A 412,766-nucleotide genomic window follows, 5' to 3' on the forward strand; every position below is an offset into this window, starting at 1 on the left:
TCCAAAAATAATACTTCTATCAACTGCTGTTTTCATACAGTAATGACTGACTGCATTTCAAAAACATTTCATTTGCTGTGCAGTGGTTTGGAATGCCTCATGGTTATGAAAAATGTAAATAAAGGTTAACCTTAGAGACCTACGGGCGCAACACACTCAAATCAGCAAGGAAATGGGGAAACTATGCCAAACGAGACAGCACAACCCACAAATAACACAACTTCCTACATCAATGCCTCAGGAACCAGGTACCGTGCGGTGTGAAGTACGAACCACCCACCAACAACCTTAGACAGAAATAAAGGTATTACATTTATTTACCATAATCCCCTAGATGAATTGATCACCTCTGCTTCTGGAACTAACTTGATTTGAATAAAAGCTGTGAGCTTATTAACATTGCAAACAATCATACACAGAGTTCAAACCCTCAACACTTTTCCCTCAGACAGTTCGGCTCAGACGTTCTGATGTAACTTCCTATTTTGGATATTTGATTCTACCGAATATTCACTCAAACCCTGTGTCAGGCATCCAGAGGCTAGATTGTAAGTTTTTAAACAGTGGTGTCTGTCTGAATTATCAAATGGATGATTCAGTGGTGGGTTATCATAAAGTTGTGTCTGAACTCAAAGAAATCAATGAAATTATGAACTCTACTTGTCTTGCTAGTGCACTGGTAAACTGCACTGTCCCTCGACTCTGCATTGCACGTTACATAACTTACCAGCACATTATTTTTAATGCTTGAATAAAATGTAACCTGTAGAAGTGAATGACAATAGACTTATGCTGGGGAAACTGTCATTTGAAATATGTCCTCCATTAAGGTCAGAACACAATAGGCAATCTGTCAGAATCTACAGCTGCCGTCCTGTTCCTTCATTCATGAAGCAGTCTAATTTCACTGTAGAAACTGTTAAGTTTGAATTACAGTGAGATGGAAGAGAAAGAAAACTGCAGACAGAAGAGGTAGAAAACAGCAACAAAATGTTTTAATGAGTAAATTATGCTCACTCTAAATGTTGCACTTCAATATCAAGACATACAATTCGACCACTGCGCAAAGTGCGTACCTTGCTGAGACTAAGATAGAAAATCGTGATATGGGGGGATTTCAATGGGTTAATATGTTTCGCTTTAATTTACAATATAAAACAAATGGAAATTCATGTGAACAGTTCCAGCATATCTTAATGGATTAACTAGTTTCAGTAGAGTTGAGTTGTTCAGTCAGTCTTCAATTTAGTTGAACGACAAAGACCTTCAGTCTTGTACTGGGTGAATTCAAGCTTGTCACACACTGTGGAATTCATTGCCTCAAAACAAGGCCCATATATGGTCTCACTGATACAGAATATCCCTCAGGCTCCTTTCCAGCCATTCTTTCCAAGTCTTATTTCCCCTCAATCAACTGTTTATCCGCATGTTGTTCTGGTTTTAATCTGCAAATTGTCTAAACAACTTATTCTGACCAAAGGATCCTGTTGCAGAGTTAATAATTGCTTATTATAGATACTTAGAAAATCTCTTTCAAACTTGATGTTTTGGTCCTTGTATTTTTATAGCTGTACAATTCAATTCCACTATTGAGAAATCCTAGAATTTTTTTTTCCCCAAAGAATAACTTTTTAATTTTCAAAATGAGTCTGCAGGTCAGAAGTGACCTTGGAGGCAACTGGCCAGACTACTTTTGATCCATTGCCCCTCACTGAAAAATAAATGACAGTAGGGCATCAGCAAGAGGAAAGGTTAGTTAAAATGCAAAATACAGTTAAAATATGGTCAGTCAGAGTCAGTCGTAAGGGGGGTGTGGAAGGAACAGTGTATGTAGTAAAGCATTCAATAGTGCTTCACAGGAATGTTGTTGAACAAGCTTTGACACAGACACTTAAGGAGATTTTAGGACAGGTGAAGAAAAGCTTAGTCATGAAGTAAAGTTTTAAGGGTTGTGATAAAGGAGAAATGAAACGCTGAGATTTACAGAACAATTCCAAAGCTTAAGACCAGGACAGTGTAGACGCAGCTGTCTATGACAGACTAATCAAAATCAGGAATACTCAAGAATCCAGAATTATAAAAATGCACACATCATCATCAGCATCTCTGGTGTCAATGGATCCAGTCCCAACCCTTCTTGCTCTCCATCCCTATTTATAAAGCCTAGAATACTGTATGATTAATAAACAGCTCCACCTGTCCTCCCACTTCTAACCACCTTTGCACAGGGACTCTGATTTATGAACGCTCATACTTATGAGCTCAATGCCATACAGTGGTCAATTTTAAATATACAAACATCACCTACACTTACAAACAGATCCTTTACATTGTCCTGCAATGTGTTCCAACTTGCATAGAAATCAACTTGCGAATGGACTCTAGAAATGAGCCTGTTCATAATCCAGAGACTGCCTGTACACATACAGCTGGTTCTTTCTGCTCCTGCACACCATTTAGAATTGTACCATTTAGACTAGCTTGTCATACTCCATGTTAACATTTGAGGTCCATGATTTTTCAAACTTAACTTGGTTAATGTTTGTATCATAACCAGTGACATTTTTGGGGTCATTTCATAAAGAAACATTTGATGTATAAAAGTACAAATTTTGTGGCATGGAGAATTTAGTAACTGCTGTTAATGCTTAACAAAGTTGCCACCAACCAGTGCCTTCTTTAATGTCATTCACTTTCAACAATTTGGTTTCCCTGTGAAGCTGTGTGTGTGTGAAGCACCGCGTCAGGGTGTGACCAATTGCTGATCAACACAGACTATGTATAAAGCGTGTACCCATAGACTTTCTTACCCCTTGGTACGCATGAGCTATTTTTCATGTTAATGATTGAAAAAGGCATGAAATATATTAAAGAAATAAAATTTGCAAATAACATGGCTTTATTATTGATGTTACAATAAAAGTGATTTCTACATAATATACATTATATACAATGGTTTAGGTAATAGCAATAGGCCACACATGCAAAATATATTGCGCAAATTATATACAGACACCGGAAGATCTTTTGGCCATACAACAAAGAATTGGGTGCTCTAAAATCTGATGACTTGATAGAAACTGCAATTTTACAAAATATTAAAAGATAGAACAATACTCTTTTTCATATAATACATGCTGAAAGCCAGCTGTGAACAATGAAAACCTGATCCATTACACAATATGCCATTCCAACAGCAAATATTCAAAATCTATCAATAGAAAAAGCACTATGGTCATCTATATACATTTAAATACATCACCTTCTGTAAATTGCATTTTCACAGCACTTGTCACCTCTAAGATGCAAGAGTCAGGATTTCTCCCTTTCTACCCATTGTGCTTCCATTAGGCTTTGTATTACCATAGTATAAAACGTTGTGTAGTTTAAACAAGGTTCTCCTACCATCTTCTATTCTATCAGATAATAAATACCCAATAAGTGCATAGTCCCACTGCAGTGCTCTGCTTTATTGTTTCATTTAAACACATCAAAATCAATGGTAAACAATTCTTGCTCATGGCTGCCCTTGAAACTGGAAATTTTATTTTATGAATACAAAAAGCATCTCATTAGAAAGTAATTCGAATGACTCTCATTCTGGCTTGTGCACTCGTTTTAGAAATACAATACTTTATGCATATTTTTTAAGCTCATCATGATAATAATGAACTCACAAACTGTTAAGCTTGACAACATTGTTTCCTCAGATTTCAGTGACACAACTACATCTTAAATGTTCCTTAAGCTGTTAATCTTTACGTTAAAGAATTTGTACATTGAATCTTGATTTATCTGGGATCAGGGAGCTGCTTTCAGATTTCATGCTTCGGCATAATTCAAAAACAGACTCCACTGTATTTGCAGCATGTCCATTCTCATTTCCCCCCTCCCAGTTAACCATTCTTATGCATTCCCAAAACAATATCTATTATTTTGCACAGCTGAAATATTTGATTTGTTCCACCCCTATGTAATGGACGAAATCATATCCTATCTTGAAGGGACTTTTATGTCTCAAGACCCACAATCTAACTGAGTTCGAGGGCATTGTGAAGCAGAACTGCAATTATTGTTTCAACGCTCAACAGACAGGTAACACATTAATGAACTCAAGTGAATGAGTTTACTGAAAAAAAATCCTTTCATTACTGTTGTGACTGTTACTCTGATTTGTTTAATTAGATACCCAGATATTAAACACTGTTTTGGTCCTCTTGCATGGTTCCATTCAGTTTATAGAAAGGATTCTAAGAAAAAAAAAACTAACTCACTAAGAACAACAAATAGAACCTTAATCCACAGTGATTGGCTACATCTGTTTAAGATTGTCAGACAAAAATTGAATTCATCAAGTCCAGATTCTTATTACCATAGAGCACTCTGTGGCCCTGCCCACACTCATACCTTCCTCCAGCCCCAGTCAACTCCCCAGTTACCTCCAGCCTCACCTTGCCCCCACAGTCCTTAAAGACTCATCCTTCATCTTACAGCATCACCTTGCTCCCGATAGACCTGTCGCTCTGCCCTGCTCCCTACTGCCACACCCCGTCATAGAACATTACAGCACAGTACAGGCCCTTCGGCCCTCGATGTTGTGCCGTCATTGTTCCTCTGCTCTGCCTTGCTCCCCACTGCCTTTCTCACCAAAGCTTTTCACTGCAAACAAAACTGAACCTGCCGCGATTCAATACTATTTCCAGAAACAATCTTTAAAATAAAAGAGCTAACGGCAGTGAAACCCACAGGTTTCTCTTGCTTTCAAGTTGCCTCATTCCATTACTTTTCTGACAGCAGGTGCTTTGGTCAAAACCATAATTTGATTGATTTCATGAGGCTGGACATGATAGCTGAAAGTCAATAATGTTTTTCCTTTGTAATAGTGCATTAATACTTTGAACACCTCCCCAGACCCCACCCCACTGCCCTTTATAATGCTTTGTTCTGGCATGGACTGACTGCACCATTCTCGTCCTACATGTCTCTGCTGATAGAAACATCAAAAAGGTGACAGTAAAACAATCATAATAACTGCAGATATTGGATAATAATTTAATTAATCTCTCAAAACATTATATATGCAAGATGTCCTTAGGTATATCTGGCTGCATGTGTTTCTCTCCTAAGTCTTTATTAGAACGGCGTGTTAAATATTTACCTCTATGCATTTCTCAGAAATATCTAGATGGGGAAGGAAATATTTTAAGGAGAGTAAAACGTGTTTGTTCAGACACGGTGTTCATTTCTTCATACCTAGCATTATCAAACTCTTTTATTCATTCAGGATTGTGGGTGTCCCTGGCTGGGCCTGAATTTATTGCCCACCCTTAGTAGCCCATGAGGAGGTGGTGGTGAGCTGCCTCCTAGAACCACTATAGACCATGTGCTGTTAGGAGAACCGGGGAAGCACTGAAGATCAGAGAGACCTTGGTGCGTACATCCACCGGTCCCTTAAGCTATCAGGGCAGATGAGTAAAGTGATTAAAAAAGCATATGGTACACTTTATTAGCTGAGACACAGAGTTTAAGAGCAGGGAGATGAAGCTGTTTAAAATGTTGGTTAGGCCATAGCTAGAGTACAGTGTGCAAGTTTGGAATTCACATTGTAGGAGGATAATGATAGCACTGGAGAGGGTGCAGAGGAGATTTACTAGCATGTTGCCTAGGCTGGAGAGTTTCAGATGAAGAGAGCTTGGACAGACTGAAGTTGTTTTCCTTACAGCAAATGAGATTGAGTGGGAACATGAATGAAATGTATAAATTTATGAGGGGCATAGATGAACTAAATTAGAAATCTTTCCACTAGATGGAGAGATAAATATCACAGCCACAGGTTTAAGGTAAGGGGCCAAAGGTTAACAGGAAACTTGAGGAAAATCTTTTTACCGTTAAATTGCTGTAAATCTGGAAATCATGTCTCTATGGGCAGCAGAGGCAGAAGCCCTCATAACATTTAAGAAGTATTTAGATGCGCACTTTTGAACCGAGGAGTGCAAGATCAAGGGCCAAGTGCTGAAAAATGAGTTAGAATAAGTAGCTAAGTAGCTATTTCTGGCCAGCACTGACGTGATGGGTCAAAGTACATTTTCCAATCCTGTAAATCTCTGTGACCCACAATATCATTCTGGAAGGAGTTCCAGCATTTTTACCTAGTGACATTGAAGGAACAGCAATATATTTTCAAGTGGCTTGGTCGGTCTCTTGGAGGGGAACTTGCAGGGAATCATGTCCCACATGTCAGCTGCCCCTGCTCTTCTAGATTTTGGGCATTTGGAAGGTGATGAGGATATCTGGTGAATTTTTGCAGTGTATCTTGTTGAAAGTACACGCTGCTGCTACTGAACATCAGTGGTGGAGGGCGTGAATGCTGGTGATGTGGTGCTAGTCAAGTGGGCAGTATTGTCCTGGATGGTGTCAGTTTTCCTCCAGCTACTCTCATCCAGGCAAGTGGGGAATATTCCATCACACTTCTGATTTGTGCCTTGTAGATGGTGAACTGGACTTTGGAGAGTGAGGGAGATGAATTACTCACTGCAGGATTCCCAACCTCTGACCTGCTCTTATAGCCACTGTATTTACATGGTTGGTCCAATTATATTTCTGGCCAATGGTAAACCCAGGATGTTAATAGTGGGGATTCTGAGATAGTAATGCTATTGAAGGTTAAGGATCAATAGTGAAATTCTCTCTTGGAGATTGTTACTGCCTTGAATTTGTGTGGCGTGAATGTTATTTGCCACTTGTCAGCCCAAACCTGGATATTGTCCAGGTCTTGCTGCATTTGGGCATGAATTTTTTTGTTTACTTTGCAATGGGAGGAAAGAAATTGATGAAACACTGAAGATGGCTGGATCTACAACAACATCCTGAGGAACTCCTGCAGCGATAGCCTGGAGCTGAGATGACTGATCGCCAAAAACCACAATAATCTTCCTTTGTGCCAGGTATGACTCCGACTAATGGGAAGTTTTCCCTGATTCCCACTGATTGGTTTCGCTAGAGTTCCTTGATTCCACACTCAGTCAAATGTGGCCTTGAATTCAAGCCAAGTTACTCTGAGCTCATCAGCACAGAAAGACCATTCAGTCAGCTGGTTCTCTGCAAGAGGAACTCAGGTTGCTCCATGCCCCTGGCTTCTCTTCAGAGTTCTGCATATTTATTTCTCTTCAGGATCAGGTGGAAAGTATGCAACTACAAGTTCCCTGCTCCTGTTCCTTAACCTGTATCTTCACAATTGTCCAATATCTAGTTCCTTTCCATTTACATAGCAATGCAAATTAGTGACTAGTTCATTTTAACCAAGAAACTTTTCTCTCTTTGAAAAAGTTTAATGTTGAAACAGTGTTCATTTAGCCAGCTCTTTTTACCAACTATTTTCTTTTATATTGAAATGTAATCCACTTTTGGGGGTTAGCAAATCTAATTAACTTGGCTGCCAATGACACAAAGTTTCATTCACTTTACCTACAAGCAGTAAGAGAGTTTGACAAATGTTATTTGTAGTGTATTCTGCAGTCCATAAAACAATTTTAAATCAATTTAAAAAGACTGGCAGACAAAGTGCTCACAACTTGACATCTTTTGAAGGCAATATGACTTAGGCATGACTCCCTGGGCACTAGCATAGCTTGTAGTGGTCCCTATTTTGGCAACAGGGCATCAAGGTAATTTAATTATGAACATTAAGGTTTGGCTAATAAATCACTTGTTGACACTTGCTAGATTGACAGCATTAACTGAACGTGCATTTACATACTCCACTGACCAGCAAGTACACTGGGAATGGGAGAATTGCATTGAACTGTGCAGCATGATGTAGGGAACTAAATCTTACATACCCATAACAGACCATGGTCTTTTAATAGCACTTCTAATTTAGGCTGTGGTTTTGGTATCATATCAATATTTAATACTCTAGTATTAATCTTTCAATAGTGTAATCTAACTTCTTTGTGTGAAACATCTTAAGCAAGTTAATTACTAAATCATGCCAGGTCAATCACAAATATGGCAGCAACAGGGTCATTGACCATAAAACCCTTCATTCAATCTGAGCACATGGGAACTTGTTATTTGATAACAACTCTTTTCTAATCAATGCTACTCATCTGAATGAGGATTACTCTTCATTTTGCATATCCCTTTGGAAAATTTAAATCAAATTAGCTTCAGCTCAAATCAATTATCTAGTCTAAACAGTCAAAGATTATATAATCTGGAATGTACTAATGGAATAAAGCACACAGAAGATGTCAATTATCAACTGAGAGAGACAGTGTCAGTTTTTTTTTGTAAACTGTACTGAACTATCCACTGGCAATTCTACTGTGTAGCAGTGACCAACCTGAGACACAATCCAGATTAGCTTTTCATATATTGATTCAGATAAGTGACCATTCAGCCCCTGTCAGTAAATCATTTTACATAAATAAAGATCACCAGCACATTTCGGGAAGGGATCACATAACAGGTGAAACTAAGTTTCAACTAAAATGCACTGATTGTTGCCATACAATAAAATTGTTCCTATTATCTTTTCTAAAAAAAAGCAGTTTTAGCTGTAAGTCTGTCAAATTTACAACTTCATCCAAATGGATAGGTAAAATACCTCCTGAATAAATAATATAAATAACTTAAGAAAATGTTCTAAACTTTCTCACAATGTGTCTTAAAAGCCATTGGAATATCATAGCAACTAAACAAATTAGCACACCAAAAAGGAAGTTTTTTTAATATATTAAAGCATACTTAAAATGTTGGCTTTGCCTCACTGCTGCAAAGCTGTAAATATCTGCAAAGTTAACATACTGATTAAATACTCTAACATATGTAGCTTCCCATTATATTTTCAAAACAAATGATGCTAGTGTCTTAATGGACGTAAGTTGGATCCACCTGTCAAGTGATGAAAAGTATCCTTTTCTTGTACATCTTGTCCCCACTCTGGGCCTTCAGCTTATGGCACTCGTTGGGTGTTCTGGGGCCAGCGGCAATGCAACTCTGAATTCACGAAAATAACGGGGATCTGGTTATGGCCCAGTCTAGCAGTGCTTGAACGGTCATACTTACTTTCATCAACCCTTTTCCTTCTAGTATGTGATGAGGCAGACATAATTTTTCCTAAGGAAAGGTAGCATAAAAAGGCAAAGAAGGTTACTAAAGATTCATTTAGAAAGACTAAAAGCCACAAATGTCTAAACAGAGCTCCGTGAATGCATGTGACACTTATTGTTGCACCCTCAGACATCGGAGCTGAGGTGAGTGGGTCGACATATAAAGTTGCGGTGGACTAATTATTTTTGGTTGGTGCTCTGTGAACATCAAGAAGAGTAACTGAGTCTGAAGAATTCAGAGGGTCATTTAATTCTCCCACCTTCACATCACACAAACACCTTGAGGTGGAATGTTTCACTACTGCAATGTCCAGAAAACTACTTGAGTAAGTAAACTGCTACCCAGTGGCAGGCAGACAAAATTGAGAGGCAGCCTGAATTCTGAAGCCAGCAGAATGCAATCAACATCACAGACTGACCTGTAACCAGGACAAAAGCCTCATGAAGGGCCACACCGACCCCAGCATTGGTAAGACAATATTTATTGGTCTTCCTTATAAGTGCTTGAGATGATGGCAGTGAGCATCTCAAACACCAGACACAAAGCATTTCATAACAGCCCCATCTTCTACCCCAGCCACACAAACACCTTCATAAACACTTGTGCTGCTCAGCAAGCCCAGATTGTTTTTGTTATCAAGGTGTTCAATATTACACATGTGCTGAGCAGAAACACTTACCTCTGCTCAGATTCAGATCATGCGCTGCGTGATATTAATTAACCAGCTCAAAGCAAATATCCAGCTAATTGCTGCACAAAGGACAGAAAATGGGGAATCTGCAGGGAGCGTTTTGATCAGCTAAGCAGTTTACAGTTGTACTGTGGATTTCATTTGGCATTGTTTGTTATTCAATATCAAAGGCACTTTGGTGAAAACAGGGCTTTTGTTACTTATGGGGAAATAGTTAATATTTTACTCAGTTTTACAGAACAAATCTCCTCTGTGTACTTTAAGTGAAACACCTTCTTCCTGGATTAAGATCCTTTTGAGTCCACTTCCAACTGGAAGGTAGGCACAGACCTACAGGCCAGTAGGGATCATTATCAGGACTGGCCCTGCCATCAAAGATCTCTTGGAGTGTACTTTTTTAAAAGAGATGAAATTGTTATACGATCAGGCTCTCAACCACTAGGGGTCACTACAAGTCAACAATTCAATTTCATCGAAGCGGACCATGCCCTTTTAAACAGCAATCGCGAAAATAAAATTCTTGAATCCTATTTCCGATGCAAACTCATCCCAACGCTATAGCTTGTGACAGAATCATTAAGAATTTAAGTGACCATTTAGATTTTAAGTTGACATAACGTGCGGAATAGCTCACAGCGAGAAGTGCATAGATTTCTTAAACATATTATGTTCAGAATTGCTTTGCATAAGCCCTCAGTATCGAAGTAGCTGTTGGTAAGAGCAATGTAGGTTTGTAAATCCTGACACCATTTAACTGATCTTAGGAGAGCCAGCAGCAAACTGTCAGAGATATAGGAAACTACAAAGCTAGTTTTTCAGGGCCACTATGCTGATCGGCAAAAAGAGTTAGTATGATAGTAGCACAGAGTGGGTATTAATAAGAATACAAATACCTGTAATCGTATTAAACACACAGTGCAAGGAAATCTGCACATGCAATGTTCTATATCAATGAACTCCAGTTGTATGTAATATATAGCAACACTAAAAAGCAAGCGTGGAAAAGGCAAAAGCCAAATAGATCCCAAGTAAGAAAGGCTGGTGTGGGCTGTTGAACCTTCTCCCAGTGAGCCAGCAGAGCGCCAACTGTCTTTTGAATGTTCTGGACGTCCGACTGCAGGATGTCATACGGAGAGCAGACGTCAGCCTATCCGAGGGGCAGCGGCCAGGACAGAAGAACAGTGCACGATATTACAAATACAAAACTTAGCAAAGAGTCTGTATAAATAAGAACTAAACAAGCTGGGTTAAAGAGCATGCATGCGAAAACCGTGCTGCCTTACATTGCCTTCTATCTACGAAAACAGCCAGAGGAACCAAATCATTAGTGCTTCGGCGGGAGGGGAGGGAGTGGGTGTGTCGGATAGAATTGTTAAGCAGGTTTCTGGGAACAAAACAGTAAGACAGACGCTTTTCTCAGTGCGTTAATGCATGTTGTGGAGAGAAGCGGACTTAGGAACATTTCAAAAGCAGCTCTGCCAGAGTTAACGCCAGTTCATAAATGGCAGCTGAAAGAGAGAAGCAGGGAAGATGCGATTATCCACAAGCTCGTCTATCTACTTGCTACAGGAATGCAGCTACTCAAAGAACTGAAACTGCAGAATTGTGTCAGCCTTTGTGGTGATCAGTCAAACCTCTTGATTCTCACAGAAACAATGCAGAGGAAAGTAACTGCCTGATCCCTCACCCACCATCCTGAGATAAGATTTGATCAGCTACAAAATGGCAAGCAAAACTTTGTTCAAGAGTTAAAGGTTAAACATTGATTAAAATTGGCTGAGAGATCAAAATACCTACATTTTCTCTCACTGCAGTGGAGAACTACATTGTTCAGATTTTTGAATGGAAAGGGCATGCTAAGAACAGTTCACCCCAAAATGGTTCATTCCAGTGACACTGCTGACCATGAGCCATGTTGTGCTAATTAGTCAATTACTATTAGGCTATCAGCAAAACGGTAAGGTTTTGTGGGGCAGTGGGAGGGTCCCCATCTCAGGGCCAGGCTGCCAAAGTTCAAGTGCCACTAATCTCAAAGGTAGGTCACAAACACTTGTGCTCTGAGGAAGGATCACTGGACCCGAAACGTTAATTTGATTTCTCTCCACAGATGTTCCAGCAATTTCTGTTTTGGTGTATGTCATAACAAGGATGAACAGGTTGGTTAAAAGCAACTATGGTGACGGTGTTGGGACATGCTGAAGATAGGGCTGCAGAGTCAGCAAACAATGTGGCCACCCTTATTTAAATATAAATAAAGGGAGGCACTTGTGCCACAGCGGTAGTGCCCCTACCTCTGGTCCAAAAAGCCCAGATTCAAACTCCCACCTGCTGTGGAGCTATGTCATAACTTGTCTGACCAGACTGGGTAAAAATATCAGGGAAATGGAAGCAGGCTGCAGCAAGTCTGAACTGTACAGCAACCATATCCCTGAAATTGTAGCACCATCAATACACTGAGCAATGATGATACCCACAGTTCCACAATGGGTCCAAGGCCTGTGGCTCCCCAGCTTAATAGTTCCCAATCACCACTGCATCTGTGAGTGAGGCGATAGGAAGGATGGGACAACCATAAGTGAACATCAATTACCATCTTACAGAGACAGCTCTTATCCATCAACTAGGAGACAGAGTAGCTCTGGCTAAGGTCTGGAATAAAGTAGTAATTAAGCCAAAAAACATGATATTTTGAAGCAGTAAGATCTAAATTAATTTGAGATTTTGTTAGGTCAATGTGTTCTTTCTGCAGACAACATGAAACACATATACTGAAAGTGCAGAATTCTGGTTGTCTTGATCTGAGCTGCTTTACACTTGAATCCAAAGGTAATCACTCTGCACAAAATTTGTAATTGAAAACTGGTCAACATTGTTTTAATATGACACATAGAAGGAAAACCAAGAGGTCTGTTGGGATAAATTTGTTTTTGTTCTAACCAAGCATGAAGCTGCTGCATAGTTCTTAGAAAGATGTGAAGCCAGAGACATTGAGGTATTTATAGTACATCTGGCTGCTAACATCTTCAATCATCTGCTGGTTCAGCCTTATGATGCTAAAAGGCACATCCAACTTATGCTGATGTGGGCGTCCCAGCAGAAGCAACTATGGATGAAAGTGGCTAATGTAAAAACTACTTGTCTAATGGAGTCTCAGCCAAACACTATTTTGAGACACTCCTTATTTCATGCATATTAGGTTTCATTCAGTTGGCTGTGCAAACATGGACCCAAACTAAAACATGGAGTTTTAATTCAGTATTCACAGAATTGTGAATGTTCGGCATTGAATTTAAGACCACATTTTTATTCAAATCTAGGAATACAGAATATCAACTGATCAAACCTTCCCTGTGCTGGCACTGCACTGTTGGTGCTACAGAAAAGAATTTGTCCAGTAGCAACAAAAGACTGTCTTATGCATTCACTTTTTGTTTTTAAATGAAAGATTAATCTAAGCTACTGTAAATGAAACAGAAATGGAAATGCTTTTCCAGGTTCCATGTGAACTACAGAAGCTATTGCTGAGAACAGGGAGTAGCTTCATAACGATATTCAAACTAAGTACACAATAGTAAAGGGTATTCATTCCCTCAAACCCATTAAACCCTTCAATTAGATCAGGGCTGGTCTGTACCTCAACTCCATTTATTCAGTTTGGCTCCAAATGCATGATATCCATATCTAACAAAAATCTGGAGATCACAGGCCTGAACACTTAAATTCACTCAGCATCTAGTTTCAGATTCCATACATATGAAAAGGTGCTTCCTGAATTTATTCATAAATGGTTCAGTTTTAATTTTAAGATTATGTCCTTTGCACTGGGCTCCCATAGTAGCGAAAGACATTTCTTTCTATCTACCCTAATTAATCCCCTTATTAATTTGAAATACTTAAGTCATTTCACTCCTTAATCTATTAAACACAAAAGAATACAAAGCAAGGTTCTGTAACCTGTGCTGACTGTCTTTTTGAATGTTCCAGATGTCCAACTGCAGAATGTCATACAGAGAGTAGATGTTAGCCTTTGTAAATGTAACCATTTAAACTGTGACATCACTTTGGTTACCAAGTGCTGTGGCCCCTCCAAAGGCAATAATCCATCCTGAGGTCCAGTGCCAAAAATAAAAGCACTTATACCAAATGGGGTCTGAATGTAACTCTATACACCTGAAGCATAACTGCCTCACTGAAGTATTCCAATGCCCACGAGAAAATGGTGCAGATTTGGCACTGTGACTCCTCTGATAACTTGCTCTGGCTTTTAGGCTAGCAGGTCACAAATGCAGGCCCATTGGCAGATTAGACAGCGGAGGCCTGTAACTATTATTCAGAAGCACTCCAATAGATATCATGCCATGTTTTCTGAGTTGCTGCGTGAAAGAAATTGTGCATGGATGAATGCTAGCCACAGACGTGACCAGCCAGGCTTGCAATGTATCAATCATTATCTGCAGACACTGCTGCTCCAATTGGCAACAACTGAGGGGAGCTGTCTCAGCTTGGATGTGGTTTATCACAGAATCAAGTACCAGGATGCATCATCTGCTCGCAGGTATCACAGGGCTGGCCAACTACAGAACCATTCAGCCTCCCTCTATTCTCCTTTGGGCATGTTAATAATAATCACGTACAAACGCCAACCACAGTTACACAGCTCAAAATTCACCACAGCTCCACTTGCAAAAATCACACAGGAATGGCTCCACCAAGGCTATTCTATCCTTAGGTCCAGATCTGCATCTACTCCCTGGGTTTCGGCTCGTTACATGTCTGTATCACTACAGCGTTCAGCCCTAGCAATCCTCTCACCCTTTCAAAAGGCTAGAAATTCCCACTTTGGTTCTGATTCTCTCTGCTCATTGCTTACGCTTCAAGGTGACCACCTTTAGTGCACTGAACAATTCCTTTCGACAGCTGAGTCCATCTGAATCAAACATAGAGAAGTTTGGATGAACTGCACCTAAACAGCCTCTGAAGTCACATTAGCAAATCAGCCAGATCAGAGATTCCCAACTAAAACAGTCATCTGACAACTTGGATTTATATGGAGGAATCTACAATAAGGTTACCAGAGAGCTGCCCTAATCTGAGACCCCCATTGCCCAAGGTGGAAGTGCTGTTAGATTTAGTGACAAATTGATTTGAGCTATCTCTTGAAATCATAAGATGTACAGCAGGGAACAGAATAAATTACCTGCTGCCATTACATCAACGTTTGTTTCAGAGGAGAAAATAGAAAATTTAAAAACACCAGTTGCCTTGAAGTTCTATTTAAGGTTCAACAAAACATGCCTTTAAATCCTATCAATTATTGCATCTCTTAAAATACAGTAACATGTGGCTTTGTAGAGAGTTACAGGGTAGCAATGTAGCATCACAAATTGTGACAATTAGCTCATCAAAAAAAACAGATGATATAGATGTCAACTGGCAAACTTATAATACACAAGACCAAAAAAACTTGAATCAATAACTGTCTCACTGGTTGAAAACAACCCTTTCTAAAATGAAACGGTGTGCTTTCCTTCAACAAGCAGATGGAGGTCAAAAATTTTCTGTCAACTCCAAATCTGCAATGAGCTAAGGATGTTAGAATGGCCAGAACCAGTTTTGGTCTCAACCTTCAAAAGAAAGACTTATAAAGTTAAACATATAGTCTTGTGTGTGGAATATTTACAGAAGTAGTGTTGTGGTGCACACTGTCAGTAAGCTGACTTATTGTTCCTTGACACATTGCACAACCATAGACCTCTGTCTATTCACTCAGGCACATCTAGATCAATTTACCTCACCAGCAGGCATGGAATCCACCTAGCATGCCGTGTGGATGCATCACCTCCAACGGATGCTGTAAGTACTAGAGATAGTTTACACAGTTTAACAGTTGCTGCTACTAACATATCAGAGGACATTATAAATAAAAAAAACCCCAGCAGGAAGTTCAGCCATGATCTTATAACATAATGGTGGGGTTGAATGGGCTACTCCTGCTCCAGTTTCTTACATTCTTGTTTTTAAATCCCCTTCCTTCCCCAGGAGAATAAGTAGCGGAACACAGCAGCAATCTCTGAAACTTCAATTAAACTGCAGCTTCATCACAGTCATTTCTCAATCACAAGGATCATACTATTTTACCCAGAGAGAAACCAGCATGGGAAAGCCTTTCCGATATAATGTGAGCTAAATAACGTGTGGCACGGCTCCTCTTCCCCTATTATGAATGTATTTAATTCTTTCTCATTCTCCTCAGTTTTCTCATTTGTTATGACCCAAGACAGAACGCTCTGCCTGTGATTGAACTTTAGTGGAAAGTACAGTCAATCATGCTGGCTGAAGGCACCTTTTATTTTTGTCATCTTTTCTGTTAATCACAAGTGTCTGAGTTAAGTGAGGGGGATTTTGCTCCTTCTGCTTACTGCTTCTCATATGATCAATGATATTTTAAAGCTTCTGTTTGTTGCCCTTATTAAACTTGAAAAGCTTACATTTATTCAGCAACTTTCCTACTTTCAGGAAGTTCCACTGGCTTTACAGTGAATTAAGCACTTTTGAAATGTCGTCACTGTTGTTATGTAGGCAAAACCAAATTGTACAGTGCACACATGAAATAGCAGTTGAAGCCTGGGGCAGATCAGCCGTGATTTTATTGAATAGAAGGGCAGGCTTGAAGAGTCATGTGTCCTATTCCTGCTCTTATTTATTATGTTATGACAGGAAATACAGCCTCTGTTTCTAATCCATTGAACTGTTTGTAACATTTTAAGCAATTCAATCAGAGCACCTCTTTGAAGTAGTAAAGTGAAAACACTGGATTTTCTCAGATACGTTTGGGAGGAAGTGCTCACAAAACCTCACTCACCATAAAAGCAGCTTTCTGTAATGTCCTCAAACTTCCTAAGACTCCTTAAAGCTTTACGTTGCATGTGTTGCAAAAGTCCTGGAAAGTTAAAATCTACAATACATCCCTTCACCAATTAATCATACTGCAACCAACAAGATTTGTCTACTGTATATTTTTGACCCCTCTGGCAGGTAGAAACATTTTCTAACAGACCATGTTTTATCATGGTTATATAACAAATTTGCCTCATTCCAAGACATAAAATTACACAAAAGCCAAAAAAAGCATTAAAATAGCAAAATTGCATTTAATTTGGTGAACCTGATACTTCAAATGTTTTACAAGACAAAAATAGCAAGTCTTTCAAAAGGCTTACAAATCTATAAGATGGATTTCCTTCCTATTGGTGTGATGTTTAACTAAGTGGAATAGATATGCACTGAAGAAAACAGATTTGAGACAGCTTCTTGTGCTTCCCAGCCAAGGTACCTATTCTTTATTTAGCTTGATTCTTTTAAGAAATACCAAGTACTTCTCAAAAGATAGGATTCCAATATTAATTATTTCTATCGTAGTGAATAAGAAATAGAAACAATTCCACTAGCTGTCCAATGACAAGATTAAGGCAAGACCCCCTGGAAGTTTACATTCAGATATCTTCAGCTCACTTCGTGAGCTCAATCCACACTTTTAATGAACAAACTATCAAAATATCCTGTTATGATCTCAGAACAGAATACCAAATTCATGTTACTGTCTGGCAAGGGGCAATTATGTTTTTTTTAACAAGGCAAAGTGTGACACTCCAAGCACTTGCAAAGAGAGTAACCCACAAGATTTCATGGTTTTGAACAAACAAGAAACAACTTTGTTATACAAAATTAGAACAGCAATATAGTCCACAAAATTTATAACAGTATATTGTGGCATCAATTAGAACTAACCAAAGGTAAATGCGTGTAACAGACCCAACACCTGAAGAGCAGATCAAATAACAAATGTGGTCAAGACAGATCACATGGATTTCTTAGCAACTCACAGATGTCATCAAACTTCACTAAAATCTTATAAAGATTCTGATTTCTCTTCTCTTGAAGACCTAGTTTCATAACATCTTTGAAAGCCACTCCATCACAGCAGCTGCTCAAATTTTGCTAAAGTTGCTTGGGACTGCAGTCCCTGAATTGAGGCACAGCTTCAGCTTTCTCAGATAGCTAGCTTTACGAAGCTGGAGCTACCCCTGTGTTTCATCAAGTTCACACAGCTGTACAAAGAAAATACTGCTTCTTTCTCTTTCTCACTAAGCTTCCCTGAGCTTTTAATGGTACATAGCTTCTCCCAATATGCCATATCTCCCAGGGTTTTTCCCTAAGACCCATCACCAACATTCAGCTGTACCTCCTAGCTCCAGAGACTTCTCCTAATGACTTGGTACCCACTACAGCTACATTTTTTTGGGATGGGGCCTCTCCTTCCTGCCCCAAGTACCTGACTGACTAACATCTCCAAGGTAAAACCCTTCTCCTCTGACTGCCTCCGTGCGACTAATTCGGTGGAACCTATTGAAAATCTTGCAACAAGCTCTTCCCTTGTTCCTTGGCATTACTGAATGCAACTAATTTTTTGAAACAGTGAAACTTAGTAACCTTTAGAACTCTCTTTTTCTTAACACTACCATTTCTATCACTGCAGAAAATTGGAAATATTCTTTTCTGATATCAGAACATACTCAGATGACTTAAAGGCTCACAAAATACAAGTACTTGTATTGTGTCTTTTAATAAAAGAATAAAAGGATAAAAATAAACAATATTTGAATGGATCTTAATGATAGTAAGAGGCATGTCGAGGCAAAATGACAAGTCAGCTACAGGTTCTGTCACTAAATGTGAGAAGGGAGGGCAACTATATACCAAGAAGACCCATAACATTGTGGGGATAATTGGTATTGAGGGGTCTGAAGAGCCGATGAGGATTTTACATTTTGTGCATTCAAGACTTGAGGCCAATGTAAACAAATGAGAATGGGGACAGAACAGAATCACTGGACAGAATATGAGTGGCTGCAATTTGAGTTATTTGGAATTTCTGCCAGGTCAAAAATGAGGAGTTGCACTGAAAATGAATGAAGACTCAAGATCCATTAAAAGCAAAGGGAAGCAGTTCAGTGGCATGGAGAAGGGTGAGCAACATTACAACCGTGGAAGGAAGTCTTGGTGGTGCTGTAGGGTGACTGTCGTTGTTCCTCAATATTCTTGGATTAGCGAAAGTTTTTTGTATTTGGATCGGCTATAGATCCCTCCTCATTCATCGGCATTAAACACTTCCTCTAGCATCTTCATTAACGGAACTTGGCTGACCTTTATCAACTTGTAGGTTGGCAGAACCTGAGAAGTGCACACGTACCAACCTTCCTTGTTCACTGCTGAATATCTATTTATCCAATTTATCCAATTTATCCAAATGTGGATAAACATCCGCTCATTAACTTAGTGCATCATGACTGCAGTGTACACTTAGCTGCGAGATGCAGGCAGAAGTTTACTAAGCTTCTATGGCCACCCCTCCCACACCATGCAATGCTATCACCTAGAAGTACATGGCTCGGGAAAACATCAGTGTCTTGGGACTGTCGGCAAAGTAACTTCACTGTGTGACTGTCTTCCCCAACTGTTCAAGGAAGTAGTTCATCACCATCTTCTCAAGGATTACTGAAGATGGATAAGAGATGTAGGCTTGTGAGACAGTTACGTTCCAGTTTTCTTTTTTGTTGAAGTTAACACTAGGTGAGACATGGCAGAGGGAAGTTAAGACAGTGTTGCAGCTTCTGCGTGTTATCCTTGTTAAAAATTATCGTCAATCTGAGTAGGACCAGCCTCAGTTTAGCTTTGTTGCTAAATAAGCTGCTATCAGCTTATGAAGCCTCACGTCTGAATATTGGTCATTTTGATGAAGGGAGTAATGGTGGCCAACACTGAGCGCTTTCAAGAAAGATGAACAGAGGAAAAAACTGGTAAGGAAGATGGAGAAACAAAAAGTTTCCAATGCTTCAAAATCTCTGAAAAGGACCAGTGTTCCCAATACAATCAGAAATAGCTTTGCAGTCATCAAGGATTACAGGGAATATTCAGGAAAGCAGGTTTAAGGCCACAATCTGAATGATGGAACAAGCTCAATTAATCAAATAGCCTGCTCCTTATGATCTTCCTTGGATCACCGTTGTTAGAATGTTGAAACTACTGAATGGGTTTCACAACTCCCATGATTCATGCTCATGCTGATGCTTATGAAGCAATAGTTTAACTGATGACGAATATTCCACAGAGTCCTTAGGAAGACTCAGAAGCCCAACATGACAAATTTCTTAGCTGTAAAGACAACTCTGCCACAACCTACTGTTTCAATGGAAAACCCTGATCAGAAGAACTCAGTAAGTATAACACATATCAGGAAAACATTAATACGGCAACTAGGTTTAAGAACACCATCTCCCTCTAGCAACCCCAGTTTAACATTTCTTTATTCATTTTCCTTTTGGGAGGTTATACTAACATAACAAGCAGGTTGTGCCTGCCCTGCTATTCAGTAATATTATGGCTGATCATCTACTTCTCTCCATCATCCCCACTCTCTTGAACTCCTTCACAAAAAAAAGTACAAGAACAAAACTGAAATTTTGTGAACATGTAATTGCAAATGCTAAATTGGGGCATACGAGCAGCTTAATTCACTACTGTTTGTACTACGGAACATGTTTGCACAGCGCTTTTCTTTCACAAATCTGTGAACTCTAAGTCTCACAGATTAGTAGTTAACATGTGCCAGTGACAGCAATGTCATGACTTGTGAAATGAAACCACTGAAGAACTACGGCTCTCTCTTCAGAGTTATGTACAGGAATAACGCAGCTTGGGCTGGAATGAGACAGCATTTATTCTGATTGATTCAAGAGTTTTCTTTCCGACAATACAAATCATTGCCAGGTTAATTTTCTCATTTAACTTGGTGAAAACATGAAGAGTCCCAGCGATCCCATGCTTCCACTGTTTTTTGTCATAAATCAAGTTTATTTTTCTAAAGTGATCCATACTTGCCTGTTTTCATTCCAACCCTAAATCCAAGGAAAGACTTTGAATTGAAAATAATTCATCAAATTACCTCAGCCACTCCCATTTTCCTGCAGGCTTCTAGAAAGTTTTCCACATTTCTCCTACATTTTGCCATGCTCAGTTTAGGCTGTAAGATAAGTACACACTTTTAAAAAATTATGCATTCTTCAAAATGGTACAATGTATTGACTGATACAGAAACATAGGGCCTGGAACTATTTACACTTATAAAACATGGACAATATTTCATTAAGGTGGAACCTTGGGTTTTGCACTATGCTCCTCTGCTGTTGGTAGCTCTGTGAAATACTTTTTCTGTCACACAACATGTTGAACACGTGCATGCATGGACGCACTCTATCTCAGAATCTTCTCCTTGTTGGGATATACCTTACCTGGTTTTGGTTATCTTCCCCTCATCCATTTAGATGAGCAGCAGCAGTCTTACCTACTCATCAGAAGATTGTGGGATCAAGCCCCAGTGCAGGACTTGAACACATAGTCCAGGCTGAAACCTCAGTACTGAAGGGGTTGCTGCTAATTAAGACTTTACATAGAAGTCCCCTGTCCTGGTTCAGGTAAAAGCCTGAACTCGCAGGCCATTTTTTATTTCCTATGTTTGTGTGCAATAGCATTTAAAATCAATGCAGATATTTAATCTAAAACCTCTCGATCAACAGCAAAGCAAATTAACTGGTCAGTCATTCCACTGTTACTTGGCATAGCATGTGAATTAGTCCCAGAAATTACCAGTATATGTAACCCTGGCACATCATAGCCTGGCCTGAGGCTGGTAAGAAAACTATCTAAAATGAAGGTTCTTTCTCCTCAGCTAACATCAGCAATATTTTGCTTCAGAATTCAAGGAGAGAAGTGCAAACAGTTTCAAATGAGGTGAGCTCCCAATATTAGCTACTTTATCTAGATTGGTATAAGTAATGATCCATGAAGATGATGACCCAAACTGAACAGTTCTATGCGAGATAGTAGGAACTGCCGATGCCTGAGAATCTGAGATAACAAGGTGTGGAGCTGGATGAAAACAGCAGGCCAAGCAGCATCAGAGAAGCAGAAAAACTGACGTTTCAGGTCAGGACCCTAGGTCATCTCTATCATTGCTTTTGAGTCAAATCCAGCAAAGTCTGTGGGGACACAGCAGTTTGAAATGGTGAGAGTGACATTATTGAAAGGAACAAGCAAATTTGGACCAATGCTTCCCAAAATTTACACCAACCAGAGTTTTATTTGTGTCTAGATGTGTCATAAACTAATTAACAAGCAGGTGATTGGGATTAACTGACTGTGTAGGTAGAACAGGCGAACAGTTGGGTCTGGTGTGTGGAAGGAGATTTATGACTGAGTAATTAACAAACTATGCATAAAGGTAGATATCTTTGTTTCTGACTTACAACTGGCTTCGATCCAGATTGATAATGAAATTCAGTGTTATGATTTGTCATCAACTGTACTGTACTGTGTGACTAATACAATGGAAAAAGGCAATACAATGGGACTTTTAGATAGCACTTGCTATATTCTGGACACATCGATTCTTTATTTTGACAAGGAATGCTGCCTGGCACAATACATGAAGAAATTTAATGGAACCCAGGATCTGGACTCCGATTATTCCATACTTTTTGATTTTTCACAAAGCAGGTAAGGGTCATCAATAAGAAATAGCAAATTGGTTCACCAGCTGTTGCTGACCAGGACCTAACAGCATTGCGTGCAACTAAGATTTCAACCTGAAAATATGTGACTGTTCCTTTCTTAAAGCAAAATTCTTACCACTGCCGGTGATGGTACATGTATACTGAGCACAGAACGTGGACGGATGTGATTGACTAAATGACAGAGGACTACTCCATCCATCAGAGCTGTTCCAATCTCTTCTGGCAAAGTAACCTTGAGTCTTGTTTCAATATTCTGTTGAGCAAAATTCAGTTAGATTTATGAGTAACTTCTGACCATAATTTAATGTAAGCATAGACATGGGTTCAGAAGGTTCCTATTCCACTATTTGAAGACACTACATCTTGCACTTCACCACAAGCAAATAATATTTAAGCAGCAATGAATTGTAGTGCAGCCTTGCCATGGGTTGGCCAGCTTAGCTAAAGCTGTTGAGCAATCATAACTAAAGAGCTTAACTTCCTTCCTGCTTAGGGACAAACCTTATGAAAAGCAATAGCAAGCATTTTTGATCGGACAGGGTTACGGAAGTCAGTCAGGGTGAACGCTGGGATGGGGAAGGATCTGGCTTAGCTACAAAACCCCCACACTTTACTTATTATTTAGCTTTCTGCTCACAGTGAAGGGGGAAGAAAAGTTAGAAAAAGGATACTTTGCCCGTGCCTAGAATAACCTTAACAGATACTTAAACAATATTTCTACTCTTGTCAACTTTTCAGGTCTGATCCAAGGTACAAATGTTTGCCCTCTAGCTCGACATTATAGTGTACAATACATTCATGACTTTTTTCCTGTACAAGTGATGGCATGATAAATTGTCAAATGTAAATAACATGGGTTTATGTAAAGTTTCAAGCAATGTTTTTTCAAACTATTAATCCATACTTTTCATTTCAAAGCCATCATGCAACTTTGATATCCATATAAATCAAGGGTAAGATAATCAGAACCAACATCAACCATGCATGCATACTGTGAACTGAACTTCTATTGCTTGTGCAGCGATGTCAACACCTCACCTCCCGGAGCTGTTCAATATGCTCTTTCTCCTCTCTCATTTGTTCCATTTTCCTACGGATTGTAAATTGAGGATCCATGGATTCAAAATTCCGTACAGACCGAAAGAAAACTGTTGAAAACAGGTGAGATAAAAAGTTATAAGTTACAAAATGACCTGCCATAATCTCCTTTCCTCATTATTCCTCTATTTCACTTTGGTTACTCTCAGCCAATTAAGATTTACCATGAAGCATCCCACAAAAGTGTGTTCCTGATTCAACAGCTAGAAGGCATTCTGTACAGGACAGCAGGGAGTACATAATCAGCTTTTTAAAAAAAAAAGACCCTTTGATGTTAAAAGATTGAATATATTTCTGTCATATCAATCAAAGCTCAGTGGTAGCAGCCCTGCCTTTGAGTAAGAGGATTTTGGGCTTAAACCCCACTCTAGAAACAAGAGCACAAAGTCCAGGGTTGTGTTTTCACTGAGATGTTAAGCCAAGGCACTGTTTGCTCCCTCCAGTGGATCCCATGGTAATACATTAAAAAGGAAGCAGGTGGATGGACTGACTTGGTCAACATTCATGTCTCACCAAACATCAATGAAACAAATCATATGGTTACAATTGCATTTATGTTTGTGAGTTTGCTGTGTACAAATTGGTTGCTGTTTTCCCACATTACATCAGATACCAAACTTCAAATATTTGGGACATCCTGCGGCAATTACAGGTGTTCTATGAATAGCTATTTTTGGTTTATTCCTCAATAATGCAGCTCAAGCAACCAATAATAAAGTGTTAGTTCTTCATATAAACCATTCCACAATTTGTATGATTAATGCAAATTCCTTTATTTCAAAGTCAGGAGGGAAATAAAAACACCTTGCCACTTACAGGACACTCCATGACTCAATCCTGAGTATAGCCATGTGTAGCAAGTTATGTGGTATTGGGATCAGTGGATTACGGCCAGTCATGACTCAGTGTGGCAATGGAGAAAGGACAACTTGCAAACTAAAGACCTTGAATGGTTTTAAAACATGGTAATGTGGTCTTAGCGAAAATTTGTAGCTCAGGTTATGGATGCAGTTGCTTGTTTGCTTGTTAAACCAGCTGTTCCATGGTGTGCAAACATTTTATTACCATTCATTACCATTCTAGGCAACATCATCAATGCCACCTCTAATCTGCACTGTTCTGAATTTATGAGACCCTCTGTGTGGTGGGTCTTGGCACTTCTAGTTCTGTTTTCTAGCAGCAGTCCGTATATGGGGTCTATTTCTGTTGGTTTGTTAAGGGAGTCCCATGTTGAGAAACAGGCCCCCAGGAATTCCCTTGCATGTCTGTTGTTCGGTTGTCCCTATAGTCACTTTGTCCCAGTTGAACTGATGGCCTTCATTGCCTGTGTGTATCGAGACAAGTGAATATTGGTCATGTCTTTCTACTGCCAGCTAGTGTTTGTGTATCCTGGTCATCAGTTTCCTACCCGCTTTTCCAATGTAATGTATCTTGCACTCGCTGCATGGGATTCTGTATATCACGTTAGTCCTGTTCACTGTCGGTATAGGGTCTTTAGTCTTTGATATCATTTGATGCAATATTGATGTAGGTTTGTATGCAATCATGATCCTATGCTGTCTAAGGAGTCTGGTTGTCATTTCCGATATATTTTTGATGTAGAGTGGTGTTACTTGTGTGTTCTGTTGTACCGAGTCCTCTGACTGTCGTTTGTTTTGTAGGCATCAGTGGACAAAACTTCTTGGATATCATTGTCGGTAAATACTTTGTGCAAGTGTTCCTCTTCCCTTCTCTGGAGTTCTGGTATGTTGCAGTGTGATATGGCTCACTTAAACAGTGTCTTAATGCAACCCTGTTTGTGTATGGGAGGATGGTTACTATTGAAGTTCAGGATTTGGTTCATGTATGTGTGGCCTTCCTGTACACTCGGGTCTGGAATTTGCCGCTAGTTAGTCTCTCTACCATTACGTCTAACTATGGGAGCTGTTTGCTGTTTTCCTCCTCTCTAGTGAATTTTATGCTTGCGAAGGCGCTGTTAACAAACCGGTAGGTTTCTTCTACTTTTGTGCGTTCGATTATTACGAATGTGTCGTCCATGTATCTTAACCACAGTTTTGGTTATAGGAAGGTCTGTGTGTTCCAGACTCTGCACCACTGCTTCCACGATGAGTGATCCCATCACTGTGTCGTTCATCTGTTTGTATATTTGGCTGTTCAACGTGAAGTGCGCTGTGAGGCATAAATCTAATAGTTTCGGAAAGCTGTCCCTGTTGCTGGAGTTCAGGGTCAGTAGTCCTGGTGTGTCTCGTAGCGTGGCTAATGTCTCTCTGGATAACGGTACATCAATGGATGTAAATAGTTCTGTAACATCAAAGGAGATTGTTATTTCATCCTTGTCAATTTTTCTGTCCCTGAGCTGTGAAAGAAATTCTTGTGCCAAATGTTTTTAGTGTGGGGATCTGCTAATTAGGTGTCTAAGTCTCTATTATGCTTCTCTCACTAGCTTGTGTGTAGGTGTGCGTGATAAGGAGACCATTAATCTGAGTGGGGTTTCAGGTTTGGGTACCTTGGGGACTGTGGAAGAGGGGAGTTTTTGAGCCATCTGGTTTCATTCTGAAGTAGTCAGTGTGAGAGATCTCTCCTGCACATTTAAGTTTCTTAAGTGTCTATGTTATCCTGTTCTCTAGCTGTGGTATGGGGTCTGACGCCACCTGTTGGTATGTGGCTATATCCATGAGTAGTGCCTGTGCTTTCTCGGTGTAGTCTATTCCATTCAGAAGCATGGTCATTTGTCCTTTGTCCGCTAGCAGGAACGTGATGTTTTATTCTTCTTCAGTCCTGCTGGGGCCTTTCTCTCTGCTGTGCTCAAAGCATCTGATTTGTGTTTATGGTTAAGTGCTGGGAATACTGTTTGTCTGATGGCCTGTTGAGTTTTGTCAGTGACTCCATTGGTTTTCACTTTTGACTCTAGCGCTGCTAAGAATTCTGTTTTATTTGCGCCCTTGTGGTTGTAGTTAAGTCGGGAGGGCTTTTTCTGTGTCTGAGAGTTGTTTGTTGGATAGGTTCTTTACCCACATGTCTGCTTTGTTCATGTCATCCCAGTGGATTAGTCCTGTTAATTTCCCTTGGAGGCTGGGTCTTTTCTTCGTTTGAGTTCTCTGTTGTTTAGTGTTAGTGATGTGGTCGACTCTTAGCTGGTCGAATTCTGGTGCAAAGATTTTTGCTGTGCTATTTCCCGCTCTTATCTGTGGAGTTGGTTGTGGGCATGTGACCACTGCCTGTAGCATTCTGCAGCCGTTTTGCTCTGCTATTCTTCTTGCTTGTGGGTCATTTAGTGGTGGTTTGTATTTTACAGTGTGAGGCAGTACCTGGTTCCTGAGGCAGTTCCTGAGCTGTTTGTGAGTAGCATTTTGTCAAATGGCATAGGCGTCCCACTGTCGGGCCTGTTTTAGCGTGCTGTGCCCATAAGCTTTAAAGGCCTTAGCAAAAATTTGTAGCTTGGGTTGTGGATGCAATCTTTTGTTTGCTCACCGAGTCGGCTGTTCCATTGCGTGCTGACATTTCATTACCATTCTCAGCATCATCATCGGTGCGATCTCTGATCGAACAACTGGTGTTCTGCTTCATTCCAAATTTATATGATGCTTTGGCGTGGTGGGTCTTGTCGCTTCCGGTTCTGTTTTTGAAAAACGGTCTGCATATGGAATCTATTTCAGTTTGTTAATGGAGTCCCGTGTTGAGGACCGGGTTTCCAAAAATTCCCTTGCGTGTCTGTTCTTTTCTTGTCTCAGTATAGTCACTTAGCAATGCTATCAAAGACTAAAGACTCCATACCAACAGTAAACACGACTAACATGATAAACAAAATCCCATGCAGCAAGTACAATAAACATTACATTGGACAAACGGGGAGGAAATTAACAGCCATTACACAAACACCAGCTGGCAGTTAAAGATTTGACCAATATTCACTTGTCTTGATAACACACAGACAATGAAGGCTATCTGTTCAACTGGGACAAAGCGTTTATAGGAACAAAATGAACAAAAGACCTGCACGGGAATTTCTGGAGGCCTGCTTCTCAACACGCGACTCCATTAACAAACAGGTAGGAATATATCCCTTACACAGACCTCTGCTGAAAAACAGAAGCGGAAGTGACAAGTCCCACCGCACCAGAGGATCATATAAACACAGAATGGTGCAAAACACCAATGATTCAGTTAGAGGTTACACTGATACATTGCCTAGAATGGTAATGAAGTGTCTGCACAATATGGAACAATTGGCTTAGTGAGCCATCAAACCTGCATGATAATGATGGGGTCATACAATCTCTCCCCTTTCAGCCACAAATTCAATATTAAACGTGAGGAATGATAATAATTGAGGTGGTTGTGAATTAACTTCTGTCTGGTGCTTTTGTAACAGACCAGCATCAACGAAAGCCCAACAAATCACCAAATCAGATAATAAAGATTACAATTCTGTCTTTTGGTTCTGTGTCAGCTTTTCAAGTATGGTCCCCCTATTCTCATTCTCCATGTCCTGGCTAATTTTTGTCCCCCAAATATTCATCCACTTATCCTGCAACAGAAGACCTGGGAACAGGTTACAAATGTAGAGCTGTTAGCTCCATTGAGACTGTGGCAACCATTTGTACTCTTCACAGTTGCATGTATACCCTTGGTCCAGTTCACAATGTCCTTCCTGGGTTCCTGATGCTGCACTTTCTGAGCCCACATCTCTGCATTTGATCCTAATTAGTCACTCTCCACAATCCTGCTTCTCTGTTTGATCATTTTAATAATTTTTCATCATTTCAAACTGCAGCAATTACAGTAATGGAACGCGACACACCAGAATGCAAACTTGTTTGAAGGTGTGAGACAGTCAGCCTTCTCCCACGCTCAATAAAGCATCATTCTTGTGGGGAAACACGGGGCAATGAGGATTATCCAAATTCATCTTATAAGAGAGCCACGAGGAGGGCCCTCTGACGTTTTAGCTCATGTAGAGGTCAGGAGGAATGGGACATGGAACAAATGAGTCAAGTGCAACAGAAAAGGAAACAAATAAGTCAATTCGAATGATAAATGATAAAAGTTTGGTGATGATCCAAAAGAAGAAACTTCCAATTCTCTAACCTACCTAAACAGTTTTTAAAAAGTCTGCTGTAAAGAATTCCCCTGTATCTTTTTTATTTAACTACATAAATTTGAAAGCATTCTTTCAGGATGTCACAAGGTTACTGGGATGATGGAAATCCAGGAGACACTGCCTATTTGGGCATTCAAAAGCCTTTGAGAAAGTACTTTGAGCTCGGTTACATCACATGATAGACTTTACTGGTTTCAGCAGGTATTTGAAAATCTGCATTAGGAACTAGCTCCAGTTGGAGGACTGGAAAGATTGGGTTGGTGGGTGTGGTTTAATCTAGAGGAATGCCATGAGTGGTGTTCCCCAGGGATCAGTCCATGGCCTGACACTGGCGTTAACAGAATGGTAAGTTAGTTGGCACATGATTTTAGTTTCCTTGCATAACTTAAGACAGCAGAGGATCAATTCAAAGATGATTTAGTTGCGCCAGGGTATTGGTTAAAACATTTGAAAGTACCATTCAATTGAAATTAGTGTCATTCCTATTGATAGGGCCAACACAATATACACACGTCACTTCCAAGCAACACTGAAAGGTTAGGAAATAAAAAGGCCTAGTCATTGTTGTGCACAAATCAATGAAGGTCAATTACTGATGTCAGAAGAGGTTTTGGAGCTCTTTCTCCTTTACTGACCCTGTGCATTGTCTCTCACAGGAGAGTGCATGCAGATGAAGGGAGTTGTAGAGAAAGACATGTTCAGACATAATGATTAGGACATCAATGATGTTAGGCATGCTGAGTACACCAGTTAGTCTTTTGTTACCTGTCAATATATTCATGCATATTTAAAACAGCAAAGCGAAATCATAGCAAGAAACACTTCAAGCCGAGAAGTTTGAAAATAGCCTAGGCATTTTTCGGTATAAAAGGTGGTACATTAGCAACACAAGAGTACTACACAAGAACAAGGATCAACACCTGAAGCAGCTCGTCTAGAACTAAATAAAATAAAAATTTTTCATGGTTTCTGATTGGAAAAAACGTAGCAGTAGATAACAGTATAAAGGAAAGTAAATTCAGCAGTGACAAGTATAAAGGTTCAATTCCACTGCCAGGACCCTAACTACTCAATAGCTGTCCCCTTGATCTTAAGCGTTAATTCTGTTTTTCTCTGTAATGAAATGGTACAAGATTTGCTGAGTTCCTCCAACACTTAGTTTTTATTTCAGATCTCCAGCATCTGTAGTATTTTTGTTTTGATTTAACTTCCTACTCCATATCTTTTCCACAGCTAATGATTTTATTTGTCACCTTTTCTGCCTGCAATTCTTCCCTGGATAGAGTTACTGACAGAGGAATATCATAGAGTATAACAGAATGGAAACAGGCTCTTCAGCCCATTGTGTCCATGCTAGTCATTAAGTATGAATCCACTCTAATCCCATTTCCCAGCATTTGAGTGCTACTTAGTGAGAAATAGAAATTCTCCACCACTCCATGCTTCGTGTGAAGCTAACTTTGGACCGAACCATTCAGTATTAAGTACTGTAAAAATCCTAAACTAATCCCATTGGCCTAGTAACCTCCCTAACTTCATGTATTAATTTGCATTTCCAGTCAAAGATGAACCAAAAATCATACCATTTCCAACTACACTATTTGCTGGGCATAAAGGCCTTTATTTATCATGCAAACCAGTCTCACATATTCCACATACAAATGTTATCTGTTAATTTTTGACGTACTAGTGATTACTTTCAAGTTGTGTCAGCAAACAAATGGAAATACAGAGTGCAAGGAAAGGCCAGTGTAACATAACAAATTCAAACCATGGAACAGAGCAGAAAGGAGCAGCACACTGGCTGAGCTCCAAAAGCATTCATCAAACTTCATAAACAGACATCTTTTAATCACACATTCCCATCCAACAAAAAGGGAAAAGCCAAAATCGCTTCTGCAATATATTAAACCATGTGGTAGGAACACTAACTCTGACACCAAAGAAAATGTGAAAAAACAGCAAAAGTTGGAAAAAGTTCAGGGACCATCTGTGCAGAACAAATCAGAGTTAACGTTTCAGATGATGACCTTTCATCAGAGCTGGGAAAAGTTGGAAATGTAATAAGAATTGCTCCTTTCACAGTACTTACTAAAAGCTCTAACATTCCTAACTTTTTCCAACACTAATGAAATGTCAACCCAACCTGAAATGTTTTATCTCTTCACAGATCCTGGTTGACTTGCTGAGAATTTCCAGCATTTCTGTTTTTATTTCAGATTGTCATCTTCTGCAACATTTTGCTTTCCATAGAAAAATATTCTATTTGATATTCCTACGTGACTTATAAACAGCCAGACGTAGGCTTTTCTAGATTCCCTAATCAAGGAGGCTAAATGGTTCCATAGATTGGAGTGAAAGATCCCTGGCAGACAGCCCTGTCCTTAAAAGAATCCTGTCAATGATAATCCTATCCAAGTGAATGTCCAATTTCTTCCTTGGCATCAATTACAATCAAACAAAATGATGTCTTCTAATGTAACCCACAATAACTGAACTAATTACAGACTGAAAGTTAAAATTACCTGGCAACCACCCAATTTTAGGATTCGGAATCGAATGTGAAGAGGGGTCACAATGGACTCAAAGTATTAACTGCTTCTCTCTCCACAGATACAGACAGGTCTGCTGAGTTTCTCCAGCATTTTCAGTTTTTAGTTCAGATTCTCCAGCATCCACAAAACTTTTTATTCAACTTTAGGAAGAGTTTCACTGTGCTCAGTTTATCAGCTATCCTTTAACCCTAGTCCCAATTCAGCTACCAAATCATAATCATGCTGTGAGCCTAACAAAGAAAATTCTCAACAACTTGCTGCTTTATTGATAACTTTAAACTGTTGTAAGAATTTTGAATAGGAGATTGGTTAATAGCTTCATTCTGTCTATTTTAATCTGTCATTTAATCGACTGGTCACATCATTTGAAATCATTTGAATTCCTTACAAGAAGTCCAATAAATAGGAGCGAATTCAAGCCTAAATTATTTGGAACCATTCTAGAACATTTGAAGATTACGTCTGTGCTCAAAAGTGGCCTAATATATTAAAGTGGAGTTAGTTCATTAAGTGCACCAACACATAAACTAAGGCAACACACATACCATGACTTCTGTCTTCTTCCTGAGGGGTAGTGACGGTACTGCGTTCCTCTATGTGTGTCTGTGTCAACTCTCTGAAGGAGGGAGGAAGGGAGTCCAAAGAAGGAGAGTTGGCTTGGACTGAAGGTGGCAAGGACATAAAGTAGATACAAAGCAAGTCCAAGAGGCATTGGACAAATACCAAGTGGACCAGAAAAGTCAAAGATCAGAATGTATGCACCAGTAGCAGCCAATGCAAGTTTAATGTGAATCGACACAAGGTTGAACCGGGAAATTCAAGATTAAAAAGGACAAAAATAAAGTGTGAAGAAACACACAACACAAAACAAATGAAGAAAAAAAACTGTTAGCTATCAGATACAAATCAAATCATGCAATTAACTTTCTGCCATGACTAATCTCTATATTGTCATACAATGAAAACATGAGAACAATTACACAAAAGCTACAGTAAAAACTCATCAATGCTCATGATCACTTAGTTTAAATATTACACATTACAGCTGATCAAACAATGATACAATAAAAGAACTAAAGTTAGTGTGGGTTAATTATAGCGAACAACTACAAACTACCACAGCAGAAATTTAATTCCTCCTTGGTTTAAGATCAAAACGTGTGACCCCACCAAGCAAAACCTAACTTAACCAACAGGTCAAGAACCACCAAAGAATTTTGGCAAGAGTCAAAGCAAGGGCACTATACTGCTCTAGAACCTACAGGATACTTTTTCCAACAATCTCTGATTATTTGCAATTGACCCTGTCCTCTCCTCATCACTTCAAATATCTATCCAATGTTTCTTTAAAAAATCTCTGCCTCAGTCACTTCAAAGTCCTAACATTTTCTGTTAACATTTAATTGCAAATACAACAATAAAATTGGTTATGGTTTCATAAGACTCTTGCCTTATATGTTTAACATCTAGCTACAGTCTCCATAGTCCTAAAGGGCCATTGGGCTGCTCTCTCATTAGAAACAGATGACTGGTGCTGAGTTTAATCAGTGGCAAGGGGCAAGGTTGAGGAACTGGGGCCTTCATGGTAACCTCAGCAATGAAGGGAATTGATTCCTTGCTGTTACTGTCACCCTGCATCAAAAAGTAGTCATCTACCAATTGTGCTAACCTAGTCTCTAGCTTGTAGTTAGTTAATAAAAGCACAGGTACTTCCAGCAACTTTCTTATATGAGGCAACCTTTGAGTTAGGTCCCACATTCACATTTCAAATATACACAAACAAAATTAAAAGTCAATGGCATATTTCTAAACTATTCTTTCACCTCTGGAAAATTATCTGAATAGTTTCAACTGGGAGAATGAGAGTTTGAACCTTCACTTACTCCATTTGGTCCATCTAAACCAAGTTCCCAGTGGGCAAGGGCCCACAGCACAAAATTAGCCAGTTCCCTTCACAAAGACTTTCCAAATAACTGGTGCGGGAAACAGTTATGGCACACTGATGCAGGTGAAGGCTCTTTTCTGAGATTGGCTAGAACAAACCTGGGGTAGATTAGAGGGGGTCGTTACTGCCAATAGATATGGTTTATGCCGAAACAGCATTATCAGCAAAATATTCTATCCCTAGCTCATGAATTCACAAATTGAAAAGGACAAAAGCAAAACAAAGCCACTTAAACTTCAAACACAAGCTGATACAGAGGATATAATTTGCTTACTTGCAACTATCTCCTCCCTTGGTATTCATTAATCATTATTCATCTATGAACACTTTTCTTTTACGTAAGTGGCAGCTCTCATTCTTTTACCTGTTTCAGTCAATTCAAGTAAAAGCAGCAGAAATTATGGATAATTGTGAACAATAAGTTCCACAAAATCCTAGGCTGAAGAATTTAACTGGGAAAAAGGCTGCAGTTATAATTTAATTTTTTAATGAAGCTCTGAATTCAGAGATAAATTGATAACAATTATACTTCTTTGTTAAAATGTGGATTCTACAGCTTTACGCACCATCAGTGAGCCACTGTGACACGTGGAAATCTGTAATTGAAAATGATCCAACAGTGGAAATAACTGGATATTTTACAGTTCAAAATGCAACCTCCCACTGATCAGTCAATGGGCTCTTTGATGTAGGAAACAAGGTCAAGCAAGCATTCTTGCCAGTCTTTACTGCTTTTTGAAGGACAATGACAAACATTTTTTAATGAAATTACATGGCTATTGTGAAAGCAAAATAAATGATATCTTACTCCTACATCTTCCTCAGATGTTTCCAATTAAGTCACTAGTTACTGGAATGATATTATCAGATGTAACTACCACAAACTGAAACACATTGCGCAACTATAATGCTTAATTGGGGAGATAAGCAAAACTCGAATTAATGTAAGATGCGCAAATCATCACTCTTAGAACACGAACAAAATCTAAAACAACATAATATTGGTCTACGCAATGTTAGCAGGCAACTCCAGACTTTATTGTGTCCCCCAGGTGACTGAATAACTCAAAACAGATACCACACACCCATTCCTCTTTAACTTCAAATAAAACAGCTCCAGAAACAGAAAAATTTGCCCATGATAAAATCTAACAAACTCTGGCTTTAATAATGATTCTAATATGAAAATTATTGCAAACTATGATGCAAATAAGGGAACTAGAAATTGTCACCAGTGACCTATGTTTGAGATCAATCAATTTATTGACAGAAAAGATACTAACAATGAAAGAGGAAGCTGAACAGTCAGTGCCAGTTTACAATAACTGTTGGGTATGGATTAGTCAGAAGGTGAACAAGATTTTAGAAACTAATGGCCACATTAGCAACCAGACCAAAATTTGAAAATACAACTTTGAAAACCTCTGCATAAACCCCAAGTAGTCCCAAAGTATTTTAAAACGTGCCACAATTCACCAGAGTTACAAAGTTAATAGCTACGTAAATATTTTACGTCAATGGATTCCATGCTTAAAAGTCACTGTTTACATTCCAAAGAGCAGTGGTCTCTTTACCTCACTTCCACTGAAAGGAACAGCCAAGGCTTTCATCTTTAATAGAGATCTTCCACATTTCCTCCCACCACCTTAATGGTTTAGTTTTGAAAGTTTGGTCTAAATAATAGATGGCATTCTTGGAGGAATCCTTTCAAACTCACTGTGTACTACATGAATAAGATGACCGCTACCTCTTATTGTGAGCCAGTTAAAAGGTTTCCTTACCAGACCGTGGTTTCAGTCCAAAGGGAGCAGTGGGAGATGCTACAGGAGACATTGTGGGAGTTACTGTAGGAGTCTTGTCTTCATCCTATAAATAAAATTACTTTTTAAAAACACTCAGCTTAATGTATCAGTTTGACGGTGGTAGCTTAAGTTTTCTATATAGCAAAGGTTTAACATGTAGTTGGACATTTTGTTTTAATTCTATATTAAGTTGGAACAGCATCTAACTGCAAACGTGTTCAGTGATTCATTGCCATCACTGTGATAATGAACAGATTGCTGCACTTTATAAACATTTTGAAGCCACTTCCCTGCCAAGAATACTTTCTTTGAAAATTGTTTTTTTTTCCCAAGTTTTGAGATGCAGCAGGGCTGATATGTGTTAAGATTTAATATTCCTCTTAGTAATGTATGAAGCTGTTAAATGAAATAAAATCAGCTATATTATTGAAGTTAATTCATGACTTTACATCATTTGTTTCAACAAAAATACAGAAAAGCCAATTTCAGCAACCTGTCTTAACTCTGATCTCATTAGAGCTGGACAGTCGTACCATTTCTCAGCAGAACATTCTGATGTGAGCTGAGACTTTTAATTATCTGGTGCAGTTTTTGTATGCATCTTTTTGAAAGCAACTAATCTATTTCTCATCAGGCTGCACTTGGGAGTTCAAGTGTATTCTTCAGGTAAACAAGGTGATAGACAGGGATATTAATTGTACCAGGAGATACCTGCATATTTCAGATCCTTTTTAAAAGCCTCTGCTCTTTTCATATTTCCATTGTAAATGTTTACGTCCTCACTTATAACAGAAAATGTTGATATCCCATCACACTGCAATCTCAGAATCCATCTGAAGTCACAGGTTTTTGTGTTTATAACATCGGAAAAGGGTTGACAAAAAATTTAATTACACGTTAAGATTTCTAACAAATTATACACACAACTTCAGAAGAGGTCCAAATGCTGTGGGAATCTAAATTCAACTGTACTGCAGTGTTGAATGCTCTTCTGAAGCCTAGCAATGACCAGAGACTTAACTAGGCCCACCATAACCCTGTAGCTACAAGAGGAGGCCAGAGGTTGGGAATTCTGTGGCCTAATAAAGGACAAAAATGATCTATGCTTTCCCAGGGAAGAGCTATCTTCTCTTCCCTGGCTCACTGTCTACGCATAATGTCGCTAGGAGTGGCTGCACGGCATTCACCAGTCATGGTCACCTCAACATACTTTCCTCCAGGGTCTATCATTCAAGCAATAATTGAAAAGTGTTACAGATGCTGATGGGTTTTCTATTTTGAAAAGGGTTTCATATTGGGCAAGACTAGTTACTGCACTTTTAGTATTTCATTGTGCCCTTTGATGCTTTTAAAAGCAGCTGACCAATTAGCCTTGGGATACACGAATTGAGCCGGACTGAACACAACTCTCCATTGGAACAAATAAAGATTGCTGGCAGCCCTTTATGTGCAGTCAGCCACAATAACATACTAATAATTAAGCCTAGACTTATTGATTGGTACCAAGGAATGAAAGGAATGAACACCATACAGGTTTGTGTTCAGTGAAGACTCAGTTTGTTTATAATAGCACTGCTTCTCAGCCAGAAGGTAAAGAAACACTGCTGGGAGACAACCAGCTACAACAGCAACTGTAACTCAACCAAATAGATGCAGTCTGGGTTTTCAACCCATCAACAGAGCTCACTAATATTGAGACTTGCTTTTCTTCTGGGAAGGTTTGGTGGAGAGAAAGAAAATGTTCATTAACTCATTAACCCATTACGGCTACTGCCTTGCTCCCAGATTTATATCTGAGCCTCCCCAGTACACGTGGGATGCACAGTTCAGACAGGAGGGAATTTAGTTTCGACACAGGCTTTCCCTTGTGTTACTTACCTCATTTTGAGAATCACTCCTCTCCAGATTCTCATTAGTAGTCTGAAACATTTTGACGCATGTTTGAAAAAAAATGCAAAAAAAAGTTAGAACATTCAATCACAAAATTATAAATCATCCTAAACTTGCACTGGGGGACTAAAACACAAAACTAACTCTCATGAAGTACCGTTTACTTAGAAATGAATAAAAACAAAGAAAACATCTGTCTTCAGTAGTTTTCTCTTTCACGGTAAACAGAATGTCTCTGTAATGATGCGGGGGGGGGGGGGAAGGTGGTCACAGCCTCAGGATTAGAACTGATCATTTCGGATGAAATTTCTTCAACCCTGTGAATCCTTGTGAAACCCAGGGGATTGTGGGTGCTCCATTACTGAATCAATTTTAGACCAAGTGAGGCAGACTTCTGAACTGTCAGGGAATCTGGGACATATGGACCCAAAGGAAAAGTGAATTTGAGGCACAAGATCAGCCGCAATCATACTGAAGATAATATTGAATAATATTAGCTGTATGGTTTACTCTTTTCTTGCTCTGATTTATGTCTTCTTCTCAATTACAACAAATATTGCTGGACTTGAAAACCAGGATTCACTTCTCAGTAATTGCATTCAGACTCATGGACATGACAGTTTTTATGTGGTGCCTAACCAAAACCAGCTCTATCAGGATCGTGTTTTGACATCTATAGGCTGTTCTGTTTTGTGTTCAAGATTGTATCAGATGAGGAAGAGCGAAACTAAGGAATTGGAGCAACCACGTAGGCTCAGCAGAAACTTTTTATTTTTGCAAGGATACATCTTTAGGTTGATGGACGAGAAATAATTTGTGTTTTAAGTTTCAATTTCACATTCTATGAGTAGCTCTCATGCCACTCATGAATCTCAGCTTTCATTGTTGGGGGGAGGGTCACTAGGGCATCAGAAAATGGCACACCATTGCTTCCAAATTCCCCTCTTTATCACACATTATCCGGACTTGGAAGTACATCATCATTTCTTCATTGCCTCTAAGCCCAAAGTCCTCAAATTCCCTTCCTGGACTGAAATGACTCAAGATGGGTCACAACCGCCTTCTCAAGGGCATTCAGGAGCCAGCAACAAATGCTGACCTTAATAATGACAGCCACAACCCATAAGTAGTTCTTTTAAACAGACTGGGTTTTAGTTCTCTAGTCAAGCAATTTGTGGCTCAAGTTCTAAGGCTTTTGCATAGAAACAGTCAAGAAAGTGGGTTTTTTCAAACCATTTAATTGTTCCCTACCTCACAGCTGCCCAATACTAATCGTGTTAAGAATATGATCACTTACAAAGATTCTTAGACTAATCTGCAGGTAGGCTGAGATAAAACAGAGCAACCTAAATACAGTTATATAAAAATAAGATTTTATATATCAGATTAAGTAAAGACAAGTGAACAACAGGGTGTTTACCTTTAAGAGGTGAGAAGAAAGGAGAAACATTTGGGAGAAACCACTGGTTGTGCAGAGTAGTTTACCAAGCATAGAATCATTGAATACAATCACAGAATTCCTACAGTGTGGAAGCAGGCCATTTGACGCATCAAGTCCACACCAACCCTCTGAACAGCATCCCTTCCAGACCCACACCCCTTATCTTTTCCCTGTAACCCTGCATTTCCCATGGCTAATCCACCTAGCCTACGCATCCCTGGACACTATGGGCACTTTCTCATGGCCAATCCTCCTAACCTGCACATTTTTACATCGTGCGAGGAAACTGGAGCACCTACAAGAAACCCGCACTGCCGACACAGGGAGAAAGTGCAAACTCCACACAGCCAGTTGCCTGAGGCTGGAACTGTACACTGCTGTGAGGCAGCAGTGCTAATCACTGAGCCACCTTGTCACCCTAATGTTAACAACTGAGAATATGATCACTTACAAAGACTTTTGAGACCAACTCTGCAGGTGGGCTGTTAACTCATCTTTTATCATGTTAAGTGGATTCTGGGATTGCAATGGATTGAAAGAAAGGTTTTATGAATATTTTACAGCTCAGCTGTGACACCGAGCCTCAAATTTATCACGCATTTTTGATCACCTTAGTTCATAAAAAACAATGCTTTGTGAGATGATATGATAAGCCTTTAGCTTGCAACTTAAAAGAAAAAGGCTTAATTGGCTAAATTTTTCTCTGATGGGAAGGTGGTGATATGATACCAATCACTAAAATAGTACATGTTAGATACAACCGCAGCAGGCAAGTTATTCAATCTGGACAATAAACATAAGCCTTATGAATGAAATGTCTCAAACAAAGACAGAATAGTCTTCATGTGGATCAGCTAACCTAGCAAAGGTGGCTGGTGTAGCGGTAACTAAGAAGCCAAATTTGATTTATGTTCAAGGTGGACACTACGGGCACAGCTTCATTATTTTGGAAAGGAATAATGGGAAACAGAGCATCAGCACAGGAAGTTGATAGGTTAGCCTGGGATTAATCATACATTGACATTAGATCAATCAGGCCTGATAGGTTGAACGGCCTTTTCTCAAAATCTTATATTTCAATCATATACCAACGTCAAGTGACTTTAGCACCTGCTTCGACTTATGCCATTCCAATCGCTGCGATGATGCCACCTGAGCTTCATGTCTTGCTCTCTCCAGCATAACTTCTCGCTTCCTCTGAAACTCTAGCTCCAATGCAGAACTTTCAGTCTACAATTAGAGACAGCAGTCACCATTAAAATAGGTTTCAATGTAACAAATACATGGTTCAATTTCAAAGAATCAAATGGAATTGAGGACCTTTGAAGCTCCAGAATTCCTCACAAAAATGGGATGTAAGCCCCCTCTCCCAGTTGGCTACACTGACCTTGAGCGTTTTCCAGCCAGTCTGTGATTCCTCAACCACAATCTGGCCAGTAAACTAAACTGTGATTAGGTGGTACCATCTGCAACTTCTCAGATACTGAAGCAGTCCATGTCCAAACGCAGCAAGATGGAGCAGTGAATAACTCACCTCCTGAATCCCCAAGGCCTGCCCACCACCTATAAGGCCAAATCAAGAGCTTGATGGACTATTTCTCACTTGCCTAGATGAGTGTGGTTCCAACGGAACTGAAGGAGTTCAACACCATCCAGAACAAAGCAGCCACTTAACTGGCACCACATTCGATTACATTTGCTTGCTCCATCACTAACAGTCAGTGGCAGCAACGTACACCATGTACAATATGTACTGCAGAAATTCAGCAAGATTCCTTTGATAGCACCTTCCCTTAACCCAAACCCACAACCACTTCCATCCAGAAGAACAAGTGTAGCAGATACACAGGAACACTACCATCTGCAAGTTCCTCTCCAAGCCACTCACCATCCTGACTTAGACTTTTACCGTTGTTCCTTCAGTGTCACTGGGTCAAAATCCTGGAACACCCTCCTCAAGAACATTGCGCATGTAACTACACCAAATAGACTGCAGCAGTTCAAGGTGGAAACTCACTATCACCTTCTGCAGGGCAATAAATGCTGGCTAGCGAAGGAAACCCACATCCCATGAAGGAATTTTAAAAAATCTCACTTGAGGACTGCATTGCCTAAGGAAAGCTAATTGCTGTTTTGAGAAATAGCTGAAGAGATATCACCTATATGCAACTGACAAATGTCAATTCAGTGAATGTCAACATTCAATAGAAGTCTTTTATAACTGCCTACCACCAATGAACATAAAAATTCACAAATAAATTTCAATTTAAATAACTTACACATCAATACCTGTATAGTTATGCTGAGAAAATCTTATCCCTGCATAGAAGCAACTAAATTGTCCTTAGGATCATGGTGAACTGATTATCTAATCATCTGAAGAATTTAATGATACCATCTGTTACCTGTTGCATAAATCTGGAGAAATTCAGTATGTAATATTTTACAATACAACTTCTCAGACAGTCAAGAAAAAGTGCAACCTTCAGCTAAGTGGGAAATTGTAGGTGAGAGGAATTACTGGCTGAGGATGTGATCATGCAATGTGATTACAACTTTAATGTTATACATTCTATCTTTATTTTTAAACCATATATATAAATTATAAATTCTACCACACATAGGTGTGGCCTTGTGGTATTATCGTTGGACTGTTAATCTAGAGACGAGATATTGCTCTGGAGTCGAATCCTCCCATGGCAAGTAACATAGAATAGTTCAGCATCAGAACAACCCCATTGGCCCACCATGGCAATGTAACCATGATGCCATCCTAAACTAAGCCCATTTGGTCCATTTCCTCCAAGCCCTGCCTGTTCATGTGGCTAATTGGTTCTTAAATATTGCTATTGCATCTGCTTTTGCAACCTCCTCTGGCAATGTGCTTCAGGCACCTACTATCCACTGTGCAAAAAACTTGACTCACACATCTCCTCTAAACGTCACCCCTCTCACCTTAAACCAATGCCCCCTAATATTTGGCATTTCCACCCTGGGATAAGATCACTCCACATTCTTCCAAACTTATCTTGTGTTCATCTGGCAGTTACTATCAAAATGGCTGGTCGAGTTCAGTTTCTGGTCAATGGTAATTCCCAGGATGTTGAAAGTGCAGGATTCAGAGAGAACATCATCATGGAGACTATCAACAAGAGACAGCTCCACTCTCTCTAGTTGGAGATAGCCATTGTCCGGCACTGGGTGGTATGAATGATGGCAAAATTTAAATTCAATAAAAATCTGGAATTAAAAGACTATTGATGACTATGAAACCATTATCGATTTTTGGAAAAACCCATCTGGTTCAGTCATGTCTTTTAGGGAAGGGAACCACCATCCTCACCTGGTCTGATCTACATGTGACTCCAGACTCACAGCAAGGTGGTTGTCTTTGGGCAATTAGGGATGGATAATAAATGCTGGCCCAGCCTGCGTCACCCACATCCCGTGAATGAAAGAATTAATAAACAAAATAAATATTAATAACAGAAATTGCACAGGTCATCTCATCGCAATGTAGTTAAATCTGCTCCACTGCAGGCTGAATGTTGCTAGGATGTGTACACAGACACATGACTTTAAAAATATTAAGGGTTGAGAGCAGTAATATTCTTTATCCTGAGGTAACTTGTGGTCCAACAGCTGATGCGTTCCACAATTTCACATCATACAGTATGACCAGCTATGGCGTGCAGTTCACCTACCACAAATCACACCACATAAGCATTTTCAACTGAGAACAAATTATACTGGCAAATTAGTTCATTATTGAGTCTCATTTTGCCACATTCATCATGTGTATGCTAGCACCTTTACCAATATGTGAACGCATCCCACCCTGCTGTTCACTCCCTCGTGTTTAATACTCCCATTATCATGCAATTAATTTCCTTTTAAAACAATTTATATACTCTACTTTAGCAAGAGCTTGTGGCAGAAAATTCCACATACTGTTTATGCAAAGTAATCTCTGTTAATTCTTTGTCATAAAATTTGCATTCAGGTGTTACTGTAACGCAAACAGCCTTCCACCATAGTAAGTTAGTTCCTTTTAACTACATAATTGTGCAGCTACCTAACACACTTGCATCAAACGGAGGGAAAGTGGTCGGATCGTGCTAATGTCACTGGCCGTTATTCTTCCAGGGACAGGGTTCGAATTCCACCATAACAAAGGGAAATCTGTATTCAGGAATAAAAAATGAAATCAACCTAGCCCCATATAACCACTATTGATTGTCATGAAAGCCCATCCGGTTAACCTGAAGTCTGCTGTCCTTACCTGGTCTGATATCAGGCCCACAGCAATGTGACTGACTCTTAACTGCACTCTGGACAATTAGGGATGGGCAATTCACGCTGTCCAGCCAGCGCCACTCACAACCCATGAACAAATATAAAAACAAAAATTCCCTCATCCTGTTAATCAAATTAAATATGCAGTGTTAATAAATGACAGACATATTAAATGATAATTTATCACTATCGGCAATTTTTAACCTTTGGTCTTCTGAAGCTCACAAGTGATGTTTTAGAAAGAAAGGTTTGCACTGTAGCATTTTGCGTCGACTTTTGTACAATGCTAGTATTTCCATGCAACAAGTGTTAGTAATGTACAGAAACAGATGAATCAAAGTTAATGAGGTTAGGAATTGTTACGGAATAGAATGAATGACCTCAGATGAAGAATCCTCATCTACACAAAATGGAGCAAGAGCCTAAAAACAAGAACAAAAGAAAGCCGCTTTAGCAAAGTAAAACCCACAATACAGTGCACTTAATTACAATGAAGATAAATCTGATTACTGCAGTGATAATAATTGTACTTCAATTTTGCAATATGCACTTTGAACGTAAATACAATGAACTGTTTGAACATTATTTACCATGTCAGCAGGAAACCCAGAAAATCCACTGAAGTTGACATCATTTTAATGACCAACTGCTATGTACACCCTTTATCACTGCCATCCCTTGCTAATTTTATCATTTTCTGGAGACATTTGTTCCTTGTCAACTACAGTTCCACAGAAACATTTTAAAAAACTACACCACTCGACCTCCTCAGCCTCTTCTATCATCATGACTGATCCCTTGATGTGCTTTCATTTCGTGACCTTTTATAGTCTTAACAAACAAAAACATATCCAGTTGAAATTTAAACTGAAGTCCCAAGGCAAGCGAGTTGGAGGAATCCCCTGTAATGCATGTGACAAAAAGCTTGATGATATCACCTTGAACAACGTAATTCCTATTATAAGTGTATGCCCTCTTTTCTTCTTAACAAATCCTTTAGTCATGTTGAAATCCCTTAATGTTTTGTATAAGGGAATACAAGCCTATTCTAAGTCAACTTTCCTCTTAACCTTTTTAGTCTAACACCTTTCAGATTACCAACCATTTTGACAGCAACTGCCAATGAACTATCCTACCGTACAGAGCATCACACAGATTCTGTCCTCTCCGCCAGAACACAAGTCAGAGTTGGTTCTGAAGGAGGTTCGCTGGACTCAAAATGTTAACTCTGTTTTGTCTTCACTGATGTTACCAGAGCTGCTGAGTTTCTCCAGCAATCTTTATTTGAGGCACAGCAGGTGTTTTCCATCCAGTAACACCAACAGTCACAGCTTCCATAGCCACCTATACTGAGATTCATGAACTCAGCCCTGACCTGGCACCTTCCTGACAATTACAGCTAAGCTTCTGACTGGGAAACCTGGACAAGCTAGTAGAACATTACGGAAGTTTTGATTACCACATGTACTGTTAAATTATTTCAGATTTTTTTCCTTATTCGTTCTGAATCTTAAAAACTAATGAACTCCTCTGATGTGTCAACAGATATCATCTATTATTTTTCCTCACCTGGTAACTGGAGAACTTTGATGAGGAATGGATTTTTGGTGTCTGCCCACTGGAACAAATAAAAGCATCATATTCAGTTATAACATTAGTTATGGCTTGCAAATTACTACAAACAGACAATACAGAGAAGCAAAGTAAGAGATACTATCTTGTAAGAATCCGACAACAGTGAAAAGCATTAAACTCCAGAGTTAATAATGACGAAAGAAAACAGACAGTGCATGATCACTTATATTTCATCTAGTCTAAGTTTAAAATGAATTCTGGCAAATAAAATTTAAAACAAGCCCTTTGTCTTAACTATTTTGACACCCTGCTCATGTTCAACAGGCTGCATCCAAAGTGATATGCTGAGACATCACTACTGCACACACAATCACACTCAGCTAAATCTCAATAGCTAAATGCTCACTTCCAGAATAAAAACTGGGGGAACTCAAAGGAATAATTCAACAGTTGAAAGTAGATATTTAAAATTGTAAATCTGGACATTGGACATTGCACAAACACAACAGCATGTGAATGAAAAATTAGTGCTAAAATTTTATGATGCTGTGGAACAAACTGAAATATTAAATCCACATACGTGACTGAACTGAAAACAAAAGCATTCTGGAATGTGCAAATGTGTTTTACTAAATCATTCCCAAAAACACGGTTTTGGGTTGGAGCAGAGCTCAACATGCATACAAATCCTGTTGGAATATTGTAATGTTAATTACAGGTAACAAGATTTCCTGGACTAGTTTCAAACTGCTAAAGAAGTCAGAATTTTGTGCTCCTAAGATGCTGCTTGGCCTGCTGTGTTCATCCAGCTCCACACTTTGTTATCTCGGATTCTCCAGCATCTGCAGTTCCCATTATCTCTAAAGAACTTTCAAGTTTGGTTTTGCAAAAGGCCTAGGTTTTTTGTCTGCTTATCAGCTTCTCTCTGGGCATGCTGGGGAGTTGCTGTATCGTGATAAACAAAGCATCATACCTGCGAGACACAGGTCTGCAATTATTCAGCACGCAAAAGATTTGGGCTGTTCTTTTCAGTTGGTGAGTTTATTTTCTTACCTTCCCATAATTTCAAGCATTCAACATGATTTCATTTGCTTTGCAATGCATCTCTTTGTTTTATTATTACACTTTTTTGGCAATAAATGTCTGATCCACACAGACATGGTTCCATTGCTACCCTGTGCTGATTTCAGCCACTGGTGGTAGCACTAGTCACAAATGGCCTCAATGTTCCTGGGTTAGGAAAGGAAAATTGCTATTAGTGTTTCCAAATATTCGACACCGATTATCCAGTAAATGTTTGCATATGCATACCAGCTGAGGATAAGATCAGGTCCAACTGCAGTGTCATGGAAGAATAGACTCCATAAAATCACTTGGGCATAAAGGATAGTAACATAGTAAGATATGTGCAAAATTTTCACTGCGGAGGAAAAGCAAGCAACTCCAGGTGAGGTAGGGGACGGACATATACCAAATAAAATAAAAAATGGAAAATAACAACTTACTTTACTGCAGATGTTTTAAGTTCTGGAAGGACTATTGTTTCCGTATGTAAAGGATACAGATGCACTTCACTACTATCCACAGAGTTCAGATTGAACCTGTGTGGCAAAGAAATTGAGGAACATTTTAACTAAACAAGAAATTGCTTTAGTTCATGACAACAATTTTTGGTAGCAGCTCAGATTTTTTTCAATCAATTTATTTTTAGATATTCAATAATTTGACAAAATCATATCAAGCCTCTTCAACAACACAAATGCAGGTGCTCCTCAGAGTGTGAAGCAACTCATTTAGCTAAATTTTTCATGTATCTTATTCACACTTACTTATAGATATTCCACAGTATTGGATGAAACGTTATAATTTCTGACAAATTCACAACTCAAAACTGCAAAGGAAAGTATAGTACCAATTGAATATGAGGAGAATGTAAGCCTTCAATGAACATCCAAGCTTTTTTTAAAATAGATTCAAGGAATGTGGGTGTTGGTGCCTGGGATAGCATTTAGTGGCTCAGTGATTAGCACCGCTACCTCACAGTACCAGGGACACGGGTTCAATTCCAGCCTCGTGAGACAGCCTGTGTGTAGTCTGCACACCCTTCCTGTGTCTATGGGCATTTCATCCAGGTGATCCAGTTTCCTGCACAGATGTGCAGGTTAAGAGGACTGGCCATGCAAAATTACCCATGGTGTCCATAGTGGATGGGGAGGTGGATCTGGGTGGGATGCTCTTTGGAGGGGTGATGTGGACTCAGTGGGCCAAATGGCCTGCTTCCACATTGTAGGGATTCTATGACTCTATGTTTCTAATTGTCTTTGAGAAAGTAGCACGAAGCTATCTTCTGGAACTGTGGCACTCAATTTTTTTTTATGACAACGGAGGAATGTGATGGTGGTGTCTGGCACATTGTCCATGAAGAGCGATTCCTTGATCATGACTGTGTCAGGCTGTTGCATGATTGGCCTGTGAGATAGCTCTTCTTGTTTTGGCACTAACCAAAAGATAACCTTGCAAGTACATACAAACGCTTCCTTAAAAAAAACAAGAATGAGTACTTAAAAACTGTTAAATTTTAAATTTAAAATAAAGGAAAAATTGAACGCAATATTATTTATAAAAACCAAAAGAACTGAGGACGCTGTGAATCAGGAACAAAAACAAAGTTGCTGGAAAAGCTCAGCAGGTCTGACAGCATCTGTGAAAGAGAAAACAGAGTTAACATTTCGGGTCTGGTGCGTGTCCAGCAGAGATTCACACGGATGATCCCTGGAATGGTAGGTTTAACATATGATGAACGGCTAAGGATCCTGGGATTGTATTCATTAGAGTTCAGAAGGTTGAGGGGAGATCTAATAGAAACTTACAAGATGATGTATGGTTTAGAAGGGGTGGACACTGGGAAGTTGTTTCCGTTAGGCGGGGAGACTAGGACCCGTGGGCACAGCCTTAGAATTAGAGGGGGTAAATTTAAAACTGAAATGAGACGACATTTCTTCAGCCAGAGAGTGGTGGGCTTGTGGAATTCATTGCCACAGACTGCAGTGGAGGACGGGACGTTGGATACCTCCAAGGCAGAGATCGACAAATTCTTGATCTCAAAAGGAATCGAGGACTACGGGGAGAGTGCAGGGAAGTGGTGTTGAAATGCCCATCAGCCATGATTTAAATGGCGGAGTGGACTAGATGGGCCGAATGGCCTTCCTTCCACCATATGTCTTATGGACCCTTCCTCAGAACTGATCGGTGGTTGGGAAAGTGTCAGTTTATATGCAGAAAATAGGGAGGTGGGTGGGGCAGGGAGTAAACGATAGGATGGAGGCCAGAGAGAGAAAGACAGTTGGTCAGACAAAGGATTTGCTAACGATCAGATTGGGAGGGTGAATAGTTATTAATGGGGACTGTTAGTGACTAAAATTATTCACCGTCCCAGCCTGATCCCGGCCTCTATCCTATTGTTTACTCCCTACCCCATCCACCTCCCTAATTTCTGCATATAAACTGATGTTTTCCCAGCCACCATCAGTTCCAAGGAAGGGTCACCGGACTTGAAACCTGTTTTCTCCTTCACAGATGCTGCCAGACCTGCTGAGCTTTTCCAGCAACTTTGTTTTTGTTCATTATTAAGCTTTAATTTCTTGTAAGGCTATTTAGAGGATAAGGAAAGCTGCTTCAACAGTTCCCAGGATTTAAAAAGGATACTTTAAGCTGCCAAAAGGATACAGTAAGTATTTTTGTGATGTAAATTGTTTGAAAATATTTGCTTAGTTAAATCAAACGTAATTTAGGGCCAGAAGTAGTTTGTAATTAGAGTGAAGATCAAGCATCACTTGTGGAAAGAAATGGACTGCAGTGGATTTGTATGCTCTTTTGCATACACTATTATAATAACTGGAGGAACTGAGACTGCTGGTGAGCAAGTCTGATAATTAAAAAGGTTAAAAGGTAGAATATTAAGGTTTAGTAGCAATACAGGCTATAAACCTGATAGCTGGTTGATATTGCAAATGCTGGAGGAGCTTCAGAAGAGATTTACCAGAATGTTGCCAGGTATGGAAACTTTGAGTAATAAAGGCTGGATAAGCCAGAACATTCTTTACAGGGCCACAGAAGGTTGAGAGGTGATCTGGAAGAAGATAATATAATAACGAGGGGATTACAAAATTATAAAATAATGGTAGGTGTCTTTTCCCTAGGATGGGGGATTTCAAGACAAGGGGGCACATTTTTAAGGTGAGAGGAGAGAAATTATAAAAGACATGGAGGGGCAAACGTTTTACACAAAGTGTGGTTCACGTGTGATGAACTTCCAGAGGACGTGGTGGATGTGGGTACAGTTACAATATTTAAAAGTCATTTGGAAAAGTACATGAATAGTAAATGTTTGAAGGGATATGGGCCAGGAGCAGGCAGGCAGGGCTAGTTCAGTTTGGGATTATGTTCGGTACAGGCTGTTTGGACTGAAGGGTCTGTTTCCGTGCTGTATAATGGTAATGACCCTATGACTCTATGTGAGAGAACCAGTAAATCAGAGATACATTGAACACAGTAAACTGGGGAAAACAAGCACAGAAAATAACTGCCAAATTGTATTATTCAATACTGGAAACTCAAGAATCCTACAGAAAAACAAAACAATAAAGTTCAGAGAACCGTAGACACATAAGACACAGAGAGCGAGGAGAAAATGGAAGGTTGGAGGTAAGAAATTTGAGCATAAAACGTGAGAACATTTTGTGGCTACGATAACTTTGAAAGTAACAGTTTGTCTACCACGAATTAAGATTAAATCTTAGTTGAGCATTAAATAGTTGACTGTAGGTTAAGATTATAGATATAGAAGGGTAATGATTAATCTCCTGGGAGTCAGATTTACAGAAAGGTGATAATAGTCTCTCAGGTGGATAAGATTACAGATACAAAGGCAAGCAGCATTCAGTGAGAACAGGGAATGGGAATGAGAGACTGAGGAAATAAAAATAAAGCAACACTAGAAATTAATGATAGGAATTGTAAATGCAGTGTTTTCAAATTAACATAAAAATTTTATAACTGAAGCTATGGGTGAAGCAGGAGTAGTAAAACAGAATTGGCTTTAGAGATAACTGCACGAGTTTAGGGGTAAACTTGATAAGCAGAAGACAAAGAGATTGCATTTAACACGGCAGGATCATAAAAGATGAGTTACGAAATTAGTGGAGGCAGGAGATATTCTTTGAATAAGTCACTTAGGTGGAAGGAACAGACTAACGTGGAAAAGCAGAAATTGGAAGGAATATCAAGAAGCACAAAGCAAATGGAGATAAAACTGTAAGAGATATGCAAAGCAATACCTCTGCTGCTCCTGGAGTGTGCTTTCTGGCCAACTAGTGTTTTCTGCCGCTTCTGATTCTGTGCCCAGATGCTGATTGGTGTTTTGTCTGCAACAAAATTGCAATATAAAAATGGAGAAAGACATTTAATGCCAATAAACAATAACTGAAGCCTGCATTTCTTCACAAAGGGGTCATGTCATTTCTTAATTCCATTGAAAAGAATTTACAGATTCACCCTCTGAGCCACACCAAGGATTAATGCAAAATTATAGTCCAGGTTCTACCTTTTGCAGTAAGTAGCAGCCTACATTGTATTACTTCGCAGAATGAATTAATCACACTCATTTCCACCAGTGTCTTCAGTGATTAGCTTCAAATACATACAAAATATACACATAGAAGAACAATAGACAACTTGCACAAATTACACGAGTAACAACATGCATATGAAGCCATATATTAACAAATTAATTATTTGTAGAAAGCGAATATGGTGGGTATTTATCTAGTTGGCGAAGAAACTGGTTATGAAAATTAAGGCAAGCAGCATTAATAAGTCGCATTAGAAGCTAAACGTAGTCTGTAAAGTGATCATTTTTGATTGGTGGGATATGAGCTTTGGAGAGTCTCAAAAAATCAGGCATAATTTCAAAAAAAATTCTTGCTAAACCCTTCTGAGGCCCTCATTTGATTGAGTTTTTTTGAAAAGCTGACCAAGAAGATAGAGAAGGCACAGCAGCAGAAAGGTCTCGAAACGGTTTTGCATAGTAGGCTTCTTAGTAAAGTTAAATCACATGGGATCCGGGAGAGCCGGTCAATTGGATACATGTCCAATTCCTAGAATCAGGAAAAATGACCCAAAATTAAGTGCAATTCTGGAAAACCTGACACAGGAATCGCATGCACTGACCAGTGAGTTGTTGCTGAATATAAAAATTACTAACATATGCTCTAACGTCCAAGTTGCATCTTCCTCAATTCGCAGTGGTTCTTCAGGTTCCATCACCCTTTCCTGTGTAAAAGTAACAAGTATCACCAAAACAAAATCTTCTGCATTCCAAAAGGCACAGCTATAATCACTGATCATTTAATACAGTTACATGCATCAAGCTGAATTGCACATAAAACCCTTTAATTTTGGCTATCGCTTATGAATACAGATGAAACAAAGCATCTAATCAGTGGGAGACCCCCTCCACGTAATTACAAACAGCAATTTTTGGAAGAGATCTCTGTAGAACAAATTAGTATAATTAAAATAATTCACATAAAATATAAAAGAGCGACTGCTTCTCTCATTATGTTATAACAGTGCTCTTTAAATGTGCGGAGCCAATTTTAGTAAATATCATTAGGGAACTGTTTCCACTGGCTGTGACATTCATATAATGACCTAGGTTGCTGTTGAGAGTGTTTGTGGGATACAACTGGGAGATACCACTTTGTCTTCTTCAAAACCAACGTGGATAGGTGTAGAGAGACACCAGTGGAGGAGAATACAAGGAGACAAAAGAATGAGTTAATGTCACAACCACTACATGATGTGGGAGGCAGAGACACTTCTGGACCATCCTGCAGAGATGTACAAAATACAGAAAGCACCAACATGCTAAATGATCAGTCTACAATTTGGCATTTTGCAGAGGGAAACTTGACATCTCAGTTGATATTTAAAAGCTACTATTCAATTCATAAAAAGTCAATAATTTTAAAAATGACACCTTTAAGTAAAATACGGACTTCTGAGAATAAGAAGTGGTCAACCTTGCGGTTCAGCCATTATGGAGTGGATTCCTATTAAGCTGATTTGTGGACGTCTTGCCTGAAGTTTCCCTTGAAATCCAAAACTGTTACAGAACAAAGACTATAATGTAAAGGATGCGCATTAATTCCGCACTCGAGGTGGACAGCTGTGTATGGACTTGACGATTGGAAGCTCTGTGACAGGCAAAGCATTGTTTCCAGAATGAGCCATCAAGTTAGTATTAGCTTCAATAGCTGCCAGTTTAAAAATATCAATGGGAAATGCAAGGTGTCCTTGTACATCAGTTGCCGAATATTAGCATACAGGTTCAGTGGGTGGTGAAGGTGCTGGGTCCTTGGCACTGTGAAGCAGCAGTGCTAATCCACTGAGCCACCATGCTGCCCTAACAGGACCAGACAGGGTATATGCAGGAAGGATGTTCTCGTTGACCAGGGAGTCCAGAGCCAGGAGACACATTCTAAGGATATAGAGTAGGCCATTTCAGACTGGAGGTAAGGAGAAATTTCTTCACCTAGAGGATGACAAACCCATGGAATTCTCTACCACACGAAGCGGTTGAGGCTAAAACATCAAATAGTTTTAAGGAATTAGATACAATCCTTAGGGCTAAAGCGACCAAAGGTTGTGGGGAGAAATCTGTAACAGGGCACAGAATAATAGAACAAACTTGAAGGGCCGAATGGCCTACTCTTGCTTCCATTTTCCATACTTCTAAGTTACAACAGTATCATTTGTGACGGAGATTCTAATTTTTTCATTTGTTCTTTCAGGTCTTACTCTGCTGCTGTTTGTTCACTCTTCATCAAAGTGTGAAAGTGCACATTTTTCTCACTAGCCTGATAATAACATTTGTTTGCATGAAAACAATGCAGCAATACATTGTATAGTGATACATGAATACAGTGCTAATTTCAAATAGCTTCTTCCTTCACTTTTACTTGCACTGTAGCGGTTCATAATGGACATATATGCAAAAACATACAATTTTTCTTCAGAATGCAGAGCTGACCAGATATCCATGCAAGTATCTGCACTTTAATCTCTAACTGTAAGTCAGTGAACATGTGAAGACTGAATTTTAGATATTCTTTTGTCTCAAACATGCCTCAAAATGATCCAACTGTGTTATTCAATAGGACTTGAACATAAAAAGAATTTGGAGGTCAAGAGTTTAAATTTCAAGACGATAAATTCTCAGATGGTTACTGGGAGGCAATCAAAACTAGAATATGGCTGGAGATCTCAGATTCTCCCAAAAGGTGCATATTGATGTAGCATGTGCCTCCTTGACTGAGCAAGAGAACAGTGTGTAGATACAGAGCTACCATCTAATGAATATAGTTGGGCATTAGCAAATACTATATAATTCAAGGGCACTCACATCATGTACCTTCAGGAAACATTTTGCATTTATCACTTGCCTTTATGTAAGTCCTAAACTCAGAACTCAAGCCATCATCCCTGTCAGACAACCTGTCTTTCACTTCTAAATTATTTTGCAGCAGCTCCTTCGACTCCTGATCTGGTTCCACTGAGGAAAAAGAATGAAACAAATACAAATATAAAAATAAAGCTACCCTACTTCATGAAATAAAGCATTTGAAAGAAAAGTATTGCTTCCCAAATGAGCTATCAATTTAGGATTCACTTCAACAACTGATACATAATAAATCAGTGGAAGTCCTGAGTGTCCTTGTACCAGTTGCTAGAAGCAAGCATACAGGTTCAGTTTGTGGTGAAGAAGGCAAATGGCATGTTGGCCAGTTACTGAAGAGGTGATTTGGATAAACTAAGTATGCTTTGCACCAAAATACAATACTTGATGCTGAATAAATGTCCCTTTAATTGTTTCAACACTGATAAAATGGTCAGAATTCATGCAACCAGCAGAATTCCTAAGGTGCTGCACATCATAAAGTCAGAAATTTTGACATTTTAAGTGAAACAAGAAAGTATGAAGCGTACATTAAGTGCAAGCTATGTGCAATTAATTTAATGCATCATAATTATACTGGAATCTATTTTGCGGCTGGAATGGGGAAGAGTAGACACTTGACATTGCCATAATTCTTCTATCGGTTTTAAGAATTGCACCTTCAAATTCCCATTTGCACAACAGTGTCTCTTGTTTCAAATGTACCACTGCCACCGTTATGAAAACATGCCTCGTTCAGATGGTTCCATAATTATGGCCCACCTTAAAGGCAGTATGTGACATCTTGGTTACGGATGTAGTCAACCCTGCTATTAACAGCTCAACTTCATTCACTGCTGTGGTATCAAAGTCCTGGAACTCTCTTTCTAGTAATAGTGTGTACCTGCAGCAGTTCAAGCTGACGGCTCATCATCACCATCTGAAGGGCAACACTACAGGCCTTGCTAGTGAAACCCACATATCAATGAACCATCCACCCCTCATTTCATTGCTACCATTCAATAAGGTCATGACGGATTTGTTTTCAACCTGAACACTCCTTTCATTTTTCCCTCCAACACCATTTGTTAATCAACTGCCTTAAAAATATTCAGCAAACCTACAACCACCACACTCTCAGGTAGAGAAATCTACAGATTAGTGATACCCTCAGGTGAAAAAAAACTCATCTCCCTCCATAATAGGTGATCTCTTATCTTTAAATTGGATGCTCTAGTCCTAGGCTTTCCCACAAGGGGAAACATCCTTGCACTACCCATTTGACAAGTCCTGTCAGGATTCAGGGTGTTTTAATAAGATCACCTCTCACTCTTTGAACTTTGATGGACACAGGCCCAACCTTTCCTCATTAGATAACAATCCTGATCCCAGGAATCGGCTAAATGAACCTACTCTGCACTACTTCTAATGTATAATAACGCCCTTTCTTAAAGAAGAAAACCCAAACTGTACATTTGAGATCAACACCCTGTGCAAGTGCAGGAAACCTTTGCTACTTTTCTATTCCAATCACTTTGCAATAAGCAACAGAATTTCATTTACCTTTCTGACCATTAACTGCACATCTTATGAAAGAATTTTTTAAAAGAAATCATGAACAAATGAAAAAATTTAATTCTGCACAATCCAAGAGAGTCCACTGTGAATTTGGGCATAAACTATGGATCAGAGCCACAGAGTCCATGTATTATAGTAATGATGTCTACAGTACAAGTGCCTCAAATAGATTAATTTCTTTGAAGCAGTGTGCTATGTGTGTGGATAAAAGAAAGCCTTTTATAGGCTGTAATTAGATTTCCAGAAGGCTTGTGATAAGATGCCACTTCAAAGGCTCCTGCTGGAAAAGAAGCTCATGGTTTCGGGCAGGGCCTCCCAAAGTGGGCTCAGGAGCACAAGTGACATTGTGAGTAGAAAGTTTGGGTTCACAAGCTCTGAGGCAGCAAAGACCACGGAGCTCTGCCTGAGATATAACTGCTTGCTCCAGCTCTCTCAGCCATTGCCATCTCTCTCATTGGGGGTCACCACATTTAGCCTTGAAATGGGGTCACAGTGGGAAAAGTTTAGGAAAACACATGTGTGGGGGAAGGGAGGTAACATATTACAATGGTTAGAAAATATATAATCTCTGTTTTATGTCGATAATTAGGTTGTTTTGTCTAAATGACAGTGTGATGAGTAGAATCGCATTGGGATCTGTGCTCATGCGTCAATTTTTTGTTACAATTTACAACAAATAACTCGGACGAGGGGAGTGGGGCACAGTAGGCAATTCTGCAGACAACATAAAGACAGATAAGAGATTATGTTATAAAAAGACGTGAGTCTGCAGAAAATCATAGATAACGTGAGTGGGCAAATATCTGACAGATGGATTATAATATGGAAAAATGTGAAGTTGCTCATCTTCTCAGGGAGAGTAAAACAAGCTGTGGATTACCGTAACAGAGAATGACAAAACAAGTCCACACAGAAAGATTTAAGTATTTCAGGGAATAGTTACAAAATATTTATTATGCAGGTACAGCACTAATAAAAAGGTTAATGGGGCAATATCCTTTATTGCAACATAGGATTAACGATACTATGCATCAGTTATACAGGGCATTGATGATGAATATGCTACATGGTTCAGAGGAAGTTTACCGGATTGATTCCTGAAATGAGTGAGTTGTTTAATAAGCCTATGTTGGACAGACTGAGCTTGTTTCCACTGGAGTTTAGAAGCAGAGTGATTTGACTGAAGCAAATAAGATTCTTGACAAGGTGAACATAAAAAGGTTATTTCCTCTTGTGGGTGAGTCCAGAAATGGGGGGTAATGTACTAAAACTTGGGGTTTCCCCGATAGATAAGCACAAGGAGAATTATTTTCCCTCAAAGAATTCAGAGACTTTGGAATGCTCTGCCAAAGGTGGCGAAAGTAATGATTTCAATGTTTTTAAGGCAGAGTAAGGTAGCCTTAATTTCCTAGAGAAACAAGAATCTATCAGAGATTGCTGGGAATGTAAAACTTGAAAAACAAACAGATCAGCCAGGCAGAGTGGGTTCCGTTTTTGTGTCCCTTCTTCTCTTTCCCACTGTAGTAATTCTAGCCATCCCCACCCCTTTCAACTACCTTCTTAAGGAGTTGGGTCGCAACCGGAAACCACACGACTGCAAATCGAGCGATGGCCGGAGTGACAGTGGCAGATCAAGAATGGGCCGGTGAGGCAGCCCAGAGCAGGACTCTAGCAGAGGCATGGAGAGGGTTGCAAAGCTCGGAGCGGGCCTGTGGCAGTGAAAAGGGAAGTTGGACTCTCTTAAGATATCTCTTTTCTTTTATCTTATTCTAAGTTAATGTGAATGGCGTTATTCATGTACAGCAAAGGTGCACACTTTTCACTGTATTTTTACATTGACTACACGTGACAATAAATGATTCAATTCAGGTTTCAAGGTCTGCTTCTGTTACTTTGTCATATGGTCATGATGTAATCCAGGTGAAATGAGGGAAGCACATTCTTCAAGTTGAAGTGATGGACTCCTATTAGTTCCATTTAAATTTGGATGAACCTGGCTATTAGTGCTTAATTTCATAAATTAAGAGGTCCCACAGATGCATGCAGTTAAATCGCACCCTTTATATCACATCCAAATCTTCTGACCAGTTTCATATACCACAAAATTTACTTCTCATTGTCATGGTACCAATGATCATTAGTGAGAAGGGGCAAGAAACTAAGGTCAACCCTCATCCCACTCCAGCCTCATCGATAGTAATAGTCCATCCTTGGTGCTACATTAGAAACCGAGAGATCTCAAGTTGAAATCCAACTAACCAATTATACTAAACACAACTAATCTGTGGCATCAGAAAAGCTAGCATAAACACTGCCAGGTTCTTGCAAGAAACACAATGGTTTCATTACTGCAATTGGCATGTTGATCTTGTTTCTTGTGCATCTTCTTTGCAATGGTAACTTTGCATTCCCCACTCTGTTCTACCACTCTATGATCTTTCTATTTTATGATCTGCCTGTACTGCACACAAAACCTCCCATGATACTTAGATGCATGAGACAATAATAAATTAAATCAAATCAAATGCATAGATTCAGTTTTTATTTATGTCCAAAAGCAAGTTCGAAAATAATTTGGTCGGGAAAAAACATAGCCTTTGCCACTACCTCTGCCTTTACTCTGTATCCCTTTCCTCCTCTCTGGAATCAGAGCCTCCTGCACACTATCATGTCAATTTGTTACTTGCAATCTAGGAGCTGACAAAGGGAGTTGAGGAAAATCCCAACATGGATATTTTATTTTAACGTGTCCCTAATCACCATTCATATTTACATACTTCCCAACCATCAGCAAGGTAAACTTAGGATCAAACATTGGTATTAAAATTTAAACCAAAACATATATCTCTGAAAGAGGGAGTGGCGGCTTTCTGGTAAACACTTAGGTTCTAAAGTAGTGCCTACGTGATCTCAGGTTGTTGTGGAGACAGAAAGTTGACGAGAAACCCATTGAAGCGTTGAGTAACAGTTCTGGTGCATTCCACAGGAGCCTACAGAGGAAAGCTGCTGCTGTTGTGAAGGAGCCTGGAAAACTAGAAATCAGGACGCTGTTGAGGCTTCAGTTTCTATTCAATAAAACTACAGATTGGGAATTTTACTGGGTGTGTATTGCTGGTCACTACTGAATTTGGAAAATTTGGGTAGAGTTGACTGATTGTGAAAGGACAGTGAATGTTTTGACCTAGCATTGAGATGTGAACCTTTGCTGCAGAGGTTGGACTGTGTTTTTCTCTTAAAACATTTTCAGTCTCTACAGAAATCACATCTCCTGGAGTGGCTGCTTAGATTAATTAAATATCATTTTAGAACGAAGGCTTGTCTGTAAACAATTGTAATAATGTTACTGTCAAGATAATGTTACTAAACTAGGCATCTGCTTTAAATAGTTTAGGTACAATCAAATTAATCTCAAAATTTTTGAAATATCATCGTTATGAGATACTTTAACCCATCAGGCTTATGCTAAAACTAATTTCACTCTAGAATTATCTAACAAAACCCCATCCTCTTTCATATTCCACAATATTTTACTTCAAGTGTCCATCTAATTCTCTCCTAAAAGCAACATTTCAACGACTGGTATGACAATATATTCCATATAATGTTGGCCTTCTGCAACAAAAACACCAAATTTATGTCCCTTTGCTCTGGATGATTTTACACCAATTACATTCTCAAACATCTTCAAAACTTTAAAGACTTTCAATCTTCCCTTAACATTCCCTGTGCCAGTGAATACATTCAAATATTCAATCTGTTTCATGACAACATTGGTCCTTCCAGTATTATCCCAGTGAACTTGACATTGAACCTTTCCCACATTCTACTATCTCTTCTACAATACTTCATACACAGATCCATCACTGCTTCTTGTATAATTGGTGATCCATGAATTAAAGATTTGAAAATCTGTCCTCTAAAGTCTCAAAATCTTACCATTTACTGTATATTTATGGCCATGCATGTATCATAAATCACTTACCTTTCATTGATCTAACATTCAAATACTCCTCCTGCTTATTCAAATGATTTTCTTCAGAGATATGTGCCATTTGAAGGGTCAGACTGCCTGTATCTTCATCTGAGGGCTGAAGATAAAAATCGTCTACTGAATGCAGCAAAAAGTAAATACATCATCGCAGAGCAGAAGGCTTTACAAACACAAAAGCATCCTTTAGCCCCAATCTAAAAGTTGTATAATTACTTCCGACAAAGAGCATTAACTTTAACATAAAAATTGGATCTTTTTTCCAAAATGTTTTGTTATTCTAGTAGCTGCTGCATCATCCCAGCTGGAACCTTCAAGTGTAAGTGAAGATCTGATTGGATTGAATCAAAATAAAAATCACAAAATAAAACCTGCAAGAAGTGCTAAACAATCCAGGTCACCTTGCTTGGCAAGTTTTACTCCTACAAAGAAAGGAATGGACTATAAACTGCGTTTGAACACATTTTGCTGATGCTACAATCACCCTACCAGATGACAATTATAACACATTTATTTTTAGCAACATAAATTCATTAGCAATGACAATAAAGAACAGTACATAGATTTTAACAAACAACAGAAAGATATGAAACAAAGATCAGGAAAAGAATACTATACAAGCTATACATAGATGAATTCTAGGAAGTGAAAAAATAGTCAATAATGAATAGCTGTTTCTCAGGCTAAGTAAACAATGGATGGAATCATATAGCTTCTACAGCATAGAAACAGCCCTGGAGGGGGTCAGAATGCCTGATTTCCTGCCCTACTTTGATGTTACACCTACTCAGGTATCCATCGTGAGGGAGCATACAGTATCCAAGGGCACAATACAGGCCTTTACAAACTGTTGGGGCATCAAAGGGGATTGGGTGCATTATCACCCAGACAATGTTATTTTGATTTAACAAAGTTTCCATCCATCTTTTCAAGTGTGTTAAATGTTTGATTGTGTTTCTGTTACAGTACCCTGCCTGTGGCTTTTTTTTAAAAAACTTCATTTTAGTTTTGGTTTAAAAGAGTGAAAGCAGCCATTCAACCTAACAAGTCCATGACAGTGCTTATGGCCCTCACGAGTCTGCACGTTTAGTTAATTTCAGTATGTTTGCATATCCATCTATTCTCTTCTTGCCGTGCTAATCCAGCTTTCCTTAAATCCTATGTGCTTGATTGTAGTCTTGTGCTTTTACATGTTAGCACCTAAGTTTTAATTATTTTTGGTCATACTCTTGCATACCTAACTGAAACCTGCATGATGGTCATAGGTCATTGGGAGTAGTTCAATTTTGCTGCTGCTTGATGGCCCACCGTACCTCACGGAAACCCAATGACTCTGCTTCAAATTCAACCAAATTAGCTTGGTGCGTAGTATCACATCAACATGGGACCTCATCGCCATGTGAACTATATGGCGATCACACCTATCAACAATAGCAGGGATAGATCCAGCTGCAAGAGGCACACTGGTAAAGGCAAAGTCAGGTAGGGTCTTCATGTTGGAGACAGCAAGGACAGCAGATGCTGGAACCCAGAGCCAATAGATGTGAAGCTGGAAAAGCACAGCAGATCAGACAGCATCTGAGAAGCAGGCAAGTCAATGTTTCAGGCTGAAAACCTTCGGCAGGACTGAGGAGGTGAGAGGAGCCCTGAAGTAAATAGAGGGAGTGGGTGGGGCTGAAGGAGGAGTAGGTGGGATGGTGGTAGGTGGATTCAGGTTGGGGGTTATTGTGATTGGTCAGTGGGAAGGGTGGTGCGGACAGTTGAGCAGGAAAATGAACAGGTTAGGTTCAGTCAGGGAGGTGAGGTGGAGGGGGAGGGCTGGACATGGGAAAAGGTTGGGGTGGTGGATTTTGAAGCTGATAAAGTCAATGTTGAGGCCATTGGGCTATAAGCTCCGAAGGCACAATATCAGGTGCTATTTCACTAGGTTATGTTTAGCCTCACACTGACAGTGGAGGAGGCCAAGGATGGACATTGTTGCCAGGGGAGTGGGAGGAGGGAATTAAAGTGGATGGCAACTGGAAGGTCGGGTTGGTTGGTGCATGTAGAGTGCAGATGCTCTACGAACCAGTCTCCCAGTCTGTGTTTGGTCTCCCCAATATTGAGATGACCACATCAGGAGCAATGGATACACTAGATCAGGTTGGATGAAGGGCAGGTGAATCTCTGCTGGATCTGGAAGTATTGTTTGGAACTTTGGACAGAGGTAAGAGGGGAGGTGTGGGTCAGGTCTTGCATCTCTTGCAGTTGCAAGAGAAGGAACAGAGTGTGGAGGAGAAATTGGGGAGTTTAGAGGTGACGAGGGAGCCATGGAATGAATAGCCCCTGTGGAAAAGGGACAGCGGTGAGGAAGGAAATATCTTTTTGTTTGGGGGATGGGGTCTGATAAGTTTTTCACGTTGGCTCTTTCAGCACCTGCTAAAAGTCTTACGTGCTCAATCAGTCATGGTGTGAGCAAGCCATTCTTGTTGATGGATATACAAAGTACTCTACTCAGACAATAATCAGCAGGGGGTTTCCTTGCCCATGTCTGTCTTAATGCCTTGAACTATTACAAGGTCGAGAGTCAATTTTGACAACTCTCAGAACCAATCCTTCTCAACTATATACCACTGTTCCATTACATTGCTGCTTTGTCCAGTAAGTAGGACAGAACACAGTTGTTAAGTGAAGACTCTGGGAAGCTAGCCACAAGCAAGGATTCTGACAGTATGACTCTGTCAGGCCATAGTTTATCACTTATGTGGGACAGCTGTCCCAATTTTGGCACAAGTCCCCAGATGTTAATGGGAAGGACATTTTAAGGATCAACTGAACAGGGTGGGTCTTCATCATGTGTGGGTAAGGAGGGCAAATTTCCTTCATCAAAGAACATTACTAAGTCAGGTAAATTTTACAACAATCCAGTAGTTTCACAATCACCATTACGGAGACTAGCTGTTTATTCCAATTTACATCATACTTACAAATTTAGATCCTCTGTTAAGTAAGTTGAGATTTAAACTCAGTTCTTTGGTCCTGCTATGCTGTCACTATTCTACAATACTTGCTGTATCCAACTTTATGCAGTTTACCTTCAGCAGCTACTTGATGCTCTGAAAGCAATTTAGGGAACAGCAATAATGATAATTATAAGGCACAGACAGCTGTGATTCACAGTTGAACTTATTTTCCCTTCAAAGATGGCAGGGTGAGATAGTGAAGCTTAAATGCTAAAAAGCATAAATAACATATCAGAAGTGTTACCATATAGAAACAGGCACAACACAGAGCCATATACACCAAATTAACAGCCTTACAAAAAATATTGCACATTACAAAATTTCTATCTTCCCTGCAGAGTCATGGATAAATGTAGGCATCCAAAGATTGCAACAATTTAATTCTATGTAAAGGAGCTGGTTAAATAACTGTTAAGGAGGATAACCACCTCTGGTGCATTCTTTCCCCTTTTAATATATGGTAAATAAGAAATATCATTCTTCTGAATGGTCTTGTTAAGCGTATCTTGTCAAATGTTGGAAAATCGAGTACCAAACTAACAGCTTTGTGAAAGTATACAGATTGAAAGAGATCATCACATTTTGCCAAAAAATATTGCATCCTTGAACTTTTGAGTTCTTGTTTTGTCACCCATTTTTGTCCCTCGTATTAGTGTTAAATGATAAATCCATCAGCAGTAAAAGAAACTATTTTGTTCCTATTTTCTGGTTGGTATTATTTTGCACGAACAAGTGTAAGTTAAAAGCAACAGTTCTACACATACTCTTCAACATCACAGATTCCAGAAAGCAAAAACACAAAGCTACAAAAACTTCACTCTTATTTTAATAACAGAGAATTAAGATTTGACATGGCCCCAGCACTCAAGATTAGGATGGAATATTTGAACTGAGCTCTTCTTCCTGGCCACGAGCGGCTTATTTAATTGGTGCATAAAAAAGGAACACCACAAGTAAATAAATAGATAAAATCCAGGAGCAGTTATATGCTCAATTAGATTTGTATTGGTATTTCCTGTGCATCTTAGCTGCTACATTTATGGTCAAAATGCAAAACGATAGCAGTAGAAAATGAATCAAACTAAATAGCACCATGCAACCCCAATATTCCTTGGCTTGGCCAGTGCATTACAAAGTCACAAAAAATAAATTAAAATCCTGTAATTTACATGATACATGTTTTCTAAGTTGGCAATATTTTCTACAAACAGCAATTTTACTTTTTCAAAAAGCTTATTTCCACTCACTCAAGATAATTGTACCTTAGCCTGATCAAACTTGACCAACTACCGACAGTTTTCAGTCATTAGAAAACTGTTAATGATTGGATTTTCATTCCTGATTTCAGATAGAATTTCAATGTACTTTACAACAGCAAGCTTAAAGTTTATACTGTCAAATTTGGATTCAATTAACAAGTCCATTTATGGCAACGCTTAGCATGCCAGACTGGCCAATTACACAGCTTTCCGTTTATTCCTTGAAGAGCTGCTGAATCTCAAAGGTAGGCAAAAAAAAGCACAATCTTGTGAACAGATGTGATAATATGCTGACTACTGAGAAATTTACAGGCCTTTTGAATCAAGATCACGTTGTCTATTATTGTTCAGATGGTAAAGTGCCTAAATATAGAAAAATCATAGAATCACAGAATCCCATTCGCCCCATCGAGCCTTCATTGACCCTCCAAAGAGCATTTCAATCCCCACCCTAATTCCTGCAACCCGTCATTTTACCAGAGCTAACCCACCAAACCTACACATCCCTGGACAATTTAGCTGGGGCAATACACCTAACCTTTGGACTGTGGGAGGAAACCCAGAGTACCCAGAGGAAACTCACATAGGCACAAAAAGAATGTGCAAGCTCCACACAGACAGAATTAGAGTCGTCCAGGGCTGAAATCAAACCTGGCTCCCTGGAGCTGTAAGGCAGCAGTGCTAGCCACTGTGCCACCGTTACAACTTGTTATAAAAATAAAATGCAGGCTTATGTCAAATGCATGCTTTTTATTGCGAAAAGCATCTGTAAAACCGATAACATAGAAAGAGAGTTGTGAGCTATGCTAAACAGACTGTGCCTTCTTTGAATTGCCTTCGTGCTCAGTTAGGGCAATGAGACTGGAGAATCTGTTATTTTAGCAGCATTACCTGCCATAAGATGGAAAAATACTTACTTCAGTCGCTGACAGGCGTTTGTCACCATTGTCACTCCCAATTCCGGAGTCAAAATCTTGCTTTTTGTCAGGATAAACGTCTTCAATGCTTAAAAAAGGAACGAGAATTCAAAGTGAAATACTGAAGCTGCCTTCATCGAAACATCACACTGTCTAAACCACTACCCTGCTGAAAATGAGCAAAGTCGCGAATCACTTAAAATCATTAGTATAAAAGTGTGTGTGGAATTAGCAATTCCCAGTGAACAGTATGATTTATCCAAATAATCCCCAATTGGCACAGATTCAGTAAGAATTGAACATTAATTTCACTAATGTACAACACTTATAACTCTGGGAATTGCTGATTATGCATTTGACATTTAAAAAAAGAACGACTCATTTTCTTTTTGATTTCCTAGCAATTAACGATCGTTAATGCTTCTTTCAGCCAATTACTTTTCTTTAATTGCATATAATCTGGGTCAAGGTGAATAATGACGACACTGGAGAGCAGACAATTCCATTTTGAACCCCACATACCGCAAGCTAGTGGATAGTCACTGATTAAAGACCGAGGAGTGATCTTTCTGCCGGAACAGTGTGACTCAAATCTACCCTGAGAAGACCACTAGCTGCAGCACCCGTAACATTCTCATCTTCCCACTGTTAGCACTGTAATCGAGCAGGTCTGCAAAATGAGTGCAGGAGATATCTGGGTTATAACTTCATGCATCAGCTGCTTATTCCCAGTGAAGATTAACTCCTTCTTCTTGGAGTCTTCACCGAGAGCAGGATCTCATGTCGAGGAGACAGGCTGGAACAGAGGCAGCCAAACATTCAATTATAAATGTAATGAAATGCTCACACCTCACACAGCTGGGCAAGTAACAGTGGGGGCTGTTCCAGACCTACTCCCTACGCCATGGTGTGCCTTGATGCAGTCAGCCACCAATTATCTAAGATTACCATGAAGGTGTGGCATGGTGACCCTTAGGTCATATTCATCACTAGTTTCCCCTACCTAATGAGAGAACTGTCCTGTAGTCATGTCGCACCCTGGCACCTTTACCTTGCTCAGTATGAGAAAATTAGAAATGAAGAAAATGGGGAAATGTCCACCAGGGGGAGCCAAGGTTCCACAATAAGGGACTTAAAATGTACTTGATGTACAAAGAATCCTGATTTACTGAATTATGGAAGGGGAGCAAGTAGCCATGTGGCTCTGGCATCAGACCAGTAGCTGTAGGTATTAAGAGTTCAAATCCCACAATTCAGAGAAAAATTAAACTGCTGAAATTGGTTACAGTTTGGCTATAAAACAAGTTCATTATAAAAACCCCAACTGGTCTAGTCATGTCATTCGAGGAAGGAAGCCTGATCCCCTAATGAGTCTGGGAGAGATTGTTTCAAATCCCTTTGAACTCAATATCACCCTCTTAAGAATTCATTTAACCAAGCCACTCAGAGATATCAACAGCACATTAGAGAAAACCCGCTCACTTCAATGACTTTTTTGAAAGAAAATTATTTGTGATTATTTTCTCATTTTGAATGGTAACGTGAAGGCAAATTAAATGAGCGCCACTATAAAAAAATGATAAATTTATCTGTACAAAGAAGATTCTATTACATATGTTTTTATTTAATATTAATGTATCATGTATTGTCATATTATTCATATTTCACATGAACATTGAGTACATTAAAATACATAAACTATTCAGTAATTGTAATGATGTGATTGTTTGCACAGTAAGTGTACAGCTACCATTTAACAATAGCAAGCTACTTACTTCCTGAGAAGTGATTAGTGCTGTTTGTCAGAGGAAGTCAGGGTTTAATGAGGGTACAATACATAAAATGTATTAGCTAGAGCTGCTCTCTGTAATACACAGCTAGATTTCACCTGGTATAATGACCTCTGTCCACCCACCGAAGTCCTCGTTCATAGCCTGGCTACAATGGAATGGCTGCCATGCTATCATAACATGCCAGAGGTGGGATTTCCACTGCTCAGAGACAGAAAGCCTCTTCCCAAAAGCTGCCTCCCTGGAGCCCCAACAGCTTCTGGTGGGAGACATGGCCACTGCTCGGACTATTCCAGTTGCCCAGTGGAGTCTGTCACTGGAACCAGATACCAAGGCAGGTATACGGGATTCTGCCCAGCTTAGCTACTTCTAATCAAAATGTTTATATATGTTATGACACACATCTGGAGCAGGTGAGACTAGATTCTGCACCTCCTGGCTCAGCGGTAGGGACGCTACCACTGTGCCAGAAGAGCCCCTTCTACCAAGGTTAATTTGGCAGGTGAGGGGACAGGTTTGAGAGATCAGTGATGGAAGTGTGGTAAGAGGGCATACCCTCAAGATTAGAGGGAGCAGGTTTAGGACTGAATTGAGAAGGAACTTCTTCACCCAGAGGGCTGTTAATCTGTGGAATTCCTTGCCCAGTGAAGTAGTTGACGCTACATCAGTAAGCATTTTTAAGGCTAAGGTAAATTTTATTTTGAACAATAAAGGAATTAAGGGATATGGTGAGAGTGCGGTAGTGGATCTGAGTCCACGAAAAGATCAGCCACGATCTTATCAAATGGCATTGCTGGCTCGAAGGGCCGGCGGCCTACACCTGCTCCTAGTTCTTATGTTCTAAAGGGGGAAACACGATCCTGAGTAGGCAGTAATGCCTCAAGCGAGGAAAGGGTCTCACAATGAAGGCTTCCCCACCTTGCCTGATACCTGCTCATGAAACTAGAATTGCTGAGGTAATTATTTGGGTGGGCCTCCACTTGCTGCAGATAAAATACCAGCAGAGGTAGGCTGAGGTCTTAAAGTGGCCATTACTGACATACCTGAGGGCTTCAATACACCCAAGGGCCCACAGGTTAGCCAGCAACTCTACTGCAGGCCCCACAAACTTCCAAAAAAGTTGGGGATGGATGAAAGAGTTAGCCCCTGAATTTAAGGAAACTCTCACCCTCCCAGCTGTTTAAGCCGACAAGTACATCTGTAAAAGTCAAGCCTGCAGTCACTGGCCAGCTAGAGGTCTGCAACATGGTCCAGGCCCAGGCTTGTCAAGCAGCAATCAAAAGAAATAAGGCAAGCAACGACGACACAATGTTTTCATTTCCATTCTAACTTAGCAGAAAGGAGCGCAGACTGAGCTGCAGTCAGCCAAACAGATCAAGAATTTAACAACTGGTAACAGCTTGCATGTGTTCTCTGGATTTTCAATTTAAATAGATGCCTCCAGAAGTTACGTAAATATTTTATAAAAAGCCTCTGGCCTGAAAACAATTATTCATTTTTGCAAAGGGAGAAATGTGTTTCCTGACAAAACTGTGGGACATTTGCACTCTCTCAGCAAATTAAGAGGGGTTTAATATAACCAAGAACTCCTGTCTCTTGTGATCAAATTAAGTGTGTTGGCGGGCCTGGAAATATCTAGTGACTCATTATTGATTTCATATCAAAGCATAGGTCACAAATTACAAAGAATGCTGTTGGAACTTACCTCCCTCCGACAGGCTGTGGCACACGAACCTTCTCTATGGGTTGCTGATAAAGGGATTCTGCATTCTTGTCAATTCTGCACGCCTCTATATTCAAGTATTTGAATATGTGTACTTTGCCTTTCATGCAGATCTAATCATAAAAAAGGAGAGATCTGTAGGCCATATCCCCAAAAAGTGCACATCCGATACTCGTAACTGCAACATGAGCTTCATGTTTTCAAATGCGACATTATGCACAATACTCTTTAAAATACAATAGCATAGCAGAGACAATTTGGTGGCGTTACTCAGAGACCTGAGTTCAGAACGAGGTGCTGCAATTTCACTCACTGACGCAGTGCTGCGCGCACTGAATGTGATTTTAGCAAACGCACTGCACTGCTTCATTGATGTCACCCCATCCATCAACAGGAGAACTGCAATTGTCATATTTTGTTACCCTGTCAGTCTTGCATACTTTCGTCTGCATTTTCAACATAGTAAAACAGACCCATTCAGCTATTCTCCAGCAAAATCAATATAAGTGCAAGATAGGAGTTCAAAACCAAATAGAACACTTCCTTTCTGAACAGAACAGAAATTCTGAATAAAAAACTAACACCACTGATTTTTTGCAACAGCCAAGACGTGCTTCTTTGACAGCAACTTGTTTTTAAGGCTGACTTTACACTGGCGATTATTAATTATTCCAGAAAAACAATTTAAATATATTCCAAAATTCTAACAAAATAGAGAGGCATAAATTCTGCGAGTCCAGGACAGATGTACAAGCTCATCAAGTCAACTTCATACACAATCCAAGCACTCACTACACAGCAACAATGCCAGAGTGAGAGTATTCCCAGCAATGTTTCCCATGAAATTCCCACAAAGGAACATTTAATAGATGGAACATGAACAAGCCCAAAATAAAGCACCTAATTTGGCAAATGTGTCAGATCAAAGCAGAAAAATAAAGACATGCTGTCAAGCAGGATGTTTTCCTATAGTCCTCAACTTTTGTTGGGTGCCAATAAGCATAAAACAGAAACCCTGGACAGTAGGGTGGACATTCTGCTGTTAAATATAGCTTGTAGAATGCATAGCCACATTTGATCTTCCAAACAACTCTCCACAATGGGACAATCAGCAATTAGTTAAAGAAGGGTTAAGGAACAGAGTACTAGAGTCCAATACTTACCAGGTATGATCATTATAGTGAACAGCTAAGCGCTGAATAGATCACTGGCTCCCAATCTTTGGGATATAGCAAAGTTACACAAGTTGAGAATGAAATTATCTTAGAGGAACACGGCATATGCTTGGTAAACAGTCTTCTGAACTCCTTGGACCAAACATTCCATGGAAAATACACGCAAAAATTCTGAGAAAATAAGTCCTCTCAATTTTGGGATCAACCCATGAAATAGTAAGAGTTCTGTGTGCCTGTGCAAGACAAGATCTCTCAGGGCTTTACTTCTTTTAGCAAGCTCCCTGTCTATGACCAATTTGATTCTTGCCAGACAATTTCCCACAATCTCATTACAGCTTAGAGCAAAAACTAACCTAAACTTATTTTCAAAGCATATGTCTGAAGTGGAATTAGCCTACACCATGTCCAAGGCATGGCTCTTTAGTTGGTATGTTTGATTTACAAGGACTCTGAGGCTAAGACTCATGGGCAACTTGTAGGAACCAAATGGTGTCCTATGCTCTGAATTAGAGAACACTGTATCGTTTATATATTTGTCTTTGGGATGCTGGTCAAAGTTATTACTTATCTGAAGTTGACCCGAGTGATGGTAATGGAACAAATTCTCGTCAAGCACAGTTTATTATAGAGTCAAAGATACACAGCATGGAAACAGGCCCTTCACTCCAACTTGTCCAGGCCGACTAGGCATTCTGTATAAATCTAGTCCTATCTGCCAGCATTTGGCCCATCTCCCGCTAAATCCTTGCTATTCATATACCCATCAGATGCCTTTTAAATGCTGTAATTTACCAGCCTCCACCACTTCCTCTCAGAGCTCATTTCATACACACACCACGCTCTGCATGAAAAATCTTCCCCTTTGGTCCCTTTTAAATCTTTCCCTCCCATCTTAAACCTATGCCGTCTAGTTTTGGACTCCCTCACCCCAGGGAAAAGACCTTCCCTATTTGCCCTGCATGATTTTATAAAAACTCTGCAAGGTCACCCCTCAGCCTCCCACACTCCAAGGAAAATAACCTCAGTCTATTCAGTGTCTCCCTACAGCTCAAACCTTCCAACCTTGGCAACATCCTCATAAACCTTTTCTGAACCCTTTCAAGTTTCACAATATCCTTCCTATAGAGGTAGATCAGAATCGCACACAATATCCCAAAAGTGATTGAACCAATGTCCTGTACAGCTGCAACAATGACCTCCCAACTATTATACTCAATGCACTGACCAATAAGGACAAGCATACCAAACACCTTTTTCACTATCCTATCTACCTGCAACTGCACTTCTAAGGAATTAGGAACCTGCACTTCAAGATGTCTTTGGTCAGCAAGCCTCCCCAGGACCACACCATTAAGTCCTGCCCTGAAATGCCTCTCCAAAATGCAGCACCTCACATTTATCTAAATTAAACTCCATCTGCCATTCCTCGGTCCATCTGATCAAGGTCCCACGGTACGCTAAGGTAACCTTCTTTGCTACCCACCACACCTCTAATCTGCAAACTTACTAACCATACCTCTTATGTTCTCATCCAATTAATTTATATAAATAACAAAAAGCAGTGGACCCAGCACCGATTCTTGTGGCACACTTCTGGTCACAGGCCTGAAAAGCAACCCTCCACCACCACCCTCTGCCTTCTACATTCAAGCCAATTCTGTATCCAAACGGCTAGTTCTCCCTGTATTCCGTGTGATCTAAACTTGCTAACCAGCCTACCATTAGGAACCTTGTCAAATGCCTTAGTGAAGTCCATATAATCACATCCGTTGCTCTGCCCTCATCAATCCTCTTCGTTACTTCTACAAAAAAACGCATCAAAGTTCATGAGACAAAATTTCCACGCACAAAGCCATGTTCATTATTCATGATCAATCCTTGCCTTTCCAAATATATGTAAATCCTGTCCATTAGGATTCCCTCCAACAATTTGCCCACCACTGATGTCAGGCTCACTGGTCTACAGTAAGGCTTTTCCTTACCACCCTTAAATATTGGCACCACATTAGCCAACCTTCAGTCTTCCACCTCCTCACCTATGGCTATCAATGTTACTAATATCTCAGCAAGGGACCCAGCAATCACTTCCCTAGCTTCTCGCAGAGTTCTAGGGTACAGCTGACCAGGTCCCGGGGATTTATCCATCTTTATGCGTTTTAAAACATCCAGCACCACCTACCCTGTAACAGACATTTTTTAAGACGTCGCTATTTATTTCCCCACATTCTACATCTTCTACGTCCTTCTCCACAGTGAACACTGATGCAAAATATTCATTTACTATCTCCCCAATCTCCTGCAGTTCCACACATAGCGGCCTTGCTCATCTTTAAGGAGCCCTATTCTCTCCCTAGTTATCCTTGTATCCCTTTGGATTCTCCTTAACCTTATTTGCCAAAGCTATTTCATGTCTGCTTTTTGGGCTCCTGATTTCCCTCCTAAATATACTCCTACTGCATTCATACTTGTCTATGGATTCACTTAATCTCTGCTGTCTATACCTGACATTTCCCCCTTTTCCTTGGCCAACACCTCAATTTCTCTCTTCACCCAGTATTCCCTACAACTACCAGCCTTGCCCTTCACCCTGACAGGAAATTACTGTCTCTACATTCTCTATCTCATTTTTGAAGACTTCTATTTTCCAGCCATCCTGTTACCTGTGATCTGGTCTGCCCCCAATCAATTTTTGAAAGTTCTAGCTGATACTGTCAAAATTGGTCTTCCTCCAATTTAGAACTTTAACTTTAGATCCAGTCTATCTTTTTTTTCATTACTATTTTAAAACTAATAGAATTATGGTCACTGGCCCCAAAATGATCCCCCATTGACACCTCAGTCACCTGCCCTGCCTTATTTCCCAAGCGTAGGTCAAGTTTTTCACCTTCTGTAATAGGTACGTCCACATGCTGAATCAGAAAATTTTCTTACACACCTATATTCCTCTCTATCCAAGCCCTTAACACCATGGTAGTCCCAGTTTATGTTGGGAAAATTAAAATTCCCTACCATAACCACGCTATCGTTCTTACAGATAAACGAGGTCTCCTTATGAATTTGTTTCTCAATTTCCTGGGGGTCTATAATAGAATGCTAGTAAGGTGATCGTCGCTTTCTTATTTCTCAGTTCCACCCAATGAATTCCCTGGACATATTCCCAGCAATGTCCTGCCCAAGTACAGCAGTAATGTTATCCTTAATCAAAAATGCCTCCCTCTCCAACATTTCCTGGAGGTAACCTATCCAGCTAACTGAATCTTCAGTTTATCTCCCTCCCCGCAACTGCCATCCATCACACTCCCAGCTCCTGTAAATTTCTCATTGTCTCTAACTGCTGCTCTAACTGATCCATGCAATCCAATAGGATTTGCAACCAAGCACACTTCCTGCAGACAAAATCATCGGTAACATGGAAACTTTGCCTAATCTCCCACATCTGACAGAGAGAGTTCATCACTGTACTAAAGACCCTGAAAATTGCACAGTCTTACTGCTCTAGAAACACTGCTCCACGCTAATTTAGTACCTGTGTTGTATATTTTTAAAGTTTAACCAAGAGATATATCTCTATAAAAACACAATCAAAAAGAACCCACTCTACTCACTCTCATTAACTTACAAAAAACACTGGACACTTAGCTGCTCCCCTGCTGTGATCTCCCCATGCGGGTTTCTCTAAGGTCAGCTGTGAATTTCACTGCTTGTTTATTTTTCTTAGATGAGCTCCAGTGTCCAGAGGTATTTGAAATCAAACAGCAGATGCTAAACCTGACCAATGCAGGGATATGGTCATCTTTACATGTTGGGTTATGTGTTGGAACAACACTGAATATTTGAGAGAACATAAACGAGAGTACTGCAACCTCCAATATTTTGTGACCCTTACTTCAACAGATTTAGTACATGCAGGTCATTACACTTATTTGCGCTAATGTCCGCACATACATACATTACCGTGGCACTTACATGAGCGCCATTAAGGCTTATGGTTCTGGCATACAATTGCTACTCCATTAGAACTAAAACAGCTGAAGGCAACTCTCCTCAAATTGACTTGTCAGTTCCAATCACCTGTTCCATTCGAGCACTAATTGGCCTCAGGGATATGTTACACGGCTCGCATCCAAAATCATTTTAAAGCAAATTCAGACCTTTTTCAGTACTTTGGAAGTTAAAAACAACTAACCTGTGCTGGTGGAGACTGCAGTGGATTATTATCCATTTCTATTATTTGCAAGTGTCTCATATTCCTGTAACAGATTGGTATTGACACAACCTTATTGCAGGAAAAGTTTAACTTCACAAGTGGGAGGTTTGCTAACTCTGCAAAAATAAAAATCAAATAATTTTAGTTTTTCTATTATTTCACTGTCTGTTCTGGAATAAGTAAGATACTGAGAAATTCAAAGACAGCTTCACCTTCTGGCAAAATCTGCAGGTAATTTCGCCTTACGTTCAACTCTCTGAGTGACTGAAGTTGTCCGATCTGCTGTGGCAAACTTGTAATTTCATTGCAGCTCACATCCTGAACATTAAAAGGGAACAAAAAGAAAGTAATCATGAGAATTCTTTCTGGAAATTATAATCTAGTTCCCGTACAGAATACACACTACTAACCTGTACAGAAATTACAATCAATTTAACTTAAAGGGAACACGGTGCTTATCTCTCTATTACAGTAAGAATGAATCTAAGAGAGACCAAAGAGAACACAAGAGAGATGAAGAGGCTTGAGAATGCATGATGAAAAGCAGAACAGGAAAGAATGTATGAGAATATGCAAAAGAGTAAATATTGTTTTAATTTTATTAACACCTTTCAAGGTTCATGAGCTCAGATCCTTCCTAAGTACATGACACACAATAAATGTTTTTAAAGCATAGTCACTGTTATAATGCAAGAAATTAGCCACCTAATTTGCATGTGCAAATACCTACAAACAGCAATGCAATTATGAAAATATCGCAGTTAGTGATGCTGGGTGCAGAATTCCGTTCTTTCAAATACTGTCACGGGGTCTTCAAGGCCCTTGAAGACAAGGACCCAAGACAACAGCAGAGGCATCTTATTCAAATGACCATGTCTCACAACATAGCAGCAGACCTTCAGTGCTGCACTACAGTGATCAAGTTTCCAGACTTGGGCTGAACAAGGACCTTCAAACTCAGAGACATGAGTCATAGTCATAGAGGTCCACAGCACAGTAAAAGGTCTTTTGGCTCATCAAACCTTTACTGGTCAAAAACAAATATCCAACCCCACTTTCCCACTGATTCTAATGCCACTTTCCAGCAACTGGTCCAATGTCTTGTGTGCCTTGGCATTCACATGTCCATGTGTGAATACTTCTCAAATATTATGAAAGTTTCTGTCTCTGTCAACCTGACAGATGATTCCCACCACCCTTTGGTTGAAAAAAAGAGTTTCCTCACATATCTCCTCTAAACCTCCTGCACTTATCTTAAATCGATGCCCCCTGGTCATTGAGCCCTCCACCAAGGGAAAAAGTTCCTTCTGATCTACCCTATTTTTGCAACACATAATTTCATTCAACTCAATTATACAGCGTCCCTCTGACTCATCGACTTCAAGGAAAACAAACAGTCGATCTGATTTTTCTTCGTAACCCCAACTCTCCAGCCCTGCAACATCCTGGTACAACTCCTCTGCTCCTCTCAAGTACAATCACATCCATTGTACAATGTGGATTCCAGAGCTGCACACAATATTCCAGCTGTGGTCTAACCAACATTTTATGCTGTTCTGGCATGTCCTGTCTGCTTTTAAACATTATAAATAAAGGCTAGTATCCTATATGCATTCTTAACTACTTCATCTATATGTCCCACTATCTTAAGAGGCTGGTGAACATGCGTGCGAAAATATTCTGATCCTCCTTCCCAGTGCTACTGTTCATCATGTAGTCCCTTGCCTTGTTGTCCTGCCTAAGTACGTCATCTCACTTAACCAAATTCTGTTCCCAAAAAAGCCACATTCAGCTACAGACAGCAAGGGAGGGAAAGCAAGAAAGAAGTATGACACTGAGGAGAGAGTTTAAGCAATGGAGATAGAGAGGATTAAAATACAAATCAGATGTTTGGACACTGGGGTTGTACTGCAATTTTGGAAAGCATTAGTCAGTTCTCAGTTGCAAAAGAGTACATTTCTAGTCACCTCATCTCAGAAACAGATATCCTGGCTTTTTGAAAGACAGCAACAATAAAAGCAATCCCAGGAGATAAAATGTCGATGCATTACGAGACGATACTTGAGAATCTTAACGATTGCATTCGAAAGAGATTGGTCGTTGGTGAAGAACATGTGTAAAACCAATCTTAGGGAACATTTATTTACTCAAAAGGGTTCAGAATAATTAACCAGGTAAAGTAGTGGAATTAAATTTGACATGTGCCTTTTTGCAGTACAAAAGGAGGTCAATCAGTACTTCATGTTTCTGGCAGCTTTTAAAGAACTGTTTAAACAATCTCAATGCCTCGACCTTTTCACATCCCTTTAAAATGCTTCTTTTTTTTCTAATATTTAGTCACTTCCATTTTACAAGTAATTCTGCTTTCGTTAGCCTTTGATAATCCCATCATCATGACCGTACTAAAGAAAAGTCACATTTCCCTTAAATATTTTAGTGAAGATTTAAAACATATGCCTTTAAATTTCCAACTCTGTGCCTTTGGAAATAATTTACCTCACTTACCTTCTCAAGACCTCTAATTTTTAACATTAGGTCCCTTCAGAATTTCTCTTTACATACAAAAATCTCAATTTCTCTAGAGCCTCCAAATATTTATAGCACGTCTTTTTTATTTCCTTTGCAAATCCCATATGTTTGGGCTTTGACATAAAAGCAGAGTTAACAAAACAGGACACAAGTGCACTCCAGCTAATGATATGCATGGGTTTCCCAAATGTTCAGGTCTGTCTCCCAGGTCTGATTTATCCTTTTCCACTTGGGTAGAGATTGGTTGAAATTTTGAGCTTAAAGCCTCTTCCAGTCCCTCACAACCTTCCCTAGCAACACACACTGATCCAGTTTGTAAAGCTTAGCAATGCATTTGGTCATAAATTTAAGTTCTTTTGTTCCTCCATTGCCACATCTACTGATTCTTCTCAGTTTATCTGGGTTTTTTTTAATCAGCTGAGTATCTTCAACTGACTGATACCATACCTTTTCCATTTCATATCAAATCTACCTGTGGCTGCATCCTGAACTTTTCCTTACACATTTATTATCTACTTGCTGCATTTTACTTCTCAGAACTAAATCCAGCTACCTTCCTTTTTGATTAAAGTCAGAAAGCAGTCCTGTACATAGTGCTGAGAAACTCTGCATTCTCATCCCCTCCTTTCGTAATCTCCATCTCCCACAATTCTTTACAGCCTCCCAGCATCATACTAAAGTCAAAATTTTATCATATGAAGAAGTAGGTGTACAGGTATCTCTCATGGTTATGATTATGCTGTCCCACCAAATCTCATATTCTTTCCTTGAATGATGCTGCTTATGACATCCTGTTGTATAGCACTGCTTAATACAAGTGTTACATCAAGCTCATTACAATTAATTAGTGGAATGGAATATAAATGACATGAATGTAAATTTCTTGAACTGCAAAAATTCAACAGACAATGGTGATCATTTTGCACTGTAGATAGTGAGTAAAGAACAGAACTAATGTATGGTATGATTGTGGCACACTATCGTCCCAGAGTTACTCAACCACCATGTGACCAGACAAAAAAGGAACAGAAGTAGGCCATACGACCCCTCAAGATTGCTTCCTCATTCAACAGGATCACAGCTGATCTGACATTCCTCATGTCCTGCTTCCTGACCTTTCCCCATAATCTTTGATTCCCCGACTGATGAAGAATCTATCTACCTCAGCCTTAAATATACAATAGGACTCTGCCCCCACAGCTGTCTGTGGCCAGCAGTCCCAAAGGCTCTCAACTCTCTGACCGAAGAAATTTCTCCTCATCTCAATTTTAAATTGGTGCCACTTTATTCTGAGACTATGTTCTCTGATCCTAAATATCCTCTCAGCATTTACACTGTCAAGCCCCTCAAGAATTCTGTATATTTTAATGTGATCATCTTTAAATTGAAGGGACAGAGTCCCAGCCTGTTTAGCCTTTGCCTATAAGACAATCTCTCCATACCAGGGATCATCCTTGTTCTCTGAACTGCCTCTTTTTCTAAATAAGGGGACCAAAACTGTCCGCAGTATGACAAATATGGTCTTACCACCACCTTGTACAGTTACAGGAAGACTTCCCTGCTCTTATACTCCAACTCGCTTGAAATAAGGGTGAATATTCCATAAGTCTTCCTGATTACCTGCTACTCCTGGGTACTAGCTTTGAGTGTTTCATGCAGAAATACCCGAGGTCACTTTAGCCTGCAGCTTTCTACTGCTTTTCTCCACTTTAATAATACTCTGCTCGTTGTTCTTCCTTCCAAGGTGAGCAACTTCACTTTCCCCACACTATAAGTAATTTGCCAATTTCTTTTGCCAACTTACTTAACCTTTTAATATCTCTCTGTAAACTGTTTACATCCTTCTTATAACTTGCCTTTCCACCTATTTTTGTGTTCTCTGCAAGTTTGGTTATAGTACATTTCACTTCATCCTCCAAGTCATTAACATATATCTTCCCCTATGATTGCACTATACTGTCCCGTTTAGTTCAAACGTCAACCTTGCTTCAGTCAGTAGCACCTTCACCTTTATCTCACTCCAAAGATTTCAGCACAGCATCAAGGTTGAAATTTTAGCTGTAACTGAGAGCATGCTGCAGTATTGAGAGTGCTGCTGTTTAGAAAGGATATTAAACTGAAGTTCTGCCTGCACTATCATGGACACGAAAGATCCCATACTCCCAAAGTAGAACTAAGAGATTTGGCAAGTTAGCAGGCAGCATTTATCCTTCAAGGCTCACTCAAAAATAAACTGACCATTGATTGAAGATTGCAGGACCTTGCCATACACAGACTGACTGTCTTAACTCCCTATTTTCTTTTGATTTATTTATGTCTGGGACATTCGCCTTGTTGGTTAGCCAGCATTTAGTGCCCGTCCCTGGTTGCCCGTGAGGTGTTGGTTGTGAGCTGTCTGCTTGAACCATTGTAGCCCATGTGGTGTAGTTGGATCCATAATGTTCTGAGGGAGGGAACTCCAAGATTTTGGCCCAACAACACTAAAGGAATGACGAAATATTTCCAAGTTAGCATGGTCAGTGGTTTGGATAGGAGCTCACAGGATCTGCTGACCTTGTCCTTCCAAATGGTTGTGGGTTTGGAAAATGCTGTCTGAGGAACCGAGGCAAATTTCTGCAGTGTTATCTTGTAAATAATACAGACGTGGTACAGGGAGTGGATGCTTGTGGATATGGTGCCAATCAAGCGGACTGCTTTGCCCTGGGTGATGTCAAGCTTCTTGAGTGTTGTTGGAGCTGCACCTGCCCATGCTGTTGGGGAGTATCCCATCACTCTCTTGACTTGGGCCTTGAAGATGGTGGACAGGCTTTGGGGAGTTAGGAGGTGAGTTAGACTCTACAGTATTCCAAGCCTCTGACGTGCTCTTGTAGAACCGTGTTCTTGTGTTACTTGAGTTCCTAAGAACTTGCATTCTGAAGAAGAGTCAAACTGGACTTGAACTAGTAACCGTTCTTTTCTCTCTCTCCTCAGATGCTGCCAGACATGCTGGGTTTCTTCAGCATTTTACATTTGTTTCAGATTTCCAGCATCAGCCGTATTTTGCTTTTATTCAAATTTACATAAATAGCTGCAAGACATCTGGGATTTTAAGATTGCAGAACTGTGGCTATGATGCAAGCTCTTTCCCCTTTACTTTCTCTTTTTCATTTCTAAGGCTGACTCCAAGAAGTTCACTTTTCTCTTTCATGTCAGATACGTTCTATCCTCCAACAACTCTAAATTTGCTGTGAAATCCACGTTTGTGTCAGGATCAGTATTGGGGATCATGTTCTCTAACATAGCTCTGTAATCCTGGACATAAAAGAAAGCACGTTTCTCATCTCCAACCTCTTCTCTCTCCACTATGATGTTTTATGTCTTTATTTTCTTAATCTTACAAAGGTCAGGATCCTTCTAAGGTTTCCTCTCGAGGTTCTTCTGACGCCTTGTGTTGAAATCCAGAAGCCAGTTTGCTATGTCAACATATCTTTCGTAATCAAAACTACAGACCCTCACCTTCTTCGTTCTGTCTTTTTCACTACAATCTTATTGCTTTTAAGTACAAATCTTAGAAGTCACCTCATTATTGGTTCCTGATCTGTTCCATCTTCCTAGATTTTTTTTAAACCACAGTGATGTCACAAACATGAGTTGTAGTCTTTTGCTTTGGATCCTCTATTAATATAATTCAGTGAAATCGAAGAAGCTTAACATCAAGCTTTAAGAAAACATAAGCATGCAGGTATTTCAAAACAATCATGCTGCACAAAGCCTTTGGAATACTGGAAATATTTTAGATCGGTTGACTCTGTATTTGTACTTTTGTATGCATGTTACTTACAACAAGAATATGGATCTCTGTAGAGAGTTAAAGTGTGACAATTGCTGCCTACTGATCAACACTGTTAAAATATACTTCAATAAAGTGCAAAAGAGTTGAATGCTGACAAGGCGCAAGTGAATTTGCAGCCATAAGGATCAGGCTTATTAAATGCAGGGCTTAAAAAAATACATACCAGTTCCATTAAATATTTCAACTGTCCAATGTCTTCTGGAAGCGACACTAATTTATTGTTACTGGCTATCAAGACTTTAAGAGGAAGAGCACAGAGGCACAATGGTAATGTCGAGAGTTGATTTCGACTGGAACAAAAGAAAAAAGCCACAAGCTTAGGCTGTTACACAATGACTACATCTTAAAATAACCTTCACTCATTGTTTTTTGCAAAACTTGGTTTATATCATATTAAAAATCTGATCACTTACCTCAACTTCGTTAAATCTATTTTAGATGGAATGGTCTCTTTCTGAGAATGGGCACAAATAAATGAAAAGATTGGCTCCAAAAATAAATCCACAGATGCACGTTCAATGTCTAGACAATTTCTTGGATTTGTTTTACAGCTATTTTACCATATCTATTTGGACAATGTCTCAAAATTTAGCCACAGACATAAACATGTTGCAAAATATAGAATTACTTGTACTTTGAAATTTTTCACACTTTCATGTGGTGTATCCATTTCATGCTGCATGGCATTTTCCCAAATCTTGAGTAAAAAAAAAGCTACTGCAATTTGAAACCATAACAAATTTATTCCTCCCTCACTTTACTATAACACCTTTGGTTAACCCTCATGCAGTCTTAGCCCACAACTGATTCTCACCACAGAGGGTAACTCACATGTTATGCCATCATCTAACTGCTACTGAACCACTGATTTATCAACATCCACAATGAGCCTCTTCTGGCTTCAGGCAGTAATACTTTTTCATATCATGCCCCTTATTCCCTGCCCCTAATCTGTCATAAATACCTATAGTACTACTTGGCACCACATAACTAGTGAAGCAGGGTAGGCTTTAAACTGAACAATGGGGGTAATGAGTAAGCGTTAAGGTTGGGTAGGTCTGGCAAATGAAGGGGTAGAGTCAAGGCAAGCAAACACAAACTAGTAATGTGTGGAAATGAACCGCAGAGAATGACAGGAAAGAACAGAGAGCAGAAGTTTAAGACACCAACAGCAACACGAGCTGTTATGTGGATGAAAAAAGGCAAAGCTAATGGCTCTGCATCAGAATGTACAAAGCATTTATTACCAAGTAATCTCATTGATAACGCACAATGAAGTAAATAAACATGATCTGACTGCTATTACAGAGACAAGACCGCATAATGATAAGGTTTGGATCGTGAATATTGACAGTCAAGACGAGAAGGAAACTAGATATAGGTGCATTGTGGCACTGTTTATCAAGTTGGATAACCTTAGTTGGAGATAACCTTGGTTCTGGAGATCAGGATGTAGAATTGATTTGAGTGGAAATGAGGAATAGTAGGGGCAGAGTAAAGCTACTAAGAGTAACCACAATGAAGGACAAAGCATATCAAAACAAATATGGAGTGTGGGAGATTTTAGTCTATGTATGAACTGCTAAAAAAATCAGAAAGGTAACCTGGATGAAGAGTTCAGAGATGCTTGTGAGATAGTTTCTTAGATCAGGACACTCTGGAACTGATCCAACAGAAGCTTATACCAGACTATTGCATAATGTGACAGGATTAACGATCTTAGATTAAAGACTGCCATAGGCAGCAGTGACTACATTATGACTGAATTTTAAATTTAGTTTGCTAAGAGAAGATGAGCCTGACAATAATATGTTAAACTTAGATGGGCAATTACATGAGCTGAAAGCAGAGCTAGCTGAAGTGAAATGGCACATTAGGCAAGGGGTAGATTAATACAGAGGCAGTGATATTTCAGAACATTGTTCCTACTATGAAGAAAAATTCTCAAGGGAAGATCCATCATCCATGGTTAACTAAAGAAGTTAAACAAACCATCAAACTGAAGGAAGACACCACCGAAAAACAAATGACAGATCAGGCGAATAGACAGAATACTAAAAATTGCCACAAGATTAATCAGGAGGAAAAAATGTGAGTGGAAGAGTGTTAAAAACTTAAAACAAAAAAGGATAGTGAATGTTTCTCAGGATAACTTGATTTGAGTAAAAGATCCTGAACAGTCTTGACAAAGTGGACATGGCAATGATGCTTCCTCTTCTGGGTAAATCCAGAATTAGAGAGATGCTGTTTAAAAATTAGGGCTTATCCTTTTAAGACCGAGATGAGGAGAAATTTCTTCTTTGTGAGTCGAGCAACCTTGGGACTCTGTGATCAGGAAGCGGTGGAAGTGAGGCCATTGAATATTTTTAAAGTACAAGAAGATTGATTCTCTTCTCTAACAAGGCAATAAGGCTACTCGGGAAGTAGATGGAAATGTAAAATTCCAAAGCCAAACAGGTCAGCCATTATTTTATCGAATGGTAGTTCAGACTCAAGGAGCCGAACAGCCGACATCTGCTCTTAATTTTTGTGTGTACAGAGAAAGAGGAATCCTCTCACCCTTCATAACATGTATTCCATTTCTGAAATAAAAGAAAAAGTTAGAACTTAAACTGTACTGTTATTTTCTTTCACTTTTCCATCATCAATCTGACGTTGCTCAACAGTTGCAGGGCAAGGTCACCAATCAAAGGTCCTGGAGCACTCTAAATACATCCACGTACATTTCTGGCTGAGCCAAAAATATCCAAAACTGGCTCAGCTACATTCATCTGGTAGATGTTGGCAGCATATATAAAGAATTCTCTGTGATGAAATGGACACTGAATCACAAGTTCCTGGATGTCGATACCTCTGCAAGCAAAATATGAAAATGGTAAACAATGATATTGACAACTGGGGGGCAGTCACTGACGGCTGTGATTCTTGGAGTCTGACTGCATTGGAAGTGGTGAAGAGAAGCAAATACTTGAGGCGGCTGAGAAGAGGACCAGAAAAAACAGAAGCCAAAGAATCCTAAGCTTTTCATCCCACTGTCTTTCTCTGCAACTAATGCAGCAGACACTGCCATGTTAATGTGGACTCCTCAGCCACAGCAGCTGATGCTTATGGCAGACTTAACCATCACGACTCAAACCACCGTCATACAAAATAGAAAGCTGCTATCACCACAGATAATACCTTTGTTAGTAATACTATCTGGTCTTGCTTTGGAGTTAATTCTCCCCAATGCCTGTGTTGTACTTCTAAACTAAAACCAAATATTGCTGGACATTCAATCAGAATGTTGGTGTCTGAAAGGTAAAATGCAGCCAAAGAAGACCAGTCTTTGCTGGTCTCAACCCAAAATACAAATCGGTCTTTTTCTGTTTTAGAGACGGTTGGGCCTCCCTCACAATTGCAGCATATTTTTGTTTCAGATTTCCAGGACATGTGCTATTATGCTGCTCAGCAGCAGTTTGTCAGGGCATTGATCAGGAAGTAAGTAGTTTTGGCTCTGATTTGTAAATTTGTCATTGTTAGTTGTATTTAAATCAACGGAATTTAACACATGACTAATGATACATCAGCATTCTTCTGAATGGTGTACAAGGTGACTCACTATAACTGGTTTACACTTCATAATATTAATCCAAATGAATACATTTGGCATGCAATGCTAGTAAACTTGGCTAAATATATATTTTGCTGCCTAAAACAGCTTCATAAATTCCAAGAAACAATTAATTTAGTTTCACTATTTTGTGAATCTATGTTTAGCAAATTACACTCTATTCGGCATAATGGACAGAATGAAAATACATTCAATTAGGTGACGGTCCTTCTAAAGATGGGAAAAAAATTTAAACAAATCATTAGGTAGATTCCAAAACTCTAAGCTATGAATCCCAAAAGTCCCTTGTCCCAAAAAAAACGCAAGCAGAAAACTTCAGAAATAAACTCATTGCATTTGTCTCTTTCATGAGAGAAATCCAAATCAATCCCTTTGCTCTTGTCCCCTAAGTTATCCGATCTTCTGCTTCATGTGTTTACACTCTGATGTCTTATCTAAGTTATTATTTATGGCACAGTATTCTAAAATCTTGGAACTTTCTGTGTAAAGAAACTTCACCTTAAGCAAAATCATTAAATTAAAATCCCCTCAATTTGTTGGAGCATTTCTTGCTCCTCCATTACCTGTCATGCTGGAACAGTTTAAGTTATTAGAGTGTTACCGTAGCTGTTTTGGTAGCATTCTAGTGTTTGAAAGTATGTCTGGATCATTCGATACCACTTCAACACGTGGCCAACTTGAAATAACGCATACTTTTAGAATACCAAACCAAAGTTCACAAAATAGTAAAACTAAATTGATTCACAGGAAAACTTTTACATCAAATTCGCTTCGATTCACTCCAGGGGGAATCAGGGGTGGAGAGATTAAGTGTCTACTGCCCTTTCTGTCACCTGTTCCCCTTTCAGGAGGGAAGCAGCCAAGGACAAGACCATAACAGAAGGAGTCTTTAGAATTTTAAATCTCTCTGGCAAATGCAACAACTGCTTAAATTCCAGTTTTTAAACATTATAGGGTTACCTATAGTAATATGATTTTTGTTAAAATCTTATCTGGCTTGCTCTTTTTGTTTACTGAAGCAACTAAATTGAGATTCATCGAGGCAACAGCATATTTTGAAATCAGCTTATCAAATTTATTGGAAATGGTGTGTTCCCTGCCATCAATATAACTTAGCTGAAGTTGAGAAAACATGACTCAGAGGGACTCCTGGCTCAGAAAAGCTATGTAAATACCATAAGTGGCTTTGCAATTCTTGACAACTTCATCTACAATGTCAAAAGTATAAGTATTGGCAGAAACCACGTATGCACCAGTGAGCAGTACTAATTAGTTAAAAGCATACAACCTCTGAAGCTATTAAATTCTACTTACTAGTAGATTGGCAGATTTAACAAAGAAGTATTGTTGTAAAAAATTGGCATATTAGAAGTTTAGACAGAGGTGTGAAATGCAGCAACAGAGGACAGGGCAGACACAGCCGGCAATTAAGAAATGGGAGCAGGCACATGCCATTTAGCTGTCAAGCCGGCTCTGCCACTGAATATGAACACGGATGATCTCCGACCCCATTTTCCACTATATCCTCATAACCATTATAATGCAAACACTAAAGATTGAAGAGTCATAAAACACCATCATCACCACAAGTCCAGATGGCTTGGATATGCATGTAACAATAAAACTATTCCAAGGAAGTAATAAAATGATGGTTGCTATCACACCACAATTTATGAAAAGTGCTATATGAATCGCTCATAATGTAAATATTATTCCATGTCACTTCTCCAATACAAACAAGGCATATTGACCTTTCTAATCTGATCATTGTACTCACCTCAAGTTTAAGTTGGTCAGTGTTTGCAGATTGATGACTGAGTCTGGAATGACTTTGATGCAATTGTGATACAAGTTTAACATCTCCAAGGAGACAAAGTGGCATATTTCCAGTGGAATTTCACTCAGTCTGTTCTTTGACAGATCTGTCAAGAAAACAAAATGTACATGTTGGATGAAAGTTTTAAGTGACATACCAAAATAATGGTCATGATGCCTACAGCAACAGACAAATAGCGGAAACTTCAGGAGCACACTTGTGTGTGAATTGTTTTAAGGTTTATCTCCAGCATTTGTATAAAGAACTCTCAGCAACTGGCAGATACTTCTCCAGAAACCTAAACTTCCAAGATATGTCCCTCAAAATCAATCTTTCGTTCCCCGAGAACTTCAAAATAAATTCTTAGCACAATGGTTTGTTTGTGGGACTGTACACTGACCACAAACTATAATGGATTAACAAAGAAGCTTTAGTGGATCTGATGTGTACAATGAGGAAATTAGGCTTTTTGGAGACAAGTAACTGGAAAATTCTATGGGAGACACTTTGAGTGGACACTTTGATGTGAATGTTACAGAATTGACAAAATTTTTAATGTATTTTTCAGGAAGCAGTCAACACCTTTAAACAATTGATTAGAGCTTCCTAAAGATTCCACATTCATCGTTTGGTTACCAGACGTCATGCAATAGAGAGGAAATTAGCCTAAAGTAGGGAATCAGGAAACAACATATATTTTATATAGTATCTTATTCATTTTCAAGTTATCCTAAAATACTCAAATTACTTGGAGCACAGGTATTGCTGTCAAAGTGAGAAAAACAGTATCCAATATAAATTGAGATAGAGTGTCATGGTATCAAGTGAAAGAAAGCAGACAGTGCTTATAAAAATTTCAGTTACATGCTACTAAAATAATGATTCATATTTTGACAATTTTTTAAACCCCTTTCCACCCAAAGCAGATCTCCTTAATACTGAGATAACAAGGTGTAGAGCTGGATGAACACAGCAGGCCAAGCAGCATCAGAGGAGCAGGAAGGCTGACGCTTCCGGCCTTATTCAGAAATGGGGGAGGGGAAGGGGGTTCTGAAATAAATAGGGAGTGAGGGGGTGGCGGATGGAAGATGGATAGTGGAGAAGATAGGTCGAGAGGGGACAGACCGGCCAAAGAGGCGGAGATGGAGCCAGTAGAGGTGAGTGTAGGTGGGGAGGTAGGGAGGAGATAGGTCAGTCCAGGGAGGAAGGACAGGTCAAGAGGGCGGGATGTGGTTAATAGGTCGGAAATGGGGGTGAGGCTTGGGGTCGGAAGTGGGGATAGGTGGGAGGAAGGACAGGGTTAATGAGGCAGGGGCGAGCTGGGCTAGTTTTGAGAAGTGGTAGTGGGAGGGGAGATTTTGAAGCTTGTGAAGTCCACATTGATACCATTGGGCTGCAGGGTTTCCAAATGGAATATGAGGTGCTGTTCCTGCAACCTTCGGGTAGCATTGTTGTGGCACTGCAGGAGGCCCAGGATCAACATGTTGTCTGAGGAACGGGAGGGGAGGTGAAATGGTTTGTGACTGGAGGTGCAGTTGTTTAGTGCAAACCGAGCGTAGGTGCTCTGCAAAGCAGTCCCCATGCCCGAAACATCAGCCTTCCTGCTCCTCTGACGCTGCCTGGCCTGCTGTGTTCCTCCAGCTCTACACTTTGTTATCTCAGATTCTCCAGCATCTGCAGTTCCTACCATCTCCTTAATAGTGGTTCATTCCACAAAGATGCAAATTAGAATCAAATTCTATTCAAAATATCAGTTATTATGTATTTCTCAAAGCACAATTACTTTGAAGGAAAACAGTAACCAAGCGACCCTTCATATCTGTGCCAGGCTTTGCCCTGATGCTGCAGCCCTCCCTGCTATATTTGAAAATCTTTGCTAAGTGTCAAACCTCTCCATCTGCAGTACCGTGATTCACAATAAAAGCAATAATTTCAACAAGTGTGCACCACCTCTCTCCATTCAGGTTGTGATATTATAAACTTCAGAACTTTCATGACTGTTCACGGATGGGAAGCAGCAGCTATAAATCTGTCTGGAATAAACTATTAAAAGACAAAGACAAACATATACAGGAATTGAAAGCAAATAGCCAGGCCTGGGAAAAGGAGGAATCAAGACTACATAAACAAAGCTGATTATATTTGTACTCCTCAGTAACAGAAAAAGCTCAGAAGGGTGACTTTTTTTGGCCTCTGCCTGTCTCTGATGAAGCCATGTGATAAAGACAAATGGAACCAACGTTCCTCCTTCCACTTGGCCGCCACATCCCAACTCCATTAGGGTCAACTCCCAACCGAGTGCCTCAATTTTCACGGCAGGATTTGCAGAACCTTCAACTTGTGAGAGTGAAACGTACTGCATATATATCGTGTCATGTCGGTATTAAGTGTCATGGGATGAAGTTGAAATCAAGGGTAGAAAGAGATGTTCATTTTTCTTAACCGCATCACGAGTAAACAAGCAACATGAGATTCTTGAGGAGATTCATTTGCAGCATTTGGCATCTGCACCAAGCACAAGAAGTTCAACTTGTGACTCAACATACAGCAACTTTGCATGACCTATATTCTTATCAGCTTCTTGCACTTTATTCCAATAACTAACTGCACTTGTAATGATACTAAAGATCATTATTTTCCCACTTAATTTCAGTCAAAAACTTTGCTTGGAGCAAAAACCAATCTAATGAAATAATTTAAAAGCTTAATCCCAATGGTACTGAACAGTTTCAGAATCCTACATATAGCATATCCAATGTTGTCTTCTCCTGGAAAACAGAGGTATGTTTCTTTAACATCTGGGTAAGGGGGATGAGAATTTTAAATTGCAAACACAGGGTACTGGGAATCAATGTAGGTCACCAAAGGTTAATGTGATAATCACCGTTTTATATGGAATGGCACATAATCAGCAAAGTTTCACTTAAGTCACTGCTTATCGCGCACACAAGTTGACAGGCCAGTCAAAAATGCATTGGAATAGTTGGAGATACAAAAGGCAAGGATGAGGACAGGTTAAGGAAGAATGATACAGGAAGGTGTTGCCCTGGAGCTACAAGTTGACAATCTCTCTGGTGAAGAGGACATGGGATTCGAGTCTCAGGTCAGGGTTAGTAGAAAGCTAAAATTGCCAAGTCTGATTCAAAGGAGATAGTGACCAGCGGGGCAGGGTTTGAATTAGTTGCAACATTGGAGTTTGTGACAAAGGCTGAAAGACTACAGTTTTGGTCTTCTCAATGGCCCACAGGAGGAAACTACAGCCTATCCAAGACCAAACATCACACAAGCAATCTGACAAAATGACAGCAATGGTGGGATCAAGAACAAGTGGAGAAACAGATCTGGGTGTCATCAGTCTATGGGTGTAAGTTAATTCTCTGGCTTTGGTAACATCTCTGAGGAGTGCCTTGTAAATAAGGAAGGGGAGTGAAACATGGTCAGACCCCCAAACAACTTTGAACGTATTTGTGGTAATGGGAAGGTATCAAGAAAGGGAGGGCATAAAGATTAAACTGGAGGTTGTGCTTTGGCTAAATTGGATAGAACAAGTGATATCAGCTAGGCTTATGTTAAACACCCATAACTGAGTCAGAGAGAGAGAGAGAGAGTTTTTGTTAAAGTTTTATTTTGAGTTTTGAACAATCCTGTGAAATTCTTGGATGAAGATGACTGTATATACCAGCTGCTTTGAGAGGGGACAGATATAGCGAAATTATATTACTTCAGTGTGAAAAATTAGCGTTAGTATCAGACCAGACATGGGAGAAAACATTGGCGAAGTTACTCAAAGCTGAATACATTTAAGATTGGATGCATGAGTAGCTCCATAAAGAAGTTATAGGCAGTTCAATTAAATCACAATTACAAGCAAGTTACTACCAAGGTATCAGAGACAGGGGCTATGGAGTGGTTATTCTATCAGTGGTGTTTTTTGAGTACAAGTTGTGGTTTGGGTCCAGTACAAAATTTGTTGTGTTTTTCAATTTATAAAGGAGTGCTTTGCAATTAATGGGTTTATAGTTTTACTGTGTTTAAAAATCTCTCAATTTGTGGACAGTTTGGTTTATTTGTTTAGCTTCATTTGTTTTGTTAACAAACTTCTGTTTTATTGTCAAAGCAAAATCTGTAGCATTGAATGCTTATACTTCATCAAGAGATCATTTCATGAATACTAAAACAAATCAAGATATGATCTATTAAGGCAGCTTTCAGCCTGGAATCTGGCTTGTTCAGTGATGGCATCAGCTGGGATCACAGCATTATTTCTTCACATCAGGGAACATCAGAGGAGCATCATGTCGATGCAGAAGAAGGGCTGATTTAGCTTGATTTGTCTGTCAAGCCCCAATATCCTTCCCTATGGTATGGAGCTCACTAAGATAAATTTTAACCAAGTATTATGATTATATATCTGCCTGTTATTCACTCTTAAAGCATACTTTCAAATATAATCTAGCTTTTATCATTTCAATTTTACAGCCTTAACCCTGAGAAGTGCAGTAACCATATAACCTCATCCATTCGATCACAAAATGTAGGCCAATTCGCCCATCAAGTTTGCTCTGCCATTCAATGAGATGATGGCCAATCTGATCGGTGTCGACTCCAGTTTTCTGCCTTTTCCCCATAATTCTTAATTTCTTGCTGGTTAAAAACCTGTCTAACTCAGCCTTGAACATACTTAACAACCCCACCCTCTCAGTAAAGAATTCCACTGCACCTTCCTGATTCACCATTTCTGTTAAGTCTTCAAATAATTCTGAGGTCCGTTGTTTTTTTTTAATTTGTTCTTCCAATGGATTGTGGGTGTCACTGGCACTTTTGTCCTTGAACTGAATGACTTGCTGAGCTATTGCAAAGGACAGTTGTACATAGGCCAGAATAAGTAAGAAACAGAAATTTCTTTCTATTGTGAACATTAGTGAACCAGATGAGTTTTTTTATGACAATTAATGATAGTTTCACGGTCACCATTATATATTTATACAAAAGACTTATTAATTGAAATTCCATCAGTTGCCATGGTAGGATGTGAATCTGGCTCCCCAGAATATCAATCTGTCCAGTGTCATTACCACAATGGGACTATCCCCCCTACTGTAAACATAATTCTTTTTGAAATGGATGCTGGTCATTTTAAAATATTTTTGGATTGCATTCCACAAAGGAAACAAAAATTAGCCTCTCGAGCAAATTTAGCCAACATCTGTTATTCATACAAAATTTCTCTTACTATTTTTTGATGCATTTCCCCTTTTTACTCTTCCTCCTTCAAGACACAGTGCCCATCTCTCTGCTCTATTTCAAACTGTCTTCCTCATTGGTCTCCTTTGTTTCTCTGTCCTTCACTTCTATCTGGCTTTTCCATTTACATTTCTTCCCACAAGACTTGGCCTTTTATACACCTGCCTTACTCCCTCTGCACCATTTTCACTCTGCCTTGTGATTTTTTTTCTGCCGACATCACATATCAGCTGTAGTCTTGTTAACCATTTCAGTCTGCTTCCCCTCAGGACTGGCATTTGCTGTTGCTGACCAGTTTGAGATTGATAGCCCAAACAAAAATTCAGCAATTTGATAGCTCAGTTCTGTGCTGAATACTTAGCTTTTAATATTTTAGGTACTAACACAGTCATAGTTATCAACTAGGATCCAAATCTTTGACACACAATGATAAGAAAATAAAAAGGGAAAACAACAGAAGGAACAAGCCATCACCTAATAACAGATGACTAGACACCTCACATGACAACAAATGTTCTAAATGCCCATCCTCAATGTCCATCTCCAGATGCCTGAACACCAACATCTTCAATACGCAGAACAGCTAGTAATAATATTCATCAACTGGACACTCCTTAGATTTTTCAAAGACAAGTCTCTACTTTACTTGACCTGTAACTTTTGTGTAAGAGCCGCATATTTTAAAGCAATACAACAAATTCAAGGCTTTTGAATAAATCGATATATCATAAGCAAAACATCTGAATTGTATCTATTTTGCATCACCCTCAAAAACATTCTCAAAATCCTTGAACGTTTTATATGGCTGTCTGGAAATCGACTTAAATCAGTCCACCTTCCACCCCAAAAACCAGTCAAATTATGCTAACCACTTATTCTAAGTAGAAGTGATCCTTCATTCTCTTTCCCAAACAAATCCTTTCATACTTCCTTACTATCAGCACTAAATTCAAACTTCCCTTCTGAATCTTTTAATGCACATTTGGTGGGCTCCAAACAATGCAAAGCTAAGGCCTCGGGTGGTGAATGGGCAATGTCTGAATCATCAATTCAATACACGGCAAGAAATTCCACGATTTGCCAAAGAAAACTGTCTGTATGTTTTTGGTTCTGCTCGCTCAAACAATTGCAAGATGGTCTTCCAAATCCCACATCACTGTTCAAAGAGTTTATTGTGTCTTGAAAAGACTGCTCACAATGTTATTCCTAACCTCTTGTTAGAGTGACATACTCCAAACTAAGCATACAAACTTGCTTACGTAACGACAAAACTCTGAATTCTTTTTGCACTGAGCACTGTATTCATTTGTGGGAGAAAGCAAAGACAACGTTTCCAAACAGCATGAGATATTCAAAATTTGCCTCAGCTTATCCATACATAGTCAGATGTCACGTTTAACAGCTTCCAGGTGAATAGGTAAGATTCTCTTTGACAACAATAACTGGTTTATAAGTTTCATCCCAGCCTAAAAAGAAACAGTCTGTGTTTCTAGGTCAAACCGACATTTGTTGAGAGATAAAATTTTGATTGAATATTCTGTAAAATCTTAGGTGCTCTTCAAAGTGTAAACCTCTTCACCTAGTTAACACAAAAGTGGAGGTGGAAAGAACTCATGTTGGTTACAAAAGCATTGCTGACACCTGAAAAAGAAACAGCCATGCTGTTAATTAACAGTTCTATTTCACCTTCCATTTCCTGGCCAGGCAACTTTTGCCATACTTGGGAAAAGTCCAAAAAGCAAGCTATGCAAATCTACTTGTTTTACTTCAGTGTCACAGCTGGGCATTCGGCCTTTTCCCCCGTTTAAAAAACAAATAGCAGCTGGACAGCTCACAATGGGTACTTATGTTTGCCAATGAAGGCAAACTATCCCACCGTGTTTAGAATTCCTGAGGCAATCGCCAAGTTGGTGAGTGATGGGAGATATAGTACACTGTGATTTGCAAATGGACTTTTAACGATATTCCACATGGAAGGCTGTTTAATCAAGAAGAATCCTTAGCTATGAATTCTTCGGCATTAGCTGAAGTGAATGGCTTGTATGGGTGGCTGATTATTATTGGAAAAAACTTTGGATGGAGTCTGGTCACTAGGGGAGTCCTACAACGATCCATGTTAGGTCCAGTGGTCTTCACAGTGATTGGCAGGGAGGCAACAGAAGAATAATTCTCTAGTTTGCTGATAAATGTGGGAGTTAAGACTTGAGTTTCACTAATAAACTTCAATGCTGATCTGAACAAACCTGGTGAGATGGAGATGATGGGATAATCTGCCCCTTCTTAACATATATTCTTCAATGTGAATAAATTTAGCCTCATTTATTTAGAGCATATTAAAATCCGTCAGGGCTGATGCTGTGGGTGTGTAGTAAAAACACTCAAGTTCCTTGAGAGATGTTAGAACATGGAACATGGACCATGGAACATGGAACATTACAGTGCAGTACAGGCCCTTCGGCTGTTGATGTTGCGCCGACCTGAGATACCAATCTGAAGCCTGTTTAACTTACATTATTCCACTATCATCCATATGTTTATCCAATGACCATTTAAATGCCCTTAAAGTTGGTGCGTCTACTACTGTTGCAGGCAGGGCATTCCACACCCTTACCAGTCTCTGAGTAAAGAACCTACCTCTGACATCTGTCCTATATCTATCACCCCTCAATTTATAGCTATGTCCCCTCGTGCCAGCCACCACCATCCGAGGAAAAATGCTCTCACTGTCCACCCTATCCAATCCTCTGACCATCTCGTATGTCTCTACTGAGTTGCCTCTTAACCTTTTTTGCTCGAACAAAAACAGCCTCAAGTCCCTCAGCCTTTCTTCATAAGACCTTCCCTCCATACCAGATAACATCCTGGTAAATCTTCTCTGCGCCTTTTCAATGCTTCCACATCCTTCCCACATTGTGGCGACCAGAACTGTACGCAATACTCCAAGTGAGGTGGTGTTTTGTACAGCTGCAACATGAACTCATGACTTCAAAACTCAATCCTTCCACCAATAAAACCTAACACACCATACACCTTCTTAACAACCCTATCAACCTGGGTGTCAACTTTCAAGGATCTATGCACATGGACACCGAGATCTCTCTGCTCATCCACACTACCAAGAATCTTACCATTAGCCCAGTGCTCTTTATTTCTGTTCCTCCTTCCAAAGTGAATCAATTCACACTTTTCCGCATTAAATTCTATTTGCCACCTCTCATCCCAGCTCTGCAGTTTATCTATGTCCCTCTGTAACCTGCAACATCATTCCGCATTATCCACAACTCTACGGACTTTAGTGACATCTGCAAATTTACTAACCCATCCTCTACACCCTCATCCAGGTTATTTATAAAAATGACAAACAGCAGTGGCCCCAAAACAGATTCTTGCGATACATCACTAGTAACTCAACTCCAGGATGAACATTTCCCATCAACCATCACCCTCTGTATTCTTACAGCTAGCCAACTTCTGATCCAAACCACTAAATCACCCTCAATCCCAGGCCTCCATATTTTCTGCAATAGCCTACTGTGGGGAACCTTATCAAACACTTTACTGAAATCCACAGACACCACATTAACCACTTTACCCTCATCCACCTGTTTGGTCACCTTCTCAAAGAACTCAATAAGGTTTGTGAGGCACGACCTACCCTTCACAAAATTGTGTTGACTACCCCAAATCAAATTATTCCTTTCTAGGTGATAATAAATCCTATCCTTTATAATCCTCTCCAACACTTTACCCACAACTGATGGAAGGCTCACTGGTTAATAATTACCAGGGTTGTCTCTACTCCCCTTCTTGAAGAAGTGAACAACATTTGGTACGGTCCAGTCTTCTGGCACTACTCCCATCGACAATGACGACAAAGATCAAAACCAAAGGCTCTGCAATCTCCTTCGTAGCTTAAAGGGAACAGGGTGTACAGCTGGCATTGAGTAACACAAAATTACAAATATGATATTCACCTCATAAAAGGCTTTTGTCTAAGTATTCTAAAATACAGTGCCCAGTGTCGTTTGTCTCTCATCATGCGGGATAGTGAGCCTTGGCTAGGTTCCAGAGCAGAGTCACCATACCAGTCTTTAGGCTTTATAGTTGCTCCTGAACTTGGGATTTCTTCGTTGTTGAAATGAAGACTTTGTGCAGAAATGGGTTTGTTTTTAAAGTAATGAGGGGAACACTTTTTATCCAAGTGGAAAGATTATTTAAACTGGGTAGGAAGGCCAAGAGAACATCCATGTAAAACACTGAAGCATAAAATTTGAACCAACAGTGGGAAGTACTCCCCATTATGTGTGTGCACACAAATATGCCAGAAGCTTTCAAAACAAAGCTGGATGAACCACAAGTGGAAGTCTTTGAGTTTTAGGGACTTGGTGCTGGCTACCATCAGTGATATCAGTCAGTTTTTGTTGCCTCACCCAGAGCATTGTGACACTGGGAAAAGATGATAGACTTAATCTCTGGTGTCTGGTCTCTGTTGCATATCCAACTTCTTTTGCCCCGTCACTAGCAATTTTGCCTCAAGTTATCTATTTCCAAAGTTCGAGAATTCCTTCCCAAAATCTCACATAAGAACATTGAAAATAGGAGCAAGAGCAGACCATCCAGCCACTCAAGCCTGCTTTGACATTCAACTCGATCTTGTCTTCATCTTCTACCCCAGCATGATGTTCCTACACTACCTCCACGAGCCCTAATATCCTTAATTTCTGAAAATCAACCAACCCCTGTCTGGAATACACTCAATCACTGAGCCTCTACATCCTTGGGGCAGATAATGCCAGAGTCACCACTCTCCGAGTTTAGAAATTCCTGAGTTCTAATTGGCTTACACCTCATTCTGAGACCATGCCTCCTGCTTCTAGTCAGCCCTGTCCAGGGAAACGTCCCTTCTACATCTGCTCTTCTGACCTCTGTAAGTAATCTGCATGTGTAAAATGAGATCACCTCTCCTAAATGATAGAAAATATCGACCCTGTTTCTCAATCTCTCGTTATAGAGCAATCCTGCCATTCTGAAGATCAAAATAGTAAACCTTTGATGCCTATCATCTATGGCAAGTATATCTGCTATTAGGTTAGGAATAAACCACACACAATATTTCAGATACCGTCTCATGAAGACTCTATATAATTGCAGCAAGACATACATATTCCTGTCCACAATTCCTCTTGCAATAAAGACCAAGATACCATTTATCTTCTGAACTGCTTGCTGCACCTGCACACGTACTTTCGGTGACTTACAACCATGGGCAATCAAGCCTCTGTGGACTTCACAATCTCTCACCATTTAAAAAAATATTCTACACTTTTGTCTTCCCTATCAAAGAGGATAACTTCACATTTTTCAAGATTACATTCCGTCTGCCATGCTCATACCGATTAAATTAGCTTGCTGAAGTACCCTTGAACACTCTTTGCATCCTCAAAACTCACTTGCCAACTTAGTTTCACTGTCATCGACAAATTGGAAATATCACAATGGTTCCCACCTCCAGACATTTTCTCATCAACCTGGTCAGAATTATTAGACCTAAAACAGAAATTGCCAGAGAAATTCAGCATGCTTCCAAATAGCAAGTGAAATTCTGACATATTATCTATTGAGTACTGTCCCAGGGTTCACAACATCTAGTCTATTTTGTACCATCACAGGGTTCACCATATCTAATCAATCTTGTACCATTACAAGATTCACTATATCTAATTTATTTTGTACCATTACAGGGTTTTCCAAATGCAGTCAGCAAATTAATATTTTAAAAGCACGACATCTAATTATTGGACAAATCAGGCATAATAGTAACTTACAACTGACAAAGAAATTTAAGCCAAGGCTAGTAAATAGGTGCAAATTGATATGAAATCTTACTAAGTGTTGCTTCAAGGTGAGACATGAGGAAGTGAAGCACATTTTATATTGCCTCCTAGGAATTATTGGACTTAATGAAGTTGCACAACAGGACATTCAATCTAAAAATGATTCTGCTTGTAAACAGAAATGGCTGACAAGGTACAGCCAAGGAAATGTCGCCAAAGTGATACAAAAGTATTGCTGAAACAGAAAACAAATATAACTTTACTTAGGTAACCTGGGATTAGGAACACAACACCCATTGCTATTACTCCACTAAACATTAGTGAAATTATGATCATTATCTTAAGTATTCCAGTGAACACTCACAGTTAACTGTTGCAAGAACAGATGGGAGAAGGATAAGACTGCAAATCCATACTGTACACAACGCATGTTTAAGAGAAACAACACACTTTTTTTAAAACAGTGCTTTTCACATCACAAGAACAAGGCAAAACATTTAGAATCACTGAAATTTTCAGAAGGAGGCCATTCAGCCCATCCTGTCAGGCAAATAACTCATGCCTGTACGAATGTTAGAAGCAGAGACCCTTACCGCATTTTTAAATAAATCTTGGCTATGCCCTTGAAGCGTTATAACCTGCAGGCATACAGTTCTAAAGTAGGGATTAGGCTGGATAGCTTTATGCAGCTGGCACAGAGCCATCCAGTCTAATCTCACTGTCCGACTCTAGGCCCATAATCCTGTATGTTACAGCACTTCAGTAGCACACACAAGCTTTTACTTAAATGCAGGGTCTCTGTCACTTCTATCTTTTCAAGCATGAGTTAGAGATCGCACAAAACTCTAGGTGAAAAAGAAAATTCTCAAATCCTCTCTAATCATTCCACCTAACATTTTAAAATCAATAACTCTGGTGTTGACCACTCCACTGAAGGAAACAATATTTTCCGCCCTAAAAGATCCCAGACCTTTATATATACCTCAATTAAAAATCCAATCTTGCCTCTTGGCAAAATATTTCCATTCCTGAAAACATCCTTGCAAATCTCCAGTGTACCCTCTTTCACATACTCACTTCTTTCCTACAACGCGTTGACCAAAACTACATATGGAGTTGTTAATAGATAACACGATGTGCAGCTGGTTGAACACAGCAGGCCAGGCAGCATCAAAAGAGCGGGAAAACTGACGTTTTGGGTCTGGACCCTTCTGCTCTATACTAATCAGTAATTACCATTTCTTCCCTTGCTTTGCTTGTCCTTCCCAAATGCACTACCTCACTTTGGACTAAATTCCATTTGTCACTTTACTACTCACATGACCATTCCACAAACATCTCTCCATAATCTACAGCTTTCTTCCTCATTATCAACCACACAATTTTTGCATCAAGTGCAAACTTCGTAATCATGCCTGCGATATTTAAATCTAAAACCACTGATTTGTACTATAAAAAGTCAATAACCCTTTCTTGAAGCACAGTGACTTTGTAAAATGAGTAAATTTGAAAATCTGTGCTTGAGTTTTTAAACAGTAGACTTTAAATCAAGTGTCACATAGTGGATAGGATGATTTACCAGCTTAGGTTGTGTTTATATGAAAGCAATGTTGACCTAATGACCTAAATATGACGATTCAGGAAGAGGTGGAGGAGGAAACAACATTAGATACTGTGAAAGGAAAATAATGTGATGTTAAAATGTACACTGTATAAGCAGAGCAACCAGGAACGAGCTCTCTGAAGAATATGGGCAGTCAAGTTACATTATCTTCTTACTGGCTTTTTTTGATTTCTCCTTACAAGAGGCCCTTGCAAGTAACTTTGACCAAAAAAAAATGAAAAACATAGAGCACATTGTTAGGTTCAGTAGCTTGACTGTTGGCAAGAATTCAAAACAACAATGACTTTTTTTGTATCAGAAACTTGAAATGTGCCAAAGACACCAAATGTTAAAGTGTTCCCTTCACTTAAGTCAACTTCAGAACTGATATCCTGTTGGAAACCTGAAAGGTATATTTTGGAGTCATCATGAATGATTGTCCTGCTGAGAATGGCTGAAATGCTCAAGTGATCACTTGAAATACTCATTCCTCAGCAAAATGTTGCAACTGAGTGCAGTTGGCAAGACAGGTACTTATCTTGTAAAGCTGAGACCTCATGTTTCTAATTATACCAACACAGTTTAAATGATTACAGGTTGGTGCAGAAGATTAGCAATAGTTATTCTACTCTGAGACAATGGGGGCAGAGTAATTTAAATGGGACTTACACTTGGTCACTTGGATCATCCTAGCACAGGATTCTACAAAGGTTTAGGACTGATGTTAAAAGAGTCTTAGCTTTCCATAAATTCCAAAAATGGTACAAATTTCAGAATTTTATCCCTTAATTCCAATTACTTCCTGTGAGAAGCATACAGAAATAGACAAATATTTGTTCTCAAGTCAGGCTTGGTAAAATTTTTGATGGTAGTAAACCAGGAGGGGTAATGGAATAGGAAAAACATGTTCAGAATCTAGAGAATGAGATGGACTAAAAAAAGCAGAGAAAAGACTGAACGTGGACAATGAGTGAACTGGGATGTAACAGTAATGTTACTAGATATGTGATCCAGAAGCCCAAACTAACTTTCTAGGAACAAATTCAAATCCCACATGGCAGAAGGTTAAGTTTAAATTATATTAATCAACAAATGTCAAGTTGAATCCTAATGCCATTAACAATTATTGCAAAACTCTACGGATTTCCTTATACTCTTCGGGAGAGGAATTAGATAAGCTTATCGCTCCAGACTATGAGAGACTTCAGGCCCACAGCCATGAGATTCTCAACCACTTCTAAAATGGTGCAGCAAGCCAGTATAAAAGAAACATTACAGACAAATTGAAAAAGAACAAAAATAGATGACCTCTGGCACTGGCTTAAAGAGAATAGCGAAAGGTACACAGTGCCCAGTCAATCTTGCAAACTTTTCCTCACTAACACAGGGTCATAATGATGTACAGCACAGAAACTGACCCTTTGATCCAACATGTCCATGCCAAACAGATATTCTAAATTCATCTAGTCCCATTTGCCAGGGTTTGCTCCACAACACTTTAAACTCTCCTTATTCACATACCCACCCAGATGCCTTTTAAATGCTGTAATTGTACCAGGCTCCGCCACTTCCTCTGGCAGTTCATTCCATACACGTACCACCCTCTGCATAAAAATGCAAAGTTAAAAAACTGGTCCACGTACTAGTCAGACAGCAGACCGGCCCTGTCATACGTACCAAATCTTACCTTGAAAACGCTGCGACAGAAACCACCACTATCATCCCTGGGGATGTCTGTGGATGTGGTGCCAATCAAGCGGCTGCTTTACCCTGGATGGTGTAAAGCTTCTCAAGTGTTGTTGGAGCTGCCCCCATCCAGGCAAGTGGGGAATATTCCATCACACTCCTGACTTGTGCCTTGTAGATGGTGGACAGGTTTGGGAGTCGGGAGGTGGGTTCCGCGCTGCAGTATTCCTAGCCTCGGACCTGCTCATGTAGCCACTGCATTTATGTAGTGAGTTCAGTTTAGTTTCTGGTAAATGTTAACACCAAGGATGTTGATGGTGGGGGATTCAGTGATAGTAACAGTGCTGAATGTCAAGGGCTTGTAGCTAAATTGTGCCTTATTGGAGATGGTCAGAGATTGGCATTTGTGTGGTGTGAGTGTCACTTGCCACCTGTCAACCCAAGCCTGAATATTACCCAGATCTTGTTGCATTTGGGCATCAACTGCTTCAGTCTGAGAAGTTGTGAATGGTACTGAACGCTATGCAATCGTCAGCGAACATCCCTCATTGCTGACCTTATGATGGAGGGAAGGTCATTGATGAAGATGGTTGGGCCTAGGTTACTCCCCTGAGGAAATCCTGCAGAGATATCCTGGGACTGAGATGACAGAATGACAGACCTCCAACAACCACAACCATCTTCGTGGGAGTCAGGTATAGCTTTAACCAGTAGACAGTTTGCTGTATGACATCGATTGGTTCCAGTTTTGCTCGGGCTCCTTGATGCCACGCTCAGTTGAAAGCATCCTTGATGTCACAGGCTGTCACTGCCACCTTAACTCTAGAATTCAGCTCTCTTGTCCAAGTTGGAACCAAGGCTGTTTGAGGTGTGACCCTGGCAGAACCCAAACTGGGCATCACTGGGCAGGTTATTGCTGAGCATTTGCACTGTTGATGACACCTTCCATCGCTGCTGATTGAGCATCTGTCGAAGGAAGAGATTCTCATACGTGGTGATCAGCAGGTGGTTTCCTTGCCCATATTTAATCTGATGCCATGAGGCTTCACCAGGTCTGGAGTGAATGTTGTGTCCCTTCCGACTGTATATGTAATGTTACCACCTCTGCTGTGTTTGTCCTGCCGGTGGGACAGGACATATCCTGGGATGTTGACAGTGGAGTCTCAGACATAGTCATACTTACAGAATCATACCTGACAAACAATGTCAGGTTTGACGAGACTGAGATTACTCTCCCAATTTTGGCACCAGCCCCCCAGATGTTAGTAAGGGGGACTGTGCAATGGTTGTTTCCGCCGTTGACTTTGGTGATATAGCTTGATCCCAGGTGGTCCATCTGCTTTCATTCCTTTGTTGAGATTTCCCTAGTAACTGATACAAATGTTTGGCTTATTAGGCCATTTCAGAGGGCAGTTGCAAGTCAACCATATTGCTGTGGGTCTGGAGTCACATGTAGAACAGACCAGGTGAGAATGGCAGATTTCCCTGCTTGACAGACATTGGTGAGCCAGATGGGTTTTTCTGACAATTGACAATTGTTTCACGGTTGTCAGTAGAGGCAGGATTCAAACTTTGTTCTCTGGTACATTAGTTGAATTTCTGGATTAAAAGTGTAGTGATAACATCACTAGGCCCTGAAGAGCTGAAGTAGTACACAACATAATTCAGCGAACCCACAACCACTGGATCAGATCAGAGCCCTGTAGTCCTATTACATTTCAGTTGTGAATTAAACAATTGATAGGAAAAGGCAGCTTCAAAAAGATCCTCTTCATCAATTGTCCACAACAATTCATGACTTGATCTGGCAGGACTGCAAAGTTTAAACCTGACCAACTGGTTGTCAGATCACTTAGCTCTGTCTGCCACATGCTGGTTCTGTTGTTTCACATACAGATACTGCAGCTTCTTTATCTTATTCACAGGCATGCCTGGTGCTGCCCTTGGCATACCCGAATGCACTCTCCACTAAACTAACTTTGACACAAATCAGTGTCGTGTAAGGTCACTGGAGTGTGCAGTGGAGCAGAAGTCATATGTGGCAGACCAAGTAAGAATGAGAGGTTTAATTCAGGATGGAATTACCAGTGGGTTTTTAAGATTATTCAATAGCTTTAAGAACATAAGAAGTAGGAGCAGGAGTAGGCCAACTGGCCCCTCAATCCTGCTCCACCATTCAATAAGATCATGACTGATCTTTTCATGGGCTCAGGTCCACTTACCTGCCCGCTCACCATAACCCTTAATTCCTTTACTGTTCAAAAATCTGCCTATCTTTGCCTTAAAAGCATTCAACAAGGTAGCCTCAACTGCTTAATTGGGCAGGGGATTCTGCAGATTCATAATCCATTGGGTGAAGTTCCTCTTCAACTCAGTCCTAAATGTGCTCCCTGCTTATTTTGAGGCTATGCCCCTAGTTCTAGTTTCACCTGCCAGTAGAAACACCCTCCCTGTTCTATCCTATCTATTCCCTTCATAATTTGATATGTTTCCGTAAGATCTTCATTCTTCTAAATTCCAAAGAGTATAGTCCCAATTTACTCAATTTCTCCTCATAAGCCAACACTCTCAGCTCTGGAATCAACCTAGCGAGCCTCCTCTGAAACCCCTCCAGTGCAGGTAAACTCTTTCTCAAGTAAGGAGACCAAAACGGTGCACAGTACTCCAGGTGTGACCTCATCAGCACCCTATACAGCTGGAGCATAACCTTCCAGTTTTTAAAACTCTTTGTTTTTATTATTTTTAACAAAATCAACTGTCCACTTCCAAACTGTTTTTAAAGTGAATTTAAATTCGCTTACAATCAGAGGGAGATCTGAACTTAAGTTCTCAGATTTGTTTGTCCAGCAATAAAAACACAGAAAAATAATAATGTACCAATATTACAGCATTAAACTGGGAGCACGGTAGAGGATATTAAGGAGAACACCACATTGAAGCCTCTTGTGTTTCTGACCTACACAAGCCAAGATCATGGCTTCAGCTAACTAAGTAAACATGACAGCCAACCCTATTAGATTGGTATTAAATCTTTTATCACGTCATTCACGGTATAAACAATCCTTTCCACTGTGCAATAGCAATATAAAGAAAATTAAATGAACAAACAGAGGGATGCGGGTAGGGTGGGGGTGGGTTGATGAAGGTTTCATGTTGGTGCCACCTTATCTTCATGGGACATCATGACAGTTTGGCTTTGTTTCAGCATAGCTCCATAATAATAACTGTGATGATGCAATGTCTTGGGGCTCTTTTCAGCATGAATGAGACCAACAACAAAACAGAGTGTTTTATTTTCCCTCTAAATAATACTCTTCTGGTGGTGTCATCCAGTGGTTAACAACGGTTATGATGACCTGTGGTGGAATTGCTTCCCACTGGAAAGTGGGCACAAGGCCATTAGATACAGGACAGAATTAGGCCATTAGGCCCATGAGGTCTGCTCCATCATACGAGCATGGCTGTTATGGTTTCAAAACCCCATTCTCCTGCCTTCTCCCTGGAACCTTTGATCCCCTGGCTGTGATTGTCTGGAGTTTGCACATTCTCCTCTTGTCTGCATGGGTTTCTGCCAGGTGCTCCAGTTTCCTCCCACGGTGCCACAGTTAGGTGGATTGGCCTTGGGAAATTGTCAGTAGTGTTCAGGGATGTGCAGGTTAGATACATTAGCTGTGGTAAATGTAGGGTTACAGTGACAGGGTAGAGGCCTGGCTCTGGGTGGGATGCTCTTTGGAGGGTGAGTGAGACTTAATGGGTTAAATGGCCTCTTTCCACAATGTGGGGATTATATGATTCTATGAAAAAGCAAAAGAACTGAGGATGCTGTAAATCAAGAACAAAAACAAAGTTTCTGGAAAGCTCAGCAGGTCTGGCAGCATCTGTAAAGGGAGTGGAGTCAAAGTTTTGGGTCCAGTTCCAAGGAAGGGTCACTGGGCCTGAAATGTTAACTCTGTCTTTTCCTTCACAGATGTTACCAGAACTGCTGAGCTTTTCCAGCAATTTTGTTTTTGTATACGATTCTATGACTTGGCCTCTACAGCCTTGTGTGTCAACGAGCTCCCCAGAGTAAACACTCCCTAGCTGAAGAAATTGCCCCTCATCTCAGTTCTAAAGGGACGTCCCTTCACTCTGAGGCTGTGCCCTCGGATCCTAGTCTCTCAAACATGTGAAAACACTTCTCCACATCCACTGCACCTAGACCTCTCGATTTTCAGTAAGTTTCAATCAGATCCCCCTCATCCTTTTAAATTCCATCATGCACAGACCTAGAGCCATCAACCTCTTCTCATATGATTAGCCCTTCATTCATGGGATCATTGCTGTAAATCTCCTATAGACCCTCTCCAACGCCAGTACAACTATCCTCAGACATGGGGCTCAAAACCGTTCACCATATTCCAAACACAATCTGACCAGAGCTTTATACATTACTCAGCACACATCTCTGCTCTTGTATTCGTGCCCTCTTAGAATGAATGCTAACATTGCATTTGCAAAATGTAAAATTCAAAGACCCAGGAATTCCTCAAAACTGCACTTACATGAAACACTGATCCTGAGTTTCTGTGCAGTCATTTTATAATGATACTGGGAAATTATGTTGCTCAGTAACCTAACATAACCTTCCATTTTTGTTAACCTATGCTGTTTTAAAACCTGAATTTGCACGCACAGTAGCTGGTGCAAAGGTTGTAATTGATGGGCTGAGCAGGATTGTATGATTAACCACAAATGGAGGGACACAGCAGAACAAGTCTTAGAGGTAGGTGAGCAAATATTGACTATTTGACAAAGACTGCTTAAACACTTGGGGATCTGCTGAATACAAAAAGGTGCCAAATCTCTAAGAACTTGAATTTGCCACAATGATACCACTAGGACACAATGACCAGAATTTAAGTCAGGTTTGTATAAAAACAGTTTCATCATAAAACTGGAGAGGAGAGGGAACAGTCATTGATAAACGCAGCCCACTGGAACTAATTTAAACAAATTAGTAAAGTTAGCCATAGCCGAAGCATAATGAAAATGAATAAAGTTCAAAACACGGGAATGTTTAAACCAAAAAAATTAGGATCAAAGTTGCACAATTTTAATTTATAACTCGCATAGGGATTCAAAATTTCTGATCAACACCACACATAAATACATTTAAGGGCAAGTGAAGAGGGTATTCAGCAGAGACCATTTTATTATCATTTTTCAGCACTGACCTAACGCTTTTCCCAGCCTGGTTGATGCACCATTCATATAAAAGTGAAAAAATAGATATTTTTATTCAGGTCTTCATTTTCACTGACGAAATGTTGGGTCAATCCATATCCAATAACCTGCTCTTAAAACTCTGTTCGTATTTTGATTGTTGTGACAATTTCAACATTGCAGCTGAGACAATACAAAACATTCTAAATCAAATCAAAGATAATATTAAAAAAAACTCAATATATCCCATCTCCCACTGTTAATATACTTTAAAAATTTACAGCATCCGTCTGCACCTTTGCCAAAATTTAATAGTTCTTATTTAGGTTATATCCTCTCGGTGCACAAAATTTTCTTAAAATCCATCTTGAGATATAATGTTTATAAACAAACAGAGACAAAAATGTTGTTTCTGCCACTGAAACAACACATAAATAAAAACAAATCCAGCAGCTTTTTATTAACCAGAACCTACGGAGTGTGCCAGTTGATCAAATATTCTGGATAATCAAGAGGACCACATAATCAATATAAAAACACCCAATATGTAATAGAATTGTAATGCAAGGAGTATACACATCACTGTTATGCTTTATTTACAGCATAAAATCACTTATGCAACTCTGCCTTAAATAAAACTCATCAGCAGAGAGCTTTCTCACTCACATTCACAATTGTCTACGCGGACATTGTGTTAGGTCATTCAAAATTGAATCAACTGTTGATATTTCAAGTGGCTATTCAATCAAACAAGAATAATTATACTGAGGTAAAGCAACGAAAAGAAACTATATTAATTGGACAGAATAATAGACCAAATGTTACAATATTTTAGAAAAATAACGTTTGCCAGTTTATCAAGAATACCAGTTCAAAGTGTGCTGTACTTAAAGATAGATACAAATACATTTATATATTTGGTGAAGGCAAATTCACAGAATAAAGTGGAGTGAAGTGGATATTTTCTGAAGAAGGATCCAGACCCGAAATGTCAACCTTCCTACTTCTCTGATGCTGCTTGGCCTGCTGTGTTCATCCAACTCTACACCTTGTTACTGGAGAGTGAAGAGCCTTCTTTAATCTTTTAAGTTTTTCAAAGTAAGCCCATTGTTGTTCTGACAAAGGGTCATTGGACTTGAAACACTCAGTCTGTTTTTCTTTCCACAGATGCTACCTCACATCTTCTTGGGTTGTTTACTGTCTGCCAAGATTTTGCCCACTCCCTTAACCTGCTGCTATCCCTCTATAGCCTCAGTAGCACCCTCACTACTTGCCTTCCCACCTGGTTTTGTATTATTCGCAATCTTGACAATCGTACATGCATTTCTCTTATCCAAGTCATTAATACACATATTGTAAATAAGTGATCCCAGCACTCCACTAACTTCAAGGTCACCATCCTGAAAATGTCCCCTTAATCCCTACTCTGTCTTCTATTATTTAGTCTATTCTCTATCCATGCCAATATACTATCTCCAATATCATGGGTCCTTATCTTATTAAGTAGTTGTGTGTGTGACTCTTTATCAAACACCATTTGGAAGTCCAAATATATTACATCCTTCAGTTCTCCTTTATCTATCTTGATTCTGACATCATCAAAGAACTGTAATAAATTTGTCCCCTTCATGAAGTCCTGCTGACTTTGCTTGATCTTATTATGCATTACTAAGTGCTTTGCTATTACATATTTTGTACTAATATCTTGCATTTTCCAAATTATAGATATTAAGTTAACCAGCCTATTGTATCTGAGATAGTGGGAACCACAGATGCTGGAGAATCCAAGAGAACGAAGTGTGGAGTTGGATGAACACAACTGACCAAGCAGCATCTCAAGAGCACAAAAGCTGACGTTTCAGGCCCCAACCCTTCATCAGAAAAAGCAGCCGACTGTAACTGTCTTTTTCTCCCTTCCTTTTGAATAAGCAGGTTATATTAGCAGTTTTCTAATCTTCTGGGGTTTTTCCCAAGTCTAAGTATCCCTGGAATATTATTACCAGTGCATCCACTTTTTCTGTAGCTACTTTCATGTCCGAGGATGCATCTCATCAGGTCCAGGAAATTTATCAGCCTTTGGCCCCCATTTGTTTCCCTAGTACTTTTGCTCTACTTATTTGTTCATTTCCTCCTCACCTCCCCTAACCCCACCACCCCCAACCCCACCCCACCCCACCCCCCACCCTTATATAGGGGAAACCAGTTAAACTGAACACGACTAAACACTAAAGGAGCCAGGCTTGAACTCTCAATCACCAAATATGTAATAGCAAAGCACTTAGTAATGCATAATAAGTGCATCAATTAGTTAAAGCAGACTTTTAAAATCATAATTTAGGACTCTAACCTTTTTGCATCAACATCAATATATCAACGCCTTGTGATTAGCATTAAAAGCTGGATGTTTCTTACCTTAATAGTTCTGTTATTTTAAAGCATAAATATCAGATACTTGGCAGTCATCGCTTGAACCCCTTTGCCATATCCTAATGACCTGTTTGACTTTGTTTTTTTTTATTCTTAACTTGCTATATCTTTAAAACAATATTCCCTGGTATTGAGAAGGGAATTGAATAACGTACCTAGATCAATTTCATCAGCCTTCTCATAATTATGCACATCATTTTGGATTACATTGATTTTATGTGGCACCGAAGAAGCTGCCACAACCTCCTGTCATTTTTCCACTGAGATCTCTGACACATTGAATCACCTTCTGGTGCTTCTGTGCCTCTTATGTAAGGCACTGAATCAAACAGATCATCACATTGAGTCCTTGTGTGCAAGGTCAGGAATTGAACAGCTTTTCTTTGGCATCCTGGGCTGAGAGGTACCACAAAGTCCAACCGGGGGCCTCCTGGAATGGAATAGGCTCAGCTGTGATGCTCCCCATGGTCCAATACTCCAGTTATACCCATGCCTTGAATATAATTGCATAATATATTAAGTCCTAAGGTACTTCACTGGAGCATTACAAACCAAAATATGACACCTTCAGTGGTTTTGAATCCTTAAAAATACACAACACTCCACAACATATCAAACTAACATCATACCTAACCATGCTTGCAATTTTAAGTGTTTTTCATGTCCTGCTGGTATATCAAATTCTTTATAGTCTTTGCAGTATTTTGAAAATGTAGTCACTTGTTGTAACACAGTTGTCCAATGCATGTGCAGCTAGGTCCCGTAGACCTGGAAGATGATTATTAATTAGGCAGAATAAGTGGTGAGGCATGAAGAACCAAAGTCACATGAAGTTCCCACAGAGCCCATAACCCTTCCAGTGGCTCCAGCCATTTCACGGAGTGAATAAAATTGGTTGAAAACTGGTATCAGTGATGCTGGAGTCCACGGGAGGAGTCCAAGACGGATCATCACAAGGCACTTTTGGCTGAAAACTGCTGTGAATGCTTCAGCCTGTTGCACTGATGTGTTGGGCTCCTCCATTGAGAAATGAACTAGGAAGGAATTCACTTGGTAGTCATCCTGAAAACATTCCCTTTATCCCAACTTTGTCTTCAAGTAGTTAAGTCAATTCTTTATCCATGCTAATACACAACCAGGTATAAAACATACATTCACTGAATTCAGGCAAGTTAACATTATTAGTGGGAAAAATGATGGTGCAAAATGTCACACCACCTGAGTGGAGAGCAGACACATTTGGTTTTTTTAACACTTGTATGCAAAATCCGAACTGACTTGCACGGTTTATCATTACGTTTCTTGCCTCCTTTCAAATGCAAACTTGAGTATTCTCTCCGCAAGTCATTTAAAAAGTTAAAAGCAGCAAGGGCTCCTACAATGGCTGACTGCTGATAATGAAAGCATATCAAAACTTTCATCAAGATTCAAACAGATGAAGGATTTTGCGAAAAAAGCAGAGATGATGTAACTAGAGAACATTTAAAAAACAGTCCTGATATAAGAACGAGAAGTCAGTTTGTCTCATTCTGCGCTACACAGCTACAATTCCAAGTAATTCCTTTTTGATTCTGTCTAAAAGTACAATCTCTGCAGAAACTCCAGCTTTTTTTGACAAATTACTGTATTGTATTGAATGAGATGCTTAGACTCCACTCACTATATCCCTCAAGATTGTTTCAAAGACCTTCCCCAGCAGAAATTAAACTCACCCATCTACTATTTCCAGACATGTCTCAATCTTTTATAGATAATTGGGTCATGTTAATCACTTTCTGATCTTCAAGAATCCCTCTGGTCAATGATAGCACACTCTAAATAGGACATGTGATTTAACTGCATTTACCTTGGTCTTTCAAAAGACTCTAAATTTGTGCCTAGCAAGATTCACATTGTTAAACTGTAACAACATCAAAATAGTTGAGATTGTATTTTAAGGATCCGCCGTAAATGTTACTGATGTCATCAAGTTAAGTCATCTGCAATATCTCAAACTGCTGTTTGTTCTAACATTTAAGCTGCAGTGACACACTTGGCAATGTACCTTTACATCCAGGAATCAGGGAGAATAGGTGAGTGTGGGCAACAGGATACAGAAAATGTAACACATTTCATGACCGCTGCTGGCACTTCTACTTTCAAATTACGTTAATAACCTTGGTTTAGATGTTTCATATAAAGTAGTCAAATTTACAGGCATACAAGGATAGCCAATTGAGCCTGAGAAGGGCAGTCAAGAATCACACATGCACCATGAGGGGAACAGGCGACTGAATAAAAATTTATACAGCCAAATACAGCAACATGTTAGAAACGGACAGCTGGAACATTCAACAATTGCGTTAAAACCATCAAGAAACATACTGAAAGTAATCTTGTAATTGTTAAGATTCAGAACCTGCAATAATTGCAGATCAACAAACAATATGTAGGCAGAAAGAATACTGATCTAGTTAACAAAGGTAAGCACTGCAGGCAGTTCAGAGATGAGCCACAAGACTTTCTGCACCGCTTAGTATCACAAAATTGAGTGAAAAGAATCAGTTTCAACAGGAGATGACAAAGTGGTACAGGAGACAGTAAACAGCATGGACAAGTTACATCCAAATTACCAACAAAATAAATTACAGAAGTACCATGTGAGTTCAATTTGGAATAAAATCTGCAAACTCTTTCTTATACAGTGACCTTTACGTAGAAGGTGGTAGGATACTGAAGCAAAACCAATTGCACCCTGGTGATGGAGAATTGCTGTTTTCTGTCAATGGTTAAGCCGAGACTCGTCAAATGACCTTCCCAAATTACTATCTCATATTCGTATAATACGTTGTTTCTCCAGACACCATCTCTTACAGAGCAATGAATACACTATTCAAAACTTCAACATATAATTTGCAGATTAATAAAGTATTGCATTTAACATCAAGCTGGATGTATAACAGAACTAGAACATTTAAGAGAAAGCCAGACACATGCAAAGCAAATTTTACAAGCAACAATCTCTCTCTGTAAGACATAACTGGAAGCTTACTTAAATGTTGTAGCAGTGTTATTAATAAAACAACAGTTGACTGTGTTTTCGTAATAAAGTGTAGAAAATTCAACCCACTTCTAAAAGGCGTTGCAAGCTTTAAGTGCTAATTGCAGAACACAGTTGTTTCTCTAAAATTCTCTCCAGCTCAAGACTCATTCAAAATGCTGCAGGGGATGTCCTGGCCACATTAAATACAAGCACATTGCCCTAACTTCACAAGTTCACACCTCTCCAAAAAGTAAGCTTCAAAATCCTTTTCCACACTTTTGCAGCCCCCAGTCTTCATCCTCCACAGTCAAGATCTCCTACTCTTATCACATATCTGCATCTTTGTCAACACCAGGCCTCTCCACATCTCCTTTCTTGCCTCTAACAGACATTCTTTAAGATGCTGTGGAACCTTCACTTTGTTATTGCTGGACTTCTTCCTTGTGCCCTGCCCTTCGACAGATGGCCTCTTTTTGACCCACCCTGCCTGCTTCCCTTCAATTTGCCACTTCATAGTTTCCGCAATTCTTTTTCTCTTGGACTGTGTCCTCGCCTTCTCCCTCTTAAATGAGAGTTACCATTTTGTTTGATCTGACATGAAATGTTTGGATGCGAGGAGCACTGCAGAAATCAAATTAACACATTAATACTTTCAGCTCTTTGACTGTATCTCTAGCCTTCAAAGCCATACCAACATTTTGCTAAGTGTGGCAAACGCCCCACTAAACAACTCATCAGCTGGTTATGTCGTATAGTGGAAATGAAGGCACCTGATTAAAACTCTTCCTTTATTCTATGCCACATTAAAGGTCGGATTGTGACATGCAAGAACAATGTACAATTTGCAAAAGTATCACCCCATAAACAGTTCTGAAATCTTTAAAGAGGAGCTTTTGCACTAGGGAAATCAAATTATTAGTGACCTGTGTTGTTAATAATACAGCATTCAGTGTGATGATTAAAATTAATTTGGTATGCTCAATCTGATTTTCATAACCTTTGGAAAACAAAGACACACAGCAGCCTAGTGGGTAACACAGCAGAAGGGACCATAAACAGGCCTTCAAATGACAACTGGATAATATTAGAGAGATTCAGCCATTAAGGCAAGGAGTAAATGAATTAACAGTAAATGAATTGCAGAAAAATTGTCAGTACTCTTAAAGAATGGTTGGCACAAACAGAGATGGACAAAACTTAGTCTTTGATGAAGTGAGTAACTGATGCCACATTCCAACCATACACTTGATTGATGGCGAGCTGGAGGTGGTACAGCAATAGATAACAGTGAGGAATTCAGCCTTATTTACAACTCTAAAAACGTGCTATTCCTGGAAGTGTTGAAGGAAATATGGGTAAAGAAGCTGAGGCCACAGCTGGCCATTAACTGCAGATAACACAGCTCCTCTGTAAAATCCAGGTAGTGCCTGTGATTGTTTTACTGGAGGGCTTTAAAGTGCATCTCATGCCACCGGATTAGATGCTTCCTCCAAAGCACATAATCAAAGTGGATTTCCCACGGAATGACCCACTGTGTCAATATTGTGCACAATGCCAAAACAGAATGTGACAAAAACCACTTGGCAAAAAACTTATTGCACAACTGCAGAGATAAATAAAGCAAGGCAGCTTTATGTAGCAGTTAAGTCTCCTCACAGGTTTCTTTCAAAGCACTTTCAGACTAAACACAATCCCCAAGCAAGCCTGCTTATTACTTAACACAGGAGGGCTTGTGACAGTGCACGCTGCTCTTCTGGGAAACTGCATGGGCACTGAAATGACATTGCTGCATCTCAGTTATAAAAGTTTCCAGCTGTGAAACTGATGGCTGTTTCTAATTGTTTCTTGAAAATCCAAATGTAAAATTAACTGGGCAGACATCAGGAATAAGCAATGCCCACCCGCGCATCAGGTTTAACCATATGGAAAATGTCAGTGAAGAGCCTGCAAGTATTACAGATTACATGTCTACACAGGATCTGCAACATTTCAGTAATGCAAACAATCAGGTTAAACTGCATTGAGTTAACAATCATTTCAGAGATAACAGGAACGGCAGATGCTGGAGAATCAGAGATAACAAGGTGTAGGGCTGGATGTACAGAGCACGCCAAGCAGCATCAGAGGAGCAGGAAGGCTGGCGTTTCAGGCCTAGACTCTTGTTCAGAAAATGAAGGTCCGAAACATCATCTGATCCTCTGATGCTGCTGTGTTCATCCAGCTCTACACCTTGTTACCTGAGTTAACAGTATCCCCTTTAAGCAAGAGATGCTTTAGTGCATTTAGGATGAACTTAATGGAAGCAAGAAGATACTTCCCAGATGACAGCTCTCAGGATATAGTCCATCATGTGGGCAATAATGAAGTGCCTATAATTAGATTAACCCTGGTGTTTAAACAAACCTCTCGTCACTAATTAGAAAACAGATCGGTTCTGAAGGTAGGCAGGATCATTTTCTAAACATTGTCTACAAATGGATACAAATTATGTCAGTCTGAAGTGATGAGCAAAAACTGCTTTCATCCAGTTTTTATGATTTAGCATCGCCTGAAAATACAACATCACTTATACTGTGCCTTTCATAGCCTCAAGCCATCCCAAGAAGCTTTACAGTCACCAAAACACTGAAGTGTAATCACTGTTGTCATGCAGGAAACACAGTCAATTCTGCACACAGCAAGCTACCACAAAAGAAATGGGATAATCAGATAATCCGACTTAGCCTGTGGTCGACAGAAACACAGTAACCGCTTGGGTGACGTCGCCTTTTCTTTAACTTGCGGTTGTAAGATCTTTTATGTCCATTGAAGGTCATCCCAAAGACAACACTGCCAACAGCAGATTCACTCCACAGGCTTGTGCACATAATAATCAGTACTGTACTGAAGGAGTACTGCAGGGGTTTTTTTTTGTATCAGGCATTGGACCAGATCTTCCAGTCTCCACATAGTTGGAGATCAGTCTTGTCCTCAAAGACGTATGACCGGACCTCTCAGAAGTCCCAACATACTCACTACACGGTAACTACCCTGGAAGCTGAACCTTCCACTAATCAAAACCAAAAGAACTGTGGATACTGTGAAATCAGGAACAAAAACATAAATTGCTGGAAAAGCTCAGCAGGTCTGGCAGTGTCTGTTAAGAAAAATAAGAGTTAACATTTTGGGTTCTGAGGAAGGGTCACCGAACCCAAAGCATTAACTCTGATTTGTCTTCACAGATGCGGCCAGATCTGCTGAGCTTTTCCAGCATCTTCTGTTTTTCTTCCGATAATCAATTATTTAGCACTTGAAGCCCTCTTAAAAAGTTTCCGACTCTGAATCAGCGTCAGAGATTTGGGAGGGTTCCAACTTACTTAGTAGTTAGTCAGGAAATGTTAAGTTAAATTGAAATCTGACCTACCTCCTGGCGAGCTGTAAAAACAATTCCCCATTCTCACTGACAACCATCCCATGGATATCAACAACGTCCACACCTCAAACAGCATGCTTGACTCTCCAACCAAAACCAGATATCCAAACACAAACCCTACCAACTTACCTTTCACTTGCATCTCACTCACTCAGCTGTACCTCACCCACCCACCTGGAACCCAACTTGCCAATCAATCAAACACCCAACCACCACCCACCAGCCTACTTGAAACCTGTACACCTCAGCCATCTGGCACTCTACCCCTTACACTGCTGTTACCCATAACTCTTACCCACCTGCTAGCCTGCCCTAATCCCCTACATTCATCTGGCACCCATTTCCCCAGTCTGCCAGGACACAAATCGTCCACCTATCTGACACATGCTCCTCTCACTCATCTAGCATTCTCTCCCCTCACGTCTTATACACAGACCTTCTCTCATTAGCTGTCAAAGTGGCTAAGAGACCAAATACGGAATACAGTAGCCATTGTCAAAAATGTTAGGTGTGGTTTCTGTGAAAATCCACTCTATTGCAGTCTTACAGTTTGCTTGACAGCTTGTTATGAAAGCTCCTCCCTTGAATCGTGTCAGAGAATTCCTGGAAATGTAAGTCAGCAGCCTTTTGTCTGATCTGGGTTGAAAATAGGGATACTGACCCAGCTTAGAAAATTCAGGCTATTAAAAAAAAGACCTTATCTTGGCCTACAGGGTGAGCAAAAAGATTCTATAGTGCTATTTTAAAGAGTAAATTTTGTCATCCTGTGCAATATTTATCTCTTGCAATATTATTGACACACCTTATCTGACCATTATCACAATCCTGTAAATTGGATTTAACTGTGCACAAACTGACTGTTGTATTCTTATATTACAACAGGGATTAAATTTCAAAAACTCTTCATAAACTTAATGTCTTCAGAGGCAATGAAAGGTGATAAACATACGCAATCATTCATGTTTCTTTACTTTCAAAAATATTTAATAATTACAAGCATTCCTCACACAGCAAAACTCAGGACAACTTCTGCTCTGAGTAGCAGTTTAATGCAAACTATTTTCATTTGTAGGACAAGTGTAAATTTCGCCCCTCAGAATGGCTTGCTTTCTGATTTGCTGATTCTGCCCAGAGGGTCTTCAAAGTTCACCACCTTTGCAGGGAGCAAGATAACAATGTCATTACAAATACAATTAATCTGAAGCCCTCCCCCACACCCACCTGCTCCCACCCCAACACCTTGGAGCTACAGTTGTAAGTAAGAGCTTAAAAATTCCAAGGAAAACAGAAACAAGAAATTATGTCATTGCACTCTTGGGATTTCGTAAGAGACACTTCCTGATAAATGGCAAACTGTGGCTTCAAAAATCACAATGAAATTGTTAAGACTGAAACCATAAGTTGATATCAAGGGTAGCAGCCTCAGGCAGGATAAATTACTTGTACGTGTCTCTGCAAATGTAGATCTCACATAAACAATCGAGACTAACAATCAGGCAGACTTCTAACTGGTGAATTGAGAGGAGGTCCATATTATTAATAAATATTTGCATAGAATTTAAAGCATTGAAACAGGCCTAAGGGCTAAACGCACAGCACATTCTTCTCTTCTTTTGTCCCACTCAAATCACAACTAGGTTTCTTTCCCGAGATAGTAAGAACTGCAGATGCTGGAGTCAGAGATAACACAACGTGGAGCTGGAGGAACATACTAGGCCAGACAGCAGCTAAGGGGCAGGAAAGCTGATGTCTCGGGTCAGGACCCACAGTACTGTCTTGTCCTAACGCCATCAGAAGAAATAACCAGGTTATGAGACTGCGGCGTTCAGATTATGGTTAGCCTTTACCAATGCAAATGCCCAATGACAATCTATAAAAAGTTTCAATGTTGGTAATGCAAGGGCCATGACTAGAATGATGTGGAGGTGCTGCTGTTGGACTGGAGTAATCAAGGGCTGAAGTCACACGACACCAGGTTATAGTCCAACAAGTTTATTCGAAAACACAAGCTTTTGGAGTGCTACCGATTTGTCAGGTGCAGTGTAGAGGGGCACATAGGTGCAGATTTACAGCAGAGAGATCAAAATATCATACAAATGGGGTGAGTGGAGTGTCAACAGGTTGATATAATAAACTCCTGCAGGAGATAAAAAGTGTCAACAGCTGAATAACAAGTGAAGGGATGACCCATAATCCAATTGATTGAGGTAGCGGGATAATAACAAAAAAATTAAAAATAAGGTGGAGCTGGAAACAAAAAAAAATGGCTGGAATAACATGCCGAGGGTCTGAACAAAGTAACAGGTAACCTAAAACTGTATAAACTAATTAAGGTAGAGAGATCATAACAAGATATCAAGGTGATGCTGTCAAAACAAGACAGTAAGGAAGATTTTGCAGATACAGTACTGGATGGTGGGACTGCATTTGGCAACAAAGGAGTAGCACTCCGAAAGCTTGTGATTTCAAACAAACTTGTTAGACTATAACCTGGATGTCGTGTGCCTTCTGACCATGCCTAGAATGGCACAAGATAATCCAGAGGATGCGAAAACAACTGTACTGTTGAGTTCAACACTAAGACCATAAGACACAGGAGCAATGAACCCACCAATTCTGTTCTGCCATTCATTGAGATCATGGCTAATCTGATAACCTTCAGTTCTAGTTTCCTACCTATTTTCATAACCTCCTGCTCCCTTACTAATTTAAATTCTGTCTATCTTAGTCTTGAATACACCTAACAACCCAGCACTGACGTCTCCCTATGGGAAAAAATTCCACAGGTTGACTAGGTGAGGAAATTCTTCTTCATTTTTATTTCAAATGTGCAACCCATTATTCCCTCTGGTCCGAGACTTTCAAAAGGGGAAACAATCTTTCTGCATCACCCTGTCAGGTTCTTTAAGAATCTTGTATGTCTCAATAAGGTTGGCTTTTATGCTTCCATATTCTAGTGAGTACAGGCCCAATTTACTTAACCTCTCCTCATAACAGTCCTGCCATTAGCTCAGTGAGCCTTCCCTGGACTGCCTCAAATGCTAGCGTACCTTTTCTTCATAAGGAGCCCAAAACTGTTCACAGTATTCCAGCTGTGATCTGACTAGAGTCTTGTAAAGTTTTAGCAAAATCTCCTACTTTTACACTCATTTCCTTTGAAATAACAGCCAATATTCCATTTGCCTTTCTGATTACGCATTGAACTTCGATGCTAATGTTTTCTGATTCATGGAAGAGGACTCCCATATCCCTCTGTTTTGTAGCATTTCGCACTTTTTCAACTTACATAATATCAGCTCCTCTATTCTTCTTGCCAAAGTACATAACCTCACATTTCCCCACATTATATTCCATCTGCCAAGTTTTTGCCCATTCACTTAATTTGATAATATTCTTCTGCAGGTTTTGTGTGTCATCCTCACCACTTGCCTTTCTACCTATATTTGTGTCATCTGCAAATGATAATACTACATTCACTTTCCTCACTCAAGTTATTAATATAAAGTGGAAATAAATGCAGCCTCAGCACTGATTCCCTAAGCACACCACTAGTTACAGGGTGCCATCCTGAAAATAACTCCGTCATATTCCAACTCTCTGCCTTCAATTAGTTAGCCAATCCTCTTTCCATCCTAATATCACGGGCTCTTATAACATATGGCATGTTCAGAAGATCCAAATATATTAAATCTGTTGCTTTCCCTTTATCTGTCTTGCTCGTTACCTCCTCGCAGGTTATAGTAAATTTGTTAGACATGATGTCCCCTTCATGAAGTCATGCTGACTCTGCATGATCATATTATACTTTACTGAATGCTATTATCATATCCTTTATAATAGACATTGCAAAAACTGGCCTATAATAATCTGTTTTATTGCCTCCATCCCTTTTTAAATAAGCAAGTTAAAGTGACAGTTTTCAAACCCCTGAGACTTTTCTAAAATCCAGTGATGGCAGGAAGATTACAACCAGTGTGACCAATACCTCTGAAGGTATTTCCTTTAATATCCAAGGGTGCTTCCTTTCAGGTCTCAGGGACCTATCGGACTTTAGCCCTAATAGTTTCCCTAGTACCGTTCTCTCCGGTGGTAGTTATTCTATTTTTTTGACTCCTCCTTTTGCTTCTTGAATATTTAGTAATTTTAGGAAGCTATTCATGTTGTCTACTGTGAAAACGGATGAAAAGTATTTATGTAACTCCTCCGCCATTTCTTGGTTCTCCATTATTATTTCCCCAGCCTCATCCTCCGAGAGGTCTAAGTTCACTTTGGCTCCTCCCTGCTTATTTGTATATTTAAAGAAGCTCTTGCTGTCTGGCTCGATATCACTTTCAAATTTAGCTATGAAGTTTATTTTCCCTCTTTTTTTGATAATCATTTTTGTTTTGAAACTTTCCCAACCCTCTGGCTTACCATTAATCTTTACCACATTGTACATTTTGTCTTTCAATCGGCTGCCAAACTTAACTTCCTCGGAAAACCTTGGTTGGCTTATCGCCTTCTTAGATTCCTTCTTCATCACTGGAAAACGTCTTTGCTGTATGCCATGAACTATTTTCTCAAAAATCTGCCATTGTTTTTCAACTGTCTTGCAGCTCAACACTGTTCCCAGTCCATTCCTGCCACACTACCTTTAATTCTTTGCAATTACCTTTATTCAAGCTAAGCACAGTTGGTTGCAACTCAAGTACCCCCCAACCCCCGCCTCAGATCGAACGGTAAATTCTACAATATTATGGTCACTGTTTTCTTGGGGATCCTTTACTCTGACATCATTTATTAAACCTGCCTCATTACAAATCAGCAAATCCAAAATAGACCAATCCTTCATTGGATCCACAACATATTTTCCCTGGAATGTTGGGGGCAGAGGGGTGACTTACAGAAGTTTATAAAATTATGACGAGCATGGATGGGGTGAATAATCAAGGTCTTTTCCTCAGTGAGTCCAAAACTAGAGGGCATGGGGTTAAGGTGAGAGGGGAAAGATTTAAAAGGGATATAAGAGGCATGTTTTTCACATAGAGGTTGGCATGTGTATGGAATGAACTGCCAGAGGAAGTGGTGGAGGCTGGTACAATTCCAACATTTATAAGGCATCTGGATGGGTACATGAATAGGAAGGGTTTGGAGGGATATGAACTAAATGCTGGAAAATGTGACTGGATTAGTTTAGGATATCTGGTCAGCATGGACAAGTTGGACCAAAGGGTCTGTTTCTGTGCTGTACGTCTCTATGACTCTATGATATTCTTCTAGAAAATGGGTGGGTCCTGGAGTGTGGGTGTGATCTATTAATTCTTTCTCATGATTTCCTCTGCCAATCTGACTACCCCAATTTACATGAGGATTGAAGTCATCTGTTATTAATATACTGTCTTTGTTGCATGCCCTCACTATTGCCTAATGTACTCTCTGACCCACCAGATAGCTCGCCTATAAAGCCAATTGATGGTCACTTTCATTCACAGCCTGGAAACAAAGACATTCAAATGATACATTTCATTTCCCACATTATGACTGCTTCTCTCATAAGCTGTGCTAAATGTTGGAAGAACAAATACCTCTAACCCCAAAATAAAACTTCCTAGTTCCTTTATAGCATTGTTATTTGTTGTTGCAACAACTTGGCAGAATCTGACCTGTTTTGATAAAAAATTTCCCAGTGTCCTCTGTTTACAGTTATGAAACACCAACAAATGGCCACAGTACTCGCCCACGCATTCTGATCTCCACTTCTCAAGTACAGAGACTTCAGGCATAAAAATAACTCGTACCACTTTAGGTTTTGCTGTGAAGAATCATGTTGAATGCCTTTGATTATTAACAAACATCCCCTAGTAAGTGTAAAAAATATTTTCATATGGCCATAGTGATCTCAGTGAGAAAGCACAAAGAAAGCCCATGGATTGCTGATGGACTGCCAGCTTGGAGAATAATTGACTCTCTGAAAAAACAGCTCCAAAGACAGATGTGCTAACTTCATGCAGGATGCTGCCTACAGGATGCCCAATACAGCTTGAAACACCTTATAATCGCTTCGTATACAAATGTCATGAGCGTATTTGCAAATTGTGAGCATTTAAAGGAGATATGCATTTAACAGTGTACATGTGCTAACCTACAATACCAGGGTTCAAAACCCAATCCTTTTAACATACTAGCTGACGAATTTTCAGCTTACCTGAACAAAAAAGATGACCTGAACGGCTTGAATTAAGCAATGTAGAAGTTTAGAAAAGTTGGAATTCAACAGACTTTCAATAGCATCCTTCATGCTCCTAATGTAGTGGAGACCACATACTGTGGAGTACATCAATTGTATTACATTTTAATAGCTCAAAGGGTAAAATTTGGTTCTGTTGATTTCTTTTGGGGTGGGGATGGGTGATAAAGAGACAGATTAGCAGATGCTCACATCTATAAAAACTCAACCAACAGTTATGATTACAATTACCGGATATAAATGGGAGAATATATATCATGCAATGATATAAAATTTCACACTTTCTCACAGTGCATAAATCATTTTATTCCAGGATCCTCCCAGAATAGTCCTGCATTCCAGGACTGACCCACAATACTCCTATATTCCTGGTTAAACCCAGAACAGATCCACATATAAGGATCTACCCCAAATATTCTTTGCCGTAAGATCCACCCAGAATACTCCTGCATTCCAGGACTGACCCACAATACTCCTTTATTCCTGGTTAAACCCAGAACAGATCCACCTTCTAGGATCTATCCCAAATATTCCTTGCCGTAAGATCCACCCAGAATACTCCTGCATTCCGGTGATAGTGTCCACCATCTGATAACAACAGACTTCTGGTCTCACCTCAAAACCTCCAACTACTGCGACCTCACTCTTAACCTCTCTACAATACCACTGAGCCTCTCGAAAAAACATTCTCTCTCACTGTTTCAACAATTCTGAAATCTGTAATATTTCTCCCATCATCTCCCTTTGATTCATAGATTTTAATACATCTATAAATGATTGTAATAAATTGCACTTTCACAAGTCTGTTATCATAAAGCAGCACCATCAACAGACATCATACCCGATAACACTGCACACTCTGATTCATTGACTGTGTGACATGGAAAAGCAGCTAGATAATAGATTAGGTGTCTTGAATATCATGAGTACCATCATACACTTTCTTCAACACTGCTATACACCTTGTACTATTAATCTGACCAACTGATCATTTGTACCTTGAATTAAATTTATTCTCCCAACAGCAAATTTCTTTTACATATCCTGATGGCTCAGTGATGGTAGACATTTGACCACTTGCTGCTCTCCTAAAACAATTTGTATTTACATAGCACCTTTGATTTCATAAAGCATCCTAAAGCACCTCACAGTAACTTTTATAAAACAAACAACTAACATCCAAGCTTCACGAGGAGCTATTAGGACAGACAAGCAAAAGCTTAGTCAAACAGGTAGGCTGCAAGAACTGTATGAAAGGAGGTGAAGAATTCAAGAACCAAACATGTTTTAGGTAGGAACTTCAGAATTTAAAGCTTAGGCTATCAGATTCACTGAGTCATACAGCATGGAAACAGACCGTTCAGTCCATGCTGACCGTAATTCCAAACTGATCTAGCCCCACCTGCCTGGTCCTGGCCCATATCCCTCCAACCCTTTCCTATTCATGTACTTATCTAGGTGTCTTTTAAACATTATCACTGTAACCACATCTACTATCTGATTCTATTCTGAAACTGTTCTGAAGAAGAGTCACAGGACTCAAAACATTAGCTTCGTTTTCTCCCCACAAATGTTGCCAGACCTGCAGAGGTTCACCAGCAATTTCTGTTCATGGAATTGGTGTCTAGGGAACAGTTTGTTTTGGTGGGGATAGAAGATAACATTTTCATTCTGGATGTGAGTTTGCTCGCTGAGCTGGAAGGTTAGTTTTCAGATGTTTCGTCACCATTCTAGGTAACGTCATCAGTGAGCCTCCAAGGACGCGCTGGTCTTATGTCCCGCTTTCTATTTATCTGCCTAACCAGATAAATAGAATGCTGGACATAACACCAGCGCTTCGTCGGAGGCTCACTGATGATGTTACCTAGAATGGTGACGAAACGTCTGAAAACTAACCTTCCAGCTCAGCGAGCAAACTCACATCCACAACCTCAACCTGAGCTACAAATCTTCTCAAAACTCGCTAACATTTTCATTCTTCACAATATTTAGTCACAGGAAATTTCTGCTCATTCTTTATTGAATACTGCACATGGCGTCAGCCTTTCTCGAAACAATGGAGGGGCTGAGAGAGATCACACTTGGTGTTTATTAGTATATATATGTGGAAATTGATGTTATTCTCTCAGCAGAGTGTAGATGAAAAATAGGGCCTGGGGGAAACGCAGGTTCAGATGTTTGGGGTCAGAGGTAATTAGTGGTACAGAAGCATGAAAGGATGATTTGTTTAGATTGACTCACTCTGCACCTAATATCCAGGCCATCAGGGGGAGCTCCACCTTCACTACACACAGCTCTGTTCAAGTGAGACAAGTCTATTCAGGGTAAGAGCTCACACAGCAAACTGACTGCTAAATTTTCAAGGATATGGCCAGGAAGTGAAATAAAAAGCCTTGAACTAATAATCAGACACAGAACAATGGTAGAAGAAACAAAAAAAAATCAGAATCAAGAAGAGCAAGGGAGGCCCCAAAGAAGACTGGAAAAACAGTAATGATAGGGATTCAGTAGTTTTTTTGGGGAAGCGTCAATAGTGGGGCAAAGGGCAGAGAGGGGCAAGTGCGTGAAGGAATTTTATACAGCTCTGTATTTCCAGTCCAGTAGGAACTGCCAAAATTGGTTCTTGAGAATGAGGTGAGCCAAGTGGATTAAGTGTCAGTGGGGGAACATTTAGGGGCTAGTGATCATTGTATCATTAAAGGTTAGGCTGGCTGCAGGAAAAGAGCAAATTACAGTAAAAATCATGAATGGGGAAAGTCAACTTCAGTGGTGTAAGAATGAATTTGACTCAGACAAATTGTAATGAAAGAATGACAACAAAAACTACATCTCTCCCATGAGATGCCTTTAAAGTAATAGCCCGGACACAATTATGGAATATTCTCACAAAATGGGGAAGGTAGGCTTAAAAGTCCAAAGCTCCCAGTACATTAAAATAAAGAAAATCTAAGATGAAGATGGAGAAATGAGCTTATGCTAAGTGTACATAAACTTCCAGAAGGCAACAGTACTCATCGAACAAATGGGACAGTAGCGGCATATACACATACAAAATTGGCACAGACGGGAAGCAGAAAGCAGTGTTATTTTTAGGAAACTCAAGGGAAGTTTAGAGTGATGATCCCCAGGACTTCTTGTTAGGATCCCTGCTTTTCCGAACATATGTTAATGACCTATATCTTGGCATACAGGGTAAAACTCAAAATACACAGGCAATGCAAAACTTGGAAGCATTGTCAACTGAGGAAAAAAGTATAGAAATTCAAAAGGACATATTTAACGCAAAGAAAGTAATCTATTTTGGCAGAAAAACTGGATAGACAAAATGGAAAAAAAGTTACAATTCTACTCAGGACGTTGGAGCAGAGGGACCTGAGAGCATATATTCATATAATTATTGAAAGGGGTACAGCTTCAGCTAAGTATGAAGTCCAGTTCTGGGTATCAAACTTTGGGAAGTATGCTGGAATGTATTAGAGTGTGAGTGCAAAAAAGATCAATGAGGACTAATAAAGGATTAATAAAGAATTTTAGTTACTTAGGTAGATTGGAGAGGCTGGAACTGTTTTCCTTGAAAAGAATGGGAGGAGGGGACTGAATAATATGCGAAATCATGAGATGCGTGGACAAAAGTAGAAAGGAAAGAAATTACTCCCATTCTTTGAAAGACTGAGAACGAGAAGGCACAGATGAAAGGTGATTGGCATATGAAACATTGGCAACACGGGGAATAGGATACTTATACAAAGGATAAGAATATTTACATACCTAGTGGTTATGATCTGGAATGCACTCCCTGAGTGTGTAAAGGAGGCAGGTTCAATTATGGAATAATTCCAAGAAGGAATGGAATTTTAATTACAAAAATAGAGAAGGTGGGCACAAGATAAATTGTTCCTTCACACAATCGACTGAATGGCCTCCTTGTGTCCTGTCATCATCCTATGATTCTCCGAATTTGGTGACTAGTTATTAGATCCTGATTATTGTTTCAATTGTGTATTGATGCTAGTGCTCTTGTGATGCAGTGGTAACGTCCTACCCCTAGACCAAAAGGTCTGGGTTCAAGTCTCACCTGCTCCAAAGATGTGTAACTACATCTCTGAACAAGCTGATTAGAAAAATAGGTTGAATTAAAAAAAACAACATAGCACAGACACAGCCTCAAGCTGGGAGGCTGTTATACAACATTCCATGTCAAATTTCGGGCTCAGTCTAAACTTGCATTTGACTGTTGAATTCAGACAGGTGCTGTGGTTGCTTGTCGATCAAGGTGCATTCCTGGTGCACAGGAAGGCAATGTGGAATTTTCCACGTAACCAGCAGTGTGTCTTTCTGAACTGCAAGATACAACAGAACACATCCTTTTTTGAGACCAGTTTAGCCCAAACTCAGAGGTTACAATGTGCAGTTTGGGGGGAATGGGGGGTGCCAATGGCTTGGTTCCTCATTGGAGCCAGCAATCAAGTACAAGTGTCATGACACATCAACTAAAAATCTGCACTGCAATGTAATATTTCCTAGTGTTGCTGCACTTGGCTGAAACAGGCACTGGGCTCTTGTGCAATGTGAAGATGTAAACACAACATTCATCTCATCATAAACAGACAAACATCAGCACTAAAATAGGAGTGGTTAAATGGCTCCATTCATTCCCTCACTTCCAGTATTGCTGCTCGTGAGAATCATTTACAGGAAGTCCTTCTGAAGAAATGCCAACAGTCTGAGAATTAGTAAGACGGCCATGGAAACATCCAAGTACATTGCACAGCAACTGTTTCAGTCAACTGAACTGAGGAAGACATTCAGCTAAATTTAAATGTAACGAGCAAATTAAAACTAACACTTGAAATAGAGATAAAATGAAAAGTAATTTTTTTAGGGTTAAAAGTAGTTAGTTAAGGCTCAACTTTTAGAACACATGGCTGAACTCAAATTATCTAACAAGAATGACATTTTTTGAAGTTTGTTTTGCAAAAAAATCCTGATTGCAATGAGAGAAACAATAAAGTTTCCTTTCCACATGACTGAGCTTTACAAACAGTGATAAGATCAAAATTAAAGTACTGCTCCAAAAACTAAAACTCAAAATGTAGAAATGAGAGAAAACTAAAATGTTCTCAATTTCCAGGATTACAAGACAGCTAAAACAATGATAAGTTGTTAGTTGTGGGAAATAATGGCTGTTTGCATTTGCTATTTGCACGCAGCAGGTTAACCCCCAAATGTCAATCCATTCCAAATACTCCCCAAGCAACATGCAAATCTCTTGGTAAGTGCATCTCTGCACCATCATACATAACTTATTCTTTTGCCAAATTCCCATGCACAAGGTGCAGAATGCCTGCTATTGAATGTTTGGTGCAGGCCTCCTTCCCCAGTATCTTGAATATTGCCAAATTTATTCGTTCCAACATTAGTTACTGTGCTGACAACTGCCTGAGACCTCCCCAAAATTCTCTCCCTCAACCTCTCTACTGTGTGACCACTTTGCCTCCTCTAAGATGTGTCTTAAAACTTATTTCTTTGACCAAAACTTTGACAACCTACCCTGATATCTCCAGACGAGGTGAAATATTTTGTTTAATAAAACTCCTGGGGCGGCACATTGGCTTAGTGGTTAGCACTGTAGCCTCACAGCGCCAGAGACCCGGGTTGAATTCCAGCCTCAGGTAACTGTCTGTGAGGAGTTTGCACATTCTCCCCGTGTCTGCGTGGATTTCCTCCGGGTGCTCTGGTTTCCTCCCACAGTCCAAAGATGTGCAAGCTAGGTGGATTGGCCATGCTAAATTGCCCGTAGCATTCAGGGGTGGGGGGGGTGGGGGGTTCTGGGTATGATGGTCCAAGGGGTGGTGTGGACTTGTTGGGCCAAAGGGCCTGTTTCCACACTGTAGGGAATCTAATCTAATCTAATCCTGCTAAAGGTGCTAGATAAATGTAAGTTGCTGCTATTGACTTGTTGCTGATCAACAGTCACTGTGAGAAGTTACGGCAAACATTTTCTATCACTCTCCTTAAACCCTATAACCTTTTTCCCCCGATTCCCAAATCAAGACAAAATGACCAGCTGCCAGTCATTGATGTGCTGTGTGTGACATTGCTGTTACTAACTGCTCGACAATAAACTGTGCCAGCAAACCCTGGTTATATAGAGCAAAATTTCTCTTTTCCTGGTGCATTGATGACTGTATTGGAGTCATGTCCTGCTGTCACCCAGAATTGGAAAACTCCACTGCTTTTACTTCCAATTTCCACCCTTCTGTCAGCTTTGCACAGTCCATCTCTGACTTCCCACTTCCCTGGCTTCTTAGTATTCATTTCTGCCAAACGGCTATCAACTTGTATTCATTAAAAGCTCACTAACTCCCACAGCTACCTTCACTACACTATTCTGTAAATATTTCTCTCCATTCTTCCAGCTCTTGTGTCTCTGTCAAACCTGTTCTGATGACATAACCTTCTGTGACAATATTTCTGGGATCTGGCACCTCAGGCAGATTCCCCCAACATAGCTGACAAAGCCCTGTCATTCATCATATTTCCTGCACTTTTGCTCTAAACCTTTCCCTTCTGTCCCAGACCATGATTCAGTTCCTCCTGACCTCCCATATCACTATCCCATCATCTTCAGCCTGATGTGACCATCCAACACATTTTCCCATCCCCTTTCACCATTTCATAGGGACTGGCCTCTTCTTGATACTATAGCCCACTCCTCTGTCATGCACAACACTCAATTCCCTTGCTACAGCATCTAGTTACGCAAATGCAAGAGCAACAACACATGCCCTTTTATCTCCTCTGTCCTCACTTTCCAAGGTCCCCAAAAACACATCCAGATGAAGAGATTTCAATCTGTTCTTTTGCAATCACTGCTCACAATGCAGTGTTCTTTACACTGGGGTCACCAAATGTAAATTGGTGATCATTTTGCTGAATACTTTCACTCAGTCCACAAGACTAATCCTGAGCTTCTGGAGGCCTGCATTTTGTTTCTCCAGCTTGCCCTCCCACTGACCTCAGTCTACCACACGGTTTCATTAAGGCTCAACGAGAACTTCATAGATAACTCACATTTTTCAACTGGGCACTTTACAGTCATCTGCAGTCAACAGTGAGTTAACAACATTAAATCATAACCCCCAACACTGCCTCCCATTTCAGTTGTTTCTTTGCTTGTTTTGTTTTTCTTTTAGATGGCAGCACACATGCTTCAGGCGCATCTTACATCTTACATTTCTATTTATTATCTTTTCCACTAAGCCCTGGAGGACTAACTTTTCTGTCTTTAAATCTCTCCCAAATTCCACCCTACTGCAGGCCTTTCTTTTGTCCTTATTCCGCTCATCCTTCTCAAAACCTCTCGCATCTCTAACGCTTCACAGTTCTGATAAGAAATCACAGAACTGAAACACTCCTGCCAACATGTGTTTTTATTTCAGACTTACATCAGTAGTGTTCTGTTTTTTAAACGCTGACTAATATTACGCAATCGCCAAATTCTGAATGGTAAACATCATTAGTTTCTGTTCCAAAAGTTGTTTTACTTTAGTATTTGGAAAGCATTTGCAATGCAACAAATAATACAATTTTATTTCACAATCCAGGTCTAAATCTGCTTTGCCACTACAGCGCACAGAGTTTATGAATTATCAGTCTGTTCCATCCTCTTCAAACATTTTGTCCTTTAAGGATTTACTTCTACTGCAATTGTGAAATAGGTTGGAAGGTCAAGAGATGGGAGTTTCATGTCCAGCTCATGGAATTACGTAAAAGTTACAACCCAAAACAGGTTACTCAACCCAACTAGCTTATACTGGAGTTTATGTTTCACAAGAGCAGGAGTGAGCTATTTGGCCCTTCGAGCTTACCCTGCCATTTGACATGATCATGACTGATCATCCACCTCAGCACCCTGTTCCCGCTTTCTCCCCATACCGTTTGATTCCTTTAGTACTAACGTATTTAACTCCTTCTTTAAAACATTCAATAGTTTGGCCTCTGTGGCAGCAAATTCCATACGCTTAACGATCAACTCGATCCTAACTAACGTGCCTTATAACCTAAGACCACTCCCCCCAAATTCTTCTGAACTCCAATGAATTTAATCCAAACTGACAGTCTCTCTCCATGTCTGTCCTGCCATCCCATGGAACCATTCTGGTAAACCTCCACCTATCAAACATAGCCTTCTGCTCCTTTCTCCCTCGTGTACCCATACAGTTTCTCCTTAAACCCATCTATTACACTTGCCTCAACTATACCATTACTCTGAGTGAAAAGGTTTCTTCTCAGTTTTCTATCAAACTTAACATTAATGATTAAAGGTTTTGACTGCCTCCTAACTTTGATCTTTCCTACAAGTGACAACATCTCTACAGCTACCCTATTGACACCTTTCACAGTTTTCCAGACCTGTACCAAGTTCAGTCTTTCCTCAAATCTGCTATCATACTTACCTATTTTTACTGGACCTAATCCAGTGACTTGTATCTAATTAATAATATGGACATGTGAACTGTGTACAATGTGTCAAATGTGGTCTAACGTGTGACACTGTTGATGTTGGCACTCTTAAAATGAGGATTATGTCTGCTGGCCTTTATACTTCCGCATCCTCAGGTGGCTCAACTGGTCAATCCTAACGCCACAGGTATTTGGGGAGAGATGCGGAGAGTTGTCCACAGGAAGGAGATTTCTCGAGCAAGGGTTCTGCTATTTGAACAAGAATGTATTTGGCCACACATGCTTCAACATTTTCACTTTGACACACTAGACCAAAGCAGGGGGAACATTTCAACTTCTGAGGGACCAACAGGTTTATCAAGCAGCAGCACTAAGGATAGATGTGAAAACGGTCAATATTTATAGATTAACCCCAGAGCTCACGCAGAATCAGAGTCTGTCAATGGCAGTGTTTACTAATCCTGTGTCAATACACATGGAAGGATTTGCTAGAAGAAAACAGGTAGATTACCAATGAGCCTCAATCCACAACGGTGGGCCCAAGCTGTGAGGGAACTGTATTCGGGAGCTGATTTATAATCTAAGTGGTTAGTATTCTTAATCCTCATTATTGAAATAAATGTCAAGAATAGATGAATGGATTTTAACCCGTGTATCATTTGTTTTCTGTGAAGTCAGGAGGCCACAATTAGATTCAGTCACTGTCATGAAACATGAACAAAGGATATTCTCACAACAATACATGCCAACCGTGCTGTCACGTAATAACCATCCCACAGGGAGCTGCTAAAATCTCACAGGGAGAAAGGAAGAGACAGTTTGTCTTCAGGTAATGGGAGCCCAGCAGGCTGCCAGGCTAATTGTTACTACATTGTTGTCTCCACCGCTCTGCTCCCACCAGCAGGGCCAGCTGGGAGCAGTCTGACAGCTGGTCCACTGCAACATCTGACAAACACTTACATCTACAACACACCAGTTAAGTGACGAGTAGAATTTACATTAGAATTTCACCACATTTAAAGCCCCATCACACACTTCATCAAAAGAAAATTGGGAGTTTAGAACTGCCTTCCCTGAACATTCATGTAATTTTGCAATGCCTCTTTCAAAATAAGCTCAGTTCAAGACTCTGACTAGAACATGAGGAACAGTTTGGTTAGAAAGTCGATTCCATTCAGAACAATCTTTGGTAAAATCAAGAGGGGAATTGCTATAATCGACTTTGTGACCTAATGAAAAAGCTACAGTCACAGCTAACCTCTGTGATTTGTGTCACTAGTCCCAGGTCCTCTTAATTATCCCTTTGAAGGAAAGAAGCTACACTTCAAACAGAACTCTACTTTTTGAGATCAGCAGCTGACTGAGCACAACAAGAGATTTTGTTTGTCCCACACAGATCAAGCTGGAAGCTACTAACCCAGCAGTTTTCTTTACAATTTAAGGTTCAGTCTAATCTGAGTTTTAACAAACAGTTTTAGGCAGGAAGCAAGCCCTGGGAACAATCCTGATTACAGCCGTGCTAAAAATATTAACGCTCAAGGAAACGACTGCAGGATTGTAGGGCACAGCCTCTCGATAGATCATTTTAAAGCAGAACCATCAATATAAACACTTGCAAAGACTTCTAGAGAATAGAACATCTTTAATGAACAAAAATGGAATTGTGAATTCACAGTTTACTGTAGAACTAAACAAGTAAAAATAGATCTTTTCAGTGTAACAGTGCAGTCTTTCATAGACAGAGAAGTTTTACGGTGAATGGGCTACACTTGAGGAAAAGTACAAAATACTACAAGTGTTTTTTTTTGGCCAAACCTGAAAAGTACTTGTGTTGTCCAAGCAGAATACAGGAAGGAATTTTTCAATGACAGAGTGAAGTCTCAAATCAACTAGACTAGAAAACGAACGCAAGCCCACTTCCATCAAGCATTCATAACACACTCACCCTACATGGATTTCTTAACAAGAAACCATGATTGGCTAACCTGCTGGAGACTTTAAAAGGGGCAACAGAAATCTGTGATGAGGGCAATGCTTTTCATGTGGCGTACAAGAGCTTCCAAAAGAGAATTTGGTACGGTGTCCCACAACAGACTTGTGAGAAAAAGTATAACTCGGAATAAAAGGGATAATAGCAAATGGATAGAAAATTGACTGAGGGACAGGAAACAATGAGGATAAGTTAATAGATTCTTTTCAGGCTTGACATAGGTTTGTAGTGGAGTTTCTGGGATTGATTTTGGGACCCTTGTTTTACCTTTTATATTAAGGATTTAGATCTTGATGTGCAGGAGTACAATTCCGAATTGCAGAAGACATAAGATTTGTAAATATTTTAAACTGTGAGCAGAACTCCAGAGACCGACAAGGTGGTGGACAGGTGGCAAATGTGGTGAAGTGTCAGGTAGAAAGAACATGGACAGACAGTATAAAACAAAGGGGCTATCTAAAAAAAATGCAATAGCATAGAAACCTATACATACAAATGCATTAATTATTAAAACTGGCAGGGCAGGTAGGGCAAACAATTAGTAAAGCCTATGACTCTCAACTTGATTAATAGGAGCAAAGATTGTAAGAGCAAGGAGGTTATGTTGAACTTGTATAAGACTCCAGTTAGACTTCAGTCAGAATGCTTTGTACAGTTTTGGGCACCACTCTTTAACAAGGGCGAGAGTACACTGGAGACAAAGTAAAAGTGGTTTTCAAGAATGATTCCATAGATTTGAACACCACCATCTGCAAGTTCCCCTCCAAGATATGCACCCATCCTGACTTGGAAAATATATCATTGTTACTTCAGTGTAACTGGGTCAAACTCTGGCATTCCTTCCCTCAGGATATTGTGGGGGCCCATGGAGTGCAGTGGTTCAAGAAGGCAGCTCACCACCACCTTCTCAAGGGGCAACCAGGGACAGGCAATAAATGCTGGCCCAGTGAGTGATGCCCACATTTCATGAGTGAATAAATAAATTTGAAACTTCAGATATGAGGACAGATTGGAGAGATTTGCACTGTTTTCCTTGGACAGGAAAAGACTACGAGATTTGATTAAATTTTCAAAATCATGAAGAGTTGGCAGACTAAATAGGGGGCAAGTGTTTCATCTCAAAGGTTTTGAGAACAAGAGGTCACGAATATGACATAATTTGAAAAAGAAACAAATGTTATGGGAGAAAAACTTTCACACAGCGAGTAATTAGGGTCTGGAACATACTGTCTGTGTGGAGGAGACAGATGCAATTGAGACATTAAAGATGGCATTAGATGATTATAGATAAATAGAAATAATATTCAGGGTTGGGGAAAAGGCAGCGTACTGACGAGTCATTATGCTTGTTTTAGAGCGCTAGAGCAGACGCAATGGGCCAAACGACCTCTTTCTGCACAGTATTCGTGATTGAATGCAACTAAAGCAGCATCAAGGAATTTTCTTCAGCGCATAAGGGATTCTACAACTGTAGTTTTCCCTTGAAAATGGATCAGGGCTATGTTTCTATTTTCTTTCATGTCAATGGCTTCATGTAACACTAATGTTCCACAAATGAGAGATATCAGGACAGTGATAAACAGAATGATTGGCTTTACACTGGCTGTTATGATCAGTATCAGACTTATTTCCATCAGTACGGTATACATTTGGACTAGGATCCTAGGGCAATTCTATCTCCAAGTCACCAATCACTTCCCTCCACCAACTGTTTTTACTGAGATGTGGAGGTGCTGGTGTTGGAATGGGGTGCACAAAGTCAGAAGTCACACGACATCGGGTTATAGTCCAACAGGTTTATTTGAAATCACAAGCTTTTGGAACGCTGCTCCTTCATCAGGTGAAGATACAGTTGTTTTACTGTACAGATAGAGACTAATATAAAGCTGCTATGGCTGCAGCCATTTTGAAGAGAAGGAATCTGTTCAACAAGAGAAACAAAAACGGAATTTCACACCTCACTGGGAGATTTGGAAAGTCCCTGTGTCTGCTTACTGCTTCTCCTAGATCAATATTGCAGTTCTGAAACCCGAAGCACAGGGTTAGCAATACAGTCAGGTTAAAAACAAAAATCTGTCACTCCTTCTTGGTTTAAAAATAAACTTTCCCTCTGTCACACGTTTGTAACAGCATGGTGCCTCTCAAAAGACAAACACCAACGAATGCATTTGCTAACTTTCTACTTTACCAACAGCATTAAACAGCTTTGTCAACAGCTCCAAAACCTTCAATTCTGCTTCTCTCACCACAGATATTTCTGACATCAGTATCCACAATATATTTTTTAAAACAATCCTTTCAATAAGAATGTACCAAAATAATTCCTGGATTGATGGGTGGAAAGGAGGTTTTTTTTGGGGGGGGGGGTTGGTGGTGGTATAGCTTAGACAGTTGACCAAAGACCGAGGGATAGGTTTAGAGAAAATTTTTAAGGAAGGAGTTAGAGAACTGTTTAGGGAGGGAGTTCCACACTGTTCAACACAGCAGAAAGCTCTGTCAAAAATAGTTGGGGAGTGGGGAGTTAGGGGTTGGGGTGGGATCCAGCCTAATTGTTTGGCATTAATACAACACATTTTACAACCACAAGACACCCCAAATGTCTTACAGTCCATCAAGGAATTTAAATATTCCTGATTGGACAAACTCCCCATAATTAATGAATATACAAAGCTACAATAAAACATTACGAGAGGGCAAAAGCATGGATTTTCCAGAACCTCATCAAATGTGATTACTTAATCAAATTCAAGAAATATTACCGTAGCCCTTTCAACTGAACATCCCTGATTTGTCTAAACTGTGCAATTTAAAAACAAACAGATAGAGTCTGCTGAATAATGCAGATCCCTCTGATCAAACTCCAAGTGGCTCCTCTGAAACTGCACACCAAAAAATCCAGCTCCAAAAGAAAGTGCCACGTGCACCTGCTTGAACACATCCTTCAAAGCAGCAGCTCTCAGTGAACGTGATGAAGGGTTAGGGTAGCCAGTGGATAATACTCTCTGCAAGTGACAGGTGCACTTGTGAACTGAGATTTATCAAAGACTCCTGCTGCCAGCAGTGAGATGCTGAGGGTTGAGTGGGGCTACGTGACTTGCCCAAGGGTGTAGTTACATGCTCTATATCACACTGATGTTAGACCTAGTGCATAAACAGTCTGAGTCTAATGACTGATCTGGCACTAGGGACTGGGAAAGTGAACCCACAAATCCAACAACTGTTGTTCTAAATTCTTTAAAAATAACTTTACAATTCCAGTTTATACAGGGTCTAAGTGCTCGAAAACCAACTGCAGAAAGAGATCATAAGGAAGAGTTGAAACATCCAACACAAGTTAACTTTTCAAAATTACATTGAGCTGCAGTGTGAATTTTTCTCCGGTGCTTTGCCAAGTAGAAGCAGTGTAAGATCCACTTGAAACTTTTCCGTTCCTCATTTTAATTTTGTTCGAACCAGTAAAAACAGCTAACTTTCTAAACAGTTCAGTTATTACTAACTTGTCCCCTTTGCCCCTGCATCTTTCTATTTCCTACACACTGATGTTCTAACATGACTCCATCCAAAGGGAAAGATACTGGCCAGTATCTTTGGAACAAGTACTCGTATTCACATAACACCTCATCACATTTTGTCAACGCACACCACAGTGCTTCAGTGAATAAGTTGTGGAATGCTTTGTGAGGCAGAACTGAGAGAAGAATTGAGAAAGTTTCATCCTGTCTGGTTTATCATAGTACTGGACACAATTAGTGTTAAAAGTGCTGAAAATATTTTCCATTCTGCAAAACTCACATTCCTCAACTTAATGGGCCACTTCAAATAAAAATAATCCTTTATCCGTATATCTCTTTGTGTCCAAGCATACCTCTCTCTGCCTTGCTCACGGTAGGCCGAGTGTTAGTGTTGCTGCAGAAGTAGAAAATGACCAGGTGAAACGATGTTAAAAGACATTGGTCAGAGTCAAACCCAGAGTCAGGGGAATGGGTTAGTTTTTAAATTGGCTTCTGAAAGATTCTGGGCCAATTTTTCGGTGATTGGTAATCAAACATAGCTTACCCTCCAGAAGAATGGTGTGTACAGGTACAGTTACAAAGTTTGACAGACATTTGGATAAGTACATGTATAAGAAACGTTTGGAAGGATATGGGCCAAGTGCAGGCAGGTGGGATCCGTTTAGCTTGGGATTATGATTGGCATGGACTGGTCGGACCAAAGGCTCTGTTTCTGTGCTGTGTGACTCTATGGCTCTATAAAAGGGAGCTCTCTCTCAGGATGATGCAGTGTTCAGGACAGGCACGGATGGGTGAGGGATGGGGGAAAGTTGGATTTGGTCTGGCGAGTCGGGGGGGGAAGGGGCACGATGAATCAGGTTGGATCCGGTGGTGGGGTGCAGGAGTCAGTTTGGGACCAGTGGCAGGAGAAAGGAGCTGAGATGGGGTTAGGTCTGACATGGGAGAGGATGATGTGGAAATCATGTCAGGACTGAATGGAAGGAGGTGGTAAGGGTGGTCCAGAGGGGTGCTGCTGGGGGTGTGCGAGGTAATAGTTACTTTTCCTGAGTAACTATTTATCTAATTTAATCAGAACTATCTGAAATCTCCAATTTAAATGAAAACTTTTGGAAAGTTCAAGGCAATGGGGCATTGCACAGTGGGAAATTCAAATTTTCAGGCAATTCCTTCAGAGGCTGTTACAATGGGGTTTCCTTAGAGTCCCCAAACATAACTCTCCTTCGTGCTGGGTTAACAGCTATCTGGCCAGTGGAAAATCAATACTTTACATAGAGGTCACTCCACAACACACCATGTAGATGTCACAAAATTCTTGTTATTAACATAAAATGACTGCTTAGGCAAACGAAAAATATCCATTTTTCACTGTAGGGGTCACCGAGGTCATTGGTTCTACAGCTGAGTGGGACTAGTTAAGTTCTTGAGCATGAAGTGTGGAGGGATGGCACAAAGAAATTCAGAGTGAACTCAGGGAGGGATCATTTAAACTGCAGGGCCTTTTGAAAAAGAAACAAACACCCATCTTTCACAGGCTTTTTTGATGCTTTAATCAGGCATCAAGGCTTTGTCTGTTCAGCCCAGCAATGGGAAAAATCTGAGGATTTAAAGGGACGCTGTAGCTGCGAGCATGCGGTACAAGATCCACAGCTGCCTCACAGTGTGCCCCTAATATACTGAAAGGTGGCAGCCCACTTTTGAAAGACCTGACCTAAGTTGTTTCTTTTTATTCATTAACGGGGATGAGGGTGTGCTGGCTAGGCAGCATTTATTGCTCATCCCAGAGGGCAGTTCAGAGTCAACCACATTGCTGTGGGTCTGGAGTCACATGTAGGCCAGACCAGGTAAGGGTGGCAGTTTCCTCCCCTAAAGGACATTAGTGAAGCAGGTGGGTTTTCCAACAATTGCCAATAAATTCACCTTAAGTCCAGATATTTTTATTTAATTCAAATTCCACCTTCTGCTGTGGCAAGATTTGAACCCGCTCCCCAGAATTTTATCTGTGTCTCTGGATTAACAACCCAGCGTTAATACCACTAGGCCATCACCTCCCTATGAGTGCAGGTGCTCAACGGACAGTGATCTGTAAATTGCAAGCATCAGCGAAATTACTTAATTTGCTTTACGGTCAGTTCATAAGGTTATGGAAAATTATCAACACAAAGCCCAAACTTTCTAGAGAGGCCGTATGCAGTCATGGAGCCAAACCATTCATGACGTTTTCCAAGGAGACAACAGGATTTTCCAGTTTGATAGCATTACTGCAAAAGTCGCATATTAAGAAATGACATTTATAATATTTATTGTCATCTACAGTTTCACCAAACTAAAGATTGAAAAATATATTCTTGATGATAAGTTGAAAAGTTTATCATCTTGTTTGAATTCTTCCTTTTAAATTGTTCATGAACTAAGGTCCAGTTTGTTACTCTAAAGAAAAACACTTGAGAATTTCTTGTCATACTTCACTGTCACAAAAAATGTGGAAGCGGTGAAAATGTTTGGTAATGAGAAAAAGTTCATTTTAACCAGCCTCAAAACAGTCACCAATAACCAACTTGCAGACCAACCACCTTCCAGATGTGTGAAATGACACAATAATTTACACTCAGAGACATAACAGAATAACTACAAATGATAGAAATCTGAAATAGTAAACTGCAAAACCAGGCACCTGAAAATGGTCAATTATTCTGATAAATGATTATTACGAGTGGATAGTCTCCATTATTATTGAAAAAGCAAGAGAATGGGTAACTGTTATAAGTACATAAGGGGCAAGCATTTGTGAGCATGAAATTGGCAGTGTATTAACAGTCTATGTAAAAAATGGGAAGGATGAAAATGCTGGACAAGATAACAACAGTGTCTCAGTGCCTGTGAAAAAGCATTGGAAAATAGTATGTCTTCTCCTGACTACACAACACGTGATGAAGCTACGAGCTTTTGAGGGAGTTAAAAGATCAGCGGCTACCCTGCTCTAAACGCTCACCAACCAAAAACGGGTTTTGAGCAGTCGCTAGGTGGTAGCAATGGTTGAAGGAAGAGTTTCGCACAGTGCACCATCAGTATCATGGGGCCTTCAATCTTCATTACACAACAGGCAAGTAAAGTCTCTATTTAACATCTTCTCCCAAGGTCAGTCATTCCAGCATGCAGTATATCCTCATAGGAAAAGCAAGATGAGAAAAAGAACTAAAGTTCGTTGAGTTCAACCATTATGGTATTCAGACAATACTACAATAATACTCTGACTGATCACAGTCTCTATCAATTAGTACATAAGAAACCCAGCAGTGGCATCAAGAAAACTCCAGCGGTAAAAAGCTCCAAGAGCCATCAGCTCTAAGTCAATTGCTCACCCTGAGCAAGACATGCCTTCCACATGCCACAGCGCACTGCTGCCTGAACAGCCAGGTTGATTATCAGCTCAATACTTGATAGCAAAGTGTGAAGCTGGATGAAAACAGCAGGCCAAGCAGCATCGCAGGAGCACAAAAGCTGACGTTTCAGGCCTAGACCCTTCATCAGAAAAGGGGGATAGGGAAAGGGTTCTGAAATAAATAGGAAGGCAGGGGGAGGCGGACCGAAGATGGATAGAGGAGAAGATAGGTGGAGAGGAGAGTATAGGTGGGGAGGGGATAGGTCAGTCCGGGGAGGACGGACAGGTGAAGCAGGCAGGATGAGGTTAGTAGTGGGAAACGGAGGTGCGGCTTGAGGTGGGAGGAGGGGATAGGTGAGAGGAAGAGCAGGTTAGGGAGGTGGGGACGAGCTGGGCTGGTTTTGGGATGCAGTGGGGGAGGGGGAGATTTTGAAGCTTGTGAAGTCCACATTGATACCATGGGGCTGCAGGATTCCCAAGCGGAATTTGAGTTGCTGTTCCTGCAACCTTCGGGTGGCATCATTGTGGCACTGCAGGAGGCCCGTCGTCTAAGGAATGGGAAGGGAAGTTAAAATGGTTCGCGACTGGGATGTGCAGTTGTTTATTGCGAACCGAGCGGAGGTGTTCTGCAAAACGGTCCCCAAGCCTCCGCTTGGTTTCGGTATTTATATGCTCACGCATTTGGGGCAGACCTGAGCTGGGCGAGAATTTGGACACAGTTCACATTCAGCAGAAGCTTCTCTGGTCTTACATCTCCTGCCACCCACTATTACTTCTGTCCAGAACTCTGCTGCAAATGATAGCCAAGATAATAAAGTGTGAAGCTGGATGAGCACAGCAGGCCAAGCAGCATCTCAGGAGCACAAGATGCTGTTTGGCCTGCTGTGTTCATCCAGCTTCACACTTTATTATCTTGGATTCTCCAGCATCTGCAGTTCCCATTATCTCTGATGCAAACGATAGCCAAGTGACTTTGCCGATGAACAAGAAACTAATATATATTGGGTCTCAGGGAAACAAAAGAGACAGAGGGAAGAAGAGGGAGGAGAACGTAATTGAATGGAAAGAGTCTGAAACACACTGAACAAGCAGTCATTGTGTTTACTTCGTAAAATGCTTTCTCAATCAGGCCCAGGCCGTTTGCTCCCTCACTCCTCAATGTCATGGACCAAAACCAAAACTGCAAACCTTCAAGCTGCTGAGAGTTAAGGACTCAACCACCCGCATTACAATGACTGGGATTTGGAGGAAGTTCAGAGAAAAAAAAAGTGAGTGCCGCATAACTAACTCCTTGCGAATCTGGTTCAGGAAACATGAGTGGAAATCACAGCACAGTTCTCAGTTTGGGAAGGATTACACATCCTGCAGAGAAAGAAATGAATTTGGATAATCAGAGCTTGGCCAAGGTCAACATGCCTCCAGAATGGCATCTGGAAGTGGATGTCAGCTTCCCATTGTTCTATGGCTGAAAGGCAAATCGCTTACATTGCAGACACAAAGGCTGAAATCTCTTCAGGGAGATTCTTCCTCCTAAGTGCACTAAAACAGCCAGCTGGCAGAACTAGGATTCTACTGATGCACAGCAGTTACTGAATGTGTGGATACACTGTACTCAGGTACAAAGCACCAGGATAAACCTACAAATTAAACACTATAATCCATCCACAGTTTGAAAGCTCCACACTGGGTCACGAAATTACAAGTTAAATTGGGCATCACAATTATATACAACATGAATACACAACATTGCTAATTACTGTGTAACTTCCAACAGTGACACACAGCTTTGGTAATCACATTGTTGAGGTCATTTTAATCTGCGCAATTGCACTTCTTGCACCATCCGAAACCCCGTGGGCGAAACTGCTTTTCGATTCCCTATTTATATTCAGTGCTGGAAATCACCTAACTTACACAAGGACAAATTCTTCACACAACTGAACCAGTTCCAAAATACTTAGAAATAACATGGTGCTTTCCTGAAGCAAAGAAAACGACACCAAATACAAACATACACAGAAAGAAAAAAGTACCAGGCCAGCCCCACTACTCTTCGAGAATGATGCAAATATATTAGTACGAGAGAACAGCTTAGACAATTAGCTCAAATTGCATCGACTGGATAAAACATACTGCTCAAAATTTTCAACCAGCTGAGATCATGTAATCATTTAATCACTATAAAGGCATCATTTTGAGAGGGAAAACACACTGTCCCGTACCCTCAAAGAATCTGGGTACATTTTTTAAGGGAGCGTGGGCAGAAATACGCAATAGAGTGTCCACAAATCTGAGATCTCATTCAGAGATGTCATCAAGACATAAAAAAAGTTCCAAATTAGTGCATTAGCACGGAGGTCAGCAGCTTCACGGGTCACAAATCTGTCTAACAACATGGAGCTATTGGGGCCCAGATATATGTTCACACGTGTTTACTGTGGTGCCATTGGACCCATATATATGCATATTTACTGTGATGCCATTTGGGTCTATATATATGTATACATGTTTACTATAGACCTATTGGGTGTGAGCATTTGTATGTATTTACTATGGTATCCTTGGGGTCTACGTGTTTACTAATGAGCTATAGGTGTGTGCCTGTGCGGACGTGTGCGTGTGCATATGTATAAGTGCGTGTGTATGCGTGCGCGTGTGTGCGCGTGCGTGTGTACACTATGGAGCCACTGGAGTCCACACATAAACACGTGTTTATTGCAGAGCTTCTGGGGTCCAGGTATACATAAATGTTGATTCTAGAGCAACTGGGAGACACATGAAGATTAATTTCCTGTAAACATTGGTTTGCAGACTCCTCAAATCATGAGGTTTGATGCCTATGAAGGGTTCTTTCAAAATCCATGAATCTACAAAAATTTAAAACGTGTAAACTAATGGAATATAAACACAACAGGAGTCCCATACCAATGCTTTTGAGGGCTACAGCACAGACAGTTCTGGATCAAAATGAGAGTGAGAATATGGTACTTCAGCTTGAGATTCAACCTGAGTCAAGCTTAGATTGAGTTCTCCTTCAATGTTGTTACATACTAACTTGGTGTGATTACTGGGACCAGAATACAGATTTGGTCAAAGTGCTTTACGTACATCACAATAGTTTGACAAGGCACTAGCAAAGAAAAGCTTCAAAATGTGCATGCACAGATCTTCCTACATGTGGTATTTTAACACAGCTATACACTTAGCATGACTGATAGGTGGATCAGAGCAGCTAGAATGTCTGAAATTATGCTTGTTCACCCCCTCCTCCATGTCATAGAACACCACATTGCCCATGGCTTTCACACATATACTGGAGACTGCAGTGGGATGGGTGCAGTTTGAATGAACCAGTAAAAATCTAAGCAATGTGATCCCAAGTGGCAATCGCACTCTACACCTTACAGTTAACCAAACAACTGTAACTTAGGTCAGAGATAGTAGGAATTGCCAATGCTGGAGAGTCTGTGATAACATAGTGTGAAGCTGGATGAACACAGCAGGCCAAGGAGCAGAGGAGCAGCAAGGTTCTTCTGAAGAAGGGTCTCGACCCGAAATGTCAACTTTCCTGCTCCTCTGATGCTGCTTGGCCTGCTGTGTTCATCCAGCTTCACTCCGTGTGACTTAGGTCAAGCTGCTTAATTGCCATTCTGCCAGAGACGGATTTTATACTGTGCTGCCATTTTATGCCAACTCTGCTGAAGGGTTGAATGTTATTAGACGGAAACATAAATATGGAATCATCAGGATCAGCCACCTTGTAGAATGGTTCTATATCTAAGAGTACTGGTGCACTACCTACTTCAGGGCCTATTGTACGCTCAAGGGCCCGAACACCAGGGATGTCTGAGAAACTTTCATTGCCTCTTCTCAAACATTGTTCCTTCGTCTGGACACAAAACAGTCAAAATCCTCAGCAGTGGTAGTAACTTGTTCCAGGTGGATGCTGCAGTTATGAAGCAATTTTGAGATAATAAAATGTGAGGCTGGATGAACACAGCAGGCCAAGCAGCATCTCAGGAGCACAAAAGCTGACGTTTCGGGCCTAGACCCTTCATCAGAGAGGGGGATGGGGGGAGGGAACTGGAATAAATAGGGAGAGAGGGGGAGGCGGACCGAAGATGGAGAGCAAAGAAGATAGGTGGAGAGGGTGTAGGTGGGGAGGTAGGGAGGGGATAGGTCAGTCCAGGGAAGACGGACAGGTCAAGGAGGTGGGATGAGGTTAGTAGGTAGCTGGGGGTGCGGCTGGGGGTGGGAGGAAGGGATGGGTGAGAGGAAGAACCGGTTAGGGAGGCAGAGACAGGTTGGACTGGTTTTGGGATGCAGTGGGTGGGGGGGAAGAGCTGGGCTGGTTGTGTGGTGCAGTGGGGGGAGGGGATGAACTGGGCTGGTTTAGGGATGCAGTGGGGGAAGGGGAGATTTTGAAACTGGTGAAGTCCACATTGATACCATATGGCTGCAGGGTTCCCAGGCGGAATATGAGTTGCTGTTCCTGCAACCTTCGGGTGGCATCATTGTGGCAGTGCAGGAGGCCCATGATGGACATGTCATCAAGAGAATGGGAGGGGGAGTGGAAATGGTTTGCGACTGGGAGGTGCAGTTGTTTGTTGCGAACTGAGCGGCGGTGTTCTGCAAAGCGGTCCCCAAGCCTCCGCTTGGCTTGGGGACCGCTTTGCAGAACACCGCCGCTCAGTTCGCAACAAACAACTGCACCTCCCAGTCGCAAACCATTTCCACTCCCCCTCCCATTCTCTTGATGACATGTCCATCATGGGCCTCCTGCACTGCCACAATGATGCCACCCGAAGGTTGCAGGAACAGCAACTCATATTCCGCCTGGGAACCCTGCAGCCATATGGTATCAATGTGGACTTCACCAGTTTCAAAATCTCCCCTTCCCCCACTGCATCCCTAAACCAGCCCAGTTCATCCCCTCCCCCCACTGCACCACACAACCAGCCCAGCTCTTCCCCCCCACCCACTGCATCCCAAAACCAGTCCAACCTGTCTCTGCCTCCCTAACCGGTTCTTCCTCTCACCCATCCCTTCCTCCCACCCCCAGCCGCACCCCCAGCTACCTACTAACCTCATCCCACCTCCTTGACCTGTCCGTCTTCCCTGGACTGACCTATCCCCTCCCTACCTCCCCACCTACACCCTCTCCACCTATCTTCTTTGCTCTCCATCTTCGGTCCGCCTCCCCCTCTCTCCCTATTTATTCCAGTTCCCTCCCCCCATCCCCCTCTCTGATGAAGGGTCTAGGCCCGAAACGTCAGCTTTTGTGCTCCTGAGATGCTGCTTGGCCTGCTGTGTTCATCCAGCCTCACATTTTATTATCTTGGAATCTCCAGCATCTGCAGTTCCCATTATCTATGAAGCAATTTTGTATTGTTTTTGTCACCAAGTCGTGTTTTTCACCAGGTTTTTAAATAAACCAGCTCCACAACCCCACTGGGCAGGCACCAAGGCTGTCCATCAGACACACTTAAATTTAAGGCAACTTTTAAAAATCTCTGTATATGTAATAAGTGATGCAGCAGATCCTCAATCCTTACATCCCTCCTGTGTGCTACAAGTAAATTCTGTCTGTTAACAGCTGAAATTCAGGAAGACTGTTGGCTTTTATGCAGTGCTCATTTAAATTTAAAAAGATTTGTAGAATTAGACTGAACTTCCACGTGCAGACAGAGCTTATTCACCATTCCACAGGAGCTTGGAAATTCCTTTTAAGGATGTGGTGCACTTTCCCACTAGTTCTTGCAAAGTTTACGTGTTCTCTAAGCAATTGCTTTAAAAGTAAAAAAAGAAAAGCAGAAACAAGTGGAAACACAGTGGAGTGCCACAGGAACAGTGTTGGGGCCACAATCATTTACAATACGGATTAAGGAGCTTGGATTAAGGGTTGTGAATACAGTGTTGCCAAGTTTGCAAATGACATAAAAGTACGTGGGAAGGCAAGTGGTGAGAATCACACAAAGAGCTTACAGAGACATATGGATAGCTTAAGTAAGTGGGCAAAATTTTGGCAGGTGGAACATAATGTGGGAAAATGTGAAACAGTGCATTTTGGCAGGAAGAAGAAAGGAGCTACATATTACTTAAATAGAGAAACACGCAGAAAGTTGCAGCACAAAGGGATTTGAGATGGTTGCACATGAATGAGAAAGAGCTGGCATCCAAGTTCAGCAGACTGTCCCTACAGCCCTGACACACCTGTTCCCCCGGTCACTGCTGCAGACATCAGATCGGTCTTCCTGGGAGTCAACCCAAGGAAAGCAACAGGCCCAGATGGTGTCCCCTCCCAAGCACTCAGATTTTCTGTGGACCAACTGGCAGAAATATTCACCGATATCTTCAAACTCTTCCCCCCCTACAAGCTGAAGTTCCTATCTGGTTCAAGAAGACCACCACCATCCCCGTACCCAAGAAAACACATGCAGTGTGCCTTAATGACTACTGCCCAGCAGCTCTGACTTGAATAATCATGAAGTCCTTTGAGAGGCTGGTCATGGCCAGCATCAAGTACAGTCTCCCAGACTGCCTTGATCCCCTCCAGCTTGGCTACCGACATAACTGATACACAGAGGATGCCACATCCCTAGCCCTGCACTCATCCCTGGAACATCTGGGCAACAAAGGCATCTTCTTCAGACTCCTGTTCATTGACTACAGCTCCACCTTCACCACCATTATCCCCTCCAGGCTGATCTCAGAACTTCAGGGCTTTGGTCTTGGCACCACACTCTGCAACTGGATCCTCAGCTCTCTGACCCACTGACTGCAGTGAGGATTGTTAACTGCACCCCCCCCACCCACCCACAATAACCCCAAGGATGCATCCGCAAGCCCCCTACCGCACTCCCTGTACACCTACAACTGTGTCGCCGAATTCGAATTCCAAATGAATGCCATCTACAAGTTCGCTGACAACACCATAATAGTCTAACGGATACCTAACAACAAGTCAAACTACAGAAGGGAGGTAGAGGGCTTGCTGATGTGGTGCAATGAAAACAATTTCTCTCTCAATTTGAAAAAAATTAAAGAACTGATCATCAACTTCAAAAAGAAAGGAGGAGAACACGCCCCCATCTACATCAACAGAACTGAGGTTGAGAGGGCGGACACCACTGAGTTTCTAAGAGCAACGATAACTAACAACCTGTCCTGGACTTCCCACATAAATGTGACAGTCAAGAAGCTACAACAAAGCCTCTTCTTCCTCAGGGAGCTCAGGAAATTTGGCATGTCCATAAGGTCCCTCACCAACTTCTACCATTGAAAGCATACTTTCTGGGTGCAAAGCAGCCTGGTCTGACAACTGCTCTGCCCAGGACCATAAGAAACGAGAGAAGGTGGTGTACACAGCCCAGACCTTCATGGAAGCCAATCTTCCACCCATGGACTCTATTTACACAGCTGGCTGCCATAGAAAGGCTGCCAATATCATCAAAGACCCACTGAACCCTGATAATGTCCTCCTACAACCTCTTCCATCAGGCAGAAGATGGAGAAGCCTGAACATAGGCAAGAGCAGGTTCAGAAACAGCTTCTTCCCAGTCATTACCGGACTGATGAATGGACTCTGTACCCTCAAATAACATTGGTCTCACCTAGAGTACGCCCTGTGCAATGTAACCTGTATGTCTATGATCTATATCCTTTTATCTGTACATTCTTGGCTTACTATGATCTGCCTGCACTGCCTTTCTACGGCAGCAAGCCATGTAAATACAGTCCATGGATGGAAGGTTGGCTTCCATGATGGTCTGGGCTGTGCACACCACCTTCTGCAGCTTCTTACATTCCTGGGCAGAGTAATTGTCATACTAGGCCATTATGCACTGAGGCAATATGCTTTCATAAGTCATTAACAAAGCTTTTCATTATATTTTAGTACATGTGACAATAAATCAATCAATCATGTAGTAGGGAAGGTCAATGGAATGTTGGCCTTTATTTCTAAGGGAGCAGAGTATAAAAACAGGGACGTTTTTTGAACAGATTTGGTCCCTTTATCTAAGGGAAGATCTACTCATATTAGGAACAATCCAGAGAATATTCATCCCAGATATAGGGGAACTATCTTGTGAGGACAGGTTGAGTAAGTTGGCCCTGTACTCATTGGAGTTTAGAAGAATAACAGGAGACCTTATTGAAACAACGAAGGTTCTTAGGGGCATGACAGAGTAGATGCTGAGAGATTGATTCCCCTTGTGAGAGAATCTAGGGCTAAGGAGCATAATCTCAGAGTAATTGTCACACATTTAAAACAGTAATGAGGAGGAATTTCTTCTCCCAGAGAGTAATTAATCTATGGAATTCTTTACTACAGGGGGCACTTAAGGCTGGGTAATTAAGTATATTCAAGATTTTTAATCAATCTGGGAATCAAAAGGATATGGGGATAAGGTGGGAAGTGGAGTTGAGGATCATCAGATCAGCCACGATCTCACTGAACGGTGGAGCCGATTTGATGGACATAACAGGCTACTTCTGTTCCTCCACCTGATGTGGTGCATCAGCAGCAAACACACAAACTCACATGTATATTGCTTGACTAACTAACCTCTTAAGCATGACTAGTGACTCAATTTTTATCTCCACCACCTGCTGATTGGTTGCTTGCTGGGAATATTGCACCAATAACCGTATATGAATCTTAATGATGAAGACTGTGAGGCTATTCAGCACAAGCGGCATCACAACTGAAATGGGTCTCATTTTGACCTGATGCGTTTTTCTAGTATGAGGTGAATTAATGGTAGTGAAAGGAGGACTGCGCCCACTTTGACCTCGCAGAGGTAAGTAGCAGGACCCAAATACCACACAGTGAGGTTACTAATGCAGAAGAGCTAGAGGCATCAACTGGCAATTCTCTGATATGTGCAGCCTTCTGCCACTCATTGGTCACCCATTTCTTCATTGCCTTAAACAACAATCTAAGAAAGAAGTCTTCTGTTTGAACTCAATCCCCAGACTCCACCCTATCTCAACTATTCTGTCTGGACTATGTCAAGCTGACAGCTCAATTCTCACATTACACCTTGTAATTTCAGCTGCTGCTCTGTAAACTGACCGTGGACACTCACCAGTAATGAGTGCAAACTTTTACTACCACACAACAATATCAGCAGCTGAGGAAAATAGCCTGTGAATACTGTCAAACTTCATTTTTAATCAGACCTTTCCATTTTCTTCCCTTCTGAATAGGATCTTCTCAATGATGTGTTCCAAAACAGCTCCCTACCTCAGTTCTGGGCATTTTTCTCCAGTCATTTAGATAAAAAGGGCAAAGAACAGGTCAAATCAGGGAAAAGCAAGGGGGAGGGGGGGGGGAGTGGAGGAGAGACAGAGAGAGAGAGAGAGAGAGAGAGAGAGAGAGAGAGAGCGCAATTAGACAAAGAACAGTTGTCCTGAACATTTCTAATACGCCAAAAGCTTGATCATTTTATAAAACTAACTTGAACCCCATTCCAGTACGGAAGATCAGCCCAAAGGTAAAAGGGAAACTTTGCAACTGCATAAATATTCTAGATAATTTCAGTGCAGTAATAAATTAGGCATGCATAACACAAGTTAGTCACTGTACTAAAAACCTATATCTTTATCCTGTTATGGTGGGGTTTGTAAGTATAACGCAGCTAAGTCTAATTCTCTGGGGACCTATATCCTGACTTGCCTGTTGTCAGGAACAGCTTTAATCTGTCCAGTCAGATGGTTCCTCCCTGTAAGAGGCAAGTACTGCTGAGAACATTCTATTGGAAATACATTCTATTTTTATTGAAAACTGAAAAGTTAAATTACACCTCCACAGGGATCTTGACAGGGTACATGCTGACAAGATGTTTCCTCTTGTGGGAGAATCTAGAACTCGGGATGACTATTTAAAAGTCCGGGTCACCCATTTAAAACAAAGATTAGGCCTTTTTTGCCCCTCACACAAAGGGTAGAGAATTTTACACTCTCTTAGATTCCTGAAACATTGATGGAAGTGGAGTCCTTCTATATTTTTCAAGCAGAGGTAGGTGGATTCTTATTAAGCAAGGGGGTGAATGGTTATCAGGGGCAAGCAGGAACATGGATTTGAGGCAACAGATCAGTCACTGGCTGACTCAAGCTCCTGGTTCATATGCTGTTACGTATCAAAGGGAACTTTTCAATGCATGCGGTTACTTCAAAGCACACAGAGATTCCCCCTCCACCTCCCACCTTTTTACTTTTGAAAGCGAAAAATATGTAATCTAAAAATATCTCAGTCTGCAGATAATACCCATCCCACCATTTCACTGTTTCAGCTTCACCGAACCAAATGTCACCATTTTCGTGTAACTCAGTTTTGAGTCAATCAGCAGGAAAGGGAAGGTGCAGCTCTAATGATGCGAGGTTAACTGACTTCTCTTTTAAATGAAATGTAAACCAAAGAAAAATGTTGATCTTGGAACGTTGAAAGAGGGAAAAATGGACAATTAAAAGTGACTTACAAAGGCAATCAATATGCTTAAAAATGTGCGGCAGTCAAAAGCAAAGAGGACATATTTATTAAGGAAGTAATGATTAGCACAAACTGAAAAGGAATTTCAACCAGAATAATAGAACACAAATCTGCATAGACTTTGCTAAAGGTTTGTAGTGCATTTGACAGTCTGTATCTGGAGTACAATTTTTATTATTGACCTAATAAAAAGTCATTAATACACAGAATATGGAATGGCGTACTGCAACAAAAATACACCTCAATGTGATGGGGATGCGCTACAATGGAAGGTTACAGAAGCTAAGGCTCTATACTTGAGCAGGATGGAGCGAAGGTGAGATTTTGTCAATGCATACAATGCACTAAATACCGTATGTAATGGAAATCTGTGCCATTATTTCAGAGTAGGTCAGGACAGAAGGATCAGAGACTTAAAGATGGAAAGTAAATCTAACTTGATTACAGAATTTGATGCTACTCAGAAGGAAACGTTTAAAACAAATTTGCTCCCAATTTCCTTTCATCCACTGTTTTAGGAATATTCAGAAATACATCTGGATATCGGATGGAAAAGCGAAAGTTATTGGATGGACAAGCCTCTCTAGTCTATGGTCTTATCCCTTAGTTGACTGTTTCTACAGAATATTTTAAAAGAGCTGCTTATTCAAAAGCGATTGCAATCTGTTTTCATGGTTTCCTGCAGTTCATAGGCTCCAGAATGGTTCTCCAGTTAGATATATACAATTGGAGATCCGGCGAGGCAGATTTGACCGATGCTTGCAAATAGAAACAAATTTTCAGAAGATTGAACTTGAAATACTGAATTGCATGAAATAAACAGTCTTCCTCTGTAAAATTGGAGATAATGGGAACTGCAGATGCTGGAGAATTGCAAGATAATAAAGTGTGAGGTTGGATGAACACAGCAGGCCAAGCAGCATCTCAGGAGCACAAAAGCTGACGTTTCGGGCCTAGACCCTTCATCAGAGAGGGGGATGGGGAGAGGGAACTGGAATAAATAGGGAGAGGGGGGGAGGCGGACCGAAGATGGAGAGTAAAGAAGATAGGTGGAGAGAGTATAGGCGGGGAGGTAGGGAGGGGATAGGTCAGTCCAGGGAAGACGGACAGGTCAAGGAGGTGGGACGAGGTTAGTAGGTAGATGGGGGTGCGGCTTGGGGTGGGAGGAAGGGATGGGTGAGAGGAAGAACCGGTTAGGGAGGCAGAGACAGGTTGGACTGGTTTTGGGATGCAGTGGGTGGGGGGGAAGAGCTGGGCTGGTTGTGTGGTGCAGTGGGGGGAGGGGACGAACTGGGCTGGTTTAGGGATGCAGTTGAGGAAGGGGAGATTTTGAAACTGGTGAAGTCCACATTGATACCATTAGGCTGCAGGGTTCCCAGGCGGAATATAGGTTGCAGGAACAGCAACTCTCGGGTGGCATCATTGTGGCACTGCAGGAGGCCCATGATGGACATGTCATCTAAAGAATGGGAGGGGGAGTGGAAATGGTTTGCGACTGGGAGGTGCAGTTGTTTGTTGCGAACTGAGCGGAGGTGTTCTGCAAAGCGGTCTCCAAGCCTCCGCTTTGTTTCCCCAATGTAAAGGATGCCACACTGGGTACAGTGGATGCAGTATACCACATTGGCAGATGTGCAGGTGAACCTCTGCTTAATGTGGAATGTCATCTTGGGGCCTGGGATAGGGGTGAGGGAGGTGGTGTGGGGGCAAGTGTAGCATTTCCTGCGGTTGCAGGGGAAGGTGCCGGGTGTGGTGGGGTTGGAGGGCAGTGTGGAGCGAACAAGGGAGTCACGGAGAGAGTGGTCTCTCCGGAATGCAGACAGGGGTGGGGATGGAAAAATGTCTTGGGTGGTGGGGTCGGATTGTAAATGGCGGAAGTGTCGGAGGATGATGCGTTGTATCCGCTTTGCAGAACACCTCCGCTCAGTTCGCAACAAACAACTGCACCTCCCAGTCGCAAACCATTTCCACTCCCCCTCCCATTCTTTAGATGACATGTCCATCATGGGCCTCCTGCACTGCCACAATGATGCCACCCGAAGGTTGCAGGAACAGCAACTCATATTCCGCCTGGGAACCCTGCAGCCTAATGGTATCAATGTGGACTTCACCAGTTTCAAAATCTCCCCTTCCCCTACTGCATCCCTAAACCAGCCCAGTTCGTCCCCTCCCCCCACTGCACCACACAACCAGCCCAGCTCTTCCCCCCCACCCACTGCATCCCAAAACCAGTCCAACCTGTCTCTGCCTCCCTAACCGGTTCTTCCTCTCACCCAGCCCTTCCTCCCACCCCAAGCCGCACCCCCATCTACCTACTAACCTCATCCCACCTCCATGACCTGTCCGTCTTCCCTGGACTGACCTATCCCCTCCCCACCTCCCCACCTATACTCTCTCCACCTATCTTCTTTACTCTCCATCTTCGGTCCGCCTCCCCCTCTCTCCCTATTTATTCCAGTTCCCTCTCCCCATTCCCGTCTCTGATGAAGGGTCTAGGCCCGAAACGTCAGCTTTTGTGCTCCTGAGATGCTGCTTGGCCTGCTGTGTTCATCCAGCCTCACATTTTATTATCTTCCTCTGTAACATTGTTTCCTTTAAAATAACATGAGTAAAATCTAGTCATTGCACTCCTGCCTTTTTACAGCCCACTCAAAACTGGAAAATACCAAGTACCCAACTTGGATATCCAGTCTGCATTTGGCCATACATTTGTCATCAATTATCGAATTAATGGATTGATTCAGAGATATCAAAGCCTGTCATTATACAGCAGTGAATGCTTGCACAGTGTTCAAACATAGAAATGTTGATAAGGGAAGCATCAAAAACTCGACTGGCAACCCAAAGGTACTAATAGGGCATTAGTTTAATGGCTGGAATTAGCTAAATGCTTAAATATAGAAGAAAAAAACAGCATCATTACGTGTTGAAAACCTAAGTCGCTTCAAAAACAGAGGGAGAAGAGTTAAAGAGCTTTGAAATCATGGCTTTCATCAAGTTCTAAAGCACTTCACTCCCAACCAGTGGAAAGGGAATTCAGTAAAGCACACAGCTCTAAAATGCTGCATTTTATTACAACTACATAGCTCTTCCTTGAAGTTTATCCTGCCTGATCTTCTTCAACTACAAAGCTGAAAACTTAAATCTGTTTATTAAGATCTGAATCTGCATTCAAGAACGTGCTCTGAAAACTCTGCTCATAGTTTGACAGCTGTGACATATTCCACAAAAGCTCAGCCAAGTCACTACATTCGAAACAAAACTCATAGGCCAATAAAGCCACCATGTTGAATCTGAAAAGTGCTTGATTGGCTTCAAATTATCCTGGAAAGGTAGAGTATCTCAAAAACTTGAACAAGTTAAAGAAACCATTTCACACTGCTATCACGCAGTGCTACACAAGTGGGATTTTCCACTAAGAGGGTGCTGCAGATACTCCAAAGCAAAAAGGTAAAGTTGCCGAACAAGACCATGAGAGAAAGTGAGAGAGAAATGCCCAGTGTTTAATGAGGGGCTCATCATGCCTCAGAAGAGGGTAGATGTTAACCTTCATGATAACCTCTACTGACATGGGAATTGAACCCAAGCTGTTGGCATCACTTTAGCATTGAAAACCAGCTGTCCAGCCAAGAGACCCTCTCAGAACTATCAGACATTGAGCAATATGATTATGCATTTCAGTGCCATTATAATACCAGATATGTAGACTGCAAGACTGAGCAACTGGCCGATCAAATTAAACACGTTCCTTTAGTTTTTAGGGATAGGTCAAGCACAGATCACTCTCAACCAGCCCCTGCTTGAAACCCAAAACAAACATATATAAAATCTAAATCCACAATTGTAAAGCAATAGCTGAGCAATCCTGAGCTTACTAATAGCTACACTAACAACCTATTTAAGATAATCAGTTGAGCTCTTAATGTGCCTCATTTGTCTTTCTACAAGTGACATACAACCACAGGCAGCGATCCACTGTTCTACAATCAGAAGGACTATGATCAGGCCTTTTATCTTCGTTGAAATCTACAGCTTCCGGTCACCTTCCCTATGGAAATGCCTCAGACAATCGGCATCAACTTACCAACAATCAGCGCCCTTTTCTCCTATAACATAAATTGTTGAGATCATTCAAATTTTGGCGTTTTTGCATTTTTCCTGACGATTGCAAGGTACAAAGCTTCAGCAATAGTCATGTTCTGTCAAACATTATTTACTAATTCACAAATCGTCCAGTGACTTCAATAATTCAAAAATTTGGACGGTTGATTTTCAAAATCAGTTTCAGAAGTTGAATCAAACTACAAAGCCTTGGTGAGAACTAGTTCAAATGGTGCAATTCAACTCCCGAATCGATCCTTGGCTGCAACTCCATCATCTGTAGAAAGGCTATAACATAAAATAGAAAGCAACAAGATTCAACTGCATTTTCATCGAATACAAATCGCAACCCTGCACTTCCACATCCTACCCAAGGTTAGACATTACAGTCAATGGACACCAACTACTACAGACAAAAGATGGCCCAGACTGCAGAATTCACATTAAAAACTACATTTGCAATATGATTTAATATCAAACTACTAAGGAAGCCCAAAAACCTGAGACATGAAAACAAAATGAGGAGTCTAAGTGATTGAAGGGAACAGCTTGATTCCACATGCTGGTGTTGAGATGTTACATTCCAGCACTGTCACCACAACAGATCTGTGTTAATGTCGACATTATGACTGTTGACCAAATAATTCTTTATTTGTTCATATGCTTCATATAGAAGTCATTGCCTGACTTTCCAAGGACATTCTGCTCTGACTCAGCTCACAGCCTACTCCAGTCCAAGAGCGGTGTGTGTGGACTAGGCAGCTAGCTACATATGTGTAAGTAAACCCCTTAAAAACAATTTGAACAGTAACAGGAAGCACAACATGGTTCTCTGCTGGCTGTGAGAGTGGCAAGCATTGGCAGTAAGGCCCTTGAAAATGTTACCTCTTTGAAAATTGACCCCCTAATCTCTTAAAAGTTTTGTCTTAAATAGTCTCATAAAGTTCAACTTTTACATGACTATATAAATTGCATCAGAAGCTCATGTTTGTGAACCTACACTATGCTGAGTATCACACTAAGGCTTAGACTTTGTAAAACAAAATTTCTACATAATCTTTTAAGACTAGTTGACATCCTTCAAAACTGAGTGACTTAAATATAATGCAATAATTCCCTTTGACTCAAAAAAAGATTTAACATATTTCCCAAAAAAGCAGTATTGAAATGGAATAGGAGGGGAGCGCAATGATCTCACCATTGAGACACACTGACTTTGCACTTCTATAGAACAGTCATTTGCAAAAGGGGGATCTGCAAGCAGTGTGTGTCCTTAATCTAGCTTTCCTTTGACCGCCTCCTGACCTGCAGCTTATTGACTGTTTCCAAGGCCAAACAGAAGGGAAATTGCTGACATTTCTCAGTAGGAACAGGGAATGCTTACAACACTGATTAAAGTCAAGCTGAGCACATCAACTGTAGCATCAACAAGCTGTCAAAATAGGTTCCCACATCACAGACAGATAAGCCATATCACATCACTTCAGGAGTTACAGCAATGTACTCTTTCCCAAACAGCAACTTTCCCAATCAAACATTTTTCAATGGATGAACATGTGCCATTCTGATGGTGACATTTCTTTACAGTGTAGAAAGCAATGACGCCAACACTGGATCAATTTAAGGCTTCATAAAAATGTCAATTTTATGATGCTCCACAGCACTGCGAAATGAATTAAATTCCTTCTTTGAGGCATTTCATTTATCCATACATCAATGACTCATCAAACAAGGCTGCATTTTGATGAAAACCAAGCAGATTCTGCAGACATCAAAGAATCTTTTATTTGACTGGGTCAACCTGATAAATCATTAGGATGTGCTGCCAAGGTCGTAACCTGCTCAAACAGTTAGAAGTCACATGACACCAGGTTATCGGTCACCCTTCACTAGTCATTCAGCTGTTGACACTTTGCTCACTGTCTAACACTTGGTCACCTGCAGAGACTTTTTACCTGGCACTCCACACACACCAGCTGTATGGTCTTTCGATCTCTCTGCCCTTGATCTCTCTGCCTATGAAATCTGGGTCTCTGTGCCCTGCTCTCTCACTGCATCTGACAAAGAAGCAGCATTCCGAAAGCTTATGATTTCAAATAAATCTGTTTGGACTATAATATGATGTCATGTGATATCTGACTTTTTCCACCCCAGACCAACACCAGCACCTCTGCATCCTGGCTGCTCAAACAGAAACAGTACACCAAGGGCCAGTCTATAGCAACACTGTCAGCTGAACTTGTCACAGTCCTCATCACAACCACATTGCCAGAGGGGAAGAAAAATCAAACCCTTTGGGAGATGGTTACACATATTATACAAATGCACAGGTTACAATTCTTATCAGATTATATCATTACATGACAGCCCAGGATCATAGTCATTTTCTTTCCGTATTAATTTTCATTCATTTCTCACCAGATGGCTCTAAATAAAAAGGAGAATGGTGCAAAGTTAAACCAGAGAGACAGAGAGGAAGGGAGGAGGAGGGGAGATAGAGACTGCACTCAAAGTGACTGTTGATCCCATGCAACATGAGGTGGACTGCTCACCAACACTGACCTCTCTCAGCTTACAAGTGCAAATAAACCACTCAGGAAGAAAAGGACAACTCAACAATCTGCAGTACCCTTCCTCTGGAATGTAACGTATCTGCTATTCTCTTAATACACACTTAAATTTCCATCATTGCTATGTCTTCTCATGAATCTTACTCTCTAGGTAAAGCTGTTCTCTAAAACTCAGGGATTTAACTATTGCTCTGCTCTGTCAGATCACAGAATCCCTACTGTGTGGGCCATTCAGCCCTTCGAGCTCAGACCAATCCTCCAACTCAGATCCACACGCTTTCCCATGGCTAACGCACCCAGCCTGTACATCTTTGGACACAATGGGCAACTTATCATGGCCAATCCACCTTACCTGTACATCTTTGGACTGTGAGAGGAAACCTGAGCACGTGGAGGGAACCACGCAGACACGGTGAAAACATGCAAAGTTCACACAGTTACCTGAGGGCAGAATCAAACCCGGGTCCCTGGTGCTGTGAAATGGCCATGCTAACCACTGAGCCACCATGTCACGCCAGGGATCACTGGCAGTCCCCATATCCTGATTCACACTGCGATGACAGGGGCATCGGGACTTTCAGTATTCCCCAAATTCAGCCGGAGTGACCGAGAAACACTGGAAAATATCTCTGATTACTACGGTCAGCCTCTCCAATCACTGGTGACTTAGCTGGTATAGATAACAGCCATATAAATAACAGGATTGCAGTGAGAAAACTGAACTAAATCTCTTCCATGGGAGATCTGAAAAGGGACTTCTTGTCTCTTAATTAAACAGAAAAATGCTTTCAATTCAAATCTCTCGCTCTAGTGATTGGGTTTATACCTGTGATTCCCCCACAGGCAAGTTCTTGGTTTGAGCTTTGCTTCTTCAGAGAGATCCCAAGCAAAGACATTACTCTGCTTGACACGGCAATTTCCCTTTATGTAACATCTATAGGGTTACAATAGTGTTTCAGTGAACATGTAGCTGATAAAATTGGACTCCAAGAAAAGGAGATACGAGGACAAGTCTGATCAATGATGAGTTTTGAGGAATATCTTAAAGGAGGAGACAGAGAGAGAGCGAGAGAGAGAGGAAGGGGGGAGATAGAGGGAGAGGGAGAGAGAGAGAGAGAGAGAGAGAGAGAGAGAGAGAGAGAGAGAGAGGTGAGAGAGAGAGAGAGGTGAGAGAGAGAGAGAGGTGAGAGAGAGAGAGAGGTGAGAGAGAGAGAGAGGTGAGAGAGAGAGAGAGGTGAGAGAGAGAGAGAGGTGAGAGAGAGAGAGAGGTGAGAGAGAGAGAGAGAGAGAGAGAGAGAGAATTTGAGATCACACGGCCTGGACAGCTTAACACACAGCAGCAAGTGGTATTGTTTAAGAGGGAGGCTGCACCAGAGATTAGAGTTTACAGAAGCACTATGTCCTGAGGGTGCTTGTCGTAGCATGGAAGGCCGAAAGAAATTAGAGTTGAGACACTGGAACACTATCTTCTTCAGGAAACAAAGGTTCCATTAAACAGCATCAGGCCAATAGTCAAACAGCTTTTACTTATTATTTGTGTAGTCCTCAAAGTCTGAGCTCTATATAACTTTAAGTGTCAACTGGAATGTCCACACGAGCTGAGTATGTGAACTGGATGTTATATGGTTACAGGGGTGTACATGAGCTGGATACTGTACACCTACAGCTGTGTATGAACTGGATATTCTACACTTAGAGCTGTGTGTAAGAGGTGATATAGTACCTTCAGCTGGGTGCGTGAACTGGCCAGCGAGCCAAACAACTGCCTCTTGTTTGTGCAACAGTAGTTGAGTAAAGACCTGAACTTGGCACTGTTGTTTAATTGGTGGCATTCCAAACACACTAATACGTGTGGAGGTGTCAACAAACAGTGAAAGACGAACATGCCACTTTGATACTCCCATACAGCTGCAGCATGTTTAAAATGAAAATTTCAAAGCAATTCTAAGTACTTAGGATATACAAAACTTTGACGACTGCTAAAATTCCTGTTCTGTTGATCCTTTCACTGTCTCAAAGCAGAAACCACTTTTGTAAACATATGAACAAACTCACTTCCGAATTGACACTTGGGCCATTTAAACTAAAGCACATATCTGACTGACATCATCGCATCTTCTTTTAATCTGTTTCCAATTTAGCTTGTTTTCAAAAAAAAACTGACTTATCAAGATTAATAACCATATTTACTTTGAATTTCAAAAATTTAATGTGCCTGAATCTTGAATTCCACTGTCCATGATCCTGGCTACAGGGATGATACAAGTGTACCTGAATCTCTCTCAGATGTGCGCAGACTTGTTCTTCATCCTGACACAACAGTGTCAGATCCAGACAGGAAAAGCCCAGATCTGAGCCGTACCTGGATCAGGATGCTGTTCAATTTGTTATGCAGCAGAAACATATGAACAGAGTCCCTTAGGAATTAAACCAGGTTAATCTACGTACCCAACATAACAACTTTTTCAAAAGTTCGGCTCCTGGCAAATTCAAGACACAATTGAACAGTCAACATTCTGATCAAATTTTTTTTTTAAATTATTCAATCTGGGACGCATGGCTAGGCCAGCCTTTATTGTCCATCCCCCCTGTCCTTGGAGAAGCTGAGCTGTCTTCTTGAACCACTGAAATTCTTGTGGTATAAGTGTACTCACAATGCTGTTAGGGAGGGAGCTCCAGGATTATGACCCAATGACACTGAAAGAGCAGCAAGATATTTGAAATCAGGATTTTGCATGACTTAGACTACCACTTGTAGGTGGTGATGTTCTCATGTATCTGCTGCTCTTGCCAGTGCCCTTGTAAGGGATTGTGGTTTGGAAGATGCTGTATGAGGCAGCAGGGTGGAAGGGTGAATTTTGTAAATGATACACACTTCCGCTGCTGTATATTGGTCTGGAATGGGGTGAATACTGAAAGAGTTGGATGGTGTGCAAATCAAACAGACAGCTTTTCCTTAGGTGCTACTGAGATTGAGCACTGTTGGAGCCACGCCCGCCCAGCCAAGTGGTGTTTACTCCCCAAGTCCAGTGTTGCTCGGGCTCACGGTGCCACACCGTGTCAAATGTTGCCTTAGATGTCAAGGGTAGTGACTCTGACGTGAACTAACATGAGTTCCACCCTTTCATCCAAAGTCTGCAAGGAGGTCGGGAGCCATGTGGCTTTGTTGGAACCCAAACAGACATTAGGTAGGTCATTGTTGAGCAAGTACTGTTTGACCTAATCACCTCTTTCAACACTTTGCTGACAATCAAGAGTAAATTGACAGAGGGTAACTGACCAGGTTGGGTTTGTCAGTCTGGGGAGGGAACATACCTGAGCAATGTGCCACATTATTGGGACATTCCAACATTATACCCTGCTCCTGTACTCCTTTGACAAAGCAGCTCTGATCATGTTGTTACGATGTGTTGGAGCCAATAACATGGGCTAACATTTAATTCAACGTACCTAGCATCAATAATTGCCGATTCAAAATGCTCTATACAGTGCTGTGTGCGATTGCTCTGTTGCCTGCTGTGATTGGACTCTCAGCAGTGCTAGACCATCTCTGGTGTACCATCCTCATTTCATCATCATTAACTCCAGCATTGAAGCTGTTCCTTTGTTCGCACACTCCTTTTATCCAGTGCCTGGGCTCACAGACTATAATTTGTGGGATATCTGAGAGGCAGGGTGGGAGTGAGCAGGCTGCTTGAGATACTTAAGAGTGTGGAATACAAGAAAACCTTTAAATATAGATTTATGATTAAGCATACAATGTGGGTCCCCAGCTGACTACTTTGACTGAAGACAGCAAGATTTCAATTGTTCTCATGACAGAACCAGCACCAGCTTGGAGTAGGGTCAAACCTGACTTCTTACAGCAAGAATCAGCACCAGCAACCAGCTACACCGTACAGTGTGATAAACCCTCCTACTCCTCTGACACAGAGGTCTACATGATGGAGATCCAGCCCCATACAGAGTGTGATGAGGTTTACCTGGCCACTATGCAAATAGTAACACGAGACAGGAAAGTACCAGCAATACATCAGGGAATGGACTGGTTTGGGGTGAGTTTGCCCCTGCACCTCAGGGACAAGGGAAAGAGGGGCACCCCAAAGGCATGATGGTTAGGGGAGGCATCTCAAGAGTATCAGGGAGGGCTAGGTAGCACACTGAAGTGGTGTCACTTGGAGAATTTCTGTAGTGAATTTTGCAGATTGTAAAGACTGCTGCTATTGAGCATCGGTGGAGGAAGTGTTAATCAAATTTGTCCTGGATGGTGTCAAGCTTCTCAAGTGTTGTTGTAGCTGCACCCATCCAGGAACGTGGGGAGCATTCCATCACACTCCTGAATTGTGCCTTGTCGATGGTGGACATGCTCTGGTGAGTTTCATGCTGCAGATTCTGAGGATCTGAACTGTTCTTGTAACTACTATTGATAAGGAAAATCCAATCCAATTTCAGGTCAACATTAACCCCCAGGATATTGTCGGTGGGAGATTCAGCAGAGGTAATGTCACTGAATGTCAAGGGCTACTGGTCAATTTCTGTCATCTTGGAACTGACCAATGCCTGTCAGTTGTATGGTGCAAACGTTACTTGCAACTTGTCAGCCCAAAACTGGATATTGTCCAGATCTTGTTGCATCTGAACACAGGCTGCTTCAGTATCTGAGGAATTGCAAATGTTGATGAACATTGTGCAATCATCAACTGGTCTTTTCATGGAGGGTAGATCACTGAAGTCACTGAAGAAGGTTGGGCCTAGGACACGAAGATTTCTGCAGCAGTATCCTGGAGCTGAGATGACTGATGTCTAACAACCACAGCCAGTTCTTACGTGACAGTGGAGTGCTTCCCCCTTATACCCACTGACTCCAGTTTTAAGACGGTTCCTTGATACAACATACTATGTGAGAGTTTGGAAGAGGCAGTGACCTCAGATCTTATGAAGTGATATTGAGCAGTTTATATGTACACACTCCAAAGTCTAGAAAAACGAGAGTAGATCTAAATCTAACATATAAGATGATAAAGGATACTGAGTGATAATAAAGGATGTTGAGTGTGTCTAAGATGGCAACAGAGTAGGACAGTCTGGTCAGAGCTCCTCTGCACCAGGTCCTTTACTCCTGGGTGGCTGAGCAGGTCAAGACCCGCGATGGACCAGAGCGAGAAACATGGCCTTGCACTCGGGGCACCTGCAGGCACACCCGTGAGCCCCAGAACACTGCGGAGCACTGATCCCTGGAGCAGCTAGTCCTGGACGTAGACTGGTGTGAGGGGATAATCCTTACCTTGGAACATTGTAATGTTAACTCCTTAATATGTTCCTATTTTTAAACTTATTTTCAACTCTGTAATTAAGCAACTACTTTTCTTCCTCGGCTGTATCCAAGAACTGTACCCAGGTAACTTGAACCTAAGATGTCACCATAAAAAGGCACACTGTGTGAACGTTTTTCACTGTACTCCTACAATGGGGCACACTTGACAATATAATGATATTGCAGCATTGAAAGGTACATGTAGAAAGGATGTTTCTAGGCAATCTAGAATGAGAGGTCACAGTTTTAGGATAAGGGAAGGCAGATTTAAAATACCGATGAGGAGAAATGATTTCTTTCAAAGGGTCATGAATCTGTGGAATTCGCTACACGAGAGTGTGGTGGATGCTGGGACATTGAGTGAATTTAAGGAGGAGATAGATTTTTAAGTAATTTTTAATAGTAATATGTTGAAGGATTGTGGAGCGGGAGCAACAAAGTGGAGTTGAGACTGAGATGAGATCAGCGATGATTACATCTAATGGCAGAGCAGGCTAGAGGAATGGAACTGTCCAAGTGCTTATGTTAGGAAGTATTTGGATATACATTTGCGATGACAAGGCATACCAGGACATGGGCCAGATGCTGGAAAATGGGATTTGAATAGTTAGGTGCTTATTTTTGACAAGCACAGACTTGATGGGCCATAGGGCCTTTTTCCGTGCTGTAGATCTCCCTGACTGTGGAGCACAGTCCTAACAGGGAAAAGCAATACCCACAACACGGAATTGGAACTGGCTGCCCGTTTGGGTGGAAGATGGAAATAAGTTTTTGGAAAACGAATTTGAATCAATCTTCTCAGACATGTGTTGACACATCACCAAGGTAGGTGGGACCTTCTGGCCACTGTGCCACAACAACCCTACCACCTTCCTGTAAATTCAGAGGGTTAATTCAATATCAAAACAAAATTGCGAGCTTTGATCTGAGTTGGCTATTTCAGAGCCCACTTTGCAGGAGTTTTGTTTTTCAGAAAACAGTGAGCCTGGGTCTCAATTTGTAGCCTCCTCGGAGCCAGAAGCCAGTCAGGTCAAGTGCTGCAACAGGCAACAACTCACCTTGGTATCAGCCATAGCCATATCGTGCCCAGGCCTGAAGCTTATGGGTTCAAGGCACAATCTGCAATTTCAGTATATAGTCTAGACCAACACCTCAGGGGAGCAGTAACATAGTACTGCACTCTCCTTCGTGTGACATGTTTAAAACAAAGGTCAGTTCGCTCGAAAGGTAAAAGACTTTGTAGTACCGTAATTATAAGGAGTTTCCCGGTATCCTGTCACTGACATTCCTTTTGTAGAAGCCCTACAGTGTGGAAGCAGGCCATTTGGCCCATCGAGTCCACACTGACCTTACAAAGAGCATCCCGTTCAGACCCACTCCCTACCCCATCCCTGTCACCCTGCTATTTCCATGACTAACTCACCGACCTTGCTCATTCCTGGGCCGTGGGAGGAAACCCATGCAGTCTCTGGGAGAATGTGCAAACTCCAAATAGATGGTCACCAGAGGGTGGAATCTAACCCAGGTCCCTGGCGCTGTCAGGCAGCAGTGCTGACCGCTGAGCCACCGGGCTGTGTCTATTCGAAAAAAATCACCAAAAAGACAATATAACTGGTCACATCTCTCCTTGCTTCATTTGCCTTCATACAGGGAGGGTTCTAGAGGGTAATTCATTGAAAGACTCTGAGAGCGACATTTAAGAGCTAACTGAAAGTCATGTCCCTGTAAAACAGCTGCTATGGGAACGTCCCAAAGTGCTACTGCTATTTTAAAAACACTTTTATTCAGCCAGGTGCAAAGAGGAAGGATCTGAACTTGCTGGGATTGGCCAAAACACAACCAGGAAATTCTAATCAAAGGCTGGTGGCATTTTCAACCTTCATCCTTGGACTGGAATCCTTTCTGATGGAAGTCCCCTCAAAGCAAATGTTATTTACAGTTTCATTTCAAGTCGGTCTATTGTGCAAATGCAACCAAATGACTGCACCTGCAAAAATCAACAAGCTTCAGTCACGGCAGCTGTCTGAGCAGCTCACAGCACCTTCTGAACACTACAGCTGCTGTTTAGTATCACTGCCCAACTTCATCATATTACATATTTGATTCATTCATGGGTCAGGTTCTGGTTGCGCTCCTGTTCAGACTCCTGCTACCTACCAGTGGAGTATTGTTGCTTGATCAAGTTAGTCTGCAGGTCCATTAGGCTGGTGGGAACCCAACATCATTCTCAACCTGAGTACAGACTGCATTTCCTGCCACAGGCATACTGGATACTGGGCAGTCAGAACTTGCTCACAAGAGAGAAAAGCTTGCATCAGCAACTTGGATCTATATTAACATAATCCCTTATACATAAAATAATGCCCTACAAGCTATTACTCTTTTCATTGAGAGCTGCTCTCAAGGGCCACTTTATAGTTTTCAGACACTCCTTTTCCTTCTCATTAACTCTGTTATTAGGCAATGCAGCCACATCGTAACATTACTTTCTGCGTTTGTGTGGATGTATTTGGACTCGCACAGAAGAATTAATCAGTGTCTTAAATAATTACCAACCTCTTTATACTTAAAGCAACAAATATTTTATTTCCTGGACACCACACTCTCTTTAAATTGGTACAAGAAACAAGGATAAGATAGCAAAATAACTGATACATACATCTACAGACAAAAGGCCGTCACCCTAAACACACCTGCTGCAGCCGAGTGAGATGGTAGATAATGCAGTCAGCACTTATTCAGAGGTCTGGAATGTCTTGACCACACAGCTTCCACCCTTTTTACTCCAACTCCGATCTCAATCTCACACTTAAATCAAACATTTAAAAGTGTTCATTACAATATCAGCCATAACAATCTTCATCAGAGTAGCTCCTAAATATATGCAGCCATAACTCTCCCTGGTATACCCCAGGTCAGTCTTATCCCTTTCTGATACATCCTGGCAATCTCTGGCCGAGTTTATATTTCTGATAATATGAGTGGGGAATTTCTCTGCTCGATGGAGAAGCCACAGGCCTCAATAAACAAAGTTGGCATCACTACTATTTCACTATACAAAGTACAGTAGCGGTCACAGAATGAAACAGTGATAATGTCAAGCTTTATTACAGTCATTTAGAGAATGCAAATGAATTGTGCCTCTCACCCCTGCAGCTCTGTGCAGACTCTCAGATTACACCTAGGCAGCACTGTGGCTCAGTGGTCAACACCAGGGATCCAGGGTCGATTCTGTCTACGTGGAGTCTGCACATTCTCCCTGTGTCTGTCTGGGTTTCCTTCAGGTCGTCTGGTTTCCTCCCAGAGTCCAAAGATGTACAGATTAGGTGGATTAACCATGATAAGTTGCCCTTGTGTCCAGGGATGTACAGGCTAGGTGGGTTAGCCAATGGGAATGCAGGGCTGCAGGGATAGGGTAGAGGGTGGCTCTGGGTGGGATGCTCTTCAGAGAGTCAGTGTGGACTAGATGGACCGAATAGCCTCATTTTACGCTTTAGGATTCTAATGTTATTATGTTCTTATGTTTCTGAGACTTCCACAGCCAGCAACTAAATTGGGGTCTATTTATAATGAAATAAAATTAAATGAAATAAACTGAACCTGGTCTTAGCATCACATCCTTCATCACAATCTAGGCACCCACCCTCAAGTTGTGAACCTTCTCCATGTTAACTGCACAGAGATATAGCTGCTCCCTGAAACCCAGATCCTCCCGATATAAAAAAAATACAGTTTCTATAACAACACTCTAGGACAGCATTCCTGAGTACAATTGCCATGTTACTCTGCATGGCTTCTCTGATAAATCACACACTTAGAAAGTTCCTAATGTGCCAAAAAACATCCCAAGTGAATTTGTACAATCCAGCCCCGTGAATTGGTTTCACCACAACCTGACAGGGCAGGAAGTCCCTTAGTGAATCTCACCTCAGGAAACTACCCAACGGACCAACATCACCATGTGTCACACAGGTACTCAAAGGAACAACCCTCTCCTCACACCAGCCGCTGCGTACGGGAGGGAAGAGGGGAGTGTCTGAGGTGAATCAGGAGATCTATTTTCTACATACCCAGGAGTTAGAGCAGGTTTTAATGCCTCCAACCTTCCCTGACTACCTGTCACATTAAGTCAATTATAACCACACGAAGTCTCTGACCTTGGAGTTGGGGACTTTTTACAAGGTTTTCATGGATTGGGTGGTTACCCAATGGAAGTTTCATCTTACGAGATGGGACATGAGGATCTCTGCGTGGTCCCAGTGTGCGTCTCCTGTCTGCACTGTGGTACAGTTGGCCACCTGTCAGAAGATCTGACGTTGTGACCAGATAACTTGGCTTTTAGCTGTGATACTGGGGAGAAACGCGTCTGTTCTATTTCAAATAACCATGAGGTTATTTAATATTCCATCATGAAAGGCCGCATTGCGCCATATTGACAAGCCACATTTTGTAGTTACTGTCTCTGGGAGGGATTTCAATGCTTATTATTTACAATCAAACACAGAACAATCACGAAGTGAGCAAGAAACCTCAGCTACATTTACTGTATATTGGAGAGCTGGAACTTTAACTGTATTAGCTAATGTTAGCACTGGACAAGACAGATCACCGAGTGAAACCTGGCCTTTTATGTTCTAATTTGATTTTGAAAGTGTGAAATCAGGTACTGAACACATTCACAAGAAAGTGCCAATGTACTCCTAACACTAAGGATACGATATTCACTGGACAAGAAATAAAAACATGAAATACATTACACCAGTTGGGAAGATTTAATTACAGACGTCAGGAAAACTTTGCGCTCCTCCTTTGACCCCTTACAAAGATTCAAACCTCAATGTAGGGACAACAACATCTCTGCACACAAGCTACTCTCTCAGGGTCAGGATGGGACAGCTGCAACTGATTTACTTTCAGCAGACTCACTGCAGTTCCTCTTTTCCTCTTCATCACATATCTGCTCAACAGTGCTGAAACAAACTGCAAACTAAACTCTTAGCTCCTTAAACTTCCGAACAAACACGTTTCCTAAATCTAGATTTGGTAGGAACTGCAGATGCTGGAGAATCTGAGATAACAAGGTGTAGAGCTGGATGAACACAACAGGCCAATCAGCATCAGAGGAGCAGGAGAGCTGACTTTTCGGATCGAGACATTACAAAATTGAGCCACGGTACCATGGTAGTGTCCCTGCCTACGAACCAGAAGGTCCAGGTTCAAGTCCCACCAACTTCAGATATGTGTCATACCATTTCTGAACAAATTATTGAGTCATAGAGTCATATAACACAAAAACATTAATCCAACTTTGTCCATACTGACCAAGCTTTCCAAGTGAAACTAATCTCAATTGTCTGCATTTAGTTCATATCTTTCTAAACCTTTCCTATTCACGTACCTGTCCAAATGTATTTTAACTGTTAAACTGCACCTACCACTTCCCCTGGAAGCTCATTCCACAAATGAACCACCTTCTGTGTAAAACAGTTGTCCCTCAGTTCCCTTTTAAATCTCTCTCCTCTCACCTTAAACCTATGCCCTCAAGTTTTGGACTCACCCCACCGCAGGGAAAAGACCTGCCTATCTACAATGCACAAAATGTAAATTAAGCCAAATATTTTAAATTACTGTTAAAACACCAGCAACAGTATACACTCATGTTGTACACAAGAAACCACACCTTTACCGTGCACGGAGCAGCGTGGACCTCACCCGCACCGCGCACGGGGCGGCGTAACCCTTGCTATACACAAAACAGCAGGAATCTAATATGCACACTAATAGGAGTCATTCTGTGAGATAAATACCTTGACATGACAAGCAACTTTGAGGACACAGATTATAGTTTATTCAGCAGCCTGCACATTGCCAGGCAGTAACGGTACACAAGATCTGGTGACCAAACAGCGTGGCAGTGAGTCTCTCATCCCGAGACTGAACAGTTGTCTCCAAGTTCATCCTTGTTCCTAGTAACTGGGTGACAATGAGGGGCATGCAACGTTAAAGTGGCCGGCTTTACTGAATTGTCAAAGCCTCACCAAATCCATCAGATCTTCTACTTCCATTTGTGTTTTGTCAGAAGTAAACTAGTAAAGATTTGTGGCAGTCAGTCAGCGGTTCCCAAAGACTCCAGCAGGTTAGTTAAAGGTGAGGTGTCAGTATGAACAAAAATCTCTGACTCTTCATCCATTTAATGCAATCCAAGCTACACTGTTATACTAGTTACTCTCGACATATACCAGCTATGTCCACTGTTACATTGTAACTAAGCTGATAGTGCAATCAGTAACCAGATATTCCTGGTGCACTCACTCATGGTTAGACTAGTTGTGCTAGTTATACTAGTTGGGCCGTTACATTACTAGTTACTAAGTCCAACTTGTTATAACTAGTTATACCAACTTTCCACTCCTCAGGGGAGGCACAGGTTATGACAGAGCCTGGCACAGCTGGTTATGCTGGTTAAGTTAGTTAGCAGCTAGTTAAGCGCTGGCCCACCTGCCTCCACCGTGTCGCTGAGGTCCAGCGCGGCCGCGCTCCTCGGGAACTCCTTCAGTTTGCGGCCGCTCAGGGCGAGGATCCCGGAGCCTGCCGCCTCCACCAGGGCCCGCTCCAGGGAGCGGGGAAGAAACGGCGCCGCTCCCGGCCCAGACCCCGGCCCGGCCCCCACCACCGCAATCCCGGCGCCCGGGACCACGGCCAGGCCCGGAGCCGGCCCCTCCGCCTCCGCCATGCTGACCGCCCCCCCCCGGCTCCGCTCCGCTCCTCCTCGCTCAGTCCGCTCCCGCCGATCCGCCGCTGCTCATTTCCCGCTGCGCACCGCCCGCCCGAGGGACAACGGCAGATTGAGGCGGAAACCCAACGGCCGGCGGAGCGGCGGCGCAGCCTGGAGGCAGCGGGCGGAATTGCGGGCAGAGAGTTGGTGGGGGAGAGACTGCCATCACCTGGGGGGAGGAGGTACTGCAGGCAGGGAGGTAGAGAGAGACTGACACCCCCTGGGGGAGGTAGGTATTGCAGGCAGGGAGGTGGAGAGAGACTGACACCCCCTGGGGGGAGGAGGTACTGCAGGCAGTGTCGGGGTGGAGAGAGAGGGAGGTACTGCAGGCAGGGCTGTGGAGAGAGACTGACACCCCCTGGGGGGAGGAGGTACTGCAGGCAGAGCGGGGAGGGAAGACTGACCCCCCTGGGGGGGAGGTACTGCAGGCAGAGGGGGGAGTGAAACTGACACCACCACCTGGGGGTAGAAGGTACTGCAGGCAGAGCAGGGAGGGAAGAATGCCCCCCCCGAGGGGAGGAGGTACTGCAGGCAGAAGGAGGAGAGAGACTGACACCCCCTGGGGGGAGAGTGTACTGCAGGCAGAGCGGGGAGGGAAGACTGACCCCCTTGGGGGGAGAGTGTACTGCAGGCAGAGGGGGGAGAGAAACTGACACCACCACCTGGGGGTAGAAGGTACTGCAGGCAGTGCAGGGCGGGAAGAATGCCCCCCCCCCCGAGGGGAGGAGGTAATGCAGGCAGAAGGAGGAGAGAGACTGACACCCCCTGGGGGGAGAATGTACTGCAGGCAGAGCGGGGAGGGAAGACTGACCCCCCTGGGGGGAGGAGGTACTGCAGGCAGAGCGGGGAGGGAGAGTCCAAGATAATGAAGTGTGGGGCTGGACGAACGTAGAACATAGAACAGTACAGCGCAGACAGGCCCTTCGGCCCTCGATATTGCGCCGACCTGTGAACTAATCTAAGCCCCTCACCCTACACCATCCCAAACACAGCAGGCCAAGCAGCATCTGAGCAGCAGGAAAGCTGATGTTTTGGGTCTAGACCCTTCTTCAGAAATTCTGCCTCTACCAATCGCTCAGATAGTGCATTCCAGATTCCCCCGAACCTCTGAGTGAAAAATAATTTCCTTGAATTCCCTCTAATGCCTTTCACCTTAAAATTATACCCCCGCGTGTTGTTGTTCACCCTTCTACTAAGGAGAACGGCAGCTTTCTATTTACTCTGCGCATGCCCTTCATAATATACACCGCCATCAGGTTCCCTCTCAGCCTTCCCAGCTCAAAGAAACAACCTAAGCTTAACTAACCTCTTTTCATCTCTGAAATGCTTCATTCAAGGCAACATCCTGGTCAATCTCCTCTGCATCCCTTTCAGTGCAATCAAGTTCCTCCTACACTGCAGTGACCAGAACTGTAGATGTGCTTCAGCTGTGGTCTAACCAAAGTTCTATACAGCTCCAACATGACCTCTTTGCTCTTATAACTTATGCCACAACAGACAAAGGCAAGCATCCCATCTGCCTTCTGAATTACCCTATTAACCTGTCTTGCCACCTTCAGGGATCTGTGGACAAACTCCCCAAGATCACTCTATTCCTCTAAGCTTCCTAAGATTATTCCCATGCATTGAGCACCACCTTACATTTATCAGGGTTAAAATTCCACCTGCTACTGAGCTGCCATCTCACTAACCCATTTATACTTCCTCACGCCTAACATTTTCCTCTTCACTGTCAACCGTCTGGCCACTCTTCATGTCATCTGGAAATCTACTTACATCTCTCCACATTTATGACTATTACAAACAATAAGGCACCCAGCGCTGATTCCTGTAGCACACCACTGTGCATCGGGCGCCAGTCACACAAACAGCCTTCTAACACCACCCTCTGTCTCCTAACACTAGGCCAGGGTTTGGACCCATCTTGCAAAATTACCCCGGATTCCATGAGTTTTGCCTTCTTTATCAGTTATCCATGTGGGACCTTGTCAAAAGCCTTGCTGAAATCCATATAATCTACATCCACTGCCTTATCCTCATCCAAACACTTGGCCACCTTCTCGAGAAATTCCATCAAATTTGTTAGACATGACCATCCTTGACAAAGCCATGCTGACTACCCTGGTCAACTCATGCCTCACGAAATGGAGATTCAGAACATTTTCCAATAGTTTCCCTACCACTGATGTGGGAAACAATGGACCATCACCCTTCTTGTAAAGTGGAACCATATTAGCAGTCCTTCAGTACTTCTCCTTTGGCCAAAGAGGTCTTTTAAAAAAAAACAACTTTGGAACATGGCCCTCTTATTTCCGCTGTCATCTCTCAGAGCAGCCTGGGATGTAACTCATCAAGATCAGGGGATTCTATCTAATTTGAAACCCACCAAAACTTCCAACATCCTGGCTTCTTATATCAACCAGTACAAGGACACAGTCCACCTTTCCAAATCTGTACTTAGATCCTTCACCTTCCAAGTAAAGATATATGCAAAGCACTCATTTATTAATCTACCAATGTCCTTTGGCTTCATGCAGATTTCCTCTTTGGCCCTTACTGAGCCCCACTCTTTCCCTGATATATCCTACAAATATCTTGGGAATCTCTCCCCCCCCCCCAACTCTGTTCTTCCAAATACTTTCAGGTGATATGCTACATGAACTCTGTACATTCCCCTAGGTCCTACATTGTTTTACCCCTTTAGTATCTGTTGTTATATTTGTCTCTTCTTCAGGACTGACTGTTCCTAAACAGACTATTCTCTGGGCTTGTTGCTCCTACACTTCACTCTAAAGGGAATATGTTGGGCCTGTACTCTTCCCCTGTACCTTTCTGAAACCCTCTCACTGTTCTCTAGATTTACCAACTCTGTCTATTCTGGCCAGATTTTAATAAAATCTGCCTTACCCTAATATAAAACTCTTTTGTGCAGAATGTTCCTCCTTTTTCACAACAAACTTCAAACGTAGAGTGTTGTGGTCACTACCACTAAAATGCTCCCCCATCACGACCTCAAACACCTGCCCAGCTTCATTCCCCAGAGGGACCGTTTACATGCTGATGTGAAAAGATCTCCTTTACATATTTCAAGAATGAGATCACAGTTGATCTGATAATCCTCAACTCCGCTTTCCTGCCTTTTCCCCATTACCCTCAATTCCCTCTCTGATTAAAAATTTGTCCAACTCAGCCTTGGATACACTTAACGACCCAGCTCTACGGTCCTCTGTGGTCAAGAATTCCACACCCTCTGAGTGAAAAAAATGCTCTTCAGCCTTGCCTCACTTGTGCGAGCCCTTATTCTGAGACTATGTCCTCTGAACCTAGGCTGTCCATAAGTGGCAACATCTACACATCAAGTCCATTAAGAATTGTGCTTCAATAAGATCATCTTTCTGTCTTCTCAACTCCAATGAATACAGGCCCAAACTACTCAACGTCTCTTCATTGGACTGACCCTTCATCCCCTGGATCAATCAGTGAAACTCCTCTGGATCAACAGTAATCAGGTAAGGAACAAAAACTGAAGTTGCTGGGAAAGCTCGGCAGGCCTGGCAGGATCTGTGAAGTGAAAAAAGTCACAGAGTTGACATCTCGGGTCCGCTGACCCTTCCTCGATTTCTAATCGGGTGAATTTTGCAATATCTTCACTAACATCTCCACGCTCTCTGCGACCACTTCCAGTGTCCCAGCTGCCTTAAGCCTCCCTAGTTTGTCAACTGTAAGGATAAATGGACAGAGTGTGACACCTACTGATGGGGGTGAGTGGATCTGCAGGGAAGAGGCTGACATTGGCGGGAGGCTGTATATTCAGGGAAAGCAGGGATTCTCCAGTGGGTGAGGTTGTATCTACAAGGGATGTGGGGGGGGCGGGGGGGGGCGTGGTGGTGGGGATGTAGGAAGAGACTGACACCCTCAGGGATTGCTCCTTCAACAGCTGAAATAATGCAACAGGCAGTGTGCATAAATCTCCACCAAGCTAATCCTTCGCACAAGAGAGAGTCTACAGATCATGCACCAGCCACTTCAGAACCCATCACACTGGGATCGAAGCAAATAATCATAGATCCCAACAGACTGCCCAGGACCAGAAGTCTGAGAACATTGAAGGCAGCCACAACACGATTTTGCAGAACTGGTCGATCATTACAGAGTTCTGATTATCAGAAAGGGGAAATATTTAAGGGTCAGCTGGACAGAATTGACACCTGCAAACACTGTTGGGTGGTGAGAGCAATGTGCTACACAAGGAGGAACTACGTTACTTTCGACCAGCAATTGCAAGCACAGAGCTGCACAGCACCTCTTCTTGGACACCATCAGTGCACACCCTGTGCTCTGCTCCCCTTGTGTTCATGCTCCGTCTCGCACACAGTGGCCTGGAATATTTACGCATGTGGAGGGACTGTCTGAGTGAAAATGGCACAGGGGCACCTGAATCAGGAAATCCCAGGCCTGAACTCAGCACCTGCCATTTTCACAGGGAGTGGGAGGCTGGAGAGAGGGTGGTCAGAATGCGAGTGTTGTGTCATTCTCGGAGGTCGGTAGATAAGCTCAACTCCCCCTTCCTTCTGTCAAATCTGATTTTTATTGGATACAAAGTACTTCTTATGCACTTGTTTGGAGTAGGTCTAAATTAATGGAAGTTCTTTGTACCAGCCCAGAAATAAGGTAACACGTGGGCTGTCATATTATCATCACCGAATTCCTACAGTGTGGAAGCAGGCCATTTGGCCCATTGAGTCTACAGCAACCCTCTGTAGAGCTCCCGTCCAGACCTAGTCCCCCACCCTATGCCTGTATTTCCCATGGCTAATCCATCTAGCCAGCACATCCCTGGACGCTAGGGGAAATTTGGCACGGCCAATCCACCAAATCTACACATTTTTGGATCATGGGAGGAAACTGGAGGAAACCCACACAGACACGGGGAGAATGTATAAACTCCACACAGACAGTCACCTGAGGGTGGAATTGAACCCGGGGGTCCCTGGCACTGTGAGGCAACAGTGCTAACCACTGAATCTCGGTACCACCCATCTAGACATAGGACACCTCTGAGAAACATCAGGACCCCTTTGTCTGTACGAATTGCTATCGTGAGATGCAAGTAGGTCTTAGGGGGAGTTTATGCACCATTTGAGATTGACAAATGTAGACATGAACGTGCGATAGAAAAGTATATGAACAAAGTGGAACTGGGAAACTGTCAAAGGGAGTTTTCATTTAGAGCTGTAAGGTATTTATCTCTCCTGCCTTTAAATATTTGAAATAAAACCTTTCCTTTTTAAAACAAAAAGCCTAAGGCTTGTCATTCCTAGATTAGTGCTGTATAACTGATTTCATAATCTATTATTGTCGCAGTGGGGTGCCTATCAGTTCACTGTTTGATTGACAGCTCCAAGTGTTTATACAGTTTTGAAGTGGGACTATGAACACAAATACTTGTTTTTATCAGGGATTAAAGGAGGTTAAATGTAATGAATGTATTTTATAATCAACGAGAGTGTGGGAAATCTTAAATCAACACTGAGAACTTCAGTTAATGTTGGCATGGGCCTGAGGTCTGCCCACAGTGGGTAAGGGGTGGGTTGTAAGGGCAAAGGATGGTCAATGGGAAGAATGGTTTACAATGGATCTAGAAATGGCTGTGGTGTTCAGACTGATGGACACATATTGACATGAAGGATATGAGGGAGAGTAGTGTGGGGTGGGAAGAACCAAAATGGATCCCACTCTCCAATCTTTAACTCGCAGAACTCAGCTTCCTGAGGCCATGTTCAGACTGACCCCAATGGATCCAGGGTGACAAGGACTGATTCCCATAGAATCCCTACAGTATCGGAACTGGCCATTCAGCCTAATAAGTTAGCAGTGCTCTGAAGGGCATCCTACACAGACTTCACACCTCTTTACTCTATCCCTGCATCTCCCACAGCTGATCCACCTAATCTACACATCCCTGCCACTCTGGGGCAATTTTTCCTGGCTTATCCACCCAACCTACACATCTTTGGACTGTGGGAGGAAACCCACGCAGACAGTCATCCAAGGCTGGGATTGAACCCAGGCCCCTGGCACTGGGAGGCAGCAATGCTAATCACTGAGCCATCATGATGCCCCCTGGTTTCACCAGACCTGATCGGGAACACCGGCCAGGCATTTCCAAGAGAAATCCACTACAGCCACGTCCACAGCTCCACTAGAGACATCACTGGGTCACACCATTGGCACATTGCAAATCTGCTTCTGCTGTTTGATTGATCTAGAATATTCACCACACATGGTTTGACAGAAAGACATGGTGTGTTGGACATTCCACTTTGTAGCCATGCCATGCAGCGATTTCTTGAATCAGATCGATGGAGGAGCAACATCGCTCCTCAGATGAAGAGAAATGGGACAAGCCTGAGGAAGTGGACAAGGATGTCCATGAGCACCTTCAGGATGTCAAGGCCATGGGGAGACATCCCAGGGATGCTCTGAGATGCATATGTTTCGCTCACAATCGAGGGACGAACATGGCCACTGACCCATTCTCTCAGCAGCTTTTTTCTCCTGGGATGTCTACCAACCCAAGCCAGCCTGTCTGCCTGGATCTGTCAATCCAGATCCAAGCCTGTTGATGAAATAGAATACAAGACACTTTTACGTTGCAGGTAGAATTTGTTGACTACTCAGTCAGTGACGTTTTCTCACCAGCCTGTTGCAGATGCTACAACACTCCCTGGAGCAGGTGGGACTTGAACCTCGGCTTCCTGGCTCAGAGGTAGGGACGTCACCCACTGCACCACAAGGGCCCTTGAATTTGTTTGTCATATCCTTGCTCAGCGATCACACTAATCTTTTCTGTATCGTTCTAATTGTTGTACACGTGTTGCCAAGGGGCAGCACAGTTCATTCTGTACCCAGTACCATCTGTACCTTCTTTTTATTTACACAACTATGTAATTAGTTTCCATCAACAGCTCAGCTCTCGCCAAACTGAAAGATTCCCCACTTCCGCTTAGACAATAACCACTAAATAGAAACGCAATAAAAATAATCTAGGCTCATGTTCTACGTTTTATCTTACAATATACAACCTCCCATATCCTCTTTTTTCTCTTTAAGTTAAAAGGCAGCAACAAGTTCAATCAAAGAAAAATAAATGTTTCCCTTCATGTTCTTATAACTCTTCAGACCATAAGATGTACCTCTTTGAGGATCCCCAAAGATTTCTTTTTTTTCTGGGAGACAATCTGACACCAGGTGACTTACATCGACCCATTTTGTGTGGAAATCTATTTCTCTCTAATATTTTCTTCCTGTATTATCAATCCCTAAACACCGTTCATCGAATTGACCAAAGAGAACTGTTATCCACATAATATTAGAAAGGCAAATTTCTCTGAGATTGCCACTTGCATAGGGGTCTTTTTTTAATATTAGACAAGGATAGGAGTTGGGAAGTCATGTTGAGGTTGTGCAAGACATTGGTGAGTCTCCTTCTGGAATTCCAGTTCTGATCGCCCAGTTACCGGAATGATATTATTAAGCAGGAGAGATTTACCAGGAAGGTTTGAGTTAAAAAGAAAGGCTAGATAGACTGGGATTGTTTTCACTGGAGCCTATGAGGTTGAGAGGCGACTTGATAGAAGCTTGTAAAATAATGAGAGGGATTGAGAGAGCTAATGGCAATTGTCGTTTCCCTGAGATGGGGGATTTCAAGACTAGAGGGCACGTTTTTAAGGTGAATACAGCGAGATTTTTAAAAGACATGAGGGGTAATTTTCTTTTTACACAGAGGGTGATTTGCATGTGGAATAAACTTCCTGAGGAAGTGGTGGATGTTGGTGGAATTACAACATTGAAAAGGCATTTGGACGAGAACATGAATAGGAAAGGTTTGGAGAGATATGAACCAGGAGCAGACAGGTGGGACTAGTTTGGTTTGGGATTATGGTAAGCATGGACCAGTTAGGCCGAAGGTCCTGTTTCCATGCTGTATGACTCTCTGCTTTTATGTTACCCCCATTGCTTCCACTAGTGCCAGTGTTTCAGCAGCTAAGACATTTCAAACTACCTTTTTACGTTTTCTTGGTTTATCAAGCCAAGAGACAACATTTATTATTCTTTCCCACCAATGATATGATAAACCCTGCAATACTAGATACCCAACTGAGAGATTGGCATGTGAAGCATTGCTAAAAAGCATTAGCTTTGTAATTTCTGGGTCACACAAGGCTGGAAACTGGATGTGATTTTTTTTTGGACTTAATTTCTTAAATGTTTTATTTGCCCTCAAGACATCCTCAACTGCAGCATGTTAATTATGGGTCTTCCAACTTAGCAGTTTATTGTCAGGTATCCTAAAGTACAAAAGTAGAGGAGTTTCTTTGGGCAGCACGTTGGATCAGTGGTTAGCACTGCAGCCTCAGAGCGCGAGGGACCCAGGTTCAATTCCCAGCGTCGGGTGACTGTCTGTGCAGAGTTTGCACGTTCTCCCTGTGTCTCTGCAGGATTCCTCTGGGTGCTTTGGTTTCCTACCACAGTCCAAAGATGTGCAGGCTAGGGTGGGTTGGCCATGCTAGATTGGCTGTAGCAGTCAGGGATGTGTAGATTAGGTGGGTTATAGGGGGATGGGTCTGGGCGGATGCTCTGAGGGTTGGTGTGGACTTGTTGGGCCGAAGGGCCTGTTCCCACACTGTAGGGATTCCATGATCTACAGTGAAAAGTGTATAATGTCACTGCACATGGCACCATCCTAGGTGTGAGCCTCCAGTTCGAGAATCTTAAGAACAAAATAGAAGGAAAGAACAAAATTAAACATTATAGTCATTCTTAGTATTGAGTAGAAAATAAAGCAAATAGTTCAAACATTTCTAACTTTCTTAAGTGTTTAGCCACACTGGGACTGTACTTTCTAGAAAGGCTCGACCTCCTCCTTTTTGCCATGCTTTCCCCACACAGCCCATCCCAGGACACCCCACACCAAGCCTACTGCATCATTGCCAAAGTAACCACAGCTGATAGAGGAGCACAGCGACAGGCACCTCTGTAGTGTCCCAAGCTGAGGGGCCTGCACGCTTGTGGCTCCTCCTCCATTAGGTATCTCCTGGCACAGCCTGGTCTCCTTGCAATGAATGGGCACCTGGATAGCTCCTCAATCCCCTGGTGCCCACTGGGCACCACTGGCTGGGGTAATGGAGTGTGGGTGTTTGCCCCTCTCAGTGGACCCTCATGTTACTGGGTCAATGCCAATATGTTAATGGAAGAAGGCAGGAGGTAGCTGTCCTTGCTGCACCAATGCAGCTCCTGGGCTATTGCCTCCCATATAACCGGCCGCTGATCCTGCTCCCCCTCCTTGCACACTTGTAAGATTTCCCCCCCCGATTCCTAACTCCGTGACGTCCTCTCCTGCCTGGGTCTGAGCAGTGCCCAGTCTCTGCCAGTCCTCCAAGTCTGTATGAATGTTGCTGAGGTGTGGGTGTTTGGCATCGTCCAGTTCCTAAGAGTAAATATCACCAACAATCTGCCCTGGTCCATCCTCACTGCAGCCAAGAAAGCACACCAATAACTCTACTTCCACAGGAGGCTAAGGAAATTTAGCACGTCCGCAAGGACTCGTTTACCAATTTTTATAGATGCACCGTAGAAAGCATCCTGTCTGGACGCGTCACAGCGCGGTCTGGCAACTGCTCTGCCCAAAACCACAAGAAACTACGGAGAGATGTGAACACTGCCCACTCCATCACACAAACCAACCCTCCATACACTGATACTTCCCATTGCCTTGGGTAAGCAGCCAACACAATTAAAGACCCCCCCTCTCCTGCCCTGGTTACACCCCCTTCTACCCTCTTCAGTTGGGCAGAAGATACAAAAGTTTGAAAACACATGCCAACAGGTTCAGGAAAAGCTTCTTCTTCCATTGTTATCAGATTTATGGACAGATGTCTCATATGTTAGGGTTGACCTTTCTCTGCACCTTGTCTGTAGCTATAACACTACATTCTGCGATAACAAGGTGCAGAGCTGGATGCATTCTGTTCTATTACCCTGATGTACTTATGGAAGGTATCATTTGCCTGGAAAGCATGCTAAAGAATACTTTTCACTGTATCTCGGCACATCTGACAATAATAAACCCAAGCTGAAAAGAAGACAGAGTGAATGTGAGGCAGGAGATAGACGAGTGCACGGCACTTGACTAGGAGGATCAGAGAAAATCATTGATGCAGCCTAACAGCCTTTTAAGGGGAGGCCGGCTGGAGAGAAGTAGACGCAGAGAAATAGGAAAGTGAAACGAAAGAGGATGCAAAAGAGAAAGGAGAATGTATTAGGCTGCAAGCGAATGGTGACAGGAAATAACTGTGTAACTATAGGCAGCAAGGAGCCGATAAAGAACAGATATATAGAGACGGAGAAAAGCACACAAACAAATTGATGAAATTTTCATTTAATCCATAGGGAATTTCAAAGATGCGGAGTACCGGTTGGGAAGATACAGTACCGAAAGGCTCAGAGTGTGGAATTTAGTTATAGTTTACTGCTGTGTTGGCACTCCCCAGATGTAGTGTGGAAACAGACCCTTAGGCCCAACCAGTCCATGCCGACCATAATCCCAAACTAAACTAGTCCTACCTGCCTGCTCCTGCCCCACATCCCTCCAAACCTTTCCTATTCATGAACCTATCCAAATGTGGTCATTGTGCCCACATCCACCGCTTCCTTGGAAAAGTTATTGCACATACAAACTACCCTCTGTGTTCAGTTTTTTTTAAATTGCCCCTCACTTCTTTTATAAATCTCTCTCCTCTCACCATAAAAATGTGCCTGCTCGCCTTAAAATCCCTCATTCTAGTGAAAAGTTACCCATCATTAACAGTATCTATACCCCCGATGACTATAAACCTCTATAAGGTCACCTCTCAACCTCCTGCGGTCCGACGAAAAACCTCCCAGCCTACCCAGCCCTTCTTTCTAACTCAAACCTTCCATACCTGCCAACATCTCTTCTGAACCCTCCCCAGCTTGATAAAATCCTTCTTAGACTTACTCACTCAGTAAATCACAATAACATTTGCCATACGATTGCTCAGCTTTCAGGACCCTGCTGAACTGAAATATGTCTGTTTGCTATAGGCCATAAGAACACTTCCATTTCAGTAGACTGAATGAACACAATGCACTTTGTTTATCTTGTCCACTTCGCATGTATCAATACTTCTGCAGTTTCTCAATCTAACTGACACAGGAAGGGGGGGTGGGGGTAAGTGACAGAAGGAGATGCAATGGAGCAAATAATGTCTTTTTTCAGAACCTCTAAATGTTCCAAAGCATAATACAGCCAGCCCGGCTCTTTGCGCTGTTTTGTCGCTGTTGCAATGCAGGAAGCCCAGAAGCTAATTTGTGCAAGTTCCCAGAAACAGTGATGTGATCATGACCAGATTGCCTGCATTTGAGACGTGTGAGGGGTAAATATTGGCCAAGACACTGGAAATACCCTCCTGCCCTACCTGTATCGTCCCTTGTGCATATCAAAGGATGTACGGGCAAAGATGATTGGTATTTATCGCAATGGCATTTCTTGTAGTGATTCCACATGCCTGAGAGAATCCTGAAAAAGGTATATGTAACGATAGTAAAGAGGTCAGCCAGGTAGAACTCATAGAATATGTGTTCGCTGATTGGGGCTGTTAATCTGGTTCAATCAGGGAGCCCTGGCTGACAGATGTAAACAGGAGTGACAGGGATTCTGCTGAGACTATGAGCTGGCTCTGAGCTACCTGGATCAGTGCCACGTACCATGCGCGGGTAACTAAATAAAGGGTGACTTGATGATATAAAGCCGGCCTCCGCAGAGCCATTTCAGTGATGACGAGAGAAAAACACACCCCTGAAGAGATTTGCTCGCAACAGTCACCTTGGATTTGGGGACAGGCGTTTCTGGCGTCCCGTCACTATTTGGGAAGCTTTGATCCAGCCATCGAAGACTGGGTCCAGTAAGTGGGAAGAATGCATGATTCTTGTTTTCCCAGGCAAATGACATCAGAGCAGACAATAAACCAACAAAAGAGCGTGGACCTGCCGATTTTTCAGTTAATTGGAGCCTAACATACCCAGAGGCACCAGATAGTAAAAGCTTTCAAGAGTTGATGGATTTAGTTAAGGAATATTGAAACCCCAAGCTTCCTCTAATTCTGAGATACTATTGGTTTTATTTGACAGTTCAAAAACCAGAGGCATCAATGTCAGGATTTTTGACGAGGTTGAAACGACTCACACGTGTGATTTTGGTTTAGCCGGAAGTGAAATGCTGAGAGACCATTTGCTGTGTGTGATTAATGATGCGACCATGCAAAATCACCTACTAGTTGAAGCCCAACTGGATGTGATACAGGCGCCACAACTGGCTCTATCGATGGGAAATGCGGCAAGTGGAGTGTTGCGATGGAAGTGGAGCGTTGCGTTGGAAGTGGAGCATTGCTTTGGAAGTGGAGTGTTGCGATGGAAGTGGAGCGTTGCTTTGGAAGTGGAGCGTTGCGATGGAAGTGGACGGTTGCGATGGAAGTGGAGCATTGCGATGGAAGTGGAGCATTGCATTGGAAGTGGAGCGTTGCGATGGAAGTGGAGCGTTGCGATGGAAGTGGAGCGTTGCGAAGGAAGTGAGGCGTTGCGATGGAAGTGGAGCATTGCTTTGGATGTGGAGCGTTGCGATGGAAGTGGAGTGTTGCGATGGAAGTGGAGCATTGCTTTGGAAGTGGAGCGGTGCGATGGAAGTGGAGCGTTGCTTTGGAAGTCGAGCATTGCTTTGGAAGTGGAGCGTTGCGATGGAAGTGGAGCGTTGCGATGGAAGTGGAGCATTGCTTTGGAAGTGGAGCATTGCGATGGAAGTGGAGCGTTGTTTTGGAAGTGGAGCGTTGCGATGGAAGTGGAGCATTGCGTTGGAAGTAGAGTGTTGCGATTGAAGTGGAGCGTTGCTTTGGAAGTGGAGTGTTGCGATGGAAGTGAAGCGTTGCGATGGAAGTGGAGCATTGCTTTGGAAGTGGAGCATTGCGATAGAAGTGGAGCGTTGCGATAGAAGTGGAGCGTTGCGATAGAAGTGGAGCGTTGCGATGGAAGTGGAGCGTTGCTTTGGAAGTGGAGCGTTGCTTTGGAAGTGGAGCATTGCGATGGAAGTGGAGCATTGCAATGGAAGTGGAGCGTTGCTTTGGAAGTGGAGCATTGCGATGGAAGTGAAGCGTTGCGATGGAAGTGGAGCGTTGCGATGGAAGTGGAGCGTTGCGATGGAAGTGGAGTATTGCTTTGGAAGTGGAGCATTGCGATGGAAGTGGAGCATTGCAATGGAAGTGGAGCGTTGCTTTGGAAGTGGAGCATTGCGATGGAAGTGAAGCGTTGCGATGGAAGTGGAGCGTTGCTTTGGAAGTAGAGTGTTGCGATGGAAGTGGACGGTTGCGATGGAAGTGGAGCATTGCGATGGAAGTGGAGCATTGCGATAGAAGTGGAGCGTTGCGATAGAAGTGGAGCGTTGCGATAGAAGTGGAGCGTTGCGATGGAAGTGGAGCGTTGCTTTGGAAGTGGAGCGTTGCTTTGGAAGTGGAGCGTTGCAATAGAAGTGGAGCATTGCAATAGAAGTGGAGCATTGTGATGGAAGTGGAGCGTTGCGATGGAAGTGGAGTATTGCTTTGGAAGTGGAGCATTGCGATGGAAGTGGAGCATTGCAATGGAAGTGGAGCGTTGCTTTGGAAGTGGAGCATTGCGATGGAAGTGAAGCGTTGCGATGGAAGTGGAGCGTTGCTTTGGAAGTAGAGTGTTGCGATGGAAGTGGACGGTTGCGATGGAAGTGGAGCGTTGCGATGGAAGTGGAGCGTTGCGAAGGAAGTGAGGCATTGCGATGGAAGTGGAGCATTGCTTTGGATGTGGAGCGTTGCGATGGAAGTGGAGCGTTGCGATGGAAGTGGAGCATTGCTTTGGAAGTGGAGCGTTGCGATGGAAGTGGAGCATTGCTTTGGAAGTCGAGCATTGCTTTGGAAGTGGAGCGTTGCGATGGAAGTGGAGAGTTGTTTTGGAAGTGGAGCATTGCTTTGGAAGTGGAGCGTTGCTTTGGAAGTGGAGTGTTGCGATGGAAGTGGAGCGTTGCATTGGAAGTGGAGCGTTGCTTTGGAAGTGGAGCGTTGCGGTGGAAGTGGAGCGTTGCTTTGCAAGTGGAGCGTTGCTTTGGAAGTGGAGTGTTACGATGGAAGTGGGGCGTTGCGATGGAAGTGGAGCGTTGCTTTGGAAGTGGAGCATTGCGATAGAAGTGGAGCGTTGCGATAGAAGTGGAGCATTGCGATGGAAGTGGAGCGTTGCTTTGGAAGTGGAGCGTTGCTTTGGAGGTGGAGCATTGCGATGGAAGTGGAGCGTTGCGATGGAAGTGGAGTATTGCTTTGGAAGTGGAGCATTGCGATGGAAGTGGAGCATTGCTTTGGAAGTGGAGCATTGCGATGGAAGTGGAGCGTTGCGATGGAAGTGGAGCGTTGCTTTGGAAGTAGAGTGTTGCGATTGAAGTGGAGCGTTGCTTTGGAAGTGGAGTGTTGCGATGGAAGTGAAGCGTTGCGATTGAAGTGGAGCATTGCTTTGGAAGTGGAGCATTGCGATAGAAGTGGAGCGTTGCGATAGAAGTGGAGCGTTGCGATGGAAGTGGAGCGTTGCTTTGGAAGTGGAGCATTGCTTTGGAAGTGGAGCATTGCAATAGAAGTGGAGCATTGTGATGGAAGTGGAGCGTTGCGATGGAAGTGGAGTATTGCTTTGGAAGTGGAGCATTGCGATGGAAGTGGAGCATTGCAATGGAAGTGGAGCGTTGCTTTGGAAGTGGAGCGTTGCGATGGAAGTGAAGCGTTGCGATGGAAGTGGAGCGTTGCTTTGGAAGTAGAGTGTTGCGATGGAAGTGGAGCGTTGCTTTGGAAGTGGCGTGTTGCGATGGAAGTGAAGCGTTGCGATGGAAGTGGAGCATTGCTTTGGAAGTGGAGCATTGCGATAGAAGTGGAGCATTGCGATGGAAGTGGAGCGTTGCTTTGGAAGTGGAGCATTGCTTTGGAAGTGGAGCATTGCAATAGAAGTGGAGCATTGTGATGGAAGTGGAGCGTTGCGATGGAAGTGGAGTATTGCTTTGGAAGTGGAGCATTGCGATGGAAGTGGAGCATTGCAATGGAAGTGGAGCGTTGCTTTGGAAGTGGAGCGTTGCGATGGAAGTGAAGCGTTGCGATGGAAGTGGAGCGTTGCTTTGGAAGTAGAGTGTTGCGATGGAAGTGGAGCGTTGCTTTGGAAGTGGCGTGTTGCGATGGAAGTGAAGCGTTGCGATGGAAGTGGAGCATTGCTTTGGAAGTGGAGCATTGCGATAGAAGTGGAGCATTGCGATGGAAGTGGAGCGTTGCTTTGGAAGTGGAGCATTGCTTTGGAAGTGGAGCATTGCAATAGAAGTGGAGCATTGTGATGGAAGTGGAGCGTTGCGATGGAAGTGGAGTATTGCTTTGGAAGTGGAGCATTGCGATGGAAGTGGAGCATTGCAATGGAAGTGGAGCGTTGCTTTGGAAGTGGAGCATTGCGATGGAAGTGGAGCATTGCTTTGGAAGTGGAGCATTGCGATGGAAGTGGAGCGTTGCGATGGAAGTGGAGCGTTGCTTTGGAAGTAGAGTGTTGCGATTGAAGTGGAGCGTTGCTTTGGAAGTGGAGTGTTGTGATGGAAGTGAAGCATTGCGATGGAAGTGGAGCATTGCTTTGGAAGTGGAGCATTGCGATAGAAGTGGAGCGTTGCGATAGAAGTGGAGCGTTGCGATAGAAGTGGAGCGTTGCGATGGAAGTGGAGCGTTGCTTTGGAAGTGGAGCATTGCTTTGGAAGTGGAGCATTGCAATAGAAGTGGAGCATTGTGATGGAAGTGGAGCGTTGCGATGGAAGTGGAGTATTGCTTTGGAAGTGGAGCATTGCGATGGAAGTGGAGCATTGCAATGGAAGTGGAGCGTTGCTTTGGAAGTGGAGCGTTGCGATGGAAGTGAAGCGTTGCGATGGAAGTGGAGCGTTGCTTTGGAAGTAGAGTGTTGCGATGGAAGTGGAGCGTTGCTTTGGAAGTGGCGTGTTGCGATGGAAGTGAAGCGTTGCGATGGAAGTGGAGCATTGCTTTGGAAGTGGAGCATTGCGATAGAAGTGGAGCATTGCGATGGAAGTGGAGCGTTGCTTTGGAAGTGGAGCATTGCTTTGGAAGTGGAGCATTGCAATAGAAGTGGAGCATTGTGATGGAAGTGGAGCGTTGCGATGGAAGTGGAGTATTGCTTTGGAAGTGGAGCATTGCGATGGAAGTGGAGCATTGCAATGGAAGTGGAGCGTTGCTTTGGAAGTGGAGCATTGCGATGGAAGTGAAGCGTTGCGATGGAAGTGGAGCGTTGCTTTGGAAGTAGAGTGTTGCGATGGAAGTGGAGCGTTGCTTTGGAAGTGGCGTGTTGCGATGGAAGTGAAGCGTTGCGATGGAAGTGGAGCATTGCTTTGGAAGTGGAGCATTGCGATAGAAGTGGAGCATTGCGATGGAAATGGAGCATTGCTTTGGAAGTGGAGCATTGCTTTGGAAGTGGAGCGTTGCGATGGAAGTGGAGCGTTGCGATGTAAGTGGAGTGTTGCTTTGGAAGTGGAGCATTGCGATGGAAGTGGAGCATTGCTTTGGAAGTGGAGCGTTGCGATGGAAGTGGAGCATTGCGATGGAAGTGGAGCGTTGCTTTGGAAGTGGAGCGTTGCGATGGAAGTGGAGCGTTGCGATGGAAGTGGAGCATTGCTTTGGAAGTGGAGCATTGCGATAGAAGTGGAGCATTGCAATAGAAGTGGAGCGTTGCAATGGAAGTGGAGCGTTGCGATGGAAGTGGACCGTTGCTTTGGAAGTGGAGCATTGCAATAGAAGTGGAGCGTTGCGATGGAAGTGGAGTATTGCTTTGGAAGTGGAGCATTGCGATGGAAGTGGAGCGTTGCTTTGGAAGTGGAGCATTGCTTTGGAAGTGGAGCATTGCGATGGAAGTGGAGCGTTGCGATGGAATTGGAGCGTTGCGATGGAATTGGAGCGTTGCGATGGAAGTGGAGCATTGCTTTGGAAGTGGAGCATTGCTTTGGAAGTGGAGCATTGCGATGGAAGTGGAGCGTTGCGATGGAAGTGGAGCGTTGCTTTGGAAGTGGAGACTTGCTTTGGAAGTGGAGCATTGTGATGGAAGTGGAGCATTGCGATGGAAGTGAAGCGTTGCGATGGAAGTGGAGCGTTGCTTTGGAAGTAGAGTGTTGCGATGGAAGTGGAGCGTTGCTTTGGAAGTGGAGTGTTGCGATGGAAGTGAAGCGTTGCGATGGAAGTGGAGCATTGCTTTGGAAGTGGAGCATTGCGATAGAAGTGGAGCACTGCGATGGAAATGGAGCATTGCTTTGGAAGTGGAGCATTGCTTTGGAAGTGGAGCGTTGCGATGGAAGTGGAGCGTTGCGATGGAAGTGGAGCGTTGCTTTGGAAGTGGAGCATTGCGATGGAAGTGGAGCATTGCTTTGGAAGTGGAGCGTTGCGATGGAAGTGGAGCATTGCGATGGAAGTGGAGCGTTGCTTTGGAAGTGGAGTGTTGCGATGGAAGTGGAGCGTTGCTTTGGAAGTGGAGTGTTGCGATGGAATTGGAGCGTTGCGATGGAAGTGGAGCGTTGCTTTGGAAGTGGAGCATTGCGATAGAAGTGGAGCGTTGCAATAGAAGTGGAGCGTTGCGATGAAAGTGGACCGTTGCTTTGGAAGTGGAGCATTGCAATAGAAGTGGAGCGTTGCGATGGAAGTGGAGTATTGCTTTGGAAGTGGAGCATTGCGATGGAAGTGGAGCGTTGCTTTGGAAGTGGAGCATTGCTTTGGAAGTGGAGCATTGCGATGGAAGTGGAGCGTTGCGATGGAAGTGGAGCGTTGCTTTGGAAGTGGAGCATTGCTTTGGAAGTGGAGCATTGTGATGGAAGTGGAGCATTGCTTTGGAAGTGGAGCATTGCGATGGAAGTGGAGCATTGCGATGGAAGTGGACACCCTTGCCCGTCCGACTGAGATTGGCGAACACCACTTGAGCAACCGCGTAGCCTCGCCCAGGACACCTCCTGACCCACTAGGCCTGAATTGAGTGAGATAACTCATAGGCTAGTATCCAGGCACACCCTGGAAAGTCCACTTACAGCTGGTTTGGAACAGTTAGATTGCTTAGCAATGTCCAAATCGTAACCAGTCAAAATAAACGACAGATTAAAGAGTCACCCAGCTCTGACGGAGGTCAACACTAGTGCAGCTGTGGGGCCAGTCATTACCAACAGTCACTTTGGACTCCGGCACTTAATTTTGTGCAAGATCTTGTCCAGGCTGAGAATTTATACCGGGGTACGACTTCAGTTATGGTCGCTTGTGAGATGCAGCTGGATCAGTTACCATTGATTGTAGCAAAAGGCTTGGGCCCAAGCTAGATGGGGGTGAAATTGACTGAGGAGGATTTACCTAGACTGGGTCCATATTTTTCGATTAGAAAATGGCCGCCTGAATAAATACCCAGAAGTTTTCCAGAAAGGCCTGGGGGGGACGATCAAAGGGGCCATCTTGCATGTCGAGCAGGAAGCAATTCCTCGGTTGTATAAGGCCCAGCCACTACCATTTACCGAAAGTAGAGGCAGAAATCAGGAGGCTGGAGATTGAGAGAATCACCAGAGCAGTCCAGTTGCTGGGATGGGCAGCACCGGTTGTACTGATTGTGAAGCCTGAAGGGTCGGTTTGCCTTTGTGGGGATTGTAAACAAACGGTAAACCGCTGGATAAATACCCAATTGCTTGCTAGAGGACTTATATGCTAATAATCGGGAAAGACCAATAAAGAGCATTTAGAGAGCTTGGACATTGAGTTTAAACATTTCTGCAGGGTGGGGGCACGTCTCAGGAGGTATGCCTTGGGCTAACGAATTATACCTGTTGGAAGATAAAACGAAGTTCATACATAACCTGGCCTCCTTCCTGGCACCCTTACATCTGCTATTGAAAAAGGGTCAGCCTCAGAAATGGTCTTGTAGCCAAGATGTAGCAAAGAGGCAGCGTTGGTTATCTAAGGCGTTGGCACTTTACGATCCCAAGCAAGGTTGGGGCTGACAATCCTCATACAGGATTGGCTCAACATTGACCCAATGGAGAGTAATGCCCGATGGTGTATATTTCCTGGACTTTGATTGGTGCCAAATGAAGAAATGCCCAGGTGGAGAAGGCAGGTTCGGCGGTCACCTTTGGTTCCACCAGAATCTTCAGGGACGTAAATTTGTAGAAGAAATGGATCACAAACCCCTGCTAGGGCTACTTAAAGAGGACAGGGCCATGACCCCCCCCAACTCCAAATGCCCCCACCCCACCCCTCAATAACTTCAGGTTGAATTCAGCAGTGGGCTCTTATTTTTGAGTGCTCACAATGACAAATTGGAGCACCATCCGGGAGGCCAAGTGGAAAATGCAGGGGCCTTGTGCTGCCTCCCACAGGCAGGCACACCACTAACAGTGCCACCCCTGGTTTTAAACTTCCTGGACACCCTTCCAGCCACCACTGACAATATCAGACCGCAGACACAGAAAGATCCCATCCTGGCAAAACTGAATCAACTGGTGGTAATGGAAGGGCCATCACGACCGGGATTGAAACCTTTTCAGACCCAGTGAGACCGGATCAGTGTAGAGAAAGTGGGGAGGCAAGGCTGATTGTCCCGACTGATGGTCATCCAGGGGTTTCCAAATGAAGATGCCGGTGAGAAGTTCCTTCTGGTGGCCAGGATTGGGTGCAGACAAAGCTGCATTGGAGGGGCGGTGCCCAGAGTACCAACAAGGCCCAAAATTACTGCCAGCAGCTCCCCCACATGCAGGGGAATGGCTGGACTCAGTTACACATTGACTATGCCAGTCCTTTCACCGGCTCAATGTCTTTAGTTTTTGTGAACGCCCATTCAAAGAGGGTTGGACATGCACAGGGTTCATTCACCAAACTCGGGGACAATGATTGAAAGCTGTGAGCATCTTTTACAGTACACAGACCCCTGGAGGCGTTGGTCACCGACAACAGGCCATCATTTTCCAACAAGGAATTCAAGTATTTCCTCAAGTCGAATGGCATTCGGCTTGTAAGGACAGCTCCATACCATCCATCATCCAATGAAAGAGAAGCCCAAACTTTGATGGCAGGCTTAAATAAACAGCCTACAGCTTCACGAGATACCAAACTGCCCCAGTTCCTGTTTCCCTCACGCAAGTACAGGGACAGCTCCTGCAGTGTTGCTAATGGGGGGAAGACTCTGCACCAGGTTAACTCTGACCTTCCTGGACTCTGGGTGGGTGGGGAGTGACTCAGCATCAGGAACGCCAATGCCAGGCACAAGACTCCCCGAACTCAGGGGTTGAAGTTTGGTATTGAAACCATGGGAATAGTCCTGCAACGGAGACGAGGGGCGAAGTCGGTGTGAGGTCATGTCCCGCTGCATACAAAGCCTGGGTGAAAGAGACGGCCCCGGACAAGCTTGTGGACCATACAAAACCTCGTGAATAGGGCAGGGGCAAAACATACCAGCACCCTCAGAGCATCCGGAAAGGCTGTCAGAACACGTGTGTTCTCTGCCTCACGCTGAGGAAATCTCTGCAGTGAGCTTGACACCTCGGCCGCACGAAGAAGATGAGTTCTGGCCGAGATACTTTGGGTGCAAGAGGCAGGCTATGGTCTGGCACATGCTGCCAGTAAGTGAAGCAGAGACTGAGCAACCAGAACTAATGTGAAGGCGCCTCGGGAGAATCTACGGGAGAAAGAATGGACCTCCGTCCCAGGACTTGGAGGGGGTGGGATGGTGAGATTGGAGCGGTCAGCCAGACAGACCTCATAGAATGTGACTTCCCTCATTAACCTGGTTCACATAGGGAGTCCAGGCTGACAGATATAAACTGGAGTGTCGGAGGTTCTCTTCACCCTCGGAGCCCGCTCTGGGCTGGCTGGGCCAGTATCATGTCCTATGCACATGTAAATAAACAGAGACTTGGTGATGGAATACAGGCCTCTGTGGAGTTATTTCAGTGTGAGTGAAGATCGAGTCCAATTGACCTTGGCTTAATGTCTCATGTCTGAAAGAAGACAACTCTTAGAGTTCTCTCAGTGGCACTGAATTGTCAGCAGACTCTCTATTTTCGTTGTACCTGCAGTGCGCAGAAGAAACACAAGTTGTCTATCTTCAAAAGAAATTGAGAAAATGCTTTCTTCACTCCTGGATGGGGAACAAAAAAAAATCACTTCCTCAAATTTAGTTATAAATTCTTTTAGTTTCACCTCCCACAAGCAAACACCCTCTTGACCCTTGAAGAACTGTACTGAGTGCCTGTGTTATTTTAAACAGTGTTGTATATAACTTGCTAACTTAAATCATGTTATATGCACCTTGCCGACAGCGCTCAGTGCCAAAAAAGACTTTCTTTGTTGGGGTGGGGGGTGGGGAGTTGAATGCGGGTAATTTTCTTTTCAAAATAACTACTTGACCAACAGGTCAGAGTTTCAGGAACAGAGGTCAGAGGGAAACCGCTGTAAAAAGATCATGAATATTTAAATTACCCACTTGCATGCAATGAGGAATCAACATTCAGGAAGTGCAGGTTTAACTGAAAACTCCAGTTGGCCGATCGTCTCTGGGTGATGTAATGTTCTCAAGTTGCAGCAACACCCACATGACTGCAATACTGAGGCTGGAGCAAAGTTCTACCTGTAAAGCCGGTCATTTCATGCAACTGAGTCCACTCCAAATCCTCCTTATGGCATGAAAGGAGATAGTCTGGATGGGCTACTCAAGAAGTGAGGTGTCGGTTCCTTCTTATACGTTGAATGGATTCAGCGAATCTATACTGTCGCTGCTGTTCCTGTTTGCAACAACTAGACAGTGCCAGCTGCTGTGGGCCAATGATCCTATGTGAGTATAAGTCCTGGATGCAGTGATGATGGAGGTTCGGTGATGAGAGAGGTCACACTTGTTTCATGGTTAGTCTGTTGCAGGTCGCAGGTCCATGGCATTTTGCAGCAAAAATATATTTGGTTGTGTGTGAATAGTTTGACTCCACATGGGACTTAAAGAACCCTGCAAACCCAGCTTGAGTACTTTCAAAACAAAATGCTCAGGGAATGTAACTTTGTCTGCAGGTCACACTGGCTCTTACCTGCGACTTGATGGCCTTGTTTTGTCTTCAAGTCTGAAGACTGTGTTATAACCCACTCTGTGTACTTTGAGAACAAATTCGAGGCTTTCACTCTACAGCAGTGCAGGCAGAGTAAGGGGCATTCTTTCACTGATCTCAGTCTCAGGTTGATATGGCGCGATTAAAAAGAGTAGGGGACTTCTATCTTGTGTCCCAGCTCTCTGCTCTTGCTCATTGTTACCAGATGCCTCATCACTAGTGCAACGTAACTCATGATATAACCCAAAGGCACAGTGATCATGACTCTACCTTTGAGCCAGGAGACTGGGGTTCAAGTCCCGCCTAAACGGGTTGTTTAGAAACTATGGTCCAACCATATTGCAGGTTACAGGTCCTCAATTTTTTTTCAAGGCATCTTCTTCAGAGCCTTACTGCTGAGATGGATCTAGATGAAAGGGTCAAGTAGAGATTGGTCAATGGCAGTTGACAGCCATCATTAACGTGAAGCTATGTCTCTCTACCTCTCTCGGAGGCTCATGAACTGGTGCCGGGAACAGAACCGTGTTTTAGCAAGACCAGGGCCAGAGATTTGCTAATTCCTAGCACTTGCTCCTGCAGTGGTCACCTGGTCTGTTCCTAATCCTTACCCTCTGTGTCATGCACTGGTTCATCCTGCAGTCTGAGATGTAGCCTGCTTCATCCCCATGAGGAGCATTGTGTGCAGCATCTGTTTCTTGTACAGCTACTGAAGAGGAGCAGTGGTGAGATTCAGGACGGTAGGAGGAGACTTTGAGAGGACAGCTTGGTTTTGAACAAGATAAAATCTTATCCAGCATATCAAGAGTGTTGAAACGAGGAAAGAGCTACAAGTGAAGTCAAAACCGAAAGAACTGAGGACGCCGTAAATCAGGAACAAAAACAAAGTTGCTGGAAAAGCTCAGCAGGTCTGGCAGCATCTGTGGAAGAGAAAACAGAGTTAACGTTTCAGGTCTGGTGACCCCTCCTCAGAACTGAGACATGAGGAAGGGTCACCGGACCCGAAACGTTAACTCTGTTTTCTCCTCCACAGATGCTGCCAGACCTGCTGAGCTTTTCTATCAGTGAGGCCAATGGCTCCGTGTAGAACAAACACCCTTCATTATGTTATATGTGTCTTCTGCAATCAGATCTCTGGATGTGCCAGCTATTCTGAAAGCACAGCGCATAGCCACCAGGAAAATATTAAATTGCTAAAGATTCAAGGAGTGTCATTGTTGTGGCAACCATTGCAGTCTGACCCTGTGCATTTATCTGCAACAATACAACATTGTACAGTAAAGGTTGTCACATTTTTTCCCGTCTTTGGGCTGCTGTACAATGAAAATATCTCGATCGATATTCCTGATGCAGTAAAGTCGCCAAACCAGGCCCTTCTCCTCATTGGCTGTGGGATCTCACTGTGCACATGTTCAATGCTGTGTTTGGCTAAAACGAAGCACTTTGGGATTCGGAGAACAGGGTGAGGGCTAAAACCCTAAAATACCAAGTTTCTTCTTTCACTTATTGCCAAAACCATGTTGCATCTGAACTTTAGTAAGGTTGGAATTATCTGTGTGGTTAGTTCGCCGCATCTCCAGCTTCCTCAGCCTAATATCTCCGAACCCCTCTTTCTCCAGGCTCAAGCCCTCCTCACTCTCTACCTTCTCTCCTCAATCAGGGCATTTTTTACAGCCGCGTGACTTCTAACCCATCGTTCCAATCATGCCTTGATACATAGGACCGTAAGCAAACTCAAAAAGTACTCCATCCACACACCCACAAGGGCAGTAAACATCTGGACCATATTGTAAAATATGCAAGTGCTTCACTTTTTGGTGTTTTTTTAAAATCATACAATCCCTACAGCATAGATTTGACCCGACCCTCTGAAGAGCATCCCACCCAGGCCCATCCCCCTACCCTATCCCTGTAACCTTGCATTTTCCATGGCTAATTCACCTAACTTGTACACCCCTGGACACTATAGGAAATTGAGCATAGCCAATGTCCTTAACTTGCACATCTTCAGGGAAGGAACCCACACGGACACAGGGAGAATGTGCAAACTGCACACAGACTGCCACCCAAAGGTGGAATCAAACCTACATCCCTGGCGCTCTGAGGCAGCAGTGCTCACCACTGAGCCACCGTACCACTCCATGTCATGATCACCAGGCTGGAGCCAAGAGATGAGTGAGCAATGGGGATGGCAAGTGTAGGGACTGTCCCAGAGTTCACTGGGTGCAAGCTCCCCAGTGATTCTGAAGTTCTAAACAAGGGTCGCTGGACTCAAAATTGTCAAATCTGCTTTCTCTCTCGGCAGATGCTGCCACGCCTGCTGAGTTTCTGCAGCATGTTCTGTTTTTGTCCACCAAATCTGTTTGCATTTGGCCATGCGCAGGGCACCCACCAGTGACTGCCACCTCTTGGCCAGCGGGCTAAGTCTCGACTACTCCTGCAGGCTGTTGCTGAGGAATGTCCCTGCTAGGGGAGAGCAGCTACAGACTCCAGTGGGTGTTATTGGCTGCCTTCACCCTTAAACAGGTGCCTCTTGGATGCAGTTCCTGTTCAACTTCCTTTGAACTCAATATCTTTGAGGTAGGCCAAGCTGGGAGGAGGGATTCCTAACTGACACTGTAACGGCCCCCCTCACCACATACCCCACCAACCCTACACAAGATGCGGTGCCGTTGACAATCCTAGATCTGATCTTGTGCGATCTTTTACAGCCACCCAAGATGCCTTGGTCTTACCTGAAGGCTGGCGCACCCCCACCCCGCCCCAACCCTCACCCCCTCTACCCATCAATATGTACTGCACACATGCCAATCTGGAGTTCGTCTCCAACTTATGGCAAAACGTAGTGATTAACTAACTCAAGAACATGACCAAGCACCAAGACACCGAGTGCGAGCTTCAACTCTCTTCCTGTGAGGACCTCAGAGTTAGCTAGTTTCGGGTTTTTCGGAAGCAGGATGGCGCACTGATGCTCTGCAGGCGAACTCCTGTTGCCAGGTTTTCAGTAACAATCCCACCTGGCTTCCAGTCACCCCCCACAAGAAGCCTGTACCATCTCAATACAGATGTTTCTCCATTCTGCCTTCCAAGGATCAGGGTCTTGTCCTGGGAATTTACAGGATATTGGTTGGGCTCTACATAACGCTATGGATAACCTGGTGGGTATTTCCCCGTTTGTCACTGCTCCTCTGTGATGTTTGTAATCAGTCATGGCGGGGCAGGCCCGATGGGCCAAAAGGCCTAACTCCGCTCCTGTATCTTCTGGTCTCACGGTAATTAAAAGATTTTTGGTGAAGCCAAGAGCTGGTTTTCCATCCCCTACTCTCTTTAGATTCCAGAGACAATTGTTCTCACACCTTCACTCGTGCCTGTCCCCATCGCTTTGAATTGCCACAGCCCGAGTGGCCTAGCCAATGGCCCCCACACCCTGGCAGGTGAATTCCTGTGTGTCATGCTTCCAGCTCATCGTCATCCAGTCTTAACATTATCAGCCATAATTTCGCTCAATCCTGGGTCATGGGTGTTGTTGTCAATTGCTCAGTTTAGGCTCAGCCCAGTTTGTAAACATCACTGCCTGTTATCTTGTGAAAAGCACTGTGCTGACGGCATGTCAGGAACAGATCTCTTAAACCGAGCAAATCACACACCCTCTGGACTGTGCCCTGGCGAGAACATATTTCGCTTGAATTATTATCTGAGCGGCCTGTTAGGACAGCTGTTTTGGCTCTCTCCTGCTTCCAGGCTTCGCGTCACTGATGAGGTTCTGTGGTCTCTCGCTGTGGGGCAACAGCAGCCCAGGGTGGTAAGAGCAGGCAGGTTCCCGAGGGTGAGCGTTAGCACGACATCCTCTCCCACATTCGGTGACAATCACTGGACTCGATCCACAAACAACCAGAAAGCCCACAGTGTTTTTCGAATGCCATTGCAAATGTAATTACCAGTCCGTCTGGCTGTGCTGTTAGTGGCCAATTTAAAAACGGCATTCCTTTATTTCAGGAACACTTTTCTGATTTAGGAAGGGAATGTGTCAGGGAATCTGTCCATCACCAGCACACACAATAGGGCTGTTTGTCTCAACATCACACCTTAGGTTTCCAAACAAATATGTTGCGAATTCATGTAAATGCCAGCCTAACTCGGCAGGTCAGGCCATGGAGACGGAAGTAAAGTTAACACTGCGGCTCCAGTGTGACTCTACTCCAAAAGGGTCTTCCATTCTGAGGGAGGGTCGCTGGACACGAAACGTTAACTCTGCCTTTTCTCTCTCTCCGCAGACGCTGCGGAGCTTTCCATGCGCCCTCCGTCTTCTGATCCGCGGATCTTTGCTTTTGAGTCGAGCCACCCCTGCGTCAAACGTCATGCTGGGTGGGGGGGGGGGGGGGTGGTGGTCTAGTGACAGCGTTTCCAACAGTGGTGTCGAGGTCCTCGCTGTGGTCAGGTCGAAGGAACCGTCGACAGGACTACCATCTTGGTGGCGCCGGTTAGGTAACATCCACAGCACACCCTAGTGGGGCAAACTGCGTCAGACTCCAAATTGGTCAGTTGGTACGCCAGGGTGAACAGGCCCCAATATAATGTGAACAGGTAGATCATGAAGTCAGTGTTTGAAGCTAATTTGATACGAATAGTGGCAGCTTGAAGCTAACGCCCTCTCTTAAACTCCAATAGGTGAACACCTTTAATATAAAGGAGGACTCCTCTTAGAGCTGTCTAAAGGGATCACCAAATACTTTCAGGTTAGTTACTAATGGATTTCTTCTGCCTATTGCCTTGATTCTCCAGTGTGAGCTGCTTTATTTAAGTGCTTAAAGTTGGGAAAGCCTACCAGGAGTTGTACTGAATGAGTTTGGCCGAATTCAGGGCCTTTTGCACTATCATCTGAAGGCAAAATTGTGCAGATGCTGGAAACCTGAAATTAAAGACAGAAAGTGCTGGAGAAACTCAGCAGGTCTGGCAGCATCTGTGGAGTTAGCATTTCGAGCCTGGTGTGACTCTTCTTTCGAACTAAACTGGTGCTTTATTTATGCTGTAGACAGAGGGGGAAGGAGGAAGTGGAACAGCTAGTCGGAGTTCCTCTTTCACCGACAGAGCCACAGATCAAATGTAAGCCTTCGCAAAATATACATTCCATAATGAACCAGTGATCCGCGATGCCACCCTGCTCCCCTTGTGCATTCCCTTAGCGCCTGCCTCCCAGCACTTTCGCCTGCACTCGTACAGCTATGTCTCAGTCAGTTAGTTCATTTGGGTGGTTTGTGGTGCAGAGTGAGGCTAACAGTATTTGGGTTCAATTCCTGTGCCAACTGAAGTCACCATGAAGGTCCCGCCCGTCCCCTTGCCCAAGGCCTGTGCTGGCCCTTAGGTTATCAGTTGTCTCTCTGAGCAGCCCTCTGCTCCTTTGGGTCTACGGCAACTTTACTTTTACACAGAGTCACTGTAGCTTGGCTGGCAGAGGTCTGCAGCGAGGGAGATCCCAGACATCTTTATTGGATGACCATGGCCATGTCTGAGCCTTGAGGATGCTGTTGTGGACTGTACCGTCTTGCCACGCGTGCCAGCAATCTGTAGCCAATAGCAACAGCATTTGGCTGGGATGTTAGTTCATTACATTTGGAGCATTAACAGATAACTCCCTAAAAGTCCTTTATAATGGAGTCAACAGAAACAGTGTTGGTGGAGATCTTTGGCGCTCAATGTTTAGAGAGTGCATCTCTGTAAATAAAGGCTTACAAAGGTAAGTTATTGGAGGCTTGTTCTTTCCTTCAGTTGGACTGGAGGCCTGTGACCAGCGGTGTTCCACAGGGATCGGCCCTCTTTTGTTTGTCATTTACATAAATGATTTGGATGAGAATATAGAAGGTGCGGTTGGTAAGTTTGTAGATGACACCAAAATTAGACCGTAGACAGTGAAGAAGGTTTTCTGCAAATACAAAGGGATCTTGATCAAATGGGTCAAGGGGCTGAAAAATGGCAGAGGGAGTTCAATCTGGATAACTGTGAGGTATTGCATTTTGGTACAACAAACAAGGACAGGATTTATACAATTCATAATAGGGTCCTGGATAGCGTTGTAGAACAGAGGGGCCTAGGCATTCAGGTACATAATTCTGTGAAGTTTGCATCACATGTAGACAGGGTGGTTAAGAAGGCATTTAGCACGCTTGCCTTCATTGTTCAAACCTTTAAGCATAGGTCATGCTGAGGTTGTACAGGATGTTGGTGAGGCCACTTCTGGAATACTGTGTCCAGTTCTGATCGCCCAGTTATGGGAAGGATATCATTTAGCTGGAGAGGGCTCGGAACAGATTTACCAGGATGTTGCCGAGTATGGAATGTTTGGGTTACAATGAAAGGCTGGACAGGCTGAGACTTTTTTCACTGGAGCGTAGGAGGGTGAGAGGGGATCTTACGGAGGTTGAGAAAATTGTGAGGGGTACAGAGAAGGTTAATGATTGGTGTCTTTTCCCAGAGGGTGAGGGATTTCAAGACTAGGGGACATATTTTTCAGATGCAAGGACAAGAGATTTTAAAAAAGACATGGGGGGCAAATCTTTTACAAAGCGTGTGGTTCACGTGAGCTTCTTGAGGAAGTGGAGGCACCAATAACAACATGTAAAAGACATTTGGATAAGTAGATAATGGGAAAGGTTTGAAGGGATATGGGCCAGGCGCAAGCAGGTGGGACTAGCTTAGTTTGGTATCATGTACAGCATGAGCTGGTTGGACTGACGGGTCTGTTTCCATGCTGTATAACCCTATAACACTTGGATATTTGGGATGTGAGGGTGATTCATCTCCACTTAAGGCTTAAGTCACAGTCACTCTCCTCAATGCTCACGCTAACATGTGAGAGGGAAGACGACTGCACTGTTGGGAAACCCAGTGAGCCCATTTTCACACTAGAATTCAGAGCTGTGAGGACAAGTCTGGACTTGCTTGATGGCAAAGTGCGCTTGGTTCTATTTGTAAATCAGGGAGACAGGGACCGTGTCCGTGAGCAGCAAACCCCAAGCAAACCTTCAGACTGGTGTTATTCCAAAGACATGCATTTACGTAGCGCCTTTCACAGCACAACTCAAACTGTTCGACAGCTGCTCAAGCATTTTTGAAGTCTAGCCCCTGTTGTGGTCAGAATATGATAAGGGCTTGTTTCTGCGTTGTCGACAGAGACACAAATACTGGCCAGGTCACGCAGGTCTTGCCCTTCTTCAAAAAAAAGCGCCACGTGACAGTTTACACGTACCTGAGAGCAGTCGGGTCTTCGGCTTAAACTTAGCCAAAAAAGGACAGGACTGGAAGGTTTGAGATATGAGGAGAGGTTGGATAGACTGGGACCATTCTCCCTCACAGACTAGGAGACCTTATAGAGGTATATAAGATTATGAGAGGCATAGATAAGGTCAAAAGCGAACATCTTTTCCCCATGATAGTGGAGTCTAAAGCCAGAGGGCATAGGTTTAGGGTCAGAGGGGAGAGACACAAAAGGGCCCAGCTGGCAGTTTTTAACTCCACAGAAATTGGTGAGCGTCTGGAACAGGCTGCCAGAGGAAGTGATGGAAGTGAGTACAATTTCATCATTTAAGAAACGTTTAATCAGGGAGATGGTTGGAATAGGTATGGAGAGAAATGGACCAAAAACTGGTTCCAGACATGGGACTAGTTTAATTGTGTAAGCAGGACAGCATGGGGAAGTTGGGCCGACGGGCCTGTTTCCATGCTGCAGACTTCTTTGACTCTATGACAGTGCTACAGTCTTTCATCACCGCACCGGTAAAGCAACTTTGGTTATATTCTTGATCTTTGGAGTGAGGTTTGAAATTCTGTGACTCACAAGAAAAGTGTTATCACTGTGCCATGCCTTCCAATAAAGGAGTCCTAACTGTTTCTTTTTTGTCCGACAACTCTCATCAGCACGCATAGTGCATCACAAATTTTAACCTATTCAAGAGGAACTGAGGATTTTGTTTCTATTCTATACTGAATAAGAAATAAGGGCACGTCGTTGAGATTTTTCAATCTGCACTCAAGTGCCAGAATTCTACATTTCAAAGAGAGAAACAATTTATATTACATGAGAAAAGGCTGTTAATTGTTTGACGAGTTAAGTTTGTTTCATCAGAACTTTATGAGGTGAATGCACTATAAAATTTCCTGAACAACATATCCCTTGCATATGAATATAATGTAGACTGTAGCAAGCATGAGTAAGACAATTTGCAATTGGAATCAATAATCTTCAATTGATTATCAATGTAATTATTAGTGCGCTTGGCTGTGAAAGTGCCATCCAACCACAGAATCTAACATTAGACATTATGGCCCAAATCTTGGGTCAGAATCTTTCCTTATCCCTGACATGTATCAGACAAACAATTGCTTTTGGTTCAGTTTTTCGGGTGAATACACGGACCAGAAGCTTTCCCGGTTGAAATAGCTCGGCTGAGTGCAGAGATCCTCACACCCAAATCCGCACGGAAATCAGACCCTCTTCTTCAGCCTGAAATGGTGTATCCTGCCATTTAACCCATCCTTCATCCACCCTGGCAGTTACTGAGAGACAGTAAAAGTGTACAAAAACAGTCCAGCTTCATATAAATCTCAACAGTTGTCCCATCCCAGTGCTGTATGAATGTTTGTTTAGGAGGCCTATGTTAAGAAAATTACATTTTGCTGCTTCTAATTGCCCTGGTTAATGGTGACAACATGACTTTGATACGTATTTAGGATCATTTTAACTTCTTCAATCGCTTATGGATCAACCAAATATCTGAAGGTGGATTATTCATATTTCAACAGGACATGTGCATGAAGATGAGGAGACATCCTGAGTAACTAATGAAGGTAATAATTTAAAGCCACCACTATATTAAGGACAACGATGTTTAAAATAAATACAGATGAAGAAGGAACAAGAGTAGAGTTATAGAATCCCAGAGTCATACAGCATGGAAACAGACCCTTCGGTGCAACTCGTTCATTCCTACAATAATACCGAGCTGATCTAGTCCCATTTGCAAACATTTGACCCAAATCCTTCTAAATCCTTCCTATTTATGTTACCAACAGAAGCCTTTTAAATGCTGTAATTGTATCAGCTTCTACCACATCCTCTGGCAGTCCAAACCTGCTCTTTCATTAAATAAGATCATAGCCGATCTGATTTTAACCTCAACTCTAAGTTCCTGCATGCCACCGAATAATCTTTCATTGGTAATCAAGAACCTATCTACCTCAGCATTAAAAATATTTCAAGATTAACATTCATTGCTTTATTAAAGAAGGGAATCCCAAAGATTCACAACCCTCTGTCACAAAATAATATTTCCTTATCTCTGCCCTAAATGGATGCCCACTTATTTTTAAACTGTGACCCCTAGTTCTAGATTTCCCTCAAGAGGAAACATCCTGTCAACACCCACCCAGTCAAACCCCCTCAGGATCTTATATGTTTCTTTTGAGTCACCTCTGACTCCTCGAAATGCCAGAGGATGCAGGCCCAGTCTGTCAAATCTTTCCTCATAGGGTAATCCAGTCATTCCAGGTATCAGTCCAGGAAACCTTCTCTGAACTACTTCCAAACAATTAACATCCTTCCGTAAGTCTGGCGATCAGTACCGGACAGAATATTCCAGATGCATCTCACTGACGCCTTGTATAACTGAAGTATAATATTCGTACTGCACAGAAGGTGCTGATAGTCTTAAAATGCATAAAAGTGAATAAAACCCTGGGACCCGATCAGGCGTACCCTAGAGCTCTGTGGGAAGCTAGGGAAGTGATTGCTGGGCCCCTTGCTGAGATATTAGTATCATCGATAGCCACAGCTGAGGTGCTGGAGGGCTGGTTGGTGGCTAATGTAGTGCCACTACTTAAGAAAGGTGGTAAGGAAAAGCCAAGGAACCGGTGAGCCTGACATTGGTGATGGATAAATTGTTGGCGGAGATTCTGAGGTACAAGATGTACATGTATTTGGAAAGACAGGGTCTGATTAGGGAGAGTCAGCATGGCCTTGTGCATGGGAAATCATGTCTAACTAGATCGGGTTTATTGAAGAAGTGACAAAGAAGGGATATGGGCCAAGTGCTGGAAAATGGTTAGCATGAATGAGTTGGACCGAAGGATCTGCTTCCGTGCTGTACAACTCCATGACTCATTCAATGTCCCTTGTGAGAAAACAGAATATTCTATTAACTTTCCTAATTACTTGTTGTTTCTGAATACTGCATCGTAGCCATGCCCTCAATCCCTTCGTCTAAATCATTTGTAAAAGTGGACAGATTTAAGGCCCCAGCACTTGTAACATCTTATCAACCTGCAAATTGTGATCCCTGCCCTCTGCTTCTTGTTCAATCTGTTGTCAGTGTTTTAAAGGGAAAATTTCATTAGCTTTTTGAACAGCGCAATAATAAGATGGCCAAAGGTGATCCCATTTCGATCAACTTGGTTTGTTCTACAATATGGAGTTTAGTCAAGAGTGAATCACATGCTGTGAAAATGAAACCAATTGACATGCTTCTAAAAAATTAAACTTGCTAACAGAAGCGACAGTTCCATGGTATTGAGCATTGCCAGACAGATCAGAGCCCACAGTGGCACCAAAAACAATCAGCTTTTCGATGACAATTCCCCAACCTTTACGTTAACAGGGAGGCCATTCTGGTCATCTCCTGGACTCCTCAAAACTGCCTAATCTCCAGCTTTGGTTTGCCAAGTCTTTAGTTTGTCCAATTAGATAATGTACCATTCCAAGGTTTTGGAGGGAATGGATGGGAATGAAAACTGAAAGAACAACCAGTCTACATGCTAGTTCCATATTTCCAAAAATGATGTTGGATGGGGATTGTTATGGCTGTATTGGAGCCCACAGTATTTTCCTGGCTGAGCTAATTCAGTTTCTGATCTACGGTAACCCCTAGGATGGTGATAGTGGGGGATTGACCAAAGAAATGCCATTGAATGTAAAGGGGTAATCATTAGGCACTCTCTTGTTGGAGTTGGCCACTGCCCAGCGTTTATGTGGCACAAATGTTACTAGCCACTTATTAGCCCAAGCCTGAATGTTTTCTAGGTCTTGCTTTAGTCAGACACAGACAATATTCATATTTGGTATCAAGGGTAGCAAACTCAATTGAACACTGTGCGATCATTTGTGAACTGTTTGTCTCCATTATAAGCTCAGAGATGAATATCATTGATGAAGCAGCTGGAACTGGTTGGGCCTGAGGAAATTCCATATTGTATCCTGAATGTGAGAAGGTCGATTTACAACAACCATGGTCTTTGTACTGGGTACATCTCTGCCAGGGAAGAAACTTTACCCAGTTTCCACTCACCTCCTTGATACCACATTCAGTCAAATGCTACCTTGATTCAAATGCAGTCACTCTTACCTTACCTCTGAATTCTATTGTCCATATTCAGAGCAAGGCTTTAATGAGGTTTGGAGTAAAGTTTCTGATGAAGGGTCTAGGCCTGAAACGTCAGCTTTTGTGCTCCTAAGATGCTGCTTGGCCTGCTGTGTTCATCCAGCTCCACGCTTTGTTATCTAAAATCCAAACCCGTGTGTTGGTGAGCAAGTTATGAGAATGGATAACATAATCGATATAATAAACCTGGGTTTTCAGAAGGTCTTTGACCTGATAACACAATAATAGATTCACGACTAAGCTCTGAGCTTATGGAGTTAAGGGACATGTGGCAGGTGAACTTCTAGTCAGCCACAAAACAATGAGGGTTAGTAAAATAAATAAAAAGGGGAAATGTCAGAAATATGTAGCAGGCCAGGCAGCAACCATGGAGGGAAAAACAGAGCTAGTACTTCAGTTTAATAACTTTAACCTAACAGAGTTAAAGATGTTTATTCAGACTGATAGAACCTGAAAAGTGATGGTCCACAAGATTTAGAACAGAAAGTTATAGCTGTTCACCATTTAATTGAATGATTTATACTCAAATATGGGAAGGGCAATTTCAAACTCCAAGGTACTGAGGTTATAAATGAAGATTGCAGCAAAATTTGAAGTTTTTTTATTCACTTTTGGGATGTGGGCATCCTTGGCTGGGCCCAGCATTTCTTGCCTGCTCCTAGTTGCCCCTCGAGAAGGTGGTGGTGAGCTGCCTTCTTGAACTACTGCAGTCTGTGTGCTGTGGGTAGATCCGTAATGCCTTTAGGGAGGGAATTGCAGGATTTTGACCCAGTAACAGTGGAGGAACGGCAAAATATTTCCAAGTCAGGATGGTAAGTGACTTGGAGGAGAACTTACAGGGGGTGGTGTTGATGTATATTTGCTGCCTCTGTTCTTCTAGATGGAAGTGGGATTTTGCCTCCACAAGAACTGTGCAATAATCACTCTCACTGATACTGTCAAAGACAGGTCCATCATCAGCTGGCGGAGTGGGAAGGATGAGGTTAAGTATGTTTTTCCCTCTTGTTGGTTCCCTCACCACCTGCCGCAGACCCACTCTAGCAGCTGTGTCCTTTAAGACCTGACCAGCTCGATCAGTGGTACATCTGATGGGTCACTGTTGGTGGTTGTCATTGAAATCCCCCACCCAGAGTACATCTTGTACCCTTTCCACCCTCAAATCAACTTGTTGAATGAGTGTTCAACTGCAATTACTTTTTAATATAGATGAGAGTGAGTTGATACAATTTGGTAGGTGGAATGACAGAGCTGTATGAAAAGCAAGAGTCCAAATTGGGTAGAACTGCCAAGGGAGATCGGGATATACATTCACAAATCATCAGAAGTTGCAACACAGGTTAGCGAACCCATAAAGGGAGAAACAAAGCTCCAGGTGTACTTCTAGAGGAATAGAATGGAAAGTGGGGAATTTATGTGTAACTTGAAAAGTAACCACATTTGGAGGACTGATCTGGCCTCAAAATACAAAGCATAGACTGAGGCGTCTGAGAAATTGCAAACCAGGATGAAACCAGAACGGAGAAGAAATGCTGAACAAGTTTGGGCATTTTCACTGGAGAAAAGAAGGCTGAGGGCAGACCTAATGAAGAGGTTTTGATAGGATAGAAAGACAAGGGCAGCAGACACATGGGAACACACCAAACCCTGTGAGTTCCCTTCCATGCCAATCACCATCCCGACTTGGAAATATATCATTGTTCCTTCACTGTCGCCAGGTCAAAGCCTTGGAATTATGGGTCTACTCACAGCACATGGGCTGCAGTGATTCAACAAGGCATAATGTAGAGGTGCTGGTGTTGGACTGTTGCAGGGGGTGATGTGGGGGAGTGGAGGGGGAGGGGGAACAATGTCAGAAGGCACATCGCTCCAAGTTATGGTCCAACAGATCCAAGGCCTGAAGGAATAGTGCTCTGAAAGCTTGTGATCTCACAGTCACTTCTGACTGTGGTTCAAGAAGGCAGCTTGCCACCATCTTCTGCAGTGTGATAAGCCTGGCTCAAGTTAGTGTATAAAATGTAGAGAAAATGTTTCCAATTGTGAGGAAGGGGAAAATAATACATCAAAAAAATGTAAGATTATCATTAAGAATCCAGCAAAACAAATTAATTAAAAGTTTCAAGATAAACTTTGTTGTCCATGAGGACAACACTCTACCACATGGAGCATTTGAAGCAACTAATATTGATGGCTTTAAGTGGAAGCTGAACAATCACATGAGCTAAAAAGGAATATAAATATTTTTTGAGGTAATGGGAACTACAGATGCTGGAGAATCCGAGATAACAAAGTGTAGAGCTAGATGAACACAGCAGGCCAAGCAACATCACAGGAGGCCAAAAGCTGATGTTTTGGGCCTAGACTTTGAAGGGTCTAGGCCCAAAACATCAGCTTTTGTGCTCCTAAGATGCTGCTTGGCCTGCTGTGTTCATCCAGCTCTACACTTTGTTATAAAGATTTTTTGACTGTGTGAGATACAGGAAGGTGGGACGAGATCTATACGGAATGTAAGGACTGGCTCAGACCAGTCAAACCTGTTTCTGCCAAGCCTGTGTCATTCTGTTAAGCATGAGTAAGATAATCGTACTGCTACATGGTATAAAACTTGCTCTGAAAAGAGCCACTACTACCTTAAAAGAGAGCTTCAGAAGAACTTGTGGAACTCAATATTTCAGGCAGTGTTCTCTGCCCATTGTCTGGAAGGAGCAGCGAATGTCAGTGAGTGGGGTGGTACTGGAGAACGAGAATATGAGAATGTAGGAACAAGGGGCAGAAGGATGCCATTCAGCCAGCAGAGAGTGCTCTGCCAATTAGATCATAGAAACATTGGAATAGAGAGTGGAGTAGGCCATTCAGCCCTTCAAAACTGCATTGATGTTCAGTTAGATAACAACTGCTCATCTACCATCCCCATCACATGGAATATTGTCCTTTATTGCTAGAGGGATGGAGTTTAAAAACATGGGAGGTTAAACTGGCCCTAGTACTAAAGGGCATTCAGCCCAATGATCAGGAAATGCTCTGTCATCCAGGAAAGATAGTTGATTCTGCTTATACCATTCCTGTTTCCTGACCCCGACCATCCCCCGCAAAAGACCAGAATAACGATGCTATGGACACGTTTACATCCAATGCTAATCATGCATGTTCATCAATTGGTACATGAGAAATTGTCAAAACAAAAGGGCCTTATTCCCAACAAAAACATTGCACTGGTGATGAAAGCTCATCCTGCTGGTCTGCTGACTGGTCTATAATTGGACTAAGTACACACACTAGGCTCTGAGATCATGACAAAATGGGTTGACATGGTGTTTACTGATGATGTTTCGAGGGCCTGACTTCCTCTGTCCAGTGGGAAGGGCTGAGGGAGAAAAAAAGAATACATTTAAGGCTGAAATAGAGGAAGGGAAGAGAAGTTTACTCTTGGCCTTGTCTTAAAAATAAATTTGCACACTAGTCAAAAAGTACAGATGAATAATAAAAGGTCTTGCTTTTTTGGGGCAGTTCAGAGTTTACTTTGTAACAACAGGATTTACAGCATGCGATCAAGCAGTACAAATGTCATGTCAATATAATCTTTTTTGCTGGTCTCAGTGTGATTGCATTCTAGGAAATTTCACAACTGACAGTCCCCTTTAGAAGTAGTCGCAATGAGCCTGAAAGTCTTCATTGCTTATGCCTTTTAAAAATAAGTATACACTTTTCACCCACCTGATCAAACACATATCTAAAACAAAACAAAACTTTGAAGTCAGACCATCTGGCCCAGGGGTAGGAACATTATGCTTAAGCCACAAATTCCACTGGGATCAAACACTGTTACCCAACACATTGTTTGAATCCAGGGTCTCGCTCCCTGAATTCCCCAGGCATTTATTCATGGTTTAAAAAGAACCTTACCGAAAATAAAATTATCTTGGTCACATGATGATACAAAAACAGAGTGAAGTTAACACGTTTTTAATTTTCAGAGAACACAGCTACCCTGCTAGAATAATAAATTGGACAGTAAGTGGAAATCTCATTTTCTTAATCCCACACTCTCTTAAAGGCTCACTCTTTGCATTGAAAAGTTTTATTACAGAAATAAGAATGAGGAGAACTGACACCCAAGTGATTGGAAGAAACATATTCAACTTTTGTGTGTTGGCAAACAAACAACAGATAATTAGCAAACACTTTTGTTTTTGGATAGACAGCATCTCTTTAAAAACTCCCAAGCCTGTTTCTTTCAGGGCAATTAGTCTAGATCAGATGGTGGGTTAATGGCTGTTCCTACCTTGTTTCCCACCAATCAAGCTGTTTGAATTCCACACAGTGAGTGTCTTCAACTCTGTTAAGCTGAAAATCTTTTTAACCCTAGTTTGCGCTTTGTTGTGCTGTTCATCTAGTGCCGCTTCTGTTGGATGATTGACCCTGTTGTCAGTTTTAGCCTGTTTTTCTGCTTTGCTAACACAGCAGGCAAGGGAGAGCAATTTATCGCCTGCGTCCAAGGCAAAGAGTGTGTCTGTTTCAGGATTCCACCCGAACACCTTGTGTCTGCCGCTTCAGTCACCATCTACCTCAGTAGAAGCAGGTAACTTGGTTTTATTTTGTCTTTGATTTGAGCTCTGAGGCAGTGTTAAGATGTCAAGCTTGAGTCGCATTCTGTCACCCCTCTCCAAATTTCAGTCAGCTTGTGGTGTGCTGCATTGCAGAATCTACACATGTAAGGCATGGGGCTTTGTACACACATTACAATTCTTTTGTGGGAAGAAAGAGGCTCCTGAAAATTGGTAAATGGCTGTATTTCCATGGCAACACTCTGACCAATCAGAACCCACCTGCCTGGTTTGAGAATTAAGATTGACAGTTACCTGCTCTCCATGGCAAATGATGGCTAAACCAATTAGAGCACTCATCTCATTGTTGTTTTAATTGGTGAGCCATCTGAGGGCCCTTGTGTGGTCCTCTCCCTACATCTGGACAGGTGAGGCCTGGGATCAAGTTCACCTGCTCTACAAGTGTGTAATAACATCTGAACAGGGTGATTTAGAAAAGTTGGTGAACAAAGAACACAAGTACTTCTATTTGGAGCTATCAAGGTGCAGTGGGGGTGTTTCTACATCTGATCCAAAGGTTCAAATCCTACCTGCTCCAGAACCTTTTGAACAGGTTGATGAGATAATATCTACAAATTTGTCCTTTCTTCATGGTCTTGAAGTCTTCAAAACTGAGCTTTGATTCCTTCTTCCTTTTCTTCTTGGAGTGTTTAGTCTTCTTTCTACCATTCCTGTGTAGGGTTTTTTTTAAAAAGCTACATTTATTTGGACAACACTTATTTGCCTCTGATTCAATGACCAGAAAGATAAAATCAAGGCAGCTCTTTCGGTCTGGGAGGTGGGATTTATTTTTGTGGTTTACTTAAATTGGGACTTGTTGCTTAATGGAAATGTGTAAGTTTCTTTTAAAAAAAAAACACCATTTCTTATGGCACCTCCAGACTAGAAGGCCTGAGGTTCAAATGCCAGCTGACCAAGAAATGTGTTGTAACATGTTTGGTTGAGATTTAGACCAGTTCCCAAAACTTATGGAAAGTGAATTTTATAAAAAAGAAAAATCTGCTCACTGGATGAGGGCATTGCTGGCCATGCTGGTGTTTATTGCTCATCCTTTACTACCTGGAGGGTAGCTTAAGAGCCAGACATATTTCTGTGGGTCTGGAGTCATGTGCAGGCCAGACCAGGGAAGGATAGAAGTTTCCTTTCCTAAAGGACATAGATAACCACAAATCTGGCTTATGAAATAATATGTTGGCCCAGGTTTTCACTGATCCAGATGATTGTCAGAGTGTTATTGCCATATGGTTTCTGACTGCTTTTTGGTAATTATGATACAAGAGCTGGTGGTGTTGGCTGGTTCTGACTTGTTTATCTGCGCTGTATGTGCTCTCAGGGATGAATGAATGGTGAAGTTCCCCTGCCACCCCAGGGGCACATAGGCTGAATTGTAGAGTATGCCTACGTCACTGTGAACCCCTGCCTTGGAGGGGAAATAGTGCTACAACTCATGACAAATATCATTGTTTCCAGGTGCTTGTTCAAGGGATTATTGAAATGCCCTCGGTGGATGATTATATTTGTAGAACTTCATTTTTTTTAAATTATGAAGTTCACTCATAACCTAGGTGATCAAGTAACTGGATGGTTGCAACACTCTTGTGAACTGTGCTAAAAGGGGAAACAAATTAAGGGAGATCTCCAGCTCCACATTTCTGCGACTTCTAATTTGGTGTTTCTGACTGTAATGCCTTGTGTATTCTAATTGTTGACCTAATGAGGTTGGATAAAACTTGTTCAAACTGCAGCCACTGACTCCAAGCCACACCAATGCTCTCTCAAAACTGACATGCAGATCAAGCACTGTGCTTGTGTGTTGGAGATGCTTGGAATGGCTGCTTTCGGAATTGATCCAACAGACAACACCTACTTTGGACGAACCACAGTTTGTCGAAAGTTGTAACGCGAGACCATGGTTTCAGTGGAAAAGTGGCCAGTTGATGCCTGCCGCCCGCCATGCATGTTTCTCACACATAGGTGCACACACCTCTGACTGCCTGCTGTCCAGGCTGTAATCATTTAGAAACTGCTGTCTGTGGTGATTAAGAGCTCTCATTTGAATTGGTCATTGTGTACAGGCTGCTCTACTCCTCTTGATGGGTTTATTTCTCCCCAACAGTTTGGGTTCAGTTCAATGATTTATGAAAAGGAAATGATTGAGAGATATCCAGGACTTCCTACTACTCTGTATCTACAGCTTACTGACTCGGACTACAATTTAAATTTATATACATCACTGAGTATTTTGGCATGCGCATTATATGGTGCGTCACTACTCTTTCAGTTGATGAACTGATATGTTCATGTACCTTATTGCTGCTGGGCGGAGGGTAAAAGGCAGGATCAGCTTGTGTGCACACACAACGAACACGAACAGTTGAGCCTAGTGGCTATAGAATTCCTCCAATGGAAAGTTTGCTGCTTCCCCATTCACGTTACCCCATCTAAGCATAGTCACATGACTGGGCACAGGGGCTCTCTTATCAAGTGCTTTGATGCCCACACTGAGCTTGGAATCTTTACAGACTTGTTGACCATCTACTTACACACTTCAAAGTAACGCTACTTACTTACACGGGCAGTTCCCGCATTGTGAACGGGCACCATTTTGGAGTCTGTACGCAAGTCAGAACACAATGCAGGACAATATAAAACCGGCTTTCCTTGGTACAGGAAATGTTTGTATGTTGGCTCTTTTAAAATTACAACCCCTCTAAGTGACTGCTTTAGTAAATACCAGCATTTGTGGATCAGCTATTCACCAATTGGGGACCCACGTACACTAATAGTTAATATTGCTGCACTTGCTAATCATAGATATAGCAGGGTGTGACTTCTTTTAGAGGGAAGGACTAACCTGTCTATTTCTGCGTGTCCATGACCACGTACTCTGTCTTTCTAATACAAATTTTCAGTCTGCTTCCAGAGTGTCTAAAGTTCTGCTGGGTGGAGTTGCAGTTGTCTTTGAGAATGTTCAAACTCCGACTATTCTGTGGTGGTTATATTCTTCAGTGTAACTCTGTGACACGATTGCAACGTTTATAGATCATTGGAATCAATATTAACTCTGTTTCTCTCCTCCCAGATGCTGGCAGACCTGTTGAGTTTCTCCAGCATGTTTGTACGTTATCTCTCTCTGTAAGGTCTCCTTGCCCTTGCACAACAAAATTCTCCTTGGAAATGTTTTTCCAGATGTCTCTCAAACACACAGCAGCCTGCTCTGACAGTTTAGAGCTAGTTCAGCAGGATTAAACGACCAGCCAACTGAATGTGGACAGCAAAACTCTTTGGAAGCATGAGCTGGATGGTCTACTCCATATATTTCCTATTATTATTTTTGTCATCCTTCCTGCACCATCTCCCAAATGGTTTGATGTCGTTAGCCTCCCAGAAAGCTACCAATTCTGTCTTCGATATGCTCACTGAGTGAACTTCCCTCTAGGGCCATGAGTTTTAAAGATTATTCCTCATCTCTGTTTTGTTCCGAGATGACATCCCCGGTTTCTCGACTCATCGTTTAGGGAAATATCGCACATTTCATCACAGTCACCACTTTAGTTTTTTTGAAATTCTTGCGGTACAGTTTCTCCAAGCTCTCTTCAGAAGGTGGTCCCGCCATTCTGGGATTAGTCTGGCACACCTCTGTTGCACTCCTTCTGAGGCAAGTGTATCCTTCCTTGGATAAGGAAATCAAAGTGTGTATATGCTACTTCCGATGCAGCCTCAGTAAGGCTCCTTTTACTCCATACCCATTGCAATAACGACCAACATGCCATTTGCCTTCCTTGTATTGATTTGTGTCTGCATGCTAGCTTTTAGAGTTTCATGAACAGGGCACCTTTTGAATGTGAAGCAATTATTTACTTTTATTAAAATAATAAGTAAGTCCTTAGAACTACTTTATGCCTTTTATTATTTCCTGACCAAAGTACATAAGTTTGCGGCTATTCACGTTATTGCCTATGCCTACTGATAGGTGGTCACATTAAAGACCCTTTCTTCCCATTGCTAGATGGCAACTTCCAAGATCTGCTGAGCATAATGCAGGTTTAAAAACTGCTGGAGATCTCCTCATTGTGTTGACCCTTGCGTAACGGAGCACATTGAATTGTGGTTTATTGCATTGTATTGTCCATCCTGACTTCTTTCAACCAAACTGTCTATTCATTGAAACCACCGCCAGCAAAATTCAACTGACTATGTTCCTGAGATAACAAGGTGTAGAGCTGGATGAACACGGCAGCATCAGAGGAACAGGAACATTTCCAAAGGGTCTAGGCCCGAAACATCAGCCTTCCTGCTCCACTGCTGCTTGGTCTGCTGTGTTCGTCCAGCTCTACACTTTGTCATCTCAGATTCTCCAGCATCGGCAGTTCCTACTATCTCTGACCTTGTTTCTTGTTTTTTTTTTATGTAAACTTATTATTGTGTCAGATGAATACTCCACTCCAGCAGTGATGGGCCAGTCTGCAGTGCATCCAGGACGACCCTCGAACAATCCAGAAGCCATCAAAGAGATCCTGATCTCAGCACTGGGCACCTTTGATGGCTTCAAGCCTCCTTCCACAGAGAGCTGTGTGGCTGTTACAAGGCTTTCTTCACTGACTGAGCCTCAAGATGGAGCTCCGAAGTGTCTTTGGGACAACGGTCATGATAAAGATGGTGAAGAACGGCGGCACAGCGTTGAGATTGCTATGACGACCCCCCAAGATGGCTCGTACAGCAGCAGCTCATCGAGTGCCTCTCCTGAGAAGTCCTCAAGTCATGTTATATTCAACCCCCTCAGCAAACTCCTAACCTCGGTACAGGCTGCAGCTTCCAGATGCAGGAGCTTTTCGGGACCTCCACCCACAGTGTGTAAGGCTGCGGTATCCTATTACCAATGCCCTCAGTCTGACTCCAGCATCCATCCAGGTAAAAGATATTCATGTGACAATACCTCTGTGGCGTTGGTACTGAATAATTGGGTTACAATTCAGACAAAGCAATGTGCGAACATAGTGTCAGGAGGTATGTGGAGTATAATGTAACCCAGTTGGTCATCTGAAATTATATGAATTAGTTCTTTTTTTCTTAGAAAAGGTATTAAAAATATTTGGTATTTTTAAGGTGGTTTCAGGCAAGGCATTTGCTCCATCCCATTTTTAAATTTCTTCCCTTTTTGTCCCCCACTTTGAATCTAAAATGTCACTCTTTCCACAGAGAAAGCACAACATTGGCCAAATAACAGACCGGAGACAATTGTGTACACGAGTTATCTCTCCAGTCCTAGTTTCAGCGCAAATAGGGCTCAGGAAAGGGTAAGAAGCTATCCACAAAGCTGTGATATAGGTTTGTTGTTCTATCTTTTTTACAATGTTTAACTTTTTTCCTTTTTTTTTTTTACTCACTGCCTGTCTCTCTTTTTTTGGAATTCCTGTGTCAGGTAATGTTCAGGATTGTATATAAATATAGATAATTAATGTATAAAAAAAAGTTTCCTAATATAAAGAGTTTGTTTTAAAATAGTAGGTTGTGTATTTCAGTATTGCTTGATCTATGCTGGAACTTTCTTTTAAACTGCAGATGTTCACTAACAGGGAATTGCCACAGAGTCACAGATGTACAGTGTGGAAGTAGACCATTTGATCCAACTCGTCCATGCTGACTAGATATCCTAAATTAATCCTGTGCCATTTACCAGCATTTTGACCCATATCCATCTAAATCTTTCCTATTCATGTATCCGTCAAGATTCCTTTTTAAACATTGTACCAACCTCCTTCACCTTCTGGCAGTTCATTCTATATGTGCACTATCCTCTTGATGGAGAAAGTTGTCCCTTGGGCCTTTCCCCTCTCACCTTGAGCAAAGGCAGCTCGATGGAAAGATATGAAGTTCATATTTGCTCCTCACCAACAATGACATGTGACGTCTCCAAATTGACTAACAGGGCCATCTGAAACACTGACGTATCTTTTTGCGATGGGGTGGAAAAGTCGTGTGTAAAACTGAGAACCCTGTTTGTTTTGTCGGGAATTTTTAAATATTTTTAAATTTGTTGAATGCTCCAGCTGCAGTCACATTGAAGTTCTGGCACCCAGTTATTTTGAGTCTGTGGTGGGGTCTAGTGGTGGTGAAAAGATATTATGAATACAAGTCAGTGAAGGTTCATAAGTTGGATAATGCTCAAAACAAATGACCAAGAGAATAGATGCAGGGTTACCACTTCTGCAAATAAAATGCTTCCTTTTTTTTTGCTGTGACAAAAACTATACAATGCAGTGGATAGAGGGTCTAAAATATAATCTTTTCAGATGAGGAGAAAAGAGTCCAATTGAAATTTGTAGAGTCAGAAACGGACCGTTCAGTCCCACTGGTCCATTGCCAACCATAATCCCAAACTGAACTAGCCCTATTGGCCCGCACTTGCTCCTTATACCTGCAAATGTTTCTTACTCGTGAATTTATCCAAATATCTCTTAAATGTTGTTACTGTACCTGTGTCCCTCACTTCCTCTGGAAGTTTACTCCACATCCTGTTGAAATGAGTAATTCACTTTCAGACATCTGGTTGTACAATAAGTGCTTTGAAGAAGTTAAAATGGTTCTAAACATGTACCAAAGTCACATTGTCACCATGAGCCAGGCCAAGTAGAAGCAGCAAGATGTAATTTTAACCGAGGCCTCCTAAACAAGCATTCACACAGCACTGGATGGGGTGACTGTTGAGATTACGTGAAGCTGGAGGGTTTTGTACACACTTGGTGAGAGGAGGCAACTGTTAAGGTTAATTTCTAAATCACAAGACACACACCATTTCATTCTGAAGAAGACGATGTGATTTCAGTGTGGATTTCTGTACTCAAGCTAAGCTATTTCAAACGCAAAGGCTTTTGGCCCATGTGCTCACCTGAAAAAACCATGCCAAAAGTAATTGTTAGTCTGGTCCATGTCAGGGATAAGGATTCTGACCCAAGATTTGGGCCATTATTGCTTAATGCTAGATTCTGTGATTGGGTGGCACTTGTTGAACAATTCCAAATGTGCTGCTAATTACACTGAGAACCAATTGAATATTATCGATTCCAATTGCTAAGTGCCTCAGTTACGTTTGCAAGAATCTACGTGATATTCATATGCAAGGACCTATTCTCTGCAAGATATTCTGTTTTTAAAATTCTGTAGTGTCTAATGATGACCGTGAATCTATTGTCAATTGTCAGGAAAAACCCAGCTATTTCACTCATGTCCTTTTTTGGGGGAACGAAACTACCATCCTACATGGTCTGGTGTTCATGTGACTCCATACCCACAATGTTGTAGACTCTTAGCTGCCCTTTGGGTAATTAGGGGTGGGCAGTAAATGCTGACTAGCCAGTGTTGCCCTCAATCTGTGAATGAATAAAGGATTCACCATGCCAGTTGATCAGTTAACTAGTCAAACAATCAACAGTGTTTTCTCATGCAATATAAATAGCTTCTGCTCTTTGAAATCTTGGCATTTCCTAGATGGTGTCAAGTTTCTTGAGTGTTGTTGGGGCTGTACCCATCCAGGCAAGTGGGGAGTATTCCATCACACTCCTGACTTGGGCCTTGTAGGTGGACAGGCTTTGAGGAGTCAGGAAGTGAGTTACTCATCACAGTATTCCTAGTTTCTGGCCTGCTCTTGTAGCAAATGTGTTTATGTGGTGAGTCCAGTTGAGTTCCTGGTCAATGGTAACTGCCCGGATGTTTATAGTGAGGATATTTGGGATTTGAGGGTAATTACTCTCCACTTCAGTCACTCTCCTCAACACTCTCCCTAACATGAGAGAGGGAAGATTACTGCACTGTTGGGAAACGCAGTGAGCCCATTTTCACACTAGAATTTGCAGCTATGGGGACCACAGTCTGGACTAGCTTGATCGCAAAGCGTTCTTGGTTCTATTGGTAAATCAGGGAGACGGGGAGCGTGTCTGTGAGCAACAACCCCATATGTGAAGGATTGTATCACCACCCAAGTGACATTTTAGTGCTTGTTGTGAAGTTCTGGTGATGAGGAATTCTGCTCAAGGAGCCACGTGACAGAATCCACCCTCTCCTTTCTCTTGAGGACACTTCATGCTGACCACCCCTTGATGGACTAGCTGTCGAAAGTGTGTGTGTGTGAGAGAGAGAGACACAGAGATCCAGCCCGCTTTGTGCCATAACTGCCCAGCTACTAATGTCAGCTGTTTTAAAAATGACTATTTTCCTGCTCTAGACATATAGGTATGTCCCAGAGGGCTGGGGCTGTTCTTCCTCTTGTGCTTGTTCTCACTTCCCATCTTTCACATCATGGTAGAAAATGGAAGAATTCCTGACGTCACCAAGTGGCAGATGCCCCTTTGCTGTAATAGGGTATACCTCACATCCACAAAGCTCTTGACCTAGAAAAGCTTCCATTTGTCAGCTCTTAACTCTCCCGTTCCTTTCTGTTTGACCATCACTCTCAGAACATTTGGCTTATGGTTTCATTTTGCACGGGTGAGTTAGGGAGCAAGGAGGTGACTGGTTGGCAGGGTTAAAGATGGAGGAGTGCACCTGATCATTCTTATCATTTTGACTCGGCCTCGTGTGAATTTAATAAAGTAAGAACAAGTTTGTGTTGACAGGAGAACACTCACCTGGTCGTTGCTGACATGGTGATTGCTGCACTGGAGAATGTGAAAAGTAATATGTATGAACAGGCAGAGCTACTGGAAGACTGCAACCTGGCAATTGCACAAACCCAAGTCGATGAGATAAACACTTACATTCAGAAAGCAGTCCATTCCAATTCCATGAACTCTGTGGATAGTGGTTATGAATGTAAGTATTGAGTTCCTTTGTGCTTGTAGCTTAATGAACTTCATTTAGAATCAAAAATACAATAGCTTTTGTCCGACCTGATTTATTTTCTATGATTTGCAATCAAAGCATGGAATTACTTTTTGATAAGGTGAAGAAACCAAGCGTAACTTAGATTTAGAGAAAAATTGTCTTGGAACCCTTACTGAGATATAACAAATCCACCTCCTATCCAAAAAAAGTTTGAAGCTTTAAGATCTCTTGCACAACATATAAATATATTTTTAAGATTTGCTGTGCCTATAGGAACAGTTTTGTCTTCTGTAAGGTGTAAATACACAATTTTTTTACCCAATTTTCTCCCCTGCGCTGAAATATATTAGGTTTAGCACATTCAGTTTATCTTAACTTTCAAACTGAGACTTTAAGTTCCATCCAATGTACCTTTTTACATAGCCTCTCTATCCCCTAATGAGGAGACCAATATTGGAAATGGTCTTTTTAACATGGTCCCTGAATAAAGTCTTGTTCAGCTTCTTCATTGATTCTCAGGATTTACTTAGAGTCCCCGAAACTGAGTCTAGTCTATTTTCAGGTGGAATTTTTGTCAAAATCATTTTGAGACTTGGGGGTTTTGCCACGATGTACGGCTTCCCAGAAGCTATTTAAATTGCCACTTCTGATTTGTTCAATCCTTGACTTCATTCTGAAGAGTTCTGCTTAACTTCCACTTGGATGGTGTTGGACAACTTCTTTTGAGCTGTCTATTGTTTAAGTCCATTTAATGACAAAACCGTTTTTAGTATCTGCAGATAACCCAGCCTTTGTGACAGCTTTGACTTGTTCAATAATCCCGCCTACACCAAATACATTTTTCTACCAACTATCAAATCCCTTTTTATACCTTTTTTAACCTGTGTCCAGATAGTACCTTTTTATTGCTGCTTGCACTTGTTTGATCGTTTGGCTTAGCTGTCTATTCTTAGTTTCTGATTCATCACACTCAGTTCATGTCTTTTAGAATTAGCTTTTATGGTCACTTATTCAAATGAGTACAGTAAAAAGTATATTAGTCGCTGATTACAGCACCATCTTAGTTCTCTAGGTGCAGCTTCTGCAGCTGTAGTTCTTTGCAACGCTGGATTTCTGTTTTTGTAAATTTTCGTGTTAAATTGCAAGATGGAGGAAAAGGTTCAGTATGACAGTCTTCCAACTGAGTTCATGCTGGCGCCCAGCCTCCTATCTGTACCAGGCCTCGACTGTACACCCAGCTGGGCTTCACCTCCGGGTGCACGAGACCGGGACATCTCTCTGGAATCCCCTTGAGACCGGAGGTCCATGCTGAGCCAGGTCGAGAGGCTGCCATGGTGGGTTGGGAGACTGCCAGGCTGAGACTGCCAGATCGAGAGTACTACACCTCGCATCTGACTCGAGGTTGGAGGGTGCGAGTTCGAGAAGGGCAGATTTTTTAAAAAGACAAAACAAGGGGGAGGAAAAAGAAAAAAAATCAACCTGTTGACTGCATTCCCCCTACTCACTGTTGTCCCTATTCTATTTCCTCCAACATTGCTCAGTTGAAATAACAACACTTTTTTGCTTCATTGCTACCAGGGCCCCTTTGCTTATCAAGTGTGTTCTTGGTGTATTATCATAATGAGTGCTTATGTAGCACAATCTTTTCAGAAAGGAGGTATCTCACATCTGGGATGACTGGTTTTAGTTTATGAAATATTAAATGAAGATGGGGGGTGGGTGGGCACAGAGGAGGTAGATCAGAATATTTTCACTGACCTGTAGGGTAAAGGTCATTTTTTCAAATCAATTAAAAGATTTTTTTTAAGCAGTAAGAAATCAAAACCTGGAATGAACTTCCAGCATGCTGAAGGTGAACATGTGGTTTTTATTTATTTAATTTGCTGGATGTGGATGTCACTGGCTGGGCCATCCCTAGTTGCCCTTGGGAAGGTTGGGATGAGATGCCTTCAAGCTCTGCAGTCCACCTGCTGTGGGTTGACCCACAATCACCTTAGGGAGGGAAATCCAAGATTTTTGACCCAGTGGTAGCGAGGGAACGGCGGCGATGTGTTTCCAAGTCAGGACGGTGAGTGGCTTGGAGGGGAACTTGCAGGGGATGGTGTTACCATGTATCTGGTGGCCTTGTCCTTCCAGGAGGAAGTGGTCGTGGGTTTGGAAGGTGCAGGTGGAGAAGGCTGTGAGTTGCCACTGTGTAACTTTGTAGACGGTACACTCTGCAATGACTTTGTCAATAATGCTGGAGCAGTTGAATGTTTAAAGCGGCCTGCTTTGTCCTGGACGGTGACACGCTTCTAGAGTGTTGTTGGGGCTGCACCCATCCAGGCAAGTGGGAAGTATTCCATCACACTCCTGACTTGTGCCTCGTTGATAGTGGACAGTCTTTGAGGAGTTGGGACTCATTACATAATTCTATGACCTAGTCAGTGACCTTCTCTTGTAGTTTCTGGGTTTATATAGCAAGTCCCAACTGAGTTTTTAGTTAACGAAAACTTCAAGTGGAATTCCATTAAAGGTCAAGAGGGCATGGTTGGATTTCTTGGCACTGCCCGCTTAGCCATCCAAGCCCCGATGCTCTCCAAGTCTTGCTGCATGCGAATGTGGACTGGTTCAGGACCTGAGGAGTCACAAATAGTGCTGAAATGTTTGAGATTGTCTGTCTGTGAAAATCCTCACTTCATTCTGCACCAAGGTCAGCTGAAGATGGTTGGGCCTAGAGCGATACCCTAAGGAACTCCAGGAGAGATGGGATGACTGACCTCTAAAAACCACGGCCATTTCCCTACCTGCCGGGTATGACTAACCAGTGGAGAATTTGCTCCCTGATACCCATTGATACCAGTTTTGCAAGGGCTCCTTGATTGAATGTGACCTTGATGTCATGGACTGTCTCTGTCAACTCTCCTCTGCAACTCGGCTCTTAAGCATGAACAAAAGCTGTAATGAAATCAGGAGCTGAGTGGCCCTAATGGAACCCAAACTGAGCAGGTTACTGCTGCCACATATCACTGATACCGCCGGTCATCTTTTGATGTTGTCAGGGCCCATAAGCCTTTGTAGTATTCAATGCCTCCAGCCTCTCTTGTTTTGACATCATATGGAGTGAATCAACTTGGCTGAGGACTGGTATCTGTGTAATCCTGGGCACCACTGGAGGATAGGGAGATGGCTCATCCATTTGGCGCTTCAGGTTGAAAATAGCTGTGAATGTTTCAGCTTTATCTTTTGCACTGATGAGCTGTGATCTTCCATCATTGAGGCTGGGGATATTTACAGACCCGCATTGTCCCACAATGCGTGACTGGTTAAGCTATGGAGCTTTGGTCTAATCAAGAGCCCTGGCTGTTTCACATGAGTAGAACTGTTATGGGGAATAAGGCAGGAACAGGATACTGATTGTGGATGATCAGCCATGTTCATAATGAATGGTGATGCTGGCTCAAAGGGCCGAAAGGCCTACTCCAGCACCTATTGTCTCAACCTACTAACAGCTCACTTTTTTTGAGGTGTGCTTGGTACTGCTGCTGTCATGCCACCCTGCATTCTTCATTGAACCTGGATTGATCCCTTAGCTTGATCGGATTGGTGGAGTGGGAGATACATAGGTCACAAGGTATTTGAGCAATTTTGCAGTTGGATGTTTGGATTGCGTTGCTGGATCGATTGGAAATCTATTCCATCCAGGGCAACTTGAGACAACTCAAAGGGTACTTGCTGTGTGAATATGGGCCTTCATTACCACTGTACCGTGATCACTCCTACCAGCACAACCTTGCTGCATCTATAATGGACTAGTGAGAATGAGGTCAAGTTGGTTTCCTCTCGAACTGCTACAGACCTCGCCAAGCAATTTATAGTTCGGGCTCGGCAGTTGTGGGGCTACCGGAATGTGATGTTTGTGATTATTCTGAGTGGAAAGACTTCATTCTGTGAACTTGCCAGTGCTTCATCCAAATGATGCTATCGTGGAATGCAGACTCGTCAGCTGAGTGGGGGGGGGGGGGGGAGAAGGAGTTGTTTGGTGGCAATGTGGTGATCTGATGTCCTTTGTCTGTGTTTAACCTGGAGTTGTGAGAATTTGTGGAGTCCCGACATCATCATGTCGTGGACAACATTCTTCCTGATGGTGTACCACTGTCCCACTTCTTGTAGGTCTTCCCTCCCTGTGGGACAGGACAGAACCCAGGTACAGTGCTGCCACAGATGTATAGAAACATAAAATATGGGCTGGATGAACACAACAGGCCAAGCCACATCAGAGGAGAGGAAAGCTGACGTTTCGGGCCTTCATTTCTGATGAAGGATCTAGGCCCAAAACGTCAGCCTTCCTGCTCCTCTGCTAGTGCTTGGCCTACTGCATTCATCCAGCTCTACACCTTGTTATCTCAGATTCTCCAGCATCATGCAGTTCCTACTATCTCTAAAATATGGGCACTTACTTGCCTGTGAGGCAGCTGTTCCTTTAGAGTAAGGAGGCCTTTTTCTAAGGAAGGCTTCTGCTGGTTTGAGCTGGTGTCAATCCAAGGCTGACAGAGATATAGTTAAACCCTGCGATGAAGGAAGTGGAGGGTATTAACAAATAGATCTGTTGTGCCAAATGCTCTTGGTCACCTATTTCCAAGCTTCCTGACAGCATAATATTGCTAGTGAACCTGGCGTTGTTTAGTGGAGACTGGAGAAATGTTACAGTTCACCCAGATTCCATTTTCTTTTCTTTTTTATACATTATAGGTGGTTCTGCTACCAGTTGGATGATTGCTCGGATGCTGGCACCAAGTCTCTGCTGGAAGACAAACAAAATGGTGATGCTGTTGGTGCTGATGACGATGATTATGAAGATTTTGTGATAATAGGTACCGGTGTCCAGAACAGATCAAGATTCTAAATCCTTTACCTCCGTTAACTAACTGAGTAGGGGATGGTGTAGGGGAAGTGATGTTATCTTATCCTGTAATCCCAGTTGGTGGTACGATTGGGCAACTAAGATCCCAGAATTGAATCTGGCTCGATCAATGATAGTTCTCGCCCTCTTACCGCCCTCCCGAGCTCCATGCCTCCTTTTGGCCCCACTCCACACTCCCCACCACCCCCGACACTCTTCCCTGCAACCTGCAGGAATTGCCTACAACTGCCCCTACACCTCCCCACCTCGCCCCCATCCCAGGCTCCAAGAAGACCTTCCACGTCAAGCAGGTGTTCACTTGCACATCTGCTAATGTAGTATATTTTATCTGCTGTTCCTGTTTTTTTTTGTTTGTTTTGGCCTCGTCTACATCAGGGAAACCAAGCGGAGGCTTTGCGGAGCACCTACACTTGGTTCGCGACAAATATGACTGCACCTCCCAGTGGCGAACCATTTCAATTGCCAACCCCCCCCCCCCCCCCCCCCCCCCCCCCCCCCCCCCCCCCATACTCCTTGGACAAATTGTCCATCCTGGGCCTCCTGCAGTGCCACAATGATGCCACCCAAAGGTTGCAGGAATAGCAACTCATATTCCACTTGGGAGCCCTGCAGCCCAATGGTATCAATGAGAACTTCACAAGCTTCAAAATCTCCCCAAAACCAGCCGAGCTCGTCCTTGCCTCCTAACCTGTCCATCCTTTCTCCCACCTGAAGCCCCCACCCCCCACCAACTACCTACCTTCCTCATCCTGTCTCCTTGACCTGTCCATCCTCCCTGACTGACCTATCCCCCACCCTACCTCCCCACCTACACTCACTTTTAACTGGCTCCATCCCGTCTCTTTGACCTGTCTGTCTCCTCTCCAACTATCTGCTCATTTTGTCCATCTTCTATCCACCTCTCCCTCTCCCTATTTATTTCAGAACCCCCTCCCCTTCCCCCATTTCTGAAGAAGGGTCCCAGACCTGTAATGTCATTCTTCCTGCTCCTCTGCTGCTTGTCTTGCTGTGTTCATCCAGCTCTACACCTTGTTATCTTATGATCAATGATAAGTTGATTGTGGTTAGCACTGTTCAGTCATTGATAGATGGTCTCAAAGGGAATTTTCTTTTTAGTGCGGAATAGAACTCTATTATACAAAAAAGGCTATCTGGATATATATCACAATCAAAGATTTTAAAACAAAGCAAAATAACATTTCAATCTGTTCTTTTGACATTATTAGATTCAAATCCAGATGAATGATCCCTCTCTATCAAATCTTCCAAGTTCAGCTGACCTGGTTCTATCTGGTTGTCACATGGACACTTATGTGAATATACTTAAACTGAAAGCTCAGAAGTTCTCAGCTTCCAGTAGCTTGTGAATTTCTGGCCAAACAGCCCTTGTTTGAAAGTTCCATAAACCAAACAGTCCTTGCACTGAGATAGCAAGAACTGCCGACGCTGGAGTCCGATAAGTGTACAGCAGGAAGACACAGCAGGTCAGGCAGCATCAGAGGAGCAGGAAAGTTGACGTTTCGTGTTGGGACTCCTCTTCAAAATAAAGAGAGTCCTGACCCAAACCTCCGCTTTCCTGCTCCCCTCATGCTGCCTGGCCCGCTGTACTCCTCCAGCTCCACACTTTGTCATCTCTGACTCCAAACTGCTTCCCTGACCCCCTTCTGTCAAAAAAAAAACCCTTGACCTTGCTTCTGGCCCAGTTAGACCTCCAAATTACCCTACAATCTTCTAACCTAAATCTTTGGTTAATCTGAATGAAGATAAACCATATCCTTCCACGTGCACTCCACTTGTGATTAAACCCACTGTGTAACCATCTTTATACATGGTGGCTCAGTGGATGACACTACTGCCTCAGCGCTAGGGGCCCAGGCTTAATTCCAGCCTCGAGTGACTGTGCAGACTTGACACTATGTTTGGTGTGTGTCTGTATGGGTTTTCTCCCAAAGTCCAGAGGTGTGCAGGTTAGCTGGAATGGCCATGCTTTTTTTTGCTCCATTGAGCCCAGGGATATGTGGGCTGGGTGGATGAGTCATGGGGGAATACAGGGTTCCAGGGATAGAGCAGGGGCGTGGGTTTGGTAAGGTGCTGTTCAGAGGCCCAGTGAAATTTGATGGGCCAAATGGCCTGCTTGCGCACTAAGTATTCTATGATCTTATTCCATTAACCGACCAGGGATTTACATCACCTGGCCTCTGACAATACTGGAATGGATCGCTCTTTCAAAAGGACCGTCTGATTTAGTGCTTTTAAAATAAAAAAAGAAACATCCTCAAAAGTGGCCAACTGGTTTGAAATTTAATCTCAAATATTCACTGCAATCTTTGTTTCATGTTTTAAGAGGAAAAAGTGAAAGTGCAGCTCAGAAAATTTTCTACTTTGACCGTTGAGCTGGTCTCTGGATTCCATTAATACACACAAACACACTTTTTGATCTATTGCATATGAGCAGTTTAAAAACATTTATTCTGTAAATGTAATCAATTAGTGGGTATACACCATGATAATGAATATTCTAAAACTAACTACTAAATGTACAAGATAATAAAGTGTGAAGCTGGATGAACACAGCAGGCCAAGCAGCATCTCAGGAGCACAAAAGCTGACGTTTCGGGCCTAGACCCTTCATCAGAGAGGGGGATGGGGTGAGGATTCTGGAACAAATAGGGAGAGAGGGGGAGGTGGACCGAAGATGGAGAGAAAAGAAGATAGGTGGAGAGGAGAGTATAGGTGGGGAGGTAGGGAGGGGATAGATCAGCCCAGGGAAGACTGACAGGTCAAGGAGGTGGGAGGAGGTTGTAGGTAGGAGATGGAGGTGCAGCTTTGGGTGGGAGGAAGGAATGGGTGAGAGGAAGAACAGGTTAGGGAGGCAGAGACAGGCTGGACTGGTTTTGGGATGCAGTAGTGGGGAGGGGAAGAGCTGGGCTGGTTTTGGGATGCAGTAGGGGGGAGGGGGAAGAGCTGGGCTGGTTTTGGGATGCGGTGGGGGAAGGGGAGATTTTGAAGCTGGTGAAGTCCACATTGATACCATTGGGCTGCAGGGTTCCCAAGTGGAATATGAGTTGCTGTTCCTGCAACCTTCGGGTGGCATCGTTTGTGGCACTGCAGGAGGCCCATGATGGGCATGTCATCTAAAGAATGGGAGGGGGAGTGGAAATGGTTGATCATGGGCCTCCTGCAGTGCCACAATGATGCCACCCGAAGGTTGCAGGAACAACAACTCATATTCCGCTTGGGAACTCTGATACCACTGGGATGCAATGTGGACTTCGCTAGCTTCAAAATCTCCCCTTCCACCCCCGCCCCAACCGCATCCCAAAACCAGCCCAGCCTGTCTCCGCCTCCCTAACCTGTTCTTCCTCTCACCCATCCCTTCCTCCCGCCCCAAGCCACACCTCCATTTCCTACCTACTAACCTCATCCCACCTCCTTGACCTGTCCGCCTTCCCTGGACTGACCTATCTCCTCCCCAGCTATACTGTCCTCTCCACCTATCTTCTTTTCTCTCCATCTTTGGTCTGCCTCCATTTATTCCAGAACCCCCTCCCCATTCTCCTCTCTGAAGGGTCTAGGCCCGAAACGTCAGCTTTTGTGCCCCTGAGATGCTGCTTGGCCTGCTGTTTTCATCCAGCTTCACACTTTGTTATCTTGGATTCTCCAGCATCTGCAGTTTCCATTATCTCTGATACTAAATGTACAATGCTTCTAGCTTTGGAGTGTGACCTTAATCATTCTGTGAAAGGACACCATGGGTCTGCAATTAGCTGCCCTCTTTCTTTTTTAAATTGTAAAAACATCCAATTTGCCAGTCACTTTTGTTTGACCAACTGTTGAGTAATAGATTGCTAAAGTTGTCTAAAGGTCTCTTTACTTTTTGCCAGATGCAACTGTTCTGAATTTATTTTGTTTGCGAACCCGAATGTTTGTGATGCCAATGGTGTTTTGTAGATCTTTGGTGTTATGTAGAGTTTGTGGTGAATCACTGGCACTCGTACACGTGCGCGCGCACACACACACTCCCCATGTGAATCATTAGATTTAATTTTGAAATAAACTGGGGAGTTCCAATTAAAATACACCTTGGTTTCATTTTTATAATTTTGTGTCACAAATGAACTTTAGCGAACTGTTTAAATTTATCTGTTTTAATACAGTCCCTGTTTCTAGTATGCACCTTTTGAGTATTTAACATGTTCTTTTAAGTGTGCACCTGTTTGTTGAACATTTTCTTCACTTGACAAGGGATTTTAATTTTTTAAAACTGCCTACTTGCTGTTTATTTCTGGACAATTTGTTTACAGAATTTGATGACCTTATTTTTGGTTCCGATGGCCCCTTAAAATCGATAGAAAGGTAAGGTTTTCTTCGTTGTACTTTTTTTTTTGTCTTCATCCACTGCCCTTTTCTGACTAGTCCCATGTTTTTTAAACCATTTGTGTTAAATAAGAATAGCTACCTTTTCACATTTTTTTTTAAGCCTGCTCTCTCTGGACAGTCTAAACTTAGACTGCATTCTGGGATTGGAGAATTAGGGTGGAAGAGCATTGGTGACGATTGGAAAATGAAAGTTTCCTACGTGGAGAGGTCAATGTAGTCTGTGCCCCTGAAGCTGCTATTCCTTTGAGCATAGTTGGGTGTCTGTGTTAAAGACTGGTTGAGTTGAACTTGTACGCTGTTATTGGCGTGCAATTCCTCCAACAAAATGCAGTGACAAAGAGCAACTTTGTGAATTATAAAAGAAGTTGTTAGGCTTTAGTGGATTTAATGCATTAACTATCCAATAAATTCCGCTCAAAGTTAAGACAGGAATATATGCCCTATTCAGTGGTTAGCACTGCAGCCTGTCAGCACCGGGTACCTGGGTTCAGTTCCACCCTCTGGTGACTGTGTCAGTCTGTGTGGGGTTTTCATGTTCTCCTTGTCTGTGTGGGTTTCCTCTGCATGCACTGGTTTTCTCCACAGTCCAGGGATGTGCCGGTTAGATGAGTTGGCTGTACTGCATTGCCCATAGTGTCCAGGGGTGTGTAGGTTATAGGTGGGTTAGCCATGGGAAATGCAGGGGTTACAGGGACGGGGGTGAAAAGATTGAGGAGCAAAAAGATACGGGGTAGTGCAATGCTCTTCAGAGCGTTGGTGTGGACTCAATGGGCTGAAAGCCCTGCTTCCACATTGTGAGGATTCAATGATTCTGAATGTGTCAATCTCTCCAGCCATGTGGGAAACTGTTTTTAAGTGGAATCCTGTTCCTGCAAATAGCAAGTAATTCATGGAAGTTTTCAACTGTTTTTTTTTCCTCTCCTTTTGAATTGTCGGGGGTAATTTTTTTTTCGCATTCTGCATCCAATCTCTTGGATCCAATTGTCTTTTTCTTCAAGTTCAGCCTCTTTTTCTTCCTTCTTGACTCCCATCACTTAAGAGGATAGACTTACAAAGTCTTAGGCACTTGTGTACCTCTGTGTCAATGTTTTAGATGCCACATTGCAGAAAATTTTGAGTTTTGGGTCCTTGAGCCAACAAGACGGTGCCATTAGCAGATTCGATCACTTGGCTAGATCTCTCCTCTCTGTAGTGGAGCCCGACACAAGAGGGCGTAACTGAACAGTGAGGTCAATCAGCAATCATTTCAGGAAACTAATCATTTTTTTTTGTTTGAAAGTGGAATCTAGAACTCTGCTCCAATTGAAAATACCCAGCCTCTGATAAATGTATGCTGTGCAATACGCACTTCAACACATTATCATTTTAGAGCTACGGATAATGGTGGCAGCTCCAATTTTCTCTCCATCACCAGCTGATCAGGAATCTCACTCCTTTGTACTGTCTGTCACTGGTTTGTGTTAGAAGGGCTTGTCACTTGATTTATAACTTGCTTGTGGTAGGAGGTACATTGTTGTGCTGAAGAGGCATGGCATGGCACACATCACAGGAAGTGATGTGAAGTCACATGGCCTTGCTACCTGGCAGCCTCAGGGCAAGATGAAGCCACAGTAACATGCTTCTGAGGGCTAGTGTTTATATTTACCTTCGCAAAATCTACCAAGTTTCTTCAGTAGTGCAGCAAGTCCATAATGCACCCAAATATTATAACCTTCAATGCATTTTACTTGGGAGTGGGACAAGATCAGAGCCTCTAGCTCAGAGACGTGGATGCTACCTCCGCAGCAGAGGGAGATGTTAGGTTTTTAACATGGTAAGGATATGGGATCTGGAACTGGATAAGGCAGGCAAATAGAGCTGAGATGCAGTTCAGTTATGATCCAATTGAATGGGGAGGGGAGTCTGAATGGATTCTTCCAAATCTATCTGTAATCTTGTACAATAGGAAACCACGAATTGAGGAGATCTTTGCTTCCGTCTCTTGGCAATCTGACTTCTTTGGTGCCCTGGCTGGTCAACCACTAAAGTTTTGATATTCTCTACATTTTATTGAGAATCATTTGTAGTGTGTTGGCAGGCAGGCAGACAGTTCAAGGAAGAAGTGAGTATGATGCGATACAAAAATTTTTTTAAACTGGGGCCTGATCTGAAATTTTTAAAACTTCCTCTCTGTTGCATATCTCAAGTTTCTCCTCTTGGTCAGGACAGTAGACTGACTAAGTGTTACTTTCTCTGATGGGAAGGAGCAAATAGAGAATTTCTAGAGCGGTTTGTCATATTTTGGAAATCCCCCGCCTCACCCACCCATGTAAATCAAAAAAAGCTGCAAGCAGTCTCTGGTGTATTTCCAAGTGATTTCCAATGACCTTGCTTGTAATTCCCCTAATCATTATTCCGTGTGAGCCAATTGATTTTAAAGCACAGACGTTTATTTTTGTTTGGTTTCAGGCACTGTTTATCTGCTGAATATTTGGCTCGCCGACTGTTTAAATCTTTCAGAGTGACCTGGCTGCCCCCAGAGACTGAAATGCATCACTTTGACGCTGTGGAGAAAGTGCTTGATGAAGTAGGTAGCGAAGTGTGTCCCAGACTCTGTCCTTGGGGCACCTCCGTTGGGTGTTCCAATCCACGTGTGTAATTTTGAATGAGATTTTTGTTTTTGTTTTCAAATCCCGAAGATGGTTTGTTTTTTGTTTAAAAAAAGCTTGCATTTGTATTGCATTTTCTTGACTCCTATCAATGGAGCAACTATATAATATCTTTTGAAAAGGAAAATGTTGCTCTTGTGATTTTTGGAACTAGAGCGATCCATTGTTATGTTCCACAAGCAGCAATGGAATTGCAACCAAATTCTCTCGTTGACCGGTTGAATTTAGCCCGGAGAAGGGGAGAGCGCAAAGTGATGTGGGTCTTTTAATGCCAACTTGTATTTTTAGCGTCTCACCTCTGTAAGACTCCCCCCACAATTGCACTGGAGGGTCTGTCTGGATTGGGAATTGGCCCTGTGTAGAGTAAGACTAAGTGCATCTATCTCCAATAACTTGTATCCATTTTAAGCTGTTCACAAATCTTTCTCTCCGTCCCGAATGGCCTCAGCCCATTCTGTCCAACCTGCTGAACTCTAAATTCTTTCTATTTTTGACCTCAATATTTCGCTCCACCCACCCCCCCCCCCCCCCCCTCCCACCACCCCACTTTGGCCTTCACTCTACTTTGTTTGCAGGGATTGTCCACCACCAGCTTACTCTGTATTTGTGGAATTGTATGCTTCCAAATGATGGGACACCAGCTGAATTTATTCTGCATTTATTTTTGCAAATGAAGTGATGGACAAGTGATGAAGTGAAGAGCAATGGAAGGAATGGGGAAACATGCTGTCACAGAAGAAAATGTCTCCTTCCTTTCATTGTTTAACTTTCCAGGGAATCAAATCAATAATGCTTTGGAATTTGGTCAGTTCCTACTAATCCCTACTGCTCTAATCCCTTGATCGCCTAGAATGTGAACTTCTGGAGAGCAATAAAAGCCCATCGTTTACCATTTTATCTAAACAAGCTGACACTTCCAACAGTGTAGCACCCCCTCAATGCTGTATGACAGTGTCAACTTTAAATCACTTGTGCAAGTCTGTGGACAGAGACTTGGATCCATAACCAGCTGGAAATCTTACACAGTTGATCCTTCTATGAGATGAATAAGGGGCAAATGGATTGCAAATGTTAGAAACTGAGGATAGGAGCTGATTAATACAATATTAATAATCTCCAAGGTACTGTACCTTTAAGATGGCTAGATGACATCATAGCGTGTGGTGGTATAGTATGACATGTCTCTGTTTTACTTTAAGCATCTTTCCATCTATGTGTCTGTCTGTTAGCCAGGTATCTATGAATACAATGTGATAGCATTAAAAGGGCTCTTGTGACACAGTGGTAGTGTCCCTATCTCCTAAACCAAAAATCCAGGTACAAGCATCACCTGCCTCAGCAATAACAGTCACTGAACAGGTTGCTTATAGAAAATATCGATCATATAACAATGACCTAAGCATAAAACCCCAGCCTAAATGTAAGTCTAGGATATTATAACAATGTTCGCATTGGAGTTCTTCATAAACTTCAAGACATCTGTCTCAACAATACCCCATATTTCTTGGTCTATACTGCATGGCCTAACTGGGAGAAACTGCAATACAGGATTAATATGCCACACCACCTACTACACTCTCCCCAAAAAAAAGTCAACCTGTGGTAAGGTTTAAGGTGCAGACCCTTTTTTCCCCTTGCTTTCTGTCTAACTGACCCTGCCACTTCCAGCATTCTGTTCTGATAAACTTTGCCGTCCTATTTCTCTGTACTGTAGTCAGCTATCCCTTTTTTTTTTGAAAAAGGAAGATTCCCATACCCAATAAAGCCTTTGTTTGCTTAAATCCTGTTGGGATTGCTGTGTATTGGAGTGTTACTTCAAACATACTAGGGTTGTTTTTTTTTGGCCCAGTGGGAATATTTTTAAATCTATTTCTTTGCAACTCATTCTGCAGATTTTCAAGTTTCCACTTGTCTAATTTTCTACTGCCTTCAAACTATTACTCCAGGAAAATCTATGAAGTTGGCTCCGTTTCTATGGATGTCTGGTCAGACTTGCACTCTCCAGAAACTGCTGTTTGGAGTTTATCAAATCCAACTGGTCACTGATGCGTGTGTTTTTTTTAGAAAAGGAAATGTTTAAACTGCAGACTAAATTTGTCCCACAACTTGATTTGTTGCTTGACCCTCTTTGCTGCTCGCCAGACAAGAAGCCTATGCAAGTGTCCATGATGTTATGGGTTGAGTGGATGTGCTCAAATGGGTTGAAACCAACCATGATATGTTAGAAATGTGCAGCATCTTAAGATCAGAACTAGATTTATTGTCATGTGTACTCAAGTGCAAAGTGTAGTTAAATGTGTGCCAAGTACCTAGGTACTAAAATAGATTGGGTACTGAAATAGAGGAATAAAGAGGATAGAAGTCCTACACTACAGCTCTTCATAGTATATATTAAGGTTAAAAGATAACAACAGTCCTTATGTAGCAAGCGGCCTTTCCACATGTTGTCTTGTTTTCCCTGCACTGCCAGACTCTACCAGAGATAATGGGAACTGCAGATGCTGGAGAATCCAAGATAATAAAATGTGAGGCTGGATGAACACAGCAGGCCAAGCAGCATCTCAGGAGCACAAAAGCTGACGTTTCGGGCCTAGACCCTTCATCAGAGAGGGGGATGGGGTGAGGGTTCTGTAATAAATAGGGAGAGAGGGGGAGGCGGACCGAAGATGGAGAGTAAAGAAGAAGGTGGAGATGAGAGTATAGGTGGGGAGGTAGGGAGGGGATAGGTCAGTCCAGGGAAGACGGACAGGTCAAGGAGGTGGGATGAGGTTAGTAGGTAGGAAATGGAGGTGCGGCTTGGGGTGGGAGGAAGGGATGGGTGAGAGGAAGAATAGGTTAGGGAGGCAGAGACAGGTTGGACTGGTTTTGGGATGCAGTGGGTGGAGGGGAAGAGCTGGGCTGGTTGTGTGGTGCAGTGGGGGGAGGGGACGAACTGGGCTGGTTTTGGGATGCGGTGGGGGGGAGGGGAGATTTTGAAGCTGGTGAAGTCCACATTGATACCATTGGGCTGCAGGGTACCCAGGCGGAATCTGAGTTGCTGTTCCTGCAACCTTCGGGTGGCATCATTGTGGCACTGCAGGAGGCCCTCCCAGTCACAAACCATTTCCACTCCCCCTCCCATTTTTTAGATGACATGTCCATCATGGGCCTCCTGCAGTGCCACAATCATATCTAAGATAAAAAAGTTTGCTGAGAATGTTGAACTGTCCGGATGGACTAATCAGCTGCAGGGGCCAGATGCCACTTTCTTCAAGAAATACCTAGTTAGCCTTTTTGGTTTTTGTCACTCAACGTTTTCCTTCCCTGTCTTCTAGTTTCTCCCTCTGAAGGACACTTTGCCTGGTGCAGAGGAATCTGTAGATTTGACACCAGAGTTCAAGTTAAATTCCCGATTGAGGGGAACTGCAGACTGGGCGCCACCTCGCTTTCAAATTCTGTTCTTCATCCATGCACCACAAAGGTATGTATGAATGTATATACAAAGCAATGTGATGAGGGGACAAACATCCAGAGGGAGGCCAGTTTAATTCAACATTTAGAACACTAGTAAACTATACTAACATTTTAGTCTGGACTAACTTGTTGGTTTATTTTAAACTACTTGTCCAATACGTGTTCTGAAGACTGGTAAATGTTCTTTTCTCGTATTTGAAGGACAGCAAATTGGAAAAAAATCTATCCTGATCATCACTTTATCAACAGATTTTTCTTTTGGTGCTCAGTTTTGTTTTTGCATTTTTTATTAATGAGCAAAATTAGCTGGGAGATTAAAAGATTTGACAAGAATTCATTTCCAAATTCCCCTCATTAGTACAGTTCAGCCTCCATTTCAAGCATTCCATGACCACTTGGAGAATCTCGTAGGGTTTTTAATGTGGATTATGGGCAGAAAATGTTACAAATATTATCTTTGTGGTGACTCTAACACCTGCCTGTAATTTTCCAGATTTATGTTTATCTAATGTTTAATTGACTGCCAAATATAAATGGCATTGTAATAAAATTTACATTAGCAGTGGATTTTTGGTAACCACAAGTTCTGCAAAGCACATCAATAAACTTTAAGTTTAGGGGTTGCATGGGTCTTCAGAAGCTAAGTGACCGTGCTGCAACTTGTCAAATCCTTGATTAGGACTCTGGAGTATTAGAACATAGAACAATACAGCACAGAACAGGCCCTTCAGCCCTCGATGTTGCGCAGAGCTGTGAACTAATCGAAGGCCCTCCCCCTATTGCAGACACCATTCTTGAAATGGGCTGTAAAAACCTTGGAATTTAGAGGATGTTACTCCGGGATATTGTTGTGAGAAATTGGAATCATTAGAGTTGGTCTTCCCTGGATAAAGGAAGGTTCGTGGAATCCCTACAGTATGGAAGCAGGCCATTTGGCCCTTCGAGTCCAACCTTGAGCCCATCAAGGTTGAGCGAGAATCCAAAGGTTTTCAAAATGTTAGTATAGGAAAAGGTAATCCAAAATGATGGTAGGGATAAGGGTGGCTGTGTGAAGTGCAAGTGATCTGGATGTATTCGGAACGTGACTGAAGTTTGGTTTGATGTTTTGCATGACGAGGGTATGCACTGTCTGGTTTAGGCAGAGAGAATTGGCATTTTTTTAGGAGCACTATACAACTTTAAATATTTTAATCTACCACAATTCAATTTCAATGATATTAGAGCCATTGAGAGATACGTATGGAAACAGATCCTGCGATTCAATTCATCCACGTCAAGCAGAAATCCTGAATTAATCTCATCCCACTTGCCAGCATTTGGTCCATATCCCACTAAACCCTTTCTATTCATCTACCCATCCAGATGCCTTTTAAACACTGTAATTGTACCAGCCTCCACCACTTCATGTGGCAGCTCATTCTGTTCACGTACCACCCTTTGTGGAAAAAAGTTGTCCCTTAGATCCTTTTTTAAATATTTTCCCCTCTCCTTGTTACACCCTGAAAAGCCATTTACTCAGTGGTGAGTGTAACTATGCAACATTTCTCAAATTTTTCACGCACTCTTGAGAACAGTCAAAGAAAATGAGGAGTAAGCTCCTGTCCCCTTTCCACTCCTATACTCACTCTCTATTCTGTTAACTTTGTGTGAATAACTAGAAAGCTGTCTATTGTAGATAATCACTCCTTGGAGATATGGGTCTAATTGTGGCTTGGGCAGTGTGCTGCAAAATAATATATCTGGAGATTTTATTACTGGTGAAAATAGGATCATTGGATTGTGAGGGTGAATGTTGATTTCAGTTTCTGCATATGTGTTTTCAAACCAAGGTGCAAATGAAAACTGTCTGTTGAGAGGAATTTAAATTTAAACAGCATGAGACAGGATTCTTGAAACACGAATTCAAATTTGAAGTACTGGGTAGTTGTGTAAGTTTTTAAAATATTGATCTATGAAATATGGGCATGGTTGAGGCCAGCACTTCTTGCCCATCCCTAATTGCCCCTTTTTAGAGGGTGGTGGTGAGCTGCCGCCTTGAACTGCTGCACTCCCACATGTAGTAGATAGATTCAAAATTGTGGAAGCCCGCAGTGACTGCGAGGATTCTGATACAACTCCAAGTTGAGAATGTTGTGTGGCTTGGAGAGGAATGTGCAGCGTTCCCAAGTAGCTGTTATCCTCATCTTCCCACCTGGTCGAGGTTGTGGGTTTAGAAGGTGCTCGTAAAGGTGCATTGGTGAGTTGCTTCTGTGCATTGTGTTGATGGGACCACACACCGTGTGTGTGTGTGTCAGTGGTAGATGGGCGAAACAAGCAGGCTGCTTTGTCTTGCCTTTGTGTTGAGGCCTCAGGAGTGTCGCTGGAGCTGCACTCATCCAGGCAAGTGGAGGGTATTCCATTGCACTCCTGACTTATCAATGGTGGACAGGCTTCGGGGAGTCAAGAGGTGAGTTACTTGCTGCTGTGTTTTTGACCTGCTCTTGTAGCCGTTGTGTTCGCGCGGCCATTCCAGTTGAATTTCTGTGGATGATAACCCCAGGATGATGGAGTAGGTGATGGTAACGCCATCGAACTCCAAGGGGAAATCATGACCTTCCCTCATTGCTTGACAGGTTACATACACTCCTCAAAAGCACGGGATGCTCTTCGGAGAGTCACTGTGGACTGGACTGAATGGATTACTTCCACGCTGTAGGGTTTCTGCTTCTATGGTATGCAATTATCAAGTGTCTGCAATTATCAAGTGTCTGCACTTCAGACTTGTGTGCTGAGTGCAGGGTTGTTGATCAAGAGTTGAGTCAGGCCATCACTCTGAACTCCCACAGCAATGTTCTGGGACTGAGATAATGTGTTTCTCATAGCTAAAATCATCATCCTTTTTGTGTTTAGTATGACTCTAACCAACAGATTTCCCCTGATTCCCAATGACTTCAACTTTAAGTATTCTCCATGTCAAGAGTGATCACTCTCTCGTCTCCTCTGGGCTACACGCTTTTTCAGTTTTATGTTTGGCCAAGGTAATAAGGAGATCTAGAGACAAAACGCAAAGTGAGCGTTGGTGGACACTCTTGTTTTGGAAGTGCAGTTCGGTCGTGCTGATACCAGCTTCCATTACTTTTTGATCTAGAATAGACTGTAGGGGTAGGAATTGGCAGGTTGGGTTTGTCCTGCGTTTTGTTTTTGTGGAAAGGATGTTGCTGGACACCGTCTGAGCCACACACTATCAATGTGACCATGCTCCTGGATTTAAAAGTAACTTCACACCTGTGATGCTTCATAGTTTAATGCCCAAGTCTTGCGAATATTTTAGCCTGTAGGATTGTGTAAGTGCAGTCAAGTTGCTTAATGTGACTTTTCAATAAAAGACTAGTGGATCCTTGCGTTTTTTTTGTCTTTCAAACAAACTAGAGTATCTTTTCCTCCTGAAAAGGCTGTCTCCTTTTTCCCCCTAAAATGTATAAAACCATTGCCATATTTTTATTTTGAGTATTAATCCATTCTTGGATACATCTCTTTTAGCAGCATGATTGTAGGTCAAAACAAGAATTTGAAGTGATTTTGTTCGTTTCCTCTATTTGATTTCATTCCTTTTGATAATTACAGGAGAGAAACTGTTGTAGCTGCTCAGAATTCCATGTGTGCAGGTTGTGGAACTCCAATTGAGCACAGTAAGTGGTTGAAAATGCGTTTGATGTCAATGTGTTTTTTTTTAGTTCAATAATCTGTTCACCCTGGCTCTCAAGTAGCACCTCTAGCAGTATAGAAATTAATCGCTTTGTCATAGTTGGGCAGCATGAAAACAGACCCTTCGGTCCAACTTTCCCATGCCAGCCAGATATCAGAAATGAATCTAGTCCCATTTGGCCCATGCACCCCTCAACCTTTTCTTATGATCGTGAAACCTTGCTGTGTGCTGTTTGCCTGTTGTTTTCAGTGCCTGGGAAATGCTTCAAGATATCTTGTGGTTGAGAAAGACGCGATTTAAATGCAAGTTGTTTTTTTCTAGTATTTGCACTGACTGGCTCTCTTGTCGAAATGGAAATATATTTTCCATCTAGGTATCTGTTTTGCATGTTTAATTTCAGCTTTTGGGCTTTGTTGTAGTGCTTTGTTCCATTTTAACTCTGCCAAACACTCTGACCCCAGTACTAATTTGGTGGCATCTCGATTTTTGTGGTGCTGCATATCTGATTTCAGCTCCCAAATCTTTGCAAATGGCAAACAACACTGCTCCATGAGGAATATCACTTCTTCCTATCTTTTTTAAACCACTTCTTTCTTCTGTTTTGTAGTCAATTGGCTATCATTCTATTATAAAGCAGGCTAAGACCTAGCGGTATTACCTCCTAGGCTATTAATTCAAAGACCCAGGTCATGTTCCGGGGATCTGGGTTTGAATCAATTCTGCCATGGCAGGTGGTGGATTATGAATTCAAGATCATGATCGTGAATCAATTGTCAGGAAAAATCCATTGGGTTCACTGGGTGGCACGGTGGCTCAGTAGTTAACACTACTGCCTCTCAGTGCCGGCCACCCTCAGGTGACTGACTGTCAGTGTGGAGTTTGCACATTCTCCCTGTGCCTGCGTGGGTTTCCTTCGGGTGCTCCGGTTTCCTCCCATAGTCCAAAGATGTGCAGGCTAGGTGGATTGGCCATGCCAAATTGCCTATGGTGTTCAGGGATGTGTAGTTTAGGTGGGTGAAAGGGGGATGGTTCTGGGTGGATGCTCCGAGGGTTGGTATGGACTTGTTGGGCTGAAGGGCCTGTTTCCGCACTGTAGGGATTCCATGAAAATTCCAAGTCCCTTTTAGGGAAGGAAACTGGCCTACATGTGACTCCAGACCCACGACAATGTGGTTGATTATTAACTGCTCTCTGCGAAATTAGGGATGGACAAATGAATGCTGACCAAGCCCACGCCACTCATGAATTTAAAAAAAACTAATTGCATTCTCCCCCAGGCTGTTAGCCTCTTGATGAGTCTTCTCTTCTGAGCTTTGAAATACAAAGAGGTACAAACCAAATCTGTCTTGATCTGCATCTTAATCTCAATTGACTCTATCCATGGTCTCTTGGGAGAAAGTTCCTGACTTCCATTCCATCACCTTGAGGTAGTAAACTTGCTCGCCGAGCTGGAGTGTTTGATTGCAGACGTTTCATCGCCCTCCGAGGTAACATTCTCAGTGCGCCTCTGGTGAAGTGTTGGTGTTCTGTCCCGCTTGTTATTTATATGCCTCAGTTTGCTGGGGTGGTTGGCATCACTTCCAGTTCTGTTTTTCAATCCTTGCATTGTATTTTGTAGATTATGTTAGTTTCATTGGTTGTGGGTATTCCCACGATGCGGAATGTTACACAGGCCAAACTGAAAGAAAACTGACAATAAGGATACGCAAACATCAACCGGCCTCCAAGAGACACGACCAGTTCTCACTGGTCTCAATACACACGGACAAAGAAGGACAGGAATTCGACTGGGACAACCCATCCATAATAGCACAAGCCTAACAGATACATGCCAGGGAATTCCTGGAAGCCTGGCATTCTAACCGGAACTCCGTCAACAAACACATTGGACTCGACCTGACATACAAACCACTGAAAAACGGAACTGGAAGTGATGCCAACCACCCCAGCAAACTGAGGCATATAAATAACAAGCGGGACAGAACACCAACACTTCACCAGAGGCGCACTGAGAATGTTACCTAACAGGGCGATGAAACATCTGCAATCAAACACATCGGCTCAGCGAGCAAGTCTACTACCTCCCCCACAAACCGAGCTACAGAACTTCTCGAATTTTATTCCATCACCTTTTTTTGAGTTAGTGGGGGAGTAAGTCACTTTTTGTTTCCGATATTTAAACCTAACTTGTATTCTCAATTCTCACACCAGAGGAAATATTTTCCCTGGGTCTAATTGAATCGAATCATGAATGACAAGAGTTCAAATATCACTTTCAGTTTTTTCTTTTGGAAGGACTGTCGATGGATCGGTAATGAGGTCTTCCAGTTACTGTATAATACTGCATAATACCCATTAAATATGAAGTATAATGAAACATTGTTAGTAATGCTTTTACTTGCAGGTTTCAGTGAAACCTGTGCGTCTGTTTCTCATTGCAGAGCCTGTCCATCTTTTAGCAGGAATTATGGGAGGTTAGATAACAAAGTGTGGAGCTGGATGAACATCAGAGAGGTCTATGATGAAGGGTGTAGGCCTGAAACGTCAGCTTTTGTGCTCCTGAGATGCTGCTTGGTGTGCTGTGTTCATCCAGCTTCACACCTTGTTATCTTGGATTCTCCAGCATCTGCAGTTCCCATTATCACTGATACAATTATGGAAGGTTACTTGTCTCACCCAGTTATTCAGATTTAGATAATTCTTTTCAGCTTCCAAACTGGAAGAGGCACAAAACTAATAGATGTGTCCTCAAAATTAAACCCGTTTGACCCAGGTGTTCAAGAAAATGAGAGGCTGGCTTTTCACTAGCCCCCAGATCTTGCAACGTGTTACCCAGAATTATTCTCCAACTCTGATCCGAATGTGATTGAGATTAAATGCATAATGTTTAAAAGCATCATCCGGTTCAAAAATACTTAGCAATTGAACCATTGCCAGCTGAACAGGGCTCGTAGGGAAATTAACTGATAGTCAGCTACAAGAGGTTTTAAGCTTTCAACGCATAATTTAAGTGCTAGCCTCGAGGTGATTTGACTGTGTTTTGGATCTGATTTTCCATGTTAGACTTCATGAATATTGTGATGGGATTGTTATTGGCCATGTTAAGCAGCTAGTGCTTTCCCTGCAGATGGGACATTCGTTCGAGCCAGACTTGGACAGTTCCTGTAGAACGTGCACCTACTCTAGTTTTGACATGGTGTGTGAAAATGAGAGGATAGTGGGGAAAGTACTTATTTAAAATCCATCGAAGAGCTTTCAGTAACTCAGCAAGCACATGTTGTGGAACTGAGCCATTCGAGCAAGATGAAATGGACGAAGATCACTTTGTAATCCCTGGTGGTGATGGTGGTTAGCATGGTGGCTCATGATGCCTCATTGTGCCAAGGACCCAGGTTCAATTCCAGCCTGACACAACTGTCTGTGTGGTGTTTGCGCATTGTCCCCCTGTCTGGGTTTTTTCCCCCACAGTGCAAAGATGTACAGGTTAGGTGGATTGGTCATGGGAAATGCAGTGTTATTGGGGGGCAGGCAGTGTGATGCTCTTTGGAGAGCTGGTGTAGACTCGATGGGCCAAATGGCCTGCTCCCACACTGTAGGGATTCTATGAAATACCTTGTTGCCACCAGCAATATCCGGCAGCTCTCCCGCAAGCAGTCAGTGCCCGTTACTTCACTTTCTTCTGGGGAAAATGCGAAAGTAATCCTGTAGCAGGTAATTTTTCAGGAGGTAGTCATGTATTAGTTGGGGTGTTTTCAGTAAATTTGTTTGTACAACCATCTCTTGCCAAAACTTGGGCTCTTTAAATGTAAGGTGACAGCCTTTTCCAACTTAAGTGCTGCCAGTGACCATGTTTGGTAATGTCAGGCCTGTAGCCCTTGATCACCAGCTGTGACCAATTTCATCCCGTGTTTAAACAAAACATTAGAATATAGCACGACTGTGTCTGAGACCTGCAGGTGTTGCAACAACATTTGGGAAGCTACACGGGACAAATCAGCTGCAAATAGCTCTTGCATTTTCACCCCACGCTTTGTCAGGTAGTCCCTTCTTGCAAGGCACAGAAACAGACCCTTCGGTCCAACCAGTCTGTGCTGACCATAATCCCAGACCAAACCAGTGCCACTGTCCTGCACTTGGCCCATACTCCAGCCCCCACCCACCCCCCCCCCCCCTCCTCAAACATTTCTTACTTAAATAATTATATGATGTCTTTTTAAGCATTATGACTGTATCTGCATCCACTGCTTCCTCGGGAAGATCATTCCACACATGAACCACTGTTTTTATTTCCTTAAAAATACAGTTGTGCCTCCTGTCCTTTTTCTTTAAAAAAAAGACACCTTTCTCCTCTCCCGTTTTTAAGAATGTGCCCACTTCTCTCGATCTCCACCCTAGGGAAAAGTCACCTGCCACTCACCTTATCTATGCCTGCCATGATTTTATAAACCTCTCTATAAGGTCATCTCTCAACCTCCTACACTTGAGTGAAACTAGTTCCAACCTGCCCAGCCTCTCCTTTATAATTCCCAGCTCCCATTCTTGGCAATATTCCTGGTAAATCTCTTCCGAGCCCCCTCCAGCTTAATAACATTCCTATAACAGGGTTACTGGAACTGGACACAGTATTCCAGAAGAGGTCTCACCAGCATCCGGTACAACCTCAACATATTGCCCTAACTCCTATGCGCTCAGGCCTGAGCAATGAAGGCAAATGTGCTAAATGGTGCCTTTATCACCCTATCTATATGTAGTGCAAACTTTAAAGAGTTAAGTACCTGGACCCTTAGGTCTTGCTCATCTACAACACCACCCAAGGCCCTTTCTTAATATACTGCATAAGTATTAAACATTACTGTACAACTTGGGCAACCTACCTGAGCATTAGTTAAGCAGCAGAGGAAGATTCAATGCATTATGTAATTGAGCATCATTTTAGAATGGCACACCTGCCCCTCTCAGTATTTCTGTCCTCCCTGCAGAATACATCAAAAAGCTCCGCTACTGTGACTACTTGGGAAAGTATTTCTGTGAGTGCTGTCACCATAATGAGGAATCCCCAATCCCTGGCCGAATCCTAATGAAGTGGGATTTCAGTAAGCATCCGGTTTGCCATTTCTCCAAACAACTGCTGGAAAGTATATGGCATGACCCACTGTTCAACATCTTCTACATCAACAAGTCCCTCTACAGCAAAGTAAAGGAATTGAGAAAAGCCAAGGTATGCGTGACTATTTGGGTTTGTATGGGTAGCAAGCAGGATGACTAGAATTTGGTGTTTTTGGGTTTGGTTTCTCATGCAAGTTTAGCAATGGTTGCTAATAAAACAAAAATGGGATTTGTTTTTTTTTAAAATCCTGAATGACTGGTTATTGTTAGCCCAAAGATGAGTGATTGTGTTCGGTCTCTACACTCTGTTATGGACAGAGGAGAGAGCTAAACTGAGATAACAAGGTGTAGAGCTGGATGAACACAGCTGGCCAAGCAGCATCTGAGGAGCAGGAAAGCTGAAGTTTCAGATTTTCTGAAGAAGGGTCTAGGCCCGAAAAACATCAGCTTTCCTGCTCGTCTGCTGCGTTCTTCCAGCTCTACATCTTGTTATCTCGGATTCTCCAGCATCTGCAGTTCCTACTATCTGAACTCTTTTTTTTTTTGGTTCTCCTCAGCTTGTGCCTATAAGCAGTGTGACATAATACACAAACTGGGTTGGATTTCAAGCCCTGTTTAATGATCTTGTTGGTCAATTTAAGGTGATCCACAGCAAACTTTCAAGTTTACACCATACTTATACTCACATGTTTGATCTTGGCGTGGGCTTTGTGACCTCATGCACACAAACCAAAAGGTTTTTGTGGCAAGGACTAAATCCAAATCAAAACGGCAGATATTAATTGAAATGAACTTCGCTATTCCTTGACCTGGGAGTGAGTGGTTCAGGCATGTCCTGATTGGCTAGGGAAGGAGTTGAAGATGGACTTTAACTGGTGCAGCAAGATTATCTTGGCTTACAACAATCGGCCTACTCTTCAAATACAGGGAGCTTCTGAAATTAGGCCTTGAGGAGATCCTTAGACATGAGTCAGGCTTCGCTATTTATCTTTTACGGCCTTGCTTTCTGCCAATGGTACTGTAGCCAGGATACGTGTTAAGTAGATTGGGGTGGGAATAAAGTTATAATTTTGCAAAGGCCAGACAGATGAGCCAGGAGATCCACTCCCTACTGAAGTCCAGGTCTGAAGCTTTCAAGTTGGACCTCCCTAACCAAGCATGAACTTTGCAAGGCCATTAGAGATGCCAAGAAGTAAGTTTGAGACCCAGATTAATCACATTGGCACACCTGTTGTTTGTGGCAAGGCTTGCCCATCCTAACGGGCTACACAGGGAAGTCAAACAGAATCATGGGCAACAGTATATCCATCCATGATGAGCTCCATGCATACTGCAGTCACCGCCAGAGATGTTAGATGGGCCTTTGTTGAGAGTGTGGAATGTGACTGGCGCTGGTAGTCTGCGGCTGTGCTGTCAGATCCTGTGCAGACCTGCTGGCAGGAGTATCCACTGACATCTTGAACCTCTCTCTCTTTTTGCCTGAAGTTCCACCTGCCTCAAGACGACCACCATCCTGGTGCCAGAGAAAACTCATGCGGCGTGGCCGGATTCTGCACAAACTCAATTTACAAGTTTGCTGATGACCCCACAGTTGGAGGCCTGATCTCAAATAAAGATGAGACGGAGTACAGGAAGGAAAGAGAGCTTAATGGCCTGGTGTAAAGACGTCAATGTCAGGAAAATGAAGCAGTTCATCACTGACTTCAGGAAGCCAGGTGGAGGGCACAGTCCTGTCTACATCAATGGAGGTGGTGAAGAGTATCAATTCCTTGGAGTGATGGTCATCAACAGTCTGTCCTGGTTCACTCCATGCCAACTGGCTGGCCAAGAAACCACAGCAATGTCTCTACTTCCTCAAGAGGCTGAGATGCCGCATGTCCACAAAGACTTTTCAAATACTTTTTTCACGATGAACCAAAAAAACAGTCTGAACTAGGATGCATCTGTATGACTACTGTAGTTTCTTACTGTCTCAGGGAGAGCAGAGTGTTGTGAACACAGCCCAGTCCATCACCGAAACCAACCTTCCATTCATTGACACCATCTATACTTCTCGCTGCCCCAGGACGGCAGCCAATATAATCAAAGACCCCTCCCACCCTGGTTATGCTCCCTTCTACCATCTTCCATCAGGCTGAAGAAATGTTCGTATGCGAACAGATTCAAGAGCCACTTCTTGCTGTTTATCAGACTTTTGATGGACCTCTTCAATGTTAATATTGATTGCTCTCTTGCTCTGCACTTTCTCAGCAGCTACAATAGTGGTCTGTTCCCCTGATGCACTTGCATTGTACGGTCTGTCTGTAAAGCACATAAGGCAACATTTTTCACTGTGCCTCGGTACATGTGACAGTAACAAATCAAATCCAGGAAGGCTTGTGTAACTGGCTCATTATGGAGTCCATTTCAACTTAATTGGCTTTTGTTATTATTATTATCCTGGATACTGGTAAACCTGGTTCAGTCCAATCCCAACATGAAACATGATGGACCATAAGATTTTATTTTGTTGAATAGTTAGTCACTGAACATATTGACAAGGGGCTACAATGCTCTTTGAACAAGAGGACATTGAAGCTCATTACATAGAGAGGAGAATATTTTATACAAGACTTATTAACAACAATCAGAAATGGAGATTCTGCTCTTTCTACCCTGAGCAGCAACCCCTAGTTAAACCTCAGTGAATGCTCTCCCTGCCTCCGCTCTAAAGTTCCTTGTTCAGTTGACGTGGCTGTAATTGTTTTTATAACCTTGGCGTGACGTCTTTAGTTAATCTTCCAGGGACGACTGAAAAAATTGTTGACATGTTGCATCTTATATTTTAGCATGATTTCACTTAAATTCCTCTTGCGTTTCTAGATCACCACCAATTACTGACCACTTACATGGCCTTTTCTTCCGCCTGGTCTCTATTTTGGAGACCGCTCCAACTGCCCTGCAGCTGGTATGGGCCCTTTGAGTGATTTGCTTTTCTCTGAAAGAAATCTGCCTTTTGGTTTTGTCTGTCTCCGTGTTACAGGGTACCTTTTTTTGTTGCTAGGCAACAGCTCTCTTGTGGCCTTGTTTCTAACGCAGCGATCCATTCACCTTAAGAGTTTTAAAAACTTCAAGATTCATGTAAGCCAAATTTTAGGCAGCCTTGCCTTGCACCAGTAACAATCTCCAACTGTAACTAAAACTGTCTTTTTTTTTCCATCTGAACACAAGCTAATACGTCCACTTTAGAAGCTAAATTTCCACACACACAAAGTTATGACCCTTTATCACATTTTCTACACTTCAGATCAATGATCTATCATCCACCTTAGAGGGGACTATTAGCACTATGATAAATATAATAAGGTTCAATGACTTGCCCTTCTGTCTCTGATCTTTTTGCTGGAGAGAAGAATTGTTTTTGTAGTATTCTCTTGTTTGTTGACTATGTCCACACAACTGAAGAGAAGTCAAATTCATGCAGCATGGAAACAGACCCTTCCGTCCAACCAATCCATTCCAAACACAATCCCAAACTAAACTAGTCCACCGGCCTGCCCTGGACTATATCGCTCAATCTTTCCTATTCGTATCCTTATCCAAATGTTTCTTAAGAGTTGTACCCGAACCCACATCGACCACTTCGTCAGGAAGTTCACTCCACATGTGAACCACCCACTATGTAAAAACAGTTTGCCCCCTGTCTTTTTTTAAAATATTTCTCCTCTCACCTTAAAAATATGCCTTGAAATGCTCCACCCTGGGGAAAAGACACCTACAGTTAGCTCTATCTATACTCGTCATGATTATATAAACCTTCGAAAAAGGCACCGCTCAACCTCCTACACCCCAGTGAAAAAAGTCCCAGTCTATCCAACCTTTCTTAAGTCAAAACTTCCAAACCCAGCGACATCCTGGTAAATCTCTCTTTGTACCCTCTCCAGCTTAATATTCTCCCTATAACAGGACAACCAGAATTGGACACTCTGATGGAATGAAGAGTTCTATCCACGTAATTTACTGTCCACAATTATAACCAACTTGCATCACGTCATAGGTAGTAAAAGGTTCATTTTAAATTTATTAATCTGTCAAGTTTGACTTCTGAAGTAATTTTGGATAGTTTTATGCCTTTCTCACCTTTTTAGAAAGGTGCTCAATGCTGCTGGGTAGCGAGGTCAGATTCTCACAATAGCCATGAAGAAATGTCGCTAAGTTAATTTCTAAGGCTGCCCATAAGTGAAGGTTCGACTGAAATTTCAGTCTCCACCCCCCTCCGCCCAAATTGGCTGCTGTAGTTGAACCCTCAACTGATCTCCATGTTAATCATTCACGTGTTTTAACAATGCAGCAAAACTTTTCTTTTCCACCTCTGGCAAAGAGGGTGAGGTAGGAAAACCAGTTTTTCAATGCAGCTTTCGATTATTTTTTGGTTGTAGGTAGCTATCTGTATCAGTAGAGGGCAATGCAATAATATGAAACCTTTTTTTTAACCCTCCCCACCAGGAAATTCAAGAACAGTTGATACACGTCAAAAAGCTGCTAAGAACCTGCAGATTGGCTGAAAGGTACCTTCCTTTTCCTTTTGTAAATATATAGTAAACTCAGTGGTTGGTTAGAATTCCCTTGGCCGCCAGTCTACAATTATGCATATGTTATCAGTAGCTCAGTTTGTCTTGAGTTTCTGGGTTGATACTTCTGTGTGCCACTAAGGAAGAGCCAAGCTGCCAGACATGCTCATTTTTGGGGCTGTGACATTAAACGCACCATGTCTCCCTCCAGTTGGAACGTAGGGCTGGAGCTAGCCAGAGGGACGAGTGATCCCTAGAGTCCTGACCAATTTTTGTGTCTCCAAGCTTGAAGGAACTATTTTAACATGGTCGTTATAATTTAGCTTTCGGGAGCTGGCCATCTACAAACTGGATGGCTTGTGGTTCCCAAATTATAGGGGAGGAAACATCCCAAAATAACTTCAGTGTTGGTCTGCAAACCGTTTTGGGGACAGCTAATTCTCTCTCTTCCTCTCCCTTCCTGCTGAAGGGGCTATTAAGGCTGGGTCAATTGAAAATTTCAAGAGATCGATGGGCGGCTTTTTGAAAGCTCTGGTAAAGGGAACCGTGGTGATACGGGGTAGATAGAATTAAACTACAGAATGGCATGATTACTCTTGAATACACAGCATAGATTGAGGAACCAAGCAGCCTGAACCAGTTCCTATCTTTAGTTCCTTGCGTCCACACTGACTTTTTATAAAACAAACCTGAAGTCAAAGCTGACCTGTTGGAGAAACTAAGATTTTTCCAAACTTCTAGCAATGAGAATTCAAGCCGAATATTTGCAAAAGGTGTTGCTGGGAATTATTTTTTTTATTTTAAAAAAAGCTTACAAATGTATAACGTGCAATGCCTTGGTAGATGCAGTGAGTTGTTTCAAGGTTGTTGTCTGAGGGATTTGATACTTCTGCTAATTAAGATGCAGCATTTAGTGACATCTGTTTCTAACATCGAACTATCCCTGTCTCAATGTGACAGCGCCCTGATGGAGTTCTGTAGGATACATTCCCACCTGACTGAGGAGCTACACCTTTATTCATTGAATGATCTGCTGATGATGAAGCAAGGTCTGCTGGTTTCAGGCCTGAAAGATGCCCTCAAGAATGCCCTCGCTCATGTGGAAAGTTGCGAGGTAAAGGTGTCCCTCCAGGAGGCTGGGATTTTAAAATTTTAACCCTGAGGTAGTGCTCCGAGACGGTCGTTGGGTGTCAAACCCCACTCCAGAGAAATGGAGAGAATGTAAACTGCTCATAAGGTGCAGAATTAAAACAGTACGCTACCAACTGGGAGTACTTTTGGGGGGTGGAGTGGGGATGGAAATAGATTGCCTTCATAGGTTTTAATTTGTTTTTGAAGAGGATATCTCTTTGGTATCTGAGGAGAATTGATTTTTTTTTTCAGATTGGAGGCCTGTGACCATCGAGTGTTCAACAGGGGTTGGGTGCCAGGTCCATATTTGTTTGTCATTGTAAATAACTGACTTGGATGAGAATATCAAAGGCATGGTTAATAAGTGGTAAAATTGGTGGTATACTGGGCAGTGAACAAGGTTATCCTAAGATTACGAAGAGATCTTGATCAAATGAGCCAATGGGCTGCAGGGTGGCAGGTGGAATTTTAATTTGGATAAATGCATTGCATTTGTTTTAAAATAAAAACAAGGGCAGGGCTTGTACAATTTAAAAGCAGGGACTTGGGTAGTGTTGCAGAACAGATACCTATTGGTTCAATAGATAAGATGGTTAAGAAGGCATTTGGCACTCTTGCTTTCATTGCTGAGGCCATGGATTTTCGGAGTTGGGGACAACAAGCTAAGATTGTACAGGATGTTGGTGAGGTCTCTTCTGGAGCACTGTGTCCAGTTCTGGTCGCCCTGTTGTTGGAAGCATATTATTAAGCTGGAGAGGGTTCAGAAGAGATTTACCAGGATGTTGCTGGGAATGGCGGGTTTCAGTTATAGGGAGAGGCTGGGACTTTTTCACTGGAGTATAGGAGGTTGAGAGGTGACCTTTTTATAGAGGTTTATAAAATCATGAGGGATATGGATAAGTTGGGTGTCTTTTCCCCAGGGTGGGGGTTTTTGAGATGTAGGGGCATATTTTTAAGATGAGACAGACTTAAGGGGGCTTTTTTTTTAACAACATCGTTTGTGGGTGGAATGAACTTCGAGAGGAAGTGGTAGATGCTGGTGTAATTACATTTACAAGACTCTTGGATAAGAAGAAATGCCTGTAGGGGTATGGGCCAAGTGCAGACAGGTCAGACGAGTTGTTTAGTTTGGGATTACGGTCAGCTTGGACTGTAGGGTCTGTTTCTGTGCTGTATGACTCTAGGACCTAGTCACTTCATATTGCTGATGTTGTCTCGTGCAGACTATGTTTTAAAAGGTAACCAATGACTTTTTTCAAGGTTATGCATTGATAATGAAGAGCATGTGAGTGTCCTACAGTTGTGCAAGAAGTTGTGCAGATTTGTTTGTCTTTTTTGTGCAAAGGGATCTCCATTTCCTATAGGAAAGTGTGTTCCCGCAATTTGGACAGCATTCTTCATTTTAAAAACATTTGAATGAGCTAAAACGAAATATATTCATGTTAATGCACAACTCCTAGCTTGATGTCTAAAATAGAAACTTGAAGGATTTTGAAGGATTTTTTTAAATGATTCAAAAGATAAGTATATCACCGGAGAGGGAATTTGGTTTAATTCCTTCCTATTTCATGAAAAATAGTCAGTCACTTTCATCCTGTGAAACACTTGTTTTTGAGTTATAAAATGTAACTAATATGAGTTTGCCCTTGTATAGAATTGTGACCCTTTTTTAACATCACCAGGATCCTCTGTTTCATTGACTGCTCTAAACATGTCGTGCCTCCTTTTTAATTTTTTTCACAAGTACTCCAGATCCTTGGCAGATGCTACTCCTTTCCAAAATGGATGACTTCCACACATTCCAACAATCTCCTGTCTTCATGAGGTTCTAGATTCATTCACATCTCTTCCCAATTTGATCATGCGCAAATTTTAAAATTGTGCCCTGTTCAGACAAGTCATTAGTATTAATCATGAAATGTAATATTTGGACATGTCTTTTAAAAAGTCAGCAACTAACTTATCATCCTTTCGACTTATTTACAATATCATGGCCATTATTGGTTCTGCCACCATCAACATCCTCGGGGTTACCATTGACCCAAAGCTGAACCTGACCAGCCATGTCTATGCAGAGGCTGTAAAGAGCAGCTCAGAAGTTTGGAATTCTTCAGTGAGTAACTGACATCCTGACTTTCCAAAGTCTGTCCACTATCTACAAAGCACAAGCCTTGGTCAGTAAGAGGATAAATGGTTATGGGAAGAAGGCAAGAGACTAGGATTTAGAAATATGTTCAAACGGTGGAGCAGACCCAATTGGCCAAATAACCTACTTTGCTCCTATATCTTACGGTCTTAAGTCAGTAATGTGATGGTACTCTCCATTTGCCTGGATGAATGCAGCTCCAGCAAAACTTTTTGATGTTCAGCATACCAGCTTCACAAAGAAGCCGCCTTCATTGGCAACCCATCCACTTTCACTCCCTTCTCCATTCAGCACACGGTGTTGATGCCTTGTCGCAATCTACAAGATGCACTGTAGCAAATGCTAGGGGAGGCGATGGCCTAGTGGTATTATTGCTGGTCTATTAATCCATATATCCAGGTAATATTCTTGGGATTTTCTGCCTATCTCTTTCCCCTCTGAGCTCTGTCTCCACCTACGCCCTCGCTCCTTTACCACTGCCCTCCACCACCAACACACCACCCCTCAGCCAGTTGGTTGAGCCTTAATTGTCCTGTGGGCAACTAGGGATGGGCAACAAGAGCCACTGACGCCCACATTCTGTGAAGGAAAGTTTGAAAAACAAAACTGTCACACAACCGACGATGTATCCAGGCTGCTAGTGTCTCTCTCAAAGGCTCAAACTTTGCTGATAAGCCTGTTCTCTACCACTCTAGCAAATGTCTTCAGGAAGTCCACATCAACTGTATTACCCTCATTGAAAAGCTCACACAAGCTGGGTGAACGCAGGCAATGCTATGCTGGTTGTCCTTAATTATTCCATGATATCCCACAGGACTGTCATTGTCTCAAATTCATTGTTTCTAAAAGACTCCCATCACTGCGGTTAAATATGATTGTTTGCCCATACATATTGGGCTTACCCTTTGTACACCACCTGCTATAGAGGGGGTAACTTTCATCAAGCCTCTGCCACTATCAGTGAGTTAAAAGAGGTTTAGGAGATCATGGCCGATTTTATATTATACTGAACGATACAACAGAATTTAGACTTCAGAAACACGTTTTAGTCTCCTCCCTCCATCTACATCCAAAAAATGTATTCCTAGTCTTAAATAATAGTCCAGAAATGCTGGCTGATAAAATCTAAAAGTAATAAGGAAACGTGGACCCCACAAGTTCTAAAGACTAGTACTTGTTATGTTGTGGAAATTCAGCACATATTTAGAATTCCTTGTAATTTGCCTATCAACTAGTGGTTCAGTGAAGGACTAGATTGAGTTGAACATTGTTAAAGTGAAGGTGCTGCCTTTTTAAATGTCTTTTCTTTTTTAAAATGTACAGTTGTGTCTGGCCAAGGGCTTCATCTGTGAGTTTTGCAAGAGTAGAGATATTCTCTTCCCCTTTCAGACAGACCAATGCAGACGATGTGGTGGTGAGTACTAAGTCAAGTAACTTTTTTTTTTCTGGAAATTGGCCTCACTTTGTGAAACACTTCTGTACGTACCATTTAGATCTCCAGTAAATATTTTGTCTATTGTTCACCAGTCATAAATGTTAATCCAGGCTTTTTCAGACCCCCTTTCTATTCTTCCTCTGCTGTGGTGTCACACTCCATAGTTCTACTTCATACCAATTGAATAGATTCTAATTCAGTGCGACCAACCACAGAACCTATTTTTATCATTTTGAAAAATGCTGCAAACGAATTAGTTTGCATCTGCAAAGAGAAAAGACAAGTCAGTACTGAGCACACAACATGATGATCACCTATCCAAATTATTAACTTCCTCATGGGATGAGGGTGTCGCTGGCTGGGCTGCAATTATTGCCTGTCCCCAGTTGCCCAGAGGGCAGTTAAGAGTCAATCAGATTGCTACGGGTCTGGAGTCACAAGTAGGCCAAACTAGGTAGGGATGGCAGACTTCCTCCCCTGAAGGACGAGTGAGCCAGATGGGTTTTTCTGACAACAGTGGAATTGTGGCTTATATTACACTGTTTTTAATTCCAGATTTCTATTGAATTCAAATTCCACCATCTGTCAAGATGGGACTTGAACCCAAGTCCCCAGGACATTAGAGATAGCCAGGATTGCGATGCTGGAGTCAGATAATATAGGTGTGGTGCTGGATGAACACAGCAGGCCAGGCAGCATCAGAGGAGCAGAAAAGTTGGTGTTTCGGGTTGGGAACTTTCCTGGTCCTCTGCCTGGCCTGCTGTGTTCCTCCAGCTCCATACTGTTATCCTCAGAACATTGCATGGCTCTCTAGATTAACAGTAATACCACAAGGCCATTTGTTTTCCCCCAAGGGCCTTCATTTTATCCCTATCGGCTGAGCTGTGAATTTCAATTGCTTTCATGTTTCTGCTTTGCCGTTTTGGCAATTTAATTATTTCTGCCCTTTTTTGGGAGCAAAAAAAAGCACCTTTTTTCAAATGGTTGAAATGACAATATTCAAGGTGGGGGGGGCATGGGCGGAGATTATTAAAATCACTGCCCTGCAGTTAAGAGGGCAGTATGCTGTCCAAACAACAAAACTAAAATGTGTTAGGTACCAGACCAAATCCTGCAAAATATAGTCATGGAGAGAGCTTAGTCTCTAACTTTTATGTTGTTTAAAGGCAAATGTTAGGCACTGTGCTCCAGGTGTGATTCAGATTGGTTTAAAGTCTAGCAGTGGACCAAACACACGTTCTTACAAAACAATGCAAACAACCAAGAATTGGCATGATTTTAACTCTACTAAAATATTTAATAAAACATATTTCAACTACTAATCATTATCCATTCCAATATTGCAACATCCAATAAACATTTGCAAAAAATAGATTTTCCAGTCCAGGAGAAAGGAATACTTAAAAAAAAAAAAAAAAAATCCATTCTTGATTTGTTGTTTTCTTCTTCAGACAGGCAATTTAGTTTAATTGGCCCCATCATGACTTCTTAACCTATCCGTTCTTGTTCAAAATAGTCTAGATTAATTGCTCAAACATCACTTGGCTTGTGTACAATCATCATCTTTCCAGTCCCCCAAAGACCTCTTATTTTCTGCTGAGTTTCCTGCCGTTCTGTACTGTAAAGTTTTAATCAGGGCATGACTGGGCTATGGTCTGATAACACAGCAATACACCATATAATTACTTCTGATGGATGTTCAAGCTATACATTACAGACATCCAAGCATTTCGAAATGAACGTAAAGCTCGAGTGACACCAAAAAAGCTCACCTATTGCTATCCAGTTTATTCTTTCTTTGAAAGTCCTTCTAACTAGCTGTTGAACATTTTCTGCACAGAACTGGTATCGTTTGGCCCTCAGACTCTGTAGAAAGCTGAACCATATTCCAGTACTATTATGGTTGTCCATATCCTCACTTACATTAATCATTTTGATTTTAATACCAGCTTTGGATTTTTTGGCTCTCACCTCAAGCCTATCCTTTGTAATCAATGTGTAAGCTTTTGGTCACCTGTTTCCTCCTTTTTGGCTTCATCCATTTTTTTTTCCTTCTTTTTTGGAAAGGCATCTTTCATAACATAATTGGGAAAGTGCATTGATACACCAGTCCCACTACTCCTGACATTCTCACAGAACTTTAAATCAATGGTGACACGGTGGCGCAGTGGTTAGCGCTGCTGCTTCACGGTGCTTGGGACCCGGATTCGATTCCGCCCTCCAGCAGCTATGCAAACTCCACAGAGACATTGTCTCCGCGCCCCGCGACTGCATGGGTTTGCTCCAGTTTCTTCCCACAGTCCAAAGATGTGTAGCTTAGGTGGATTTGCCATGGTAAACTGTGCAGGCTAGGCAGGTTAGCTATGGGAAACGCAAGGTTACTGAGATAGGGTAGGGGGTGTGGGTCTGGGTTAGATGCTATGGAGGGTCGTTGTGAAGTCCAAGCAGGCCATTTGGCCCCTCTACACTGTACGGATTCTATGATAAAGTCCCCATTCTCTTTTTTTTTTCCAAACAAAGCCTTTCTCATGGACTTGGACTCAGTTTAACAGGAAACATTGACCAGTATTTGACAAGGACTGTTACTTATTACAAATAAATCAGTTCTAATACAGGCAAACAAAATTTAAACTGCCAACATATTAAGTGCATCTGTAATGCCCTCCCTAAACCCTTATACAGACAAACATGGATGTTATGAGTGGAGGAGAAGATGCTGGGGAAATGCCATCCATTAGGTCAAATGGGATGATTGAATTCAAACAGGATTCGGGGGTTGTCTTTTTTTTTGCTTCCCAAGACCACCTCTGATCTTCGGACATTCTCTGTGGGAGAGACAAGGTGTTTGGCGTAAGATTGTAAAATCTTTCCAGTCTGTTAGATGCGGCAATTGTGGAAGAGAATTATCTAGCTTTCTCACAGGTCTTGGTGTCTTCGCTGCTGAGAAAAGAGATTTTTAACTTATTTATTCTTCTTTAGTTTGGACTCTCCTCCATTTGCATCATAAACACATGACTCTCACTCCCAAAGCAAGTGACTAGCTTGTCATCATATGACAACTTGATCGCTTCTTTGACATCTGTGACCAGCAGCCTGTTGCAACATGAGCTCATTCTGGACACAGCTACCCCAGCTCGTACACACCCTGTCTCCCACCCCAATGCAGTGGCATTTTTGATCGTTTCTGTACTGCTTTAACAAAGCACCAGTGTAAACAAACTTGCAATGAGTTCCCGTAACTTGTAATTTTTCCTAAAGAAGGTGCATCAATTCCTTACACTGTCTTTCGTTTAAAGGCATCCAATTCCCATTTTTGGTCCACAGTCTACAATAAAGAAAAATGGGAAGGCGTGGTCTATACAGTACAAACATTTTCTTAGTTCTTTTGAAAAAGTGCTGTACAAAATCCTACTGCGACAATGGAGCAAAGTAAAGCCACTTTCCCTTCCCCACCGACAACCCCCACAACCCCTCCGTTTGAATGACCGATAATAAATTTTGTTAATATTCTCCTTGTAAATATTTGCATGTTTGAATTGACCAGTGAAGTAACAATTCTTTTTAAACTCCAAACACCAGAATGCAAGACGTGCTTTCATAAAGAGTGCTTCAAAACTGAACAATGTCCAAAGTGTATAAGGGTTCGTGCACGGAAAGAACTACTCCTGGCTTTCCAGCAGCCAGCAAGCTAAGTGATGCATTGGGCATTACAGTGGAAATCCTCTGGAAATGAGTCGATTTCAGTTTTAAAAAGAATACTTGGAATGCCAGCCTCCACTTACCTTTTTTTAAGAAAAGAAAAGCTGAACAGAGTAATGACGTCTGGAACGTTCACTCGATTTTTTTGAAGTATCTAGCAATAAGTGTAAAACTAATCAGGTATTGCTGCCTCACAGTGATACCATTAATAACATTTCCTTTTAGCAGAGGTATCGGTTACTTTTTGCATTAGGGAACAGGGTTATTGTGTTATCAACTGAAAATAACAATTAGATTAAATGTTCATAAATCATTAGGATTCTTCATTAAGTCTGAGCTATTTACCCTTTCTAATGGTTTTGTACTGTTAGGACTTAAGGCAAGGTTTTATTTTTTTACTTTGTAAGAAGCTTTAGACCCTTTGTTTAAAAAGTTTTTTTGCATGTTGTAATGTTAAGAAAACATTTTATGCAGTGGTGTGAAGCAGAACGATTATTTATTTAAATTTCAGTTTTGGTATTCTGCCCCGCTTTTGTGGAAAAGTGCATTTTTTTTGGTGAGGGGGGGGAAGACGACATGAAGTTTGATAAAATAGGAAGGTTTAAAAAACATTGTTCTCCTACCCAACAAAAAAATTAAAATATCAGAGCCAATTATCACTGCTTAGATTACCTTTGAAATTATTGAATGCTAAAACATTGCCATGGTGCTAATATCTTATCCCTGCTGTGTTTAATTTTCTTCTTCAATGTGGAGGTTCATATCAGGGTTCAGAGATGAAGTTTTATTTGACACTTGTTAATGCCATTGGCTAATATTATACCACTTAAATGCTTCAATGATAATTTAAAAAAAAACATGTTGAGTCTTTCTATTGCTGAATTGTTGTGCAAACTTGTGTTAAGTGAGATGTTAGGTGTTCTTTTCGTAGCTTAATTTATTATCTGACTATTTATGGAAGTTGAAGTGTAACTTTTACCCCTCCCCTGAAACTTGCCACATTCTCTAAAAGAATCCATATCTAACATTTTTCTTAGAAAACAAACACTGGTTTAAATATATTATTCAAGTTTGCATTCATCTTGGCAAAATTCCAAGTTAATTTCTTGTCTTGCCTATAAAATATTGTGAGAGAGGACTACACTTTCAAACTTTGCACTTGTAAAAGTGTATAGGATCCTTTTCAGCCTTGTTTATGTGAAAAAAGTCTTCATCAGACTTTTTAAGACCTTTATATTTTAAGGAATCCCACTATGTAAATGCTATAAAAGTAACATAATTGTATTTTGCAAATTTTCTAGGACCATATGATGTCCTCGTGCACTTTTTTAAAACCTTTTCTTGTGAACACATTAATGTGTAAACTAGACCGAATGGATTTGTCAATTGCAAGGGTCTGTCTCAAAACATCCTAAGCTTGTTATTTTTGCAGTTAAAGGGCAACGCAGTTTAAACTAAGTTTTCCAACCATTTTTCAGAAAAGGTGAATATTCCTTTTTTGAAAGAAATCTTACTCTGGGGAAGAGGTCAGTTTTAAAAACCCAAGTTTCTCAACTACCAAATAGGTCCCTTTGTGTTATTGAACAAAGTAACCTTGAAATTCTGCTTTGCAAACTTTGGCTACAAATATTTATGAAATTGCTTTATCCACCGTTTTTAATGGGGATGTTCAACCATTTAAAATGGGATCCCCCTTTAAAAAGGCAGAATAAGGGGATTTTATTTATACATATTAAATATTTGAAAGCTAATATTTCCACAGCATGATTTCAAGGGAGTCTGTTTTATGGATGTTGTTTTGTTGCATTAGTGTTCTGTGTGAACAATCTTGTTATTTTGTCGGTCCCTATACTTCCAATGGCTCCATGACTCGAGCCTTGTCCTTTGCTAGGATACAAATGATATCCACATTATGTGGTACATTTGGGAAGAAAAATAATCTGAATTTTGACGTTTATTTCTGTACCCTAAACTGATGACATCCCCCTCCATTTACACAATTGTTTGGTAGAACGTGATTTTTGCCCAGCAGTATCAATATGAACAAAGTTTGCACAGGGCTTCATTGCATTTCTCAAACTATTGTGTTTTGTATGCATTTTCCTTTAAATGATTTGGGTCATGTCTTGCTGTGTGTGACCTCTTCAATCATCATATTTTGGCAATCTCTTTTTTTTTAAATGTTGTTTTGACCAGTATTTTCTCTTCACTTGTAAGTCCAGGAACTGTGCAAAAACATTCCACATCAGGTATCTTTTGTGATCCAATCCATGGTTAGCTGCTATCATTGTGCGTAAGGATTGGAAACCTCTTTCTTTCCTGAATACTGTTTACAGTGCAAAATGAAAGCCCATAATAAACCTCTTTCCCCACCTACCCCTCTTCCTGGCACCCCCCGCCCAAAAAAAAGGCATCCTGTACTGAATCAGCATTCAACTCACTATGACAGCAGCTATGTATAGATTGGTGAATAAGTGCATAATCTTGAGCAACCAGGCTAGGGAACCTATTTTTACATAATACCTGGCTTTCATGATGGTGGCATGTAAGTAGCACTGTGCTGTCAACATATTATATGAAGCCACAAAGTAAACGTATTTTCAGTCTTCCTTTTAGGCACCACAGTTTTTGTTTTGCAGGAAGAGGAACCAAAGTAGTAGTGATTTAATTGTACTTTAGAACTGACGAAATGAATCCACATTTTCCCAGTTACAAACCGAAGAACAAAATTGGCATAAGATGTTAAAGCCTTTTGAGATTTATATAATACTGTTCCCAAGACAAAGGGTTAACAGTGTCATTATAATTGTTCAGACAGGCAGTGACACGATTGTCACAATCCAATCAAAGGCTTGTGATCATATATAGAACTGTGTGCCAATATGAATCCCTATCGTTAAATATCAATGATCTTCATAGACAGTCTACTCTTGCTGGTTGTATCACTGACTGAGACATTGCAGTTTAATTTTAGTTCTGGTCGGGTGGTAAGGGTGAAAAGCGGAGGAGTATTTTACATTGACTATTCTCCAATATCTAATGTTCCCCTTTTAAGCCACTTCCAGCAGGGGAAAAAAAATGCACTTTTCAAAAAAAAGTTGCAAGTTACTAAATATTGTGAACAAATGTGTTATAAATTGAGGCCCTGATATTTGTGCTAAGAGAAAATGACTGACACAAATTTGTGTATAATCTTTTTGCACTTGTATTTTCAAAAATCCATTTCTCATAAATGATGTGTTTTCCCTGTATATGAGTGGTATAATAAACTAAGACAATTTTCAACATATATTTTATGTCGAAGTTTTGTTCACTTTAAGATGATCCATTCCTTTAAATCTCCGTTTGGCTGTGTGACACTTGCCCTTTAGGAGAATCTCACAGCTTTCTTGGAAAGAGTGCACCAATAATAGCAGGGATCCTCTTGTGGTGTAGTGTCCCTCCCCTTGAACTGAGACATGGGTTCAAGTTCTACCTGCTCCATAAGTGTATAATAACATCTCTGAACAGTTTGATTTAGAAAAATGGGTTTGGAAAAAATAAGGGGTCCACTGTTCCATAAGCCATCACAAATCTGTAAATACCTAATTTTAAAGCACAAAGATAATCAATTTTCCCCTGACTCCTATTCAGGACAAAGGCGATTTCCACACCAGGTTTCATTCTTAACAGGAAAAATAACTAGTACTGCAAAAACATGGTCTTTGACAGATGTCAGACAGTAAACTGGGGATATCCAACTCGCTACTATATGATTAAAACTGCAAATTAACACTAACACTAATTTATGGAAAAGGTAGATGATTTGACACCTAGGTAGAAAAATATAAATCAGTAGGGGTTTGAAGCTGTTTTGTGGTTCTCTTTGGTATTAGACAACAGTATCATCATTGCTAAAGAGTGGTTATTTTTGATTTTGGCTGTTGAACAGATGGACCCAGGTGTCTCTTTTTTTTAATGTTGGAGTTCTGAAGTTTTTGTTTTATTTTCTTTTTTTCTTTTGCCTGCCTTCTAGCTCAGAATGCTTCTGCTAGCCCAGCTCCCACCATTCTAGCAAACTGCTAGGAAACTGACCCGTCTGAGGACTGCCATCAGGAATTCTGCCGTTGCCTCAGACTTCCTACGCTGCAGTGTCTCTACAATGTGACAGTCTCACTGCTCCAAAACCAACAGTCTCATATCGTCAAGAGTGCCACACCATCCCACTCGATTTTCAAGCTGCAAAACATATTGGTTCTTTTTAAAAGCTATATAGTTGTGACTTTTGTCTTCCTTTCCAGTTTACAGTCCAAAAAGGAAGAATGCGATTCCTTGCAAGACTGAAATCACATTCACTCTCCCTGCAATAATGGATGTCATTACAGTGAAAATACTAATTCTAAAAGCACTTGAACCCAATCTTCCTGCAATTTATCGTCAATAATTCTGACAGGATAGATGAGAATTCTGGGCAGAAACAACTCTGCGTGAGAGAGCAGCATCTATTCAGACATATTTCAAAAACACGTGTTTTGCTGCAATCATAATTTAGAATGCTAAACTATCTGGCTGAATTTACAAGTCTCCTAATCTTATGAACAATGTCTCTCTCCACACTTCTATGATTAATGATGGTTCATATCAATATTCAAGTTTTTTTTAATAGTTAGTCATAAAGCATGGAAATGCCCTTCAGTCCAACCAGTCAACACTGATCAAGAGCTGAATTAAATTAATCCCACCTGCCTGCATTTGGCCCATATCCCTCCAAATCTTTCTTATTCATGAACTTGTCTAAATGTCTTTTAAATGTTGTAACTGTACCCACAACTACAACATCGTCTGGAAGTTCATTCCACACCTGAACCATGCTGTGTTTAAAATAAAAATTGTTTCATATCTTTTGAAAAATCTGTTTCCTCTCGCCCTTTAAAAATATGCCCCCAGTCTTGAAAACCCCACCCTAGGGAAAAGATACCTGCCATTCACCTTATCTATACCTGTCATGATTTTTAAAAATCCCTATATGGTCACCCCTTAATCTCCTATGTGGTGGTGGTGGTCCTAGCTCACTAGCTCATCCAGCCTGTCCCCACAATTCAAATCCTCCATTCCTGGTAAATCTCTTCTGAACCTTGTCCAATTTGAGTAAAACATTACTGGCCTCACCCTCAATAACTACTGTATCACTAGAACTGCTTTTGTTTCAGACTCAAGTCTAGTCACTGTTGAAAGTTCATCTTCTTCAAACAGTTTTGTGCAGCATTTGGCACTGAAAGTGTGATCCTACTTTCACACAATCCCATTGTAGAGAAAACAAAGGTAAAATACTGCTGGAAATGTGAAATTATTCTGTGGATCAGCAGCATTTGTGGAAGAAAGTGTTGATGTTTCAGGTCAATGACCTTTATCACTTCCCCCAAAATTGGAAGGATTTACCCCAAGACTGGTTGATCAGTAGAATAAGATTGTCATATGTGTATCTTACAAATAATGTTCCACGCTTCCTTATCCTCATTCCACCAACAGTGGTGAATGGTATTACAAAGTATTAAGGAGCCACCTCCAGGAGTTGTCAACGTTGTAGACCCTATAAAGTTACATGGCACTGGGTAAAGAAACAAACTGGATAAATTTAGAGCTGACCCAAAACTCTAAACCGGGCACCTATGAAGTGGGCCATTCCCAGCAACAAAATTATATTCTGGAACCTCATGGGCTTGTGTATATCTTGCTCTAACATTATTATCAGGCCAGTATTCCAACACTGGTTCAATGAGTCATGTAGGGTTGTATCCAGATTCAGAACCAGGCATATTTAAGAAATAGACCACAAGATCAAGGACCGGAAATGGGTGTTCAACCCGATAAGTCTGTTCAACCATTCAGTGGGAATATGGCTGATCTGATTATCCTCAACTCCAGTTTCCTGCCTTTGCCCCTTGATTCTCTAACTGATTGACTGATGGATTTTTCAACCTCAGCCTTGATACATTTAAGACCATTGTACCAACCTGAACATAGAATAGTACTGGTGCTTCAAGCCACAATATTGTGGCAGTGCGGAGGAACCAAGGGATCTTGGGCTCCACATCAATAGATCCTCCCAATTTGGTAGGGTTGTTAAGAAGGTGTATGGTGTGTTTGCTTTCATTGGCAGGGGAATTGAGTTTGAGTCGCATGGTTATGCCACAGTTCTATAAAACCCTGGTTAGACCACACTTGGATATTGTGTTCAGTTCTGGTCACCTCATTGAAGGAAGAATGTGGAAGCTTTAGAGAGGGCGCAGACGAGATTTACCAGGATGCTGCCTGGACTGGAGAGCAGGTCTTATGAGGAAAGATTGAGGGACCTAGGGCTTTTCTCATCGGAATGAAGAAGGGTGAGAGGTGACTTGATAGAGGTGTACAAGATGATGAGAGGCATAGATAGAGTGGATAGCCAGAGACTTTTTCCCAGGGTGGAAATGACCATTACGAGGGGGCATATTTTTAAGGTGATTGGAGGAGGATATCGGGGAGCTGTCAGATATAGGTTCTTTACACAGTGTGGTGGGCGAGTGGAATGCGCTGCTGGCAGTGGTAGTGGAGTCAGATACATTAGGGACATTTAAGTGACTCTTGGATAGGCACATGGATGATAATAAAATGTAGGATATGCAGGATAGTTTGACCTTAGACTAGGATAATAGGTTAGCACAATATTGAGGCTCGGTGGTTAGCACTACAGCCTCACAGTGCCAGGGACCCAGGTTCGATTCCGGCCTCAGGTGATTGTCTGTGTGGAGTTTGCACATTCTCCCCATGTCTGTGTGGGTTTCTTCCGGTTTCCTCCCACAGTCCAAAGATGTGCAGGCTAGGTGACTCGGCCATGCTAAGTTGCCCGTAGTATTCAGGGGTGTGTAGGTTATAGAGGGATGGGATGCAGATGGGTCTGGGATGCTTCAAGGGGCGGTGTGGGCTTGTTCGCCTGAAGGGCTGTTTCCACATTGTAGGGAATCTAAACTAATATCATAACGCTTATCGAAGTTGATTAATCAATGTTGAGGACTCCTGACTCCTTTGGCACGGATCTAATTAAAGGTTTTGACCTGAAACATTATCTTTATTACTTAAAGATACTGCCTGATCAACTGAATATTTCCAGCATTTTCTATTTTTATTTCAGGTTTCCAGCAATTTTAGTTTTGCATTTAATTTTCTCTATATTGACACGAGTCTGTACTTATTTGGTGTGCATTTTGGAACATTGTCTTTCTGCAAAATGACCATAAAGTATAGAAGCAGAAACTAGGCCATTCTGCCCATCAAGATACTCCACCATTCAATCATGGCTGATAAGTTCGTCAACCATATTCTCACTTTCTCCCCGTAACCCTCGATAATCAAGAACCTATCTATCTCAGTCTTAAATGTATTCTATGACTTAGTCTCCACAGCCTTCTGTGGCAGTAAATTCCACAGATTCACCAGCCTCTGTCTGAAGAAGTTTCTCCTTATCTCCATTCTAAAACATCTTCCCTTTACTCTAAGGCTGTGCCCTCAGGTCCTAGTCTCTCATACCAATGGAAGCATCTTCCCAACATCCATTCTGTCCAGGCCATTCAGTGTTCTGTAAGTTTCAATTAGATTCCCCCCTCATCCATCTGAACTCCAATGAGTAGAGTCCCAGAGTCCCCAAACTTTCCTCATATGTTAAGCTTCTCATTTCTGGGACCATTCTCTTGAAACTCTTCTGAACCCGGTCCAGGGCCAGTACATCCTTCCCAAGGTATGGGGCCCAAAACTGCACACAATACTCCAAATATCCTGGACAAGCCTGACCAAGGCCTTATAAAGCCTCAGTAGTACATCCTGCTTTTATATTCAAGTTCTCTCAAAATAAATGCCAACATTGTGTTTGCCTTCCTGACTACTGACTCAATCTGCAAGTTTACTTTGAGATAATCCTGGATTAGAGCTCCCAAGTCTCTTTGCACTTCAGACTTCTGCATTTTCTCCCCATTTAGAAAACACTCCATGCTTTTATCTTTCTTACCAAAGTGCAAAACCTCACACTTTCCCATGTTGTATTCCATGTGCCACTTCTTTGCCCACTCTCCTAATCTATCCAAATCGTTCTGCAGGCTCCCCACATCCTCAATACTACCTGTCCCTCCACCTATATTTGTATCGTCTGCAAACTTAGCCAGAATGCCCACAGTTCCTTCATCTACATCATTAAGGTATGAAGCGATAAGTTGTGGTCCCAACACTGACCCTTGTGGAACATCACTTGTCACTGGTTGCTATCCTGAGGAAGACCCTTTTATCCCCACCCTCTCCCAGAGAATCAATCTTCTATCTACGCTAGCACTTTGCCTCTATCACCATGGGCCCTTATCTTACTCAGCAGTCTTCTGTGCAGTACCTTGTCAAAGGCCTTCTTGAAGTCCAGGTAGATAACTGTCTCTCCTTGGTCTACTCTGCTCATTAATTGCTCAAAAGATTCTAGCAGATTTGTCAGGCATGACCTCCCCATGATGAAACCAAGGTGACTTTGCTCTATTTTACCATACACTTCCAAACATTCAGAAATCTCATTCTTCACAATGGATGTGATATTTATTTAGTACAAAATAAAATAGTTGTCATTGTTGGAGGTCAATCATTTTGGCTCCCAGATATCTCTACAGGAATTTCTCAGGGTAGGGATACTGTGTTGAATAACTCACCTCCTGACTCCCTAAAGCCTGGCCATCATGTACAAGGTACAAATCAGGAACGTGATGGAATACTCTTCACTTGCCTAGATGGGTGCAGCTCCAACAACATTCAAGAAGCTTGACGTCACCCAGGACAAGGCAGCCTGTTTTACTGACATCCATTCATCACCTTCAAGATTCAGTCACATTCACTTTCAATGCAAGTGGAAACAGCGTTTACCATTAGCAAGATGTTCTACAGTAACTCACCAAGGCTCACGCGATAGCACCTTCCAAATCCATGACCATAACAATTATGCCAACTACCATAGATTGTAAGTCTTCCCAGAACATTCACTCGCAAAGAATCTGTCATTGTGATTTACCAGCAGAATTTCAATTTTCATTTGGTGGCTAACACATAGAAAATAATAAGATGGGATGACACAAATTTCTATCCTATTTCTGCATGTATTCTGCCAAACATGCACATTGAACGATGTCACAAATGGCATTTTTTTCCAAATTCAGCAAGATTAAATCATACACATTAAAATAATATATTGAAACATCTGCTGAGTTTGAGAGATGATTGAATTAGCTTCCAAAAATAGAGTTTACATTCACTTGTGTCAGTCTCCTGATGAACTTCTAAGAGTTTCCTGTTGGACTAACATAATATCTCGCCATCTGTCGACTTCCTGGTCCATGTAACGTATCGTACAAAAAGCTTGCACTGCAGTTACTCTTGTCCAGAAACAATATGAACTGACAACTCATTCAATAGTTTTCCATTCAATTTTGCATGCCAATTTAGTTCAAAAGTTAACCTAAATTATTTAATACGTTCACTGCATATAGTGTACTGTGTATTTGTGCTTTACGTTGAGTAATGTTTCATTTCAGGGTTGTTAAAATATTTAATAATTAACACTTATTGTTCTGTAATGTGCTGGTTTGTCAATATCTGTTGACACTATTGAGACAACTATTATGAACTGACAAAAAAACTGTCTCGGGATACAGAGAATTAGCAGCATAAATAAACATAAGTTTTATTATTGATCAACTGACAAAATTTCCTTCTCCAGTTCTCCCCTTGCAAGTGAAATGTAAAGATGTTAAATCTATTAACTGATTAGTCAGGGGAAATTAATTACAGACAGGAGAAAATTGGGGCCAAACTAATGGACATCGCAGCAGTGAAGTGATGAAACATAAAAGATTATTACAAAAAACAGGGAATGTTAAAGAGAAATCTGACAACGTGACAGGAATACAAGGAACTGCAAGATATGAACTAGCTGCAATAGTAAAGGTAGCCCGAGAAAAGTCCTTCTTTGATTTACAAATTATTTTACGATTCATCTCAGTGAAATCGCTGTATTCATTCAAATTAAATAAATGAAGTGTGAAATATTAGCCCTAGATGAAACTGCAGTGTCAACTAAGATAAATGCAATAATATTTGCAATATTTCAGATCAGCACCTAATGAATTTACAGTCAACGAATTTTGCAGCTGAAATGTGCACATCAGCTGCATCAGAAAAGCATCCGAAACTTTAAATTGTTTTTGCATCTGCAACAAAGCATGATGTGTGCGGACTGTATTTTTTATATGTGTAATTTCAAGGCAAATTTCTCATATCCTGATTCAAGGTCAGCAAGTGCTATGTCTCTCTAAGGGGCCTCGAATATGGTGAAGAAGTATATAGCTCCACATATAAAGAGATGCCTAAAACCTGGCTGGGTGCTGTGAAACAAATATTTTTTGATTGATTCCTGGAAAATAAATACTGCATTTCCTGTGACAATTCCAGCTGGTTAAATAGTTAGTACAACTGCATCAATCTTTCTGGATAACAAAATCACGCTTTTTACAGACTTTCATTATAAACACAAAAGGCATTCATACTATAATCAATCCTCTGTATTTCCAAGGCAGCCTCTCTCTGAAGTAAAGACACACTTGATAAATTACTACAGGAAGAAAAAAAATTCTAAAACTTTTTGCTTTGTTCATTTGGATAAACAAACCACATGAATACTATTATAACCTCAGGCAAGACACATCTTGAATTTGTCACTAGGACAAAGTGAAGACTGTTTTAAAATTTTCAGTATAAACAGAAACACAGGTCAGTAATCTGATGTATTTTTATTTGTTTTTCTCAATGGCATCTCTGAAGTAACAAATTAAGCACTTTAATTAGATTTTTCTCAACCTTTCAAACTTTATCGCAAGAAGCTAGAGAAATTAATGCTTGATTTGTTTAGAAATAATTTGATATAATACTGCCATAACCAACGGAATTCATGTTTCTAGCAACACTGCATGATTCATTACGGCACATGTTGAGAGGTCCTGGACACACTACCATCATCAGACTGTGTCTACATAGAAATTGTAGGCAGTCATTAACTGCATTCAGTTGACAGTTTGAGAGCTCGGGAAAGAATATCAATTCCATCCTTGGGCTTTCAAATGAAGCTCAGACCTCTGAGCAAAAAACAAATAGAGGATACAAAATAATTTCACAGGTAATGTTAATCATGCAGGAAATAAGTGATTTTTAATGTTTAAATTAGAAAATTTCATTTAGCTCAAAAATATTTGAGTATGTGACAAGAAAACTGGATGAACTAAAGTTTCTGAAATTACTTAAATACCTCAGTTTCTGAGATTGTTATATTTTCTTCATTACTTCTAAATTCAGGATGCTTGTTGCTGCTTTACTATCATGAAATTTGAGCTACTCATTCAACAGACAGTCTCACTCCAGAGTATAATGCCTGAATTGTGACTAAAAGCGTACACAACTGCACCATTTTTAGTGCCTAATTGAACCAACATTCTAAGCAACCACCTATGTTATTATGAGAATTACGAACAGTTGGAAAGTCAAACCAATGGATGCACAATTCCACTCGTCAAAGCCTTGCAGACTTATCCGGTCCTCAACCACCTGTTTTCTACACCAAAATGAATTTTCAATCCTTATCACATTTTTGTGTTAAGGACCAACACTGGAGTAGTGTGGTGCTCATTACACAAATAGGTAAGAATTAGGAATTTTGTTAAGTATTTTCAAATATTAAGTATGCTATGAATAGTTTGCAAAAGCAGTAGTACAATTGTTTCGAAGATTGTCAGTTTGAAGGATGCAATGGTGAGTATGTTTGCATCTAAAATCAAGATTTGTATTTTAATATTTTAAAATGTGGATCCCCTTTTAAAAACCTCATTAAACAGCTAAGCCACATGAGTTTTCATGAGTTGACAGCAAGTCAAATTAGGTCAACACTTTAAAACAGTGTCTTGCTGAATTTAAATAATTACTCGTACTGCTGAATTAATTTGCTTACAAGTGTGCACAGTAAATACTTTATGACCACTTAAGATATGAACACTGAACAATGTTTACAGTGCTGAAATGAAATGTTTACCAGGAGTTCATAAAGGCTCCCATATCAAATTGAACATGGTCCTCATATACTTCTTTTTCCAGTAGGCCAAAGCTTAGTGAAGAATACATTCAGCCACTCTTGGATATGAACCATTTATGGCAAGATGGTGAACAGGCATGATACAAGAACGGGAGGCTTTCAGTGTGAAAGACTGTCTTACGTGGCTTGATCAGTTTAATTCCTGGGCCAAACAAAGGTCCTCTGCAGCACTCACACATAGTTGCACTGTCATATAAAATTTAAAAATAAGTGTTAGATGAAATGCACATATAAATTGACACAAAACTCTTTTTCTCTCATGTGTATGACAGCATCATGAGAAGTAACAGGATTTATTCCTCAACTTCCCCTCTTTAACTCTATAAATGTTTCAATACATTTTTTCTGTGGAAAAAAGAATGTTTTATTAATTCGAGTTGTCTGCATAATTCTGCAGCTGAGCTGTGTATTTTACAATACGTGCTATGTTAAGTTGCACCTTTCAATCAATTTTGTTGTGCTAGTTTTTATCCACATTTTTGTCAGTGAGCTACGTGATTTTGAAACGATAGAGAGCATACTGGAACTGTTTTAAACAGTAATGCATTTAATGTTTTCCAAGACCAAATGTCAATTTTTCATATTTATTAAAAATTAAACAAATACAATCTTAATCAAAGAAAACATTTCCAAAAATGCATCTTAAAGACTAACAAAGAAACTGATGAAGCATCCCATTCAATGAGAACAACACATTATTGTATGCTACGACTCTCTTTCCTTTATGAACTTGGTGTTAATAATCAAGGAAAAGGATTTCTGCACTGCTGACTGGAAATTTCCCATGTTGTACACCCAGAGTCAGCATTGAGCATCACTGTCATGACATAGGCTCCATAACTACCCGGTCAGGAGCTGATCGAACCACTCTTCTAGCACTGTTGACTCCACAGTATGGAAGACATTAAAATAGGGATGGCTTGAGGTGAAACTTCAGCCTTAGGTCATGTCTAAGGATGCACTGCTGTATTAGTCACAGGGCGCACATAAGTAATTGAGAGCAGGTTAGATAACATAAACAGAACCTTCTGTTATAGAAACAAAGATTTGGCAGATACCAGGCACAGGAATGGAATCTCTCTGGTATGATTTCCACACAGCAGGTAAATGTCTGGAGTAGATTAACGAGTTTTATACTTAAATACAATCTTGGTTGGGGTGATCTAAACCTACAGCTAAAAAGACAGGTTTGCACTCGTACAGCAACTTTCATGGCCTCTGAATGCTCCAAAGCACTTTAGGGTCAAACAGATATTTTTGATATGTGTTCACTTCTGTAATGTTGGAAAAATGGCAGCCAATTTGTACACAAGAAGGTCTCACAAACAACAAAACAAAGGGCTGCTGGAAACTGAGTCTCAGCTGACATGGCTACATATACTACAGAGAAGACAGAACATAGATTTTCCATACAATTTGGATTCCTCGTATTAAATGGATCTTCCCAAAGTTTACCAGAAATTTACAGTTCAAGAATTTGATTATTTGCTAATAAGGATGCTTTAAGTTTAAAATGCAAAATATTTCCAAACTAAAATTCACATTCAAAAGCCTAATTATTAATTCCAAAACAAGCAGACCAAGATGGATCATCCATTCGGCACTTTTGGCTAAAGATTGTTGCGAATGCCTCAGTTTTGTCTTTTGCACTGGTGTGCTGGACTCGCCATCAATGAGGATAGGGATATTGTAGCAGGACTGTTAAACTCAGATCTGCAAGGTGGTCACATGGTGGAATTCTTCTATTAGCAGATGGATGCTCCATTGTGGCAGAAGGCTGCTGGCTGCCTACAGGCAGCTTCTTGGGAGGCCATTGATGCCTGATGTGAACATTCAAATCAGGAACAGCAATGGGGTCACTTGGTCACTTTAGCTTGTCTCAGCCATTCAATAAGGTAATGGTTTGTCTAATTTTGCTCCATTTTTCTGCCTGCTACCCATAACCTTTCACTTCCTTGTTAGTCAAGAATTTATTTACCCCTACCTTAAACATACCTAATGACTCTACCTCCAATGTTCTCTAGGGAGGAGAGTTCCAAAGAGTAATAATGCTCTGAAAGAAAGAAAATCTTTGTCTTAAACAGAATAGCCCTTATTTTTAAACTGTCACCCCTAGCTCTAAACTCTTCCACAACAGAAACTTCCTTTTAGAATCCATCCTGTCAAGATGTCTCAGGATCATAAATGTTTCTATAAGGTCATTGATCATTCTTCTAAAATCTGACAGATACATGCCTAGCCTGTCCAACCTTTCTTTACAGGATAGCATAACCTCTGCCCTTCTTGCCCCATCACATATCAGTTGAGTGAACATTCTCAGAACTGCTCCTAACAATATTTATATACTTTCTTTAAAAAAGGAAGCTAAAACTGGACATAATAATCCACATATGGTCTCATCAATGCCCTGCACAATTGTTGCAAAGCATGCTAACTCTTATAGTCCATTCTCCTTACAATAAACAGAAATGTTCAATTTGCCTACCCAATCACTTGCCGAATATGAATATAAATGAACTTTATGTGACTCATGTACCAGCACATCTAGAAATTCTGGGAAAGAGTTCTACAATATCCTTCCATTTAAATAAGACACTGATCTTCTGTTCTTCCTGCCAAAGTGGATGGGTTCACATTTTCCTCAGTTATATTCCTTTGCAAAATTTTCCCCGCTCACTTAGTACATGTAAGTCCTTTTCACAACTTACTTTCTGACCTATCTTTAAGCAATCATGAAATTTAGCAAGAATATTTTCGGTCCCTTCATCCAAGTCATCAATGTAGATTGTAAAAGGTTGAAGCCCCAGCACTGATCCCTGTGGCATTCCATTTGTCACTTTTTTGTCACCCAAAAATGACCCATTTATGCCTATTCCATGATAGGTAACTTGCCTTCTTTAAATAACGCTCTCTTCTCAAGTTGGAAGGGTCATTGAGCTGCACCTTCAGCAGCAGGTTATCCTGCAGAGGACCCTGTCTCCACAATGATGGCCTGACAAAATAACTAGACCTTTTTTGTTTGCAGTTTCATAATTCTAAAGTGCTTGCCTCCACATTGAGATGTTTCACATCACCTCTCATGATGGGCTGCCTGAAGGAAAACACTGCATACACTTTTACTTGGCCTGTCCACTGGTGGTGCAGCACCGGGATCAGTGACTGACAGCATGCCACAACCACACCTGAGGTTCCTAACCCAGAACTAAGGCCACTTCAAGATCTTAACCCAGCTGAAAGGTCCAGTCCTGTGGATGGGATGATTTGACCAGAAATTCTCACCCACTCCCCTCAGCCTCATTCATCAATATACACAACATACATAATATACACAGATGTACCAGTTTTAAATAACAACATTTTGGGTCACCATCCTTTAAAGTGCAGCAGGATTTGAGCCAGGCTAATATCTAACATCTCAACTCTATTTCTCTCTAAAGATGCTGCCTGACTTGCTGAGTATTAACAGCATGTACTGTTTCCTTTCAAAATTTGAATCGTGGCAGGAGAAGCATCAGGTATAAATGGCAGCTGAAATACTTATTAATTTTCAACTGCAAATATGCATGCATGACGTTCTTGAAGAAACACTATTAGATATAGAAATTTGTCTTGAACCACATTGTAATGATTTACATAAAAGATAGGAGTTTCGTGTGTGTTTAGAAAAACACAGACACTTTTAATGTATTAACTATTGACCCCATGGTTTTGAATCACAAAAGATGGAGAGGGTGATAGAGCCAGGGAGGAAATCAAGATGTGACTGTGTGTCGGAATTCTCGTGTCATTTTGACAAAGTGCGGAATTAGTAGGAATTAGGCAGCAATTCTACTTTCTAGAATGTCTGCCTTTTGACGAAAATCTCAAGAAAAGCCATTCAAAAGAAATTTAACAGATTGAATCATCTAGATACCTCTTTTGTAAACTGTGTGAAAGCTAGATTGCCTGTTACTACTTTCTGCTGCAAATGGCTATCTGTAAATTAACCTTTTTGGGAGTTTAGCTTGCATCAGAGTGTGTCTGCGTGTAACTTCATTATCAGAAGTAATATGGATATTACATGATAGTAAACCAGTTTATCATTTGTCTATGAAATACTATCCCAGATTATTCTGTACCACAATCTAGCTCCAGTTCAAAAGTTGAGTCTGGGTTTGTCCATGGGTATTGACTTCTACACTGGACATGAGAAAATGTAACTGGAGAAGCCTGAATAATAAAAGGCACTTGTGTATCAAGCAGCCTTATGAAAGGATTAGCGCTAGAACTGTAAACTGTAATTGAAAACTGAACCCCATTACCTGAAAGTGATGTAAACTGATCTACTTACTTGTTAAGTACAGCTTGTACCTCTTTAGGAATGTTTGTGTGCTGCTGAATTAAGTGGCCCTTGGAGAAAGTAACAGCAGCTAGGTCAGTCAGTCGTTGTGGTTGGTTCCGAGCATTTTCTTCCCAGAACAAAGGATGTAAGTAATTATTCTCCAAACGCAATTGCTTTAACTTGAGTTGAAGGAGGTCATTGGGCAATGTCGTCAGCTCATTTCCTGCAATGTTTAAAAACTGAAGTTTTCTGGAATAACAAGAGTTTTACACAAAAGTCATAATTATTAAAATGTATGCTCTATTTTCATGATGAGATTATTGTTAAAGTTACTTGTTAACATTAATATATAGAAGCTATTACAGAAGTGTAAATTCACTGCTTTCAAATAAATAACAAGTTCAATTTCCTCACAAAAACATGAAAAATAAATATCACGTTGAAAATACTGTACAATGAGATTTAATTGTTTAAGTGCAGAAAATAATCTGATGTTTCTTTATGTCATTGAATTTACTACAAGAAAAAGATATAAAGGAAAATAGCTTTTACATCACCCTTAGATTCTAGAAACAGATAGCCAAGTCACTAAAATGTGCGGAGTTTACAGACAAAACTGGACCATTCAGAACAGCTGGTTTTACCGGTCTTTTTGCTCCTACACATGCTCCTCCAATCTTCATTTAATCTTAACAGCATTTCCAATTTCTCTTACACATACAATTTAAATGGATCTACGCTACCTACCTTACCCACATCATACAAGCCAATCTGACTTTGCTATGCGCCTCTTTACTGCGTCATACTGCTGTGGTTAATACTCTCTGGGTAAAGATGTTTCTTTTAAATTCTTCACTGACTTTATATTTACAGCCAATAATTCTGCATTCCCAAAAGGCTGAAACATTTTCTCTATTCTCTTTATCACATCGCTCCATAATTTTAAAGATCACTATTAGGTCACTCATTACTCTTCTCTTTTGTACATAAAATTACCACCAGTTTCAATCTTTTTTGATGGTTACTGCTTTTCGAATCTGATATAATCGTTGTACTTTTTTTGCATCTTCTGTTATATCCCAAGGTTGTGAATAAGTTGAATACAACTTTGCCACATTTCCTCTAGAAATGAACTTCTGTGCCTAAATTATCTTTTCCATAAATTTGTTAACCTGCATTATATTTTAATAATTTGTGAGCCTGCTCTCTTGGTCCCTTTGGTCCTCTTCTCTATTTACACTTGTTTTGCAGGAAATATTTGTCCACTTTTCCTCTTATCAAAATGCAATGCCACATTTATCTAAACAGAAATCGATAAAACTTTTCTCTATATTAACTACAAATTTGGGATGATCTACAACTTTTGAAATTGTACTTCTGGTTCTTGAGTCCAAATCCTTTATGTATCTGTAATTGACATGCTCAATAGTTTTAAAAATAATTCAGAATCAGGTATTGCACTGAAAGCAAACCTGCATTGATGCATCATTGAAAATACTACATTGGTAAAAGGTGCTTTGTAAATTGTATTTAGCCCAATATTGTTATATCATCTTACATCTTCTGGTAAAGTGGTGGAGGAGTAGGGCTTCTCAGGCCAGGGCTCGATTCCTCCGTCCACTTTTCTTTTCATTTCTTTTGTTTTTCCCTCTGTTCTCTTTTTCCCCCTCTTCTGTTTTACTTTACCTACCTTTTCATGAAGGCTCGGCTGCAGCAATGGCATTGAAGGCAGCAAATAGGCTCAGCGTAACGGATTTGTGGCGGCAGTGTCAGAGATGAGTTTGGGGTCTTGGCTGTCCTGGAACCAACTCGTAACTGCCGGGGGGAATTCAGGTTCCCAGCGGCATCTGTGCCTAGCACAGATTCATGCAGGTGATGGCAGAGGTGAGTTTGGGCCCAGTATGAAAGCTAGTGGCATCAGCAGCAGCTGCGTCAGCAGATGGGCGTGAAGTGGACTAATGGCAGTGGCAGAGTTGAGGCTGGCTGGTTCGGTAATCATTGGTGGTGTCTGCATTGGTGAGGGCAAATGAGGACTCCTACTGGCGAGGGCGTCAGTGGAGGTGAGATGTCGCCAAAAGGGTGATGACTTTCATTCCAGCGGTGGCAGTACAACAAAGAGACTTCATGCCTGGGCACCAGGCCCACGATGGAGCACTTAACAAAACCAACTATAAAGCTGAGTGGTCAAGAAGGCATGCATTCATTCATCGGATGGGGTATTGAGTACAAGAGTTGGCAGGTCATATTACAGTTGTATAGGACTTTGGTTCGACCACATTTGGAATACTGCGTACAATTCTGGTCGCCACATTACCAAAAGAATGTGGATGCTTTGGAGAGGGTGCTGGGGATGTGCGTGCTTTGGGAGGTTCACCAGGATGCTGTCAGGTATTGCTGCTGGCTATGAAGAGAGGTTGAGTAGATTCGGATTGTTTACATTATAAAGACAGAGGTTGAGGAGGGACCCGATTGAGGTCTACAAAATCATGAGAGGTGTAGACAGGGTGGATAGCAAGAAGCTTTTTCCCAGAGTGGGGGCTCAATTACTAGGGGTCACGATTTCAAGGTGAGAGGGGAAAAGTTTAAGGAAGATATGCGTGTAAAGTTCTTTACACAAAGGGTGGTGGGTGCCTGGAATGCGTTGCCAGCGGAGGTGGTAGAGGTGGGCACGATAGCGTCATTTAAGATGTATCTGGACAGATACATGAATGGGCAGGGAGCAGAAGGATACAGATTCTTGGAAAATAGGCAACAGGTTTAGATAGAGGATGTGGTTCAGTGCAGGCTTAGCGGGCCGAAGGGCCTGTTCCTGTGCTTATATTTTCTTTGTTCTTCCTTCTTTCTGTTCTTTGTTTATTTCTTCATTCTTTTTGCCTTTATGTTCTATATTTTGGTTTATTTTTGTGTTTTAAGATGGCACCAGAGAGTAGCCACACTACACAATACAACACTTTTCACTGTATTTTGTAACACGATACATATGACAACAAATAAATCAAATAATAAATGAGGCAAAAATCGTTACTAACCTTAAGTTCTTAATGTCATTGGAAATAACTGAAATCTTGTTATAGGCAACATTCAGGGACTGGAGATTTGATAAACGGAATAATCTGTCAAAAAAATCCACATTTTTTAAGAAGAATTTAATAGTAAGATTTCTAAAAGATTGGACTAGAATACATTGAGGCCATTATGCAGCATTATGAGCATTCTGCCTAAGCAAAGAACACCTTCCACTTGTCAGTGCCACATCAGAGCTTAAGTCAATTCCATTTCTTCAATGCTCATTAGTTGGATTGCTTAAAGTTTAAAAGATCAACTAACAATGGACCAAATTTCTTGTATTAATCTATTTCCTCATCTGCAAAAATCTGCTTCAAGCTACATTCCAACTTTCATTGTTCCTTCATTCTCTGCCATACCTTCAAATATGCTGGTGCTAAGCTTTGGAAATCCTACCCTAAATCTCCAATTCTCTACCTCTCTCTCTTCTTTAAAGAGATCCTTAAAGTATTTTCTTTTGGCCATTCTTGTAGTCACGAGCCCTAATACCTCCCTATGTGGCTTGGTGCCCACATTAATTTGATAACATTACTATCAAGCATCTTGAGACATTTGACTTAGGCACTATGCAAATGTAAACTGAAGAACATATTAGCATTGTTAGTAAGATGGATAAATTCCAAGAACAAGACGTATAACGGTAATTAAAATGTACAAACATCTTCACAAAGTATCAAAATATTAACAAGTTCAACAAATTGTATAAAAATACAAGTTATTCATTCTAGGATCTTGGTGCCTCTTGGAAGTAAGAAATAAAACATTCTTTTACCTTCAGTTGTTTACCAAAAAAAAAGTTTTCCTTTCTGCTTCATTTTTTATGTTTACAAGTGTACAGAATTCGCTACATGGAGATGAGATTGTCATCTCTGGACTGTTGATCATACGAAATCTGGCCACTTCACACTTGGCAAATGTTTTCAAATGTTACTACATCTCCCACCATTTATATTATAATGGTTGAGTTCACTGCAAAATCTCAGCCCGAGGTTTTAATGCGAGAAGTTTCAAGAATATAAGTATGAGGCTAAATGGGCAAAAGAATTCCTCCCTCACAGAGTACAAATATGAATCTCTACTTTCTTCCCATGTTTTGAAAATGAATTATCCTTAACCCAACAAAACATTTGTGAACAATGTACTTTGGAACACACCAACTGCTGTAAAAACACTAAACATCAACTATCAGGCATTTCAAAAACACTAAGCCTGATCAAAATTAATAATAATGATGGATTAAATTAAGATGAAAAAACATTTAAGGGGAATGCTTTCCTGAAATTTAAACGGCCTCAGGGAAAATAACGAAATGTATATTAATACTCTCCATGGTTTCAATTCAAGAGAAGAAAAAATATTCCCCTTCCATTTGAAAAGAAATAAATGAAACATTACAAGAAAAACATGTTAACCAGAAATGCTATTTGAATATGGTAAAATTTTGAAATGTGAAATAAAAAATCCAGAGTGATTTATCAAGTAACCTTTGAAAGAAAATGTCATTTAAGATTAAGAACAAATTAAAGTAGGTTATTGAATCAATCAGAACTGTTTTATTTCTATTTTTAAATATATTATGATAATATTTTATTAGACTGTAAAATTTCTCCAGGGCTCATGATACAGATGGGATGGAAACTAGAGGGTAATATAAAAATTAATGAGAAGAAGTGATTGAGACTAGAAGATAGAGATAGGAAAAGAACAGCAGCAAATGGGAATTGGAATAATGTGTCTTTGTATAATTCAGTAGAATGTCAATTATAGACAGCAATAGTAAATTTGGTAGTTTTCTCTTGATAATGAATATGTCCTTGATTGTTTTTAATGGAACTGAAGTTGACAGTTCCAGGCCACCATCCAGGACCAGACATGGAAGAATGAGTAAAATCTTCCCACTACTTTTGTTAGGATCACATGAGAATTAATGATGAGCGGCATAAGATTGGATATCATGTCTTGAGTACAAGAAAATGCTGGCAACCAGTTAAAATCAGACTGGTTCAAAGGATAGGAAATATTACACTGAAAGAATGAGGTTTAAATTTTTGCATTGGCTTGACAAACTGCATGGTGTGAAATAGTTAACATGGCCAGTAAAACCATCAAAGCACTGACACTCCTTGGAGAAACAGACCTTAAAACAAATAGGATAATTAAACATATTGATACCTGCTAAAGTGAGCAAAATTCAAGAAAAAAGGAGAATTTGGACTTGACAAAAGGAATAGGAGTACTAAAGACATCAAGATTGACATATGTGAAATTTAAGTCCATGTATGATATTATTTTGAACTTAGAGGGTGAATGATCTGCAATAAGACAATTAGAGCAGATCACCATATTAAAAGACTAAAGACAGATTGATCAAGAACAATAATAGGACAAGAGTGAGAAAGTAAGATTTTGACTGGCAAAAGCTAAAGATTCCAAGGAAGGTTTTCTTTTTAGATGACTCGCTCAAGTTGTAAGTCACATTTTTATCTTTAAAAATGATTGAATCTCATCTTCTATCAATGATATTATGGATTGGTGATTTGTTTCATAGTTACTATGACAGTAGTGAAATGACGAAATATGGGTTATCATACTTAGCAAAGGGCAGTAGTATGCAAAGTAGAGGCAATACAATAAGAAGCAACATCTTTTGCATCAGCTCCTCCAATCTTAATTATACAGTACATGTGAGATTACCTTGGAATCAGTTATCCTGCTTTGATACGCATATGTCAATGTGGAATGAAACTAAATAAACTGGTGAGCTAATTTACCCTCAGACAGACACTTACTGCATCACATGTCATAAGTAATTTAAGCATGGCAAGGGTGAAAATCCCATGAGGGAATCGAACTTCTATTCTTAACTAATGTAGAGAATGCAAATAGAGGTTGAAATATTAGAAAATTTAGAAATGTAACTTGAACTGCAAAATAGGTTTCTAACTAGATCTATAGTGCAGAATCTCCTCCCAGATAGGGCTAGAAGTCTCATTCTGATCCAACTAAAGCTTATTATGCCCACATATTATCACTGCAGAGCAGCCAGGTTTATTGTTGGTGCAGTGCTGACAGATTTTTTTAGCTGGGGGTGTCGGATTTGCGAATAATTCCCAATGCGCTCCTGATTAATCCACCTCACTGTATCCAAATCAGTCAAATCACAATCACAGCAATTAGCAGATCCTCAAGAGATTCAATGGTTATTAAGAGCTTGCTCGTATAGCACAATGCCTGAAATGCTGGCAAGGGCCACATACTGAACATGGAAAGTAAGATAGAAAAGGATATTTTTAATAATTTATTTAGTAATATTGTAACTAATAGCGTTAGTAATAGAGATAGAAATATTTGGAGGATGATGTAAGAATAAAATACAGTTTTCAGTATTGATGGATAACTCAATCAGCACTGTCCTTTCATACACTGTAGATGTTGTTTTCCATTTATGTTGTACTTCTTGTGAATTATCCCAACGAGTGCAAAATGAGAAGTCTTGATAAAAGTTTTCCAATAACACTCAAATTCTGCACTGCTAAACAACTACTAGCAAATAATTGGAACAGGAGACTTTTAATTAAATTTTACTTTTAAATAAAAAGTAATCTGAGGGACAGGAAACTTGTTTATAGAAACAGAAATTGCTGGAAAAGCTCAGCAGGTCTGTCAGCGTCTGTGGACAGAAATCAGGGTTAACATTTCGGGTCAAGTGACCCTTACCCGGAACCTTTTTCTGATTTACAGCATCCACAATTCTTTCGGTTTTTATTGGAAGTTGTTTGCTGCATTGCGGAGATAAAATATTCAGGATCCCACAGATTCCCAACATGACCTTACAGCTCACATCCCTTTATGATAGCAAACAAGTTTATAATTATTTTTCTTTTACAATAGCTGTGTCAAGACTTACTCTAAAAAATGCTATTATGCTGTAAAAGACATTTGAAACACCTTACCCATCAGGCAGGGTGGAAATCTGGCAGAAAGAAACATTAAAGATTCTCAGATTCGTCAGTTTTGCAATATCAGAAGAAATCTCCTCTATAGGATTATCTCGTAAATTTAGCACTTCAAGGTGGGAGAATCTATAAATCTTAAGGGAAAAGAACAGTTAATATGAAAACATATTCATTCACTTAAATTGTTTTTAAAGTACTGTTTAACAGTTGCCAATAACATATTAACATTTCTGACTAGATGATAGTTGGTCTATAAAACTTAAAAATTCAAATGTTGGGAAAAACAAGTATGAATAGCCAAACTGAAATTTGAGAAATTTAGTATAAAGGGATACAGAGAGATAAAGCAATAAAAAAAGTACTCAAGTATTCTATGACCAAATATTTTGCTTTCCATGCTAAACAATTTTTACTTCAATAACCTAATTCCCCAACATTTCTCATACACTGCCAAAAATAAATCCAGACAAAAATAATTAGAAAATAATGGTCAGTTTCATTGATGTGCAAATGGAAAAACATACTTTTGTCCTTAGATGAGAGACCAAATCTGACCAAAGAATTTGAAAAAGTGATAGATAGTCTAATTTTTTCATAAAGGTACTAACCTGTGGCTTGTTGTGATGCCAAAGGTACTGTGGCATTTATAATGTGAAACTAATTAATTTCTTATGTTCTTGTAGTGACTGGAACCAGGTGGATCTTATTAACTATGAGATCTTGATTCTGGTTATTAGCTTGGGTCAATGAAGGAGATATAAACAGATATAAACAGGGGATTCAGAGAGTCTCCTGACTTCAGCGACCAATACCGAGCTGGCTGGTCACAGCGAGTGTACATGTAAATAAAGCGTGCCTTGGCAATGGGCTACTGGCATCTGTGCAGTTATTTCACTTCTCAATCTTCTATGTAGCAGTTAACTTCAAGTAATAAAAACATCTCAAAGCATCTTCTATACAGGCAAAGTAACTTCTCAGTTAATGCACCAGCATTGTGGAAAAAAAAAGAAAGATCATTGATGGGCTAATTGACATTAGAACTGAAAACACAGACACTCACTAGAAATTACTTTACATATCAGTTTATTTGCTCAAGGGGTGTGAGGATAGAGAATATTCAATATAGCAGATGCCACCAAATCTTAATTTGGTAAAAAGTAGCCTAGTCTTAAACTAATCCATTTTTGTGTAATTAGGGGTATATCACAATATGCTCTACATTTGTTCTCCAATATTCTTGGTGACCAGATGCCAATCATTAATTTAATTATGGCAGTTGGCTACGAAAAGTGTCACCGTAGGAATGCTAAAGTTTAGGCTTTCACATGATCACATAACTCATCTGAATAAAATAATAATAATAATGCAATTTTAATAAATTGCTCTCACCGCCACAGGAATGTCCTGTAAAGTGTTGAACGACAGGTTCAGATACTTCAATATGGAAACAAGTGCAGTCAGATCAGGAAGTTGGTGAAGAAAATGACCCTACAATATAGTGATGATATAAAATAAGTCGATAATCATATTCTTCAAAACCTGAAAAATACCTTGCTTTTGTCATCTTGTTAATTCATTGAGAATTAAAACTACATTATAATTTCAAATTGTTATGTTACTATATGTTTCAAAAACATTCAAGATGCTTTGACAGATTTTGATAGTTATTAAAATTGTTTATAAAAGGCTGCACCTCCAAGGACTTCAGGGATCTAGGGAACAAAATAATGACGACATGAAGAAACACTGCATTGATACACATATTTTTCAATGTAGCTAATTATGTCCCAAGTATTAGCTGCAAATTTGTGCAACTGCAATAACAAAAAACTGGAAAGTTTCAACAGTCTGGATACGTATGAAACCCAACGAAACATTGAACCGTCAAGGGATATAAAAGAACTGAGCTTCAACTACAATGAAATTATGTAGAAAGAAATAATAGATGTTATGAACTCAACCTGTTCTAGGTCACAGAGATTTGGTCTTAATTTGTTTTTAAAGAGAATTGAGAGGTCAGATAAGGGGAAAATCTTTGTGAGCCCAAACAAAGGAAAAAGGGGATTTACTTCTAAAGGAAAATCAAAAGCAAACTAAATACAAGTTAGGAATAATGTTGTTTGTAATTTTGTCAGATTGACTGTCATTTAGTAAAGTAGAGTAAATAAAGTAAATCCCTTGGTTGTATAATCATTTTGCCCTGTCTATTTCATGCTGCTTCTGCTGTTTGGCATGCAAGCTGTCCAATAATGAAGCTTCTGAAGCTTGACAGCTCATTTTTAATAAATGCCCGGCACTGGTCCTGGTTTGCTTTCCTGCACTCTTTATTGAATCAGGGTTGGTGTCTTGGCCTGATGTTAATGGCAGAATGTGGATATACCAGACCATGAGATTACAGATTGTAGCTGATTAAATTGCTGATGATTGGGGTAGGGGATTTAGTAGCACTCAACACAATGGAGGGTATCCTCAATATAGAGATAAAACTTTGTCTTCACAAGAACTGTGCAACAAGTAGATTGGTGAGGACAAGGCCAAGTAGGTTAGTGGTCAAGGAGACTAGTAATTCAGAACTATAGACTAATATTTCAAGGGCATGAGCTTGATCCGCACCATGGCAGATGATGAAATTTAAATATGGTTCTTTTTTAAAAGGTTAGTCTAACAGTGATCATGTAACTACTGTCAAATGTTGTAAAAATGCATCTGGTTCGCTAATGTCCTTCCCCTCCTTTAGGGAAGGAATTTTGCCACCTTTATCCGGTTTGGCCTACAAGTGGCTCCAAAACCACAGTACTGTGATGGGCTCTAAACTGCCCTTTGGGCAATTAAGGATTGACAATAGATGCTGGCGTGGCCAGTGACACACATATCCCATAAATGAACTTGAAACAAAAAATTCTCTTTTGTTAGTTCCCTTACAACAGGGCACAGACTCAGTTGAGCTGCTATGCTCTTTAGGACTTGGCCAGCTCAGTCAGTTGTGATGCTATAAAGCCACTTTTGGTGACGGACACTGAAATCTTGCACCTAGAGTGCATCTTGTGCCCTTGCCACCCTTATAACATCCTCCAAGTGATGTTCAACATGGCAGAGTACTGATTAGCAGCCAAGGACAGAGGTTGCAGGTGGTCATAACTGGCAAGACATTTCCTTGCTCATGTTTAACCTGATGCCATGAGAATTCATGCAGTGTGGAGTCAATGCTGAGAACCCCCAGGGAAACTCCTTCCCAACTGGTGAGGTGGATGTGCCTTGCTGGTGGGACAGAATGTACCCAAAGTCTGGGTACATTGCATGACTATGTCAGACTGTTGGTATCTGAAAATGACCATATTTTAAGTGAGTAGATCATTCATTGACTTACCCTGAGGTTTAAAGAATCTTTCCTGATTGCTAGGGTTCTTAGAACAAGAAGAGCATATGGGTTTATGTTTCCTTCTGGTTTTTCCTCTGATTCTAGGGATTCACTGTCTGAAGATTCAACAATTTCGTTATCTCCTTCAATACTTGGTCCTGCTCCTGAAGTCAGAAAAGACATGAGGAGCAATTCTTTTTACACAGAGTGATTCGCATGTGTAATGAACTTCCAGAGGTAGTGGTGGATGCAGGTACAGTCAAAGTTTAAAAGATATTTAGATAAGTGCATGAATAAGAAATGTTTGCAGGAACATAGGCCAAGCACAGGCAGGCTGTGTCTAGTTTAGTTTGGGATTATGGTTGGACCAAAGGGTCTGTTTGCATGCTGTCTGGTTCTATGACTCTATAAGTATTAATCCTATAAACACTGAACTGTAGGGTTTAGTAAAGGCGGCAACAACAATACTTAATTGCATTAAAATCGAGTCTTTCATGTAAAATAAAATTTCACCATACGCTTCACACGAGCAACTGAAATTTGGCACGATGCCAGTTAGGAGATATTAGGGCAGATAACCAAAAGCTAAGGTTTGTCCTCAAGGAGGAAAACGGGTAGAGAGGCAGCTGGATGTAGGAAGGACATTACAAACCTGAAGGTTTAGGAAGCTGAAACATGACCACCGATAGTAAGGCAATTAAACTCAGGAATGCTCAAACAGAGAGGATTTTGAGGCTGTTACATTCAACTTTCAACCCTCCACATTAAGTTCATACCTCCAGATACGTGTTAACCATCAACGAATGATTTTATGTTTCTATCACTGGATCTTTTGTGACACAATTTACCAGAGATGGTGAAAGTGTTTCTAATAAACTGCGAATTTTTATGATTTAACTAAGTAATGGGCATTGAGAAGTCACAATTGGCAAAAGAAGACAGAAGGTCACTTTATTTACATGCCTTCTTCAAATTATTTAATTGAAACAATAAATCACGCGATAAGACATTTTAAATAGAAATGTTATCCACATGCATTTATGATGAATTGTAACATGAAATTTCTATATTTAAATATTAATTTTGTTACAGCTGATGTACTTTTGCGTTAAATGTTCTGTAATATTACACTGAACAGAGTATGCTGATTTTTCAAATACATTGCTAAGTATCAAGTCAAATGTTTGATTGGCGTGTTTTTTACATTCCATTAGGGTTTATTCTTTCATTTTTTTCTATATTTTTATTACCTGTATAGCCAGGCAGTTCTGGCCCAATACCACTTTTTAGGTCATTTTCTAAGTGCCTAGCAGCAGCAATCATTTCTGTAATGATAAAATTCACAATTATTAGTACAAGCTAATAGAAATTGTACATTCACAAATGTAGAAGTTCGCTGGCGAAATTATTTGTTCTGGCAAATTTTTATATTTCGTGGTTAGTATGAGGCGATCACTGGGAAAGCCAGTATTTATTCCCCAACTTTATTTTCACCCCAAGAAGATTGTAGTGGATCTTCTTCTAACAATAACAAAGTAATGTCCAGGAGGTCTGTACGAAACAGCTTAGGGCTGTGACAAGTCCAGGTTTTTGAAACTGTGCTCTTGGGACATGAGTGGCACATTTTTATGTTTAAAGTGCAACTTCATTCAGTCAACAAAGGTTGAAGTGGTCATATACGATCCCAGGTATTTCACACTAGTGTTGGCTTTCTAGTGACACCTCTGTAACCAGATAATGTTTGCTTCTGTTTGTACAGTACTTTGACTGGGGTAGGCATGTGCCTTGGATCAAAAGGGATGTGTTCAATTTTCACGGTGATCTTACTTGCTTGCTCCAGTAAACAAATCCTGTTCCCCTGTTAGCCCACAGACTTAAAGAGAAAATGATTCAGGTCCCAGACAGAGCAACTGAGTAAAAACTGAAAGAGCGGCAGATGTTGTAAATCAGGAACGAAAACAGAAATTGCTGGAAAAGATCAGCAGGTCTGGCAGGATCTGTGAAGAAAAAAAGTCAGAGTTAACGATTCAGGTCCAGTGACCCTTCCTCCGAACTGAAACGTTAACTCTAACTTTTTTCTTCACAGATGCTGTCAAACCTGGTGAGCTTTTCCAGCAACTTGTTTTTGTCACTGCAGTTGAGTCATGGTTAGCAACAGAAAACATAACTGACTAGCTTTGGCTTAGATGAATTTGAAAAAAAACTGGCCTAAATTTACATCGAGAGCAAGATGGCACCTCAAGAATTTTTCATAATTGAGGAACATGGGACATTGATAGCTTTCACAGTGACAACTGTGTTCCATTCATATTAAGTTACATCAGGGATTAGTTTAAAGTAACGTCTGTCAATAAAGGTTTTATTTCAGTCCACCTGCCATATTTACCTCATTGGTAAAATTCGGGAACATTCTCCAGTACTTGTATGGATATTTTCTAACCAACCTATCCAGCAATGTTATTACACACTCTGGAGAAAGCTGGAAACCTGGATCTCTTTGCGTTGAGGTAGGGATACTACCCTGCACTACAGCCTGTATAAGATGAAAGGAATTAATACAAATTAGTATTTCACTGTTGTTTAAGCACTTAGGAGATAAAATGGGCTCCATGTGTTAAACTTTTACAGACAGGAATTATGGGAAGGTGAATTAATATTAGCTTACAAAATTGCTATATTTAAACAAATCACAGTCCAACAATTCAGAGTGCCAACATGGAACTTTAATATCTCCAGGACTGTTGTTCTCTGAGGTACTGTTCTTCTAACAAAAAAGGGGAAGAATGCTTCTTTTCCAAGAATCCCATTAACAAAAATTGCATCCCACATTACAAAGCTAGGTGTGATTTTGTTAAGCATTTCAACTGCAATTTCCTGTACAAATTATTTTTACAACCTCTCTGAGACAATGTGGCAACTGAATATTATTTTGCTCCTGATTTACTGGGATTTTCTGCTATGGGCCCAAACCCAAAACTACCAGTTCTGACAGTCTATAATCATTTGTCATGACAAGGGCTTTCAAGTCCTTTGATTTGAACTGGATTCCAAACCCATTGATGGCACCTGGTCATTCGCTGAAGGGCTGCCATTAGGTGTCTATGTTAGCAGCCTGATCAGAAAGAGAATTCAAATTATGCCTGTTTTTCACATGCTGAACAGTATCATTGGGTTCTATAATGGCAGGTAAGATTTGTCAGATTCTTTACAGTATGATATCCTTTAGGGAAAGGAATCTACCATCCTCAGCTGGTCCAGTCTATACATAACTCCAGACCCATGGCAATGTGATAGATTCTTAACTGCACTCTGAAAAAGCCCAGCTTGCCACTCAGTCATTTTCAAGAAGGCAGGTTATCACCATTTTCTCAAGGGGATTGAGGGAATAGGTGAGAAATACTGGCCTGATGCATTACTGCCTCATCCCATCAGTCAATTAAAACAAAACCGTTTCACGCCCTAATTCTGCTGCATTGGTTTGAACGAAGGCAAAAGTCCTCCTGTGGTGCAGTGGTAGCATCCCTATCCAATGGACCAGAAGACCCAGGTTCAAGTCCCATCAGCTCCAGAGATGAGTAATAGCATCTCCTAACATGTTGATAATAAAATAGGTTCAAACAAGACAATCTGCTCAGTAAGGAAAAGCAAAGCTAAATATTGTGTACATTTTAAAGAAAGTATATATTTATCATGATCTGTATATTCATGTCCAATGCCAGGATCCCCCAATTTGTAAAGCAGCTCTTCCAACACAGAGACTCCAAATGCTCCTATTTGTTGCCCCTACCACAACAACTCCAAATCTGCCACTTGCGGGAGAGACACGACCATGGAGTCTGCCCACAGTTGCAGTATTTATCTATACAGCCTTCACCGATATGCTGTTAATAGTATAATGAGGTCCAATACGTGGAGTTCATCAGACCTTACCATTTGTGATGAGGGCTGTGTTGGGGAGGGGTCCTCAAAAATTAGCACCTTTCCCTGATTTAGGTGCCTCCTTTTCCTATCCAAAGATGCAAAATCTTATCTTGAGTACCTTGAGCAGCTACACATCAAGTGTGCATCTTTAAAAATATGTTTTGTGCACAATTTCACTACAGAACACATAGCTGGTTAGAATTTTCCATTTTTGTCTCATTTCTGCGTATGTGCAATTCCAGGAGGGAGCGTCATCTGGTACAGAGAAGAAAGAATCTGACAAATTCGGAACCTCCCCCATCCAATTCACTTCTCCAACACAAGGATACTTTACATATCCCACTTTCAAGTACCTTTTTTCATTGACTAATCAGAAAGTCTCCTTTTAAAATTCTTTAAAACACCATTTCCTCTGTAATTAGAAACAACTCCTTGTTTGCAAGTAAAATATTCCCAGAATTTTAGTTGTAATTTTCCCGAAATGTCGAAATACCATACCAATAGTGCGCTGTCTCTCAGGTACTCGTCTCAACACAGGTGGAATATCATCAATAGGCAATTCTACAATGTTCACTTTCTCCTGGTTCTGATTCCGTAACTCAGCAGCAAGGAGCCTCATAATTTTTTCATAGTTGTAACGGGATAAAACTATGCCTTTACTTTGCAAACGTGGAACTCTCACACTGGGTTCCTGAAGAAAACCATTCAAACTGTACCAAAGGTCATCCTCTGCAAAACTCAAATCATCCTGTCCACATACGGCAAAATCCCAGGAAAGAAATTTATTCGGAGCAGAAGAGCAGCAGGGTGTCTCCAGTTGATTGGTAGAGTCTGATTCTTTTGCATATTCCTTCTTGCGTTCACCCTTGGGAGATTCTGCATTTTTCGTAGGAATTTTATCTGTAATATACATTTAAAAAGGCTGAAAAAATTTCTTAAAATTCTAGAACAGTTATTACACTACTACAATGTTATCTTTCTGACAAATGACTAAAATACATGAGATACCTCAATTGTTGATATACACAACTTACACAACATGGCAAACACTTAGTATACTGGTAAGTTCCGTAAAAATATTTCCTGGAAAATTTTCAAAGTGATCTGAAATTAAACGTTGTACATTTGGCATGGGGATTAACTGAATTATGCTATGCAAGAGAAAGGAGAAATACTTGTATTACATCTCAGAACATTGTACTACCAGTAGCAGTAGGGAACATGAGCCTGTATTTATAAAGCAGTTTTAATATAATAAAACATCACAAGGTGCTTCACTGAAGCTTCATCAAAGCAAAACTCAACATCACAGTATAGAAGGAGACATTAGGGCAGACCATTGAAAGACTATTCAAAGTGGTAAGTGTGAAGTTTATGGTTTTGGGGACAGGGCTTTAGCACTCAGATCTTGGCAAGTAGGACAATTATACTCTAAATCCATGACTTTAGGCTCAAACGGACTCGAATCAGTAGTCCAGTGATTCAATGGCAAATACAGATCATGCTTGAGAAAGACAGATCAGCTTCAATCTGTATTGCGAGTAAGTTAACTTCATTTGGAGGGGTGCTCGATGTGCTCCATTGACTTCAGAATCCCAATGGATGCTGTGTTGAAATGGACTCCTACTTGTAGTCAGTATCTAGCGACCTTTGATGGTTTGAAAGCAGTAAAAAATCTTCTAAGTATTGTGCTAATGCAGTCTCATACTAAGTTCTCAAGTACACAATGAACCAGTATAAAGCTACAATGTGAAAGTCCACTTTTATGAAATTTAGAAACTATGTTTCCATGTTGTTAGAAGGCAGATAAAATGACCTTCCCACTGAGCAGAGTTCCGTACAGGATTTTGATGAGTTCCATACAAAGACTGCAAAATTAACCAAGACATTGAGAATTGTTTCCTTGCCCTTCTTTGAAGTATTGGCAGAATATTTTTTATAGCTACCTAAAAGGGCCATGATTTAACATTTCATCCAGAAGTCAGCAATGACGTCAGCAAATCCCCGTTAGCCATGTACTAGATCACAGCTAGAAGTCTTGTGCTAATGCTTCTGGAGTGTGCCTTGAACACACAGCATTTTGATTCAGAAGTATCAGTAATACCAATCAAGCCCCAGGTAATATTATGACACACATTTAAAATTACATCTGAGACCAAACAGATACTTTGGTAAAACAAGTATTTGAGTGCAAAATAATAAGTAAATGAGCTTAAATATTTCATTGCTACAACTAAACCTGTCTGTCATATCCAATGAAAATAGTTTACTTGAGAAAACAAGGTGTAGAGCTAAATGAACACAGCAGGCCAAGCAGCATCAGAGGAGCAGGAAGGCTGATGCTTCGGGCCTAGACCTTTCTTCTTCACTTTCTTAAGGGTCTAGGCCCGAAACATCAGCCTTCCTGTTCCTCTGATGCTGCTAGGCCTGCTGTGTTCATCCAGCTCTACACCTTGTTATCTCAGATTCTCCAGCATCTGCAGTTCCTACTATCTCTAGAATAGTTTACTTACCAGGAGGTCTACTCTTCAGTTCACAGGATTTTGCAGGTATTGCATCTTTTGGTGGCAATGGTCTGCGAAGAAGTTGTGGATATTCTGACATATTGTACTTGGTTCAAACCTGTAGGGTTGGTTGAATTGACAACAATCCATTAATTGAAACAAATGTTAAATCTTACATTAAATGGAGCATGAGTGACATGTTAAATTAATTGCATTGTTTAATACTCTGAAGTCCTATTGCACACAACCAAGTGGCCTTCACACCACCACATCATGGTGATTCTTTTTCCCCCACTTTTTTTTAAACTAATAACCACCTCACCAGTGTAGCCAATCCAACAGTTATGTGGCAAAGCCCATTTTGGGCAATGCAAACCATCCAAGGTGAAGGGGAGGGTGGTAAGGAGAGCAAGAAAGGACGAAATCAAATGAATTGAAGGGGGAAATAAAGCAGTGTATCCCCCACGGTGCTTACCGCTCTCTAAAGACAATTAATTGCTCTAAGAGACCACAAAGAAAACTTCTCAGTTGTTCCTTCAATTACCGTTTTACCTTTATCTATTGTGGCACATTTTGGTACTTAGCAGAAATGCTAATATGTAATTGGGTGCAGCCAATCACCAAACCTACATTTGATAAATGCGTTTTAAGTCCTCAGAGCATCCAATCTATCTTTTAAGCATTACTTTTCAAGTGTCATCACGGCTTACACCTTGACAAACACAGCGAGGTCTCACAAACAAAAATGAAAATAAGGAGCAGTTAGCCAGCTTGTCCTTCTTTGACGGTGGTGTTTGAGTGATAAATAGTGACTAGGACAAGACCCTACCATATTTCAGAGCACCACGGAACCTTTGACAAGTGAAACATGTCATCACAGACCAGGCAGCACTACTTTGCTACTGCACTGAAATTATTATGTGCTTAAGTCCTGGGAACTAAGCTTTAACTCCCAACTAAGGATGAGAAAACACAAATAAAAAGCATGAACAAAAACAAAGTTGCTGGAAAGTCTGGCAGAACCAGTGAAGGGAAAACAGAGTTAACATTTCGTTCCGGTGACCCATCCTCAGAAAAAAAGCACTTAAGTATTGTTTGTTGCGATAAGCTGTCACTTTTTGAGTAGAGATGTAAAGACGAAGGACAGGAGGCTATATAGTTATCTCACTTTGTCTGTGGAAGACCAGGCCAATGAAATGCAGTATCAGTATTCATTGCCATGGTAAGAAAACAACAAAGACCACAACCTAAATAAAAACCAAAAGGACTGTGGATGCTGTAAATCAGGAACAAAAACAAAGTTGATGGAAAAACTCAGTAGGTCTGGCAGCATCTGCGAAGGAGAAAACAGAGTTAATGTCGCTGTCCCTTCCTCAGAACTTATGAGGAAAGGTCACCAAACCAAAGTGTTAAATCTGTTTTCTCCTTCAAAGATCACAACCTGATCTGCTTGCAGGCTACAGCACAGAAGACCATTCAGTCCATCATGTCTGTGCAGTTCTCTGCAAAAACAATTCATTTAGTGCCCCTCTGCCACCTTTTCCTCATTGTCTTATTTATTTTTCCCCTTCAGATATTGACACCGGGCCTAACCTTTACCATATTTTGGTAAAGTCTCTTATTCCAGTTTCATAAAGTGTTGGTCTCTGTGAAACCCAGTGAGTTTTCTTGTGCAATCATGCAAAATTCGCTCATTTGGGCAGCACAGTGGCTCAGTGATTAACACTGCGCCTCACAGTGCCAGGGACCAGGGTTTGATTCTAGCTTTCGGTCACTGACTGTATCAAGTCTGCATGTTCTCCCCACGCCTGCGTGGGCATCCTCAGAGCGTTCCGGTTTCCCCTTACAATCTAAAGATGTTCAGGTTAGGTGGATTGGCTATGCTAAATTGGTCATAGTGTGTAGGATGGCAAATGAAGGTAGGTAGGGGGCGGGTCTGGGTGGGATGTTATTTGGAGCGTCAGAGTGGAGTCAATGGGGCCAAATGGTCTGCTTCCACACCGTAGGGATTCTATGATTCTAACTGCCTATCACCACCTCCCATGGTGTCCGTCATGTCCAATGGTAGTCTAAATTCCTCAACGTACTGTTAAGAACTCATCCCTGCTGGGTTATCCTGGAATACACTGGTATGCCATTTTTAAAACCTTCTAACCACCGACAAGTACAGTCAGTCCATATCGTGCATGGTTCAAGACATCTACCCTGGAATTAGGAGAAGGAGAAATTAGTGACCCTATTTGTGGGTAGGGAGCCAGAGATTCTGGTGGGTGGGAGTGTTGCAGATGGGAGAATTCCACTTTTCCAAAGTTAGGCAGAGGAGGCTATGAAACCAGAAGCTGCCAGCCCAGTCGATGGTCATGACCCAGATCAGTGTAGTCTGAGTCATCTGCCCGCATGCTCAGCAGTGTCGACAGAAGTTCAATGACCTCCGGCCAGAGATAAGTGCCACCATTTTCTCTCTTGCTACCGCACACTTAATTGCTGTTACTGCACCTACCTCCCACAAGGCTTACAATCTATGACTCTCACAATTGCATGCAACATCTTCTTCATGCATTCTCACCAGCATCACCCACCACAATCACAACTATTGTTACTGCTTTGGACTATATACTCATTCATTTGGAACACATCAATAACCATTTGTTTTAACACGAATTGGGCAGCAATACCTTCATTGATATTGACAGATGGAAAACAGTAAATTAGTAATTCGGCAGTGCCTTTGCCTCCGATGTGTAAATCCCTTTTAGGTTCCTGATCAGCTTACACCCCCTTTTACCAACTTGTACTATTTACATGTCTATTGAAGGCTTTTGAACTTATTTGTTAGCTCCCAATCTCTTCTGGTACTCTCTCTTTGCTTCTTGCATTGGTTTCTTTGGTCCCCGTCTGAACCATCTACACTGAGCCTGGTTCTCAATTACGCTACGTACTGGGTGGCAGTGTCTTCATCCCTTGAGCCGCAAGGTCCGGCTTCTGATCCCGCCTTGGAAGTGTGCGTGCGATCAGGTTGATCAGCAATATGTGACCTGGTTCAGATCCTGCGTATTCGAGTCACATAAATGTGACAGCGTCGAAGGAGCTGAACGGAAGGCTCACCATCGATCCTTCCGCGGGGCGGCCGGCGCTTCGAGGCTCAGGGTGGGTCAAGAGGGCAAACCTTGCGTTTCGCCCCAAGTTCCTTGCTTCCTTCCTTCCCCGGCACAGGGACTTGCTCTGTCTCATTCACTCACCTGCGGCATCGCCATCACCGCTCAGCACGGTCATCCAGGGTGCTGCTCCACCCGCGCGCGCCTCCCTAACAACCGCCCTTAGCAACAACGGCTTCAGCAACCGTCGCCGCCGCCTCACGACGGGCTACCGCCATCTCACGCGCTTCCTGCTGCTGCAACTGGTATTCAACACCTGCGCAGAGTGGGCACTGAGGGGAGTGGAATTGGGAGGTTTAATTTTTGTTGTCTTCCCCCCCCCCCAGCTACAAAACCCCTTTTGAGGCAACATCAACATTTGAACACTTTTTTTAAAAAAAAGGATGAGGGAAACTTTATCTTTTTTTCAAACAAGTACAGATTATATGAGAAAACGGGAGTGAGGGTGGACGGCCCCTCAAGACTTCTGCCGACGCCCCGGCCGCGGTGAAACGTCCAGTGAAGTGACCGAATGAGGCAATCACTTGTCGCAATGGACCGGCGATGTTTTGCATACAAAAGGGCCGGCGTCAGGGACGAGGACATGACATGACAGGGGAGGGAGCTGGCGTTTAGCACTAGTTCCGGCAGTAGATGGGGAAGGACGCTCGCAGGTACTTCGAAAGCGCCGAGAGCGGTTCATTACTTCCCTGTTCCCCCCGCGTTAAATGGCACCGGGGTAGGGTAGGGTAGGGTAGAGGAGAGGACTGTTCACTTTGAGCTCAGCAAATTGGTGACCGTGATATATAACATTGCATCCATCCGCATTGACTAGAATCATGAATAATCGTATTTACAGCGCGGCTCAGTGCAAAATAGGCAAAAACGGGGTCTGGCGTACTGAGTACGTGCAAGTTGTATTGCAGAAAAGGATACAGCATTTTCTTTTCAATCCCCTCCCCAATGTCACCCTCCCTTCACTCAACGCAGAGAAATTAAAGCAGGGTTACCGACCCTTCGGGCAATGTGACAAGCTGCGTTGATCTATTGACTGGGCTTTCATATTCATATAAGTTGCGTGTCACTGGTATACGTTTTTCCTATATTAGGGGCTGTAGGAACCACTGTTTAACCGCAAGTTATATGAATTTTAAAGATACGTTAATATTTTTGCAAAAAAAAGTGGAAATTTGGGCGACTGGTCTAACCCCTGAGTTGGTGCCGTTTTCAACCCCTCCTATTGCTTTGGGCTGGTCTGCTGCTGTATTGCTTCACAGTCCACTGTGAAATTAAAAGCATTGGTTAGGAAGCGATGTAAAATTTTCAGTATGCAGAAAGGGTCCATTATTTATGCAAAGGTTGCTAAGAGCATGAAACGCTCTTTTTAAAAAAAAATGAGCCAGAAGCGAGTGCATCTTTTAAGGGAAACCTAGAGAGAGCAAGCTGTAGGATTTGTTTTGGCTTGATATAGCCTAGGGTGACCCAAAGGGCTATCTTCTAGTCTTTTTTTTCTTTTTATCATGTGTATGTTGATCGTGGAGGCTTGAGTTAATTTCCATCTGTGAGCTGACAAATGCCAATCACCAACTAAATGGCTGCCACTACACTGTCTGATTCCTGATATCAGCTTATGGATATTTTTGTTTCAATTTCACCAATTCTATTCAAAAGATTGAAGGAAAGTTAATAATGAAACTGCTGAATAGTGGGCAAATGTTACTGTCCTAAGCAATTTCTGAAGCAGTGTTTTGTAACTAAGATGATACCAGCTTCCTTAATGCAGGTATAACTCCAGCTGGCGGAGTATTTGCCTGATTCCCACTAACTCTAGAATCCCTATGGTCAAATGTTGCCTCTATATTGGGAACAATCACACTCTTTTAGGCCTGGAAGTCAGCTCTTGGCCATATTTGATTTAAGACTATAGCAACTCTGGTGATGAGTAGCCTTAACAGAACCTGAACTCAACCTCACTGAGCAGATCATTGGTGAGTAAAATGCCACTTGGTGTTCGCAATTCCTTTCAAGAGTGTTCTGTACTGAGGAAGGCACCTCAGTTCTGTTTTTTTCTTTTAAAAAAAGGCCAGAATCTTTATTGTTCGTGGATACTTAGAGGACAACTTCTTGACGTTATCCTGATGAAAGCAATCGGCTCTGCTCGTCTTCCAGTTTTTCTGTAATCATAGCATCCCATTTCAATTTAAGACGGAAAATGTGTTCAGATGGTTCTTTGTTTGAGATCCTAAGCAAATGGGAGAGTTTTGGTAGCTCACGAAAACCCTACCTAAATGCTCGCAGATTTGTAAGCATGGTGTTAAGATTGTTTGTGTGTTAGAAAATACTTTTGTCAGAAGAATTCCTCTGAAAACACGTTCATTCATTTATTAGTCCCATCAGTAGCTCAGTGTTGTCTTATGATATGACCTACATCTTATTGCCCATGATTTACTGTTTCTTTGCCTTGGTGCGTTTGCTGTCTGTTTCCTTGTCTGTCTTTGTGGTTTACCATTTTCTGGTGTTTTGCCAAGTTCTGATCAATTGTGTGCAACTTGTGTGTACTGGGTTGAAGTTCCCCAAATTCCTGTAAGGGGAGATCTTTTATTCTGTGAATTAAGGTGATTTGTTTCCCTGAGTAATGGCAAATTTCTAAACTCTGTTCCCTTGAGTGAAAGGCTTGCGGCTGATCAATCCTCCCAAACCAAGCTCCTGCTCCTCACTTGCTGTATTTGGCATTTTGTCTATCGTTTAGCTCTCACACAGTGTGCATGTTTGTTTTGGGGTCTAAGTCACTTGAAAATTGTTAGCAAAGATGCTGTTTTTCAATTGTTTGTGAAAGTACTCTGAAAACAAATTCCATTTTTACTTTATTTTTATTCTTAAATTGCACAAGGTACACTGTACTGGCAACTTTATTTTAGAAGGGATAATTGTTCTTTGCCAGCTATTTTCAATTCAATTTTTTTAAAGTGTTGGTTTAAACCCACTGAGGCCCCATTGCACAAAGCATCACTTGACCACTTCCTCATGGTCAGGAACATAACTGCATTCAAGCCTCATGCTGTGGCATTGTCACCACTGAGCTATGATCCATCTCAACAAAGATAACACGATGTAGAGCTGGATGAACACAGCAGGCCAAGCAGCCTCGGAGGAGCAGGAAGGCTGATGTTTCAGGCCTTGACCCTTCTTCAGACCCATCTCAACTATTCCCTTTATGACAACAGTGTGATTTTGAATCTACACACTTCCCTTCAAGGGGAAACCTTTTGCATGGTGGAAGGATTCACTGGTTACAGCATGAATATGCTTTCCCTTGCCCTAATAACTAACCTGGCTCAGTAGGGAAGTTTCTCCTCTGTGGCAGTGTCCTCTCACCCACTACAACCACTAGATCTCAACCTAGAGTTGCTAGCACAGAGTTAGGTACAAATCCCACTGACTCAAATGAGGATGTCACCATTAAGCCCAAGGCGAAACTCGTGTTGCTTTTTCTTTTGCAAGGTTCCAGCATTACTGTGTCCACAGCCAATTAACTAATGCCTCCCTGGCTATTGGCTGGGAAAGCCTGGTTACAAGACTTGAAGAAATATCAGTTTTCTCTTTGTTCTTGTTCTTAGTTCAGAGTTACAAAGAATATGGAAGTGGGGCATTCATAATGAAAATGCTCTGTTTTGATTGTGGATGGATGTGAAAATAGTGCTACTTATGTTCCTTTGTCTTTCATTGGACCTCAGAGAGAGAATGTGGCAAAACAAGTGTCTTTGTGGAAGTTGTAATCATACAAAAAAAGCAGCTAGTCAGAGATGGAGACATTAGAACATTTTGTTTTCCAAAAGTTGGTATGATGTCACAATACATTCTTACAGTTATTGTACAACATTATCCTGTTGCACTTGTAAATGGCTTTGTGTGCTGAGAAAAGAAGTTAAGGTATCAAACCTCATTACATCAGCTGCTTGCTGTGATTCAACTATTCATCTTTCTTTTTAAGCAATATGTATGCCACTAGCATAAGGTAGAATTGAATTTGTGGCGTTGGTATCTTCCCAAGAAATGTGTCTCCTATTTGACATCAGTTTGAGAGTAATCGTATAGACATGGGTCTGTTATCCTTTTGACTCATGCCAAACTGGTGTAGTGTTTACTACTCCTAGAGCATTAAATGCAACGTTGCCATGTGCTTTATTTATATACAAGAGAAGATAGTGGTCCAGGAGCACACTGTTTTTAAAAAAAAAATGAAGGATTGCAAGACATGTTAACAGAATTTAGAATAGAACAGTAATTAATTTCAGATGTTTTGAGTGTATTTGTGGAATTCTTGGTCTGATCGTCACTATGTTTGTTGTTTCTGATCCCACCTAGTTCCATTTCACTTTTTAAGGCAGTGTGTGTCAGGTACACTGGAAACCTGCTGCCTGGACCTAATCTAGAGAAACTGCATCAAGCCATTCATCATTTTACTGTAGTTCCTTGCTCTTGACTGGCAGAGCAGAATAGCTAGCTACTAATAATTATTGCTGCCATGTTATAGCATGCATGCCATTGCCAAAGCTTGTTTTATCCACTGCCTAAGTGATTTCTGACCTCGTGTGTTAATTTTCAGAATTCTTTCTTCAGTATTTCCTATAGCCAGTCATCCAAGCAAATTGAAGGGTTCCATGCTGTTAATGTGGAGTTTTGACCAAGATTTTGCATTGCTAGGTGCAAGTATTTTCTACAGAAACATAGAAAATAGGTGCGGGAGTAGGCTCTTCAAGCCTGCACCACCATTTAACACGAACATGTTGATCATCCTATTTCATTAACTCACTCCCACTTTCTCTCCATAACCCCCGACCCCTTTAGTTGCAATGTCCTTGGCCAGCTGCCTGTTCAGTATATCTAATGAATTGGCCCCAACAACTTTCTGTGGCATAGAATTCCACTGTTTCAACGAAGAAATTCTTCCTTATCTCAGTCTTGAATGGCTTGCTCCTTTATTCTTAGACTGTGACTGCTAATTCTGGACTTCCTCCAACACTGGGAATGTTCTTCCTGCCTCTAGCCTATTGGGTCCCATAGGATTTTGTCCCTGTGAGGTCCCCTGTTGTTATTCGAAATGCCAGTGGGAAAGCCCAGTCAAACCCAATTGGTTCCTGAATTGTGTCTGTCATCTACAAGGTTGACATCCCGCTTATGCACAGGTAGTGTACAAGTTAGGTTGAAATAGGTATCATCAGAGATGTAGATAAGTAAGTAAGCCACTATAGAATGCTCTATCAGAAAAATAGTTGGTGGCCAAGAAGCACTGATGCTTATTATGACAATAGTAAATATGGACACTGGGTTTTAACTTTCACCAGCTGATTGTTGTACCCAAGATCTTTCACACCTGAAAAAGATTTTTAACTGGTAGAAACATAAACCTAAAATGGCTGCACTGGTCAGCTGCTTACAGATTGAGGCAAATTTTGTGAGATCCTTGTGGAATAAACAAAACTGTCTGCACTAAAACTATAGTTTTTATTTAAACGCATGGAAACCAGCAAACAAGTTTGCACCAAGACATTTTAATCCCCAGAGATAACAAGGTGTAGAGCTGGATGAACGCAGCAGGCCAGAGCAGCATCAGAGGAGCAGGAAGGCTTTCGTTTCGGGCTTAGACTCTTCTTTAGAAAATCGCTGTTTCTTTGCCTATTTCTCTTCATTCTGGAAAACAGCAAAAGTAAATTGGGGAATAACCACTTTCTGAAAACTCAATGATATCTTTTAAGCTTTGCTAATGCACAAGGTCCATGGAAAACAATTAAACAATTGTAGTCTCAAGTTAAAAATCATATACCTCAATAAATCCCTGAGGACTTTGAAACTGGGTAACCTTTATTCTCCCTACCTGTATCAGACAATTTCCCTTTTAAATCTGTTATCTGTGTTTATGTCTCTTCACTTTAATATCAGTTTTTTTTTTAGGTAAGACTTTTCTTTCTTTCACTTGAGAATTCTTTAATTGGCTTATTTATTTAGATCTTGTTAATTACATCTTTAATTGATGTATGATAGCTATATGCTGAAGAGAAGATGATTTGTTGCCACTGAGGGGATTTAAAAATAGAAGTTGATTTTGTATTTTGTTCCCCTCCTCACTTGGTCATAGCATAGTTATGTATCTGTAGATCCACAGGGGTCTCCCTGGAGATCAGAGTGGATGTGACAAATATGACATTTAAGTGTGTGTGTGTGAGAGAGAGAGAGAGAGATAGAGAGAGAGAGAAAACGCAAGGACAGGGCCATGTCTAGAAACTTTGATTACACTGCCTCAGCTTCCTCCGCTGGTCGTGTTAAAAGTCATTCTTTGAGGAATGTTATTTCCCATTTTTTTGTTGTATTTTTGTGATGTGTTAAATTTCATTTGGAATTCTGTGACCTGAGGCCCCTCTTGGAGGGCAGTGGTAGTGTCCCTACCTTTAGGTTCAAGTCCCACCTGCTCCAGATGTATGACATAACATGTCTGAACAAGGGTGATTAGATGTAAGTATTTTTTTCTTGATCTGATTGTACCTGTCCTCCATTGTAAATCAACGGTGCACACATTCAGTTAAGAATGCAGGACCATTTCATAAGTTATTAACTGTACACATAGTAACTGTAGACCTTAACTGGGGTAATGTGGTGGCTCTGTGGTTGGTACTACCGCCTCTCAGCATCAGGGACTCAGGTTCAATTCCAACCTTGGGTGGATTCTGAGTGGAGTTTTCACATTCTCCCCATCTCTGCATGGCTTTCCTCCGGGTACTCCAGTTTCCTCCCACAATCCAAAGATGTGCAGGTTAGGTGGATTGGCTATGGTAAATGCAGAGATACAGGGATAGGGTGGAGGCTGGGGTCTAGGTGGGATGCTGTTCAGATGACTGGACCTGATGGGCTGAATGGCTTCTTTCCACACTGTAGAGATTCTTTGATTCTATGACTTAGGCCCTGGCTGTCTTCAGCTGCTTTATCAGTGATCTCTCTTCCATCATTGGGTCAAAAGTGAAGTAGTTGTTCCCATATGCAGCAAAGCCTGAGCTGATAAATAGCATGTAATATTCATGTCATAAGCTCCAGTTGTCTCCAACAAGAGAGCCTAACCACTTTCTAATGATGTGCAATCACATCACAATTTTCAATATGATGGGGTCAGCATTGAGGAGGAGTTCAGCTGTAACAGATACATGAAAGTTGTGGCGACTAGAGTAGCTCAGAGGCTAGGCATTCTGCAGCCAGTTGCTCACCTTCACTCTTCAACAGTTCCCATCATCCCAAGTCACCGTTGTGTTGGAATACTGTCCACTTATTTGGATGAATGCAGTTCCAACAACACACAGTTTGATATAATCTGTTCGGGCAGCTTCCCACTTTAAACATCTCCCATTCCGTGTAGCTGCTGTATGATTTCATTGCACCTTGAAGGCCCAGATTTTCTTCTGTGGACTTTGGCAAGTTGCCACAGCTTCTTTGGAAGTCCAGCTTAAACCTGAAAACTCCTCCCAGAGAAGAACTACCAGGAACTTCCTAAACTCTGACGTCTTCATTGTGTGGGTTGCAATGCATCAAGCAATTTCCCCTTCAAGCTGCTCGCAGACCATCCTGTCTTGGAAGTATATCATCATCCCTTTGCTGTTGATGGATTAAAGTCCCGGAACTCTGTCCCGAACAACCAGGAACCTCCAAGGACTGCAGCAGTTCAAGAGGGCAGCTCATCACCACCTTCTCAAAGCCAATTAGGAATGGACAGTGAATGCTCACTTAAGCTAGTGATGTACATGTCCTATGAACATATGTTCTGAGGAAGGGTCACTGGACCAAAACATTAACGTTTTTTTTTCTCCTCCAGATGCTGGCAGACCTGATGAGCTTTTCCAGCAACTTTTGTTTTTGTACCTCCTTATCAGTCAGGAGCAGGAGTAAGCAATTTAACACCTCGAACCTGCAGTGCCATCTAACAAGTTCATGGCTGATTTGATGTATAATTTCCGATCTATATTCCTGCCCACCACTTTCAACCCTTGCTTATTAAGAATCTATCCCAGTCTGCCTTAAAAATATTCAAAGACCCTGTTTCTGTCATCTTTTGAGGAAGAGAGTTCCAAAAACTTCCCATCATCTAAAAGAAAATTATGCCACATCTGTCCAAAATTGATTACCCTGTATTTTTAAACAGTAACCCTCATTTCTAGATTTTCTCCCAAGAGGAGACTTCCTCTCTACATCTACCCTGTTGAGACTCCTCAGGATTGTATGTGTTTCAATCATTGCATTTCTACTGCTTTCCTAATTACCTGTTGAACCTGCACAAACCTTTTTTATTTTTTCGTTTCATGCACTAGGGCTCCTGGCTCCCTCTGCACCTTGGAGCTTTGCAATATCTTGCCACTTAGGCAATACGCTTCTTCCTGCCATAATGGATAGTTTCACATCTTATCAATTTATAATCCATTTGCCAGATCTATGCCTGTTAATCTAACGTACGCACACCTTTAAAAACCAAAATAACTGTAGATGCTGTAAATCAGGAACAAAAACAAAGTTGCTGGAAAAGCTCAGCAGGTCTGGCAGCATCTGTGAAGGAGAAAACAGAGTTAATGTTTCATGTCTGGTGATCCTCAGAACAGATGGTGGCTGGGAAAAGTCGGATTTTATGCAAAAAATAGGGAGGTGGGTGGGGTAGGCAGTAAACAATAGGATAGAGCCCAGAGAGAGAGACAGTTGGACAGACAAAAGGAGTTGCTAATGATCAGGCTGGGAGCGTGAATAGTTGTTAATGTGGACTATTAGTGACTAACAGCAGGGGGTATGTAATGGCAGGCTATGTGATGACAAGGTCTGGTGTGAGGTGGGGGTGGCGGGACATGGGAGAGTTTAGGCTCTCAAATTATTGAACTCCGTATTGAGTTTGGAGGGCTGTACGATCCCTAAGCCGAAAATGAGGTGTTGTTCCTCCAGCTTACGTTGGGCTTCACTGGAACACTGCAACAAACCAGAAAGCATGATGGTGCATTGAAGTGGCAGGCAACAGGCAGTTCAGGGTCTTTTTTTGCAAGCAGAATGTAGATCTTGTGCAAAGCAGTCACCAAGTCTATGCTTCATTTCCCCAATGTAGAGGAGACTGCATTGTGAGCAGCGAATGTAGTAGACTAGATTCTAGGAAGTGCAAGTGAAGTGTTGCTTCACCTGGAGGGTATGGTTGGGCCCTTGGATTACTGGGGAGGGAGGAGGTAAATGGGCAGGTATTGCACCTTTGCTGGTTACAGGGAAGGTGCTGTAGAGCTGTGGGGAGGTGTTGGAGGTAAAGGAAATGTGGACCAGGGTGTCCCGGAGGGAACGGTCACTGTCGAAGACGGACAAGGGAGGGGAGGGGAATATGTCTGGTGGTGGCGGAAATGGCATCTGATCTTCTGGATGTGGATACTGGTGGGATGGTAGGTAAGGACAAGGGGAACCCTATCGCTGTCGCGGGAGGCAAGAGAAGGGGTGAGGGCGGAAGTTTGGGAGATGGGTCAGACCTGGTTGAGGGCCCTGTTGACAATGGAGCTGGGAATCCTTGGATGAGGAAGAAGGTGGACATTTCAGAGGCTGCCTTGTTGAAGTTGGCCTCATCTGAACATATGTGATGGTGATGGAGGAACTGAAAGAATGGGATGGATACTTCACAAGAAGTGGGGTGTGAGGATGTATAGTCCAGGTAGCTGTGGGAGTCAGTGGGTTTGTAAAGAATATTAGTGGCCAGTCTGTCCCCAGAAATGGAAACCGAAATGTTGAGGAAGAGAATGGAGCAGTCAGAGATACACCAGGTGAAAGTGAGAGCACGGTGGAAATTGGAGGCAAAATTGAAGTTTCCGATTCCAGACGAGCGAAGATCGATGTATTGGAGAAAGTTGTGGGTGGGGGCTGGAATATGACTGGAACAGGGAATGTTCCACGTACCCCATGAAGAGACAGGCATAACTAGGGTCTGTGCGAGTACCCATGGCAACCCCGCTTACCTGAAGAAAATGGGACGATTTGAAAGAGAAGTTGTTGAGGGTGAGGACAAGCTCAGCGAAGCGGAGGAGGGTGGTGGTGGTTCAGGTCTCTGCTCCAGAAAGAAGCGGAGACCCCTAAGACCCTCCTGGTGGGGAATGGATGTGTAAAGGGATTGCACATCCATGGTATCAGGAGGTGGCGGGAGCCGGTAAACTGAAAGTTTTGAAACCAGCGTAAGGCGTCATATGAATCATGGATGTATGTGGGTAGGGATTGGACCAGTGGGAAGAAGACTGAGTCAAGGTAGGAAGAGATGTTCTGTGGGCACGAGCAGGCTGAAACAATGGGCCTACCCGGGCAGTCTATTTGTGGATTTTTGGCAGGAAATAGAAACGAGTTGTGCCGGGTTGGGGGACTGTTGGCTTGGAAGCGGAGTGGGGAGATTACTGGATGAAATGAGATCATAACCGTAGTGGATACAATGGCCGGATGTGTCATGATGTGGTCATGATCCAGGGGAAGGTAGGAGAAGGTATCTGAGAGTTGGCACTCAGCGTCTTAAAAAGTAGAGGTCAACAACAGCACCACCCTTATCGGCAGGCTTAATTACAAAGTCAGGGTTAGATCTGAGTGCGCGGAGTGCAGTCAGTTCGGAGGGAGATTGGTTGCCTCAATTTCGCTGCCCCCCCCCCCCCCCCCCCCCACCAAATCCAACCTACGTCACGTCAACAGTTCTCATTGAAAAGATCGAATGCAGGTGAAAGGCCAGAGGGAGGGGTCCAGGCGGAGGGAGAGTGTTGGAATTCGGCAAAGTGGTCTTTGGGACGGGGAGAGGACTCTTGCCCAAAGAAATCGGCACGGAGGCGACAGTAGAAGAGGAGTTTGGTGTCATGTCGTGCCCGAAATTCGTTAAGGTGGCGACATAGAGGGATAAAGCTGAGGCCTTAACTGAGTATGGAATGTTCAGCATCAGAGAGCGGAAGGTTAGAAGGGATGGTGAATACTCGACAGGAGGTGCGGGGGTTGGGGGAGAGGATAGAGTCAGAGGGAAAGGGAGGAAAGCTAGGTTCCAGAGGGCCATGGGTGTTTTTGAGTTGTTGAATCTTGTGGGCCTTGATGCCTGAAAGGAATAGAAAAAGCTTCTTGTTAGCAAGACAAATGAGCCAGAGGATGAAGTGGAACTGCAGAGTGGTGCACCCCTGAGCCAACATGTTGCGATGCTGTTGGAGAGAAATGTTGAGAGTATGCACGTGGTGGCGCATGGCACTGAGTATGGATCTAAGGAGCTCAAAGGTACGTATACCCTTGTTTTGAATTGGGCATAAGGAATTTAAAAAGCTTACTTTTTTAAATCTATCTTTTTATGTCATCAACAAGTATAGTTTTGGTCCTTTCACTCAAGTTACTGAGAAATTGTAATTGTTTTGAAGCCCCAGCACCGATCTCTTTCCAGCAAGAGAAATGATCAGATTTAAGCTCACTGTGTTTCTTGATAGCTATGTATGTCAATATGTTATTCCCTTCACCATGAGGTCTATTTTCCACATGTGACACCTTCTGAGATGCCTTGTAGAAATCTATGTATATTTACCAGTTCACCTGTAGCCATTGCACGTTACTTAAAAGAATTCAAATGTATTAGTTAAACATGATTTCATTTTCACACAATCATGTTGACCCTGCTTGATCACCTTGAACTATAACTTTAAAAATAGCTTATAATGTCTTCCCTATGACAAATGTGAAGCTAGCTGGCCTGAAGTTTCCTTTCTCTCCCCTGTTTTGAATAAGAGTTACACTTTACTATCTTCCAATTTGTTGGATTAATGAACTATCCCTGAATTTAGGGAATATTTGACAAATAAAACCAATGCATCAATTATCTCACTAGCCACAACTTTTAAAACCCTGGGAGGAAGACCATCAAGGCCTGCTCCAAAAATTTGCTCAGTACCACTTGCCTTGTCACTGTAATTTCCCTGCTTTTGTCTGTTCCTTCCACTCCATGATTTACAGCTATGTCTGGGACATTACTTGCATGTTCAATAGTGGAGATTGGTGTAAAGTACCTGTTAAATTGCATGTCATCTCTTTATTTTCCATTATTAGTTCCCCAGACTCATTTCTATAGGACTAACATTCACTACATCAGTTTTGAGGAAGGGTCACCAGACCCGAAACGTTAAATCTGTTCTTTCCTTCACGGATACTGCCAGACCTGCAGAGCATTTCCACACATCTCTCTCTCGTGCTCTGTCTCTTATATTCTGTTCTTTTATATTCTGTCCCATCTTTTGACATGCCACCTACCTTTATGCAATGAGACGCTTTTTCTTTAAGTTTGATAGTATCTAACTTTGTTTTAGTTAACCACAATGGTAGGTTCGCCCTTGGGAGTTTTTCTAATGAAAAGCACCTATGTTAACTTGTCACACTACAACAGAGATAATGGGAACTGCAGATGCTGGAGAATTCCAAGATAATAAAATGTGAGGCTGGATGAACACAGCAGGCCAAGCAGCATCTCAGGAGCACAAAAGCTGACGTTTCGGGCCTAGACCCTTCATCAGAGAGGCACATTTTTCTGTGAGTGGTTCAATTGTTGTGCCACAATGGAGGTACTATGTGATTGCAGATTACTCGGGTGAGTTTTGAAATAAATGCACATGAACGTATTTATAATAGGGAATATTGACAAATTCAGATTTATAACGATTAGAGATCTAACTGCTAAGGATTTCATTTCAGTGTAGATAAAATGTATGAGTTTGCTTGAATGCTGTCTTCATTTGTAATTAAAATTAAACTGAAAGCACTTTCAATTGCAGAGAAGTATTGTACCTATGAACCACACATTGCTTAAAACAATAAGCACTGCATGTGGAACTGCCTGTTTTAACTTATTTCTGAACTATTGAGGCAGCTAATTATTCGGTCCTGGTGATATATTTCCAAATCAGCAGAACTAAGGTCATTTTTTTTTGGGTTTCTTCCCCTCATTTTAACTTAGTGAAGGAAAGATTTGCTCAAGATTATTTGAGGCTATAGCTTGAAATTGTTAGAATTTAAGAAATTATAGCATAAACTCCATGTTCAGAGTGATTAAGCAGGTGAAACCAGTAAAACCATTCGTGTGATAACTACCTCCTACTTAATTGCCTTATAAAGGCAAATCTTGCAAACTTAGGATGACATGTTACTGCCACTCAAGTCACTTCCTTCCTCTTAATGCAATCTTTGACAAACTCTGCATATGTTCTGTTCTGACAGGAGAAACTGAGGACTTTTTAAGACTACCACAGCACTTAAAACAAACCACCCTGCTACTCTAAGGTAACAGTGAGAGTTGGATCTGTATGTCTTGCTGTAAGAAATTTGCTTTTCTCTGCAAAAGAGTCAGTTAGGCTTTCATGTACTGGAATTAAGCAGTCAATTTGATTTGAGTGTAGTCAATGCTGTAAGCATGTGACTATATCTTCTCATGAAAAAAATGCAGGAAGCCTGTGGTGGGACTGTGTACTAGGTAGGCATATTGGCAGTCAGGCTGTGAAGATATAGTTGATTTTACAACTGTCGCTTTGAGATTTTTGAAAGGGGATCATTGAAAGTTGTAGGATGCAATATTTGTTAACTAGTTTGCTCTTTCTGCAGTACACATTTGGCATGTTCAGGCCAAATTACGCACCTTTGTTAATATTTAGCAAGGTTACTCAGCATGATATTGGCTCTCAGAATGTAACATACTGTTTAGTACAGAGCTGCATTCTGTTAATGCATCTTGTTCTTTTCTTTTTGGGTCTAATAGATTTAAAAATGTACTTTCTGATTTTAAATAATGTTATTATTTTAAAGTCACTGTTGCTCATGTCTGTTTTAGGGCCAGGGTGTCTTAAAATGCTGGGAACCTGCCGCTTATTTATTAGCAGAAATCAAAATTGTTTTACGGAATCTGCAGGTAGCTGAAGGCTTACTTTTGTGATTTTTAAAATTGCACTTAAAAGATTCCAGAAAAGGAATTTTATTTTTCAAATCTGTTCTAAGATTTTTTAAATGCTGCAAAGTCATTATTATGAGGCAACTTGGAATTTATCTTTGAACTTCTGACTAAGCCAAGATTGTGGAATTGGGCCCGGTGGATTTTCTAAGATTTACTTTGGAAGTCTAAGTTTGACAACAACTGCTCTAACCCATCCAATAATCAATTTTTAACCCAAATGGGAATTTAGGTTTTAGTAGTAAAATCACAAACGCTCAAATCTAGAGATTGCACAAACAAGCCAGAGTGAGGTACTTTATTAAATATCTCCTGTGTATTGTTTGATTGAGAGACAAATTGTATCATTATCATGAACTGATTGACCAAGCAGAAGTGATGCTTTTACAAGGGGAAGTTGGGAAACCACCTATTAAGGAACTAAAAGTTGCACATTGCAAAAGTATGGTATACTATTGGTAGCTTGCTTCTCAGGAAAATTTTGTAGATACATCATGAAAATTATAGTCTTCCAGATTTTCCCCATTATTGTTGACAAATGTATAGAATGTGAGTCAAGGCAGAAGGCGCCAGGAAATACTCAGCAAGTCTGGCATTGTCTATGGATTTCAGATCTCCAGGATTTTGATAAGGTGGGTAGCTACTGAATTATAAATGGTGCTGTTAGTAACTAGGTAGTTAGATAGGAATAGTGAAATGAAAAGAATACATAAATGCACAGATCCTGTTGGAAATACAAGTTGGTTTAAGTAGCAACATAGATAATGTAGTAAATCAGCATTACTGGAGGGGTGTGTGTGTGTGTGTGTGTGTGTGTGTGTGTGTGTGTGAGATTAAAAGTTCCTGTATGAAGGAATTCCAGTGGAAAAGGTTGGAGCTTATTTGTAAAGCCAAGTTGCATTTCATATGATACGTAAGACAAGCTTACACAGTTGGTCCTTTGGAGAAATGAGAGGATTGAAGGTGGGATTCTTGAAGTGGGTGACTAGAGATGGAAACAGTTTTTTGAAGGGTGAAGATTTATTAACTGTTCCTATGTCTGGGGCTGAGGAAACAATTTTATTTTACAGAGCTGTGATAAAAGTGTCAAGTGGGAGGTTTCAACCATGAGGCTGATATTTAAAGGGCTCAAGGTAGATGTAGGAGAAATATTGGTGAAGGCTTCATTGAGTAGATAGCGTGAAGTTGAGTGAGCCGGATGAACTAGTGGCTGATGTGGAGTTCAATGCTGTTGCATTTAGAGGGTGTGGTGAGAAGGGGAATAGATGGGACAGCTGAAGCAGAGGTCTGGTAAAGATGAATTAGTGGTTATTTCTACTCTCCATGAGATTTTTAAGGTCTACTAAATGGTTTCAACTAAAGGTTTAAAAAGAGGGACACTCCCATCAAGTGGACCTGCCAGCCATGTGTTTCTCAATCATTGAAACCAAAGGGCATATTGTGCAAGTAGCTTTTGGAGTAATTTTTATACAAAGCAAGTATTAGTGACTTCATTTTAGATGCTTTTGAGAAGAACATAACCTTGTAAATGCTTACAAAGCTTCGTTTTTAACTTCTTGACTGAACAAAATTCTTCCACTTTTTTTGTGTTTTACAGCCTCTCCAATTTGGCGTAGCAAATGGGGTAAAATTTACTCATAGTCCACATCCTGTTTGCCAATATGAGAAGGCCCAAACTGTTTCTAAATTTGGCAGAATTGCCCCAAGAATGACGTTTCACCCAAAACTGACTTGCTGTTGCATCATTTCCATTGATTTTAAATTTGTGTGAAAGTTGGAGAAAATACTTTACAACGTTATGTAGGTGCAAGTGCAAATTTGGAATTTAAAAACAGGATCTCTTCTATTCAAATTTCATATTCAAGCAGAAGCAGTGATTAGTTTAAGTTGTGGGAAACTGACTACAGAAGATATTTGAACAGTTCTAAGATAAGGAAAAATTGAAGCAGTGATTTTTTTTTTCCCTTGATTTTTTAACCTGTTTGTTTTACAAAGAAGGTGATTGGAGCACTGTATGATTTTCCACACTGAAAAATTGAAACAGGGAAAAATAGGTAAATATTTTTGAGTTGGTCAAAGATAGAGATCTGTGAAGAGAGAGCAAAATAGAGTGATTATTTTTGCAAAGCAAGGTGGACTGAACAGCCCTTTCCTTGCTAGAAACTTACATCTCTTCATGGATTAGAGACTTCCAACAAAGGAAATTTGTTTCAATTAGAGGAAAAAAAATTGCATTAATGAATATTCATCTTTTTTTTGTTTAGCACCAATGCCGAGAAAAGTTTGCCATTTGTTGTTAAATCCATTTTTGTACGTAAGATCTGCTTCCTTCTACACGGTTGGTCTTAAATACAGTGGTGGCTTGAGAAGTCTTTCCTTCCCCATACCTGCAAGATTTTAGTCCCCATAAAATGAATTATTTTGTTATTTTTACAGTGCATGACTCTGAACTGGTGTGATTAAAAGTTCAGCCATGCAATCTTGCTTTCTTAGCTTATCATATACTCACTCATATCACAAAATGAATCTTAAAAGACAAAATGGAACCTACGTATTAGTCATTTCCTGTTCCTGCTTTGCTGTTAAGCGCTGACTTGACGGAAACCACTCTTAACAACTTGTCAATTGAAATATCATCTAATAAATTATTTACAGTTCAATTTCAGGCACATTTTTGGACCGGTCTAGCAGAATATTTTGTATTTTCCAAGAATACATTTCGATAAGTACTTTACATCTGGTAGGAAATGCTTAATTCTGTATAACAAAATAGCTTTCAAAAAAATATTGATCAGAGAGTCTGATTTCTGACTTGATGCCTAATCTTTATTTTAAACTCACATGGGGTTGATTTGGGCTGAATTTCAATGGTGATAATAATAATTTATCTAGTCTGTGATCTCACTGGAAACTCCAAGGCTATACAGTGAGATATACAATTAAAAATGCTGTGTTTATATAATGCTTGACGCCCTGGGATCTCTGTGTTTTACATACATTTGGATTACTTTCTGAAGTGTAGTCTGTGTCCTGATGTAGGAATTGGCATTGGCATTGACACTGAAACTGCTCGGGGAGCCAATCAGCATCATTGCTGCTTCCTTAATTTGCTCTCAACCTGTGCAACCAGATTTCACGTATCTTCTGTCATTGTGTAATTTTGTACATGCTGGGTTTCCATATGATTATTTCCTCGCTGTATGAGTGCACACAAAATATTATTCTGTTGCTCAAATCTGCTACTGTGCTCGGCACTTTGCCCTGACTAAACATAATTCCTTTCAATACACTACCATGTTTCACAAATATATCTTCAGGATGTGCATGTGACTGGCAAGGCCAGCATGTTTCCCGTCCCTGAACAGAGACCCTTATTGAACCATTTAGTGGTGGTAATTGTCATTGATGTGCTGAAGGGTCTTCTCTGTGCTCTGACTCTTGTGCTTTTACAGAGCAGTTAAGAGTAAACCATGCTACTGAGAGTCTGGAGCTACATGTAGGCCAGACTGGGTAAGGATGGCAAGCTTTCTTCCTGCAAAGAGATTAGAGAACGAGATGAATTCTTACACTGGTTGTCCTGGCCAACATTCGTAACCACTTGCTTTCAATTCCAAATTTTATTAATTGAATTTAAAATCTCACCAGCCATTACAACTGCACTGAAATTAGTACAATGCCTTACTCCTCCCATGATCAGTGTCTGCTCCAATGCAAATTTCTCACTGCCTTTAACATGATGCTGTCTCTAAGCAGCTTACCAGTTCAAACAAAATAGGACTTGCTGATATCATACCAAAAGGTATCCTGCCAACATCTGTACTGCAGTCTAGTTTTTTTCTAATCAACCTGTTCAGACATGTATTACACACCTCTGGAGGAGATGGGACTTGAACCTGGGCCTCCCAATATGGGGTAGGGACACCAGCACTGCAATTACAAGTGGGTCCCTGCGGTCTAACATATGTCCAGAAATTGACGCCAACCTTTTGTTCACTGACCTAGCTAGAGTTTAAAGATCTGAACCTTGTCATGTCATATTAGAGTGCCTTCACCTTTTAATAAGTTTGAGAAATGTGCTAGGATGTCATCTGCACAGTTTTTGGCAATACTGTGTTTTGTTCAGTTGTAATTCGGTAGTAGCACTCATGATGATGGACTGACAGAAGGTTCAGGGCTGAAGTCCTACTAGTAAAAGATGACTATGTAAATCAGGCTGACACACTGGAGAGCGTGCTACGTATCGAAGGTGTCATCTTTTGGATACAACATTAAACAAAGGATCTACCTCCCCTCTTGGGTGCATCCAAAAATCTACTGCCATTTTTGTGAAGTTCAGGTGGCATGGTAGCTCAGTGGTTAGCACAGCTGCCTGAAAGTGTCTGGACTTCACCCTTTGGCGACCATCTGTGTGGAGTTTCCATATTCTCTCCATGTCTGCATGGGATTCCTCCGGGTGCGTGGGTTTCCCCCACAGTACAAAGATGTGCAGCTTAGGCGATTAGCCATGCTAAATTGCTTATGGTATTCATAGAACATAGAACATTACAGCACAGTACAGGCCCTTCGGCCCTCGATGTTGTGCAGACCTGTCATACCGATCTCAAGCCCATCTAACCTACACTATTCCATGTACGTCCATATGCTTATCCAATGACGACTTAAATGTACCTAAAGTTGGCAAATCTACTACCATTGCAAGCAAAGTGTTCCATTCCCTTCTACTCTGAGTAAAGAAACTACCTCTGACATCTGTCCTATATCTTTCACCCCTCAATTTAAAACTATGCTCCCTCGTGCTTGCCGTCACCATCCTAGGAAAAAGGCTCTCCCCATCCACCCTATCTAACCCTCTGATTATTTTATACGTTTCAATTAAGTCACCTCTCAACCTTCTTCTCTCTAATGAAAACAGCCTCAAGTCCCTCAGCCTTTCCTCGTAAGACCTTCCCTCCATACCAGGCAACATCCTAGTAAATCTCCTCTGCACCCTTTCCAAAGCTTCCACATACTTCTTATAATGCGGTGACCAGAACTGTACACAATACTCCAAGTGCGGCCGCACCAGAGTTTTGTACAGCTTCACCATAACCTCTTGGTTTTGGAACTCGATCCCTCTATTAATAAAAGCTAAAACACTGTATGCCTTCTTAACAGTCATGTCAACCTGGGTGGCAACTTTCAAGGATCTGTGTACGTGGACACCGAGATCTCTCTGCTCATCTACACTGCTAAGAATCTTACCATTATCCCTGTACTTTGCCTTCTGGTTACTCCTACCAAAGTGCATCACCTCACACTTGTCTGCATTAAACTCCATTTGCCACTTCTCAGCCCAGCTCTGCAGCTTATGTATGTCTCTCTGCAACCTACAGCATCCTTCGTCACTATCCACAACTCTCCGACCTTAGTGTCGTCTGCAAATTTACTAACCCATCCTTCCACGCCCTCATCCAGGTCATTTATAAAAATGACAAACAGCAATGGACCCAACACTGACCCTTGTGATACACCACTAGTAACTGGTCTCCAGGATGAACATTCCCCATCAACTACCATCCTCTGTCTTCTTTCAGCAAGCCAATTTCCGATCCAAACTGCTATATCTCCCACAATTCCATTCCTCTGTGTTTTGTACAATAGCCTATTGTGGGAAACCTTATCGAACGCCTTGCTGAAATCCATATACACCACATCAACTGGTTTACACTCAGCTACCTGTTTGGTCACCTTCTCAAAGAATTCAATAAGGTTTGTGAGGCACGACCTTCCCTTCACAAAACAATGCTGACTATCCCTAATCAATTTATTATTTTCTGGATGATTATAAATCCTATCCCTTATAACCTTTTCCAATACTTTACCAACAACTGAGGTAAGGCTTGCTGGTCTATAATTACCAGGGTTGTCTCTACTCCCCTTCTTGAACGGGGGAACCACATTTGCTATCCTCCAGTCATCTGGCACTATTCCTTTAGACAATGAAATTCAGGGATGCACAGGCGAGTAGGATTAGCTATGGGAAATGTAGGGTTACAGAGATAGGGTAGAGGATGGGTCTAGGCAGGATGCAGTTCTGAGGGCCACTGTGAACTCGATGAGCTGAATAGCCTGCTCCCACACTGTAGGGATTCTGTGCATGAAGGGGAATTTTCCTGGTTTCCTGGGCCACCATTTTGCCCTTACCCAACATAACTAAAAGGAACCTATAATCTGGATAATGTTGTTTGCGGGTCATTGTTCTGTACATTGATTGCTGCAGCCCCTACATTACATGGGTAACTACATCTCCAAGTGTTTTGTTGGATTTACAATGGCTTGGGACTTTGAGACTATGAAAAGTGCTTTGCAAATACAGATCCTCTATTTTTATTGGTGTTTTAAAATATGAAGTTGTTGTTTGCTCTTTGAAAGCCCCTAAATTGCTCAATGGAGTGATTTTGAGCTTTTTAAATAAATATGGGATTTTACCCTTTTGATCAGAGGTAATGGGAACTGCAGATGCTGGAGAATCCAAGATAATAAAATGTGAGGCTGGATGAACACAGCAGGCCCAGCAGCATCTCAGGAGCACAAAAGCTGACGTTTCGGGCCTAGACCCTTCATCAGAGCTCTGATGAAGGGTCTAGACCCGAAACGTCAGCTTTTGTGCTCCTGAGATGCTGCTGGGCCTGCTGTGTTCATCCAGCCTCACATTTTATTATTTTACCCTTTTTTGAGTCAGGTTCACAATTTCAACTGAGCTTCTTGGAATTGACAGAAATGAATAGTATGAGCTGTCTACTACCTGGATTGTTGCAACCAAGTCAATGTTACCTGCCCGTATTATAAAACTTTATGTATCATTCTATTTGTCTAACCTTTTAAAAATACTTTATTTCATTCAGATAATTGCTTTTCTTTTAGATGGACAAATGGATACACCGGAATTTATAGATTTGTGCTGCTCATGCAATGCATTCTGGTCTATAATTTGTGCAATGAAAGCAGATAAATTGCCTACTCAATTTTTAATAAATTGCTTTTGAGTCTAACAGCGCGCAGCTGGGAGAAATAACTTCTGGCATCAATCTTTATGCAATCTCTGAACTCTGGAGCAAAGTACAGAAATGCTGCCAATTCATCCTTGTATGCTACTCATAGCTGATCAGGATTGTGTCAAATTGTGAAGGAAGATAATGGTTACTGATTTTTGGCTCAGAAATATTGGCATCAGCCTTGTTTTGTAGATTTAGATTTGGGATTGATATGATTTGTTCTGCCTCATTATTCATTATGTACTCAACATGTCGTTGAAAATTAAAGCTAGACTTCAACAACTATTTTAAGAATTTTTGTTCAGTGGCTAAATCAGAAGGGTTTTCTGATGACAGACTACAGGGTTGGGATTATTTAAAGCATTTAGTACTAACAGACCACAGATAGGCATCATTGTCCCCTACACAATTGGAATTGGTCTTGTGAAGAAAGTCTTCAGCTCTGCAAAAGACACGGCTATCAGAGGAGAGGAAAGAAACAGTAATTCCAGTCAGAAATGGTGAATGTTCCTTGAAATATTCAGTAACTTAAAGGTGCACAGGGATAGTTGGCTTCTATGAAAGCAGCAGCTAGTAATTAAAAAGGCTACAGAAGCAATAGCCCTTACCAAGCCTTCAGTAGAAGTCAATACCATTATATAGTGAAAAATCCTGAAAAAGATCATAGAAGGTCTTAAGTTACAAGGGGATAAATCTGAATCATTAAACCCAGAATAAATCAAGATATCAGATGCACAAAGTAAGTTGAGTCCCATGGAGGAAGGGTGAAAAGCCTTACATTAAAGAAAAACTAGGCTAACAAGCTAATAGCAGGCTTAAATTGCTATATTTATTTTATGTGCGTCATTTATAATTTAAAATTGTCAGGGAAGACTGTAAAAACATTTCAAAAAGGGGTGTTGATTAAGGAAATCATTCTACTGATATTGTATTTTGACCAGCGTCGGGGGGGGGGGGGGGGGGGGGGGAGGTGTATCAAACGTAATTGAATTTGTTTAAAAACCATCATTTTATAGTTAAATGTTTTTGTTGTGAATCAAAAATTGCTTTAAACCCAGCATTCTTTTTCTTAAATGATGTGAATCTCTTGGAAAAGCAGAAGTCATTACATTGTTTAAAAGGCATGAAACTACAAACTTGAAAGGAAAAATTACACTTAGTCTTTTCTTCACCTTGGAAAAGATGAAATACACATTTTTCCTCATTTTAAATCATTTCAGTACTCTTTAAATGTTTGAAAATATATTTTAATCGAAAAAGGAGGCTAATTTTGAAACAGCTGTTTTCAACAGTAATAGAAATTTGTAAATGGAAAATAAGATGAAAATATTCTTTGAAATGAGCCACTCTAATGAAAAAGCTTTATTATCAATCATCTTCATTATTTTGCAATTTAAAAATCGGAAAAAAGTAAACGCCTTTATTCTATAGTACCTCTTGCACATCATGTTTTAAAACGACAGAATGTAAAGAGAAGAGATAGATATCTTTCAAGAATATCCAAAGACCATTTTAACAATTACTTCACTTTGAGGATCAATCAAATGATAAGGGAGAGAACATGATTTACAAGAAAAATAGTTGTCAGATGAGCCTGTTTTAATGTGTAAAGAATATTGATAAAGTTATCAGAATTTTCTGACTGCAGTGATTTATCACCAGAGCTAACTTGAGACAAAGTTGTTGCAATGTATAATATTTCTTTTGTAGTCAGAAAAGGATCTCAAAGTAGAAAGAGCAATGGTAGAAGTTGAAATCCAAAATGAAAGCTAGACTAGCTGAAAAAAGTAATCAGATTTTGTCAACTTCCTAAGGTACAAAAGCAGAAAAGCCTTGCCTGACAGACTAAACTTCAAGGGAGACAGTGTCATAGTGGTAATGGCAGTGGACTAGTAATCCTGAAATAAAAGCGAAGTACTGCAGCTGTTAGAAATCTGAAGGAAAAACAAAGTGCTGGAGAAACTCCAGCAGGTGTGACAGTATCTGTGGACAGCGAGAAACAAAGTTAACATTTCAAGTCCAGTGACTCCTCTTCAGAACTGAGGGGGTCCGGGAAATGGAAATTGGTTTTTCTTTTTTTTTAACGCTGTTGATTAAAAGGAAGGAGAAGTGAATGGAACAGAGACTGATCAGTTTCCTTTCCCCTTATTTATGATTCTTCTGATGCTTGACTTAGAAAACTGGAAATCATGGAATCAAACTCTAGCTGCCTCTTCTTTACTGTGGAAAGTACAAATCCCCTATGTGCATCCCCCATCAGGAGCCTCTGAAGGCTCTCCAATTCCTTCCCAAAGTCACCTGAACAGTCACAGACCACCACCAGCCATCTTTTTGCCTGGCTGAGCTTGCTGTCACTCTGAGGAACAATTCTTTTTAATGTGTTTCACTTTCCCCAAGTTACAGCTGTGCTTATGGTACTTGTATGTTTCCAGTTATAGCTGTCTCTTTGTGGGGTATGGGAGACATTCGTTGTTCCAGTCCTACAAGCACAACACTTTTTTTTCCCCCCCCAATACACCAATGACATCGCTGGTACTGCTTCCTGCCTTCATCTCCAACAGGAAAAGCTCATCAGTTTTGATTCCAATTTCCATCCTTCTCTCACCATAATTTTGACTCTTCTCTTCCTTGACTTCAACTCTAACACTTCCAGCAATAGGCTTTTAATTGATCTCCATCCAAGCCTATTTACTCCCGCAGTTATTTCAACTACATTGCTTCACACCCTACTTCCTGCAAGGATTCCATTCCATTCTGTCAGTTTCTCTGCATCAGTTCTGGTGATGCCACCTTCGACTAGGGTGACTTCGATATGCTTGATTTTTCTCGCCTCCTCCTCCGCCTCCCCCACCCTGGGCAAGAATTCACCCCAATGTGGTTGTCGGGATCCTGAACCAAGATTCATCCTGCACTGCTACTGTAACCCATTCTTCCCCACCCTCCAAACAAGATTACCTACATCCTCATTTTCTGTCATATATGATATCTCCAGTTGGGTACCACCAACAGAGGCATCTCCCCTCCAGCTCTCTGCATTTTGCCCCTCAGTGACAAGCTCCAGCATGCCTGATGCTTTTATGGCATCTTCTCATGCCATCACAGAAGGTGTAACACTTGCTTATTCACCACCTCCTCTGTCCAGCGTCCCAAACCACCTTACAGTTGAAGCAGCATTTTACTTGTATTTTTGTTCTAGTCAAGGCCATGTTTGCCACTGTCATTTCTGTCTTTGCCCCGTTGATGCCAGAATAACCATCCCTTTTTCATTCCTTTGGAGACGTGTTCGTAGCTTGCTGGGCCATCTCAGCGGGCAGTTAAGAGTCAACCACCTTGCTGTGGGTCTGGAGTTAGGTCTGTAGGCCAGACTAGGTAAGAATGGGAGTTCCCTTCCCTAAAGGATATCAGTGAACTGGGTGGTTTTTACAACAGTCAACAAGAGTTTCAAGAACATGTTTTAACTTAAGATTTTTCTTTCTGAGGAAAACAAAAAATTCAGGTTTTGTTTTGAAGTCAAATTCCATTCAGGTTTTGGGATTCAAACCTGGGCCCTCGGTGTTTCCAGGATTTGTGAATCATTAATCCAATGGCAATAACACAACACCCTTGGTGTGCGCACCAGCTCCCCACCCCCGGCTACCCAGGGTACGAATGCTAAGGATCATCAGGATTTGAAAGTATTTTGAGCGTGAGTTACATGATGAAAAATTAAAATAATTTTTGAGGTAAGCTTTTGAAGTTTGAATCTATTGTTCTTTTGCATTCCCTGAGGCAGTAACAAAGTTTCTTCAATGTTGGACACCATTCCAAATACAGTCTTATAGACTTGAAATTCTGACCAAACTTCAAAATCCCTCCCAACCTCAGTCTATCTCTGAGCTGGATCATAATATAGCTGCAAGTCTCTTTCACATTGACTCATGGAGTGAGGGCATTTCTTAAAATAGGACGGGAGGTAGAAAATGCAGCTTTTGTGACACATTTCTGCATTTGATAGGGTTTGCAGTTTTCCCTGAGTCTGTCTTTGCACTAACCAAAAATGAGATGTTATCACACATCTATATGATGTTAATTCTAAGTAAGCCCAATGAAGAGTTTTAACACCTTGCAGTCATCGGTGAGCATCTCTACTACTGACCAAGGTCATTGATATAGCTGCAGTGATGAAGGTCATAGTGTTGCTGTGAGGTTCTGGAACTGTGGTGGGTTATGGTTAGGCTTTGTTCTCTGTTTCTCTCCCCGCCCCAACACGATCAATAGTGACTTTGCATGAGCTGCCATGAAGACAAGGGGAGTCACTTTAGAATTTAGGGTAGAATACAGGATAGAATGTCAAGTGTCTTTAATGTTTGCACAAATACAGTTGATTCAGGACAAAAGCTAGTTTTTAGGCAAATATAAGAGTGTCATGGAGTTATACAGCACAGAAACAGACCTTTTTAGTGCAATTTACCCACGCTGACCTGATATCCCAATCTGACTTCATCCACTTGCCAGGCCCATATCCCTCTTAAACATTTCCTATTCATATGCCTATTCAGATACAATTACAACATTTAAAAAGATATCAGCCTCCTCCTCCACCTATGGCAGCTTGTTCCATACACACATCACCCTCTGGAAAAAGTTACCTCTCAGGACCTTTTTTAAAATCGTTCCCCTCTCACCTCACCTTAAACTTATGCCTTTAGTCTTGGACTAAGGCCGAAGTGAAACTGCTCATCCCAAAACTAGCCCAGCTCATCCCCGCCTCCCTAACCTGTTCTTCCTCTCACCTATCCCCTCCACCCCCCACCTCAAGCCGCACCTCCATTTCCTACCTACTAACCTCATCCCGCCCCCTTGACCTGTCCGTCCTCCCCGGACTGACCTATCCCCTCCCCACCTATGCTCTCCTCTCCACCTATCTTCTCCTCTGTCAATCTTCGGTCTCCCTCCCCCTCTCTCCCTTTTGTTTTCTGAACCCTCTCCCATCCCCCTTTTCTGATGAAGGGTCTAGGCCCGAAACATCAGCTTTTGTGCTCCTGAGATGCTGCTTGGCCTGCTGTGTTCATCCAGCTCCACACTTTGTTATCTTGGATTCTCCAGCAACTGCAGTTCCCGTTATCTCTCCCGGATCCCTGTTGTTTTCTGGTTTACCCGGGTGTGTTGATGGCATGCTTTGTCACATGCTGACTTGATATCAAAGGCAGTTCCCCTCACCTAACCACCTGAGTAAAGCATTTGACTGGATAGGATTTGTCATGCCCTTTCATAGGCAGGACATAATCTTAAACATTGCTGAATAGATGCCAATGTTGCTGATGTATTGAGATAACTCCACGAGGTGTGTGACTGAGTCTGGAGCTGCAGTGTTGGTCCTCCATAATCTTCACTATATCCAGTGTGCACGGCCATTTCTTGATGATTGGAGAGAATGAAATTGGCTGAAGGCTGGTATCTGTGATCCTAGGAACCCCTCACGATGTCCAAGTTGGGTCATCAATTGAGTTGTTCTAGCTGAAAGCAGATTCACCCTTGTATTTGGCACTCCTCATCGTTGAGGTGTTCCTTTTACTGTTGGGTCTCCTAATTACTCACTCATTTCTGACCAAGTATGGCAGGGCTGTAGAGCTTCGCCCTGATTTTGTTGCTGTGGAAACATTATAGCTGTTTCAGTAGCATGTACCCTCAGTCATTTTAATACATTGTTTTACAGCATTGGCACTTTTATTTTTAGGTATAACTGCTGCTGATCCTGGGCTGCTCATCTGTGCTCCACATTGAACCAGAATAGATCTCCTGGTTTGATGATAGAATGAAGATTGTCAGGCCAGATTGTGTTAGAATACAATTCTGTTACTTCTAATGTCCCATAGGCCTCTCATGGTACCCAGTTCTGAGCTGCTCGGCCTGTTCTAAATCTCTCCCATTTTAAGACAGTGGTAGTATCACACCACACCATGTGTGCGCCTTCAGTGTGAATACAGGAGCACCTTTCCATAAAGACTATACAGTTATCACCCCCACCAGTGCAACCATTACAAGTTTCACGGGTGCTGGTTAGATGGAACGATCAGTTCGATTTTTGGGTTTTCTGTCATTCCCCTTCTCTCTCTACCCACTGCAAGCTCTATGCTTAGATTGATATTCCGTCTGTCTGCTTTTCTTTCCTTGCAAAGCTCTTTCAACCCACAACTGTGGATCTATAGATCAGACCAAGGAGAGGAGAGCAGATAGATTTTCAAAATGGCATGAGGTAACTTGATGAGTTTTTAACAACAGCCCAGCCACTGTGACTAACTAGTATTTTTGCCTTATTCCAGATTTATTTATTTAGTTGAATTTAAGTTTCCCAGGTGCTGTGGTAGAATTTGAATTCTCATCTTTTCAATCTTTTGCCTTTGGATTGCTAGTCCAGTAGTGTACCTGTTGTATTTGTGTACACACGTGCGCACAAGCCAAAGGAAGGATCAGCGAGATGGATATTAAAGAAGCATGTTCAAGTAGAATAGTTTGGATAAATTGCTCAATTAGTACAATATATTAATAGGAAGGCTAGCAAGAGTCTAAACATTACTGAAAAAAAAAAGCTCATTTGTCTTTGTGTGTTTCCATGATATTTATACAGGACAATAGGCAAGGATGTCAGTTCAGCTCATTTTTTTTATTATTATTATTTATTATTACCTCTTATTATATTCTTTCTTGGAGTTGGGTGTTGCTTTATTTCCCATCCCTAACTGAGTGGCTTACTAGTTCAGTTCGGAGGGCAGCTAAGAGTCAACTAAGTTGCTAAGTGTCCATAGTCACATCTAGGCCGGGCCAGGTAAGGATGGCAGACTTCCTTTCTTTATATCCCAAATCCAAGGTTATGGCTTCGAGCCCACTGTGGGATGTCAGCACATAATCTAGATTTGGCATTTTTAGTTCCACTGAGTGAGTATGGTAATTTTTTTTTTGAGATGCCCGATTGAAGGTGGAGAGCCAATAACTCTGCCTGGTCAAGTAGATGCAAACAGCATCCAGGTAATTATTTAACCCTGACCAACAGCAGCAAAAACAAATGAACTAATAATTCATCTCGCTTGAGATTTATGGAGTTATGGGGTAATGGTGCATGCAGATTGTTTGTGTAGTGCCTTAGGATGGCTGGGGTTGTGTGAAGTTGCGGACAACTATAACCATTTTTAAAAGGCATCTGGATGGCTACGTGAATAGGAAGGGCTTAGGGGAATATGGGCTAGATACTGGCAAATGAGACTAGGTCAGATTGGGATGTCTGGCTGGTACAGACGAGTTGGACTGGAGGGTCTGTTTCCATGCTGTATGACTTTATGACCGAGTGTTTTACTAGGTTCCTTGTGGCTGCTGCTATGGCCGCCACGTTTTCTTTTGTGCTTTCAAATCATAGGTTAAAAGATTGACTCAGTTATAGTAACATGAGTTAACAGAAAGGGAAACTTTATACTAATGTCAAATACGACCAGTTGATTTGAATATTTAAAAAAGGAATGAGGATTGTTGAGGATAATTACATTTTTTGGAGTACAAAGTTAATCAGGCAGTTTTCTTCTTTTGTTTTCAGATTAGTTTGCTTGTATCATTAACAAAATATGGCAGAAACAGTGCAGATCTCTAATGAAGAGCTGGAAGAACTTCAGGCAGCATTTTCAAAAATTGGTGAGTAATCGCATTACCTAACCTCAGCAGTAGTTACCGAAGAGGAAGAGACACCAGGAAAGACTGACCGACTGGCCAGAATGTACATTGATTGTGCTTCAGGTTAACTTATATATGATGGCAACAGGTCCTGGTATTCCATCACTTTCAATACGAAGATGGTCCACCCTCTTATTGCCATTACCACTCCCATGTTGGTCATGCCAATTAAACTTAAGTTCTTGAAGATCTGGCTGTTCTATGAATGTCACTGAGTGGGTCACTGAGTAGTTAGCTGGCCCTGTATGGTTATCTGCCTTTCGTGTAACTCCCTCCCACTCAGAACCCATCTTTGCCGTCCCCAATGACTATCTCAAAACAAAGCTAATAAATACTGTAGGGGACATGTGGCTGCAAGGACAATATCACATTGTTTGGCAAAATGCAAATAAATTTGAGCAGAAACTTCCTACAAAGCATACAATTGGCGTCCACAGCTTCAAATCCCATAAAGCACAAACTTCACTGTCAGACATCCTACAATCGAGCTAGTCAGGAAACGGGCACGAAGGGGGAAGTCCTAAGCCATTTGACCATCTAAAGGCTTTTACTAACTTTTAATTCTTGTCTTTCAGACACTGATAACTCAGGATACATTGATAACAACGAACTCCATAACCTCTTTCAACAAGCGAATTTACAATTGCCAGGCTACAAAATTCGTGAAATAAGAGAAGAGCTCGCAGCTGCTGGGAGTCAGAAAGACCAGATTAGTTTTGAAGACTTCGTTGGAGTAAGTTACAACATGCCTGTTTGGATTTATTTTTGACTGCGAAGACTGGGTTCCTCAAATATTAAAACCCCATCACTGCATTTTCGGTTATGAAGAGAATCAAACTGAACCTTTATTGGTTGGGCCAGATGTTGCTGTCAAAGTGACTGCAGGAGTTCATGGTGCTAGCCATCATTTTTATGTGCACATCATGGTAACTGCTGCAGGCTGATACACCCTCTTGTGGTACACTGGTGGTGTCCCACGAGGTTGGGTTCAAGCTCCACCTGGTCCAGAGTCATGTAATAACACTTCTGAACAGGTCAGTTAGAAAAATAGGTTAAATTAAAACAAAACGAGAAGATTGCTAGCCAAGGTTCCCCCATTCCACTCTTCGATTCCTGAGAACCTCAAATTGCTGCCTGCCGCACTACTGTCCAAGTGCACTGAAAAGCATGATGGGGCTGTATCTGCATAGAAGATATGAAGTAAAATTGCCATAAAATGTTACATTTTGTCCAACCTTTTTTAAAAGTGATGTTAATTTCTGCCAAACAGCCTGTTTGGCACTACATGGTAACTATCTGTGCCGTCCCATTCCTTTAGACCTGAGTCTGTGTTTTGTTTTGAAATTTTAGAAATACAAAGTTTAGTTTTCTTTTGTCATTTTCCCTTTTTTTTCTCCACCCTCCCTAGCAAAGTAATATTTTTATTTTCCCACTCTGTTTATTTCACCTCCATGTTTGATTTGACATTGAATTCACCTATTCTAGCTTGCAATCACTTGTTCAAACCTTGCATCATTCAGTTCAAAATCTTTTGACCTCGCTGGTTAAGGAGAGATCTGTTTGCTGACCCTGTTCACTCTGTCCTATCCCTGACTGTGATGCTAATAGCTGATTTCATGCAGCAGGTTGCTGATGTTCTTAAACTTACAAGGGGCAATCTATCAAAAGACACCTTTTAAATACCCAGTCCAATAAAATGCAATTAATATACTCTGGAAATGAGCAGAATGATTTCATTCCAAGAGAATGAAAGAGTCAGAAATGTAAATTTAAACGTCAAGAGTCCAGAAAGTAGAAGATTGTTGATGAATGAAATGCTCTTTGAACAACATGTAGCTTCTGTGGACAGAGGGTTTGAATGAGGTACCATCACACTTTTATCACTGAAACTCTGGTCCCTGGAGTTTGTTCAGAAATCTATTCCAACATGCCACTTTCCCCTGAATCCTAGCATCGGAATCAGAAGAAATATCTCCGCCGTTTTTGATGTCAAATGTGACTCATAGGAAGATTGTCATGGTTGTTGGGAGTGTTGTCAGTCATCTAAGCTCCAGGCCATCTCTGCTGGAGCTCTTCAGTAGTGTCTGAGGCCCAACCATCTTCAGCTGCTTCTTCAGTAACCTTCCCTCCATCATAAGGTCAGAAGTGAGGATGTTCACCAATGATTGCACAATGCTCAGCACTATTTGCGAGTCCTCAGACACTGAAGCAGCCTGTGTCCAAATACAACAAGATTTGGACAATATCCAGGGTTGGGCTGAAAAGTGGTTGGTAATATTGATGCCCCACAAGTGTCTGGCAATGACTATGCCAAACCAAAAATTCAATGGAATTACCATCACTGAATTTCCCATTCTCCAGAAAAAGAACTGGAGCAGCCACATGAACAGTAGCTACAAGAGCACGTCAGAGGCTAGAAATACTGCAGTGACTAACTTGCCTCCTGACTTCCCAGAGCTCGTCCACAAGGCACAAGTCAACAGTGTGATGGAATACTCCCCACTTACCTGGATGGGTGCAGCTCTAACAGTCGAGAAGCATGACATCATCGAGGACAAACGTGTCCTTTTGATTAGCACACAATCCACCATGTTCAACATGTACTCCCTCCACCAGCAATGCTCAGTCGCAGCCATCTGTGTTACCAACAAGATGCATTGCAGGAACTCTCCGAAGGTCCTTAGACGGTAGCTTCTAAACCCATGACTTCCTTATGTCTAAAAGGACAAAAACAGCAGATAAACAGGAATACGACTGTCTGCTAGTTTGCCTCCAAGCCACTCCCCAAATTGACTTGGAAATATATTGCTGTTCTTTCAGCATTGTTGACCCAAAATCCTGGAATTCCCTCTTATAAGGGCATTGTGGACAAGTAAACTACAGCAGTTCAAGACAACACCTCGCCACCACCTTTGCAAGAGCAACTAAGACCGTAAGACATGGGAGTGGAAGTAAGGCCATTCAGCCCATCAAGTCCACTACGCCATTTAAATCATGGCTGATGGGCATTTCAACACCACTTCCCTGTACTCTCCCCATAGCCCTTGATTCCTTTTGAGATCAAGAATTTGTCGATCGCTGCCTTGAAGGCATCCGACGTGCCGGCCTCCACTGCACTCTGCAGCAATCATGGGCAAGGATGGGCAAAATATACTGACCAGCCAATGATGCCCCAAATAAATAATTTTAAAGGGCCAACTGTCTTGGAATCCTTGTGGGGGAAGGAGTTAATTGTTTTCTGACATGAGTCAGAAAGCTGTGATGCCAATACAACTTTTGCTCAGGAAATATCCTGTGACAGAAGCTGAAACTGTGGTCCCATTGGACGTATAATTTGGATAACTGTACTATATTTCATTTTTCAATCCAGCATCTAAGAGTGGCCTACACTGGTATAGAGGCTCGGGGGTTGGGTCTGCATATATATCCTGCCTGGCCTCACTCACACAAGTGAGCACCCCTTCACAGGCTGCTAGTCCTCCACTCAGCTGGGGCGTCATCTCAAACTGCCAAGACCAGGTTGTTCCTGGCTTTCCAGTCATCATTGAATCCTCCCACCAGCTTGTGTGGCCGATCTGGTCCATGGAGTCTGGATAGAAGCAACTTGATGGGCTTGATTACCTTTTTTCATGCTTCTGATTTTCCTGTGCTACCAGAAGGTTGCAAGGCCCTTTTGATTTCCCAAATTTCCAGTTATAATTGAAGTCGATTTCCACAAGGCACGGGAATATTTAACAAATCATGCCTTGGTCTCTTTTTCACTTTACGTTGGTTCAAACAAACCTAGACAAGCAGTACTTGGAAAGTCTTCATATCCTATGCTCCTCATTCCCATTTATATGTAAATTATTGCATTTGAACTAATTACAAATGTTACTTCATTTTCAAAAGCTGCATCAATGAATAACAAATCAACAGTAAATCCTACATTTTACCTACAAGAAAAATCTTCTCGCTTGACACAAAATCAGTACGATGGCCCTTTCATGATGGCGTTTTTTAAAATTTTGTTTCTTTTTCTCACCAGCTTCCTCTGCCTCTTGCTCACCTTTCCCTCCCTTCTTGATATTGAACCTTTCCTGATCACTAGCAGTCCCAGAATTTTGCTCGAATATTCTCTCCCTTTTTTTTTTCTTTTTTTTAAATCTGACTCCATGAAGAAGACCAGTTTGGATATTTTCTAAATCAACCTGTTTAGAGGTGTTATAATACATGTCCGGAGCATGTGGGACTTGAATCCAGGTCTCCTGGCTCAGAGGTGGGGGCTACCACAATGCTGTCTTGAGGGTCACAGTTTAATCTGAACCTGTTCTCATTCAATCCCTGTGGAGATGGTGTAGTAATGAATGAGGGATGATCCAGAGAAATTGAGACTAAATTGAGATGTCTTTGGGTCAAGGTCACATGCGAGCATGAATTTCTGTGCAAGGTGTGATTGCTAGCCATGCAAAAGCACTAAGCCTCATTGCAATGCTGGGAAACCTACCACGAGCCTCCGCTTAAAACTGGGTGTTCTTTGGATTTGAATGAGGGAGCCACACACCATTTGGCTGGGTGGAGATCTGTCACTCCAGGTTGGAGCTATGGTTGTAACCCCAAAATCCCTGCAGTACAGGTTAGGCCTGTTTATAGGGGTAAGTGAACATCACTGAAACTAGATACTACTGCCAAAGTATCTTTCAGGTGATGGTTCAGCTTTTGTCCCTTTTTCTACAGCTTGATCTCCACAGCTGTTCCTATGAGTTTTCACTTACACGTGGCTGTTTTTTAAACCCACAATTATAGAAGGCATTTTGCCCCAGGAAATCAGATTGTTCAAATCTTAGCTTATTATGATTACAAGAATGAACTTAGTTATGAGGATAGAGTGGACTTCATTGGAGCTGTAGCATGAGCCCAGAGCCAGGGAGACGATGAAGCATTATCGTAAATTTGAACTATTTCTTCATTGGTTGTGATAATGTTACTGAAAGCACGAAATAAAAGTAATCACAAAAGTATTATCGTATAAAGATTAGGGAAAAATCTTTACACGGATGCTGATTTAGAATGTTACAGAATTCATAAATTCTTTTGAAACTGAAATAGGTGATTGGAATTGAAATGTCTCGGGGCAGCAGAATAAGATGTCATGGTTGGCAGGTGAAAATAGTTTTTTGTTATCATAGATAACAAGGTGTAGAGCAGGCCAAGCAGCACCAGAGGAGGAGGAAAGCTGACATTTCGGGTCTAAACCCTTAAGAAGTGGCCTGTTTCTGTGATAGAAAACTCAAATGATTTTCATCTTGACTTCCCTAATTCATTGTTGTCACTTTAGTTACAGTAAAACAAATGTTGATTTTCTTTTCAAAGTACTTTTATTGGTTATGTTATGATGCAATCATACTTTAGTTTTATATGTATGGCTGACAAAATATGGCTGCATCTTGTTTCTTCTTTATATATAGGCTGCATTTCCAAAATTTTTTTGTTGCCTTTTGAGGTTGCCCTCTGAAATGTAAGAATAATTGTCTCGTGTATTTTCACAGCTTTTCTATGGCTTAAAGAGCAGTGATGTTGCAAAGACATTCAGAAAACAACTCCTGAAAAAGGAGGGAATCTGTGCCGTTCATGGAACTGAAAAGTCTAGCGAAGGAACTCAGCACTCCTACTCTGGTAAGCCAAGCCCTGTTTGTAACACCTAGGTCAAAGTAAGCTACTGTCTACTTTTGAGCTGAAAAGTGGATTTGCATGCTTTTTGTCAGATATATTTCAGGGGGAGCTGGATTGGCCTATGACGGGAAAATAAATATTTCTGTTTTAATTCATTTTCTGGGATGTGAGTGTCACCAGCTGGCAAGCATTTATTGTCTGTCTCTAGTTGCCCTTGAGATGGTGGTGAGCTGCCGTCATGAACTGCTGCAGTCCACCTGCTGTGGGTTAATAAGAAGCCATTAGGATTTTGGCCCAGTGTCAGTGAAGGAATGGTGATATATTTCCAAATCAGGATGGTGAGCTCCTTGGAGAGCAACTTGAAGGTGTTACTATATATCTATTGCCCTTGTCTTCCAATCCATATGTGGACGTATTGGGCCCAAGTGGCCTCTTTCTCCGCTGTCCATTCTGTAATTTGATAATGATCGCCTTTGTCTACTCTTAAAATAGTTTTCAGAATGCAGATATACAGTTCATGCTATATTTATTAATAAGGTTGCCTGATTGCAACCTTGGTTCCTGAGCATACAACTCCCTATTTAGTGGCTGCGGTTTAGTCCAAAATACATGTTCAGGGAATTCGTGGATTTGAATCCCGCCATGGCAGATGGCGAATTTGAATTTGAATTTTAAAAGTATGGAACAGAAATCTCCTCTAATGGCTTCCAGATAACCAATATTGGTTATTGTAAAAACACTTTTGACTCTCTGTCCCTTTTTAGGGAAGAAAAATTTGCCATCTTTACCTGGTCTGGCCTACACATTAACTAGGAATAGTGGGTTGATAATTATGCCACATTGTTCCAAAACTTGTCCACATGTGTAATGCCAATTGCAATGAGACCACCTAAATTATCAATTTGATTTGATTTATTGTTGTCACACGTACCTAAATACAATTAAGCGTTTTGTTTTGCAAGCAGTACAGTCAGATCGTGACATAACTTGTCATAATAGATCATGAGGAGTTTGGACAGAGCGACGCATACAAGGTTACAACTGCGCAGTAGGTGCACTAAAGCAATTTTCCTGACTGGCTGCTACCCGGACAAAAGCAGTTCACTCTAGGTTTTCATCAATAAGTAACAGTACATCTGTTTATTGTAACAGGCTTTAACTTGTACAAAAACAATGGAAAGAAAGGATTTCTACTCTATGCAACCTTAACCATACCACTTGAGGAATGTTTGGGATCCATTTCGATAAAGACAGACAAAAGACAAATGGTTTAAAACATAAGTAATGGGTAGAAAGAGAATATTGGTTAAACAGAATTCCAAAGGATCAAAGTTCCTGACCACTGGGTAGAAAGTACTTTTTTTAGCACTAGTTTTTTGGTTCTTGCAATAGTGCGATATTATCGTGTGTCATTGGTTGACCCTCAGTTCTTGTGGTATTTACTCTCAAAATCTCCTTTTTTTTTTAGCTTTCAGCAACATTGTACTGCACAGCTCAACCATGTGCAACACTTGATTTTCAAGTTGCAAAACATTCTTGTTTTATTTAAGTTGTAACAGTCCAATTTCCATTTCATTTATTGTTCTAAAACATAGAAACTGTGGACTCTTGTAATGTGACTCCAGACTCCTAGCAACATGATCGTTAACGACCCTGTGAAATGGCCCAGACAGACACTTCAAAGGCACTTGGGAATGGGTGGGAGATGCCAGCGATGCCCACACCTCCATGCAAGAACAAAGGAGGAAAGGAAAAGTTTCCACAACATTGAGATAATAAGGTGTAGAGCTGGATGAACACAGCAGGCCAAGCAGCATCTTAGGCTCCATCCCCGCATCTTTGACTTGTCTGTCTCCCTCCTGTCCACCTATCTTCTCCTCTATCCATCTTCGATCCACCTCCTCTCTCTCCCTATTTATTTCAGAACCCTCTTCCCCTCCCCCATTTCTGATGAAGGGTCTAGGCCTGAAACGTCTAAAAGCTTTCCTGCTGTTCTGCTTGGCCTGCTGTGTTCATCAAGCTCTAAATACTGTTATCTCAGATTCTCCAGCATCTGCAGTTCCTACTCTCTCTTTCCATATCATTGAACTAGATTTTTATCTGCAGGAAAGGTTGGAACATAGCATAGGTTGGGACTAGTGTGGTAGACGGTATACACATAGCACAGTCTTTGCTTTGTTCTGGGCACTCTAGCTGTTTGTATCCCAGAACAAGGCAATGGAAAGAAAAAGCAAACTGTTTAGCTAGGTTGTGTGTGCAAAGGACCTTCTCTCTTATACTCCTGACCTCCACAAATTGCCTTTTAATTTCTCATTAGTGGAACTTTAAGCAAATAAGAAACATGAAAATAATATTTACAGACTTACTGTGTGACTTTTTGCTGTTAAAACTTTTAAATGTCACTCACTATAATATTTGTTAATATTTTGTAATCTGCATACAGCAGTCAGAAATAATAAATTATCATGCATATCCAAATCAATTGGATGTCTAGTGAATTTTACAGACATCTATCCTGAGAGATTTCAATCAGTTTCCCCATACATATACCATACTGGACGTAATTTTTCCTTACAATTAATATGGTTTTGGCAGTAGTTTGAGAAATCACCATTGTGTTGTAATGATTGATGCACTATTCAGTTGAGAAGTGGCCCAAATGCCTGTTGGGAAACTTATTTCAATTTATTAAAAATTTACAGGAAATTATGCAACTAAGTGTTGCCATCAAGGATTACCAAATTTCTGAGAAGTACAAAGGGGTGATGGCTTTTGTGTATAATGCAATTGATGATGACACAAGCATCATTGAATACAGCGTCTTGCCCACGTGCTGGACATTGTGGATTTCGCCACTCAATGAGCTGTTTCAACTGGAGTTTACCTCCACGCCAACATTCAGTTGTGAGGCTCAGTTTCGCACCAGGTCAATGTACCTGATCTGAGCTGTTGGTGTCGGCTAGTGTGAGGGTGTCTCTATCACCTCTTCAAGAGCTGCTGGCTCATCAGGGTCAAAGCTAGCACTTCTTTCCTAGCAGCGCCAACTGATGGGAGTAGTCACTGCTGAGACTGCAGCTCATCCCTGATGTGGGCTAGACTTGATTCAAACAGACTGACCTTGCTGGGGCATGCCTGGCTGAGGGCATGGGTCAGTTGGGTAAAATACCAGTGAGGGGATGCTCCCAAGTGGGCACTAGTCATCCACTTAAGGGCCGCAGTTAGCTTCAGGGTTGGGCAAGTCACCAAAAACCAACCCTTATACTGGTACATCAGCTGCACAGGTGGGGACGTTATCATATAGGGGAGCAGGAGCTGGGGACATGGTATGGGATGGGGGTATTTGCTGGCAGATGTGAGATGGTGAGGGAAATGTGGTGAATGGAAAGTTCTATAAGGCGGCGATTTTTGGCCCACTACTTTCATAGTAGCTCTCAATAGAACAGAACAATTAGTCCCACTCCCTGCTGCTATCTAGTCATTCCACCACCACCCGTGCCTGCCCCCACCTTCTGGAGCAGTTTTTTTCCTCCAAGTGCCCACTTGGTTCCCTTTTACAATAATTATTTGTATTTGTTTCCATGGGCAGTGCGTTTGAGGTTATTATAAGAACATGCAGTGTAGTCGCTGCATAACAAGTATTCCTCCTTGCATTCCGTTCCCTAAATGAATAACCTATATCTCATTGTACCATGATAATCCGTGATGAAGCTAATGCCTATTAATCAAAGGGTGAAGGATTCCAATTAGCAATGCTGGCTAGCATTCTTTTAATACCACTCCTCCTCTTATTTTAAAAGCACAATGTCTGTGTTGTTAGGAGTACTCAAAAGTGAATCTTTGGTCAATTCTTGGCAGTATGAGTTTTGTGCTGTCAGTTATTGCTGTGTTACAGTATTGAGAAATGCACTGTGCAAGAGAGGGGTTAAAACAAAAAAAAATTTTGGCTCCAGGAGTCCTCTGCACATTGGTCATTTGTCTAACAATGAAAACATTCAAGTGTGATCTTATTTATTGCAGAGGAAGAAAGGTATGCCTTTGTTAATTGGATCAACAAGGCTTTGGAGAAGGATCCAGACTGTCAGCAACTGATTCCTATGGATGCCAATAGTGATACTGAGCTCTTTGCTGCTGTTGGAAATGGTATCATCCTTTGGTAAGTATTTCTGCTTTCGCCCCACACATTCCTGCCAATATGGCTGTGGTCTAAAACAGCCTGATCAGCCTTTATTGACCCAAGCAGACATTTGTCTTGGAGCAGAGAACATCCGACATCAATAAGTTCCCTGACTTTGCCAGTTGTCACTCTTTCTGACAGGGAACGAACAGAGGCAGTGGCAATAAGGCAGTAACTCTTATGTCCATGTTTTACAGAAGACTGAACTTGAAAGGAAATGATGAGGAGTTCTCATGGTGCTGTGGCGGTATCCCTGTCCCAGGACTGGGAGTCCTGGGTTCAAATTGCACCTGCCCCAGAAGTAGGTTGTAACATCCCTGGCTAGTTTGACTAAAAATATATACAAGTAAATGAACACATTCCCCACAATAGTCACCACAGATTTTATGTAAAATGAGTGAGCATGATCTACACATGTATTCAGCTTAGTGGACATTCTTATATCATGCAAAGCCATTTGGGATTCTTGCCTTTTATTGTCAGGCTTTGAATACTAGAGCAGGGAGGTTATAATGGAGCTGTATGTAATATTAGTTGGGCTCCAACCGATGTATTGTGTGCTGCTCTAGTCACCCATTATAGGAAAGATGTGATTTCTCTGGGGAGGATGTAGAGGAGATTTACAAGGATGTTACCTGGGCTGGAGCAGTTCAGCTATGAGATTGGAGTTGTTATCCTTTAAAGCTGACAAAAAGCTGAGGGAAGGAACTCATTGAGGTGCAAAATTGAGAGGCAGAGACAGGTTAGTTGGGGAGAAATCAGTAACCGGGGACACCAGGGTCTTAAAATAAGGAGGAGATTTAGAGAGGATTTGAGGTAAAGAACCTTCACTCAGAGGGTTGTAGGTAACTGGAATTCCATTGTCTAAAAGAACAGTGAAGGAGGGAACTCTTGAGCCTTTTTAAAGTATTTGTTTCAAGTGCTTGTTTAATGTTAATTACAACCTACCAGCTAAGTGCTGGAAAAAGGGATCAGGTTAGATGACCTGGACATGATGGGTTGTAGGGCCTCTTCTCTGTGCTGTAAAACCTCGGTACTCTTTGTGGTACTGGCGTCTGGAGTATTGCAGATTTGGGAATCAAACCATCAAGATGGCAATATTCACTGGGAAGGACAGATCACTGGAGGCAGAACAAACTGAAGAGACTGAATGGCTTCTTGTGCTTGTCTTCTGCACTGTTTCGCACACCCTCCTTTATGCAAAAACCCAACTGGTCTTCAGGAATCGCTTGACTTGATCAGTGATCATTTCTTTCTTTAGTTACTGCTCTGTTTGTATTCCCATGTCTATTGCCGAAAAGAATTGAAAGTGCTGGGAGTACCCTGGTAGTATTAGGAGGGCAAAAAACAGAATTAATGTTTCATTTTGGGGTGTTCTGAAGAAAGGACCTCGACCTGAAAGATTAACCTGATTTCTGTCTGTCAGCCCACTGAGTGTTTTCTGTTTGCATTTTAGAGCTCCTGCAAACATAGTATTTTGACTGTTTTATGCATGCTCTGTGTTAAAGAGGCTTTCTCTTCTCCTTTTATACACACCTCCCAGAACCCCACCTCAAGGCTGGGAGTGCACTTGTGATCCCTGTACTTGGGTGTCTTCCAAGGCAGTTCTTCAGTCAATTGTGTGATAAAACTGACAGTAACTCTTGCACCAATGTTATCCCTCCTCAAGAATCACAGCAAGTAGACACCAATGTAATTGGTCTAAGATTATGGGTCAGGTAGCCATTGAATTTCCATCTTGCACCTTTGCTACCTGCACTTCACATTCAAAATCACCTCCATATCACATTGGTCTTAATGGTGCAAGAATATATAAATACCCAAATTTATAACATTAATTTACCATGTCTGAGTCACTGATATATCTTTTGAGCATCCTTTCCACCTACTTTTCAGAAATAACCCCACAGAGGCCAATATCCCATCATCAAGTCACCCGTTAATTTACAGAGTCCTTGATACTGATCCAGCTCCCTCACAGCTACCTGTGAGTGAACAGGATGTCTGACACCCCTGTTTATGCCTATCAGCCAGGGTTTCCTGGGGCTGTTAAGTTGATCTAATCACAACTCCTCCTATGAGCTCCATCTGGTTGATCTCATTACAGTCACAACACTTTCCACTAACTATACAGTTACGACCATATTCTGGTTAATTCGTATGTTCACACTGCCACAGTGTCATCAAGATGTACAGCGCAAAAAAATGTCCCTTTGGCCCATTGAAGTCTGTGCTGATCAAAAACAACCACCACACTATCCTAAGAGATAATGGGAACTGCAGATGCTGGAGAATCCAAGATAACAAAGCGTGGGGCTGAATGAACACAGCAGGCCCAGCAACATCTTAGGAGCACAAAAGCTGATGTTTCGGGTCTAGACCCTTCATCAGAAAAAGGATTTTCTGATCCTTTTGTGCTCCTAAGATGCTGCTTGGCCTGCTGTGTTCATCCAGCCCCACACTTTGTTACCAAACTATCCTAATCCCATTTCCCAGCACTTGGCCCATAGCCTTGTGTGCTTTGGCATCACTGGTGCACATAAAAATATGTTTTAAATGTTGAGGTTTCTGTCTGTACCACCCTTAGACAGTAAGTTCCAGGTTCCTGTTTTCAGGTGGAAAAAGTGTTTTTTTTTGTTTTCCTCAATCCCCTCTAAACCTCCTGCCCCCTACCTTTAACCTATACCCCTTTGCTCATTTGATCCCTACGTCAAAGGGGAAAAATTCCTTGTCAACCAAATATAAAAGACTCATACTTTTCAGTCATGCTCTTCAGTCTTATCTGCGCTAAGGTTTAAAAAACCAGTTTATCCAATCTCTCATAACTGAAACTCTGCAGCCCAGGTAAAGCTCCTCTGTACCCTCTCCAATACTGTCACTTCCCTCCTAGAATGTGGGTTCCAGAAATGCACACAATACTCTAGCTGTGGCCTAAGCAACCTTTTTGTAAAGTTCCAGTATCACTTTCCCTGCTCTTAAATACAATGCCTCTCCAATAAAGCCAAGAATCCCTTCTGCCTTCCCAGTCACTTTGTCCGCCTGTCCTGCTGCCTTTAGGAATGGAGGACGTGCACATCAATGTCCCACTGATCCTTGGTACTTCCCAGGGTCCTAGCATTCATGTATATTTTTAATTTTTTTTGTGTGGGTACTATTGGCGAGGCCATCTGTAGTTTCCCAAGGTTGCCATCTTGATTTTCTGCTGAGACCGGAGGGGTTGTGGACTTTAAGATTGTGGATGGCTGCTTACTAATAGACTACTTTGTCCTGGTTAGTGGTGAGGTCTTCATGTATTGGAACTGCACATCCATCCGCGTAGTTTTGCATCGTACTACTGACCTGTCACTTTGTAGGTGGTAGACCTCTCTGCTTTGGGAAAGTCAGGCTATGAGCCATTCAAGGCAGAATGGCTGGCCTGTAATCTGGTGTGAGAGCATTTCTGTTCCAGCTGAGTCTTTCATCGGACATAACACTCCCAGTTGTTGCTTGGTGATGATAATGTCATTGAATGTCAAGGGGATGGTTAGCCAGCATTGTTGAAGATAGTCAAGCCAAGGTATATGTGTGATGGAAATGTTACTTACCACTTATCAGCCTAGTCAGTACTTGTAGCAAAGTCTCCTTCAGGATTTGAGAAGTAAATGTAGGAACCTACATGGGTCCTGGCTATCCCTGCATTTTCTACATGGGGTTCACATTTATTTGAGATTAGGATGATCACAAGGTTCACCCAGTACATCCCAATTGGCCTGATGTGTCCTGCCACTATCCGCATCAGAGAGAGCCACATTTGTCTTTCTATACTGTCTGGGTGCTGTATTAATTGACATCACTATCCTATGCTTAGAATATGGAGTCAAGCAGTTGGTCATAGAGCTGTGTACCCACCTCTGTTATCCCACCTCTGGGTCCCAGAAGGGTGTCACCAAGCTGGCATCATTTCTGTCTCTGGAACAGGAGGCCCAGGTTTAGGTCTCACTTGCTCCAGATGTGTTCCAAATCTCTGAACAGAGCCAATTAGAAAACCTCTAAAACAGGCATTTTGATGGATAGTGCACAGGAGTGAGTGGAGCGTTTTTAGTTCCAAGGTGATCCAACATTCATTTCACACAAAACCAAATCTTGTGGGAGTGCTAACTTAACTGTACTACTTTCAAACACAAGGCATGTGCGTGAGCATAATTTTTCTAAATTTAATCTGTTCTAATCAACTTTTTCATTGATGCTATTACACACCTCTGGAGCAGATGGACTTGAATTAGGGCCTTCTGGTCCAGGGGTAGGAATAGTACCACTGTACTACAAGTGAGTGAACATAATTCTTACCAATATAATAAAATGTGAGGCTGGATGAACACAGCAGGCCAAGCAGCATCTCAGGAGCACAAAAGCTGACGTTTCGGGCCTAGACCCTTCATCAGAGAGGGGGATGGGGTGAGGGTTCTGGAATAAATAGGGAGAGAGGGGGAGGTGGACCGAAGTTGGAGAGAAAAGAAGATAGGTGGAGAGAGTATAGGTGGGGAGGTAGGGAGGGGATAGGTCGGTCCAGGGAAGACGGACAGGTCAAGGAGGTGGGATGAGGTTAGTAGGTAGATGGGGGTGCGGCTTGGGGTGGGAGGAAGGGATGGGTGAGAGGAAGAACAGGTTAGGGAGGCAGAGACAGGTTGGACTGGTTTTGGGATGCAGTGGGTGGAGGGGAAGAGCTGGGCTGGTTGCGTGGTGCAGTGGGGGGAGTGGACGAACTGGGCTGGTTTAGGGATGTTTAGGGTTTAGGGTTTAGGGGGAAGGGGAGATTTTGAAACTGGTGAAGTCCACATTGATACCATTAGGCTGCAGGGTTCCCAGGCGGAATAGGAGTTGCTGTTCCTGCAACCTTCGGGTGGCATCATTGTGGCACTGCAGGAGGCCCATGATGGACATGTCATCTAAAGAATGGGAGGGGGAGTGGAAATGGTTTGCGACTGGGAGGTGCAGTTGTTTGTTGCGAACTGAGCGGAGGTGTTCTGCAAAGCGGTCTCCAAGCCTCCGCTTGGTTTCCCCACTGTAGAGGAGGCCACACCGGGTAGAATGGATGCAGTATATCACATTGGCAGATGTGCAGGTGAACCTCTGCTTAATGTGGAATGTCATCTTGGGGCCTGGGATAGGGGTGAGGGAGGTGGTGTGGGGACAAGTGTAGCATTTCCTGCGGTTGCAGGGGAAGGTGCCGGGTGTGGTGGGGTTGGAGGGCAGTGTGGAGCGAACAAGGGAGTCATGGAGAGAGTGGTCTCTCCGGAAAGCAGACAGGGGTGGGGATGGAAAAATGTCTTGGGCGGTGGGGTCGGATTGTAGATGGCGGAAGTGTCGGAGGATGATGCGTTGTATCCGGAGGTTGGTGGGGTGGTGTGTGAGAACGAGGGGGATCCTCTTGGGGCGGTTGTGGCGGGGGCGGGGTGTGAGGGATGTGTTGCGGGAAATACGGGAGACGCGGTCAAGGGCGTTCTCGATCACTGTGGGGGGAAAATTGCGGTCCTTGAAGAACTTGGACATCTGGGATGTGCGGGAGTGGAATGTCTTGTTGTGGGAGCAGATGCGGCGGAGGAATTGGGAATAGGGGATGGAATTTTTGCAGGAGGGTGGGTGGGAGGAGGTGTATTCTAGGTAGCTGTGGGAGTCGGTGGGCTTTAAATGGACATCAGTTACAAGCTGGTTGCCTGAGATGGAGACTGAGAGTTCCAGGAAGGTGAGGGATGTGCTGGAGATGGCCCAAGTGAACTGAAGGTTGGGGTGGAAAGTGTTGGTGAAGTGGATGAACTGTTCGAGCTCCTCTGGGGAGCAAGAGGCGGCGCCGATACAGTCATCAATGTACCGGAGGAAGAGGTGGGGTTTGGGGCCTGTGTAGGTGCGGAAGAGGGACTATTCCACGTAACCTACAAAGAGGCAGGCATAGCTGGGGGCCATGCGGGTGCCCATGGCCACCCCCTTAGTCTGTAGGAAGTGGGAGGAGTCAAAAGATAAGTTGTTGAGTGTGAGGACGAGTTCAGCTAGGCGGATGAGGGTGTCGGTGGAGGGGGATTGGTCGGGCCTGCTGGACAGGAAGAAGCGGAGGGCCTTGAGGCCATCTGCATGCGGAATGCAGGTGTATAGGGACTGGACGTCCATGGTGAAGATGAGGTGTTGGGGGCCAGGGAATTGGAAGTCCTGGAGGAGGTGGAGGGTGTGAGTGGTGTCACGGACGTAGGTAGGGAGTTCCTGGACCAAAGGGGAGAAAATGGAGTCCAGATAGGTGGAGATGAGTTCGGTGTGGCAGGAGCAGGCTGAGACGATGGGTCGACCAGGGCAGGCAGGTTTGTGGATTTTGGGAATTCTTACCGATGCTTTGTTTCCCTATTTCCAGACTTTCACTTGGTGCCCCAAATTTGTCAACTGATTACTTAATCGGTTGGCAGCTTTCCATAAATGAATTTGTAATCCCCATCTCACCTTCTGCCACTTCCTTTTCATGTCATGTGTTTAACATTTCTGTAAGAGTCTTGGAAATGCTCCTCTTAATCAGTCCCCTCCCCCACTCCCAGTTTGAGTTGTCTGGAGAGAGGGAGAAAGAGAGACATAACATTCAACTTAAGTTCAGTGGTATTGTGTACAGATCCCTTGGTTACTTCAGCTCCAGAAACAGGAATGTGCGTCTGAATGATTCTAATAGAAACCCAGAAGTAATTTGTTTCTGCTGTCTATAACCAGAGAATTCCTCACTGTGCAGTTGGAAAGGGTAGAATGGATAAGGTCTTAATGTTATTGTTGTTGTTCGTGTTCTTGTTGTTGTCAATTTTTTCAAAACTATTTTTTGTTCCTTGTTCTTAGTTACCTCTAGGAAGGTTTGTGGGATTTGTTTGTTTCAATTTTTCTTTTGATTTGCTGGCCACTAGGTCTCTGTCATGGATATTTTTCATTTTATACATTTCTGATCAACTTCTTTTTTAATCTAGTAAAATGATCAATCTGTCAGTACCTGACACCATTGATGAGAGGACGATTAACAAAAAGAAGCTCACCCCATTCACTATACAGGTAGCCAGCTCAGCTTGCATAAATTCTTATTAATTCAGCCTATGTGCCATTTTAACACTGCATTAATGTGCTTGTCTTTGACAGCAAGATACATTGCTGGCTGCCAGAATGACTTTGACTTTGCTTTCTCTTAACTGTGACACATACAGATGTTCACCACTGCTTACAACCTTTCCTTATTTTTGCAGGAGAATTTGAATCTGGCTTTGAATTCTGCCTCAGCAATTGGGTGCCATGTAGTTAACATCGGTGCTGAGGATCTCAAAGAGGGGAAGCCTCACCTTGTCTTAGGTCTGTTGTGGCAGGTCATCAAAATTGGCCTGTTTGCAGATATTGAACTGAGCAGAAATGAAGGTAGGTGCTGGTGTCAGCTCAAGGGCAGCAGTCTGATCCCTTTTAACAGGGTGGACGCTGGGAAGTTGTTTCCGTTAGGGAGACTAGGACCTGTGGGCACAGCCTCAGAATTAGAGGGGGTAAATATAAAACTGAAATGAGGAGACATTTCTTCAGCCAGAGGGTGGTAGGCCTGTGGAATTCATTGCCGCAGAGTGCAGTGGAGGCCGGGACGTTAAATGCCTTCAATGCAGGGATTGATAAATTCTTGATCTCATAAGGAATCAAGGGCTACGGGTTGAGTGCAGGGAAGTGGAGTTAAAATGCCCATCAGCCATGATTTAAATGGCGGAGTGGACTCGATGGGCCGAATGGCCTTACTTCCACTCCTATGTCTTATGGTCTTATAGTTTTAGGTTTATGGGTTGATTTAAGTTAACGATTGTTCCACTTGTAATGAAAAGCACATTCTAAAGGAAAGCTATTTCTTAAGTCTGTTCTGCTGTCCGCTTAGATGATGGCTGAACTGATTCTTAACCTCGAACTTGCCTTAGGTAAAAGTGTAAATGGTTATCGACCTATCTACCATACTGTCTTCAGTTGGGCAGAAGATAAGTGTGTACACGTGTACGAATAGATTCAAGAACAGCTTCTTCACTGCAGCTAGTAGATTTTTGAATGGACCCTCAAATTTTAAATTTGATGTTGAGCTTACTGTCTGTGCACCTTCTTTGGAGCTATTACATTGTATTCTTTGCTCTGTACTATTACCTTAATGAACTTTGTACGGTGTGATCTGCCTGTACTGCTTGTAAACAAAACTTTTCACTGTACCTGGATATGTGACAAAAATCAAATCAAGTCAATCGCAGTTTTACGTTTTTTTTATTAGTTGCTCCACAGGCTCAATAAGATTTTGAGAGACAGGGATATAGATTTCCATAACTCTTAGTGTGACAAAATATTTCCTCACCTTCAACACTTGAAAATCAAAGAGTTAGATCACTAAGTTAGGTTGCCTTCCTTTTGACCAGAGGAAATAGGTTTAATTGACCATATCAACTCCATTTTAAATAATATCTTAAATACTTTTTGTCAAGTTACCCCTTAACATTTCAGATTCAAGAGACTGAGTCTAATCTCCTGAACCCAAATAGTCCTGGTATCGTTCTGGGTTGTACCCACTTCACTGGTCCCTAATGACACATTCTTGTGACTTCCACATATTGGACCTTAACCCACTAAGGTTTATAATCCCCCAGGCTGCAATCTCAGGCCAAGAATTAATATTGTAACATTTCTGTTTTAATTTCCCCCTTAGTCATGGTCAGTGAGTGGTGAATCTACTGGAAGATTTCCTTCACACTCTCCTGGCTTGAGCACAGCCAAGTACCTCAACTAGTATAACGTTGGTAATGGACACTGTGTGCGTGACAGTAAATCTGAGATAGATGTGAGCCTGGGTAACCCAGCTCATAAGGGGCAGTAGCAGCTCAAAGGTGCAGACTTTCGGGAATTGGCCAGCCAGTAACCCTCGTGCTTCCATTTGAGTTAGGATGACATCAATTCGACAAACCTACGTTTTTCAATTTGTCGATCATGTGACTGATTACACTGTGTCACTCAGCAAAAGTGACCTGACAGAGGAGCAGTTGTGAATTCTAACCATGTTACAGTCTGATACTATTGAAGCTGTACTGTTTTTAGCAAACTGTGTGCCAATTAGCCTCTGTCTCTCAATGCTCCCCATCCGCACACCCTTGGAGTTGGAAATCCAGTAGTTATTCATCATGGACATAGATGTCATTGTTATTTCGGTCAAATCAGCACTCCAGAACACAGCTTTTTTTTCTTTGAAGAGTTTTGAGGAGAGGGGTGCGGCCGTTGTTATTTATAGGTGATGTTTGTCTACAGCACTGATAGCCCTGCTGCGAGAGGGTGAGGATCTGGAGGACCTGATGAAGCTATCACCTGAGGAGCTGTTGCTACGTTGGGCAAACTACCACCTGGAAAGTGCCGGCTGCAAAAAAGTGAACAACTTCAGCAGTGATATCAAGGTACGAATGAGGTGTTCAGAGGAAACCTAGTTTCAGTATTTTCTCGGCTCATGATGGCAAGGCTGTATTTCTCGCCTATCCCAAAGTGCACTGAGATGATTGCAGTACAGTGTCTTAAAACTGAGGCTGTGCTTACGGCATTAGTGATCTCTGTGGCATTGGGTAGGAAATTTGCCATCCTGACATCTTACCTCAAAGAGGGCCCTGGGATGGACTGCTGCAGGGCAATTGCCCAGTCATGACATTGTGAGCATCACTTTGTTGTTCATTGATAGGCCATGTTGGTAGGAAGAACTGGATAGCTTTCACTCCAAGGGGAAACGTGGGGAGTGGTGAGCCTGTGGAATTCTCTGCCACAGAAAGCGGTTGAGGCCAAAACAGTGAATGTTTTCCAGAAAGACTTGGGTATAAAACAGAAGTTGCTGAGAAAGCTCAGCAGGTCTGGCAGTATTTGTGAAGAAGAAAACAGTCAGAGTTAACGTTGCGGGATCGTTGCTTCTGAGGAAGGGTCACTGAACCCGCAACGTTAACTCTGATTTATTTTCTTCACAGATGCTGCCAGACCTACCGAGCTTTCCCAGCAGCTTCTCTTTTCGTTCCTGATTTGCAGCATCCACAGTTTTTTGGTTTTTAACATTTAGGTATAGTTCTTGAGGCGAAAGAGATCAAAGGGAAGGGGAGAGTACAGGATTGGGCTACTAAATTGGATTATTGGCCATTGAATGGTAGAACAGACTCTGAGGGCTGAATCGCCGCCTCCTTCTCTTCACCACCACCACACACCCCGCCGCCCCTGCCCCCCCCCCAAATGCGTGGTTGTTAAAAGCAAAGTTGTCAGTGTACTTCGGTCTCCAACCACAGTAAATCTGTGCAGTGATAATTTTGCAGTTGTTGCATTAAACAACTCTACTGCTCTCTAATTGATCGTTTTCTCCTAAGTCCTTTGGAAAAGATAGAACTTGCATTTATATAGCAGCACTGAAACCTGTTTATGCCTTGAAACATTTACGAACAATGTATTGCATTGTGGCATAGGCAAACATAATGGTGACTTTGTGCATAGCAAGGTCCCTCATTCATCACTGAAAGGGATGAAGAGAGGATCTGCTTTAGTAGTGTCAGCTATGGCATTTAATATTCTTTTATTCAAGAAGACCTGTCATAACCACCACAAACCATCTGAGGTCTAAATTCCCCTGGAACAAAGGTCTCCCTTTCTGTGTTATACTACTTTAATACTTCAGAGCACTGCATCGGTTTCATGATCAAAATTTTCCAGATTCAACAATATCTGTAGAAGTAATACGTCTCCTACTTCTCTTTTTGAACCAGTCATCAGTAGAATAAGCTCAAGTAAGTCGAGTTTACTGTAAACCTATGGTCTCCATTTCCCTACCTACTTCCCCCTAAACATTGTGTGAAATTGTTCAAGCTGTACATGCATTTGACCAACCTAATGCTCCCGTTTTGAAATGATTTGCCACGTGTATCTTCATGGGATAAGTGATGTGTTAGAACTTATGGTAGAGAGCCTTGTTCAGTGAGTGTGCTGATCATTGAGATGAGCACCTCTGGTTCACTCCCCTCCAAATTGCACACTGTTTTTCATCTTTGGAGAGGAAAGAGACTTAATTAAATTCCATGTTGGATTATCTAATCTGCACATGTAATCCCCTGCTACTGAGTGAAGCTTTTCTCCAGGAGTCCTACAATGTACCCAAGACCTATCTGCATTCACAACCAGAGGCACAAAGACATTATATAACAGATATTAAGAACAACAACTAACTGGACACTTGAGGTAACTGCCAGCACATCTTAGCCAAAACCTAAGAATTAAGAATGTATAAAAAGCAGTTTAATACTTAGGTGGGAGAGGCTGTGAGGTTTTATGGGATGGATAGACATTTTCTACCCTTTGATGTTCTCATGTAAGCCTATTCTGAAAAGCAGCAAAATATCTGTACTTGGCTGCATGTATACAGCAGTTCAGTGGCTTATTAGATATAGCAACTTTTTTAAAAAGGAGAATTTGAATTCCTTGCATTAAATAAGGGAAACAGTATCAAGGGGTTGTAATGTCTGGGTCTTTTACATCAAAAGAATGACAAATATAGGAACTGGCCATTCAGCCCCTCGAACCTGCTCCGCCATTAAATAGGATCATGGCTAATCTGATATTTCCTCACATCAACTTTCCCGCCTTTAACTGTAACCCTTGATACTTTGACTGGTCAAGAATCCATCTATCTCACCCTTAAACATGGGGAGGCAATGGCCACTGGACTGTTAATCCATAGATTGAAATAATGTTCTGGGGACCCAGGTCCGAACCTGCCGCAGCAGATGGTAGAATTTCAATTCAGTAAGAAGCTATAAGTAAGAATCTAATGATGACCGTGAATCCATTTCCGATTGTCAGGAAAAATCCATCTGGTTCGCTAATGCCCTTTTTAGGGAAGGAACTGCCATCCTCACGTAGTCTGGCCAACATGTGATCCCAGGCCCATAGCAACTATCCTTAACTGCCCTCTGGACAATTGGGGATGAACAATAAATGCTGCCTGGCCAATGATGCCCTCATCCTGTGAATGGATATATCATGCACAAGGACTGCTGCCACAACTCTGTGGCCAGGCGTTTCAAAGATACTCCACTTTCTGGGAGAAGAAATTCCTCCTCATCTTAGTCTTAAATTGGCACCCCTTTATACTGAGACTATGCGATCTGGTCCCAAACACTCGTGAGGGGAAACATCCTTTCAGCATTAACTCTATCAAGCCCCTTAAGAATCCTTTTTGTTTCAACAAGATCACCTCTCATTCTTCTAAACTCCAATGCATAGAGTTTAACCTTTACTTGTAAGACAATCCCTCCACACCGAGTACCATCCTAGTCAAGCTCCTCTGAACGCCAATGAAATAATATGTTTCCTTAAATAAGGGGACCAAAACTGCTCACAGTACTATGAATGTGGTCTCGTTCGCACCTTGTATAGTTCCAGTAGAACTCCCTTACTGTTATACTCCAATCTGCTTGAATAAGAGCCAATATTTCATTAGCTTTCCTGATAACCTGTTTGCCCAGTGTGCTAGCTTTGTGTTTTCCTTGGCCTCTTTTGCAGTAGGATTAGGCAGGTGAGGGTATTGCACTCCTGACTCAGATAGTAAGGTCTGAGTCAGATCCTTTCCTTTCTACCAAGTACAAATACTGACATGCTGTCTTACTCTGGAGCTCAATATCCCAAAGAGACACCAGGAGGTGGGATTGAGCCTGGATATCCTCATTCTTGGCACATGGTTAGATCTACCCATTGACTGAACTATGGAAAGGGCAAGATCAATCTACCCCTTAAATATTCATAAATGTTGGTGAAACTCAGCAGATCTGGCAGCATCAGTTGAAGGGAAACAGAGTTCATGTTTCCAGTCCAAAGATGACTCTTCAAAGAATTGAGTTCTGAAGAAGAGGCTTTAGACTTAATTTATTAACTCTGTTTTTCTCTCTCTACAAATGCTGCCAGACCTGCTGAGTTTTGAATGTGTTCCCTTTTTATTTTGGAGATATCCAGCATCCTCTTTCATTTGACATTGAGACACAAAGTTTCAAACACCATTCAGGGGAAAGAGAAAAGAGAACATCTTGCATTCCGTGCAATGAATTTAATGTCCATGGCACATCCCAGAATTTCTGTTCATTCAGTGTATACGTTTCCTAAGCAAAATGCAACTATTTTCTGCACAGCAGTATCCCCTAAATATTCACCAGGGTGAGTGGCCACCTTGAGCCAGGTGTCAGCCAGGATCCTGACTACTTTTCAAGTGGTGCTGTGGTATTTCTTTCAATCAGTTAATGCCTGTTTTGTGTCAGTTCTGAAAGGCAGCACTTTCAGTGGTGCAGTGTTTGCTTGATTAGTGACTGGAGCAGAGCTTGCTGCCTTTGACTGACTGGGAGACAAGATTAACATAAACAAGTCAAGTTTACCCTGAACACAGAGTTCAATAATTTTAGGGCCTGAACTGTTCCCATGTCCTAGGCCCCTACCCCACACACCAGGCCTTGTTATCACAGCCTGCTATTACACACTACCACTGAGGAAAGGTCACCAGACCAGAAATGTTAAGTGTTTTTTCCTTCACAAGTGCTGCCAGACCTGCTGAGCTTTTTGAGCAACTTTGTTTTTGTTCCTGATGACAGCATCTGCAGTTCTTTTGGATTTTTTTTTATTACACATTGCCTGTTGTTAGCCACTAACAGTCTCCACTAATAGTTATTCATCCTCCTAGCCAGAACATTATCAACTACTTTGTCTGTCCAACAGAATTCTGTTTTTTGGTCTCTAGCCCCACCTATATTTTTCTCCTTACCCCCTTCCCCATGCCCCCCTTCTCCACCCTATCTTTTGCATATAAACCAACATTTTCCTAGCTACCATGATTCTGAGGAAGGGTCACTGGACCTGAAACGCTGACTCTGATGTTCTTCAAAGTTGCTATGAAGCTGCTAAGCTTTTCCAGCAACCTCTGTTTTTGTTCCAAGTCTAACTTCAACCAATACTTTTCTGTTATTTTGCATACGCAATTAAAGTTGGTGCTGGAGAAAAATACAGAAGTAATGTAAAGGAGGTTTTAGCAAAAAAAAATTTAAGTTTTTTTTTAAAAGAGCTGCTAAGAACTGCCAATGCTGGAGTCAGAAATAGCAGTTATCTGCTCTGTTCCTCCAGCTTCACACTGTTATTTCCTTTTTTTAGATTTTGTTTTCCTTATTTATTCTCTATGTGGGCATCATTGGCAAGAACAGTTTCTGTTTGAGCATTTGGGGCCCTTGGTCATTTAATATGATGAAATGGTTAGCTTCTCCCACCTCACAGGGCACTTACTGATGTGCCAGACTGGGGTCATATAGGTCACCATGGGTATTGACAGTTGGTGCCCTACCCTCGAGGATAAATTGAGATTTTTAACACACGTCAGCTTTACGGTCCATTTTACTGACACAAGCTTTTGATTTCCGATGTTTAAAAGTGATTTCAAGTTCTCAAACGGTCTTGGGGGCATGAATGTGTATTCGCTGGAGCATTAGTTCAGTAACATCACTGCACCTTGTGAAGCTTCATTTGATACAAGTTTGCCGTGTTCCCAAGTAGCATCTAGAAGATAAGGCAATTGCAACATAATTGGAAGCATATTTATCATGTCTTTGGTGTTGTGCAATAACTGACCCTTGAGTGTTTATTCACCTTCAGTGTGTCTCCCTTGAATGCTAAATCCTGTTCTGTTTTACTTTCCTCTACTGTTTGAATTCTTAATGCTGCCATTTGGATGTCTCATGTGTTGGGACTGTTGTCATACGGGTGAACTCAAAGCTGACTGACTTCTGTAATTTGAAGGTATCTGTTCAAACCGTTCTTAATGTGTTGAATTAAGGTTGGTTTAATGTACTTGGAGATCATGTGTTTGGCTCTCATGGTCTGCTAGTTTGCATGCAGAATTTAGTCTTTCAGAATTAATCTAAAATCTCCGAGAGTAGTGATAGTCTTCCAGTATGCTTGATTATTTTTGTAATGAATGTGCCAGTCTTTAAGTCTTCCCCTCCAATCTTGCAGGATTCAAAGGCTTACTTCCACCTTCTCGATCAAATTGCACCAAAAGGTGATGAAGAGGACAAGCCTCCAATTTCAGTTGATATGTCTGGTATTAATGTAAGTATTAAAACCTATTGCCTTCCCTTGGCCTACCTGTACACATTGCATCTTGTAACAATTGTCTGGAATTACGAAAAATAGTATTCAGTTTGCTGAAAGATTGGTTAAATAGTGAAAATAAACAGGAAAAACAGTGCTTCTATGCAACCGGTCAATGTGTTTAGATGTTTTCTAATCAACCTGGTCAGCAATGTACATTATCTAAGTTGCTGGTTAAGGGTTAAACACCATCTGTAAAAATTGCTGGTTAACCAGTTTAATTCAATTTTGTGGATATTTTCTTAACCTGTTCGGGAATTTTGTAACACACCTTGAGTAGGTAGGATTTGAGCCTGGGCCTCCTGGCCCTGAGAGAGAGATGCAACCACTGCACCACATTAACTTTAGTTGATTAATACATTACACAAGTAATTTCAGTTCTTGTTGTAGTAGTGGTGGTGGTATTAGTGTCTAGTCAACCTGTTCAGGAATCCTATTATACAGCTTCGAAGCAAGTGGGACTTGAACCCAGGCCTCCTGGTTCAGAGATAGGGTCACTGCCCCTCACCACTGCTTATTAACAAAATGAGTTTAATTCGTAGGCAGTATATTAGTAAATGGGCAAACTGATCAGATATTCACTCTTCCTCTGTGTGAGTGATTTAAAATGTTTAACTTCCCTTGTGTAGCGTGCTGGTTTTAACTTTGCTTGTGTAACAAATTGGTTAGAGCGTATTGTTATTTTGTTGTTAGTTAACAGATTCCTTTTAAAGTAATATAACTGTTTATGATTTGAAATTCCTGTTTTTACCATTTAAAAAAAAAATATATGCATTATCAATTTGCATTGATTCCAGTGACTTAATGGCTGCTTCAAAATAGGATGGATAGGAGCTTAAAATGAAAGAATTAACCAAGGTGCTGAATTCCTGCTGGAGTTCTGATAATGAGCTGAATTCTGGTGGATGAAGGAAAGGTTAGAGAAATGCTGAAATAACGGCAGGCAAACAGGACAATCCTTTCAGGAATTCAGGTCCACTGTGGAGAAGGGTAGCAGCACTGTACGGTAATATTCAGGAGGGCTGCCCGAGAGGACACAGAACGAGGTGGGTTTTGGGTTCTGTGGCGTGTAAGACAGAACACATTGTTCACTGGGGAAATCACATGCTTCAATTGCATGCACAGGAGAATGACGACTTGAAGCGAGCAGAATGCATGCTGCAGCAAGCTGACCGGCTTGGCTGCAGACAGTTTGTCACCGCAACAGATGTGGTCCGAGGAAACCCTAAGCTAAATTTAGCATTTGTCGCAAACTTGTTCAACAAGTATCCAGCTCTTCGGAAACCTGACAACCAAGACATAGACTGGAGCCTTCTTGAAGGTAAGATCCTGAAAAAACTAGAATGCCTCTGAGTGTTAAAAAGTCCCTCCAGCTATCAACAGTTCAATAGACAATAGGTGCAGGAGTAGGCCATTCGGCCCTTCGAGCCAGCACCACCATTCATTATGATCGTGGCTGATCATCCACAATCAGTATCTTGTTCCTGTCTTATCCCCATAACCCTTGATTCCACTATCAAGATCGGGCCAAGATTCTGTGAATCGATATCTGCTCCTCATCTGATAAGAGTCGTAGCCCCTTTAATTTACTAATTCTGAGTTACAGCCCCCTTTTTATTTTCTATTTCTGTGTTCCCAACAGCTAAAGAACGTCCTGGACTGAAATCCAGGCCTACAATGGCTACAGGCAGGTCACTGACCTCCGTTCCCTTTCAAATTCGCTTCACGTATGTTTATTAGTAAGCTTACTGGCTAACTCAGTGATCGAGGGGCTAGGCTGTTAATCTAGCAACAATATTACTGTCCTGGTCAATCAGGAGAGCACTTTCTGCAAAAAGATTTCTTGATCTATCCTGTTAAATTAATGCAACTGTTGCCCACGAGAAAATGTTACCATTTGCTATTGGAGTACACTACACCAACTTTATTAGAAGAACTTGAAAGCCCTGGAAAACACATAGCCAAGATATGGGATCGCTTGTCTCCAGAAATATGTGTAAAATCATAGAATTCCTACAATGCAGGAAGACACTGTTCAGCCCATTGAGTCTAGAAAGATAGACTCGAGCAAATAGAGAACTAAGAAAGGTCAGATGTTATGACACCAACTACTGTAACCTATCCCCACTCAGTTGGTTTCTGTTCCTTTTGTAAAGTCCATATATAAATTCCAAACTTGAGTATTCTCTGTAAACTTGAAATACAACTCCTCTTGTTTCCTTCATCCATTTGTTAACATAGATATCTAGCAAAGAGATGAGGCCCCAGATCCAATCAGATCTCTTGAGAACATTCAACATGCCCATTTTGAATGGTGGAGCAGGCTATATAGTTTGCACAATCTACTCCTGCCCTTATTCCTTAAGTTCTGACACAGTGTGAAACCCTTCCTGCTGCATCCTATCTCCCAACCCATTATCAGAAGTTACCTCCAATTTCATCTGCTTTCATCCTGGCTGCTAATATCATGTGTAGAACCTTGACCAATGGTTGATCATGTTGACAGTGTCCATAGATGCACCCTTATCTACTGTCTGCCTTTAATTTATGCTGCCAACTTTGACTTGTCATTGCTGTATTCCCCATCGAAGGATGGACAAACTAACTAATTTCTCTCAGGGTGGATATTCTAAATCCTGGGATGAGGGGATTGTCTTGGGAGGAGAGATTAAATAGTCAATGTTTCTGGCACTTAGAAGAATGAAGGATGATCTACTTCACTGACTATTCTTGGGTAGTTCAGAGTTGATGCAGGCAAGTTTCCTCTATCTGGGACAGGGGAGGGAGGAGAGATGGGGGTATGGGCATGCTGTAGAGCTAGGAGACATGGGGCAGGCCATCAAGGACTGTAGTGTGGACAAATCTCTTCAGTCTGAGGGTGAAAGTCTTGAGAATTGTCTGCTCCAGAAAGCTGTGAAAGATCAGTCATTAGAATTGTAGATTCCTTAAAATTTTAGTGGGCCATTTGGCCCATCAAGTCCACATTGACTCCGTAGAGCATCCTACCCAAACCCACCTCCCCTACCCTGTCCCTGTTATCCTGTATTTCCTGTAGCTAATCCACTTTACCTACATATCCCTGGACACTGTGGGCAATTTAGCATGGCCAGTCCACCTACCCTGCACATCATTGGACTGTGGGAGGAAACTAGAGCATCTGGAAGAAACCTGTGCAAACTCCACTCAGTTGCCCAAGGGTAGAATTAAACACTGGTCCTTGGTGCTGAGAGACAGCGGTGCTAACTGCTGAGCCATAGTCATTGAGTGTGGTGCCGAAACAAAAGATTAGTCTAATACACAGAATTGGATTCCTTATTTAACGAAGGAGGATTTCAAAAAATAAAAATTGGAGCCGTAATGGGGGAGGCGATGGCCTAGTGGTATTATCGGTGGACTGTTAATCCAGAGACTCATAATGTTCTGGCAACTTGGGTTTGAATCCCACCATGGCAGATGGTGAAGTCTGCATTCAATATATTTCTGGAATTAAGAATCTAATGATGACTGTGAATCCATCATTGGCTGTTGGGAAAACCCATCTGGTTCACTAAAGCCCTTTAGGGAAGGAAATTGCCATCCTTGCCTGATCTGGCCTATGTGTGACTCAAGACCCACAGCAATGTGGTTGACTCTTAACTGCCCTCTGGACTATTAGGAATGAGCAATAAATGCTGCCTGGCCAGTGACTCTCATCTTGTGAATGAATAAAGCAAAAAAAAATTTGTACGTTAATTCCTATCGCCTTGGATGGCAGAGCAAGTGTGCCAGGCTGGATGGCCAACTCCTCAAATTTATGTTTTTGTATCTCTATAACTAGTTCTACTTCCTATCTTGTTTGACAGCTTTGTGAACCATTCGGGCCAATTAACCTTTTTTTTCTAAATCCATAGGTGAAACAAGAGAGGAAAGGACATTCAGAAACTGGATGAACTCACTTGGTGTGAGTCCTCGGGTAAACCACTTGTACAGGTAAGGGAAACTGAAAGAATGAGATTGACCGAGGTTACGGGTGGACTATGTTCCATTCTGTAGGGTTAACCGTACGTTGACCATCTGAATTCAGACCTACATGTATCAGCCACTTGATGTAATGGTCCAGCTCAGTCATGTTTGAACATACCAATGACGTGTTAATAATTTGAAAATGTCACTGCCTCCCTCTGTGCCAGGAGCCCCTAGGCATAGCGCTGAATTGTTACAGCACTACCTCAGGGTATTCTAAAGAACTTGGCACCCTGCCAAGCACTGTTGAAATCTCACCATAACTTTACTCTCAATTAGAGGACAACATCTACTGAGAGTTATGTATTTCTGCCGTGGTTCTTCATATGTCTGAACAGTCTGTTTCTCATTTATGACTGTTAATTGTTTAAATAATCTCCAGATATGTGTGCAGTCACTAAAAAGTGAGAGAACAAGTAGCACTTGGAGAGACTAGTGTAGAAATTTATTGACTATACAAAAAATTTTATCCCTATTACCTTGAGTTTTTAAATAGTCATTGGCATCTTGTTTGACGAGGAGATCTAACACCATGGTCGTCTGTACCTGCTCAATGTTGTACAAATTCCAGCAATGAGTACTTGACAACAAATACCTCTGCAAGCCAATGAAAGCCCTAGGTTCCAGGCCAGATGTTATCACGACACTCCGGTACTGCAACGAGACATTGACTGTGCATCCAGGCACATAACATCACCAGAGAAACCGCAGTCACCTCTCTGCCCCCACCCTCGACCCTTCTCCAGATTCAGTGGAAGTACTGTTGAACAAACGCTAGCGTCATTCTTGAATCCATTGCTACAAGAATTCAGGCAAACCCCCTGCTAAATCAGTGTGTCGTTGTAGCATTTCCACTGTCCACCAGAGAACACTGAAAATTTGAGAGTTGGCTAAGCAGAAATTGGTGGAATGTTCAGCCATCCAGACACTTACTAATCCACTGAAGCTCATTTAGCAGGGGGTTTGCCTGAATTCTTGTAGCAATGGATTCAAGAATGACACTAGTGTTTGTTCAACAGTACTTCCACTGAATCTGGAGAAGGGTCGAGGGTGGGGGCAGAGAGGTGACTGGGATTTCTTTGGTGATGTTATGTGCCTTGGATGCACAGTCAATGTCTCATTGCAGTACCAGAGTGTAGTGATAACATCTGGCCTGGAACCTAGGGCTTTCGGTGGCCGCAGAGGTATTTGTTGTCAAGTACTCATTGCTGGAGTTTGTACCACATTGAGCGGGTACAGACGACCATGGTGTTAGATCTCCTCGTCAATGGTGGCATTAGAGGTGGCTGTCAAGATTGGGAGGCGCTCAACATATTCCAGAGTGTCGTCTTTAACATGTCTGTGGGTAGAATGTTTGAATGACCAGGTCCAGATTGATATGACTTCTGTTTTGGCAAAGCCACAAGTTCCTTGTCAGCAAAATGGAAAAGATTGAGAATGGCAATGACACTGTAGTCGTGCACTAATTGTATGACCATGTAGATCTAAGGTGGCCAGTTAAGCTTTGGCAGAGGTGGCTGAGATGAAAGAGGTTTCTGTTTTGGTGCTATTTATCACTGACACCAGAGAGGGGTTGACTTTTAAGCTGAATAACCAATGTCATGTGGATTGTAAATCCAGGCCATCATGCCGCTTTGCTTCATCCCATTTGGGTTTTGAAGATCTCCCACTCAATGGCAGTTACAGTCACAGCTTCATGAAGCAGTGACAAGATTGCAATCAGGCCTCTTAGCCATCCATATCTTTGCACAGAACCTGGTGACTTTACTGAGTCATCTGCTCTGGTCTGATCAATGACTGCAGTGAGGTATTTCCACATATTTTCAACATAGTCTGTGTTACTGGGCAGATTTATGTCAGAAGTCTGCCCCTGAAGGTTCAAAAGCCATGTTGTCATTGGTAGGATTTCCTCAGCCACAGGAAGTAGACAACTCGAACAGAACTTTTCCTGCGCAAGGAAATACCTCAGTTGTTCATGTGCCGTGATGGATGTCCCTTTTTGAAGGTGGTTATAATTGTCACATTCCTAAAGAGCACAAGTTACTTTTCCCAAGGCAAAGATACATAGATTTTTTTGAACAGTAAAGGAATTAAGGATTACGGTGAGCGGGTGGATAGGTAGAGCTAAGTCCACAAGAAAGATCAGCCATAATCCTATTGAATCGTGGTGCAGATTTGAGGAATCAGATGGCCTACTCCTGGTCCTATTTCTTATGTTCTTATGAGCTTTTGAAAAGTCTATCCGTATTGAAGTGCTCAGTGGAATACCGTCAGACCTGCAGAACTGTGTTGTCTTTCGTGTGTTTGAATGTTGTTTGCATCCCCCCTGTCACTGGTAGATTACCCATGGATTCTGCCACAGCAGGGATAGCCTGCAGAGCCTTAGCTGTCCCAGTGAATTCACAGTTCCAGAGTTGTTTAAGATGTTCTTTCTAATGTTGAAGGATGGTAATTGTCATCCTTAAGACAGAGAAAGCAAAAGGAATATTATCCATTTAACCTTGGTCCTGGTGGCTTTGACCAAAAACGTAAGTTTTGCACGTCACAATAATTGTCAGATCAGTCTTCTGACTACATGTCCTTTTATCTTCCAGATTTGGCTTTGGTGTTCAACCTTGAGTTATTCAAGCAACAGTTTTAAAATCTAGTCACTGTTGTAATGTGGAGATTGCAGCAGCTAATTAGCCATGCTACGAAGTCCTAGAGAAACAAACTCTTTAGTCCAATCAGCCCATGCTGAACATTATCCAAAACTAAACATGTCCTACCTGCCTGCTTCTGGTCCATATCCCTCCAAACTCTTCCTATTCATATATCCATCCAAATGTCTTCTAAATGTTGTAATTGTACCTGCATCCAAAACTACTTCTGGAAGATCATTCCATATGTGAATCACCCTCAGTGTAAAAAAAATGCTTTTTCTGTCTCTTTTAAATCTCTGTCCTCTCACCTTTTTTAAAAAAAAATGCCGCCTAGCCTTGAAATTCCCCAGTTTAGTTGGGGGGAGAAAAAAGCTACTATCAACTCTATCTATATGTCTCATTATTTTATAAACTCTATCAGGTCACTGCTCAACCTCCTATGCTCCAATGAACAGAGTCTCAGCCTTTCCTTTATAACTCAAAACTTTCATACCTGTCAAAATCTCTTATGAACCCTTTCCAGCTTGATAATATCCTTCCGATAACTGAGCGACCAGAACTGGACACAGGATTCCAGAAGAGGCCTCACCAATGTCCTGTACAACATCAACATAATGTTCCCAACTCCTACACACCAAGGACTGAGCAATGAAGACAAGCATGCCTTTTTAACCATCCTGTCTGTCTGTGATGCAAACTTTAAAGAATTATGTACCAGCACCCCTAGTTCTCTCTGTTCTACAATGCTATCCAAGACCCTACCATTAATTGTAAGCCCTACCCTTGTTTGTTGTACCAAAATGCAATACCTAGCATTTATTCTTGCAAACCAGACCCCCTCAAGGTATCCTAAGAAGATAACCTAGACCCTAACTTCTTACTTTAAAGGCAAGTGCCAGATTTTGCATTCTGGTTGCAATTCAATTGATCAAACTACCAGTCTTGAGGCAAAACATAGTTTATTTAGACACTAAAGTTAATCTTGTTGAATTTTAACTAAACTCGATTGGAAAACTTAACAGAATAATAGATTATTTAGCTACTAAACAATAACTATTCCAATATAGTAACATCCCTTAAACACACCTTTTTTTAGTAAATGTAAATTCAATGAAATAGATTATTCCTTATACAGTTCTATAGCCCAGGAGGAAAACCATCAAGAGAAAATTTGGAGTGAGAGAAAGAAAGAAGCAGGGAGAGATGTACTGCAACATCCGATCCCAGCAACTGCTGTTCCTCAGAAGCTAAAACTTCTGGTTCTGTGTGAACTTGACCCCACCCGCTCGGGCTGCTTCAATTGTTCTGAATTTAAAATAAAACTCCAAGATATCTCAAACTGTTTACATTATTGGCTGTGAGTAGCCTGCTCATCACCTCTCTGTCAAACTTTCTTCATTTTTAAGAAAGACAGGACACAACAATAAAACTCTTAAATCCATAGTACTGTCACAGCAAGGCTGAGAGTTGCTGGAATCAGCTGTATGATCACATTTGTATCCAAATGAACTTCCATATCTTTGTTCAAGTCACTGGAAGGTGAGCAGAGGACAGGTGCAGCAACAATTCCAAAAGACAAACAATGTTTGTTTTTATTGCATGAGGGTTTTGGTACAGGAGCACAGATTGCAGTTGTACAGAATACTGGTAAAGCCACACTTTGAACATTGCAAGCAGTTCTGGGCCCGTGGGAGGATACACTTCCCGTATAGGGAACATTGTGGAGATTCACCAGGCTGATTCCATGATAGTGGGGCTGTCTTAGGGTCATAAAGCATAGAAATAGGTTCCGATGATATTAGATTCTTTGGGGGGAAAAAAAGGAATGAGGTCCCTAAAAGCCACAGATAGGAATTTGGGAAATAGTTGAAAAGTAGAACCTCAGAAATATGAAGAATTATTGAGGACATAGGTCCCCTCTTCTGTGCAGTTTAGAAAACTGAGTCACAATCTCAAACTACAAAATTCTTAGAGATGCACAGAGAAAGTACAGAAAGGACTGTTTGGGACCAGAGCCAGAGGACTCGGTCTCTGAATAAAAGGCAAGTTATTTAGACCAGAAGATGTAACAGCAGATTGATTAGGTTGTGCTGAGGAGCAACATCTTCACTCAGAAGTTTTGAATCTTTGGAATTCTCCACCCGAGAAAGCTGTGGAGGTTCAGTCAAGCAAGTTCAAGCGAGAGAGCTTGGAAGATTTCTTGTTCTAATGGCATTAAGGGATATGGGGATAATGCATGAATGTAGTGATATGGTACTTGGTTTAGAATTGCAGAGCAAACTTGAGGTATTCCTGCTTCTATGTTTCTATAAAAGAAAACAGATAAATTATGCATTTTGTTGCTTAAGTAATAACTACCAGGCAGGACATTGGGATACCTCCCCAGCTCACCTTGAGAATAGTACTGAGGGAACTTTTACAAGAGAAATAGACATCAGTTTAACATCTCTGCTCATGAAGACAACACTTTCAACAGAACAGTGTTCCCTCACTAACCCTACGTTAAATGCTCATTTCACCACTTTTTGGGATTTAAACCCAGAACCATTTGACACTGGGGTGTGTCACCACTGGGCCACAGCTGACACCTTTGCTGGCAACTTTTTATTTAAACGCTTTCACTTTTCTAACTTTTCTGCTGCTGTGAATCATTCTGCACTGGATTCGTGGCCAACTTTCAGCTAGGTGATAACCTGTTCATTTGAAGTAGTTATGGCTTAATCTCTGGCTAATAGGGTGTTAGTAATATTAAAAGTAAAGATTATTATTAGTATTGGAAATTTCCTGAAGCATTGAGTTTAAGGGCAACATTTAATTAATAAATCTGTCTTGTCTTGATACTGTACCTCTGCTGCACTGCCATTAAGATGGTACTATATACTGTTCCAATCTAGTACTTCCTATCCATGGGTACACTTGTTAAATATTTCCAGTCCGAGCTAGGAGTTGGGTTTCGAGCTAGGAGTTGGGTTTCAAGCTATATTCTAAACTAAACACCGCCAATTACAATATAAAACCAGATTGAAACGTCTGCTGTTTAAAAGGTAGATACTAAACTGTTGTCCAAAAATGCCATGACCCATTCGTGAATCCTGAGGTAAGTAGTGAATAAATTTCAAGCACACTGTGTATGGTTTGCTAGATTAGTGAAAAATGCGGCAGATTCACAGCATTAAAGTGTTAATTAAGAAATATCTACCAATGCAGTTTGCAGTTTACTTTCTGCTTTATAGAAGGCAGGATGTTATTTGAATATTTTGAAAGTTGAATACTTTTATTTTCACTGTCAGGATTACTATTTAAAAGAAAATGCTAAACTGGTTTTGAGTTCTGAGGTTGTGGGGCTGCGGACCGGGGTTAGTGGGGGTGGTGAAAGGTATTGCCTTATTACTTGCTGCCTGTGTGGTCGTACGTGCCATTTCTCCAATGTTGAGTTCTTTCCTCCTACCCCCCCCCCCCCCCCCCCCCCCCCCCCCCCAAATTCCTGATACGAGTCGATCGGCACCAGTCTCTGGGTCTGAGCATCCTGGCACGTACCAATATCCATAACTGCACCTCAACCCTGAGCTGTTCTGATTGCACAGTCTGAACATTTGATCCTATTTTCTCATTAACATATTGTGGAGATGATTTACAGCCTGTCTTGTTGCAGTGACCTGGAAGATGCCTTGGTGATTCTGCAGCTCTACGAAAAGATCAAAGTCCCAGTGGACTGGAGTCGGGTGAACAAGCCGCCTTATCCTAAACTGGGAGCCAACATGAAGAAGGTGAGTTTTCTCAATGGATGGTTGTAACTTGGGGCAGGTTCGGGTCAGAGCTTTGTGCACACAGACTGCAGACGGACGTGATCTCAGTTGAACTGTGTGGTCAGCAAACAGCCTTGGTGTCTCTGGTTAATTGCCTGTGACCTTGCTGCCTTCATGTTCCAAAGATTCTTTGTGTTTATCAGAATCAAACAGGCTTAGATTAATATGTTTTTAAAACAAAAATTAAAGCACTTTAACTGATTATAAGTGGATGACGATTACAACTGTTTGCTGTTGAAAACACTTGGCTTGAAAATGCTCTTAATAAAAGTAGAGGTTGAGAGTTGCAGAATAGAGTTCAGGCATGGGACTCGCTGGATTGTTCGATGGAGAGATGGCATAGACTCTGGACCACATGGTCTCCTAAACTGTAATAACGACTTTATTTTAGTGTGGCTCACTATATTAACTTAGTCGAAAAACTGCTTCAACATCACAAAATAGACACTAACAGGAGTACATTGCTGAGAACTGGAAATAGCAGCTGTCTTTGGATGTGTATATATACCTTTAGAAAAATCTAGTTAAAGGGAAATAGCTCATTTGTTTTACCTGGTGAATAATGAACAGACTTCTGCAGCACAGTGGCTCAGTGCTACCCAACAGTGCCAGGGACCCAGGTTCAATCCAGCCTCTGGTAACTTTGCAAACTCCACACAGACAGTTGCCCTGTGTCTGTATAGGTTTCTTCCAGGTGCTCTGGTTTCCTCCCACAGTCCAAAGATGTGCCAGTTAGGTGAATTGGCCATGGAAAACTGATGTAATGTCAAGGGATGAGCAGGTTAGGTGGATTAGCCATGAGAAATGCAGGGTCCCAAGGATAGGGTAGGGGGACAGGTCTGGGTAGGATGCTGTTTGGAGGGTCGGTGTTGACTCAATCAGCCAAAGGGCTTGCATCCACACTGTAGGGATTCAATGATACTTGTTGGCAAGTCTCAGTCCGTGTGGCAGACTGTTATGTCAGAATCCTTGTCTGCAGATCTATATTCTTGCATGATCACACGGTCTCCCAAAATCTAAGGCAACAGCCTCTTCATTATAGGTGCATTAATTTTGAGTGAGCTATTGTCTAGCCATCCTCAAAAATGTGCATTTTACAACTTTGCTGGTATCTTCACCATGCTTGAATTGAAAGATATATTCAAGACATTTAAATAGCTTTCTTAGACAATGAATGATTGACATTTACTGTTGATATCGCCTGCCTGCCCCCACATCAGCAAGTAAAAGATCTCCATAATTTCATCTAAAGACAAAATTTCCTTCCAAATTTGGGGAGAATCATCTCCCCATAAATATAACAATCTAATTGGTTGTGAGGGCATAAAGCAGTCATTGACGGTGTTATCATCCACTATCTGACTGTCGACTGTTACAGTACAGTAACAGACTCTAAATTGATGAGGGTGGATAACAGATAAGACAGATTGAAAGTCAAGCTTTAGGAAGCTTCACTACCTATAAGCAACAGATAACTTATTCATTTGAGTTAACTAACTGACCATTTATAAAATTGATTAGACTGTGTTCTCGGCTAATGAATCAAACCAGAGAGTTGCTAACATTTAGCCTTTGTTACCCCAAAGCTGGAAAACTGTAACTATGCAGTTGAACTGGGAAAGAACAAGGCAAAGTTTTCACTCGTTGGGATTGCAGGACAAGATCTGAATGAAGGCAAACATATGCCAACTTTAGCCTTGCTATGGCAGTTAATGAGGAGGTAAGTGTGTTTTAACTTTAAGAATGATCGACAGAGATTTATGGCACTAGAATGAGGTCTGTCTGCAAATGTGGGATGTGTTTGGTTCTAATTTCTTAATTGTGGACAAAATAATCCACATTTTGAATCCTGCTTAATGGTAGAGTCCTCGGGAGTGTTGTCAAACAAAGGGACCTATGATGCAGGTGCATGGTTGCTTGAAGGTGAGGTCTCGGGTAGACTGCGTAGTGAAGAAGGCATTTGGTACATTTGCCTTTATTGGTCAGTTCATTGAGTATAGGAGTTGGGATGTCATGTTGCAGCTGTACAGGACATTGGTGAGGCCACTTTTAGAATACTGCTTACAATTCTGTTTGCCCTGCTTTAGGAAAGATATTGTGAAACTTGAAAGGGCACAGGAAAGATATACAAGGATGTTGTGGGGTTAGAGGGTTTGAGCTATAGGGAGAAGATAAATATGCTGGGACTATTTTCCCTGGAGCATCAGAGGCTGTGGGGTTTTTGTAAGATCATGAGCTTGGATAGGGTGAATAACCAAGTTATTTTTCGCAGGGTAGGGGAGGCAAACACTAGAGGGTACAGGTTTAAGGTGAGAGGGGGAAGACTTAAAAAGGACATGATGGGTAACCTATTCCACACAGGGTGGTGTGGTGCATAGAATGAACTGCCAGAGGAAGTGGTTGAGGCTGGTACAGTCCAACAATTAAAAGGCATCTGGATGAGTACATGAACAGGAAGTGTTTAGAGGGATATGGGCCAAATGCTAGTAAATGGGAGTAGCGTAATTTAGGATGTCTGGTTGGCATGGGCGAGTTGGATCAAAGGGTCTGTTTCCGTTCTGTGATTCTGATTCTAATCCAAATCCTTAATTCCAAATTTTAAACAATCATCATAATTTATACCCACGGTGGGAGTGGGGGGAAGAGAGGAGAGAAGGGTTACTGCTTTGGTCTGCAAGTTGCCTCTGGTTAATTGAGACACCTTGGTACAGGGAATAAGAAGTGTCCAACAGTACTATAATCCAACATTATTCTCTTAACTGTTGATGCTGTATCGATTTGGTCGTGACATTTGTGTTCACAGATTAAAGACTGTTTCCTTTGTTCGTAGATACACATTAAACATGCTGGAGGACATCGGTGGCGGAGAGAAGGTCAATGATGATATCATTGTAAACTGGGTGAATCAGACTTTATCCGAGTCAGGAAAAAGTTCCTCTATTACAAGCTTTAAGGTGATCTCCTGGAGTATTTGCTCTAAAACACATTTTGTTTTTTTCACTTCAAAGCTGCTTACCTAAATAATAGCATTCCCTTCCCCAACGCCCTGTTAATGATAAAGCTGTAAATGACAATTAGAAATAAAACTGATGAATGAGAAACATTTTGAACAAGTTTGCTCTATGTCGTATACAAGATTGTATACTCACTTAAAAGACTCTGTTTTTGTTTGAAATTCACTTGTGGAACTTGCCTGTCTCTCCAAGCTATAGGATTGCTGCTATTTGTCTGTCTAAGATAGCAGGACCCCCATATCTGGGATTGTTGGTGACTCCATCTGCAAGACTGTTAGCCCCTGTTAATGTGCAGAATTTACACAGGGCTTCTCTGATGCATGTCCTCCAATTCTAACTCTACACAGGACAAAGAAATTAGTTCAAGTCTACCAGTACTGGATCTGATTGATGCCATTCAGCCTGGATCAGTCAATTATGACCTGGTGAAGACTGGAGACCTGACTGATGAAGAGAAACTTCAAAATGCCAAGTGAGTGGCTTCTTTATGATATCCAATATCATTTGAATGAGGAGAAAGGAATAGAGGGATGTAATGATAGCATGAGCATGGTTTTACATCTATTGGGCTGAATGAGTTTACAGTGCAGAAATGAGTCAATGTAATTCACTAATGTTGGAAAATGCAGGAATTAGCTTCATTTCCTTGTATCACTTTGAGTTATTGAATGGTATTCCAGGACATGTTGCAAATGAACTTGGACCAAACTTTTAACCTAAAGTTCAAAACTGCCAGTGCTACTTAACATGCTCCCAAGTCATAGTGACCTATCACCCTAGCCTGTCACCTTTTCATTGGTTCACTGCCTAACTGTACTTCAATGTTCTGATTCTCATTCGGGATTTCCACTTTCTCCATGGCCAGGCCCATTGCTAGCTCAGTAACCGCTGAGCCTCTGTCATCTGTGTTTCTCCAATTCTGACCTCTGACGCACGGGCCTGAGCCCTGGAATTCTCTCACTAATTGTCTCTGCCTTTCCACTCCTCTTTTTCCTTTTAAGATGATCCTGAAACTTATCTCTTTGTTCAAGTTTTGGTAATCTCAATTGTTTTCATTATTGTTGACTTCACTCTTGTGAAGGCATCTTGGCTATTTTGCTGTGTTAAATGCACTCGGGTGCATGCTTTTGTGCTGGTTGAGGTTAGTTTCATGCTTCTCTTTTATTGTATGCTTACAGCCAGCTACAAATGTAAATCTTTTAGGAGACACAAAATGTAGTTAATTTGCTCTGAATTTATAGTTGTGTTGAACAGTGCAGAGATCACTCCATTTGCTGCACAGACTGAAATAGTCCCCAATGCCCTGTCCTGGAACAGACAAACTTAGCAAAAATCAGTGCATCAATATGTGACAGGAAGCTGACAGGGAAGTGGGGGAAAGGATTCAATTCCTGGGACCGCGGGTGGTTTTACAGCTGGGATGGCATAATTTATTTGTGAGGATGAGACAAAAGATGCCTCCTCAATAGCTAGAGCCTTTCCATATCCCTTAGTGAAAAAAACTAATGGAGATATTTGTGTTGAGGAGCAGATCGGGTACAATTTAACTAAACAGACCGACTTCAGTGGCTGAACCCACCCTTGTTTCTATAAAGTTAGTATCTTTTACTGTATATTACTCCAAATTCATTGGAATTCACTAAACTTTTAGCACTGGGGAATTATTTACATTTTCAGCATGTTCAGGCCCATCAAGCATGCCTTTCTTCAAATGATCTCAATCTCACTTATAGATGCCTCTTTCCCTCAATTCTGCTTCTCTCTCTCTCTCTCTCTCTCTCTCTCTCTCTCTCTCTCTCTCTCTCTCCAGAAACACACCCTCTATCTATTTACCTATTTTAAGTTTTAAAAAGTAGTAAGAAGTTGCCCTCAGGCTTATTTTAAATATGTAAAGTATTCAGTCTGAATACCACTAAAGATCTAGCTTCTTCAGCACTCCCAATTCCTCCATGGAATATTGGCAGATGTGCCTTCAACTGCTCCAACCTTGAGCCCTGGAACTTCACCTGCAAGCCTGCCTTCTTCTCCTCCTTTCTCCCCCTTTACATTACATTACTCCTTAAAACCTGCCTCTTTGACCAAGTATTTTGGTCCTGTACTTACTGCTGTCAGGCTCAGTTATTGTCTAACTTTGCAAAATAAACACAGAAAGTGCTAGAGAAAATTGGCAAGACTGTCAGCAGAGAAACAGTTAACGTTTTGAAGAAGTATCACTGGTCCCCAAACATTAACTCTGATTTCTCTCCACAGATGCTGAAATTTTCCAACAATTTCAGTTTTTGTTACTGTTTTGTGTGGCATGAAACTCCTGTTTCTGGCCATGAACAACAGAATTGCACCTCAGAGTTTCTCCAGCACTACGTGAATTTACAATAACACGGTGTAAAGCTGGATGAACACAACGGGCCAAGCAGCATCAGAGGAGCAGGAATGTTTGACATTTCGAGTCAAAACCCTTCTTCAGAACTTTCCTGCTCCTCTGCTGCTCGGCCTGCTGTGTTCATCCAGGTCTACACCGTGTTATCTCAGATTGGCCAGCATCGCCAGTTCCTACTATGTGATTTTATGTCAGATTTCCAACATCAGTGGTATTTGCATGTATGCTGTCATTGAAACGTTTTGTGCCACTTTAAGACGGTCAAAACACTATATAACTTAGATATGATAGTGTGGAGCTGGAGGAACACAGCAGGCCAGGCAGCATCAGAGGGGCAGAAAAGTTGGTGTTTCAGATTGGGACCCCATAACTTACAGTTCACTTTTGTCTGATGGCCTGAAAAGACAGGGAATGAGAAAGAAAATTGAAAAAAGCAATTGGAAGGCTACAGTTTATGTGGCACTGCTTCCCCTGCTGAGCTGATGATTTCTGAGACCTTACAGTGTATTATACCATTGGTAGCCCATTCTTGTCAGCATACAACTTGTCTTTCTTACTCCACACTCCTTTATGTTTCTAGTGTTCCTGACCTACATGCATTCCACAGGAGCTGTAGCAAATCTATCAGCATTATTTTAAGCTGAAGAACATATTTCTTTCACATAACTGAAACTGAGATTAGTTTTATTTACAAACTTGTGCCTAACCCAAACATGTTCTTGGTGACTTCTCTAGGTATGCTATTTCAATGGCAAGAAAAATTGGAACTCGAGTCTACGCCCTTCCAGAAGACCTAGTCGAAGTGAAACCGAAAATGGTTATGACTGTTTTCGCCTGTCTGATGGGGAAAGGAATGAAGAAAGTCTGAATGATCTGAGCCAAGTTAAAGTGATCTGTTTTTCTTCTCCATAGCCTAGATGCAATATTCAAATGTGGAACATTTGCTTAGGCTCCTTTTTGTTTTTGTTTGTTTTATCCACAACCGTTTTAACTGGCTTTGCTACTGCTGAAATAATCATAATAGATTGAAGTGCCCTGTTGCCCCAGGCATCGTAAAACAAAAAAACTTTAAGCATTTAGATTGCACGTTGAGCCACAGAACCTCTCCGCACATTAATCTTCCTGCACTAATCAGTGTATTTACCCACTGCCCAAACAAAATTGCCGATTTTCAGCAAATATGATTTGAGTGGTGTCAGACAGTGAGTGTTCGGAGGCACGTTTTATCAGTACTTTTCTGCACAAGAGAACTCCTGTGCAGCAGTGAGAGGTTTTTGAAGATGTTGTGCCCTTCTGGTATACTGGCCCAGGATTTTCTGGAAAATGGTATTTTGAAGCTCTGGCAATTAGATTTGTTTGTGCATGTTTACAGTGTAAAAACTTGTCCCCTGTAAAGTTTCTGGAAGTGCATGCTGATTAAATGAAGTGAGGGCAGTGGGGCTTCTGGAACCTTGGGTGAACAACAAGCCAAAGTAGCAATCTCCTTTGGGAAATTAGCAGCAAAGGACTGACAATGTAGGAAAATTCAATATCCCATATGCTACAGAAAGATGGGGAAAAAAGAAGTGGGGAGAAGGTTTTGAGTTGAGGGATTGCAAAAAAATTCTAAGCAAACTGTGATGATACAAGAATAATTTAAAATTTGAAATTTCGATTATCTCCTAGGACACTCCTAAAGATTAGGAAATGGGATTCTTGTTTATATTTGTTTCTGGGTTGGCTACCGATAACAGTCTTCACATTAAAATCTTCATTCTGCTATGAATGGCCAGACCTAGCTCTCTGACAAGTTCAGTGGACGTTTATTGTCCAAATGCAGTAACTCTATGGAAGTTCAGAGATTGCACACAACATGCAGTCTTTGTGAGGTAACTGCAGAGTGAAACAAGTTAGTTAAAAACTTATGGTAATTTGTATTTATTGGAAACCCTTTCTCTCCCCACGAGTTTGATCTGCATAGTGACCACAATAAACAGGATGCACCATTCAGGTAGCCTTTCTTATTTTTATTTTTATTTTTGCAGAAAAATCTGGCCATTAATGTTTTGTCAACATTTGCTATCATGTTGATATGTGAAGCCAGCATTTTCTGATACAGCTAGATTGAGACCTAAGATTGCAGCTAGTCTGCTCTCTCACTTAGCAGCTTGGATGTGCTTCTGTAGATCAAAAGAGATTTTAATTGACATTTTTGTAGACCCTACACCTTAGCCCAGAAACCATGACTAACCATGAGGAATGAACAATTAGCCATTCCTGCAGCAAACTTTTTGGCCTGTTTATTTTACATGGGTTAATAGTGTTAGGACAGTACAGTTTTGTGCAGATGTGTTGTTTGTCCATTAATTTGTCAATAGCACACCCAGAGATGTATCCTCTAAATAACTACCAGAAATTAGTCCCACATTACAAACAAATGCAAGCTTTTGTTCGTAAAGAATATCTCTTAGGTCATTCCTTCTTTGAATTCCTGAAACAATTTATCAATACTGAATGTCAACTAACCAAAAAGCCCCTCAATGTTGTGCCTCATCTGCAGTGCTAAAGAATCAAAATTACTTAATTTTCATAACTAACTTTTCTACCCAAAGAGAGTTTGTTTTTTATATTTTGGTTTTTGTAAAATTCCTCTGAAATGCTAGCTTTAAGCATAAGATGCTGTTTATTTAAGATACTTGCAAACCAGAAATTCACACCTTTACGTAAATATACAGATGAAATAAAGAAAATAATAAAAATGGTTTGACATCTCGCAAGTAAAATATGACAGTGTGTACCTGTTTCATGTGACATTTTTCTATTCTTTCTTCCCACAAATGGGAACCTTGGTTGAACTTTTTTTCCTGTTTCTCTGTCTAGGCCCTGTTACAACAGCTAAGTACAGTACACCCCGACTCTTGTCCTAACTGTTAATATAGAGCAGGAATTACTGACATTCTGTGGTTCAGTCGTAACACTCATCTGATTTGTGGACCCAGGTCCTATTAATCTGAACATATCCAGGCTTGCACTTCAGGGACTGTTCAGTTACAGCCTTGTACATTCTTCTCGATTAATAGACAAGATTTCATGACACTCCTCAACAGATTGTTTCCCCTCAACTAAATATCAAAAGTGTTGGTTGTTTATTTCTTTCTGTTTGCGAGACTTTGTGGCAAAACAGAGCCTATAATCCAAGGTAATGAACTGACTGACAAATGCTGTGGTGTGTCATTCTGAATGAAGGTGTTTTACAAACTTCATCACCTGCATGGTTAAGTACCACAGTGCACTTGCCTAACCAATCAAGATTCAGTCAGAGGGAGGAAGTGGTATGGTAGTGATGTTATTGGACTGGAAATCCAGAGGCCCAGACTGAAATGACAAATGGCCTCAAATTTACTGTGTACAGTTTTGGTCCCTTACTTGAGAATGGATGTACTGGCATTGGAGGGGGTGCAGAGGAGGTTGATTCTGCAGTTGAGAGGATTGTCGTATGAGGAGAGATTAAGTAGATTGGGACTGTACACATTTAACTTTTAGAATGAGGGTGAATCTTATAGAAACAACACTTAAAACTATGAAGGGAATAGATAAGATTGAAGCAGGGAGGTTGTTTCCACTGTTGGTAAAACTAGAAGTAGGGGGCATAGCCTCAAAATAAACAGATTTAGGACTGCTTTGAGGAGGACCTTCTTCACCCAAAAGGTTGTGAATCTACAGGATTTCCTGCCCAGTGAAGCAGTTGAGGCCACCTTGTTGAATGCTTTTTAAGGCAAAAGTAGATAAATTTATTGAACAGTAAAGGAATTAGGGGTTATGGTGAGCAAATCGCCAAGTGGAGCTGACTCCATGAAAAAATCAGCCATAACTTACAGAATGGTGGAGCAGGCTCGAGGGGTCAGATGGCCTCCTCCTCTTAGGTTCTTATCTCACCATGGCATTTGAATCTCACCAGTGGAATTTAAATTCAACTAATGAATATCTGGAATTGAAAGCAAACCATCAATAATCGTGACTGCAATAGGTTTTCTTACCACCCGGTTCACTGATATCCTTTAGGGAAGAAAATCAGCCAACCTTGCCTGATCTGCCCTTAATCATTCATTCACATTAAATGTTGGTGACTCATACTGTGTTATTTCAGAAGGTAATTAATTGCTCTTAAACTGAACAGCTTAGGGACTGCATTAGATGCTGCAGTGATTCCTATTGGTGGTGAACTGTGATACAGTAGATCCCTCTGCAGGGGCCTTTGAGTTAAATATGTGGTGTATCAGTTTCTGTGAGGTAAGCTCCCACACTTTTGGCTTGGCAAAATTCAGAGAATAGCAAAAACTTTGCAACACTGAAACAATCCATTTGTCCACCAACTCCACAAAAATCCCCAGTCACCTTATTTCATGTCATCTCCATTTCCTTCACAATGGGTACCTGCTGGTCAGCCTAAAGAGACTAGAACTGTGAAATCAGCTTGCTTTCCCTATCATAAACATTCCGTGGCTCAGGAGAACTGATACAACTGAAATTCAGCAATGGTAATACATTTAGACCAACTCTCTTTCCATGCTGTATAGGTGACTAACTGGCTGACTCTATTAAAGAATAGCTGTTCAAATATTAGACTTGAATGAAATACAGCACATGTCACTCAATGTAAAGGACAGGACTATGTTGCATATACCCTGTGCCTAAACAAGATTCCATGTTTGATGGAATTCTTAAAGGGATCCCTAGGGGTTCTTTTTGGATTCCTTTTGTCATTTTTTAATATTTTGAGACTAATTTTTTGAATTAGAACAGAAGGCAAGATTTATGCAGCTGAATATTCATTGTAAAGCTAGCAATAGTCCATACATTTTAAAGGCTTCAGTCAAACAGGAAGGGCTGTATAAACCGAGCTCATGTAATAGAAGCTTTCTTAGAGCTGAAAACATCAAGTGCACAGCAACCCACAGTCAGATCTTTAATGGAGGATTGTTCTGAGACAGTCCCAGTATGATAGTTTCTGGCTGAAATGTCAGAGATGGGTAGATATCGGAGGCAGACAGTCCACACGTGTGGCTGTGAGCACTAGCACACAATGACCCAGTGACAATTGGCTCTAGGTTGGACAAAGAATCCATTGCAGCAAGTGTAGCATCTGTGGTTAAGTAACAAATGTAATTGTGATGCCATTATAGGGGACAGTAAAAGTGATCTCCTTGCTTCCAGATCCTAGTCTAGAATTAAAGTTAAAAGTAAGGCCTTGGGCAGTGTTGTAGAACAGAGAGATCTAGGGGTCAGCTACATAATTCTTTGTAGCTTAAGTCACACGTAGACATGTTGGTTAAGAAGGCATTTAGCATGCTTGCCTTCATTGCTCAGACCTCTAGGTATAGGAGTTGGGACATTTTATGCTAATGTTGTACAAGACATCGGTGAGGCCTCTTCTAGTACTGTGTCCAGTTCTGGTCACTGTCTTACAGGGAGGATATTATTTAGCTGGAGATGGCTCAAAAGAGATTTGCCAGGATGTTGCTGGGAATAGAGGGTTTGAGTTATAAGGTTAGGCTGGGACCTTTTTCACTGGAGTATAGGCAGTTTAGGGTGATCTTAGAAGTTCATAAAATCATGAGTATAGATAGGGTGATTGGCAGGTGTCTTTCCCCAGGGTGGGGGTTTTCAAGACTAGGGTGCATATTTTTAAGGTGAGAGGAGAAAAATTTAGGAAAAAGCATGAGGTGCAACTATTTTTTTTACATTCCAGTGACAGGTTTCCTTCCTCACTCACCACTGCCTGGTTAGCTTCAACTTCCTCAATAAAGACAGGTGCATAGTATTAATTTACAATCTCAGCCATCCTATGCCTCCACTTGAGGAGAAGAATTTAGGAAAAAGCATGAGGTGCAACTATTTTTTTTACACAGTGGTTTGTGTGTGGAATGAAGTTCCAGAGGAAGTGGTGGATTGCAGGTACAGTTACAATGTTTAAAGACATTTAGAGAAGTACATGAATAAGAAATGTTTAGATGGATATGAGACAAGTGCAGGAGGGTGGAATTAGTTTAGTTTGGGATTATGGTTGGCATTGACTGGTCAGATTGAAGGGTCTGTTTCTGTGCCGTATGACTCCCTGACTGGGTTACCAGGTGACATTTACCCCCACATGGTTTGACACATGTGACTGCTGCATTGGTTAGAATAGTTAGCAGTTTCATCTGCCCCACCTAACAGTTGCATGACTATGACAAAGATGCAAGATTTCATGTTATTGCTATCATTTTTCAAGAGTAACTATGCCAACGAATCCTGCTTGCTTGGTATCCCTGCCCTCGCTGACTCACATTGACCCATTGAAAATTGTCAGTTTACAGTTGAAATGCCTTTATGGCCCATCTCATTTCTTCTATCATTCTGGTTTTTTTTCTTTCCTATTCTGTGTAAATCAAATTATGTTTGTTGTCCAATGATTAACTCTATTTGGGGTTGGTTTCCCCCTTTTCTTCATGCATGGTACAGTTTAAGAAGGACCAAATGATGAAAAGCAGTAATACTGACTGACAGATTATGTGTATTTACAATAAGATTACCACCCAAAGGGTGGAAATCAGGATATGCAGCATGAATGAACAGACTGAAGATTTTCAGTTAAGCTAACCCGGGAAATTTCATACTGGAATGTTAATACATTTGTTAGAATGCTGTGCACTGTCATTTCAAGGAAAACATTCCACTGAACAATTTGATGTTACTCAGGTCTTCATTTATTAACTTTGAACAGCCCTTGGGACTGAACACCTAAACATAAAACTGCCTTGGAGCTAATGGTTCACTTTGACCTCATTCTGGATCCTAGGTTTCTCAGCAGTTGTCTCTTTTCTTTGTCAAATCTGTTAAAGCCTGCTGTTACCATCACACAGTTTGTTTACGTGTCCAACTTAACTTCCGTCAATAACGATGCATCTCTAGATGACTAAAATGGCAGATGAGAATTTTTGGGCCCAGATTCCTGAAGAGCTCTGTGGGTTAATTTTTGATGGGAATTTCGTGGCGGGGGAAGAATTGCTTTTGTCATTCTCCACAGATCACCGCTGCTGACACAAAATCTTAGGGGTGGCACAGTGGCTCAATGGTTAGCACTGCAGCCTCACAGCATCAGGGTTCAATTCCACCCTTGGGTGACTGTGTGTGTGTGGAGTTTGCACATTCTCACTATGTGGGTTTCCTCCCACAGTCCAAAGATATGCCGAGTAGATGGATTGGCCATGCTAAGTTTGCAATAGTGTTCAGGGGTGTGTAGATTTGGTAGGTTATAGGGGGCTGGGTCTGGGTAGGATGCTCTGAGGGTCAGTGTGGACTTGTTGGGCCAGAAAGGGCCTGTTTCCACAGTGTAGGGATTCTATGATTAAAAAATGATTCTATTATTTCCCATGAACTGATTGATGGGACAATTAGTGGTATAATATGAGTAAGTTCAAGGACTGAAGCAGTTTGGCTACAGCTAACAAACTAAGACTTCAGTATTAGCTGTAGAATGCTGACAAGTGCGCTGGATCTAGAGAAACAAGTGTGCACGTAAATTACTGAAAGATGCAAATATCATAAAGTGGTTATAATGTGGTCTTGAATGTAGGATGGGACAACAATCATTCAAATGCCAGAAAGGGGTAAATATACCTCAAGTGCATACAGGGAGTGCAGTCCAATTAGAAAGGATGCATTGTTGGACCTGATTCTTGGGAATGAGATGGGCCAAATGGATCAATTGTCAATGGGAAACAGTTAGGATGCAGTGATTAGTGTATAGTAAGGTTTAGGGTGGTGATAGAAAAGGACAGTTAGCAATCCAGAGTAAGAGTAATTACATGTGAAACAGCTGACTTAAATGTGGCAGGGCTGGGGTTAGGGGAATGAACGGAACTACAACCAGATGTTGGCAGGAAAGTCTGTAGCTTAACAATGGATTGCCTTCAAAGAAGAAAAGGTTCAGTTACAGTCGAGGTATATTCTCTCACAAGGGGAAGGGAGGGCAAACAAATTCAGAGCTCCCTGGATGAGAAAGGAGAAAGAAGTTAAGATAAAGAAGGAAAGGTGTGCTTATGACTGGTGTCAGTTAGAAAATAGATTGAGAACAAAGAGGAATACAGGAAGTCGGGGGGGGGGGCGCGGAATTGAAGAAGCCAAATGGGTTAATGAGAAAAGGCTGGCAGCAAACATTAACGGGAATCCCAAAGCCTTCTATCAGTAAGGGTGATCAGAGAAGAACTAAGGCTGATTAGGCTGAAAGAGGAACTTACAAGTGGAGGCATAGGATGGCTGAGATTGTAAATTAATACTATGCACCTGTCTTTATTGAGGAAGTTGAAGCTAACCAGGCAGTGGTGAGTGAGGAAGGAAACCTGTCACTAGAATGTTCAAAGTTGATAAGAATCAAGTATAGGATAGACTGTTGGTGCTTAAAGTTGACAAGAACCAGGACGAGATGAGGTGCGTCCAAGGATTTTGAAGGACTCGAGAGTGGAAATTACAGGGATACGGACCGTAACTTTTCTCTTATCTTGAGGGAAGTGCCAGCAGACTGAAGAATTGCAAACATTATGCTCTTGTCAAAAACAGAAGCTGTAAGGATTAGACAGTATTTATAGAGCAGGAAGTTTAATTTAAGTGGTGGGGAAGCTTTGAAAAACAATTACTTGTGATAGAGTCAATAATTTTATAGATAAAGTAGGTTAATTAGGAAGAGCTAGTATCCATTCCTAAAAGAAAATAATGACTAAGGAACTTGGAGTTTTTTTTTTGAAGAGGTAATGGAAAGGCTTGATGAGGTAATGCTGTTGATGTGTGTATATATGGTCTTTTGTACAACATTCAATACCACACAACTGACTTGAGGAAAATAATAGCTGATAGAAATAAAAAGAACACTGATAATATGGATCCAAAATTTGCTGAATGATAGGGAATGGAGAGTAACTATCAATGGATATTTTCAGGCTGGAGGAAGTTCCCCAGGGATTGGTATTGGGACACTTGCTTTTCCTGATACATATATATCATGACCTCAGCCTTGATGTGAAGGGGCACACTTTCAAAGTTTGTGGATGAGATCAAACTTGGAAGCTGTGAGGACGATAGTGTGGAACACTTTTTAAAAAAAAAATACTTTGGCAAGTTGGTGGAGTAGATGGATAGGTGGCAGATAGATTCCTCGTGAGGATTGTGAGGTGCTATATTTTGGTAGGAAAAGCAGAGACAAACAATATAAAATAGGGGCTACAATACTTAAGGGTGTTCAGAGGAACCTGGGTCTATATATGCACAGATCACTGAAGGTGGCAGGAAGGCAGTGACAGCTTTCAATGGAATTCCCTCCCTAAGGACACTGTGAATCTACCTACTGCATATTGGCTGCAGCGATTCAAGACGGCAGCTCACCATCACCTTCTTATGGGGCAACTGGGAACAAAGAATAAATGTTGGCCAGTGAGTGACGCCCAGTTACCACTAATGAATAAAACAAGAGCATCCTGGGTTTTTTTTCCTGAGTAGGGGCACAGAGTAGAAGATCAAGGAGGTTCTATTGAATTGTACAAGGTAGTTGTTTACATCGATTGGAGTATTGTGCACGGTTTTAGGAGCCACATGAGAGGAAGGCTTTGAATGCATTGCAGAGAGTGCAGACGAAGTTTACAAAAATGATTCCAGGAGTGAGACAGGTCAATAATGAGGATTCATTAGAAAAGTTGGGATTGTTGTTCTTGCAGAGTAGAATGCGGCACGGTGGCTCAGCGGTTAGCACTGCAGCCTCACAGCGCCAGGGACCCGGGTTCGATGCCCACCTCAGGAGACTGTCTGTGTGGAGTTTGCACATTCTCTCCATGTCTGCATGGGTTTGCTCCAGTTTCCTCCCACGGTCGAAAGATCTGCAGGCTAGGTGGATTGGCCATGGGAAATTGCCCGTAGTGCTCAGGGATGTGTGGGTTATAGGGGGATGGGTCTGGGTGGGATGCTTCAAGGGGCGGTGTGGACTTGTTGGGCCGAAGGGCCTGTTTCCACACTGTAGGGAATCTAATCTAAGACTAAGTGGAAATCTGTTCAAAGATTTCAAACTCTTGAGTAATAGAGAGAAACTGTCCCGAGTTGTGAAAAGTTCAAAAACAAGGGGCACAGATTAAAAGTGAATTTCAAGAGAGAAGTGATGTGAGAAATCTTTTTCACAGAGTAGTTTAGGTCTGGAGTGCCCTGCCTGGAAATATGGTGGAGACAGGTCCAACTGAGGCATCCCAGAGGGCATTGGAAGGTTATTTAGATAGAAAAAGAATGTGGGATGTCATGGGGTAAAAGCAGGAGAACTTTGCTCAGTTGGAAATCTAGGACAGATGTGATGGGCCAAATGGGCTCCTGAGATACACTCTCCTCCACCATCACCACCCCCGTCACTTTTCCCTGCAACCGCAGGAAGTGTTACACCTGCCCCTACACCTCCCACCCCCACCCATCCCAGGCCCCAAGAAAACCTTCCACATCAAGCAGATCTTCACCTGCACATCTCCTCATGGGGTATATTGTATCCACTGTTCCAGATGTGGTCTCTTCTACATCGGGGAAACCAAGCAGCAGCTTGGGGACTGCTTTGTGAACAACTGCACCTCCCAGTCATGAACTATTTCAACTCCCCCTCCCATTCCTTAGATGACATGTCCATCATTGGCCTCCTGCAGTGCCACAAGGATGCCACCCGAAGGTTGTAGGAACAGCAACTCATATTCCGCTTGGGAACCATGCAGCCCAATGGTATCAATGTGGACTTCACAAGCTTCAAAATCTCCCCTCTCCCACTGCATCCCGAAACCAACCCAGTTTGTCCCTTCCTCCCAACTATCTGCTCCTCCCACCTCAAGCCCCCATCTCCTACCTACTAGCCTCATCCTGTGCCCTCGATCTGTCCGTCCTCCCTAGAGTGACTTATCCCTTCTCTAACTCCCCACCTCCACTCACCTTTACTGGTTCCACCCCCACCTCTTTGACCTGTCTGTTTCTTCTCCACCTATCTTCTCCTTTTATCCATCTTCTATCCGCCTCCTCATCTCTCTCCCTATTTATTTCAGAACCCCCTTCCTCTCCCCCATTTCTGAAGAAGGGTTTGGGCCTGAAACATCAGCTTTCCTGTTCCTCTGATGCTGCTTAGCCTGCTGTGTTTATCCAGCTCCACACCTTGTTATCTCAGATTCTCCAGCATCAGCAGTTCCTACTATCTTTTCCTAATAGCGATCACGCTACACTGATAACCTGTGTACAAATGTCGGTGTTAGAAGTGTTACAGTAACTAAAGAGTTAAAGAGGCCTACATGGTGTTAGTGAGCGAACAGTATCTGCAATAGTGGATCCTACAACCTGAGATCCCCAAAACCAGATTATCAATGTTCAGGTGGTAATGCTGGATTAAAGTACACAGTGAAACACACCTAAGGGAAAAAAAACCTCCTGAGCCAGTATCTAAAGTTAAACAAAGTCTAAGGAGCACAAGTGAAAAGGGAAGGTGTCTAAGGCAGTACAAGACCTCGGAAGACTCGAGGGGCGTCTGAGAAAGAACAGGTCAAGACTTCAATCACAGGATTAAGGAATGGGCAGAGTGAGACAATATATTAAGACAGGGAAACCTCAGAAAGGTCCACAAGCAACCAAAACTCTGGAGAGTACAATCACAGATCGTGAATACCTCTGATTGGAGGAAGACAAGCTCAGTCAGGCATGATACCTGCCATCCCAATGGACAAGAGACCTTAACACTTGATAGACGCAAGGCCACAATGGTAGTACAGCAGAAGCGGGAGCTCTGGAAGTTACAGTTTTAACATTACAGAACAGCTTCAGTCTTCGGAGAAGCACCATCAAGTCAGTACATTTTTATATGTTGTGGGTCCAATAAAGGATGATGTTCTGGGAATACAAAGTGTGGAAAGAATGACTACTGAGTATGAGGTGTTGATTAAAGTATTTGACACATGCTTTATCTCCAGAAGAGGTGTAGTAACAGAATGATATTTAAGCAATGTTCTCAACAGTTGGGAGAATCAATAGAAGGCTTTGCAACTAATTTTATACAACTTAGTAGGTTGTATTCAGAGCTGAGGTTTGAAGAATGAATTAATTAGAGACCATAGTAAAGGGTGAGAAGTTATCAGATTTTCTTCAATACAAGGAAGATTTAGAATTGGCAGTTCAATTCACTAAGGGGGTGTCTAGAGCTGGCCAGTACTGCGAGGTAACATCGGAGATTCTTCTGGATGGCCCTGAAGTGGCACTGTCACTCTTGGAAAGCTTGCCATCATATCTAAAGAACAGGAATCAATGTTGTTGAACATATCAGGTGGACAAGATGCAGCTCCAAATCGAATCACAGGCATAACAAATGTCCAGCAGGGGGAGCTGAGTGCTATACTTGTGGCCAGAATCTCAGATCAATGTCCTGATGAAGGGTCCAGGCCCGAAACGTCAGCTTTTGTGCTCCTGAGATGCTGCTGGGCCTGTTGTGTTCATCCAGCTTCACACTTTGTTATCAATGTCCTGAGAACATGGGTTCAAATCCCACTATGGCAGACGTTGAAATTTCAATTCAATAAAGTCTGGAATGCACGATAACCATGAAACCACTGTGGATTGTCATAAAAACTCAACTGGTTCATTAATGTGCTTTAGGGAAGAAAATCTGCTGTACTTTCTTGGTCTGACCTACAGTAGATGTGACTCCAGTCCCACAGCAATGTTATTGATTCTTAACTGTCCTCTGGACCTTTAGGGATGGCCAATGAATGCTGGCCTGGCGTCCAGTCAACACATTTTTCAAAAAGCCTTCGTCATCAGAGGAAATAGATCAACAAAGGTGTGATCACATTAAACTACCATAAGGGACATTGAAGAGGAACTGAAGACATTGGTCTTGCTCAAGACATGAAGTGAGTCATAGAACAAGGGACTGCTACACCTGTACTACATCTAACACTGTGCAGAATGGTACAATGATTCCACTCACTGTACCATCACCATCATGTTGAACCAGGACAAACCAGGTTGGGTATATTAACTTAAATAACCTTCATAAGGCTGATTACGAACTTTGACATGATAAGGGAACAGACTGAAGCAAAATACTTAGAACACACAACAGTACAGCACAGTACAGGCCCTTCGGCCCACGATGTTGTGCCGAACTTTTACCCCAAACCTAAGGTCTATCTAACCTCCACCCCTACCTTATACTATCCATCCATATGCCTATCTAATAGCCGCTTAAATGCCCCTAATGAGGCTGACTCCACTACCCTCTCCGGCAATGCATTCCACGCCCCGACTACTCTCTGAGTAAAGAACCTACCTCTGACATCTCCCCAATATCTACCTCCACTCACTTTAAAACTATGCCCCCTCATAATAGCTACCTCCACCCTAGGAAAAGGTCTCTGGCTGTCCACTCTATCTATACCTTTGATCATTTTGTACACCTCTATCAAGTCACCTCTCATCCTTTGTTGTTCTAAAGAGAAAGGCCCTAGCTTTCTCAACCTTTCCTTTTAAAACCCTCCAACACTTGGCTCACAGTGATTTATAACAATGCTCTCCATGGCTAATGAAGAGATAAAAGAGGACATCTGCAGAGCATGGATGTTTTATTTTGATTCAGGAGAGGTGATGTGTATGTGAAATCAATCAATGACTGGAATTTGACATAAAAGAAAAGCATTGTAATTAAATGTGACGATTAAGTCCATAAATTGCCAAGCTGACTGTGCACTGGAAAGAGATTTCAGTGGGTGTCATGGTGGCTTAGTGGTTAGCACTGCTTGCGTCACAGCACCAGGGACCTGGGCTCAATTCCTGCCTCAGGGGACTGTCTGTGTGGAGTTTGCACGTTCTCCCTGTGACTGCGTAGCTTTCCTCCAGGTGCTCTGTAATCCTCCCGCAGGTCAAAGATGTGCACGTTTAGGTGGAATGGCCACAGTAAGTTGCCTATAGTGTCCAGGGATGTGTAGGTTAGCTGGATTAGCCAGGGTGACAGGAATAGGGTGAGTCGTTCCTCAGAGAGGCAGTGTAGGCTTGTTGGGCCAAATGGCCTGTTTCCACACTGTAGGGATTCTATGATGAAGTCTGTTAAGAAAGTCTCCCAACATACATTTGTAAAATAAAGTTTGTAACAGCTGATTCAGCACTCCTGACTGCCCTCTGAAATCACCATCAAAGTCAATTAGGAATGGGAAACAATTTAACTGGCTTTGCTCAGATGTCCGATAAAAGAATTAATAGGTGTTTGGCAGTACAGAACTTGAGCATTGCTGGAAAGTGACACATTTTATTGAAACTTTTACGCCTTGCTATCATTAGGACATATTGCAAGAGTACCAATTCAAAGGTAGAATCCACATTTATACTGCACAAGAGGACTGTGCTGATTGGCTACCAAGTAGACTCTGTATTTAACACGGGCAACCCTACAGAATAACAGCTGACCTGATCAGATCATTTCTCACTGTATATCATGCAAACTCATGGAAAGCCTGAAGGCAGTTCTCTTGGTCCTGAAGAAGTGTGGAGTCCACCTCAGATCGTTAAAGAATGCAATACTTGAACAACAAGTAAAACTAGCTATTTCACATTGCTACAGTGCAGTAGCAACATAAAAGGTGTTCGCCACTAACCATGGCATTGCCCCGAGCCCATAAGACATTCAGCCTATCACACAATTGAATAATGTGATGTATGAATTTTAATACCAGTGTGATGCCAGGTGTGTGGGCTGTAAATGCCAAAGACTGGCATTTTGCATCAAACAGCATGTCCTCTCAGCTGTTGGCAACAAGAGGGTACTGACCGTAATCACTTCCAAAGCTTGTAACACAATGTCTGACAATACGTGTGATATTGCAACCGGTCAGCGTTTGCTGCCCAATCCTGAAGGTGTGGAGAATTACACTGATAACCAATTTAGGATAGTCAGTCAGGCCCAATTATGGGGCACTTATGTCTACTGGAAACGACCCATATTGATGCTGGTGGCCCTGTTCTTTTGAGACAGAAAGCACACTTGCACAACATGCGCTGTACCTGTTACAACTCAGCAAGGCAGATCACAGTCATTCGGCTCATTTCTCAAGATAGTGCCCTGACAAAGCAGAGTCAACCCACCCAGTTTAAAATTTAAACAAAATCTGACTGTTAACTGTCAATTAGCATTAATAGTCCCATTGCCCATGGCACCATCTCTACCAAGCAGAGGCCATGTGCCAATAATTATCTCATGCGCTTTTCCTGACGGAATTGTATTCCTGTCAAAACATCCTGGTGAGTGCAAGATGAAAGGATTCAACAAAAATACCTTTTTTTTCCCCCAGAAAGAATTAGCTTTTAAAAATGAGAAAATCTTCAACAAAATGTAACGAACAATTTGTCAATCCAAGAAGGAATCCCAAGAAATTGTCACAAAAGTTTGAGAACCATCTGTAAATAGGAATTTGGCAGACTTCAGGGATTTAAATAAATTCTCACAATAAGACCGCATTTTGTCTTTTCAAAATTTGGGGATGAGCGAAGCCTTTATAGAATTTTCTGTCCTGATTTGGGGACAGGGTGTTGCGGATTTACTGTTTTATCTTTAAAAATTGTTTTTAATTGCTCTGATTTGTGTCAAATTTATAAAGTACCCCTGCAAAATGTAGCCGCACCTTTTGTGTCTGAAAACATTAGGCAATTAAAAGCTATAGTGGTATTTGTTGCATGGTTTCCTGCAATCAATAATATTTCCACAAACAGGAGAAGGAGGATAGGAAAGGAGGAACTGTGCAGATGATATTATTTCAGTGGCTCCCATTGAAATTTTCTATCAACTTCATATATTAATTACTTCATTGCAACTGTGTTGCTTGTAGGTTCATTAAGTGGCTAACGTTTCTGAGTCACTGCTGTGAAATCACTGTCCTTTTCTCAGACTACAGTAATACCTCTGCAGTCTGCCATGTTTGATCTTGAGAAGCCCTCACTTTGGGCTGGGAGGGTGCAGATGGGATTTAAATGCATCAAATCCCAATGGCCTCACTATGATATTACTACATTCAGAAGCAAGAAAAGAGTATCTATGCTTCATATGAGATGTAACTTACGAAAAGGCATTGGCAGTTTTTTATTTCTTCATTCACAGGATGAGGGCCTCGCTGGCCAGGCAGCATTTATTGTCCAGAAGGCAGTTAAGAGTCAACCACACTGCTAAGGGTCTGGAGTCACGTGTAGGCCGGGCCTGGTAAGGATGACAGTTTCCTTCCCTAAAGGACATCAGTGAACCAGATTGGTTTTTCCCCAACAATTGGCAACAGATTCATGGTCATCATTAGATTCTTAATTCCAGATGTTTATTGAATTCAAGTTTCACCATCTCCCATGGGGGAATTTGAACCCAGGTCCCCAGAATGTTATCTAGGTCTCTGGACTAACAGTCCAGCGATAATAACAATGCTCTCCATGGCTAATGAAGTGATAAAAGAGGACATCTGCAGAGCATGGATGTTTTATTTTGATTCAGGAGAGGTGACCCAGGTCCCCAGAATGTTATCTAGGTCTCTGGATAAACAGTCCAGAGATAATACCTCTAGGCCATCAACTCCCCTGTTTCTGCAGTGATTGCTGAAAAAAGACCGTGTCCTTTTGTTTTTATATGTTTTGATCATGAACTGAAAAGGGGGGAAAGGGACTATTTAATAACCAAGGAATGAATTGCTACCCTGTTTCGCTAACGCTCCTTGTAAGTGCAGTTTACCCAGCTGCTTGTACAAACAGCAAGCAGTGTCTCATAACAGATGAGCTGGAACCAGGGGAGCTGTGTACACATAGAGAGTCAGCCGGCAACAAATAGCTGATGGGGCAGCACGGCAGCTCAGTGGTTACTGCTGCTGCCTCACAGTGCCAGGGTTCAAATCCACCCTCAGGTGACAGTGTGGAGTTTGCACATTCTCCCCGTGACTGTGTGGGTTTCCACTGGGTGCTATGGTTTCCTCCCACGATCCAAAGATATGCAGGTTAGGTAGATTGGCCATGGGGAATAAGGGGTAAGGGGATGGCTCTGGGTAGGATGCCCTTAGGAGGGTCAGTGTGAACTCAATGGGCTGAATGGCCTGCTTCTGCACTGTAAGGATTCTATAGCCTATGGGCAAGTGGCCACCTTTTGATGACAAAGGTCTCCCTGTTCACAGCCATGTGATTGGCTAATGGTAGCTGAACAGTTTGTCAGTGTTGGGTCACAAGCCATTGGAGCTGTCCTGTCTGTGCAGTTAAAAAAAAAATCTTAAGCCTGAAGAAAGCTACTTTATTTTTTCGGTTACCTTAAGCTGTGTCGATTAACCAGTAACAGTTTAAGTGTGAACCAATATCTCGGTGTCTCTGGCAGTCAGGTGAAAGTATTTGGAGGAGGAAGATTAAGGAGCATCAAGTTCTGAAAAACCAAAGCACCTTGTCAGTGAACCCTGTGGACAAAGGCCTTTGAACCATCTTCCCAGTCTTTCCTTCCGGCCATGACACCTGTGTTTTCTTTTGTGTCAGTCTGTATGTGTGAAGGGGGTAGTTTTATAATGGGGTGACAGTTGAACTGGTGGAGTTATACGCTGACAGTTCATTATTTTTTATGTAACTAGAGTCTATTTATTTGTCCTAAATAGTCATTTTGTTTATGTGCAGAAACCATGTAGGGATAAAGGGGTCCTTGTCAGGATGGCAGCCAGTGAGCCGTGAAGTTATAGTCATAGGGTCCTACAGCACGAAGACAGGCCCTTCGGCCCAAACTGGTCAAAATGTTCATCCACGCTAACACCATTTCCCTGCACTTGGCTCATATCCTTTTACACCTCTCCTATCCATTTATTAGTCCAGATGCCTCTTAAATGTCATTAGTGCAGCCATGTCAACCACTTCTCCTGGCACCTCACTCCATACGTGTACGACCATCTGTGTTTGCCCTTCAGGTTCCCATGTATTCTTTCCCCTTTTACCTTAAACTGATGCCGTCTAGTCCTTGATTCCCCAGCCATGGGAAAAGACTGAGTGCATTCACCCTATCCATTACCTCCATAGGGGTCCATTTTGGAACCACAGTTATTCACCTTATACATTAACAATCTGGAAGAAGGGACTGAGGGCATTGTTGCTAAGTTTGCAGATGACATAAAGATAGTTGGAGGAACAGGCAGTGATGAGTAAGTGGGGAGTCTGCAGAAGGACTTTGATAGGCTAGGAGATTGGGCAAAGAAGTGGCAGATGGAATATGATGTGGGAAAGTGTAATGTTATGCACATTGGTGGGAAGGATAGAGGCATAGACTATTTTCTAAAGGCTTTAGAAATCTAAAGCACAAAAGGACATAAGAGTCCAAGTTCAAAATTCTGTTAAAGTTAACATGCAAGTTCAGTTGACAGTTAGGAAGACAAATGCAGTGTTAGCATTCATTTCAAGGAGCCTGGAACACAAGAGCAGAGAATACTGCTGGGGCTGTATAAGGTTTCGATCAGACCACATTTGGGATGTTGTGAGCAGTTCTGGGCCCCATAACTAAGGAAGGATGTGCTGGTGTTGGGGGGGGTCCACAGGAAGTTTGCAAGGATGATCTCAGAGATGAAGGGCTTATCATATCAGGAGCATTTGAGGGCTCCGGGTCTGTGCCCAATGGAGTTTAGAAGGATGAGGGTGGATAAGATCAGAAAACCCTAAGACATAGGAGCAGAAATTAGGCCATTTGGCCCATCCAGTCTGCCTCCACCATATAATCATGGCTGATACATTTTTCAACCCAGATCTGATTGAAACTTACAGAATACTGAGAGGCCTGGTTAGAGTATACGTGGAGAAGATGTTTCCACGAGTAGGAGAGACTAGTTCTCGAGGGCACAGCCTCAGAGTGAAGGGACATCCCTTTAGAACTGTGAAGAAGCAGGAGAATGGGGTTGAGAAACACATCAGTCACGATCCAATGGCATAGCAGATTTGATGGGGCCGAATGGCCTGATTCAGCTGCTTTATCTTGTGGTCTTTTGGTCTTGCTTTCTGTCAACCTGGGTCTAAAGGACAGGTAAATTGAGGAATTTTGCGTACTTTCATGGAATTTTTCAGTTTGGTGACAACTCCAGGAATAATGGGAGGGGTTTTGGTTTCCAAAGCAATATTCCAGTGAGGTGTGACCCAGAAACTCCTTGTTTCTGCCCATCCTGGTAACAGTTGTGCCTCTCATTTGGTGATTTGTCTTGTGGGTGCGTGTAAAACCACTCACGCTCTGCCACTCCACAGGCTTACTTTCAATGAGGTTAAAATCAGCACCCGTTGCCCTTCTCTGTCAACATTGGCAACAGCCTTGTTTGTAAGCTGGATACCAGTCAGTACAAATTTTAACTAGAGTACAAATACTACGTGTCCTGTGAATCAATAGTCCAGGTCGAGTGTTAGGACACACAAAATCTTGACATGTTTTCTATTCCCGGTGTCATCCAAGATGGGATTTCATATCTTAGCATATTTGTTATGTACCTTTACCGGAATAATAGTTGCCTCTTCGCCAAGACATGCAAGGTAACTATGGGGATCTTCTTCAAATTCCAAACTGTACCAGGGTAATTTGCACGTTATCAGTTGTGACATTACTCAAGCGCTTTTTTCGATTGAGCTGGAATGACGGCCACAAAGCGAGGCTTGCTTTTTGTTTTGATTCCTGCTCATGGATCTTTCACAGCGGAAATCAAAACAGTTTACGCCAATCCACTCTGATTTCAGCCACGATCCTGGACCTACAGCCGATAAATGTTTATGTGGCTCAAACCAATATTTAAAGATTTTGATCAATATTCACCGTCAGACACGCAGTAAGAGTGTGTGTGAAATCACCTATTTAGAAATGAGTTGAAATTCTCTTCAGAAGCCTTTGCTAACGCATTTTCACATTGTTTGCTTTTTAGAGACCAGGTTTTATCTGTTAAGCTCCAGTCGGACAAGGAGATTCGATTTATCAAACAAATATTCAACCAGTATGAGGTAATGGTTAGCTTTTCTTATCTGGGCATTTGTCAATGTTTTCTTATAGTTCATTAATTTTACCTTTTGCTGAGAGAATTGCTTTGCTTTGTAAGTACAGAATCCTTCTACAATGTTCTTTAAAATTCCATGTGTTTGAGCAGTGTTCAAATGTAACAATTTAGACCAAATATCATCCCAGTTCCTCTTAACCAAGCCTTTCTTCCATTGTCTAGCTAATGGAATTACCCTTGCTTAGTTTCACTCTATCTGACTGAAGACAGAGCCAAATTGTATTCTGCTTTTTGTCCTGGATTTATGTCTTCTTAACCAGCAATAAACATTCTGCTTTTAACCCGTCTGGTTCACTCATACCCTTCAGGGAGGGTAACTGCCATCCTTACCTGGTCTGGCTTACCTGTGACTCCAGACCCACAGCAATATGGTTGACTCTTAACTGGCTTTTGGGCAATTAGGGATGGGCCATAAATGCTGCCTGGCCAGTGAAGCCCTCATCCAGTGAATAAATAAAAAAAACAAACCAACTGGCCACTATTTATCCCTCAACCAAAATCATTGCTGCTTCTATCTCTACATTATCCCTCACCAGTCATTCTGTTAAAGCAGTTAATCTGGTATCTATGTTCATTTTCACACCCCAATCTATCAGAATAGCAGATTTGATTTGATTTGTTACTATCCCGTCTACCAAGGTACAGTGGGAAGTGTTGTCTGACGTGCTTTACAGGCAGGTTGTACTATACGAGTGCAGTTTGTGTACAAGTGGCATTCTTGAAGCAGGTGGGGACCTCAGATCATAGCAAGGGCAGGTTAAAGATATCTGTGAATACTTCTGCCAGCTGGTCTGCACAGGATCTGAACGCACGGCTGGGCACTCCATCTGGGCCAGTCACTTTCTGTGGGCTCACTCTCAAGATGGCCGATCTAATGTCTGTGATGGGGACTGAGGGTACAGGTGCACCCGAGGCTGATGGGATAGGTGTCATTGTTTCATTGATCTTCTGTTCAAAGCGAGCGTAGAATGCACTGGGGGCATCGGGTAAGGACATACTGTTGCCTAAGATTCTGTTCCACTTCACTTTGTAATTATGAATGCTTACAAAATGTTGTTGTTTGTTGTGAGGGGAATTGAGTATGAAAGTAAGGTTTATTATCCTTCAGTTATACAGGACGTTGGTGAGAATACACCTGGAGGACCATGAAAAGTGTTGGTCACCTTATTTAAGGAAGGAATTAAACCAAAGCAATTCAGAGAAGGTTGACCAGACTAATACCTGGATTGAACGGGTTGCCTCATGAGAAAAGGTTAGGTTTGTATCCGCTGGAGTTTAGAAGAGGAAGAGATGATTTAATTGAAACATTAAAGATCCTGGGGTACATTGACAGGATGTGGAAAGGAGCTGGAGAGTCACTGTTTCGAAGTGACAGGCTGGCTGTTTAAGACAGAGATAAGAGTCTCTTTTCTCACAGAGAACCAAGAGTCTTAGAAGGCAGAGATAGATAGATTCCTGATGATGAAGTAGCTGAGAGGTTATTAGGTGTAGGCGGGAATATAGAGTCATGCTACAAATGGTGGAGCAGGCTTGAAGGGACATGTGGCCTGCTTCTGTCAAATCATATGTTTGTACTAAAACCATTTCCTCTGGTTACCAAGCCTCCTGGCTGTGGAAACCATTTCTCTCTATTTAATCTATTGAATCCCTTCCTCTTAGTCTTCTCTGCTCTGCGGGCAACAATCCCAAAATCTCCTGTTTCTCCACAGATTAAAGGTTCTGACCTCTGGTACCTTCCTGGTCAACCTTTTCTATACAACCCCTCTATTATCATCTGGTACTTTTGCACAGAACTGCAAATATTATTCCTCACCTAAATGAAGGATGTCAAGTGTGTTGGGTGGAAATTTGCCTTGTGTACGGGTTCATTCTGATTCCAGTTCAAGGCTTCTTTGCTTTTCTCGGGTGGGCAATGTCATTATTTTTCGAGCATTTTGAACTTTCCCTGAAAGCTGGCAGTAGTCGACTTCTGGCAAATCTCTCAATCCAAAGACTGGCCTAACAGGAGAAGATATGGATCAAGGAATTGGAAACATTTGAATTTATTAAATAGATTGCTCGTCAAAAACCTCATCCCCTTAAATGGCTGGCTTTGAACTACCAGAGGGTCAGTGGACCTTGCTAACCTGCTTCAACATCACCAATAATCACTGTACAATCTAAATCCATTGTTGGGACTTCAGTATAAAGCCCTTAGCTACTTGTGGTGAGGCATTAAGAATATTGCCAGTTGCTGATGAGTGCCCTCCTTCCAGGGTAGATGGCAGACTAACCCACTTTAATATCAGAAAATAAGGAAGGTATTGTTCAGTTTTGAGGTTCTGCAACCACTAGACAAAGTAGGGACATTATAATTGTGTGATGTCACATCCTAATTTCATGTGATATAGTTACACCATCAACCGCATCACTGAAATAACGTCACTTCTGGGATCTTTCTGGTGTCTATCAGCAGGCTATAAGACTGTACAATGTAGCCACTCAGCCTGTAGAATCTGCCCCATTGTTCATTGAGATCCCAACTGATAATCCCCAACTCCACTTTTCTGGCTTTTTCCATAACCTAACTGATTAAATATCTGTCTCTCTTAGTCTTTATTATACTTAAACCAACCTCTAAAGCCCTTTGCAGTGAAGAATTTCACAAATTTATTACCTTCTAAGAGAAGAAATTCCTCTTCCTCTCTGCCTTAAACGCTTACACTGAGAATTTCAGGTAAAATCACAGTGAAGATTTGAAGAGACCATTTGGTGCATTGTATTAGGGTGGCACTTTGAAAGTGCTATGCTATCCTCTCACACAGTTGTTCTTTCCTCACAGCCCTGCAAACATTTTGTCCTGATTATATTTTCCATAAAACACCCAGTGGAATACCGAATGACTCAATGTTAGGTATAAAATCCAAAAGGACTGCGGATGCTGTAAATCAGGAACAAAAACAAAGTTGCTGGAAAAGCTCAGCAGGTCTGGCAGCATCTGTGGAGGAGAAAACAGTGTTAACGTTTCGGGTCTTGTGAACCTTCCTTCCTCAGAACAGTTCTGAAGAAGGATCACCGGACCTGAAACGTTAACTGTTTTCTCCTCGATAACAAAGTGTGACGCTGGATGAACACAGCAGGCCAAGCAGCATCTCAGGACCACAAAAGCTGACGTTTCGGGCCGAGACCCTTCCTCTGACGTCAGCTTTTGTGCTCCTGAGATGCTGCTTGGCCTGCTGTGTTCATCCAGCTTCACACTTTGTTATCTTGGATTCTCCAGCATCTGCAGTTCCCATTATTTCTGTTTTCTCCTCCACAGATGCTGCCAGACCTGCTGAGTTTTTCCAGCAACTTTGTTTTTGTTCAATGTTAGGTGTGTTTTAGCCATTGACATTGTGTTACTGTTTTAGCGAGGAGTTGTGGGATATCTTTAACTTAAGTATGGTGCACAAATTGTGGACAATCCCATTAAAACGAAATCCCAGGCAGACCCACTGAAAGGAGTCTCGTTCACCAGGAAGAATGGTTAAATTTTATCCTACTCTTAGCAGTGCCCAAGTTCTTTCCTGAGAGACAAATGATGGTTAATTTGGGTGTAGTTATGTGGAGAATAAATTCGTTAATGTGATACAAAATGCTAATACACAATTTCATTACCTGCAGGCTGTTCTGTGGCATCCAAGCTCAGTCGATAACATCAAAATCAACAAAGAAATCCACCTTTACTTCAATGCATCCAATGTTGAAGAGGTGAAAACTCAGCTGACTGCATCGACCATCGCGTTTAGGTATGCCAAATGCATGTTTTAATATATAATGATACAGTTAGACGGAATGCAGAACTGAAAATGCTGCAAACCCTTCTGGTCCTGCAGCCAAATTGGGTCTGTGTGGATAGACAGTGACTACTGGCAGGCAAACCTGATTTTTATACCCACCTAATACTCACACACCTTCCAGAAGGGGGCAGTGGACAGCAACTAGCCCTTGATAACAAAGTGTGGAGCTGGATGAACACAGCAGGCCAAGCATCATCTCAGGAGCACAAAAGCTGGCGTTTCAGGCCTAGACCCTTCATCAGTGTGCTCCTGAGATGCTGCTTGGCCTGCTGTGTTCATCCAGCTGCACACTTTGTTATCTTGGATTCTCCAGCATCTGCAATTCCCATTATCACTGAAGCAACTAGCCCTTATTGAAATTCTTTGTGTTCCTCCTCTCCCTAAACTATTGATGCTAAGTGCCAATTGCAGCATTCCCACTGCTCCCCCAGATGGTCTATTTTATTCTCACACTCTCACTGCCCTTATGAAATTTGATGCTTACTGCTTCTGTGTCTTTTGCTAGTTTTGTTTGCTTGACCAGTTGCTTTCCAGCAAGCTCAGAATGTGTATCATCTTCAGGGTGTTGATTGAGGATGTTCAACAACTCATAACAAAACAAAAACTCACAAATGTTCCTTTTACACCCCGTGGCTTTTCTTCGTATTATGAGATGTATCATCCACTGGAAGAGGTAGGCATTTGTTAAATTTTTCATTTCATGTTTATATAAATGTATTAAGGAAAACAGAGTGGCGGAATGGGGAACGTTCATTGAAGACAGATGTCGATGATACTGTTGTTAAGTGCCCTAGTTATCTTTTGGTCCCCAGACGTTAGAAATAATGACATTATTTGAGAACTGTTCGTTTTTAATGTAACTGCCAGCTGCTTTGTTAGAATGCGATGCAATGTTTGACTTTCCAGTGTAGTCACGAGTATTACCCACTGGAACACTTTCACATAGACTTGCTTCCTGACTAATTAGTTCCTAGCTCTTTACAGGGAATGCACCAACATTCATGTCCTGTAATTGAGAATAAGAATTGTTAAATTTATTTATTTCCATAGGAGAAAAGGGACTTCAGATAGACAAACCTCTAAGACCTGATGATATTATAGAGTCTGAGTCATCAAATTGTACAACACAGAAATGGACCATTTGTTTCAACTTGTCCAAGCGGCCAAATATCCTAAATTAATCTAGTCCCATTTGCCAGCATTTGGCCCATATCCTTCTAAATCCTTCCTATTCAGATACTCATCAGATGCCCTTTAAATTTTGTACGAGCCTCCACCACTTCCTCTGGCAGTTCATTCCATACACAGACCATCCTCTGCATGACAATGTTGCCCCTCAGATCCCTTTTACCTTAGGTCCTTCTCACCTTAAACCTACGGTGTCTAGTTTTGGATTCCCCTGCCCTGGGGAAAAGACCTTGGCTATTCACCCTATCCATGCCCCTCATGATTTTATAAACCTCTATAAGGTCACCCCTCAGCCTCCGACATTCCAGGGAAAACAGCCCCATCCTATTCAGCCTCTCCCTGTAGCTCAAACCCTCCAAACCTGGCAACGTCCTTGTAAATATTTCTGGAACCCTTTCAAGTTTACCAACATCCTTCCTACAGCAGGGAGACCAGAACAGAATTTATTTCTCTGCGCATTAACAGAAATGGATGAGGAAACTGCAGATATCGAGTTGCCTTTTTGGATTTGAAGACTGCAAACATCATTTTCTTCTTTATGTTGTTGTAGGGGGTGGTTGGGGCGGAGAGTGGTTATATGGTAAACTCCAAATTTGCCAGTTTAAGTAATTTTGGGGGAAGTTACTACATGAGTTTGTGATGGAAGGTCAGGTCTGTCCACTCTGGTTGAGTTTTTCGCACTTTCAGGATGCATTTGATAAGATTCCATGCGAGAGATTATTGAAAATGCAGAGAATCGAGGGAATTTTTTGAGATTGCTTACAAGGTAGAGAGTGGAGAATTGGGATTCAGGTAATATTTTCCGATTGGCCAGATATTATAAGTGGTGCTTAGTGGGGTCTCAAATTTTAACCATTACAAAACATATTAACTTTGGATAATGTATCAAAGAAATTATATTTTAAGATGACACCGAACTAATATCTTATCCGCCCCCATCTCCACTGTCAGCATTCTGCAGGGACCAACCACTCCTCCATCACTCCAGCACTATGTCACTCCGCCCATGGTACTGTCCCAAACACAGAAGGTGTAACACTTGCCCATTCACCTCTTCCCTGTCCAAGGTCCCAAACACACCTTCCAGGTGAAGCAGCGCCTCATTCATATATCTCATTCAATCTAGTCAGCTGTATTGGCTGCCCACAACATTGTCTACTCTACACTGGTGAGACCAAAAGGGGAACGAGTGATCCTTTGGCAGAACACCTCTGCTGTGTCCGTAGGAACGGCCCTGCTTTCCCAGTTGCTTACCATTTCAATAAAACACTGTGCTCTCCCGCTTACATTTCTGATTAGTGCTTGCTGCAGTGTTTCAACAGAATAGAAAACCAGCTTGAGATTTTCCCTTTGGGCACCCTGTGGCTGTTTGGACTCAATGCTGAATCCTGCAACTTCACAGCCTGACTTCTAGGCCTTTGTCCTCTATTTTCTTACATCCTCTATCTCCTTCAGTCCTTTCCTCCTATCTGTGCCTCCAACTGGGGCATTTGGAGCACCCCCTCACAACTCAAGCCCCTCCAGTCAGGGGGACCTTCACCTTTAGAGGCATTCCCTTTTGCTCACAGCCACAGATTTTAACACAGAAATGTCCCAACGACTTGTTCCTTCAGAATCGGCCCTGAATGAAAAACTAAGCCTCATTACTGTCACAGAAGGTAGGTGTATTGTAAACTTTGGTTCATGAGCTTATTCCAGCAGTTTTTCAACTGCTTCAGGAAAAATAACTGAAGAAATTTGGAATTAAATTTGTTCTCCATCAATTGATTTAATTTTGATCTTGATGACAGCAAGTAGCACCAAAGGTGTAATCTGTAATGTGTTTTTGAGGTAAAATCCCACTGGGGCACAGTGAGGGGATTGACCTCACAGTCATTGGAATTTGTGTAGTGTGTAAAATTCACACACAATTCCACCAATAGTACATCACACTGTATTCCTAAGTTTTGTCTCAGCAAGTCTGTCCTTTCCCTCTGTAGACATTTCAACCATTCATACAGTTTCAAGCAGACAGCTCAGTTCCACCCTCTGAAGGAGGGCCTAGGCCCCTTCCTGCTCCTAAGATGATGCTTGGCCTACTGTGCTCATCCAGCTCCACACCTTGTTATCTCAATCCCCATGGATTATGGTAGAATGAGGGATATGCCAGGCCCTGTGGTTACAGATTGTGGTTTTGAGAAATTTCATTCAGACATTAGTAATATTAGTGTACTGTTTACCTTATAGTAACTTGTTACATCAGATATTGCCAAGGATAACATGAATTTAGTTTAACAAGATAAATTTATCAATCTTATACTTTCTGGTCTCCCTGTTAAACTTGAAAGGGTTTAGAAAAGATTTACAAGGATGTTGCCAGGGTTGGACTGATTGAGTTATAGGGAGAGGCTTAAATGTCCAGAGCTATTTTCCCTCGAGTGTTGGATGCTGAGGGATGACCTTATAGACATTTATGAAACCATGGGGGGCATGGATAGGATGAATAGCCAAGATCTTTTCCCAGGGAAGGTGATTCCAAAGCCACAGGGTGGCGAAAGATTTTAAAGGGACCTACGGGGCCATCCTGGATGTAATGCGTGTATGGAATGAGCTGCCAGAGGAAGTGGTGGAGGCTGGTACAATTACAACATTTAAAAGGCATCTGGATGGGTACATGAATAGAGGGATATGGGTCAAATGCTGGCAAGTGAGACTAGATTAATTTAGCACATCTTGTCGGCATGGACAAGTTGGACTGAAGGGTCTATTTCTGCGCTGTACAGTTGTATGGCTACAACAGTGAGCTGAACTTAAACAAAACACAATCAACAGACATTCTACCAAGAGAAGATTATAAATGCTGAATGCATCGTCAGTAAACTAACATTAAAATATTCAAAGTGTAAATCGTCAGAATGTAAAGAAAAGCAACTATTCATGAAAAGTTACGATTTTAATACCTCCTTAACCCTATTCTAAAATGTTTATGCTTCTTTAATCAGTAAAGACCTTGCAAGTGAGAGGTTGGTGCCCTTTCAGTGCCAACTCGATATAAACTCGAGCCAGTCACTAGCATGCTATAATTCTGAAAGTGGTATCACCGGTTTGAAAATGGTATCGCGTCAGTACCCAGGAAAGCGTTTGACAGAGTCAGGTAAATCTGCAATCAGTAAGTATGGAATGCTGGACCAGGTCAAAGGATCTGGTAGTCGGAACGGACAGTTGCCTGTGGCAGAGCTCGGTGCTCGTGGATGTTGACACTGACCCTGGTATCAGCCAGTCTTGGGAAACAACATAGCTCAGAGGCAGAGGTGAAGCTTCTGCTGGGTTCATTTCTGAACAGCAGAATCGGTCATCAAAGGTCAGGAGCTGATGAATATCAGACACGGACCCCCAGCTGATGCTGCAAATTAGTTTTAACTTGAAAACGTATGGGGATGATGCAAAAGAAGGAAACAGATTTCAGTAGTTACTCAGAGTCTTGAGTTCTCTGCAGAAAATACTCGGTTAAAGTCGTTACTTCCCAGTGCATGTTAAAATAGTGCTTCAGGACATTGGGAGATGGGTGGTTACTCTAAAATAACCAGGCACAGTTCCGAGTTTAAATGATCACCTTTGGATAGTGGTCTCGACCATTTGTCTGTTGGACGTATCTGTCCAAACTAAACAGGGACACCAGATGGTTTTGGCTTCCATACACAAAGCTTAATGGTATCTTTGACTGAAAAATGTCATTCCTTGACGGGCAGAACACATCTGGCTGAATCTTGCTGCAAATTGGGCCAGTGTTGATTTCAGAGGAGGGTTTACCTCTGTGAGTCCTAGCAATTTTCCTCACGCAGCATTACACTGCTCACTTCTTCATTCAGTATCCAAACCCAGGCCTGCATGGTGCCACTCTTAGTCATAGAACGGAATCATAGAATCCCCACAGGCCATTCAGCCCATCTAGTCCGTACTGAACCTCTGAAGAGCATCCCACCCAGGCCCATGCCCCTACCCTGTCCCTGTAACCCTGCATTTCCCATGGCTAATCCATCTAACCTGCACATCCCTGAACACTATGGATAATTTATCACCACTATGTGTTCAGGAGCAATGAAACTGATATGGACCGGTGCCTGGATCCTGGGACTTTCACAACGCAGGCACCATGTTTAAGCACCAGCCGCACTCTATGTACCACACCATCAGTCTCCAGGGTCAGTGCCCCAACCATGGTCTGGAGGAATGCACAACAATGCTGCAGGAAAGTGAATGGCCTTCCGTATCCTGTCATGGTGCGTTCTGCAACCTTCCCTCTTCTACCTCACGCTAAATCAAGTTCTGCTGTTGCACCCACCTCCCACCGAGTCCCATGGTCTACAACTCTCACTATTGCATGTAGCATTTTCCAACAATGCCTGTCACCCAGCCAGTCCTCCTAATCTACTAAGCCTTGTTGCCCTGTGTGCTTGCTCCCCACCAGCCTTCCTGGCAGCTGACAGAATAGGCCCCTGACTGACCCTAGCCCCACTTGACTGTTCATTGCTGCCTGTCTATCTGCCTGTGCTAAAATGCAAGGCCAGGTTACTGGGAGCATCGAAGTTAACCTCAGAGTGAATGCTAATAAAGCAAGCTTAAAGCCCAGAAGAAGATGCTTGTTATTCTAATGCACAGAGTCGGGTGTTAGTCTCAGCACACAAAGTAGCCTGGCAGTACTGCTGTACTGTCAGGTCCTGAAGATCCTCAAAGTATGATATTGAAATGTTGAACTGGATTATAACTGAGCCCAAGTTGAGACACAATGATGTGGAACATGAAGTCTGAGAACAGTCATCCCAGACACAAAACATTAACTCTGCTTTCTCTCCACAGATGCTGCCAGACCTGCTGAGCTTTTCCAGCAACTTCTGTTTTTGTTCCTGATTTACAGCATCCTCAGTTCTTTCAGATTTTATTTTGAATGACATGAGATTAGGTAATACTGAGATGTTACTGATTGTGTTATGGACCAAACCAAACTCCTCAATATATATTCAGAAGATTGTCTGACCCTAACTTTACTTTTATTTTAAACATAAGTGTAAGGTGTTGCATTCCAGATGCAATTCAAAGGGTCAAACTTCTCGATGTTAAGCAAAACACATTTTGTTTTCACACTTACATTAAAATACAGATAAAATAAAAATAAAATAAAAGAATTGGCTTAACTCTAACTGTATCGAAATGCAAAATAAAGCAGTATATATATTAACTACTAATTAACTAACTGTTCCAATATAGTAACATCCCATAAACACGCCCTTGGCAAAAGGCAAATTCAGTAAAATAGATTGTCTCACATGCAATTCTCTAGACCAGGAGAAAAATATCAGAAAACTCTGAGACAGAGAGTAGCAGGGAGAGATGTACTGCAGCTTCCAAACCCAGATTCAAGACCTCCACAACTGCTACTGATAAAATAAAACTATAAATCCTGGATCTGTGGGAGCTTAACCCCATCCAATTTCTATTGTTTCTATTGTTCTGACATTAGGGGAAAAGATCCTAAGGCCACAGAATCTGTTTTCTTTATAGGTTTTGAAGTAGATTGCTTGTTACCTCTGATCTCAACTTTTCTTCATCTGAAAAAAAGGACAAAATACACCTCTTAAAGCCACAGTTTTGTCACAATGACAAACAGGTCCCTTATCTCTCATGAATGGGATTCTCATCTGGCTGTGAGAACCCTGGATGGAAAATCAGACTTCTATCTCTCAATGACAACATCCTCATTTTTCTGACCTCTCTGTATTTTCCCCAAACAAACTCACCACTGCTCATGTGTCCAGGAGCTGGAAGAAAAACAGCATTTTCCCTCTAGACAATTCAACGTCCAAACAGCATATAATTTAAGCCAGAAGTTAGTTATGAGCATATATCAGACAGCTTAAAAGGCATTTCCTCTACAAATCCTATTCAGCAATATCACTGAGCTCTCTTTCTACAAAAACCATCTTAATTCAGCCCCTTAAGTCAATTCTCCGGTCCTCTGTTTTGAGATACCGAATTGTTTCATAAATGATTTGGAAGTTTTCACCTCCATCACTTTATCTGAGAGTCCTTTTCACGTTGACCGCAGTGTATGAAGAAAGATGTCCTGCGATCTTACATTTACCTTTTGACAGTTTGGGACTGTACCCTCTTATTTATTGATATTTCCTTTCGTCACAATCCTAATTATCCCTTATGCTTCCAAGAAAGCTTCTTCTTCAGGTTGCAAGGACCTTGCTTTACCTCATAATTCAATCAGTTTAATATTAGTTGCTATTCCCCCTCCAGTGCTCAATGGCTCCCTTTTGCTTTGGTGCCTACAGCTCTGTACAGTTTGTCCTTCAGTTTCTTTAAGCTATATTCGAATCTCCCCACTTCTGACCATCCCTCCATGATAAGATCAGAAGTGGGGATGTCCGCCGATGGTTGCACAATGCTCAGCACCGTTCATGACTCCTCAGATACTGAAGCAGCCTGCAACAAGATCGGGAAAATATCCAGGCTTGGGCTGGCAAGTAACATTCACAGCACGTAAATGCCAGGCTATGACCATCTCCAAAATAAGACAGTCTAGCCATCGCCCCTGGTTATTCAATGGCGTTTCCATTTGCTGAATCCCCCAATATTAACATCGTTGGGGTTACCATTGACCAGAAACTCACTGGACGTGTCACATAAACATAGTGGCTACAACAGCGGGTCAGAGGCTAGGAATCCTGCAGCGAATAACTCATCGCCTGTCCACCATCTACAAGGCACAAGTCAGGAATGTGATGGAATACTCCCCACTTGCCTGGATGGGTGCAGCTCCAACAACACTCAAGAAGCTCGACGCCATCCAGGACAAAGCAGCCACTTGACTGGCATCACATCCACAAGCATCCATTCCCTCCACCACCGACGCTCGGTAGCAGCAGTGTGTACTATCTACAAGATGCACTGCAGACACTCAACAAAGATCCTCAGACAGCACCTTCTAAACCCACGGCCACTTCCATTCAGAAGGACAAGGGGAGCAGATATATGGGAACACCACCCACTGCAAATGATCCTTACTGCAAGTCACTCACCATACAGAGTTGGAAATATATCGCCATTCCTTCAGTGTCGCTGGGTCAAAATGTGGAATTGCCTCCCTCGTGGCATTGTGGGTCAATCCATAGCACATGGACTGCAGCGGTTCAAGAAGGCAGCTCACCACCACCTTCTCAAGGGGGCAACTAGGGACAGGCAATAAATGCTGGGCCCAGCCAGTGACTCCCAGTGAATAAAAAACATTTGAGGGCTAATATTATGCACAAATATAATGGGATGGCTTCTAAATACACACCTTCTTAAATCAGACAATTAAGAACACTACCAATTGGTCAAGCTGAAATTATTCTCGCCAGGTTTCCAGTATCTAGTGCATTCTGTTCTTATAATATGTGACGAGTTAGTTGAATGGAATCTATCTGTATCTCAATCATAATAATTGGGAACATATCACTGGAAAAAAAGATTAACATTACTGAAAGTGAATCCCACTCACTCCTTTCAATGTACATTTCATTTACCTGGGCCCTATGTGATCATCTGAATTAAATTAATTCCTTGTCTTTCTGACTCGATATTATTTCCAGATTTATTTATGGATGTCACAAATTACGAAAGCATATCCATCTCTCATTCAAAAAATACTTATTGGGTCATCAGCTGAGAAGCGGCTAATTTATGTCCTAAAGGTAAAGGTTTACCTCGATTTTATTTGTGCCTTTTCTCGCCCCCCACTTGAAAGAATGGCCAGACATTTACCCTGTTATTGTTCTTCTTTGCCAAGGTTTTCAATGGCACTGTGTCCCCAAAGGGTGCTTTGTGGATTGACTGTGGCATCCATGCCCGTGAATGGATAGCACCTGCCTTCTGCCAGTGGTTCTTACAATATGTGAGTTTTATCAGTCGACAGATTATATTTTGTTAATGAACGTGTTCAAACTGTAGTATAACACATTGTCTGGAGCAGGTGGGACTTGTACCCACAGAGAGGGGAATCTCCAGTAATACTTGGAATTGAATGCACTTGTAATGCTGGACCAGTGTTCTGAGGTGTACAGAACAAATCATACAAGTCATACGGCACAGAAACAGACCCTTCGGCTCAACCTGTCCATGTTGACCAGGTCTCTCTTAAATCTCTCTCCACTCTCTGGTTTTGAACTTCCCTACCCTATGGAAAAGACCTTATCTTTGCCCCTCATGACTTTATAAATCCCTATAAGGTCACCTCTCAGCCTCCTACACTGCAGGGAAAAAAGTCCCAACCTATCCAGCCTCTCCTTAAAACTCAAATTCACCAATCCCATTAATCTGCAAATTTATAGCCTCTGTAAATCTTTCCTGAACCCTCTCCAATTTAATAATATCCTTTCTAAAGCAAAGTGACCAGAACTGTACACAGTACTCCAAAAGTAGCCTCACCAATGTCCAGTGCCACAACATGACATCCCAATTTCTACACTCAGTGCTCTGACCAACGAAGGCAAATGTACCAAATGCCTTTTTCACCCTCCTGTCTACCTGTGACATCACTTTCAAGGAACTATTTACCTGAACTCCTAGGTATCTCTGTTCAGCAACAATCCCCAGTGTCCTATCATTAAGTGTACAAGTCCTGTCCTGGTTGGCATTACCAAAACGTGATACCTCAAATTTATCTAAGTTAAACTCCACCTGCCACTCCTCAGCCCACTCGCCCACCAGATCAAGATCCTGTTGTACTCTTCTTCATTGTCCCTTAGACCCACCAATTTTGGTACCTGCAAACTTACTAACCATACCTCCCACACTCATATCCAAATCGTTTATGTAAATGACAAACAACAGTGGACCCAGCACTGGGAATACAGGCCTCCAGTCTGTACAACAACCCTTCACCACCCGCTGTCACCAAGCCAATTTTGTACTCTATTTGGGTAGCTCCCCCTGAATTCCATGTGATCTAACTTTACTAATTTGTCTACCATGTGAAAAGTGAGACCAGTATGCATTATTCACAAGGTTTCTCCTTCAGGCCCAGAGGTATGAGGACTACCCTGCACTGTAATATACAGACTACATACAAAACAAAAACAGTTTTTAGATTTATAAACAAACACAGGCCTGTTATTCCCCTGCCACAACTCAGTAAAAACAGAGTCTCCGAGAATTAGAAATTAATCTCTAGACAACTGCTGTGAGAAACTCCAGGGAAACCCATTAAAAACTCAGATTTAAAAGTTGTACTACCTTTATCGCTGATGCCCTTTTGACTGACAGCAAACAAAAAAACAAGTAGACAATGAAGAGTTTTCCCCTTTTTCAAACAGCATAAAGGTGGTGTGGGACAGTCATGGTGGCCAATGGCAAAGACGTGGAGGCAGGGCAATTAGAGGCAGGAAGGCAGAAGATACCTCCCCAAGGAATATACCCCACTGCAATAGGAACCCCTACAATTTACTGAGTGCAGAGTAAAGCCAGTAACACAAAGAGATGCTGTTTGGCCTGCTGTGTTCATTCAGCTCCACACTTTGTTATCTTGGATTCTCCAGCATCTGCAGTTCCCATTATCTCTAACACAAAGACAGTCACCTGCTGGTATTCTTGGTCACATTCCTGAGTGTTCTTGAGCAGCCAATGAACCCTCCGATGTAGGTATAAATGCTTCATGGCTCCTTAAGATCCCACAATTTGTTGAAATTATGCAATTAAAGAAGTAGCGTGCGCGAGGAGAGAATCTTGGGTGGCATTTGCTAAGATATTGGGGCCACTTCTTCCAATAGAATGCTCAGCAGCTGTCAGGTGAGGAACATGTTGTTGGGAACACATTTGGGAGCCTGCAGCTCTTTACTAGACCATCAATACAGACATACTAATACAGACATTTATTGGTTTTGTCTGATCAATTTTTAATTTTGCTTGTAAATTTAGACCGTTAGCGTTCTCCCTGTTTGTAAGGTACAGTCTTTGCAGACTCCAACTGACAGCACAGAAAGAGCATTCATTCTCTCATTCCTGTGATAGCTCTTTGAAAGAGTCATTTCTTCTTTTAATGAGCTGTGGCAAGCAAATAGAGTCATACAGCACAGAAACAGGCCCTTTGCCCCAACTAATCTATGCTCACCAGGTTTTCTAAACTGAATTAGTCCCATTTGCCTGTGTTTAGGCCCTATCCCTCTAAATCTTTTCTACACAGTTGCCTGTCCAAATAGCATTTAAATGTTTTAATTGTACCCACCCTACCACTTCTTCTTTCAGCTATTTCTATATACACACCACCCTCTGTATGAAAAAAGTTGCCCCTCAGGTCCCTTTTAAATCCTTCCCCTCTCACCTTGAACCTATGCCCTCTAGTTCTGGACTCCTCTACCCTGAGGAAAAGGCTATTCACCCTACCTACACCCCTCGTGATTTTGTAAACCTATATACGGTCATCCTCCTCGACATTCCATGGGAAACATTAAGTACTTGTGAGGGCCGAGACAGATAGATTCATAAATAACAAGGGAGTCAATGGTCATCAGGGCCAAATGTGTGAATAGAACACACTATTGATGCTCCTCTAGTCCTGCCTTGCAAAGCTCTTCAGACTTGATAAAGAAAAATAAATTCAAAGCTATTTTACCACACAAAAGGTTCTGAGAATGTGGAATACACTATCTTGGAAGAAAATAGAGGTGAATTGACAGGGATTTTCAAAAAGTAAACATTTACCTGGAAATATGGGATATTGATATGGAATTAAAACAAACTTATATGGTTAGCAAGATAACAAGGTGTACAGCTGGACGAACACAACAGGCCAAGCAGCGTCATAGGAGCAGGAAGGCTGACATTTCAGGCCTAGACCCTTCTTCAATCAGTTAAATGAATTGAATGGCGTATGTAAAATTACATACAATTCTATCACAGCCTATATTCCTCACAGATTGTAAATATATGGAAATTCTAGCCATACATATATTGTGTCTCTGGTTTCAGTTAATGGTCATTTGAGTACATAACAAAAGTTAAAGCATTGGATCTGTCATGTTTTAGCTTGTCGATACAAAGAACCCGATAATCAATAACATTCTGAAATCATTCGAAATATATGTTCTCCCTGTTTGGAACGTTGATGGCTATAAGTACACGTGGACAACTGTAAGTTTTTCAGTTCATTGTTACCTTAAGATTTAATGTGATAACTGCATTTGGAGTAACTCTGAGGAGAGAAAAACACATGAGCATTTTTCTCATAATTGTGTCATCTTAAATCTACATACAGTTCTGATAAGGATGTGGGGAGTGTTTATAAAAACCTACCAGTGAATGGTGTTTGACCAGGTGAGGAGGAGTTCACAGCTCCCCTCTTTTGGAACCCCTTCTCAGTCAGTTGCAATTTTTTTTTAACATGTATCCTTCAGACTTCAATTAAACTTGGTTATCCAGATCAAAAATGAAGGAAAGCCAATTCCGAGGCTTTCTTGAATGAAAAAATGGACCTTTATTACTTGACTAATAAGAAACATGCAGCACAAAGGTAACTGTAGTAATTAGATTAGATTCCTTACAGTGTGGAAACAGGCCCTTCGGCCCAACAAGTCCACACCGCCCCTTGCAGCATCCCACCCAGACCCATCCCCCTATAACCCACCCACCCCTGAACACTATGGGCAATTTAGCATGGCCAATCCACCTAGCCTGCACACCTTTGGACTGTGGGAGGAAACTGGAGCACCCGGAGGAAACCCACGCAGACACAGGGAGAATGTGCAAACTCCACACAGACAGTTACCCGAGGCTGTGAGGCTACAGTGCTAACTACTGAGCCACCGTGCCGCCCCAAATTGTAAGGACTGGGGTTCAATCTCTTTTTCTGGGTCTTTTAAGTCAAAAATAAATTGAAACAAATAAAAATCTGCTCAGTAAGCCACTTAACAAAAGGTCATCAACCTGTGACATTAGTTCTGTTTCTCTCTCTACAGAGGAAACTTGACCTGCATCATTTACAGCATTTTATGGTTTTATTTCAGCCTTCCCAGCATTTTACTTTTGCTATCAAAAACTGCCCAGGATTGGTTTTCCTCTGGAAAATAAATATAGAAGGAATGTAACTGGCAATATCTTTGCGAGGCCTTCGATGTTGTGATTGAATTCCTATGGATTCATTAATAGAGAAGGATACCCTCTTACGTTTAACGACATCCTTCCTGTAGAAGGGTAACCTGAATTGTATGCAGTATTCTAATAGTGGCCTCACTAAGGTCCTGTACGGCCGCAACATGACGTCCCAACTCCTATATTCAATGCGCTGACCAACGAAGGCAAATGCGCCAAATGCCTTCTTCCCCATCCTGTCCAGCTGCGACTCCACTTTCAAGGAACTATGCACCTGCATCTCTAGGTCTTCTTGTTTGGTAACTCTCCCCAGGGCCCTACTATTAACTGTATAAGTCCTGCCCTGGTTTGCTTTACCACAGTGCTGCACCTCACATTTATCTAAATTAAACTCCATCTGCCACTCCTCAGCCCATTGGCCCATCTGATCAAGATCCTGTGTACTCTGAAATAACCTTCTTCATTGTCTACTACATTATCAATTTTGGTATCACCTGGAAACTTACTAACCATGGCATATCGTTTTTTTCCCTGCCTGTATGTGTGTAAGAGGGAATTTATAATTGGATTACAGTTTCAATTAGCAATATTATACGTGGTCAGTTTACCTAAAGCTGCTTGTAACAAATTGTAATTCTGTTGGTAAGTACAGTTTCCTGGTCTGTGCTTTCTGCCAACCTGGGAATGAAAATCAGGTAAATTGGGAAATTTCATACTTGTTTTTAAAACTCTTCCTTTTTGTCATGACTCCGGTCATTTTGAAAATGGTGAGGCTTGATTTCCAGGGCACCTCTCCAGTGAGTCATGACAGTTGGAATCTTCTTCTCTGTAGTATCAGGCATTTTATAAAATCTAATGTCGAAGACAAAGCTTCCCTTGCCAGATAGATGTTTACCAGATCAACATAGGCGTGCTCCATTTCTTTCTGATGCCATCATGGGATGTGGACATCTTTGGCTCAGCATTTATTGTTCACGGGACAGCTCAGAGGCAGGACGTTGCTGTCCATCTGGAGTCACGTGCATGCCAGACCAGAAAAAGACAGCAGATGGGAAGGTGATGTTCTAGTGGTATTATGACTATAGACTATTAATCTAGAGACCCTGGTAATGTTCCGGGAACCCAGGTTTGAATCCTGCCAGGTCAGATGATGGAATTTGATTTCAATAACTATCTGGAATTAGGATTCTAATGATGACTTTGAAAGGATTGTCAACAAAAACCAGCTGGTCTGGCCTGATTGTGATTGCAGACCCACAGCAATGTGGTTGACTCTTAAATGCCCTCTGGGCAATTAGGGATAGGCAATAAATGCTGCCTGGGCAGTGACAACCTCATCCTGTGATTGAATTGAACAAAACACAATTCCTTCCCTTAGGGGACAATTGTGAGCCAGATAGTTTTTTTACAACAATGGCTGCCACTCAGCTAGTTTTTAACTCCAGATCTTTGTTCAAATTTCACCATTAGCCAAGATAGGAACCATGTGAACCCACATCCCCAGAACATTCGCCTTGGTTCTGGATTACCAATCCAGTGACATTACCACCACACCATTGCCTCCACTGAGGTTAAGTTAAAACAAAATCCCCTATCTTGGACTTGTACATTGGTAAAGCCACTTTTGGAATACTGCTACAGTTCTGGTCACCCTGCAATGGAAAGAATATTATTACATTGGAGAAGGTGTGGAAAAGATTTACCAGGATATTGCCAAGATTGGACAGTTTGAGCTACAGGCAGAGACTGGAGAGGCTGGGACTTTTTCACTGGACTGTAGGAGGTTGAGAGTTGACCTTATAGAGGTTTATAAAATTTTGAAATGTATAGATAAGGTGAATAGCAAACATCTTTTCCCTAGGATGGGGAAGGTCAAAACCAGAGGGTATAGTCTTAAGGTGAAAGGAAAAAGATTTATAAGGGACCCAAGGGGCAACGTTTTCACACAGAAGGTGGTGCATGTGTGGAATGAACTGCCAGAGGAAATGGTAAATGCAGGTACAGTTACAACATCTAAATGACATTTGGATGGGTACATGGATAGGAGATGTTTAGAGGGATATGGGCCATATGCTGGCAAATGGGACTAGTTTAGTTTGGGAAACTTGGTCGGTGTGGACGATTTGGACCAAAGGGTCCATTTCCATGCTGTATGACTCTATAACAAAACTAAATGTTGTGAATTGAATATTTCAGGACCGCTTCTGGAGGAAGAACCTGTCCAAACATAATGGGGGTCATTGTGTAGGGACAGATCTAAACCGGAACTGGGATGCAAACTGGTGTGGTGAGATATTTAAATATTTCAAAGCACAAAGCTGAATCCAACATCACTTCTTCTCACTTTTACTTTGAGTAATTTGTTTCCACATTCACAAGAATTAAAGTAACAATGCCATGAAGTCCATGTAGTCTGTTTCAGGTGTCTGTGCATTCTGCTGCTTGAAGTGGTAAGTGGGACCACTATCAGTGTTCCTACGACAAAGTCATAAGGAGGCAATTCTCCATCCAGTCAGGTATGATTAAAACTAGCCTCAACATGCCAAAGCAACAGATTTTATTATTGAAATGCGGTAGAGAAATAACCAGCAATCAATCGAAATACTTGGGAAGTTCTAAATTCACTGTACAGGAGATTGACTTTACTATCGATGAGAATTGGAATGAGCAGCTCTCAATCTCTGGAACAATTGTCACTTCTGATGTAGAGCAACAGGATATAGAGTCATGAATAGTGGTCGCAGAGTGCAAACAGCAATTTTTCTTTCTAAGAAAATACTTGCTGGAGACACAAAAGTGACTCTTTCATATGAAGGAGGGGATGCACCAGTCTTGCACTGGACACAGAAGATGATGCTTAATTGGCAGCTTCGGTGTTATTGATAAATTGATGATTGCACTTTGCAGAACACTGAACTTGGGGTGAAAAAACTTGGGGTCGGAGAAGAGTGAAAATAAAGCCATATTTTTTCCGAAGCTGTTCGGACTGAGCAAGAAATCTCCAGTTCTTATCTTTGCAATCCCTCGAGTGACTTTGCTTGGTTTCAAACAGACATTGCCACTGACTTAGTGCTAATGAATCAGTGATCCAAAAGCTTGCGTTCAAATCTACTGATATATCGATGATCTGGTCCAACGGTTTACTTGATCAGGATTCATTTGTGAACCAAGATGTAAATAAGTGGTTAGTTTGTGCCAGCCTAGTTTGTTGTGCCCATAGTTGTAAAGGACACAACTCTAGGCACTAGAGCAGTACCACCAACGCTGTCTATGCAAGACCATGCGGATCCACTGGGAAGAAAGTTGCATCAACATCTCAACAAGGCCAACATCCCCAGCACTGAGGCACTGCCCACCCTAGATGGGCTGGGCACATCGTCCCCACAACCAACACAAAACTCCCAGCTCTGAAACAAACAGGTGAGTCCCAGGTGGACAGAGGAAGCGCTTCAGTGATATCCTCACGGCCTCACTGGCGAAGTGCAGCATTCCCACAGACGCCTGGGAATCACTGGCCCAAGACTGTATGAGTTAGCGGAGGAGCATCCTGGATGGTGTCTCGAGATTTACCACTGGGGAAAAGCGGAAGCCAGACAAAAACGGTGAAAGGACCGCATTGCCACACCAACGTCCAACCCACCCCTTCCATTGACCACCTTCTGCCCCAAGTGTAACAGAGCCTGCAGTTGCCACATCAGTCAGTACAGCCCCCTACTGACACCCTGAGAGTGAGAGAAAGTCATCCTCATCTGTGAGGGACCGCCAATGAGAGGACTGAATGAAACCCTGAGCCACAAAGACAAGAAATGACAGAAATAAACAGTAAAGAGAATATTGGGAGAGAAGGAGGTATGCAAGAGAGAGAGTGTGTAGTGCTGAGAAAAATAATGACACAAAATATACTACAGGAAGTTATAACAATTAATTACCAGAAGGAGCAACCAAATAGATGCTCAGAAAAAAAATCAGAAAATAAAACGGAACAGAAATAAGTAAAGAGAGAATATAATCAAACTGTTCCTTTGGCTGAACAGTTACTATTGCAGCGTAGATCACAGTTATTTTTTATTCATTCGTGGGATGTGGAAGCCATTGGCTGGGCCCAGCATTTATTATCTGTCCCTAGTTGCCCTTGAGAAGGTGGGGGTGAGCTACCTTCTTGAGCTGCTGCAATCCACCTGCTGTAGGTTTACCCACAATACGATTAGGGAGGGTATTCCAGGATTTTAATCCAGAGACACTGAACGAACGATGATGGATAGTGAGTAGCTTGGAGGGGAACTTGCGGCTTATGTAGCACCCTCTGGGGGAATTGCATGGGAAATTGAATGTTTCTGTGGATAGTTTCTCTTTGCATGGAACCTATCAAGAAAAATTGGAAACTTTGGATGATTCTGATGAAATTAAGTAAAATAATTACATGGGAAACGGTAAAGTATTAGATGCGCAATCTACCTCTTAAGTAACTACTAAACTGACCCAATATTTACACCACACACCGCTATAAACACCTCCTCCAGACACCTCACATGTCCCAGACCTGACCTGATACCTCCGGGACTATATTTGTCCCTGGAGATTTGCCATCCATCCCTTGCCCCAGGAACTGACAACCCTTGACCCCAGGATTCTACACTGCCCCAGTCCACCCCACATCTCAACATATCCAGACCCACAAACCACCCAACCTGCCATGGCCGTATTCTCCCCTCCAACTTGCTGTCGTTGCTGGAGAAACTCAGCAGGTCTGTGGGAGAGGGAAACAGAGTTAATGTTTCAAGCCCAATGGCCCTTCTTCAGAACTGAAAAATCCAAAATATGTTGGCTATGAAGAAGGGTCACTGGCTAGCAAATCCCCTAGAGAAACTCTGGCATATAGCCATTTGTTTTGTGTGTGAAATTCACACCCTCAAAACATTCGGCGACACCTAGTAGAGCTCATTCCCCTGATGTTCAAGAATGCACTGTACCATAAAATGCCCAGCAATCTGCAATACTAACCAAATTAATACATGAAAATCAATCTAATATTTTCATAAAACAATAAACATTTCACACAAGAATTTTCTTATCACACTATATATTAAACAGCAAATGTCTGCAACTGGTGCAGAAATCTCTATACACTGTCCTACATTAATAAGCATTTTTATTGTTAAAAAGAATTTTGTGATTAAACTGTATCCTGTGCTCATTTTGTCTATTCCCATGTACAGGTTCTGGGGCATCAAGTGACCCATGCAGTGAAACATACTGTGGGCGTTACCCAGAGTCTGAGCCAGAGGTGAAAGCTGTAGCTGCCTTCATCAGGAAGAGATCAGATCACATCATGAGCTACATTTCAATACATTCATACTCTCAAATGGTTATGTTTCCATACTCCTACAAATTGTCTAGGTCTAAGGATCATGATGAATTGGTAAGAGATTTACTCAAATATCCGCACGATATTGGATACATGTGGGCACACATGAAACTGCAGTCCAATTGTGTAAAACTGCTTGGGTGAACTAATATTCAGAATCTCTCTGTTCTCTAGAATTATGTCGCATGGAAGGCAGTCACTGCTGTCAGGTCAGTGCATGGCACCAGCTACAGTTATGGAAACTCAGCAAAAACGATCTGTGAGTATGGCTGTGAGATTGTGTGTTGAGGAAATCAGTTTGCAATTATGGCAATCAGGTCATTAAAAATTCTTTGAAACAAAAATTGGATTCCCACGCAAAATGATACAGCACAGAGAGAAGCTGTTTGGCCCATCGGGCCTGCGATGGCTCTTTGGGGCAGTTACCCAATTAGTCTCACTCCTCTTGCCCATTACCCACAAACGTTATAGCCACTACAGGTTCCAATATCTCTTCTGGATACTCGCACCACTCTTTCAAGTATCCTCGAGTGACAATTTACTGTGTAAAGACTTTTCCTCAGGTCACCTCTGGGATCTTTTCCCAGTTGCCTTAAACACATTGGGGTAGAAATTCATCTCAAATGGGTGGCACAAAACAGGCACTATTAGAACAGCCATCTGTTATATGTAGCTCCTGCTGTTCAGAGAAAATCAGGTGCTGTGCAGAAAATGCTGACCAAGGAAGAAAACATGCACCTTTTGCATAAAACAAAGAACTGGGGATCTGGTATTCACCTTTACCCAGTTTAGAGTTTTGGCATTGCTTTTCGAAGCGACAGTAATTGTGTGCAAGAAAACACAGTGAGGAAACTGTTTAAAATCTCCAACAGAATGAGCCCTTCCAGAGTAAATCTCTTACTTGAAACTGAACATTTCCTTAATGTCTGAACTCTATCATTGTTTTATCGCAGAGGGAACAGAAAATCAGATCATAATTATCCATCATTTAAATGACAAAAGACAGAAAAACTTCACATTTATAACGATTAATTCTGTTAATAACCTTAGAAAACCGAAGTTTGCAAGCATTTCATCGATTGCTATCCATTGAAAAAAATAAATTGTGACTATTTATTATTTGAAGTGGGTGTACTGTATTTTTGCTTTCAAGAGAGAAACCTTAAATTCAAGTGCAAGTCCAACAGAAACTGGCAAGTTTTCTAATGGAAGAATAAATCTGCCCAATTGCAACTTTTCCATCATAAATCGTGCGAAGTAGCTAGAGACACAGGGAGTGCTGATGTCAATCCAGTCTTGTTGGAGAATCTTTGCTCTTCCTGCTCCCAGTGTTAGATCCAGACACCATCATCCCCCAGCCTAAGGATCTATCCTTGGCCCCTCCTCTTATTTCTCATTTACATCCTGCCCCTGGGAAACATTACATCATGTTACAGGTATACACTGACAACCTCCACGTTGACCTCACCCCAAACTCTTCATTGTCTGATTTCTCAAACTGCCAGTTGCAATATTTCCTTTCTGGTTGAGCAGGAATTTCCTCCAGCGATATATGACTGAGGCTGAAGACATTGTCTCTAATCAGTGCCACAAACTCCCTTCCCTAACCCATCAAATCTTCTCTCCAAACCCCCACCTCAGCAATTTCCTGAGGCATCCATGCCTTCACTCCTTCTATGTTTGACTACTCCAACATGTTCTTGGCTACATAAAGTATTGACTGTATCCCAACTCCCACTCCAGAGTCAGCGGTGATATATATAGTTAGTTAGAGTCAGTAGTGTTGTGTGTAGTTAGTTACACAGTCAGAAGTGATGTGTGCAGTTAGTTACAGAGTCAGTATTGATACGTTTGTAGTTAGAGTCAGTGGTGATCTGTAACTAGTTACAGAGTTGGTGTTGATATATGTGGCTAGTTACAGAGTCAAGTCTTGATATGTGTAATTAGTTACAGAATCAGGGTGATCTGTGTAGTTAGATGCAGAGTCAGTGTTAATGTTTTTAGTTAGTTACTTGGTGATCTGTGTAGTTAGCTGTCTGGTGCATGATTGTATCACAATCATCAGTGATTGACGTAGCTATATGTGTTTTGCCCTTTGACTTAACCTATCAATATCTCTTTGATACTATGCTTCCATCTGCACTAATTTCTATACTACCAATCATCATGACATCGACAAACTTGGATGTATGGCTCTTTATTTTATTATCTATAAATACAGTAAGGATCATTATGGGATACCACTAGTCACCTTCTTCCAATTTGAATACATATACATGTTTTCTACTGACTAAATAATCTCCTAAATCAATACTTTGCCGTCAATTCCATGTGCCTCTTGTTAACATTTTCTGAAGGGTCTCAACCCGAAATGTCAGCCTTCCTGCTCCTCTGATGCTGCTCGGCCTGCTGTGTTCGTCCAGCTCTGCACCTAATTATCTCTGCCTCTAGTTAATGTTGTTTACACGTAGCTTTGAATGCCTCCAGACATCAATATAATCTACATCCTTCGGCATTCCCATCTGCTAATTTAGCGCTGTCCTCAAAAAATTCAATTCCATTTGTTAGTCATGACTACTCATCACAAACCCCTGCTGGCTGGCACGAAATTCAGTGACAGAGGGAGTCATAGAAAGTCAAGTATTGACGTCATGTTCATACACTTGCGCTGCAACTAGAAAACACTGCACGGGCAAGGAGGAGCTAGAGTATAAACCAACCCTCCCATCTGTCAAATAACAGAAAAGGTCAATCATAAAGCCTTCATTGGTGCTGTCGCTAAGCTTGGTCCATTCGACCCAGGCATGGAGTTGAAGTTGGGATTTGTACAGCTAAACAGCTCACTGGATTAATGTATTGACTTGTCACATGTTCCTCTCTTTTGGGATAGTGTCTAAATAACGATGGCTAGCAAATCAAAATAGATTCCTAAATCCCCCTCTCATTATTGTTGCAGATTTATCCAGTGGATGTTCAGATGACTGGGCTTATGATTTGGGCATTAAATATTCCTTTACCTTTGAACTTCGCGACACTGGGACATATGGCTTTTTACTTCCACCTTCCTTCATAAAACCAACTTGTGAAGAAGCTACGGCTGCTGTGAGCGAAATTCTACACCATATTGTCCAAAGGATTTGAACGAATTCACCTCTACTCAACAGTATCAATAGAAATGTTTAGTTACAACTACAATGATGTTCTATGTATACTACAAGCTGCCCATTTGCGTGGGATAGCTTATAAGCTACACCCTATAATTCTAAGGTATTGACTTCATAAATTGAATTATCCAATTATTTGGACAGGTAGAAGTGTGGAATTTAATACCTACAATTTGAATAAAGTAATTTTCAATTAGAAGTCTATTGTATCTCATTTGGAACAATTTTGAAATCTAGAACTGACTTATACATATGAAGATATGCATTCATTTGAAAAGTAAGAGAGATTATGCCAAATCAAAGAGGACAAATCTAAAATTAACATCTAGAGTATATTATATTAAAAGATTATAAAGTTGCCGTGGTATTTCCAGATTATAGGGCTGTTCTCTCATTAGAGACGTTGTTGAGGCCTCTTTTCGAGCACTCTGTCCAGTTCTGGTCGCCCTGTATTAGGAAAGATATTATTAAGCTGGAGAGGCTTTAGAAGAGATTTATCAGGATGTTGCCAGGAATGGAGGGTTTGAGTTATAGGGAAAGACTGGGACTTTCTTTACTGGAACATTGGATGTTGAGGGGTGACCTTACAGAGGTTTATAAAATCATGAGGGGTATAGATAAGATGAATGGCAGGTGTCTTTTCCCTAGGGTGGAGGATTACAAGACAAAGGGGCATATTTTTAAGGTGAGAGGTGAAAGATTTAAAAAGGACATGAGAGGCAACTTTTTTTTTAAACACAGAGAGAGGTTCATGTGTGGGCCAAATGCAGGCAGTGGGACTAGTTTTTTTGGGTATGGACTGGTTAGATGGAAGGGGTGGCACGTTGGCTCAGTGGTTAGCACTGCAGCCTCACAGCGCCAGGGACCCAGGTTCAATTCCAGCCTCGGGTGACTGTCTGTGTGGAGTTTGCACATTCTCCCCATGTCTGCGTGGGTTTCCTCGAAGTGCTCCAGTTTCCTCCTGCAGTCCAAAGATGTGCAGGCTAGGTGGATTGGCCATGCTAAATTGCCCGTAGTGTTCAGGGGTGTGTGTGGGTTATAGAGGGATGGGTCTGGGTGGGATGCGTCAAGGGGCGGTGCGGACTTGTTGAGCAGAAGGGCCTGTTCCTACACTGTAGGGAATCTTAAAAAAAAGGGTCTGTTTCCATGTTAGAGAGAGATGACTGGTGGTGGTTTAACCTGAGAGCCACCGCATTTCAGGTGAGGGGAAAGGTTGAGAGGGAGAGTCCTTCATTGTAACCTCAGCTGCTGCAGGAATTGAACCCATACTGTTAGCATCACAAAACCAGTCTCCCAGCCAGTGGAGCTAACCAACCCACATTCTATTATACAATAGACTAATCATAGAGATATGAAGTGATTTCATGATAATATTGGATGTGGTCTAACTGAAACTTCAACCAGCAGTAGCCATTTGATTTAACAGGCAACACCCTGGTCCAGGAAGACGTTGGAAAGACAGCTATTGGACCCCTGTCCCGTTCCTCAGAAGCAACTACTTGAAAGGAAAACTCATATTTAGAGATAAGGTTAAGGCAGCTTTCTATGAGGGAAGTCAACCAGGCTCAAAGCAAGCTACAACTTGATGGGCCTGACCAAAAGAAAGTAATGCAGAAAGATGCAACTACATATTTTCTATTATTTTCTTCAATATCAAAGGAATAACTAAAGTTAGGTTGATGTAAGATGTGGTTTGAAATAAATTTTACTCTATGTCCACTTACTGACTGAAAGACAAGGTCTGGCCTTGATTCATTGAAGTGTTAACAATCTACAGTCTCTGTTGATTGGAAAATGTGTTCTAAACTGTGCAAGGATCAAGACATTCAACGGATGTAGGAAGAGGGGATCACAGATGTGTCCCCAAGTTACACCATTGTTCTTACTCGACAACAAAAGTAAATTCTTAACCATGAGAGACATGGACTCATTTCTGGGAGAAGCTGGTAACCTGAAACAATGTTTAAGATGGTCCTGGAATTCATGGCAGTCTCTCACTACAAAAATGTTTTGGGAGCACTTTTTCTCTGAAAGGGTCTTTTAAAAAGTCTTCAACAGGAAAAACTGTCCCATTGCCATGAACATCAATCCCTTATTGGACTGTTGAAGGCATCGGTTTTTTGGATGAGACGTTGAACTATGAGCCCCATCTGCCAGTTCAACCGCATACAACAGATGCGAAGGCCTAATATTGGAGAACAGCAGGGGAGCTAACTGTGCGGCCCTGGTCAATGATTAATTTTTAATCAAAAACCCAGTAACAGATTATCTGATTATCACATTGCTGTTTGCGAGGAGTTCGCTATATATGAATTGGCTGTAATGTTTTCCGCATTATAGAAGTGGCTATGCTTCAAACAGTATTTCATTAGCTGTACAGCATTTTGAGATGTCCAATGGTCATGACAAGTGCTATAAAAACAAAAGCTTTTTTTGAAACTCTGTCCTGCATAAGCACAGTTTTTCTTTTCAAATTTGGCATGCATGGTATAATTTAGGCATTCAGTGAACTGCAAGGGAGATTGAGATCACTGAGATAACATTGGAAACAGAAGAAAATCCAATTCCAACTCACATGGCATGTACATAAATACACAAAGCAGGGTAAGTCAGCGTGGTGAATTGCAGATGCAAGTAGCCACATGGGAATATGATGTGGACAGAATCGTTCACAAAGAGGCAGGACTGCACATCAAAGTTTCCTGGGTACAGAATGTTTAACAAAGGAGTGAAGAGAGTTGGGAGTGTTGATTTATGAGGATATTACAGCATTGAAGGAGCAGGATCTATTTGGTTCATATTTAGAAACAGTCACTTTCACTACTGGTGTTTTCTATATGCCATCAGCCAATGTATTAGATATACAGGAACAAAACTTGCAAAGAGATGATAAAAAGTGCCAGAATTAAGAGAGTAATGATAACAGTGGAGTTCAATTACTCTAAGATAAAACAGTGAATGTGTAAAGGCAAAGAAAGAGGAGAATTTCTGAGGTATGTTTCGGAGAACTTCCAGCTCCGTGAGTAAGGAAGTCCTGTTGGATTTGGTCCAGGGCAATGAGGTGAGCGAAGTGGATCAAATGTCAGGAGGAAAACATTTTGTAAACAGTGGCATAATATTAAGATTAGCAATAGAAAAGGACAAAGAACAATCTAGAATTTTTTTTAAAAATCAATTGATTCAATTGGGAGAGATAGTAGGAACTGTAGATGCTGGATTCAATTGGGAACTGTCCTCAATAAATTGGAATCAAAAGTTGGCGTGCTAAACTATTTAAGGCGGTGTATCAAAAGCGAGAGCTCCCTGGATGACAAATGAGAAGATAAAGAAAGGTTCAAATGAAATAATTGTCAAGTTGACAATGTAGCTGAGAACAAGGCTTAACATACACAGTTCAGCGTAAGTGAAAAGTCTGAGAAAAAACCGGCAGGTAACATCAAGGGGATCCAGAAGTATTCTATAACCAGCTAACGTGTGTCATTGGGCTAGAATCTATTATTTAGAAGGTTATTACATGCACTTAGAAAATCATAAAACAATCAGGCAGAGTCACCATGGTTTTGTAAAACTGGAGGAACACAGCAGGTCAGGCAGCATCAAAGGAGCAGGAAAGTTGGCCTTTCGGATCAGGACCCTTCTTCAGAAATGGGGAGGGGAAGGCAGCTCAGAGAGAGGAGGGGTAGGGCTGGGGAAGGTAGACGGGATGGTGATAGGGGAGTGCAGCTAGGCAGTGGTGGGGATTGGTCAGTGAGGTGTGAGGGGCGCATAGGTGGGAGAAATGATGGACAGGTTGTGTCAGGTCAAGGAGGTGGGGATGAGAGGGAGGGTTGGTTATGGGATGAGGCCAGGGGTGGAGAGATTTTCAAACTGGTGAATTCCACGTTTAGGCCATTGGGCTGTAGGCTCCCAATGCAGAACATGAAGTGCTGCTCCTCCAGTTTGCGGGTGGTGTCATTGTGACATCAACTGTCCTGTTCCTCTGATGCTGCCTGGCCTGCTGTGTTCCTCCAGCTGCACACCGGGTTATCTCTAATTCCAGCATCTGCAGTTCTTGCTATCTCTGAATGGTTTTGTAAAAAATATGTTTGATTAATTTACTACATTTTTTTGAGGAAGTAACAAGCAATGGGGATAATGAGCAGCCCATAGTAGTGGCAAAATCATGGAATCCCCAGAGTGTGGAAACAGGCCATTTGGCCCATCAAGTCCACACTGACCCAAAGAGCATCTCACCCCCTCAACCCTGCACTTCCCATGGTGAACCCACCTAACCTACACATCCTTAGACATTATGGGCAATTTAGCATGGCCAATCCACCCAACCTGCACATCATTGGACTGTGGGAGGAAACTGGAGCATCCAATGGAAATGCAGGGATAGGGTAGGGTGGGGCAAATCCAGGTGGATCGGTCTCTGGAGGGTTGGTGTGGACTTGTTGGGCCAAATGGCCTGATTCCACACTGTAGAGAATCTATGGAGTCATGCCATCATCACTGAGACCACCTTTCTATGCCTGACTTTAATTGACAGCCATGGCGGGATTTGAAGCCCTGCTCCCATGGCATTAGCCAGGGTCTCTGGATTACTAGTCCAGTGACTATCCCACTGCTTTCCCAAAAACATCTCCGGGTTTTACAACTGTGAAATCCACACAGATTAGTGGTCCAATAGATATGGCACATTCTCTCACCACCTGGAAACACTACAAATGCCTGGATCCATGAAGTTAAAAGGAAATTTGCAAAAGCCAAGGAATATGCAACTATATGTTCAGATATGCTGTTGAGGTTTGACCAAGTAAAATGGTGACATAACAAAAATCCACTGGAAAACTACACACAGCTCTCCCAGTTAAAAGCAATCCAGCCACCAAGGTATTGCTCACAGGGTTATCCAGAGCTGAGCTGCAAAATTTCCCATTGCTCCCTCCAGCAACACACAGTGTTCTGCGCCCAAAAGGTGAAAATTCCACTGGGAATATTGGCACGTTGGTCACTCATCCGCCTTGGAATACAGCAGATTTGGACTAGGACAAAACATCAGGTTATGCAGGCTGCCACAGAGAGCTACAGATTTCATCAGTGGGTATTAATTTGAAGTGAAGCTGATTGGAGAGACCATGCTTCTCCTCCTAACCACTGTCTAACAGTATAATCTTCAGGGTACATTCAGTTCTAACGGCGCTACATTTGGAGAGGAGTTCAGAAGTTATGGGATGTTGGAAAAGACAGGGAGTATGGCAGACAAACAAGAACAGAGATCAACTCTAATTAATAAGTGCAGTAGTTAGATGTACTGCTGATGAGGCAGTTGAACTGCAGAGAATTCAGTACAAGGGGGTGCAGCGAGGAGGCAAGAGCTGTTAGAACATGATCAGTCAGACATTCTAGAAATTTGTAGGCAGCTTAGTGTTTGGAGTCAGGATGTGCCCTGGAGATAGAGACAGCTAAAGAAGTGGGAAGGCTACCAGTTTTGTGTTAGAGCTAGCCCAAGGTGGACAGAGGAATCGCTTCAGTGATACCCTCATGGCCCCACTGGCAACGTGTGGCATTCCCACACACACCTGGGAATCACTGGCCCAAGACCGTCCAAAGTGGATCCGGAAAGGCAACAAAACACCTTGAGACTTGCTGTCGGGAAAATGCAGAAGCCAGGTGAAAAGAGCGAAAGGAGCGTACTGCCCACACCACCCACCACTTCCCATGACCACTTCTTCCCCAAGCGTAACTGCATCAGTCTATACAGACAACTACAAACTCACCCTGAGAGTGGAAGAGACTCATCTTCGTTTGCAATGGACCACCAACACATGAACGCTAGGGAAAGCTGGGGGTGGGGGGGATGCTCAGAAGGAGGCTGCTAGCATTAATACTTCCATGCAGTTGAGAGAATTGGAGTTGAAAAGCTCAAAAACAGTCTTTGCTTGGTGCAACTGAGCAAGATTGAAGCTTGGATAAAAACCCAAGGATGGGATTGTCCTGCTAAGGCTGGCTGCTGGTGGAGAGCTGGGATTAGAACAGTGTTGCTGCAAAATCCATGGGGTCCATAATCGATTGCATTTGCTGTTTCATTTGCACTGTGTAGCATTCAATCACAGTCTAGTGGAATTAACATTGGCAAATACGGGTGAATATTTGCAAAGTGTGCGTGTATTGTAGATTGGATTGCTACTTCAATGTCGTAAAGTTTTGCTGAACACATGGAATCTCGTGGTTTTGCTCTGTTAGTACATCCTCTGGAGCTCATATTTTGTTTAGTTTAAAAATAAAATTTACTGATCCCTGGCCAAATTGTTAACATCAGTTTGGAAGTCTGGTCCAGGACCATAATTGATTGTTAGATAATTGCCAGTTATGGATTAGAGGTCTCACTATGCAGATAGCAAATGTCAGGAATTCCCCCTGAGACATATGGCCCATTGCCACTATCCTGCTCACTGCTGAACTGTTGTACTTCACAGAGGGATGGCCTCAACTGATGGAGGGCAGCAACTCTATCAATACATACAGTGGAATCCTGGATATATTAATGCAGGTTCTCATACTTGGGTAATACCTTCTAGCAATCATTGTTCTAAGTCTGTCTGCCCATTGTATATACATACTTGCTCGTCATATACAAAACAATACGGCACAGGAACAGGCCCTTCGGCGCACCAAGCCTCCGTAGATTCCTAATCCTTATTTAGACCCATTACCTATTGCCCAGTTTCTATCCCCCTGCTCACCTCCTGTTCAAGTGTCCATCAAGGTATGCCTTAAACGTTGCTAATGTGCCTGCTTCCACACCGCCACTGGCAGTGTGTTCCTGGTACCCACCACCCTTCATGTGAAAGCCTTTCCCCGTACTTCTCCCCCAAACGTTTCCCCTCTCACCTTGAACCTGTGCCCTCTTGTAGTTGACCTCTCCACCCTGGGAAAAAAGCCTCTGACCATCCACTCTTCCTATACCTCGCTATTTTAGAGACCTCTAGCAGGGTTGCCCCCTCAGCCTCTGTCTTCATTGGAAAAACAATCAGAGTTTACCCAGTCTTTCGTCATACCCCCCAGACCAGACAACATCCAGGTAATCCCTCTCTGCACTCTCTCCAAAGCAACTGTATCCTTCTGGTCATGTGGTGACCAGGACTGCATGCAATATTAATACAGTTCATATGTTAGCAGGGCCTTCTACTCACAACGCAACAGCAAGTGCCTGGTACCCAATATGCACGCCCAAAACCTTCTTGTTATCATGTTCTTAATTCAGATTCTTCGGGTGGTCTTTTCCTCCTGCAGGCTCCCAAGCACCAATTTGGTGATGGCTGGGATATTCCTTCTATCCCTCCCAACAATTAGGGTGTCACAGTGGCTCAGTGGTTAGCACTGCTACCTCTCAGTACCCAGGACCCAGGTTCGATTCCAGTACAGTCTCCTTGTGTCTGTGTGGGTTTCTTCCAGGTGCTCCAGTTTCCTCCCCTGGTCCACAGATGTGTAGGTTAGGTGAACTGACCGTGGAAAATGCAGGGATACGGTAGTTGGGATGGGTCTGGGTGGGATCATTTACGGAGGGACACTGTGGGCTCGATGGGCTAAATGGCCTGCTCCCAAACTATATGGGTGCTAAGAGTTGTTTCTCTTCTTTGCTACAATTCTTATACATGCATCTCAACTGCTCACCGGTTGAAGGAAGCACGAGTAGGGTCGCAGGAGTTCTGTTCCACCAAAAACTGTTAGACACATAGCCTGTACAGCAGCAGCTTAATTGGCTTTGGAGGATTACCTGATAAAAAATAAAATTGGACACCATTCATCCCTTTTGAATGTGTCCAGGATACTGTGAGCATCCACTAGAACAGTTTCCAAGCTGAATTGGTTATTGGGATGGGTGAATTGTTGTACCTTAATGATCTCACTTGTGCATGAACTTGTATTTCCACTTATTCCTGCCAGTTAGTCTATTGGTCAACGTTACACAAAGTTAACTTGATTCTCTGTCAGATTCAGCACCACTGACTCATGAAAAAGAATATTGTAGCTCCTATAGTTTCCTAATGTTCATTTACATAGATCGTAAAATATCTTGGTGAGACTAGGCATGTACTCTTTTAGCTTCCTTGTGAGAGGTACAGAGCATTAAGTCAACATTAGGTTTCCTTCATGTACGTGACACTCAAACTTGGACAATAGTGTAACCATAAGAGTTCGTGAAAGGTGCGCAGTGCCATGTGTAGTGCAGTATATTCTGGCTGCATGAAACTGCATGGGATCTGAAAAGGTTCTGATTAGAATGGTTTTCAATACCAAAACGCCATCATCCTTTCTGTAGATTTCTCTGGGAGAAATGCAGCTTTTTCCTCCATAGACGTCCAAAGCTTCCACAAGGGCCCAGCAACAATTTTTTAAAAATGTAGTTACATATAATTAGAAAGATTCCTTTCCCTTAGAAAGAAAGTTTCTGCCTCACAACAATTCTGCCGCTCTATTATTTTCCAATTCCAACCTGAAACTTTTAGGAATACTTTGCCCATTAATGACTCTTAATTCATGAGTCTGGACTTCACTAATTGTGAAGCTAATTGTGTCATCAGCTAATTTCAAAAATGGTTCCTTGAAACCTCTCCATTTCTCCTTTCAAACTTCTTAGCGTCCATTAGGTCACAAGACACTAAAATGGAGACGCCACACTTCTCAGAGTATTCCTCTTGTTATATTGGAAAAAGGATTAAATTAATTCAACACATGAATTTTCACTTCTCGGAAATATGCTTCACAATTATAGACTCAAAGAGATGTAAAGCACAAAATCAGACTCTTCTGTAACTTGTCCATGCCGACCAGATATCCTAACTAAATTTAGTCCCATTTGCCACATCCCTCTAAACCCTTCCTATTCATGTACCTATCCAGATGCCTTTTAAATGCTGTAATTGTATCAGTCTCCACCACTTCCTTTGGCAGCTTGATATGTACATTCACCACCCTCTGCATGAAAATGTTGCCCCTCAGGTCTCTTAAATCTTTCCCCTCTCACTTTAAACCTCTAGCTTTTGACTCCCCCCACCCTGGGGAAAATACCTTGTCTATTTACTCTATATATGCCCCTCATGATTTTATAACCCTCTACAAGGTCACCCCCTGAGCCTCCAATGCCCCAGGGAAAATAGTCCCAGCCCATTCACCCTCTCCACATAGCTCAAATCCTCAAACCCCGGCAATATCATTGTTATAGTCTTTTCTGATCTCTTTCACGTTTCACAAAATCCTGCCTATTGCAGGGAGGCCATCTCCAATACCTCCCTCTCCTTCCTGGACAATCTGATACCCCTGCTCTCCTTCCTAGACCCCTCTCTGTCTCTATCTCTGGTGACTGCCTCGGAAATGACATCTATTTCATACCCACCAACTCCCGCAGCTGCCTGGGCTCCACCTCCTTTTACCAACCTTCCTGCAAGTATGCCATCCCCACTCCCAACTCCTCCGCCTCTGCTCCCAAGATGGGGGCGTTCCACTCCCAGATGTCCTCTTATTTCTCAAGGACCATAACCTTCCCCCTCTGGTGTTCAAAAATGCCCTCAAACACGTTTCTTGCATTTCCCTCACTTCTGTCCTCACATCTCTTACCCCCCAACAAAAATAAAGTCCTCACATATCACCCCACTAATGTTTCATTCTCCATCACTTTGCCACCTACAATCCAACCCCACAAGCAAAGAGATATTTGTCTCCCCCCTGCCATCATCTGCCTTTCATAGGATCTGCTCTCCATGACTCCCTCGTCCACTCCACACTCCCCACTATTCCCACCATCCCCAGCACCTTTCCCTACAACTGCAGGAAGTGCTACACCTGCCCCTACACCTCCCCCGCTCACCTTCATTCAAGGAACAAAACAAACCTTCTGCATTAGACAGGCAAACCTGCATATCCAGAGACAGAAGCAACTACTAATGCTGGAGTCTGAGTTAACAAGGTTTGGAGCTGGAGGAACACAGCAGGCCAGGCAGCATGAGAGGAATAGGAAAGCTGGTGTTTCAGGTCTTGTCAACTTGGTGTACTGCATCTTCTGCTCCCAATGTGGTCTCCCTCTACATTGGTGAGACCAAACAGAGACTTGGAGATCATTTTGTAGAGTAATTTGCGCTCTGTACGTGACAAACGACAACATCTTCTGGTCTCGAACCATTTTAACTCCCGTTCCCATTCCCACACCCACTCCGAGTGACGTGTTCATCCTGGGCCTCCCCCAGTGTCACAATGACACCACCCGCAAACTGGAGAAGCAGCATCTCATCTTCCGCCTTCGGAGCCTACAGCCCCAATGGCCTAAACATGGAATTCACTAGTTTTTAAAATCTCCCACTCCCAGCCTCATCCTATGTCCAACCCACCCTCTCATCCCCGCCTCCTTGACCTGACACAATCTGTCCGTCTTTTCTGCCACCTATCCCCGCCCCTCCCAATGCACTGACCAATCCCCACCACTGCCAAACTGCACTCACCTATCACCATCTCACCTAACTTCTCCAGCCCCACCCCTCCTCTATTTATTTCTGAGCTCCCCCACCTCCCTGTTTATGAAGGCAGGTCCTGATCTGAAACATCAACTTTCCTAACCCTCCGATGCTGCCTGGCCTGCTGCACTTCTCCAACTCCGTGCTGTGTTATCTCATCCGATAGCAGGGAGAGCAGAATGGCACACTGTATTCAATTAGCTTGAAAATGAAGCAATTGCGGCTAAGAAGGCAATCCACATAAAACACTAACATGCCATAACTCTAAATCTACTGATGCACTCCCAGGGAAGGCTAAAGATGAATTTAGAGTTAACGTAGCATTGGTATTAAGACTACTTAAATAATTTAAGCAGAAATAAATGAGGTGCTTCAGTCACACTAATGAATAGGTTTGCTGAATGAAAAATATTGTACTTTATATCCTCCAGTATGTGTACAAGCCAATGTCAGTGCCTTTGGAAATTTTAGCTTCAATAAGTGGTCAGAACAGGAACAGAAAAACAATTTATTGACATTTTTAAAAAAGTGGATGCGATTGAAAATTTGTATAGTAAGTGAAAAGGACACTTACTTCAGTGGCCTGAGTTTTTATTTTGTAAGAAGTCTAAAGTGGTGATACTCTCCATAAGGGATGCTGCTCCCGGCGGACCATCTCCCCCTCTCTCTCTCTCTGCCGGGCTACTTGTCGCCCGCGGATGACGTCGCGGTGTCGCCCGGGTGACGGCGGCAGCGGCGAGGCCTCGGCTGTCGGGAGCGGGACGTGTTCCCCTTCTCCCCGGCCTTCTCCCGCAACATCTCCAACCGCCGCAGGTGAGTGCGGTCAGCGGGGCAGAGAGAGAGAGAGAGAGAGACACAGGCAGGCCCGGGGTGGGTGGGGGGAGACAGCCTCACGGACAGGCCCAGGCGGCAGGGAGGCCGCTCGCGCCTCGGCTTGTCGGCTTGTGGGCCCGGGCTCTGCTCCCCCCGCCATTGGAGGGGGGGTACACAATAGGGAAGAGTGGAACAAACTGGTACAAGGGGGCTCAGATGAGCATTATATTTCCTTAGCCTTAAGA

The 412,766-nt window shown here is 41.8% G+C and overlaps 6 protein-coding genes across 26 annotated transcripts in view; 4 read left to right on the forward strand and 2 right to left on the reverse strand.

Moving 5' to 3' along the window:
- Positions 1-2,901: 2,901 nt before the first annotated feature.
- On the reverse strand, positions 2,902-165,441 carry lrch1 (leucine-rich repeats and calponin homology (CH) domain containing 1). 7 transcript variants are annotated; one of them, XR_009446572.1, is made up of 23 exons: positions 165,042-165,440; positions 84,025-84,169; positions 78,798-78,924; positions 72,486-72,591; positions 72,253-72,389; positions 66,874-67,004; positions 63,379-63,466; positions 58,195-58,300; positions 52,642-52,751; positions 50,400-50,467; positions 49,474-49,560; positions 45,643-45,738; positions 44,132-44,180; positions 42,943-42,984; positions 39,377-39,496; positions 36,814-36,855; positions 34,915-34,999; positions 31,734-31,850; positions 23,473-23,582; positions 22,550-22,687; positions 20,808-20,885; positions 10,699-10,952; positions 9,005-9,120 (listed from the first exon to the last, which is right to left on the reverse strand). XR_009446572.1 is itself a non-coding variant. In XM_048540125.2 (22 exons), exons 1-22 carry the CDS (start codon positions 165,274-165,276, stop codon positions 9,007-9,009), a joined length of 2,331 nt encoding a protein of 776 aa, XP_048396082.1. In that variant the 5' UTR covers positions 165,277-165,439; the 3' UTR covers positions 2,902-9,006. The 7 variants fall into 7 exon arrangements, 3 of the variants coding, with proteins under 3 accessions (XP_048396082.1, XP_048396085.1, XP_048396084.1); XM_048540125.2 differs by lacking the exon at positions 10,699-10,952 and having other exon boundaries at positions 2,902-9,120; positions 165,042-165,439; XR_009446573.1 differs by lacking the exon at positions 42,943-42,984.
- Positions 165,442-186,996: 21,555 nt separating this feature from the next.
- On the forward strand, positions 186,997-252,785 carry rubcnl (rubicon like autophagy enhancer). Its single transcript, XM_059650001.1, has 18 exons — positions 186,997-187,275; positions 192,203-192,270; positions 196,331-196,375; positions 203,419-203,536; positions 207,993-208,472; positions 208,761-208,858; positions 212,174-212,369; positions 214,897-215,035; positions 217,113-217,234; positions 221,589-221,640; positions 224,113-224,230; positions 227,627-227,772; positions 231,369-231,433; positions 236,430-236,668; positions 241,042-241,103; positions 242,067-242,220; positions 245,707-245,797; positions 249,398-252,785. The coding sequence occupies exons 3-18, from the start codon at positions 196,370-196,372 to the stop codon at positions 249,508-249,510; spliced, it is 2,199 nt and encodes a 732-aa protein (XP_059505984.1). The 5' UTR covers positions 186,997-187,275; positions 192,203-192,270; positions 196,331-196,369; the 3' UTR covers positions 249,511-252,785.
- Positions 252,786-259,224: 6,439 nt separating this feature from the next.
- LOC125456813 (leucine-rich repeat-containing protein 63-like) lies at positions 259,225-286,549 on the reverse strand. Of its 3 annotated transcripts, none has more exons than XM_048540240.2 (10): positions 286,055-286,549; positions 282,825-282,933; positions 280,810-281,211; positions 277,641-277,715; positions 276,400-276,554; positions 274,422-274,520; positions 273,030-273,166; positions 269,040-269,123; positions 266,020-266,259; positions 259,225-261,875 (listed from the first exon to the last, which is right to left on the reverse strand). In XM_048540240.2, exons 2-10 carry the CDS (start codon positions 282,913-282,915, stop codon positions 261,719-261,721), a joined length of 1,440 nt encoding a protein of 479 aa, XP_048396197.1. In that variant the 5' UTR covers positions 282,916-282,933; positions 286,055-286,549; the 3' UTR covers positions 259,225-261,718. The 3 variants fall into 3 exon arrangements, with proteins under 3 accessions (XP_048396197.1, XP_048396199.1, XP_048396200.1); XM_048540242.2 differs by lacking the exon at positions 286,055-286,549 and adding an exon at positions 285,755-285,917; XM_048540243.2 differs by lacking the exon at positions 286,055-286,549 and adding an exon at positions 285,491-285,546.
- On the forward strand, positions 286,402-358,268 carry LOC125456812 (plastin-2-like). 4 transcript variants are annotated; one of them, XM_059650437.1, is made up of 17 exons: positions 286,402-286,623; positions 314,526-314,620; positions 315,235-315,392; positions 320,188-320,314; positions 324,329-324,464; positions 331,451-331,532; positions 331,721-331,886; positions 333,780-333,922; positions 339,288-339,311; positions 339,528-339,623; positions 340,791-340,986; positions 343,556-343,634; positions 349,962-350,076; positions 351,702-351,835; positions 352,946-353,069; positions 353,477-353,601; positions 356,242-358,268. In XM_059650437.1, exons 2-17 carry the CDS (start codon positions 314,554-314,556, stop codon positions 356,372-356,374), a joined length of 1,905 nt encoding a protein of 634 aa, XP_059506420.1. In that variant the 5' UTR covers positions 286,402-286,623; positions 314,526-314,553; the 3' UTR covers positions 356,375-358,268. The 4 variants fall into 4 exon arrangements, with proteins under 4 accessions (XP_059506420.1, XP_059506418.1, XP_048396194.1 ...); XM_059650435.1 differs by lacking the exon at positions 286,402-286,623 and adding an exon at positions 299,135-299,266; XM_059650436.1 differs by lacking the exon at positions 286,402-286,623 and adding an exon at positions 300,415-300,559.
- Positions 358,269-374,895: 16,627 nt separating this feature from the next.
- On the forward strand, positions 374,896-401,414 carry cpb2 (carboxypeptidase B2 (plasma)). 2 transcript variants are annotated; one of them, XM_048540244.1, is made up of 11 exons: positions 374,897-375,060; positions 375,444-375,519; positions 379,215-379,339; positions 379,952-380,063; positions 388,195-388,296; positions 388,392-388,496; positions 391,625-391,729; positions 394,883-394,973; positions 397,903-398,105; positions 398,226-398,310; positions 401,008-401,414. In XM_048540244.1, the coding sequence occupies exons 1-11, from the start codon at positions 374,984-374,986 to the stop codon at positions 401,190-401,192; spliced, it is 1,266 nt and encodes a 421-aa protein (XP_048396201.1). In that variant the 5' UTR covers positions 374,897-374,983; the 3' UTR covers positions 401,193-401,414. The 2 variants fall into 2 exon arrangements, with proteins under 2 accessions (XP_048396202.1, XP_048396201.1); XM_048540245.1 differs by lacking the exon at positions 391,625-391,729 and having other exon boundaries at positions 374,896-375,060.
- A 10,996-nt stretch (positions 401,415-412,410) lies between these two features.
- zc3h13 (zinc finger CCCH-type containing 13) overlaps positions 412,411-412,766 on the forward strand; it is a 98,037-nt gene continuing 97,681 nt past the window's right edge. For 8 of the 9 annotated variants that reach the window (XM_048540330.2, XM_048540336.2, XM_048540335.2 and 5 more), the window contains exon 1: positions 412,411-412,521. The gene's annotated coding sequence lies outside the window, so the exon portion shown is untranslated. The remainder of the gene's footprint in view (positions 412,522-412,766) is intronic. The other variant, XM_048540331.2, reaches the window with a different exon arrangement.

This window comes from Stegostoma tigrinum, chromosome 12, assembly GCF_030684315.1.
Source record: "Stegostoma tigrinum isolate sSteTig4 chromosome 12, sSteTig4.hap1, whole genome shotgun sequence".
Classification (NCBI taxonomy): domain Eukaryota; kingdom Metazoa; phylum Chordata; class Chondrichthyes; order Orectolobiformes; family Stegostomatidae; genus Stegostoma; species Stegostoma tigrinum.

Bases quoted from the DNA above. Each gene is read 5' to 3' on its own strand.
- lrch1 (XM_048540125.2), bottom strand. From the start codon at position 165,276: ATGGCGGAGGCGGAGGGGCCGGCTCCGGGCCTGGCCGTGGTCCCGGGC. The intron at 44,181-45,642 runs GTAAGTTGTTAT...TATTTGTTCCAG, and splicing joins CTTAAAACATCTGCAGTAAA to TGGGCAGACACCAAAAATCC. The intron at 39,497-42,942 runs GTCATTCATTCT...CTCTAATTGTAG, and splicing joins ATGAGGATTCTTCATCTGAG to ACTGAAAGTTCTGCATTGGA.
- rubcnl (XM_059650001.1), top strand. The intron at 224,231-227,626 runs GTAGGTAGCGAA...CCTGTCTTCTAG, and splicing joins TGGAGAAAGTGCTTGATGAA to TTTCTCCCTCTGAAGGACAC. The intron at 236,669-241,041 runs GTATGCGTGACT...CCTCCCCACCAG, and splicing joins AGGAATTGAGAAAAGCCAAG to GAAATTCAAGAACAGTTGAT.
- LOC125456813 (XM_048540240.2), bottom strand. From the start codon at position 282,915: ATGTCAGAATATCCACAACTTCTTCGCAGACCATTGCCACCAAAAGAT. The intron at 281,212-282,824 runs GTAAGTAAACTA...TGTATATTACAG, and splicing joins ACTGAAGAGTAGACCTCCTG to ATAAAATTCCTACGAAAAAT. The intron at 273,167-274,421 runs GTGAGAGCAATT...TTTTCCCTTAAG, and splicing joins TACAGGACATTCCTGTGGCG to ATTTATAGATTCTCCCACCT.
- LOC125456812 (XM_059650437.1), top strand. From the start codon at position 314,554: ATGGCAGAAACAGTGCAGATCTCTAATGAAGAGCTGGAAGAACTTCAG. The intron at 324,465-331,450 runs GTAAGTATTTCT...TTTTTAATCTAG, and splicing joins GGAAATGGTATCATCCTTTG to TAAAATGATCAATCTGTCAG. The intron at 353,070-353,476 runs GTGATCTCCTGG...AACTCTACACAG, and splicing joins CCTCTATTACAAGCTTTAAG to GACAAAGAAATTAGTTCAAG.
- cpb2 (XM_048540244.1), top strand. From the start codon at position 374,984: ATGGGATTTCATATCTTAGCATATTTGTTATGTACCTTTACCGGAATA. The intron at 380,064-388,194 runs GTAGGCATTTGT...TATTATTTCCAG, and splicing joins TGTATCATCCACTGGAAGAG to ATTTATTTATGGATGTCACA. The intron at 398,311-401,007 runs GTGAGTATGGCT...TTATTGTTGCAG, and splicing joins AAACTCAGCAAAAACGATCT to ATTTATCCAGTGGATGTTCA.